The sequence below is a fragment of the Centruroides vittatus genome, unplaced genomic scaffold (assembly GCF_030686945.1).
Source record: "Centruroides vittatus isolate TY-2023 unplaced genomic scaffold, ASM3068694v2 contig_341, whole genome shotgun sequence".
Lineage (NCBI taxonomy): Eukaryota > Metazoa > Arthropoda > Arachnida > Scorpiones > Buthidae > Centruroides > Centruroides vittatus.
Window position 1 is genome coordinate 1,198,687 of NW_027122166.1, and position 547,746 is coordinate 1,746,432.

The 547,746-nt window shown below is 29.9% G+C and overlaps 9 protein-coding genes, 2 long non-coding RNA genes and 1 other non-coding gene across 27 annotated transcripts; 7 read left to right on the forward strand and 5 right to left on the reverse strand.

Annotated features, from left to right (window-relative positions):
- The first annotated feature begins 84,470 nt into the window (after positions 1 to 84,470).
- LOC136974071 (putative polypeptide N-acetylgalactosaminyltransferase 9) lies at positions 84,471 to 129,429 on the forward strand. Of its 6 annotated transcripts, none has more exons than XM_067268843.1 (12): positions 84,471 to 84,647; positions 107,761 to 107,848; positions 111,754 to 112,235; positions 114,485 to 114,651; positions 115,854 to 116,018; positions 116,665 to 116,878; positions 116,968 to 117,085; positions 117,157 to 117,342; positions 117,422 to 117,550; positions 124,893 to 125,003; positions 128,167 to 128,295; positions 128,376 to 129,429. In XM_067268843.1, the coding sequence occupies exons 3-12, from the start codon at positions 111,820 to 111,822 to the stop codon at positions 128,520 to 128,522; spliced, it is 1,782 nt and encodes a 593-aa protein (XP_067124944.1). In that variant the 5' UTR covers positions 84,471 to 84,647; positions 107,761 to 107,848; positions 111,754 to 111,819; the 3' UTR covers positions 128,523 to 129,429. The 6 variants fall into 6 exon arrangements, with proteins under 6 accessions (XP_067124944.1, XP_067124948.1, XP_067124947.1 ...); XM_067268847.1 differs by lacking the exon at positions 84,471 to 84,647 and adding an exon at positions 85,448 to 85,666; XM_067268846.1 differs by lacking the exon at positions 84,471 to 84,647 and adding an exon at positions 88,487 to 88,827.
- A 1,928-nt stretch (positions 129,430 to 131,357) lies between these two features.
- LOC136974090 (integrin alpha-PS1-like) lies at positions 131,358 to 181,894 on the reverse strand. Of its 3 annotated transcripts, none has more exons than XM_067268885.1 (27): positions 181,519 to 181,894; positions 161,123 to 161,253; positions 160,676 to 160,755; positions 160,371 to 160,553; positions 152,808 to 152,961; positions 148,272 to 148,476; positions 143,942 to 144,026; positions 143,757 to 143,856; positions 143,582 to 143,670; positions 143,305 to 143,459; positions 143,083 to 143,187; positions 142,762 to 142,990; positions 142,214 to 142,363; positions 142,059 to 142,138; positions 141,835 to 141,979; positions 141,686 to 141,763; positions 141,537 to 141,616; positions 141,367 to 141,447; positions 141,157 to 141,259; positions 140,964 to 141,083; positions 140,794 to 140,853; positions 136,327 to 136,353; positions 133,164 to 133,298; positions 132,978 to 133,097; positions 132,800 to 132,904; positions 132,605 to 132,733; positions 131,358 to 132,533 (listed from the first exon to the last, which is right to left on the reverse strand). In XM_067268885.1, the coding sequence occupies exons 1-27, from the start codon at positions 181,707 to 181,709 to the stop codon at positions 132,453 to 132,455; spliced, it is 3,201 nt and encodes a 1,066-aa protein (XP_067124986.1). In that variant the 5' UTR covers positions 181,710 to 181,894; the 3' UTR covers positions 131,358 to 132,452. The 3 variants fall into 3 exon arrangements, with proteins under 3 accessions (XP_067124986.1, XP_067124988.1, XP_067124987.1); XM_067268887.1 differs by lacking the exon at positions 181,519 to 181,894 and adding an exon at positions 161,694 to 161,941; XM_067268886.1 differs by lacking the exon at positions 136,327 to 136,353.
- Positions 178,786 to 192,017, forward strand: LOC136974101 (uncharacterized). Its single transcript, XR_010880595.1, has 4 exons — positions 178,786 to 178,961; positions 182,139 to 182,236; positions 182,311 to 182,448; positions 191,814 to 192,017. It is a non-coding gene; the product is annotated as an uncharacterized lncRNA (long non-coding RNA).
- A 9,775-nt stretch (positions 192,018 to 201,792) lies between these two features.
- LOC136974121 (U6 spliceosomal RNA) lies at positions 201,793 to 201,898 on the reverse strand. The gene has a single exon (XR_010880601.1). It is a non-coding gene; the product is annotated as a U6 spliceosomal RNA (small nuclear RNA).
- A 10,318-nt stretch (positions 201,899 to 212,216) lies between these two features.
- Positions 212,217 to 276,589, reverse strand: Pym (partner of Y14 and mago). Of its 4 annotated transcripts, none has more exons than XM_067268865.1 (4): positions 276,338 to 276,589; positions 231,672 to 231,767; positions 217,770 to 217,863; positions 212,217 to 213,974 (listed from the first exon to the last, which is right to left on the reverse strand). In XM_067268865.1, exons 2-4 carry the CDS (start codon positions 231,742 to 231,744, stop codon positions 213,482 to 213,484), a joined length of 660 nt encoding a protein of 219 aa, XP_067124966.1. In that variant the 5' UTR covers positions 231,745 to 231,767; positions 276,338 to 276,589; the 3' UTR covers positions 212,217 to 213,481. The 4 variants fall into 4 exon arrangements, with proteins under 4 accessions (XP_067124966.1, XP_067124965.1, XP_067124967.1 ...); XM_067268864.1 differs by lacking the exon at positions 276,338 to 276,589 and adding an exon at positions 268,172 to 268,254; XM_067268866.1 differs by lacking the exon at positions 276,338 to 276,589 and adding an exon at positions 267,824 to 267,842.
- Positions 232,554 to 259,687, forward strand: LOC136974081 (F-box/LRR-repeat protein 18-like). Its single transcript, XM_067268861.1, has 10 exons — positions 232,554 to 232,717; positions 235,104 to 235,777; positions 240,712 to 240,947; positions 241,417 to 241,534; positions 245,429 to 245,553; positions 249,032 to 249,123; positions 252,662 to 252,907; positions 252,990 to 253,131; positions 255,013 to 255,086; positions 259,450 to 259,687. Exons 1-10 carry the CDS (start codon positions 232,581 to 232,583, stop codon positions 259,589 to 259,591), a joined length of 1,986 nt encoding a protein of 661 aa, XP_067124962.1. The 5' UTR covers positions 232,554 to 232,580; the 3' UTR covers positions 259,592 to 259,687.
- Frl (formin-like protein) lies at positions 269,096 to 366,403 on the forward strand. Its single transcript, XM_067268862.1, has 27 exons — positions 269,096 to 269,221; positions 269,298 to 269,452; positions 325,914 to 325,997; positions 329,880 to 329,966; positions 331,250 to 331,329; positions 331,809 to 331,892; positions 331,970 to 332,174; positions 342,142 to 342,218; positions 342,312 to 342,483; positions 342,563 to 342,823; positions 342,915 to 342,963; positions 345,673 to 345,725; positions 345,808 to 345,949; positions 349,686 to 349,880; positions 350,066 to 350,190; positions 350,268 to 350,366; positions 351,818 to 351,994; positions 355,173 to 355,250; positions 356,722 to 356,808; positions 357,347 to 357,415; positions 357,498 to 357,578; positions 357,698 to 357,827; positions 357,902 to 358,074; positions 359,781 to 359,882; positions 359,966 to 360,088; positions 363,670 to 363,775; positions 364,377 to 366,403. The coding sequence occupies exons 1-27, from the start codon at positions 269,200 to 269,202 to the stop codon at positions 364,481 to 364,483; spliced, it is 3,123 nt and encodes a 1,040-aa protein (XP_067124963.1). The 5' UTR covers positions 269,096 to 269,199; the 3' UTR covers positions 364,484 to 366,403.
- Positions 366,404 to 374,459: 8,056 nt separating this feature from the next.
- LOC136974102 (uncharacterized) lies at positions 374,460 to 380,850 on the reverse strand. The gene is made up of 2 exons (XR_010880596.1): positions 380,735 to 380,850; positions 374,460 to 374,859 (listed from the first exon to the last, which is right to left on the reverse strand). It is a non-coding gene; the product is annotated as an uncharacterized lncRNA (long non-coding RNA).
- A 130-nt stretch (positions 380,851 to 380,980) lies between these two features.
- On the forward strand, positions 380,981 to 471,208 carry Cdk12 (Cyclin-dependent kinase 12). Of its 4 annotated transcripts, none has more exons than XM_067268883.1 (15): positions 380,988 to 381,497; positions 381,584 to 382,466; positions 418,379 to 419,059; positions 423,358 to 423,494; positions 431,848 to 432,018; positions 437,606 to 437,795; positions 437,940 to 438,101; positions 438,182 to 438,376; positions 441,722 to 441,853; positions 442,665 to 442,936; positions 446,690 to 446,865; positions 449,166 to 449,397; positions 458,595 to 458,833; positions 470,130 to 470,170; positions 470,273 to 471,208. In XM_067268883.1, the coding sequence occupies exons 2-14, from the start codon at positions 381,610 to 381,612 to the stop codon at positions 470,160 to 470,162; spliced, it is 3,477 nt and encodes a 1,158-aa protein (XP_067124984.1). In that variant the 5' UTR covers positions 380,988 to 381,497; positions 381,584 to 381,609; the 3' UTR covers positions 470,163 to 470,170; positions 470,273 to 471,208. The 4 variants fall into 4 exon arrangements, with proteins under 4 accessions (XP_067124981.1, XP_067124984.1, XP_067124982.1 ...); XM_067268882.1 differs by having other exon boundaries at positions 380,989 to 381,497; positions 458,595 to 458,858; XM_067268881.1 differs by lacking the exons at positions 470,130 to 470,170; positions 470,273 to 471,208 and adding an exon at positions 462,929 to 463,625 and having other exon boundaries at positions 458,595 to 458,858.
- Ipp (inositol polyphosphate 1-phosphatase) lies at positions 470,337 to 485,855 on the forward strand. 2 transcript variants are annotated; one of them, XM_067268896.1, is made up of 5 exons: positions 470,337 to 470,462; positions 484,105 to 484,352; positions 484,417 to 484,678; positions 484,754 to 484,928; positions 485,003 to 485,855. In XM_067268896.1, exons 2-5 carry the CDS (start codon positions 484,119 to 484,121, stop codon positions 485,487 to 485,489), a joined length of 1,158 nt encoding a protein of 385 aa, XP_067124997.1. In that variant the 5' UTR covers positions 470,337 to 470,462; positions 484,105 to 484,118; the 3' UTR covers positions 485,490 to 485,855. The 2 variants fall into 2 exon arrangements, with proteins under 2 accessions (XP_067124997.1, XP_067124996.1); XM_067268895.1 differs by lacking the exon at positions 470,337 to 470,462 and adding an exon at positions 471,954 to 472,836.
- An 8,349-nt stretch (positions 485,856 to 494,204) lies between these two features.
- LOC136974093 (ATP-dependent RNA helicase DDX42) lies at positions 494,205 to 539,311 on the reverse strand. 2 transcript variants are annotated; one of them, XM_067268889.1, is made up of 19 exons: positions 539,248 to 539,311; positions 534,187 to 534,446; positions 522,396 to 522,552; positions 522,234 to 522,277; positions 513,396 to 513,549; positions 510,004 to 510,264; positions 507,327 to 507,434; positions 505,258 to 505,326; positions 502,958 to 503,086; positions 500,368 to 500,467; positions 499,360 to 499,407; positions 499,103 to 499,294; positions 498,532 to 498,612; positions 498,342 to 498,443; positions 498,169 to 498,270; positions 497,788 to 497,912; positions 497,577 to 497,687; positions 494,857 to 494,970; positions 494,205 to 494,741 (listed from the first exon to the last, which is right to left on the reverse strand). In XM_067268889.1, the coding sequence occupies exons 2-19, from the start codon at positions 534,408 to 534,410 to the stop codon at positions 494,595 to 494,597; spliced, it is 2,268 nt and encodes a 755-aa protein (XP_067124990.1). In that variant the 5' UTR covers positions 534,411 to 534,446; positions 539,248 to 539,311; the 3' UTR covers positions 494,205 to 494,594. The 2 variants fall into 2 exon arrangements, 1 of the variants encoding a protein (XP_067124990.1); XR_010880593.1 differs by lacking the exons at positions 494,205 to 494,741; positions 494,857 to 494,970 and having other exon boundaries at positions 497,664 to 497,687; positions 497,788 to 497,974.
- On the forward strand, positions 536,893 to 537,756 carry LOC136974110 (uncharacterized). The gene has a single exon (XM_067268921.1). The coding sequence runs from the start codon at positions 536,893 to 536,895 to the stop codon at positions 537,754 to 537,756; it is 864 nt and encodes a 287-aa protein (XP_067125022.1).
- Positions 539,312 to 547,746: the final 8,435 nt, after the last annotated feature.

A 547,746-nucleotide genomic window follows, 5' to 3' on the forward strand; every position in this document is an offset into this window, starting at 1 on the left:
AATATTCAATAGAAAGTTGCTAAAGAAACTTCTTAACACTGACTGGAATATATTTACAATGATAAACAGTTTTGTACGTCTTCTCTGCTTGCTTGATAAGCAGACAGAAAATATCCATTATATGCGATGCTAAGTTTGAATTCTTTTCGCACCAAAGGACATTGATTGACAGTTTGTGCTACACCAAGAATACGTAAATGTGTCGCAGAATGTAGAGGATTTATTTAGGAATCAAGATGAAAATGCTCAAGAATATTGTAGATAGAAGACTTTCTGCTTTACGTAATCTTCAGAAGATGACAGTTTGATTGAATTTCACTATGTTGATGTGACGAAGTAAATAAAATATGTAAAAAGTTTCTTTAAGCATGTTTTCTTCGATATAACGTTGCTTGATATACCTACATCGCATGAAAAAAGTAAGTTGAAGTACAAAATATACTGACCATATACACAATTAAGGCTCTCGAATAGTTCGAATTTTTTGCCTTTTAATTAAATATTCTATATTTTAAGCAAAAGTACGAATTAATTATTAAAATTAGGTAATACATTAACATAAATTTTTGAAATTAACATTGTAACTCCAGCGATAGAAATGAAATCTTCACTTATTTTAATCTATGAAGTAAAGGAAATAAAAATTTTTACTATTATCAAGCGATTATTTTTCAATTTAAGAAAAATTTTAGTTACTATTGAATGTCATAAAATTAAATAATGACATGGGAAGATATCTTGACTTTAAAAACAAAAGTATAACTGTCAAGTGAATATGAAACTGTTAAAGCTTCAGAATGACAAATGTTGCAGTAATGGAAGTTTTCTACTAGAAAACCACATTTATTCTCTCGACTTTCTCACCTCGTCTGTCACCTGTCAACTACAACTATCAAATGTCACTTCTGCTGACTATCAACATACGATCTCTTATTCGCCCAAATAATTCTCCAAATAAAATGTTGTTTTTTCTCTAAAGCAAACATTAATAAAATTTTTAAAGTTCTGGATAAAATTAATAACCTATTATTAAACTTCTTCGGGGGATTGGGAATAGATATATCATTTGCTACTTAATTAAAGGTTATTAATAAATAATAGCCTCGTAAAGGTGTTTAATATGTAATAAACTTTGCTAACTCCTTATTAAAGAGTTTCTAACTAGATAAATTTTATAATTTTTCTAATCTTCCATGCCTCATTATTCAAAGCCTCTTGCTAAGAGCAAGAGGCTTTGAACAACACAGTATGAAAGATGACATGAAAGAGGCACCAAAGAGGCATAAAATAGGCATCAAAGATGGTATGATGGTATGAAAGACGGCTTCAAGCTAGGAACAGAAAATCTTCTGTTTTGCAATGAAATCTCTGCTATAGAAAATATTTTAATCCCTATAGCAAATATTTAATAAAAACTCAGATAAAACTTTAATTTTTTCAATTAAGACCTTTCATTCTTAATTTCTTCATTTCTACTTTCTTACATCCACAAAAACATATTTTTCCCCAATTATTCCTCTCACTACTCCAAAAATTAATCAATTCCCAGATTACAGACGAATTTAAGAAAAATATAAATATTTATATGAAGAGAAGAGAAATGATTAAAAATATTTTTCAATAATCTAACATTGTTTCCTTTGCAGACTTCAAACAGTAAAATAAAATTTAAAAAAAAAATCATAACGTAGAACAATCTATCACGATCTGTCATAGAAGCGTAAGAAAGAAAACTGAAACTGCATCCTCCTTTTATTTATTTGCAACAAATTTGTTTTGCTACAAATCCTTCTTTTAACCATATAAAACTAGGGCAAGTGTAGAAAAAAGCTGAATAAATAGTTTTTAAAAAGTAGTAGAAGTAGAAGCAGCTTTCATTTTTACAAATTCCAAGTCGTTTAAGATTATGTTGATCAAAAGGAATCGTCCATATATATATGTAAGCTTCAGACAAGTGGTTTTGCCATTCCCTTTGGTAATGATAAAGTCGAGGACATAGGGAAAAAAATAAAATAAAAATAGGATAATTCCCTAAGAAGGAAAAACCATTAAACCATTTGTTTTCTTTTATCTTACCGAAAGGTTTAACGTTTTTACTTCCTTATCCTGATAAAAAATGAATGATGCGTGAACATCGGTTCTTTGAAGTGATGATAATCAGGATAAGTGGATAAAAAGTCTCTCGCGAGCTTTACTTTTCGATAATGTTTTTATAGATTAACCTCTCAACAATGTTGAAAACTTATACATATTTTGACACAAATTATAAACCAAATCGCTTCGAAATTGTCGCTTTATAAAATGAAAAGAATGGTGAAGTAAATACTTATAATGAATTTTTTTTCATTTTAAAATAAAGAAAAAATTAATAAAATAATGATAAGATGTCGTTAATCGCGCGCGATATAGCGTGCGAGTAGCGACGCGATGTAGCGATAATTTAATAATACATCAACCAAATTTTTAATTAAAAATATAATAATAATAATTAATAATAACAAAAATTTTTTAAATTATAAAATAATTAAAAAATCGCACGTGATATAGCGTGCGACTAGCGACGCGATAAAGCGATAATATAAGAATACATCAATCAAACTTTTAAATAAATATTTCAAAATAGAAAATTTATTTGAAAAAAACAGAAATAAAGCAACAAAAATATTATTTATATATTTCTACTAAATATTCTACAGTTAAAAACCTAAACTTTATATATATATATCTGTTCACTATCGTCGATATTTTATATCTAAAAATAAAAAGTAATATATATCAAAACTTGAAAAATCTCTTCTACAGAAAACAATATTTTTGATCATGTCTGAAACATACGTTGAATGGCATGAATATTATTTTATCTTACAAGATTCTTCCATTTACTCACTTTATGATAATCTGCTTGTAAGCACTCGTTCGAAATGTATACTTCTAACTTCAATCAGTAAATTTTTCAATTTTTTTCTTTCCATTTTTCGAGAATTATTCAAACACTTGCGATTTTCTGAGTTAAATTTCTCAGATTACTTACTTTTGTCTTGTAAGCCGACACGAAATGAACAGCAAGAAATATTAATAAAGATCATTTTTCTTATATTTCTAAATTGAATTTTTCTAGTTTAAAGATGAACGGATGCTTTATAGATAATGTATATTAAAATATTTTTATATTAAATATTTTTTATTTTTGTTTTTTATATTTTAATCTCTAAACCCAGAATGAAAATTTCAATTTGATGAATGAAAACTTTGAAGGGTCGGTCGTTATCTACCGATGTATTTAGATTTTTTCTACTGCCTGCCCTCCCTTTGAATTTCTAAAATGCACTCACATTCACGTGGAAAAAGGTATTAACTTTCACTTTTTATATTTAAACGGATCGTTTCATGTTTTTATGCATATCTTAGTTTACCTTTACATATAACAAAGCGATTAAGAAATAAAATTTATCTCTTCCTGTTGACTGATGTACAAAAAAAATCCAGCAACGAATTGCGTAACTTTTCCGCTAAATTTTAAAATGGCGTGTGGCGCCATCTCTTATGACATTTTATTAAATAATTACTATTAAGTGGCATATTGACTGTAGAGATGAGTTTTATATATAAAAAAAAAAAAAAAACAAAAATGCTTATAGCGAGTAAAACCTCCATTATGTTCGACCTCATTCGAGACATGATACATGACCCCTCTATTTTTAACCCACAAAATTTAAGAGCATCAAACCCTCAAATACACAAATCTCCCTGAAAAGTTTTAGAAATTTTTGACAAAGGGAACAGAATTTATTAAGAATCAAATTGGGTGAATGTACATCATACACACTAACATCCACGGCCGGATGGCCGAGTGGTCAAGGTGACAGCCTACCGATAGCTCTGGGGGACCCGGGATCGAATCCGAACTGGTCGAATAATCCCCAGGAATTTTTCGGGGGGTGGTCCGTTCGGATATGTCGGCCCCGTCCCTCACCACCCGGTCGCCCCATTGTGGGCCTGGCCGAACCCATAATGGGTTTATTAAAAGAGGCCCACTTTTTTTAACTCTTAGGGCGGAAAGAGTTTAAAAAAACAAAAAAACACTAACATCCATATATACAGGAGAGAAAACCGAATTTTTGCATTTATGGACGTTTCAAGATCCTCCGAGTACAAAAATATACCAATCTTAGGGAGCTTTTTTGACCGGGCGCCATAATTTCCTTCTGATATATAACAGCCAGAAAAGTTAAAAGCATTTAAGTTAAGGAATTAATTGTATAATTATGTATATTTATACATAATTATACATTTTAACGTATCTTAATTATCTTATCTTATTTTAACTTATCACATCTTATTTCTTAATACAAAATGTAAAAAAAAAAATATCTAAAATTCAATTAAATAAAGAAAAAATAATTTTATACCTTAAAAAAAGGTGTGGACGAATTCTGGGGTGAGCGCACTTTGAACCACTGTCCTATACTATTCAAAACATCCCGAAATCATATATATAACGTGTGCTCAAATTTCAATATTCTAAAAATTTTTATAAGTTAAGAATTCATTTTTTTCGATTAAAAATTAATATTTAAAATTAATTAAATTACAGTATTTACTAATCAAAAATTTATAATATCTGTTTTTAAATCTCTATTTTAAAAAAGGAATTGGACGTATTTATGAATATTTAATGTATTTATTTATTCAGTAAAAAGTCTTTCAAATGTATCATTACTATTGATTAAATACTGTAATACATTAGCGATATCGCGCGATTAATCGCAAATTGAATCGCTAACTCGCTGCGATAATCGTCAATATAAAAAAACTACTTAATTTAAGCAAAGAAAAAAATTGCGATTGTTTAATTTGAAAAATTTTACATAAAAATTCGATCTTCTGCTAATTTGAAAGGAAATGCGATTATTTGGTATCATATCTTTATATATATATATATATAAATGTTATTTCAGACAATCTTATGAAGGGATTTGGCAGGAACGTTTCCTTAACAAGCATCTTCAATGAATGAATTTAACTTGATTATAAAGCCGTTTTTGGAAGTTAATACAATTATCAACTGAATCTCATACACTTAACAATGTTTTAAAACTGTCTATTAGCATCTAACTAATCAAGGAAATTGTTTGAGAAAAATATTTACTGCTTACTTAAATGAATGAATAAATACACTGCATGCAAATTAATTGAATGATTTTTCTTTTCTGAAATTTTTAAAATTAATTATAATCAACTTTAAGAATAGTCTAATGACAATTTGATTAAGTAATTGAACAATTTGCAAAGATGTAAAGCTTTAAAAATTTTCACTAAATTGTGCGATAAAAATATCTTTTATTGAAGCTTCCTCTTCAGCCAATAGCAATTTTATCGCCATTCTAATGCGATTTTAAACAACATAATTTTAAAAGCAATTTAAACAAAATTCATTTACTAGCAATTAACTAATTAAATTTACAGTTTAAATATACGAAATTGTCGTTTAAAAAATTCCGAATTAAAATAAAAAATTTCATTTTCACTTATTTATCTTTTCGTGAATAGATCATAAAATGTATGCTTCATGATCTGATCGCGTGACATGAATTTACCTCGTTTAATATTTATTATCATATGATTTTATGAGTTTGAATAATGCTGCTCTACATGCATGTAATCAGTTGTTGAAACGCTATCTATGTGTAAATAACCCAGCTGATACGATGGCCACACGTAACATTTCAACTAAACTTTGATAAATCTAAAGTAATTAACTTCGAAAATTTATGAAATTTTTTTTTACATTATTTACACAATATACTGTTTAAACTTACCATAATTATAGGACAGAAAAATTATTCATTTTGCTGTAATAAAGCATCATTTTCTACTTGACGTGCCGTGGGATAACGTGGCGGATGTATGACAATGCAACCTCATTATTAAAAATTCCGTTTTTTATTTAAATTATGTCAGAATAATGTTTGCTTATTAGAGAAAGCCTAAGAATATCACGAAATTTTACCTTTTCATTTTTATAGGGAACACTTGGAGAATATATTATAAACATTGATTTTTTCCCCCTCTTAGTGTATAAATGACATGCAACTCAAAGACCACGCATTGTGGGGAAGAAAAATTCCGTAAACGTGATTGGAAAAAAAGATGCAAAGGAAGGTTGTCACAAGAGTTCCACCCAAGTCGATACCGGAGAACTGTCAACTCTCAAATTCAACAACACAAAATACAGTATAGTGGGTTGTGTTGGACTTGAATGCAATTTTGTATTCCAGGAAAAAAAACGGTCGTACATCTTTTTTTCCAATACCTCATCTTTCCGAGATTCAATAGAAGAATTGAATAGAAAAAAACTATGCTTGCAATTGCTTCAATTTTATATTCTAAGTAAACGAAAAACAATTTATATGTAAATTACTGGAAAAAATTTTGATGTCAAACAGAGAAATTATAGAATCAATAAATTTGTTATAGTTTGGGAGGTCAGAAGGAATTTCTTTTTAACGTGGAGATTTGCAAACAACTTACAATTACATTTATAGGTAACATTTTGTATCTTCCAAACACAAAACTTCACTAAGAATACAGATCAAAATTTAAAAAAAGAAAAACAAAAAATCGGACGATTGCTTCGTATTTTATTTTAAAAATATTTTAATATAAATTCAAATTATTTACTATTATTTATTACAATTTAATTTTAATTAAATACAAAATACTTCCTAGAAAAAATGAGAATCGTCTTCCTTCATCCACGACGCGATACGCTGCAAAAAACGGTTCAGTTCACTAAACTAATTTTATAATTAAACTTTAGTAATCGAGGAAATTAGGAAGAAATTAAAGCATAATTTTCTTTATATTAATGCTTTAAATAATTGTACACAGCCATTTAATATATGTTAAGAGTAATCACATGCTGCGAAAAAAAAGTCCTTCAGAAGGTACATTGTAACAGTTCAGCGATTGAATCAGAATTTTCCAACTGGATGTGCATTGTAGTAAACGAAGTTGAAATGACAAATGAACTGTCAACTGATCTCTTCCTGTTTCTTTCTACCTGAGCAATTCTTAAATGTAGAAAATTTCCATAACCATTTTACTGTTTCCAGCATTGTAACCGTGTTATGATAATGATAACGATCATGGTGCGCTTCCGAAAACGTCGAATGTAAACGGTTAAAACGAGTGGGCCATAAATCCAAATAGAAAGAAATTCAATCCAATTTCTATGATATCTAAAATTTAATTTCAGCCAGTTGAATTTTCGTGTTAGTGGATTTCAAAAAATTGTTGTACTTTCTTCTTTATTTCATATTACGTCATACCACTGCAGTTAGATGTAAATGGAAACAAGTTTAAAAAAAAAGAAAAGGACCATCAAATCGTTTAACGGTTTTATAACTAGAAACAGAGAAATTTCAATTTAATTTTCCGTTTTATATATATCTATATATTTTTATATTTTCTTTATATTATTGTTATGTTTTCTTATTTTCTTAACTTTAAAATTTAAAAGAAAAAACACATGGGATGGTTTGTATGATGCAAAGAATTACTTATCGATCTGATATACAGAAAAGAACCAGAAGGGATGGTTTTTCCTTGCATCAACTTCAAATTTCTCGGTTGGAAAAAAAAAATATTAAAAAAAGAGTTAAGAACAAATTTGAAGATTGACTTTCATGATCGATAAAGTAAAGTATCGATAAAAATATTTTTGTGGAAGAAAAATAATTAAGAAAGTATATTAAAAATTTAATTTTAGAACTTGCATTTCTTTTACTTAAAATATATTCGGACCAGTCCCTCGACATACTCTTGTCCATTGTGGGCTTAGCCGAACCCACGAGTGCAACCATTGTCCAAGAGGATAAAGCCACTGAATACTGGCAGTTAGTTGGTCGTGGGTTCTCATCTCGCCAATGGGTTTACCACGTGGAATGTTCCAGGTTTTCGTCACGTTTATAACATGTAAATATGGGCCAATTTCCCATAGAAAGGCATCTCTTCGACAGATAGCCCACGTGTCTCGTTGCCAGAAACAAATAAACTAAACTAAATCGAACCCACAATGGGCCTGGCAAAGGCCCATCGTGCGTTCGATTTGGTTTAGAGTGTATGTATTTCCAAATATATAACATTATGAATTGTTAACGTTTCTATAAAGTATTAATTTTAATAGGTATACATTTTTATGTGACATCTTACGCCGCAATAACAGATTTATATATATTTAATACGTTGTAAGTATGCTACTAAGACTGCCGTTTTCTTTATTTGCTGTATCAATTGCGATACGGTTACACAATTAACGTTTTGTGTTACAGTGTCATTTTCGATGGTATTAGTTATTCAGGACGAGGTACTAATGAGTGTACTCAAACAATCAGTGGTTGATAGACCTGTGTGTATACCCCCAACGCTCAACACATTGTTATAATGGTGAGCTATAATTTTCTGTTCTTTATAAACACGTTGATACGGCCAAACCTGTAAACAACGGCCAGTGATAAGAATAGAAAAAAATTACTGTTGTTTGGAGGCTATTTTGCTATTTTGTATGAATTTTTCCTCAAAAAAACAAAAATTTTCCTTAAAAACAGGCTGCTGTTTATATGTATCCACTGGTGGCCGTTATCACAGGTTTGAATGCATTAATATTAGGAAGTTATTTAAAGAAATTTTTCTTTTAAGTTAATTATAATTATAAATTTCTAAAATATTTCATACATTATTGAATTTTCGAAAGAAAAAAACAGTTTAATTATAGTTAATATTTATTAAACGTGACAAACGATTAACGAAGTGTATAAAATGAACAGCACTAATTCACTGCTAAGTATCAAATTTTGTAAAATAGCCTCGTTAAATTTCATCTCCATTTCATTTACATGGAAAAGAGTAAGATTCTATTTAATGCGTCAAAATGGAAGCAGTTTAATGCCAATACGACATTTCTACGTACAAAGATTGAAACTTTAATCTTTAAATGTTCTGAAAGTATATTAAGTGGCACGTCTTTATCGAGAAAAGTATCATTTAATTCGAAGAGATACACGATTCTCTCCGGAGGAAAATTGTTATTGTTATAGATATTACTATTTTTCTACTTAATGCATAAAAATTGCTCTTAATTTGCATATCTAAATCTCGTGTAAAATGAATAACCGTGTTTATCGAGCATTATTCAAGAGTGAAGTGGTATTATACTTTTCTCATCCTGTAAAGTTTGGATTGTTGACTTTACATTCAATTTTCTAGAAATTAGAATATAAATCTCACAATCTTAAATTGTGTTTTGTTTATAAAAGTTAGCCTCGATTGTAACTCACTCAAGAAATTGGATTGGTGGAATGAGGCAAGGCAACACTTTGTAAATCTGTGAAGGGCACCCCCCCCTTGACAGTGGACCTTCCTATAAAAAGCTGGCCCTTGTTTAGGTGTTAGGCACGTGAAGAAAAACCGGAAAACTCCACGTGGTCAACTTGTTGGTGAGGCTCGAACCCGTGACAAACTACTAGTATATTGTAATTTTATCCAGTCTTGGGCTGTAAGAAAACTTTCCGTTTAACTCCATGAAAGTTCTATAAATAAAATAATTTAATTATAAATAATTATGTTGTTTATTTTCAATTGGAAGCTATTAAGGAAATTATTCTTATAATAAAGGTAGGAAATTACACCATTAACTTGCCTACTGTATGATTAACCTAGTTTTATAAATGAGGTAATGCTTATATTTGACATCATTAGAAAAGATTTCTTTAGAAAATTACACAAAAAAAGATCTTCAATAATTGATAGTATAATCAATTTGTTATAAGATTTATATCGGTATAACTCGAAAATAAATTAACTGAGAGAAATTGTATCTTGATATTCAAACTCTGAATGAAAAATGAGATTCGGTGGGAAAAAAAAATGACCAGCGACATAAAATATAGTTTATTTTTTAAAAATTTTTATTAGGAATTTATTTAAAAATTTGTCAGTTAAAAAAATAAATTTATCAAGTAAAAGTTTTTCATAATTTATGTGAAATAATGAACAAGTTTGAACCAGTTTAGTGTGAACATAATTTCGTTTTCTAATAATGACTAACATTATTAGAAAACGAAATTATGTACCACATTTATTTTTACTATAAATATATTGCTTAATTTTATAAAAATTTATTTAAAATTCACACGTATAGCTGTCAGCCCACTAATGGAATGTAACGTCACTGATCAATTGTAGTTTGTCGCGGGTTCGCACCACAACAACAGCTGATCACGTGTTTTCCATGTTCTTTTCACGTAATTAACACCTAAATAGAGACACGTTCTCCCGGGAGGTACCCTTTGAAGGATAATCAAAGTGTTTCCTTATTCTATCAATTTTATCCTTTAGTGAGAAATTTGAAATAAAAATAACAATTATTATTATTTTAAAACAAAATCATATATCAAAAATTTGAATTAATACTTAATGCTTTACTTTGATGTACGGTACGTATCGTAATACAGCGTAAATTCATTGTAGCTACAGTCTAAGCATGCTGGTTACATGCCCTCCCTTTCATTCTTTGCTCAAATTTTAATTTTTCCTCAGATTCTTCTTCTAAGTTCTTCAGTATTGATAGTTGGAAGCCATTATAGTAGCCCATGAAAGCAATTTGTAAAATTTTACTGTTGTACGGCGGATTTTAAGAATTTTCTCTTTGACAATGCTTCAAAGAAAGTTGGAGCATTGTGAAAGATAAAGTTGTCAATCACAATTAAATCGTGAAGCCACACCATTTCAGATTCACTTTCAATTTTTGTTCATTGAGTCTGTGGTCCAGATTTTCTGTAACTGTAAGAATCGAGATACAATCTTATGCTTAGGGATTTTGTATCTAACCTTTGTACAATAAAAAAGACATTTTCAATATTTCCATTTTGTAAGTTTCCTAATCCTTTCAATACTAATGCATAATTCTTTGTACCCATCAGTGACTGAGTGGATAACACCACTGAACACTGGTAGTTGGTCGTGGATTCGCACCTCTCCAACGGCTGACCACGTGTAGTTTTCCGGGTTATCTTAGTAACACTTACATAAGGACCAGTTTCCCTTAAAAGACCGTCCGGAAGGCATTTCCCTTGGGCGGATCGTCCAGATAAACCAAGCCAAAATTTCTTTGAGCCAAATTTCGAATTTCATGAATATAAATTTTATTGCCAATAACTTTTCAAGAAGGTAAAATGGCATTAAACTGAGGAGTGTTCTGGAGAATCCTAGATTAAATGTATGCAACCCCAGGAATTTTTTACGCCTGGCAAGCACCATTCCTCACCATCCAGATGCCCTCTTTGTGAGCCTGGCGCACAAAGGGTATGATTAAAAAAGCCCTGTTACTGCCCACAGAGCGGTAAGAGTAGAAAAAAAGTAAATAAAATGTAATTTCTAAATTTCAATATTTTGCTCTTGCTATTTTCCATCTAGAAATATTAAATCCGTAAAGATGTTGTATTTCCTGATGAGACGATTGCGAATAAAAGAATTCAATTGTCATCTACATAATTTTAACTAGGTAATTCAATTTATATGAAAGAAAAGGTAATAAAATTATTGTGAGCAAACACGAAACTAAATCATTTTGCAGTTCTTTTTTTTCCTCTTCTTCTTCTTTTATTATTTAAATTATCATTCCAGATGTTACTGATTGCTGAATAAAATGCAAATCAGGTAAAATTGATTAAAGACTGATGATACACGTTCACTCGAGAATATGATTAATTTACATTCAGTCGTAAATTTTTTAGTGTTCTATGAGATTAACTTGCAAAACAGCATCGAGATAAAGTGATATCTGCAGCATGGATATCAATAAATAACTCCAAACTTTGCAATTATTACTGTAATTTCTTCAAGGTTTATGCCTCTAGTGACGAGTCATAAACGTATTTTAAAACTTGAACAAGTTGCCATTTTGTAGCCATAAATTCATGCTACAATAAATAATTTAATATCATTTTCATAACCTCGAAATCTTCTACGCACGCATATTTTATTAAATATTAACGTTTAAGAAATTCAAATTTAAATTAGCCAATTACTTTCGTCCTAGTTGCACGTGCGTGTTTTAAATGGCGCGATTCATTCTAGTTTTGTAGGAGTGAAAGGAAAATGAATGAGGTTACAAATTGAGTGTAAATCAAACTCTTTCATAAGGCAAGGCAACACGTCCAAAATTTCAAGATTATTTATTATTTAAATTTATATTTCTACTATTTTCACATATTTATTTCTAAAAATATCGTTGTTATTTTATGTGTAATAAAGCAGAATTTTGATTTTTTTTCTGCAGTTTAAGTGAAAACAGAGCATAATGTTCTTATATTAAAGTTTAATTTGTGATTTTTGAATAATACTTTCTGGTTATTTACAATATATGTACTGTACAGAACATCCTTCCAGTAGCCAAGTGGATAAAATTACTGGAGTTAGTCGTGGGTTCGCGCCTAGTCGTGTCGAGTTTCCTGGATTTTTGTGTGTCTAACACCTAAATAGGGGCTAGTTCCCCATAGAAGTCATCCCAGGAGGTATCCTCCTTTGGCAGATTGCCCATGTTGGATTCCCGTAATAAAAAATAACCAAACTTATTTAATTGAAGTCGTGCAACATACGTTATAATACTTATTTTTATTTTAAAGTAACAAAACTAATTGTTTTGGTATCAAAAGGGCGCTGCAACACCATAAAACCTCCCTGGATAACCCATGTTGCATTCCCTTCTCCCACAAATCGATGATTGCAACCATAAAGCAAAAACATACTTTATTGTGCAGTAATGTTCAATACAGTGCAGGCACTAATATCCCGTTGTGCCGCCTCTAGTGTGGATATAAGCTGTGATACGCCTCGGCATGGAGGCATAAAGGTTCCATATAATGTTCTGTGGCATATCCGTCCACACGTGATGCAACTGGGACTCAAGATGTGTCAGATCCCGCGGCTGTCACAGCTGGCGTCCCAGGTAGTCCCACACATGTTCGATTAATGATAAATCTGGAGACCGTGCAGGCCAAGGAAGTGTGGCAATATTATGTAGGCATGCTTGGGAGACCGCTGCAGTGTGTGGCTGGGCATTATTATGCTGGAATATGCCTGTCGGAAGCCCTGCCATGAGGGGCAACACACGTGGCCGGAGGTTGTATTGCACATATCGTTGGGCTGTGAGGGTAGTACGCATGACAACTAGAGGTGTCCTACTGTCGTATGTTACGGCTCCCCACACCATAACACCAGGGGTTGGGCCCGTGTGCCGCTCCACAGTATAGGCTGGGTTGACGCCTTGACCAGCGGGCCACCATACCCTCACACAGCCATCGTGAGCCCCCAAACAAAAGCGGGATTCGTCGCTGAAGACAATATGCTGCCAGTCGGTAGCTGTCCATGATTGTCGTGCACGACAGCACTGCAGATGGAGGCATTGGTGGGTGGCTGTTAATGGTAGAACACATACTGGCCATCAGGAGACCAATTCGCCTTCTACTAAGCGCCTGGAAATGGTGCAGCTGGATACACGGTTTTGTAACGCAGGTGCCACTACTGCATGAATGGTGGACGACGAAGCTGTAGGCGCTATCCGTGCTTGACGTACAATGAGATGATCCTCCCGCCTGGTGGTCTGTCGATAGCGTCCGGAGCCTGTTTGCCATTCATGCGCTCCCCTACATCCCCACTGCTCATAACACATCCTAACATTTCCATCAGAATGGTTCAGATGGCAGCCAATCCGGCGATATGACCATTCTCTTCCTCTCAATCCAACGATGTGACCTCTCTCAAACTCATTTAACTGAGTGTAAGGCCGTCGAATGTGTCATAGAGGAATGTCTGTCACTCAACAAAGTCACAACCATCAACACAAGTGCAGGACATATGCACAAGTCGTCACAGCGTGCACCTTTATACCAGACAGAGGAAGCACTTTTCTACCCTCTGGCGGCGATACAACACAAGAACCTGATCCCAAAAGCTAATCATTTACATATCTAGCTATGATGATGCAACATACCAATTTTTATTCAAATCCAACAAGTCCTTCATGGTGCATTATTTTTTTTGTCGTCCAGTGTATTAATTTATATTGGAAGTAGTGTGTTAAAATATTCATATCATGTTCATTAATTTACATAAATTAATATGTTTTCTCTTTAACTTTTGATTTTTAATGGTTAGTTAGTAAAGATAACATAATTTAAATTGTCTCGGCATCGTAACATTCACAGCTTTTGTTCTTTCACTAGAATGTCTTGAATCTAATTAAAGTTCCCCTGTACAATGCTGTTTAGAGAGATGTTTAGCAGTCCAAGTGTAACCAAATTTGATAATGTGACATTTCGAGACATGCGAAACACATTTTCGTAAATAAAAAAAAAAAAAAAAAAAAAAAAAAGGAATAGCATCAATACTTGCCACCGTAGTAATTTCGGCACTTTGAACCTTAATCCATGTGGTTTTTGGTTATGAGCACACTTAAAAAATGTGGTTTATCGAGGACTCGTTGCAAATTTGGCAGCCTCGAAAGACACTGCATACGAAAAGCAAAACACAGGATCAATTATGGTCGGTCGTTGTAACAAACACCTTTAAGTTTCACCTTCAGAATGAACACTACGATGAGCAGTGCTTCTGCATCGCTAAAATTTCTGTATAGCATGAGTATACAGAAATACATTCATGCTATTCAGTATAGCATTCGTGTACAAATGTTTGTTGATTGCAGCGTCAAAAATGCCATAGTGGCAGGTTTCTGTTCTAATGCTTTTATGAAAATATCTTCAACATTTGGACTGCTAAACATACCTCTAAACAGCATTGAATAGCAATATTCTGGTTACTTTTATGTTCAGAAACCGATGCCTTGATGTAGTTATATTAATATTTGTTACTGATTACCAATGGAAATTATGTACTTAAATTTAAAATTCTTATAAAAATAAATGACATATATCTATTTTAATAAATTTTAAGATCTCGAGACTTTTCTAAGACTTCATCTGATCTCCACGGTCCTCTTGTAATGTTGAAGATGTAACTACATTAAAATATACTATTCGTGAAAAAATTAATCAGATGAAGATCGACTACCAAGAGCTAAGTGGAAAAACTATCGAATCCACGACCATAGTTGGTCGTGGGTTCGCGCCTGGTCAACGGGATGGACACGTGAAATTTTCCGGATTTTCTTTACATTAGTAACACCTAAATAGGGACCAGTTTCTCTTAAAAGACCCCCGGAGGCATCTCCTCCTGACAGATCGCCCACTTGTGTTGCCCTAACCAAATAAACCAAACTAGATGAAGATGTGTTTATTTTAAATTTTTCTTCGTTGGTAGGTTTGAAAGTTAGAGTCGATAGGAAAGTTTCTCTATTAACCACAGGAGGAATTTAACTTTAACGTATAATTATGGAAACTCGCATTATCCCTACAGTGCTAGATAATATGACATTTGATGAGCTAGAAACCGCTATTGGTTTTAACTAACTCTTCCTTAAGGCACAATATCCCAACTTTCTGGTACATAAATGTTTAACGAAACGACATTTATTTCACTGATTCTGGGTCGTTGAATTCAGTCGTAACATTCACTTCAATGTCATGTTACGTCTCTAGAACTGATCATCCAACTAACTATTCACTTTTCCTCCGTTTAATTATTTCTATCGTGCATGCGGATGAACGTTTAATAGAACCAACTGAACAAGACTTTTTCCCTCTCAGACACTTTAATTTATTAAATTAGAGTCTAACGGGTTTTGTTTATTTGGTTTTGGCAATGCGACTCGTGGGCGATGCCATCCGAAAGGGCACTCCCCTCGGATTTTTATACGAAGTTGACTCGTATTTAACTGTTACTAATGTGAAGAAAACCCGGAAAACGTCACGTGGCCAACTGCGAATCCACGACCAGTTTTCAGTGGTTTTATCCACTAGGCCACTGGTGGGTAACATCTAAACAGTATGAAAATTGAAGATTTCATCATTTTTTTCAAGAGTAATTTGACGTCTTCGATTTCTCATCTTGTTTAAACACAAAATAATTAATTGATCGTTTCAATTTATGGTATAGTTAATTATGAAATATAAAGTAATTTTTTTTCACTCTTTTCGCCCTGTGGGCAGAAAGGGGTGACTCTTATAGCAAACCCATTATGGGTTCGGACAGGTCCACAATGGGGTGGCCGGGTGGTGAGGGACGGGCCGATATATCCTGTCGGGGCACTCTCCCCCCCCCCGAAAAATTCCTGGAGATTTTTCGACCTTGATCCGGATTCGATTCCGGGTCTGCCAGAGCGGTATGTTGCCACAGTGACCATCCTGCCGTCTAATATAAAGTAATTAATAGATAAACATATTACACAAACTAACTTACTTATATAATGTAATATGATCCATCACAGAGAATCAGCATGGTCATTTGACTAGGGCCCAGTAACATTATTAAGGAGATACTTGGAGGCCTCCTTAGTTTATTTTCCCACCAGTGTCCGAGTGGAAACCACTAAACAGTGGTAGTTGGTCTCGGATTTGCACCAGATCAACGAGCTAACTACGTGATGTTCCTGGGTTTTCTTCCGTATCTAACACCTAAATAGGAACCATTTTTCCTTTGAAAGTCCCTCCGGAAGACACGTCTTAGTAAATTGCTTTCGTGTTTTCTTGCCTTATCTCAAAAAAAATACCAAACAATAAAAGTTTACTCTACATGCCACAGCGCTAGTGGCTACTTCTTACAGTGTCGGTGATGAGGCAACACAACACGAAGATGATCCGCCGAAGGGAGGGTGCTTTATGAGAAACTGGCCTCTAAGTGTTAGGCGCGTGAAGAAAGCCCGAAAAACTCCACGAGGACAGCCCGTTTGTCAGATTTTCTGGGCTTCTGAGTAGCCGTGACCCGAGTTAGTACATATAATGCCATAGATATAAATCATTATATGTAATGATAGAAAATTGTTGAAGTAACTTCCAATGTAATATAAACAACATTCCATCAAAGAATAAAGTTTGAATTGTTTACATTTCAAACTTTCCTTGCTGTACTTTGCTGAATAAATTGCATAAATAAAGATACAATTTCAAGCCAGCAACTACCTCATCTCAATAAACATATTTAAATTGGATACTTAAAGTGCCCTTCGTTGGAATTCTTTCAGTAAAATAAATATATAAATTGTAAAAGGAAATAAATCTTGCTTTTATATTTTATAAAAATGTTAAAATGTCTTTTATCGCCGGCCAACGACGAATTTATATAAATGACATTCTAAATACTTTCTAATATACATTTTCATCACGTTTACACTTTAAAAAACAAAAAAATAAAAAAAATAGAAATTTGTAGGGGGTTTAAATGTTAGATAGGTTGATGGAATAAAGCATTGTAAACATGGGCGATCTGTCAAGGGGTGCCATCAAGAAAGACTTTATTCGGGAAAATTGCCCCTGTTTATATTTTAAATTGCAAAAAACAAAAAAAAACCGAATGTTTTTAGAATTTGAGTCGATGATTATATCTTAAAACCTATTATTTTTAAACTGTTTTCATATTTTTTATTTTGTTTTCAATTTTTTTCTATTTGATTGATATTACTACTTTAGATACTATCAATAATTTCCTCTAGTTTATCGTCTTCAAGTTCAATTTATTATTCATTGCGTTACTTAATTTATCTATAAAATTTTATTATAATATTTTTTATTTTTAATTCATTTTTTAATGTGTCTAGTGGATAAAACACTAAAAACTAGTAGTTAGTTGCGGGTTTGCATTTCAAGGTTGGTTTAGTTTGGTTTATTTGTATACGATAACGCGACACATGGGCGATCTGCCGAGGAGGATGCCTCTCAAAAGGTCTTTTATGGGAAACTGCCTCTATTTAGGTGTTACTGACGTGAAGAAAACCGAAAAACTCTACATGGCCAGCCCGTCGGCGAAGCCCGAACCCACAACCAGTGTTTGGCGGTTTTATCCACTCGGCCACTGATGAGCGTTTGCATCCCAGAAAACTCCACGTGGATAGCAACGGGCTGACTACTTGAAGTTTTCTATGATTTTTTCACGTGTCTTATACCTAATTAGTGGCCAGTTTTCTATAGAAAGTCTTCCAGGAGATAGATCTCCCATATGTAGCTTTGACTTAACCCATTAAAACTAAAGCCACTGGATACCGAAATTAATTAGGGCTAGGATACAAGATTTCGCGGCTTGATGATCATGGCGGATAAGACTTCGTACTATATAACTCTGGGATTCAAATTCAAAAGTGGGCAAGTAACTCCCTAGTAATATTTTATGTCCGTCCTGATTGTATGCTTGGCCAAAGCCATGATGGTTTTGAAGAAAAGTTCTCTTAGTCCCTCAAGGTGGAAAAAGCAAAGAATAAAAAAAAGAAAACAAGACAGTCCAAGACTCAAACTCACATCCTCAGAAGCGATTTCATTGGGCACATTGCCTGGCACGGTTTTATTACAGCTGGATAGACAAACCAATAATATAGCTCGTTTCATTTGAAACGGGCTACGTTATTGGCATTATACAATCATTAGTCACTGTACAGTTTGCTTATCCGGCTACATTAAACCGCATTACCAGGCAATTTATCCACTGTGAATGAAAACTTACTAACAAATGTATCCTACAATCCATTTGTCCGGCCCCGTTCCTTACCACCCTTCCACCCCATGGGCTGGGCCGAACCTACAATGAGTATAGAAAAAAGGCTCTCAACACCTACAGTGTTAAAAGAGATGCATATCAATAAAATATACGATGTAGAAAAACCTGTTTAAAACGAAACTCACTATGACGTCCAGAATTTTCCGTTTTGACAAGTTTCCGTTTTATACAGAGTTATGTTTATATTAATTAATTATTCTAGAGTTGAAAAGAATGATGTTTTATTTTCACAGCAAATTTTCAAGATCGCAGACCGATATATTCTCACTGCCGTCCGAGCGTCCGTCCGTCTATCCATCCTGAATCTCCAGAATGGTGTTAGATAAATGAAAACTGAGATCAGATATGGAAACCTTAGGAACCTTGGGGACCGGAGACCACGATTAACCCGTGTATGAACTTTCATTTCAGATCGGAAGTTACATGACTTTTTAAATTAAAATATGATTAAAAATTGTAGCCAGAAATGGGACATCACAATAAAATACATTCGATTTTTATAGTCGTATTTAGATTTTAACTATTGAATATTATTAATCGGTATTATGATAAACAATTGGCATCTTCAATAAAATTTTACATTTCCTCATTAGACAGGTTTTTAGTATTACTTTGCATAGAAAATACTTTCGTTTTGAGTTTTGTTTTCCAATTTTGTGGGCTGTCCGTTTTAGACGGGTTTTTCTTTAAATGTTTTAGCATTAAGAGATAATGTTCTCTTAATGCTAAAACAGAGAAGTGTGTAGCGTATAGTAAATAATTTAGTGTATAAAGCCATTAGCTAGTTATTACTAATATAAACATATTTTAGAAAATTATCATCGAAAATACTGGTTTACATCCATTTAAGAATTTTTTCTATAATTGTAAATTATTTTATTTACTTTTATTTTAAAGTCAAACATTTAAAATTGAATTTCTAAAAACAAATTATTTTGAAATTGGTGGAGTTTCAGTAAACAACCAATCATTGTTAGTACTTTTGATGACGATTTTTAATTTAACCAATCTCTTGTTAATATTATAGAAACGTGCAAATTTTTAAATTTCAAATTTATTAAAGAAGCAATCAATTATAACGATGTTCACCGTTATGAATAATAAATAAAATGAAATTTTTTGGCTACTTTAAATTTTTTTTTAATTTTCTAAATGTAATTTATTATTTCTCTTCATCAATAATAAATAAAGTTTTTTGTACAGTTTCATGTTAATAATGAGATTAAATACTGTACATAGAGAGAAACTAGTAACGGTTGGAAGGATAGGGCAGCCACGTTGTCATTTGTCTAGTGCAGGCAAACCTTTTCATTTGCCTAGACACTCGCACTTTCGTAGTACAGTAGACCCTCGTTATATCGCGTATTCGGTTATATCATGCTTTTTCTTTGTCTCCCGACAAGCGCGCTATAATGAGGGGCTACTGTATTAAATAACCAGGGCCTTAAACTTGATACAATATCGAATAACCTGTCATACGTGCTTTACATTGCATAAGCATATATAAAAAGGCTTGGCGCAGTCAAAACTGTCATCGAGAGAAGCTAAGATACAAACGCTTTTAGAACTTAGCTTTTTAATTTATGCACAGGATTATTGAAAAGTTAGTGAATCATTATAAGGACTAAATTGCTGCATTGTTCAAATATTTTTCGCTAAAATCAGATAGGCTTACTCCTTGTTCAACACACAAATTCAGTTGCGATTGATAATTTTTGTGTATTTCGAACACAAAATAAAACACGGTTAAACTGAATTTGGGCCATTCTGTATTGGAAGAACCAATGCAAACAAATCTCAACAAGTTTTTAAAATCTGAATAATTGTAATGCTTTAATTTATTATAATTGTCTTTTTTAGCACTAGTGGCCGACTAGATAAAAACCACCGAATGCTGGTAGTTAGTAGCGGGTTCATGCCTAATTAATGAGCTAGCCACGCGATATTTTCCGTGTTTTCTTCACGTCTAATATCTAAATAGGAGATTTTTCCATAGCTATTCCTATCAGAAGGCACCCGCATATTGGCATTGATTGATGGTTTGATTTTATTCGTATATTGGCAATGCGACACGTGGGCGATCTGTCGAAGGGGATGCCTCCGGGGAGGTCTTTTAAGGGAAACTGGCCTCTATTTAGGTGTTACTAACGTAAAGAAAATCTCGCAAACTCCACTTGGCCAGCCACGACTATTACCAGTGTTCAGTGGTTTTATCTAGTTGGCCACTGGTATGCGCGTTACTTTATACCATCAATCACATATTTTAACATAAGTAGCCAAAATTTTATAAAATTCCTGAAGGCTTAGACTTACCTCCACAAAAACTTTCTGTTCATTCGTTTTTAACTTTGGTACATTTAGAAAATTTCACAATTTTTCGTAAATATTCTAAAATTAAAATGATCCACTTGTAAGTTTAATACCGCAAAACCCAGTAATTAATTAATAACCCATGTTCAAAAAAACTCTCTAACCTAAGGCGTAATAAATCGTTAGAAGTGCACAAGTACATTAATTAAGTTTGACTAACTTTGCTTTATATATGTACGTCATACATCGTTGAATTGCATATGGTTCAATTAAGCGGAAGAGTAGAAAAATCCAAAATGTTTTGACTCGATTTTTAATTTTTGAAGGAACTTTTTAAAAATAAAAGTTTATTTTTAACTCAAGCAATCATGCAAAAGGATCGTCATCAAGCTACATAATTCATAGTTTTAAGTATGTTAACTTTTAGAAGTGTTAAATTTTATTTTCATGGCTTTTATACATAACAGAAGAAAAGTATGGCGCTCGATCAAACAGTAGCCCTCCAAGATTTTTACATTTTTGGACTCAGCAAACTTTGAAACATCGAGAAATGCAAAAAGATTGTTTTTCCCGCTGTATGTATAGATTATAGTGCGTGGGGGAGCACGATTTTATTCATCCAATTTGAACCTAAATAACTTCTTTGCCTTTAGTCAAAAATTTCTGAAATTTTGCAGAGAGATTTATGCATTAGGGTGGTTAATTTTATTAAATTTTGATGGTTAAAAGTCGAGGGGCTAAAGAGATAAAAGAGGTCATGTGTCGTATCTCGAGTGTAGTCAGACTTAATACAGATTTTACTCGTTATTATCATTTGCAATTTTTTTTATAAAACTCATCTCTACCCTCAAAATTAAGCTTTTTACCATTTTATAATAATTAATTATATAAAAATATTTTTTAATAAAATATCATAACAGATGGCGCTACACGCAAGTTTAAATGCTTTTGCCGAAAAGCTACGCAACTCGTTGCTTTATTATGCAATGTATGAAAAGTCTTATTTTTCAATTACACGAAAGCCTTATAAATTTTAAGCCTTTACCTTTCTTAAATACTAATCTACAATTTTAGATTCTGAAGAAGTTGCCATAAAGAAGGTAATTCAATACAGCGATACTTTAATCAATTAATTATTTAAAGTTTTTACATCTTCTTATCTTCATAAATTTCTAGTAAGAGTTGTAACATTTTTTAGAAATTTAATTCTTAAGGAGAATCTTGGTAAATTTTAATTTTGGAGATAAATGTGTGATGCCAATTGGAGTTGTCCAGCAGTGAGTAAGACCACAAAACAGGTGACGGGTTCGTAGCCTCACTAGTACTGCTGGCCACGTGGAGTTTTCCGGGTTTTTTTCACGTGTATAACATCCAAAAGGGGTCCAGGCAATGTAGAAAAGTTCTCCTAAAGACAGATCCTCCAAGTGTTACGTTACCTTATTCTATCAATCCAATCCAACTGCAGTTTATCTAGGAGCTTGATAAAAATTCTTTTTACATTTTGTATATAAAATATTACCTTAGGTTATTTATGTATCCAGATTTCTCTTAGTTATAAAAATTTTTAGGCATGTTGCTAAGCAGATATAATGCTATTCAGTTATTATGTTTTCAATATGTTTACCTTAAAAGTGGAGACGTCTTTATAAATTCTACTTTTTCTACTTCGGTTTTTGTATAAAGCTCGTAAATATTGTCATTTATTCAGGCTAAATACAAGATTATTAGCATCTCAATGAATAAATCATTAAATACTCCATATTTAGAAAATAATTTTTTAATAATATTTTCAATAGTTCTGATGATACTATTTACGCCGAAAATTTAGATAAACATCACTTTCATTGGGCTTAAATAAATGTATACACACCAATTTGTAAAAATATACATTTTAAAAGCATTTTAACGTAAATAAAATAATTTTTCGCATTTTAATTACTTAAAAATTTACTAAATTTGTTAAATTATAGAAAAATGCATCGATCGAATTCAATTTTAAATATAAAAAATTTTATTTTCTGCACGAAAATGCTCGAAATTAATGCAGTAAAATTGATTTTTCTTCATGTTTCTGTGTGAAATTTACACCAGAAAGGTAACTTATGTACATTTTTTTCCTTCTTCAATTCTCCTCGAAAGGGTGATAAGAATTTGGGGGCATTTTCACGCCTGAACACCACCTAATGATTTCTGTCAGTCGGACGATTAACCCAAACACAACCCACTACTTCACATTACAAAAGCCTAGCATAAGAGATAAACCGGTAGTGGACACTAATTACCTCTCATTACAGCTGACCACTCTTGGGATAGGAAAGTATCATCTATCAGCTGCTTCTAGTAATTAGATTGCTAGTTCTGAAGTCATTAAAAGATGCCCTCTTAAGTGTTTCGCTGATGGAAGAGATCCTGTTCCCGTCTTCAAGACATCATTCTCATGTCAAATTCATAGTTATCGGGGTCTAAGAATCATTCTCCTCTTCCGAACTTTAAACATGCTTTTCTCTTTTGCAATTTTAATGAATTTGTAAATTTACATGTCTAGAATTATTTTCTATGCGTACGACTCGTAACACAATAAACCAAAAGCATTTTATCAAGTTTACAAGGGCACAAGTGGAGAAGTAATTTGACAGAAACGTGGATTATAAACCAATTTATCTTACCTTTAAAGGCCCTCTACTTTAAAATATTCCAAGTTTAACTTATAACGGTCTTAACCATACACAAATCTACAGTTATATACTTATAATTTTATAGGTAAGTGTCGTAGACGTAAGCGCATTATAAGTTCCTGTATCTAAAATAGGAACGCACTATTGTTATAATTTTGAGTAATTGTAATGCAGGGGGATTACTTAAGTTAAGTAAGTAAGTAAATTTGAAATGCATCGTTATAAAATTCTAAAAAGTGGTATTTTGTAAGTAGAGTTCTTGAGTCACGCCGCAGACATCTCTGTTTTTTTTTCTTGCCATATATGTCGCTGTTGCCCAATTGACTTAATGTCCCCCTAAGGTATTGAATGCATTTGTGCCAAAGAGAAGAATTGGCTCAGAGAGTCTCAAGTGCATTGAATTCTCAGCGACTTCCAGATTAACTCTCTTATCATTCAAACTTGGAGATAGATTTTCAATCTCTCGAGGATACTTAGAAAAGTATTACCCGTTCGAAAATATAATCTTACTATTTTTTTTCCTCTTTTATTTCTCAATACACTTGATACTAATCAAGTATCTATATATTGATTTTAAATTGACCATTCGATTTAACGTTGTATAATTTATTCCTCTATTGATCTTAATTGATTTTTCCCTTCTCCTCCTGCATTTTGAATCGTGTTACCTTTACCTTGATGGCTGGACTACCTGGAATTCTATCTTGAAATATAGAAAATATAGATTATAAATATACATAAATGTATTTTTACTTTCCTGGGTTTATATATAACAGAGGAAAGTATGGCGACAAGTCAAAAAATGATTCCTCCCAAGATTTTTACATTTTTAGACTCAGGGGACATTCAAACGTCCAGAAATGCAATATAATTTGGGAGAATTTCTGTATATCTGGATATTAGTGTGTGGGGACACGATTTTTTTCACCCAATTTTTGAAGCTTAATAACCCCTGTACCTTTTGTAAAAAAATTTCTGAAATTTTGCAGGGAGGTTTCTATATTATGGGGATTGATGCTATTAAATTTTGGTGGTTAGGTGGAGGTGGGGTGATAGAGAGGTGTCATATCTCAAGCGTGGTTGGACTTAATGAAGATCTTATTCGTTATTGAGATGCAATTTTAAAATTGCAGACCTAAAAGCGTCCGTCTTCCATATACTCGAGAACGGAGCTAGATTAAAGTCGAGACCAGATATGGAAAGTACATGAGCTTAAGGACCCAATTAACTTTATACGAATTTTCGGTTTTGACCGGAAGTCACGTTATTTCAATTCAAAAACCTTCTCCAGAACAGAGTTAGACAAGTGACAGGCATGACTCTCTTGTTAACAGGAAAAGTATGATGTACAGGGGTAAAACACTATTAAAATTAAGAGCACTGTGCATCGAGAACTAAAAATTGCAGCCTGGCATTGTGATTATATCACAATAAATAATTAGAATTTAGAATTTTTTATAAATTTTACCTCTACTCTGAAAATTAAGCTTTTTTTGCATTTTATAATAATTAATAATATGAAAAATTTTTAAATAGAATCTCGTAACAGATGACATTACAAGAAATTTTTAATGTTTTTGCCGGGAAAGTTAGCAAACTTATTGCTGAATTTTTAAAAATTAATTTCTTAACATTTAAAAACTTATAAAGCAGAATTTTATACATTTATTAAAAAAAATACTGAAAGTGAAAAAAATAATTTAATTTGAATTACATTAAATCAATAAAAATTGAATAATTTATAATTTATTTTTAAATATTAAATTAAAATATTTATTTTTAAAAACATTATTTAAAATTTTAATAATTTTTTAAAAAATGGAGAATAATATTTTAGAAACGAATCAATTTATTTAATTTTTTTATATATCATATTTTAAGTAACACAGAAAATTTTTTATTTTCAAATATCTGAAAGAATAAAATGAATTACAATCAAATCTCAGTATAGCGCATTACTGTATAGCACTATCCTCGTATAACGCCAATGACAAACGGATCTTTCAGTTAATTGTTAAATAGAGAAGTCTTCGATCTGAATTAATAAATGTACTCTTTTGAATCGCAAAGGATCTTCTAATGACCAAATCTCGTGACTTTTAAGCGCAAACTTCAAGCTTATTTATACACCACATCGCTTTATGTCATTGTAATTGTGTTGTGGACCTGAACATTCGATTTAGCGCCAACTTCGAAAGCAAAAAAAACCGAAAAAGCTGTATTCGGGACCATTAAGTAGGCTCTTTTAGTGCCTATCATGAGTTCAGTTAGCCCAAAATCGACGTCTGCTCGCTAAAGAAAATTTTTGAGATTTTAACATTAATTATGACCCGAACTCTACAGGGGTTATGTTTTAATACGTGTAAATATGTATTAATAAATAATTTGCCTTCAATTTTCAAATTGCAGACCTATACATTCACTCTATCATCCGCCTACTGTCTGTCTGTTCTTCGTTAATCTCGAGAACGGAGTTATATAGATGAAAATCGAGACAAGATACAGAAAGCTTAGGAGCCAGAGACCCAGATTAACTATACACGAATTTCCGGTTTAGACCGGAAGTGACGTGTTTTTTAAATTAAAAGCTGATAAAAAATTGCATCCCGGCATTGTGACTACATCACAATAAATATTTACACATGCAAGAAATACACAGATTTATGCACTGGCTTTAGCTTACTTATTACATAATGAACGTAAAATCATTGCATAAAAAAGCAGTTTTATACTGTTTCTTCTATCCTTAGTTGGAAATTTTAAAAACAATTTAATTGCAGGGACAGATTCCTCGATATAAATTCCATAATAATTTGTAGGAAATTTGGGTCAAGGGTCATTTATGCACTAACGATAGCCGAGTTCGTTTTTCCAATGGAAGGTGACTTCCACCCACTCCTGGCCATAACCAATAACATTACACAGTGTTGATCGAATTCGAGATCGATTGTAAGAAGTGGAAGTTTGTATGAAAGAGTTTCACTTTCCCACACTCTCGCCTTTATTTTAATTAACTGAACCAATAACATTCCTCTGTTTTAATCTAAAAGTACAGGAAACGGTTTCCCTTTCTTTATTAGTTTGTTTCTCCATGTCTATAGTTATTTTTTAATTAAAAACGTTCGGATATTTCATTAAGATAACGAGAGAAGTTTCTATTATGAAACGTTGTAGCCGAGTAATAATTTTTATTTATTTTAAGAATTCATTAATGTAATATATTTCTGTTCTTTTTTTCCCTTAAAAAAACAGATTTTTTCGATATTTTAATTCGTTATAATTAGTTTGGATATTGATAAATACCAGAATTTGCTTCTTAATGAGGATGATCTTGGAGTGATGCGTGTTGCATACCTTACCTGATGAAAATTAACTTCAAAATTTAATTTAAAATGCTTTAAATTTTAATAATTTATGAAAATTTGGGATTAATAACATTTTACATAAAGTTATTCATGTTATTTTCACGTAGGAATCCATCTTTAGTACACATATCCATTGTTTAGTGATGCGTGTTGCATGTCACCTAAGCCAAGAAACCACCATAAATTTGAACGTAAAATGCTTTAAATTTTAATAATACATAAAAATACAAGATAAATAATCTTTTAATAAACATATATTATGTTATTCTCATAGGAAAAACTATGTTTAGAACGTACATCCATTTTCTCACTCATTAACTGAAGGATTTAATCAACTAAATGGGATCATTTTTAGACTTATCACTTCACATAATATCTTATAAATAGGGACATAGATTAAGTAATAAAGGAATTTTATGTATAAATGGTGTTTTCTGGTGTGTCATATCGAATTTTCCGATACTTTTCAAGCGACGTATTTCATTCTATATCCGCGCTTAAAGCATTTTTGTGTTCGGGGTGTTGTAACTGATCAGAAACTCGATCGATTGGGCGCCATTTTGATATCCCTACGAGATCGATGCGCGATCCAATTTTGTACTTTTGTATGGCCCGCTGCTAATTATAACAATTGTACGCTTTGTACGCCGTCGTTTCACTTGCCCAAACTTAATCGATACCCACAGATGCGGGTATGGAAACAATTAGATTGCTTGCTCTACCAAATAAACAGTCTTTACATTAAATTAAATGTTGTCTGAAGATCTTTTGTACGAATTTAATGAAAGTTTTTCGCATTTCTTCTTCCCCCTCGCCCCTGTAATTGGGATCAACTTAATGATGGGCAATTGCACTTTTTAATGAGGATCCCCCTATTAACTTCCAGGTTAATTATCATTAAATATCCGATAAATTTGTCTTTTGTGTTGAAAAAGAGAGAGAGAGGGAGACTTTACTAATGTTTCTGATCAATCAATCGGGGGGGGGGAAATTTTTTGTAATTTCTTTCTAATTTCAAGCGCAGATCGATAATTAGAATTAAAGTTCAAATGACACCATTAAAAATCTGACATAATAAACTGGGTTTTGCATGTTTGAGGTCGCACAATTTATTATTTGGTTCCAAACAGTTCAATAATTCACCACCCTTTGGCTTACAGGAGTTCATTATTCATTGTTTCAACTCTTATTTATTCAATAATTTACTAAGTCAGCTCTCAATAGCCTATAATTCACTTCCCTTGAGTTAATGGCTTAACTATAATAACAATATTGTTCGTGTTGTATCCATTCGTCGGTACACTCATTCGTACTGTTTTTAATGGCAATTAAGATTTTAATGTTGTTATTTTATAGTCTACATTTATTTATTTATTTATTTTTTAATTTCAAGCCATGAATGCATATGACACTCCTCTGTGAGGCTTTCGTACGAATGTATAAAATTAAAAATTTCAGGCCATGAAACGTTACTGTTGAGTGGCCCGAACTTCAAAAAAAATTATAAAATATATATTTTAGAATAATTTTATACATTTTAGAGCTGAAACGACATTATAAATATCCTTATTTAACAGTCTGCAGTTAAAAAATAATTAATTTAAATGATAAAACTTTATTATTTCAAGCAGTTTTTTACACTCATAGGCTGAATATCATCATAAAATTCCATGTTTAATGAGAAAATAAGAGACGAGTGAGAAAAGAGAGGAAAGAGAGGAGAACAGAGAACAGAGAACAGAGAGAAACAGACAAGGGAGAGAGAAGAGTTTAAAAGATTTTCTAACGAAATAACTATTAAATTTTGAGTTTTTAAAAAATATATAATTGAAAATTTCATTAAAATCGTAAAAAAAAATTTAACAAAATATACATTTTTTAAGAGAAAAACAGGATTCACTCCCCCATCATCTCTGGCATTTTCTCTATATTTGAAACTACTCCATCATTCATAATTTTTTCCTCCCTTCCTCATTCACTCGCTTCAAATCTGTCAAATCAGATAAAAGTAATATTTTTTCTCGTGTGAGTAAATAGAAATATTTATTTTATGAATCAGTAAATTGTCTTATTCGTGCAGCAGCCAACATTTTACGTGCTTCTACATATATAAAAATTTTATTCTTTTCTCATGCCAAGCGAAACAAATTTAAGTAATATGTAAAATTTAATAAAAACCAATTGGTACGTACGTTTGTCAATCCGAAATATGATAAATATAATGTCTTTTGCTCGGCTGATTTTAATTTTTTTTAAATGTAAGATTAAATATTTTATGATAAATCGTGTAAAATATTGAAAATGACCGAATTATTTAGGATTCTCACAACGTTTCTCTTTTAAAATATACGTTTTCCTCCCTTGTTTTTCAGTGAAATTTTTAATATTTTAAGTAATTTTTTGATAATTTTTAACCACATTTTAAAATTTTAAGCCGTTTCGATCGTTTTCTTGCTTTGATTTATCGTAAAAAATCAAGATTTTTAAAGTTTTCTAGAGCTTTTTATGCGAGATTTAATTCTTATTTTATTATTTAATTGCTTACAGAATGGATATTTTATAATATGTTTGTAATCTTTAATAGAATTTGACAATTTTAAAGCAATTTTAGGCTATTTTTTACGCTAATTTACCATGAAAATCGAGAATTTTGTGGTTTCTTTTAAGTGTAATTTCGCTGCTTACGTGTAAAATTTAACATAAATTTTAATTATTTAATCTCTTATAACTTGGATTTTTATGTCACATTTACAATTTTAAAGCAATTTTGAGTGTTTTCTCGCGTTAATTTATTATAAAAATCAGGATTTTTAACTGTTTCCTAGCGCTAATTTAATGGTTCATATATAAGATTTAACAGAGTTTAATCGCTTGTAATGTGGATTTCTTTAAAATATTTGTAATATTTAACAAGATTTTAAAATTTTTAAGCAATTTTTGAGTACTTTTTACATTAATTTACTATAAAAATCGAGATTTTTTATTATATTCAAGCGCTAATTTAAAGGATTTACATTAATCAAGACAATTTTTTTGAGGCCCTGTAGTAAGGTTTAACGTAATTTAATTATTAAAGCAGTTATAAAATTAATTTCTATGATATATTTAATAAAATTTTAATACAATTTTAAGCGATTTTTGTAATAATTTACCGTAAAAATCGAGATTTTTAACAATATTCAAGCTGAAACTTAGAAGATTATATGCAAGAATTAACACAGTTTAATCGTTTTATCGTTTGTAGTAAGGATTTTTATGACTCTTAGATATAATTCTAAGCAATTAAGGAAGATTTATCTTGTGTTTTTTATGATTTTTCTATTTCACAAATCCGTGTCACGTAAAGAAAACTGTCGTCGTGTCACGAATCTAAGCTGGGTATGCTTGATCTCTACAAATCCAATTGTCGTCTCCTCTTCTCTAACGTTGCCATTGTATCTTTTCTTTCTTCTTTTTTTAGTAACTTTTATTGTTTCTTTCTTTTTTTCTTTTCGTCCTTCCTTCCTGTCAATCGATAGTTTCAATTGTGTGATGTATGAAAGTCATATCGTTCTTGATCTCGAAATTGGAAGTAATCCTGTACATCATCAGCTGTTGATATAATTCATACTTATCCGTTCATCTTCTGTTGAAAAAAATCAATAATTTCTCTAGTTATACGGCTAGTTCTGATGTAATTTTAACAATTTTACACGGTTATACGTCATTTTAGTGTACAATTACGTCATTTTTTGCGAATTTTACGAATTTACTGAACGTTTTCTTGTGAAAATTATGCAACTTTTATGCGAAATTTTGCGTTAATTTCGAGAAGAATTTTACACGTCACACGTCATTTTTAGGTACGATTACATAGTTTTTGCATAATTTTGCACGTTTATACGTTATTTTTGAGCCCAATTACACAATTTTATGCAGGATTTTGCGTAATTATACATTAAATTGTGAGCACAATTATGCTTAGTTACACATCATTTCTTGCACATTTACACATTTAGGCATCATTTTTGATTACAATTACATAATTCTATGCACAATTTTGCTTCGGTACACATTAATTTTGAGCACAATTTTACACATCTGCACACCATTTTTAGCAAATTTCACAAATTCGCCCATTTACACACACAATTACGCAAGCCTGCGCATAATTTTACGTATTCTAGCTCATCAGCCTAAAATATAATTCACACTCACTCCTTCACCTGCCAAAAAATCTATAATTTTCTACTATTAGGTAGGTCCGAACAGAACTTCACACACACACGCTATTTCTCCCCCAGAAACATTAAGCTAAAGAGTATATAAAGGGGGGACCGAGTGAGAACTGCATCGTTTTTAATTAAAAAAAAACACCATTTAAATACCTTAATAGGAATTTATTTTAATTAAATTTCCTTGCACTTTAATTATTACGTCCTTAAATTTAATTCTTTAAGCAATTAAATTAGTTAAAGACGACAGTTACGAGACGGGGGACGGAGGTATTTTTATAGAGTTTTATATTGCTGCTTCAGCAAGGGGGGATTTAACAGGATCGAAAAATTGTTCAATTAATAAAACAAGGATAGAATTGCCTTACACGGGAAAGTAATTTCATGAAAGTCAGTGTAATCACTTAAATGAGAATCGACTGGTTTAAAGGATGATGAAGATGATTGATGAGAGCGTTTATACAGCAGAAAACAGCCTCAAAAAGCATTAATTTAGTATAAAAATATAAAAACCCAGCAATTTAAAATGTAAAACTGATGTTTTCTTATGAATTTCCTCTTCCACCCCTTCAAAATTTCACGTAGACGAACGTGGAATGGGATGCGGAGGAATAGACCCTCTAACGATGATGACGATGCAATTAACGATTAATAGTAAATTAATTAAAATATATAATTATAAAAAAATAATTAATTTTCCTACTTTACCGTTTGATGAAGTCATCCATCAAAATTAAATATAACTAGGAAACATGTAAAGTGTGTAATTTATTTTTTAAAATGGAAATTTCTAATTGCTAGTTATGCATTAGAATGGGCTCATTATTTTCTAATAATGATTAGATAATTGCGGGGTTTTCTTGAAAACCAAGGAGGAGGATCGGGAAAAAATTTCTACTTTAATTATTATTCTGTTTGCTACTTAATGACCTTCGATTTTTATTGTATTTTATTTTATATTTTAAAGTAAAAATAATATAAGTTTTATCGATAATTTGTGCAATTTTCATTTAAAATTTATTCAGTTTTATCGAAAATTTAATAATATTTTAAAATTGATATTTTATCTATAAGAGTGAGCAAATATAGAAATTCAAGTAGAAGAGAGTTCAAAGTTCAAATACAAAAAAATTCAGGAATATGAAAGTTCAAGCATAAAAAATTTAACTATAACAGAGTTGAAGTACAAGAAAAATTCAAATAGCAGAGAGTATAAGTATAGAAAATTCAGGAATAAGAGAATTTAAGTATAGAATATTCAGCTATAAGAGAGTTCAAGTACAACAAAATTAAATATAAGAGAGTTCAAGTGTAGAAGATTTAACTATAACAGAGTTTAAGTACAAGAAAATTTAGGAAGACAGCTTAAATATAAAAAGTTTAAATGCGGGAAGTTAAAGTAAGAAAAGTTTAGTGTATGCTAATTTCAAATATGAAAATTAAAAGTATAAAATCTAAGAATAAACAAATTTAAATATAGAAGGTTGAAATAGAAGTAGATGTAAGTGTATGCAAGTTGAAGTATAAAATAGAAAATTCAATATTCAATGAATATTCTATACTTTCCCGAATATCATTTGTTTTCTTAGACATTGAAGAGATTGTTATTGATGTTGCATAATAATAAAAAGCAAGTTTCGGTTTTCAAAACACATAAATTAAAGATATATGCAATAAACAAATATTTATCATCTTGATTTATGCGCGCTGACGTCGATTTTTATTCAAAAGATATTTCGTTGGTCATAAACAATATGTAAAATAATTGATATATCCTTCGAGTTTCTGTTAAATAAACTTAATTTATTTGTTGCTAAATTTAACTTATTCAATTAATTCTTACTTCTTATTATAGAAATTTTTCTGTTTGTGATTTTTGTAATCGATTCTATTAGTAAATTGCCATTTTAAGGTTTAATCTTCATGTTTACTCCTTGATGAACTCCTATTTTAATTTATAGAATCTTTTCATTCTTTGATCTTTGATACAGAATTCCAATTTTTTAAATAAGTTAACTCCTCTAACAGAGAACTCCTATTTTAAGATATAAAGTCATTGTTCCTCCTGAACTTATTTGTATTTCTATAAATGAGGTATCGGAACGTACGGAAGGACAGAAAGGGCACATGGACATTAGGCCTTCTTTATACGCCTCTCTAGAAGGCCCACTCTGTGAAGAGCATTAAGGAACAAGGGAAAGTAATTTCTGATGTATATTGTTTTATTTGTTTGCTTTACTCAACTCAAAACATGATAAAATTGCAGATATAGACTTAAATTTATCAATTATAAGTTGAGATATAACATTATTCAAATTCATATCTCGAAGATAAAAGATCCCGGAATCAAATTCTCTAAGGGATGTTTGTCTGATGGTCCCTGTTGCTAGACACATAACGCCTTAATACGTTTAAAAATATACACATATAAGTAAATCCTACTTGCTAAAATTGTAAAAATCAAGGAAATAATATTTAAATCCGATTTTCTAATTATATTTCGATAAATATCGAATGAAAAAAGGTATATTTTACAGATTAAACTAATCAATTTTCTACAGAAAATATTCAAATTAAATTTTAGTAGAGATATGTAAATATTCAGAAAACTTTCTCATTAAAATATTTGAATGAATCAACGTATCTAAATTAGAGCATTAACACTTCATTTTACTTTCAAATAATTTTAAATCGATTTAAAACGTATTAAGATCTTTATTTTTCTACTGGAATTTAGTAACGTTTTTTCCTTCTCCTTATCCTCTTTAAATCAAGCTTTTTTAAATATTTAATTTATTACGATGAATCATTATATTTGAAACTTGTATTCTCTATATCTTGATATATTAATTCATTAGTTTATATTGAACTTTAGGAGTTAGTAAGTGGAAGTGATACGTGCTAGATCATAAGAAGAAAGAATTGAGCATAACTTTAGCAAAAATAACAGCAATATTAATATAATTAATTAATTTAATTAAAATATTTTATGTTTTTAAAGTACGAATATGGTTTATTTATTTATTTATTTCCATCTTTTTATATTTTAATTAAAAGTATAAACATTTAAAGTTTGCTTTCCTGTAAGTATAGCTAGCTCTACAGGGAAACCAGCTTTCAAGGTTAATCTTCGTTTTTGTACTGTTTGCGTACAAAATTAAGTATTGATTAGGTTTAAAAAAATGAAAATAACGAACGAAATTAATTATATGATAGCTTTATTTCCAGTTTTTAAGTGAAATTAAACATTTTAATATAATTACGAGCTTTAAAATGTAAATATCTTTAACAGGAAAATGTAACTAAAATTAGAATAAATTTAATTGCACTCCTGAATTTCTATTTCCTCTTAATTAAAATATATAATTTTACAAATTACTTTGAGTCTTTTTTAATAAATACAAAACGGAATTTCTTGATCTTTATAGTGGCGTATTATCGATATGTAAAGTCACCGATGCGTTTCATGAGTGTGTGCATCACTTCTTATTTTTGTTTTTTTTTTTTTAACTCAAAGGCTCTATCTGTCTTTCCTTTTAACTTTGCTAAATAGGAAGAAAGGATTTTTAGTTATCTTCCATAGCTTTCAAGTCACGGTGGTCAAATATTTGAGGGTGTTACGGACTGTGTCATGCGTTATACACGCATCAGTTATTCTCTAAAGGAAAGAAAATAAAAAGAAAGATAGAATTTTTATTAAAAGAATGGATAAAAAAGTTTCAACTTCTCTTTTTCTTTATATATATATATATATATTCAATTTTCCATATTAAAAATCTGAACGAGGTAATGCTGATTAGTGTTTCCTCTTATATAAAAGGTAAAATAATCGTAAAATAAATATTATTTATTTATTTATCTTAGTAGTTTAATGAACGTGTTGGCTTTTATTGTTTATTACTTTCTTTAGAATTTTATTACGAATATTAATAACTACAACAAAATATTCTGTTTTATTTTTATTCGAACTATTCTTTAGATGAGTGTAAGCAGCAACTATTTTGCAGATGAGCAAACTGTAATGAGTGTTTTTCAAACGAAACATTGTGTGAAACAAGTCAGAAATTATTTCACTTACTAGATTCAAACTATAAGTAGTTTAGACAGAATTGAAAGATTGTGTACTATTATACTCCCTCTCTCCTCTCTCTCTCTCTTTCCTTTTTCCTCTTTCTTCCTCTCTTCCTCCCTACACTCCTCTCTCTCATCTCCTTGGTACAATTGTACTTTTCTTTCTTTCTCTCCCTCTTCTCTGATAAAATGCTAAACTATAGACATATAACATCAGATATAAAATTTAAAATCTGTAACTTTATACAATAAGTACTCACAGATATTAAGCATTTCATAATATCACTTATAAAGACAGAAAACTGTACAGAAATGAAAAAAAAAAACATTGTAGAGATCATAACATACATATTGACATTCTGATATTGTAGAGTCATCTTTCTAGGATACACTACAAATAATTAGCATCACTTCCACCACTAATAACCCCGATTCTAAACAAACTCAGTAAAGTATTACTGTCAGATTACTAAGCAGTACTGTTATTTTACAAAGCTTACTCTCTAATGAATGCTCGTCATACAATGTTACTGTCTAGAGACTACTTAGTGTATAAAGTTTTCCACGCATAAGTCAATTTCTCGACTTTCCCATTTAACAAATGAGGCCGAATAAATTAAAAAGCTTTGATGTCGCTTAATTAATTTCCATTGTATATAAAATATTAATATATTTTCCAATAAATCCAAATAAAATTTGATACGCTGTACACGAAACTTTATATAAATTCTATTTGATAGTATGGGACAGCTACAACTCTCCAGATTGAAAGTTTGGTATGAAATGTAGATTGAATATTGACGTAACCATTGGCCAAAACGTAACTCGATACAGTTTCTATTAGTCTGGATGAAACCTGAACGGTTAGTACGTGGTATAACATCTAATCTCCATACTGAATCATAAATATGACGGAAACTCACCAAATGGAAAATTGATATACAATTCCTACTCACCGAATGATAATCATGGTAACTTGTTACCACCAGCACCGAATTTAGATTTGTTGTAGCCTTAAGCTATAACATGTTAGAAGTTATTCTGTCTTCGCCAAATAATAATAAATTTAAAACCTCGAGTTCCTAAACAGCAATTTAGAGCCTCGTAGCACGAGGCTCTAAATTGTTGTTTCTTTAGCTTTCGTGTATACCAGGCCATCGCTAACTATTTCAGTCGTTTCGGTGCTTCCTATTTGAAATTTGCCCTTTCTACTCTCTGCAGAGACCGATATAAAGTAAGGCCTTAAACTGTACCCTCGTAGCATGAAGCCCTAAAGTGTAGTCCCTTCAGCTTTTGTATGTACCAGATCCTAGCTAGCAGCCTAACTACTTGAAGTGGTTTTGGAACTTTTTATACTTTTTATTTAAAATTCACAAATGCTTTTCAATATATTTTCTCCACCCCCTCGCAGAAACCAATATAAGGTGTCAGTTTTAAATTAACAACGTTTCTAAAAAAAAATTACCCTTAAAATTTATTCAAAGTAGAAAGGAATAAAATATATAAACATAAATTTTTTACGTTGATCTTCACATAAACACATTCATAATTTTACAAATTTTTGTATTTATATTCAGAAAAGTATCCGATAATAAAAAACATGCGGAAAATACCTCTTATCAAACATGGATTTAAGATTCAGTATACAACCAAGGGGACACAAAAAATATAAAAAATAAAAAAAGTAGAATATATGAAGCTGGTTTGCACCAAAAAATACGTGACTCGGAAAGATATTACTGAAATATTCAATATTTGGTTAGCTTGTTGAAGAATATATCCTGTTAAAAGAAATGTAACTATGCGAATGAAAACTGCATCCCATACAAGTAGATAATTTTTGGAATTTTTGCATTTCTTAAAATATAAATAAAATAAAATACATTATTTATAATAATAAAAGGCAAAATAGAATTTTAAACAGTTTTTCCCGCGTGTAATTTACTGAAAAATCTTCATCTTCACTCAAATTAACTCGTAGATGAAAATGTCATCCCTTAGAATTACATAATTTTTGCATTTTTATTCTTCAAAAAGTAAAAAAAAAAAAAAAATAGATTTAAAAATTGTATTATTTTTGTAATAAAATGTGTAATATAATTTTAAATAATTTTTCGGCATAATTTACTCAAAAATTTCGCCTTTTTCACACAAATTAACTCGTAAATCAAAATTGCATTCCATAGAATTACATGCTTTGAGAATTTTTACATTATAGCAAAAAATTTAAAAAATATATACATAGATTATTTAGTATAATGTAAAAATAAATAAAAATTTTAAATAATTTTTACTATAATTTATTCAAACATTTAAATTTGTTTTATTAAATCAACTCGTTAATCCTGTTAACAGAAATGTAACTGGGAGAATGAAAACCGCATCACATACAAGTAGATAATTTTGGGATTTTTTTTGCATTATTTTAAAAATAAATAAATTTTTAAATGTATTATTTATTATAATAAAATATAAAATAGAATTTATATAATTTTTTCCAGTATAATCTACTTAAAAATTTCATCTTCTTTACACAAATTAACTCATGAATAAAAAGTACAGTACATTTCGTATAAACTGAAATTTTGGAAAGTTTTAAATTCCTTAAAATATTTATATATATTATATACTGTAATAAGAAAGAACAGAATTTTAAACGATTTGTATAATAATTTACTCAAAATTTACCTTATTTAATTAAGCTCATTAACAGAAATGTAACTGCGAATATGAAAACTGCATCCCACACAAGTAGATAATTTTAGGATTTTAACATTTCTCTAACAATAAAAACTTTAAAAAATGCATTTATTTATTAAAATAGAAGCTAAAATAAAATTTTAAACTATTTTTAGTTTAATTTACTCATAATTTTATCTTATTTTATTAAATTAACTCATTAATCCTGTTAGAATAAAAACTGCATCATATACAAGTGTAGATAATTATTGAATAAAGTACAACCTCTACATTGCGACCACCAATGTTTCCGGTGGTTTTTTAGACAGGTTTTACTGTATTCCTCTATAAGGAAGTTTTTAAATATATTATTTATTATAATAAAAGGAAATAGAATTTTAACCATATTTTCTCTCTTTATAATTTATTAGAAAATTTAATCTTGCTCCATCAAATTAATTCATAAAAAATTTACACGTAAATATGACTCAGTAAATATTTTTTATTATATATTTTCCTATGTCTATGATATAGACTTTTTTTTCCATTTGTTAAATATTCAAATCTCGTTAAAGTATAAAATTTGTAAAGAAGAATATTTCAATATTTAAAATTCAATTATAAAATAAAGAATTGAAAATATTAAATCATTCTCTAAATTAAATTTTTTAAATTAATTTTTAAAAAATATTAATAAGAAAAATTATTAATTTTGTTTAAATAATCTAAAAAATTAATACTTTTCTTTTATTTAATTTTCAAATTCTTAAGAGCGTTTATTAATCATTACTTATTTTAATTTAAATTTAATTAATTTAATTGTTGATTCATTAATTTACAGTATAGTTACTATAGATACTATAGTTACAGTGTAGTATATATATATATATGTATACTGACAACCTCTTATACCGACCACCTGCTAACAACGGTCACCGCCATTTTTCAGGAATTTTTTTTTAAATAAAAACGCATACAAATTAACCTCAAAATAGCGGACATTGTTTCAGGAAAGTATTTTGAACAGACATTTAGACAAAATAACTCCCAAACAACGGCCACCTCCCAACAACGGACAGTTCTTAACAGCGGCCATTTTTTTCCGGGAACCTTTTAAATAAAAATGCATAAAACGGACATTTTTCATGTCCCGTCGTTCACAGTTTTTACAGTATTAATTTAGTATCATTTTTAAACAAATATTATATTACTGTATATTATATTCTTAATAAATTAATACTTAAAATAATAATAATAATTCAATTCAATTTTTAAAAATAATTCTATTAAATAATTTTATTTCCTATTTTTTAATAAATTATTCTTTTTTTATTCGCTAAATAAAGGTTATTTTTATTATTGATCAAGGCTTAATAAATAATAAATAAGTAATATTATTAACATTCAGGATAAAATTTAAGTATAAAAATAATACTTAAAAATAATTTTTTTTATGTTATAAATTATTAATTTTTAAAATATTTTTTCTATTATTAATTGCAATTAAAATTTTTTTTCCCAATTAATTGTAATTAAAAATGCATTATTGTTTTTAATTTCGATTCGTATTAATTACGTTATCTTATAAGTCCATTTTATTGGATGGGATAGAGTGCACATTGTTACGTAAATTTGACGTCATTCTTTAGATTTTCTCGTTGTTAAACTGAATTAATGACGTCAAATCGACGTAAAAATGTACTCGCTAATAATATTGTAAAATAAAATGGCGACGTACAATCTACAAATTCAGCTAAAATTAATTTAGTAATAAGTACAATTATTATTTTAATAAGTGGAAACATTCTTACAACGTTATCTTTCCACGGAGTTTAAATTAAAGAATCGCATTTCTCTCATTAATTAATTTAATTTCAAATGATTTAAGTAAATGTATATTTATCACGTCATTAATACAGTCAAACCTCTTTATAACGACAACTAATGGCAACATAAAAATGTCCGCCGTTTAGAGGTGGCCGTTATTAGAGGTTCGTCTGTATACATTAAGATAAAAAAGCGCGATTTTTTACCTTAATGTATCGAATAATCCTGGAATTTTTAAACGGCACAAATAAGCGCTGTGAATTCATCATGGCGGCTTCTGACGGTAATGACATCGTAGATTTCCAGTTACTTTTTTCAACTGTAAAATTAATATTTACATTATCATTTTATAAACCTTCACAGTTGAAGAATGGACTAATTGAATGCATTTAAAATTAAATATACTATTATACAGATGCATATTTTTTGTATCGAACGGAATTTAATAGTGTACTAATTAATTAATTAACTAAATAGGATTGAACTAAAATATATTTATTTTACAAAATAGGATAGTGATATAATATTTTACAATCTTCTTTATTACTTTAAAATGTTTTTTATACAGAAAAACATGGGATAATTTAATCTATTTTATAATAAGTACTAATAAAATTACATTTTATCCAATTACCTCTAACTAGTTTATTATTGGAGAAAAAGATAAAAAAATTAATGGTTTTTTAGGTACATTTATTCTTCTTCAATCAGAACTTTCACTTATAACCCAGAAATGACGTAATTTTCTAAATCACGTCATTTTCCTTTATTACAAATGAAGTGGAAATTGGAGAAATTGCATCATTTCGCGGTGCAGTCTTTTATCTTTTTTTTTAAAAAAAAACAAAAAGATTTTAAATTAATATTTAATTACATTACTAGTCAATTAAAGAAAGATTGTTTATAAAAAATAAATGCCACAAATATTATTTATATAATAATTTACTTAGAGTAGATAAAGAGGAGAAAAAATAAATAAATAAATTATCAGAGGGGGGAGAGAATATAGTAATAAAAACGCAGTTAACTTGATTAGCTAAAGTTGATGTGCTACCTTTTATAAAAGTAATTTAATTAGGCAATTTTAGTATCTGGTATCAACACAGTAATAGGGAAAAGAAAGCAGTTATAAAAGAAGTTCAATTGGCAAAAAGGCATTTTGAGAGGAACTTACTATAAAAAAGGGGGAGGAAAAAAGTTGTTTTTTTTCTTATCGTAAATATATATTATTATTTTTTCTTTTTTATTTGTAAATTGTTTATTATCACATTATTTCGAATTTAAGATTCTTGAATAGTGATTTTCAAGAAAAAACCAGGTGATTATTTGTTTTATTTATGGAACGTGACACATAAGTACATCAGTAACGACTTTCTAAACGAAATTGGCCACTATTTAGGCGTTACAAACGTGAACAAAACCCGGAAAACTCCACTTGACCAGCCCGTTCGCAAAGAACAAACCCACCACCAACTCCCAGCTAGTGATGGGTTCGAGAGCTCCTATCCACTCGGGCACAGGTTGGCGGGGTGATAATTACTAGTATATAGTTTTAAAGGCAGTTAAAACATTAACAATGTCAGGATGCAATTTTTAATAATATTTTAATTTAAAAAATTACATGACTTCCGGTCGAGACCGGAAAGTTTTTATACAGTTAATCGGACTCTCGCCTCTAAGCTTTTCATATCTGGTCTGGATTTTCTTCTATCTAACTCCATTCTCTAGATTAACGAAGGACAGACGACGGAAAGACGAACGTCGGTGGTAATGTATAGGTTTGTAATGTGAAAATTGTAGCCCAATTAAATGTATTTATTTAATTAATGAGTATCAAAATAAACACTTTTGCTGTGTAGAAGAAACTCTTTAGTACTGGAAGTGTAAAGGATAAATCGAGAAGTGGAAGAACTTCAACACAAAGAGATGAATGCAGACAGGTTGAGAAATCTGTTACGAGATTATCGACAATATCAACTCATAAAAGATTAACGGTATTTAAGTTCCTTCAGTCGACAATGCACAGATAAATTATTTTGTGCATCAATAAGATGGAATTTTTGATCATTCTATAAAATGAACAGAAAATAAGCGGAAGAGTGATTAAAAACACAGAGAAATTGCGAAGGGTTCAAAGAATACATCAAATTTAGCAATCACTTCAGTTTGTAGTCTAGGGACTGTGTGAAAAGTAAACTTGAAGAACGATATGTCATGGATTATATCTTCTTGGACACTGGTTTTATCAACTTGATTACTGGTTTATGGGAAACGGACCCTTATTTAGGTATTACCAACATGAATAAAACCCGGAAAATTCGACGTGGCCAGCGTATTGGAGAGGCCAGAACCCACGACCAACTCCCAGTGTTCAGTGGTTTTATCCACAGGACCAATGATACGCTACACGATGTATCTTGATTTTTAAAGTTCAGAAATTTATTTATTGTCGAAGATTTTTATAATACAGTCGAGCCTCTAATAATGGCCACCTGTCAACAATGGCCATTTGTAAACGGAGGCCACTTTTTCCAGGAACATTGATCAAAAATGTATACAAAATGATCTTCAAACAACGGCTATTATTTATGTTTCCGTCAGTGGCCATTGTTTGGAGGTTTGACTGTACTTATTGTACATATATTCATTAATTAAATAAAAATAAATTTTTAAAAATTATTTTAAAGTAAATTAAAACTAGAAATAATTAGATATAAATAATGATGCAATTATTTTATTAAAAAAATTATATTATAATGATTAATAATTGCTAAAATTGTTAACGTAATTATTTTTTAAATTAAGTATAATTTGTGTAAATACGAAGTGCAATTAATAAAGAAAATTATTTTTATTATTTTATTGTATTGTATTTTATTGTTAATAGAAAAAATAATAAATGAAATAAAATTTTTCAATAATAATAATATTATTATTATTATAAATATTTAGTATTATATTACTTATTTTTCTTCATTATTGATAAATTCCTCACTTTATACCATAGACCCTCACTTTACGACCTAATTACTGGAAAACAGTCGTAAATTGAATCATAAAGTCAGTATCATAAATTGAGATTTCGTTCTTGAAAATAAGTTTTTACTGAATAAACTCCCACAGCGATACTCTACAAAAATATGGCACTAAATATGATGTTTCGCACAGTCATGATTGAAGATTTATACTAGTTGTAAACTCGGGGTTTGTAAAGCGGGGTCTAGCGTAGCTCCGTTATAATAGATTCACACCTAATAAATTATACTACATATGGTCATTCTAATTTCGCAAAAGGAGTGAGCAGCAAACACAATCACACACATTCACTTATCAGATTTCTCCAGATACGATTATCTCTGTTTACTTTTTATTGTTTCTGTCTCATTTACCTCTTGTAGAACACCGCTCATCCACTTTCACCAATCAGGATCTCCTTGGTCGCTCCTGTTTCGCTTCCCTTCGTTCTTTCCAAGTATACTCTCTTCAGTAATTCTTCCTCATCCATTCTCTGAACATGGCCAAACCACCTTATAGCAGAGTTGCTTCAACTCTTGTATGACTGTCCTTACATCACATTCTTCCACGATATCATCATTTCTCATGAAGTCCTTCTTCGTCACTCAATACACACCCCTGAAACATCTCATTTCACAAGTTGTGACGTGACTGCTGTGTCTCTTCTGTCATACCCATGTCTTACTGATTTCTGTACAAGTATATAGTAGTGAGACACCATATATCAACAACATACAGGCCTTTCTTGATATACACTTGTTTCTCGCAAATTTACTCATAAAATCTACAACCTGCGCTTAGCATTTCATCTTCCAACAAAGAAAGTAATGAACACAATTAAATATTCTATACAAAAACAAAATAAATTCAGCTAATTAATATTTTTCTTAAAGAAGATTATATATATTTATATATATTTATCTTATTCAACTCTGTTTTTCAGGTTATCCTGCAAAACAGAGTTGAATAAGATAAATGTAGCTGGCATATCGATTAGAAACATAAATAAATCTAACTAAATACTTACAATTGTTTATATATGACAGGAAGAGCCATAATTTTCCTTTTTTCGATACAAGAAGCTGCAACAAAGAAAAACAAATGAATAGACACTATTATAAAATAAATGCGTGTTATCTATTATAACCCAAGATTATATAAAGGAAGTTTCATACAGAAAGTATTTATGACGTATGTAGCTTGTGTTTCGTTTAGGATATAAACACGTGTATTCTAAAACAAGTAAATATTAAATACATGAAAAATTCTTATGGAGTAGAGCAAAGTTTTCACAGTTAATTTAAATGCTATCAGAATTATTAGATTCTCCCAGCAGTAGTGTAACTAGAACCAAATTAGAACGTGCAAATTTATGTTCACCCCTGTACCACTGTAAACTCAGTATTTATGCATGTGCATATATGTGTTTGCCACATTCAAATCTTTCTTCTGTACATATCTAATTCTTTCCCCTCCATTTATTTATTTATTCACAGAAGTATTCCTCTCTAGTCTTGGACAATTGTCTTGGACGATCACAAGACGGTGTTCACTATAAATTGTAGCTTACTACTAAGCAATCAAATTTCTCCACTTAATACTGTTTAAATTAACTTTTTGAAATAAAATTTCATTAAATAAATTTGAATTCTTAATGTGAATTCTTACAGTGTGAAAATTTGTTCTTGTTTTAGATCAAGATCTAAGAATCGTGACACAAATAAATTCACTTCGGGAAGAGAGGGAAGAAGGAAAAAAAAATAGTTGCAAGATAAAATAAATCTTTTGTAAAATTTTTTTGAAGTATGGCTTTCATTTATTATATTTTCCATTATATATTTTAGCTTTAAAGAATATATTTTATTTTAATTTATATTTTCGTTTCACGCGCGCATTTTTCTGTCCTTCGCTTTAAAAATTTTTAATAAGAACACGTGGAGTGTTTCAGAAATCAGTTAATCAACTTAAGCGAATTTTAAACCGTTCGGTCAACTGATTTTTGGCCATCCTATTTATCAAAAATAAGATGTAATTCAATTATATATATACTGAGACGATAAGATGACAAAATAAATAATGAGAAATATATTATATATATATATTGTATGTAGTTTATAACGTGGAAAAGCTCTGGCTTCATTCCAATCTTCTATTAGAAGATATGTTCTTGCAGTTACAATCAATGGGTGGATATAGATAATGATACTCTTTCCATCTCTAACGATTCTTGATTTGAGAAAACAAATGTGCCTGAGGAGATATCCGTTTTACCCCCCCCCCTCCCCAACAGCTAAATATGTTAACGATAATACTGTAATGGAAATAAGAAAACCTTCCCCCTTCTTTCCACTATAATCCATTACTAGAAAGGGATATCTTTAGAAAACATTAATGGGAAAATAAACCGGAAACGGTAAGTCTACAAGATCAATTTTATTAGTCAGTAATTAAGTTTTCTGAACGTTAAATCCTTAAAATCCCTTCTTTCACGTGATCAGAGGGGAAAAATCTGATGCTCTCGTTTATTTTTACGATCACTCTACAAATTTTGACACAACTTTGTATTGTAATTTTTGGATTTTCTGATTCGAATTTCATGTTTAAATGGAGTTCTTTTGTTTCTTAGTTTAATCTCCGATCGATGCCAGGGATCAAAGAAGAGCAAGAGATAAGAACTACCATCAATTAAGTCGGAGGTGATGCTGGAATTATTTGAAGTTAACTATCTCTCCTCCTGCTTTTTCTTTTCCTTCACCTTTCCATTATTTCATCTCCGTTAATCAGTTTGTTTCTAATCCTTAATTTATCTCCTTTATCGCTTAGATATTTATTTAATCGTTTAATTCGCATACTTTACTCCTATTAGTATTAGATAATGCATTCAGGAATGTAAACATCTCGAGAGTTTCTCTATGATAAATTTGTTTACATATGCAATATAATTAACTACAAGTTGAACTTCGTCCAGTACTAGTAATAGTTAATTTCAGTATATTTTGTTAATTAAACTCGATGAAATTCGTTAGTTTCCGTGTCATTAAACAGTGCTTCAAATTTACGTTAACAAATTATAACTAGTTATCCCAGAAAACACAGTTGATATACGACGATTCGCGCCGTCACTTCATCGCCTTCAAGCGACGCGACGCAACGAGAAGCGACGCGACAATTGCTGTATTAAATATACTATGCCGTTTATAAATCGGTACGGCATCGGCAGTTAAGTATATTACTAAAATTCACAATTATAATTAAATATACTTAAAATTTCAATTAACTAAGCCAGTAATTTATTACGTTCGCATAAAATCATGACATAGCTTTAAATGGTAATTTTTCGGAAATTCAAATTTAATTGAAGGCATTATTCATTTTGTACATTGTATTCTCCTTCAGTTCATCAACGGCGCGTATTAATTTTATTATCTTCAGCTGTTAAAATTGTAACAACTGCGCTAAGTCGTGGGGTGGAGTAAAAATTAACTCGGTTTATTTAGAACTTAAAATATTCATTAGAAAACAAATCTTAATACCTTCAAGTAACAGAAGAAAACTATTAAAAGACAGAATTTTCAAATCTCTAGAGTTTGAGAAAAATTCCTCTTGACACAAGTAATTAAGTCGTTTAGGTGTAACAGAAACTCGTTAAACATTCAATTCTCTTCGCATTCATTTTATGTTAGTAACATGATTTCTTCCAACACATTCCCTTCTCACTTATTTAACATTTAATTGTACAAAGTCAAATAAGTGCATTTACTACTTAAATTCCACGAATACCTACAATTATTCTCTTGATTTTATAAAATGATATAATTAAAATTTCAGAATATATCAGCTCGTAACTCTTAATTATTTTTCTTTTAATTGTTTTCTTCCCGAATTATTTTCTCGCTTTCTTTATTTAAGTTTCTTAATTTTTAGTATCTACTGATGTAAACAAGATTCCGAAGGCATTTGTTGTAAACAAACTGAAATTTCAGAAAAGATTTTCCAAAATAAAAAGGAATAAAAACACGATTAAAGGAAACTAATCATGCTTGAGTAATATTAAAACATACCGCCTTTACTTATTTTTCTCTTTCTTCATTACTTCGATCCTTCAGAAAATTTTTTCCCTTGATTACACATAAAGATGTCATAGAAATATTTAAATTATGGATTTACAACTAATAAATACGACTTTCCCAAAAGAATTCCTTCGAGAAGATTTCTTCCCCCTCCTCTACGCGTAACTTCAATATTTGAATGAATTCTATATATAAATATTTTTTGTATTCTATAATTCAAGACATCTGATGAATAAAATCGTCCTATATATAAGGTAAACACAATAGAATTTCAAGAAAACCACGTTATAACTTTTTGTTTTAATAAGTTTCTACGTTGCAGAATTGTTTTCTTTGTTTTTTAAAGTGATTTTTCTTGCTGATCACCTCTTCTAACCAAGACTAGGACAAACCATTTTGTTTTACCTTAACAAAATTACCTCCATGTTTTTTAAAGCTAAAGGGCATACCGGTGGCTGACGTACATATTTGACTTTCAAATTTTGATTCTCTATACAATAGATATAAAAATTACATCACTCATCACTCCAAGGATTGAAAATAGCGATTTTTTTCCTGTATACTCGAATTAAATTACCTCCTTCACTGATCACTGGAATAAAGAGTGGATATATAATTAAATATCATTGATTACGTTAAAAAAATTTTTAATAATTAATTTTAAAAATTTGCATTTTATTAAAACATCGTTAAGAACTATAAATTAAATCAAGAATAAAAATTAAGTTAAAAAAGGGATTAAGTTGTCTCTACCGTCATCACACGCCATGTTTTAAAAGGAAGCGCAGTGACGCAATTGCCTGTTTTAAAGGTTATTTACGCTATTTATTTATTTAATTTCTAAATAAGCAATAAATTTTTAGCATATTTAAACACATTTTTAAACTTTCGGTGTTTATTTAATACATAAATGTATTTATAAATTTTCTTTGAATGTAAGTGGATAGAGACAAATCACTGGGGAAATCAGAGTAAAATGGATTTATTGTCAATGTTTTACTTTTTATAAAACTAAGGGAAACAACTCAGTGATATGCAGCATCACAACAAGTGCATGCAGCAAATTCTGTTTAACCAACGCATCAATCAAAGCTCAAAAAGAAACGAAAGCTTCGTGTTGCTTTCGTATAACCTCGAAAACTAGTAGATACAGCTCTTCTCTCGTTTTCTCTTACAACTTCTGCGCGGGTTATCCATCATTTCCGAAGAAAAAAAAAAAAAGATGGAAAAAATGATTTTCAAGATCAGAATTCATATAAATCCATAGTCAAGTTGTCGAGTAAAATACTACATCGTCCCCCCTCACTCAAATGCAACCTTTTTCACTTGACGAAAGTGTTTTAACTTGTTATTTTCGATAAAGCTAAGTATTCTTCAAATACAATATTCTTAGTCGAGTAACAGGTTTTTGCAATTTGATTTTTAATCGAAAACGTCTCTTCGTCTTCCACTCTTCATCAACTGACACGTTCAAATGCTTCACAAGTGATGTTAAAAGAACAACTTGTTCTAAGTGCCACTTTTTTAAGGGTGACATTTTAACAAATTTATACGAAGCAATCTCATATAAATGTAAATTTTACACACATCTTAGTCCTTGCAATAATTATTGAATTATACTTAATGATTCTTTGACAGTGGATACCTCAATTTCTTGTAGACCGTTCTAAGAACTCATTATTTCAAGTGCCACCATTTTTAATAAATTTATACAAAACAGTTTGATATAAACGTAAATTTTATACACGTTTTAACTCCCGAAATCATTATTAAACCATCCTTTAGCGATGATCTTACATCTTTAACTGTTTGCATCTTATTGAAGATCTCGTTACGCCAAGTGCCAATTTTTAATTTTTAACAATTTTTGCGCGGTGCATTTTGATATAAATGTAAATTTTATACACACCTCAACTCTCGAAATCATTATTAAGGTATATTTAATAACTCTTCGACAATGGTTTTCTCTCATCTTCAATGGAACTTTTTAAATTAGTTTTAAAAACAGGAACCATTGACGAGCCGTACATTTTACAAAGGAATGTAAAGAATACAACAAATAAAAGAGATAAAAAAAAAGACACAAGTCGTCAACATTGATAGTGTGTTAGTGTAATTGGTGATATGTTAGAGCAAATCAAATCAAACACTTTCTACGAATGTTCGACAGAACGGACAGGTCTTCTTAGAAGTAACTTTGATTCAATTTGGAAGAAATTTCTCTTGGATTTCGAACCTGTAACTTTCTGGTTTACTTCTTTTTCGAAAGTTAAATTCGAAACCTTCAGAGTTTATTCGGAGGATTGAAAAGCTGAATATTTGGTTCTTGGTAATCCTCCTCAACAGGAAATGGAACGAGTTCCATTTCCTGTTGAGAATTCCATACAGACTGCTCTTTATACTCCAAGGCTTCAAATTTTCTCAACTTTTTTCCAACTTTCATCTCTATTTTATCACATATTTCAAACTAGGGAATTTCCTAGAATATCTTTTTAATTTAATTTCATAGAAAATCATCAAGAAATCTCTTTTAATTTGATTTTAGAATTGGATCGTATCATCGTGCATGGGAATTGCTTTATTATATAGCCTCTAGCATTTATAGAAGAAGAAGAAGGAGGATGAAAAAAAAAGGAATTTCAGACGTTCAATTCTGGTTTCCTTTATGAAATGAATCGTAAAATTTTTAATGACGACTCCAGTCATGAAAGTAAAATTTTGATACACATCAGGAGTCAACTATTAAACTACATATAAGCTGATAACTCGCCATTTTTTTTGGTGTTATAAATCTTGTTTTCCTCCCTCCTTAGCTTTAACTGTGTGCCTTTTTTATGGTGTTTACACTCGCCATTGGTTTAATGATCGTTTAACACGATTTGAATGTTAAACAATTTGAATTCCCTCCTCGAAAATTTAATTTACATTTACAAGGACAAGTTGTTAACAATCTAAAATAGTACAATTAACGATTTACAGAGATGTACATTGTATCTCCGGGGATTAATATACTTCTTATATTATTATTATTATTATTATTAAAATATAGTTAAATATGTTATAATTAAAATTTAAAGTGAAATTTCCTCTTTTAAAGTTTTCTTTACTATGTTTACATTTAAATTTAATTTTGTTTTCGCGTAAGAAATTTTTTAAAACATTCAACTGTAAACAAAATTCAAATAAATATTTTTCCTTTAAAATAAAGATTAAATTTCTTTAAAATGTTTACTTTTGTCTTTATAAACTAATAAAATATGCTTTAAAATTCTTATCGTGTAAACGAATTTAAAATATTTTACTTTTATGTAATTTATTTGCAATTTTTGCTGTAACTTTTAACTACAATTTGGCATGGTTTTTTTTTGTAGTTGATGTTTTACTTTCTGACTATTATTTTGTTAATTTTAATTTTTAAATGCTATTTCTATTTTTAACTGTTATTTTAAATTTTATTAACGTTATAATTATGATCATTTTGAGTTTATTTTTTATTTTACATTTTAACTGTTTATTATTTTATATTTTTTGGTTTATTTTTAGTTATTGTTTGTCATTTTTCCTGTCTTTTAACTACTATTTAGCATTTTTCTATTTTTTAATTGTCATTTTCCATTTTTCCTCCATTTTTAATTGTCCTTTTCCATTTTTCCTCCATTTTTAATTGTCATTTTTCCATTTTTCCTCCATTTTTAATTGTCATTTTCCATTTTTCCTCCGTTTTTTAATTGTCATTTTCCATTTTTCCTTCATTTTTTAATTGTCATTTTTCATTTTTCCACCGTTTTTTAATTGTCATTTTCCATTTTTCCTTTATTTTTAATTGTCCTTTTCCATTTTTCCTCCATTTTTTAATTGTCATTTTTCATTTTCCTCCGTTTTTTAATTGTCATTTTCCATTTTTTCTCCGTTTTTTAATTGTCCTTTTCCATTTTTCCTCCATTTTTTAATTGTCATTTTTCATTTTTCCACCGTTTTTTAATTGTCATTTTCCATTTTTCCTTTATTTTTAATTGTCCTTTTCCATTTTTCCTCCATTTTTTAATTGTCATTTTTCATTTTCCTCCGTTTTTTAATTGTCATTTTCCATTTTTTCTCCGTTTTTTAATTGTCATTTTCCATTTTTCCTCCGTTTTTTAATTGTCCTTTTCCATTTTTCCTCCGTTTTTTGTCACTTTCTCTTTTTTTCCTCCATTTTTAACTGCCATTTTGCATTTTTATTTTACTTCTTAGCTACTATTTTATATTTTTGCTGAAAAGATAAAATAATAAACAAGGAAAATATAAAATCTTTATATTTATTTAATGAATACAGATAATAATAACCTAATTTTTTAAAATAAATTTTTATGGAGCTAAAGACAATAAAATATAAAGAGTTTCCTTTTATAAATTAAGTATCTGGAGATTTAAAACTGATTTTATTAACGAATTTTATTGTGGAGTTAAAAATAAATTTATGACGTAAATGTTAATGAAGTTATCGATCATTTAATTTTATTTGTTTACGTTTAATAAAATTTATCTGAATTTTAAGAAGTTTTTAAATAATTTTTAATAGAATTTCGTTAAATTTGACACATTCAAATTTACTTTGAAACACTTAATTACGCGCAGGGATATAACTGAATTTCTATAGAATAAAAGTGAATAAATAATTTTAAATCTAGTTTTGTAGGCTTTAAGAGATGTTTTGGATAAAATTATAAGGTATTAAATTCGGTGGTGGGTTATAATTAGTGGCCCTAGCCAAGATTTTTCTATTTTACTTGATTTGCTGCCCTTACTAGCAAGTGTTGTTGATCCCTGGCACAAAGTTAAGTAACTACATGATCCCTAAGGATGAGGTCAAGGTCAAAGTTTACAAGGTTTATTTGACCTTATAAGGTTTAATTTTTTAACAAAATATAAATATTTAATGAGATAAACCCAAAATCTGCAGTGTCTAACTCTGTCCAGACTTACACTACACCATTAAATTCTAGAATTATAAGGTCATCTTTCCAAATTTTTAATGCACATTATACGAGAGATGGCGCATAAATTTTCCTTTTTAAGTAATTTACAATTTAAAATTTTGAATTTCTCTTAAATTTCGTAACCAGTCAATTTGTCTGACCTTGAAAAATCTAGTAACAACGACCTGTAACCTTGACAGTCTGGTGATGACTCATAAGATGAAAAGGACGATAGATAAAATACATTAAAAGTATACTATGAGTGGGTTTTTCTAGTATAAGAGTTTAGTTAAGCTCCCTTATTTACTTTATAAATAGTATATGATGCAGTTGATGCTTCTCACCTGACATACTTTACCTGTCGTGCTGAGGCGGTAATGAGTTTGGGATTAAATATCGCATCCAGTCAATTTCGTAGCATCTCTACCCACTTCTAGATTAACAAGATATTCATTCCTGTCTCTGGAGATGACAGAATAATCTTAGATTGATAGAATTACAATCCTAATTTTCCTGAAAATCATTTGTATCTGACAATTATTATTTCATTACTATGTACAGTACGTTACGAATCAATGAATGAACATGTGTATCTGAATGTTCACTAACGAGCATCAATTACACGAATTGTTAAAAGGTTAATGATCTCAAATATTTTATGATATTATAGTTAAAAATCGTGATGAATCTTGCGTGGATCTATGATTTAATTCTCTAATTCTTAATTCTGTGATGAATCTTAGAGGTTATATTAAAGGTTTGAACTTTTAATTAGATACATTCTGGCGAAGTTTAAAGATTTTAAGCTGATTACATTGTTTAGTTTCCGCTACATTTTATCTGAAGGTTAAAAAAACTTAATGAGATTGCCACTGTCATTAATGGCTTTGGTTTTAAAATTTTCCTCCTAGTTTAAACGATGATTAACTCGTACACAGTGGGTCAGAGATCAAGATATTTGATTCTAGAAAATTACAGAAGGATTTTTTCTATAAAAGTCTTACTTTTTAATATAACAACTTCACTTTTCCTTTACTCATCTCGATTAAGTTGCTTCACTCCATCGGGGTTCACACATATAAAAGCATTAGTGACGATGATTTTAGACAATTTAAATTATTAGATAAAAATAAATCGATAATTTTTTCTTCAATTTTTAAGGAATTTACAAAGAATCAAACGATAATAAATTAGAAAAATGGAAAAAAATGATGACGTTTTTACTCACTTCTAAATTACTACTTATCAAGTATCTTTCATCGTGTTAAGTATATTATTTCCTGGATTATTTTTACGACGTCACGTACTTAGAACCTTTTCATTTTTATGGTCAACACTTTCTAAATTGCGAGTCTTTAGTCTGGATGACATTAAGAATGATCTCATCTCATTTACTTATCTTTAGAAATGGAGATAACAACAGCAATGCATAGAAGGAAAGGGGGGAAAAACATCTCATTATTTAGATCTGCACCGGAATGTCATTTCAAAATTCCTCTATTTATGAATTTTTCCTATTATATCAGATTAATGACTCTTTAAAAGTAGGAAATTCTCTATAAAATATCTCGATATTTACACTTTATCAGAGTTTCTCTATCAGGAAACGAGTTTCATGATAACACTTTCGTGTTTTTTTTAATTTTAATCCCATTTATAAGCGTAATTTTCATCTCAAAACTTAAAAAACGTGTTTCTAAATTATTTTCAGCAGTTTTTCACGCGTCTTAATTGATTAAATCCGAAATTTTGGTGGTTTTATTAAACAGAAGCGACATTTAATCTTTGCTGGAAAGATGGATTTACAGGGGTAAAGTGATCGAAATTCGGAAAATACATCGAAGTTAGCATAAAATTTACTTTTTAAAATTGTTATAAAGCTGAGAAAAGTTTTCAAAATAAGATGATTAATTCTCCAATGTCCGTTTCCGCATAAGGATTTGCTAGATAATCTCTAACTTTTGCTTTTCCTCGTTATATAAGTCGAGGCAGATAGAAAAACACCAGCTGACGTCATCAACTGGTGATGTCCTGAAGTTAAACGAACTGTGGAGCTTGGAAGAGTGAAATAAAAAGACATATGAACGTTCAACCATCGATAGGAAAAGTAGAAGAGGAAGAAGAAGGAAGAAAAATATAAAAAATTAAGCATCTGTTACGAGAAATTTCAAACTGTTGAGCTACTTTTCAAGCTACTTTCTCTTTACTTTTTCTTTTACTGTCCAGGAAATGACAAGACGAATTTATGTTTTCAACTGTAAAATTTAAAATATAATTTTAAAATAAATAAATTCAGCATTTTTAACATCAAAACTAGCTTTCTAGTTTTAGACTTTAAAAAAGTTTGGCAATACTTTATAAATTTTAATCGTTTCATACGTGAAATTCATATGAAATTTATTAGAGTAGATAGTTTAATATGTTTTATTTGACGTTGTTTAGATTAGATATACACAGTATTTTAATGAAAAACACACGATTAAACAAAAGCATTTATAAAAAGTAGAAAATCAAATGAAATGTATTGATAAAAAATAGAAAATCAACCAGAGTGCATTCGTGAAAATCGCAATCAAATGAAGTACAGTCAAGAAATATGCTAGATTAAATGCTGTACATCTGTGAAATATGCAATTCGAATGAAGTAAATTCTATAAACGGACAAAACCAAATGAAATCCATCCATAAAATCCGCGAAATAGGACAAAATTCCTTCGCGAAACGTACAAACTCGAACAAAATTAATTGACAAAACGTCAACGTCGAACGAAATAAGGCGAAATGATCGACTGCAAACATTAATTTTTACTTAACAGTAATTACGTTTTGTAATTTGAAAGTTAACTTCAACTTAATTACAAAATTCTACTTAAAAACGCATTTAAATTGTTTCCAAGATAAAGCCGTTTTGTGTGTAGAAAAGTAACACGATACTTTCCTTTTCTTCTTACAAAATAAGATAATTCTTCTATTACAAAGTTGTATTGTCGTTGTAAAAGTCGAGTTAAGTTTCTTGTAACCGGGATTAACCTAATTATCATTACCTCTTCAATCTTAATACCTCGTTGAGTTTAATAATAAAGTAGTTGATCTTGCTTCATTATCAAATATAGAGATCTATCGAACTAATTATCGAAGTGTACGGTGCTCGAATGGCTAACCTCTTAATAAGGCATAAACTTAACTTTATAAACTACTTCTGTAGTTAAAGAAATGAAAATTTCAACGGGAAAAATTAGAAGGAACCGAACCCACGCCCCTTTAATATTAGATTTTCTTGGATGCTGATGTAAATATCACGTTTATTCAAACAAAAACTGTGATTCAGGTAAACACAAATGTGTTTTAGTGATGGTTGTGGGGTCGAACCCACGTTTTTAGTGTAAATTTTGCGTATTTAGAGAAATTAACAACGTTTAAATAGAGAAATGTATTTTCGTAACGCTAATAAGATCAGTGCATAAATCATATATCTCCGGGGACTTTCTATGCCAAACTGGCTCATATTTAGGTGTTATACAGGTGAAGAAAACTCGGAAAATTCTACCTGGTCAGCACGTTGGTGAGATGCGAACCCACGACTAGAGTTCGGAGCTTGTTAAGATCCGTAATTTACGTAAAATTTACTATGTTATGTCAATGGATATGGGTTCAATTTCCACAAGTACTAAAACACGTTTTTCTGTCTGATCTTTTGATGCTCTATACAGTGTTACCTGTAAACAGGTAAAATATTGAATTTAGAAATTATTAAAAATTTAAAAAATATAAGCCAATCTTATAGTAGAGATCGAGTGTTTTTTGCTTCTTATTGTGTTTTCTCTATCAGTAAAAAGAATTTTTGCTGTAAATAGTTGACAATGTATTGTGCTGTCCATCACTATTGAGAGATCTTTACACAAAGCTGTTCTAAGAAACAACTATGTTTCTCTCTCCAGCACTTGTAAGTGTCACTTTGATCAATAAGTATCTGGAGTCGAACCAATTGCTAATCGATACAAACTGAAATTACTTTGTTTCTACGCGATATCTACCTTTAAAATATCGTATCTTGTGGAATTTAAAGACAATTTTGTTCAATTACTTTTATAAAATTTCATTGTTTATTAAAGAAAATGTAGAAATCTTCAATGTAAAATCAAGTATTTATGAGCTTCATCTTCAATGAATTGACAGTTTAACGTAAACTAGAATTAAAATTAATAAATTTAATGCTTTTTTAGAAATATTTATCGCTTAAATATTGCTTTTAATAAAATTTTTAAGAGTTTTTATTAAAATTTTTGAGAAAATTTCGGTTTTTATTAATAGAAATTTAAAGAAAATCAAATAATCGCAAGCTTCATTTCTATGGTTTTACCATAGAAATGGAGCTTGCGATTAATTATATTTATTATAGAAGCGAATTTATTATATTTTTATGCTTTTAATGATAATTTTTGCTTAAATCTTATATTTAATGAAGTATAAAAAGATTTTATCATAATAATTTTTTTATAAAATTCCAAATTTTATTAGGAAAAGCATCAAAGAATGTGAGATAATTGGCATAAATTAAAAACAAAAGTGATCAAATTTGGGTTTTTATAAGTAAATTACCATTAAAACCCTGTTTTTAATGAGATCTGTAAACGTTTATTACAATTATTTTTGTAAAATTTTAATTTTTATTGCAGATTAAACTTGAAAATCTCGAAAAAAAATCAGCTGAAAGCGTATCGTTAAATACTATCATCCTATTTTAAGCTTTTATAAAGCAATTAACATTTAATAATTAAATTTATAAATTTTAATAGATTTTAATACAGTTATTTTGATAAAATATGAATTTTTATTACTGACATCTTCAGAAATCTTCACTGATTTTCACAAAGTAATTGGCGTCTTATCATCAGCTAGATAAAATATGCATACGTATGTATCTATGTATAGCTTCAGAACTGAATAATAAGTATAAAATCATTATAATTTACTAATATGTAAGTAAAAGAAGCCGTGAAGCTTCAAAAAATACTTTGAAATATTCACAAAAATAAAAAATAAGCTGAAGAAATTTGAATGTATAAATGGAGTTTTACAAGATCAACTGCTTCTAATGGATGAAGAAGATGAAGAATAAGCTGAAAAATCTGGAGAATAAGCCGAAAAGTTTGGAGAATAGGCTGAAAATTCTGGAGAGTAAGCTGAAAATCTGAGAAGAAGCTGAAAAATCTGAATTATAAGCTTAAAAAATGTGGAAAATAAGGTGAAGAAGCAAAACAAGTTGATAAGTAAGCAAAAAATTCATAACTACTTTGCAAAAAAAGATGAAAATAAATAAAATGATTACGATAAAACATCAAAATTAAAGATAAATTTAGAAAAACGTCTACCAAAAAAAGCGATTATCATAAAGATTATTTTTCTTGATTCCATTAAAATAAATACAGAAAGGAGGAAGGGGATAAAAATAAATATATTCGTTGGTAAATTTAACATTCAATAAAGATAGAAAACGACTTAAAAATATGAATTTAATCAAAATAAAAAGTCATTTCGGCACATTAAAAGGTCAATAGCCATTAAATCAATAGGGCAGTAATTTTAGTAAAAATAGATAAGAAAGACATCAAAACTTGGTTTATCGAAAGATGGAAGTCGGTACATTGTATAGAATTTTATGACTTTGTTCAGAAAATATTTAAGTAGAAGTACTATAAGTACATACACATCGCTTTACTGGACATTACCATTAAGGGTTTCTAACAGGAAATGGAAAAGTTGTGTTTATACTTCATAAAACTCGTCGTGGAAAAATGCGAGGAAAAAGAGAAATTCTCCTAAATAAAACCAACTTAGCTAATGCAATTATCCAAATTGTGTAATCTACAAAGTTTCTTTTTCTATAAATCTCTTCTCTTGTGTTTTATTTGCATTTTTTTATTTTTTATTTTAATTCATTTTTTTGTTTCGATTTTTCTTTTTACGTTTTGGCTGTGTTCTCTTGTGTTTTTCTCTTCTCGTTGTGTTTGCTTTATTTTCTGCCGAATTTGCGTCTTTTGTTTTAGTTTCTAACCGTGCAAAAGATGAAAAATTGCTTTTTTGCATTTTTTATTCTAATTTATAAATGTTATTTTACATCTTTTTGCGTTTTAACTGTTTTTTTGTATTTTTGTTTACTTTATTTTTAGCTAAAATTGCGTTTTTTGTTTTATTTTTCTGTAATTTTTGTTTGTTCGTTTCATTTTCTAACATTTTGTGTTTTTACTTCATTTCATTAAACAAGAAAAATTAATTTTTTAAAAATTTCCATTAGAAAGATTGTTTCTAAATATATGATATAGATTTTTGTCTAATTACATTTTTATACATAGAAAAAAATTAGATGAAAGAATAATAAAAGTACATCATATCATCATGTTGATCGACATTATTTACTTTACACAACAACAATTTCTTTCTTTTTTTTGTAAATGTCTTTTTCAATTTAAAAAAGTTTGCAATTTTTTTCAATTTATTGCTTAATGCCTCGCACTTCTTATGTTGTTACTCTTCAAAGTTTTTTTTCTTTTTTTTGCTAATTCTCTAAATTTTTCTCTCGTTAATGCCACTAGAATTTTTATTAAATCTTCGAATTTTTTGTTAATTCCTCGATTCTTTCCAGTGCTGTTTTTTTATGTTAATGCTTACTATTTTTAGTGTTTCTTTAAATATTTTGTAATGCTTTCCCTCTCTCTTCCTCTGTTCTTAACGCTGCTAACTGCTTCGTTTTCTTTATTTTTCTTCATTTACATCACTTCTGCTTAGTGCTTTTGTATATTTTCCATAACTACCACTTTTACTACTGTTTTTGCTTTGTATAGGCTATATTTAGTACATAATGTGTCTGTTGCTTTACTTCCTTCATTTTCAGTAATCCCCTGTTTCGTGCTGTGTACTTTTTGGTTATTCTTTAAATATCTTGTAATGCTCTCCTTCTCTTTTCCTCTGTTTTTAACGCTCCTACTTCTCTGCTAATTGTTCTGTTTTCTTTATTTTTCTTCCCTCATAACGCTTATGCTTGATTTATTGCGTATTTTTCTTAATTTCTGCTACGGTTTATGCTTTGTATAGGCTTTTATACGACTTGGAAAGCGTGTCTGTCGCTTTACTTCGTTCATTTTCACTAATTCCCCTGCTTTGTTCTTTGTACAATTAACGAAATTACCTTATTTTCTTATCATTGTATCTACTCTTATTAACGTCATCAACTTATAATACCTCTAGTAACTGCTGACAGCTCTATCTTTTGTAAGTTTTATTTTACTGAAAGATTTAACTAACAAAAAGCTATTTAAATATAATTTTCTGCACGTTCTTCGAGTAACGTTGCTCCATTGATAATTATATTACGGTTTACAAGTCCCCAAAAATAACGTACATCAAACTTATTTTAAAGTTTGCATTTTCTACATTATTGAATAATAGGAGCAACTCTGATATATGAAACATTAATGCTTTTACCATCTCCAAAAATGTATAGATAAAAGGAAGTAAATAGCCAAAAAGCTCCGGTTACTTAGTAACAATAAGACTTTTTATTCGTTTCAATATCGACATGCTTCGTACAGGAAACGAAAACAAAGAGAAACATATCCCCCATTAAATTAGAATGTAGTCTATGAAAGTAAACATAGTTCAATTAATATTGAAGTTGAAGAGTGGGTTTTCCAAAGCCTCCCTTCTCTTGTTTCTTTCTTCACTTTGCAAACTACAAATTGGGTGCCCATAAAATCCAACAAACCAATATTTAAAATCAATATAAAGTATCACCTTATTTAATAAAATAACAATCGAAAACATCTGTTTCTATTCATAATTTTCTGTGGGATGGATTTATGTTTTAAAAAAGATTTCGTACGCCAATTTAAAAGTATTGATTATATTCTGAAAGCAAAAAACGAGAAGAAATGGCAAAAAAAAACTGTTGAAAAAGTTCGCTAGTTCATTATTCCATCATCCTAGAAGAGGAGAAGAATCTCAGATTAACCCAATTTTCCTCTTCTTTTTTATATATATTTTTTTTTATTTTTCCTTTAACTTCCAACTTTGAAACAAAAACTTTTTTTTTCTTTCTTCCTAGCAAACAATTCTGATTGAATTACTACTCTTTTATAATTGCTCATCTGAGATTTTGCATTCGTTTGCATGTTTTATATTAGAAGTGGAATAAGAAACCTGCAAATCAATAAGGCGAAATTCCTTATAAAATAACAGTTTTGGGAGGGTTTTTCTTACAATTTTTTATAATTTTGTTTATGTAAAATACGGAAATTTAACCATTTTTCCGTTCCTTTTTCTTCCTCTAGTATACTTAACACGTGAAACTTTATAAATAATTAATCCGCATCTCGTTCATTAATGGAAGTTCCTTCCTCCTCATAACCAAAAAATCCGAGTACAATTATGGATTTTATTTTTATATTTATCTATGAATAATTCCTGAAAATAAAAATTAAGAAAAATAAAATAATTTTGTCTTTATTTTTAGAAATTAAATTACTCTCTCAATGGACCGGGAGAAAAAAGATAAGTATTGAAAAGATAAAACAAATTTTTAATTACTTGAAACTAATTGATAACTTCTCTATGCACAAAAGCTAAAAAAAAGAGGAGAGAGGAAAGTTTTAACTGGATTTTTTTGGAAAGTAAATGACAATTTTCTTATTTTCAGAGTTAAGATATCGTTTATTTTTGCGTTTTTTTAAGAATAATAATGCTTTAAAAATGTAAAAATGTATTACGATAAAAATACAGTAGATTTGAAATACAGTACATGTATATTGATACATGTACTTCAAATCATGTATACAATATATCTATTGTATACATGATTTAATACATTGTATACATTGGATATTGATATACTATTGGATACATTGAATAGATACATTGTATACAATAGATATATTGCAATAAAGATAGTGTATTTCTTGAAATTTATGTTTTTTACACTATTTACTGTATTTTATTATAAATTATTCTTCTATTTTTTAAAATAAAACAACACAACAAAGATACAATAGAACAAAATGCAATTAAATGTGTTTTATTGAAACACATAAAATAAAAATAAAAATGAACACAATAAAATAATTTTTTGTATATTCTTATACTGTATTTTTTGTTTTCTACAATACTTACTGTATCTTATTGTAATTTATTCTTCTACTTTTTAAATAGGACACAATACAACAAAACACAATAGAATGTATTTTACTGAAACACATAAAAAGAAATTTAATATTGAAAATAGATAAATCAAATTTTCATTTTTAGAAAGATTTTCAGTTTTTCAAGTAGAAAAACACATTTTAATATTTAAAAATAAAATACAGTATAATATATTTTATTGTATTACATTGTAATTGTAAAAGAATACATTAAAAATAAAACATTAAATCTCTTTTATAATAACTATATTACTTGTGTTGTACTACAGATAACGTATAGATATTAAATTATTAAATTGCGATAAGATAAAATTCATTGCTTCCTTCCTAATTAAATTTTTGTATTTTTAAAAATAAAAATAAATGCATCCTTTCTCAGTCAAAAAAGTAAAAAAAACAAAAAATTAACTTATTTATTTTAAAATATATAAATATGTTTTTCTATTTGAAAAAATAAAAATACAAACGTTGCATTTTCTAAAGATCAAAATTTAATTTATCCATTTTCGAAATTGAATTTGTTTCTTTGAGTTTTCATAAATAAATAAATAAGAAAAATTGTATAAAAAATACAATTTTTCTCCTTTTAAAGTTAAAAATTTAATTTGGTTTTTCAGAAATTAAAATAGGTGTTATTCAATTTCAAAAACTTGAAATTAATTTTTATTTCTTTTCTCCTGTATTTTTTTATTTTTTAATTCTTATCCTGAAATACTACTCCAAAAAATAAACAAAATAAAAATACAATTTACTTTTTTGTTTTTTAAAACATGAAACTACAATTTACTTTTTTATCCCCAATTGACTAACATGAAATTTACTGTACAAGAGTTTATAAAAAGAATAAATACATGTTATCATTTATTATTTAAAAAATAAAGAAATAAATATTAAAAATTCAAAATATTAAAATAAAATTTAAATTAAGTTTATTTATTTTTTCCTATTTAATTATTTAAATTAATATTACATCTTCTACAATATTTACTAACTCAACATTTTAAAACACAAAATAAATGAAATTTGTATGAGAAAATAAATAAAAAACAGTAGAATTAAATTAATTAATAACATTTAAGAGTTAAATATTGAATTATATGCCTATAGATCAATAAAATTTTATCATTTATCTGTAAAATTTGATGGTTAAGGATAAAATACATTTACAGTTAAATTTTATATCTTTATATCAAACAACTAAATATTTTCCATTGGTTAAAAGAGGATTTGATGTTTAGCCAAATGAAAAAAATCTGTCCGAAATGAAGGATTGAATGGATCTCAAGTAAAATAATTCAAATAAAAAATGTAATAATTTTTGATTGTTGATCCAAAAATCATTCCAGAATTCCAAAAAAACAGTCTCAAATTTTGTTTATTAAGCTTAAAATTCAAAGTTTAATGATTTAAATGCTTAAAATGACAGGAAAATACACTAATTTTCTGCATTTTTATTAAATATAATCCATTTATTATTTATTAATTCATATTTTAATGTAACTTCTCCATTATCTTTACTTTGTGATGGGTTAATGATTTGTCTTCCTGGACAAAGAGCCAGAAATAGAAGTAAACTGAGGACTGTTGGAGCAAAAAATTCCTTCAAGTTGGCAGATATTAACGGGTTTTTTTCTAGTTTCATTCTATTATGTCGATCTATTTAACTCGTCAGTTAACATCTCTTTCAGTAATTTCTCCTTTGGAGTGTTTTAACATGAGTTGTGTGCTTTTCTCTTAACAAATCTAGAGTTTACTCTTGTGTAAATCTAGAATTTGCAGTTTATTCTCTGTTATTTTTGAAAACAAAGTCAATTTTTATCAGTTCCTTTTACTGTAAACAAGAATAGCATTTAGTTCTTTGTAAATCTACATATTAAGGATGCACTTGAGAATAGTAAAGTTCCTGTTTATATAGTGTTGACTTGTTTAATCAAGCGAATATTTTGTACAAGAATAAATAATTGAATAATTTATAAATTTAAATCTAATTTCTTCAATTCTTATCATGTGCCATACAAAATCCAGTTAACGTGATTTATGGTGCAGACAAATAACTATTTCTTGCATCAGACAATAAATTTAACTTATCCAAACTTTGGAAGAAGATCAAAACATTGTGATGCAAATTTTGCAATACAAAATATTAAGAAGAAATCACGCAATTCTCTTCTACAACTAAATATCAAATTGTTCGCCATGTTTACTGTATTTACTAGGATCGCCACCTTTCGGTTTTCCCGAAAAATAATGATGATAATGCGTGCTTGGGGGGTCGCAACTAGGAAAACCGGGGTTGGTAGCTTCAATAAGCGCGAAAAGTTTTAAAGGAATATCTTGCAGCAGCTCACAGAAAAACTCTTTTCACAAGCTTCTCTATGATGTAATGATAATTGAGAAACACTAGGTAATATACACTAGTACACGCTAGAGCACTTGAACTAGACACTACATTCCTTTTGTGTTTCCTATCCACTTTGTTGTTAGGAAAGATATTTTATCACTAAATAAAGCCAGAAGAATAGTGTAATTTAAGAACTGCCCTTAACAAATAATGCTGGTAGCAACAATAGTAAATACAGAGATGTACATAAATACATAAAATACACAGAAACTTTTAAGTAAATATTTGGCATATCGCTTCTAAAATTAAAAATAACTTATAAAGTTTATTTCTAAAGTAAAACAAATCAATTAAATTACGTTATTTTCAAATTTAATTTCAAATATTTAAATTGACCAATCATGTTAGTAGTAATCGTGCGATTGTTTGCAGCGTTTGTTTGGTTTTAAATATTTAAATTCGATTTACGGCATCAACGTTTCTCACTGGACAATGCCATTGTCAGATAATCAAATAGAATCTCCGATTTCAAATTTAAATTATGACAGATTATATTTAAATTAATTAGAAGCAGTAAGAATTTTTCTTTCGTTAAATTGTTTTGTAGTTAATTTTCTTTCATAGCCATTATCGTTTTGTACAGCTTGCCATTTTCTATAGAAATTAAACACGAGCGCCACCTTTAAATTAAAAGTAAGTGTACAAAAACTTCACTGGCTTCTATCCAAACTTATAATAAAGGAAATCGCTAGTTTCGTACACAAAAATGACTCGTTTGTGGCCAACTTTTATAGTTATTCGTAAGATAAAACTTAACCTCAAGTGAAGAAGACTGAACAGTAAAAAAAGAGGGATAACTCTCTGATCTTAAACATAAATTGACCCTTGTTATACAGGGAAAAAGAGAACTTGGCAAACGTATGCGATTCGAACCCCGTCTCCTGTAGAGAAACAACCCCCACTTTACTCCTCCTTACTTCAAATCGTATAAGTCTCTATCACCTCATCTAGCAGTAAAAGTTTTATGCATGGTCCCCTTTACGACTTTTCTCAAGTGTTATCTATCGATCGTGGAATAAAGCGCTCATAAATTCGGATATGTTGCTATGTAACACATAGACATAATTACAGATAGTTTTCGGTAAGTAAAGAGAGGGATGACCTTTAGTGGTTGTTGATCATTAATCACCTACTTAGCAGCTATCTCCCATTCGTTTTCTTTGTTTGCTATCCACATAATGAGTTATTTTTGCATAATCGGAGGACCTCTTCTTCCATTGATTTAGCTTTTATAATGCGTTTTCTGAGTTCGAAATTGTTGCTAGAATAGAGGTTGTCTATCGATCTCAAGAGGCATGCAAAGTCATTCTTCATTATATTTTTCAGCTCAACAAAATCTGTAGTTGTAGGGCACGCGTACCAGTTTACAATGCTAAAGTGTCATTAAACGAAGCCCAAATATATTACATGAATTAGAATTTCAAGATTTCAACTGTGGAGAATTATCTTGTAAGCAAACTAAATTTTTACATGAGGCCTTCTCGAGGTTAAGAATTTCCAAATAGAAATAATTGAATAATAAATTTTATTTAAGAGATTAAATGAAACATAATTCAGGGGCTTCAAAATTAGTTGGCGTTTGGGGACTTCCAGATATATTATTGAAGGATTGCCACACAGATATGAGAAACATTGTCTGGGGGGCCTCAAAAGTCATGATTACTGATTACACCTTAGATAAAAGCCTTAAAATCCATTTGAATGTTACATTAATTGCTCACCATTGCATTTCCAAAAATTGGAAACTTGATTTCTCATTTTCAAATGAAAATTCTTTGAGACATTTTGTTAATTTAATCCATTGAAAAAAATAAATATACAAAAATTCGCAGAATTAACATAGAAACAAGTAAAATCGCATTTTTTACATTACATCAGTGGCAAAGTAGATGAAACCGATGAAAAATTGGTAGGTTGCGGGTTCGTGCCTAGGAGCGTGGAGTTTTCTGGGTTTTCTTCGCAGATTCGAACCCGGATCCCCCAGAAAAGCGGGTTAATGTAACGGCCTCGGCCATCCGACCGTCCAGTTGAAGAGGTGTAGAATAGTCGAGGAGTCCTACTCTATACTTGTAGGGTGAAGCTTCTTCAACTAAAGCGTTGAAGAAATCTCACCTTAAATTAGGTCTCTTAAACTAGATCAATTTCTTTAAATAAGATTCAATTTCCCATAGAAAGCCTGCTAAGAAAGCACCCCCCTCTTAACTGTTGCCATATTCCTCTGACTCAATTCTCTTTCTCTTATGTTCGTTTACGTTCTTCTCATTTAAACAAACAAACTGTTGCAGTCATTTTAGAAAAAAAGAATTGAAATGAGAATGCAAAAAAAACATGTTTAAACTTGTTTGAGCTTTAAATAAACTTATTTGTAATATTTTTGTTCAAACGTTCCGTCTCATTTGTTGTTGATCTAGTTCTTACTTAACTTTCAAAACTTAATTATCTTCTTTTAGTCTCCAAATGAATTGAATAGAACAAAATGTGGTCATGGTATCTGATTAAGAAAGCTTTTTAGTAATTTGAAGTTACATTCGTACTGGGATCATTAAGTTAGAAGAATGTTTCGCTGCCATTTTTGTTTGTTTAATAACATAATTTACTTCTCTAAATAACAACTTGGTCGGCAAAAGAATAAAAAGTAAAATTTAAGGTAAAGGGGGGTTGTCATTTTTAACGCTTTCTGTCCCGTAGTCACTATGAGGGTCTGTCTTCCATATCCATGGTAAATTCGGCCAGGTGCCATAACGGTAAGAAACGTGGCCCAATATATCCAGAACGGACCATCCACGAAAAATTCCTAGGGAGTTGCTTACCCAGATTCGATCCCGGATTCCCAGAAAAGTAGGTTAATGTCGTAACGGCCTCGGCCATCCGACCATCCAGTTGAAGAGATGTAGAATAGGTCTCTTCAACACTCAAGTCGAAGAGTCCTACTCTTTACTTGTAAGATGAGGCTTCTACAACTAAAGCGTTAAAGAAGCCTCAGCTTAAAATAGGTCTGTTCCGAGGATCCTTAAGGCAATTTCCAGGAGATCGAAACAGTTCATTAAAATTATTAGTACAATGGATAATGTACTGTACACGGCAGTTCAGGATTTGCTTACAGTACGTAGATCTGTGAAAAAGATGTGTAGATACTGACTCACTAGATTTCTTTATTTTTATTATTATTAACTGTGTTATTAAAAGAAAGGAAGAGGATGGGCGATAAAGGGATTCGGGAAATCTTTAAGGAGTCTACAGTCAAAAAGTTTGGAGGACCCTGAACTATAGTGCTTTACTTTCAATAAAATACAATCTGATACTGAATATCACATTTAGATTAACCATGCCAAATTATATAATAAATTTATATAGAGAATATAAATTAATCATTAATCAGCGTTAAATAACTGATTACTTGTCAATGTTCATTTGGATCATCCGGGATTTTCAACTTATCTAATAGTTAAAGGTAAATTCTAACTTATTTGAGTGTGTCTCCACGCAAATTAATGTTATAGTAACGAGCAATTATAGGCTGCAATTTTTAATCATCTGTTAGTTTAAAAAATGACAACTTCGTTACTTCCGGTACCGGATTTTCATGTATAGTTAGTCGGGGTTTCCGTCTTCTGAGCTTTCCATATCTCTCTAGATTTTCATCTAACTCTATTTTCGAGATTAACGAAGAACAGACAAACAGTCAGACAGCAGACGAATAATAGTGGTTTGCAATTTGAAAATTGTACCCAATTAATAATTGGTACCTATCACATATGATAGATGCTTGCATAGATATTAGTTGATACATTCTATATTATATAAATTAAACATTATCAGGTTCAATAACTATTTTAGTTGTTTTTATAAGTAACAAGGTATTATTGTCAGGAATCAGTAAATTAGAAAGGAGGCGGTAAATCAAATAAAATTAATTAATTTAAAAGACTCTTTGAACTAGGACCTTATGCAAATGTTTTCCCTTACGGTGCCATTGCCTAGAACATACGAAACGAAACACGAACCACCCTACAAATGATTGATTTGAAGAAATACAGTAAGCACATGGACAATCTGAAAAGAAGGAGGGATGTCTCCCGGAAGACTTCCTGTGAGGAACTGCCTATTAGGTGTTATACACGTGAAGAAAACCCGGAAGTCTCCACGCCGCCAGCACATTGGTCAAGGGCAAACCCACGACCAACTACTGTTGTTCAGTGGTTTATCTACTCGGATACTGGAGGGCAATCTATACATGAATAGTAAACTATAAACATGAATGATGGATGAGCAAATACTGAATGGTGGTAATTAAAGTATATCCCCATTCAACGCTGTCTGGAGAGATATTTAGTACTTTAAAAACAACCATTTTTGGTATTGGAATATTTTAGGACATGCGGATTACAGTTTCATAAAAAAGTTTAGTACCAAAACTCACCACTATGGCAATTTTAGCGCAACAAGCCATATACGTTTTATCTGTGTAAGACATTCGTGCTCTACAAAGACCCTACCAATGCGAAGAACACTACTCAACATAATCTCTATTTTCAAAGTATAAAACCTGGTCGACCTTAATTGATCCTCCGTAATGCTTCTCAAATAGTGTGATGCTGTCTTTCAGTACTCAAATGGGCAGCGTATCCTCGATAAACCACAGTGTTTAAGTTTCTTCACAACCATAAAATCATCACACAGACTAAGACTAAGACCATGAGTGGCAAGTATCGGTAAAAAATGTCTACGTCTTTGGCATGTCCCGAAATGTCTCCATGCCAAATTTGGTTGCATTGGAAACTGTAAATATCTCTTTAGACAACACTGATAGAGATACTTTACCCTTGCCCGGTATACTTTAATATTTTATCTCTATTACGAAAATATAGAAAATTTCTATCTTGATACTATAAATTACTTACATAATGCCATTTAATTCATTCCCTTTCTGTTTTCATTGAATCAATAATTGTTTGTTTAATTCGACATACTTTTGCACAGACCTATGTATAAAAAGACAGTAAAACCTGTTCAAAATGGAACCTTAATAAAACGGAAACCTGCCTAAACGGAAAAAACACCGTGAGAGTCCGGTTTACGCAAGTTTTACTATAGTAATCGTTCTGTTGTTTACTTCATTTAACAATACAAAAAGAAAAAAATGAAAGGAACAGACAATGCTCTCCATTGTTGTTTCTTCTCAATTGATTTTTGAAACGAAGTAAATTGATCGACATTTCGAAACTCTGCAAGAAAATAAATCTGTTAATTAACTGTTCTGTAAAAAATTCGCGTTTTTTTAACGGTTTTTCTATTTTTAAATTCCTCTCTTTCTTTTTTTTAACTTTTAGAATTATTTAAAGTAATTACGTTTGAAGATTTTTCCTAGAAAATATTTTATCTACTTTAATTATTTCGATATTAAATTGCAAGATGATCTTGAAGTCCATTCGTGCGTCACGAAAGACAGTATAGAATTTTTAGTTTCTACCCAAAACCATGATATTTTTTCTTCCTTGTTTTACTTATTCTTAAGTGGGCCTCTGTTATTTACGAAAATATGTAAAAGATTCGAGTACTTAATCAATCTGTCAAGCCTGAAAACTAAAGAACCTCCATGATAAGATTTTCTTCTTTTTCTACAAGATCCTTATCGAAGCCACTAATTGTTTGAGTTACTCGAGTTCGATAAAGTCTCCTTTTATTGGTTTTAAATCGATGTTTAATGTCTATAGAATTTGAAAGCTCTTAAATTTCACTTATCCACTTTACTCGTGTCTCGTTCTCTTTGACAAATAGGAGTTTAATATTTAAAGAATGTGGGTCATACGCTTCCAAACAAAGGGGGGGGAATCATAAATAGATGGTGTGCTATTGATTTATGCATTTATCCTATTACTTTTATTCAATTTTTTTATTGATTCGTTTGTAAAATAGATAAATATGTTCTAAAAATTGAAATATTCATAAGTAAAAGTCATAAATATTTTTCTAAATTACAGTAAGATCACTGTTGTATCACGCGAATAGATAAGAAAAATTCAAGTTTTTAGACCATATTTTATGGAATTTGCTAAATAAATAAACTCAAAATAAAGTAAAAGAGTTTTTCTGCCAATAAATCTTTAATTTATGGTGTTTTATTATATTAGAAATTTCAAAAATCTGAGCAAAACTTTCCAATAATTCCGTAATCTTGTAAGAAGTTACCTCAAAAAATCTATACAAATATAGACTTATATATTCTTTAACTTAAAGTAAATTTACTTTATAAGACTGTAAGTATATATAAAAAGGGAAAAAAATGTTCTTTTTAAAGCTATGAATTGTTTTTATCTTCCTAAAACCGAGTTTTCTCGTCTCCATCTTCCTCTTTTGAAAAGACTTCATATCTAGAATTTACTTATTGAAAGACATTTGTTACGAACTTTTACAATGCTCTTATTATTTTTATTATATATATTATTTTTTCCTCTTATTTGCCTTCTTAAAATTCTTTTCTTTTTCGTTTTTTTTTTTTTTTTTTTCTAAGCTGTAATCTCTTTATATAAACAACAGCTGTCTTTACCATTTCGGTGATGATGTAGAGTCAATCAAGAAAAGAAAGGATCGGGTCTACATAACACAATGGCAAGGCCAAACATTTCTAACAAAAGAAATAGTCATTGTTTTCATTGCTTTTCAGCCCTTTATGATTCTTTCTAAAAGAAGACCACTCATTGGGTCAACTTGCAACTTTCTATGGATCTCCTAGGGGAATGCTATATCTCGATTGATTACTTTATCTACTTCTTTCGGTGGTACACTACTGAAATCTAATCCCCACCTGATAACTGATAATAAACAAAACCCTCTTAGTCATAAAGGGGACAAAATTGCCAACTCTAGAAGTTAGAAGGCTCTTAGATCAGATTTTCGTTTCTCTGTACACATTGATATATGTAAGTATATATGTATTTTTTTTTATTTAACATGGCGCGAGTCAAATTGCTGGTGGTAGCTTCAGATGTATTGCTTTCATTTTAAGTTTTTTGGAGTTTATATAAGCTAAAACTTTTTTTAAATGTTTTTGTGCTTGTAATAACGATTTAAATTTCAAATTCCAAACGACAAAGTTGGCAAGTTTAAACTTGTCACTTTTCAAAAACTGACAAGTCTCAACTTGTTCAATTGAATACTCTTCATTTACATTACACAATTAGTTTAGAGATGTTTTACTACTGATACAGTATATTTTAATACACTGTTTACTTAATTATATTCAATGGCTGCTTACTTATTATATTATGTAATTATAATTTTAAAGTATTGATGAACTGAAGTAACTCATTATTAATGCAAGATTACACGTATGAATATTAATTCATAAGTTATACAAAAGAACAAGTACTGTATATAATCAGCAGGCAAATAAAAATTGCCCTTAACTCATCAGTAAATATTTATATTAATATAATTAATATTAAATTGTAAATATGTCAATGTAAATTTAAGATAGTGATATATGTATTAATGTTATAAATATTTAGGCCTGTATATATTTATTACTGTATAGACACTGTATCAAGTCTGTAAAATATTATAATGTTATTATAAATTGTAAAAATTTATATATCGGTGTTATAATTAAAGAACGGATGTTCAAAGCTCTCTGTAGAAAGAACTATTGGGCAAGTGTCAACCAAATTTACGATTGGCATACTTATGACAGTATGTAAGCCCGCTTAATATGCATACTAAGTATTTTTCTAACAAATTTCGGATATAAAAGGAACCACAAAACAAACCTCTTCATAAATCTGTAGGTGACCAGTCATGGTGTTCACTTTCTCTCATCATGTGTTACTTGTTAAAATCTATCAACGAAGCAGAAATGCCATCTCGGCACATAATAAATTTTGGCTCTTAAAACGTTTAAGAAGAAGTTCTGTAACTACGTAATACGCACATGAAGGAGACATCAGTGACAATTTCCCCCTAGCGGATGAAATTTGGAGTAAACTTTTCTAGAAAATCAAAACCTCATACTCGGAACAGCATTTATACTAAATTTGGTTGAGATTTTCCCAATATTCTTTCTTCAGAGCACTCTGAACACCTACTCTTTAATTATGATTCCCCTGTTTATCATACGGATAAAATAATGCCGCATAAATCTATAGAATTATTACTATTTTATAACAAAAATATTTGTATAAATTCGTTAGTATAAATAATATATTTATTTATTAATTAATGTGTAATTATTTTTAACATATATTTTATACATTAACATGTATTGTATGAAAGCATGAATTTTGTATTGTAAAGCTAGACAGGTTAACATAGTTATAAAGTTGTATAAGATTTTATTGTGAATTAATGTGATAGAATTTTTATACTTATATACAAGGTTTAAGCTTGTAAATATAAAATTGCATAGAGTTTTCTGTAAATTATTTGTATAAATTTATACTTCTTTTCTAAGTTAATAAATGAAATATACAGCAACTTATATATCATGTGCCTACAAGATGAACCCATTAAAGAGTATGTGTTCAGAGCTTCCTGCAGAAAGAACTATTAGGCAAATCTCAAATAAATTCAGTATAGGTCTACGTACTGAATATGCTGTTTTGGCTTTCCGAAAAAATTTTATTTCAACTTTCAGCCGTTAGGGAGAAATTTGGCGTTGTCTCCTTTATGTACGGATGACGTAGTTAAAGAACCTCAAGTAACGCATGATCAAGGTTAAGTAGCACCATGATTGTTAACCTGTAAAAAAAATTGTGGAGAACGTTTTGTGGTTCCTTATATATCCGAAATTCGTTAGAAAACGTGCTTAGTATGCAAATTAAGGGACAGCAGCGCCAAACTTCCCCGAACGGCCGAATTTTGAAGTAATTTTTTCCCGAAAATCGAAATCAGTATTCATACTAAAATATTTCGATAGAGAGCTCCGAACACCTACTGTTTAATAACAATACCTTGTATTTTACATGTAAAATGCATGAACATACAAATTTGTATAATATGTACTACTAAATACAACTAATATTATTATAATATAAAAAAAAGTATACAAATTAAGTAAAATGTAAACAGTGAAACCTGTTCAAAAGAGAAACCTGCCAAACCGTAAAAACCGTGCGAGTCCAATTTACACAGGTTTTAGTGTAAATATATACATATATATTTTTTCAGTTAAAACACACAAAAATTAAATAGCCTAATACAATTTTATTAAATTTATCTTATTAATTAAATTTAATTATTATTTTACAGTTCAATTTATTTGTCAGGACAAACATTATTGTCTGAGATAGCCGTACACATTGGTAGATATCGATTGAACACAACACAAGAGAATAATTAACAGAACAGACAGATGATAACCCAGATGAAATTTGACAATAAAGTTGATTTGCTGAATTATATCGATTATTGAAACTGTTTTACATATGCTGTATCAATATGTACAGCTCAAGTAGTATAGGAATTTACAGGAAATGACCGCCTACAAGACGTATCAAGTGTATAGAACTTATTAAATTTGTTACAGATAAGTAAACTGCGGCGTGTATATTACTTTAACGACGAACTAATTAAATTTTTCTTAAATTTATTTATTTATTTTTTTAAATTAATCTTTAGAAATCCGAGTATAAAATTAAAAAATAAGTAAAGTAACTTAATCAATAATTTTTTTTAATGTTTACATCGCTTTCAATGTTTATTCTTTAACAAAATCTCTGCTCCATTATTTAAAATAAATCGCCTTTATAATGTTAAAATTTAATAGAAATTTAAAATATTTTTTCCTTAAAAATTTCCGTCATTTTATATAGGTAAGTATGTAGAGTTTGATGCTATTTTTATATATTTTCTGTATATAAAAATAATATTTTTTGTAGATAAGAATTATGTATCTAAAAAAACCGAATTTTAACGTATAGTCGACAAAACTTTCTTACAAAATTAAATAGGAAAAAAAATAATAATTTTTTCTTTTCAGAAAGACTTCTCCTGAAGAACTAGATTTATTCTTAAATACGTTTTCACAAAAAATAGCTTTTATAACAAGCTAACGCAGCAAAAAACAACTTTGCTTGATAGTTCACTTCTATGCATAAATCATCCTTTATTTACTTCAAAAATTTTTAAAGGCAGTGAACATTCTCTGCTTCTAGAAAAAGATATCACAGAGAGAGAGAGAGAGTTGATTGAAAGAGGCTGGCTTGTGAAGTCTTTCCGAGCAGAAGAACGTTCTCACAAGCGATTGGAAGATATAAAGAAATCAAGTAACCAGTTATGTTGTGTCTCCTTCCAGTTTTGGGATATTTACTACATCCAGTAAATAGTGCTAATGGTTATTGAGTATTGTGGCGCCTCTTATATCTACTGCATCCAGCGATCCGGATTTTTTTCTCCACGTCTGGACTAGAAATGCTTTGTCGACATCACGAATGATGACTTTTCTGACAGAAAATGCTACCGTCTTTTTTTTCTAATGGAGCCATTTCCTCAAGAAATCAATTTTTGCTCATCTAATGTAATGGATAAGTTGATGCGCAATGCGTAATCCATCAGATTTTGTTCGAATGTCTTTAACGTTTTTCTAACCTTTTATTTAATATAAATTTGAGAAAAATTAAGGATAACGTGTTGCAATGTATCTTATAAAATACAATTTAGCGCTGGTGAATGATTATTTATTTACAGAAATTGAATATTAAATGTGGAATGTGGCATTATTCTACAAGTAACATAGGAAAAAAGTATGCGCTTTGATATTTTCTTGCTATTTTTTATTTTTTTTATAAAAATGCATACAATGGTTAGAAAAGATAATAAATTATTTAAAAATCACGCTATAATTTTCAAATTTATAAAATTATTACAAAATTCATGACTTACGTGAAAGTCTGCAAAGCGTATTTCAAGCGTAATACGCAATTCTTGTTGCTGTTTTTCATGGAAAATTATAACACACTACAATTCTGGGCTTTTTTTTAAATTAAATAATAAATTAATAAAGCTCCTCATGAGTGCAGAAAACATTTTCGTAGCGAAGTACGTCACGATTCCAATGACGTGTCGCGAAATTCTTTATAACCCATACCAACTCAATGATGCCTATAATGAATGAAGAGAAATTTGGTAACGTAAAAAAGTGCCTTAAGTGACACTAAAATATTTTAATTAGGGCACTTCATCCTTCGTAAAACAATATTGAAACATAATTTTAAATTTCTGAAAAAAATTGGAATGGTTCCATATGTAGCTGTCGAGTACATTTTTGGCAAGTAGGTCAAGGTTCAACATTAAACATCTGCTTTATCTTGGAATTTTATTAATGTTTTTTTTGAATATTTTACATTCTGAAGCGAGATAAATATATTTTTTAACGAAAAAGTATATATATAACTTTATTTTGTATTTTATAAAATTTAAAAAAGGCAAAGAATATGAATTGCGATTTCTTGACGGGAGTAATTTGTTCTATATTAAAATAATAAATAGTATTAAATATATACTTTTTATTAAATAAAATAATGCTTTAAATTGTTTAATAAAAATTTTACTTTATAAATGATTAAACATTTAATTATTTTATTTAAAAATAATTAAGTTTCTGTCGCTGATTCTGACTAAAAATGCAGTCTTTACAATTTATAAAATTAATTAATTTAAAAACAATAAAATTAAAATAAGCTTTAAAAAATTGTATATTTATAAAAAAATAAACGATAATTTGTAATTATAATATTAAAATAAATTTAAATAATAATTGTTATTTATAATTTACAAAACATTACAATGCGTCAGAGAAGTCGCGAGCGATACACGCTGCGACTTTCTACATCAACTTACGTCTTATTATTTATATTTAAAACTCCTAAACATATTTTAATCTGTACTGAATACCTTAAATTTTAACATTAAATACGTAAAATTAATTACAATTGACTTTTTTAACCGTTATAAAAAAAACGAGAGTATCTCATCGCTCGACGAAACTCGCGATACATTTTTATCGCTTGCGACGTTCGAAACTTAATTGCGTTATAAAAGTTAATTATAATTAAGCGGTTTTATATGTAAATAGTTATTAAGAATTGATTATGAAACGAAAATCCTTCGCGACGAGCCAAGTCGCGACTTAGGATTTATATCAATTAGATGGATTCAACCCCCTGGAGGAATGCAGGGTAGTTAGTGTTTGCAACAAACACGAGACTAGTGCATTAGCAGTGTTAATATTTTTAACGTAAATGAGAGAATATCGAAGAAAAGGAACCATTACTTCTTAATGGTCGCGCGCAATCTAATCAATATTACGTTACGTCCCAGTCTTCAACTCTTAGAAGTAGATGCGGTTAGTGGCATCCCTTTTCTCTGCCAGGTTTTAATATTGATTAATGTCCCCACCCGAAGACAATACTGCACTCTCCTATTTTCTTGTAAATACATTTATTACCGCGATTTTTTCATAACCGGCGACAAAAATAAATGATATAAAACTGATTACTTTATTGCTTTCTACCGTATTTCCCTGAATGAATCATTGCCTCCTCTTTCTACCCCCCTTTCTGCATGGAGTGCCCTTTTTCTGTGTGTGGAATTCTTCTGTCTGGTAATATTTTTAGGTTATATTAATAATAAATGTCATCATTTCCGTTGTAAATCGGGTGAAAAACAAGCTTCTTCCTTCCTGTTGTTGCTGCTAACAATGGAATGTTTCGGTTATTTCTGCGTTGGATCCACACGACACGCGTTGCCAATGGGGTGGATTTCCCGGGGGAAATTGTAAAGTGGATTATAATAAATTGTTATTAGTTCGCCTTATAACTATTTTCGGACGTTTGCCATCGCGTAAAATGATATTTTTGTAAGTAATGAGTAAAATATTATACTCGTTAATAAGTGATTTAGTTGCCACGCCACGCAATTGTCACAACATCGATGGTGAGTATCAAATTGATTTTTCTCTGTATACAAGTCAATTGTTCGATTCTTTTCATTTAGTCTATATTTAGAGTTATATAAAAATTACTTTCGGACGTTATTGTTCGTGTTAGCCTTGAAATTACACTGTTCATAAGTGTGTTATTGTAGAATATTCACTTAGAAAAGTGTTGTAAGTAGGCTGGCTTTCGAATTATTTTGCTGTTTTTAAGTAATTTTAAGCAAGTTTTGAGAAAATAATTGCTTTACAGGTAGATGTGTGTTCACACATCAATCTATACAGTTTGGTTAAGTAAGACTCACCTGCAATTTACTCACAGACAACTCACAGACAACATAAAATATAAAGTAACTTAATATGAAGTATATTGATAAAATTTTTATATAATCAAATTGATCATATTAGGGCTACAAGGCTACTTATGTGAATAAAATAATAAAGGAGTTAAATAGAACCTTCTACTGAACAGTCTGTGAAAAATTTAAATTTTATGAACCTAATATTTAAGTAATAATGACATAAATGTTTATAAAAATTCACATGGAACATCTTATCTGACGTTAAATGAGAAGGAACCGAACCTACTACTTTCGAATATATACAAATAATATTAAAGTTATTAACATAATTTTGGTAAAATAGCAGATAAATGTAGTAAGTTCGGTGGGTAGGTGGAAATGTGGTGAGTTTTCTGGTGATTGGTGAAAATGTAGTGAGTTCGTAATGAGTGGGTGAAAATACAGTTTTATAGTGAATGTTCATCTAAATGATAACTTCAAAATTAATGAAAACGGCATGAATTCAGTTATCATCATTAATTTTCTCGTAAGTTAGAAATTTAAATTTTTATTATAAATAATTACTGTTATAAAACTTTTAAGTAATTAAACTAATTTATTTAATATTGATGCATATTTTATGACCTAAACTTTTTAAATACCCGTTTAAATTTAGCAAAATATACGAGCTATTCTAAAATACACACGTTAGAATTCGTTAAAAATAAGCATAAAGATAAAATATTACATAATATATCTAGAATCATAATTTTCGAGTGATTTACTGTAAATAACGATTTTGAACATAAAAAGGAACAGTTAAAAACTAAGAAATGAGCTTAAAGAATGTCATAAAAGATTTATTAGATGTTAAAATTAGTTAGAAAAATGAAATTAATTTAGGAAACGTTTCAGTAGTCATTTATTAAAGTAAATTATAAGTTTATTTAAAAAAAATAAAATCCAATTATCTAAAAATAGGTTATGGAAGAAGAATAATGCCTTATCAATAACATGGTATAACAGAATATTTAACTGATACGACATATTTTTCTGTCATATCCACTAACAGGATGCGATAGCATCGATAAGGAGAAAGGATCATCAGAGGTTGACAATAACCGAACTCATCCGTGTGTTTCCACGTTATATATACAAGAATCGGTAAATAACGGTTACATAATTAATCGTCATTTAAACAATTAACTGAGCAAAATTAATTATAATCGTTACGGCTTGTTAGTTTAGATAATAATATCCTCTTTGGTAAAGGGTTTCGTCCATTATTAAACGAATTACAAACAATAATTAAACAATGCTTTTCCAGCGATTAGTAACTTAAACACACTCTTCCACTTTCTTCGTCCCAGAAAGTGCTCCTCCCGGAAACATTACTGGGAATTGGGTTGTCTTTCATTCAGCTCTGCTACTAACGAGGTTATGACTTCCGGTTGTCTGTCGTCCCGGAAGTTACGTCCATATAATGGAACGGATATTCCTTTCAAATAAAATCGGAGGTACAACTTGCTTTGGTTAAACTTTCGGTGCTGTTACTATAATTATTTTTAAATTTACTTTATTTTTATATACGCTTCCTTTATAAATCCCCAATATTTATTTATTTATTTTTATTTTTATTTTCTAAATTTATTTGCCTCTGTGGACGTCTCCATATTTGTTATCTTTCTCTAATCCTCGAATTGGTACCTGAATTGCTTAATTCTTTCATTAAAATGAATTATTTTTTATTATTTTAGTGTTTAGAAGACTCTAAAGCAGTAATTCTACACTAGATTTTTAAAAAATTTCCCGGGTTTTACTATAAAATAGAACTTTTATGTGGTCCATCACCTTTGTTATAGGTGTCAACCGCAGATGTCCTCCTACATTTTTTTTTTTTTTTTTTATTCTTCTCATTCGTGTCCAACTTATTCACTGATATATCGCCTACGTCTGAATATACTCTTTGACGTCAATAAACACGTCAGTGAAATCTGTCACACGTAAGATACCATCCTGAGTACAAACTTTATAAAAGTAGGGGGAACGGGGCGTGAAAGTAAATTTTAAACAATTTCATACATTCTTAGAATAGGATATTTTTCCCCAAACATGACATTATTCTTAGCAGATGCACCGCTGCTCATCGCACCTCTTAATAGCCTATTTATCGTTCTGCTTAGTCTACCACATCGCAATTTCACATCCCTTTGGGTGCCATATACTTTTTCCAAGTTGGTAAGTAATCGTATTTCACGAAAATGATCTTTCTCTTCCTTTATTGAATTTAATCAAGACGTTTCCTCTCATAAAGAGGGTTGATTGTGATGACAGTTCATTACAGTGGACGGGTAATGAGCGGTCAAATTTGTAGTTTTATTCCCCCTCCTCCTCCTGCTCCTCTTCATCTTCTTGGAGAGCAAAAACACAAACTTTAACTGGAAATGGGGAGATGTTTTATAAAACAGATGCTACATCAGTAACAAAAATAGCTGTTTAAAATTTTATATTGTTTATATGCCCGTTTTTATTTTGAATATTTCAATAAAATTTTTACTTAAAATGTCTTCCATCCCTCGCTGTGTTTGTGTTAGATGTAAAAATGTATGTAATCCGTTTGAGTGCAGTCGGACGTAGTATGATATATGAAAGCTGTGAATAGGAAAAACACCTTTTTCGAATGGAAAAGACAAGGGTGTGGCTTTAGATGTCTTAGTATGATTTATACATCCGTGACTTCACTTTTTTTATGAATTATAAAAATTGCATCCAGTCTACAGGTGAGGCTCACCCTTTCTTATAAAACTTTCATTCTTGTATAAATGCCATAATAATTATTCACCCAATAAAGATAATCTTGTCTGGAATATGCTGTCTAGTTCATCATTAGAGAAGATAAATGGAAGAAGTGAAAGTATATTTGAAAATATCGAAGTATAGAAGTGAAGTAAACCAATAAAATGCACTCTTCTGTCTGAGTGGATCATTTTTTCCTTCTTTTTTATCTTCTTCTGTCTTTATTTTCGATGAAATGCAATTCTATCCGAGAAGAAAGGACGTTTCTTAAGGATATTTGAATAGATACTGTGCAGATTTCCAATAAAGTATTCGTCTTTGATTGTCAGAGTGAAACAAAGTCCATTGAAAAAGCTATTTTGAAGAAGGCTAAAGAATGTTGGAAACGGAGAAAGTATTAAATTTGAAATATCTTTCATCAACATTTATTAAAATCCTTTTTCGAATGGATATGCCCTTTCGCAGTACGTTTAAATTTAGATAAAGAGTCGGGGGTTCGTTGCTGAAAGCGCCTCTGGAATAACATCAATAACCTATCTAGCGAGTTCGAGTCGCAATATAGAATCCTATTGATTTTAAGTTAAAGTAGATTTACTGTATATCTAGAAATATCCTCGATTAATAACGTGCTAAACGGTAATTTAAAAAATAAAATACGTGTATAAACAATTAACAGAAAATGTATTGTACGTACTTCTAACGTAAGCATTGTGCTGAGAGACACATCAATAATTGGACTAAAATGCTGTTATTTTTAAGCTAATTGGTTAAAATACACGCATATATTCATATATGACGTATAATTAAGACTGAAAATACATCCAAAAGTCAATTAACCGTGTATTATCATATTGAACAATTTTTGCATCGAATAAGGCAAAAAAACCAGCATTTATAATGGTTAATTGCTTTATGAACCACCTGTACACCTCACTAATACTCCACTTTACACCTAAGATATTGGGTTCCAGCTTAATTGTTAAATAACATCTTAAAATATAATGCGACTTACAACCATTATAATTCTGTTGCTTTAACTTAACTATTGTGATATATTGCAATTTGCAATACACTATAAATTATATATGAATATATGTAGAGTTGTTAAAACAGAGTTATATTCGGCATATGTGGAGTTGAGTAGTGATTAATATTGGTTAAGAAGGATGTGATAAGAATTGATGAGTTATCAGTAGTTGATATGTGTGTAAATATTACAGCAGATATAGATGAATAAGAGCTGTTTAGACAGTTGAAGTTGATTCAGCTGGAAATATATTAAACTAGATTTGATGTAAATAGTGAGAGTTGCACGGTGTGAATGATTACATTTGTTATATATAAGTCTATAAATTATGCTAAAAGTTTATTCAGTTGGTTAAATGTTGATTTTATCTTTTCTATAGTGCTCATAACAATAATTAGAATGCGCGAGAGAGTAAAAATTATCCTCCGAACTATTAAAACTAAGCATTTTATGAGCTTAAAATACTTACAAGAGACCAAAAAAGTTCTTGAAAATAGTGAAAATGCTATTAAAAGAACAACGACTTTGGAACTTCCGCAGCCTCAATCATAGGAACACCACACCCTATCCGTTAGTTAATTAAAACTAAGAGTAGTGGAGGGAAGTAGCTTTCTTTCCTTACTTACTGTTCCGCCGACTCCATCAAACTTCTTCCAACGTACAATCGATTTCCGGGATTCGATCAGCCACGCCTGGTGTTAGGACCTTTAGTATATTGGCGGAATTGGAGTAAAGTGAATCGTGACTGGTGCACAAATTACAATTATTGTTTAGGATTTTTTTCTTCCCCTCCTTTCTGGTGTGACGTATCGAGTTATTCTCGTGAATGGCTCCTTATTTCAACCTTCAATTTCGGTACTTCTGCGGTTCCTACATAAAAAAAAACACCGCTTCATCTATTCATTTCCTTTAGATAAAGAGCAGAAGAGATTTGAGGAAGTTGATGGGAAGAATCTTCTCTCGTTTGTTTCCTTGTGGATTACCAGATTTCTTTGCAATTAGCTAACTCTGAGGGGATTCTTTCTTTGCTGATAGATTTACCACTAGACGTATGGATCCGGCAGCACCCATATGTTACAGCTGGATCTACTTCAGCAAAAAGTGTTTAATGGCAGATGCTGCACCCAAAAAGTGAAGTGTGACAGCATAAACGATGGAGAATTTACCTAAATTCGAATCTCGTAAACAAGATAAAGTCATTGATAAGAAAGATGAGAAGATGGTAACACTAGAAAAGATCTAATTTTAAAGTTTATGTTCGCATAAATCCGATTTATAACTGATGTTAAACGATAAATCATTTTCAAGTATCGACGAAAGTTCTTTCTAACTTTCTTTTCTTTCTTTTGCCAGTTATAACAATGCCTCATCAATCACTTATAGTCTATAAAGTACTTATCGATGCCTAGTATCTGATTTATAATATCTAGTTCATCAGATCGCATTCGGAGGTTGGTTTAGATCGCTGCTTTACGATTGATCCATTGAGATTTTACACGAGTTTATCGATTTTTCTTTAATGTAGTAAGACAAATTTGATACAAACGATGCGTATTGCGGATTCTAGACTTAATATCCAGCGAATTCTACTTTATATAAACGTATTTAAATCATTGAAAATGCAAAATTAGAAGCTCGATCAATGGCGAAAAAACTTTAAAATTATATATATATATATTTCTATATTTTCTTCTTCTATTTTTTTAATTTTAAATATTGAAATTTAAAAGGATCTCTCTCTCCCTCTCTCGTATTGCTTCTCATTCTAGCAATTTATTATCCGGTATTTAAATTCATTATTTATGCTCCTTTCTAGTACGATAATTCCATTATTCATAGGCTATTCTACTTTTCCTCATATCGTGGATTTTCGAGTATTTATGAATATTTTAAATTCATTATTTATCATACGAAATGCTAGATCGATATGTGATGGATGGTAACTCGATATTTGCTTCGTCAAGTATATATATCATTAATACTCGGACGGTCACGTGATGCATTTCTGCATACGAATGACGTTATTATTCTCCTTACCCTTATCATAAGCCTCTCTACTTTCTAGCCTACTGTTTATATTGGCATATTATAATTTTTCCATCATCTTGGGATAAGCATGATATAGTATACAAAAATTTTATTTTTAAAAAAAATTATTATTTAAGAGATAAAAATGGATTTTTAAAGGTTAGCGATTGAAAATCGTCGCTAAATTAACGCGCGATATCGCTGGCGATTTGCGATAAAATCGCGCGACTGTTTTTTAAAATACATTCCATAAATTAACTGGTTTTTTATCTTAATTTGAACGTGATTAAAGGTTTTTCTAGGCTGAGTAATGGGTGTAAAAAATTAAAGTTTTAAATAATTAACACTGAAATGCTACATGATCAATAATAAAACTTTTTACACGATATTCTTGACGATCAAACTACGAGTTGATTACATTAAATTTAATGATTTTTGAGTTGTTGCATTAAGGAAATTGCTGTTTGAAACTTTATTTTTGACAAGAACTTTACTTTTTAGCTATTGATACTTCCTCCCCCTACTTTAACCTGACAAGTGTTTACCGATTTACGTGTTTTCCAGATGTTTAATCTTCTGAAACAATTTTTGCAAGTGTTTACTTACTGCCATATTATTGATTCGCTTGCCGTTTGAACTAGCCGCTCTCGGTAAAAATTTGTAATTTTTCACTTTCTGGATGTTAGCAATTACCTTAAAAGTTATATTTTACGTAATAATTATATATATATTTTTTAATTACTTATCTATTAATCTATTAATAAAGTAAGGAACTGTACATAACGTTGGATCTTTTACACACATAAAAGATAGATACATTAAACGTAACAGAAATAAACAGCATTTAGTATTCTAGAAATATTGAAAATAAAAATTAATTTTTGGAATTTGTTAAAAATTCACACCAAAAATATGTTTGAATTGCAATTTGTTTGTCAGATAGTCGCGCAATAAGAGCCCACCAGTGGTTAAAGCCCCATAACAATTAGTCGTGGGTTCGTGCTTCGCGAAAGGAAAGTTTTCCGGATTTCATTCACGTTTGTAACACCTAAACAGGGCCCAGTTTCCCTTAGAAAGTCCTTTCCCTTCAGAATATGGCCCATGTGTCGCGTTGCTGTATACAAATAAACTAAATCTCTGAGGAACACAAATTTAGACCATCAAACTACCATAATTGATCATTATAATCTAGGACGGAGTTCGAACTATGTATATACCCCATTACTTATCATGGGCAATAGGGATCGAGACATCGTTTCTCGTTCGTCACCCATGTTGTTTGACCCCATTGAGGGTCAGGTTCACCCATAATGAGCGTAACTATGTCTGGTCGTATAGAAACTTGCCGATGTCAGGCGTTAATAAACCAAACAACCCACCAAAATTAAAATTCCAGTTAACGTTCTTTCACTTGGCATTCGAGTTAACACACTCGAAGCACTTTTAACTACAGATTCACTTCAAAATATTTTAATTTAAAAGGGAATAAGGAGGGAAAATCCTGGAAGCCATCGTAAAAGAAGAGATCAGAATTTAATTTTAAAACTTAAATAAATTAAATTCTAGTTAAACAAAGGCTCACCCGATACCTTTAAACAGAATCATCTTTCAACAATCGCTGAATAAAAGTTGAAAAGTGTAGGATGGAAGAATGCATTACGGATACTTAACTAATTAATTGTATCTATTTTCAAGCATAAAATTTCTAAAAATAAAATTAGGAAAACGAAAAAAAAAGAACCGACGGCCAATTCCCAACACGATTTTCTTATTTTATTTACGAGCCATTTTTTCTCTCTTTTTTTTATTCCTGGCAACACTAGAGCAGAAAAATCAATTGACATTTGTACACCACTAGAGGGCGCCACTTGCCGGGAAATGCTACTACATGATCAATACGGCGTTAGCGGCATACATCCGCTAGGAGGCCGAGACAGAAGCTTGTCGAACAGAAGTATGTGTGGTTGGTAAAAGTTGTTGGTTGTGTGATATGATGTTTAGCCCCTCGATATTAAGATACTTTACGATATAACGATGTGTTATGCACAGGGAGCCAATGGGAAACAGTAAATTCTGCAAGACTTGATATATAAGGTGAGTGGTGTACATGACCGGATTGGTATGTTTAGCCTGGGGGTTACTAAGTCGCGGCACTTTGCCCCGTTTCGCCGGATCTTTTCTTCTACACGTTTTCACTTTCTGTGTATTAACCCCGTGTGACGTTGTTTGGGGTAAAAACTCCGTTTCCATCGTTAATATCCAGGGGATGCGCACGTAAAAATATTCTTAAAAATTGTTTTTTTTTTCGTATAGAAAGTTTGCATTTGCAGCGTGTGTCGTGTATTGTGCAACACTTGAATTTATTTAAGGGTTGCTACATAAATAAACAGATTACATAAGTAGTATAATTGATGCAAATCATTTGATATGGAGTTTGTACGCCGATATGCCAGGAACTTTTTGCTGGTTTCGGCTCCGAATTAACACATTTAGCTTGCCAAATTATCATTTTTTTAACAATTAGAGACGACAATAAAAATTGGTGATGCTCGAATTGTCTCCTTCATGCATGGCTCAGGAAAAAAAAAGGGGGTGATGCAAACTATTTTAAAAATGATCGAAGGTGCATGAATGATGATTACCTTTGACGTTAATGACTCAGATTTGGGGCTAGGCGGTAAGAAAACGTGTTCCTTTCAAACAAAGGTGTGGAACAGTGCCAAATCTTTTGTTCTATTTTGTAAATCGTACTGATAACCCAGCGAAAAATGGGCGTATTTCTGAATTCTGATACCCCGTAACGCTTCGCGTAACCGGAGATAATTGATATCAGATGTATACGAGAAACTATTGAATTTAAATGTATTCAATAATGGCCCAGAAGAATGATTAACTCTTGTTCCAATTGAATGTATAGACTACAGAGATGTAACACATATACTTTAATATAGGTTGAGCCTGTTTCCTGAGTAGATACACTTTCTAAATATCATCCGGGTTTGTATTTGGTTTGTAATTATCGTGTTCTCGTTTGTATATTGTGTGTATTTGTCGTAACATCCTGGTTCTGATTTACTTTCAACATACAACTGCTTCCTCATTCTTGTTTTCAAGTAAGTATGAATATCTCGTTAAGTATCTTTATTTATACTTGTATATAAATAGGTTTGATATGAAATTTTATAATTCGTGAACAATTTTCTAAACTTACGAGACGTATAATTTTCAAATCAATGAATCATTCTCAGATGTTCAGAGTTTATTTTTGCATGGGGAATATTTACTTGTTTTGCTCGAGTCATACAGCTGTAAACATGACTTTTAGATAAAGAAATGTTCGTCAGCTGATGAGTTTTATATTTCTCTTCCCTCTTTTTGCATGTCGAAAAATATAAATTTTAGTTTTAGAAATGGAATTTTATTAATGAAAATTAAGCATTTTTTAAAAAACATATATTAAATTGTTTTGTATAGAAAATTTCGTCAGCTGATGAAATGTACACTCCTCCCCTCTCTTTCCTCCAATTAAAAATTTTAATTTTAAAAAATATACAGTGTTTTTTTATTAATAAAATTCCGTTCTTGTACTGTCAAAACAGTTAATTTTCATATCTGAAATATACAAATTTTCTAAATAAAGGAAACATTCATCAGCTGATTTTCTTCCTCTTGACAATTGAAAAGTACAGATTTTAATTTCAGAAATGTATTTTTTTTTTAGATGACGAAACGTGTTTTTCTACTAGAAAATATGATTTTCAATTTCTGAAATGTATAAATTATTAATACAGTGTAGAAAAACAGCTGATGAAATGTACATTTTTTTTCATTTTTCTATTGAAAAAACACGCAAACCTTAAACTTTTTTTTCTTTTGTATTTTTTATTACCTACAGCTGCTGAAACATGAACCCTCCTTCATTATATGTTATTACTGTTAATGTTAATATAATATAAACGCATAATATAACGTGCTAAGTTATATTAATTATTAATAAACATAATTATTCGGTAACGAGTTCTACATAGATATAGAACATTATCATTTCAAAATATATCAGCTTTATATTCGGATATTACGAAACTAATTATTGTTTCTATAACAGCAAATACTTTGTACCTGAAACAGCATACATCATTCCTACGATAAAAGAATTTATTATTTACAGAGATAAGATTTCTATGTCCTCTATCAGCTCCGTGCTGACTTTATACGTCTCAAATTGCTATATCTTTAGCCATGAGATAGCACAGAGGTGTAATTTGATATATTTCTTCGAGTAAATGACAAATTTTAATGCCTAGTTAATTAACAAATATTAATTCTCTTTGACAAAATTTGACAGTTTTGATGGAATACCTGAAAATTGTCGGGTTACCAGAGCTGAAATTATTCACCTCTTTAATAAATTCTGCATGGGATCTATCGCATTTTAGATGCTACTTATTCAAGGTTGCGTCCTGACAAGTCAACCGGGGTTCAAGGTTGTTCAGTTCTTGGTATTAAAGGGTTATTCCCACACAGAGCGTGAACCATACCTTTAAATCATAGAATATCTAACGAATGCTAGTGGGTAATTTATTTAATTATCTTTTTTAAAATTAACCTTGAAAATACCTTTTAAAAATGGCTAAAGGGTTGGTTTCTTTTTTCACAGTTCGATTCTATTGTTTTCTATGACTTTTTAAACTGCGGATTGTGGTCAAAAATTTATTTTAAACTGTACTAAACGATCCGTGAAACTTCGGGAGGCGGTTACATGTCTTTACTTTTAAGTCGAACCTTCTATCATATCCTATTGTCCCCCGTGATGGCAACATTAAAATGCATGAGTTGACTCGGTTTACTTTATATTCTTTCCTTTTTTTTAGAATGTAAAAGTTGAAAATGGCGAGTCTAACGTCACTTTTATAAAAAAAAAGGGGGAGAAAGTTATACAAGTTTAGTGACAAATCTTCCATAAAAAAAGACCAAAAAACGCGCTGTGATTATGTTCGTTGAAAAGTCAAGTCATGAAAAGTGCATAACCTGAAATTCAAGCTGCGAGAGTCTAGCTATGCAGCATTTATTAAGTGTATTATCCTAAGCATTCCTCCACGCTTTTTTACTTGCAATATCCTGTGTTTATCTCATAGACTGATCGTTGGCATCATAGACAATGCGGTGTGTTTTCTATGGCATCATAGACAGTGTATCGCATTATCTATGATTACATTAATATCTAGTGTCACTAGCCTCACTGCAAAAGTATTTTTATAACACAGCTAGCCCTTCTTAAGCCTTCACTAGTCTCTGTAACACAGTAGCCTTTCTACAAAAAGTATAACGCATTCTGTTTCGTTACAGTGTCACCTTGCAAAAAGCTTTATTATAACACCGATTATCTTCCTGTAGTGTCAGTAGCTTTCCTTTAATAGTGCAAAGCTAATTTATTGCTCCTACCCAAAAATATCCCGTGCATACCCTGCAACGTACTGTATTTCATCATACAATAGCTCAGTTTTACTGTTACTTTTCTTGTTAACGGGCGCATTACGTAGAGTTAATATCATTATTTGTCATGTTTCAGGCGACAGTTTTGATACTAACCATCTGTTACGCTGAATATTTGCCAACGGGGTTATGAAATTTTTACATTGAGCTGCGGGATATAAATTCATCTTCTCTTCTACACTTTCAGACGTCTGAAAACTGATCCAAAAACTTGGATGCTCCAGTGAACTTTTTAAATAGGAGGACAAACAAACGAGGTGGATGTGTGAATAAACGTCAATAAAAATTATCTTGGCTAATAAATGGCTGAATGAGACGCGTGATGTTTTCAAAATCGACCAATAGTAGAACAATGACGTGTACTGGGAGAATTATTTTTAGCTGTTCCATCGATTTAACCGATCAATTTGTCCGGCTACTGGTCATTACTTTTATTCTTCCAAAAATTCAGTTATCATATGCATCGCGTGTGCTAACTCGTAAAGGTATAACAGCCCTATCGAAACATTGACTGTAATTTAACACGCTGCTAAATTGAAGACACGTATCCTGTACTTAGAAAAGTCTTTATACTATCGAAAATAACCCCTTTGGAACGTGCTATGGAAACATTTTGTACACACCCATTCAACTACTAGAAACTGGCATGTATAGTTTGAATGGGTGTGTGCGGGATATCAGCTGTATGACGGTACATTGAGGGTTTGTTTGCGACGTTAGGGTGTTTACGAGACAACTAATGGCTTAGATAGATAATCGAGGACGTTTACAACGTATTCACGTAAGTATTTTTGGGATTTGTTCGGGATGTTGACTTTTATACTAAGTATAGAGTGTGTCCGGCAGGTGTATGCAGTTAGAAAGAAAATTCAGGATGTTTACGTATATTATACAAGTTAACCTGTACAGTATCTGATAAGTTTGTATATCATTCATACACAGCTATATAAAACGCGTATAATCACGAACTGTTCAAACGATACAATAACCTACGCCGCCGGTATCACTGTCACAAACACAATCGCCACGGATAACGAACCTCGAGAACACCCCAACTTTACTTCACCGGCAATCACTAAATCAATAATATACAAAATTCATAAGCAGCGTGCATACGGCAGATACATCTTCCCTCGTCGGTTGGGGTAGAAATTGCTTCAATTTTTTCCCGGTATCGCAGTAAAAAGCGATCCTGCCGTTGTACTCTCTCCCTATTGTAAAAGTGGAATACGACCAGTTGTGACGTCACATTCGGGAGTAAAAGTGCCGCTCGCCACTTGCATCGGTGTGCAACTGGCAGAGAGTACAAAACACTCCTCACCCGGTGTGAAGCATGTGCCCGTGTTACTCTTGAGTGTGCTGAGTTAATAGACGAATGACACGTATTAAATTTTCAAGCTAAGTAAGTCAACCCTCTTCTTTATTTTGTAGAAAAAAAATTAGATTTTTTTAGATAATTAAATGCTACTACGGGATGTGTGCTTAAATTTCTTCCGCTTGCGACAGTAAAGTGTTTTAGTGCGATAAGTAATTTCCTCCGAATGTGGCTTCCTGTGTAAACGTATACAAGCCTAATTTTAATACTGTAATTGCTAATTTTTCTTTTTTATAATTTTCTCTACTGTAAATCCTCATAGAACCTTTAATTTTATAGAAACCTGTAAATATTTGCGTCTCTTATAATTTTGTAAAAGTGATGATCCTCATACTTAATGGCATTCTAACACATTTAAGTGTCGATATATACTTAAAATATATAAATATCTTCTCTGGCATGAGTAAGTTACGTGTAAAATTTGCTCACGTCACTTCTCACGTAACTATAATTTATACGTATACGTTCTCGTCTCTTCTGGCATAATTAGCATACAAGTAAAATTTCACATGTGTGTACAAGTAATAATGTATAAACTTTGTGCATAAGAAGGTCGAAGAAGCACTTCTCGAATGACTGTTCCTTCTTCGCTTATCGGCGCGCGTAACTTTCTATAGAACTTTCGCGCTTCACACTTCAATTACGTGTAGCAGAGCAGGGAAAAAGTACAGTGGAACTATATCACAACCAATAAACGTCAATAGCTGAGTTTCCGTATTTCCGATTTTGTGGAGAGGCCATAAAACTCTCCAGTTGGGCTTCTCTGACCGACAACTTAGTCGACACACTAATCCATTCATCATGGCGATTGGGAAGAGCAGTCGTACGTGTCTTATCTTGTCAAAGCGAAGCTGTGTAAACATTCCACGATGGGACAACCACTTGAGCTTGTCGCATCGTCACTTGCAGCTTTCACGTATGTCAATTGAGAGTATAGAAGATACTCCAACTTGGCGATAACCATTTTGTTTCTCTTGATCTCGCGCTCTTTTGTTTGTATTTTAAGTTTCCGAGTAAATTTTTTACGAGTATCTGAAGACACTCTTTGTCAATTTCATTAAGATTTACGTAACGATGGGCGCAGTTTGATGTCGGCTATGGGGCGTGCTGCTGCGAGAACAAATTGCATACCAGAGATTTATCGAGATAAATGTACTCATTAGCACTTTTTCTGAGTATCTCGGATACTTTCAACAGATTATCTCGTACGATTAATCATAAAAATCTCGTTTAATTGAAAGTTCTTGGGGAGTTTTGTATTTTTCACAAAGAACTCCTTGGATAATTATTGACGTAGGTAATGAGGTGATGCTATTTTTATGGGTTTTTAAGTATCTTCTATGATCTAAAAGTAGTCGTTTAAACCTCTTTTCGGTGTCTTTTGTACCGTTTTAATATATTAAAAGAGGATCATTAAGAGAACAGAGTCGAGTTCTGAGAGCGATTCGTCGCTTGCGGACTCGCCGAGTCGCGCGCGACAAAGCGACGCTATGTCGCGACCGACTTAGCTGTCACGTTGCGAACGAACAATAGAAAGTGGAATTTAAAATTTGATATGCACGAAATTACACGAAACGTGATGAAGGATTTTGCAAAATCGACGGCAATAGAGCGCATCACTAGTGAGAAAAATCGCTCCTCGCTTCGTTACTCTGGAGGTGACTTAAAAATAGAATTTTAGAATAAAAATATGCGGAAGTAGCGCATATTTTGGCATAAAAGATTTAATTATAAGTCTGTTATTCAAGTTCAGAATCAGTTCTGTGGAAGAAAGTCGCGCGTGTGACGTGAGATTCATTAAGGAAAAAATACAAAAAAATAAAAATAATAACAGGTTCGGTTCGCTAGTTACGCTTCGTTCGTACACGCCCTTCTTATTGGAAATAAAAATGTTAAACGTGTTTATTTTTTTTTTAATTTAATAAGTGAGAGCTAATTTAGTGAATAACGCCAGTTTTTTCGAATGGTTTTTATATACTGAAGTGTTTGACTCGTTATATGAATCCATCTTTTTGACTGCATCCAACTGTTAAAGCATTAGATTTATGGCCAAAAGACGTGGGTTCGGATCTCACTAGGAGGCAACTTATGTTATGAACAAAACTTACAGTTTGGAAAGCATCCAACCTGTTAGAACATTAAATTACCAGATGTGGGTTCAGATCTCTCCACATGCAAACCTGATACATATTAGTTCCTGGTATGAACTGAACTTGCATCTGCAAACGTGTCCAACTGCTGGAGAATTGGATACAATGCCAAAAGGTGCGAGTTCTGAACTCACAACCAGTGTAAACGTGTAGCTCCTGGTGGGATATGAATTCACACGTTGTTAATCTCGCTCCTTTATAATTTTTGGGGTTTTTACACGGATAATTACGTTCTGAACGTTATTTGTAACAAATAAAATTCGTTTTATTGATACGTTATTTATTTATGTACCAATTTACAAGCAGAAACATTAAAATTTATCAACGAAACCATCTGCAGTCATATGTAATTTATTATATTCTGCTATCGATACATAATAAAAAATCATAAAATAGGTTTCAGCAATAAAATAAATCATTAAACCTATGCTTACGAATCATAAACAAATGCAATAATGATTAATTTCATGTTAATTTTCATGCTAATTCATCCAGTAAGTATTGTGTTACATCTTGCAATATTTTAAAAATATTTTTTTTTTTTCTGATGGAAGGTCAGCCAATCGTCAAATTCGACTGACCTGGATTGAACAGACATCACCGAACAAGAGGATATGATTTTTTTCTCTCCTTCTCCTCTTCTCTGCTTCCTCTGTTTGCGAGTGCATTGCCACTCCACCACACACTTCTAGTGCAGGAAAATCGATTTGTATTAAAATTTACGAATTTTAAACCGGATGATTTTTCACAAAAATGTTCCTCCCTTAAAGAAAAATATATTAAGCATCGTTCATCTTAACTTATGGCAATGGAAGGTTTGTTTTTATCTAGTAATTCTACACCAAAAATCGATTATAACCGGTTTCTTACTGTGGACTTTGACTATTGTAACCCCTTTGCATGCATTTTCTATGGTATTCAAAGCATTTTGTGCAATTGCATTTTGCAGGAATCATCGTTAAAAATCTAAATCCTCAGCAGTTAAGTTAAATCTTCAAAATTACGGATAAATTGAGGGAAAATTTATCTATAAAATTGTTTATGCTCAAAGTTGACATGACGATTCATAATGAAGAAGACCCAGAGAAATTTTTGTTAAAAATTTATACTATTTACAAAATAAATTAAATTTTCCTAGCATTAATACGTGATGATTCTCTCAAAATATTTATAAGTTTTTCTTGGAAGAGAGCCTAAATGAAGCAAATGTACAGGGATTTAATAGGGAAAAAAATCCTTTTATGTAGCAACTCTAGCTATAAAAATAACATCTGTATCAAGTTTTACATAAATTTTTAAGCTTTAACAAGGGGGTGTTTCATTAAACTCTTCACCATATGACCTGCAATTAACATGAGTTAAACATTCCCGATCGTTAAACATATATTTCATATTCATAAGCGTTGTGAAGAAAATTCTACTAAAGTAATGTAAGCAATGACTCCATTCTTTGTTCATAATTAAAATTAGGAAAAATTTGCAAGAAATTCCTACATAATTTACTCATTTGCAACGAATTTAACAATAACATTTGATTACAGATTAGGTAATTTTTTATAATTAACCAGGAATTTCCCACATGGTTCAGGAATCAGCATGAGTCGTGCATACTTTGTTCTATGACCCGTATTGATCCCATACTCATAAAAACACGTTTACACAAAGGAAAAAAGCATGTTTACACAGAGTTTTAACATGACACAATAAAATTTTACCCTATTTATCCCCCAAAATTTCAATAGAGAAGTTGGCGTCATAAACTTAAGCTTCCAATTTAGTTCTGGCTCAGCGTAGAAGTCACGAAGAGGAAGTAAAGCTGTATATCTGTATATATAGTATCAAAACCTCATATCTTGTGATATTCTTCAAGTGTTCGTGTTTACTTATCTTCTTAAGGAGTTGACAGGTGCAACTCATCTCGTCTGCGAACTCTAACATCTGCTCCTAGACTTAGACTTATTGATAGAAAGATGGGGGTGGAAAATGGAGTTAAAGCATTCAAATTAATCCAATAATATAAAATTCACACTTTGCAAAAGCTGTATCAAAGGAATATTCGTTTATTTATTAAGAAATATATTCAATTTTTATTCGTAATTAGCTTACCGTCTGACTTAATTCTAAACGAAGATATACGATTTGTAATTTAGCGAGCGTGTTTTCATAATAGAATTTATAATTTTGCATAGAACAGTTTTGACTTTTAACATTTAGTTGTTACTATAGTAGCATATCTTTTATTATTCTACAGACATATCCAATTCTGTCTTTTGAATTTCAATGAAGTCAGCTGCAGGTAGAGAGGATATGATTGACAACCCCTATGGGTAAAATAACCTAGATGGAACTGTGTTCTACTCACTTCCACACTTCAGAATGTGTTTCTCTCTCTCTCGAAAGAGGAAAAACTAAACTTTATTTATTTATTTTTTTCTTTATTAAACTAGAAAGTTGTTTCGTCATATATATATAATTTTTTTTATCAAGTTTCCCTCCTTTTGTCTCTAGGAAGAACTTAAAATTCGTGATAAACTTTTTTAAAGGATGGGTTTGCTTAAATCGAGGTCAAATTTTGTAATTTTAAGAGTAATTTTAGATAGTCGAGTGAAAAATTTGTTTGACTGTACAGCATTTAAAGTATTCTCTCTTTCATTCGGAGGAAAATCTTCTGATTTTTTGAAACGTGTCAGAGGATAAATTCTGTTCGCGTTTTTAATGGCGCTTGAATATTATTGAGGAAATTAGAGTTTTATTATTTTTTTCTTAAATTAGAAGGTTTATTTTATTAATTTATATCTAATTTCCTTAAGTGTAAGCTCAAAAACTCGATCAAAAGTTAGGATCATTTCTCTTTCTAATGTTAGCTTTAGTATCCCTTTGATAGAGTTAAGCTGGAAAAAATTACTAATCCACTATAACAATATGACATTCTTCTTTTTGGAGGAAAATCCTCTGACTTAATATATATTTCGGAGATTAAATATGGATTTTTCTTGTAGTAAATGCACAAAGTTCGGAGAAAACTTAATATTATTTTTATGTCACAAAGTTTGTTTTCCTAAAATAAAAAAATAATAATTTTATAAAAGAGATCGAAAATTTGTTAGTTTCTAGGAAAGATGAATTATTAAAATGAGGGAAAACGTCCCTGGAGGTATTTCAACTTTAAAGAAGAAGAAGATGAATTTTCTATTCGCTGGAACGAAGATGAAGAGGGAAAAAACCAAACAGTGATTCGCCAGTCGATCAAATATTCATCCCCTCGGGGGAAAATCCACTGACTAGTAGGAGGATAAATAGGAATTTCTTCTTTAATCAAGGTTCAGATACTTACAACGTAAGCAACTCTCATTTTCAGACGGTCCTATTGGTATCATATTTCATAGAATTTCACCTTTAAAAAAAGGAGTATTCAAAGATTTAATTTTATAAAATTAAATTTTCTCGCTCAAAAATAGCACCCATTTTGCATAATTACTAATCTTAAAGTACAAACTTAGAAAATGAATTTTCTAAAAATATCCATTCTTAGAAGTTTAATTTTGTTTAAAAGTAAATAAAGGAGAGAGAAGAGAGAATTTTCCACCCAACCCGTACTATGATCTATTGATTTTTGTAGCACATAAAAATTCTCATTTATCCCCATAATAAACGTTGGAGATCAATAAAAATTCCGAAGGTCAAATTAGCAAATTTGTAAGAAGTGATGCTATTTGATACAACTGTTTGTTTCTTTGTTGTGGTTTCCAAGAAGAGGAAAAAAAGAAAATAAAAACCTCCTCCTTTGAAATTCTTGGACTACTTCCAAGCTTTTGGGCCTCCTCTCGCAAGAATGTGGAACCGAGGTGGCCACTTTAGAGTATTTATAGAAAGGCCCACCTGCCATTTTTGGCACTGTGCCGCTGGTTAGCTTCACAGATGCAAAGAGGATTCGAGTCATTGTGGAGGCCCCCCAACAGAGACGTTACTAACGGAAATTTGTAGCCAATCCAGCCTTTAAAATGTAGTTAAAGTTTATTAAAGTAATTGGAATGGGTTTCCTTCAAGTTGTAGTTTCTGTTAAGACTTTAAAATTGACTTCTTACCTCGTTAAATTCCCCTTCAACAAACATCCTTTAGAAAAACCTTCCTTTCTTTGATTTCAATAGATATTTTTCTAACCCCCGTTTAACTTTCTCTTTAAGGAAAAAGATTTTTCTCCTATTTTTAAATGGTTTGTTTCCTTTATTGAAATATAAAAAAAGAAAATAAAGTATTTATTTCAACCTTGTAACAAGAACGTTTGTAAACAGTCGAGTCGAAAGTTGACCCTTGAAACGAGAAGTTCTAATGTCATTGAAAAGCACAAACTCTATTGATTCTGTTAAAATGAAAAAAAGAAGAAAGAAATAAGAGAAACATAAGAGGGAAGAAAAATTGGAAATTTCTCATAAGCTTAAAATTAAAGAATTTCCAAACATCTGGCTATTTTGCCATTTATCCTCTGTGTTTATAGATGAACTAAATCAAACGTATGGTTTAACATTCTCGAATGAGTGATGGTGACTTTATGAAGTAAATCGATATCTCAAACTTTCGGCTTTTTCCTCCACTAGATGGCATCAAATGATAGGCGAAATTCGAACTTCCAACATGTTGCCATCGTAGATTTTTTTCACGTTATCTAAACCTTGTAATGATAAAGAGTGGAAGCGGTTCTTCGCGTGTTGAACTAGATCCAGACTCAACTACCAAGAGTTACGATAAAACTATGTTTAGCTTTCTGGGAGTTTGCAATTGGTTTCCAATAACAAAGAGGCTCCAGTAATAAAGCTCCAAATTTAAATATTGAGACATCGGTTATGTTTAATCGCTGGAACCATCAGTAATCCAATTAATAATAGATCTTCCGGATACTGGTGGCTCTAGTTATAAGTTTAACTGCTGGCACCACCAGTAGTCCAACTACTGGAACCTCTAGCAGTTCAATTAATATTAGAACCCTGAATTCAAACACCTGATTGTTTCAGTTAGCAGTTCAACTAGTGGAACCTTCAGTTGGATTGCTAGTAACATCAGTTGGATCTATAATTTTAATACATTTCCTAAAATTGCAGAGTGATGATTGACCCACACTTATAGTGAACATTTCAAAGTGGATCTTCAGCTAATTATTGCATTGTGTATCATAGTTAATAATGCAAGTAGTAGTTGAATTCACTTCGCTAAAATCTCTCTATATACATGTTTAATGGCAGTTATATACACCATAGAGCATACAAATTGGACCTTCAACTACCTGATAACAGCAACTATTAAGTTATATTCGCATTTCAAATCCAATACAGTAAACACAATTAAACCTATCGCAGCAACTACTATGGTAACTATTAGTGTATAACAGTTGAAGTTTTAGGAATAGAAGCATTATAAAAGCAGTTGTAACGCTTCTTTAATGTACAGAAAAAATAATTCTTATTTTAGCATTCGACTAATTTTATTCTAGTACTGTACTGTACATAGTGTTCTGATGTCTAATGCAGAATCCCCCGTCGATAAAATAAATTAGTCACTCTGTTTTATGGTGTTTTCTCATTGAACAAAAGCTCCACCACCCCACATCGATCAGGATGTGAGTTACACACGTGGGGACGAAACAAAAAACGATGACTCATCTACAACCTGAACACAATTAAAATAATTAAAAAGTAAATCATTTGTAGAGATTTGCACGTGGATCCTCTCCTAATTTATACAAAATTAGATAGAAGAAACACTAAGAAATGTACAGTAGTTGTAGTGTTAGTAGTAATAATCAGAAGAAACGTCTCTCTTTCTCACTATAGCATTTACATTAAAGATATAATTAAATTTCAGCGAATGTCGGGTTACATGCGGTGTTGTGCGTTATCTCAATTCTTAATTGTTGGCCCCGGTATGCGACTTTGTACTGCTTGACATTCCTCTGTTGGTTTCATCGTCGTGTTTAATCAGTCTTGATTTATGTACAGTAATTCCGGTAACTTCATAAACACGTAGTCGATGCATTACAAGACTAGTTAACATCACACAGAAACTATACCAAAGAATATGTATCACTTTCGTATATTAGTTGCTTGTGTTTTTGACTTATATTCATATTTAAAAAACACGGTTGTACATACATAATATATACTTGTTTATTACTAATAAATGGCTTAAGCTATATCCTAGTTAATTATATATTTATGCATCTACAGAGAAGGATAAACAGATGTAGCCAGCTGCATATTATTAATAGAGGGAACGAAGCGTTTAATAGTTACAACACACCTATCGAATTCTGACGTTTGATCTGAGGTCAATCTTTAAGCTAGGTCAAAGGCTACTGTCTCTTTTTTCTTTCTTTCAAACTACTCTGCACACAATCATCGACTAAATTAACTCAACCCCCTTTCTTCTGGGAAACATCAAACATGTGTCCGGGAAAGTTGTCAGGTATGTAGGTTAGACACCCAGGTAGATGTGGGTCGTGGATGTCATTGTCTGGGGTCACGACACTTCACTAACCGGTTCTTACAGCAAAGAAGATACTGGTAATGAAAATGTCGTGAATTTTTTCTTTGTAAATGCGGAGGTTGCGTAGAGTGACTCGAAGTGGGACGCCACCAGGTCAAAGGTCACCCTTCCGCCTTCACTAATCAAGCAAGAGACGAATGTAGAAGCGAAAAACTCACTCTTAAGTACAGGAAAATGTCGTGTGCAGTTTCTAGCTACGTAGCAATAATTCTGTTTCCAGGAAAAACACGTCACAGGAAATGTAATTTATTTTTAAATATTTTCAGACATTAGAATTGTTTTTAAAAACATCGTAAATACGGTCTTCAAGGATAATTTAAGACACGAAGGGGTTCAAGGTAGACGACTCTTCCATATTTTCTTTCCGAACAAAGAATTCTCATAGCGTATAAAGGTCGGTCGCATCTTAATTTTTCTTTATTTTTAAACATCAATAAGAAAAGTTTAATTTTATTATCGATAGTTTAAGTGCCGACGTGTCACTTTGGCTTGTCATTTCACGCATGCTCAGATAGTGTAGCGGTGTCACACCCTTTCGTTGTCATCGGGGGATCTTTTCCTTTATAGAAGTGTCATGTTATGTCTTTCTGCTTCGCGGCTTCTTAAACAGTTCTCCTTCTCTTTTGTCAACACACGTCTTCTCCTGAGCCGAGATAGTTTACTGAATCAGTTCAGGCGTTTCTGACCTTTCGCGAATAAAGATTCGATACCTCTTTTTTTAAGATGAAGATTACGACCCGTGACGTAATTTAAAAATAAAAATTCTATCTTGTTAGAGGTGTTCTGGGAAACTAATCTTACGGCTAAGCAAATACGCTCATGGCTCCGTCTTAAAAAAAAAAATTTTTACAATAAAAGATTTTTAGCCCCTAGTGAAAAGTAATTTTATTTTATATTTAGTGAAAAATAATTTTTTTGGAGGATGATAGTATTTTTTTCGTCTAACCTCCAGTGAAAAGTGAGTTATATAGCCTTTAGTGAAAAGTAATTTTTGTCCCTAGTGAAAAGTAATTCTTTTGCCTCCAGTGAATTTTTTTTCTATCCACTTGTGAAAAGTAATTCTTTTTCTAGTTCCTTAGAGGAAAAATATTATTCGCTCCCAGTGAAAAAGTAGTGTTTTGTCTTTAGTAGAGTGCCTTATTTTCTTGCGTATAATCTAGATATTTTTCTAATCCCCTGTAGAAAATAAAAACTCCACGTAACCCGCACCACTGCATACCCCGTGCTTACAAGAGGAACCACTGCTCCAAAGGCAATGCCTTTGGAGCAATGGTTCAAAGTGTCTTTCAAACATAGATAATACAGAAACTGCGGTAATTTTTTCATATTCATTAGTGAAAAGTAGCATTTGTTCTTGTTTTATTACAAAATAATTGTTTGCAGTGAAAGGTAATCTTCCATCCTACTTAAAAATATTATAACTGAAACTTTTATCATACAGTTCAACTATCTACAAAAAAGGTTAGTTAAAAACACATCCGGGTTCAAAGGATATAGTTATAATTTATCAGATGGAGTCACATATTCTTTTAAACCACCTTTTGACTCTGTTTGATATCCATCTACGCCTTCTCGTATAAAGCTTAATAAGACAGAACTGGGTAAAGGATATGGGCATTATCAGGTACGTATAATTGCCCATTTTTCTGTTCCAAAGCATCAAGATTTCGTTTGTACTTTTTTATGGCTCGTTACGAATCTTTATTCGGACGTTTTCGATTATAATCCTCCACTTTCTGTGGTCTCAACGATAGCTTTATCTTGCTCTATCCCTTGTTATCCTCCATCATGGTGTAATTTTATCTGACAATCAGTTCTGTAGCAATTCGATTCCATATAATCTTGCGAGAGGAAAGTTTTATTTCCCACCAACTAACAAGAAAAAATTGTTTTTAAAAAAATCCTTACCAAATTTTTTTGTGGGATGTTGCTCTTTCTACATCCCGATTGTGATACTAGAAAGCAGCATCCTGTGAAATCTTACTGGAGCACCCACTCTAATCCGTAAGGTATACATATTTTAAATTGTTTTAACTTAGTTCAAACTTCTCGATACCCTTCAGTAAGCACTCATCTGTAGTTTTTCCCACTCTACATGGCAAATACTTACTTTATTATACCATAAAAAAGCGAGTAAATCAAGAAAAACGAGAATCCACCATCTTGAAAAACCACGCAACGGCTCCGAAACATAGAGCAAAGCCAATTTAAATAAACTAGAAAAGGAATTCCTATCAATTCTACAAAATCAAAATCCATTCATTTATCATTTTTCGGATATTAAATTTCCATATTTCAAGTATCCCTGGATATTTTGACAGTTCATATATATAGAAACTCGTAAGAGATGATTGATCATTTCAACTATACGAAAGTAAAGTAAGTAAAAATAAAATAGAAGAAGGAGGGGAAAAAATGAGAGACTTAATCCGTGTTCTTCCTATTTACCTAAACGATTACAATCGATGGAACTAACCAAACGAAATTGCTTGTTAAGGCAAAAATGGCGAAATAGCATCGCTACCAGTGGGAGTTGGTGTCGAACGTGACTCTTGCGATACTCTAGTAACTAGATTATGTGAATTCTTTGTTTATCCAACGTGATGACGGCCGCATGTGTGTCGATCTTTACGTATCCAATGGGGATTGATAAGAAAGAATAACAAAACACTAGAAGAAATCCCATTCTGACTAACCCCTTTATTCCGAGATATTCAATAAACTATATATAGTATTGCCATAAATTGTATGTGTATACATCTGTTCTTTTGACCTACTTTGACTATTAATTTCTTAAATTTCAAAATTCGTGACTATATGAGAGAAATCTTCCCATTTCCAGTTCTTAAATGTCATTCATCCATGCCTAAGTTACCATTATCCGTTATGCGAATTTAGATAAAATTCCAAGAAAAATAAGAGGGTTGAGTCGTATAATTTCTTTAAAAATATATTTTTATTAACATTTTTCGTGATTAAATTGTCACTGGACAGAAATTTCTCATGTTTTGTGCTTAAGGACTTGGTTCAAAACTAGTTTTTCTTGAAGTTCTTCTTTGGTTTACTCTAATGAATTTGATGTTTTCTAACGTGTTTAGAGGTACGTAAATGTTTTAAAAACACTTTTAAACCTTAAAAATTCAAAAAATTAATTATAAAACCCAAAATTTATAAATGTAATTAACTAATCTTCAGAAAATTCATCCGTGGTCTCGTAATTGATTACACTTAGATTCGACCGTCGTTTAGATTAAATTTCAGACTGAATGAGATTTTAAATGAAGAACTTTAAAAAATTTCCAAGTTATTAACTAGAATAACTTGCTTTTTCTGTGCTGAACGTGACTCTAGAAACCTAGAATGTGTTACCAAACTGGTAAGGAATACAGAGAATATAAATACACCTGATAAGCAACTTCTTTAGTCTCGTGATTAAATTATATTATAAAAATGGAGAATATTAATGGCCCTCTATTTTATAATTGCACTCTTCTCCAAGTGCAATATTTAATATTGACTTGGAGAAAATAATTACAATATGAAAACTTAAGTATATTTATGTGAAAAATTTTAAACTGTATTTTTAGATACCTTCCCTGCCAAATTTCTTAAATGATTACGAGAAGCGTGGCAGATATTACAGGGGTGGAGTGTTTAGTTCTTAAGAGCATTAAACTTGGGATTTCTTAGCAGAATTTTCAGAATTTGGGCGGAGGTAAAACGCTTGAGTTACTTCGAACGTGCATCCAAAATGCTATTTTTCAACAATTTTAACGGTCTTGCAATATAAAATACTGCATTCAATTCCAAATGAAAGATAATAAATTTAAAAATGAGCAAGTCGAGTGCCGTCTTCCTGGAACGGAGAAGAAAACAAAGGCGAGAGTAAAATTAAAAATGATTGAATAATTGTTTTTTTTTTTATGAATGTTGTGCCGTTTGTGAACTTTAACCTTAATAAAATAGAAAACTTTCCTCTAATATTAAAATAGAATTTGGTCATTTATGACGGAATCTTTGTCTGATTAAGGTCATAGATGTGTGGGAGTAGACGTTCACGATTTTCTTCCTCCTGCTTTCCCCTTCAACTCGAAGACAAATGCTTTGACACAGTTTGTAAGGACGTTTCGACTCTGGGATATTTCTCATCCTCCAGTTTGCTACGCACATTTTTTAATCCTACTTTTTTTTTGAAACATTCCAAGTAACTTTACTCTTTCGATTTTTTTCCCAAGTCTCCCCTCTCTAAATGACTGTAATGCTGTGAAAAACGATTTAGCCCAGGATTCGTTAAAGTATTCCTTCCAGTAAACGAAGCTTATTGATATTTTTTTGGTCTCAGAATGAGGTTAATTTGCAGTAAATTCTCTGACAGCACAAGACCAAAATAGCATTCTTACGACGTAAGACGCAACGGGTAATATATTCCACATTGGAATTTTTATTTTAAACATTAAATATAGTTTAAATAATTCGAAAATCATTATGTTAATACATACATTATAGTAATTTAATACAAAAAAAAAATTGATGTCAACTGCGGAAACACGCTCAGATGCCGCATAAAATTCGCACGCACGTTACTTAAGCGAAAAAATTCATTTCTAACGAAACTAATTGAACTATAGTTTACTTTCTAAGAAAACAAATGGTAAATAATCGTACAATGCAAATGATATATTAATAAAAGAATTATACGTTAAAACAGAATTTCCAAGTTGACATTCATTAAATCGTTTACGTGCCGTGACGCTAATACATCAATTTAACGCGCAAATATTTCATTTTTTTAATAAAAAATTATTATTTTCTTGCTAGAAATGATACTGTAGAATAAAATTTTTGATAGGACCGCTAATATCCTAGTATTAAACTGATTACACACCGTGACGTTATAAGGTAGGAGATAATAAATGAACGTCTCGCGATTTTTCTATTCTTGTTTGTTTATATAATGTTTTTATATATATATATATATATAAATGTATATTAATATTCTAAATCTTAATGTTTCTAACAAGTAGAATATTTAAATATTTAAATTTGAAAAAATAGAAATAAAGAGTACAGTAAAGATAATAAGCTAAGAAGTCGTTAAAAATGGCGCATTAGTTATTCAAGAATCGAAAGTTTTGGTTATAAAAAATAAATTTTTGTTTAATTTTATTATTTTATTTTTAAAGATAAACTTTGGTTTCTGACGATAAACACGGGAAATAACGATAATAATTTTTAGTTGTTATGATTAAAAATATTCGAACTTTGTTTTCTGTATAAGCAAAACGAGAGAATATATATTTAAATTTTAACGACTTTCTTCGAATTTAATTTTAGTATTTATTAATAATAATCAACTTTGTACTTTTAAATTATTGGAAATTAATAATAGCTGAAGTAAATTGATAATTTTATTTTTACTTGAATTTTCAAATGAAATTAATTTTAAACTTATCGAATGTGAGACGGAGGACGAAATTTTGGTTTTATGAATATAAAACGAGTTATTTAATTGGTTAAACGAACGATCCCGTGATTGGTAGCCAAATTTTTTAACTTTTCAAAATCCCACAATGCATTGCCGACGATATATTGCGCATTGCATATTGGGAAATTGACACACTAATAAAAGCGAATCGACAATCAATGAAGTCAGTGACGTAGTTAGAGTGATAGATTAGGGAAAATATTCGAGTAACGAGGTAACTATCAACAAAATTCTTTCGAAATTCCGAAAGAGGAAGCTAGACTGATTTTAATTAACGAATTTTCCGAGAGTAGATATTAAAAAATGTGCAGAATTTTTTCCTCTCTCCTTTCGCTTTCATCCCTCTTATTTCTACTTTATCTCTCGTCTTTCTCCTATCGAAACACGATCTCGGTTTACAGTAGGACAAAAAAAAAAGCTCGTAATAAAGTTGTTTCTTATCAATGAAGGTGTCCCAGAAACATGAGATGAAATTTGAAAATGCTCGTGAGAAAAGCTCTCTCCGAGAATGGCAACAATTATAATTTTTCTGTAGGGTATAATTTATTTTATTGTTGCTGAAAATTTTGCATAAAATAAAATCTTATAGACGTAGAAATGTTTTTACTATTATTATTCATATTTTGGTGCATTTATTTTATAAAAATTGAAGAACGCATCGTGGACTTGGATAATCGTCACGCATATACTGTATCACTCATTAATGTCTCTAGAGGGTAACAATTTATGCGCAAACATAAGTGCACGAAAGAAAATATTATACAGAAATGAAAATACTTTTAAACACGAGAAAATTTAATAAACACTTTTCGCAATTTGCATGCGTGTTCTCGATGTGTTAATTGTCTCGAGTGTTTGTGCTCCGTTTCCTAGTGTACACAAGAGAGAAACTATAATACCCAATTGTGTTAGCTTATTCCCGATAATGCAAGATCTCCAGTGAATTTACTTCAAAGTTTCGAGTTTCTTTGCTGGAATAAAATTTATGCCGGTAAAAGAAAAATATTATTCTCTATATTATATTCCTTTTTTTCTCCAACCGCTGGAAGATATTAACAGACCATTCGTCGCCCTCGACTGGTTTATTTTTTTTTTTTAAAGAACTCGCTTAGTATAAAATATGTCTGCATTAATAGAGTCGTAACGTTTATTCTCAAAAGTCATTGATTTTTCACAAATTCCTTTTATCGCTTTTAGTATCTCGCCATTTGTTGTATGTTGGTAATGTTCTTCTCCTTTCTAATGTTCAACCAGATAACGCTTTCTCTTCGTCCATATTCTTCCACCCTGCCAGAAAATAATTCCTGCAAACTAATTAAGCTTCAACTGAACAATTCGAAACGTTGCTGACGTGTTTCCGTTAGTGAAACACATCAGCCAGTCGAATCCTTTACAATAACGATGTATCGTGTTGTTTTGCGATTTACACACGCTTCTAAAATCGTGTTTCGTTCGTTATTGAAGCGTAAAGAGACTTTAAAATAAAGGATTCGTGAAAGTGTCGCGCGATAAATCGCTTATCGCTAGCGATTTATCGCGCAAATTTCATTGTAAATAACAAATCGCTTACATTTTTCGAATATATTAAACGTGATACATCAAAATATATTTGTCTATTCGCAAAAATATTTGCATTTTTAGCATTTTTTTTTTGTTTGTTTGTTTTTGAAAACACGGTTTAGTCTTTTATTTAGTTAATTAATTTAGTTTATTTTAATGCTTATGCAGTAATTAATAGGTATCGAATTATCGAAATTATGCTACATTTTAAAACAGAATTTTAAATCGAAGTTGGCGGAAGTTCTAAATAAACATTCTGCCAACTTATTTTAATATTTTCTAAACATTTTGGCTACTAATAGCTGCAACGTTAAAGCATTATAATGAGTGTGAACCGCGTTATATGGTGATTTATGCAAAAAAAAACGTGTGTATGAGTATGTATATACGCTAGTCACCCAATTTTTATGATCTGAATACTTTTAAAAAAATTACTGTTGACACCTCATTCTTTTAATTGTTTTTCAAGGGTAATTTTATACTTTTCATTCGCGTACTGTTTAGAAATCGAACTAGAACGAGAATTAGGTTAGATGCTCTTGAGCTAGAAACTTCCTCAGTTTTGCAACATGCAGAGACTTCGTAGTGTTGTTCTGTGTTTAAATAAAAGTTATCTGGAGTCGTTAAACCGATTGTGACGCGAGATTACGAGAGTACAAATTCCTATCGAGATACAAATAATATATTCAGCGTAATAGTAAACCAGAATGATTTTTGCCAATTTAATAATAAAGTAGAAATAATTTAATAATTTACATTTGTTTTTTAATATCTAGCATGAATATTTAAAATGAAATTTATTAGCTTGGCTTTTTACTAAAAATTTCAAAAATTAACAGTCAAATTTTCTATCATTTACATTAATTAAATGTATTTTTTAATGTATAATAATTAATACAGTAATGATTTATTAAAATGATTTTTAATTAGATTTTTTAACGTGAGTAAGCGTAAGATTTCTCTTCTACAATCAAAAATAAACAAGATAATGGATTTATATATATACAGTGTATAAAAAGAGGAGAAGGGGAAAGACGAAATTAATTATTGCTCTCTTCTTTCAAAGTGTAAAAGCAATATGTTGCGTTTTGTAATTAATGTCGCAGCGCGAAAATCCTACCGAAGAACGACATCACTTGACACATTTTTCACCAATTAAATCATTCAATAATATCAAATTTCTGATTTACTACTATTGATGCTCCCCGGGGAGAGAGGGAGCGCCATCGAAATTTGGCTCCAAGGTAGATGATATCCCCCGTGTTCTTGTTTCTGTTAAAATGACGCTTTCGGCTGCGAGAGGGAAAAACAGAAAAAGAAAAAAAAGGAAAAAATGATTTCGGTTTCCGGAAAAGAAGAATAGCTGCAGGCAGACATTTTCTGTCAAAGAAAGCAAGTCGCTCTTTTCTGTTGTTCTCATACTCGTTTGTTCGTGTCTCCTCCTTTTGTTCTCTTTTATCCATTGCCAAAAATCCCTTCCTTCGAAAACAATGATATATCAAGTAAAGCTGTATTATTATATGAGATTCTGTAATCATCTTCCTCTTCTGTTCGAACATAATAACTTTCCTGATACAGGACTCTACTACATTTTGATCCTTGACAATGTTCTAGTTATATCCACAAATCTATCTTACCCCCTTTTTTTCCTGAGAGATATCGGAGATGAATATATATTAACTGCACAAAAGAGCTTAAAAAATTTCGAAAAAAATACATCTTTTCATTGCAAACAATGATATCTATTCTGGATTTTATTATTAATTTTTCTTATTGAATGCCATATTTTTCCCCAGTGTGTCACCTCGATTTTATCGCATCGCTGAATAATAATAAAAATATATATCCAACTGAGGGCTTTGTGACTTGGCTGGAAGCAGGAAATATATATACACAATATAATAATTATAATAGCCTAATAAAATAACTCTTTTATCCTCCAAATCTATAAAAAAATAATAATAAATAAGTAATATAAAAAATTTTTTGAATTCAAATAAATAACGTGACCCGATTGGATTATTTCGGCACGTGCTCTATTCAAATTTAAAATTTTTAAAATTATTTCCCGCGATTGGTCGATGTGGTCACATGATCGGTTTGAAATTTAAATTCTAATAAATTGATGATGTCTATGGCCTTTTTAATATTTTTAATTAATTATATTTTATTTTACGTACACGAAAATGCAGATTCATATTTTAAAAATACACTTTCATAAAATTCTACAAATTTTACGTTATGTGCTAGATATTTTTAAAAAATTTCAAATTAAAATGGATCTGATCGGAAGAGTTATGACGTAATTATAATAAACTTTCCGTTCCCTATCCGTTATCAATATGATTATTATTCTCATTAATATTATTCGATAAGATAATAAATTTATCGGATGTTTTTTACGATCGTTAAAAATGTAAAAATTCAAATATCCGTAAAGTATTTTTTTCTTTAAATGACACGGAGGAATCAATTCGTGCGGGATTGGTAGCGTGACGTGTCACGTGACTGGATGAGTAACAGCAGACTTGGAGTACATTTTTTAAATATTTTTTTAAACCGTTATTATTATTATTGCTAACCATTTTTTTAATATTAATCTTGCAGGAAGTTCTGTTTCCTTGAGATCATGTCGGATTTGTTTTACGAAGATAGCCTAATAGTTGATTTCTTGCAAAACAGGACGAAAGATTGAGTAAGTATTTAAATTTTTCCAATTTAACTTTAATTAACTTCATTTAAATGCGTAAATTCATAAAAATTGACCACCAAATCGATAAACCAAACGTAAGAGATCTTATATTTATAAAGTCTGACGTCTTCCAATTAAATTGCAGATTAAAATAATTTCTCGACCGGATAGGTTTATTCGATTCGTCGTTGTAGCACGTGATTTATTCGACCTATAAGCGTTCGTAAAAACTTTTTTTGAATTTTTGAATTTGACGTGGAATAAATCATGTGTCCATATAAGTTTAAAATTATAAAGTTGGAGTAATAGGAAACTACTTTAAAAAGTCTGATGGCTTAAAGAATGTGTATAATTTGACGGCGTGAAGTGGTTGAAGGTATTGCGTTTATTAGCAAAGAAACGAGTAGAAAATTGCTTTTAAGAAATACCAGTCATAAAAATAAGGGGAAAAAAAGGGAAAGTTTTCTTACTCATAATGTATTAAACTTCAAAAGTACAGAGGTTGCGATGGAAGTAAATGACTTTGTTTATTAGATGTCTGAACTAAAGCACTTTCTTACTGTAAATTGGGAAGTTACAGTGAAGTATCCTGTTCTTTAATTTTATTACTCCAAGTTAAGCCATCTGGAAATAAATAAAACAAGTTTTCTTCATGATTTATACAAGGCGAAAACGTTCGATTTAAGTGTACAGTTTTTAAGATATTGAACTATTTTATACTTTGTATCTTACTCCACTTTAACTGGGTCGTTAATAGTTTTCGCTTGGTAGTATTAGAGAAAGAATCGTATGACAGTTTCGTTCACATCTGTCTCATTTCCGCTCTTGCACTCTCCAGATGGAAGACTTTGAATACATCCCTGTCAATAGGACCTATATCGATCCATGTTGGAAGTGAAAAAGTTGACAGGCTTCCAGAAAGAGATTTCTTCAAATTTGTTGACTAATTGCAGGGTTTTGTTGTATTCGTTTATAGTTTTTGCGTCTACACATGTAATGTTTCTGTTTTGAAATCTTCATTATAGGTTTTAAAGCTTGCTTATTATATATCACTTTTTGCTAGACTCTGACATTGATTTATCATACTGCGGTGCCTTTGAAAGTAGAATATGTTAAATTTAAACACTTATCCTTGCGAATTGACTCTTCTTTTTTAAAAATCATCTATCTGCTCCGTTATTAGCTTGATAAATTTACGACCAGCTGGTAATAATGTTGCAGGTTCTGGTTAATAAATTTTGATTTAATATATTCAAAAATTAACGTTTAAATTGTTTATATCATTCGCAGATAGTCATTAATAGACTACAGACGTTAAATTACTTATAGCTCATAAAAGTTTAAATTGAAGTTTTTATATAGATTGTCCTATATAAGTTATACGAACATTATTCATTTCATTTTTTTTTCTTTTTTGAAAAAAATAAAACACTATCATGAATCAATACATAAATGCCTGCAATGATTGAACATAGCACTCCGCTGTACTCATAAATTTATAACAATTTTTGAATATTTTCTTTAAATTTTTCTCACCCAGGTGAGACTGAATCTTGTTATACTTGCTTCTAGTGGTAATAAATGACTAGACCTGACGTTTAAGCCCCTTTACTTGACTCTAGACCATCTTCTTGGATTTATGATACTGCTTACTGGCTATCTAGTAATGTATAGCTAGTGACTTTTTAGTCTGGAGTTTTCAGTGCGGCTTTTCAGAAAGAAAAAAACTGTTATTTTTTTTTTCCTTTCTTTCTTTCTAGCCGATGTTGCAAACCTAATTTGTGACCTTTTTCTCTTAAAAGTGTTGTCTTTTCATCTTTGAAAGAAGCGGGGGAAAGGCAATTGAGAAATATCTGAAGAGTTTTACTACCGACTTTTTAGATTAAATTTGTTTCATTGAAGTTTATTTCGATCTATATGGAAATTTAAATATTGTTTCTATAGAAATATTTTATATTTTACTTTCGCGGCTGTTATACAGTATATAACAGATGGAAAGTATGGCGATCGGTCGAAAAACACAAAATAATTTTGGGGGGTTTTCTGTATGTATGGATGATTAGTGTTTGTGGGGGACACGATTTTGTTCCTCCACTTTGAAGCTTAATAACTCTTGTGATTTTTGTCGAAAATTTCTGAAATTTTGCAGGGAAGTTTGGATATTAGAGAATTGATGCTTTTAAACTTTGATAGACGACGTGGAGAGATAGAGGAAGGTCATGTGTAGTATCTCCAATAGGGTCGGATTTTACTCGTTATTAGCATTTACAATTTTTTTATAAATCAAAATTTCAAAATTAAACTTTACGCCATTTTATAGTAATTAATAATATAAAAAGTTTTTAATAAAATGTAACAGATGGCGCCATACGCAATTTTAAATGTTTTTGCCGGAAAGTTAGTCAACTCATTGCTGGATTTTTATACATTTAATATCTCATACTTTAGGTTATATTTCTATTAAATTTATGGAAAGACAATTAAATATTCATCGACTAGCTTAAAATAAATTTAAAAAGTGATAAAAGCTTAATAATGTCACCAGTTGGGAACTCCACTTATCAGATTACAATTACAATAAGTAATCTTTTACATTAATAAATCAACACGTGTCTTACAGTTTCATTTATTTAGTAAGAGTTTCATGCGTTCTGATGATTGTATTCATGCATGCACTTACATATAATAAAGTTGGTATAACTTATATCATAAAAGCTTAATAATGTTAACATATAAAATCAATCAAATAAGTTATGATTGATCACGTATGAAGAATTAAAGGGCCCGAAGTAGATCCCAATTTAATTAATTTTGCGAAAATTTTCGACCTGACTAATATAATTTCGAATCAATTTTTTTTAATTTAATGTATTTATCTTTTCAAGGCAAAACAATTTAGCCAAACCATTTAAATATAGCTGTGTCACAGGCGTGAATAATTAGGTTTAGTTTAAACTGTTTCAGTCATTACTATTACTCATTACTTCTACAAACATACATCCCACTCAGTTAACTAGGTAATGAAACATTGCATATAGTTTTTGTTATTATGTATCAGTCTATTGTATTTAAATATTATTTAACTATACGAGCATCAGAACTTCTCGTTTAACTCTACTGTTTATATACTAAATTTGCCCCCTTCTTGCTGTTGTTTTTGTTCCTTTTTTTCTCCTCCTGCAGCTGATTAGCAACATTTCCTAATCAATTAATGATCCTTGCCGCAGTCAGGTGGTTAGCCTTAATGAGCCCACCACTATAATTAACAACCTTTCCGGTTACTGATCGGTATTCCAGTTACTGAAGTATAGTAATTCAGCCGATAATGTACTGTACATCGTATTATAGATTGTCTGCCCCGTCTTATTAGTATTAAATCGAATTTCTTAGAATAGAAACACACGCACTTTATCTGCCGTCGGTTTTCCATATTTCATTTCTTCTAAGATTTATTTATAAGCGAGATTTATTTTAATTAGAAAAATATTTTTTGGAAGAAGAAAAAGATATTGTGAAATTATTAATTATCCTCCTGCCGAATGTCATCTATCATCTCATGGATTATTTTCTGTGAAAATTGCACAATCTGTTTCCTTCTTGTTTCTTTTCTGAACTTTATTAAAATGTTCTCCAGCTATGTAATTAGATTGGCACTTATAAACACTTTCACTGCTTATTGCTTGCTTGTGTGTGTGTGTCTGTGTCTGTGTGTGAAGAGCTTCTTAAACATAATTTCGAGTGAAAAAAAATTTTTTTAAGTGGTGCAATTAAACTAACTCTTCGTAGTTCATTATAATCTATTTCCGTATTGATCATGCCAAATAAATTACCTCATTATCATTTATTATAACTACGCTGTACGCAAAAATTATTCACAGACGCTAACAATATATATATTTTTTCCTCAGGTTTGGCCGTACCTATGTTAGAATCGGACTTTCGATCCTTTCGACCTTTGACCTCCCGAAATCACCATGCTGCTACCAAGGAGACGAAGTCTCATCCTCAAACTTATCCTGTTAGTTCCCATCACGTGGTTCGTGGTGACCCTGCTATTGACCCACGGCGACAAACTACATCCAGACACCAAAGATGACCTAGATGGCAGGGCAGCCAAAGTGGTGCTTCCAAATTCTGTATACATAGGAAAAGGTGAAAACGAAGGGGTCAGAGCTCATCAGAAGCGAGAGAGCATGGAGCAGAAGGGTGTCCTACCTATTCCGCACGAACCAAATGGTCCTGGTGAATTGGGTAAGCCCGTAAAATTATCCAATCTCACGGACGAGCAGCAACGCATAGTTAAAGAAGGATGGCAGAAGAATGCATTTAATCAGTACGTCAGCGATATGATTTCACTTCACAGGAGCTTACCGGATGTTCGGGATAAAGAGTAGGTTTAAAATTTAATATATTATTTTCAAATTTATCTCGTATACATTAATAAAAACGGAGGAAAACGCTTCAGAATTCAGCACTCTCTAGATACAAATCGAAATACGATTTCATAAAATTCTAAATTTATCCTTCAGACAATCGTGAACAAAACACTCCATGATTAATGGTTTAGATTGGAGAATAGCTTGCCTTTCATTCAGTTATCAAGAGTTTGTTAATTGCACTCTATATCATTCCCAACTAACCAATTTTATGTCATGTACAACATTCTGCTAACGTTACAATCTAATTTATAACCCAGCTACACAAACCAGAAAGATATCAGATTAAATAATTTCCAAAAAAAAAAAAAAAGGAAAATTTCTGCAGGGGATGCATCCAAAAATGCACTTTTATTTTGTAGCTTTGGCAGTGTCCCTCCTTGACTTACAACAGTGTTGCTAGTGACTTCTATTTCTTGGAGTGCCTGGATTACAGCATGACTGTTCAGAGCACATCTCTCTCTCCTTGGCTTTTATTACCGACCCCATGAAGTAAGACAAAGCAATGGAATCACGGATTTTACTGCAACTTCGGATTTTCGTTTAATCTATCTTTGTTTCCTCGACTTTGTTTCTATCTAATTGCTCTTAATGCGGTCTAGTTGTATGCAATAAAATAGACCTCAATGTCTTCCCTTAAGATAATGATTGAGATTATGTTTATCAGCCTTTTTTCCTTTAATTCTAAGGGTCTGAGTCAGAGCTTCTTCAATTTAAAACTTAAATATAGACTTTTATGTATGATTCGCTACGTGGAATCATCTACGGGGCGACACTTACCCTTTAGAATGATTTTTAAAAATTTTTAATGCTTGTCTGGTTAAAATATATATATAAATTTTTCTCTCGTTCTTCGCCATAACGCTGCCTAAATAATAGAATAAAACGTTTCTGCCGGAAAATAACCTTGATTAAATTTTGCACGATGCTCGTCTACATACAGGATGCGTTAAAATGGTTTCAGGTAACTGCTACTAGATTGTTGGAAGGATCATTTATTTTTTAAGCATTCTTAATGTGGACCAAAGTAATTTTATGAAATCTTATCCAAACTATTAACTGTTTTTGGCGCCAAAAACCTTTGAAAGACATGAAACGTTTTAAAATATTGGAAAACCATTAGGCTGAAAACATCGCCGTGATAACAGCTTCAACTTTTTTTTTTCCTTTCTTTCTTTCTCCTCTTCTCTTCCTCCTCCCTCTTCCTCCTCCCTCTATTCACTCCAGCAAAAGTTTATCGCATTCTGGGTCAATTCAACTTTGAACCAGGCGGTTAACTCGCATCTAGGGGTTAGCCAGATGAGGTCATTCTGTCCGGCACACGTCACGCGCATTAATCAAAATTGCTTGCCACTCCCATGCAAAATAGTATAAAAGCTATCGTTGCCGGAGCCTCGAAGTAACCAGAAATATGTATAACACATTAATTCGTTGGATAGGAAGTTGTAATAAACATGGATATATTATTTTTTGGTACCTTCCCCCTGTTTTCGTAAAGTTAGAGGTGGAACTAATGGCTGCAATCTCTCTCCCTCCACTGAAGCTTTTTTACTAGACGCTTCATTTAAGTTAACAATGCGAAAATTATAAATTGGTTTTCTTCCACTGTATGTTTTCGATGGGTTATTCAACTTGGGATATACATTTTTGAACGTGTAGAATATTTTTCCGGTTCGGTTCTTTCGCACCTAATTTAGTTCCAGATCCCCACTGCGTTTTCGCTTCCTACATTTTTCAAAGTAAGCAATTTTTCGAGACGTTTTCTGAAGCGTTAAACATAAAAAAAAGGTGCCTCCTTCCAAAAAATCTAATCTGTGAATTCAAATAAACCGTATTTCTATCATTTTTTCGAGTTTAAATGACTGTTATGATATTAGAAAGGGAAGAACAGATGTTTAATCTAGATCCAATCGTTGGCCATTTCTAAAGGGAATTGCAGGGGGGGTGTATAATATGACTCATGCTACTGTTTTACTCGGCATTGGTTTGACAATCTGCAGTTTCCCATTGAACTGTTAGGCTTATACCCCAATGCTAAATCAATAACGAGATGGAAATGTTTTCAGGAAGGAATTGATAATGTTCCTTTCTTGTACGCAGTTTTCTCTCGTACACGTGTTAGTTGAGGGTGTGCACAACAGATGGCAGCACTATTTAGGGGTTGTGTCTCGGCGGTAATGAGTTTTCGTTCTTTGTTTTACAGGTGCAGGAACGAGAAATATCAAAAAAAACTTCCAGCCACGAGTGTTATAATATGCTTCCATAATGAAGCGTGGAGTGTACTCCTGCGTACTGTATACAGCGTTCTGGACAGATCTCCCGACGAGTATGTGAAAGAAGTGATACTCGTGGACGACTTCTCCGATCTTCGTAAGTATTTTCTAACAGGAAAAAAAAAAAGCCGGTCAAAAACTCGCGCATGATTAACAAATTAATATATTTTTGTTGCCCGGAGCTAATTAAATGATACTAAAATTGCTAATTAGTAGTGTCACCAAGGATTTGGGGAAGAAAAAAAACAAAGTTGTGAAACAATAAACAACCGGATGTAACACAGACTGTTTTATTTAGCGAATTAATTAGTCCTTGGTTGCGTAAAAAGATTACAATAATAACCCAAAAAAGGATAGAAAAATGTATTAGAGAAAATATCCTAAAAATAGTAAAAAATTCGAAGAAAAAGGACCCGTTTTTGCACTTTTTTCGAAGAAGAATCAATAGCAGAAAAGAGGATTTTCACTATGGCTCATTACCTTAAGTGATCCACTGATGCATTTGACTCAATGAAATATAGCGGGCCGCGTCGACAGCCAATCAATGAAGTGGAATGGGTATAGGAAGCGTGACGTCACGGCCTCGTATTAATTAAACCGATTGTTGCTTCGGATGCGATGATGAATGACCTGTCTTCATTTTATTCTCCTGCCCTCCCTCTCCCGATATATTCTTAGAAATAACGATAATGAGACAAAATGGTGGCTTACAGAATGAATATATATATATATTTTTTTACTGGATCTTATCTTTTGGGTATTTTCATCGTACTCTAGCTTAATTATCGGTTGGTTTTCTTCACAACTTTATTAAACTGGAAAGTTTTGCCTTCGAAATTTTAGCCTGGGGTCTTTGGAATTTCTTTTTTCCCCCTTCTTTTTTTTTCTTCTTCTTCATCCTCCTCTCCCTTTAATTATTATCCCTGAGCTGGTTTAATGCAGAAATCTCCAGTATTGATCTTGAAGTTCTTGAACATAAAAATAGAAGTGGATAGAAAGAAATGCTTGAAAAGTTTTCATCTCGGTGGCCTCTGCTGAGTTTTTTAACCACTGTAAATAACAAGATACTCCTAGTTGTTTTTTTTTTTTTCTTCTAGTGCTTTCATATCTCTAATCCCATACTGGAAAAGTTGATGGCTTGTCAAGTTCATCGATTTCTCACCAATTTTTTTATTTTTGCCCCTCCTGTTCCTTCTCTTTGCTAAATTATTACACCCCGCATCAATTTTAAACTTCTTAAAACTGATAAGTTCGTACGTCTTTATGCAAAGTTTTTCATACCGAAATATCCTTTTCCAGCTCATTTAGGTAAGCAACTGGAAGAATTCGTCAATCAGACCAAAAAGGTTCGGCTGGTCCGTGCCAAACGCAGGGAAGGTCTCATCCGCGCTCGTCTGTTGGGTGCGTCTGCTGCCACTGCACCTATCCTCACTTATCTAGACTCACATTGTGAATGTACAGAAGGTAAGTATCTCTGTGCCTTCCTTAAAATATATTAAAGTAAATTCCGGTTCTCTCCGTCGATGCTCCGTCTTTGTTAGTTTTTAAGTTATCGTTCGTTTGATAGTAACGTTCTTCGAACATTCTGAATGCCTAGTTATGTAAGCTAATGATCACTGCATCTGCTATTCATTCTCGTTGCTCGAAAGGAGAACCGGTTGAAGCTCGTATCTCTGTACGCATTTGTCCGAGAGATCTGGGAAATGATTGATGTTGAAAGAATGCAACTCTAATAACTATTTGCCTCAATCAGATGTTTCCCCGAGGCTATCCGTAGTAAATAGATTAGAGCGGACTTGAAAGAGAGTTGTTGGTAGTGAATTGGCATTTCTTTATTTTTATCATTATCTGGCCTTCTCTACTTTAATTACATACAACTTTTATTGATTTTCTTTCTCTTTAAAAATCAGGTTATAGCTGCAATGTCTGAAGTAGCATGTGCAGTTGAACTAAATATGCATCGGTTGGTAGTAACTGTACATGCTTTAAATCGTATGCTATTAAATATAGAATATTTTTAATATATATTTAAAAAATGTGATTAGAAAGCTATTAATATATGATAAAGAAAGGCATAAACGAATAAAATTTAAATTTTTTTGTAAAACAGGATGGTTAGAACCACTCTTAGATCGTATTGCACGAAACTCCTCGACTGTGGTGTGCCCAGTTATTGATGTAATTAATGACGACACATTCGAGTACCATTTTAGAGATTCCTCAGGGTTGAATGTCGGAGGATTTGATTGGAATCTTCAGTTTAACTGGCACGCCGTTCCAGATAGGGAGAAGAGGAGGAGAAAACACATGTGGGACCCTGTCTGGTGAGGAATCTTTTTAATAGTAATTGCTAATCAGTTTAACTGAAATTAAGATTACTTATAAAATTATTAATTAAATTCTAAATATACAGGTCTCCCACGATGGCCGGTGGCTTATTTGCAATAGACAAACAATTTTTTGAGAAATTAGGTACTTACGACAGCGGGTTTGACATTTGGGGAGGGGAAAACTTAGAATTATCCTTTAAGGTAAGAAATTCTTCCCAGTTTTATACAATTAACTAATAAAATATGTATGTAAATTGCCTGATTCGTTTCAGACTTGGATGTGTGGAGGTACTTTAGAAATCGTTCCCTGCTCTCATGTGGGGCACATCTTCCGTAAACGTAGTCCTTATAAATGGAGGTCGGGAGTCAATGTGCTTAAAAGAAATTCTGTACGACTAGCGGCTGTGTGGTTAGACGATTACTCTAAATATTATTATCAGCGCATTGGCTACGACTTGGTAAAAAGTTATATCTAATCAATTTTATATTTAAGATAAACAAAATAGTTTGATTTAATATACATAAGTGACATTTCAGGGTGACTATGGTGATATTAGCAAGCGGTCGGAGTTACGTAAAAAGTTAAAATGCAAAACTTTTGACTGGTATTTAAAAAATGTGTATCCTGAATTATTTATCCCAGGAGAAGCAGTTGCTTCGGGAGAGGTATGAATGATTAATAACTGATAAATTTAAATGCAAAAATTTTAAAGACAATATTTACTTATCTTACAAGCCATGCTGTTAAATTTAGCAACCTTGTTTTCTTGTACCAATTTCAGTAATCCAACCTCAGAAGTCTGTTACAAAATTGTGCAAAATATTGCATAATTAATTTCATCTATAGCCAATTTTTTACAAAATTAAATGTTGTTAATGTTCATATTCATAACCAAGGTTCAAGAATTAGTTAGAAGTTAGCCAATTACAATTCACTTTTCTTTTAGTACTTGAACATATGTCATGCTTTTGATAAATGTGAAGAATGTCAATATCTGGATTTATCTGCCAAGGGTGTTGACTCCTGGGCAGAGTTTATATGAAAAATTGGGTATTAGATAGGTGAAAAAATGTCACATGGTCAGCCCTTTAGGAGCTAACTACTAGTGACACTGGTGGTTTGCATCCACTAGGCACTGGTGGACTCGATCAATAAAAAATTTTTTTAAGAATTGTTAAAATTTGGAATATAGTTGTGAAAGACTATAAAATCAAAATAAAATTATGTTAAATTTGTTTTAAAATTTTAAGTTGAAATAAGAATAACTTTATAAAAAGCAATTTTAAATGTCATTCTTACGACATACCATTTTCATGACTGGCAATATTGTGTAATAATTAAAAAAATTCAAAGAATTGATAAGGTGCCTCTCAAATAATTAACAACATTTGTTTTAAAATTAAAAAATTATTGGTTATATTATATTAACTAGATAAAAAAAACAATGTTCTTAATCATGTTTTTAAATTGGCAGAAAAAATTTTACCATCCCAAAAAATTATCAACTGTTTGTTAAAAATACCAGGAAAATATGTGCAAATCAGTTTGCATTTTTATATTTATATCACTCTTGTGTAATGTATGAAAATATTTGACATTTGAAGCATTGGAAAGTTTTTTTTGTTAGTATTGGTAAAAAATGTCATATAAGTGACCTATGAAAAAGGCAAAATTAATGCCTGGATAATTGAAGGCATTTCCAAAACTATAATAGCTCAAAAATTAAATAGAGCTAAGTTGACAACAAGCAAATTTTTGTGATTTTTCTTGCTGAACTTCAAAAGGAAGCTCAGCAGGAAAATCATATTCTGGATGAAAAACAAAAGTGACTCTTAACAGCAAAGGCATGCAAATTTCAATTGGCAACAAAAAGCCAATGTTCCATAAGGCAAATAATAGAACATGTACAAGGTTGTGTTTCAAAATCAACTGTTTGTCATACTTTGTTGCAATCTGGAAAAGTTAAATTCAAAAGAATGAAGAGAAGACCATGTCTTAAACCATACCACAAAAAGGTTAGGCTCATCTGGATCAAAAATCATGTACAGTACCTGGGGTAAACAATAGGCTAAAAGTTATTTTAGTAACAAAAAGAAGTTTAATTAGATGGGCGAGATGGTTTTAAATTTTACTGGAATGATCTACAGAGGGAAGAACATTACTGCAGCAAAAAGATGCAAGGTGGAGGATTGAGATGACTGGATTAATGGGCAAAGCCTTTATCAGAAATAAATAGCAGGATGTACTCAGTTGATTATCAAAATAATAATGGCACTGCCATCAAATTTGTGCTAGGAATTACATCTTTTAACAGGATAATGACTCAGTTCATGTTTCTCAGTCATCCGGTGGTTTGCCAGAAAAACATTCAACTTTTGGATTGGCCTGCATTAAGTCCCAATATAAATCTGTTGGAAAATATGTACCATCTTGTGATGATCCCCCACACAAGAATGGCCTGTAATTTTCTAATATTAGACTTGAAGGCTACAATTTGTGATGTTTGGAACATAATTCCTAAAAGAATTCTTAAAAATTTAATTAAATCTATGAAAAATCAGATGTTTAAACTACTTAATTTAAGTGGCAAATTTCTTGGTTACTAATGCTTACTTTTTTTTAATGTGCAATTCACTTGAGTTGATAGTTTTTTTAGGACATTTCTTTATGCCAATTTTTAAAAAATGTATGGAAGCATATGACTTTGCAGCATTTAATTCATGTAATAAACATGATTAAAGACATAGTTACTTCAATTAGACAAAATAAGTTTTTTTTTTTTTTAATTTTAAATCAACATGTTTAATTTATGTATTTTGCCATGTATAATGCACACCCACATTTTTGACCCAAACTTTCAGGGAAAAATCTTTTATTTTAATTTTTTAATTCAAATGTTTATTTGTTTATATTTACATACTTTGTTTTTTGTATTATAAAGAAATTTTAGCATTTATTTTTTAAAATATCATGGTGCAAGAAATTTTTCATAACAAATAATTACAAAACAAGAACAGATACAAGAGACCAAGAAATTTTATGTATTGGTATCAAATTTATGATAATTTACACATCATAGAAGGCCAAAAAATTTTTTATCACTGTCATTATAGATTTCTAGAGTTACTTATTTTAACTTGTAAGCATAAACAAGAATTAAAAATATTTATATATATATAGATATATAGAATTAGTACTATCCATGTATGTATAATTCACATCCTTCTTTTCCTTCATAAATTTGGCCAAAAACTGCAAATTTGTGCATTATACATAGTAAAATATGGTACTTGGACATTACCATATTTTCTATAAAAATTAATGAAATCTATATAACAAAGTATCTCATGAAAAAATTGCCAAAAACATTTTATCCCTATTTAGGAACTGTTCCAAACAATTCTAGAACATTGTTCATTTGAAATTTGGAACTTACAAAAGACAAAATTTCATATAATAATGCTAAATCCAGATATGTTTTTTATTTCGAATAACTTCTAGCTATTTAACTCAATTCTACATTTCAAATAAAAAGAATTATAAAGTGATATTATGATAAAGTGGCACTTTAAACCAAAATCGTTCATAAAAATCATTAAAATAGGAATACTTTTGCCTTTAATATGAAGTGTTTTGGTTTTGAGACTATAACCGACAAATACACACTAATGATGTCCTGTGTTCATTTGTTTTACTATGCTTACATAAATACAGATGTTAATTGTATCTGTATTTAAGTAAACTCATGTATTTTAACCTATTATGAATTGCTGTAAATTTAAATAATTTTCCATTCTAAACTGTTTTTAATTTTTTTGTTTAAATCTGCTCTAATTCAAACAAGCTTCATATATTAAAGGCAAAAGTACTTGAGTTTTGTAGTCAGTTGTGGGTTCATGTCTTGCCTAAGGGCTAGCTGCGTGGATTTTTTCAGGTTTTCTTCATATTTGTAACATCTAAAAGCCAGTTTTCCATACAAAATCCTCCCAGATTTCCATGGCAGATCACTTATGCATCATATTGCCATATACAAACAAACTTGGGTTTTAACTATTTTATGAACTTTTTTGACGTTAAATGTCACTTTACTGTAATTTTTTTCTAATTAACATTCTTACTGTTTGATAAAAGGATTATTTGTTTAGAACTATTATTTAACTTAGTCTGAGAAAAGCAACCAGTTTAATAAGAATTTCACAACAGTAAGAATTTGTTTCCTAAAATTTATTTGAATTTCTGAATTTTTATTTAATTATTTGCATTATGCTATACTTAAATCATTATTAAATGAGCTATACTTTAAATCAGTGACGTGCCATCTATGGAAGCTGTGAAAGTGCCACTTCCCTTGTATTTTCTAAAGTATAAATACATATTGTGTGATTATTTTCATATTTTAAAATACTTTGAATTACTTAAAATTAATATTTTATTATAACCACATTATTTATTTTATTACAAATTTTTATACATGTGAAAAACAATGATAAGATTCGAATATAAAGTTGTATATGCATATTTTCAATGGAAGTACCATATTGTCGAATACGGTACAGCTTCCACGGCGAAAATATTTGATTGGTGTAAAGCAGCCAGATTATACACATTCATGTATGTGCTTTACAGAGCACTAATCCTATGTGGTTTAGCTGATGAATGCTACATATCAAAATATTGTATAACGTTTCCATTGTTCTATCTCTTAGCCGCTCGTAGGGAGCTATTTGACTAAGTGCATTGTTTCAAGATATTTTATGTTATTTTTGTGTATGTTTCTTTACAAAGCTATATTTAATTATAATTATATTGACAGATTTTCAGACAAAATCTAGAATTTTTGTCACTTAGATGTTAATAATTTTAAATATGAAAAAAATTTTCCATAACAAGTTTTAATTCTTTAAATTAAGTAAATTTTATGGAGAATTTTTTGATTTATCTGAATTACTAGTGAATTGCAATATTTATATTCACATCCAGACTATATTGGCAAGTCACTCTTAGACATAAAACATATTATAATTAATGACAATCTGAATAAAGACATACTAAAAGAATTATATGATTTAATATCATTAATTTTTATGGTACCATCTGTGAGTGAGTGCAGTTTTTCAACCAGGAAGCGAATTGATACATTTGTAAGCAACACTCAGTCAGAGGAAAGGTTGTTGTCACTAGCATTGCTTTCAATAGAAAAAGAGCTTTTAAGTACTTTGATAGAATGAACAACAAGTGATTTTTATGATAAAGTCATTAACGACTTTGCGGAAAAAAATTGCCGAATAGAGTTAGTTTATAAAAAATAATAAAAACAAGTTCTTATATCTTTGTTTCATGTCAAATATCTATTTTAGAATTAAAATAAATAAACTGTTTATTTTTGTCATTTCCAGTATTTGTTTAAAATTTTTATGGAAACACAGCTTCCCTATCATCAAATGTCATGGCATGCCACTGTTTTAAATAAAAAAGCAAATTCTGCATACCTCTTAATTTTCCACTTTCATGCAGTTATCATCATAGTACAAATTTTAAAATTGTTTATTTGCATTTTGTAAACCCTTTGTTCTTTTGCAGTGAGTTTTTCTTTTTCTCTTGCAAGGCTTTTACTTCTTAATTTGCTGTTTTAACTTAGAAAAATTGTTGGAAGATAAAAGATACAATTCAACATCAAAAATGTTTTGAGATTTTCACACCCTTTTCAAAATAAAGAATGTAGGCAACAGTTTTTGTGGTTTTATCAAATATTTTTTATTTTTCTTGAATTATTTTTGACTTATTTTTCCTCTTCCAAGTCTTTTTGTAATGAAAATATTTACAAAAACCATTCTTCTTTATAGCACACCCTTTTATAAACAGTCCAATATTTGAATAAAAACATGCACATTCATTATGAAGTGTAACTTTTTCATAACTTAATGTGAAATGATGACTAACCTTATGAACAGCATAACATATTGGCAACAAATTTTTAAGACAAAGTGGCATCGAGGACCCCCTATTTAGCAGTGTGGTGAATTCCAGAATAAACATTAATGAACTCCCAACATACAGTTTGACCAATAGCTGTTTGGTATTTCAGCTGTTTATCTTGTTAATCAGTCTCTGACTTGATTTTTGCATGCCATCCATTAGCATAATATGGTCCTGTGTAATAAGCTCAAAATTGTTAATTGGTTGGAGTTGGGATTTCGAGGGATTCCACTCCTTGCAAAATTGATGCCCAACGCGGTTGGCTCTGCTTGCATTTGATGTGCATAGAGAGCAGTGGCCAAATCAAACCAAAACTCATATTCTTTGTTTGGATAGTGCTTCTGGCTATAAGGGTTATAATTGCTCTCAATGCATTTAGTTATATAAGTGTCCTGGTTTATGGCTCTAATGAGCTTTAAAAACACTATGTTTTACATAGTTTTGTTTCATAACCTCTCATGTCTTTGGCCAATAAGTTGAAAATGAGCCCAACTTTGACATGCTGTTTGCCAAATGTGTTTTATATTTATAAATTTAGATAAGAGATGGTGCCTAATGTTTATTTGTAGTAGCAAATTACTTAGTATTAATTATTAAAATTAGCAGATTTATAGCCCAAGTATTTAAGGCAATCATTTAGCTATGTTTGTCTCTAATCAATTTTTGGATTTTTCAAACCTGGCTTTTCTATTGCTAGTCTGTCCCAGATCTTAGAAACCATCTCCACTTTAAACTAGCAATTGCAAAATGTAACAATTGTTTCTTTCATGGATGAAACTCAAAAAGTCTTTACTTTTCACTACTTTTTTGTTTCTCCTGTCATTGTGATAATTTTGAGAAAAATAATTATATATTTAATAACATTCAAAAGCAGATGACTTCCTGATTCTACGTTACATTCATTTTATGCTTGCAAATGCATCACAAATCCAAGCGTGCATTGAAATTTGTGTAAAATCAATTTTAAATGAACAAATCTTAGTCAAAGCAACCCTGCAACCATCAGCCATCAACCATAGGATTATAAAGGGATTTCCAAATTTTACAATAGCATGGCTTGTAAGATACATTTGAAACTAGTCAAGATATTATATGTAGTACCTCACTTTAAATTATTTTTGAATATGTAAACACCTAGAGAACTTGAACTCTTCAGATTAAAAATTTCTAAATAAATGAATCTGATATCAAATCTTAAATATCTTTGATGTAATTTATTATGCTAATTTACATTTTTAAGTTTTCTAAAATTGGATTCAAGAAAACAGGATGTCAATTGTTGAATATCCTTTTTAAAGGTCTGACATATCCTGTTTTCTTGAATCCAATTTTAGAGAATGTATTGTATACAATATAATGTATACATCACATGAAATATACAGATGTATTTCAACACAAATTGACTTTTTGACATATTTATAATCAAATTATTTAGCGTAAAGTAATAAATCTAAAGAATTGAATATGATGATGTATTTTATTGTTGTGAGGGTCTACATAATCAAATTTCAATATAAATTTTTAGCATTTTTTACTATATTCTGTGAATATTTCTCACTTTGTGCTTGAATTTTTCATGTTTTCTTCAATTAAAATGACTAAAATCACTAATAAATCCAAAATTTATGATTTGCTGCATGCATGCCTTTTGCAGTTTGATTATTCCATCTAGAAACTTTGCATTTTCTTAATGTTTTTCCCCCCTCGTAAATTTTCACTTTAAATTTGAGAAATAAATTTAATGCATGTTAATTTATTACAATTATCATTTCAGCAAATTGATCAATTAAAATGGTAAATTTAAAAAATGACTTTACAGATTCCTGTAATGTGGTAAAGTGCTATTACATATTTGCTTTTATATGATTTTGTATGTTACGAGTTAAGTGGCAAGCTAATTTTTATAATTTGAATTTGAATTATAATTTTCATATATGTATAATTATTTAGTTACATACATAAATAATTTACGTACCACCGAAGTTTCTGGGTGGAACCCTCTTCTAACTCTGCATGCTCTCTCTTGTCCAGGTTCGTAATCTCGGTATGGGTTCTGGTACCTGCCTTGACAGCCCCGCGAGACGGGACGACCTACACAAACCTGTAGGACTCTATCCGTGCCACGGGCAGGGTGGTAACCAGGTGAGTAACCGACTTAACGTTTCTCTCTTCGTCCCGTCTGTTGCTTCGTGTCTTTCTAACTCCCTAACGGTAACAAAAATCTGCACGAGGAGAAGGTGTCTAAAAAGTTTCTATGAAAAATTGCCATGTAGATAAGCAGCTTGGCGGACAAAGAAATGGCTTGGTGTATCGAAAAATCACCATTTAAACTTGGAGCGTACTACAAACTTCAGATGTGGGAGTGTGTACTAGGAAGAAAGAGACAGGTAGTCATTTTCCATTTAATTTAATCAAAATACAGAAGGATGTTACTTTGATTAGTATAAATCGTCAAATATTTATGTGCAGATTAAACAATGAAAGGTTTGTTTTAGAGTATGTACAGGTAAATGTTATATCTATATTTAATATGTTTTTTCTTATTTTATACACTAAGATTTTATTAATTTAGACCAGTGTTTCTCGACCTCTAACGAATTGTCGCCCCCTTCGATAAAACTGTTACATAGTATCGTCCCCTTCACTTCGAAAAAAATTTTGTTGGGTGCTAGCCTTGGCCCTTAAATTCATATTGCATTGAATAGACTAGTGACTAGTATAATGTTATTTGTTTAATTATTGTATGATATAACGAATAAAATATCTAATTATTCTTTAATATATTGTTTTACTATATTGCCCAAAAAATTGTATTTTGCCTCCAAAATATAATAAGTTGTTACTAATCACCCCCCAACATGGAAAATTGCCCACATGGGACGATATCGTCCCCATTGAGAAACACTGTTTTAGACATTTACGGTTAGACAGTTCAGTAAAATGTACTTATGACATTTTTTACAGTCTTATTGATATTTTACACACACATCTTTTCCTTATTATTATTAGCAAATTTATGTTTTGATATTCAAATAAAATTTTGTTTCAGTGGACAGACAACTGACATGCCTGGTTACAATATTAGTAAATGATTGCACAGGATAACCCAATGATATGATCCTGTATGTCATTGTCATGTCTGTAGATCTTTTTTCTAAGACAGTTCTGTCTGTGTCTCACAATCTATCACTTTACATGGAAACTTTTAATTTTAGAATTCTTTTAAATTTACAGATAATTGAATTGTCAAATTAATAGAAGGAATTTGACTTGAAATTTTTTCTCAATGTCAGATGTGGTAGTTGTATATACGTAATGTGAATGCATGTCTCTTTAGTCTACCGGATTTATTTATTTGTATTAAAGAGACATGCATTCACATTGAAATTTTTTATTGGCATCTACCAGATGTGATATATTGAAACTTTTACTGTAGATATGGAATAAATCTATTATATATAAATAATAGATGTGTTGTAGATTTTACTGTAATTCATGCTATTTATAAATTATATTTTGTACAAATTACTTTTTCTTCCTTTCTCTCTCCTCCCTGTGCTCACTGAGAGCTGCTTTTCAGCTGCTTATCACAGGTTTGATTAAGTTCACAATGATACTGCCAAATGTCAAACCGTCCCAAAAAATTGAGGATTTGATCCAGGTCCAGATTTGGGTTTTTAACTCAGAGCAGTGTCTTTACATCATGTACCACACTGCTGTTGAGTACAGATTACAAACACTAGACAAATATAGTCTATTTATTTGACAATTTTATTTCATTGAGTTACAGTTGAACAGTTACAGTTTAGAGAATTTGAAAATTAAAACATCATTAAAAATTTTTAAAACATTAAATCAGGGGTCTCAAATTCAAATGCATCAAAGAATCTGTCAAATAGATGTATATCGGACACAGACCATATTCAATATTATTCGGCAATTAAAAACATGCTGCATTTAAAGGTCTCTAACAAAGGCCCTTTTGTAGCCAGGCCTTTATGACTTACATAAACAGTTAGACATTTGAATTTTTTCTGCTTTATTGCCCAGAAGATGTTAGAAACATTGATATTTAGATAAGAAATCAAGGCCGCGGGCCAGATATGAAGCCTTAACTGGCCATATCCAGCCAATGGGCCATCAATTTGTGACCCCTGCATTAAATGATCTCTTTCTAAACTTAATTAACATCATTATTAACTTCTAGTCACCATTACCCATACAAAGGGGTAAGGGTATAATGGTAATGGCTGTAGTCCATAAGGGATCAAAAATATAAGTAATTTTGTCTTTTTACATATCACTTGACAAAGCAAACATATTGTTATTGATCGAAAAGGCCAGGACCAATTTGCTTTGCTACCGTTATTCCAATATTCTGAAAAGAACCCAAAGAAACATCTCATAAGCTACATGAAGCTTGGGGCAAAAATATGGAACCATATTGTAAATGAGAGTAGACATAGAATAGATAATGAAGCACATAGAAGACTGTATCACATGTATTCTTTCTTCAAAGAAAGTTTCACAAAAGAAAAATACAGCAATGTCTGGCAAACTTAAACTTTCATTCTGTCACATTACATAATGTTAACATGGCAGTTGTCAAAACCCAACATACGCTGACCGCAGATAGTCTGCAAAGTCCCCACCCAAACTTGAATCTGGATCTTTAGAGCAATAGATCAATGCCTTTAAGCCTCGACCATCTCTTTTATTTAACATACATTTACAACTACACATAGGGACAGGATAATGCATAATATAATTTAGACAAATGCAGATGTTTTTGGTGATATATTTTATCATTTTCACCATGCGGAACACGAATTTAAGCTGTGTAACACAATGACAATATGATTCTGTATTAACAGAACTATATTGTAAGTAATATAAAATGAGATGTTTTATATGGATAAACATGAGAAACTGTTGGCGGTATTTAACACTTGGCAATGTGATTAATACACAGAGCACCTCCAACACTGGATTTCTGATCCGGTGTGCCAAAACTTCTGTTAGGAGTGCCACAAATTTTCAATGTTTGCGTGTAATGTCACCAGCCTTTTATTTCAATGTAATTTTTAATGATGCAAGAAGAAATCGCTCAATAGTATTCAGGATTCAAGCAATAGGCATTGCAAGTTAAAATCTTGTCATACCATAAACATCTGCATATATGTGTCATACCATAAACATGTTAATGAACGTGCGTTTCTCGGTATTGCTCATAAAAATTAGTTAATTATTATGTTTATTTGCATACAGAGTTAAGTGTTGATTGAATTACGTTGGTATCTTTCAGTTCTGGATGCTTAGCAAACAAGGCGAGATTAGGAGAGACGAAGCTTGTCTGGATTATGCGGGAAAAGACGTCATTCTCTACCCCTGTCACGGCTCCAAGGGTAATCAGCTGTGGATATATAATCCGGATGTAAGTGGCAAGAGGGTGGATTTTGTTCTTGGGTTTTACATAATTGAAACACCTAACCGGATCCGTTTTTCTCTGTTTAGACTCACAGAATAAGACACGGGAGCAGCGGCAAGTGTCTGGAGATGTCCACAGACAAGCAGCACCTGTTGATGAGAGAGTGTTCATCAGAAGTGAGGCAGCAGTGGAACTTTCAAAACTATGATGCTTCAAAAGCGGCCGGCAATTAACGACCGATAAACTTAGTCGCGTTGCAAATTTTACTTCCCTCCGGTCGTCCGGATAATCGGGATTCCGCTCGAAAGACGTGGAGAAAGAGAGAAACGTGCGACCGTCGACGGATCGTCAACGAAAGTGCCATTTTTGTTCTCGCAGTATTAACGGCCGTGGAACTCCGACCCGTCGAGGACCAAGGAAGATCTCTTTCAAAAAACATGCAAAAACACTTGTAAACAAGAAAAAAATTGCCTTAAGACAGTCTAAAACGAGGGATGCCAAACCCCCATCACGTGCCTTAAGTGTTTCGTCGTAACGGCGTAATGGCCGACGTAAATCGGTACTGTTGACAATTTCGAGTAGCGACGATTTATTTCCGAAACGAGGAAGCCCAACACGGGAAAGACATTCCAAAATACTTCAAAGCACGTGTGATATCGTGTGACCGTCTGTGGACGGGCGGCGACATTCCACCGAGACTGTAACGTGATGGGACAATTTTTTAATTAGGCAGGTCTACCGTAACTTAGTAAATTTAGGGGTTTCTTTTTGTTTTCTTCCTCGTAGTTACGACCAGGGAATATTTTTTGTCGTTATTATTGTTGTTATTATTATTATTATTTTCCTTTCGTATAATCTTGTGTTCAGTGCTAAATCAAATCATTTGTTGTACATTCCCGGAAGTAAAATAAGAATCGATAAATTCGTGTACAAAGTTACTGTACAGAAAAAAAAAATATATTGTAACTGCAGGGATAACATTCGAGTGTATGATTTTTGATAGAACGAATAGGTTTTTACCAAATGCCCAGTACTTTCTGCAAAATTCTGGCACCAGAAAATTCTTGGTAGGAGTCCTTCCAGTTTGTGCCTTATACAAACACTTGTTTATTCCCGAAAACAATAAATCTTCAAAATCAACAGCTTGGTTCTTTGTTGTTTTTGTCTTTTTAGAAAACACACAAATTGGAAAATCAAGTCGTGAAAGGATGGAAAGATTGGCGTGTCTTGGCCGGGCCACGCGCGGGGATCTGGAAATTTTAAAAAGTTCGAGGTCTCCTTTCGATCTTGTGTAGTGATTTTTGTCAATCTGGTCCCTGCCACTACACATTCGGGACGTGTATTTTTACTCTGCCAATGACAAATAACATTTAACACGTGAGAAAAGAAAACATATACTACTTTGTAGGAAGTTTTTAGAATAAAGTTCCGTCGCTAGATCGCAGTCAGAAAAAATCCGGGGCATCTGGCAACACCACGTGAGTGTAACAATACAATGTTTACGATGTATTTGTTCCCTTGGTTTGTGGAAAAGCAAAGAAAGTTTTATATCTCATAATTCTTTGCACTATTAATCTAGGATGCAATAAAACAAATGTTTATCTAAAATACATCCGAATATAGACTCAAAAATATACTTCGGGACTAATAATTTATGCAAGTTTTGATACCTTAACAATTAAAATGTTTAAAAAAAATTCATCTTTATTACAAACCGAAAAATTCAAGACTGAAGAATACCGAGCGCTGACAAACAGTGCACCAAACTAGAGTATCTTGCTCGACGTTCATATGGTCGAGCGGTCAATCTGGCAGCCTAGCGCTATTGGGGACCCGGCATAGTCACCGTGCACCCCTAACCCCTTAGTTGGGGACAAATTCCATCTTGGCTCCTGAGACAGTGGCGGTTAAAAACACATCCATAGTAGTCGAGATAGGATTTGGCCCCACGAGAAAGAAGTAAGGGGTGTACGCTTGAATCCTTGCCTATATTCTCCTGCACCTGTAATAGGCGGAATATTGTGTTGTGTATGATTTTAATAAATTCTAAAAATTTAGTCCAGTTACCATATTTTAAAACGAGTGCTGTGAGTGCAAGACATGCATGCTGCTTTCCGTTCCGAGTTTGAACTAGCTTGCATATTATATTGCTGAGCTTTGAATTTTGTTTACATCATAAAACTAAGAACTACGGAATAAACCTGCTCTTCGAGATGTTCTCTTTAGACTTGGTTTTATTCGTATACGGCAACGCGACACGTAGGCAATGCTTCCCGGGATCTTTTCCGGATTTTGTTCGTGTTAGTAACACAAAACTCCGTGGCCAGGCGCAAACCCATAACCAAGTGTTCCGTGATTTTATCCACTGGGCCATTGGTGGGTTCGAGGTGTTCTGTCGGATCGTGGCCGCATACCACTTGACTCGCGCGTATGTTTCGACAAGAGTTTGTTTGATTTAAGAACTGATCACGAACGGCGGCACCCGCATCGTACATTATACAAGCTTCAAACTATGATTCAACGCCAGATCGGCACTAACTTTGTCTCGGGGCCCACCAGTGGCCAAGCGGTTCCGTTCCCTGAACACTGGGAGTTCGGTCGTGGGTTCGCGCTTCGCCCGGGACGGGCTGGCCACGTGGAGTTTTCAGGGTTTTCTCCACGTCTGTAACGCCCGAATAAGGGCCAGTTACCCTTTAAAAAACCTCCCGGAAGGCATTATTCCCCGCGTAACGACCATCATAAACGCATACTATTACATAACAATTACGTCACACTTTACCACGGGGACGATATAGCCTAGCTCGTGCCCAACTATCCGATACAAGACAAGAAACTCTGCCTCGAAACAAGGTACGCCCAAGGCTTGTTTCGAGACCAAGTTTCGGCCAATATACGACGAAGTTATACAAGCCAAAGAAACCAATGAGCTATATTTGTCCATTAGTCTAGAAGTCGTAAATTTTCTATTGTTTATCGACCGTGTAATTTGGAACCTCTTGGGGATTAGGAAAGGTCAACACAGACGATAAAGGCGTCTACCAATTCATTCATTCCAAATTCGAACAAAATTAATTTTTATAAACTTTATTATAACAATTATTAAATTTTAAAACCTTTTTAAATATAGCATAGCAAAAAAAAGACAGGGCCGAAGACACTGTGGCGAACGAACAACTATTGAATTTCGCACTTCCTCCGTTAACATACCGCTACAATCAACAATTTTGGTAACCGCGATGGCCGGTCCGAATTTTGGCACAACCTGGAGTGAATGCGGGAACCGGGTGCCGATAGTCTGTTCGGTTTCAATATTTACACGTAGCACCAGATTCTAGAAACACCTTAACGACGTACGAATTAATTGATAATATAAAGCACCCGTTACGGCAACGACACTGGTAAATTCTGTTACGGTTTCGAGTAGACAATGAAATGGCATAAATTTTCGTTAACAAAAGCAACCTGGCTGTCTGCAAGTCGGGAAGATTTCTGGCTACCTGCAAACCTGCGTAGATTTTTCCCTGAAGTTAGACGTTAGCTACAATGGAAATTATACAACTAAACTGTGAAAGACGACCGAATTGCCCGTGACCATCTTGAGCACTTAGTGGGCCAATGGCTTGTGAGTTTACAAAATTGCATCCGAAGAACAGAAATGCGCTCCATTTCTCTTCTTCGAATTTCTATTATTAAACAGTTTTCCTTTTGTAATGGATCTGTACAATTGTAAATATTGTTTTCGATAGTATCTAGCACCGCTAGATTGTCTAAATTAATATAAATAGCTTTTAAAAAAATTGCTAGTAGCACTAGTGACCTTAAAATTCGGGATAATCGTGAACGAATCTGTACATCCATTACGACCGCGTACAAAATGTTCGAAAGTTGTATTAAAATTTCTGGTAGTGCGACCGAAAAATTGGTTTAAGAGAACTTTCTTTCCATAGATGGCTGTAGTCCATGTTCCGCTTCACCAAAAGATGTCATTTTGGAAACAAACTTTGTATTCCGTGTTAAGTGACGAATGACACGTGGAAGCGTGTTGGCAGTTTTTTTCTAGAATTAAATAGTTTTTTCTTTTTTTTTGCTTTGGGATGACGAAACTTTACTCTCAATATCCCAAAGCGGAACAGTTTTTACAGCTTCTACGTGCTCCGTACGGGTCATATGTTGTTGGCTTCTTTTTCTTTATCACTCGTTTCTGCAGGCATGTACCCGGGTTTCCTCCTCTTGAAGAATCCAAACTGAAAAAATATTTTTTTAAATTAAATTTTCTAATAAATTTTTAACAGATTCACGAGAAAATTCTACTTACTTTCCACAGACATAAGATAACGATGATTAACAACAACACTCCTCCGCAAACTGCCAAAATGATTATCCATAATGGAACGGGTTCCGGTTTTTGATACAGCGATTTGTCGGGCTGAACTTTGCTCTCCGCCTAAATTTGAAGGACCCATTAACACTAACAATAGCTATCTAATTACACTAGTGAAATAAACTTTACCATTGCCCTGTCGTTTTCTAAATCCTTCTGTTTGATTCCGAGCTTAGGATCCAGATGGATTCCGCCTCTAGATATTATCCTGACAAAATTTACGTCTCTGTAATCCTGTAATGACAATTACGAGTGAGATATAAATTCGGAAATGTCATCCGAATACTTATTTTGATTTGTTTATTACCGAAACAAAGGTGCTGCTCCACAGACGAGACCTGATGACAATTCGAGCGCTCTTCTCCCCATCCAAATCCTTTATGAAGCAACTAAAATTAAAACATTGCGCTGTGCCTATGTTGCAATCCTGCAAAACTTATTGATTAGCATCGAGTGAAATCGTCACGTGTAAATTTGAAATTTATTAAATTACCATGGTGACGATCTTCACCATCTTCCCCTCCATCCTAAGTTCTTCCGGTTTTATTACCACTTCCCTCTTCTTTCGCTGGCGCGGAGCAGTTTTCAGGCCTTCCTCCTCCCCCGTCAGATTTATGTCCGGTTTTTTCTGAAATTAACTTTTCTTTAACACACATTATAAAATATATTTTAAAAAATGTCAGTAGCAGTCACGGTTATTTAGCACGGTAGCATGCAATTATGTATAAACATGCATTACAAATTATTGCGAACGAAGAAAAAGATCAATTCTTCCCAGTGTATTCCGACAATTTTAAATGCAATAACATTAAAAACGTGAGCAAAAATGGTTTTCTGTTCCTTCATACGTAATTTGCATGAACAGAATTAAAAAGTTATTTATACAAGGTGGCCCAAAAAGTTAACGATTTAGTCTTTACACTGTCTTATTCAAATACTTAAACTTGTTCAATAGCTAAATTACAGCAGGTTAACAGTCAATTTACAATTCGTATTTATAAATGCACCAGGACGAACACGCACGACTTTCGGACCATCCCTTATATACAGGCTGTATTTTCCTGTTTAAGTTCATAAAATCCATTCTAATTTATTAGTTTATAGATACAGATATTTCAATAACTTCTTCCGCCGATAAAACATTTCCTTTCTGTCCAAGAAATTTTTGAATTTCAGAGAAAGGAAGAACTCTGACATAACAGATTAATATGGAACATATGGTAACAATTTGAAGCAGAGTTTGTGACATTTTAGCCACCACAACTTTAACTGTGTACTGGTCTTGATGAAAGACACTGTTTCCTTGGCCATTCCCGATCTTTAGTTGTTATTGCCTTGTTGTCCTTATTTCAATTAATCCGAAACACACAGTTGTAAACCAAAGTATATGTACAGGAGGCTAAATAAAGAAAGACTGTTTTTCGGTGTGAACTAGTACCCAACTTGCTGCGTTATTGCTTACATCAGTTTAACTGTCCTACTAATAATTTAAGTCCACGTTGACAAATATAATATTAATTCCTGATCTTTATTCACAAATTTTTTATTTTAATATTTATAGGTTAGTATGCTTATAGTTTGACTTTTCAAAATTGATCATAGTCATCCCCGGAATCCTTAAAACTGACACTATGATTTTACCGGTCAATGGGACTCTTCTCTTTCTTCAAAGATTGAAAGCTAATTTGCTTCCATTGCTTTGGCTGCTCTTTTGTTACTGGTTTGTAGTGACGATCCAAGTCATATCGATAATCACAAATCTCGTCAGAAAATAGCTAGATTCTTCATAACATGCTCCAAATAATTCTTTAAAATATTAGTTCGAGTTTTTTTAGTATCAATAAACATGGCACTCATCTTCCAATTGTATTCTACCCGAAAATTAGCACCTCTGATGTGCTAATTTTTGGGTAGAATACAATGTACCCATTCAGTTGAGATGCCCGTAACCTGGTAAATCTCACACGCTTCAATTTGGTGGTCCTGCAACATTATCATAAAGTTTGTTGATTGTTTCTTCATTCCTTGCTGTTGACAGTCATCCATTTTGAGGATTGTCTTCCCAACTCTCTCTATCATGTTTAAATAGATCTGCCTGCTTTTTACACCAAAAACAATGGAGCAAACACCTAACATATTATCCTTACTTGCTTCAATTTTTTTATTTCAATTACATCATTAATGCATTATAATTTGAATAAGTTTGAAGATTTTGTAGTGGAATACAAACATGACACACACATTTTAGTGTAAATGATTGGAAGTCTTGTGGTGTGCATAACAGAAAATCAACAGTTTTGGTGTTATGTCACTAATGTTCTAGGTCAGGGTGTCAGACAGGCAGCCCCCGATGTGATTTTTTGTGGCCCGTGGCCATGATGCTCTGAAATTAAATAAAACGTCTTACAGATCAAGATTAACTGATAAACATCTATCTGCTATAATGAAGATTGTTGATTGACAGATATTGGAAAACTAGGAGGAGGAAGATAGTGCTGGCAAATTTCTGGTGAGAACGATTAATTTTAGTTTTATAAATATGTACATTAAATAAAATAAATGTTTAAATAAAAGCAACACTATAGCAATAATATATTGTTGAGTTGAATTCACTGAACTACATAATGTGTTTTAAATGCCCTATCTATATTCCTGCATTCTCACTTCAAATTATAATTTTAAGAAAATTTGTAAATGTGACATGACCCACGTGAATCTTACCAGTCGCATTAATAACTCGTTGTTTAAATGAGTTTGACACATCTGTTCTAGGCAGTAATATATGATGCATTGCTTTAGTTATAAAATTTATATCTTTAATGATATCAACATGGTTATAAGCTAACTATGACACATTTCAAATTTTGAAATTTATGTATAGGGTCTTTTTAAAATATCTTAACAAATTTTTGAGAATATTCTCTACAGCCTGTTCTGATCAAAAATATTGTATAAATATAAGGTTGGAAGACTTCCCCTCTTGAGCTATAGCTCACTTTCAGAGTACTAAATCTATTACCAATCATACTGTTGAAAATAAACCTTTTATACAGCATATTTCGACTGCTTTAATTAATCATCTTCATGTTCAGAAAAGAAAGTTCTAAATTTACACCGTGTTACGTTGCAAAATGCATCATATTTAAAAATTAGTGCATGTTAACATTTCACAACTTTGAATTTTGTTTCTAAACCTGAAGCTGATTAATGTGGTAAAAAATGTTAGTGTTCTAAATAAATTTGCCTGTTAAAAGGTTTGTTTTCAGTTTTATGCTTTACCCGTTATGATGCATTTTCCTCGGAACAGTTTTTAAAGTTTTGCTTAAATATTTTAGAAATACCCTGTATAGAATAAACATTAATGTGTAAACATAAATATATATCTAATAAACTTTTATTTTTTCGAAATTAAAATCAATTTATTTTGATTTTAATACAAAAAAAAAGAAAAATTAATTAGCATATAATAATAAAAATAGATTTGAAATTTTAAATTTTCAAAATTACATGCATTAAAAAACATATAAAGCAAACAAAATGTAGCATGTCATGCCATGCAAATGAACAAAACAAAACAAAAAACAAAAAAATATCACAAAACAGCACAAAATTACAAGTCAAAAATGTCTAGAAACATTTGTCCGTGACTCACTTACTGTCGGTATCTGGTATATTGGATTTTCCTGATTGCACAAAATGTAAAAATTTGAAAAAAAACATTCTTTAATTAAAACATACCAATCATCTCAAAAAATCCATAAATTCTTACATTATACAACATTTCAATTCTGATAATTCATGAGAAAGAAAATCACTTTCTTCATTCTACTATTACTAATGGCAATTAAACTAGATTTTACATATTTTGAGTTTCATGCATGCAGCTGAGCACATTCATGATATACTCAAAAATGCAACATGATGTCTTCTGATAAAATCATGCTGATGGTTCAAAGTATGATAGCATAATCAAAATTTACTCATGCAGATATAACTAAGCTTTTAATCTACAAAACTGAAAAACTAATGTTTTTCTCATTAAAAATAAATTGTTAGGTTTTCAAGAAATTTTCAACTTGAAAATACAATTTATTGTAATGACTACAGAACTGATATGTTGTCAAAATAATCAAATAACAACTTAAAAGTATCTTTAAAAGTCAAAATTTTCATGCGCATGGAATATCATGCAACTGAAACATGAATAAATCATTAAATTTATAAATGTATTGGATAATTTTTAAAATATTCATAAAAAATGAGTTATAAATTATTTTTGAATTTATTTTATCAGTATAAAAAGTTCACCTTTTATATTGATATATATTATTTCTCTTTATTTAAAAAAATAGGCTGAAATTGTAATTTGAGATCATTATTTGAATTTATAGTTGATTTTAAAAAACAATTAATTTATTTATAATAAAAACTAGCAATAAATTTTCATTAAACTCCTTTTTATAAATGAAATTTGATACTAAATTTTTAATTAATAATACTAAATATCTAATAAATTTTTAATTTATTAGATATTTAGTATCAAATTTCATTTATAAATTTACTTTAAAAATATAAGTATATAATGTAAATTGTATCTTAAAAAAGTCTTAACAAATTTTTGAAAAATAAAGATTATAGAATAAAATTAATGTTTTGAATTTCTTTATCCTAGATATTTTCAAAATAATTGATAAAACTGCTATTTGTTGTATCCACACAGATAAAATCAAAGGAAATATAAGTGTAAAAACCTTGGAAAATACTACTTTACTTTCATAAAACATCTACAACTGTCTCTAACCTTACTCAAGAAGTTAAATAATTTTTCATAATGTTTTCAAGAGGAACTCCTTCATTGATTGATTCAACACTATATATCGTTTCTTGGCTTCTACATAATCTTGGTAATTTGGGAAATATGATTCCATGTTCCACTAAACATTTCTCTTTAAAATGTTATGATAAATAAAATATTTATGAATCTTTGAATGAAGTTTGACACAGTTTTATATGTTTAAACTCAAAAAATATTTTACAGTTATCTGAAACAAAATTTCTAATAAATATTATAATTGTTTTTATAGTAAATAAATAATAAAATGATAACACAATTATCTGAAGTTTATATTTTAATTTATGCAAAAATAGAGAGGAAAGCTTTATGCTGTTTTTGTGGACTTTCAATCTGCTTTTGACACTGTTAATCATAAAATTTTATGGGCTCTACTAGAAAGAATGGGTATAAATAAACAGTTTCTTGGCCTTATTATTGATATATATTCCAAAGCTACTGTAAGAGTGAAAATATTATCTAAAACAACTGATTCATTTGGTGTCAACATAGAAGTTTTGCAGGGTGAGGTTTTGAGTCCACTGTTTTTTAATTTGTATGTCAATGGTCTGATAGTGCAACTTGTTAAATCTGATTTACCTGGGATTTCTCTCTCTGATCAAGTTGAGACACATGTACTAATGTATGCTGATGACACTGTAATTTTGGCTAACTCTTCACTAATATTACAAAAGAAAATTGTAATTCTAGAAGAATTTTGTCATATCTATGGGTTATTTATAAGTGTTTCAAAAACAAAGCTAATGAAGCAATGGTATTTAAGAAAGGAGGTCAAATGTCACCAAAGAAAGATGGTTTCTTAACAACCAACCTTTACAGGTTGCTTCAAATTATATAATGGGAGTTTTATTTTCATCTTCTGGACAATTCTTACAAGCTAAAAATCATAGTATACATAAAGCTAAAATGGCACTGGGTTCTGTGTGGCCTATTCTCTCAAGAGCAAAAATTAATTCTTCTACTTATATAAAATTATTTCATTCTATGATTTCATCTGTATCACTTTATGTCCCCCTACATGGGCAATCACTTACTATGATAAACTGGAAATTGTCCTTGCTTTATAGTTTAGGAAAATCTTCATGTTATATAATAAAATTCCAGGTGTACATGCTGTGATTGGAGTTTGGAGTTTCCAGAATATCAGTAATTACAATAAAAGTAATAATTTTATTTTGGATACATCTTTTAAAATTAGACAATAAAAGTTGTGTTAAACTAGCATATGATAAATTTCATACATTGTGTTCAATGACAAATGATTGCACATATAATTGGGCATTGGCATTGCAAAATCTGTTGGATCAACTTGGTCTTTCTTTTTTATGGTTATCTCAGGATCCTCATCTGATCGAATGTTATCAACCATTAATTATAAGACTGTGCTATGAACAAAACATCAAGAAGACTGGTCTCTGTTAGAAAAGAATAAGCACTTTCTATTATATTGTAGCATTAAAACAACTTTTATGTGTGAAGACTATTTGCTTATGGATATAAGTTATTATGTTAAATGATTAATCCTTCATTTGAGATGCGGTCAAAATTATATCTTAACGTATAATAGCAGACTAACAATAGATCCTGAAAAAATATATAGTAAGTGTACTATGAAAGCATATGAAACTTGAGAACATGTATTTCTTCACTGTGTGAAATTTAAAGTTAGTAGGAGCAAGTATTTAATCAGGTTTAAATCTTGTAAAGATATTATTAATATATCATCTTTTTCAAAAAATGATTATTACTTTATATTTTATTTTGTGATATTTTGTACTAAATTATTAACTTGTGAAATTTTATTCCCAATTTATTTTTATTTTTATTATTATTACTTTTTGTTCTTGTTATCCCTTGTACCAAAGTAAGGTTCATACAATAAAGATTGACTGACTGATTGATACTTTTTAATTTATAGGTTTTTTTTTTCTTTAGAAATTACCATCAAATGTTTCAAAGAAAAATAGAGACATTATTCTTTAGTAAGTAAACAAAATTAAATTTTGTAAGTTTTCTTTATCAGCAATTCAGTTAATAAAGAAAACTTTTTCTATAAACTAACTAGTAATTATTTATTGTGACATCGTCACAATACCAGGCTGCAATGCTCTCCACTTCAAATTAGTAGTGTCTTGCCCCTGTACATCATACTTTTCCTTTAACAATAGAGTCATGCAGGTCATCTATCTAACTCCTTTCAGGGGAAAACGTTTGAATTGAAATAACATGACTTTCAGTTTGCATCAGAAGTTTGTGTATAGTTAATCAGGGCCTTCTGCCCGTAAGGTTTACATATCTGGTCTTGTCTTTCATCTATCTAACTCTATTTTCGAGATTAAGGAAAGACGGGCAGACGACAGTGGGAATTTATAGGTCTACAATATTTTCAAATTGCAGCCCAATTATGGATGAAGTTTTATCCATATAAGAGAAAATATAGTTAAAAATACATTTTTTTTTAATTACGTGATTTAAGCATTATGCAAACTACATGAGTTATAATGAATACCTCACAAAAAACAATTTTTATTAAAATCTAAAAACACAAACATCTAAATCCATAATCTGACATTATAAGAACAATGTTTTTATACATTCATCTGCCAGATCAACAACATCAATAGCAATGTGTCAAAATGAAAAATTTATATTTTAAAATTCCAAAAATATGAAAAAACTCTAGTTAGTTACTTATATTAAACTAAACTTCATATCTTCAAATATAATTTTAATAAGACATTGTCCATTATAAAATTAACAAAAACTTCCAAAAAAAATTAATAAGAAAATGTTGGAAAATGAACCACTAACTAACATTTTAATAAAGTACATTCTGAGAGTAATTGATTTAAAATTGATTTTTAAAACAAATTTTGAATAAAATGTGTTTAGATATTAAATATGTTACTAAAACAGTTTTAAACTGGGATTAAAAATCTTTCTTTCACTTAAAACATTAACAAGTAATGTAAATATTAATGAAAACATTTTTATTAATTTTAAGTATGATACCATTTAAACTGGAATTTGTGTTTACAATCAAACAAAACACTCTTTTTAAGCCTATAAATAATAATTGCTCACTAGGTAAAGAATATATAATTATTGTTTTTCTTTATTTGAAGTACATTACCATGTTTTTAAAGTTTTAAATACTTATATATTTTAAAATATTATTCTATACGAAAGACATTTCTTACTGATCTCAAACTACAACAAAACAAATTTAAAGGTCTTTCAAACTAATTTAATTATTATTTACAAAACTTACTTTATATCGTAAAGGATTAACTTGACCAGGTTGCATTTTACAGAAACCATTTCCACGTATCTATAATATAGAAAATATTAATATATAGCTTTTTTATTTTATGCCTATTTATGATTGATTATGAATATTCATTAAATATGTAATTAATGGCTTATTTATCATGTACTTACCTCTGGAACCTCAGTCATATACAATATCCATTTTCCTTCTTCTCCTTTGTTTGCTACTTCATATGGCCAAGAAAATACAATTTCAATAGAACTAACTTTAGCAGGACCATTGTTGATGAGCTAAAATTATCAAATCCTCTTCAAAAAACATTACTCAAATTTTATAATCTGTGAATATAAACTATTCACTTACAAAATAGGTATGATCTACTGGACTTCCTATATCTTCCAAGTATGTTATTCCAGTTTCACCTACTACTTCCCCACCATAGAATATCTGTTCTTTGTCATGTCCACTATTGCAAAATTTTGTTTTTATTTAATTGTATTTTATAAAAATGTGAAATAAATTTGCTTATTGTTAAATATATAGATATTTACATTAGGTGAATTAAAATCTTACCCTCTCAACTCTAATTCTGCAACAATAATAACATCTGCATCCAAAGTTAAATCATCTTCAGGTGTTAATTCAACGCTTGTTCTAAACGAAATATTTTTTTAAAATTAGAATAATGAAGAAATATATTATTTTAAATTTTATAATAAAATTAAGAATATATTTTAACGTACGTATTAACTTTTACTTCAAAATGAAGTTTTTTTTCTTCGGGTAAAATATTTTTTGCACTAAACCAAATTTGAAATTCAACCTGAACATAAAAGATTATTTATTAATTTTTATTAAATAAGATACTTATTGAGTGTACAAAATAATCTACCTCTCCTGATTCCATTGGATTATTTAATTCACATTTTAATACAGATTCCATTGGAATACAATTCACAGGGTCACCTTTCTACAAAAATGAATTAATATTAGTAAATAATGTTATTCATTCTATCATTAAGTAATGAAATTAATACTTACTATCATTTTCTTATTTCCATAAGTCAAACTAGGAGAATGAGTGACATATACTGTTGCATCATACGCAGATTCATTAGTGTTTACAATTTTAAGAGACATATTAATAAACTTTTCTCCAAGAGGAAATTCAAAGATATTGCCTTTCCTAATGAACAAATGCAATAATGCATGAAATTCAATTATAATTATAAAGAAAAACATTGAATAATTCAAATTATTCTCACTTTTGCAAATTAAGTTCAGCTTCTAAATGCAAATCACATTCACAGATTTCATTTGAACCACAAGCTTTCAAAAATTTGGCCTAATGTGAATTTTAATCAGTAATTATATATTTGTAAAGAAATCAATTGTTTATTTGATTATTTTAAACATTTACCTCAAAAACTTTTGATGCTTCAACTTGATTTAATATTGGATATTGATTTATATCTGGAAGTATGCTTCCTTCAGATGGCATGATAGGATCTTTCTGAATCAAACTATATGTCATTTTAAATTTAATAGGATTTTGGATGTCAGATTTGTTCTAAAAAATAATAAAATAAATTTAAATTTGTCAAATTAAAATATAAATAAATATCAGTGTTTTCAACCCATGTTCTGCAAACACCAGTGTTCAGCAAACATGCCCTGAAGGTTCCACAAAGAAAGGATTTTAAAATTTTATTGCAAATTTATTTTTTAATGTAGTACAGCATAATACTTTATTCATAGATACTTCTATGTTTACTATTTTACTCAATACAATAAAGTTTATTAGTTTATTGCTTTATTGTTTCATGAAAATAGTAAACATGGAATTGCTTATTGAGTTTTGAATATATCAATGCTAATGCTCTGCATAATAAAAAGTATATAAATGGGGTTCAGCAGCCTCAGACAGGTTGAGAACTACTGGTATAAATTAATGTTTATGACATTTACCTTTAAATATACAATTTCATCAAAACAAGAAAGTTTATATACATTATCTTCTTTTACTCTGATATCTTTTGTCACAACATTTGGTGTATCTCTCAAAGAAGAACCAAACGTTACACGATAATATTTTTTTCCTGTAAATGTTTCTGCCTCAATTCTATAACGCAATTTAATACTTGTCCCTTCAGATAAAACAGATGAATTGAATTGGAAGCATGCTTGAAATGAAAAGCTGTAATAATAATTAAAATTAATTTAATAAATATCTTAAATATATTTTTCCTTCAAGCATTATTTTATTAGAATGATGTGTTTAGTTTTTACCAAACAAGATCAGCATCTCTGTCAGCTGGACATCCAAGAACACTTGGATCTATGTTAGTTAACTTTCCTTTCACTGACGTTATAATGTTGATGATTGGACGTGCTCTAAATTTAAAAATTCACTCTTAAATGATTTTTATATATGTATTTATATATTTAACTTATTAAATGTAAGCATTACTAATTTTTATTATAATAATTTTAATAAGAAAAATATAATACCTTAATAAAATAACTGCATCACTATCATATGCTCCTACAAGAAGATCAGAATATCCATTTCTATCCATATCCATTCCACCAGAAAGAGAATATCCAAAAGTTGTAATATTTACTCTAGACAATACTTGTTTAGGAAAATCTTTGGCATAAATTATCTATAGTATATACAAAAAAGATTTATAAATTTTTAAGGCCTTACATTTCAAATGGTATATGTACTATTTTTATAATTTAAAATACAAGAACTAGCATCTTTTCAATTAATGATTTAATATACCTGTGAAGGTTCTTTACGAAGACCTTCTGAAGATCCTAGATAAATATACACAGCACCTTGACCTTCATAAGGAGCTCCAACAGCAAGATCTGTTGTAATTACATTTTAATTAAATATACAAATTTTCATTAATAATTCATAATAACTTTAACTTGTTCTTCTTAAAAATACTTACCAACATAACCATCCCTGTTTATATCTCCAGCACTAGCAATTGCAAATCCATATCTGGATTCCGGTTTCCCTGTTAATTTCTCAGGCTTTCGTGAAAGACCCTGCAATAAAATATAATATTTAAATATTTTTTAATATTGTATCAACTTTAATTTCAAGTAATTTTACTCAAAAATCTTTAAATACCTCTTCATGATTCATATAAATATAAATGGCACCACCTTCATTTTTATCATAGTAAAATGGAGCACCAACGACTAAATCAATGAGTCTAAATAAAATTTGGATAAATTAACTACTGTTCTAAAATTCACATTCAATTATTTTTACATTATGCAATAATTGTAGAGTATCATCATCAATTAATTTGAGCACTTATGATAAGATGACATTATCTTATTACAAACTATAACCCAATTCTTATTACCAAAGTAAGCCTGAATTGATGAATTATTTTTGGACTACATGATAAGTAATTATTAAATAACTAATATTGACTTTCTTTAGACTAAATTTTAATATTAATTAATTAATAATTAGTAATAATATAGCTAATGGTTAAATGGCCAAGGCAACTAAGGTGTCAGCCCACTACTCTGGAAAATCAAGAAATAAGTCCGGGTAATTAAAAACTCCAAGAATTTTTCACGTTCCATCCTGTGTATGTCAGACCCCAACTCTCACCATCCAGTCACACCCATGTGGACCCAACTAAACTCACAATGGGTATGTAAAAGGCTCTCTTAGTACACACAGTTAAAAAAAAAACTAATAAAATAGGTCAAACAATGTAAAAATGTAAGCTTACACTTGGCAACATTATTATTTACTACAGTTTATATTTCCTGAAAATCAATTAATATAATTAACTAAGATTGCTACATAATTACCTAAATTTAAATGACATTTCAATAATAAAATTTACAGAATAATTCAAATTAATATCAATTAGAATTATTATTATTTTTTAAATGAGTGTTCATCACTTCCAATTGGAATAATATAGTATCATATACAACAACTTAAACTTATATTTTAACAGTTTAATAACTATTAAAAGTTATTGATAAATAAGTTTTTATTAAAATGTATTAATTAATAAATAATTAAAACATAATGTTTTAATTCAAAACAAAAACATTTCACAGACATGTTACAAAAATAAAAATATTTTAAAAGGAGAAATTTTATTTAATTTAATATGCTTTAAAATATAATTATAAAATAGTGTAAATCTTTCTTCTACAATCATTACAAAGTTAAAAATAAAAATTTAATGTCATTTAAAGATGTTGATATCAGCAAAAATTTTTCAAAAGTACACAATCAGAGTAACAGAAGGAGAATATAATGGATATGTATGCTTTTTCTCATTTAATATCACAATCTTTGCTTTCTTGTAAATTCTTGACAGATTTCGAAATTAATATTTGTAATTTTTATTAAGTTAATAAACATTGTTAATAAAATAATAAAAACTCTTAAACAGTTTTAGAAGTTTTAAATTTAAAAATATTTAAATAATTACTTAATATTTTAACTTTGATTTTACTTTTCATTTTATAAATTTAAAAATTAACTAGTAATCAATTTTTTAACGTGCAATTGTAAGTTTAAACTATATTTTTTACACATATTGTAATATTAAATATTAGATACATTCATACTCAATGTTTTTCTTTGTAGAATTGATTAAAATTTATTTAATGTTATATTTATAAGCTAAATATAAATAAAATAATAAATAATTATATTAAGTAAATTTTGTGCAAAATAATTAATTCAAAAAGAAAAAACTTATTTGTAGAATAAAAGCATGTATGTGTCTATGCATAGTGTTGTTAAAATAAAATCAAATATAATGATTAATAATTAATAATCATAATATAAAATTTATATATACACACACCCACATATATATATATATATATGTGTGTGTGTGGGTATTTATATATATATATATATATAAATATTGTATTGCACATGAAGATATCATCATATGAATTATCATAAGAATCATCATATTAAATATAAAAAGAATATTATATTCAATTACAAAATATTTGACAATAATTTTTGGGATCCAATAACTTCAAAAAAACTTCAGAAACAAAAGTGGGCCTGTGTAAAAAATTGCTAACACCAAATTCAATAATGATCTTACTAATCTTAATCAGTTGCAGATTTAATAATTACTAAAATAAAATCAAACATGAAGAAGTAACTTATTTTAGAATTATAAAAGAAAAGCTATCAACTTTTATCATCTCTAACAAACACACTTCATTCTATTATTTTATAATTTGAATTTTTCTAGTAGTTTTGATGATCTGTTTGATTCTAAAAAAAATATATCAAGAATATAAATTGATAAAAATATAGAAAACAGGATTAGTAACTATAATAATGTCACAAGTTCAGAAGAAACACTAAACAAAAAAAAAATCTCTTCACAATTTGTCCTTTTCTCCACACCTCGAGATCAAATAAAATAGTCTAAAGAGGACCACAACAGAGTTTATCCTTATTCTTAGGTTCTCATCCACTCCAATATTCAGAACATGCTATATCAAGATCACTGGGATAATAACTATTTTATTAAAAAGATTTATTTCCATTTCAGATTTACATTTCTTCAAAAAACTGTTAGATTCTAAACAGGATTTTGGTATATATAGCATAGTCCAATATTGCTTAACTTACATTACAATACATTACCTTTTTTATATGTCTATTGAGTACCTTAGAAGTCCAGTAACAACAATACTTTAATGGATAACTAACGTTTGCAACCGTACCCCGGTTTTCCTCAGCTTTTTAAACCAGTAAGATTTGAACTTGGAATGCAAAGTACAATATTTACAAATTATTTTCAAAAAACCTATGGGATGTATGGAGCATGTTCAAAACTTATTTTAAAATCTATGGAACAATCTACGTGCATATAGACAACTTTTATCCATATATATTACTATAGCAATAGAAATATATCATAAACAGTGAATAATACGATATAAATAATAGTATAGAAAAAGGTTGCTAACTGCTAGTGTTGCCCGTACCTCCATGCATAGGAAACCTTAATGACATCATTTGTGTTAATACAATTGCCATGCAAGCTGGCTTGTAAATTACAGGAGCACACATAAAGGGATTTAGTATACATCAAGTCCACAAAGTGCTCTATAAGCAAAAGATTACCGGAGCACAGATATGATATCGCTAACAAAAGGCATAACACCGCCCTATCCACCTATGCCACAGACCCCAACATATAGGCAACCCCCATAAAGCCAAACTGGTCAGATTGTCACATTGAAATGAACACCTTTGGAACCTTGAGGCATTAGAAATTTACAAAGCCGGCTTGCATGGCAACTGTATTAACACAAATGATGCCATTAAGGTTTCCTATGCATGGAGGTATGGGCAACACTAGCAGTTAGCAACCTTTTTCTATACCATTATTTATATCGTATTATTCACTGTTTATGGTAATATTGACCATGTTCCTGTATCATTTGGATCTTGTCAAGCAAATTTTAAAAGATTATTTGGACTTGTGGCATGACATTTCTCAAGTCATTCCAAAAAAATTAAATTTTTTTCAAAAATAGATTTTCAAGTGGCCAAGGAAATGCTTTCTCAAGGTGAATTGTTCTTAAAACACATCATTACAGGTGATAAAACATAGATATACACTTTTGACATCGAAATAGTTCAATAATCAAATGAATGGTGCTCAAAAGGTAAAGCAAGACTGAAAAGACTACATCAGAATTGAAGAAAACAGTACAACTGAAGAAAACAATCAACATGATGTCATAAAACAAAATTCACTGCATGTCTTAAAGAGGTTTCACAAAAACAACTTTAAAGAATGTTTCAAGAATTGAAAAAAATGTTGACCTAAGTTCAATGCAGTGGGAGGGGATTACTTTGAAGAAAACAAAATAAATTTTGATGAATAAATTCGAATCTTATGTTTTATTGAACCATTCCTGATACTTTTTGATAACAGGGCTATATAAATTTTTACAACTTCAGTTGAATCTGAACATTTTTCACGTTTTTCTTATATTCATTGATGTTTCTAAAATATATTATTATTGGAAAAATGTAGCTTGATACTTTTGTCATTTTCCTATCTGTTCTCTTTAATGTTTCTAAATAAAAAATTTCAGTACTAGTATTTCTGCAAAGAACATTTTTATCATTCTGTCTTTATAATAATTTATTAATAGATCATACTGAATGAATACAGAGAAGGAGTTCAAAGATATTGAAATTCAAAATCTAAATGTGAGCTTATATCTGAATTTATTAAGTATGTTAATTATCTCTAAAATCAAGAACAATTATCAAATTAATAGATGATAATTATTTTTTATATGCATTATTTTTTAACACACACAACATACCAATACCAGCTGATTATTTTTTAATTGTTCTAAACCCTTTAATTCTACGTTTATCTTTAAATATTCATATAAAGTCATTAAAACACTATTCTTACCCGTTGTTATCAATATCTAAAGATGTAAGAGAATATCCAAATGAAGATGCAAATTGTTCGCCATCTAAAATTAACTCAACCTTAAATAATGAGCTTCCTTTCTGTTTTTTGAAAAACACAACTTGGCCTGTTCCTTTAGAACGTGGAGCTCCACTTACAAATGATGTAACTTCACCAAAAAATTTACCAGATGTCACTGACATACCTAAAATAATTAATAAAAGTACAAAAGAAATAAATATAACATAAAATATATATTAAATAATTTATTTTTAAAATAATTTTAAAAATTATAATATATTTTAATTATATTTCATTGATTTTTCTTATTATTATTTACACATTTTTAATTGAAAAGAATTAAAAAAAAAAACAGATATTTATAGCTAAATTTAAGTGTATTTCCTCCAATAAAACCTATATCAACAACTGCTCCTTGTATGGTATGTTACTGAATAAAAAAAAGCCAATAACTTTTAATTCTTTAAAATCCACAACAAAACCATAATGGAACATTTAATTAAAAATATAATTGTAAAATTTCATCGGAAGGAAATAGTTTTTGTAAGTTAAATAAAGAGACAGTCTGCCCAAAAGAGTTTTTTCTTGGGATAATATTTTGGACAGACTGTGTCTTTATTTAACTTACAAAAAATATTGCCTTCCGACGAAACTCTACAATTAAAAATTTTAATTCATCACCAGAGGGAGATTACGGTAAGCTACATTTAATACTGCATTTCTCCAGTAGATATAAAGGTCCAAAAATCCCCGAATGGAAAGGAAGAAAGAAATAAAGACATCTGTAAAATCCACCTGTTCCAATTTTAATTTTATAATTTTTAATTAGATATTTTCTGTGCTTTTTAAGGAATGTTTTAAACCTGACCTTTCTTTAGAGGCCAAGTAGCCTCTAAAGAAAGATCCGGTCATCAAAGTATATTCTGGAACACGTGATAAGAATGGTTCCCAAGAAAAAATTGTTTGGAAAGACTGTCTTTATTTAACTTATAAAAATATAATTCTATTTCATTTCAATTTAGAAATACTTTTTATCTGAGTATCACAAAATCTTAAGAAATTCTTTATTACAATACAATTAAGTTGTGTGAATTTTAGCCAGTTATTAACAAGGTAACAAATACCTAAATTTTAGTTCTAATTGTAAAATACAAGTATATAGGGTATCCCTCACTGGCCCCAAAAGAGTTATGTTGATGTTTATTTTTTTACAGGTGAAGTATGATGTAGTATGAAGGAACAAATTTAAGTTATTCTGATGACAAGAACCCTCAGTCAGCATGAAGCACAATTTAAAATGCTATATCAAGACCACTGTGACTGATGGGAAGTCTGGATACAGCCTGTTTTCTATCTCTAGCTGTATTCTTAATATAAGATTTTATGGCAAAATTTAAATTATTGTTTACATGTTTGAAACTGAAATAACTCAAAATTTCAACACCTTTTTTTGTAATGTCCCAGCATTTATTTCTTTACAGTAAAACCCTTTTTGCCTCTCTTTATGAGCCATCTTCTTAAAAATTAAACATTCTATTGAATTGATATATTCCAATTTGAATGTAGCAGTTCAAATTAAAAAACAAACTAGCTGCTGAAGGTAGTTTGACCAAAAAAATTATCTTTTTCACAAAAATTTACAGAAAAAAAATCTTATGATAAATAACTAAAACATTCATAAAAATTCTAGAACTTATTTTTACAGATGAAACAATTATAGAAATAACTAAACAACATTAACACCACCAATAGTTTTAAAGGTATTTCTTGATTTAATTTTGAAGGCTCTGGTCTTATTGTTTTATCTTCTCTCTTCTACCTGTATTGCAGATCACCTTCCAAGCTGATGATAGCCCCTCTGCATCTTTAAGGTTGATGCTTCATACTTTATTAGTTGCTTTAAATATTTCTAATGCCTCAAGAATTTTAATGTGTTTATTTCTAATGTGGCTGATAGAGATGGAACATACCAACTTTAGAGTTGATATATTTCATCTCTATCAGCCATAATCACAACCAATGATCAAGAGTTAGAGTTAGAAGTTAACCAATAAGCTTTCACATATTAAAAGTAAAGTGAATGGTAATTAGTTAACTTCTAACTCTAACTCTTGATTCTTGGTTGTGAATATGGTCATGTCATCTAAATGTGCTTCAATTCCTGACTCTGTTGCAAAAATGGCTGGTGTAGTCATTGGTTTCTTTTTCTCAAAAGTATATTTGTGTTTTTTTTCAATCTGTAGGCTAATGACCTACAAGCAAACTCTAAATATTCTACTTCCTCCCCAATTCTATGGGAGGGGAAGTAAAAATCTAAATATTTCAATAAGAAAAAATAGAAGTTACATTAATTTATTATAGAATTGTAAATGAAGATGGTAACATACATAATCAATTATTTTATTACTATTTAATAACTTTTTCTAATATGAATTTAATTTAAATCACAATAATTAGTAATTAATCATTGTGTTTTAAATTATAACTGTTTGTGATATAATTAAAAACTCTGCGCTCTATGAATAATAAAAAATATTGTGTTATGAAATAAATTTATTTTATATTAATTAAAATTGTCTAAGTTATATTTTAATTTTTTTATCATCATCATCAGTTTTATCTTGTCATTTTTTTTATTATTTTTTGTAAAAATATGTACAGGTACTCCTCACTTTACGACCTATCTGCTAAATGACCACTCACACTTACAATCAATCGAATTTTGACCTGCAATTTGGGGAATCCCCTTTCTCAGCTTGTGTCGACCAGTGGCGAATGGTGACATGTGCACTAAGCATACTATAATAGGCTAATAGCATACTATAATAGTCTTTTTATGAATAAATTTGAAGTTTGTAATTTGTATAATTTTACAACGATCCTATATTCCGGTGCAAGTTCCTTGCTTATTGACCAATTCGCTTAACGACATAGTTGTTGGAACGGAATTTGGTTGTAAAGTGAGGAGTACCTGTATATAATTCAAAAATAGAAAATTTCTTAAACATTTAGATTTGAATAAAGTTCATAACTATCCATTAATAGTTTTAAGTCAACTTTAACTAAATTAGAATAATATTATTATTATTATTTTTTATTGTTACTTTTTAACTTATTTTTATCATATCTTTTGATCCAATAATTGAAAATATCTTATTTTAATTCTAATTATTATTATTTAAGAAAATATATGAAATTTGGCAACATGTTGTGATTTAAAGTATAATTAAATTACTGTATTCAGAAAACCAAAATTATTCTTTATTTAGAAATATTTTTGGCCATGGAATGACTGGAAACATTTCTAAATAAAGAAAGTAATTTCATCTTATTTTAAATTTTATTACTTAATCAGCAAACATAATTATGATTTTTAAAGAATAATATTAAAAAGTATAAGATATTAGAATCTGAAAAATTTTTAATTTAAAATTACATTAGTGACTATTTGTATATTTCATAAACTATAAGAGAATAGAGCTGAATGAGATATTAATCAAAGGTATAATGCTAGATAGTATATTAAACAGATGCCAATCATACACTTAAACAAAACCATAACAAAATTATAGTATACATATATATGTTTTATTCCCTTATATACAAAAGTGATACAAAAACAGCTTAAAAAATAAGCTTGATTTTAAAAAATTGCAAATTAAACAAATATATATGTTAACTAAAATTAATCCAGTCCACAGCTAGGAATAAATCATTGGAGGTGTAGGAACAAGCTAAAAAATTCTGACAGGTATTTTTCTTTTTTTCCAGCCAGCACTGTGCCGATTAGATTTAGTCCAAGTGTAAAAAATGTAACAGTAGCGTAACTTTACGTGATGAAAGCAAAAGCAATATAATATACATATTGCGTAAAGGCTCTACTGACTAATTTCAGGGAGCTTAGCAATCTCATAGTCCCTACATCTATGGCCCTAAACTAATTTAATTATTATAAATATTAAAATTTTATAAAATAAAATAAAATCAACAAACTGTCAATATCATATTATCAATCTTTTCTAACATTTATATGCCAACTATTCTAATTATTTAAAAAACTGTCATTTCAATAGCTAATTGCACTAAGAAATACAAGGTCAGTAATACATCTTTTGCATGTCAAGGGCATCAAATATCAGAAGCATTAATAAAATTAAAATCACTATAACATATTCTTGTTTAACAAAGAAAAAAATGTTAATAAATTGTAATAATTTTGTTTCTTTTTTTTTATATTGATATCATAGTTTATTTTATTTTGAATCTCTTTTCAAAAATATTAGGATTTTTTCATATTACACATCTATATTTATCAATACAGAAAGTCCTAAAATGTATTTATGTAGTAACTAAATAAGAAATAAATTAATAAACTTCAGAAATAATTGTTCAGCTCTTATTAACATATTATTTTCTATTTACTGGTGAAATTATAATAATAAATTATTATCTACATCAATAATGTAACCAATAAAGATAATAAAAAAAATTTTTTTTAAATGTTGTTATATTTACCAAGATAACTGTATTTATCAACTGGTGCAGCTTCGTCAGATAATGGTCCCATATACCAGGTTTTATCATCCCGCATTCGAAATCTCACACTGTTAGTAAAGACTGTACCTCTCCAAGTGTATGGACCAGGTGAACCAATAATTATGTTATTGTCCTGTTTAAAAAAAAAATTATTACAAATAAACTTTGTTTTGATGAATTAATGAATCAGTTTTTTGTAAAAAAAAAAATAAGATAAATCATAATAATTTATTATAAAAAAAGTATATGTAACAGAAACAAGAGTATAATTATTAAATAATTTAGAATATTCATGGAAGAAATTCTAAATTATTTAATTTATGTAATTATTTTTTTTATAATATTTTTGTTAATTTATTAAAATTTAAATGAAGAAAACTGCTGCAACTTTAAATCATCGTGATAGCTAAAGATGAGTTCAGTAAATGATTGCATTAGTGCATGAGTGGATCCTTTAGTAAAAGAAGTGTTTCAATATGCAGCAGTTCAGATAAAAACCAGTTGCTTCAGTGCAGGTTGCTTCCAGTGCACTGTACTTAGAATCAGTTTTCCATCAGTACAACAATATGGCTGCTCCCATGTGCCACTGTATTTCTTTATCAAGAGTTACATTATAAATTTTCTTATTTTTGGATAAAAAATTATCTTAGACAATTGAAAACAGTATAAATGTTATATAAATAATGTATTTCTTTTTGAAATTCACCTGAACAATAAGGAAAACTTCTATTTGAACCTTTAATTTAATAATAAAATTCACAAAACTGAAACAAAATGTAGGCAAACTCTGACACGCATCTAGGCAATATTACAATTTAAATAATAATAATTTAATTCCATACATATAATATTAAATATTTTTCTAAGACTGAAAATATGAAATATGTAATTTGAAATTATTATTAATATAATTATATTTGAATTTGCAAAATATTAATAGTGTATAAATATGTACAAAGTACAAAATATTGAATACTTTCATATATTTTTAACAATTTTTAAAAATATATTTATTATAAAAATCTTAAATCTATATAAATATGTAAATCTGTGATTATAAATGCATGAAATTCATTATAGTATACTGAAAATTTTGATTGAATTCATTAAAATATTGTTAAATACAGTAATAATATGAAATTAAAAATATACAATTTATTTTGATTAAATTCATTTTATATTTTTAAAGTATTTTTAAAATTGTCTAATATGAAATTTCCTAAACATTTTCATAGAGTAATTATTATATCAACTTAAGTAAGTTAGAATTTTTAATTTAATTTCAGAACTTTTTTTAATAAGTTCATTTATCAGATTAGAAAAACTGACGGAGAAAAATTTTATATTCATATACAGGTATCCCTTGATTAACACAGTTAATTAATCCCTTAATGCTACCGTATTTTTCAAAATTGGGTTATTCAAATACAGTATCTATGTTACGTAAAGACAGCTGGTAAAGCCACGTTAATTAAAACTTCTGCCGTGTATATAAAGGAACTGTCACAATTAATTTTGCACATTAACCAAATCCTGCATTAAGCAAAATGGTGTTAAGCAAGAGATACTTGCAAAATTTTGCTCCATCAATTTTTCTAATCTGATAAATTAAACTTGGAATGAAAGCTCTCAAAACTGTTTCTTATTACTACAACAAATTAGATTGAAAAAGAATTGAGTGCAATGAACTCAAATCTTTATTAAGGAAGGAAACTTCTTACAAAATAAACACAAATTTTAAAATTTCAGTTTAATTAAACAGTGTATCATTATATTATTTTCAAACAAAGTCTTTTTCAATAGTATGATAAATCCATATCATCTGGCATTCTGTCAATCTTATCAACAGTCTGTCATCTGTGCAAAATGATATTTTCACTATTTAAATTGTAAAGTATAAAGAAATAGATATTTAAATTTTTTATACTTTCAAAAATGAATCTAAACTTCTTTTTTTTAAAGTTAAAACAAATTTTTTTCCATTTGCATCCATCTTCAGGAACACTATAAAAATCATAGAACACCACTACAGCGGTAAAATATTACAACTATGTTACCATAGTAACAGCATTCTACGATCCTTTATGATTTTAAATTAAACTAAAATTTAATTATTTTATTTTCAATTTAGAAATTAAGTTTATAGAAATGTTAAGGATGCATTGATGTTTATAAAGTAATGTCTGTTATTTTGAAAGAAATTTGATTTATTTTCTCATTCTGTCCTATTTTTATTTTTTTCACTACATTTTATTTAGTCTATTAAGTTATTTTTCTTTAAATGAAATAAATTCTAGAAACTAAAGATATTTTTAAAAAGTTAAGATAGATCTAAAACACTAGAATGTAGCTGAGAATAGCTATCCTATTTCTAATTTTAATGTATTGTAGTTTTTAGATGAGCTATAATTTAGGACTTTTTTACTTAATATTACACGTCATTTTTTATATTATGTTCTTAGAAGCTTCATCAGAATTTTGAAAGAAGAATAAAGAATTAAAAATTTCAACCAATAAGGAAAATTCAAAAGTACTAAAGTTTTATATAACCATTCTAGTAACTCTATATGTTTAATGTACAGGAATAGTAAATATACAAACAAATTTAACCAATTATCTATTGAAATTCTATCTTGTATAAGGTCACTTTCTATCAGATTTCAGATTAGATGTTTGTTTACAAAAACTTTTAGAATTCAGAAAAGATTTTGTTTAGAAATATTAGATTTATTTAATATAAAAAATGTTCAGAAAAAGTTAGTTTTTTCTAAAATTTCAAAAAAATATTATAACTTAATTTCATAGAAATTTTCACAACACATTAAACATTAATTTGTACCAATTCCTTATTTAATTATTAAAACAAAACTTGAAAATTTTATTTTATAAATTAGATGGAAACAAAATGTTAGCAGCTTTTTTTAAAAATATACAATTATTATAAATAGCAATTTTGTGTAAATATTAATAAGAAATTTGTATAAATAAAAACATTTCAGTTAATTTTTTTAGATTTTGTAACATAGCAACAAAATAAATATGCTTATGTAAGTTTTCCATTTCAATTGAAAGCACTAAACTTACTTGAACATAAGTGGATATATTCTTTAGATGATTTGTTTATTTTAGCTAGAATTAATGTTAAAAAATGCAACTTTATTTTGTTAATTAAATATCGATTAATTTTTTATCTTAAGACAAAAGTTTTAACATAAATTAAGCATTTTCAGAATTATAAGAGACTAAGTATTTAAAGATGAAACTTTTTTGAGATGAAAGCCAAGATGAAGTCTCAAAAATTTTTGTTCAATATATGTAATATAGATTTATATATACCAATGCATTTCTTTATGAGAAAATTTTTAATGCAATCTTTATGCTTGAACTTGAAAGTATCATATAGTTATCATTCCTGGATTTATATTTTTAATTATTTTTATTAATGTTCGATACTAATATCAGTGTATAAGATTTCACAGAAAAAATATTTCACTAATTTAAATAAAAAAAAACTAAATTTAAGTTGAAAAATTCTACACTTAATAAAACCTTTATACTGTCACTACTGTATTTACTTAATTAAAATAATCAAGTAAAAACATTCTAAAATCATACAAGTAAGATATTCACTTGCACAAAATTTTACATTGTGTATTTTCCATCATATAAAACATGAATTATTTATATTAATCATGAATCAAGTAATACATTAAAAAACATACTATTTTAATGAATTAGTTATGTCAAAAAGTGTAATAATATCAATAAAGAAATTAAATGTAAAACAAAATAGATTTTATTAATTTGTAATCAAATAGAAGGTTAGAACGTAAATTCTAAATGGAAATATGGAAATTGAAGAAGAATTTTTTGGATAGTAGTGGAACAATATAAAGATTCATCTCTTCTCTAACAGAAATAATACAACTACACCATAATCCTTATAACAAAAAAATATATATATTTAAAATAAAAATGATTAGTGACTCAGAAGCAGATGATTAAAACTTTCCATACAATAAAATGAAAAATTAAACAAATACTTTATTGAAATTTGCTGGTAAACAATCCAGAGAGAAATAATTATAAACAATATACATTTAACAGTAAAAAGTTTATTTTATCACTTTTAAGGTATTCATATATAATAAGCTTGAGAAATTATATTCATAGTTCATTTAGTTTGATATCTGAAACTAAATTAATTTCAAATCATAAATTCGAAAGTTCAATTATTAGCAATTAAGTACAGACTATAAACATAAATCTAAACTTATATAAAGTTTTTCAATAATTAAAAATATTTGTTCAATCTGAGGAACTATTTACACTAATGGTTAAATAGTACAATAGAAGAAAATAGCATATAAGTTACTATTAAACAAAATAAGAGTATAAACAATATAAGTCCATACAATAATTGTTGTATTCATGCTGTACATTTTTTCTTTCTTTGCATTTTGTGAAGAATTTTGTTTTATGAAAATGGCTAGCAAAGGAGTTGGACAGGAAAGTGTCATGTTGTAAGACGAACAAACAGAAAAGATTAGATAATTTATCCATTATAAGATAAGAAACAGATTGAAAACTGTCTTCAAACATAATACAAATGGCAGAATAAAACAAATACAAGAAACATTAAATTAGTTTATAAAATACCAGGTGACTGTAACTAAGGTACTCGTATTCAATGTTAATACACTCATAAAACTCTAAAAATTAAAATTTTCTGTTAAAACTGTTTTATAAATGTTAAATGTGCCAAATGATCATTTCATCCGTTTTTATTCAATGCAAATATCTTAAATATATTCATAATTAACTCTAGAAATATACTGATATTGTCTGATAAATTTATTTAAAAAAACCTTAATTATAAATTTATATGAATAAATAACTAACTATTTTTGAAGTGAAAACTATCATCATTACAGAGAATACTTCCATACTTGGCACCATATTAAATAAATAAATAAATAAATGCTATTTTCAGGAACCAAAACTATTTTCTGCTGAAGACGTTCTTATAAAAGAACGAAAACGTTTCTGATTAAAAAACAATTTGTTTGGTTCCTGAAAATAGCATTTACTTATTTATTTATTATCATAATACAGTTTGATTATGATATGGTATTTACAAAAATAAATCTTATGTAAATTGAAAAACAGGTGTACAAAGTATGACTGTTTTTCAATTTACATAAGTTTTATTTTTGTAAATGTTGATCTCCTGATGACTGTTTAGGAGATTAAAAGATATTACGGAACTGATGTTTATTCCCTCTTTAACTCAAATGAAACAGTGTTTTGTATATTGTTTGAAATTTGAGGTATGTTCTACTTAGTGATGTGCTAATTATTTAACAATTTCAATATTCTGATCAAATTAATGTATTAGCTGATATAATTTATTCTTAATAGAATGGTATAATTCTAGTTACACATATTTAATAAACTTATAATATAATTACATTTAATCATCTTCAAAACTGTATGCTTAAAAAAACACTCAGTCAACATTCATTATAATTTTAAATTATGTTAATAAACCAAAGAAAAAATATTATTTGAATTTTTTATACGGTATGTTCCAATAAAAATTATGTTTTTAATAAAATTATAAAATTATTTTATAATGACAATATCTTCTAATGCAATTGCCGGTGTTAATGAACACACTCGATGAACCTTTACGTCTGGTAACATTTAAACTTCGTGAAATGAACATTTTCGGCCTCACTTATTTTATAATGTTTTATAAAATCACTTTTTTATAATTTTATAAAGAATAATTTTTTATTTAATAACATTAATATCATTTATTAACACATAAAAACACGTAAACAGATAATGAACATCTTCTTTACTCGCCATGTCCACAGGTGACATTTTAGATTGTTTTACATAATTTGGCAGAGGCGTAGCCTCTAAAGAAAGGTCGTCTCTGCTGTGGAAAATAGTTTGTTCTTGGTGATTGGACATGGCAAGTAAAGAAGATTTTCATCATCTGTTTACGTGTTTTTACATGTTAATACTGTATTTCCGCCAGCCCTATTTTACAAATTAATATCATTGTTAAAAATTTTAAGTCATAACTAGATTTCTGGTTAATTCTTGATTTGTGAATGTTAAACAATTGTTATAATAATATAATTGAAAAGTGTTTATTCAATGATTATGAGATTCAAATCCTATCCATGTAATTCTTTTGTAAAGAGAATTATACTTCAAATAAAGAATAAATAATTGAAAACAATTCTGTTACAACTTATGTCTTCATCATTTATATTACTTGATCTTTAAATTGTAGAATGTAGGTTGAAAGGTTAATGTTATACTGTTTGTGCATAAACATCAGCTTTGCTGGTTTGATATTTCTCAAATGGAAGCGAAATATTTACCACGTGTTGCTGAATGAAAGAATGGATAGATGGCAAATAGGAAAACCAGGTATTCTATATGAATTTCATATCACTATTACTCTATTTTTATTTTTCAATCAATTTAAATATGAAAATATATTTTCAGTTGCATAATATGCATGTTACATTCTTATGAAATATAGCTGTTTAATATTTATTAATTCAACAAAGAAAGTTTGTATAGCATACCAAATAAATGTTACAGTAATTCTATATATATGAAATTAATGTACTGTACTTTGAAATGATTATAAACATAATATAATAAATTTAAAATGTTTGTGTGTGTGTGTATATATACATGAACATTAACCAAACATTTTAAATCTATTAAACAAGTTTTAAATTACTTTATTCTTTCATAATACATTATTACTGATTTATTACTGTTTACAATGGGAACTGAAAAATGTTTTTAGTTTTCTAAATTTGCAAAGTATTTCTGGATTAATCTTTATTACTGATTTTCCATTTAATTGATGTAAACATTTAATAATATAAAATAAAACAAAAACAAACAAATATTGCATAACCAAAACTTTATGTCATTCAAAAATCCAAATAGTGTAACTGTATATTTTTTAATCAATTAAAAATAATTATTACTTACTAAATACTATCAATTTATCTGTTATAATTAAACCAACAACTTATATATTTTAAAAAGCTTTGCCTAAATAGATTAGACTGCATATGTGATGCAAGACATCAATCTTACAATATGACTATACATGGTTAGCCTAAATTTTACTTTTTATACACATCTGAACCACTATAGGCTCAGCTAGGAAAGAAAATGTATTCTAGCTTGTATTATTCATAAAAAATCACAATAGTTCAATTGAGTATAGATCCTTGCAGAATAGTCATCCATTCTGCATTTTGAATAAATGAATGCTAATCAAAATTTAATCAAACAGTAATAATTTTCATAAAAATTACTACTATTTTCATCAAACTTATATGAATTATTTATCTAACTTAAAAATTTATTGCCATTAGTAATTGAATTAAGTATTATTAAGTAATTTTAACAGTATCTCTGATTACTGTGATGATTTGTCATTTATAAAAAGGTGTGGGGGTGATGTTTTATATTTTATCGCCAAAAATTACTAACCTCGGATATATCTCCACTAGTACCAGCTTGACAGTAACCAAATTGTTCATGTGCTTTTGCTACAGGTCGATTTAAACAAGGTTCCCATGGTTGATGAATATCTAGAAAAGGTGTAAGAGAATAACATATACCTAACCCCCACTGATAATCAACACCTCTGGATACATATCTATGAGCACAAGCCTGAAAATAAACAAATGAAAGTTTTATTTTCAAAACATGACTGATTTAAACAATATTTTATCAAAATTATGAAAACACACTGTATTTTTAAAAACTGTTTTCAGACTGCATATATATCTTACCATAACATGTTTTCCTGGACCTTGACTTTTAACAGTAACACCCAACCACTGATCATCTTTAATTGTTGAGTTATCAGGAGCTAAAAACAGAAAGCAATATGAATTTATTGTAATTGCTGAAGCAAAGATTAGACAAAAATATAAACATTTATTTGTTCATTAACGAATATGGCTAATTGCCAAGCACTTTTGACCTTGAAAGTAAAAAAATATCCAAAACAAACATTCAGATTTAAAATATATAAATGAATCTAATACTTGTTTCTGTTATTTAATCGACTCTTTGATAACTTTTTAAAAGAGACCTAAACTAACCAATGAAGTTACTTATGCAATTATTTATAATGCATGTGTGAAACTTTCCGTAATCAAAATAAAATGAACTTGCTTATGTTTTTCATCAAACTATTAACATTGAGAAAGTGGGAAGAAAATATTTATACTTACGGGCATTTTGTTGATCTATTAGTATCTGATGGCAATCCTTTCTCCAAGTTGAAATAGGACATCTATATACAGCACCTGAACGATTTGTACCAGGTTGATTCGTCTGTGCTCTAGGTGCTCCTATTAATAATCTATAAAAAAAAAATTATTTAAATAAACATGTATACCTGGCATAATAAAATCAAAACTTTATATTATCTTACACTTATCAACAGGTATTAATCAAAATATTATATTACAATTACAAAATAAGGTATACTTTTGTTCAAATAATTTTAATTAACAAGATTTAAAATTATATTATTTTAGAAAAGTCAAAATCAATTTATTGTTATTACTTTTTTAATTTTATCAAAAAATATTAATATCTCTGTAATGATAAATTTTAAGATATCCTACTTTTTTATTATTACACCTATTAAGACATGCTGACAAAATAAATAAAAATAATAAATTAAAATTTAGCAAATTTGCTTTTAATTTTTAAGCTGTTTAGTAAGCAAGCTATACTAAAAAGTTCTTACAACAAAACATGCAACAGAAAGTGTCATCATCATCTCTTTTTAGTTACCTAAGGAGGCAGTTGTAAAAGAATCATGCTTCTATATATATTATCTTGCTTGTTATACACTTTAGTCATATCTATAATATACAGAGTAACCTTGAGCTCAAATAAGCAACTGATAGTGGTATTATCAAGACTCTAAAACTGAATATCTCCATTTAAACCAATTATTACTCAATTCAAATACAGATTAGGCTCCGTTTAACCGAACAATAACACTCGTTATTCAACCAAACAAATTTTTATTCGGTTAAACAATTCAAACCGAGTCTCTATTACCGGAAACGCATACAACGAACTTAAACGAGAAAGTTCGTTGCACAAATTTCATTCAAATTAACGTAAATGTTAACAACATTGGCGTAACACAAAAATATTTCATTTAAGAGACGAATTAAATGAATTATTTTTATCATCTTGTAAATAATTTAGATATTTATTGAATTATGATAGCATTCTGACATTTTTACAGCTTTCCTTCCTGTTTTTTTAGTCATTAAATGCCTTTCGAATTAACCACCAACAGTCGTTAATTTTAATCGTGCACAATGTGTGGCTAACACCCCGCGGCGGATAACAACGAAGTATAGAAACGAATGAAGTATCGGGCTTTTAAATTAAAATAAACATGTAACTAGCCCACAGAATCATCTGAAGAGGTTGAGTAAAGCAACTGTTTTCAACAGATCTTAATTAATCAATGCAAGTTAAAGTGGTGTAACTTAACCTCTTTAACAATTTACTAACTGTTTTCTAGGATTTTCCAATTATGTCAAGCACATAGCAACCCTCAATTCACAATTCTAATGCCTTTCTCAGAAGTAATAACTTATTAAAATATTTGCACTATAAATCTCTATAAACAAACAGTTATTTCGATAAATATGCTTTTGTCAACATTATTACACGGAATTCGCGAAAGATAACAAGGCATTCACACATAAACCGATACGAAAAACAGGCCAACAAATTATTTAAACTTTCGCCTTGTCACGTGACTCGCATGTGGGTTTGTTTTTACTTAAACGAGATTTAAATTTGTTGAATTGTTTAAACTTTTACGTTATATTGTTTCAAGGACAATTTTATAAAAATTGTTTAATAAAATGCGTCCAATAAAATCCCGACGTATAAGTTCTCTCGACTGAATTTTCCCTTACTCATACCAATATAATTATAGAATTTCCTGTTTCTCTTCACTCGAAGGAGATGAATGAGCAGATGTCTCTTGTCTGCTGGAGTTCGGAAATAATTATAATGGCTTTCTAATAAGATGTGTCGTAAAATTCATTTTTTATAGTCGTGCAAAATATCCCTAAATTTCCCTAACTTTGCATTTACTTTTATTATTATTTTTTCTATTTGTTTAAAAATGATAAATTTTCCTCGTTTCGTATTAAAAATGTATTTTATTTATTTTTTGTAATAACTTTTTAGTTGTATTTCTTATTTTATTTTGAATAAAAATTTAAAAAAAAGGAGCAGAATGTCTAGATCCATTCAAGGAGCAAAGGTTCTTGGTCCATCGGATTTTTAGTTTAATAAACATTCTATCCACGCAAAAGCTCCATAAACGTGAAATGTTTATTGATACCAATCGTAAATTATGTATCTGAAAGAAAAATATTTTTACTTTATCCGTATTTACCAGTTTCTTTGAAGTAATCTTACTTGGGGAATTTTCCCCACATATTTAATTTAAACCATTTGAAATATATATATATATATATTTAATTATGAAAATACATAAAAGAAAATTTATTCTATACTGTGCAACGTTTGCTTTTTTTATTTTTTAGGGTATATATTTTATTGATAAAAATTTTTTTCTAGAATTAACATAAAAGAAAATTTTTCTAATTTGTCTATAAATCATCTAATACAAAAAAACCCCAAATAATTCCCTATTGAAAGAATATTTCTTGTTTAAAGTAAACAATCCAATTATCTAATTTAAAATTATTTAATAATCAAATATAAAATATATCCTATTTAGGGAAATATTTAGGGTATATTCTGGTAATTTATAATAATTAAATAATTAGGTTATTATTTTCAAAAATTATTAATATATTATTCAATTTTCATGTAATGAAAATAAAAATATTTGTTAAACTATTCTCTTAGACTATAATTTATTAATTAAATAAATAAATTGTTTCCTCTAGACATTTTGCTAAGGTCATTTTTTATTATTTATTCTCTGTTTACAGATTTTTAATGATTAAACAGAATTCAAAACAAACATTTCACTTTCTCCTTCGCGATTGTTTAATAAAACTGTTTACTGTAATATCCCAGCGGATAGAAAATGAAATTGTTTAGGGTAATTTTCGCAACAAAACACTGTGAAATTTAAATTCCACCAGACCAAATCGGGGTAAAAAACAACAGGAAATAATTTACGCCCTATTACAAAGCATCAACCTTCATTTCACGTATAGACATGACGTCACTGAGGGCAAAGGTGAAAAAAACCGGTCAAGCGACACACACCTGTCATAGGAATATGTATATAGGACAATACTAAACGGCAACAGTTACCATATAAGGTACAGTAACTCGATCGCACCTGTCGTGTATTATTTTTTCATCCCTCCTACTGCATATGTTTTCACTTCTAAAGAACTGATACCAGAAGTTCACTAATTGCATTAAACAAGACGCATCTGTCTTGTTATTTTAAATGGCACAAAATGGACAGTGACCTTTCTTTAATGTAAATTTCACTTATGAGGTTAGTGTCCCTGAATGTCACTCAACCAATTCTCGTTACTGAAGTGGCCGCGCGGTACTCGAAATTTTAAATAAATTGCAGAAAGATCTACTTATTTAATCTGCGGATTTGATTTCATGTCTCCCCTAAAATTCGCAGTTTATTAATTTATGATATTCTGGATAATATAATATGTAGTATACAATGTATAATTCTTGTTACGATTTTATTTTTATTAAAATAAAAATCCAGTATAACGTAAACATATGTAACATACTTTTTTAAAGTAACTTACACACGCGCCATTTTGAAGTATCGGATTTCTATGTATGACATAAGAGTAATTTGCTCCATTTATTAAACTTTTAGAGTTTAAAAAACAGGATAACATCCATTTCGATTTTTCCCTATTCCCTATCTTAGGTAATATATCCCCTTCAATAGGTTAATATCCCTTCGATTTTCCCCAATTTCCTATCTCAAATACTAATAAAACTAAATACTGTAATAAATTTCTTGCTTAGCTTTTTGGAAATCGTACGAAAAATATTACGGTATTGAAAAATGAGTTTAATGTAGTTTACAAGACGCCATTTTGAAGTATTGAATTTCAATACACAACACCAGAGTAATTTACTCCATTTATCAAACTTCTGTGAAACTAAATGTTAAATGTCTTAAGGAGAAAATATCTCAACATTGTAGAGGTCATACAGAAATATTATTCAAAATATATTGCAAAAAAAAACCTTTCACTTGATTGTAACAGAATATTTCACTCTTGATCATATAAAACATTTCCTTGTCTTTACGTTCTTAACCTTGAAAAAAAATCTATACAATGATCTGTCTTATAAAATGGCACTATTTTTGCTTTTCTTCCATCTTATCAAAATTCTAATTTAACTTCCTTTAGTGAAGTATCTGAAAATTTACTTCCACCGAAAAGGAAGTGAGAAATTCTATACTTGACAGAAAACGATAGTGAAGTGTCGATACTCGGAAATTTAAATATTTTATCGTATTTCAATTGAGAATTAAATTGCATAGAAAATATCTATTTTAAAATCTAGAATAAGAAATTTTTCCGGTTTAATGGGTCGAAATCACTTTCGAGATTGCTTTTGCACTCTTGCCATCTTTTACAATCTCCCCAAAAATTGCTTCAGGAAAAGAAAAGTTTGAAAAATTATGAGAACAGTTTTCTCAATTTAAAATATATATATTTATTTATTTATTTTAGTTTAATATACTTTCGATTTTCACAGTTGAAATTTAAAATCCCTAAATTTTAAAATTATCCCCAACCACTTAAGATATTATCGGATTACTTTGAAAATATCCCTAATGGTTGAGAATTTTAAGGTAGTAGCTTTTAAGCTGCTAGTAAATATTGCTCGAGGCCGTGAAGAACCTTTTTTTTTATTATTTTTTTCTTATTGGAGGGGCTCAAAATGGGTCACAGACCAGGTTAATTTCTTAAACTAAGCTTTAAGAATAAAAATTACTTGTTTTATTCATCTCAAATGTAATTTATAGGTTTATTCTTTTAACCAAGACACTAAAAAGGTCTATTTTTTTTTAAATTTTTAACAATTAATAAGGAAGTTAGGGGTGTTGTTGAAGAAATTCAGTTTAAAAACGCCATGAAATAACCTAGCCATAAATTATATTTATTAAGCAATCTAATCGCCTAGTTACACGATATCAGGAATTTTATCGGCTAACAATCATGTGACTGAACGCATATCTACAAAAATTAGCCTTTCGACGAATGTAAACTCGAATGAAGTGAATTTATCTTTTCATTTATCTTCCGTCCGATTGTAGCATTGACAAATATGGGAAACAATATGAGGGAGAATATAGTGTTTCCCACAAGATTTATACAGATCTCAATTAGTCTGGTAGAGATCTAGCGACAACCGAAGCAGGAAGTTATTCTGGATACTCCCTTAATTAAACCACGTTTCTCTTTCTCACTGTCATTGGTAACACTACCGCTACTCTGGCATCTCAATTTATTTTTCAAACAAAATAAACCAAGTCGATCTGCCAAGCGAACAATTTCCGTAAACATGGAACGAATGTAGGCGACTAAAAACACGCTTTACTTTCTGCTAAAATAATATATTTCTGCAAAATTTTCAAGAGATAACTGCTTTTCATTTTATGCCTTCAAGATATAAAACTATCTAAAGTGGCTATTTCCTGCACGTGCGCCTGTCTAGGGTCATCTTCATTCCTTTGTAGTCAATGATGGGAGATAAGACAATCTATCACTTTGCTCGTCGTTCAGCAATTCTTTAAGTAATTCAAATGTGTACGTGTTACTGTAGCTTTTTACATAAATTTCAAAACATTTAAAGTATTTTTAATTAAATACATCAGCCTTTTAATAACGAGTAACCGTTACGATGCGCTCTAGTAATATATTATAACAATAGATGGAGCTAGATTAATACGGGAAGATCGATTACAAAAATTAATTTCTGAATAATGGAAGTATTGATTAATATTTCTTATTTCACAAGTGAATCAGAAAAGGCCACAATGAGTCAGAAGAAAAAGATAAAAATCCTCTTATATGTCGGGAGCATCTGGAGTCATTAAAAGAATGTCGCAATCTGACCTAATGGTGAGTCACGCTATAAAAATCAATCCTTGTTTGAACCCCCCGAATGACAGCCTCAAAACCAGAATGCTACTTCATCTCCATACTCTTCCCTATCTTGAAACATGTTTTGTAAAATATTCCCCTCAAACCATTCTGAATTTTTCATATACTTTTCCAAGAACTTTGCGGTACCTCGAAATTTTTTTAAAAACTTTGCGAACTTTTATCATTCATTGCCGATTACTGGGATAATATTTCTGGGAAATTTTAAGAAAATTAAAGAAATGATCAGTTTTAGAGAATTTAAAATTGTTTCTTTGAATTCTCTAAAATTTTCCCTAAATTTTTTTTAAATCTGAAATTTCCTTAAATCTAATACTATTTGTCGTATGTTTTTACATTACACGAAATTTCCCTACAAACTTAGGAAAAATTATTAATTTAAAGAATTATTAAACGAAATAATAACGAAAATGACGAAATATCCCTAAACCATAACAATAAATTGAAATATTGAACTTATAAATTCCTCTAAGTTTATAGATTTCAATATCTCTATCAGAAATTTCCCTAAATTTATAAATAAAATTTCATATCTAAGAAAGAAAAATCCTAAAATCTTCCCTAAATTCAAATATGTGTTACTTAATCTTCCACTCAAACGAAAAAAACATCGAAAAATAGGTTACTAAAACTTCTCTGAATTCAAAGATGCCACCTAATACTTTTAACTCGACAAAAGAAAAACAGTATAAAAATTTCCCTAGAGGTAAAAGAGACTCCCCTAAACATTTCAAAAATGCATTTTCCCTCATAACTTCTGTTATAGTTGAATAAATCTGCCTTCAGATGCTAGCGGCGATAACCCCAGCTTTCAAATGGGATGACCCATGACCCTCGAATGCCCGCAGAACTGGTGGTCGGAAATGAGGCGTGAAGGTGGAGAACCAAAAGGTGGAGAACAAGGTGGTTCTCTGCACGCAAAGGAAAAACTCAGGTGTCCACCCCTGTTCACCCACACAAGTGGATCCATCTGTTATCGAAACCGGTATCATTCGATATTGTTGACTGTAACTTTCGACGTTAACCCCGACCGAGAGTTCGTTTCCACTTTGATGATGGTTCCCCCATCGAGTTATCCCATTTTAATTGTCCTCACCATCATCCCCGAAGAAATTTATGAACAGACCATATTCGGTGACGTCACAGCAATAACACCGAAATAAATGTTACTTTAATCTGAAAATATCTCATGAATATTTATCTATAATTTATTTATATTCATTTTAAAACTTGTTACTAACCAAATCGATAAATTTCATTTGAAAAATACAAAAATATGTTCGAAATAAAAAAATTTTTAAATTAGCCAATCACGATAATACATTCGGATGACGTTTAATACTTTAAAACATTTTAAATATCACCTGTGTAAACTTCTAATAAAGATGGCGTAAAACTTAAAATAATAAAATTTTAATATTTAAGACTAAAATAATTTTATTTGAATAATTATAAGCGAAAATATAATAACTTTTTAAATTTGAAATAACCAATCAATATAAACTTATTAAACGTTACAATTAAAACATATTACAGTATTGCGTAATTATTTATTTTAATTACAAGCGCGTGATTGGTTACATTCAATTTTAAAAAATTACGAACTTAAATAGAAAAAAATATGCAAATTATATTTTTTTAAATAGAAAATTGCGTTTGAAAAAGGAAATGTAGTAAGTTTTGATTAATAAAATACGCTTTTAATTAAAACTTAATCGACGAATGTACGGTACTTATGGTGTAGCAAAGTCTACGTTCTGATACGAAACACCTGTTGACAATTGAAATAAATGACGTAAACACTATAAAAGCAACGACTTCCACCTGCATCCGTCTTCATCTATCCTGTTAGCATTAACAGTTTAGACATCAATGGGGCCATTGCCCATTTCTAAACTTAAAATATTCTTAATTTAAATATCCAGAATATCATTAGAAGGACGCCATTTATACTAATTTGGATGCAAGCCCGTGACTTACGTGACTTAATTTCCTATTATCTATCAATCATTCGGTAAAGGTTTCGACTTACATGACGAACATTCGTTTTAATCTAGCATTTAGTAACAGGAAAACTGGTACAGCTTTTCGAATAAGCAACTATTTGTTTTCGTTTGAAAGCCACCCCATTTCGTGTCTAAACACGGGAACAAATTTGTCCTAGTATTTACACTAGAACCTAAACAAAGCACGTTTTTATGATATTTATTCTACTGTTTAATCGTCTAGTTTGTTTGCTCTCGTATTTGAAAAAGCATAGAAGGTATTTTTCTCGTTGTACTTGTCTAGTTTTAAAGGGTGTTCACTCGTTTAAAGCTTACAAAACGGACAAGTAGAAGTTAGACAAGATAATGGAGTAGTCTCTTGGGGGCACGTCCATCTTGTCTAACTTCAGCTTTGTTTTAAATAATGTAAAATTCATTCTATCTTATCTTTGCGTGACTGTTTATCCTAAAATTTGTTGTGAATCTATTTAAAGGTCCGATTGGTGTTCTCGATTCAATGTTTATACTTTGGGCTGTGTCTTTGAATACAAGTTTGTTTTTGGATTAAATTCATTATATGCGTTTGTTTTTAGGATCTGTAGTATTTCCAATTTCTTAATTCTTAAAATTTTTGACATTTGTTATAGATGGTTTTCATATTGTTGAAAATCTTAACAACCTGGAAATTTTATGATTTTCAAACCGTGAATTCTAAGATTAAATTTAAGCTTGAAGATGCTTAAGGATCGAATCATAAGGTACAACATTTTAGGTTCTACTGTAAGGAAAACATTAGGTTATATCTGGTAGACATTAAAAATTCGAAAACCTAGGGATTAAAGATTTTCAATAGCAAGCGCTTTTAATATTTGAATTTTATTTTATTATTTATTTATTTATTTATTGTAGACATTTTAGCATTAAAAATCTTGATTTATTCCGTGAAAGTCTTAAGTTTACCTTATAACTAATGTTAGTTATTAATTTCCTTTAATGCAGATCAATAACTAAATCTATTTCATATATCAAACAAAAACACCAGAACACATTCCATGTTTGATGATATACCTGAAACTGATATTTAAAATGAATCTATCCAATTTTTTAATTGTAATATTAACCCACATAAAATTTTTCTTACTAAATTCCATAGTTTAATCTATGATATAGAATTCCATTGTGCTGATTTCAAGAATTTTCCTTGGAGTGTCATATTTATCTTGTCAATCCCAATATGTAAATACAGATATTTTTCAAGGTAATGCCTACAAAATGTTTGTTTTTATTGCTATATTAAGATATATCAGCACGTTTCTAGTGGGTGTCAGAAGGTATACGAGAGATGCATGTATAATTAAGCCACCTCCACAACCAATTCGACCTGTATGCCTACGTAAAACAAAAAGAAAAAGCTACTAGTTGATTCACCATCCCAAAGCTGTGAGAAACAAATGATAAAAAAATGCGACTTCCTACTCATGCGGAAGAACATTTCCTGACTAACTCTTCCTTCTGTAACTTGACTGATCTCTTTCCGCTTTTCAAACTCTAACAATATTTATTGGGATAGTTTTTCAAACATCAAAAAGTGCTGAATGACAAGACGACGGAAATATGTTTCCTGCATTGCTTCATTTGTCAAATATAAATAGCCACCGTTGGTGGCGATGACTCCTGCGGTTCGTCACGAACCTCCTGAAGTGTGCCTTTCCGCTGAACACTCCCCATAACACGTGATTATTCGTTAATTTTGTAAATTAATTTCTGTTTTATAAATAAAGCATAAATTTTGTTATGATAAACAGCACGTAGGTTGATATTATAATATTCTTTTAGTTACGAGACAATGCCAAATTGCTACTCTTCTTGTACCTCCTAATGCATTATTAGCGATAGGAGAGTTGAGATAAGCGTTGCACCGGTGAGGTCGAGATAGAACAGGAACCAGAACGATAAAAATTCTTATCTGAATGATGTTAAGAGTGCCATTAGGTTAGAAGCAGGTGACGCCATATGGACGAGAGCAGGAGTCTAAGGTATTAAGTCGATATGAAGAGATGATGCCAAGTGTGGATGATCGATAAAGAAATAAATCGAAGGGTTACGGAAGTGATCCGATTACTAGTTGCTAAAATTGTTAAAATAGAACAGTTGGCTATCAACAGTATACAGAGAAGCGAGTCCTACTTTCGTCGAATGAGTCGAGTGTTACCTCATTTCCTGCTCTCCCTCTATATATAGATCGTCTGATGAACACTCTTGCGCGCAACCTTTGTCTCTGTTAAACAGAATGATATTATCGTGCCAAGACGAATGTTTAGGCATAATGGTACTTTGCTGGTAAATCATCCTCCTCCTTAACCAGGTTAGATTCGTAAACAGATGCTCGGCAATTGGCCTACACGTCTTGTAATACTAGAACCTTACCTCTAACAGTCATGTTCATAACTGCTTCGTGTTTATTTTGGCAAATGAACTAAACTGGGTGTGGCATGATGGCAAAATATTATTTCGTTTCGGTTACTTACATCTGACCTATTTATGGAAGACTTATGCAAATTAGCACAGGTGTTTTGTAACAAACACGAAAGAATCGCGCGATCGTGCCTATCTCGGCTTCGTTCGCCTACATGAATCACGAATTCGATAGTATACGCTGACTCACGTACGAAACCCGATACTCACTTCTAGTTGTTAAGATTTCGTTCAATGAACAAAGCTTTTACGTCCCCCCACATCTGCTCCTTCCTATCCTGTACATGACACTTCACCTCCGAGCGTTAGATTTAAATTAGAAGATTTCGAATTTTTGCTGATCGTGATAAATTCCCCCCAAGCACTGTACTAAACCCGGATGATCACTTAGGTACAGACAAATGGACGCCCCCAAATACAAGAGGGCTTAGGGACGATTATCAGCACGTGTCACCGGCGTGAAATATGGCAGAACAGGAAACGGTGTCTTCACCTTCCTGCACATCTTCAGTAACTAGATATGGCTAATCTAATCTTTAATTCGGATGATTGAAACTCGTTATGGCTCTGTAAACACGTAAAGCATTATTATTTTGTCATTTATAGCGATGCTCTGAAACTCCTCCTTGTTGTAGCTAATTTATTCGCATCTATACAGGTCTGAAGTATAAACGACGCCATTTTGAGACAGAAACAAATAGTAATTGTCTGTTTCTATTGCAAACGATAAATAACGGTTAAAATTAGAGGGATTTTCTGCAGACGACTCACTGCCGCCTCCAGTTTCCGTTAATACCTCACTTTGCCTTATTATTACGTCTAAAATAGGTAGCAAAGTCGATGTTAATCACTTTATAGTTATGCGATTAATGGTTGTTAAGTAAACAAATATAAATCTTCCAGAATAAAATTCGTTTTAAAACAATCTATCAATGTCGTACCAGCCTGCAATGTAGATAAGATAACAAACTTATGTTTAGACGTGGTAGGCGTGGGTAAATATTGAAAAGAAAAAAAAAATCTTTACATCCTTTTCTGTGTGATGTTTCATAATTCGTGAGCACTGAAGTATATTTTTACAAATTCAATCATTCAGTCTCTCTCCACACGTTAACACAATAGAAAAGAAATAAAGACGATTGCAAAGGACACGAAAGGCGATGGGTGGTTTCTGTTTGTGTCGTCTACAATAGCAAAGATACACGCCTTTCTTTCAAGGTCTTTTCCCGTCTATCTACCCTCGGGGATTGAGAGAAAGAATAAGAAACTTGAAGAAAAAACATTCACCCCAACTCCACTTCACTTGAAGTTGTTCAGGTCAGGTGGACTCGACCATTATCACCTGTAGTTTTTACCTTACAGGCGCCACATTTGTCTTTTGACGTCAAGTTTGTTTCTTTGGGAGCAGACAACAATGGTGATTTCTGTGTGCTGCTTGCATTTATTTTAATCAATGTCAGTCACAGTAATGACAATGAATTAATGTTTCCTCGTGTTATGCTGAATCATAACCTTTTTTATATGGTAATCTTATACGATGTATATTTGATCCCTTGTGTATAGGTTCGATGACTTGTTTAAAGCGTGTTTCGTTTGTTGTAAAACGATTCCAAACAGTGGGTAAGAGGAAAATTGATTAATGGTGGCATTTTTAACATGTGCAAAAATCGATATACGGGGAATATCTAATGCGATACTACTTACGTGGCTCCAACTTAATGTTTTAAAAAAGTAATATCTGTGCCAAAAAATATGAGAAAGTATTAACGATTTCTTCTGAACGACGTGCAAAATGCTCAACTTAGTACAGAATTGCAAATTGCATAGACTCGTGTATCGTAAATCACGAGGAAAATTGGAGAGATCTAGAAACAATGTTTAACAATCTGACCTTGTGGGTCCAGCTTGACGTCAGCAACAAAGGCCATTAACATTTGACCGATTATGCGGGGTGGCAACCTCTACTGTTGGCACGACTTTTTTTTTTTTTTTTTTCTTTTTTTCGCAAATAAATCTCGAGAAATGGACAAGTTGGCATGTAATTCGCTGATAGAAAAGTAAAAAGAATTGAACTTCCAAAAATTACAAGATATCCTGTTTAAAAGCAGTGAAGTGTAGCCTAATTAAACAATTCCTCTCTCGGTTGAATGGACTTTTTTATCATGTCCTAATGTACTAGAAATGTAATAAGGCGCTTAATAATATGGGCCTGGAGGCCAGAACATGGTCGTCATAAAACGTGACTTATCTCCATAATTTTATTGGTTGAATGATTTTAAGGGTCCGTCTGTTCAGCCGTTACTAGTTCGGTGTAACAAATCATTCAATCTGCAATCATGGCGTCGTTTAGACACGTGACTCAGCATACTAAACTATCCACCTGTGATACACCATCTGGATTAATTGGTTTGTAACGTATTTACCTTAATGCAAGAAAAAAAGCGTGTAATTTAATTTTTATTTAACATCGGTCATGCTGACGTACGATGATATCCGTAATTTTTTCATGTGGCTTCAGGATAATATTTTCGACTGTTGCAAAAGAGAATTGTAACACCAAACTTCCCACAGGATCGACCGCAAGAAGGGAGTAGGCGCCCCTAAATGGCTCAATGAGTATTACGTCCTGTTCGACCGTAAAGAATCCAATCGCAGTCCGAATTACGTCACAATAAAAGGATATCTCTCCCCCCTCATTTCATTCATGCTTACAGAACTAAACACGATCACCCAGCGTAGTAAATTTCATTCAAAACAACCAAGTTCTGAAGAGCCATTCGCCGTTTCCTGCTGACAGATAACCTTTGTCGGAAGTAAACGACAAAACAGAAAACACATCTATAGTAGTAAATACTATAATACAGTGCTATATCAACTGTTATCGTTCGTGTTTAGCAAATTTTTACATGTAATGCCTGTTACACAACAGTTTCGATGAATAGACTATATATAGAGAGGGGAGATGTTGCATAGCTGAGTGACAAAGATAATGAAAAAACAGTTCGACATACAACACCAGCTGAAAAATATAAAGTTACAGCAAACACCATATTTTAATTGGACTACTGCTAATCGTGTTTACATTGCAACGAAGCGTAGTATAGGAGCTACGAATCCGTCGCATGAAAAAGCCAAGAGAGATGGTTTTTGTTGTTTGTCTTTCAGAGTCCACTTCGCTTATCTCTTTCCTTTTATCTGATTTTAAAAAAACTCTTGCGGTTGTTTACAATGTTAACTTTCCGTTTATTATTGTTATAAACTTTACAAATTGATTGGTTCGTCGATTGTACGGAGCTAGTTAACGTCGAGGAACAATGTAGAAAGACCCTAACGTGGTTAATAAGTGATGGTCTTGTCAATTAGATCCCACCTCCTACCCTATCTAGGCGATTTAATGACAGTGAGAAATGTTCGGACAGCTGCCTTATTAAATATCCACTAAGACAGTGAATGAAAGACGCCTGCTTTTCCACAAATTTTACCCTGCTAGAGTAAAAAATCACTGTAGTTCTCAGGAGTATATCTTCAATAAATCGGAAAAAGTTACGCTAGATGCATCTACTTTTTTACTTATACAGACACGCTGAACCGCCTTCAGTTATCTATTCTGCACTTTGATCTCTATTTAATCTGTTCTTAGCAACTTCCTCTGTTAATATCGGAGTCGTGGAGTATTTTTATAATCATTTTTACGTTATGAGTACGTGGTAACATCCATTATACAAGTGTTTCAAATATTCTAAATATAGAGAAAAGTCACAGTTCTGTTGAAGTGACGACAAAACGGTGAAACATGAAACTTGCTGAAATTCGTTTACTTAGCAATTTTTCATACCTTGCACTAGCAAAACGCGGAATTCCAAAGAGATTTTACTGTAGAGCCATAACTAAAACTTGTCATTACTCGAACTGCATCTTTAAGAAAGGAATAAAATGCTCAAGATTAAAGTGTGATGCATCCTAAAAAAATAACAGAAAAACACGCACTGAGAGAAAAATATATCAGATTAAGAGGAAAGAACATTTCCTTTATTCCTCTATGAAAGACCTACGACATTAGAAGCAAGAGAAAGAAAAATATAAACAGACAGGTTTTCAGCATGATGCTCCAGCACGAAATGAACGTGAATGAATGCATTACGAGTGACTCTTTGCATAGTTCTCACGCTTTACTAGTTGCTCGCTTAGTATACTACAAATGGTGATTGATTATAAGATAACGTGTAAAGTGGTGAGTTTACTGTAGCAATTTCAACAAAAATAACATTACAAAAAGATAAAATGGTTACATCATGCACACGGGAAGAAGTTAAATGAACAGTTCTACCATGTGTAATTCATTGTAACACAGTTTAATTGAAAGAAACTGCATAGTTCTTATTGTAAAAATGCTGTTACATTTGTACCAAAAATAACTGAGCGCGCTATCTAAACTATATATATGACTTCCTGAATGAGTTTTCATTAAATAATTCAATGCTTGTTGATACCGCATCAAGATTCTTCCTGGTTTCTTGGTTTTAAATTTCCTGCTGATAGTTACTGCAACATTTAGATTCTCCATTTTTAACATCTTAACAATGGATGCTCAAGAGTTATCTTGAAAGAATATTTAAACTTTTTTCTATCAAATACTAAACGATTCTACAGAAAATAAAAACTGAAAATATCTTACAAATCCTATAGCGATTCCTCATAGAAATACAATCAAATATTAATATTAAATTATTATACTTTTATAATCAAAATATAAAAATTACAATAACTATTGATATTTTTGAGGTTTACTGCTAAATATTTTAAATTTATTTTCAAATTTCCTTGCAAATAATTTATAAGATTTTCTTCCCATACACCTCTGAAAAATCTTTAGAAATCTTTGTGGGAAATTGTAAGGAACTTTTTTAGGGAATAAATTTCTTAAAGAGGACTTTATAAAGACTAAATTTCTCACAAAAAATAAATTTCTTACAAGAAATTTACTTCCTACAAAATTCTAAGAAATTGAATAAAGGTTTACAAAAATAAATAAATAAAATCTTTATCTCGCTTTCTTGGAACATTCTACAAGAATTTTTTCTTTGAAAATACAAAATAAACATTTTATCTTTACAAAAAAAGGACCCATAAACTTAAAGCATAGTATTATATAATTTTAAGCAGCATTTTGCAATTTAAATAAATACAATTTAAGTACAGAATTACACGAGTTTCGTGCTACATTTTTCTATAGAAAAAAGTAAAATTACAGGCCATTTTTTACCGCAAAGTAGTATTATCAAAGGACAAGGCACGCATATAACGAAAAGAGAACATTCACACTCGAAAAATGTACATGTTTCCGACAGAATTTAATACAGTATAACCTCTAATCCACTGCCAAAAACGTTGAGAAGTGGCAATTTTCCAAGATGAACAATAAAAAGTCATCATGTTAAAAGAAAATCGTAACGATAAGAATAACATTTTAAGCGTAACTTCCATCCAATCGATGTTGGATGCTTTCCTAGAAAGGAATTTAAATATTTTTACACATTTATTCAATTATTTAAAGCTTCAAATTTGTCGGTTATCGATTCAAATTTTAAATTTCGCTGCAGGCTGTTTTAACCAATCAGATTCAAAATTAAAGTTATAAATTTAAATTTGAATTTGTCACATGATCAATCTTAACCAATCAAAGAGCAATTTCGATTAATTTAAATTATAGCTTATAGAAGTTGAAATTTTATCGAAAGCAAAGTTTAGAGCGTGTTCAAATTCATAAATTACTTAAAAATTATGTCTCAGAACGTAAGCTTGAGAATTGATATATTTTTTTGCATTTTTTGGGGGTAGGTTGGGGGAATATGACATCGGAAAACCCTGCACCACATGTTCTACGAGGTAAAGGAGCTATGTTAAGACAAGTTAATCTTGTGATCGAAGAGGATAGACTTTTTTGAAATTCCATTCGTTAAAAGACTTTTTCGTGTCACACGGGATACTTAGGCATGTTTTTTTGATTGGGGTTAAGTAAACATATTAAAGTTTCTGCTTGATAAATCTCTCTCTCCTTCTCTCGCTCTTCAAATGACATTTTCTGGTTCGGGTTACTTTCTCTACTGAGAAATGAAGAATACCTGCTTCCCAGAAATACGAAACTTTTATTGTTTTGAACCAGACAGGTCGGACAAAAAGCCGTATCATATTATGAAAGGGAGCGTCCCTTTCACTTTTAATTTGAATGCAGTAACTGTAATTAATTAAAGCTTAAATTCATATGTATGTCTAGCTTTGCACCATTAAGCAATTTATATTTTAATTTAGCTCTCCAATATTATTAACCAATAAGATTCGAAGATATAAATTTTACTCAATCTTCATTTAAATCTGTCACGTGATTAATGTTGACCAATCGTATTCAAATTTTTAAATCATTTAAACTTGGACTCGTAAAATTTATTTCAAATTTGACCGAAAGAAACGTTTAGTTACAAGTTTTAATTAATAAATTCTTTAAAAGTTATTAATATGCTTATAATGAAGAGTATAAGCTTAATTTTATGATCGAATTTGTCAAACGTCTTAACTTCAGCTGCCAGAGGTCGGGCTCATGTTTCTTAACAGTAATACTGCTCTATGTTAAGGAAAATTTCTTTCGCATGTTTATTTTAAAGGAATTTAAACTAGGAGTTATAAATTAATGTTCATTTTTATATATTTAACAATAAATCTTTTTAAAATAGTTGTTAAATGCTTGACCCGCCTCTATCAAATGATCGGTTATAATTTATAAATAAAAATATCCAATTACTGTATCAGACACTATTAGTTTATTTTTAATGTTACTATAAATGTGTCATCAAATACTCAAGTATTGGGTTAATTGTTTCTACAAAATAATAAAATTAAACTGACGGCAAAACTGGAGCAATTAAATTATCGTCTTCGAAAATGACGTCGGAGTCACGTGAGAAACCCGTAGGGAAAATTTAAAATAACATTTTCATTCGGACATCGCCGATCGAATCTCGCATTTAAAATATCTAAATTAACATACTTTAATATTATTCTGCCAAATAATTGAGGTTATCCACCTCCACTTTATCTTCTAAAAAAGCATACGTAACAGTTAAATATAGATAATGTGACGAAAACTAGGAGTCTCGCGTGTAATTTTAGATCGTTTTTTTTTTCCTACGGTATTGTATTTTAATTACTTTTCGAGAACATACTGGGATTTTTGAAAATTTACATAACTGTATTAAGAAAAAAAATTATTTTTTCACTCCAGTGTAACCTGATCTCTAATTGGTAAAAATTCACATCGATGACGCAAGAATGACGTCAAATGACATTTTTAAAAACGCGTCTCCTATCTGCTTTCTTCCTAAATCATTCGCGATCGAAAAATGAAAACATCAGCCTACATGCAAGTATTTTACTGATATTTTCTAGATTTTTTTAAGTATAAGTTGCAATATTTAATTCGATTTTGTGCTTTTTACATTCGTGAATTCGACAAAATCGAACTTAACGAAAGTTCGTCTGCTACAGTAATATCACGTGATCGATTGACTATCACGTGATAAACCGAATGTTAAATTTAGTTTTTCTATATTAAATATAAATAATATTTAGCTCTTAAAGATTTTTAAACTTCAAATCGAGTAAAATATTCGAATTTTATCTACATTTTAAGAAGATAATTTGTATTATCGCGCGAATTTTAAATGATCGTCTGCTTCTGTTTATGAACGTGAAAGATGCCAGCCAATCGCAATCGTCCAACTTTTTTCAAATTTAAAACCACGTGACAAATATATAATTATCCGTGACGCAAACCTTAACCAGTCTTTTATGCTTTGAAATTCGATCATGTGACAATAATAAAAATACAGGTGATGTTAAATAATGATTATTATAATTATTTAAAAATTTAAGGTGGTGTTATTACTCGAAATTATAATTTTTAATTAAATTTATTTCTACCAGCTTTAAAGACCTCTTAGAGGATATATATATTAAACTTGCTTAAAACTGCTCCATTTAAATAGACTTTATATTATTAGTTGGCGATTATTAATTTATAATAAAACGTAAAATATAGGTTTGAAATTAATCACGTGGCTCTCATATAAATTCTTGGCATATTTTCTTCAATATTAAAACTGATTATCTTCTTGCTCTCGCATAATTGGCATAAACCAACCTTTTCCACTGTAGTCACATGACATTAGATCACGTTGCAGCGGTCACTTTTCAAGTGAGAAAAGGGATTCTTAAGATACTTTTCGGTAGTATTACAACACCATCCGTTCATTCCTGTGTATACATTTTGACCTAAAAGTGAATTCTTCTAGCGGAAGAATAGGATAATTTAACTAGAAACTCGGAGAAACAGAGCCCATTGTCTAACTTCTACTGATCAGATGACTCACATGTAGCCGGACATCATTTGAACGTCCTTATACATTCGGTACACTCTCAGTTGGATATCTGTCTCTTATGTAAGTCGATGGAGTGTATTCTATGGATAATGCTAGTCGGGTTTATACAAAGAACGATTCTTCCCTCCCAACTAAAAATCATTATGCAGAAGTTGTTTACGCTCCTACTTTAAAAAAATGGCCAAAGTACATCGTAAACTTCTACCTTATCAGATAAAAGAAATCACGTGACATAATATGCCAGAAATCAAGCGTTTACACAGGAATAAAGCTCGGTCCTTCACACCTGTTACAGGTAGAGTGAGCAGTAAGCAGAGAAATCCCTGGACAAGGTTGATAGCACAATGCACAAAGGGGGGACAGGCTGCACGAAAAGGAAATTCCTGGACTACAGCCAGTAGCCTACAATAGAAGGTCGAAGTTTATAAAAAAATATGTATATATATTTCCTATTAATATATATATATATATACGTATATCCACAAACACAGATATACTCTCATATATAAATATATATATATATATATATATCCTATAATGTAGTGAAAACGTATAATTCTAAAAATGACATCTCTTCATGTCAACGTCCTTAAAATTCAATAAAGGCAAAAGTCGATAAACTACCAAGTAGAGATTTCCAATCTTTTGCTCACGTGGGTGGTCTCTAATCCTTTTTCCGACACTTCACCAACTTTCATTTTTTTATTTTTTTACGTCTAGAAATAGAAATGTCTGACTGTTTTCAAGAATTTCTTTCTTTAGAGAAAATGCAATCGATCTTCAGTCAGAGATTTGTATAAAGATACATTCGACTGACATATCGGTTTTTCATCTTTTACAAAATACTATGCTACAAAAATTTTATTACCGATGCTAGTTTACTCTATATTATTCACTTCAGTTTCACCAACACCTAATATATTATTCACCGATAATTCATAAATGAAATAATTTACGCAAACCCCCGCATTAAAAAATGGCTCATTCCACTTAGTTTAAAGTCTCGTTTGATTATATACCTACTTCAAAAATTACATAATCGGTTATGTGGGTCAAAAAAGAAAAACCTCTAACCGACGTAACCAAGCAATTGGCACGTCCAAATATAGGTATAAACATCATTGGCACATGACCTTATATTCAATAAAATTGATGATTTCACCAAGTTGACCAATTTTCCTCTTCCCACTAGTGTGTGTGGGTCAAACTATATCCCTAGATGACATCCCTAGTAAAGCCTTAGGGTGAGGCACGCCCACAGAAATTAACCCCCACAAAGTATTCTTCTCAAACCAGTTCTACTAAGAATTATTTCAGATTCATTTTTGTCTCTTCCTATTAAATCTGTTAACTTTTTCTGCCATTAGTGATGCATACCATTGCTCGATTATATATTAATATTCGCTAGCATATTATTATTTTAAAACTATTTCATAAGCTAAAAATAAGTTTACACATACTGTATATAAGAAAAATTTTCTGAATATCCTTAAAATTTTCGGCTTAAAGTTACGAACCTCTAAGGTAAACACGAATCACTTACACTTGTTCCGAAACTTCATTAGTTGCGGGTTCTAATATTTGATGTTCTGCAACTGAATATCCGAAATAGGATCCTCTGTCTCCTTGTTTTATCACAGGTAGCCTTGGTTCTAAGTTAAATGTGCACACCTGGGCAGAAAGCCATATAGTCATCACAGCCAGACATTCAGTCACCCTTCCTAAGACCGCCATACCTCTCCACACACTCGCGCACCAACAAGCACTTTCTACTAAAACTTGTCTGGCCTCCCGTCTCGCCTGCACTTCACTACTTACTCAACCTGGCGGACGAATAGCAAACTAATGCAGCTACCACTTCAATATCTCTGATGCTTGGATGCAAGTTTAACGATTGCGAGATACGGCATACCACTGGTTAGCTATACATCCTCGACTTTAATAGCAATCACGAAACCTGAGTACTTTTATACTCCGGTTTTTGACCGGGACTACTTTTACTACATCTCAACTTTCTTTTTAAGTTGCGAGGAGGTTACAGAAAACATTCGCGGTATTCCTTAGTCTTTTTTATTAAAGGAATGCAGAAAGATTAAAGATAAAATTCTATTCAAACAGGTGTCGATTTAAATTTAAGATTTTTTTCTTTTTTTTAACAGCTAGAAACTTTCGTCAATTAAACGAAGCCGATGTAAATGCTAAGTACTGTTTTGCAAATCTATACTTTAAACCAAGCAGGATGCCGAATTTCAAAGTGGCAGGTGAGTTAACGAGCAAAGTTACAACCTAATCAAGAAACGTACATATAGAATAAGTCAATAAAATCTTTTTTCAGATTTACTCTTTATCCATTCAATCAGTGATTATTGGGTGCAATCCCCGGACTAATTAATTATGGATATGGCAGATTAATGTATTTTTTCCCTATCAAGCAATTTTCTCCATCTAATAAATACGGCTGCAAATGATTAAAGTAAGTGCTTCTTACGTTTCTCTCCCTGTAGACACGCATAATTAAAACTCCTTTTTCATATAATCGTTTCACATATCTTGATTTACGCTTTGTCTAGTTCGTAAATCTGATTCTTAATTGCATTACTGTATTCATATATTCCTCTTGTAAACTGAGATAAACTGCCATATCAGATTCAACAGGTTGTTTAGAGGCAATGTTCGTACACATGTCTGTATACAACATTCGATATTCCACATCTGGCTTCATAAATTTAACTTATAAAATATACTACAACACTTTAAAGCGCTACAACTACCAATATCACACTATATAAATATAATGTTATCATTAAAGTAATAAAACAATAAGCTCCATCTAGTGATATTAATATGAATTATTCATGTAGATAAAATATTCACCACGCCATCACTCTAGAGACATTCGTAGATTGCACATCAGAAATTCTGTTTGAATATTTTATATCCAGCATACCGATATTATTTTTTTCTGTACTGTTAAAACCAGTAGCTGCAATATTCTTAAGAAAATTCTTTGCACGAGTACGTATTAAATATCAAGATGACATCAAAGAAGATTGTATATTATGATCATATTAGGACTCTGATAAGCAACGTCACAGTCACTTACGTCACAGCATAATGTGTGACGTGAAGAGTACGGTTTTCTACATACAACAACATGAGTAACTAGATAAGTTTTCTTAGTATTAATCTGTCAATGTCTAGATGAATTAACACAGGTGTCGAAAAATTTTTACTTTCGAAATAATATCTCACAGCAAATTTCGTATTGTTTACTAACCTTAGGCTATAATATACGAGTTAAATGATATAATTTACTAAACATCATATATACACATTAAAATTAATTTATAAACTTATAAAAATGAAATTTAATTCGGTCAAATGATAATCTGCATATTAAGCAGGACATAAACTGCTTATTAAACTTAATTTTAATAATAGATGTAATTACTGTCTTGTGCATCCATCTAAATAACCTACTTTTCTTTCCTTCAAGGAAATGGATTTTAATTAATAGATTTTAATATTTTCTATTGGTTTTTTCAAATGTTTTTCTTAGTTTTTATTAAAAATTTAGGGTTTAATATAAGATACAGTATATACGGTAATACGCAAGACCGTCGGAAGGGATAGATAGGGATTTTTCCTCAGGTTTTGGTAAACCATAGGGGCTGTCGTGGTTCCTATTTCTTTTAAATTAGTATTATTTTTATTAATAAATAATAAAATCTTTAAAACTTTATTCTATTAATAAAGAAACATTCTACATGGTTCCTTTGTTCAAAACATATGGAAAAAGGGGCCCGCTCTACCCCAGGCTTCATACAAGTTTTCGTGGTTCTGGTTATATGATTTATATAATTAAAATTGCTTGAATTTGTTTAATGGGACTTCGGGAAACACACATTTACTTTACAGAAGGGCTTTATTAACATAGAAAATATAACCGAAACAATTGTTATGACGTTCTGTTCAATGATAACTGATTACGAGTTAGGCATTATAATCTTTTAACAGCATATATAAAATTTTATGGACTTTTTAAAGATAATTATACACTTACAATAAGGCCGTGCGTAGGATCTTTAAGTGTGTTTTAAAAAACATTATTTTTTCATAACGTAGTTCATTAATTTTTAGATATATATACCGTACAGTGTACACAATACGAACTGAACGGGTAAAAAAAAATAAATGTTACAGTATATACAATACTGTTTTATTAACACACTAATATGTTTCTGCTTGAATTGGCAAATGGAGGGAAAGTAAATCTCCAAAACCCCTGCGTGCCGACCTTGACCTACAAATTTCATAGTAAAGTATAATTTTCGGATAATTGAATTAAACAATATTTGCATAGATTATTTAATAAAAAAGACTATTTAATAAAAATAAAAAATAAGGATTATAGAAAACATAAATTTAGTGTTTTAATTATAAAATAGTCCTGTTCATACAGCGATAAATAAAAAATGTTTAGAGTTGTTTTGACATTTATTGAACTCCAGGATTACAAAATGATGTACGTTAATAACAGATGCTATTACCCGTAAATTAGCTTGTAACTGTTGTTTTTAACAGTTGCGGGTTTTCTAATTATTCTAATTTTAGAAGAATCTTTGTAAATGAATGTTTTCTGAACTTCTAGGAGTTCTACTGAACTTTATAAAAAATAAAAATAAAAAAAAGCTAACTGAATAATTTTATAGATTAATTTTATGCTAATGTGAACAAGCTTAAAATTGCACAAAAACAAGAATAAAAGTAATTGATATGTTGTTTTAACAGTCTGGAATTTCTCATGATAAATAATGTAATTAAAATTTATTTTAGAATATTAATATGTAAGTTTTAAGGCAATCTGCTTTAGAATACCAGATAAAAAAGATTTAATCTGAATTTTCTCGAAATTTTCATGTTGTCTGGTTGTTTTTATTATAATTTCTATCAATATATTGCATCTATAAAATTGTTCTAATACCAGAAATTTTAGTTCTCATGATTAAATCACTTAATTTTAATTACTCGTAATAAAATTACATACAGGATGTCCTAAAAATCAGTTAACTATGTTCTACCAGAAAATTTAACAAGTGTTTCAGTGTTTTAATTTTTGTATTGAACAAGAAGTTGTAAGCAATTAAGTGTTTGAATAAGACAGCAATTTAGTCTTTACTGTGAATGGACTTTTGATCAAACAGTATATTATAATTAATCTTTTCAAAATAATATTTTTAAATTTGAAATATTTTTATAAAAATTTAAAATTATATTTTTATTTTTTAAAAATAAGCTTTTTGTTGATTTTGTCTGTCTGTTTGCCATCCGCAAAACATCTGTCTGTCCACGAAATTTCGAGGAAATTGAAAGAGCTAATGAGATTAAATAGCACGGAGTTAATGTTATGCAAATACTATAAATCAAAAATTCATCGAAAATTCTTCGTATTCTTTTGATTAGCGTGAGATAAATAATCATAGAATATATTTTTTACACATACAGTACACTATATTTATACCTGTATTTAATTATTTATGTAGGAAAGTACTATTACAAATTTTTAAAAATCCCCCTTATTCATTGTCACGCAATATAATTTTTCGACATTTTTGTATTTGTTATAACAAATATCGATTTTGATCAATCACGGAATTTTTTACTTCACATTTATCATTAGATTTTTATGTAGTTTCAGGATAGGCTGAAGGTTTTGCGAGCCTTGAGAAAAATTTATTGGTGGGGCTCCAAAATATTTGCAAAAAAGGAATTTTTTTAAATCAAATTTTCTTATAAATTTGAAAATGCGATGTCTCAGTCTGGGGCCCAAAAAATCGACGTCAGGCCGGCCTTATGTACAACAAAAACAATTTAATTTAAAACATTTAATGTTAAATAATTATACGTTATTTAAAATTGAATCGTGTAAATTTAATTACGTTTTTCTCATATTTTTTTCACCTTTACGTACAATTTTGTCACATTTCTACAACTTGATTAAAGGACACAGAAAAATGATTAATGTCACCATTCTCTAAGTTTCACTTCACTCCGTCTCTGTCACTCCGAAAATAAAATTGAATGATATTTTAGTTAATAATTTAACATTCTGTTTATATAGTATATATATATATATATATTTAGATTTTGATTTTAAAAATTACAGTTTTCATATTAACTATAAACATTTGCAAATTTTACTTCAATTTAGAATTTAAAATATTTAATGGTAAATCTTATGGCAAATAGGCAAATAGCTTTCTGTTAGGATATAGATTGATATACAGTGCCGCAACTAGCCATTCCTGTGTCCTGTGCAAGAATTTGCATTTAGGCCCCTTAATTAATTAGATTTGGGAAAATAATAAAACAAAATACATGCATTTTGGGCCCCCCTTCCAAGTGGGCCCTGTGCGGATGCACCTGTTCCACTTGCCTAGTTACGGCACTGTTGATATATAACTTTCAATAAAGGGCAAAGATAGTTAGGCTAAAATAAAGGGCATATGGAAACTCTATACAGGTAATTCAAATTTGTAATGCATCTAAACAAATAAAAGTAACAGCGAAAGAACACCTCCTCTAGTTAATTTTCTATTTCTGAAATTAAAAAACATTATTTATTTAAAACTGAAATTTTAAACATATAACAGTGTTTATTTTAATCAATGGAAGTTGATATTTGCAACTAATTTCAGTAGTTTCTTCTCGGAATTACTTTTTTTTAAAGGTGCGAGCTTAGTCATTTTATTTTCCCACTCCTAGAGAATTTAGTGTCTACTGTCACGAAAATACTTGGAATTTATCACTTAAAACCAGTTGCAAATTGTTCCAATTTCACCGTTAGATGCAACGAATCATTAGAAGCTGTACAATTATCGATTTACCGGAATTTCAGAATATTGCAACATCTTTTTAACAATAAAACTAACCTTGATTTCAGTTATCTATCAATCATTCTTTTATGTGAATTTCTCTCCATATTTGTCATTACTTTCAACACTTGCTTTAGCTTTACCCATCGTGTTAACTGCAATTAAATGGCCCGGAAATGAAGTCACTTCAGCTTCTTTAGTATTGATGGAGGGGAATGAACTTTAATGACAATTACAGTTTGTTATGTTATTAAAATATTGCGTTTAAAATAATTTATTCGATTATTGAAGATACGTATATCGTAATAAAAATATAAATTTTACCCTGAGAACTTATGAAAATCAACAATTAAATCTAAACAATCCAGCAATGAGTTGCTTAACTTTCCCGGCAAAATTTTAAAATTGTAGTGATGCCATCTGTTATAATATTTTATTTTAAAAATTCTTTATATTATTATTATGAAATGGCAAAATCCTTAATTTTGAGGATAGAGACGAGTTTTATAAAAAAAAAAAAAAAAAAAAAAAGTGTAAATGCTAATAATAAATAGAATCTTTAAGTCTCGAGATACGACACATGATCCTCTCTATCTTCCCGCTTTTTCGATCTTTAACCACCAATATTCAATAACACCAATTCAATAACACCAATCCTCCTAATGAACAAACCTACCTGCAAAATTTCAGAAGTTTTCGACAAAAGACACAAGAGTTATTAAGCTTCGAAGTGGGCGAACGAAATCGCACCTCCCACATACACACACTAACATCTATACTTACATAAAATCCCCAATTTTTTTTTTTTTTTTTTTTTTTTTTGCATTTTTCGACGTTTCAAGGTCCCCTAACTTCAAATATGTAAAAATCTGGGAAGAGTCATTTTTGACTTAATCCCGTATTTTCCCTCTGTTATATATAACACCCGGGAAAGTAGAAAATGTAATTTTTGAGACTAGACTTCTTAGATTTTATTTATTCGAAAGCGTTTGTATATACATCTGTAATTAATAATGAATTTGATTAAATGTTTTGCTAGGATTAATTATTACTAATATTTATTAGATAAGTTATGAATATAGTGACGTAAAATCTTGGAGAACTATTCATTCTGTTTCCTTATTTTCATCTACGTCATTCTCCTCGTTTACTTCATTTACTTTATCTCAACGTCATTCTCCTCATTTCCGGAAAATCTTAGCTTGTATAGGCTTTATATCAGTGTTTTTCAACGTTTTTGTAATAGTGGTAACTCAACTAATTTTTTCTTGTTGTACCATTACTACTTTATCAGAGTTTTTCATTATGTAAAATTATATTTAATCTGACATATATTAAGATTGGAAAATTTTTAATGTGTATTTATTAATACGAAATAATAGAATTTAGATGAATTTTTTATAGATAAATCTTACCGCATACAGTACATACTATAATTATATGAATCCTTTCAGCGTTATTTGTAAGTTATAATTAAATATCCAAATTTATTTTATTTAAATTTAATATACTTTGTAGGACATGTAGAATATTTCTTATTTTATCTTTTAATACTTCGTAATACTCAATAATACCAAAAATGTGTTAAGTTGCATTAAAATTTCAGAAAATCAAAACATAAATTCTTTAGATTTAATTACAAAACGTGTGAAAATTTCATTGATTTCTAAAATTTTTGCCTTAAATTTCAACAAAATATTTTGATAAATGTTAGATAGCCTCAAAAAATAATTGAATCTTCAACACTTACAATGTTAGTAAATAAGCTGCCATTAAATTATCACACAGACTAACAAATATTCATATTACATTTCTATAAAAAAAAGGAACGTTGAAATTATATCATATTTCAAGTTGAGAAGTTTTTCGTTAGAAACACATTCTAAATCGCCTTTTTTGGGGGGTATTCAAAAAATTTTCTAGAATATACAAGATCAATATATTCTAAAATTGCATAAATTTAATTTGTATTAGTCGAAATACATTTCCGAATAGTCATTCATTGATGATTCATTTTCGTTTTTCTCACTTTGATAAGGATTTTTTTTTTTCAGGAAATAGAATCCAGAAGAGCTTTCCTTTGGGCGTGCCTAACCTATTAACTTTTATTGCACATAAATTTATAAAACATTTTTCAACGTAATTTTTTAAAACATTTGTTTTTTTAAATTGTATATTAATATAATACAGGGATATTAATTATAATATATGCGCAATTGCATATTACTTGAAGAAAACTTGAATTGTTAATATGATATAAAATGTTCCTGGATTAAACCCTGGGTTGAATTGCATGAGAACCATGTTGAAGTAATGAACTGTATATGTTAATGTAGTTTAAAGTGTAGATAAGGAGTATTATTGAGCGTGGAAAAGTTGCGATCGAGTTCATTAGTCGAGAGCTTATCATCCGAAGGATAAGTTAAGAAAAAAACTGATTCAAACTCATCATCTCTTTCCAAAAGAGACGGTGAATAATTCACCGTGAATTTGAACTTGAAAATGGGAGTCAAGATCTTGATTCTTGAAACAACTTCGAAGCAGACACGAATGACAACGTAATAAACGAATTGGAAGACGCTGAATCGGTTAATTACGAAAACAGTAATTACCGTATAGTTCCGCAGATAAGATGATAGTTGAATCATAAAAAAATGCCCCCAAAATCCGGGGTCGTCTTCTAGGACAGATACAAAGAAAAATTAGATTGAAATTTATATAAATTAAAACCATTATAATAAAACGGACAAACCGTAATTATTTACTAGTAGAGAGTAGGGTATGTTTACAAAATAGAATAGTCCATAGGACGTTTTTGTGAATAGTCAAGGTCATTACCCGAATGCCCGAATCAGTGCGAATGTTCGCAACAATCGCAAGGCAGTGCTGCCAGATGCAAGAAAATAAAATTTGTTCATTCGAAAAATTACGAATAGGACATAATTCCGTATACGCTATACAGTATTATTATCCAGATGATGATCGCTGAAATAAACTAAATTCATAGGCCGTTGATAGTTTGGGGGTCGTCTTATATATGCTAAAACTATAAAACTTTGACGAAAATTTATACCTCGTCTTATCTGAAGGTCGTCTTATCTGTGGAAATATACGGTATTTCAAATGTAGCTGTAACCCATAAATACAGTCAATAAATAGTTTTGATAATTCAGAAAATGTACGAGTAATTAAAAATGCATTATCATTGATAATGCATTTTAATATGTCTATATGTTAATATAGACATATTATGTCTAATATGTTATAATAGGCCTTAGATATGTCTTCAAAAGTTTGGCCTCCTGACTTAATTGGAAGTGGATGAAATTTGAGTTGTAAGATTTGAAGATACGAAACAAAACGAGATAAATAAAAGCATATAATAAAAGTATTAATACCTTCGATCAATTGGTCCTACGATCGAGGTCATGTTATTCATAATCTCATTATATCGTCGACTCTAAGTATTAAATTCCTGAACTTAAGACTTTTAACTTAAAATTTGCCAACGATTAATATCAGTGGTGTAGCCAAGAATTAAGTCTGATAGGGGGTATAAAAAGTTATTTCGTTAATAAAATATAAGAACATAAAACGTTTTTAGAACGAGAACTATATTAAAACAGCAATAAGTTTATATGAGTATTATAGTTAAATTAATATTGATTAAAAAGAAAATAAAGTTTTAAGTTTTTTTTATTAAATTATTCTTTTGGACACTACAGTACCCCCTCATCCACGTCAGTGATTAATAATGTACGATGTATAATTTGTAGAGTTTGCCGTATGGAAAAATTTATAAGCTTATTACGGTTTCCATTGTGTAAATTTTTCTGAATGTTTCCCAACAAATCTGAAATAATGATATCATTGTCTTATTAAAAACTTTGTTAATTCTTTCTTTGGTACATAACATCAAATATTTATACTGTTATAGTTAGTGTTTATTAAAAAATGACTTTTATGTTTATACATTCATTTATTTAAATCACAATAACAAATTTATTTGAACATTTTATTCTGTGAAGCATCTTGCAATCAGAATATGTTTCACAGAATTATCACTGATTGAATCAGGTTTAATAAATAAATAAATAAATAATTCGAAGAATAATCTAAAGGTTAGTTATTTGTTTATTTAGTGAAGAAATTAGGTGTTAAAATGTAATGATTATAATAATAACAATTTTAACATCATTTTTCTTCACTAAAATAAACAAATAACAAAACTGTAGGTTATTCTTCGAATTTTTTATATGCAGTAAAACCTGTCCAAAACGGAAAAAAATTCTTCGGAACGGAGGGATTTTCTCTGTTAAAAAAGAGCTGTTCAAAACGAAAACCTTCCAAACCGGATAATGTACTCGGTATTGCGATTCCCGCTTACACCGATTTTACTGTAATATAAAAATATATAATTAATATTATTTTCTAAGTATTATTAAAAATTATTATATTTAACACTAAATTAGTATTAAAAATTTTAATGTTTATTATTCATCATTCAGGGCGAAATTCGAACATTACAAAAATAGAACAACATTGTTGTTCTAATTTTGTAATGTTCGAATTTCGCCTGATGATGATCCATTGATTGGATTGAAAACGTTTGTGTTAAGAATAAATATCTCTCAGCGAATGATCAGGTGCTTGTTTTGTTTTTCGTATTATTTTCTGCTGAGCACCGACTGTACTGTTGTAATATATAATTAATATTATTTTCTAAGTATTATTAAAAATTATTATATTTAACACTAAATTAGTATTAAAAATTTTAATGTTTATTTTCATTTCATACATCTCTAATAAGTTAGATATAAATGTGTAATATTTTTATCTTATCCTCATTTGTATTACATGTGATTTATATCATGTTTATTATTTGATCCTTCAATTATAATTCTCATTAAAATTATTAAAAATAAATTTAAATATTATTGTTATTATATTTACTTTTATATAGAAATGTCTTTTACAGATTATGAAGTAAAATTCTAATTGCCTATGGCTAAAACTGGGCTATGTGTTCATACCACATGTGATTTCATAGAGATTCTTCAGAGGAAACAATGTTTTATCAAAAAATAAGCCATAATAGTTATCAAATCATTCTCAATAAGCTTGACAATGCACAAAAGAATTTCAATAAAAGTATTAAAAAATTAAATCAGGCGAGTATTGGACAATTCTTCATAAAATACGCATATATTATGCATACTAAAACAATGACTTCAGACAAATCTTTGATAACGGAAATTAAGTCAAATAGCACTTAATATGAGTAATGCATATATTCAATTACTTTCCTAGTTTTCCTTCTTAAATTTATTATTTATATTCATTACTCATAACCAGTGACAATTCACTAGATTTCCGGTACAAAGACTTAGTTCACTTCCTTCTTTTATATGCAAAATACTTTTATATACACGATAAAACGTTTTTATAGCTATTAATTATTTAATCCAAAAATATTTATAAAATTGAAGGGGAAAATAGGGCACTTTGAATATTCATAGACAACCTCTAATTTTTATTGGGATATAAAATCATGTAAATAATTATTTAATAATGATTGTACTATTTAAATATTATTTATAGATATATAAAAAGTATTTTCTAAAGATTTAAATTTAACATTAGAAAAAAAGGACATATCAAGGATACAGTTTATTATTTTCTTTCGAAATAATTATATCCTTGATACGTCCTATCTTTGAAAGAAAGTTGTTACATTTTTCTTTCTATGTAATTGTTAATTGTTGTAAACAGCAATTACTGCTGTAATTATTACTTCAAAATCATTGCTAAATTTCTATTTTGTGATTACTAAACATTTAATATTTTGATGGCTAACCATCAATCATTCATATAGACCTACAAGATTATCCTCCATTACCAGGGTCCTCGAAAAAGAGGGATAGCTAGGAAATTTTCCACGGTCCGGGAGAAAACTTAGGGCCCGAAGTGTTTTTTACCCCCAAAAATTAGTTTTATTTTTACTACAAAAAATAAAATATTTAAGATCGCCTTTATTTAATAAAGAAACATTTTACATATTTCGTTTGTTAAAAAAAAAAAAAAAACTGGCAAGAGAGGCTCGCTAAGGTGAAGAAAGAGCCTGGGGTATAACGGGCCCCCTCTTCGCAGATCTGTCTACCATAAAAATTTAGCATATTTCAATTCTAAATTTATTTATATCCATTCTATTAAATGAAAATAAATTTAGAATTGAAATCTATTCAGTCATGTTTGTCACTATCCAGTAACTTGACCCCTCTTTCCTGAACAATAAAATCAATAAAATCTGCTGAGGAATTTGAAACACGCTAATCATATTTCTAAAGGAGAGATTAAGAGTAATAATTCTTAATATAAGCTAAATTAGATAAATAAAATTGAACTAATTATTACCTGGATTAATGAGACGCTAATTTTGGAAGTATTATTGAATGTTATTGCAGGTTATAAATTATGAATATGAGTAATTAATTTTAATCCTGTACAAGCTATTATGTAATTGCCGACTTAGTTATTTATTTAATTAATAAAGTTATTTTAATAAATATTAAATTAAATACAAAATTTTAACTTAAATGTCCGCATAATAATTATTAATAAGGTGCAAAAGGTAAGTTTAGCTAGAACAGTGCTTTCTGTCAATTCATGGCTGACCATGACGTTGAAGTATTGAGATTCATTATTGTTTTTATGAAGTCAAAAGTGCAAAGTTTTATTATATTTTATGACTGTGAAAAATAACTAAAAGTCTAATTATTATAAATATATGAAATATTTTAGAGAATAACAAAAAGAAAAGTAATATATAAGTACGAGTAGTTGGATATAATAGAAACCAAATGAAACAATTCTAGAGAAATTGGAGAATAATTTTCAGTAATAAAAAAAACTAACATTAGTGTAGTGGGGACACATTATGCGATTACAACAGCTTGCTGTGGGACATATTAAGGGAAAGAACCTCAAACGAAAGTTTAAATCTTCCTTTGTTAGACAAATATGCGAATGTGAAAGAACAGTAAAATATGTCACAATGAAGCACTGCCTGAGCAGAATGGAAATGTCTCACCTAACGGAAAACTAATACAAAGATAAAAAGATTATTAATATATTATAAGAAAGGAAATAAATGTAGACGTATAAAATATGCACTGTATAGTTTCGAATTTAAGATACATTTTACGTGTTTTTGAACTTAAAACTTAGAATAAGACTAAATTTAAGGTATTTTTTTTCACTCTTCAAAAGCCTGTATATAAGCCTAATGAAAAATTATATACGTTTATTTTAAATACGTTATTGACATTTCAATAGACTTTTAAAATATATTTATTTCTAATTATTATTAAGAGTGGAATACGTTTTAAATTCGAAACTATACGATAGATTTCTGTTTGGCATAAGACAGCAAAATGTTCTCTTTTTTTAGTTCGTTAATATTCTAGAGAAAAGATGATGCCGCACGTTTAGTAAAAATAAATTAATACTACAAATATTTAACTATTTATATAAATATTTAAAAACCCTATTTACTAATTTATACCAAAGATTCGATCTTCTTTAATATAGTTTAGAGTTTTTCGTAAGATCCAGGCACAAAGAGGATCAAAAGCTTCCTAGTAGTTTGTATAGAGACTTGAATTGACTAGATTCATATGTAGATCGATACGTAGTCAATCCAAACCTCCTTTGAAAAGACTAATAAAATTTTATAGCATTATCCGAAATTATAAATCCGATATGCAATAGAATAATACAATTTGCTAAGCTCTAATCGAATAAAGAATCTATAGAGTTGCATTCTACATTTCTCAAAATTAAAATTTTAAATATTACGATATTTGTTTTTAAGTAAAGAATAAAATTCTATTTTTATTCATTTTTACATCAGGAATCACAATAATAAGCGCACGCTGGTCTTTCATTATAAACTGCTTAACTGTCCAAAAATAATAAATATTCTACTCCTTAAAACAATTTTAAAAAAATAGAGACAAAAGGCGTCACCTTATGTTAATTTTAATTATAACTTTTAGTTTGAATCGAAGCTTTAATCGTATAATTCAATATACTTGTATGCTTATCAATTATTGTAGATTAGTTTCATCCCTAATGGACTAAGCCCATTATGGATGATTCTAGTCTACAATGAAAGGGACTGAAATGAAACTTATTAATCATTGTGATTTAATGTCTTCCACCACAATGAATTTAACTTAACCTCCCTCAATTTAATCTTCTTTTTAGCATCGGAAAAAATTCAAAAGTTGCAAAATACTATATGTCCGTGATGAAGTGACGAAAATTTTTAATAGTATTTATAAAATATATTTGAAAACAAAATAGGGGGTATTTTATATATTTTATTTGAAATTCTTATTAAAAGTATGAATTTCCTTATATATTATGAAATATTTTCATTTATATTAAGTTATTGTTAGTTTTACTGGCATTAATGGTATCAATTCTATGGAGAATGTTACTCCTTCATAAAACTCATAAATACTAGTTGTGACTTTTTGAAAGAGTCAACTGTTCGTAAGCCACACAAGAAAAGTCATGTGAATCTTACTTGGCATGGAAACATGGACTTAGACGGAATTTAACAGGTGCAAGTCCAACCTATTCCTGTCTTATGCGGAGAAATTCGACACAGAATAAGAAAATCCGTCTTTATGGCAGAGGCATGGCATGTGCTTTCTGCATCGAATTTAGAATATTCCTGTCCGAAATAAGTGTAAATAATTTCATTATGATAGTATTAAACAATTAGTGTCCATAGAAGGAAATGGCATTTTCGTGTCATATGAGATTCGTATGTGAAAAAGAGCAAAGTATTAATTTTAGAGAATCCTATAGGGTCCCATTGGCTTGGAAAGCGGCCGATATGTGTCTGTAAAAAAGCGAGTTGAGATTGCGCGGCTTTGGTTTTCAAAAACGTTATAAATTGTATGTTTGGCAATAGAATTTTTCGAAATAACGGTTCTTGTTCGATCCTGAGGATGGTTAATAAAGTTGACCGAAAACGTTAGATTGTTTTGATAATTTTAACTGCATATTAAAGGTTTTTGGAAGTATTTTTTTTTGTGTTTTATAGTAAATGCAGTTAGAGTGGTAGTAGTAATTCGTATTTGCATTCAGTATTTCGTGTATTTGGAGCCATGTTGCCAGAATTTGAAAATTTCTGTTCTGGATAAATATGAATATTTTCATTATTATAATGCAAGTATCTTGTGCCTCTCAAGATTGGTGTTTTGAAGATTAACATGTTTAATTAATAATTATTAATAATAAATAATTAACAATATACTCCATAAACCATTTTTATTGAAATTTCCATAATTGCACTATTTAATTTAGCTTTAGTTAAACTCGAATATAATCTGGACAATGTTAAGCTATTTTCTCTATTAGTCGTTACTTTCACTTTTTGTGAGAGGTGATAGGTCTATAATTTCGTTATTTTATTATCTAAATTTCGAAATTTGTAAGAACTTTTTAAATTTATTGGGCTGCAATTTGAAAAATTGTAGACATAAATTCCCCACTGTCCTCCATCTGTTTGTGCGTCCTTCCTTAATCTCCAGAATGGTGTTAGATAGATTAAATTCAAAACCAGATAAGGAAAGCTTAGATTCAGGAGGCCCCGATTAAATATATACTAACTTCCGGTCTAGACCGGACGTCACGTGAATTAAATTCAAAAATTTTATGGATTTAGATAGATGGCCGGCATGACTCTATTGCTAAAGGAAAAGTATGATGTACAGGGGCAAGACACTACCAATTTGAGTTTGCGAACATACATTTTAAATTAAATAAATTAAGAATATGATTAAAAATTTCAGCTCGGCATTGTGACGATGCCACAATAAATAATTGCTCGTTCGAGTTTATTTTTTTACCAGAATACTTTGGCATGATCAATAATATATTTAAATTAAAGACGTGTTCGTTTTATTAAAATAGTGTACGGTTTTTATGTAAATTGACACCATTTTTATCTCGTAACTAAATATGTAAGAATGACATCAGAGTGATGTAAAAATGCATAGCCTATAACTTGACAACATTAAGGCACCCTTAAATGTATGTTGTAGCGTCATTATCATATAAATTAACAAGATTATTCTTAAATAATTTTATTTTACAAAACTTATATTTGAAGACAAATTATTATTATTGCCAGCGTAGTGTTAGCCATATTCTGAAATATACATCATGATGCCAATATTGCTGGTAATGCCATCTGTTGACCTTGACAATAATAATATCTACTTTGTCATTTTTGCGGGTATTGGATTAGCCTCATATTAAAAAATTTTTTTAATAATTTCGAATTATCGTTATTGTTTTTAACATTTTATTTGTAGCAATCTATAGAAATCTAGTTGCACCTGCACTTCCATGTTTCACAATATAAAAATAAATAAGTTTAATTAGAAAAAAGGGTGGTCCAAAATTGAGTTAACCCAAGATTACTCAAACAAGACTGACAAAAATGCAACAACTGAAAATTCATATGCTGTAAATTGTCTGTTGAACAACAAATATCATATCTGTACAAAACTATAATAAAACGCTTTGAACTCTTTTGAGACAGCCTAATTACCGTAAAAATGTCGCTATATTAATAGTGTTTCGAATATTATATATATTTCCTCTTGTTTCTAATCACTAATTTTTTTCTAACCTTGACAGTTATCATCTAAACTTTTTCCATTTCAGATGGTTTCAATTAAATAAAATAAACTTATTTTATTTTTATCCAATAGAAAATTAGATTATTATATCAAACAATTTATGAAAAGTTTAGTCTTTGAGATTGCAGCTATTTTTAGAATCTTTAGAATAGAAAGGAATATAAAAGCTATACAATTTAATTGTGTAACTTCTAGACAGTTTATTGAAATTATTGTTTATGCATCTGTTAAATTCGATGGTCTTGTGGTTCTTCAAAAAAATTGTTAACACGAAAGTATGCCTCTGAATTATGGAAATGATTCCAGTCTTGTATTGATAACGATGGTGAATAAACGACTCGTCATACTACAACAAAATTAATATTGTAGAATCGTTAATTAACAACTTGTAAGTGTATCTGTATAAAGTTAACGAAACTTGGTACCATATTGATAAATTAATAATATACAACTGTTTCTTTAGGTTACAAAAGTTTCGTACAAAAGACGTTTTCGGCTCTACTAGAGACGTCATTAGTTTGACGATTTAAATTTGCTATTTTAGAAAAGTGCATGGAAATGTCAAACTGATGATGACTCTAGTAGACCCGAAAATGTTTTTTGTAGGAATAAATAATCTTTGATTACCTGAAGAAACAATCGTGTGTTATTCATTTATGTATCTCTATAGTTTGTAGGCCTATAGCAAAATAATGGAAATAAAAATTTTCGTTTGTTCCCTCAGTTTCTCTAAAACTTGTTTATACTAATGTTGATTCCCGGTCTGATCTTATTTTTATCATAGTCTTTGTTTTCTTTTGCTCTAGGATAACGAGGTGTTGAATGTATGACTTATTTTTAGTTTTCGTGTGGTACTGAAACATCATAAGTAATTACACCGTATCCTTAAGTCGAGATATTTTTACAAACATCGATACGACGCACAGTGGAGTACGACTATAAAAATAGGGGGTGGGTTGTTCCCCCGGTGTTGACACGGTCGATTTTTTACGCTCTCTATACAACCTGCATCGTTCGATCTTGGTCAAATTTGGGCTTTTCTGATTCCTTTTGAAGTTTTCTTTCCAATGATATACGTTTCTTACATTTCTGTTCATATTTCCTTTGCAATTTCTGACATTATGAAAATTTTCTTCAACTCGCCACACTTATCGGCTTATAACATTACAAATTTTATTTCATCGATTATTATTGCTCGATAATATTGTAGATCTTGCTACTCTAAAAATCAACATTAATTTCAACGTCTTATCTCTTCGTGCTCTCCAAAATTACTTTTTCCAAACGCCGCGCGGCGTCGCCGTTTTCAGTGTTCATGCGCAAGCACTATCCGCCCCTCATTATGCACATCCCCACTACCTTGGATACACTAACCCCTCAAATAATTTCTCGTTATATGGTAGTGTTTCCCAGGGTCATCGAGAAGGGGAGAGCTGAGGATCTTTTTCCCCGGGCCCGGAGAAAACTTTGGGACCCGCGATATTTCCAACGCCTATAAATTATTATTATTTTTACTAACAAAAAATAAAATTGCTTAAGTCTACTTTTTATCAATAAAAACATTGTATGTACAGTGGTGCCTCGTACTTCGAACTTAATTCAATTCAGGAGGTTGTTCGAACTCCGAGTTGTTGGAGGTCCAAAGCAGTTTTTCCCATAAGAAATAATGAAAAGCGAATTAACTCATTCCCAGATCCTAAACAATATTAATTTCGATAAACTTGAAACGACAAATACACATAATTTAAGATAAAAACGACACAATTAAATGTCCTAATAATAAATCAAAACACGAAACAGTAAATAAAATACGTAAATAATGTATAATAAACTGAAAATTACATTTACCGGTCGCACATAGCCGACTTCGGCATCTTAAAGATGGCCGCCACATCCGCTACACGTGTCGCTTTCATGTTTCGCGATAAGTTTCTTTTTTATTTTAATTATCGATATTACAACCTTTTAGATTTTGTTGCTTCTACATCCTTTTTCGGATTTCATAGTTAATAAGTAAAAGTTATATTGAGTCGAACAAAAAGTTTTTGTCTCTTTTTAACAGCTGCCGTTACTCAACATAGTTGTGTGATTTAATTATAACAGTCTTGAAATTTAACACATCATTGTTTACAAGTTTATTTTAAACTTTTTACTTCACATTTTGTTTGAATAAAATCGAGTCGAAATGTCCGCAGTTAGAAAGCATTTCCGGCATGCTACTCTTTGTGAATTTCGGGAAGGATCTAACGCCGTACAAACAGTAAAAAAAGTTCGTAATGTGTATGAGGAAGATGCTCCTAAGCTTCGAATATGCAAATGTGGTTTAAAAAGTTCCGTTTGGGAAATTTTGAACTAACAGATAAACAATGTACGGGGCATTCAAAAGATACGCTGTATATATAACCAAACATACAAAAAAAAAAAAAAAAAAAAAAGCGAAAAAGCACTGAAAACATACGAGTGTAATGCGAGAGCGAGAGATGATTTACGTTTACGGTTCGAGCGCATTTTTCAGTGCATGCACAGTTCGAACTCCGAAGCATCATTCGAAATCCAAGGTAAATTTTTGTCGAATTTAGTGTTAGAAGTTAGAGTCGTTCGAAGTACGAGGTACCACAGTATTTAATTTGTTTTAAAAAAATGGCAAAAGGAAATGAATTTTTTTCGATATTTTTGGCCGGAGGATCATTTCCTGTCTCTTGCTGACATCCTTTATAGGGTTCGAAGCAGGAGTAAAATTGAGGCCCTCTTATAAGCTCAAGTTTAACAACACATCACCTAGCAAGCAATTGAGGCCCTCAAGCTCCAATGCATTGAGCCAATCAATCTCTTAATTCTATTTTACTTTGTTTAAAATTCTTTGCGTATTTAACTGGTGGATGAAGTAGTAGACGATTTTGAATTACACAATATACTGTATAACTGTATTATATATAATCAAAACGAATTAAGTATAAACGATTCTACATTATATTTTCTTCTAAACTATTAAATTTGTTATATATATATTTGTCTTTGTTCTGTGAGAATTGAGAGGGTGTTTTCCCCCATGTTTCACATGAAGCGTATTTAAAATCTCAGCGTGAATCTAGCGAGATGCTGCCGAAAGTGATGCAACTGCTGGAGTTTTCGAGAGAACACAAATGTTAACTGCCAGGGATATCGGAAAAGAAAAACAAGAAGAATGGCAAACGATGTGGACTTCACGTTACGTTAAATTTATTTTTGAACTTATTTAACGAGAACAGCTTAATGAAAAATTAATATTTCGAAAAGAGAGAGTAAATTTTTTAAATTTCCGCGGAGTTTTAAATAACTAAATCAGTCTTAAGATTATACTTTAAAAACTAAAAAAAGTTATATGATGTCTTACATAAATATACTAGTATATTAAAATATTCGATTAGCCTAATGTACTAACCAAATTTTAATTTATTCAGGGTTTATTCATCCAGAAATAAATTTAATTCAAAATTATTGTCAACTCAAAATAGAGCTCTTAAGAGCCTCGTGGTGACTGCCATCTTGTTTGCTGGTGTATCGAGCACCGAAAAAGACTCTTGCAGTTTGCTGGAAGTAACCGGAAGTCATCTCAGATTTTGAACAGAGGTGCTGAGAGCTGCTGACTGCACGCTCAGATTTTGAATATGCTCATAACTCGGTGTTTCTAACTTCAATTTTTATACTTCAATGAAAAACACGTCGTGTATCATAACCAGTTTCTCCCTCACCACTTCGTCTAACTGAAGCATTTATTTTACTATGAATGTTTGTTTTCATCTAAGAAGGATCTATAAAAAATTCGAGTGTAATTGTAAATACAAATTATTTCAATCTTTTAATTTTCCGCCATTTACTTAATTAAACTTTACAGAATGTTAAAAGCTTTTTAAAATTTTCAAAATAAACACGCAAGGAATGTTTTAATATGACCTTGCCTTTAAATTAGGCTTATATCTGTAATGATGCAAAACTCAATTTGTATAATTTCGATTTTTTAAAGTTTCAATACTTTATTTCGTATTTCCTGAATATGACTTAAATTTATGCAGAAAAATATTTCGAATATTAATTTTAAATCCACACAGACTTTTCCATAGGAAGAAAGCGTTGATAAGTTTTCACAAAATGGAGATCGTCTGTTTTCTGATATACTCTCGCCTGGTAAGAGAAGTTCGTTTCGTTTCGTCGCGGAAACAATTCGAATATTTGGATGAAAAAAATATGGAACGCTTCACGATTTTGCGTGTCATCCTTGCGCAGGGGCCATGCTAATCTTCTCTGTATCGTTCCAATTTTAGAATATGTACGACCGAAGTTGTACGCCGAGTACTAACGGTGCGACCCTATACATACCAACAACTTAAACTCACGCGTCTTCACGGGTGTGTTTACGTTTATCGTCAGATAGCAGTTAATCGTCAGCTTGCAGATTTCAGTATCGCGGTTCATTTTAAATTCGAACGACTGCTTTTCGAAATTTCTTGAAATTCTCGCAGATAAGTTATTGGCCGACGATCGACGATCAATAGTTGCACACTTTACCTCCAGCGATGACTACAACTGCCGAACCTGCCAAGATCAATTGGATTTTCGGCCTGCTCGTATTAAGAATAATTTGACCTTAATAATTATTTTATGCATTACACTTCTGTCTTTGGAATCACCAGCTATAATCATCAGAAGTCGAACGCTGTTAAAATTCTATACTTGATACTTGCATATCATGTCACTGTACTTGATAATTGCAATATCATGTCACGGCATTGTCAGATAGTAAACGATGGTGAAGCACTAATTTCAATATTTGTGTTACGTGGTATTTTAGTTTCACGCGGACGCGTTATTTTTCGCAGTTGCGATGTTCTGTTTTATAGCAGAGGGTTCTTAATTCCACGATGCTGCGAAAAGAACAATTTCTTTCTTACTTAATTGCTTTACTACGAATTTATACTTCTTTCACTTTATATTGAATTCATCTTCGACACACACGTAACGACTGTTCTGCTTACTGTAACAGAACACTAATATTTTCGCCGAATTGTGTTTAAGTTATTTTATTAATTTTAAAAAAATAAAGTAACAGTTACTCGATTAACTTGGAAGTGTCCAATTCTTGCAGTAATATGGTTGTTTCTGATCTGTAATTTTTTAATGCGATTTTTAAATTGAAGTTTTACTTTTTGTGAAACACATATTTTCGTGTATCCGTAAACTGAAATCTCTGAATGAGAAAAACTCGCAATAAAAACGAAAACGTCGTTTTCACTCGTTGCAACGGCCAAACGTTTCTGTTTTCGAACGAATAACGAAAGAAACAAGGCTCTCGCTCATCAAGCATAACGGAGCCGGTTTCATTCGTCTCGACCTTAAGAAAAGCAAAAATTTCCAATGCGTTACGAAATTGAAATGCTCAAAACGATGAATGATTTCGATGGAGAAAGTAGCAAAACGAAACGGTTAGCAGAGAGTGGTTTCGATCCACTGACCTCTGGGTTATGGGCCCAGCACGCTCCCACTGCGCCACTCTGCTACATGTAGTCTATTAGTCCGGAAGACTAATCGTTTTATTTTTTCAGCTATGATAGATCACGGTGTTACTTTCCTTTATCATCTACTTATACATACGGTAAAAATAGGTATTGCAATCATTTCACACTTCCGATTTTCAAATTTTAAATTAAAAACAATGCAGTTTTGTGCTATCTACAATGTGATTTATGTAATGACGACCGCGTGTGTCTGTTTGCGAGCACGTGTTTCCAATCCTACTAAACTCTTTGACACTAAATCTAGTATTTAAGCATTTTCACTTACATTTCGATTTGATAAACTTTACGTACTTATCGAAAGTGACATATTTACGTTAGCCTAAGCGTTTCCCAGATTCTCAATTAATAGGTGCTGGGTAATTGTGCAGATGCCCAACTGATAGGTGCTGGGATCAGTGCGAAATATAAACGTGGTTGGTGTAACCGCGTTCATATTTCGCACTGATCACTTTCTAATGGCGTCGCATCGTTTCAGTTCGAACGAAAAGTTGCTTACTCGAACTGTAAAATCTGCTATCGCAGCGATTACCTAAACAGTTCTTTTCAAACTGCAAAACCGTTTTTCACTTTGTTAATTCGGCATTGCCGCGAACGGTAAACGGTCTCCATTTAATTTTGAACTAATCGAAAAAGTTCCGTGAGATTCCTGAAATAATGAAATTAGGATCGAGTATTTTAAATCTATAATAACTCTAACAGACATGACCGAGGGAAAAATAATTAGAACAAATATTAAAATATATATATGAAATTTTTTATACTTACTCCTTACCACCCTGTGGCAAAGTTCTCCTACCATTAACCCTAAAACTCCAATTTTTTTTCATGTCACGTTCACTACACTTTGCAATGATTTAAGTTTCATAACGAACAAACAAAATGAGAACCGTCGATTCGAAAACGTTGTTATTGTTGGCAGTGCCATAACTAGTTGTTCCTTTTTTTTTTTTTAACTCTTTCCGCCCGGTGGGCACTAAGAGGGCCTCTTTTAGTAGGCCCATTATGGGTTCGGCCAGGCCCACAATGGGGCGACCGGGTGGTGAGGGACGGGGCCCGACATATCCGAACGGACCACCCCCCGAAAAATTCCTGGGGATTATTCGACCCGTTCGGATTCGATCCCGGGTCCCCCAAAGCGGTAGGCTGCCACCTTTACCGCTCGGCCATCCGGCCGTCTAACTAGTTGTTCCTGTGCCCTGTGCGAATTTGCATTTAGACCCCTTAATTAATTAGGTTTGGGAAAATAATAAAACAAATACATGCATTTTGGGTCCTCCTTCCAAGTGGACTCTGTGCGGGTGCACCTGTAGTACAGCACTGATCATTGGTAAATGGTAAGAATTGTCAGGTTTTAATAAGGAATAATAGTAACGGAGACCGGGGCTAGTTGTCACGGTGCAAATATCGCTTATATAATCAAAACTGAACGGTCACGTCATTTAGGAGTAGGTTCGTTTACCGTTCGCCTATGTCATCACAAAATTCGAATAATATCCGTTGTGTTGTGTTCCGTTAGTTGGCGGATAGGAGATTTACAGCGAATCGCGTAAATGTTGATGTGTCATGTCTTGTGCCGTTTGAAAACTTGCAATTAGTTAAAGGTGAATAATAACTATATTTCCTATTAGGCGGGTCCTTAATATATATATATACATTATGAGCAATCGAATTTTCTACTTTGAAATTAGAAACTACGAACTGGTTTATTAAGAAAGTTCAGTTGGGGCAACTTGTCACTGACAATTTACCCCGTTTTGACTTTTTAAACACTAACTTTATAGTGTATTTTGAAGACACATGGCAAATTTTCATCGGTTATCTTTATTTAGTTGATACGGTACATCAAGGAAAAATGGATTCAGTGCACCAGATGTAAAAATTGGTCTCACGAGCTATGTACGGATGTAAATCCGTATTATGTTTGTCACAACTGTGACTCTGAAGACAATATGTAAAGATTCGAGTTAATTGTCTTTTGCAGAATAAATAATAAATCAGTGGTCTATTTTCTTCATAGAATTGGCACGAGTAAATGTCATATTACGCATAATTTAACATAACCAAGATTAAACTCAGGAAATGTGAAACTTAGACTACACCCTGTGACAATATACACCTTAATCTGTGACAACATACCCCTAGACAGGGAATGTTGTCACAGGGTAACACAATTTTCTAACAAAGTTTCTAAAATAATTAATAACTATGACAAAAAATCATTGAATGTTCATATATTTATTATAAACCAAATCAAAAGATATGTAGGCAGTGGTGATATTCAGCGGGTTCGCACAGGTTCGCCCGAACCCGTTGTTAAAATTTTCAGTTTTCCGAACCTTGTTAAACACACGGAACATTTCTCAGTGGTTTTGTTTTTGTTTTTAATATATTAAAATATACGTATTATACTCTGTAATACTACTAGAGCCTTATACCCCGTTCGCACCGAGCATTTCAATCTAGATTGTGAGCAAGGTCGGGGACTATGCCTTGGTGCGATCTCTCTCGACCGTTTCAATCTCGACCGAAACGAGGTTTAATCGCAATCGATTCAAGAGAGTTCTTGAAACTAGATCCAGTCATAAGAGAGATCTCATAATCTCACGCGCGCGAGATAATACAAGATGGCTGTGGAATACGTGTCGGGCTATGGCCAGCGAAATAAAAAGAATATTGTATTTCGAGAGATGATGACATCTGTCTATTATCAGCAGTGCCAGTCGGGGTGAAAAGTTTCTCTGCCTAAAATAAAATAAAAAAAAAAAGGTCGACAGCACTAATATACTATTGTTACTTCGCCCAGGGCCCCTTACGTTCCAAATACGCCACTGATTATTAGATATATCGCAAGAAAAGGTATTGTATTTATTTCTAGCCAAAACTTCCATTTCGTTTGTCGGTGATTGTCAGGGAAAAATTTTCTGCTAGCGAACCCTTTGTTAACTATTTCGAATATTACCACTGGGTATTTGCACAAAATAGAATAGCCCATACAATGTTTTTGTGAATAGTCAGTCATTACCCGAATGCCCGAATTAGTGCGAATGTTTGCAAAAATCGCCAGACGCAATAAAATAAAATTTGTTCATTCGTAAAATTACAAATAGGACATAATTCCATATATGCTATACAGTATTATTATTCAGATAATGATTGCTGATCTAAACTAAATTCATAGGCCGTTGATAGTTTGGGGGTCGTCTTGTAGGACAGATATATGCTAAAACTATAAAACTTCGACGAAAATTTATACATCGTCTTATCCGCTGAGATATACGTTATATGTATATGATATATAATTGACAAAAACTATAAAAAATTGATACATTTTTAAAATTTTTTAATGAAAGTTTTTCGTCATAACTCGAGAAATGGCTGTAGAGCATTAGGAGTGAGCAGTATTAATATTCTAATATTTATTATACTCTTAATTTTGTACGATTTAAAGCGTGGTGTGGAAGAAGCAAATTATATATCCATTGCATGGTAAATAATGAAATTTATAACTAATCATACATATAGAGGAGCTTCAATAAGGACCATAGCAGTAGCTAATAGTATTCTATTAACAGGGAGAACTTTTACCTTCATTTCCTCAAAATACTAATTTTGCTTCTTACTTCTTTCTTCCACAGATCTCAAATTCAAATATCACATCATATCAGTGGCGTGCCGTCATTGGAAGCGATGGAAGCGCCGATTCCACCTTCCAATGACCTTCCCTTGTATTTTATAAAATATAAATTTTCATATTTTAACGTGCTTTGCATTAATTAAAATTAATATTTTATTATAACTGCATTATGTATCTTTTACAAATTTCTATACTACATGTGAAAAATACGATAAGGTTGCTATTGTATATTCGAATAATTTAGTGGCGGAAGGAATGTCGAAACCAGGTGTTTCCAATCAGCCAGATTATATAGGCATTGGCACATGCGGTTTACAGAGCACCAACCTCACCCGGTTTAGCTGGTGGATGCTTCACACATAAAGCATCTAACTTTATATCCCGGACCGGTTCTGAGCTGTTAGCCTCCTACCCGTCAACTTCCAAGCAGTCAGATTATAGGCATTGGCGCATGCGCTTTACAGAGCACCAACGTCACCCGGTTTAGCTGGTGGATGCTTCACACAAAGCTTCTAATTTTATATCCCGGACCGGTTGTGGGCTGTTAGCCCGCTGCCTGCTAGATATTCGGCTCCCCTCGCCCGATTATGTGAATCATGAGTAGACTAGATCAACGGCGGGCAACCCCCGGTCCGCGGGCCAGCTACGGCTTGCGAAAAGTTTCTATCCGGCCCGCGAGATCTTCAATAGATTATTAAATTGGAAAAATAACTAATTAATAGTTATTTTTCCAATTCTTTGTAATTTTCGAAAACGATAAGAGAAATAAATAAATAAAAAGTTAATTACTACATTTATTTCATATTTGCAGACTAAAAAAATTACGAGTCACACAAGAAGGCGTCAATTAACTACTACGGCCCGCGGAAATAACGTAAAATTTATTCTGGCCCACGTTATAAAAAAGGTTGCCCACCCTAGACTAGATTTATAACTTAACCCAACCGATAGAAGTTTACTGGCTTGTTTTTATGATAGTTCCGTATAGTTGACAGGAGTTTTAAAAAAAATCCATTAAAATATTTGATATATTTATTCTGCGTTTATTCCGCTTTCCCATCTTATATTACTTACGGATTTCAATGCTAAACCGGTGATATTACGATTTAGTATGTCCTATCTGTAAGGGGATGCAGAAAAAACGTGTACAATTCTAGTACAGTGTTAAAAAATTAACTGTTACTTTGGCAGCATCATTTACAACCAAATTTAATGAATGAGACGTACTGTACAATGGTACAAAAAAGCTCTAGAATTTATTTTCCTTAAATTTACGATTTATGTATCGGTTGTCATAAAAATTTCTTTCCACTTCTTTCCCAAGACTAGAGATATTCAAGTACAAAGTAACCGGTTTCGACTTATTTCTATTTAAGAAGTAGTTAAATAATTAAGCGATTAGGGAATTAGAAACATAAGTAAAACCCCGATGAAAGAACCGAAATTTTACTTAAACAGAAGCTTAACCGAACCAATCTCTTGCCGAGTACAGTGGGGACTGATCTCTTCATAATATTAGATGTAATAAAGACAGAAATTTTTCCAGTTCAATGAGAGTGACCGAAAAGTTGTAAATTTTGGAAATTTCGTGGACACTTGGCCCTAAAACGAATTAGTTAGAAAACGAACGACGGACAATCTGTTAAGTTTAACATATTTAGATTTTTACAGCTATGGTGAGAAACGTTTAAAATTTACAACAGCCCTGTGGCGTCCTTTGAGATATACTAGTGATGCGACAAAAGAGGCATTTGACATTGACCGGTATCGGCACCCTCGGGATTTGGCACGCACACACCTACCTGGACAGTTTCCGATTTCATTCATTAGCCACTTGTAGGGAGCTATTTCACTAAGTGGACTGTTTTAAGATTTAAAAAGTAAAGAATATTTTGTTATTTTTATGTACGTTTCTTCACAAAGTTATATTTAATTATAAGTTTCTTTAAAAGTATATTCGTACAATTGAAGAATTTTTTGTACTAGGTATGTATATTCGTCACACATTTTGTTTTACCAAGTAAGTTTTTTTATAATTTTAATTTTAGCCCTTATATCGTGGCTAGTGATTCAAAAATTTATTTTAAAAAAGTTTTGGCTCAGAGACCATATAATGAAAAAGAAAACATTATTAAAAGAGAAAGACCAATGCCTAAATTAAATATAAATACGTCGACAAAAAATTTCGACATTTTGACGATAAAATTTATGACGAATGACGATTCTTTCGTAAAATTGAAGCAATTTGGAAATCAAAATAGAATAGAATTTAACAATGGTAGACAATACAAAATAAATATTGAAAATTATAACGAGATAATTACGATTAATAGGTATATCTAAATTAATAGATGTTATATGTTTTTTCTCGAAAAGAGAATTGGCATTTAGAGGGCGTAGGGAATTTATTGAATCTAATAACGGAGGTAATTATATTGAACTTTCTTATTTATTAAGTACGTCAGATAATCTATTAAAAATACATTTAAAGAAGTATACGGTTTTTACTGGCTTATCGAACAAACGAATACGAACGGGCCCTGACGCGCAATTAATTGATTGCCCCTGTAAGTCGGCTTCTTACAGAAACACAGCTTCCCTATCATCAAATGTCACGGCACGCCACTGCATCATATGCCAATTAATATCTGTCAGATTAACAAAATAATATAAAAGAAAAAAGAAAATTACTAAAGTTTACATTAGAGAACTAAATTTAAAATAGAGCCAACTAAGATTTTATAACAGAAGATTGGTTAGAATGCAACACATCATTATATAATTAACCTCAGAAATTAAATTGCAGCCAGCCGTTTCTCTTTCCTCCCAGGGTATTGTTCATTTAGGAACGAATAAAACTTTGTACCTGGCGGTGCAGTAATATAGGTAACACTACAAACGACCACACAATAGTTTTTGAAGTTGTGTGTGGCAGAAAGCTGTGGTTCATTATCACAGGTAGAAAACGAGCACCGCGTTTCATTGCGTATCCAACCCAAAGACGCACGTGTTTTCTCGAAGCAGTTTTCTTTGCCTGTGTACAGGTGGCGCTCAACTCAGTTCCACTAGCTCTATACCCTCACATGCCTCAACCTATCTATTGATTCTTAAAACGGAAACTTATTCTTTTCGTTTAAGACCACTCTTACCTTGCTCTATTCTTTTAATCTCATATAGAAATGGGTATACAGATTCAAATCCTTTTTATCCCTTAGTTTTCGTTTTAATAAAGAAATTATTATTGTTTCGACTACTACTTGTTGAATTTCTTTACGTTTTCCCCGTCATACTGTATATTCATTTCACTTTTCTGTAAAGGATTATATTTTCTAGAGATTGGTTAATTAAACTGAATAATAAAAAATTGACAAAAATTCAAAATTTGTAATACTTTATATGGTATGGTAAATAGACTAATATTAAACAGGGTTTATGAATTTATTTGGTTACAGCAACACGTGGGCAATGTCCATTGGGAAGACTTTCTAGGGGAATCTGGCCTTTTAGGTGTTACAAACTCCACGTGGCCAGCCTCGCACCTGCAACTAACTACTAGTATTCGGTGGTTTTATCCACTTGGCCTACTGGTGGGGACAATCTTTTAAAAGATTTGATTGTGCATGCATCATTTTTGTAACGTCAAGCTTAAAATCTTTTGTACCATTCATGCTTAACTTTACTATTGAAATCTTAATTTTTGAAATTTAACTTATAATTTCAAATTATTAAAAAGGGCTTTTTTAACAAATGATAAAATTTGCTTCTTTGATTTGTCATTCTGTGATGCAGTAACAGGTACACAGTATCCATAACTACAAATGTGTGTTCCTCCGGGTGCTACAAATGCTTGACTTTTTAAATATCAGCATAAAAAATAGTTTTATTCATCAACAGCACATTTTGTTAAAATAGCTACAATATATGATACATCTATGATGCAATTAGAAAACGGTCCTTAATTTTATAACAGGAAATGTTAGAAACTTGTTTCTTCATTCACATTTGACAATAAGGAACCATTGGTATATTGCACATATTAGTCAGGATACTGAAATTTTTATAAAATTTAAGCTCTAAATTTTTAAGTGAAAGGTTATATACTTGTTACAAAGTATTAAAATCATTAATTGTGTGCAAATGTTCACAAGGTTTATAATTTTTAACTCAATAATGTAGCAACAATATGAAAATGCAATGATCAGAAACTACACAGGTTCAATAAACTGTTTATTGTTAAAAGATGTCTGCTCACTTCACTGTATAATACTATACAAATCAGATGTAAAAATTATTTTAAAAGCCAACACATTTGTCCATGTGTCAATGAAGTCCTTTAAAATATTAAAACTTGTCGTTCCGTGTGTCGAAATACATAGACTGAAAATTGTCCGAAATCGGATGTGCCCTTTTCAATGTTTGAGTTTTGGCAGTCTTTGTCGGCGATGCCTATAAAAACAAAAGAAAAAAAATCGGACCCGGTCGCCGGAAAGTTACAGAAGAAAACAATCCGTTGAAACCAATGCAAATACATTATTTCCAATTATTCTATCCAAACTAACAACTCACAAGCTACAGCAATTTATTGCTATAAAAACTTTTATAACAATGAAACTGTATTTTGGATAATAATACTGGCCAACAACTTTATTGAGAGTGCACTTCTCGTAGACGTGTTCACAATCACTAGTTTACATTTTACCGTCGACGAACAGAATTCAACAATGGGCAACGGGCAGCCCGTCGCAATTTCTCGGCATTAATTTTAACATCGTATGCAACAAATCATCATTCATTGTTTAATTTAAAAAAGATATTGTCCTGAGCATTAACCATTGATTTATCTACTTCGTCTTCAAATATACATGTACAGTACAGATATTTTATAAAACAAAAATGGTTAACAAACTAATTACAGATTTGAATTTTTACCATGGCATACAATAATAAAAAGCTGCATATGAAACAATTTTTGGAAAAAAAAAAGTCAAAATGGTGTTATAATAGACATCTTTAGTTACAAGTGCAACTAGTTTTAACTGAAAAAACAAAAACGTTCAGGTGTTGAAAATAGAAAACACATTGTGTACACGAATTTTCCTCCTCGTAAATTTAAAAACAAGAAATTAAAAACAGCAATTCATTAAAACACAAATTCTTTTTTATGCAACAGTCAAGAACAGGGATGGGCAACCCACGACCTGCATTAATAATTTTTGCAACCCACGTCGTATAAAATATGAATAAATATTAATGACTTGAAACTGTGTCGCGTTTAATTCTTGTTAATTATGAAACACAATATGGTGCTTTGACAATCACTTGGCTTTCTTTTCCCTTTTATTTAGTCAACTAAATAAAAGGGAAAAGAAAGCCAAGTGATTGTCAAAGCACTATATTGTGTTTCATAATTAACATGAATAAATATATTAATTTCCCAGAATAAAGAAGTATGCAGCAAAAATTTAAATGTCATTTAAATGTCATAAACATGGAAAAAGGTTGCCCATCCTTGGTCAAGAACATAGCCTCTTCCATTAGACATCAGTAATTGAGGGGGGGGAAATCACAAATGTTTAACATTTTATTCTGAATTCATTATCTTATTTAAATAATGCAGTTTTTAAAATAATAAATGGGAACATTAAAAACCTATCTGGTCATAACACTATCTTCTTGCAATCTACCTTGCTATTAAAATGTGAAAATAAACGGCATGATTCGTTTAATAGCTCCACACCAAATGCTTTCCATAAAATTAAAAACCAAATTTTGTTAAAGCATATACAAGTATATATGCTTTTGTTTTCAAATAATACGTAAGCACATCATTCACAACACGGCAATTGAAACAATATATGGATTTACTTTGAATACACACAAAACTACAAAAATGCACCATTAAGTTCACAAAAATCAGCAAATCACCACTTGCAAGAATGCCGACAAGTCCACACGATCGGCGATTGAGAAATAAAACCTTTGCATAAAAAGTAATCTTATGACTTAACCATTTGGCTTGTTGGGGTTTTCATACAAATTCGAAAATATGAATATTTCATAATTACATCAGTAAGTAGTCATTAAATCTAAAAAAAGTAGTATGTAATGTCAAATGATTTAAAAATTTAAAAAATAAAAATTGTTTCATTTGCAACATCGTTAAAAATACATTAATTTGACAAAATGACAAATTTCATTCTGGCATATTTTCAACTGTATAAATTCTATTGTTAATTACATCAATATTGTGAAACTTAAGTATGCATTGGATTATTGTCTATTGTTAAACCAAAAAGTGATTGAATTGTTTTTTGTTACATTAAAAAAAACAAACAAATTGATAGCAAACCTTCAAAGAGCAAAACTAATCTATGGTGTTGCCTTGCAAAAATTGACATTACCATAAATTTCATGGTAATTAATAAATTTAGTGTGTAAATATTTAAATTCTCCTAAAACATAGAAAAAGTGTCGTCCAAAATTGTTTGTATAACAATATACAAATGCAAAACTTAGGTCCATGTGGTAGGAAAAAAAATTGGGGAACACAAGACTTTATGTGTATATATAAAATCATATGTGGCAGAAGTGACGATTTAAATAGTTTTGTACAAAAAATTAGCTTCACTAGAGCACCCATACACATAAAAACACTATACCAACTCATACACACGAAAACATTTTACAGGAGAAGGAAAAAAGGGGGAGGTTTATGTAACAACTATTTATTCTCCAATTCCAGTTCTAATTCTTGGATTTCCATTTCTATTTCGGATTTCCTTGCAATTTTGTCTAGCTGATCTTTTTCCGGATTGATCAATTCTCCGGATTCTAATTTCTGTTTTAATGTTTCTATTTCTCGTAGTTTCTTCCTTAAATTTTTTATCCTCTTTGCAGGATCGGTGGCAATCGGCTGAACTCCTTTCTTCTGTACCATTTTATCAACAATGTTAACCGAGTTACTCGAAGTGAAGTGAACGGAATTCAGTCTCTCCGAAATTTCCTGCTCCATTTTTCCATTTTCGGTCTGATTCTGCTGTTTCTTTTTCTTCTTTTTCTTGCCAGATTTGGATGTGGGTTCCGATTGGACCAAACCGGGTATCTTGTTTGCGGTCGCATTTTTTGCAGCCTGAGCTTTTGCGACATCATCGGGATGAAGTCCCGGAGGTAAGTCAGGTTTATTTTTAGCCCATTGTTTACCTTTACTTTCGTATCTGGAAAGAAAATAATAATATATTATTTCTGAGAAGTTAATGAAGTATTGATTTAAATTTAAAGCCTCATGAAGTCAAAGTTTAAGAAGTAAAAAGAAAAACTCAACTTTAAGTTAACAAAGTTTAATACTCAATTTTTCCATGGCAGTAAACATCTGAACATATTCTTGAGAAACTGTTATCAAACAGTTTCTCAAGAATATGCTCATAGAATACAAAGCCAGTTTGTGGCACTTGAGAGCATTATGAAAGCACTCCCATGTATCCCAATCAGAATGCCAGTAATATACCATATTTGAAGGTTGTGGGCACGAGGCATAATGATGTGGTGCCATGTTTGGCAAGGAGCCATGATGTTTATATTATGTTCCATGTGAATTGTCTGTACTCAGAGAAAATTAAGATTATCAATCTATCAAACAGCAGGGAGTATATAGGAAAATAGGTTGGAGTTTAACTCCAACCTATTTTCCTATATACCAGCAATTTCAACTTAAAAATCCTGTATACTATGTCCAGACCTGCTGACAGCTTCAAGTTAGCAAGATTTTACTGTTATGCATTTTTTAAATGAAACTTATTTTGTATTAAAGAAATGAACAACATTTTGCTTAAACAAATTAAATTTTCTAATTATATTCCAAAAGTTACAATGTGATTTTTCTTTTAATCATTTACATTTGCCTGATGACAAAAGCACATTAACACTAAAAGTGCATTTATGTAAATTAACAACAAACTGATCAATTTGGTTAGAAATTTGAAAAAAATTTTTGAAAGAAAAATGATATTTTGTGCATTTATTGGATTCTTAGAATAGATTTAGTATTCGATTAAAATTACAAAAAATTTTAAATTTTAGTTACTGCTTAATTCAATATATTTAGAAAGATCTCAAATAAATATCTGAGTATAAAATTATAATTTTAGCAGAAAAATTGGTAAAGTATATAGGTATTCATATGGCAAACTAATTTTCATATGCAAAATGTAGCAAACAAGCCATGTTGTTGACTGGCTTATTTAACTGTTTGCCTTTCAAACATTCAATGTAAACTAATTTTGATTTTGTAAACACCTATTATTCGAAATATAAACACCCAATAACCCAATTTGGAAATGAATATTAGATGGAAGTCCTGCTAGTTTAACTGGCAAGTGAAAGTTGCAGGTTCAACAATGTTATTAAAGCATGTTAAGCATTTCAACAAACTGACTTGTACTGTATATAAAATGGAAATGTCTTTGAACACTATTTGTAACAGGAGAAAACTGAGAGGCAAAAAGGGATTCTAATTAATTAGGCATGCTGATGAAAGTTTAACTTAAAAAATTTATTGAGAAATCATCCTAAAAAATTAACAATTTTCCAGGGCTCTAGAAAAAAAAAAAAAGCTTTTTCAAGTGTTTCTTCTTATTTATAAAAATCTACAGCATGTTTCAAGAATCTTGTCCAGACTGCCATAATCAGTAGTAGTTAGAACAAGTCTTAGTATACAAAAGGAACAGGTTATGAATTATTTAGCATGATAAAAAGCACATACTGATTAAAATATTCCAGAACATCCTTTACCATAAGCAAGTTTGATTCATGTTCCATGTTACTTTGAAGTTCAGGTAGCATAACACACAAAAGTTTCACCCAAAGACAGTGAGCGATTCAAATCAAAGTTGTCCCCTATTTAGCACTTTCTGCATAGAGAACAAAACAGGCAAAACTTCATTAAATTTGATTTGCATACATTTTAGCAAGCACACAGGAAAAAGCTTTATGAAAAGAATATATATAAAATTTCAAAAATCATTACTAAAGGTATTATGACTGACAATGTGTATGAAAAAAAGTGCTGCTGCAATGAAACCAGATGCTGCTAAAAGGAGGTGCTTCAGGCTGCTAGTATCAATCACAGGATGTGTTCAATGTGGCAGCTGTAGTTAAAAACAAGCAGCTGATCTGTTGAAATCTCTGCAAATTTTCAGTACTTAAACATGCCCGAATAAGCTAATAGCAACAGACTAAAACTTTTTTTTTAAATTCCACATAGACTCCACAAAGCATTCCTAGCAATGGTTTTTGGAATTATTTGTCTCCCATAGAGCTCTTGGATTAAAAGATGTGAAGTTTTATCCATTGGTTCTCTATAGAAAAAGGTGTGCTTGAATAAGGTAACTAATTTGAAAATCATAGTGTACATAAAATTACTAATATAAAAGCTGTCATGCATGTGTGTGTTAATGCCTTATAACTCCTACAATTTTTGTCCAATCCAGATGAAATTTGGTTACATTCATTTTATGTTCTGACAGAAAGTATAGGCTACTTATTTTGCAGAAATATTAGCTATAGAATAAACATTTTATTGATTTCAGATCAGTGATTGCACTTACATTGCAGTGACATCAGTGACCATGTGACATCCATGCTTGAGGAAATTTCCCTTAAGTTGCAATTTTTAAATATTTTGGCATATGGCATATTTTTAACATACTTTATTAAAATTTAAACTTTATAAAAGATAGTCTCATCATGTCACTTCTATAACAAATTTTTTTAAAAATCTTTCCACGGTGACCATATGACATTCTAGTCCAATCTCAAGTAATGATCTAACAAGCCCATTATTTAGAAAATGTTATCACTCATCTAACTAACACACATATAATTTATCTTTGTTTTATCAATGTGGAATTAAGAATGGTTGTGTCAAGGGATGCAGAAACAGTATCACAATGTCAATCATCAAAACAATATTAAGGTGTCTATTACCAAAGGAAGACAGGAAGGAAATCTTTTAAAAGACGATAATATTTACACACAATGTAATGTATAAAGAAATTTTATAAAAAGATTATTATTATTTTAATATAAAAGCCTAAATCTGTATGTGTGTATAAGTGAATTCTCTATAACTCCTGTTATTTTTGTCCACTCCAGACAAAATTTTATTTTTTTGCTCTTTATGTTACAATAGATAACATTTCTGCAATTAAATAGTTTATACTAACAACTCTTCAAATTTTTTGAAATCTCTACTTTCTAATAAAAAGTATTCCATTATGCTTGATGGGGAATTTCTAGTAATTATATATTTTTGGTCCTAGGTGAGATTCAAACTAATAATCTCCAATTAACATGCCAAAACATTGTAAAATCAACTAATCTATTGGGATAAATTTAAATTTATTACAAAAGCATCTCATTCATTCATCTTTTAGGCAACTTTCTTTCATATACAATACTTTGATAGCTTTAACTCACTTTTTGTATGCCAAATTCAAACTTCCATACATTTTTCAACTGACAAATGATAAATTTTGAACTATGATACAGTGGTGCTTTTTGCCAGTTTTGATCTTAATAACAGCAAAGTCATTTGTGAAAATTAATGTTTTTATATTTCATTATACATTCACTGTAAAGACAGTATCCTATTGAAAGAGATTTTTATATAAGCTGGTTTCTGGAATGGAACCTCCTTTACATATGCAATTCTAAAAATATTTAATAGAAATGATATTTTAAATTTTGGCACAATATACAATAACAATATACAAAAACAGTATTGATTTTGAAACAGATACATCTGACCTAATATTTAAAATTATTATATAATTTGAATAAAAAGTTTATAAATAAAAATATACGATGACAAAAATAATTTGAAGTTATTTATGTTTAAAGAGAAGAACTATTACTGATATTTTAAAAATAATTAGAGTTTGAAAGTATAGTCTGCAAAACATTTAGTCAAACCTAAATTACATTAATATATATACACACACACACACACTTACAATGGAACTTCATCTTGTGGAACATAACCATCTCTTACTCTTCTAGCCTTTCGCCATGTGCCATCAGGCCTTTGAGTTGCTGCTATGTAAGTCCCTGCAAACAGAAATAAAAATTAATTCTTTTAAATACTTTTACAATTACAACTTTATGTATGTATTATCCATGTTTAAAAGACAAGTCAAAGGAGTGCAATGTATATCCAGATTTTAAACTGCAATTATAAATTTTTGCCTATGAAGTAGCCATCAATCCATAGGCATAGAATATACAGTGCAGTGGGATGTGAGGTTTTTTTCATTCTAGCAAATTTCTCCAGATATACATCATGGTGGGTTATAAGCACAAAATTATGGTAATTATTAACTTAGATTTAAAAAAAAAAAAATTAAACACAGTAATGTCTAAACATTTCTTGGATTTAATAAACTTCTACATAGATTTTTATACTTCTCATGTGATTTATGATCAAGGCTAGAATACTAAATCAAAAAACAATTTATTGGAGTATATTTAACATAAACATCCAAATGCTAGAACATTAAAAAACTGTTGTAAAGTTCCTGGTTTTAATTTGTTAAAAGCTTATAGAGTAGTTTAGAAGGAACAATGTCCTAATCCCCGAGGAAAGGCTGAAGTAGTCTGAAAACACTTGGATGTTTGTGTGTTAAAAATTCCAGTCTGATCCTTTGTTTTTGGAGGGAAAAAAAATTAATAAGCAAACACACACTCTCTGCTATAAGCAGTATCATCAACTTTAATTACTCTTTCTTTTCACAATAATATATTCTTAGAAACTTTAATATATTTTATTTTTAATAATAATGTACAAGTCAATATATTAACACATCCAGTTGCTTAACTTTCCTGGCAAAATTGAAAACTGTGTGGCACTATCTGTTATATTTTATTTTAAAAAGTTTTATATTTTTAATAATTATAAAATGGCAAAAAGCTGAATTTTGAGGGTAGAGACAAGTTTTATAAAAGTTGTGAATGCTAATAACGAGTAAAATTTTCATTAAGTCTAATCCCATTTCAGATACAATACACAATCCCCCCTCTATCTGCCCTTCGACCTTTAACCACCAAAATTTGATAGTGCCAATGCCCCTAATACACCTTCAAAATTTCAGAAAATTTCGACAAAAAGCACAGGAGTAAATGAGCTTGAAAAGTGAGTAAACAAAATTGTGTCCCTCCACACAGACATCCATACATACAGAAAAATCCCCCAAATTTCAATGGCCCAAGTCCAAAAATGTAAATTCTTGGGGGTCATTTTTTGACCAATTGTCATACTTTATCATTATATATAACAGAGTCGAGAAAGTAAAAAGGGTGATATATTTGCTTTAAATTTATTCATTTATCAAATACAAATCATCTAAGTTTTGATTGTTAATGAAATTTAACCAACAGACAGAAATAAAAATTTCTTGAGACATTTAATTATCTAGACAGGTTTCTTAATGTTAAGTAATTTGGTACTAGAGGCAGGAATCAGGCACCATCTCCTTGCTAAATTTAATAATTATAATTAAATTATTTTAATAAATTAATTTAGAAGGTTCTGGAAGAAAATAGGCTCTAAATGGGACTGCCCAAAATCACAGAAAATGTTAATATTTCAAAAGAAAATTTTAGAAATATTTTTAATCTGTATTTTTTAGATACTTATTGAATGAATTTAGAATGTTCTTGGAATGATCAACATTTTGAACATTGTGTATTTTATTTCTTTTGGCTTAATTATTTTTAAAACAACAGACTCTGAATATTTGTCTTTTGACATATTTAAAATTCACTCCATTCCAATAGAACAAAATCAATAAGCATAGTTTACATCTTACGAGTTTGAAATGAATCTTAAAAACCTTGTTATTCTATTTTGTTATATATTTTAAAAATAAACATTTAGAAACCAATGTTTGATAATACAATAAATGAAAATCAATGTTTAATTTAAAATGAATTAATTTTACAAAGGGTGGGAAAAAACCATATACACATTTCAGATGGATGCACAAGGGCAGTAAAATTAAGGTACCACAGTGTCAATGACAGATTCAACCAACCACCCATTTTAATAATCAAGGTCAAAAAAGGTGATTTTAAAAAACTTCAGGAGATGCCTTTATAATTTCTAAAATATTTTTAAAAAGTTTGATAAGAGAATTTATATAAAAAAACTTTTCTTAACTGGATTATGATTTTTTTTTTAATTTCATCTAAAATAAATATATTATACTGCTGATAGTTTTATTATTGAAGTCATAATGCCCTTTAAAAGTAATAAAAAATAATAATAATAAATAAAATCCATAAGCAACATCAGATAACAATGAAATACTAGAAAAATAAATCCTGTTAAGACAAAATCTTCTAATTAGCATGTTAAAAATTAATGTAAATAAAAGCCAGAAATACATTTTTACTGCTCTGATCAGTTCTTCACTGTATTATATATAAAAACAGTACTGAGAAAGTAAAGATTTTATTAATACAAGGCATGCAGAAGGTATTTGGAGGTGGTTTTTGAAGAAAGAAAAAACAATCTAATCTAAAGTAACAAAATATTCGAAGAGCACCACAATTCCTATTGAAAAGTTAAAATTCAGTTAAATACACATTTTAAAGAATGTAGTAATAAACAAATTATCAATCAACAGATATTCAATAAATACAAGGCACCACTAATTAAAGCTATGGGTTTGTTCAAAATTAATGCTTAAAAAGATTAAGCAACTTGATAATATCCTCCTCTTTTTTAAAAACTTATTGAGTAGCTATAATATTAGAAAAACAATCAAAATTTTGAGTTATCAAAATTTATCTATTAATTGAATACTTTACTACTTTATAAATTACCTAGTAAATTTAGAAAATCTCTCAATACTCACTCATGTGAGTATTGAGAGATTTAATTAACACTAAATTTAGTTCTCACATTTTCACTAATCTGAAAGTTAATTTTAAATTTCAGTTTGTTCAACATCTTTCAGAAGAAATTTCTAGATAAATCATAATTTTGTGGCATTAAAAAACCTATTATATTTATATTAAATTAATTTTAATTTATATTTTATCTACTAATATGAGGTAGATAATAAGTGCTTATCACACCAGTGGTAATAGGCACAAATACTTAGGAATCGATGTAAAACATTTAACACTAAATATAACTTTATATGTACGGTTCCTGTTTTTGATGGAGTCGCAAATCACACTTAAACTCAAATTTTCCAGCAAATAAGGGTAAAAAACTTACAGATCGAATGTTTCCGGCCACAAATTTATCAGCCTTCTTCAGGAAAAAGTAACTGGAAAAGCATTCTTTTAAACAGAAATAAACAGAAAAAGAGAACGCTTTTCCGTCTATTTTTTCCCGAAGAAAGCCGATAAATTTCGTGGCTGAAAACATTTGATCTGTAAGTTTTTTACATTTATTTGCTGGAAAATTTGAGTTTAGGTGTGATTTGCAACTCTGTAGAACATTTAATAAAACAAAAACGGTGTACAGAAGAAAACAGACTACATGAGTATAAGTAAACAACATAAATAACCAAAATGCATTTTGGACTATCAGAAATAGTCCCTCTTCAGTTGGTAATTAATATAAAAAGGTTAATATACTTAAAACTATACAAAATAAACTGTATGAACAGTAAACATTAAATGGGTGGAAAGGAGACAGGCGTAATTCGGCTTCATAATATAACAAGATGGCTTGAGAAAGGGTACACAACAGTAGAATGATAGAGTTGAAGGTGGCATTACTACAAGATGCAGAGCAGCTACAAAAGGAGGTGTTGGATATTATATTTAATTTAATTATACCAAGGGCTAAAAGCAATCTTTGTATGTAATAATTTCATAAATTAAGATGTTGAATAGATTTGTTTTTGTTAGAATTTAAAAGTAATTATATTATAAATTACAAATGCACAAGGGTCTGGGTCCGACTGCCTTTAGCAGTCAGACCCAAACCCTTGTATATTTGTAATTCATAATATAATTTAAAGGCAGTCAGACTCCGTTATTTTGCATCATTTTGCAATGCCATTCACATATATATTACAGTTTATAAACAATAAATTTGTAAACCCAATTATTAATTTCTGGCAGATCATTTGGTACATTATAACAACAATTTCTTTATATAAAGAATAATATTAAAAAATTTACTGCAAAGAATAAAATGATAGCTAAACAAAAGAAAATTTTGTAAATTACATCTGCAACAAATTAAGTACAGTACAAGTCTTTAATTTATATTCACGGTATCTTTTAGTTAAAAATTAAAATTTATTGGATACTGTGACATTCTAGAGAGGTTTGTGCTTTAAGAAATATCTTACAGCACAAGCATCTTCAAAATGTCACAAAATTTTATTAAATTTCAATTCTAAACTATTTCATTTTTTCAACTTAAACTTTTTATGGAAAAACAAAATTTAACCACCTCTACTTAAACATTTCATGTCAGCGAGTGAAATCAATGTATTATATTAAAAACCTAACTAACTAAAAACAATTAAAAAAAACCCACTAAAATTATGTAATTATGCTATTATTAAAATTCTCCACAAGTTTTTAATAATAAATTTGATCTTTGCTTAAGTTAAACATTTTGTGGCCCACCAGTGGCCAAGCGGTCTTTGTAACCTAAACACTGGGAGTTCGATCGTGGGTTTGTGTCCCGCTCGGACGGGCTGGCCACGTGTCGTTTTCCAGGTTTTCTCCACGTCTGTAATGCTTAAATAGGGGTCAGTTTCCCTTAAAAAATCCTCCCGGAAGGCATCCCCCCTAGGCAGATTGCCCAAGTGTTGTGTTGTCATAACTTAACAAACAAACATTTTGCCTTTTTATTCAAAAATTTCAAAGTTTTGAAAAATGTTATATATTCAGTGTTCTGCAATATTAGTGTAGTTAAATTTTTCCATCAATATGCCAATTATTTTTGTTACAATACATAATAATAATGTTGACATTGTTAACATAATAGCAACAATACAGCATCATGTAAACTGTTTATGTTTATAGCAGGTGTGTCAAACTCATTTAAACAGTGGGCCATTAATGCAACTGGTAAGATTCACACGGGCCACATCACATTTACAAATTTTTCTTAAAATTATAATTTGAAGTGAGAATGCAGGAATATAGATAGGGCAATTAAAACACATTATGTAGTTCAGTGAATTCAACTGAACAATATATTATTGCTATAGTATTGCTTTTATTTAAACATTTATTTTATCTAACGTACATATTTATAAAACTAAAATTAATTGTTTTCACTGGAAACTTGCTAGCGCTACTTCCTCCTACTAGTTTTTCAATATCTAGATTCAAAGAAAGAACAAACAATCTTCATTATGGCAAATAGATGTTTATCAATCTTGATCTGTAAGCTGTTTTATTTAAATTTCAGAGCATCGTGGCCGTGGGTCATAAAAAAAATCACATCAGGGCCACATGCGGCCCACCAGTTTGACATCCCTGGTTTATAGGAACGAAAGTTGCTGTTTGGATGTTGTTTTTAAAATGGAACAGTGAGACTGCTGGATGTAAATGTATTTAATTATGATTTAATGCTTTGGTAGTGTGCAATACATAATCTGGCAGGAGTTAAATTCCGAACAACAATCAAACTGGATGGCTAACGCCCGGAGTATCCACTGGCTGCAGACCTTATGGTAGCCTGTTTCCCTGAAGCACCTGATTTATTTCAATGTTGAAGGCAACATGTTCCTTGAGCGCATTGTTGCTGGTGATGAAAGCTGGTGCCACCACTGGGAACCTGAGTCAAAAGCGGCAACCATGCTGTAGTGTCATCCTTTGTCTCCTCGTCCCAAGAAGTTCAAGAGCCAGTCATCTGCTGGAAAAGTGATGCTTATCCTGTTCTTCGATCACCAGGGCCCATTGCTTATTGATTTCAAGAAACCAAGTGTCTCCATCACTAGGGCATGGTACTGCAAAATGCTGGAGAGATTAAGATGTGCAATTAAGACGAAACGTCCAGGAAAACTGCAAAATGGGATAATTCCTGCTTCATGATAATGCACATCCCCATACCACAAATGTCGCAACACAGAAGTTACGCGCACTAAAGTGGGAGACACTCTAGCACCTGCCTTACAGCCCTGATCTCTCCTCATTGATCTCTTAAAGAAGTCCTTAAAAGGTCGACAGTTCCGGTCAGACATAGAAGTAGCAGGTAGGTTCCGGCAGCAGGTAGTTTCAGACTTCTTCAAACAGCAGAAACAAGAGTTTTACCAATGGGGTATATTCAAGCTGGTGAAACAGTGGGATGCTTGCCTAAATGGTCATGGAGCTTTTGCACGACTGGCAATACCAAATCTGGACTGTACAGCCTTCGAACAGAAACTTTTTGATCATGTCTTATATATAACAGAACCACAAAAATAATAAAAAGGAAATAGACAACTAAACTTGAAGGATCTACACCAAAATCTCTTTCCAAAACAAAAAACTTTATGAATTATATATTTCTAAATTAGACCAGATTCAAGTTCTTATAATACAGATAATTACGACACAAATTATTTTAAAAGTTTATGTAGACAAAAACAGAATGAATATAAAAGAGCTCGTACTGATAATTACCAGATCACCAATGCTAAAATTAAACACGGATCTTTAGTGTTCGCTAAGTACAAGGAAGCAGGACAAAATGATCAGTACGACAAACAAAGTAGTTGAGACAAAGTATTTTTAAAATCAAGCATCAAAATTTAAAATACCCACCAAAGAGAAAAACTGAGAAATTTTCAGAAAAAGTAACTGTATAGCAATACATTAAGCAATTACTTAATATTGGCATGTAGCCAATATTAAATATCAACAATATACTTGCATAATTATTCAATTGAAGTAAAATATACAATGTTGAAGGATACAGAAATTTTTAATTATCTCACATCATAGTCAGTTTACCAAACCAAACCAAACCTACAGAGATGTTTTCTATCTTTGTAAAGCAAAAGATCTGTACAGAATTAACATTAGATGAATATAAAATGAAATTCATTAATAAAAAGTAACAAGGTCTATAATAATTCTTGTCAAAATTTATGAAATTGATTATTATTAAACAAACCTATCTTTTTTACCTACAGAAATCAAGCAAACAAAACAGTTGACAATATTTAAAAAACAGATTACTTGTTAATTAAGTGTGTTATGTGACACAAGTTCTTAGTCACATCAAAGATGGTTTTAAATGTTTAAATGACACAAATTGATACTGAGGATCTAACTTTTTATGTAAAAAAAAACAAAAATAATTTTTAGATGATTTGTTGAAATTTTGTGTGGCAACCTAGTTCATGGCATATCAGTCAAGAATTACTAGTTATGTAGAATGCATCAATATACTTTTAATCCTGCTTTAAATTGGAATGTATAAATATAATTCTAAAAAAAAAAAAAGTTAACTAAGCCAAGAAGTTAAAACTTTAATAAATAAATGCTTTTGAAAAAGCATTTTTCTGGCCCCATCCTCAATAAAATGCAATAGTTCAATAGTCAAAATTTTCAGATTTAGCAAATTTCTTCTTTTTTAACCAAATTTTTGGCTATAAAAAGAAGAAAGGCTTCTATAGATGATTAATGCTGATTAAAACTGTTATTGTACTTTAAAAATGTATATAAAATACAGAGCACTTTTTGATAAATTAAAAAAAATTAGAGAGTTATACTAGATTTTCAGACTGAAATATTAAAATACTTTATGTAAATTTTAATTCACACACTAAATTATTAAATACTGTCACGTATTTCTACCTTTTAAAGTTTATAGGGTTAGCCTATATTAATAAAAAGCTTACATGAATAAATTATGTACTTTTTTTAAAATCAATAATGTCATGTCATATTTTCAAATTAATTTCATTTATATTATTAGCTGCATAGCATGTTAAACAACAAAACAGTTTTTTTTATATTAAACCCAGTTTCAAAATATCAAAATGACAGAGAAAGAAAAAAAAAAATCAGCTTACTCTGAAGTTAGTTAACCAAATTATAGATTATTAAAAATAAATATGAATTCTTATTGCTAACCTAAGAGAAAATATAAATAATTTAACACCAAAATACGAGAAGAGATGCAACCGATTACATTTAAAAATAAATGACTGATGTTATAAATTAAATAGAATAATACAATTATAATTAACATATGGAACAGTCACTAATCTAATCTTTAATCTTTTTTCTTAGAATTAGTTACTTTCCATGCAAAGACTTCCATTTTCTAAAAGTATTTTTGGACTCATACTAGTCCATCTTCGGGTGTGATCTTGGTAATGTTACTTGATTTAATCTTGTTCAATAGCAGTTTCTATTTTACAAAATACCACATTGAATAATTCTCGTTCAAATGGGAACAGGAATAATGGTGAAAACGCGGATGATGGATACCTCCAAAGGTTGCAGGCAAGGGTGAAACACTTCACACAAACCAAGTTAGCTGGGGAGTGGGGCTTGCGTAGGGTGGTTGTGGCGTCCCCTGACATGCCTAGGCTGTTCGCCTTTGCCAAAACTCATAAAGACACACCCTCTCTCGGACCAGTCCTAGATAAGGCCAGATCCCCCACCAGGGCTTTGGAATCTGCCATACACAAACTTGTGTGTGACCAAATGAAGGCGTACCCTTGGGCTATCAGGAACCCGATCAAACTGGTGGAGTCCTTGAGGTTTCTCACCACTACTGAAGCAGCTTGTATCACCGTTCTTGATTTTGTGTCACTGTTCCCGTCCATTAAAATACAGACGTGTTTTTGCGAGATCAGGGATGTATTACCAGCCCGACCCCACGCCTATCCACAACACAAGCAGATCCTAGAATTGGCGCACATCCTCTGTTACTCATCCTTTTTCCGGTTCAGTAACAAAACATACCTACAAAAACGAGGTGTCCCCATGGGCAGCCCACTATCGGGTGACTTATGCGAACTAGTGATCAGGAGACTTGAACAACAAATCATCCCTTCATTCCTTACCAACATCCTCCTCTACAGGAGGTATGTAGATGACATCCTTATCATATGGAAGGCAGAACCGGACATCAATAGGTTTATCAACACAATGAACAGCAACGGGTATCGGCTAAGCGTTAAATTGGAACAAAAAAGCAACACCTCCACGCATTTCCTCGACTTGGACATTCAAATAAGGAACAATAAGACCACGCATAAGGTATTTTACAAAAAATGCCATGTACCTCTGTTCATCCCAGCTTTCTCTGAGGATCCATATTCATATAAGATAGCGGCTTTTAGGGCACTAATTAAGCGCAGGTTCACGCACAACTCGAAATACGAAGACACATTAGCCAAGCTTAGCTGTATCCAGGAAGTGGCATCACAACACGGTTATGAGAGGAACATAGTGTACAACATAGCACGCAAGTACACACGGGGAAATACTCGTAACAACCTACAAGCCGGGGTAAGATCCGTTGATAATAGTGCACGAAAAATAGTTGAGTACAACCACCATTTAGATGCGATATACAGAGAAATCGCATCCAGCACCCAAAATAAAATAGCTTATAGGAGGCCGAGGTCAGTATACAGCTTACTTCGAAATGGGAAGGACAATTTGGACATGAAAAACGCACCGGGCATATATGCGGTTTCCCTGTGGGATGACAGATTTAATAGAAGTCTGGTCTATGTGGGCTCGACCAAACGCTCCCTCCATCAGCGCCTCCGTGAGCACAGGTACAACATTGCCAACAATAAACTATCTACCACACTGGCAACGTATGCCACACAGCAGGGAATCACTGCCGACCTCCAAAATGCTCGTATAATCAGAATGTCAAACCACACGGACCAACTCAGAACACTTGAGACCCTAGAGATATATAAAGCGAGTTTGCACAACACATGCATCACTACAAATCATCAACATCTCCAGCCTGGAAATATTGCTATGAGGGAAATGCGCACCCACAAATAACTTAATATTGTATTAATCCGTTTTACATTCAAAGATCAGCGAACGTAATAGTACGCATGCGTAGATAACATCCCAGCTCGAGCATAATATTCCATCTTATCTTCCAATTTCAAGATTCCAAAATTGGAATAGAATTCGCTTCGGTTTCTTCGTTCCATTCACTGGCATTTGAAACTATTTTTGGGTTGAAAACGTTAGCAGTTATATAAACACCTAATACTGGATTGTGAAGGGTTTTACGTCGAAGAAAGAAGTATAATTCATCCAGTTTACAGTAAGAAGTATAGTTGTAGGAATAATGGTTTCTAAAAAGATTCTGAACTCCAAGAAAGTAGAGATTGGCAATTATTTTGAAGTTAAATCAGAGTTGTTTGATTTAGCTTACATAACTATTTCGTCAGATTGAAAAAAGCAGTTGATATAAGATTTCAAAAAAATTAAAGTTGTTTATTTAAAATATGAAGATTTTGCTTTTAGTGTTAATCTTTGCAATAAAATATCTTTTGTTCAGAAGTTAGCAGTTTATTTAATAAATGAGGTTCTGAAAATTTTGTTCTTACACTTGATTTTTTTGTTTTAATCTCTCTGACCTGTTGGCACTAAGACCTTTTTAACCAAGTTCAACGTGATTCGGCCAAATGGCGAGGGACAGGGCTCCAGTGTATCTAAAACAGACCATCCCCAAAAACATTCCTGGAGTTTTTGACTCGTCTGGATTCATTCCTGGGTCCCCAGAACTGTAGGCAAATGCCTAGAGCAGGGGTGGGCAAGCAAGAGTTCAGTGGGAGCCAAAATGTAGGTTTTGCAAAATGCATGGGAGCCGCAGTTCTGTACTGTTGTGGCAGATAGTATGGTAAGGCTGGGAAGGATAGCACTTTCAGCAAGAGCCGCATGTAACTCAAAAAGAGCTGCATGCGGCTCTCGGTGCCGCATTTGCCCATGCCTCGCCTAGAGACTCCCTATACCACAAAAGTATCAATACCAACCAGTATTGCATCAGGCATCAACCTGAAAATCTTGTCGGCTGACACTGTTCATTCTGTGGCTTGACTTTGAAACATTTTGTGCAATTGGAACTGTTAATTTTAACAAAAATAATCACAACTAGCTAAAATAAAGCAGGTTAACAAACTATTAAAACTGATTTCTAATACCGACATAAACTAAATGTTACAATCCTGTATCAGTTGATTTAAGATAAAAAAATATTAAAATCAATATATATTAGTGTTTCAAATAATTGGTAAGTTATTTATAAATGGTAATCTGAACTCTAAGCATACTGTATATAGATTCTGAAAATGAAATTTGATGCAATACATATAATGAATATCAAGACCTTATGAAGAAACTCTAGCAGCAGAAGATCCCAGATGAATGGAGGAAGAGCATTCTGGTGCCAATCTTTAAGGGTAAAGGTGATATACAGAATTGCAGAAATTACAGAGGTATAAACTTATTGTCTCATACTATGAAGATTTGGGAGAAAGTTGTAGAACAAAGGATTAGGCAGGAATCTGAGATTGGAGAGGAACAGTTTGGCTTTTTGCAGGGAAGGAGTATGACTGATGCTATCTTTGCTCTAAAACAGCTGATGAAAAGGCACAGGTTTCCAAGCAGGAAGATTTGCACATGGTGTTTGTAGATCTAGAAAAGGCATATAATAGTACCAAGGCAAGAGGTATGAGATGTTTGAGGTAAAAAAATGTTCCAGAAAAAAACATTAGGCTCATCAAAGAAATATACGAGGGAGCAGAGACCCAAGTTAAGAGTAGTGTGAGCACTACAGAAAGGTTCTTCGTTAATGTTAGTTTACATCAGGAATTGGCCCTTAGCCCTTATTTGTTTGACCTGATAATGGACGTGTTGGTGTGTGACATGAAGTGTGAAAGGCTTTGTGTAGTATGCTGTTTGTGGATGATATTGTGCTGTATGAACTTTCCCAAACCAAGGCTGAGAAGAAACTGGAAGATTGGAGGAAAGTTTTTGAAGAAAGGGGCATGAAGATTAGCAGAACTAAAACAGCTTATATGACTGAATGGTAGAGACAAGTGTAATATTAAAATCCAAAATGTACCACTCCCTTTTGTTTAGAGTTTCAAATATCCTGGGACATTTGTCAAGATGGGAGGAAAATTGAATTTGGAGAGGCAGCATAGAATTCAATGTGGATGTATGAACTGGAGGAAGCTGAGCAGTGTGTTATGCAACAAGAAAGTTAGCTGCAATCTGAAAGGAAAATTGTATAAATCAGTTGTTAGACCTGCAATGTTATATGGAGCCAAGACATGAGCAATAACAAGAGCCCAAGAAAGAAAGATGGAGGTGGCAGAGATGAGAATGTTGAGATGGATGTGTGGAGTATCAAGGAAGGATAGAATAAGAAATGATTTTATTAGAGGTTCTGTTAAGATGGGCCCCTTGAGCAAAAAGATGCAAGAATGTAGGTTGAGATGGTTTGGCAACATAGAGCAAAGAAGTGACAATTATGTTGGAAAGAAGATCAGAAAACTGGTAGTAAAAAGGAAAGAAGAAGACCAAAGATGCATTGGAAAGATAAGTGGAAGAACACTTGTACCAGAGGGGAATTAAGAGAGAAGAAGCCCTTGATAGGGAGAAATGTATTAGAGAAGGAAATGCCGACCCCATATAAACATGGGAAAAGAAGAAGAAGAGACCAAAAATTTATTAATCAGCTTAACTTAACCAAAAGACAGTGCAAGATTTTGGTTTCGGTTTCAGCTGAAACAGACTTTAAAAGCCAAATACAATTTCAGATTCGGCTGCAAAATCAATTTCAATTGGATCTTACCAGTCTACGAAAAATTAACGACACCAGATCTGACACCCGAAGAAAAGTATCAAGTAGAAAAAGTACTCGTATCGAAGGGAAGTATCGATACAGTATCAACAGTATTGGAACATCCCCACCGACATCGAACAGTTCAACCACACTTCCGAACCCAGGACGACATCTAGGATTTGCACAAATCATCTTCCTAACAAGCACATAATCAAAAAGACCATACATCTTGCATGATTTATATTGTATTCTAAAACAAAAAAAATCACAGAGATTATTACAGAATTAAAATACATACATATGAAAAAATAGCAAAATATCGATACAACTAATGCAATTATAACAATTACTACAACGAAAAATAATAGTAACCATTTGATTAAGAAACAAAGAAAGAAACTTTAGATACAGAAGACATAATTTCATTTTAATTATTAATAGTCCACACATTACACAAGTCATTACTGTTTACAGACATGTCAAACTACTAGTTCTATAAAAGAAACACAGAAAAAAGTTTTTGTATTACGAGACACCTTTGAATTCTCACAAAAACATTCATTTTAAATTGTGCTTAAACAAGATTTAATAAAACCAAGAGCACTACAAATAAAATAATAATAATAAAAAAAAACAATAATTCCAATAGAAGAAGAGTCATAGAAAATTAAATAATCGTTTCTTTGCAACATAGAAAGTAAGCAATTCTTCTAATTAGCCCTTATATAAACAACTAAATCAGTTATTAGAATATTTTATAAACACCATAAATCAGTAACTTATCGACTCGCATCATACAAAATAAACACGCTAAATCTAATTAAATATAACAATTATCGCAAACGATTTGTAACAATACAGAAAGGGAGATTGAAAGAAGTTAAACAATGCTAAGTCATGAGAGGACCTCCTAATTTTTTGAATGATAATACTCCAAATTAAGGGTTAACAACTCTGCAATAAGTTCAAGCACCATTCAATCGGTAGTAATGCAATAAGCAAGAACAATGGAGAAACCGATCGGATATCGTCACGTGTTGTAGTTAACACGTGTAAATTACGCTTTATAAACTTTAAAACGCGATTAAACCGTAGGATAATTTACCTGTTTCATCTGTTACATATTGAGTCGCCATCTTGGCTTCTGTAGAATGGTTAACTTCATCCACAGAACTCATGGTCTGTCCAGATGTCGCACCGCCTAAAGACAAAAGAAAAAAAAACTTTTATACTTAATTCAACTCTTTGTTCAATTTATTTTTAAATTTAATTTGCATATTACTGTTAAATTATATTATTTTCCCCTCGTAAGTTACTGTATATCAGATAAAAATTAAAGGCGATAACGTGGCAGAGATAACGTTAATAAAACGTGAAATTTACTTTTTTATTTTATTTATTTTTTTAATTTAATTTAATCAATTTCCTTTGTTTAAATTATTTTTAAAAATATACTTTTATATGTACATTTCGCCACGTGCGTATTATTAAGTAAACGTAACACGAAATTGATTACTAAATGAAATTCGTCACGTGTGGAGGCTCGTGAATTAAATTTGGCAAACTTAACCGAAAATTGTAATACTTTCTCCTAATTTTTTTGCTTAAAATTTCGATTGTATTGCAATTAACCGAATTTCAATCTCGGACGCCGCCGAAATTTTTCGAAATTGAAAAAAAATTTATCAAAATTCCGTGCCGAAATGGATAAAAATTCGGCCGTCGAGCACATCTTACTCAGCCACGTGAATTTTATACTTTCGGGAAATTTGGGAAAATATTTAAAATTTCATAACAGTTCATTTCTAAAATTTATTTATAAATTATAAACCAAATAAAATTTTAAATTCAAGTATTAATATAAATATGTTTTTAGGTTTAGTTGCTAAAATTAAATATATATATGTTCTATTATTTAACGAGTTGGCAACGTTAGAGCAGCTGTTTAGATAGACGACGTGTGGGATTCATCTCTATCTCAATATACCTTGTGTGGGATTACTGACCGGCTGACATGGCTGTGGAGTTATTAGATCTTCCTAACGAAATATTAGCAAAAATACTTTATTATCTACCTCCCGCTGACCTGTTAGCTATTTCTAAATTAAATAGACGATTAGAGACGTTGTCTTGTGCAAGAGAAGTAATTTGGTAACTAGAAACGATGTTGACATTTAATATGTAAATTAGAGTTGCTGACTGTTAGAAATTTTGGTTATTTTTAAATAATATTCTGGAAAATGAATGAAGTGTTTTGCGTTTTTGTTTAGGTCGTTCGTTTTATCCTTGTGAGAGGTTCACACACCTAATTGTGATTAAAATTTTCATTCCTAGGTTGCATTATCCCCCCTCTCCTCCCTGTGTGCACTAAAAGGACTTGTTTTAATCCTACAATTAAATTTATGTGGGCTTGCCAAATCCCTTCTTTTGGGTTTGGCAAGACCCACATGGGGGCCATGGCCAGAACCGAATGTATCTGTACAAATGAGTGGTCGGAACCAGTGGTGATATTCAAAATAGTTAACAAAGGGTTCGCTAGCAGAAAATTTTTCCATGACAATCACCGACAAACGAAAATGGAAGTTTTGGCTAGAAATAAATACAATACCTTTTCTTGCGATATATCTAATAATCAGTGGCATATTTGCAACGTAAGGGGCCCTGGGCGAAGACCGGGTAACAATAGTATATTAGTGCTGTCGACCTTTTTTTTTTTTTTCTTTGTCGGCAGAGAAATTTTTTACCCCGAATGGCACTACTCATAGTAGACAGATGTCATCGTCTCTCGTAATACAATATTCTTTTTATTTCGCTGTCCATAACCCGACACGTGTCTTTGTCGATGTTCATATGGAGGTTCTAGCCTTGAGCGCTTTTTCCTCCGAACAGTAATGTTTTGATCGCTATGCGACCGAAGAGCCAGCCGTTTATTTCACGGCCTAAACGTACGCGAGGGAAACCGTGCCTTCTGGGAGGACTTTTATGGGAAACTGGCCTCCTATTCAGTCGTTATTGGCTAGGAGAAAACCCGGAAAACTCCTAGCAGCCAGCCTGTCCGAGTCGTGGCGCGAACCCACGACCGAACTTCCCAGTGTTTAGGGTCCGGTCACCACCGCTATGAGCGGCAACGGAGACCACTCGCCCACTGGTGGGGCCCGACACGTGTTCCACAGCCATCTTATATTATCTAGCGCGCGTGGGATTGTGTGATCTCTCTTATGACTGGATCTAGTTTTAAGAATTCTCTTGAATCAATCGCGATTAAACCTCGTTTCGGTCGAGATTGAAACGGTTGAGAGAGATCGCACTAAGACATAGTCCCCAACCTTGATCACAATCTAGATTGAAATGCTCGGTTCGAACGGGGTATAAGGCTCTAGTTTAGTAGTATTACAGAGTATAATACGTATATTTTAATATATTTAAAAAAAAAAAACAAAAACCATTGAGAAATGTTCCGTGTGTTTAACAAGGTTCGGAAAACTGAAAATTTTAACAAAGGGTTCGGCCGAACCTGTGCGAACCCGCTGAATATCACCACTGGTCGGAACCTTATTTGAGCCATAGACTATGTAAGAGTAAAGAACATCAAAGGAACTGATAGTCTGTGTGACCCTTTGTTTGATGCAGCTCCCTCCTAAAATTGGTCTATCTGGAATTTTGGACCCTCAAAAATGGAGTAAAATTTAAAATTGAAACAAATCCCAGATTGTTCTTCAAAATAATGCTAAAAATTTACCATTTTTCATTTTACTAGAAATGGCTAAAAGCTCTTGAAACACGAGAAATGCCGTTACATTGAATACTTCTAAAAGTGTGATTGGAGTTGTGCTGTGTACTCCGTTAAGCCCGGCGAGTATGTAACGAGCATCCTGATCTGGGGCTATATCTTGTGGAGGATTGCACATAGACCATTAGTTCTTTTGATGTTTGTTTTATTTCTATGGACATTGTCTATAACTCTGATAGTCTCAACTGCCTCATCAGAACTGTATTTGCATCTGTATCTGGGACAGACCATGAAAAATTCCTAAGATTGGTTGCTGAGACTTGATCCCAGCTTTCCCACAGTGGTAAACTGATACCTTAATCATCCAGCTCTCTTGTCGTCGTCACCAAGAGAAGGAAAAGAGTGTCCCAAGTTTGTTTGTAAAAAGAGGTGATTTTTAATTGAAAAAAAACGAACGTTCAATATACTTTCTAATTCTTCTGATACACTGGGATGATTTATCATCCCAGTGTATCAGAAGAATTAGAAAGTATGTTGGATTCAGCAATGCCGGCTAATGTGTACTGTGAGATTGTGATGAAAACGAACGTTTTCAATGTTTTTTTTCGCTCATCATTTTTTCAAATTGGTATATTTTTCATGTTGGTTGGATGTATAATTTTGTAAGAAGAGAAAAAAAAAATGGCTCTCTTTAGTGCTCTCAGGACAGAGTAAAAAAACTGCATTCATAATTTGTTATTCTAAAAGTTGGCAACTCTATTCTAAATATGTAATGCAGCCATATTTATAATTTGTTTGTCTTTTCAGGAATGTTAACTTTAAAGAATCTAGACTGATGAGCAGAGAAGAACTGAAAGAATTCTTTTTGAGTAAACGCTCAAAAAGTATACTGTCTCTTGACTTTGAGGACTGTTACACTTGTGTGACTGATAAGTTTTGGGAGTCCTGTATAATAAAATGCAAATCTTTAAAGTGCCTTTCCTTCAGCTGTAGCAGAGTAAGCCTGGTGTCTCTGATTCGGATCTTGTCTCGTCTGCCACATCTTGAAGAACTCTCTTGGTCCCTCGTAGATGTCTGCTTGAATTTCAGGGAAAATAGTGCCCTGCTGGTGAAATATGTAGACGAAGGAAAATTGGATCTGTCGAAACTTCGCAGGTTGAGTGTGTATTTTCACGAATCGGAACTGTCGAATTACTTACTGAGTTTGTTTTTAAAGTACACGGTCAATTTAGAATGTCTTCGTCTTCATCCGTTTGCAACTACGAATGAATTTTATTTTTCGATAAATCCTGTGCCCAGACCTGTGTACCAAAAATTGACAAAACTTCATAGCTTTTCGGTGCAAGAAGAATATATGTGCAAAGATGTTCGTGCATCTCTCAGCAATAATACATTGACATTTTTATCAGGTTTCATGTTGGAACATTCGAACGTTGACTGGAAGAAACTTTATCTGACACCAGATATAGTTGATAATTTGGGTATATGACAGAATCTTGTTTCCATTACTATTATACCTTTTTTTTTAATTTTTATATTTATCATTTTTTACTTTAAGGTACAAAATTCATTACCCAAAATATTTAAAATTTCTTTTTAATGATTATACAACATATCTTTATATGTTGTATAATCATTAAAAATATATCTTTATATGAATAAAATTAAGTTACATTCCCATATGGAATGTATAGCACAATAAACTCTGAAAAATTTTCAAAAAGTTATCTTTAGAAGAACATATCTTCATTATAAAGGATGTGTTTTATGATTAATGCATCCCGAGGACACTAACAGTGTGTGTTCAATATGGATCTGGCCGAACTCGTGATGTCACAACTCGACATATCCGAGTAAAATTACTTATGTAAATTTAAGGTTCTGGCCCAGTCTGAATCTTGTCAAGGAGCAGAGAAAACATCTTTATCATCTTTTCTATCAGATTTTTTTGTAATGACTAAATGTCATTAATTTGTGATTATTTGTTGCTATAAATATTCGTGATAGATACTGATTTACAGAATCTTCCAAAATGAATACTATTATTTTAAATTACTGTAATTATGTTATTTATTATCTGAGAACAATGAGATGTATACGAGTTGATAGAGTCAATGTCTAAGTTTCGTCTCCCACTGCATTTGAACATCTTGTCATTTGCTGTTTCTAGGAAGTGCCATAAATTAAAATGCATTTGACTCTGCAACAGAGGTCATTTGTGTTTTACAGTTTGCAAAGTCAGAATCACTCATCACTGTACAACATGAGTAATCTGTAGGAACCATAGAATAGTGGCTACTATTGGAGGAGTGACAATGGATATGCTGTAGCAAGTGTAGGAAGAATTTGAATATTGGTTGGATGCAGAGCCGTAACTAGGGTATGGCCAATGTAGCCCCCGCCATAGGCGCCTATTTAATAAAGGCGCCAACGAGAAGATTTCAGAATAATACGTATTCGAAATTAATAACACAAAAAAACTTTTATATTTATATAGTATTTATGATCTATAATTTCTACGAACATATATTTCAAAAATAAACCGCCATTTCTATCGTTATTGAAATATATAAATTCTTTCTTTCTTTATCCTTGTCTTTTTCCATGTTTATATGGGGTTGGCGTTTCCTTCTCTAATGTGTTTCTTCCATTTTTCCCTATCAAGGGCTTCTCTCTTCAGTCCCCTGTGGTTCAAGTCTTCTTTCCAACGCAACTTTGGTCTTCTTTTATTAACAATAAAATTGTTAATAAAAGGAAAGAGGAAAAGCAGATATTTCAATTTGTTAACAATTATAACAAATTGAAATATATGAATATGATATTTTATCAACAATAGTTTACTTCCGAGAACCTCTTTGCAGTAAATATGACCCCACGTATTTATCTATATTGTTACGATAGGTTCGGTGTTTACATTGCATATGCATTGCACTATTAATGACTAAGACCAAAAGGCCAAGTATCGTATTTAAGTCCAAAAATCCAAAACGAATTTATTTCTTTACTAGCATCGAAACAAAATTACGAATAATATAAAGACAGCAAAATATTTTAACATAATAATTGATAGTACTCCTGATATATCTGAAAAAGAACAAGTATGCCAGATTATCAGATATGTCAAAATTGAAAATGAAATGGTAACTATCGAAGAAAGATTTGTTGATTTTGTACTATCAAAATGTAAAACGGGACAAGGACTCTCAATTGAAGTTTTGGATAAGTTAAAAAATGATGGTTTAGATTTTAAAAACATAAGAGGACAAGGATACGATAACAGAGCAAACATGGCCAGAATATATTGATATAATGGCATGCAAGCGCATATAGCACGATTAAACGATCTTGCCAAATTTGTTCCTTGTGCCATGCATTCACTTAATTTAATTGGAGTGCACGCAGTAAGCATGACCGTGGAGATGGTTTCATTTTTTTGGAATAATCCAGAAATTGTTTAATTTTTTGCTTCTTCTACCCGAAGATGGGAAAAAATTACAACATTACTAAAGACAACACTTAAAAGACATAACGACATGAGATGGTGCTTTAAATCACGTTCAGTAAATAAAAGTTGTATAGATTACTCCCCATGGAATTTTGAGACTTTTAGTATATATCTGAACTCATAGAGCCGAGACGAGTTCAACGGTACCCTCGTAGAATGCATTGTTAAAGGCAAGAAATCGTAAATATGACAACTTTCTTATTTTTCGTGTCGGTCCAAAAGTAGGATATCGTTGAACTTGTCTCGGTTTCCTGAGTTCAGATATATACTCAAAGTTCCGAAATTCCATGGGGAGTTCTATACAACAGCCATAAGTCATTTAAAATATCAAATTAACGAAGCTATAGAAGTCCTTAAAGAAATATTGGAATATTCTTCATTTGGAGATGGTGTCGCTACAGCTAGAATATTATTGGACATATTGAATCATACAATTTTGTTTTATGTTAATTATGTGCAAAAATATTTTAGCCAAAATAAATGTTGTAAATAACCAATTACAGAATAAATCACAAGACATTTTTCGCTCTTCTGAATTATTAAATGGATTAGTATCTTTTTTTTCATCATTTTAGAAATAATCGGTATGATATTATCATGTTAGAATGCAAGCAAAAATGTGAAGAGTTGGGAATTGATTGAATACCCAAGATGAAGCAAAAACGCAAAAGAAAACTGTTACCTGGAGAAACAGAAGAAGGAACTATACTTTCAAGTCAGGATAAATTAAAACATTTGTTTTATGAAGTTGTTGACAATATTATATCCCAACTAGGTGATCGATTTAAAAATATGCGTTCAATATCATAGGTTTTTGATTTTTTAAATGGAAAAAATTTGGTTACCATGCCATCAGTAGATTTTAAAAAGCTGCAGCTGACTGTTGCATTTTATATAGTGCAATTGGATGCTTTCAAAGTCAAGCAAAAATAATATTTAAAAACTTGATATCTTTACACCATTTACAAATATTAGAGGAAATGGTTAAGTGGAATCTCTAAGTCTTATCCCGACATCAGTATTGCATTAAGGTTAATACTTACTCTGCCCGTGACTGTTGCTTAAGGTGAGAGAAGTTTCGGCAAATTAAAAATCATTAAGAACTATTTACGTTCTACAATGTCCCAAACAGATTGAGTACTGTAGTTTAAATTTATTATATATAGAAAATGATATTTTTAAAGAAACTAATTTTGAGGACGTTATAGATGAATTTGCAAATCTGAAGGCGAGAAAAGTTCATTTTGTTTAAGTTTATTTTGTGATTGTTATTCAAAAGATAGTTAATATTGTGAACGTTCATCAATCTGATATGCTAATTATGAACTTTTATTTTTTATGTTTATTACTAAGTAATTATTATTTTTGTTTTGTTACCAGTAACATACCAATAACATACCAATAAAGGGTTAAATATTTATTTAATTTTGACATTGAAAAGTGATATTATTAAGTTCATAACATTGTTGATAAGCAGCAGTATATATGTTGGAGTCATTTGCCTGTGTAACAACGTGAAATTCATGATAGTCAAAAAAAGGTTATTTATAAAGATATTTTTTAAATTATTTACCGTATATATAGTTGAAAAATATATTAAATGTCATTAGATAATTTTTTTTAGAATAACATTTTTTTTAATATCAAAAATTAAAAAGGCGCCATTTTTATTCTTGGCCATAGGCGTCCAAAATCCTAGTTACGGCTCTGGTTGGATGTATGCCATATGACATGAGGTGCACACACTGACAAATGTGGAACTTGGACAGTTTTCCAATGTTTTCCAATTTACATTACAGTATTCTCAGATATTAGCATAATTACAATAATTTAAAATGGTAGCATTTTTTTGGAAGACACTAAAAAAAAATAAGAATTTAAATACAGAAATTTATTAATGTTTTTGTTAATTTTACACATTCATTCTGTAATTACTGGTATTTTTAAATTGACTTAAAATTTACATACATATCTTCTCACTCACAATCCAAAAAAAGGGAGCAGGCAAGAGGAGACTACAGTTCTAGGAAATCATTCATTTGGCAACTTTCCACACCTTCCTGTCCAGATAATCAGATTTTTTGTTTCAGACACATTCCTGCCTCTTCTAGCACACTTCTTCACATTATTTTTCCAACTCAACATCTTACATTCTTTCAGATATTCATCCACTTGTTCCAACCAAGACTCTCTTTGCCTTCTACCATACTTTCCATTCACTTTCACGTGCATACTCTCTTCAACAGTTTTCCTTTCATTCTCTCAATGTGGCCATTGATAATTCAAGGACTTATCAATGTACTATATTTTAGAAAAACAATGTTTAAAGGACTAGGACATTTCAAGTAAATTAAATCGTAGAGCCTATTTATTAATCTTTTGAACCAAAAAATTGACAATTATTAAAAATAACACACCATTTCAAAATCCCTGGATTAACAGAAATATATCCAAATTTTATACATTTCATTTTAAAATATTTAATTTTGTATTGAAGTTTTTAATTTACTTCAGTTTAACTTTTTCCTCTCCAGTTCTATGATATGTTCAAAAAGTCCCTCTGTAGTGAGTATTGTAGGTTGTGGTTGCTTCTTTTGGCTTGTTGATTGGTTTCAGGAATAATTGTAAACCAATACTTGTACACCAGATAGCATCGTGTCTACTCAACTATTTCACAGTTGCTACAGGTAGTTTAATGCAATGTTTACTCGAGCATGGTACCTTGGTTAAAAACTGTGATATCCACTACAGAGTGACTTTGAACACACTGTATATTTATTTGTTAAAGTAAATTTGCTAAAGTTTTTAGTATAATAATTTATTTAAATATAATTATCTTTAAAACTTTTCAAGTTAGCTTATTAGCTAAATTTTCTATTAAAATAACAAAATAATGTAATTTTTTTTTAGTTGTTTCATCCGAGCAAATTCAAGATATATTAAGTAATTTAGCCAAAAGTAATGTTTACTTTCCTTATAAAAGTGAATTCAATAACTTCCATATAAAATCAAAGGAGCAACTTAGTTCTCTTTCAATATGTAATGCAACTATGTCATTTTCTGATTTAGAAAATATATTTCCTGAAAATAAAACAAATATTCGACATTTGACCATAAAGAATCTTTGTTTTTGTATATTACCTGAAGTAAGTTAATTGTATTATATATTTGTCAATAAATTTTACATTACATATGCATGCAGTCCTTGGCTTTTGGAAAACTTCCATAATACATTTATATTTGCAAATTGCTTTTTGTATCCCAAACTTGCATACATTTTGGGGTGACAAAATTTCTGATTTATCATGCAGTGGTATTTTTTGCCAGTTTTGATTTCAGTAACATTAAAATAAATAGTAAAAATTAATTTTCACAAATAATCTGTTGTTTTAATGTCTTAAATAATTTTTGTTTTGTAACTATCACTGTTAACTCAGGCTTTCTTTTCTATATAATTAATGAGCTTTTATAATTTTCTTTTTTAGTTCTCCGGAAATGGAACACCCTTTATGTGCAATTCTTTTGGACACAATTTTATGAACACATTACACCTGAAAGTCAAGGACTGTCTGTATTTAATTAAAATTAGTATAAATAACAATTTTTTTATTATAGATGCATCAACGATTTAAAAATTTCTTTCTTTCTTCTCGAAATATTGTAAAGTTAGACTTTCTTCATACTCATTTTGGGGTCAATGAAAGAGCTTTAGATTATTTTAGTTGTTTAAAAGGTAAGTTAAACATTTTTCACTTTAATTTTTTCTTCTTACAGAATAATGCAAGCAATATTTTTTTAAAGAATAGAATTAATGCAGTAAGCCAGGACCATTCTGAATGATTTTGGCAACTTGGGCAGATCTAAGAACAGCCCCAGTTTCTATAAACATTATGATACTTTTCTAGTATCCCTTCCAATTTGGCACTAGCGGCAATTGCCTCTCTGCCTCATCTGTTGGCACGGCTCTAACACATGCAGCAAGCACTAACAAAAATCCAGGGAAAATGTAGGGACATTGATTTATTTTAAAAGTCAAGTATTGTTTCATGAGCTTCCAAACATTCTTTAATTTCAAATGTTTGTATATAAATTTTTTAAAATTATTGTAATTATATATATCTTCAAAGTTTACTTCGATTGTGAATAATACTATGTTACTGTGTTTCCATGTTTAAAAATGGATTTTTTTAAAAATCAAACTATTGAGTAATAATTCTATGTAGATGCATTTAAAAATTTATTACAGATTAAAAACATATTAATAATTAATGACAGTATAATTTACAGAAAATATAAAAGTTTTCATTATATACAAACTTTTGAAGAATGATAAATAATATTCCAATAGTTACTCATATATTACAGGAGATTGGTTAAAATATATATGTAATTCTAAAAACGTTCAAAAAGGAAGGGTACTTTAAAAAATAAAATCACTGATTTTTTTAAGCTGGTTGACAATGCGTGGCTAAATTGTATCTCGGTATTCTTGTATGGTAAAGAGAGTGCTTATATTGTATCACTTGTTCTCAGTGTTTCTACTTTAACTATTGAGTTGGAACTGTGGAAAAATACAATTCAAAATGCATTTAGTATAGTAAATCTCTTCTGTTATAAATAAAAAAAGAACTGTTAATAATGTCATACCAACCTATGAAAATTTGCATACCATCATTTAAATTTAATTTGTTTTTAGTATTAATTATTACCAGATATTCTTTAAATTTTCTTTTATAGATATTTCTTTCTTTATCCACTGTGACAGTACACCATAAATTTTGTATATACGTGTTAATCGTAAGCCTAATATTAATTCTTCGATCTTTATTATTCTTTATTTCCCTGTTTCCCAATCTTTCAATTCTTCACTTCCTTATCGGGTGGGGGCAACACTGTTCTGAGAACTAAATGAGAAGACAATAAAGAACAAGCACCTCGAGGCATGTTGGGGGAGCAGATAATGGTCATTCTTGGCAAGGAGTTCAGAGCGAGCAGACTGCAGGTGAAGGGATCCGAATTGTTCGTTAAGCGGAATGAAAATACAATGAATTGTCTGTACGATTGAAGAAAGAACTCAGTGTACTAAGATCCAGAAACAACATATCTCTTAATTGTTCTGGATTATTGATCAGAATTGAAGAAATAGATAGCAACCGACTGGAACACAGTTTTCCCCACTGGAAGGCATCAAAGAAACACGATATCCTGGGTACCCTTATTCTTTCCTCTCTATACACTTAAATATCTGTATTATCCTTTCCTTCCACCCTTTTTTATAGTTTGTAAGTTAGTTTTAAGTCTTAGCTATAATATTTCGGAAAATATCCCATTGTAATCCATTGTTGAGAAATGTGTCTCTATTGTATGATGCCACATGTCTTGTGCCTTTGTTCCTTCATTATACAAGATTGTGAAGGACAGAGAATTTCTTGAATGATATCATAAGACTTGGTAGGACAATTGAAGAACATGATAGATGGTTAGCGAAAGTCTGTAAGACATTGGAAGACAAAGGACTAACTGTAAATGAGGGAAAGTGTAAGATTGCAGAAAAAGAAATTGAATTTATGTTACTGTCCACTTGAATAAAAAAATTGAAGCAATATAAAAATTTTAGGAGACCAGAGACACCAGATAAATTAGGGAATTTTTAGGTTTGGTAAATTTCTGTGCATCATTTATTCCAAAGTTAACTCAGATAAGTGAATCACTCTGTAAGCTCGTGTATTTCAGAACAATTCAAATGGACAGAAGACCAAGAAAGAGCCTTTTGTGAAATAAAGCGACTAATGGGGAAATTGGAAAAACTAGGTATGCTCTAATGCAAATAATTGCAGATGCAGGACCAAAAGCATTAGGTGCTATGCTAATGCAGAAAAACTCAATGGGATGGCAAGTTATCACTAGTACACTAGTGATAACTTGCCATTCCATTGAGCCTACACTAGTAAAAGCCTTTCAAGATGCAAAAAGTGATATTCTCAAATAGTGAAGGAAGCACTAGCATTAGTTTTCTCTTGTGAACATTTCCACCAATGGTTATATGGAATACATTTCGACTTGGTGACAGATCATAAACCTCTTAAATATCTGTTCATGCCAAAATTAAATCAAAACTCCTCTTACAACCTCACATCAGATAACATCACATCAGATAACATTTGAATAAAGCATCACCAATATAGCTGATTCATTATTGTGATTAGTCAGAGCTGCAGAGGCAAAGGATCAAGATTTCAATGAGGAAGCTATAAATCATGCTTATTGGGTAGCTATAGTGTCTTTCCAGAGCTATGCCGCTAAAAGAAATTGACCATGATTTGGGAAAAGATCCAATGCTGATAGAGGTTCATCATGCAATACAAACTGACCAATGATCTCATTGGTCAGTTTTGCATGGCAAACCTCTATCCATTGGAGATCCATTGGGTAACTCCTGGTTTAAAATTCTGAAGGATAAACTTTGTCTCTGGGGAAATGCTATTCTTTGGGGTACATGCATTTTGTTCCCACTAGCATTACAGAGTAGGGTGTTAGATATTGTGCATGAGGCATAGTAGCCATGAAAAGTAGACTACAGAGTCAAGTTTGGTGGAAAAGAATCAACAAAGATGCAGAAAAGCATGGCATGTTAAATCACATCCCAGCTGTCAGCTGATCCAAAAAACAATAAACTCAATGCCTTTGTTCAGGAATGTAATACCGATAGGCCATGGGATACATTTGTGGTGGCTCTATTAGATCCCCTTCTAACAAATGACTATCTGCTGGTAATTATTGATTATTATAATAGATTCTGTGAAGTGACAATTATCTACAGCATGAAAACAGATACAATGTTGAGACACTTTACTAAAATATTTGCTAGACATTGTTTTCCTTGAGTAATCACTGCTGATAATGGCCCACGATTTATTTGTGTGGAACTAGAGATGGGCAGAGCAACAAGGTATCACAATTAGGCATTCAGCTCTACTGTAGCTTCAAGCAAATGGTGATATGGAAAGACAAAATTGTAGTTTACTGAAAAGATTAAAAATCACACAGGCAGGAAACCATAACTGGAGGGAAGAATTGTATGATTATTTGTTAATGTATCGTTCAATGCCACATTCTCAGATAAGTATAAGTTCAGTGGAATTATTGTTCAACCATAAGATTAGAACAAAACTACCCAAATTTGGTAGTGCTATTGGGGACAGTGAAGTGAGAAAAAGATGAGAGGAAAGGAATACTATGATAAATGGTATAGGGTAAAGGAATGTTGATTTGAAATCAGGTGATACTATTCTCCTGAAGCAGAGCAAAGAAAATAAATTGAGTTGTGATACAATATTGTATCACAACTCAATTTATTTGATCTGAATACAATATTGATTATGAATAAATTTAGGTAAAAATTACTTTCAACAATGAATGCTTTGTTCGTTATTGACAGTTTATTTACCAATAACTATATTTTTCTTATTTTACTTTTCCTAGATATAAATATTTATTTTTGCCTATTTTCTATACTAGAAATGTCTTTGTTAAATCTGAAAGAGTTAAATTTACATTCATAGTAGTTTTAAAATATAATTTGAATAGGTTTTACTGTAAATAATGACTTTTATTTTGACATATTTAGCATTGAAATCACTCTCTATGCAATCTTGTGCTATTTTATCACAACGTGCAGCTCCTAATGAAAATGTTGAAAATGACGATACTTTATTTACAAAGAAACGCAGGGTAGTCAGTATAGATAGTCAGGTAAGTGACATTTAAAATTTTGACTGAAATTTGTCTTCATTTTTATTAAGAAATTTTTGATCAAAAATTATGTTTGAATCTCTTAGAATAATTTTATTTGCATCCTATGCATTAGAGATAATATATACATATAGTTTGACAAGGGGAAAAAAAAGCATACTGACAATAAAACTAGTGAATGCAGAGAGAACTTGTACTATAAATTAACGTTATGTATACAGCAGCACTTGAAATCATCTTATAGTAAATTTGTATGATTATGAATACATAGAAATGGAGGTATGATGATGATAAACAATGTTCTTGATAAGTATTCACTAAAGCATTCTTAAATTTAACTTTTATGGGAAGAGACTCATTAGGGAGAAAAATATTTATGTATTCAACCCCATCTGCTAATATTTATACTGTATTTCTATTTTCTTGGTTCTTATGGAAAATTTCCTGAAAAATGTTCAATAATTATTACAGAATGTTAATGAGGTAAGATACCAAGTGCACAACTTGATTTAAAATATTTTTCAAGCTAGAGCCTTTTTTTTTGCCTTGGGATGATAGGCTTACTAACTTTATCATATGTTTTCCTGAGTGCAAATTGTGTTATTATGAACTGCAATGTAACAAAAATATTAATATTGGTAGAATAGGAAGTAAAAAATTGTCATGAATATCATTTTGCATAAATTAAAGCAATAAACAGCATAGATTTAATTTTTATATTGCTTTACTCATTGTAATTTTTTAATAAGAGAATTTTACAAGGCAAATGACACTAATTAAAAGTAAGGCTAGTGATTTGAAGAAACAATGCTATGAGCTGTTTTTAGTAATTTTTACTACCATTTTTTTTTCCATCAAATGCATAGATGTACATTTCCAAATTTTAAATTTGTTTAGTTTCTAATAAGGACTAATTAGTACAAAGTAATGCAAAAATGCAAATAAGTAGCATAGAACAAAGCAGTGATTACTTGTTTAAAATTTTCTTCGTACTCTCTTATTGTCTGAGGATTTATGTACAGTACTCACATTATTTTAGATTTTATTCATAGTTTAAGTGATATTCATTTTTATTATTAGAAGGCATGAGAAAATAAATTTGAATTAATCATTAAAAAAAAAGTTGATTTATTGTGGATATTGGAAATAATATAAGAAGTATTGTTAACATACTTTTTTCTCTAATGAAATTAGATTTAATTTTTGTGAAAAATGTTTTAGAATAAAATTATTGAATATGGAAAGGAAGTAAAAATTATATTCTGGGAATTGATTTTCAAAGAATATTGTTTTTATGATCGTTTGCTTGCCTTGTGTTTGGACTAATTAGTTTTTATTCAAAGCTCAGTAAATTGAGTATTACAATACTGTTCCAAGATTGACTAGTTAACTTTTTTTATATTTAAATTGTAATTCAAATAAATCCCATTTTCAATCATTAGGATAATATACAGCAGGGGTGGCCAACAAGTCGATCGTGATCGACCGGTCGATTGCGAAGCCAATTTTGGTCGACCGCTCGTGATGTCTTTACTTTATGTGTTACACTTGTAACTGAACGCAACGCCTGAACGTAACAAGCAAACGCAACAGTATGCATGCAGTTATGACTCGACTCATAAAAAAAACACAGCCATTTAGCTTGAATATTTGGTACTGTCATACGGTAGCTTCTTTTCTTTAGTACATGTATTAACAATGTTATTACTATTTCTCCCATTATTATTAAGGTAATAAAATAGATTCCAAATCTGTCTTTATCTGTAGCTAATTCGAATTAATAAATATTGTTAATAATTACTCATGTTGTTTTAATTCCCCTGGATGTGAGTTTTTTGGCCCGTTAAATAATTATGTTGTTTTTTACGTAGGTAGATATACAGAGTGTTTCAGTATGACATGCACTCCCGCGATCGATAGATTAACAAAGAATAAATCTAAAAATCTTATATCATTCTTCCATGATAATCTTCAATCAAATTATCAGCCATGCTGTACTTTTTCATATTTACGAACAAATAGTACTACAACTTATACATTGCAATTGATAAAAAAAAATTAAATTATATTGTAAGTTACTAAAAATCTATCTTGAAAGATTTTTTTAGGTACTGCCTGTACGGAATGAACTGGTGGTTGCAAATATCAAAAGTTGGGTCTGGAAATTTATTTTTTTATGAGCCTTATATCTCGAAAACTTAATGAGTGATTTAAAAAATATAAAAATAGTTTTGAATATATTTTGCTTATCTACCCATAGCTCGCGGGAGTGTACCTCGTACTGAAATACAGTGTATAAACATAGTATGTATTACACACCTCCCCCTCTCCACTTAGACTATGCCTATGACAACAAGTTGATCGCGACACATTTTTAAGATAAAAAGTAGATCTTATGTACACAAAAGTTGGCCACCCCTGATATACAGAATGCAAATGTGTTCTAAAGTAAAATATTTTTGGGTCAAATCATATATTGTTAATTATAATAACAATACTATTACATGTATGAATGCCATTATGAATAATTTATAATAGTATTCACCATTTATGGTTAATATGATCTTGATTAAGAGACAATTATGCTTAATTTATTCATTTCAATCGTTAAATGTCAGATTTGATCAGAATCAACTAAAATATTTAATGATCTGAAATTTGTTAGTTTATAATAAATTTAATTATTATAATGACTTTTTCTATAATAATAATAATTAAAGTTGAAATCAGCATTTATCAAATTATTGATCAAAGATTAGAATAATTTGTAATCAATAATTCATCAATAAAATATTAGAATACATAGAGCATCGACTATCCGACCTCCAATCAACCGTCACATCGGTTAACCGACCACGTTCTAGTTGGCAAATTCAAATGTCCGTTAGTGATGTGGTGCTACAATATTTGGCTATGTCTTGGCTACTTTAATATTATTTTTGTTAAATTTTTGTGTGTTTTAGTTGGCAACATGGCTCGACCATGAAAGTGAGGACAGTATTTAAACCAGGCTTAATTTTCTATTTTTCTCTATTTTTGTATTTATTTTGTGCAAAATAAAGAAATAATTTTTAACAATACAATACGATAGCGACGATTATTATTTAAAAAAAATTTTGTTAGGCTTAACATCGATGAAAATTCAACATGAAGTAAGTTAATAGCGATATACTAATATACTAATTACATGGGATATAGTAATATACTATACCAATAATGTATTTTTTCATACTTTTCGGTTATCTGACCAACTCCAGTCCCCAATTGAGTCGGATAATTGATGCTCTACTGTAATTACATTTCTTTTAGTAAGTGTAATCATTAAAAATTTATTGCCTTTTCAGATTATTAAATATTTTATAAATTAGATTAGTGATCTCTTGTGAAATTAATTTATTGAATCAGAAACATTTTAAAAGCATAACAATATAGTATAATTTTAACAAATAATGATTAATGAATTGTTTAAATTTTGCAGTCATTGCTTCTACCTTTAGTACAGAACTGTGTGGATATTTGTGATTTAGAAATAAATGGTTGTATGGATAAAAGGTTTCACAAGAAATGTTGGTATGTATTTTACCATTAAATTTATGATAATTACATTGGCTTCAACACACAATTTTTTTTTTTTTTTCAAATAGGACATTTAGCTTGAATTTTTTAAATATAATAATAGGATTTATATTGCTATTGCCTATAAAATATCACAATACCCTTTTCTCTTACAAAAAAAATTTTTTTAAATGAAATTTTGTTTCAAGTTAAATGTACCAGATTTGAGATTTGTTACAATGTTTTCTAAAAGGAGGTTTTAAAATAATGTTGGAGAATGCTTAACAAAAAAGAATGCACAGGAAATGTGGATATGTGAGAGAAAGGATGATGTAAAGAATTTTTTGGATTAATTATTTAATAGAAATGTTCAAAAACATTGACTGAATTCTTGGATGTATTTGTTTCTGTTTTCAACTAGTTATTTAAACTAGTAATTATATCTTAAGCATATGGTCTTAGTCTGCCTAATTTAGAAAGTACTTTTATTTTAAAAATATAAATTGATTCAATATCAACTTCCAGTTGGTTAAAAAGTTAATAAGTAGTTTAATGTTTATAGTAAAATAGTCAGTATGTACAGATATCCCTTGCTTATGCACTTTCACTTAATGTGGGATGTGATTAACATGCAAAATTAATTGTGGCAATACGTTTTTTATATGCGACAGAAATTTTAATTAATGCGGCTTTAACTGTCATCTTTACTTTAACATAGATATGTTTTTCTCCACAAATAAGGTGTTGGAAAATTTGCTATTTTCATTTACTAAAATAAGGATATTTGTTATTAACAGAAATTTGTTCTAATGGGTGGCAATTGTTTGGTCAAGTACCAAAGTACCTCTATTTGATGTGATATGGTAGCATTGAGGGATTAATTAACTGCATTAATCAAGGAATACCTGTATTTGACTGGATCAATTTTATATAATATAAATATATACAGGTATATAGTAAAATAATTTATAGAAAAACAGACATTTGATAACTTCACACGGGGTAAAATTATCAAATGTCTATTTTTCTATAATTTTATTTATTCATAAACTATCAAATTAATGTGTAAATGATTGAAAGTATAGTTTTGAGTTTTAAAATCAGAGTTATAAATGTTATGGTTACATAAGAAATAAATTAAATTGAACAAACAAACAAATCTAAAAAAAAACTTTGTAATCCAGCAATATTACTTTTATAAGACCTGAAGACTTGTTTTTAAATAATTTTGTATTTCTAACTTTATATTTATTTACTTTTATTATTTTGCTTATTTGTTGTTAATTTTTATCTTTATTTATGCTAATGGTTAAATATTCAAATTTGTTTCAATGCTACTACTGCATGCTTATGTTTTATCATATTTCTATTTTGAGTTTTTTGTTCTTTAAGATAACAATGACATGTAATTCAGATAATGTATAAAATAAATATTTACTTTTTGTTTTTAGAAGAACTCTGTATTCTCTTTGAATTAAATGCTATCAACTTAAAATGATTTCAATAATTTAAATTAACTTACAAATAAACATGCTAAGAAAATATCAAATAAGATGTATTTGTCTGCCAATATGAAGAAACTTGTAAAAGTTTATATTTTAATTCAGTAAATAAATTTAATATTAAATTGTTTAATTACCATATTTTCCAGCATATAAGACATACATTCTGGTTTTGTAACAAATATTTAGGAAAAAAAATGCATCTTACAAGCCATAGATTAAAATTTCAGTTAGAATTTTGATTGGATCGAATTTTATTTTTACCCTCATGCTTGATTTTGAGTGAGATAAGGTAATCTATATTTCAAATTTATTACATTACCATTTTCTTCTTTAATTAGTTATGTTCTGTATAGTAAAATGGGGCCTTTAATGTTTCTGGTTTTATTTAAAATAGTATGCACACAGAATACTTCCTGAGTGCCCATTCCTAATTCCCACAGACCATAACAGAAACTTTTCCTTATTGTCCTTTCCAATTGAACAATGCCACAATGCAAAAGAAGAGAAACTTTCTCAATATTTTTTCTAAAAATGCTACCAAAAATGGCTGTGTCTTATATTTCAATACTCCGGCAAATAGGATAAATTAAAATTTTAACATTAAAGGTTCAGAAATGATATATAAAGCTTTCTTGTTTGAATTAAAATATATTCAAACAGAATATAAACTGGATAATGATACCAAATAATAAAAACCTTATCAACGCTTATTTTTAATTTAGCAAGTACTTTTGGCCTTGGAAGGAAGTTTAATTTTTGCACTAGTTTTAATATTTAAATACAGTTTTTTGTAGAAGTGAAAGAAACTGAAATAATTTTTTAAAAAGTGCAAAAGTATTTATTAAATCAAAAAACTAAGTGCTGGTAAGTAAAGATTTCTATTATTAAAAATATATATATTTAGCAGCTAGAACTAAAATTAACATTTGGACCTATTTGATTATAATAAATCATTCGGACCTTATTTTGAGATTATGGACTTCTATGATCCATCAATAGGTAAATGTGGAAAAAAGAGAACAAGGACAATTTATAAAATGCATTAGTGAAATTGACTGTTAGCTATAAAGATCTTACACCACAAATAATGAGCAATACACATTGCCCAAGATAGACCAATGGCATCTTGAACACAGATGATCATTCTAAATTGATTCTAGTTAACACACACACACTTGTTTCTACTTTTTCATTTCTAGAATTTTTCTCTTATTCTCTATTTTAACATGTATTGATGCAAATAAATCATGAATATTGATGATGATAAATCATAACTATAATAATTACATTTGTAATAAGAATCTTAATCAAAATTGCAAATGACCACTTGTCTCATATTTAAAACTTTGAAAGAAAGAATTCTGTTCTGCCATAATGGCACTGCAGAATTCCAGAGACTAGTTTAATCATAGGCAGTCAGGGGCCAGTAACTTTGGACTTATAAGTCAAACTGAGAAATGCTCTGGTCAAGACAGTAATACACTTGTAGGGCAACAAACTATCCTTTCCTTCCTTAATGGCACATGATAAGATATTAATGTACCACCAACAAGGATCTAAGTTCAAATCCAGTGCAAATTCTATGCCTTGTCATATGCAGTACATGTTAAGGCATTGTTTTTCATTTTGCATGCATGCTAATCAACCCTGCAGATCAGATCTGCTCAGAGTAGGCATAGTTATGGCTGTTTCATATAGCCTAAAGTATAGTAAATTAATCAATCAAATTATTATATTTTTTTTGCTATTTTTCAATTGTATATTAGCAGTTGAGATCAACACATCAACAGATGTTGAGAAAAAAAAACGAAATAATATAGTATTAATAGTTTTTTTACAGTTATTTATTTTTCATTAATAAATTTTGTATCAATATATTTACTAGAAGATTAAATTGGTCAACTAATTTTGTGATGAAAATAGTTTAGAATTAATAATAATTTTTAAAAAAATGAAAATTATATAATTTTACTTTTTATTGTATTATTATTATTATTATATTTTTCAAATAAAATGTTTAATTCTGAATAAATGTTTTTATATTTTAGCAGTATGAATGGTTTGCATATCACCGATACAGACTTGGCTGTTATACCTCATTTAATGGCATTACAGAAATTAGTGTTAAGAAATCTTCCTTTTATCAGACATGGATACTTCTTACAAGAAGTTTCAAAGAACTGTAAAAATATAAAAAGGTTAATCTTAGTTGAATTAGGGTCTCGAGGAACTTGCAATTACATATCGTCTCTGTGCCATTTTTTGAAAAATACAGTTTCATTAGTTGATCTTGTGTAAGAAATGTTATACCTTTATTAGTTATATATATACAAATTTTAAATTTTATTTGTTAAAAATTTTATTTTATGTTTGTAGAATTTGTCATGGACATTTTGATCTAAATTCTGAAACATTTTGGAGCTCTCTGGCTGAAGCTACAAAGATTGAAAGAGTTTGCTTAAGAACAGATTTCAAACAGACATTAGTTGCTGGAAAGATATATGCATCTATAGTCAAGGTTTGTGTAATTTTATTGATAATGTAATGAATTATATTGAATTTTATCTAAAATGCAAAAAATTCTCATATCAAAGATATTTTCTTAAAAGCTAACACAAAATTTTTGGAAATAAAGTGGGAAAAGTTTTCTCAATTTCTTTTTTCTTCTCTAAAAACATTGTTTAATTTTTTTTGAGTAAATCTCTATTTATTCTGATGAAAATTTATTTCTTAATCAAATATTTGAATTCAAATCTTCAATCTGTCAAAAATAAAATATAAAATCAAATTTAATTTAATTGAAATTATAAAGATATAGAGATTAAAAGAAATGCTCTGCTCTCTCATATTTTGAAGTCAAGTTGAAAACATTTCAAAATGACAATGTCTGGATGTAATGAACTGTTAAAAAATTTTAAAAATTTATTTTAATTTTTAAATAATAAATTACTTTGCATCATTGAAGTATTTTGTGTTCTTGTTTAACTATAATTTAATTTAGCATATTTTCATGTTACTTCTTTTTGATGTTTATATCTATATTTAAAATTTTGTTCGTTCGTTCGTTTGAATAATTATGTTCATAAAGTTTAACGTTTCAAATTCATAGTCTTAATTCAAATGACTGTAGAGTGCTGATGCAAATGTATGTTTAATTTAAAAAACTTGTTTGAGATCTGAAGCTGTGATGTAAAGTCTCAAAAAACATTTCATCTCTATTAAAAAGTTGATTCTTTAACTGATTTAGCATCCTTAGCATCCTTGTATTTTAAAAATTAAAACAAATTTTAATTGTTGGTTTTGAACTTATATTCTGAAAACTGGCAGCTACATTATGAACTCAGCCTAAGCAAACTTTTATTTCTGGACATACTGTGTATATAATTTGGAATTACTATAAATCGTGTAGTTTAGTTTCTTGCTAAGGCATGACTAATCTCTATTTAAACCTTGGTAAAGAATTAAAATATAGTCTTATAATAGATAAAAAGTCCTGGCAGTATATATGTATTTATCTTAATAAATACAGCTGATCCTTTTTTATTATATTTAACATATAAGAATCTTAATCCTTCCAGGCAATTCCATGTTGACTTCATAATATATAATGGCAGACAATGATGAAAATTTCATTTTCAATGCAATTTGTTTTTATTTAAGTTAAACTTTATAATTCTCTATTTTCATATCATCTTAAGATATGAAAATACAGGATTGATGAAATAGGAATAATCAAATTTTTGTTTCTTCAATAGTTTTTTTTTTGTGTGCCTGTTGATTATACTTGTAATGTTCTTCACTCTGTTTTGACTCCAATACATAGAACTGTTATATTCTTGCCACTGAATTTCATTTGTATTAATCAGATGGTTCAACTTCTGTCCAAAAACGGTAATGGAATTGCATCTGTTACATAGTCCCATTTGTGAATTTTTAATGTTATAATCTATTTGAAAATTCCAACAATTTTTTCAAGAAATTTGAGATTATAAAAAACAGTCACATGATGTGATTGAATTTTTGAAGATTTCACTTTTCTGTTTTATTGCTTACTGCCACTGTAGTTTCATTGCATAGCTAAGGTGATGTACATTTGAGATCCAGCACATCAACTCTACTCTTGTTCTAGGGGAAATACTTTATAATAGTATATTTAATTATTTATTTATTTAAAATGTTTGGAATGTATCCGCAGAAAAACAGGTGTAAATTAATAAAATCAAAGAGTATTGTAAAGTAAAAAAGCAAATAAATATTGTAAATGTAACCCCCTTGTAATAGGGAAGAAATTCCCATTAGACAATAAAGGATGATGATGATTATTTATTTATTTAATTCTAATATTTTAAATAAAATATGATTATTTACAGTATTTATATACTTTTTTTCCTATTCGCAGCTTTCCAATTTATCGTCATTTCATATTCATGCTTCAATATTCAATCATAATCAGCTACAAAGTGTTTTCAATAAGTAAGTTTTTAAATTTTATCTAGATTTATTTTAATGTTTGTTTAATTCATTAAAGAAATATTTTTTGAATAAAAAATTTTCACAACAGTATATGAAAAGATGACAATGGTGTAGAAAAAAATAAAATCACACAGAAACATAATTTAAATTGAATAAATGAATTTTGGCATATTTTCTATTTTATAAATGAAAAAAACATATTCTGAAATATGGTTGACTTATCAGTAAAGTTGACTAATTTTTACATGGTGTATACTGTAAAACTGTCAGATTTGTAAGAAATGATTTGAAGTAATACATAGTAATATGCATAATGCAGCAATACATATTTATATTTTATTTTTAACTACTGTATTACTTTTTGCTATTAATCATTTAAAGTGTTTTCAGGAATGCAGAATTCAAATGAAAATTTAAAAGTTTTAGTTTTTCTTTCTTTTAAACTATTAATCAATGATATCTTTAGAACCAGAAAAAAAAATTAATGTTGGTGAGTGTTTTGCTTTAAACCAAGCCATCACTATACTTTTAACCTGGTTGTGGATAGGTTTACAGCCAAAAATGTTTATCAATATTAAAGTTTTTTGCTAGTTTTAAAAGTATCATTGAGTAATAGTGCATAATATTTATCACTGTCATTTTATTTTTTCATTTGAATTCTTCATTCCTGAAATGTTACCCAATACTTCCATGTTTAATCATTTAAATTTGTTTTATTAAACTTTCTGTTGCTGAACTATACATAATACTGCACTATGTGATAAAATCGCGAAACTTCACGAGTGGCTATAAAAAATAGTTTTCGCAACACAATTAAAAAAATATTTTTTATGCGGTGAATAGGGACCGCATAAAAAAAGTCTCACGTAAAAAATAACTCGAAACCGTACGAAATAACTAGGAATTGCTTTTTTAACTCCTTGGGCCTTTTTCTGCAACACCTAATGGGGAAAAAAATCATCTAAGAATTTTAATTTTTATATTAATTAATTATTTCCACTTAAATACGAATCTAACATTAAAAAGTTAAAAATAATCGTTAAATAATGATTTTATTTGATAAATATAGCTGCAGGAAGTGTTATTTCATTTAACAAGGCCTGAAATTTCACACCTGCAGTCTAAAGCTGGAGGGGAGCTAACTTACTGCATCTGTTCAAATATAACATAATATTTATGGTTTTTATGCTATTAAAATGAGAGGGGACCGGATAAAAACGTATGAGAAAAAAATTTTACTGAATAAAAAATGAAAAAACCTGCTGATGTCATAGAAAACATCCAATAAAGTTTTAAAAAATTTTACAGGAGTCAATTATGTTCCAATTTGATTGAAATTTTCATATACCGCACAAAAAAAATCGCACAAATAAAAAAATCGCACAAAACAAGTCGCACAAATAAAAATCGCACATAAAAAGAGCGCATAAAAACAGGTTTGACTGTACTTCCATGTTTAATCATTTAAATTTGTTTTATTAAACTTTCTGTTGCTGAACTATACATAATACTGCACTATGTGATTGCATCTGATAATTACCAGTAAGTAAAAAAAAAAACAAATTTATTTTATTTATATGGTATGTTAAAAAATATAAGGCTGAAAATGCTACACTTTAAAGAATTAATTACAGCTTATCAATATTTTCAAAATATTGTTAAACTTGATAATTTGAAAAAAATTAATCAGATTTTTTTTTATACAACTGGATATTTTGGGACATCCTACTCTTATATGAACTATATTTTATAAGGAGTAAGGATTCCCTATAAAATATAGTTCATTGGACACAATTAAACAAGGAAAACAATGATAAAAAGGTTATTCCCAAAAATATAAGTATGATGACTAAATTTGGGATAAAAGACACAGGAAATTTAGGTAATTTTTTTTTTTTTTTAATATAATTTTATAGGTGGAAATGGAAATCATTATCAAATAAATGCACATAACAGAATGGAAGCAAACAAAATGAGCAAAGAGAAATCCCAAATTTTCACAATTAGAAACAGCACATTCTTGATCTAATGAATAAACTGATGATTTCACCTTGAATTCAATTACAATATTATTTTGAAGTTAAGACCATTTACAAAAATATACAATATTTTCGAGCCTTTTCTTTAACCATAGAAGTAAAAGTTAAATTGGCTTGAAGAAAACCTTCATTAAAAAGACAAATAATAATAGATAAAACTTCACAAAGTTAAAAACAATATCAAACATCAGCCTTTTATTGGAGGATCTGACATTTTATATTATACATTTTTTCATCCAATATCAAGTCCTTAGTCTATTTATAAGTGGTTCTAGCCCTCTAGTGGTAGTTTTGAATTTTTCATTTCTCATATGCAAATGAAGTGAAAAACTCAAAACTACTACTAGAGGGCTAGAACCAGTTATAAATAGGCTAAGGACTTGATAGTGGGTGAGAAAATGTAAAATGTCAGATCCTCCAGTAAAAGGCTGATGTTTGATATCGTTTTTAACTTTGTGAATTTTTATCTATTATTATTTATCTTTTTAATGAAGGTTTTCTTCAAGCCAATTTAACTTTTACATCTATAGTTGTGTTGATGGATAAAGAAAAGACTCGAAAACATTGTATATTTTTTGTAAATGGTCTTAACGTCAATATAGAAGATATCCTGAGTCGTCATGAAAATACAATATTGTTATCAATGTAGTCACACCTTTTCCAAGGGGCTCTATTCAATGACTTATATTTTAGTGAACATAGTTAAACTGATTATAAATTAATAAGAGCATTGTAACTAGAAATTTTCAGATGTGAATTTTCATGTCTGGAAAATGCAGTTCATGTAAATGTGAACCTTCTTTATTGCAAATTTAAGATGTTTCAATAAATGCAATTGTAAATTACCTAATGGCTACATTAGTGGAGTTGTTTTCTTGGAATGAATATGAAAGTGGCATTCTCCAAATTAGAATAGTGTGAAAAATTCATTTGTGTAATGAAATGATCACACAATATCAAAATTTTACTTTCTATTACATGAGATAGAGAGCTTAAAGTTCAGGGTGTTTTTTTTTAAACTGATGGTACTCAGAGACATCTGTAGAGCAATCTAACAGCCTGACTGTTGCCAAATTTGGGAGAGTGACTAAGGACGACATGGGAAACATATTCCGCGAAGAAAAAAGTAGTACCCAAATTTGCCGGTAGGGGTGGATTTGGCACTGTTGTAGCAAAACAGCTAAGAACTTGTTGAAGGTCCACAGGGGACCGTTGCTGGTAGTAGCAGCGCCTGGGGAGTGGCACAACAATTGGAAATGACGCCTTCAATGGTATGGCAAGTTTTGCAAAAAGTTCTCAAGTTCTACCCATACAAGATAAGCCACCTGCAAGAATTAAAACCAAACGACCATGCTACACGGTTGACATTTGCTCTGACATTTCTTGCCAGGATAGAGGTGGACGATGCTTGGCCATGGATAATTCTCTGGGGAGATGAGGGCCATTTTTACCTGAATTTAGGTAAAATGTCAGAGCAAATGTCAACCATGTAGCATGGTCGTTTGGTTTTAATTCTTGCAGGTGGCTTATCTTGTATGGATAGAACTTGAGAACTTTTCGCAGAACTTGCCATACAGTCGAAGGCATCATTTTCAATTGTCGTGCCACTCCCCAGGCGCTGCTACTACCAGCAACGGTCCCCTGTGGACCTTCAACAAGTGCAGTCTGTGAACTTTCAACAAATTCTTAGCTGTTTCACTACAACAGTGCCAAATCCACCCCTACCGGTGAATTTGGGTACCACTTTTTTCTTCACGGAATCTCTTTCCCACGTCATCCTTAGTCACTCTCGCAAATTTGGCAACAGTCCGGCTGTTAGATTGCTCTACAGATGTCTGAGTACTGTCAGTTTAAAAAAAACCCTGTATATCAAAAGCTGGAACAGTAGACAATACAGCAAAAATAAGCCATTCATTCTTAAGCACAAGGTTTTAATAAAATCATAAACATTTTTGACCTTAAGTGGCCTTCATCAGGTAATATAGCCATTCCGTTAACCTGATTCCATCAAACCTTCTGTCAAGATGTTTAAATCCCAAAAAGCATACTGAATAAAATTTCTTTTGCTAACTGAACTTTGTCTCTGGTGAAAACAGACTTTATTATAAGACAAACTTTGGTTACCATTTGATAGTCTTAATTGGAATGCAGTTTTTTATGAATTTACATGATATAAAGTCTGCCATAGTGATTTAGTTTCTAAATTGTTGTTTATTAATTTTAGAGTTTACTCATTCATTTTTTCCACTAAAATTGAAAAAAAAATAATTTATAAATAAATGTATACTTTTCATGTATTAATTATAAAATATATTTAATTTTAGGATTTCAAGGAACAAAAATGTACACCATATTTCATTCCAACTGCTTTTTACAGAAAATAGTAACTTTTTAAAACGAGTTTTGATGCATGGAGGGAATATTCGACTATTGCAGGAACTCTGTTATGAGACAACTGTGAATTAACATAGTTATTTATAGTTATGTGTAAATTAACTGTAAAAAGTAAAATGTTAAAATGTATATTTATACATAATTTTAATAAATTGCAAAATTTTATAATTTTTTACTTACTTATGGCAAAATAACATTTTATTTGTATAATCATTTAATTTAACAAATGGAATAGATGAATAACAAAATATTTCATTTCAGAAATTTTATGAATTTCAATAATGAAATTTTTTTTATAAATAATTTCTACAGTACTCAGATGAATAGAGCAATATTAACATAGAAGGATTAATTTTTATTCTAAGTGAAAACAAAATTAGTATTCCATTAATGACAGATTGATACATTTCCACATTTCAGTGGGTCATACAAGGATTTTACCTGTTTGCTTAGACTGTATTTTATGAATAAAAGTCTAAAATCATCATAAATTTATATATTCATGTTTTTGTTATAATTTATTTAAAGTTGCAAAAGTCTGAATTTTTATTGAATATATTTAAATACCTATTTTACTCAACCAGTAATAAATGTGTCAAAATTTCTACAAATCACACTCATTGACAAAAAAGTTGCATCCAAATAGAATTTCCTGATTACTGCAAAATTCAGCAAACAATTATGTCTGACAGGTATGTGAATGATTACAATTTTGGTCTCATTACATGCCGATAATGCCACCAGAGTGCCTTTAAATTACTACCCCAGTATCCTATAAAAAGACTTGTGGAAGCTCATGTTCAGACTTCTCAGTATACCTGTTTGGAGGTCTTCCAACTTTAGACTTGCCTACACAATGCAGTGAAAGACATTACACACAGTTAACAGAGCTTGAGAAAGACCATATCATTGGGTTAAGGTCCTATCTGACTGTAAAGAGATCAGAGAGACTGATCTCTTTACAGTCAGGCCACCATCTGACCTGACTGTAAAGAGATATTGGGGCAATGGTTACTTAAGGCATGCACAAAATGGCAGGTGCACACTGCATGTTCCACACTAACCACCAAAAGAGATGATCATCTGATCATGATACAAGTATACAAGTACAAACAGCTGCAGTGACACTTTTGCTATAGTCCAAAGACATGGAAATCTTGTTACAGAACCCTGTTTCTCTACATACCATTGACAAATGACTAGCAGAGGCAACTTTGCATGCATTGTCAGTTTCATTTGCAGTGGTGCTATGACAGAGAAGCATGGACTGCTATGAACTGGCAGCATATCATCATTAGTGACACATCCTGGTTCTGTTTGGAAATGGATAACCACCCATGACTATGAAGGTTCACTGGTGAGCACTTCAATCTCATCTTTAACCTTCACTGGCATACTGCTCCCACTGCTTGTATGTTAATCTGGGGATCATCCTGTAAGACAATCAACCATTGATAGTGGTGGTCCAAGAGACATTGATGGCACAGCAGTATATTCAGGAAATCCTGTATCCTTGTGTTGTCTTTCATCACTGGGTTGCAAACATTTCTTTTTAATCAATATTTCACAGGTAAACAAAAAAACTACAGACATTCCCTTGAACCTTCCTAGTTTTGTGGGAGTCATTTTGGGAAAAGAAACCTGAGTAACTGTAGACAGTAATAACAGGAGCATCTGAAAAAGTTAGTCTACTATATTAAATCAATACATTTCCGTATGTACTGCTGATGTGGAATGTACAACATCCAGCTACTTACTTTTGGCCCATGTCCAAGCCAGCTTATTAGGAGTCATTATTAATGGAATCTATAATTTTTGTTTGCAGGACTTTCATATGTGGCATTTTTATAGCATGTATGTGATCCTTGACCTACCCATAAAACAAAGTTTAAATGGGTGATGCCAGCTGATGGACAGATCAAAATATGTACTGATCAATCCAGCAATCTAGACTGGTGATGGCTGGATCTCCACTGCATATTTATTTGGAGAAAGAAGTTAATGGTGCACTCACTGGTATAGCTATAAGAAAAGAGTTTGGAAGAGAGTGAAAAGGAGTGGAGTAGAGACTGAAAATGGTTAACAGAGTGTAGTTAGTAGAGATGGGAAATAGAGATAAAAGATAGAGATTGGAAGTGGAAGAATGGAGTTCTATGACCACCATGCTGGGTTTCATATATAGAAACAAAGGGTTACAGAATAGCTCATACAAGAGCTGATGATTAAAAGAAATATAAGGCTGTACAAAACAAAATTTATTTGCAGTTATTTACTCCATCACATGATAGTGACAGCCCTTTCAAACATATGCACATGAAATATGAAATATTGACAGACATATTTCATTCACATACCTCCATAAATGGATTTTACAGAACAGTTTAAAACTACAAAGGTTTGAGAGACTATGCATGTTTATTTTTTAATGCTATAACTTCAGAAAAGTGAACACAGAATACCTTTTTTCACTCTCTTTTCTAAAGTTATGATAAGCAAATAATTAAGTTTTGAGTTGTCTTGGATATAAGAATCGATTAGAGTTGTTGATGCGATATATGAGCATACAAAAGCTACACAGACTATTTCAATTTTGTCTATTATGAGTTGACTTTATTATGACGAAGTGTCAGCCAGAACAGTCAGTTGGAATGGAGAACGATAACCTCAACTGATATTCATGAAAATAGGATTCGGATCGAATTATAATCTTGATACCTTTATGACAGTTGATGAATACGTTATCGCGACAATGTAAATATTTCTAGCGTTCTTACAGCAGGCCTACATCTATCAGATAATTTTTCAGTTTCACTAATGTTCACATTTAGCCTAAACCAATTTTTTTTTATATAATATTTTGGTGGAAAAAGAAATCCATTATTTTGTTGCTAGATGGCTGTAGTGATATATATCTTGTAAAGTATTGATCAAACAAGTTCAGACTTGTGCTCATTGGAAAAGTGACATTCCGTACTAAAAAAAATTCTGTTACAGTTTTTTGATTGGTCGATTTAGTTGTGAGTTATAGGGTGTAAAAGATGGAAGTTACCAAAGAGAAAATTTGGTATGTTTTACAATTTTGCTTTGATAAAGGCGAAAATGCAAGCCAGGTGGCTGAAATTGTGAATGATGTTTATGGTCCTGATACTGTCACAGCCAATTATGCACAATTTTGGTTTCGTCGATTCCATTCTGGTAATTTCGATGTTAAAGATGCACCTCGCATAGGTAGGCCTGTCATCAAAAATGTCAATAAAATCATGGAAATGATTGAAATGGGCCAGCATGTTAGCAGTTGTAGCATCGCCCAGGAGCTAAAGACTGACCACAAAACAGTTTTAAACTATCTGCTTAAAGCTGGATTCAAAAAGAAGCTTGATGTTTGGGTGCCACACGAATTGACGCAAAAAACATGATGGATCGAATTTCCATCTGCGAAGCCTTGGCCAAATGGAACGAAATCGACCCATTTCTTAAATGGATGGTGACTGGGGATGAGAAATGGGTCACATATGACAATATTGTGCGAAAACGAGCGTGGTCAAAGCGCAGTGAAGCGGCTCAAACGGTGGCCAAACCAGGAATAATGGCCAGGAAGGTTTTGCTGTGCATTTGGTGGGACTGTAAAAGAAATCATCTACTATGAGCTGCTTCCATATGGTCAAACATTAAATTCGGACCTCTACTGTCAACAATTAAACCATTGGAAGCTAGCGATTGACCAGAAGCGGCCAGAATTGGCCAACAGGAGAGGTGTTGTTTTTCATCAGGACAACGCCAGGCCACACACGTCTATAGTGACTCGCCAGAAACTCCGGGAGCTTGGTTGGGAAGTTTTGATGCATCCACCTTATAGTCCAGACCTGGCACCAAGCAATTACCATCTTTTTTATCATTGCAAAACTTCCTTAGTGATAAAAAATTGGCATCAAGAGAAGATTGTGAAAATCGCTTAGTTGAGTTTTTTGCCAATAGGGACCAGGGCTTCTATGAGAGAGGCATTATGAAGTTACCTTTAAAATGGCAACAAATTATAAAACAAAATGGTGCATATTTGACCTAAATCGGAACAATCCGAACCATGTTAAATAAAGTCTTGAAATACAACGTAAAAACAATGGATTTCTTTTTCCCCATATACAATATTTTTTTAAATAATTGAATTTTAAGCATACTATTGATTGATCACATCATCAATTCAGACTTGATTATATTGATATCTAAAGAGATATTTTTTAATTCAGATTTAATGAATTCTCTATAATAATAATTTATTTTTGATATTAAGTTAATTTTGCAGTTGTTTAATAAACATACGGTATGTATACATGCTTGCTTTTTATGCACTATATTTAGCCTAAGGAAAGTCATAACATTTGAATCAAGATTATTATGAAAGAATTGGATTGATGGGATAAGGCAATGCAACACATGGATGATCTGCCTTATAATGCATGCTAACAGCTAAACAGCAATGTATTTCATTTAAATATTATATGTATTTTTTAATTATAATATGCACCTTATTGTGATTAAAGTAAAAAAAGCAGAAAGCTTCTCAAGACTTTTCAATTTTCTCTAAACTTTCATTATGGTGCTTACCATGTTTTACACCCAAACCTTTCAAATGTAGGCTACTGTAGATTCTCCATTTAGGCTAATGGACTAACTGGGACAAGGAATGCTTGTTATTGCCGAAAGTCCGCTAAATCGAATTTGTATTAAAAACATTAATGGCAAACTTATATAACATTTCATTACATCCTGTATATTATAACTAATTACTGCATAAGTATGAATAAAATACAGTGGGTGATCGGTTAACGAACATAATCCGTTCCAAGACTTTGTTCGCTATCCGAATTGTTCATTAACCGATTGTCGATTTACCATAGGTTTGTATGGGAATTTGATTAATTCGTTCTGGAGACACCCAAAAAGAAAAAAATATACACTTTCTTACTATTTTTATTTATATGTAATAATAAAAATACATATATACACAGTCTTGCATTTTTATCAGTCATGTTTTTTTGTTTGTGGGGGTTAAAGAACCTGTCTAATGTCAATTGCTTTTCTCTCTTCAGGATTTTCAGAAGTAATTAATAGCATTGTAATTGTAGAGATCCCCAAGCCTATTAACCGTGACCTGGTTTGTATGCCATTTTAAGACCATTGATCTGACATCCCCCACTTCTTCAAAAAATCTTTAATTAATAGCAGATATTGGTATTAATCCTTTTTTTTTAGGAAAAAAAAAAAAGCATATCTCGCCGAGTTTCTTGGTGTTCTTCATTCAAGACTTCTTGGCGTTCTTCTGTCGCCAGATCCGTTTCAGGTGCCATTATGAGCTCTTCAATGTTCTTTATTTCTCAGATATGATTTTTGTTATTCCTTTAGCTACTTGAGTCTTCTTGATTATACTGTATCTTTCTTAAATTAGGATTAAACTGCGGCCTACTGTAGACCTGTTCAAGCCATACTGCCCAGCAACATTAGGCATCTTCTGCCCACTCTCTATCTTTGCTATTATACTCTCACCTTTCGAAAATAAAAACCCACGCAAAACTTAACTAGTGCCCGCCCGACAGTCTCGCGAATACTATAAAAATATTGTTTGTCAGAAAAATAAGAGAGTGGAATTAAAGGGAGAGTTTCAAAGTTTGGAGGAATACTATCTGATCAGTATATACCGGGTTGAGCGTCGATGTCGACGTCTCCCACACTCCGAAAAGTTTCGAATTGTTGCCCGAAGACGAGGGAAGACCAATCGGTATTCATTATTTTATGTCGCTTCTTCTTGTGTTTGTTCTGTGAGGTGTTCGTTGTCCGAACATAAAAATCTTTCGCGAAAGTGTTCGTTATCCGATTTGTTCGTTAACCGACCACCCACTGTATTATTTTAATGTACTGTACAGTACGTTGAGTACAGAGGCGGATTAAAGTCGATGGAGGCCTCTGGCGCAGAAGAAAATATTGGGCCTCATAAAAAAGAGAGAGAGGGGGGAAATAATAAAAAAGACATGTTAACCATATTTAAAAAAAAAAAAAAAAAATATTATGTACTATTAATGTTTTATTTCCAATAAAATTTGAATATATCATGCATTATATTCAAATTTTACCACTGATTCTAAACTTGTAGGTAACTAAAATTACACATATGAAACCAAACTTCGTGTCACTAGAAAAAAGTGCGAAGTTGAGGTTTTGCTGGGGCCTAAGGCGCTCGCCGTTAAATCCGTCTCTGATTGAGAAATTGATACTCATTAATTCAACCTTGTAGCGTGTTCTATTCGCGAAAAAAAAATAAGTAAATTTTTCCTTTCAGACAATTTTTTCCGTTAATCCGGAATATAAATATATAAATATATATATATACAGTCGACTCCGCATAAGCCGACACCCGGATAACTCGACACTCGTCGGTTACACGTAGTCAGTTACTTATACCACACGACTACGTGTGGTATAAGAGTTCATACCACACAACTTATTGTACGGTATGAACTCATTTTTTTCAGGAGGGGAGTCGACTTATCAGAATTCTAAACAGTGTGAAACAGAAAAAGTATGTTGATTTATCCAGTGGTGACGAGTTAAACGATGTCGAGTAAACCGAGTTTTTTAAGGTTAATAACATTAATGCCTATGTAAGTAGGCCGGGACCATAGAAAACTGACTAATTAACCTACGGTGTCGAGTTATCCGGGTGTCGACTTATGCGGAGTCGACTGTATATGCATATGCATATAATGCGTGCGTATTAATCAATTATGGATATAATTCAACACATTTCAAACTTTTAATACAGCACAAACTCGCGAACTCTCGAAATCGATTGCCCTCTTAAATGAGCGAAATAGAGAAATCGATTAGTCCGGAGATCTTAGTAAAATTCAGAGACTATAACACAAACGGAAAAATGAATCTGTCGCATCGTGAAAAATAAATGTCTTACAGACATTGATCAGTCAGTGACGTATCCAAGATTGTGAGAATGATGGTGTTGCTCGAGAGGGTACAAGGCACGTGTCTCCTGTCGTATTTTAAAGAATGTTACTCAATTACCTTAGTTACCTAGCTTTTTACATCATTGTTTTTTCATTAGCTTTTTAAAATTGTTAAATGGAAGATGGAAAATGAATAATAAATAAGTTTGAATTGATAGATTGATTATAAATTATGCGAACAGCAGTATGATTTATACTCTGTATGATTCTAAAGGAGGAATAGAAAAAGTATAAAATCATGAGACATTTCATATTTCCACTAGAAATTATCGAACTTACTTATTTTGAATTTATATATACTGTATTTATCTTTAATCTGTGCTCCAAACTTTTCGACATATGTTTCCGAGAAATATCAATTTTAAAATTTCTGCTTTTTTCTGTTTGTACAAAATTACTTTCTGCAATTGAAGTCATGCGATATGCGTTATTATATTTATTTTTATTTTAAAGTAACAAAACTGATTGCTTTAGTATCAAGGAGTTCTGCAGCGGTATAAGCATCCCCCTGATACACCCCTGTAATCAGCAATGATGTTTTTCTAAAATTCTTCCTAAAATAAGCTCTCAAACAACTATTGATAGAATTCGATAACTTGAGATCTTATAAGTAGTGCGAAGTTCCCCAGAAAATCTTTTACTTAAAGCGTTTTATCCAATTGTAATTGAAATGCTAAAATCATGACAGAAAGATCCAGAATATTTTCCCAAATTTCAAAATTTCGACCAGATGATAATTTAAGACTATAAAAAAGGGGGGATGTCCAGGAAAATGATGATGATAATCTTAGTTAAAATAAATTTTAAGTAAAAAAATATATTTCAGGATATCGTACCTATCTCGAAATGCTGATTAAAGATATAAGTAAGAATTATACAAAATTATTAATTATGCAGTTACTACAAAACTGCGATTATTAAGCTTTTATTTTCCAAATACACTCAAGTTAAAATACGCGTTATACATTTTCCCAAAAGTTAAAAAATAGCTTCACCTATAACACTTTTCTTAAAAGTAAAAAAAAAAAAGAAAAGAAAATTAATGTATCTGTCGCATATTGTTACTGTAAATAAACGGGAGATTGGTTAATGTTTTTTCTTTAATTTAAATTAAATAAATGCTGGGACTTATGAAATTGTAAATTAAACTTTTATTTTAATCTGGTTTGGAACTCACGAACTGTCTTTACTTGTGATCTAATATCATACACTTAAGCGAACGTGTTTCGTTTGGCTGTTAACAGATGGTGATGCGTGCACGCATTTGCAGTGGTTTTGTAAAACCACTAACCTCATTCTTTGAAATTAAATTCTCAGTCTTCTATCGCTGTGTATTTACTAGAAACTGTTCGATAGCCTATATATTTGAGTTAATCAACGTTCATAAATTTTAATTAAATAATATAAGAACCGTAAAAATCCTATCTTAACGGTAGAGAACTGCGATGTAGAAGAATTGTGACTGTAATATAATATTAATTATAAATGCAGTATTATGTTTTTGTTATTTACTGTAAATTTCTGGGAATAAAATGTTCATTAAAATTAAATAAGATATTCTGCTTATTTTTTAGTATTAAATGTTTTGTTAAAATAATTTAGATTATAAAATAAAAATGTTAACAAATACTATACGTACTGTATGTATTCAACAAAGTACTGTAACAGAAGTAACAAATAAAGGAAGATAAAACTCAATAGAGCATGCAATATTTCGTCTTCATAATAATAATAATGTCACTTTTCAATAATTTTTAACGCTGAGTTGAATCAGTCAAAAGAAATCAGGATGCTTGACAACTCTATAAAGAAAAAGTAAATATTTGATTTATTCAGTCATGTAATTTGGCTACAAATACACAGAAAATTTCTTTATAAACAAATAAAATGATTCTGTACAGGTTTTTATTTATTAAAAAAAATTGTAAAAAATAAATAATTTACTTACAAAGTAGGCCTACACAAATTATAAAATTTGTAATGATGCAACAAAATTTACAAAAATTAAATAAATAAATATGTTTTAAATTAATTTAAATCTTTATTAAAATATATTACCCTACATAAATTTAACTCATTCCAGCTGCAATTAAGTCCTAAACATGTTTTGTTAATTTTATAGAATTCAAGGGTGTATATTTATTCAAAACAATTTTAAAAAAAGTGTGTGTGTATATATTAGTATATATATATATATTATATATATAATTAGCACATTTAACTACATCAAAACATCGACCTTGATCGATTTTTTAATGCGTCATTTGATATATTTACACATGTCAATACATCCACTCGGATTAATAAGAGGGTTTTAATTCTTAAATTAAAAATGCTTTACAAGATTAACTTTTCATGTAAAGTCTTAGCATTCGTTCAACTTTATGTAACGTAGACGTCAATTGGTTAAATAATTTATAAAGGGTTGCAATTATAATAAATATTTAAGAGAGAGATAACATACAACTACAACACCAGATAGTAACTAGTGACAGCGCCGATGGTACAAAGTGTCAACATTTAGAACTATTTGGAAGTCCCATCGTACACTAGATGCGATTGGACAATTTTTATATTTGTTAGCCGACTCGCTATTGGAGAAATTGTCGATACATTTCCTACATGTGACTGTTACGTCATCGGCTACTGAAACGAAGGGAAAGGAAGATGGAAGAAGGAGGGCTCGTATGTGAGTCAGTGTTAACGATACCTGTTGAGTTATGGAAACTATCAACGACTTAAAATATATTTTTCGAAATGTGTAGTGAAAGTTACCGACACTTTTAAACGCTTCTCGAGAATGGGGAATGTGGAAAGTACGACGAATAAAAGCGACGTCCAGTTGCGGACGAAACACGACCAGATTAAAATGCCGATGCCGGAGAGAAGCGAATTGGAAAGGAGATTCACTAAAGTTCTGGTGAGTTCAATTAGTTCTTTTTACTTTTTATCATTTGTTCGTTCGTGTAGAGGACGAAACAAGCAAACAAGCAACATATACACAAAAACATCCGGATATCAACAAGTCGGGACAGACAACTTTTCGGACAGTTCTCGATTTCGCAAAACTTTACTTTGACAAAAGTCGTAAAAGAAAGTTTCTCTGCGTTGTTTTTCCAATTGATTTATGTTTTAAAACTTTGATAAAATCTAAAGAAAATCTTTTAACATAATATATCTCTTCGCAGATAAGATTATAAAGTTTTTTTCCTTTCGATTAGCTTTGGAGTGTGTCGTGTTAGGTTAGTGTTCTTGAATCAGTTCATTTTGATAACTGGAGAAAGTTGCTTCTTGTATAAAACCTTAATTATTAATTAATTTACATATTTAATAATTTTATTATAAATGTTTTAAATAGAAAATTAACTGAAAAGTTAAAACTACGGTCGTACTACTATCGTGTGATTGACTGGAGTTTAATCATGTCGATTTTTCACGTTTAATGTTTTTTCATTTAAATGTATTATTTGATCAAAATCTCGTGTTTACTATTATAATTTTGATTAATTTTAATTAATTCACTTGTCGGGGAATTTAAATAAGAATCTTCAAAGATTGTGTGTACATGATAGTTTTATAAATACATTCAATGCCAACTATATAAATTTAAAATCTGAATATGTAGTGAAATTCGGTGATGAAATATACTGTACAATAATTCTAAAAAATTAGAGAAATAAAGAGAAATATGCATTGTCATCTTTGAATAAAAGTTGAGTAAGCAGAAATTTTTTTCTTACATTTTTAGTAACAAATATGCAAGATCATTGGATTGTTAATTAAAATTTGTTAGCAAGACATTATTGTGTATCCCAATAGCTTCTAAGTAGAGCAAGTATTGTAATTAAATTTAAACTAGATTGAATTTCGATTTAAGAAGGAAAAAACTATAGCATTGTTATTGATAAACATCCGTAATAGTTAAAATGGGGCGTGGATTGTGATAAACTTTTGGAATATATGCAGTATGATTTGAAGTTTATAATTTTAAATTTCAAACATATTTTCCATCACCAGACTATTTTGGCATGATATTTGTTTTATACAGGATTTAAAAATATTGCCATTATATATTTATTTAAACAAATATAGAAAAATATGTATTATCATGCAAAGTGACTTGAAATATTTATAAAATTTGAAATATATATGTGTTTTTTTGTTTCCAATGTCAACATATTTGCATTACATTTTTATGTATAGTATATACTAAATTAATCTATATTAATCATTTTACTTAACATAGAACTGTTAAGTAAGTTTAATAAATGTTTCTCATATGTTAATTTGAGAAAGATGCATGTTTAACATAAATATTTTAATTTAAACTAGAATGAATTTTTAAAGAAGTGTTGTAGTGGATTAATAAATATAATAATCAAAATTAGGAATGATATGTAAAAGTTTAGAATATCTGTGTTTAAAAATAAAATACTTAAGCATTTGAATGTAAATATTACGTTAATATTCTAATATTAATTTAGGAATGAATATTATTCGTTTGAATTATGATAATCCATTAGAAAATTGAAGATAATAATATCAGAGAAATACTTTCCAAACTCTTTACATTAATAAAAGCAAATTGTTTAATTAGAATTGATGAAATTACAGGATATTACTTAATTATGTTAAGTAATTGCATATAAATTGAAAGTTATATTAAATTTCCAAGAATGATTTCATATATATTTCCAGTGTGATTCATGTATATATTTGGTATTACAGATTTCATAATAAAGTTTCCATATTTTTACACATCTTAATTATTTAAGTACAGTGGAAGTTTTCTAAAACCTACAAGATTTTAATTAGATTTAAGGAATAGGATACAAGAATAAATATAAAATCTCAACTTCCTCTTTTATTTGTAAGGCCCCTGGGGACTGAGTTTGGTTGCACTCCTTGAACACTTATTTTTAACTACTGTTAGCAAACTCAGCCTAAAATGAAACATTATATACTTTTAATATAATTTTCAAACTAGAAAAATTTTTTAAGAATTACAGTTGACAATTCAGAACAAAGCATTATATTCCCTACTTCTATTTTAAGTAAATATAAATTGATACTTGTGAGAACTCTTGACAATAAGGGAGTTCAAAGTTTTGTAGTATAGATTATCCAGAATAGTTTACACAATAAACATTTTATTTTATTTTTTAACTTCCTCAACGTCAATTATGCCGTTGAGGAATTTTTATATTTTGTTAACTGTTGCGGTTATTAGATATTCATAATTTATCCCGTTTGCACGTCTGTAGTCTATTGAATACGCGTGATGTATTATCACAGTAGGCACGTGTTTCGCGGTATTAATACTCCCACAGTTTTCTCGGATGAACGAGTCGCCATTAGCTAACTGACTACGTCTATCTGGATAAATTTCAATCTTCCGGTTGATATAGGAGGGAAGGGCAGAGTTTCCTCGTTAACTTTCAGTCTCGTTCCATTGTTTGATGGAAAGGGGAAGGAGGTTGTATATCCAGTCTACAAATGGAAAGACGACACTATTGGCTACACAGCAATGGATATTATTACCCCGTTACTAGCATTTATGAGGATTCTGTTTTATTACAGCTACGTTTATGTTTCGGCTCACTTATGGTTATCTTTTAATGCACCGTGTAAGAAGGAACTTATCGGCGTTTTATTGTAATATCTAAAATAATCTTTGTTCATCTCGTGCCTTCGATTATTTTTATTTAAAGAGGTCAAGGACGGATTCCGTATTAATCAAAAAATGCTTTCGGGTACACAACGAATTTAGTTCTATCTTCTAAATAGTTTTATATTTTCTCTCCCGATATTCTAAACGCTCCTACAAACATATTTAAGGAGTGATTCTAATTCGATAAATGGAGTAGTATCACCCGCAGTTAATATTATTTTCGTCTTGGGAGATCCATGAATGTTTAATGGTAAATAAAGAGTGCTTATAGAAATTTAAGGAAGTGTGAACTAAATAATTCATGCCGTATCATTATTAATGCCTCTCCGTGCAAGAATTCATGAATAAATAAAGATACACCAATCCCTTTCCAGAAAAGAGAGATGCTACATCAGTCGGAAGTCATTTAATGGGTTTATTTTAAAGGTAAATGGCGTGTGTGGTTTAGAATATTTGTTAAAAATTTGAAAGTTCAGACAGATAGATTTATGAGCCAAATATGAGCGAGTGACTTTTTCCAGTCTCTAACATTAATCATGGTAGGAAGGCATTAATCTGTATAGAGTCGTCGGATGTAAGCGGAGATATGAATGTTACGCAACTGTTTTATTATTTACATCACATCCGGGTGTGTCGAAGAACAAGTAAGATTTAGTGATTCTACCGTAATTATGAGTACAACGAACTTTGATACAATGGATTCCCGGATGCTTGGAAGAGTTCCTTTTGTTTTCCAAGACGTTGGTCATCGTTGGTCGCGAATCACTGAATGATTGCGAAGAGTTACGCTACGTCAACGCCAAAATGAGCTTGAGAATATAAATTTGAACATAGACACATCGAGGAAAGAAGAAGAAAAAAGAAAAAAACAAAGATTAGAAAAGTTAGTGACCTAGTTTCTCTGGTTGAAAGTAGGCAATTTGTCAATTGATGTCTTCATTTTATGGGAATCTATTCAGTGCACCAAGTAACTTTTTTCCTTTTCTTAGTTACAGTAGTCAGTCACCCTAAATGGTAGACCTGACTTCCCTCTCGTTCCAAGCCTGTTTTTAGATAGAATAAAAATATAACACGAGGAATTTTTCTTCTAAAAGCCATCTGCTGTGACCCATATTAGTGACAGTTCATCTTTAGATTCAGGTATAGTTCCCAACTGTAAAAACAAAGGAAAACGTTTCACTAAAATAGGATAGCGAACGTAATATAAGAAGTCATATTTTCTTGTCTAAATCCTGGCATGAGAACATTAGTAAGGATTCAGTTTCGAAATAAGATTATTTATCTGTAAATAAGTGATTGTTTTCGACAGATTTATAGCATTAATATTAAATTATATAGAGAGTATAGATATGTAATAACATTCAAAGCACCTACGTATATCAAATATTTATTGTGTAAACGGGGAATTTACCTATATTGATTCCCCGCAAAACTCCACCCTTTTACCAAACGCTGTACACGTTTTTAGTTCTGACTAATTTATTCTCGGACGCCTCTCCCCTGTAGATCGTGATTCGAATAGAATTTTTTTCCTGTAAAGAATTTGATCGAAAATAAAAATCTAATTTTCTTCAATTTATCGTAATTCCTTTACGATGAACACGCAACGTCTAACCAGTTCTACAACTTTTGTCCGGCCCGCTAACCTATATAACTTCGCATGACACTTTCTCTAAATACAGCATCTACTCGCGAGCGTTTCAAACGTACTGTACATACAAACTTTCAAGGGGGAATGACCTTCCTCTTGAAGTACAGACCTTGAGACTGTTGCTAATTATTTCACGGCTGTGTGTCTGTTTTGGGAAATGCGTCCTTTTCCCCTTTCTCGACTGGATTTGTGTTTTAGATAGCCTAAACATTGGGACGATGTTTTATTGCTCGAACGTGCGAGTCCAATGGTGACTGTGTTGAAAAAATTTAATCTACAAGCCACCGCTGCTTTAATCGGCCCTTCCAGAAATGGCGACATCCGCATACGAATGGGGTTGTCTGGAATGTCGGAGGAAGCAAAGTGAATCCCTAAAACGGACCCCTTATCGAGAGTTAAGGTTAAGGTGGGTGCTCACCTGCACGTGTTTGTAACACCCACTTTGATGATCTGTTTACAACAGTTGGGTGGAGGAATAGCGTTCAATTCTCCCGTGATTAAATCTTTAAAAAGTTCTTTGTCTAGATTTTGTACCAAAAAAAGGGCACTAGATGCCACTTCATCTTAAAGGAAATAGCTGCGGTCGGATAAGATAACCTCCATAGCTCGATCTACACCTATCTCGGGGGTGGTCCAATATGACGTCAGAATGTCTCACCCATGTACTCGGCGGGGGAGTTTCCTGACCGATCGGCCTGCTCTTAATCAGTTGTCTCACCTCAAGCGGCTGTCTGATGTCATCTAAGCAATTAACCCGACAGAGAATATTAAACAAATGGCGTCTTTACAATTTTGAAAGGATAAGCCTTATCCGTTAACCATTAATCAGTGCGTATCGTGAAAAATTAAGTTTGTGAAACTTATCAACAATCTGGGATTATATTTCTTTTGTGTAACCTGCTGAATAGCGTAATCTGGAAAACCTCTTTGTACACCTATCTAGGGTGTATTATACAAGTGGCAGAGAACTGGTTGGTACAATTCGGGTCGTAACCCCTCTCCCTGTCTCATGATCCGTGGGCGACGATTGATATTCGCATCTACCCAGATTCAAGGTTAAAGAAAACAGCATTGTTCTCTAGGGGAAATGCCCAATTGTCACAGGAAGAGATATAAACGGGGGCGGAAAAAATCGATATTGCTGACACAAATTTGTGTAAAACGATCCACCGATAACCGATTAAGGAGTCCCATTAGTGCCCAGTGAGCCATTTAGGACGGAAATAGCTCATCACTGTCACTTTTCCATCATTGTACTAATCAATACAGACATAAAATCATTCAGTAGGACGCTCACCGTGTTATTATCCTAGTACTGTCCCCGATGCTCTGTTTACTACCGTTATTACGTCGATATGCTAAAAGGCATCTCCCCGTTTCACACTGACTCATTTAATTTTCTTGCCAGCCTAATTTAGTTATTTGTAATTATTGTCGATATTTTGACTTTTACCACCTTTCGAACGTCACGATTGCCAGTTCTGTTAGAAAACGGGGACAACCACTGTTTTTAAACAACAAATTACAAACAAATTTGTTCCAATAGTTAGAGGTTTCTCTTTTATTCATATTAGCCGACTCGTACCCAGTGGTCACTGCTTTAGAATTATAAATAGTGACCTGTTTATCCGAGTTTGAAAATTTTTCAATTGGAACAGATTTTCGCATAAATTTTTTCTCTGGTTCTATATAAACTGGTAAAAAGAAAAAGATATCTAGAATATAGATTTCTGTTCGATATATATATAGAAAATAAGAGTTACATAGAGAAATATAGATTTTATAGATCTATCTATGCACGTTTTTCTCAATTTTTTCATTCGTGTATACTGGAAATTACGAAAAATTTTTACGTAAAATTTATAAAAATACCATTCGTTGGGTACATTTAGGGCCGGATTTAGGCATTTTGAGGCCCCTTACCAGCCCTTTACAATTTTAGAAGTCAGTCATAAAATGAATAGAATTAACATAAACATGTTACTTAAATACCACACAAAATAAAAAGTAAAGTATATTTTGTTGGTTTGTAAAAAATTTTTATTGCAAAATTTGAATTCAATTTTCTTTTTTGTAGAAATTTTGAGGCCCCCTTGGAACTCGAGGCCCAAGTTACAGCTATGTTAGCTGTAGCTTACATGGCTTACTTGTCCGTTCCTGCGTACATTTCGTATGTAGTTGTATATTTCATATACGGTGTAATGTGTCGATGTGTGCAGTACAATATATATTGGATTGTGTGTTTTGCTGTACATGAAACACAAAATTATTTATGTAAATTGCTTTCATTTCTTTTGAGATTCGCGAATCTTAAAAGAAATGGAAGCAATTTGTGTACGAGTTTGGAAGAAAATAGAATTTTAAGATGGTGTTTAGTGTAATTGTATCATGTTTATAACTGGTTTTACTTTATGTATATAAATATGCATTTAGTCACAGCATGATTTATGTCTTTGTTATTTTAGAAAGACAAAGTATTTTACCTTAAATTTCCTTCACTTCAAACTAAAGCCGAAAACTTTAAGCCTAGTAATGTCAAGTTGTCAGTTATCGTAATTCGCAACGTTTCCCGATTCCAGAAATCTTGTTAATGCCGCGTTTAGAAGAGAAAATCTTCTTCACGATTCATCTCTCAAATCCCCATTTTCTTATTTTTGTAAAAAAACAAAGACGTCAGAAGTTTCGACACCTTATCAACTAAATGTGACAGAAGCGACCGGTTACTATGGCAACGGCACATCGTTTTCTCGTTCGTCTCCGTGACAACAGATCGCTGTCGTCTGCTTTTTTCCCAAATGCGGACATGTTAAATTTTTATTTTTTCAAAAAAATAAAGGGAAACTATTTTACGCTTTCTTTTCTATTGCAATAATCTTTATTAATTATTTAATTAAAACGTAATTGTTATCTTTAAATAAGTGAAGTTTGTCGCTTTGAAAATATTTTTTTTTTTAAATGGCGTTACTCTCTATAAAAATTTTTTTTTTACTACATAAGTCTTTGGCTTTTTGTTAATTTTAAAAATCACTTTTGTCGTAATATTCGTTTAAAAATTTAAATTTAAAAGCGCAATTAAATTTTTTAAAAATTACTACGACGCTGACGTCACTTCCTGTTAAGTTTTTAAATCTAATAGGATGCGACGTCAGTTTACTTTTCTCATAGACGAGAAAAGGTGCTTATTGTCTTTTGTGGAAAAACATTTGGTTGGTTCTTTTCTAAGAAAAACGCTGCCGAATTTCATTCGGTGAGAACCATGCAATCTGATATAGAAATGGAGTGTATAGAAGAGTAAAATGATCTTTGACTATGCAGAAATAGTAAAAGATCGTTACTGACACGGCGTAGCTTTCATGATCGTTTTTATAGTAAAATGTTAGTTTTTTTTTTTCCTTTCCTGTAATAAAGTTTAGATTGAATTAAAGAAGAAGGGGAAAAAAGTATTTCGGTTCCCAAACGGTCAAGGACTTGTAACTTTCTTCGGTTCAATCGTTTATTTGTAAATAAAGGAACTCGCGTCATCGTTATTTTCGTCTCGAGACGTATTCACTCCATCCTGTGTATAAATCATCCGTTTTCGACGTCATCGACATTTCGAAATCTCTTATCAGTTTCTCCTTTATATTTTTTAATTATATACGTTATTCGAGTAAAAATTAATAATTCTTCTACTTTACATATTCGATTATTTTTAAATTTGAGAACTTAAAATTTTGAATTTCGTCACGCGTTACGTCATTTGTTTACTTTTTAAAATGGCGGGAAGTCACGGTAACTTTTCAAAAAGTCGAAGTTTCTGATCTGGTTCGAAATAGAATTTAATAGTGTGAGAAAGATAGAAGCAAGATCGCATTCTACAAGTGCCTTTCTTCGATCATCAATGAACGGTTATATGAAATGAAGTGGGTTTGTCGCCACACTTCCTACTTAGCTAACTTCGCTGACTACTTGAATGTCTGGCACAGTTAATGTTTAATCCATTCACAGTCCAATGATTGTTTTCGGTTAAGTCGACCTTGTTAACGCTGTACAGGTGACAGTTTTCGCTAGAATAACTCATTCTAAATTACATAACCTTTAGCAACACCTGTCCTCTTTAAAAGGGCCACCCACGTTTCTGAACCGTGATTTAAACTACAATCATTTATACTTTATTGTACATTAGCGTAGTTAGTTAGGTGAAAGACTGTTAAAATGTATATTGGAATGGATGCTATTAAAGTGGAAGTGTATTGTTTCATGAATTGCTCTCATAAACGCACTGTTCGTAAATGGAAGCATTGTTTTGCATCTAACTTGTCAAAGTCAATTAGTTACACCTTTCGTGCGTTAATTATGAAATAATTTCTGCTTGTTTTCCAATGCCATTTTGATTTTAATATTTAAAAAAATTACCTGAGTTTGAATATTAATTATAAAATTATGGTTTGTTATTATAGATATGCATTTCTGTTTTTTTCTCCTCCCCCGCAAGACCACCTGTTAGTCAATTGGACCATACTCTATTAATGCCAGTTGCCTCACTCATGCATGACTCATGTGCACAATGAGTAGAAAGATATTGGGTGCAGATTTTACATTACTTCCTTCCTTTCCCTCCTGAGCACAATGGTTTATAACTGATATAATTCATAAAATTTCCTGATGTCTTGATGAAGACATATATGCAGGCAGCAGTTAGTATCATATCTTAATTTGGTATTGCTTATCTGGTGTAACATTTCATCACAAGGACGCATCTGGATGTACTGTATTTTACATGTTTTACAGATTTCTTGTATCTGAAGATAATATATACATTATTTAAACTTTTAACATTACTGTACGATTTTTTTTAATGTTTTTAAACAGGAAGAATGATTAATACATAAATTGAGAGAATTCCTCTACATGGTTTTGTTTTTAAATTTGAAAATAGATGTACTGTATTGTAATAAATTTCTAACAAAATTAGTTAACTAATTAATTTTTTTTAATACTGTAAGTTAAACACATATTTAAACATTATTTTAAATAGTTTAATTAAAGATTTTATTAATATTTTAAATTCTTTATTCACTATTAATGGTTACAAAGATAATTCCATAGGCAAGAAATACCTTTCCTAAAAAGCAATAACACATTTTTTAAAGACAAAAAATAAAATTATTTAAAAATACAATGTATAAAAAATTATTAATATTAAATATGTAGTAAAATAATAATTTTTTAAAAATTATTGTTTTCTCATAATTAAATGAGAAAATTAATTCAGTATACAAGCTTATAAAACTTAAAGTAATGTAAAGTGTTTTTCTGTACATGTTTGCTGTTAGTTACAGAATGCTTTAGTTATTGGAAAAAATTCATTTATTGATCATTTGAATTTATCCATTAATATCTTTTATTGAAATTTTCTTATCGAAAAGTATGATGTACATATTTTATAAGTAAAATATATATATTATATATATAATATACATAAAAGCATTTTCTACATGTTTAGTTTTCTTAATGAATAATGTATATCTTAATTTATAATTTTATATGGCATTTAAGATTTTGATTCTGATAGCAATCTTCATAAGTATTGCATCTGTTCAAAAAATTCATATTTTACATTGTGTTTCTGTTTGTACTATATACATGTTTATTTTCATATGAGAACAAGATGTGCATTTTTATTTATAGAAATAATAGTTGAAATATTATTTTTAAAGTAATTTTTTTCATTTGATTATTTATGATAAGAATTTCATAATATAGATAAACATACAGATGTAAAAATAATTGAAATTCCTAGATTAAATATACAAATAATATATTCTGTAAATTTGATGCTAAGCAATTTTATTTGTAAGCAATTCTTAATCTTCAATCAGAAATATATATATAAATCTTAGTAAATAAAACATACATAAATTACAGCAGAATTTAGTAAAATGAGGTTTTTTCTATTTTCATTTGTAATTTTAATAAAAGGATAATTTAATGCAAAGCTAATATCAGCAATATTTGCTGGATACAATCTCTTATTTTTGTAACCACCAAAAAGGGTTTGCAGGCAAATAAACAAATTTGTTACGTCCTTCCAATCAGACATTCACCAGAAGTCAAGTACCACTCAGAAGACAATTTTAATTTACAGACCTTTATTTATATGCATTTTGGATTGGAGTTTGTATCAATTCCTCCTCAGTATAGGTGTACTGTGTGACAGTTTTGATTTTTCTTAGTAACCTTACATCAATCCTGTGAATTAAAATTGTCTTCTGAGTGGTTCTTGACCTCTGTTGAACATGGGATTGGAAGTGCACAACAAATTTGTTTGCCTACAAACCCCTTTCTGGTGGTTACAAAACTAAAGGAATAATTTACTATTGCTTGTTATTTTAATATGTTGTATGTTCTTTATATAGTCTACAGCAGGGATGGTGAACCTTTTTGAGTCCGTGTGCCATATTGTAAGCATACTTAGCTTTAAAGATGTTAATGCGTGCCAATGTCTTAGACTTTGAATAATGATATTTAAAGAAATTAAACGAATACGCTTTAATTTGAATAAATGTAAAAAATCTGATTGAAAAAAAAGATGATCAGGTGATAAACAGAAAGGATGATTGAAAAAGAAATCATAAGATACATTACGTGCCAGATGATTTCTCCTACGTGCCACTTTGGGCACGCGTGCCTTAGGTTTGCCATCCCTGGTCTATAGTAGTGTATTTATTTTTATATTCTTATTAAAAACACAACTGTTTTAAACTTTTGTTATTAATCTTTCAAATATTTAATTTAAAAGTTTAAAAATCTCATTGAACTTTTTTTTTCTTTTGTATATGTTTTATACATACTGAAAGAAGACTACGGAAAGCTGAAATGTATTAAATTATTTCCTGATTAAAAGCAATTTATACTTGCTTTTGTAAAAAAAATAAAAGCAGCATTTTATTTTTTTTATAAAGCTCTGCCATTTATGCTTTGTGTTGTATATAATTTGTTCTGTCAAATACTATACAATAGTACAGTATTTGACAGACTTTGTGGTATTGACTTAAACTTGTATTGAATTTATCTATTAATTTATAACTTTTTAGTTTTTATTTATAATTTTGCCAAATATATGATTGACTATGTAATATTTGATTGTACAGTAATAAATTAATTGCTTATAAACTGTTTCATTATTTTGACTTTACATTCAATCTCAAATATAAAAAATCTGCTTTATTTGGCTTACGGTTAGCAGTGAATGTATATGTTACACTCTTTCTTATTAGAAGCAACTAATTATGATTAAGCGATAACATTTGTGGTGGATCTAATTTTAATTAAAAAGTTTATAAAACTGTTCAGTTAACAAAGAAATTAACCGCATTTAGTAACTTGATAAATGTTAAGAACCACATGAATACTTTTTTCATATTATAAATACTGTATATTTTTTTTTATTACATATTATTGTATTTACTTTTACTTATTACTTAAATTTTATTTATTTTTAATGGGAAATGTGTGTTTGAATGTTACATGTGTACACTTTTTGTAATAATTAATATTTATTTTTTAGGTTTTTTTATATTTATTTTTCTATATTTTGAATTAAATAATTTATGCTTTTTAAAAATTTGAATTAATTGATTACATATATAATTGCTTTCCCGAACTTAAGCTTGTTAATGAAACAATAAAACAAAATGAAAATGTTAAATGGACAGCAAAACAGTATAATTAACTTCAAAATTTTTAAAAGATTATTTATTTTCACTTATTTATTTCAAAGGCTTCTTTAGTGTGCTGAAAATTACTCTTTGAATAGGCAAAATTACTCTAAATATTTTAATGTTAAGTATACTGTTTTGTTTATTTTGTTTACAATGTTATTGTTGCAAACTTAAACTTCTGTTAACAATTACATGATGTGCAAACTTTACAGTGCTTTATTAATTGATTAGGCATTCTAAATAATTATTATAAAAGGAAAGATAATTCAATAGAAATGAATGTAAAACTATGGGATGTTGTTAATATTTGATTAATTTAAAAATCATATTTACTGCTACTACCTAGTACTATTACAATTACTATATCTTAGCTCTACATCCCTAGGAGGACACTGGCATTGTCATTGAATTTTTTTCATTTTAATCTATCCATTGTCTTTCTTTTTCAAAATCTGACTCCCAGCTTATGCACATTTTTAGAAACTTAAATATAAATAAATAAATTAATTAATTAATTTATTGATTAAAATAACTTATTAACATACAAAAAATATTTTGTTATTTTGAATATATTAAAAATTATTTGAGATAAAGACTAAATTTTCAAGGTATTTTTAGAGAACCAAGATATAATCTTGAATTAAAATTAGTCAGGATTATACTAAAATGTCTCAAGCTTCTTACATTCTTTTGAAAATTTGAATAAAATTTTTAAAAATTTTTAAATATATTTTTTAAATTTTAAAATAAATAATTTTTATATCAATTTTTAGACTTTTAAAAAATGTAAACTAATTTATTTTTACTATGTTTGAAATCATTGTCAATTATTTAACTGCGTTAAATATGAATACTTATTTCTCTAGCAGAACACTAATGAAACATTTATAAAAATGTGTATAAGATATCTTTTATATCAAAATAATGTAGAGTTCTTTTATGTTGGTTAGCATTATCCTATAATTGAGGAGCTTGGTGGATAAATGGCTTATTTCATATTAGGAAGCTTTTGAGAAAAAGGAGGATTTTATTAAGATTTAGATTTGATAAAATTATCTATATGCAACGTTCAAATAATACTAGATCTTTGTTAGATATATTGACATATGTAACTGTGTAAAGCAGATGCTGTTTATCTGTTTTTGTACCAATTGTCTTTAAATCTATATGCATAAATGTAATTTGAATTATCAGTTGTATCATCTGTTTGTGTACATATATATGTAGAATAATACATAATCATGAAATTTTGGTTACAAAAATTATAAAACTGATTGAAGTATCCAAAAAATTTCAGCATAGCATGGATATGAAATGTTTAAATCAAAAATATTAATTAATTTAGTTATTTTTAAGCCAATAGTAACTACCAATAATTTAAAATGGCTCTAAGCAAATTACAGGTTAATTCATAAGTCTTGGTCAGGTACTGCTTGTTATTTGAACAGGGCTCTGGAAACAAGATCATATGTGCTGGTGACCTGAAAGATGTTTTATATAGGCCTATATTAACTTTATATAACCTATAACCTTTAAATGCTAATAACATAAACTTGTCTTTGCTACTTTGCATCATAGAAGCCCATTTAAGATTCATGTAATGTACTGTAATAACATTATTTCAAAAGTTATTACATAACTGTTACTAATTTATGGCATCAATTTTTGAAGAAGTTTTTTGATATATTGAAGACATGAATAAATCTGTTTTTGTGATGTTAGATCAAGCATCAATTACTAGCTTACCAGCAGAGATTTTTCCCACAGCAATGATATTTGTTGCATATATTATAAAAGAATTTTCTTATTTAACTTCTATATAAAAATAATTTAAAGGGAAAATATGATAATAAGTAAAGCTATGATCCAAAATAAATTGAAAATTTTAGTAATTTTAGATAACTAGGATAATATGGTATATAAATTTATATGAAGAAACAGGTAGTAACTGTAAAAAACAAAAATCTTAGAAATAAGCTGAGTAGGAAATATTTTAGGAAAGCAATGTTAAGAGGGACAATGTGAAATTGTATAAAATCTTAGCCAGGCCAATGATAGTATAGGAGTGAAACCTGAGTAGAGAAAAACAAAAGCATATTGAGATAGCCAAGACAAAGTTTCTATGCCTCTTAACAAGATACAAACAGTTAGACAAGATCAGGAAGTAGATATACAGAGATTTAAGATAGATAATATCACTGCATGCAGGAAAATGTGGAAGGAGTATGTGAAGAGGCTGAGAATAGAGCTGGCTATGGATTATGAATACAGACCAATTGGAAAAAGCCCATAGGAAGAATATAGCAAAACGGACTAAATCTGTAGATATATTGAAGATGTTACAGTCAAATGATTTCTAAAATATAAAGATAAAAAGAAATTGGGAGATTTAATAGTTTCATAAAATGTTTTAGGATTTTTAGAACAAAAGGTTGATAATTTCTGATAACATTTCATATGAAAATAATTAATGTCATTGTCAAATTATTTTTAATATCACTTAATATACATTTAGTATCAGTAAAATTTCACCAGATTTTTAATTAAACAATATCATTGTTTTTGAAGATTATAGCATCTGTATTAGTTGTTGCTAGTATAAACATTCTCTTGCATAGATCTTATTAATGTTGATCATCATTTCCAAGTTTTTACTTAAATTTATAAGCTACCATGTAAAAATGTCATTTGAATTCATCTTGATTTGTTATAGGACTCAATGACAAACATCATGTTTTAGTATTATACTACAAAATCAGAATTGCATTGCACCATAATTTAGCAATTATTCTGAATTTGATGATTTAATTTACATGAATTAGTTTAAAAAGAAAAAAATTAAAATTTGAAGAATTTAGTAAAGCTATAATTATTTATTTACAATCTTCACTTTTATCAGTTTGTTGTATTGTATTTCCTGTATTTGATCATATTTTTTAAAGAAGGAAGGATAATTAAATTTGTTTAAATTTTTTTTTTGTATAATTAGTTAATTTTGAGATACTTTACAAGAATAGTGTTAATAGATGTAAAAATATTTCTGTTTTTAACTAAAGTTTGAATATATTTTTTATTAACTTTTAATTTCTTTATAATGTAGTATTTACATTAATAAAGATTCTGAATATATAAGGGATAAATAATATACACACAGATATGTCAAACATAATGAAATAACAAATTTCTAAATATTAGAGTAAATAGAGAATAACTTCTTTGTAAAAAGTCATAATTGTCTATTACTGTATTGCTGGTATTATGTGAATTTAGAGTCAACGAAGAGTTGTTCTAATCGAACCGCAACATTTCAAATATTAGATATGATGTCTGGAAATTAATAGCCAGTTTCAAGGTTCTAAATCGTTGGTTTCAGAAACTGATTATTTAGATGCTTGAAGCTACTTATTAATTTCAATAATTACTATATTTAAGCAGTAGTTAAAAGACAAGGATATTTTTTTAGATTAGATTATATCTGATTGATAATTAGAATATTCTAATAATTTAGTGTAATTTTTAATAAATATTTATATTTTCTGACATATCTGAGTGATCAGATATGAAAAATAGAGAGATATGCAAAGAATATAGATATGACATATACATTTTAATTTAAAAAGTGTTCACTTGGTAATTTAATTAGACATCTATTTCCTTGTTACAAATAATTGGTTGTTGTTCTGTAAACTATTTCTATACATATAATACATATACAAAATAATTATTATGGAAAATGTGTAAACCACTAATTAATAACAAGGAAAATGATGACATCCAATTAGATAAGTATATATTAATTTAATTTAAAGTCTTCTGAATTGAAATGTTCTCATTTTATATAATTATTATTATTCAAAATGATGATGGATGATAACATATTATATAAATTTCTTCATATTAATAGCTTGTAACAGCAACAATATATTATTAAGTTCTAACTGTACAATTTTTACATTAATAACAAAATTATATAACTAAAAATATTTTTACAAAATCATTTTTTCTTGCCAGCATATTAGACACACTTTTTATGACTTGAATATAATTTAGAAATAAACTAAAGACTATTACTCTCTTTGGGTGTATACCGATAAATTTAAAACCAAAAACAATAATTATTTACAAACTATTTACAATTTTTGGTGCATGTCATGTATTATTACATTATAGAACTTAAAAAGATAAGAAAAATCATGTACAGATTTTCCTAGAATTATAACCTTATTGATTTATAGCTGATTGTACTTGTAGTCAACTTTTATTTCAAAAGTTGTCATATTAACATTTTTTGCAACATAATAATTAAATAAATTTAAAATTCACAAATAAAAGGTGCATTATTTATTATAAATCAGCATTAATTGAATAATGTTCAAAATTATAAAAAATAAATAAAAAGAAAGGCTACTAGGAAAGATTTTGGTTTCTTTCGTTTTTGTTTTCTTATTAACAAGAACTCAAAAGTTTTATTTATTTCATTAAGTTTAAAATCATCTACTTCTAAAATATATTATTTGATTATTCATTGTTAAGATTATCTGTATTTGAGAGTTGTTATAAAATCTTTGGAGTTAGGAATTTTGTGCTAAATAAAATCAATAACAAAGAATTGTCTAAAACTTAGCATCATGTTCAAAATTTGACACACAATCTTCTAAGTTGAGGAAACCAATAGAATTTACAGAATGCAACAAAATACATTTATTCTGTTCTCTAAATTATTTTAAGTTCTTCATGAAGAGATGATAATGGACCAAATAAGTCCAAAAATATTATTTTTGAAATAAATCTGTTTTTTTTAACTTAGAAGAATGTATGTTGAATTTTGTTAATAACAACAATAATTTGAATTCATAATATCACTAAAAGTTTTCTACAACACAAGTGAGAGTTACATGAATCACAGAACTACAATTCAGATTTAATGATTATATTTTATCAATATGACAGATTACACATTGAGGTATGATTTGTTGTTCATCTGTAGTAGTCAGAATGTTTAAATAAAAAAATATAATGATTTTAAATACATTGAATGGAAATGTAGACTAATATTTGGTCTTATTAAGATTGATAAGATTATTAAAGTAAATTGTATATGTTTATAATTATAGATTCAAGGGGTATTATTATACTATGGATATAGATATAATTGTGACATTATTATACCGCACAATATAAAGATGCTCTGATAACATATCAGAAAAAGCTTCTCTGTCTTATGTATTTGATTATACTTGCTGTATTTAATATTGTTATGCTAATATGTAATTTTTTTTTATTTGTACATTCTACTTTAAGGTATGCAATTTTTATTATAAATTATTTTTCATTTCTTGGGCTATTGGTCTTAAAACAAGTTTTTTTGTATTGTGCACTTAAAGTACCATATTTACTCGCATATAAGACGAGGTTTTTATCCATTTTTCACTGCTTCAAAAACCTAGGTGTTCTTATACGTGTAAGTGAAGGATTCTTTTCATTTTTGTATGATTTTTGTAAACTGTATGTTTGCATTTTTTACCAGATTCTCACCTTCTGGTGTTTAAAAACAAAAGTATTTTATCTAGGTTGTTTGAATCGTTCTTGTGTATTGTCTGTGTAATGATGAATGGCATTAGGAAAAAGAAAGCTTTAGAATTGAATTCCAAATTTAAATTCCAAAAATCACACGAGAGCCCGATCTAAGTTTTAATCCATTTCCACGTGAAAACAGATGATTATTTGGAAATCAGAATTCGAAGAAACTCGTAAGTGTAATCGACAAAGAGTGGATTTGACTGTAAAGAATTGGCAAAAAAGTTCCTGATTGTCCACCTTTACATGAACAAATTATGTTGTCGATTTTACAAGATTTTTCCTTGAAGTTTAAATGTCAGTGATTTTTGAGGGACAATGTGTGCATTTACGTGCATTTGATATTTTATTTGTTATTAAATGAAATAAAATTAGAATTATATTAATAAATCTAATTCTCTTTATTTTGATCTTTAAAGTCACACCTCATCCTATATGCGAGATCGTCTTATATTCGAGTAAATATGGTAGTTTTCATATATAGTTCTCAATGTTATAACTATTAAAACTAAAATAATAAAAAAAATTGTTTTAACATTGGATTAAGACTTTGTGTTATATATATAAGGACTGTCTTGTACATATATGATTTATTTTATTTGGTGTTTTACATGCATAAATATAATTGTTTTATCCTATAATGAAATAAATAATATTGCTATGGAATTGTAACAATGTTTTATGCAAATATTTAGTTTCTTCTTTTCTGTATATTTGTCTAGATATATGGTTTCTATACAGTTGTTATTTTTTAATGATTTAAATCTTTCATATGGTTTAATAGTATATAATTATTGCAAAATATTAGTATTAGAGATAGTTGCTCATCTAGTAACAAATTACACAAACTTTTTTGGCATATTTTAGTAGGATTTGTGCAGCAAATTGCATAATTGAGTGCTTAAATGTTCTTAGACAAATAATATAATAATATGTAAAAAAGAAAGAACTATTGTAAAACATTTTTAGGTTTGTTTTTATTCATAGGAATACAAGTACTAATGTTTCTCCTAATATTTTTGATCGTAAAGTTTTGTTAATATGAATAAGTGAAAAGACTTATATTGAATGTATATTGAAAATTTTTATAATGATCATCATAAAGATTTCCAATATAATTCTTTTTTAAAATGTTTAATGTTTATTAAATTTTTATGATCAATGAATGAAGATTTCAAATAACAATGATACTTTTTACAAGAAATAATACATATAAAAAATAGTAAAATATAAAAGTTTTAAATTTATAATTCTTTGTAGAACTTTTGTGAGTTCTGTGATTAGATAGCTATTTTGTTTTGTATAATTAAGAATTAACTTTTTAAAGTATATCATCTAACAATACTTTGACTTAGGGTTACTTGTTTTTTCAAAAATTTATTGTATTTATTTAGTTGCAAGTCAGTCTCTTTCTTTTCCTTTATTATTATATTTTTTCCAACTAATATAAATTAATTTTACAATGACATAACCAGATGTGTAGCCAGAAATTTCTGAGTATGGTCACCCACATGGCTGATGACTTGGCATAGGTAGGTAGTAGGCAACCATAAAAATGGAATAACCCCAATCACTAGCAAAACATTATTGTGCAAATAACTGCCCTAGTGATATGGAAGCTCTTTGTATTTCATATGCAAGCCATATGCAAACCAGTGATACATATGGTAATGCTCAATAAAAAAAGAACAGGCTGAACAGAAGCGCACATTAAATTTTATTCTTTTTTACATTGTGGTTGTTTATGTATCTGGTATTTAAGACCAATGTGCCTGTTTTTCTGTTTCATCCAGTTGGTCACCTGCTTGTGACATTCTTTTATATACTGTTTACTTTTAAATTTGAGCACAGCAGCAGTGAGGAAAGGAAAGGTGTTAGTTAGTATGGGAATAAGTCTTTGAATTTTCTTAAAATTAGAAAGAATTTAGAGTTGTCCAGAAAATACATGTCGGACTTTTTCATATCTTTTTTACTTAATCTAAGTAGTAAGATGGGTGAATATCAGTTTTCTCAAATTTGAATATTTACCAGATTTTGAATATTCAAATACCCTGAATATTTAGTTAATTTATATAATTATTAACCTTATTAACAAAATGAGTTAATAATATGTATTATTAACTTATTTTGTTTATTTCAATATATTAATAAATTAATAAAATAAAAGAAAAATGATATATTAAATTTTAAGAAATAAAGCTTCAAACTTGAATTTGAGTTTTAAATTACCTTTTTTAGGTACATTTATCTCAACTATAAAGCAGATTCAATAAATAAGGTTATTAGCACTTCTAAAGAAAAATAACATAGCATATAAGGTTGAGACTAATAATAATGAAAAAGCACATAGTAATGTAGTCCAGTATAGTACCATTATTCATTCTTGCCAGATGGCATTTGTATTCACTTTGCAGTTTACAAAGTTGGTATTGTCGACATCAAACTGCTTCATAATTGAATAGCAAGCAGTTCTTTGATTTTTGATGGCCAAAGGCATTACACTTAGTGAAATCCATTGTGTACAGTATGGAGAATTGAGCATGTTGCTACAAAAAGCTTGGGTTCAAAAGTCTATGTTGCTCATTGTCTATGTTTGTTTGACCTTTCTTGAACTTTTGAATCCACTTGCAAGCTTTTTGTAATATCACACTAATTTGCAAGTATAATGCCGTCAGTTGTCAAAAATCAAATAACAGTTCTCTGTTTGATTCTGGTGATATGGGCAACATCATTGTGTAAACCATATAGTGAATGCAAATGCCACCTGGCAGGGATGACTTTTGGTACAGCTGAATTATTGTATACTCTTTTATAGTCTCAACCTTGTATGCTACATTAGTTTTCTTTAACAGTGCTATTAACTTTATTTATTGAGTCTATCTCATACAATAATTAACATATGATTGTTCTTATTCTTATTTACTACAGATTTTTAAGAAAATAAAAATTTGAAAATGTTCAGGATCTAGTTTGCTTCTTTTCTTGTCACAGATTAAATTAGAGGTGCTGAAGAGGCACTGTCTGTATGCAGCTGCTGATACAAGGGGTTAGCAGTGACACAGAAAAAATAAAAATTTATTTATTTGAACTTCAAAACATTGTTTTAAAAAAATTTACGATGGCAAATATGGTTTATTGGTCTATTCATAATACAATCATTGTACATCTATTAATAAAAGGTACTTATTAACTGTACAGATATTTCAAATTTTTTAGTCAGTCTTCTCTTTGGGTACTTCTGGATCTGCAATTGTTACTGTGTATTGGAGATACTCAGAGTATAATATACAATATTGGAGATACTCAAAGTATTCAAATTTATTTTTTATCAGTGTAATATTTGAGATTTTGAATACTAGAAATTATTTGAGTATTTGTTGATAGTATTTGCTCATTTCTACTAAATAGTTATTTCTTGTTTTCTTTTATGGAATTAAAATGTTATTGTTTGCAAGTATCTTAATGGATTGACAGTAAGCTGGATAGCAATTCTTTAATCATCAGTGAGTCTGAAATTTATCACATGTTATTTTTTTCTCAATCAGCTTCTTTATATTTATTTTGATTAAAGCATATTCATTTCATTTCCTTAAATATCATTATTCAAAGTCTGAAACTTCGGCATGCATAAACATTTTTAAAGATAAGTAGTCAAAAATCTTCACTACACCCAATACATGTAAAGCTATACACCAACCAAAGCTGAATATAATCGGGAGAGAAATGGCTATAATACTAATAATTTAATAGACAATTTGGCAATAGAGGTAGACGTTAGGCACCATCTCTTAATAAATTTAATAATTACAATTAATTAAATAATTTAAATAATAATTTAGAATTACTGGAAGAAAAGAATCGGCCCGAAGCAGGACTCGAACCCGCAACTTCTGCTAGGCTGGTTGAGTGCCTTGGGTAGCACGTTGTGGATGCTGAATGCGTTCCCAGCTGGTGTTGTAATAACTGTCGATGGTTATAGCTTATATATGCTGAAGAAGGAGATTGAGCCGAAGGTCCGGGTAGTGTAACTGGTAACATCTATGCACAGTTAGCATAAGTTGTGGATTCAAGTCCCGCTTTGGGCTGATTCTTTTCTTCCAGTAATTCTAAATTATTATTTAAATTATTTAATTAATTGTAATTATTAAATTTATTAAGAGATAGTGCCTAACGTCTACCTCTATTGCCAAATTGTCTATTAAATTATTAGTATTATAGCCATTTCTTGCCCGATTATATTTGCTTTGGTTGGTGTAAAGATAAGTAGGCTTACTCTATGGCAAGCAGACTCAAAAAGATTTGCTACCCCTGACCTATGGTATAAATCTTAGAAGAAACTTTAATACATATTAGCTAAAATACTATTTAGTTTTAAAAATAAATCTTTCTTCAAAAACTTTTTATTTTGAGTTAAATAAACTATTTGCTCAAGATGAATGTGTTCAGTAAAAATAGTTTATGATTCAAGGTAAGGGTTTGATGAAAAATTTGGTTTTAATAGTAGTCAGTATTCAATCTAAGCTTTTTAAAGTTTCTTCTAACATTCATATCATTGATAATGATCCAGGAGGCTTGAAAACAATAGGTGTTCATAATTAAAGTATCTATATTCAACACTGTCTAGAAACATATGTAGGTATTTAAATCCAACTAAATCCAGTATGGTGACATTTCAGAACATGCAAAAGACATTTCCATAAAAAAATAATACTGAAACACAATACAATAAAGCCTTTTATTTTAAATCCTTCCTTAAGTCAGAGTGGATTGTTGGTCTTAGAAAACAACCTATATAATATAATGTATTTTTCTACTCCTTAAGTTTAACTAGTTGAACTCAGCAGGTACTGATCAATCTAAGTTTATAAAGTTCTGCAAATTCTTTTGGTGCGTTGTTTGATAAAGTAGCTTTAACACAGCTGAATAAGTAAACCAATAATTTCAAAGTTACCAACCAGTTTAGTAGAAAATTTGCTAAATCTAGTTTTCCTGAAACATTATAAGGCAGCTTAAAAGTATAAAGCCACATCAACTGCCATATAATATCAAGCTATAGCCCAATATTATACAGCAGTTGGTGTGGTTTTATATTAAAGAATCAGGTTTCAGAAGATGTTTTATATCAGCTTAAAAATGCTTTCCTTTTGGCAGAAATGTTAGTGTGTTTTTCTTTCACAGTAGGTGGAGAAGGAATGCTATTCTAGCTTAAGTTTATTTTAGTGTTTCATTTTTTACTTTCCAATCGAAAATACTGATTTTCTCATAATTCAGATTTCTATTTTTAGTGGAATTCTTTGCTCATGCAGCTATCTTGAATTTTATCTTCCATGCTTTATGAACTTGTGAAGTCTTTTACATTAATAAAGATCTATTTTTTAATCATCTAAATTATCCACAGGAAAATTTAGATGATTAAAAAATAGATCTTTATTAATGTAAAAGACTTCACAAGTTCATAAAGCATGGAAGATAAAATTCAAGATAGCTGCATGAGCAAAGAATTCCACTAAAAATAGAAATCTGAATTATGAGAAAATCAGTATTTTCGATTGGAAAGTAAAAAATGAAATACATAATAGTATTACAGTTGTAATATAGCTTGATATAATATGGTAATCATTTGGCTTTAACAATATATAACTATTGGGTTTGGATGTTTAAACCTTTTTAAATCATACCTTTTGATCTAGTTATTTTATTTAATCATTAAATCTAATTTACAATGAATTATATTTTTCAAAAGTTTTTTAATTTAGCATAATATAGAAATTAAGGTGCCACCATTTTTAACATGTTTTTTTAGTAATGAAATTATTAATATAAATTTTCCTTAGAATTTTTAATCAAATTTCATATTAATGATACCAGCATCATGCTTGTTAATACTACACTCATAAGGGTAATTACTATGTATTCGTATATTATGTAGTACCGTGATAGCTATTTATTTATTTATTACAAACTTAAAAATTAAATTATATTCAATAATAGATAATAATGACCAGTCTATTGCTTTTCATGATGACAGTTAAATATTCTTGCCCTAGTTTTTGATAGACAAACAAATTTTAATAAGTTAGCCAAAATTGAACTGCTATCCAAGTATTAATCAAGTTTTGTTTATATTAATACAAGTGCATTACAAAATCATAGATAAAAGGATGAGATAGTTTACAATTTATTATGTTAGTTAAAATTTTGTTTTAAATATATTCAAACGGGATTTTTAATTTTGTTTAACTTTAAAATTACTTGAATATTTTCAGATAAAAATGTATTGTTTAGAATAATTTTAGCTAAAAAAAAAAGTGCTACCCATTTGTAATGTAAAGTTTTAAATACAGTAGATATTTTATAGATTGTCATAAACAATGCCAAAACATATTAAGTGTAGAAACTAAAAATTTATTTTACTGGGAACATATTTGACTTTCCTTGTTCGTTATCTATTGTTTTAATTTCAGAGAAAACTGTTTGTTTTATCAATTAAAAAAACAAGTTGTTCGTTTATAACTATTCTCTAACATCAATTGTTTTAATAAGAAAATGTTCCTGTCAAAATAATAAGTTAATAGCTTCTATCTTCTATTTGAATTTATTTTATTGTTATTTATTTTGTAGAGTTTTTCCATTTTATAAGTGACTTCTTATTGTAATTTATTAAAAGTTGTAATAAGTTACACAATATATAGCTTTATAAAAAAATTAAAAATTTCTACTGTCTTTTTCCATATATAATAAATTCTTTAGTGTATAATCAGTCAGTGACAAAATGATAAACTCAGCTGTTTTTTTTCAAGTTTTTGTTTTATGCAGTCATTTCATTTACATGACAAGTATTATACATAATTATCCTCACAAAATATACAAGAATGTAAAATTTTCAGACATCTAATGTAAAGATATTTATTTTTTTAACAAAAATAAAAATAGCATGCAACAAAAAGATAAACTTATTTCCATATCTCTAGAATTCATGCAGTGTAATTTGCATATTTGCTCAACATTACCAAAGATATATTATTGATGACTAACTATCTGCAATTTACATAGCAAGTTTTTGGACAGTAAATATGGCTAGAGGAAAATATTTGTCAGAATTTAAAAAAAAGGACAGATTATTGCTTTTAAATCTGAAAGAAAGGTAAATAGAAAATTTGCATGTTTAATTTATCATAATTCTTGAGTAATTAATAGATTTTTTTCAAGATCTTATAAATTATGGCCTAAAGTACAGGTAGACGACATGAAATTAATGCTAGAAGTGCATATGTCATTTTTTTGATATGCATCTAACTTTCAAAGGTTTGCTAGGCAAATAGCTGCTGAAACAGATATGGAAACCAATGTTAGAAATGTCCAAAGACTTGAAGTCCAATTCCTACTTTAGTAGGAAGAAAATCAAGTGCAAACCAAGGCTTTTGCCAAGGCATAAGGATGCACATTTTGAATCTGCTAGGTTATATGTCATGGATGACTCAATGGCAAATATATTCAGCAATAAAAAAATTTAACCTAGATGGACCAGAATACTTTGATTATTACTTTCACAACTTAAGGAAGAAAAGATTTTGTCTAGAAGACAAATGGGAGGGGGATCAATAGGCTACAAGAAGAGTGATCTAGAAATTATAGTGGACAGTAGAATGCTCAAGAATACATTAATTTATTAAACAAGCATTTTTCATTGTTTGGATGATTAATGGTAGGCCCTAAATGGCAATTTCAACATTAGAATGATATGTATAATACACACAGCCAAAGTCATGTTTGAATGGTTCAATAAAAAGAAAATTAAATGTTTTCAGGCTCCTGCATTATCCTCTGATTTAAATTCTATAGAAAATCTGTGAGGATTGCTCTCTTGTAAAATGTACAACAATGGAAGGCAATTTACAGCAACTCAAGAACTATAGATGGCAGTTATCAACGTCTGGGAAGAAATACATCAGGACTATATTAAAAAATTATGATTTAATACTAAATTGCATCTTTGAATTAAGTTGTGCAATAGGCTCTTACACAAAATATTAAATTATAATTTTTTTATTTGGATTTATAGTATGAGTTTATCTTTTTGTCACGTTATTTTTTATTTTTGTTAAGAAAAATAAATATCTTTACATTAGAGGTCTGAAAATTTTGCATCCTTCTATATTTTGTGGTACAGTAATAATTATGTATATTGGTGACACCATTGGTCATAAATCCAAAGGAGCCACCAGGAGAAACTCCAAGAACTTAACAGACCTGGTAACCTGACTCAAAAACCTCACTTTTGATTTGAACTGCATTACGTGTACAAGCGTGTTGATTCTGTGTTCACCCAGTACTATCACATTGTAGCTCATGTAACCTAAGAAATTAAAAGTTAAATTATTAAATCTTCTTCTGTAGCCTGGTATTATATCATAAGATAAATAATTACCTTCTCAGTAAGGAACTTGGTAATTACTTACAAACTAGTGCTACAGTATAATACAGTACTTATGTAAATGAAATAACTGTAAAAAACAAAAACTTGGAAAAATTAGATGAGCCTATCATGTTATAACTGATTAAACATTTAGTCTCACCCTATCTCTCCTCCTCCAAAGCCTTTTTGAGGATGAATCAAATTATTGAATTCAAAATCATTTTGATTTTAAAGTGCTTGAACAGTTTTTCATGTGTTTAATTTAAAATTGTTTGCTCCATTAAAGCAATTTATTATTCATTTACATAATGTGTGTGTACAAGATTATACACATACACTGGAAACAGAATTACATGAACTTGATGTGACCAGAGAGATCTTTCAGATAAACAAAATTTTGGATAATCCAGAAACTGTTTTTGTCTGTTGGGTAAAACATCAAAGCACTGATATTTAAACTTTGAAATGGTTTTTATTTTTAATAAAGGTAGAATATCATTTTTTAAAATAAGTTTATGAAATTTAATTGAAAATATATTTACTTCCATAATATAAAAGGGATACATTGGTGACCCAGAAATAATAAGACAAAAAATAATATATGCAATATATGTGCAGAATTATATTTAGTTGCACAAAAACAAAAGAGTTTAATTACAATTATTATTCAAAGTGTTGTCTGTTCACATTAACACATTTATCAGCTGTTGTCACTACATAGTTATTACAGTTGTCCTTAGTTTTAACCTTTCATTTTGTGGAGATTTTGAAATCTAAATAATCAAAATAATAATATATAAGTGCTCTGTTACTTTTAACACCTTGTATATTTTCTTTATTCTTTTTTATGATTGATATGATTTTGTTTTGCTAACAGCAGTGAAACAATTTATCAGATATTGAGTTGCATGTTAATGGTTATATTTTAACCATAATAAATTACTTTATATTCTAAAAATTTACTGAAAAGTAATGCATTACATTTAAATTTAAAACATTGTTTTGCCATTATTTAATTAGTACCTTAGAGTAATAAAATGATACTTATTACTGTATATGCTTATAATTTGAAATTATGTCTTCTTTTTTAAATATTTGCCTTTTTTTTAATTGCTTTGTTAATGTAAATATTTTAGTATCTGAAGATTATTAAAAATAGTTTTTTGAGAAATGTTAATCATTCGTTTAATACCATGATTATAGTTAGCTATCATTTGGTTTTACCTTGAAAATTTTATTGTATAGCTAAAGGAAAGAACTTGCTTTCTTTGTCCTGGAGCAATTTTCCTTGAAATTCAAATCTAATTAAATTTAAAAATCATAAATTTTGTAAAAAAGTTTACTTAAATTAAAATGGCTTTTATTATTGCAAAACATTTCATAAAAACTAATTTTTCAAAAAATGTTACCATTTCTAATTTATTCTTAAATTTAATAAAATTATTAAATAATTATTTTTAAATTAACATTTAAAACAGCTTAGATTATTGATTGTTTTATTGTACAAAACATTTTTAAATTGTTTGTTTTGCCTACTGGCATAACTCAAGTCGAGAAATTCTGAGAATAAATTAATAAAATTATGCCATTTTATTGTAATTTTTTCTAACTTAAAATTGGAATAGAAAAAAATGGTACAGAATTTAGAATTATCTTTATTATAGCTAATAATTTGTAAGACAATATACAAAAATTATAACTTGCAGAAGTTTTATATTTTTAATATTCAGTTGAATATGACATTTAAATTGGTTTTTGTTGTTTATAAGGAGTGTAACTGTTTTTTACATTCCTATTGTTTATTAATTATACTATTTTTCAAAGAACTTTTTTGTTTGTACATTACTCTGATAGGAAATCAATGTCTGTCATTTCTCTATATCTAATTATCATTTTCTCCAAGGTTACAATAGTCATTGTAGAAAACATCAGTTTTTTTTTTTTTTTTACATTTCTTAAGTGTTTCTGTGCAAATAATTTTTTAGGTCAAATTTACATATATATATATATATATTATGTATTATAAACTATTATGAATTATATATATATATAATTCATAATAGTTTAATTTATCATATAACATCTGTTAGCAGGCATTGGGTAATGGTGAAAATACAGATGTAAAATACTCCTAATATAGTTAATACTTAAAATATTTAGTCAAGTATTTTTTTGAACTTTGATCTGATAAATATCTAGATATGATAAAGGAAATATTATATTAAAATTGTATTCAAGTTAAATTACTGAATGCTGTATTTTATCAGTAAAATATTTCATTTATCGTATGGTATTTAGTTGAATTTTTAAGCAAATAAATAATTTCCTTTGTTAGTTGTGTTTAGCTTCAAATATTCAAATTTTTATTTTTATAAAATAAGTAAGAAAGAAAATTAAAAAATTATTTTTTTGTTAAAATAATTAAAATAGCTGTGAAATAAAACATTATGTATAATATTGATTGTCATCATTTTAGTTTGATTCTCAGCATTTTATAAACTTCTGCTGTAATATGGTTAACAGTCTCTTAATAATGCTATTGCACAGAAGTCAATATCTAATGGCTGCTAATTACTATTTGTCTTGATGAATGATTATAATGATTAGATAATGAAGTAAGTAAATAAATTTGAATATAACATCTAAACTGAAAAGATGAGTTAAAAATGAATAATTTTTAAAAGACAAAATAATTATAGTGGTTATAATTTCTAAATGATCTTTCTGTAGCACTTGAAGAAGTCCAAAGAATAGGTCAAAATACTATATGAATGATTGTAAAAATATTACAAAATCTTTTATGAATGTTCAGTTAGATTTGTATGTTGTTGACCCAATAATAAAAATGATGATCTTAGTTTATATATACATCTTCAAATAGTTTTATGCACGAACCATTTACTAATTATTGTATAAGAATGACGAGCCTGACATATAATTTACTATAATTTTATTTTTTAATTAAAGTATATAAGTGGTATATAATAAATGAAAGCTTGTTTTTAGTCATATCTATCTAAAATTTTGAATTATTTATAGGCTGGAATTACGTAATTATTTAATAATTAGCTTAATTTTAATTAAGAATTGAGCTAATTTAAATTATTAAATAATTACTTTAATTCTAGTTTATAAATAATTCTGGATTTTATATATTATAAGTGATATTTTTTAAAATTTTATTGTAATCAAATTTTTCTATATCAAGGAAACTTGAAAAAAAAAATCTACAAATTAAAGTTCAATATATTTTAAAATAATGTTTGTTTCAAATATATTTACTTTGGTTTCTTTATTAAATATTAATATAGCAAATATTGCAATTTGGATTTGTAATTTTTATACCAAATATTTTAAAGATAGATGATTTTACTTCACAAAGTGATAAATGATATATAACATATATCATTTATAAAATAGAGTAAGATAAATGAAGAAGTGTTTATTGAATACTTTTATCAGTCTACCTAGATGACCATTTATCTTAAAAAAAAAAAAAAAAACACAATTTGGATAGTTTCAGGAAAACAATCAATTAGGCTACTTCTTGAAGTAGGAAGAAAAATACTTTACCGTTATTGAAAATATTTTTAGTTTATTAATTAAATATTTGTGATGATAAATTATTTCTCTTTAAAATTATTATGGGAAAATTAATTTAATAATATCTCCAGAATAAAAACACACTGTATTTTTTTTCATTCAAAATTTTATGCATTTAATAGCTAGCAGTATACATGATATACTGCTAGCTGTTGAATGCATGCTATACGATCTGATGGTTAACAGGCTAAACCTGTGTAGTGTTAGCAAGATGTATGATGAATAATCTATTAATAATTTGGAAAGGTAGTTATTCCATTTGAAAACGTCTTAATAGTTTTATTTTAATTAACTAATTTAATGAATAAAAAAAAAATATTAATTATATGAAGCAGAACATCTGTAACTCTTCAGACATCAATGAATAAGTTTGATTTCTATACTATGAAAAAAATTAATTTTTTTGTAAAAAAACAAGTAAAAGTTTTGATGATGATGATTAATAATCATCATCATCAAAACTTTTGCTTGTTTTTAAGAGAGATTAATTTTCATGTAACTAATTACTGGATGTCTTTCACATTATTTGTAGATTATATAAATTAACAAAATTTTTAAAAAATGAATTGATTTAAGAGATGATGATTTTGCATACTTCTAGAGTATTTTAATAATTAGAAATAAATTTTTAAGTTTTAAATTAATTTTAGAAATATCTTTTTCTCTGCTGTCAAACAATGGTTTGATAGCCAAAGTGGTTAAACTTGACAAAACAAAAATTTAAATTCCAGCACAATTATTTTTAATGGTTAATGTTTTCAACTTTATTCAGAGGCCATCATCATGCTAGAACTGTTCGGAATCTTAAGAACATCTGGACAAGTTTACATGGAACATATTATACAGATTCAAAATAAAATATAATAATTGTTTAAAAATTTTTAAGGTTTTGAACAGTCTAGCCTGATGTCCTTTGTATAAGGTCAAAAACATCAGCCATTAAAAATAGTTGTGCTGGAATTTAAGGTTTTTTTTTTTTTTTTTGTCAAAGTTACATTTTTGCTAACCGGATTAAATTGGGCTACTTTTCCACTATTATTTTATGTTAATTTCTAAATAATTTAATAATTTAAAGAATGCCATTCCATACATTGTTAAATATGTCTGGAAGAGATCAATCTGGAGGTCCAGGTAGCATAACTCGCAAGCATCCATGTGATAAGCAGAAGTTGTGGGTTTGAGTCCTGTTCTGGGCTAATTCTTTTCTTCCAGAATATTCTAAAGTGTTTATAAATTATTAATTATAATTATTGAATTTAAAAAGAGATGACACCCAACAACTTCCTCTAGTGACAAATTATTTAGAAAATACATTTCTACTATACAGTAACTTCTAGTTGCTTTTTTAAAAGCAATTGTTTCATATAGTACATTAAGTCTTGTTGCAGATTTTATTTAACTATATTACAATTTTTACTTTCCCAGTTGTTATATATAACAGAGGAAAAGTGTGGCAATCAGTCAAAAAATGACCTCTCAAGATTTTTACATTTTTGGATTTAGGACACCTTGAAACGTGAAAATACAAAAAAAATTTGGGGGTAATTTCTATCTGTATGAATGTTAGTGCATGTGGGATATGATTTTGTTCATTTCGTTTGAAGCTTAATAACTCCTGTGCTTTTTGTCAAAAATTTCTGAAAATTTTCAGGGGTTTATTTATTAGGGGGATTGATGCTATTATATTTTGGTGGTTAAAGGTCAAGGGGGTGAGAAGATAATGCAGGTCATGTCATATCTCAAGTAAGGTTGGACTTAATGATGATATTACTTGTTATTAGCATTTACAATTTTTGATAAAACCTGTCCTTACTTTCAAAATTAAGGTTTTTGCTATTTTATAATAGTTAAAAAATATAAAAAGTTTTTAATAACATATGAGAACAGATGTGCCACCAAAATTTTAAATGTTGCTGGGAAAGTTGAGCAACTCATTATCCCCATCCTTTTGCCTCCTGGATATATCAACATGCATCGTTATGACACACTGAGACTCTACTGGCCTGTCTTCGCACTAATACAGCCCCATTGAACGGATTCGTTCAGTCACTTCGTCTGCGCATCTCACCTGACTGCCCTCACTGTGGCACGCTAGAAACATCTTTTCATTATTGGCTTGTTTGCCTGCAGTACGCGGGGTGCCCGTCAAGAGTTGGGTTGATCTTTGACATTGGACCTCGCCATTGTCTGCACTTTAATGCCCATATACTGGCCACGTACTGATCTTCCTCCTTGCCAGCACATGGAAGCCTTGGAATGACTTGTGAACTGTACTAACCGCTTTGCCTAATAGCCAAGTGGTGCTCTTTGGAGAAAAAGCCAACAGGCTAGAGTCTCCATACGAAACCAATAAAGAAAGAAAGAAAGAGAAACTCATTGTTGGTTTATTTTTTAATTGTAACTAGATGGATGTATGAACAGTTGCAGTATATCCATATAATAATTAACTATTAATTAAGTTAAATATTGCAGGTACAGTAGAGCATCGATTATCCGAACACCGATCAACCAAAACATCGGTTAACTGAAAGCATTCTAGTCGGGATGTGTGTCATGCTGAATCGAACATTTTTGATACTAGATTAACTTCTAAAGTATATTTTTTTGTTTTTATATTTTTCAATATATTTATTTTGTTTGAACAAAATAAAGAAATAATTTTTAACAATACAATAGCCATAATTATTATTATAAAAATTTTTGTTAGGCTTAACATTGACGAAAATTCAACATGAAGCAGCACACAACGGAGAAAATTTCAACATGGGATATACTGATATACTATATTAATAATGTATTTTTTTGTACATACAAAAAAATACATAATCAGTTATCCAAAAAATCGATTTTCTGAACCCCAGTCCCCAATTAATTTGGATAGTCAATGCTCTACTGTATTTGTATTTATGTTATTGTGGCTGAAGTGAGTCTAGTGAAGATGGAAATGCATCCCACAAACAAAATTAGCTTTCTTCCCTAGATGTGATCTCGATTACTTGGCTCATTTGCAGTTTGATAAGCCTCATATATTTCTGGTTATTTGAGATAATTACAAAAAAATTTAAAATTTATTTAAATATCAGTGGGGAAAGGCTTTAAGCCTCTGTATCCCTCATGGATCTGCTAATGGCTTCTATCTGTAGTCTACAGGTATTGGTAATAAATGAAAGCCTGAAAGATCATTGGTTTAGAGAATATTTATTTTGTTTACTAATCATTTGAATTCAAATATAAAGAAAGAAATGTTTATAAATCATATAATGGGCTTTTGTAAGATCTGGGCCCTAGGTAATTGCAATTGTTTAGTTTATCTAGTCCTGACTCCAGCTCTGGTTTTAGGAAAATTTCACATCGTGAATAAATTATGATAGTATAGAAAAATTGAGTTTGAAAAATTTGTTGCTAAATCACTGATTTGAAATATTGCCAAATCTGGCTAAGACACTACTTCACAAGACCAAGACATCATTATGACTGTTTGGAGGCACCATCACCATGACTCAACATTCATTTAACATCACTACAAATGAAGCAATGTGATAATAAAGAGTTTTGACCCTTGGCAGCCAACTGGTACAGAATATGCTTATTATATTCAGAGAGAGTATATTTGTATATTCATAAGGAGTATACTTTTGTAATGATCAGGCCATCCAATAGGATGCAGAGATTCTATTTTGTTCATCCAATTACTATTTAAAAAACAGTGAGGACAAATTAAGGGTGTATTATAGATTACCACCTATGGAATTTCAGGACTTTGATTATATATTTGAACTCAGGGGACCGAGACGAGTTCAACGGTACCCTATTTTTGGACTGGAGACGAAAAATAAAAAGTTATCATACTTTTTAAGTTATCATACTTTTTTAATGCTCTCATGAAGACGGTACCATAGTTGCTAGTACTGCCATCTTGCGGTAAAGTCTGCAAACCATGACGTCAGACTATGGTCATCTCCAGTAGGGTTAAACACGCAATATGAGAGTGGAGAGAGCGACGCGACTTCCGATCATTGCGCGATTGCCATTTTGGTTAATGTTACTTATGGCAGTGAACATGGCGGCCGTTCCCACTATTCGTGCTCCCGACTGACCTCCTGGAGGGAAGCCGCCGGCAGGCCGCCATGTGCTAAATGTCACTAGTTATTGATTCATGGTAGTTCTTGAACAAAGTAAAAAAAGGGGGGAAACGTCTACTAAAGGCAATTTTAATGGCAAGCGACGTGACTCCCGATTGCGATAGCGAGGCCGACTTAGCGGAGAGAGCGACGCGACTCCCTATCATTGCGCGATCGCTGGAAAAAAGTATGATAACTTTTTTATTTTTCGTCTCCGGTCCAAAAGTAGGTTATCGTTGAACTCGTCTCAGTCTCGTGAGTTCTCTTGAGAACTCTTGAGATATATACCCAAAAACCTGAAATTCCATAGGTGGTAATCTATAGTATCCCCCAAATTAATTTTGTTGTTGACTTCTAACTTGAAAGTTATTTAATAATAATATAAATTATATACATTTTATATGTTACTAATTAATATAAAATAGATTTCTACACTATAAAGGTTTAAAAAAAAAAAGCCAAAATTGTAATTATCTTATCTTCGATTTCAGATTTGTTAGAAAAATGGCAAGAAGTAACATTATTGTGCATAAACTAAGTGAAACATTGATCAGTGAAACTAGAGCTATTGTTTTAAATACACAGTAAATTTTGACAATAAATTAATTATGTAGCAATGAAATGAGTAATGAGTATGTAGCCAATAAGATAATTTTTATATCACATGTCATAACCCTTAAAGTTCTTTGAAATGACTTCATTATATAGATAGGGGATAATTACCAGAATTTTATTAACTTTTAAGATACAAATTCAAATAAGAGTGTCTAATGATATCAAATATGGCATGGATTGAATGTGCAGAAAATAAATAAGACAGAACTAAAGGTGAGATAATTATGAAGGAGAAAAGGTGAGATATGTGTAAATTTGTCTTTCATTGTTTAAAGAAAAGTTGTGACAGCAGACATATAGTTTGTGGCACACAAGGATTTTTCAAGTTTCCTTTGTCAAAAGAGATTATTAGTGACTTTAGACAAAGGAAAAGCTGTTTGATAAGTTTGTAATTGTAATTTAAAATCAGTATTAGTCTGTTCCAACACATAACTTTATATTATCTAATTTCATTAATGAATATAAATAAACAACAACTAACCCGTTATATATAAAGACCAACAACTGCCGAATTATCGGGCTAGCAAATGGCTATAGTAATATTAATAATTTAAGTTAATTTGGTACTAGAGTTAGGCGTTAGGTGCCATCTCTTGCTAAATTTAATAATTAGAATTTTAATTAACTAGTACCAAATTAACTTAAATTATTAATATTACTATAGCCATTTGCTAGCCCGATAATTTGGCAGTTGTTGGTCTTTATATATAACGGGTTAGTTGTTGTTTATTTATATATATACGCTTTGCCGGGGTTTGTGATGGCCGGTTGAGTGCCTTTGGGAGGACGTGGGCAATTAATGTGTCCCCAGCCGGCATTGTAATGACCGTTGATGGTCGTACGGTAATCTTATATCAACTGGAAGGAGAGATCGGACCGAAGGTCTGGGTAGCATAACTGGTAACGTGTCTGCACGGATAGCAGAAGTTGCGGGTTCGAGTCCCGCTTCGGGCCGATTCTTTTCTTCCAGTTAGGCCTAAATTTATTTAAATTATTTAATTAAAATTCTAATTATTAAATTTAGCAAGAGATGGCGCCTAACGCCTAACTCTAGTACCAAATTAACTTAAATTATTAATATTACTATAGCCATTTGCTAGCCCGATAATTCGGCAGTTGTTGGTCTTCATTAATGAAATTAGTCAAAATAATCATAGGTTTCTATGTACAATTTTATATTATGATTCAAAGTACCTTTCAAATAAATATAACCTACAGTTTATATACTTGAAAATATAATAACTGAATTAAACAAATTATGGATAAATTAATTCTTACATAAAGAATAATTTATTTGTTTCATTTTTTTGTATGGATGTTCATCTCACTCGTCAACCAATTACTCAAAGTGATATTTGACAGATACATAATTCCAAAGAATCACTGTGACATTCATGTTATTTGTAGCTGCATCAGTTAATAGAATATTTACAGGGAGAATTGAGTGTAAGTTTACACACATCTGTGCTATGAATGAGTCAACTAGAAATGTAATTCTGTCTCCTACACACAATGAAGACAAGGAAATGTGTGTCGAAGTAAAGCAAAGTGTTGTTGAATGGTGAAAATTTGTGCAAAAATAATAGCAGCACCTCTGTTTGACATTATTGCAATAGGTATAATATTCCATTTTTCTTCTTTTTTACATATAAATCTTAGTAGAAAAAGTTTGCAAGAGAAATAGTGTAGCTGTACTTTTAAACATTGTCTTGAAACTTTCTTTAAAGATATAGGCTTATATAAAGACTTCTCACGCTATCTGTGATTTTTACAATAAATATATCATCATACAGATTTTTGAAAGAATTTTAAAACTTTAATAAAATTTTCTCTGAATATTCTTTGAAATGTTTAAGAAAGAAATAAGAAGCCTTTGTGTATTTTCAAAGAAAGTCATAACTGAAAATGTTTAGATGAATGAAAGTTATATTTCAAGTATCAAACAAATAACTGGATTACTTTATCAGACTATTAAGGCTGTTCATTTGATATTTGAAGTGATTATTTATTTGGTTGGTTGTATTTGTTATGTTATTTCTAAGTTTCTTTTTGACTGTTTTAATTGAATTGGTAATCCTTCATTCTTTATTTATGCAGTATTTTATTGTTAAAAATTTTTTAAACTAATTTTGTAATTAATTTTATTTGTAGAATATAGTTAGTTAAAAATAAGATAGCAAAGACATTTATTAGAGAAAATATATGCAGGATTAATTCTAACTTACTTGCTACTAGCTTACATAAATCTGTTGTTCCTTAACTTTAATAATCTAACATGACCTAAAACCAATCTGATATTTAATTAAGATAAAAAGGTGAGCATATCACCTCCTGTTATTATGTTATTATTTTTTATTTTATTAAAAAAATAATTCTTATAAAATGCTATTATATAAACTTTCATACTTTTTCTGTTCCAAAATTGGCTACCCTAGGCACATAGCTAAAGTATATAATGGACTAGCCAACTCTGAATATGTGTAGAATAAATGACTAATGAATTCTAAGCAGAACATTAAAAATTCCATTTTCTACAAATTAGTATTCAAATGAAGTAATTGATTTCACTACTATAAATAGTCATGAGTTAATATTTATAGTATGCAGTAGATCCTGCTTTTTATAAATTGGTTCCTAGGAAATTATTAAGTGAGTCATTGTAAATAAACTTTTGTATTTTCTACAGGCTTGTTCACAAGCTGCAGTTATCTCCTGGAAATACTGTTCAGGCTCTATAATATTGCATCCAGATGATCAGCAAAAAATTACAGCATTTCACACTGTCGTAATAGAAAATTTATTCAGTTGTAATACCAGGGAGATTGTAAATTAGAGGTCTACTATGTTATTTTAATTAAGGAAGAGAAAACAGATTACAGAAAAATTAATAAAAACTTTCTTTAATAGAGAGGTTGCAGCCGACATTTTCAATGCGAAAACGTGTATATCAGATGTTCAGCGCTGCCTTCCTATAAGCCTAGAAGTTTGACAATGGTGTTTAGAACGTCAGTGGAATCATGCTCAATGTTCCAAATGCCATTGTCAAACTTCTAGGCTTACAGGAAGGTGGCACTGAACGTCTGAGGTACACATTTTCGTGTTGAAAACGTCAGCCGCAACCCTTCTAATAATTTTTAAAACTTCAAATATTTATGATTCAATAAAGGTTTTATTGAAAAATGTAAATTACCTTCTGTTTATAATTATTAAATTAATTCTTATAATGCCATCCAATAAAAAGAATACTTTTCAATTTCTTCATTTTTATTGTGTTCTTCCTTAAATAGATATTAAATAACAGATTTACAGTCATAAATATCTTATGTAGAAATCACAGATGAGCTGAAACGTTCATAAACAGGTAGTCTTCAGTTTAAAATGGGGTGTTTGTTCCTGAAGGAACTGCCACAAAACAAAATCAGCATAAAATGAAGTTAATTGTATAAATATTTAGAAGTCAGTGACTTAGGTTCTAGGCCAGTCTCAAAATTGATCTAAGTAATATATTATATTTAAAGCTCTGAAATAAATGTTTTGAATGTAAAAACAGCATTTTTGTTGATAGAAATCAATTTTTAACTGCACAACACACTGGATGAATATAAAAAAAAACATATTCATCTCATTGTGTTATGTCCTTACTGTACATTGTTTTGCACATCTAGAAACCATTAAATGCAATGTTTCTTCTTACCTGTTTTAATAGAGGAAAGGAAAGATTTCAATGATGCCAAATCCTCAGTCAATACCCTGCCTCCACCATTCCCTTGCCATCCACTTGCTTCTTTTCACCCCTAGATTTATTCACTGCCCAAGTCAGTAGCACCCACTTTTTTTTTTTTTTATTAAGTACACCACTCTGGAGTGAGTATTACACTAAATCAATGATACATACTCTAAAATGACAAGAGATAGGTAAGAAATTGACAATGCGCATACAGTAATAACCAAGGTTAGCTAACATTGGAATTCGAATAAACAGTTAATCGTTTTTTCTTAAAAATGTCCTTAATAAAAATACCAAAATAGGTACACAGTTGTTTGGACACTAGAATATGGGCTGGACAGGGCCAACCATATCCCAAGGACAGCACTTCTAGTATTAGCCTGAAGCGTTCAACTTCATAGATATGACATTCGTAAATTGTGTTTTACAGTTTCAGCTTTACCTGTTGCACCCACTTTGGAAACAACTGTTTTAGTCTATTGCTTAGTTCACGTTATAGCTGAGTCATCTCCGCTGATGTCATCTTCTTACAAAAAATTGCTATAATAGAAATACAAAAAAAATTAAGATTAGTGATTAAAGGTTATTTGTAAGAAATTCTAATGGAAAATTATATAAAATTTATTAATCACATCAGTAACCTTTTATGCCAGTATTTCTTAAAAACAACAAATCTTTTCGAACATTTTCGAATCTTGCCTTTCTTAGAAGCAGGATTAAAGAACACAAATATGATATTGAAAAAGAAAAACAAGAATGCTATCCATATATGCCTTGGAACCAAGACTTGAATCTATATTAGAGCAAGCAGCATTGATTAAAAAGTATTTTACTAGAGAAGAAACTAAATTTATAGATATGTTGGAGATATTTAAAATAGCCTTGAAGAGAGAGTGCATTAATATACGAGATTCAGATTTGTTATCATATGCTTGGAAAGCTTTTTATGGTAACTCCAAAAAAGATTATTATAATAACTCAATTAAAGTATGGGGTGTTAATATAAAATTAAATAGAATACATTAATTTTAAAATTTAATTCGGTTAAATTTAAATTTGGTATGAATGTAGAATACAATAGAAGAGCATTCTAAATGGAACACATACAGCAACCTGTAAGCAGGATAGTCAAGCTGTTCAAAAACATTTGTCATTTTGAAGAAATACTGGAATAAAACAAAGGTTACTAATGTGATTAATATTTACATTGTTCCAGTTTGGATTTGCTTCTCTTTAATGTCTCCTGTATAAAAAATTTTTATACAGGAGACATGATTTAATTAAATGGTCAATATATTTGATTTTTTTTTCTTGTACTGGCAAAGTTTGTTAGTTTTTGAGAGAAGTATTAAGATGTCTTAATAGCATAATTTTTATTGCTGTACAGTTTAATTGAAATTATTCTTAGAAAATGTAGAAAATTATGATAAAAAATAAATAAGAAATAGAATGCATTCTCCTTGCTAAACTTTTGATTATTATAAAAAATTATTTAAGTAAGATTTTTATGGAAGTAATAAAGAAATACTATTTTATTAAGGAATAAGTCTCATATGGTTCAGAAAAATGTATTCTTAATGTAATTAAAGTATTTATGGAATTATTTCACTCTAGTAAAATATTTTTGTCACTTAGAAAATAGAATGTCCACTAAACACTATTGAAAATCTTACAAATAAAGTAGAAATTAATGTTTTTGTTGGAAATTTATTTTAAAGAATATTTAAAAGTTACCTTGACAATATTTTCCTAGTTCTAACAGAAAATATTGTATAAGAAAATTGTGTGTTAATGTTTTATTCTTTGTATATATGTAAATGAATAAAGGAACTACTATTATGTTGAAATATTAAATTTATTTCCAGCAGTTGGGTTTGTTTACAGTAAATGGAAGTAGAGGTGCTATTTAGTTGAATATATTTTCTATTTTTATTAAATATTAGCAGGAACAGAAAGAGCAGATATATTCTCTGAATAATACCACTCCTTTAAACAAATGGAAATTAACAAAATCTTTCAAGGTTGTTGCTGATGGATAATTTCAAATTATTATTATAAAATATTTCATTAATTAATTAATTTAGAAATAGCTAAGACTATAATGGTGCAGATTTTAAGTATTATAAAGTATTTTAATATCTTGAGATGTGTTGTTATTTCAGTTAATAGTTGCAAATAGTTATACTAACCCAAAATATTAAATGCTTAAATAATTTAATACACTCTTCATATATAACAAATTTTGTGGTTAGTTTCTGCCATTGAAAGATATCCTTCAGTTGGAAGAGATTTATCTGATAAACTTGGAATTTGAAAACTTAGTAAATAAATAATAGGGAAAAACTCATAATAAATATAAGAATTGTATGTGTTTCAGTGAATTGTTTGTACTACTACCATTATATATTAAACAGGAAATATACAAGTATCTGCCTTCTTGAAGTCATTGATCACATTCCAATTCCTTTTAGCAATATAATTTTCCTTCCTTTATATACATATACATTTTCTGTAGTTCTATACTTTTGTCATCATTAAAATCTCTAAATTTTCTTAGAATATTTATTTTATTGTTTAATCAATTTATTAAAATGGATATATTCCTTAAAGTAATGTTAAATACAATATATGAAAGATATCTGCCTAGGAATATCAAAAATGAAACAGATTTTAAAAAATGTTTTCTTTCAGTATTTTAGATTTTTAGTGTTTATTTAATTAATTAATTCATTTTTATTTTAACAGGAAAAATCCATAACAACAATTAACGACTATAGATTATAATTAAAATTTTAAGACTATATGAGAAATTCTTGTCGTCATATTAATTAATAATATTAATAATATAATAATAATAAAGTAATTTGAAAGTATAAAGTAAATTAAATTAAGATTTCTTCAAATCTGTATATTTAATAACCTATTGTTATGGCCTGATGAATCTGGTGATATCATTTGATTAATTTATAATTTTTGCTTAGTATATTTTAGAATTACACATTAATTGCTGTAACATTGAAATAAATCAGTTTTAGTGATAAATTATTATTTTGTTCCTTTTTGATTTTTAAAGTTTCTGATTTTTTATTGTTAACAGTTATTTTGACATCCATATACATATTACTTTCTTAATATGTATATAGATAGACTTGAATAAATAAGTAAAATAACATAAATTGAAAAATGAAACAGGCTATACATTAAGCATATTTATAGATAATTATAAAGAATAGGTATAGAAATCAAATGAAAAAAGTGTTATATTTTTAGAAATATTTTACTGATGCAAATTTATCAATTTTCCAGTTATAATATTACAAAAGTAACAAATAAAATATGCTCGTTTCATTCCAAATATCCTATCTGTAATATAATAAAATGCAGTATGAAAAGAGGAATATATTAAAATAAATTTGATTGGAATAAGTAGATAATTCTATATCATACATCTTCATTAGATTTATCACTATAGATTTTAGCATGTGTATGAAGACAGATATATAAGAAGAATTCAATAAGTAATCTAAATATATAAAATTACTTATCCTGATTGACTGACTGACTGGGTGATTGATTCATCATCGCCCAGAGCAAACCACTGAACCTAAAGAAGTGAAATTTGGTTCACAGTTAGGGTACGTCATGAAAATGCACACTAAGAAGGGATTTTTCAAAATTCCCCCATGGGGGAGCGGGAGAACATTAAGGCTTAACCTGAAGAATGGCTTCTACTGTACTATTTTAGATGTGATTTTTTGTTTTCAACTACATTTAGTCTTTATTGAGTACTTAGGTGTATTATATTGATAACATTTCAGACATTGTTATAAATATTTTTATATTTTTTGAATTTTTTAACCAGATGTTCGAACAGTTATAAATTTGAATTTATTATTGCATATTGGTTTGATTATAGAACAGTTGTACATGTTCCAGAAAATTGATCAAATTGAAAACAGTTTGTTTGATTCTCAGCAATTCTTATCATTCTCAGCAGTAGGTGTTATATAACAATTACTATGGTTCAGTTTCACATATCTAAAAGCCTTTCACCGGTGTGCATATCATCACTCAAAACCAAGTAACTACAAACGTTTTCAAACCTTAACAGTTCTTCTTCAGGTAACGATCCCCTAACGGAATGCTCTTCCGTTCAAAGTTGTGAAGAAAAATTATCTTCATTGGGATTGTTACCTGAAGAAGAACCGTTAAGGTTCGAAAACGTTTGTAGTTACTTGGTTTTGAGTGATGATACGCGCACCGGTGAAAGGCTTTTAGATACGTGAAACTGTACTGTTCTCCGGTGTAGATATTCTAACATTACTATGGTTGTTGAAATACTGAATATAAATGGTGTTCGCTTGCAAAATCTGTGCGGGCAAAGTCACGGGTAACAGCTAGTGTCTCCATATTTATATACAAGTTCAGTATAAAGATATTAAACTGAAACCAAAACAAAGTATAAAGTTCAGTATTTTTAATTTAATTAACACACTTTATTTCTTTACATAGTTTCCTTTGTGTTCAGAACAGATATGCCAATATTTATGAATTTTTTTCAAATTCGTTTTCAGAAGTCTTCAGATTTTTCTTGAAACCATTTCCTTGTGGTGGTTTTAACATCTTTCTCATAGATGAAATGAACTTTGTAGGGATGCTTTATCTAGAGCGGTTCCCAACCAGTGGTCCGCAAGAGCTAAAATATGGTTCGCGAAAGATTTAAAACTTTTATTTATTTTAATTTATTATTTCCACATTGATACAGACTGAATTTAATTTTTACTAAAAACGTTATGTTTTCTATTATAATAGTACTGTTAAAACATGTTACTCTTGAGTTTAACAATTACTTATATTAAAAGTTTTGATTAAAGTTTGTTTTTAGATTGATACAGTTTATTTTTCTTAAACCTTGTGGTCCCTGCTAACAACAATGAAATAAAAGTGGTTCCTGGTCAAAAAAAGGTTTGGAACCACTGATCTAGACTGTAAGATGGGTGGACAAGAACTTGTTTGTGTTTCTGATCACTTCTGACATGAAAGTACTGGTACCTACATTATCATGCTGTAGAATTGTTGGCTTTGTCCACAATTCCAGCACATAAATTGCCACTAATCTTTTATGAATTTCTTTGGGAAGCACATTTTTATAAGTTATAAAGTTTTTACTTTATAACTGATCATTGCATCTACACAGCTGAAAAAGTATCATCTATTTTAAAAACAAATTCAAACTATGACATATTTGACATTCTACTACACATTAAAATGTAGTAAATGAAACAAATATCATTTGTTATATAATTGCTTGCCAAAATGTTCTACCTGTTACCGGTGTGTCTTCTCTAGACGACCAAAAAACGAAATCAACACCAATAGTTTGTTACTAACGTTTTCGAACCAAAATACTGGTTTTTAATCAGGTAACTTTGAATTTCTGGACTGTCGTTTGAAGAAAACCAAATTCAAAATTCGAACACACGTTTAACCGATTGCGTCTTCTTAGGCATGCGCACTAAAGTGTCAGACGGAACTCACAGGTTATTGCTCATCAGCGCTTGCCACACAGCTGATAGTGTTAGCTCTTCTTTCTGATTTATGCAGTTACTACTGCTAAGGTTAGCCAAGTATATGTAGGCAGCTTCTAATCACCTGATGTGTTGCACGTGGTGCGTATGACTCTGGCTTGCTTGAAATCCGGCTCTATATCTGGATCGGACCAATAAATGGACAGAGCGGTGGTGTTCCTCTGCTTCCGTACATCCTTCAGTCTAACTCCTAATGATCTTTTTGTAGAGCCCAGATATACCAGGTTTTGATTGCATCTGCGATCTTTAATCGGGATGCTATATACCCCTGGGAGTCTTTCTCTGTCGGGCTGGTCTTTTCCGTTACTTAGGATGGTGAATATAGACGCACATCTTCTGTAGGCTATGCAACTGCACCTCTTTTTAGCTATCTCGGAATAGATCAATTTGAGATAAGGGTTATAAGTGACCATAATGATTTTATCTCCCTCTTGCCAGTCTTCGCCTTGTGCATTACCTTGGTCAGGACTTAGGTTAGTGTGGAACTTGTCTATCAATCTACGTGTGAGCTTGCAATATCCGTGCTCATAGGCTAAATGTTGTGTAAGCTTCAGCTCGGTCTGTAGGGCTGGTTATGTAGATGAGTGTGTGTGTGCCCTCTTAATTAAGGCTTTAAAGGCCACCACTTTATAGTGGGGAGGGTCACATCAGCCTGCAGGTATGTAGAGGCCTTTCGATCCTGGTTTACGGTACACCACCGTATGGATTGTATTCTCTTGAATCTTGACGTCAACATCAAGGAAATGCACCTTCGTCGGGTGTGCTTGCTCTATCTCAAGGATCAAGCCGTACGAATAATTGCTTGCTTAGTAATACTCCTGTGGGAAATACTTGCATGGAGGCATTGCTTATTGAATGGCCTACATATATTATAATTGTATAAAAATTGATTTAATATATTAGAAATACAGTGTAGAACCAGTATATGGCATGATACAATACATAGTAACTTAAAATTAGAGCTAATTTTTGACAAAATACAACAGTCAAATTTCATAGAAATGTTTAATTCCAGTATCTGAAAAATTGTACAGAATAATAATATCCTATTTTTCTTTATTTATTACAGCAAATATATGAATTCTCAATGGTATAACATGAATTTTCTTATAATGCAAACTAAATTTTTGACTCTGCGTACATTATATTGGATCTAAAATTTGTTGTTATAACTGAAATGATGGCATTATAAAAAATATGAGAGATAGAAAATGAAACAAAAAATTATTTCTAATAGTGCAAAAAATTACAAAATAGCAGAAAAAATATATTAAATTCACTCAACACATCCTGTTCTAATTATAATTTTTTTGATGTATAATGATTGTCAATATTTTTTTCATTTAAAGTAAATAGTCAAAAATTTTGTTATATCATAAAAATATATATAATTGTTGATATTTAACAATTTATTTGTTCAGTCATAAAAAAAAATTAAAGAAAAATTATGAGTATAAAATAGATGTTGCAAAATAATGTGTGAACTGAATCAGAGAAAAATTTGATTTACTGATTAGTTTGGCTTGAAGATATTAAAATAAGTTTTAATTTATTACAATAAGACAATAAATTTTATTTTTTTTTTAACACAAGAATAAACAAAAGTAAATTATTAATTCATCATAGTGAAGTTGTTACTTTGCTACATACTGTATAATTGTAAGTACTTTTTTTTGTATTTGAAAATTTCTTGATATCTTCATGTGACTGATAAGTATAGGAAGTGGTTAATAAACTTGTTTTTGTTTAGAATTAATTATGCTGAACTTTTATGATTTTATATCAAAACTGTTATATCAACTGTGTGTATTCAAATAATTTTTGTTTTTATAAGAAAAAACCAAAAGCATTTATTTCACAAAATGTTGTGGATTAATATAATATGAATTGTTAATTTCAAAGGATATGTGATTACATTTTTTATGAAGTGAATGTAATTTAAAAAAGTAATGTAGAATGATCAAAATATAAACATCTACTGAAACCCGGTGCTTAGTATATACTGGAAGAGGAGATTGGACCGAAGGTCTGGGTAGCATAACTGGCAATGCATCCATACGGTAAGTGGGAGTTGCAGGTTTGAGTCCTGCTTCGGGCTGATTCTTTTCTTCCAGTTTATTCTAAATTAATTAATTAAATATTATAATTATTAAATTTAATACGAGATGGTGCCTAATGCCTCCCTCTAGTGCCAAATTTATTTGTAATTTATAATTAATATTTCCAAAATATAGCCTAATTATTTATGGCAATTGTGGGTGTCTATTTGAAAGATCAAAAGTTTAATGTTTCAAAAGTAGTGTGTTGACATGGCCATGCTTTCAAATCTGTTCCGAGAATTAATACACATCAAAATCTATACAACTTTTGCTACTATGACAAGGGCATTGTATAATTAAATATAGAGTCATCTATTTTCTGCCTTAAATGTATTCTTTTTAGAGAATTTGTCAATGCAAACTATGGTCTTTTCCAGAATAAGAATGGAGCTGATGTTCATTAGCCTATATATGCAAAGGAAAATAGCTTTGTGTTCAGTATGAACTAGAATATAATTGAGATATCACATACAATATAACAGTATAAACAACATAATTTTCTAATTCATTTGAAATTTTTGTAATAACAAACACAGAACTAATTACCAATGTGAAGAAAACAAAAACTAACCTCAGCACAAACATTTTCTAACTCCTTCTGAGTTCTTCAGGTGTTACAACGATTACCTGATGGAATGTCATTTGGAAGATAAAAGTTTTTAAAAGAAATGTAATTCGAATAACAATTTGAACTATAAGTATAAATTTAAAGTTGCACATATGTTGTCCTGCAATAATGAAGATTCAGCCAATGACTATACCATCGTGTCAAGTAGAAGCCATCAACAACATCATTTCCTCCTTAAAATTTATACAAGATGATGCAAAGTTAGCTTTAAAGATTTCTGTGGCCTCCAACCATCTGATGTGTTCCATGTGCAAAGTTGTGAGGAGGAGTTTGTCCCAAGCGAAATCCGCCACAATTTCTGGATCCTCTTTATAGGTAGAGAGGGCTGTGGAAGTTCTAGCATGTTGCACATCTGAGATATGTTCTAGCATTCTGGTTCTCATAGAACATTTAGTGATGTAAGCATGATGTGATAATTGAATTTTAAAGTTTTTTACTTTGTTCTATTTTATTGTTTGCTGTTGCTCTAGCTTCATTGTTTAGCAACATTGGCAGAGTGATACACATTCAAGATCTAGCCTATTGACTTTATTCTTATTCTGAGAAATACTATAATAGTAATAAGAGTTTAATAACTATATCATGTTTTCTTGATACTAAAGAGCCATCAAATTGAATGCACACCTGATTTTTCAGAATCAAAACCCATAAAAGTTAGCTTGCAAATATAATGCACATCCTACATCACCAAAAATACAGCTGTAAAAAGTTCATGTATTTAAATGGTAATAAGTTTTTGAAAAGATTTTCATGTTTTATAGTGCTTCATGATGTCCATATTTTTGAATATATTCATTTATGTCTCCATTATGTCTCCATTGGTTGCAGATTCAGAGAATCTGCAACCAATACAAAATCAGGCAAAATGACTGTATGATCAATATTTTAATGGTGATATTTCATTTCGGTATGCACAAGCATGAAATTTACCAGGTATGTAGTATCACACCAAAATATCTATATATATTCTTCAACATAGTGGATAACTCCACTTAAACACAGCTGTATAGAAGACTTGTCTGCTAGACATTGTTCATTTGGTATGCTGTAGTTCAAAAGACTACTGAACCATTCCAAAACCAAAATTAAAACTGAGATAGTGAGAGAGATTCATACCATGTCTATACTGATAACATAATACATGAGAATTACTAAACGGAGTAAGGAGATAAAGATACAAACAACACTGTATTAAGTTGGCTTTGTGCTTGATTTTAATGTGTACCTCAATTTTTGAGACCAGAAAAGTCCATAAAAAGGTGTGTTTTAGAATTGAGAAACACAGTATTATAACTTTTATAAAAATAAAAAATATAATATTAATAATATTAATAAAATATAAAAAATAGTAATTTAATGTGAATTTATTCTTCTATTTAATAAAATTCTTATCAGATAGTAAATTTACTTATTATCATTTTTTTTTTCACTGATCATCATTGATAATTTATAATGCCTGAATGTGTCATGAATGAGTAATGTTTTCCTATTTACAACCTATAGATTCAGATTTCTATCACATGTATGTTCTTGAACTTTAATTCCTTAATTGGTAACCTTATCCTGTAACACCTTAAATGTCTTTTAACTCTGCAGATTGCACACCCCTGATTTACATAATAATGCAAGTTACAATTTTACATAATAAACAAATCCTTGTTAATGACTTTTTTATTAATGATTTTAAGCCAGCCATTTTCTTCTCCACGTTACAACCTTTTTAACTTGTTACATGTAGAAGAAAAGAAATATGATTTTGATTAAAAAATAAACAATAAAATATTATTATTTATGAAACATTAAATTGAATTTTTAATTTCAGTTGTAAAATATAACATAATTCTATCATATTCGAAACATATTGTAAATTCAATAGTTTTGAAAACGTGTTTGTTGAATGAATCATGTTGTTGTCTGATTTCCAAGTTAATAATGCTTTATACATGTTTAACCTTTCCTGGCTGAACTAAATAACATCCTTGAGTGAGTGAATGAGATAATTTATAAACCTCAACAAAAAGTCATGAAAAGAATTTTATTTAAGGTTAAAATATATAAATTTAATACTTTATTTAAAAAAAAAAAATAAAAATTCTATAATATATAATAATAAATAAGTAGAATAATATTTGTAAAATTAATGTAAGAACTTTCTAGAGAAATTACCGGTACTGGTACTAATAAAAGAATTATTGCATCTTATTCATTTTTAGGAGTAAGATCTCAAAGATAATATCTGTAAAAATTGTATAATGAACAGAAAATTATGATTTTATAGTCTGAACTAGACAAGTATTTATATCATTCATCAATGAATAAAATGATTTTATTTAGTGATTCACTGAAAAATTTGATTTGTTGCTATTTTTTATGACAAGCATTTCTGGCTTTTCTTATTTTATATTTTGTCTTAATGTATAATTACAAATAAATGTTGTATTTACTCATTCGATCTAGAATTATATCTGTTTACATTTATAATTGAATTATCAATTATAAATAATTAATTTATATAATTGAGCAAATTAATTATCTTAGCTAACAATTTATTTTTTTAATAATTATTGGAATAGAGAAATATGGAAGATGTCTTAAAATAAAGAAATATATTTATAAAATATGCTATAAAATATAATTCAAAATATGAAACATGTACCCCCCAAAAAAATTATGAAGTTTAAATATTAACTAAGTCAGCCATGGTTTGTTTATATTAACAGGTAAAGAAATTGTAACAAGAATATTTTTCATAAATAAACTAATAAAATTAAATAAACCTTAAAACAATTAGTATAAATATTTAATTGTCTGACTGAGTAAATAAATATTAATATCTTTAATCAATTGAGACTAATTAACTGAATTACTTTTGTTATATTTATAAGAATGATTTAAGCTAGCAAATTTTAGGCTGCTATCTTGTATTAATATTAATAATTAGTAATTAAATTATTTTATTAATGTAATTTAGAAAATTTTTGAAGGAGAATTCTAGATTCAGCATAGAATGGAACTCAACCTACAATTTCTGTTTATCAGAGCGGTTGGTCACTCAGGATCAGAAGACCTTGGATTTATCAATAATTTTATTATTAAATTACTCATTGAAAAAAATATTTTGATTTACAAATTATTTAGTTATTTTATAATCTACATTATTATTGTAAAAACATCATTTTTATGAAAAAAGTATGTTTATTATTGCATTCTGTCATACTTGGGCTGACACTCAGATAACAACATCAGCATGAGACAATATTAGATGTAAGAACATATTGTTACTTTTAATTCATCACTGGCATACAGAGACATTGGACACATGTTATCTGGACCTCCACCTGATTATTCTAGATATATTTATAATTTAGATTACTATGTAACCATGAGACTAATTATTTCTAATTAAGTTCAGTTGATATAACAAATTCTGGCTTTATATATGTTATATTCTTATGTGAAATAAAAATGTAGTTAATTTGATATGGCATATGAATTTTGTACTGAATTGATTTATTTGATATTTACTTACCTAAATTTATTTTTAAAACCAAGAAAATAAACTTTTTTAAAAAAGTTTTTAAATTAAATTTAGTGATACTGATCAGGTTATAAGAATCAAAATTAAATTAATTTAAGTAAAATAGAATTTAAATATGTTAACTTTATTATTTTTGAATTAAAATTTAAACATCAGTAATATCACACAAAAAATTTTATTGGGCTGCAATTTGAAAAAATTATAGACATAAATTTCATCTGTTGTCTGCCCATCAGTCCATTCGTCTTTCCTTAATCTCGAGAACAGAGTTAGATAGATGAAAGACGAGGCTAGATATGGAATCCTTAAGGACAGACGACCCTGATTAAATATATACGAACTTCTGATGCAAACCGGAAGTAATGTTATTAAAATTCAAAAATTTTCCCCTGGAAGGTGTTAGTTACATGACTAGCACAACTCTAATGTTAAAAATATGATTTACAGGGGCAAGCCGCTACTAATTTGAGGTGGAGAGCATATATTTTAAATTAAATTAAAAACATGATTAAAAATTGCAGATACAATAATAAATAATGTTGCCATAAATAATGCTCATTTATTTGTTATTTTTCGTTAAAGAAGTTCTTTTTGTTTTTTAAATATTTTACATTTGTTGAATAAATAGAAACAATATTGTACTTCATAAATTTATTGATTAAAATTATTTTAAAAAGTTCAAAAATTGAAAAATTTTAGTAAAGTATTTTAATAAATCTTTGAAACACAGTATTGAATGACTCAGTGAAAAAACTGCTTACTGTTATGTGATATAAATACAAAGTATTTACTTTATTACAGTTTAGAATTCATTAAAATAGAAGAACAGTAAAATTAAAAGTGTATTCATATTTCATCTCTTTTCACATGTTAGAAATGTGGTCTCTTGGTGAAGTCAGCCTTTATCTTGAGACACTTTAAAATGTGAAGACACTTTAAATTTTAGTATTTCTTCTATGTTCATGATTTTAAATTGTGTTTGTCATCCTGAAGTTTTTTTTATTAATTGCTTTAATAGAGTTTGAAAACAAAATAGAATAAAAAAAAAAGTGTTTTTTTTTACTTGTGTCCATTATCAAGAATACTTCTGTTGATGGATGTAAGGGTAAAAGCACTAGAATTTGTATTTTTAAACACACACTCATATATATACATACATACATACATACATACATATATATATGTATATAGAATAAGTATCAAAAAATGTCACACACAACCAAATCAGAATCAGAGGTTCATCTAAGTCAGGGACAGGGATGGGCAACCTTTTTCTATGTAAGGGCCACATTTCAAAACTTTTGAACAGATGCAGGCCGCACACAAGAGAAAAGAGAGAGAAAACGTTGGTAAATCACAATTCTTTATTCATATATATTTATAAATTAGCCTAGATATACTTAATATAGCTTCTGGCACTGATCTAAACATAATATATCAGAAATATTTGGTTAAATATTAGTCACTGCTAGTTTTAAATTAGTTTCAATTATGTCTGTTAGTCAGTTTCCTGTTTTTATTTTTACTAAATTCATTGTGAAAAAACTATTCACAGACATAAGTTGTAGAAAATAACGTTTGAATTTTTATTGAATACTTCCTTAAGCTGGGAAATTGATATATTTATTCATATTTTATGCCACATGGGCTGCAAAAAATATTAATGTGGGCCACATGCGGCTCAAGGGCCGTGGGTCGCCCATCCCTAATCTAAGTCATATGATCTATATTCTGCTAATCACACAGGTCTAAGGCCAGGAACACACATGCGTAAAATTGTGTGGCAGAAAACTGAATCAGAAATCAACTTTCAGTTCAGTTTCTGTTTTACGCTTTTATGCCAGAACACATACATAAAAATTCTGGCCGAATAGGAAACACCACTGCCACCAGCAGTGCTAATTTTATTAATTTTTTCCTCATATAGGCTATCTATCCCTTTGTACCTTCCATTTTTTCTCCACTTCCTCTGCTATAATGTAGAAAATTTAAATTAATAGACTTATATTCTGAATTCAAATAAAAAACGTGATCTAAATACGAGGCCTACCATATTTTACGGACTATAAGATGCACTTTTTTTCTTTGAAAAATTGCCTCCTTCAGGTGCGTCTTATAGTCCATAGCGTCTTATAGGTATTTTTTTAAAAAAATCGCTTAAAAATTAAGGTGTGTCTTATAGTCCGTAAAATACGGTATATATCGATTCTACTAGACCTACCTGTTATTTGAAATTTTGCACCTATAGCCATCCATAAATGTTTAAATACAGTGTCTTTATACATGACACTTATGCGGTCGAACGGATTCAATAAACTTCTCTATTTCATTTATTTTTTGTTTTTTCGAGACCATCACAATTGTAAGGTTAACCCTCATTGCCACCATTGTTAAAATAAAAGGCATGTGTCTACTTTGACAACACAGAAAAGACTTCTCTTTATTGGAGGAATTTTGGCATAAAAATTTTACGGCGTAAAAAGTAGAGACATGCTCTACTCTATTTTCAGTTCTGTTTCAGCCAAAATTTCAGAAAAATTTTTACATTTTCTGTTTTATGCTAGATTTTACGCTGAATTTTACACGTGTGTTTCTGTCTTAACATTGCAAACCAGAAATTCTATCATTATTTATCACTTGCTTTGAAGATTTAATTGACGATTTCAAGTGCTTACAGCACATTTTGATTTAAAAATAAAAACTTTAATAATATTGTTTAGTACAATAAACAGTTGTGATTTAAAATAAAATAATGTTTATTTAATGATTTGTATAATTTATAATTAAATATTCCTTACATTTCCATTTAAAATAATTCTATCATTTGGTACATAATTTTTCTTTTCATTATTAAGAGAAATATTGATATGATACACATCAGCATTTTTGAATTATTTTAAATAAAATCTAGTTTAAAATGTAATTCTGATTAAATGAGATTTTCCAATAGAAAAATTAGATTTTAGCAGTCAAATACTTAAAATTTATAATCCTTAAATTTTACATGCCTTATTTGCTTGTAAAAGGAAACATTACAATGAAAAACACTGGAAAATTTATGAAATTCTGTTTTTTAGTTACTTTTAATTAAAATTTAAATTGAGAAAATATCTGGAATATGTCAACACATCAAAAAATATTCAGTTTTTTAAGTATTAGCAGTTCATTTCATATTACCTTCACTTGATTTACACATTACTCACATTTATTTACATTAGATTTCAAATCTATTGTAAAATATGTAAATCCTAAAGAAGTATAAAAGTACAGTACATTATATTTAATGATGGTCACACTTAATTCTATATTGTTATACCTTTATCAGTAATTTGCATATCCATTTTCTATGATATTTTATTAGGCTATTGACTTGTTTATCTTTAAGTAATAAAAATTTATTTTATTTATCATTGTAATTTTATTTTTGTATCTTTACATTAAAATTCTTTAGTCAAATGGCATTTATAAATAGATATTCAAAACATACAAAGTGCAAGAACCAGTAATAGCTTTAATGATATTGGTATGTATTAAAATCAATTTACAGTAATATCAGTTTTTAGAATTTTGAATAATTCATATAAACATACATCTCTTCCTATAAAACTTCCTTAATATAAATCAATAATGTTAAAATTATTTAACAGTTAATTAAATTAAAATTATAAATTATTAAATATCAGTTAATTCTAAATTGTACTTAATGTCATTGAATTTAATGTATTTCAACTTTGTAAAACCTGTTTCATAGTTAAAATAAAAGTTTTTTTTACAGTGAACATACTTTTCATATTTCGTATATCTTAAGTGTTGACTATTGATAAAGTTTAAAATATGTCATTTTCTTTTATCATATTGTTAACTTTTGAATGAATCGTATTAGTTGTTTATTGTACTTTTATAATTACATATTTTCAAATTGAATATTTTCAAACTGTCTATGGGTTATTTATCTCTTAAACTTAATATAATGAAACTTTGATTACTTTTTAATTATTAAACTTTTTTTGAATATTTAAACTATATTATTTAAAATTTTAATAAGTATGATGTCAAGTTCATTTTCCACATTTTTAAAATATCTGACATATCCAAAAGGATGCTTTAATATGCAGAAATTAGAAAGAAACAATTCTTGATTGCAAATGAAACCTCTAAGTTCATAAACATAAATCTAAAAGCTACTGTCCATCATATAATTTAGGAACATTCCGGTCATTTTCATTCATAAAAATTCAAATTTCTCTCAATTTTCAAAATTTCTTTAAGCATTTTCTGCAACATAATTAGGAGAGATAGCTAAACAGAATAACTTTATTAAAAATGGCTGCCAGGTCAAAGAAAAGAAAACCAGTAACTAATGGTCATCCGATTTTGAAATGATCTACAGACATAATCATTACATGAAGCGCTCCTTGGTGGCTAACTATAATCAAATAGCTTGCACAGTAAAACATAATTAAATCCATTAACAATTTAAACACGGAATGATTTGAAATTTTAAATCTATAAGCACGTGTAAATGTGTAATTCTAATTTAAATTTTATTAGGCTTATTTCCAAAGAATTTAAAGAAAAAAATAAAATTTCTTATTGTTTATTGGAACAAGACCATTGTAACTTAAGAATGTGTCTATTGTTTGATGTTTATTACACATATAAGGTAAATTTAAGGAAATATAATTTCATTATATCAAAACACCAATTTAAAAACATTTGTTGTCGTAAACATACTGATTAAATACTTATATATACAGTATGTATTATACCTACAAATATATTATATGTAATACATTTTTGAAGCTCTGTTAAAAAATATTTAATAACTTTTAATTTCTGTACATGATAAGGCGTTATACATGATATTAATGTATTTAACTATACATGTGATATTTCATTGTAATAAAAATCTATACAGGATATCTATACACACTGTTTTAAAAGGGCCGCACAAAAACATTGAGTGGGCCGCATGCAACCCGCGGGTTGAACATCGCTGCTCTAGATTCTAGAGTAGTGAGGTCTTGTTGAAAAACATTGTTCTAGACTCTTGAACAATGTTTTTCAACAAGACAACCACCCTCTATCAGTTTTGTCTTATTTCACCAATGTTAAAATCTGGTCACCTTACTATAATGTCAAGTCAATTACATCATGCCATGCCTTTGAGATTCGTTTTCCTTCTTTAAAATTGATAGATAGACCCTAGCAGTCTGCTTTAAGTATTTCCATTTGTGATATACTTTTGTATACAGTGATATATTTTTCTTGACTCCTTTCTCCCTTAACCTGTACATACAATTAATGGATGGTCTCTTGCATAAAATAAGCACATTTTTTAAACTTGTTTTAGGTCAGCTTTATTCAGTTTTCCAGTATATTGAATTTGTCTTAATTATTAAAATTCAGATTTTTTAGTTGGCAATTTTAAACTCATTAATCAAAGTTGATGGTCAAGGATTTATAGTATTCTATATCAAGGATAAGTCAAAGTTGAATGAATCTTTCAAAATTTATTATTTTAGTTTCAAGACAGATAAATATAAATGCCTTAAAATATTTTTGTATGGTAATTTCAAAATTTTTATATATTGTTGCTCATTAATTTTACAGATGTAACAAATATAACAGATTTTGGAAACAACAGAATAAATTTGCTTATTCTAAAGTGTCCGTTGGAGTGAAAATAAATTTTGAGAATATCAAATAGCAATTGTTAATATGTATAATATCTGCTAGACAGTATATATCAGCAATTATTGTTTTGTCATTTCTTGTTTGCTATAATATAGGTTATTTGTCTCTTAATTATCACACATAGTTGACCATGACATCTTTGGATACAAGAAACAATCAGTATTATCAGATCATCATTTTTTCTTATCTGTTCATTATATGAAATTTTATATAAAATTGTTTCATATTACTATATCTGTTATTTTTATTGTTTTTTTTAAATTGAATTTTAATATATATAGAATTTTAAAGTGAATACATACAGATTTTATTTTGACAAAGTTTTAAAATGAGAACATATTTCATATAAAAATTACTTATATATACTGATTCTAAATATTCTCAAGTGTCATTTCCAAAGTTTATATGGAGACAATTAGCTTTGGAATGACATATACAGTACATGTAATAAATGCTTAAGATGTTTTTTGTTTGTTGGATATAATACATTCATGGACAAAAGTTTGGAAACACATAATAATATTTTATTTCATGTTTCTAACTTTTGGCCATGCCTGTAGATGAATATATCGTTGCAATTTTAATTTATTTAAATAAATTTTTCATATAATTTTATAACAATTATATGATTGATTTTAAGTTGATAGCTGTTTCAATTTTAGATATTTCATATTAATTAATACTCTATATAAACAAAATTTAATATTTATTTATTTATATATTGATATAGATTTATATTTCTTTTAGGCATCAATGGATCTTCCTCCAGATAAAGCAAAGCTATTAAAACAATATGATGATGTAAAGAAATGGGATATGATATGTGATCAGGTAAAGATATTTTTTTTAATTGAAAATTGTGTGATTAATTATTTTTTAAATAACTTTTATAAGTTTTTGCAGATAATTGATATTTGTGATTAAAAAGTATTTTATTTATAAAAACATTTTAATATATAAAATTTTAAAATTATAATTGAATAATATTATATGTGATTAGATATACAAGTACTGAGGTGGATCGAAAAGTAAGTTAACAAATCTTAATAGTTAAGATATCAAATTCATTGAAATTTTAAATGCTTTTGAAATATGATAGTGAGTTATAGTGTTCACTCATGTGATTTGAAGCATATGTGCAGAAAGAATACAGTTGCAGTAGTTTAACATGGTGATTATTTGGAAAATTGTTTTGTATGGATGTAGTTTTACATTGCATGGAAAGTTTTTGTTGCCATATTGTGTTTACCTTCTATAACAATGCCTGATTGCATATGTTACAATGGAAACAGAACTTGTAGCAAAAATTCTGTTGAGAAATATGGTTTCATTTTTTATAGAGCATAGCTTTGCATCTAGCAATGTTTGTGATGTCCAAAGAATCACTTGTTAAAAATCAGTTTACCTGTAATGAAGATATCAAATATTATTATATTGTTGTTGGTGGAATATAAGTATATATTCACAGTGTCTTGGTTAGACAAACTTAATGTGTTTTATGACAAGTAGTTCCTGTTCAATAATCATGAATATGCTTAGAAATAATGTACTACCTGACACTTTATTTATTATCAATTTACTCTAAAAGTTTTCTTTTTATTTATGTATACTATAAACTTCTTTTCTGATTAATCTTTATCATTATCCAATTATTAAATATAATTATTTTAAACAAAAATCAACCACTGCACAAGTAAACTGAAACTATACATGAACAGAATAACACCTGAACACAAATTTTCAGCAGATAAATACACAAATATTTAATGTTTGAATGTTTTCAGCCACTATTTTATCAGCCCTCTTCAGGAACAAATACAACAAAAACTGTTTTATAAAGGTTAAAGGAAAAAGGTTAAGTTACTTTATAATTAATTTAAAATATATTCTCCTATTTTTATGTGATGGAAAGGAATGATGACTAAAATTATAAAAGATTAAACTTAATTATATAAAGTATTATTTTTCTAAAGTATTAAGCTATTTTGGTCATAAAACAAATTTTGAACTTGTATTATTAAATTTTTTAATCTGAATTTTTTTATATTTGAATATAATTGGTAGGAGGAAGGATTTAAAACTATATATCTTCTCTAAAATGGTTTCTTATATATTGGTAACAAATCACAATTTCAAAAGCAAAAAAAATGCTTAACTGATAAGGTACAAATCAGAGATTCTGTTGTGATCCAGATTAGAAAGTATTTACACTATTTTAGAAAATATCCAAATGAGATTAAATGTCCAAGTATCAACTTGACTATCAAAAATATAAATGATTTCATTAAATAAATTTCTATCTAAAGTTAGGCATGTATATAAAAAAAAATGAACTAAAATTTTATTTAGCCATTCCTCAAAAATACTAGCAGCAGTTCCATTCTATTGGTTTTAAATGCTGCCTGTAAATCAGATGAAAACCAGAGTGAAAAGTCATTTTTTTAGATATGAAATCAAGATGATTTAGAAGAGAGATTTGAAAAAATTTACATTTTATAAAAAATGTAAATTAATGAATTTAATATAAACAGTTTCAAAGGAAAAAAGGTTAAGTTACTTTAATGTATTATTGTAGATATATAGAATAAATACATGAAATGAAAATGCATTGTAAATACAAGGGCTAATCAAGACATCAAACTTTTGCTGAAAAAAAAAAAGCTTTATTACTTATATATAAATTTATTAGATCTTGTCTCCTTTAAAGTAGTCTACTTTACTGGTAACATATCATTCCTGTTTCTTCCATGACTGGAATGTCTTCTGGAATGACATGCAGGTCTTATATTGCATTTTCCTTTATCTCCTATGTAGTTTGAAAATTACAGCCTTTCAACGTTTTTTTTAAATCTAGGAAACAGGAAGAAGTTTACTGGGGCAATGTCTATAGAGTAAGGTAGGTAAGGCATGAGGGGTGTCTTGTTTTTTGCCAGACAAGGAGTAATATGCAATACAGCACATAATCATGGTACAACATCCAGGCTTGGTTTCCCACAACTGTGTGCTCCTTCCTACCCACATCATCCCTCAAACATCTTAAAACTTCTAGATAAAAATCTGTTGACTGTGATCATGCTCTTCAAGATTTTTCACTTTTACTCTATCTGAAATCTGTTAGATACTATGCAAACATATTCATTCAAATGGCAAGTGGCACACTGTTACCAAAACTTGCTGCTAAATGACACTACTGGCCACATTTCACTTCATGTGCAGGTTTTCATGCTATTCAAAAAGTTTGATCTTTTTTGAACAGCCTTCATATTCAAATATGTCTCACTAACCTTGTATAGCTTTGCAGGTAAAAACTCAGAACATATCACTTTTACCTGCAAAGCTATACAAAGTTAGTGAGGTGTATTTGTATTATCACTTTGTTCATTGGATGGAGTCCTCATATTATTTGTAAAAATGTATATCTTATGTTAATAATTTTATCACAAATTTCATTAAATTTCTCAACAGAAGCATTCTATCTATAATTAGCTGTTTACAGTTTTTTAATGATGATGATATTTAAACTAGTTGTTATAACTTTACACAGTATTATAAAATTAAAGTTTAATTAATTACACATTAATGGCTTAATGTGAGATATCAAAAATTAAATTTTGAAACATGTTGTAATTTTATAAATTTTATAAGTAATATATTTTTATTATTTTCTTAAAATGGATTTTTATTAGGAATATTCTATCATATTTACAAATGAAATATTTTTATTGCAGAATGTATAGTTGCTCTCTAACTTTTGAACATAATTGTGACTGATAGCATGTTTATAGCTTTAACTGTTCTTGATTCCAAAGTCACTTTTTTATTTGCTTCATTTAGTTTGGAAATAGTGTGAACATTTTTCTGTGTTTATTAATACTGGTATTAAGTTTACTTGGAAGTAAATTTAATCCAGATTTTCATAAAAACAGCAATTGATGATATAATAACAAGTTAAAAAAAGTTAAGTAGAATATAAAGAATTTTTAAATTCTTTCTTATTTAAATAAAGAAAAATTTAATCTGCATATATGTCAAAAGAATATACCATATTTTACGGACTATAAGACACACTTTTTTTCTTCAAAAAATTGCCTCCAAAATTCAGGCGTGTCTTATAGTCCGTAAAATACGGTACATACCTCAATAAGAATTTGATGCATTATAAGGAGCAACTAAACAATATATTTTAAATTTATACAATATTTGTTTTATTTTTAATTTATAGCTGATGGTTGCTGACAGAAACAAATAGCAGAACTTCAAGCATAAACCATATTCAAAAGTTCTTGAATCTCAAAAATGGTTTATAATAAGTTTTAGATTAGAATTCTATTAAAAATGAACATTTTAGGAAAACAATAAATTGATTGTGCAAAATTTTGTTTAATGAAATAAAATAAATTTTGAACACATTCAAATTTTTAAAATAATTCATTGACTATTTTTATACATATGTAATTTTTCCTTTCTCACTTTGCTTAAAGAACAACTGAAGATGTTTATAATGTACGGGAAGTGAAAGTATTCTTTTAAATAATTTTTTAAATTATAGAACTATCAAATAGGTATTTAAATTAATTAATTAATCAAATCTCTCAACAAGAGAATAAAAGTTTAATTTTAAAATATTCATATATATATATATGAAAAACATAATTTTTAAGGAATAATACAAATAAATTTTTTTCGTGTTTTATATTTTATTTTTTAATTTAGGAAAAAGTGATAGCTAAGGAATCTCCAGCATTCTATTTACGCAAACTAAAGACATATCTGGATCCTCGTGCTTCGAGGAGTGCGAGAGTAAGAGTTTTTATTATTAATTGAATTAATCTAATAAATTAGAAATATAAATATTTAAAGTACTTATTTGAGAGTAAATTATAAAGTTTAAAAAACTTAAGTGTCCTATTTTTAGTTCTGATTTTATAAAGAAACTTATTTAATTTCATATAAAGAAAAAAAGGGAAATATTTTTACCAATATTTATTTTCCTCTAATAATAACATTAAAATTGCATAGAATAAGATAACTGCAATCATAAATCTTTTATTAGAATTATTTTTTCTATTTAAATACAGGATGAGTCTTTTCTCTGTGTTTTTTGCCTATATATATATTTTGACTGATTTAGTTTAGTAACAAAGATTTTATTGTGTTAGTAATATTAGAAGACTTACTACTTAGTCACTCTCACTGCAGTTGTGCCATTATTTGTGTGTAGATGTATTAGATAAGAACTTAATTTCTTAGAATCATTAATGTTTAAAGGACCATAGAAAAAAAAGACTATGACCTTGATTAACAAAATTCTAAAATAGTGATGATTCTGATGCATTTTTAAACCTGGATAGTATTAATATCAATTAAATTTAAAAATTGAATTAGAACAAACTACTTTAAACAATATTATATAAACATAAAATTTAAATTTACAATTAAAAATATAAATTTATCATTTCTTAATTATTATTAATAACCAAATTTCATTATGTAAGAAAGCTAAAATTAAAGCTTAATTAAAAGAGGAGTACTGGGAAAATTAATACTAAAAATAGTTTACTGAATGTAATAACATTTTTAATTATAGAAAGTCTAAATTGATTTTCTCTTCAAGGTAAATGGAGCATTCCAAAAAATTACCTTTAACATGAATAGTGTAGATGAACTTAAAATAAACAGTAAGTTCTTCGGCACTAGAATTTATAAATAAAAATTCAGTGTTTTAATTTGTAAATTCTGAGAAAAGATTGTGTGTTATTTTGCAGTTTAAAACTTTTAGAGAGTTGTATATATAATTAACTTTAATTTTCTAACAATGACTTAAACTTTTTTTTCATGCTTAAATTCTATGCTTAAAACAATATATTATTTATTTATGTATTTATTTTTACATTACTGATGACAAAATGCATTTTGGGTCTTTTCAGTTGTTCTATGTTATTGTTATGCATATTCATTTTTTAATATACTGTTTTTTTTAAAATAATTAATATTTAATTTAATTAACTTTATTAATGTTTACAAAATATCAATAAAAGTTTTCATTTAAAAAAATTTTATATTAAAAATGAGTTTGTTTGCAGAAAAGAAAAATGCTAGGAGATTCAACATCAACGCAGGTGCTTAGAGACTTGGAAATATCGCTTCGTACAAATAATATAGAGTGAGTCATTTCGTTCAATTCATTTGGTTGTTTTAAAGAAAAAAATCAGTCTGTTTGTTTTAAAATATTGTTCTACTTTAATTCTGTTTGTATGTTTACTGGCTTAATTATCTGTGAAAAATTGGCACAATTTTTATATTTGTAATGACATGATCTATTCAGTTTTTATGGAGCATTTGTTCCACATATTTATTTTTTAAAGTAAGACTATAAACGAAATTATTATATTTCATAAAATTTATTAATAAAATAATGACAATGGTCAAAATATTAAAAATAACTTTAAAATACTATAAAAAGTTTCTTTAAAAAGATTGGAATTTAGCAACAGTTTCTCATTTATAGAAACAGCTTCTAAACACCCTTTTATTGTAGGCTATAACAGCTTATAATAAAGTGTGTTCAGAAAACTGTTTTAACTTATTTCAATATAATATAATTACTTTTCAAATTTATAATAATAATTTTTTATTTTATAGATGGGTTCGTGAGTTTCTTAATGAAGATAACAAAGGGTTGGATGTTTTAGTAGATTATTTATCATTTCGATTAATTATTATGAGGTATATAAGAAGCTTTTTTTCAGTTATAGTAAAATAAATTACGTATTTAATTTTGAATTAGAAATTTTTTTTTATAGACATGAGTATTTACCTCTAAATAATTTTGGTGAAAATAATGTCCCTAATGGTAGTATTAGTGGAAGTTCACACCGTCCTTTATTAGATCTTGATACACCAAAAATGAGAAGAGCTTCTAAACATATTGCTAAACTGAATATGGGAGAAGCAAAAGATGATATTCATGTTTGCATTATGTGTTTACGTGCCATAATGAATAATAAGGTAATTTAATTTTTAAATTATTATATTTAGTTATGTTTTTATGACTTTGTGCAATAAAAATTGTACATATTGATAATTGCTTTAAAATGACATTTATTTTTATCATTAGTAACTTCTTGTTTTCAATCAATATATTCATTATATGTACATGAATTTTTTAATAACTGTGTTAATTGCAAAAATTCTTTTAATTAAAATCAACAGTGTAAATTTACATTTTTCTATAAATTTCCTGAGATGTATTCTGTTTCCTTTGACAATATAAACAGGCACAATACAATAAATTTTAAGTCTCATTTATGTAATATTAATTTCTGCAAAACATATGTTTCATTTTCAGATGCAAATTTTTAAATAGAAACAGTTTAATCTCTGTTTGAAGTGTGTCATTTTGTTGATTCAAACTGAGACACTTAAAAAACTCCAGATAAATAAACTTTATTATAAACAAATGGAATACAATAAATTTTATCATCAGTGTATTCATTAATGATAAAATTAAAAAATCTTTAAACAGAATAGCAGTTTAATTTAATGATAAACATTCCAGCTTCATAAATATAATTACTAAATGAATAAAACTAATTAATTTGTTAAAACTGATCATATTTATAACTTTGTAAGTTTTATATTATTAATTAATATACAGAAGAATGAAATTTTAATTAATTAATAAATTAAAGATATATTGATAACAATTAGAATATAAATATTCAATGTTGCCATTATTGAGAGATTGGTATTTATATTTAACACTGGAATTTGAATTATTATATCTAATAGTTTGTTTATGATATAATATGAAGTTAAAATGAAAAATGAGGTTACAGTGTCTGCAATAACAAGAAAAATAATTTTCTGTTTTTGAACAATCTTGCTAAATTGAAGATAATTATGAATAATAACATGATTAAGCAATTTACATTAATGTATAAATAACTAAGAAATGTTGATGTAACTTTGTAATTATTTAGAAAATAAATGCTCAACAAATATACACAATTCTTAAAAAATTGCTTAAAATATGCATTAATTAACAAGTTTTCTGTGAAATTGATTCAAATAATGTCATGTATTTTTATTATCTTATTCTATTAATATTACAAATAATTAAAATTTATTAAATTATTAATCATTTCCTTATTTACTCTATCATATGACATGAAAGACTGATTCATTTATATGTTAAAAAAATTTTTTATGAAATGTATCACATTTAAAAATACATGCTTATAAAGCATAATAATTTTGTATAACATATGTGGCAATTTAAAACAAAAAATTAATAAATTATAAAGAAATGTTCGTTTATAATTAAAATTGAGATATTTATATATTATGAATAACAAAATCAGAACTGGTAAAAATTACATTATTAATCAACAATATCTTTAAACACCATCTAAATTCTAATATTTGTAAATATTTTTGGCTTTAAATCTAGTCATCTTTAGGTTACATTGTTCCATAGTGAATAGTGTCTATGTAACTGGAAGATGGCTGGATTTAAAGTAAAAAGTATTCTCAAATATTAAAATATAGTGGCTTTTAAAGGGATTATTGATTAATATTTTTGTATGCCTTACCAATATACAACAATAATTTAGATTGATAAAAAAGAAATTAATATTGAAAATATTATTTTATCATAACTGAAATCAAATCTGGGAAACAAAAATATTTATAAATGTTATAGAATGAACATATCTGCATTATCAAATCATTAAATAAAAAGTAAAGTATTATTGACATTTATAAATTCAATTTTAAGTAAAAGCTTTGTCAATACTTTTAGGATAGATTCTAAAGACTTGATAATCAAAATTTGGAATAGCAAATTGATAGATTTAATATGATAAAAACAAATTTATTGATTCAAGAAAATTGAAAAGTTTTTAGAAATGTTTTCAGCTTGTATCCTCAGCTTATATGTAGTTTGAGTGTTGTGGAATATTTTAAAACATAAATCATTCAATTTTGAAATAAGAACAATTTAAATATAAAAATATGTTGAAAGGTAGTTGCAAGTAAGGAAATAATATTCTGTAGACAAAATCGATTTTTTATAGAATTGTGGATGTTACTATAAAAACTGTACATATAATATTAAATAAGTCTTTTTATTATTAATGAGCAGGATGCATGTGTTATCAATTGCACTTAGACTTGATTATTAGTCTGTTAATGTCTCTTATTGCCTCCTCTTAATGCTAATGTGTGTAATATTCTGAATGTTATATAACATATTAGCTTATAAATTTTCTCAACAGTTTATCTGTCATTAATAATTATTACATACAATCTATAAAGTTACAATTTATGAATTCATTTTGTAAGTTTAATTTTATTCCTTCATAATATATTTACATATCCTTGAAATTTTTCTTTATTTTTATTTAACTTTTTCCAAAAAAATATCAATTATTATTATTATTACATATTTTTAAATTTTTTTTTGTTTCTACTTTTTTTATAATTATTAAATCTAAAAGTTATTTTAATTTTTGCATTTAAACTTATTTTATTCAAAAATAGCTAATGTATTTTAAATGTTCTGCATTCTTAATGTTTTACATTTAGTTTTCTGTATGCCAAAGCTAACCCAATTAAAGACCACAAATATTTTCGATTAAAGTTACTTGATTACCTGAATTAAGCAGTTGTGTCTTATATCTAGTATAACACACCTCAAAAAACCTCTGTGTGCCCAGCAACAAAATTCATGGGTAAATGTAAACGAATGTTTTCAGGCTCCTTCTGAGCTCTGCTTCAGGTTTTCTACTTTTCCTTAATGGAACATAAATTGGAAAGTTTCAATTCCGTTTAAAGGAAAGCAGAAAACTGAAGCCTGTTTGTTTATGTTTACCTGTGAATTTTGTCACTGGGCACCCAGAGGTTTTTGGGATATGTTATGCTATTTTAGTTAGTTTAAGTGAAGGTGTTTGAACTAGTATCTTATAAAGATCAACAACTGCCGAATTATCGGGCTAGCAAATGGCTATAGTAATATTAATAATTAAAGTTAATTTGCTACTAGAGTTAGGCGTTAGGCGCCATCTCTTGCTAAATTTAATAATTAGAATTTTAATTAAATAATTTAAATAAATTTAGGCCTAACTGGAAGAAAAGAATCGGCCCGAAGCGGGATTCGAACCCGCAACTTCTGCTATCCGTGCAGACACGTTACCAGTTACGCTACCCGGACCTTCGCTCCGATCTTCCCCTCCAGTTGATATAAGATTACCGTACCACCATCGGACGGGAAGATCGGAGCGAAGGTCCGGGTAGCGTAACTGGTAACGTGTCTGCACGGATAGCAGAAGTTGCGGGTTCGAATCCCGCTTCGGGCCGATTCTTTTCTTCCAGTTAGGCCTAAATTTATTTAAATTATTTAATTAAAATTCTAATTATTAAATTTAGCAAGAGATGGCGCCTAACGCCTAACTCTAGTAGCAAATTAACTTTAATTATTAATATTACTATAGCCATTTGCTAGCCCGATAATTCGGCAGTTGTTGATCTTTATATGTAACGGGTTAGTTGTTGTTTATTTATATATATCTAGTATCTTATATCATACAGTGCATCATGATGCCAAATTTTGGACACTTGCATGACAAGTTCAATAAAATTATGATGCAGAAATAGGGCTATATTTGACAGATAAATATTTTCATCATCTTCTAAGCCAAAGAAATTACTGAAAAGATGCAAGTATAAAAGATACCTATGTGATATAAAATAAATCTTGTGAAGTATGTTGTGAAATTTAGATAGAATTAAATTAATAAATATACTAATAATTGAAAAAATTTAATTCTCCTCTCTCTCTCTCTCTCTCTCTGTAGTTAAGTATGTTACCATCTATTGATAATAGTAAATGGTAAAATGCCTTATTTAAATTATTTAATTGGTAAAGTATTTGTTTTGAAAATATTTAGAAAAAACTTAGCATAGTATAGTGTATGAGTGATAGCTTATAAACTAGATGAGATATTGTCAATGATATTATCTAAAAACTTTTCAAATTGAGTCTTGGGTTTGGGTTCTTTTAAGAAATTTGAAAGTTTGAATGAATTCATAAATTTGAATAATTAACAACTTTTTAATTAGAAGCAGCTTGTTTTGTCTATATATCTTCAAAAATATTTGCTTAGCTGTGACTTTTATGTGCTGGCATAATATATAGAATTAAAATTTATACTTCCACTTTCACTATCTAATTGGTTTCTGAAAAATTATTGTTAAGCAATCCATCATATTTACCATGAGCTCAGTTAAATTCATGGAAATGCAATTTAAACTATATATTACTATACTGAGATGGCCAATTAAAAACAAAAAAACAGTATTTAAATACCACATTTCATAAAATCTTTATAGAAAATTTATACCAGTTGTAAAGCAGCAACATACTGTGTGTGTATATTTAATCAATTATAGTTACTAATTATATTAAGCTTGCAAATATATTTATTCATAATATATCCCAATTTCACTTTCATTATATTCTAATTCAAAGTAACATTATAATCAAATTTTCAAAGAATTCACAAATACAGTTTGTATTCATATAAGTATTCCAGTAACAAGGCAAAAAAGCACAAACATCAAATTGGCCTTTCAGATAAGCTCATTTATCTACAAGTGTCAATTTAAGGTTTCAGTTTTTGTTGGTATTCATCTTAAGAAGTGAAAACTTCTTAATGATAAATATTTTAAAAGCATCATAAACTTCATCATCCTGAAATGTTGGATTTTTCAGAGGAATGAAAATCATTTAAATTCGAACAATCAAGTTATCAAAATACACCATCTGATTTTATGGCTTTTTGCCAGCATTGTTCGAATAAAAGTTTTATCTCCTGAAGTTCTGATCTTTGAAGGATAGAGTTTAAGATCTACTTCTAATTGCAGGTTAAGACACTCTTCAAAAAGAGTGTTCTCTTGTTCCTAAAATAGAGCAAACTATAAATCTCAAATATTTGTTGCTTCTGTTGATTGATTAATACAGGGTGTCCATGAAGTCTGTGTGCAATTTAAAAACTTTATAACTTTATTAGTATTTGTGATAGAAAAATTATGTCAAATGTATTGGAAATAAGAAAATCTATATTTTTTTATTTATTGTTTTATTCTATTTTATTAAGTTTCCACATGTCCACCATCATTAGTAATATAATACAAAGGGTAATACGATTTTGTAGTTCTCTAAAAACATTTGTCAATTGATTTACAGTAATGCCTGAAATCACATTAGTTATTTTAGTTTTCAAGACTTCTAACGATCAAGGTTTGGTTGCATACACTATCGTTTTCATATGTCTCCATAAAAAGGTTTAATGGAGTCAAGTCTGGCAAACCTGGAGGCCAAGAAAATGGTTCATTTCTCCCAAACCATTTGTTAGGAAATTTCTGATTTGGAAACGTCTAAAAGACAGTTGATTTTCACTCCCAAATACTAAACCCCAATAAAATATTAAACATTAATAAATAATAAGAACAAGGTGAAAATTTTACTTAAAACTAGGTACTTTAAGCTTTCTAATACTTTTTACAGATTTTTTTTCTATCACAAATACTAATAAAGTTATAAATTTTTTAAATTGTATGCAGACTTTATGGACATTCCTGTATATAAGGAACTCACTTGTCCAACAGTTTCAATATTTCTAATGTTCTTGAGAGAGTTGCTGATGGTTTTGCAACACACAAACACACTATGTTTTTCTGCAAGAGATGCAAGTTTGAGAAAAATTAGTCTTCATTAATATCTGAAGACAGTCGACATCACCAAGAATAAGTGGTTTACTTTGGGGCTTAATCTTTAAATCCAGAAAAGGATTTTTTGAATATCTGCCTGTTTCTTAGTGATGTTATGCTAAATGCACTGTTGATATTGTGTGTGACATGGGTCACATTGTGACCCTAGTTTAAATTTATTGAAAAAAAAAAAACCTCTTCTTTCTAAAGCCAATACATTATATATTTCTGCAAAATTAGTTACCCAAAATTAAAAAGAAATAGTTAACTAACCAAGATTTGCATGAACTTTAAGTTAACAACTCAGCACTTTCAATGCTTAACTTAGTTACTTGAGCAATCAATTTTTGAATGGTAGGAAATCTGACATTTTATATTATTAATACATGACCTAATGCATTTAACATTGAATATCAGACTAACCATAGCAAGAAAAAAAATTAAAGAGACACCTTAGAATCACTAGATTCTTATCAAAAATGCTAATAATTTTACAAAAATAAATATTGATATTTCTTAAATTAATATAAAGTAAGAGAAAAAAGAATTAAATAATAAGTAAAAGTGAAATATAAATAAATGTAGTTACAATGATATTGAAACAAAAAGAATAATCCACCAAGGACTTCAGCCTTTAACACACTTTTTTTGCCCTCTGAATATTATAGTTAATGATGATCAACAATTTTAATTATGATGATCAGTGTTTGTATTTAAAATTAATCAGATTTGTAACATCATACACTGATTGTCTAATATATTCAGGAATATCTGTCAGGCAATTCAGTTATAATCATTTGATATATACTGCTTGTTGTTGAATTATTCTATATTTCATACATTATATATTGTATATAACATTATCTGAGAAAACAGTTTCTCAGTAAAAAGTGAGAATTTCTTTTTATTGTTGGCTGTTATACCAGTTTTTATTAGATTTTAGAGATGTATTAATAATTTTATAGACATGACTAAAAGTAAATTTGGAATATTTTAGTCAAATAAGATCATCATCACACTGCAGTTTTATGAATTTAATATTATAGCACATAATTTGTTATATTCAGATGAAAAGTGTACTGTATCTTGTTGAAAATGATGCGATATAAAGTCAACTGTTAGTGATTAGAACTTTGATAATTTTTAAGCAGTAGTGACAATTGATCAATTAATAGAAAAATGGTAGAAACTTCAATTTTTATAAGGTTAAAAAAAGTTAAAATTAACATATTTTGTATTAACTTGTTGACATTGGAATATTTATAGCTGTCCAGTTATTCATTGTTCAATATTTTTCCTTCAAAATGTAGTTTTTGTTACATGTCATTTCACATTTCTGCTAAAATTAATTTTTATTTAATCATTTTTCATAGTAAATGTAAGTAAAAATTTCTCATTTTTCTCAATTTTATTAATATATTTTTGTAAATGCTTTGTGAAGTTATATTTGCATATAAATTGTTTTCGGATGTAATTTTGAATATTGTGTAAAAAATTTTCAATGTTAGGAAATGTGTTTTTAGACGTAAGATAATTCAAAATATAAATCTTATTTTATTTTTTGAGAGAAAGAAAGAGAACTTTCTTAATTATAATTTGATTAGAATTTGAATATAATAAATTTCCAATGAGAATTGACTTTTTCTATTACTGCTGTATTGTCATAACTTTAATATTTATGCTCTCTTTGAATACCTCCCTTTAGCGTTAGGATACTGCTTTTGATTGTACAATTTAACCATTTTGTATAAAATTAATTATTAATGTAATTCAGTTGATTGTTATAAGTTTTTCTTTAAATATTTACCAAAGAAAACATTTAAAAAGTGTAATAAAACTAAGATTTCTGAAAATGTCATGAAATTAAGTTTGGTGATATTTTAAAGCAAGCTTTTAATATGAATTCGGTATAGTTAAATACATACCTCAAAGCATTTATGCATTAATTTGTGCCTTAACTGCACTGAGTTCTATGGATTCTTATAGGCACATAGTAAGTTCTTATAATGATTTGTATATGCATTTTAACAGATTTAATGTAATAATTATAACTTTTGCCTTGGGATAGTAAACTTGGTCTCACTTTAATGATTTACGTGAAATATTTTAGTAGAAAATTTTACAAAAAAGGAAGGAAAAGAATATGTACAGTGATACCTCGGTTTTCGTCAATAATTCGTTCGAAAACAATCTACAAAAACCGAGGCAATTATTTCCATATGAATCAATATAAATCCAATTAATTCATTCTAGACAGTCCAAAATACATACCAAAAGCACATTTTATAGAGAATTAATATAGTGTTAAATACTAAAAGCAATAAGAAATTAATATTAAAAAAAAACTAATCTAAAGGAAAGTGCAATGGTCTTGTAGAAGTTAGTTGGACATGAGCTTCTAGCCTATATTGCCCCGTGGTAAAGTGTGACATAATTGTCATGTAATAGTAGTTGTATGCATTTATGATGGTTGTATCGCAGGGAATAATGCCTTCCAGGAGGTCAGTTTAAGGGTAACTGGCCCTATTCAGGTGTTACAGACGTGTAGAAAACTCAGAAAACTCCATGTGACCAGCCCATCCTGGCGAAGCGCGAACCCACGACCAAACTCCCAGTGTTCAGAGAATGGAAACATTGGCCAATGGTAGGCCATCGTGGGGTAATGCTCACAGAACGAGAAATAACGCCACACTGAGCTGGAAAGTGCATGGATCGCCCTTTGTTTTTGCAAAAATAGCAGCGAGGTCATTTGGGCATGCAGACGAAATTTGAGGCAATTGATGAAAACCAAGACAAATTTTTTGCAAAAAAATCAATGAAAACCAAAACCGACAATAACCGAAGTCAACGAAAACCAAGGTATTACCGTAGTTGAAAGAGACTGTCATATAAAGTGCTAGAAAAATTTCATAGTAAAATAGTTTGAGCTACAAGTCTAACTCTTGATTCATATTCAATAAAATGGTATTTTATTGAATAACACAGTTTTTTTATAGATATTTTGATAGTTAAAGAACATATTGCTAGTCAACTAATCAAGCAAGATTTATCATTGGGCTACATTTTAACTAATTAAATAAACAAATGCTTCATAATTTGGATTGAAGGTAGGCAATTAAGTCACCATCGTATATTAAATTTGATAATTAGAATTAAATGAATTAATTTAGGATATTCTGGATAAAAAGATCAATACAGAACAGGGTAACTTGCAACTCCTGCTCACCATGCAGTTGCATTGCCAGTTACGCTTCCTGGACTTTCACAACCATGCTTTAATCCAAATTAGACAGTATTTATATAGTTAATTAGCCAAAATGTAAACCATTAGACTATTAATTTTGCTCCACATTATTTTAAATTGTTTTCTTTTTTCTTAATATTGCTGTTTTTTTTTATTAAAATTTTTAATATAAACAATAAATCTTGAATTAACACTACACAATCTGCTGTATTAATGGGCTGTAATAAGTCTAATTAGTCTTATTATAGCCCAATAATATGCCAGATTGTTTGGTTTTAATAAATAGATTAAATAATTTAAATAATATATAAAGAGCTAATATTGTTCGCAAAGAATTGTTTTAAAATGTGGAGATGATTACAAAACAATATGAAACTCTAGAGTGGACTGCCAAAGGCATTTTGGGATGGAGCTACTGGTACATAAATAAAATGATCTCTTACATTTGAAATATGTAATATAGTGGCTCCCTGCACAACATTATTTTATTGCAGAATTGAATAATATCACACAAAAATAATTTCATGAGATATATTTTATACGTAAATTAGCTAATTAGTATAAAACTACTACTACTAGTATACATTTGTAAAACAATGTTGTAACCTTACTTTTTTATAAATTGTGTTAAAAAAAAGTAGTAAAATGATTAAAATAGCAATAATAAAGATTATGGCCTTATCCTATAGTAACTTGACAAAACTGAATACAAAAATACCTATCAATCTATGCACCCCTATGTTTTGCCAATCACACAGTCATCAAAGCATCACATTACATGAATTTTTAACATCATGTGAACCAACACTTTTTATGGCAGAATAATGTATTGGGAACGTTGTTATATGGGGGTCCACTATATAAAAGTGATTATCTTTTATCTAATATTAAAATGGAACTAAACTGATTTAAAATTTCAAGTAAAGATAGCTTGTTGTAAAATTGATGTTATTTTTTCAGTATGGCTTCAATATGGTGATTGAACATACGCAAGCAATTAATTGCATAGCACTAAGTTTGAATCACAAAAGTTTAAGGTGAGTAATTAAAATAAATTCTAAAAGAAAACGTATCCTCATCATCATCATATATAATTAATTATTCTAATTTTTATAATTATTTTTTCATAGAACAAAAGCTTTAGCTTTAGAATTGCTTGCAGCCATTTGTTTAGTTAAAGGTGGTCATCAAATTATATTAAATGCATTTGATAATTTTAAAGAAGTTTGTGCAGAAAGAAGACGATTTGAAACTTTAATGGAATATTTTATGAACTATGAAGTTTTTAACATTGATTTTATGGTAAGTTAAAAGCTTGCTAATATTTTATTTAGTATATATCATAGTTTACTGAATATAAAATTTACAAAAATATTTTTAGGTTGCATGCATGCAGTTTATCAACATTGTTGTACATTCTGTAGAGGATATGAATTTTAGGGTCCATCTTCAATTCGAATTCACTCATCTTGGTTTAGATGATTATTTAGATAAACTTCGTCAGACAGAAAGTGAAGAATTGCAGGTACAAATATCAGCGTACTTGGATAATGTTTTCGACGTTGCAGCATTAATGGAGGATTCCGAAACAAAGAGTGCCGCGCTCGAACAAGTTGCCGAATTAGAAGAACAGTTATCAAGGGTATTTAAATGAATTAATTTTTTATGATTATGCTATATTTTTATGTTATTTAAAATATGAAATATCTTATTACGCTTTTTTTTATTTTCAGGCGCATGAAAGAATGCAAGACATTGAAAATGAAATGATGGCTAAACTAGGTTAGTTTATCATAATTAAAATCATAAATTTTCAGTTTTGTGATAATTAATAGGTTCTAAATTACTATAAACAAACTTTTCATCAATTTGAAGTATTTTTTTTATTATGGTAAATTTTTACAAATATTTAAATAAGTTTTCAATTCAGTTTTAGTAGAATTTATGTATATTAATTGGAAAAATATATTTCTGTAAATACAGATTAATATATATTTTTGAATGGTTTTAAATTTTAATAATTGTAATTTTGTTATTGTTTCAAGAAATTGCAAATTGTAAAAATGCACTTTCTTATACTTAAAAGCATACATTTTTCAATCAAAATTTTCAAACCATGCTATTTTGACTATTTGAAAGTAAAAAAAAAAGCCTTACTTTTAGAAATGAAAATTGAGAAAATATTACTAAGTGATTTCAAAATAATTGGTTTTGCATCAGATAGTTTTTTTGACTTTTAAAAAGTGCTTATTCTTTTAATTAATTATATTACAAATATTATTATTTTGTCACATTTGTGTATAATTAATAAATTTTAAGAAATTATTAAAGATTTATAAAGGATTATGTTAGATCATAATAGATGAAATTGCTGATTTGGAATGGCAAAATCGAAATAAGCAGAACAATCATACAAAATAAAATTTACTTGACAAAGTAGTTACCATTATATTCAGTCTCCACTGCATGTCATTTAAAAAATCAGGGTTTCTCAACTCCAAGAACTACTTAACAGCAATTTCAACTTTTCAGAACTGTGGTCTTGAAAGTTGTTGAGATGCTTAAAAAAATATGAAAGTAAGACAAGTCAGATGAATAAGCAGAATAGAGTAGTTTCATAGCCCAAGTCAGTAAAAATATCTGAACAGTCTTTTGATTAACATTGCTCCAAGCATTGCCATGGAACAGAAATGGTGTTTTGCTATTGATCAGAGCTAGTCATTTTTATCATTTTTACTTAATTTCTGTTGCAAAGAGTTGATTGCAGAACAGTACCTTTGTGTATTCATAATCTCATCAAGTTTCAGAAGTTGTAATAGATTATTCCGGATATCTGTAATGTAAAGTAATGTGAAGTTTCTGTAATGTAGAGGGTTGAGGTTTATTAACATCCAGTCTTTGTGAAGATTGTTTATGAATATCAGAGGATCCACTTTTCATCTGTTGTGATGATTGGATCCAAGAATAATCATATTTGTTAGCTAAGAGAAACCAGAACAGTTTTTTTTTTTACCTGTTTAGTTTACCTTGCTCACTTAATTTACAAGGATTTATCTATCAAGTTTCTTTAATTTTTTTACTATTGGTTGACATGATACTTTGAAAAGACCACAGGAATGTAGGACTTAATTAAAATGCTGTTCAAGATCAATCAGTTTGACTAAAGTTAGATTTGATGACTATGTTCAGTTTGTCACCATTGAGAGACATCAGTGATAAGCTTTATCTTGAGGCTCACATCTTCAACACAAATTTTGTAAATTCATTATTGTACTATACTTCCAAGTAGAGATATAAATGATAACTTTCAATGTACTGCTAATGGACATCATGTATATGAACAATCATAGTCTATATTCTTTAATATTATATTCCTACTCCAACAGATTCTTGAAACAGTCATAGTTAGCCTGTTTTTCTAAAATGCATTATATCAGCATCCATAAAATTGAGTCAACAGAATTTTATTTTTATTATATTCTGCTTTAAACTTTAACTGATTTTAACACAATAATATAAACAGCAATTGTACATGATATAAACAACAAACAATTTTATTGTTAATGTAAATGTAACAACTCCAAAAGCTTAGGTTAACTAAAATCAGTGGTTTTCAAAGTGTAGTTTGTTGAGTACTGGTGATCCATGTCACTTTTATTTTGTTTCTTTCCTTGAATAATGTTACCAACATCATATATTCATAAGTATTAATCTTCATAGTGTTCTGGAATAAAAACCAATAAAAAAATTATTTTTTTATTGAAATAAATAGTAATGTCTAAACATTATAGACTTTATAATAATTTAATTGGAATAATGTTTTAAACAATTATGAAAATTATATATCCCATCTTGATCTTAAGATGTGATATGAATTTTTTCTAACCTTTCTGAAATATCCTATAAATACTGTGATAATGGAGAAGATAGTTTTTAAAATTAGTTGATATTTGTTACATTGTAATAAGTATCAAATAATCTTTAAAAAATTTTTTTATTATCCCAATAAGATTCATTTTTATATTTCTATATACAGGGGTGAAATTAGAGGGCATTTGGAGCATTTGCTCCGGATGTCAGGTAAGGGGAACACCAGGAAGAGACAGTATGTAATTATTTGAAAAATAAATTATAATTTATTAGCATTGAGTAAGAGAGAGTACTGAGAGGAAAGGGTGTGTAAGGAGCAAGACAAACTAGCAGTGAAGTAGACTTACTCATTACATGTTGCCAACATACTAAACTTCCAGAACTAGAGAGAGGAGGCTGGAATCTTAGTTTGTTCCTAGAGAGTCTAGTTAACTCCTGATATGTAAAATATTTTAAACAGGAAAACTTTCACTCCTTTATTTTTTAAAGAAATAATAAAATAGTTAAAACAAATATATAGCAATTATCTTTATAATCAGATTTTAATGGTTGAATTTATCAATATATTTTTATACATACTTCATTGTAAGACTGTAATCATTCAAATTTTGTTTTATTTAGTTGAGTTGGAAACTCAGTTAGAAATAGCCATAAGAGAAAAAACAGAATTACAGGTAAATTTTCATAAGAATAAAATTTAAAAATTTAATAGTAAAATTAGCACATTTTTTACTAATTTATTATGATTAATTTTAGGAATTACATAAACAAGCAGATGAAGAATTAAATACACTAAGAAGAGCAGTTTCTCAGAAAGAAGAAGAATCGAGACAGAGGCAAAGTCTATTAGAAAATAAAATTCAAGAACTTGAAATTTTACATCAATCATTACCAAAAGGTATTCTTTATTGTCACTATTTTAATATAAGTGTTTTATAGAAATTAGTACAACTGAAATAGCAAATGCAGAAAACAAGCTGTACTACTTGATGATGATATTTTAATTTTTGGATATTAGATTTACAGGGGCTTTTTGATATACATTGTAGTTACGTTCATAAAAAACACAACTTATACTCAAACCATGTATATTTGACATCTATTTCAATTGAACTAATGTATTAATATAGAAGATACTGTACATTCCAAATCAACTAAGAACTTCAAATTTATATAGAAGTGTGTAGGCATGTGAATAGGAAACACTTATTTTATTGTACACTAAACCTGTAAAGTGTTATTTGCTAAACAATAATTATTTATCACCTTTATTGAACAAGACTATGTCTTGTTTATAAAATCATACTGCCTGCTGTGTTACCTGCTTAGAGGTATGAAGGAGTACATGTCAGGAGTTGCAATTTGGCACAGAGTATTAAGAGCACAAATCATGCATGCATAAAAATAAACAGACTTGTAGGTACTCGGGGACCGAGAACTGAGTCAAAATAAAATACAAAATGGCGACACCCTACAAACAGGCAGTAGTGAGAGATTTACGCATGCATTGCTGGTTGGGAAGTTGGAAATGCAAACGTTGCAATTCGAATTTTGACAAATGAATCTTTGAAAAAAACCCATTTACCTATCCCATGTTATTCCGGACATATATCTAGTTGCCACGTGCTGACCTTGACCGGTTGACCCAAGATATCTCGTTTCATCATTGGAACGTTTTTGAAAGTAGATGGCTCTAGTCGTTATAATTTTATATTAAAACTAATTTCCAAAATATAACTTGTTTTCTTTTTACATTTATTAATATATATATAGTTTGTGCAAAATAAAAAAATAATTTCAGACTATACGATAGCCACGATTATTATTATTTTTTCAAAAACGGGAAATTTTCGTTAGGCATCAACACAAATTCAACCCGCGGCGACACGTAACAGAGACAAATTTCAAAATTGAATAGGTTAATTTCACCAAAAATGCCTCATGGTCGTGGCCATGGCTGAGGCTGGAAAAGTTTGAACGATCATGCTCAAAACCAGCAATACCAAAGAAGATTGGAGAATGAGAACGAGACCCACCTTGATCATCGAAGTGATCCCGCTTAGTAGTGAGTCTCCAATACATAGTCTTGTCCCAAATATAGCATTGCCATTTTACTTGTTTTAACATCTAAAGTCACATCATGGTATCTTTTCATTATGCTAGACAACTTTTCTGAATACTATCTACTTGTAAAGAAAGAATAGTAAAATATTGAATGTACAGTACATTTGCAGTGCTTCTTCACTCAAAAACAATATCAAACTGGACATTATGGTATATGAGGTGCTGTGAAACATCACAGACCTATTGCACATTGTTGTAGAAAGTTCTATTGTTTATTGTCTACATGTTTATTTCATTTTATATTTTTTAGTTATGATTTAGTAAAAATTATCTTATTAAATATTTGATACATAAAACATAAATACAGTAAGTGATACATACTGTATATATTTATATACATTTTAGATAAAGTATGTAATTATGAATTTAAGTACAGAAAGTGAAAGATTTGAAAGAAATACTCATATACATTTCTGTTCAAATGATGTAATTGTGAATATATTGGATGTATACAAGAGTACTATCCCTGATTATTCAAAAACTTATATCTAGGATTTGTAGATCCTTTGTACTTTTTATACCTGCTTAAGTTTTTGAGTTACAAAATTCAATAACCTTATTTATTTGTTTTAGACCATATTAACATGAAAAAATTTAGTAACAAAGCATTGGAAGTGTGGAAATTTAATTCAAACTGCTATTAATCTATGATCAAATGTGTTGGTGGCAGTTTTCCATGCCTATTAATTTTTTTGATAGCACTTTTCACCAAATTGGGATACTTAGCTGTGCTTTCATGATATCCTTACACTTCATGCTATCTATCTGACTAAAAATTTTGATCAAAACATTTTTTATACTTATCATAGCTCTCAAACTGCTGCTGCAGAAAATTTCCACTTATGCATACAATTACATATTTTTTATTATTGTTATACAGTTGTATGCATAAAGTGGCAATTTTTCGCTCTGACATTATGGGGATCTATCAGGATTGTTGTGAGAGGTAGTAATGATGTCATGGATGTTTGTCAGCTATGCATGACATAATGACATACATTGTCTGGAAGTCACTACAATTTTGAACATTTGTCTTCATAAGATAGTCCAATGCAATATGGACTTCAGCAATTTAAGTGGTTTTGCAGCTTTATTTTATGCCCAAAATATACAGAAAAATTATTTTCTGGTTCTTCTGAGAAACACCTCAGCCCTCTTGTCATTTACTGTATTTCCAGCTGAACCTATTTTACATTAGCCCACACCATCACAAAGTTTGAAGGGCTCTCATAGGGAACCTAATCAAGGACATTGTTCTAAAATATATATATATATATTTTATAAACTGAAAAATATATGTTGATGAAATTTAGCAGGTACAAAGAAGACACATTACAGGATTTTTAAGAATCATCAAATTTAAGGAATTCAATTACATGCAGTGTAATTACACATGAAAAGCAGTGGAAAATCATCACCTCACATATGTATGTTTAAAAAAAAAGGCATATTTGGTCATGGGTTAAGTTGCAGTGTTTCTATTTTAAAAAACTAGAATTTTTTTAAATATTTCATACAATCATTAATATTTAAAGCATTTACAAAAAAAAAAGGAATTTGTATTATGATTTTTGATCTTGTATGATTAAGTTGAAGAATGGATGACCAAAGCAGTAAAAGTATCAGCCTGCTATTCTGGAGAGCTGAGTTTGAGTCCTAGTCAGATCCTTAATTTTCACGAGAGTTTGAATAAGATTTTGTGATTTATCATTCAGACAAACTCGTAATGAGCATGAAAAAAAGACACTATTAGTGCCTTCAGGCAGAAGGAGTTTGAAAACGGGTAGAACAAAAATAATTAAATGTTTATTTGTAAAGTTAGTCATCACATCTTAATTGTAAATCCATAAGCTTTATGCCAGTCTTCTTGAGTCTATTGCTTCTCAGTCTCAATCTTTGTAATGATTATTATATTTCATGAAATTGCATATTTTAATCTACCAAGTCTATTAATCTATCTCACTTATTGTATTATATAAAGTATTTATAATTCTTGCAATAATAAAATTTCAATTCAGTGCTAATGTGTAACATCTGTTTTATATAACAAAAATAATTTGCCATTGTTATTTCTTATGGTATCTGTTCAGAAATAAAGCAAAATAAGCTTTAATTATTACCAAGATACAATTAGAATTTAATTAAATAGAAAAATTTATTAAAAATTTAAAGTATTTAAAAAAATTTTTTTTTTCATAGTTTTAATGATTATTACAGAAAAAAATAATAAAAAATGATGAGTTGGTATTTATAATTTTCACATTGCTTAACTTTTACCTGACAATCTAAGCATTATAATAGATTACTACTGTTAAGTAATTAGAATTTCACAGTTATATAGAAAAAAAAGCTTATTTTTTCATACAATGTTAAATTCATAATTTTTTTCTGTCATATTTTTCATCTATGTTATGGAGAATTAGTAAAAAAGCTAGATAAGTTTATATCTTACTCGGTATATATAACAACATTCCTTTAATCATATTATGACTACTTATTTATATTTGAAGGAAGTACCATGGCCAGCATAGGACAAATGTCATCTGTCACTTCAGTTGCTGCACCACCGCCACCTCCGCCACCTCCACCTCCACCACCACCTCCAGTGTCTGTGGCTCCACCTCCACCTCCGCCTCCCATTATGAATCCAAAGGGTCCACCTTGTCCACCTCCAATGGTTGGCTTATTACAAGCACCACCAGAAGGTACGTTTTTATAATATCTAAATCTTTATATGTTTGCAAAATAGGTTATGACATTTATTCTTTCTAAATATCACAATTTTGTCACAAGATGTTTTTGAAAGCTATAAAAATGATATTGCATTTTTGTTGCTAATCTAAAATATTTATTGAACCTTTTATTATTATTATTATAATTACATTTGCAGCAATGACAATCAAGAAAAAATTCCAAACTAAATATAAATTGCCAACTCTTAACTGGATAGCACTTAAACCTAACCAGGTCAAGGGAACAATATTTAATGAATTAGATGAAGATAAATTGTTTAATGTAAGTACAGCTATAAATCAAAATGTTATTTTGTATATAATTTTGCTGTATTAATTTATAATTTTTGTATTATGTAGATAATAGATTTTAATGAATTTGAAGAGCAGTTTAAACTTGGTCTTCAGGGAGCGCTTCCTGACAGAAATGATGAAATTAACAGTAGTAAACGTTTTAAGGTAAGTAGCTTGTAGTTAATTTTTAAGTATAGCCGTGCATTTTCTTTTATAGAACAGATTTTAAAATCTTTTAAAATAACATTTTTACTATTTTAGTATTAATTATATTTTAGAATGATTTATAAGATGCCATTTCTTAAAATATGCAATTGTAGATACTTGACATCACTCTTTTGTCACTGTTCATTGTAAAATTTGGTTAAACAGAAATGATTGATGAGGTTCAAGTAAATTTAAGCATTCGTTTATTTATTTTTTTTCTGTAAAATATGCAAAGTTTTAAATAGATATATAATATATAATCAAAGATACATGTAATTTGATCTACCAAATTACACATATCTTTGATTGGTTTCAGCTGTTAACATTTTAAATGTTTATATCTTACAAACAAAACAGGATATAACAAGATTGATCGTAAATGCTATACATTCTCAAATGTAAAATTCATATACATATTATAATTTTGTTTAGAACCTGAAAATAACTGATCAAGATAGTTGAAAACATTTGTTTTTAAATCAATTTTGTTAATATGAATATTCTCAATTACCTTTCTAATACTACTGGTAGTAATTTATGAAAATTAATGGAGATATACACCGTAACTATTAAATATGAATACTGATAATTTGAAAAGGGTTGTTAAAATTCACGCAAACATGAGAACAGATTTAATCAGGCTTTGAATACTTTTTCTTGCAACTTTTCAAGCTTCTTCAGTAATAGAAGTTTACAATGTTGTAAGCAAAATTACTCACAACCTGATTAAATCTTCATGTTTGTGTAAGTTTTTAACAACCCTTTTCAAATTATCAGTATTCATATTTACTATTAGTAATCCTTCCCTTTAAAACATATCTCATCCAATTTGCCTTTTTCTGTTTTACTTTGTAATTTCTTTCTCTCTGACTGTACTCAACACTTACTCAATACTAATTTTGATTTGGAGTGTACTTAAACTCACAACTCCTGCTTACCATGCAAGTGCATTACTAATTACAATACTCAGACCCCTCTCCAATCTTCACTTCTAGACCAAATAACTTTAAAAGACATGTATGATAATGTCTTTTAATTTTTAACATCTTTCTCAACATTATGTAAATATCTCAAATATTTCAATTCATCAGTAGTAGTTTTCTGTTCAAACTTTAATCAATGTAAGCTATAGCAGTTGTCAGATGTGGTGGTATATTTATTGTAATTTAGTTAATTAATAAAATAAACTAAATATTTATTATTTCTAGACTTTTTATTTTCAAAAGATTTTCATCAATTCCAATTAGGAATTGATGAAAACCCTTTAAAAATAAAAAGCCTAGAAATACAATATAAAAATGAATAAATTGTAGAATTTTTAATTACAGATTGCATTGATTTTAAATTTTTTTTTCATTTTAATGATTATGTTAAATTTAAAAATAATTTGAATTTAAAATTTCTTTAAGGTTCCAGAGAAAGTAACATTATTAGAACACAACAGACTAAGGAATATGGCAATATCCAGGCGGAAAGTTGAGTTATCATCTGATTTAGTTGTAAAAGCAATCAATGCTTTGGACTTGAAAACATTAACTCAGGAATATGTAGAAATATTGTTAAGGATGATTCCAACTGATGCAGAGGTAATACTGATTCTCCTAAACATATTTTTAATAAAATATTTTCTTTTTTAACTGTACAAATAGACATTTTTTATTCTAGTATTCTGGAAAACTTAATTTTGTCAGTTCAAAGAACGATTTTTAAGAACATGACTGAATTTATTGAAATCATTAAAACTAAAAATAATAAGATGAATTATGATTACAGTAGAGAGTCGTAAATCGCCACCCTGGTAATCGGAATGGCCGGTAATCGGCACGATTTTCAGTCGGACTGTGTCGTGCTGAATCGAACGTTTTTGATACTAAATTTACTTCTAAAGTATAATTTTCATGTTTTTATATTTTTCAATATATTTATTTTGTTTGTACAAAATGCAGAAATAATTTTTAACGATACGATAACCTCGATTATTATTATAAAAATTTTTGTTAGGCTTAAAATCGACGAAAATTCAACATGAAGCGACACGCAACGGAGAAAAATTTGAACATCGGACAGGTTAATATATTTTTTCGTACATAGACCATAATCAGAACAAATCCCTAATCTGAACAACCCCAGTCCCCAATTGATTCCAATTTTCGGTTCTCTACTGTACTTCAATTATTTTTCTTATTTTTGTATTTATCAAAAACCAAATCAAAATTGCATTCTCAGACTGAAGGATTTTTAAATGCTTCCATTCAAACAATTTATTTATAAAAGTTGGAATGGCTTTCTCCCATTGGACAAAAATCCAACTGACAAAAAACTATCAAATAGCAATATACATAGAATTATATTTTCACATAAATAAATTCATTTTTATCAGCTACATTATACAATGTGTTCATGAGAATTACATTACCATTAAAAGTGTATGAAGTACATTAGAAAACATATATACATGAAGTAAACAATTGTTATATTTATGTTTTTACCCATTAAAGTAAAATGAAATGTAGTGAACAGTGCTTAGCTAAGTTGTAAAGTTTCATTTTATATATTAGGTAATGCCTGAAGTTATTTTATTTTATACAATGCAAAAGGTTTTCAGAAATATATTGGGGCAGTCCAAATATAAATTTCATTTATTTTCAAATTCAATATTTGTGAAGAAAGATATGACTTTTAACTGGTAGCTATACTTTTACGATGTGTCCTTGAAGAGAATGGTATCAGGTTACAAAAGACTAAATTTTAAAGAATAATATAATATAATTTGCTGATAAATTGATCATTAGATAGTTTATTTCAATATATTATTAATATATTGGTATGGAAAATACTAAGTTACAAAATAATACAAGACCGAATAACTTTGTATTGTGAAGTGTCAGGTTACTACTGTTAGCGATCTGGGTTCAAATCCCATCTAGATCATCATAATTCTTCACAAGTAATGTGGTTTGGGGAATTGTTCCTGTCATTTGTCAGAACCTCTCATAATGACTGTAATTTTGGCCTGCCATACATCCCTGATCTGCTGATGCCTCATATAAAATAATCAGTGAATTGAAATATTATGATAAAATTATAAATCTAAGAAAAATATTTTGATCATATAATTTACTTACAGCCTAATTAGTTTAATAATTTGTACATAAGCTTGACTAAAATAGAAAAAAGATTTCAATTAGAAGTTGTGTATGGAAAATTTTTATTATTAAAAGATTTATAAAAGAGTGATTCAAACAGCAAAGTTTCAGGCATTTCACATTTATATGACATTTCACAACAGTTTCAAAAAATTCTTATTTTTGCAATAGTGAAATATTTCTGAGTCAGATGCAAAGATACTGGTTAGAATTATAAGCAGAGTTACACAACACATCAAAAATCAAATATCTTTCATATTAACAACACTAAGAAGAGTTTTTAGTATTTTAATTCTATATTCTTTTAATTGAACCTGACGATGTTCATTATATGTGGATGAAAATGTTTGTTTAAGTAAAGATTTTTAATTTTGCTGTTTTTTGGTGTGTTGCATAACTCTGTGAAATATTTCTTTTTTGTCTAACTTTGTTATGTGGTTTCATTTTTACATTGTTCCCTTTCTGATAATAAAATAACAAATATTGCAATTTTTTTATAAAACATAATCAGAATTTTAGAATATAGTTTGGTTTCCTTCATTTCTCTCTTCACTTTCTTGGAATTAATTACTATAAAATTGACTCATTAAGAGACAAGTGTTCTCTCTCAGAGTGACAAGATTAGCATTAGATTATTTCCTAATGAGTGTAAAGTAATCACATTATATGTGAACATACGTATATATTTATAGTATCTATTAATCTTTAGTCTATTAGGTTTTAAAGGTGAAGTGCTTTAGCTTTATTCAGCTGAATGAGTTATTATCTTATGATAATTGTACAGCTACTGATAACATTTGATGTTTTATAGTAGTATTGGTATTTTGTATATTGTTTAACAATATAAAACATAGAGAAGAATTAACTTCAGTTATATACAGAGTGGACAGAAAGTAACTAGGCATTGAGAAATTGTTATAAGTTTTGAAATAACAATGCATTCATAATAAAATTTGTGTGTGCATGTATGTCAATCAATGGAACTTTATAATTCCTGCATCAGTAGTGTGGGCAGTGAGAGAGAGGGACCAAATGTGCAGTGGCAAAAAAATATGTCTGATCATTTGTCTGTTCAGGAGTGAGCACAGATTGCTGCATGCCACGAGACGTGGAAATCAGCGTTTGCAGTGCAGAAATGGTTGCTCATGGTGAATAGATGTTATGCCACAAGCCATCCAGAAACAATCAAAATTTGTCATTCAAAGCTAATGGCCACAAGTTTGCTTGTGGAAACACAGAGAAGTGGTTCTCCATCCACATCATGATCCCTAGTTGTTTGAGGAAGTTGGTGGATGATACTAGTGTCAACATTGAATTTTAAAGTATGCATCCGTGTTTCCATTTAATAATGTACATGTCAAATAATTTTCATCATCTCTGTATTAGAAATGTAGAAATTATAGTGATTTCTCAATGCCTAGTTACTTTCCATCCTCCCTGTAGAACTAAATTCTTTTACATGATTTTACTAACCTATATTTTATTAAAGCAATAATATTGCTTAAAATACTTAACAGATTTAAATTACATATGGTCTAATTTAATGCTTTAATAACTTTATGCAAAACCTTATTATTTTTTTAAAAATGTAATAACTATAAATTATTATAAATTTCAGACTAAAGCTTATCGAGAATATGAAAGAGAGAGGAAACCAATTAATGCTTTAACAGATGAAGATAAATTTTTACTTCAGGTATTTCATCTCTCATAAAATTTCATAGCTAATTAATTTATTTGGCTATGAAATTTTCTCAATTTTTGAGTGAAATATATGAATATTTTCTGTTGAAATATTATCATATGATTTATGTAATTTTATATCAAATTCTAAATTTATAGGTAGAATATTTTGATTAAACCTAATAAAATTTAAGTATCATAGGTTCTGTGATAAAATTGATTTAATTTCAAAATATTTATTCTAATTACTATAATACATGTTTTATTAGTTATACATTAAGTTTAAAAATACAGTAATAGAGAAAGAGATATACAAAACTTGAAAACCGACTTTAAAAATATACTAGTATGCAAAACATGAAAAATATTGATAGACTTTGTAACTAAAGTTTTCTATAATTCGGTTTCATTTTCCTCCAAACTTGTGTATATAGTATGAATTATTTTTATTATAAAATTTTCTGTGAATATCAGAAAATAAATTATAGTATAATATATGGTTCTACATCTTTATATCATAGATAGCTGGGTGGCTAAGGTGGCAATCTATCATTTGGACCCAGGATTGAATCCAAATGGATTGGGGACAAACCTCAGGAATTTTTTGGGGAGTGATATGTTGGACTTTGTACCTTGCTATCTGGTTTCTCAGTGTGGGCTATAATGGGCTTGCTAAAAAGGCCCTGTTAGTAGACAGAGTGGAAAACATAAAAAAAAAAAAAAAAAACAAAAAAAAAGCATCATTCCATAAAAAGAAAGACTATATTTGCAACTTTTCAATCAGATGAAAATTTGAATATCTCTGAATTATTACTACTACAGCTATTTCTAAATTATAAAAGGTCACATATAAGGCTAGATAGATCATTTAAAATATAGGCAAACAAAAACAATAATGTTAACTTTTGTTTAATATTACTAGTGAATATATTAATATATTCACTATATTCACTAGTAATATATTTAATATTTCTTAAATTCAAATGTAAGAAGCTTGAAAAAAATGGGAACAATAATGAAAATATTTTTTGATAAAGAAAATGTCAAATAAAACAGTATTTATAAATATGACACTACTACTGATAAAGTAGCAGATGATATAATTTGATTCATTAAATAATGTTTTTTGAGATGATTTATATCTTATTATTACATAAACAAACATCACTAAGATAAATTTGTAAAGCCAAACAACTACCGGATTACATCGGGCTACTTTTTTGATATTTTATATTTAATTAATTATTTAATAATTAATTAAATACTTGTATAATCGTGGAAAAGTATCCCGATGTAATCCGGTAGTTGATTGGCTTTATTGTTGCATCAAACCTTTATGACTCAGATCATTCAAATATAAAATATAGAACTGTTATAGTTCAATGTTTGAATGATCAGTATTGTTCTTAAGGTCTGATGTAGTAATAAGATATAAATCATATTAAAAAGCTTTGTATCAAATGTTTTTGATTTTTCTCTTGCAGATGACAAAAGTTGAAAGGCTTCCACAGAAATTAAACATTATGAGTTATATAGCAAATTTCTCTGAGAATATTCAGTTGATAACTCCGGTACGTATAATATATCATCATCAATCTTCAACAATTCAAAATGATCTTCAATTCACTTAATTACCGTATTTTACGGACTATAAGACGCACTTTTTTCTTCAAAAAATTGCCTCCAAAATTCAGGTGCGTCTTATAGTTCATAGCGTCTTATAGGTATTTTTTTAAAAATTGTTTAAAAATTAAGGTGCGTCTTATAGTCCATAAAATACGGTAATTAATTAATTAATAATTTATTATAAGAGATAGCTTTAAGCAAATCTAGACATGTAATTATTAATGTTAAATATTTTCTAAGTGATTTATCTTTTAAACAGATTATACAGAGTGGCCAAAAGTCAGTTGATAGAGATTTATTATTTTTAAGAATGATCAAAATCAATATGGAGCAGTTGCATGATATCTGCTTTTCAGGAAAACAACAGAATTACAAATAATAATCAGTTAACTGACTTTTGAGTCCTGTAAATTTGTCACATGAAAACATATATTTAATAGCTTTTAAAATCTTAATTAAAATTTTAATGTGTTAATGTTTTAGCAAGTTCATGCTTTAACTGCTGCTTCAAGATCCATCAAGAATTCTAGAAGAATTAGGAAATTGTTGGAAGTAAGTTTTCATTTTCATGTTTGTTTTACAATTAATTCATTTAATTTTTTATAAATTAATTTACGTATATGTATGAAATTAGGTAATTTTAGCATTTGGAAACTATATGAATAGTGCTAAACGAGGTCCTGCATATGGTTTCAAGTTGCAAAGTTTAGATATGGTATGTTTCATTTGTTAATAATGTAAATAATAATGGTAATAGTCCATAATGATTATGAAGGTTAATAATTTTTTGATATAATAAAAAAATGATTTGCATTGATTTATTATCATTTTTAGCTTGCAGATACTAAATCAGCAGATAGGAAAATTTCCCTTCTACATTACATTGTAGATACGATACATCGGAAATTTCCAGATGTTGCAAGCTTTGACTCGGAACTTAGATTTGTGGAGAAAGCATCTTCTGGTAATTCTAATAATAACATAAATTTATTATTTAAATGACAAAAATCATTAAGTAATAACATTTTTTTTTTATAGTTTCATTAGAAAATGTTCTGACAGATGTTCAAGAATTAGAGAAAGGAATGGACCTTTGTAAAAAGGAAATGACTCTTCGCGGTGATGCCAAAGATGCAGCAGTGTTACGAGAATTTATATCCACATCAGAAGAAAAATTGAGAAAGCTTAAAGCAGATACTAAAATTGCACAGGTAAAAATTAATTTTTTTAATAAATGAATTATAATTTATCCAAAAATGCTCTGGTCTTTCTGAATCAAAGTTCTTCATGTATAAATTTAAAAAATCAGTAATATAATAACATTATAATTTATGTATTAACCTTTCTACAGTGGATTAGTCAGATATGGAGCTACCACAATGTAGTGGAGAATAAACGTAGGAAATTTTTAAAGAATTTTCCCATGCATTTTTCTTGTTTTCATTTCAAAAAATTTTTAAAACAGTTATGTCTAGTAAAGAAAATCTTTTTTTATTGTCATATAATTCCATTTTTTGTGAATTTTTTTTTGCAGTAATTTTTGGCTAGTTTTTGGCAATATCCACAAAATTTCCTTGCAGATATAGATGTTGTGTTCACCACTGCCACATGATCACCCTCGACAGATATATCCGTCAATCACTGCAGAGTGGTTAATGTAAAGTTTTAAACAGTTTTATGCCATAAAAAGCATATAATATTTGAGTAATCATTTTTTAAAATATTAAAACACAATGAAAACTTTTTATTTCTGTTTAAACGAAGTAAATCTGAAAGTTGCAGTTGATGATGATGATCAAACAGAGCTTTCATGATCAATACATTTGTTGGATACATAGATTAGATTAAATTAGCCATGTAGTAAGTTGTTAGCCTCCCTCCTGATTTAAACTCAATTCAGACATAATTTATCGTAGATAGTAGGTATTGAAACATTGTTCTCATCTCTCACTCATGTTTGTTATGCCTACCTGTAATGGATCACACCTAATCCTTAATGTGCACAATAAGTTGGTTTCAAGTAAATCAAAATTATGCAAGTTGAAACTAATATTTATATAGGAAATGAAAGACTAGGTTCCAAGGTTCCAGTTCTTATTAACTGATATAAAATGAAATTTCATTTTTTATCTTTTTTGCTTGTTTATAAAGAAACAGTTTCCATCTCCTTCCACTCCATTTACTATTTCTTGATTCCAGATTTTTCTAATTTGTTTGCCTGAGACAGCAATGATTTTATCTCAGTAAAATTTATAACTTGTTAATTTTTATTTAATTCTTAATAAATTTTCTGATACAAAAATACATTTTAATGTCTGTAGCATGAAGTCAAGACAAAACACAAATTTCATTTTTTAAACGTGCAAATTGAAAGTAGTAGTGACACAATTACAATAGATGTGTTGCTTAGTAAAGCTGCTTTGCTAAAAGACAGTTTGCCAACTTTTGCTTTAAGTTAGCCAATACTTCCAAAAATATCAGACAAAATTCAATACAGCTGCCATGAACAGCAAAGTGTTGTAAATACATTAGCTGTTTACAATTATTACAATTACAAAAACTTTAGCTTGTTTTCTTTACTTTAACTTTAGCTTAAAATTACTTTGTAAATATTTTTTGTAATTGTAAATAGCTAAAGTATTTGTAAATATTTTAGCTGATGATACCTATTCCCTAATCTATTCTTGATATTATAATTTTTATAACATCTGCTACATATTTTGCATTATTTCTGAATCAAACTAGAACAGTGACAATGTAATTGTTGCTTTCAAAAATATAAAACATTAAATTTACAGCAGCTTAACTAAAGCTACTTTACCAGACAATACATCCAATGTCATAATAGTTAGCTTTCAAACAATGAAAATACTGTATTAAACTGAAATTGTGCTAAAAAGAAATTAATATTTTACAGGAAGCCTATTCAGACTGTGTTGAATACTTTGGAGAAAGTGCAAGAACGCTTGCAGCAAATACTTTCTTTGCTGTATTTGTTCGTTTTAATAAAGCATTTAACGTAAGTAAACTTTTCTCTCACCAAAATAATGGCTTTGTAATTAAAAAAGTAGGCTTGGTATAAACTTAATTTGTCTTATTCAGCAAGCTGCTCAAGAAAATGAACATAGAAGAAAATTACAAGAAGCAGCAGCAAGAGAAGCTCAAAGAAACCCTTCAGAACAGACGGAAAAGAAAAATTTATTAAATTCTAGGAAAAATACACAAGTAAGTTCTGTTTTTAAAATAATATGTATTAAATTTGTAACTTAATTTTTTAATGAAAGAATAAACAAAAAATTATGATGATTGTATTTTATCTTACTAATCATATCATTATATTTTCTTTGATAATCTATTCACAATTGACTAAATTAGATTGAGCAAAATTTCGAGACATTTGAAATGGATTTTCAAGTAGTTTTTGGATAATTTAATAAGGTTCACTTGTTTCCATGCACTACTTTACACAAAAATAGAAATAGTTCATTAAGATGTATTTTTACAGTTAACAGTGAATGCAACTACAGTAGATCAAAAACCATAGTTCTTCATCACTTTTACATGCACATCATGTATTATCTAATATAGAAGTTAATGTATAAATTAACTGTTAGTCACACTCAATATCACAGCCAATCAGTTTGGTTCCAAAGCATTTCAAAGAAGCTTGTTGATCCAATTATATTACTTTAGCATCATCAATATAAAGTACAGTAATTCTGATTAATGAGATAATGAAATGTTTATAACATGAAGCAGTTTTCCAAGTAAGTACCAAACAAATATAAAAGATCTAAACAGAAACAAAAACATCTGCACCAGCATACCTCAAATTAACACATTTTTACTAAAGTTTTTTTCTGTTTATAACAGACATCTTCAGGTATATACACTGGTGGAAAATAAAATTCCAACGTAAAGAAAAAATTAGTTTAGAGGAATGAAATTCAGGCAAAGCATTTGTCTAGGTAACATATTTATTTGATTGAATTTTTAACGTCGCAGGCTAAAGTATGTGCAAGAAGATCCATTTCAAATGTGAAATGATGGTACATTAATAACCACTGTAGTCACCATGATTTTGAATGCAAGCATGCAAACATTCATACATTGTGTTGTACAGGTGCTGTATGTCATTTTGTGGGATGGAGTTCCATGCCTGTTGCACTTGGTCAGTCAAATCAGCAATGGTTAATGTTAGTTGTGGATGATGCTGAATTTGTCGTCCAATAATTTCCCATATGTGCTTGATGGAAGAAAGATCTGGTGATCTTGCAGGACAAGGCAACATAACACTCTGTAGAGCACCTTTGGTGACAGCAGCGGTATGAGGACAAAGTTATCCTGTTGGAAAACACCCCCTTGAATATTGCTCATGAATGGCAGTACAACCAGTTCAATCACCAGTCTGACATACAAATTTGCTGTCAAGATGCTTGGAATAATGACGAGAGTGCTCTTGCTGTCATAGGAAATTGCTCCCCGGACCATAACTCCTAGTGTAGGTCCAATGTGTCTATGCTGCAGACAGCTTGGTTCCAAGTGGTCACCTGGCCTCTTCCTAATCAACATACAGCCATCACTGGCACCAAAACAGAAACAGCTCTCATCTGAGAACACAACAGATCTCCCCTCCACCTTCCAAAGAGCTCTTGCTTGACACCACTGAAGTCACATATAGCAGTGATTTGGAGTTAGTGGAATGAACGCCACAGGGTGTCTGGCTCGGAGCTATCCCTCAAGCAATCGATTTCTGGGTCACTCTGGCGCCAAGAGAAACTCTAATTTCTGCTGCAGATGCAGTATGATGCGCCACAGCTATGCAGCAAATACGGCTGTCTTCCCTCTCAGTAGTGGCCTGTGTGCGGCCGGACCCAGGTCTTCTTGAGACAGCACCTTCTCATGACCACAGCTGCCAACAATCTTGCACAGTGGATACATCCCTGCCAAGTCTTTCTGCAATAGCACGGAAAGAAAATCCACCTTCTCATAGCCCTATTACATGGCCTTGTTCAAACTCAGTAAGCTGCTGATACTGCTTTCTTTGTCTCTTTAAAAGCATTCTTGACTCAACCTTAACTCACAACATTCAATTCGGACAATAAAGAACACTTAACAAGTTTACATCGCAAACTTACAACAAACGTGATTTGCATGTTCATAGCAGTGCTACTCATGCCACTCTTCTTCATCTAGTGCAAAATTTGAATAGACATCATCTTTCAGATATGAAAACATGCCTACCAAGTTTCATTTATCTAGTACAACTCTTTCTTGGTGTTGGAATTTTATTTTTTTGCCAGTGTATAATGCAGAACAAAGCGGATAAATTAAAATTAAACAAGCTTTTATGAACAAATTACAAATTCAATTTAATTATTAAAATTATTTCTCGAACAAATTACATCTAGAGTTTAAAATTATTTCTCAAATAAAGTATGTTTTTAGATTAAAGTTATTTTTTATATAAATAACTAATTTAGTTTAAATTTTCATTTATGTAAGTTCATATCTGCATGGCCTAGTGAGATGTATATGAGAAAAACTTTATGAGAGTTTAATGAAAACACACCTTGCTCTGGATAGTGTGTCTGTTTCTTTGAAATTAATTCCTACTCCATTTTCAAGTGCCCTATAGATTTCAATTGATTCAAGGCATTTAAGGTGTGTTCTGTTGGGAAACCCTGTGTTACAGTATTGTGTTTGTAGATCGTCCTCATATCCAGCATAAGTGGCTAAGACTGTGGATGAAAGCTTCTTTTGATCATATATTCATGTTCTTTCATTCTCATAGCAAGACCCTTCACAGTTTCCCCAATATATAATAATGTTTAGTTAATTCTGCCATTACACACTGGTGCTGTGTAAATACTGGGTGAATAAGAGTCAGATATAGGGTTCTTATTGTTTCTGATGAGTGAAAAAAATCGTTGATATACTAAATGAACATTAGTTGTTCTGGCAATTTCTCTGCAGATTTTAGATAGTGTCCTATTATATGTTGTTATCATCAATAGTCTCCTGTGGCATGGATCTGTTATCAGGCTGTAGATATTGTTTTGTGAGTGTTTTAACTAGACAGAGTAATGTCTGTTGTAAACAGATGAAAATGTTAGTAAAAAGTGTTCATTTGAGATATTTTGGGTATAGGTGTTTTTGTTTGTGTTTAAACTAATTTATCCTAGTATTGGAAAGTTATTGTAAAAGACCTATTTTAATATTAACATCTGATGCTGTAGCCAAGAAGCTTTAAAAACATTTATCTGGTAATTAATATTCTTAGTTATTGTCATTTGTTTTCAGTGTTGAAGAATTCACAGGTTCTACCAAATTTATATAGTTAATGCAAAAAAAAATGACAAAACACTCATTTCACAATTACAGTATAGCCATCATAACACATCTAAAATAACTAATTATATACTATTTTTATACTAACTCAGATCTTTCCAAGTGTTTCAAAATGAATTTTTTATTTGAATATTCTGCTTGTCAAAAACTCTACAAGACAACATTCTAGAGTCCATTTATGTGTCGTGTTCATTCTAAAACATTTTGTATTTTAAAAAACAAATATTAAATTCTGCAGGTTTGTAAATGCAGAATACATTTCAATAAACTCCTTTGGACTGTAAGTTTTTTATTGTTTTCTAATTTAACTGTTATTAATGCATTAATAGATATACAATAAGACATTGTATATCTTAAATTGATAAATTATATATTAAACTAAAGATTTATGTATATACATATATTTATATATATATATTATATATGAATTATGCAACTTTTAATTTATTTGAAAGGAGGCTGTTATTAATGAACTAAGAAACAAAGCTCGTCAGGTTAAAGAGAAGAGACTTCTTAAACAAGATGAAGTATACAATGGAGCATTAGAGGATATTTTGTTGGGTATGAATTGACTTAAATTCAGTTGATATTAACTCAATTGAAGACACAATAAATTTTATCTAAAGATATTGTTTTAGGCTCTATTTTACCAATTTTTGATAATTGAAGTGGTTATTATCCAGTAATTATTGAATCATAATTTTAATACAATCAAAATTAATCACCACTTCTTCTAAGTAGAAATAGTCTATAACACATTTAGATTAAAATTAAAATATATCATATTATTTTAGGAACAATATGATTGATATATTTTAATTTTAATTTAAATGTGTTATAGACTATTTGTAGACTGGCCAGATGGCCAAGCCAGTTAAAGCATCAATCTAATGATTTGGGGGACCTGGGACTGAATTTGGGTGATTGAAAAATCTCCAGAAAATTTTATGGGGTGGTCTCTCTCAGATACATTTGGTCTTGTCCTTCACTACTCAGTTGTCGTGATGTGGATCTGACCAAACACATGGGCTTGAAAAGGGGCCTTTTTAGTACCCATAGGGTAGAGACACCCCAAAAGAATTATTTGTATAAATATATAAATTTTATTATAGCTATAAATGATGTAAATTTTATATTTATGCAATTTTAACATTACTTGCAGGCCTCAAAAACGAACCTTATAGAAGAGCGGATGCCGTCCGTAGGAGTCAGAGAAGAAAGCAAGAAAATGTGAGACTGTCGCGAGGAATGGACGACTTTGATCTATAGAACTGTGAAATATCGGATTATGAAATATTTTCAAAAAACATCGTGCAATGAAAATATCGACACAGTCTGTACTGTAAAAAGTCTTTGGCACCTGTAAGGTTTATTACGTTGTTTTTTGTAACAAAAAAATTACAGCGTGCACAAATTGTGCCTTTTATTAGGCCCTGCGTCCATAGGCAGATTTTGGCCTTACCTAGAAAGTGCATCTTGCACTCCGTGCCTTGAACTTACCCATCCTTTTTACTCTTTATCCATGTACTGACACGAAAATAGAAAATTACATGGAGTGAACGAGCGATGAGGTTTGCAGTGTTGTACAGTGTTTGCGTAGCTTGACCACAAATTTAATTGTTAGACTCGGCAAGTTGCTTCTGTTGTGTGTTCGTGCGTTGACTATTATCTGAGACAAATACAGACGACTATTTTTCCTCTACGGAATGTATGCATATCATGTTTACTGCAGCATAAATATATAGATTTGGCTGCCGTTTTGGAATGATAACAATGCATTTATCTGTTACAGAGCCTACAAGCCTAAGAAAATTATGGAAATTATATTCGAATGTCTATTTTGACTCCTCTTTGATAAAGATCAATTAAATGTTTATCTGCTCACTACAGAAGTTTGGAAAAAGGATCAAATTATTCAAATATCAAAGGATTGTTAATAATTTTAAAATTGTTAAGAGTGAGATTTTATCCAAATCAATAGATAAAGTAAAACGATCTCATCAGTATCTGAACAAAGAATTTGAAAAATCGGTTAATCATTATCATTGTTACTATTGAAAATCATGTGATTTAACGTAGAAGACATCAAAAGCAACAAATCAATATAACAAAAGCTGCAAATTACAGATTTTATCATGTATACATTTTAATATTTTACACAAACAGTTATATTGATATGTAGCATAATACAAAAAGAATTTGTATAGATTTTGTTTTGAAATTAAGAATTTTTGGAGACAATAGAACAAATAATGTCGATATTTAAATTAGTTATTAATTTTGCACCATGTACATGGTATTTAAATAAGCCAGACTTCAGAGAAGTTCACCATCAGCAATAAAAATTTTATGTATTTTCATACACCATATTTTGAAGGATGATTCGAAACTTAGCAGCAGTTTGAGCTGTAGCATTTTTTATGCTTTGTGTAAATTACACAGATTTTTATTCACATAGATATAAATAATTGTAAAAGAAAAAGTATATATGCTTGAAAATAATTCGTTATCCATCCAGAATATTTGATAAAAATGTTTGATATGATTTTATCAGAACTTCAGTGCAATAATTTATTTTTTGAATGGTAACTAACTATTCAAAGTAGAAAAATTGTCCATGTTTCCATGTCTTTTATGAAATTTGAGTTTGAGAATAGTTTTTCTTTATTTTCTACTTTAAATGGACACAATACAACATTCAACAAGTGGTTTTTTTTTTTTTTTTTTTTTTTTTTTTTTTTTTAAATATGAAAAGTCATTTCAAACATTTTTAAGATGTCCATGATAATTCTATTTTATCACTTTATATATGCTATAAATTGCAATTTGTTACGGATATCCAGCAATTCAGTTTATCGAAATGTAAAAAAAGAAATAGATGTCGATCATGTACAAAATTACATTTCTACTTGTGCCTATCAGGAAACTGAAGGGGACCAATTCATATGCCACATAATAACAGGATGAATTAGTGAATCTTTCACGACAAGCAGTGCGGTGTTTTTTTTAGTGCCAGATTTATTTATGTACGTGACAATCAATTGTCATCTCTGGTAAAATATTTTTGTAGGCCTTCTTAAGCTTATAATGTTTTATATATAATTTGTTAAATTTTATACTGTATATTTCCCTGTGAAATTTGTCATTGTAAATCAGTTCATGATTAAATAAATCACTTGTGTTCTTTTATCTATCATCTTTCTTAATAGAAATACATAATAGGAAAGGGCATTGTTTCAATATAACATAGTTTATGCATAAAACTGTTAAAAATGTAATTTATGTCAATCTTGTTTCAAAAAAAGAAAGATACAATAGAATCTGCTTATTATAATTGTGGATATTGTTGTCATCTAAACTTATCAGAATTAGCTATCAAAACTATACAAATTTTGAGTTTTAGTTAATCATTTTCAGATATGAAAAGACAACCAAAAAGTCCCTATCATGAGCCTCAATACGTAGTTGATAACAAACACTATAATTCATTATTCTTAAGACAATTCTTTAAAAGTTTAACTTTGGAATGAAACAACAAAAATAAAAAAAATACTCTCCTATAATAAAAAATTTAAGAAAACAGGTGAGAAATGAGGCTTTTGACACTTAAAATAATGAGCCATATCAAACAAAACACAGTTGTGTAGAGATAATGTAATAAATCTGTACGTAGTTTCAAAATGAAATTCATATTATACTAGTTTTTAATAGACAATAGTATTGTGTTTTGAATCTCAGTATGACAAAGCAGGTCTAATCATTCAATAAACATTATTTTAATGCTTTATTCTTAATGTCTGTACAAATTTTTTTCATTCTAACATATTCAGCATAGCATCGATATTAAAAAACGAAAAACATGCACAAGTTTGTATTTTTAAAATCATAAATATAAACTATGGTACAGCAATCTTAAACACATTAACTTACCATTTCATATTGTATATTTTTTCCTGTACTTCAAGAACAGTACATAGTTCTGAAGCTATTATTCCACCTGGTTGTCATTTAATTTGGATGATATAATTATAGGACAGTTTATAAAAAGTGATTTATACATTTCCAAGTTACATTTTTCGATATAACAGTACTGAATTTAGTCATGATCACCAGTGAAAGTTTTGGGGCCCACAGAGCAGAAAATTTCAAAATTAGTGTATAATGATCCATTTATGCATAAATTTGAATACAGATACAAATTGTAGTATCATTCTTACAAATAATATGTAATATAATACTTGTAAGATTCTTTGAGATAATTTAAACAAAAGTAAATTGCTCTAGACATTATTTATGTTATAATAATTATTATGTAAATATGAGAGATAGCCTGACTAAATGATCTAATTCATGGATGGCAAATGTTTTTGAGTCTAAGTGCCATAATAATGAGCATAACTATCTATCTTTAAAAATGTTTACGCATGCCAAGGTTTTAGACTTCAAATAACAATATTTAAAGAAATGAATATGTTTTAATTAGAATAAATGTAAAGACAAATCAGATGGTAAACAGAAATCATATCATATATATATATATATATATAGTGTGTGTGTGTGTGTATGTATGTATGTGTTCCAAATGATTTTTTCTAATGTGCCACAAGTTTGCCACTCATGATCTAATTGATGTTGCTAGACATATATTGTATATATCTTATGTTTTAATCTATAATGCAAAATCTTCTGAGAATATTATTGGGTACATTCCCTGGTAAAGTAGCTTATACAGCTTGATAAGCAAGTCAAAACCAATGCCATAATTTGTTTCATTTGAAACAGGTTATGCCATTGGTTTACTTATCAAACTGTATCACCAGATAATGTGACTATCATCTTGGAATAGTTATAATATTTTTAGAGATGGAAAAAGAGAAGAAAACTACTCATTCTCTGAATTCTCAAAGATCAAATACTTATAAACAGAGGTCACACTGTAATTTGTATATCCACAAAAGATATGAAATGTAACACAATTTAAACAAACACTGCTTTCATAAAGTTTATTATACATTATTAATATCTTAAATGTTTTCAGGTCCATAGATCCATCTTCAAGGAAAATATTCAAAAAATTTTCTGCCTGTTCAATGAAGTCAACCTGCTTAGTTTGACCAGTCAAATATCTGCTCCCAAAATTGCAGTTTACTAAGATAAGTGAGATTGACTAAAACAAACAAAAAAAATATACAGTGGATGATCAGTTAACAAACACTTTTGCAAAAGATTTTTATGTTTGGACAATTAACACCTCACAGAACAAACAAAAGAAGAAGCGACCTAAAATAATGAATACTGATTGGTCTTCCCTTGTCTTCAGGCTACAATTCGAAGCTTTTTGGAGCGTGGGAGATGTCGACATCGATGCTCAACCCGGTATATACTAATTGGATAGTATTCCTCTGAACTTTGAAACTCTCCCTTGTAATTCTAGTCTTTTATTTTTCTGACAAACAATTTATTTATAGTATTTGCGAGACTGTCAGGCAGGCACTCGTTTAAGTTTTGCATGGGTTTTTATTTTCAAAAGGTGAGAGTATAATAGCAAACGTAGAGAGTGGGCAGATGTCTGAAGTTGCTGGGCAGTATGGCTTAAACAGGTCTACAATAGGCTGCAGTTCAATCTTATCTAAGAGAGAAACAGAATAATCAAGAAGAATCAAGCAGCTAAAGGAGTAATAAAAATCATATCTGAGAAATAAAGAACATTGAAGAGCTCATAATGGCACCTGAAATGGATCTGACGACAGAAGAACGCCAAGAAGTCTTGAATGAAGAACACCAAGAAACTCGGCGAGATATGTTTTTTCCCCCTAAAAAAAAAAAAAGGATTAATGCCAATATCCTAAAAGATCTTTTGAAGAAGTGGGAGAATGTCAGAACACTGGTCTTAGAATGACATCCAAACCAGGTTGAGGTTAATAGACTTGGGGATCTCTACAATTACAATGCTATTAATTACTTCTGAAAAATCCTGAAGAAGAGAGAAAAGCAATTGACATTAGACAGATTCTTTAACCCCTACAAATGGAAAAAACATGACTAATAAAAATGCAAGACTGTGTATATATGTATTTTTATTATTACATATAAATAAAAATAGTAAGAAAGTGTATATTTTTTATTTTTTGGAGTTTCCAGAAAGAATTAATCAGATTCTCATAAAAACCTATGGTAAATCGATAATCGGTTAATGAACAGTTCAGACAGCAAACAAAGTCTTGGAATGGATTATGTTCATTAACCAATCACCCACTGTATACAGATATCCCCTGTATAAGTGTAGTTGGGTTCCGAAAAAGTGTCATGTTTTGTGAATCTTTGCTGTACAAAACATAGAGACTAGTACAAAACAGAGGGTTGGTTCCAAAGTTAGCAAAAATATACAGTCAAACCTGTTTTTATGCGGGGGATAGGGACCGCATAAAAGAAAATGCATTAAAAAAAATCGCGCGAAACTTCACGAGTGGCTATAAAAAATAGTTTTCGCAACACAATTAAAAAAATATTTTTTTTTATGCGGTGAATAGGGACCGCATAAAAATGTCTCACATAGAAAATAACTCGAAACTGTACGAAATAACTAGGAATTGCTTTTTTAACTCCTTGGGCCTTTTTCTGCAACACCTAATGGGGAAAAAAATCCTCTAAGAATTTTAATTTTTATATTAATTAATTATTTCCACTTAAATACGAATCTAACATTAAAAAGTTAAAAATAATCATTAAATAATGATTTTATTTGATAAATACAGCTGCAGGAAGTGTTATTTCATTTAACAAGGCCTGAAATTTCACACCTGCAGTCTAAAGCTGGAGGGGAGCTAACTTACTGCATCTGTTCAAATATAACATAATATTTATGGTTTTTATGCTATTAAAATAAGAGGGGACCGAAATAAACGTATGAGAATAAAATTTTACTGAATAAAAAATGAAAAAACCTGCTGATGTCATAGAAAACAACCAATAGAGTTTTTAAAAATTTTACAAGAGTCAATTATGTTTCAATTTGATTGAAATTTTCATATACCGCACAAAAAAAATCGCACAGAAAAAGACTGCACAAAAACAGGTTTGACTGTACTATTCTTTTTTGTAATTAAGAGAAATATGTTTATTAAAAGCAATCAATAACTAACTAACAATTACAGTCAAAAGTACTGCAAGTTAATATTAATTTTTTTCTTCATTGCCAAGCATCATTAAATGATGACATTTTCTTTTTAGCAAAATATCATCACATTAGCTTTTCTGTTGACCTTAATCTGAAGGTCATCTATCAGCAACATCTTGCTTTTTCTTTACTTTTTTCATAAAACCTGATATTTTCATTTGCTTACATTTAAGAGATCTTTAAAAATTTAATTTATAAAAACAAAACACAGCGAGTCTTTCGAGTATGTTTAGAGCACCATCACTAACTACAGGAACACCTGATTTATAGAAAAGTTAGGACAAAGAGAGAAAATTTTATAATCAGTTCCCATTAAAGAAAACTAGGCAAGAGGCACGAAACAACATTGATTAAGTGAAAACTTCAATATTCTAAAATCTGTAGGCAAATATGAGACAACATGCTTGCTTGCTTGCTTGAATAAAAAAAAAAATGTCAAATGACGGCATTTGCACTTTAAAAAATTCTGACGTCTTGTACAGGAATGTCTTTAATTCTTGAATCATGTTAGAGCAAAATCCATGAATTGTAATAATTTGTATAAGTATGAGGGATACCTGTGTATGCATGTTTATTATTTTTTTTAATAATATGCAACATCCTTCATACTATTAGCTTTTGAAGCACCAATCCTCATTAACATCCAACATTTGTTTTAATGGAAATTGTTGTGTGAAAGTGCTTTGAAGGCATTATAAATCAATGATTTAGTATCCTTCTTTTAACTTACTGCATTAAAATCAAATAAACACTGTAATGATTATGCATAGTTTATTATATTATTTCAGCTTTATTGAATAATTTATATCATACTTTTATGAAAACATATTGTGTATATGTGTGATACAGAAAGTATGTTCAAAAATAATTCAACTAAAATAAAAATTGTTAAATTTTTATTTTAATCAGATTTAATGTAGAATTAAAATAATTATTTAATGGGTTCACAAACACAAACTCTCTTACAAAATTTTAGTTGGTGCAATGGCTAAGGTAGCTAAGACAGCTAAAACATCAGCCTGCTGCTCTAACAAAATTGAGTTTGAGTTCAAGTTGTATTCTCAGAAATTTTCATGAATGGTCTCCATTCCCATTACTGGGAATGGAGACCATTCATGATGTCCATACTTGCTGGCAAAACTGATTCCACAATGGGCCTGTTATAAAGAACGTCTTCATGCTTAAAGGAGAGAGAAAGTGTTAAGAAAATTAACTATTTATTATAGATAATCCTAAAAAAATACACACACACTGTGTAATGATAAATACATTTTTGCATTAGTATTATTGAATCACACATACACATAGATATACATGTGAAAAAATACAAAACTGAATTATGAATTTTTACTGTATATCCTACAAATCCATTATTATTTAATCATTTTATTCATTGTGTTAGTTTTTCATCTGGGACAAACATCTGTACATTGGGGCACATGCCCACTTTTTGTCTGGATGATTTATAGCTAGTTTATTCTGCCAATATAAAAAAATACTAATGAATGATATTTATCCATTGCTCCATGCAACTATTTTTATGTAATTAGTTTGTTACTCAAAACCTCATTCCTTATTTTTAAGGCCAAGTTAGCCACAAGTGTAACCACCTTGTGGGAGTACAGATCTGATATTGAATCATAGTTTGAAGCTTCTTGCATAATGTAAGATGCCCTTTTCTTTATAGCTTGTGCACCCTGTTTGGAACCAAGAAGTATTTTTCATGCTGAATTAAGATAATATGATGTATAAGATTTTTAATTATAATACATATTGAGATTATTATATTCCCTCTATCAAAAAGCATTTTCATAAAACTTACAAAAATATTTTTTGATTTAATAACAAATTTGTAAACTTCACTATGTAAACTTCTCTGTTTACGTAACGGGAGTTTAGAACGTAGGGTCACTCTCTACTCAAATCCCACCTGAAGAAGGTCCTAGGGGACCGAAAACATTTGTGGCTAACTATACTTTGTGAAGCTATTTAAGGTTATTAGAGTAGACATATTTATTATTGCTTCGTTTCATAAGATGGATTTTAAACTTCACTATAATCAATAAATATTTGATAACATCAAATGTTGACTATAATTAAACTCCAAAGGCTGTAAAAACTGTATAAATTCTAATAGTCTATTAAAATAATAATTATGAATACAAGAATATCAAGTGGATAATATAGAGTAATTTAATAACATGTAGAGACTTTTAAATTGATGTATGCTGTGTGAAACAAATTTCTTTTTATTGCATCAATATATACAAAAGTCGTGTTACCTGGCTTTTCTGATGGTATGGTATATATTCCTGAAAAATCTCAGCTCTGCTAAATAACTTGCCTGATAAATGTTTTCATATATTCACATTTGGGTTATCTCGTTAGATAATATCTTTTCTAAATCCATAAGTAGTAGTATAGACATATTAAGTCATCAATAGCAGTGGATCATAATATCAGATCATCTCTTCTGATCCATCTGTGAAGAATCTTAGTCCAGAATTTATATCCACATATCTTCCAGAAATGTATTAAGAAAATCTGCATAGATGTGTTCATACAAGGCAATTTCAAGAAATGAAAGACAAATGATTAGATTTCCAGTATAATTATAACAGATATTACAATTCAAAATGTACAGGTTATCCATTTCTATAAGTCTTTGCAGATTTTCTGCTGCCTAATAATGCACATTATAGATATTAACATCTCCATTTTTTTTTTAACATTGCTTCATCACATTATAGAACATGTCAATGAAAAAGTGAATTACTATTTAGTGCCAAGTAACAAAAATCAATGCAATGTTGAATATCAGCATCATAAAGTTCTTTTTGCAAAGATGCATGAAATGGAACATTTCATTATCAAACAAAATTCTCCAAAGTCCTTTAGATCTAACCAGAAGATATTCTTTAAGTAAAATCACAAGAATTAACAATAGCTGATATGAGAAAATGCAATTCTTTCATTTCTGACATTTTGCCTAATTTGTTGATTGAAATTGTATTATGGTTCAATGTAGTCAGTTTTATGTAAGCAGGGAACACATTACATTGGAACACATAATGTAAGTAATTAGTTTGACCTGGATATCTTTGGTCATAGAGATGTTCCATAGTCTTTAAATTTACATTCACCAAATACCGTCTACAAGCATAAAATATGTTAAAAGGTATTATGAGGTAAGCTATATGGTATGATTTCTCAGAAAAATTAGTATCACTTCCACTTGACAGAAACATGAAATTAATCTAGTAACATTATTTTCTTAAAATTCTGTTAAAGTGTAGAGCTGGAAAAACAGATTAACTTCATTGCAATAAGACTATTATTATAAATCAAGACATCTGTTTATTTTAATAAATTTATATGACATTAATACATGCTTAAAATCATATAACAGCAAGGAATTCAACTGAAAGAAAAACAAAACAAAAGTCTTTATTGAGGAGACTACAGTATGTGAATGTATATTATCAACAAACTGATGTCTTGTCCTTTTTTTACTCATACCCTTATATTCTTTTTATATTATTTTGAAAAATGATGTTATTTTAAATCCCATTTTCTTCTTCTCTCATATGCACCTGAATGCTTCAATCCATGCTGATATGATAGTCTGAAGAACCATCTCATTTGACAGTCTGTCATTGCTAATAATGGTACAAGAAACATTAAGGACACAGTAGTATATTAAGAAAATCCTGTACCCTCTTGTGTTGCTTTTTTGTGGCACTCTGCAAACACCATTTTTCAACAAGATAATGCTTAGCTGCACACAGCTGGAGTTTTCTAGGAATCTCTGACACATTATTACACTTCCTTGGGCTGCCTTATCTGCAATTTGTCACAATTGAGCATTTGTGAGGTTGGTGGAATATCAGCTTCAGCCACCTACAAGTGTGAAGGATCTGGAGTGGCAGATGCAACATCTGTGGCAAATCTGTTGCAGGATATACAGGGTGTTCATAAAGTTCATGTGCAATTTAAAAAATTTATAACTTTATTAGTATTTGTGATAGAGAAATTATGTAGAATGTATTGGAAATAAGAAAACCTATATTTTTTTTTATTGTTTTATTGTATTTTATTAAGTTTCCACATGAATATTGTAAGTTTTCACATGAAGTCTTTTCTGCAGAATCTTATGAACAGTGGACTTTGAAAGCCTAAGCTCTAGTGATGCTTGTCTTAATGACTTTCTTGGACTTGCCATAAAGGATTCTTCTACAGATGTTACACTTTCTTCGCTGACACATGGCCTACCAGACCGTGGCTTATCATGGATTGAGCCTGTCTCTCTGAATTTTTTCATCCATTTGGCAATAGAGTTCCTATGAGGAGGTTCTTTACTGTATTCAGTTCTAAACTTTCTTTGTACAGCAACAGTTGATTTCAGTTCAGCCAACCAAAGGACACAGTTTACTTTTTCTTCAGTTGAAGCCATGGATCACATGTAATTCTGAAAAAGAAGTATTTTTAAAGTTTTGAAAAATTGTTAAATTATTGTGTTGAAGAGTTACGAAATAATTTTACTTAAAACTAGGTACATTAAGCTTTCTAATACTTTTTACAGATTTTTTTCTATCGCAAATACTAATAAAGTTATAATTTTTAAATTGCACATAGACTTTATGGACATCCTATATATAATGTCTGTACACTTCTATTTATCACAATATTCTTGTTTATATCCAAGCAAGAGAATGGGATTTAAATTACACCATGAGAAATTGATTCAATATCATAGTATATAGATACTTATTATCATCATTATGTTCATACTAATAAAGTCTCATTGGATGCCTTTTCCTTGAAGCTAACTTTTCTACCACTGAGTCTATACCGGTATATATGCATATATGTGAATTTAATCATTTATGCTTATAAATTCTCAATTCTAATTTACTCTACAGATATTTAAATGAATTAATTTTTAAATGAATTAAGTACTTAAGTAAATGAATTAATTTTTACTTGAAGATTAATTAAATCATCATCTTCAAAAGCAAATAATTATCATCATCTTCAAAAGAAAATAGTAAAATATATTAGTGAGATTGACGCCAAAGTTTTAAATGCGAAAACGTGTACATCAGACGTTCAGCGCCGCTTTCCTGTAAACCTGGAACTTTGATAATGGCATTTGGAATGTTGAGTATAATTCCACTGACTTTCCAAACACCATTGTCAAACTTCTAGGTTTACAGAAAAGCGGCGCTGAACGTCTGACGTACATGTTTTTGCATTTAAAACTTCGGCCTCAACTTCGCTATTATTTCAAACTTTAAACTTCAAATTTAATTTTTCTTTTGTGAGTTCAAATGAATATCTGTTACAGGTACTTTGTTGAAGATAATTATTCTGGAAATATTAGGACAGTAAAGTAATATTAATACAAATATATTCTTCTCATTCTTTCAAACTGAAAAATTATTTAAACTTTATACTTCATATCAACAAGCTGTGAAACTTTTCATTTTATGTTGTTTAATTCCTGTTTAAGTTTGTATTTTGTTTTTGATGGTTTAAACTACGTAGCAGTGTGTTGAGACAAACAGGCTTTATATCTGCTGTATCCAAACTATCGATTGTATTAATTCCTAATAAGGAATGTAATTTATAACTTTTTGGGCTACTAATTAACCCCCATATGTATAATTACTTTAAATTTGAATGAAGTAAGTCAAAATATTTTAATTATATATGATTCAATATAATTAATAATTTTTTTGCATTTAATATGAATTTGCATTTTTAATATGAAGGTATTAAGTATAAATATTAGTAATTCAAAAAAACCAAACCAATAGAAAATATAGGAGTCAAACATTTATAAAACACCTAGCATACCGTCATCTGCATTCTCCGACATTAAACTAGGAAAGTTCATAAATGTTTCTGGTGTAAAATTATCAAATCCTAAATTTTAGTGTATAAAAAAAATGGCATTATATACCAAACTTCACAACTAAATTAAATAAAAATTGTGTGTTTTGGTGTTAATTTTCAAAAATAAGACATACAAAATATACAATTAAAAACTTATATTTACAATTTTTGATGTATCATCTTAATATAAAAAGTACGAAGATTAGAAGAATAATATATGTTTTTTAAATATTAGAATAAAGAATAATTTTTATATATGGGGTCTTCCAAAAAGAATGCTACTATTTCAAATTACTGTAATTATGTTCATTGTCATCTGAGAATATTGTAATGTACATTAAAACATTGGAAAACTGTCAAAGTTTCAAATTTGCTCATTAGAATTTCTCAATGTGTGTGTTTCATGTCACATTGCCCAAATCCAACTGATACTAAAATTCTTCCTACACTAACTTTTTCATGATCTTTATCATTTCAGATCCCAACTGTATTCTGTTCCTTTTCAGAAGTGTGTGAGTGAAAACATACCACTATGATTTTATATTTCTAAACTTTAATTATTTTTTAGAAGTTTTTATGAATATTTATTTAAGAATAGTTATTTAAAAAATATTTTCAAAAATTTTTAAAAATATATGTAAAAATAAAAAATATTCTGTAGAAATATTCTAAAGTTTGAAAACCATCCTATGTTCATTAGAAGCAACTTGAAAGGTAAGTTTTAAACTTTATATTCAAATTGATTGATATTTTGGAGACAAATGAATGCATTAATAAGGTTGTTGATACACTCCACCTAGCCCGAAAGTTCCTCCTTAAGGAATATTTCAATTTGCCTTAATTCTTTATGTTATATTTTATTATTGTTGGTGGTAATTCTTAATTGTTTTTGATTATTTTAATTTTTAATGTTTTATGTTATTTGAATTTTATATAATTTATAAGTGCACATATTCTAAAATTTGTGTTTCACATTAGTTCAATTCTTCAAACCTGAAGATAGCCATTTACACTGCCAAAAACATTAGTTCAAAGTTTTAACTACCTGAAGGCTGCCTTTCATAATTTATTTAGTGAAGAAGTTGTTTTATTACTTTAAACCCCATCCTATGTTCTTTAATTTAAAAAGTGTTGTATGTTCTAATATTTAAAAAAACTAGAATTTAACAGTTTAAAATTTTACATTTAAAAATTTATATCTAAAAATTTTCAACCATTTTTATGGTCATCATCAGGTTTACATTATATTTGAATGTAGAACCCAAACAAGAATCTACAAATTTTAAAAGAATTGAAATATAATTTTATTGGCAGAGATCAAAAACATCAAGAATGATGTAAGTTAGATCATAGTTTTTTTTTTTTTTTTTTTTCAGATTCCAAAATAGATTTCCACAAATTAGCCTCTGCCATAAATTTCAAGGACAATGGAAACTATATTGGATGCACGGCACTTTTTTGTTTTTTTAAATCTGCTAAAAAAAACTATGATACTTATGTCATCCTTGACATTTTTGATTTATGTGAATGAAATTGTATGCCAACTCTTAAAATTTGTAGATTGCTGTTTATATTCTACATTCAAATATAACATAAACCTGATGATGACCATTGAAAATGGTCAAAACATTTGTTAATTATTAAATTATTCTTTTTGCCAAATATTTTGGTTATTAGATTTGTTTGTTTGTTATATATTCTTTTTCTAAATTTTTCTAGTTTTCTGAGGGAAAGAAAGTTGTAGTTTCATCAAAACTCCCATATTTGCAAATATAAGTTTTAATTTATATATTTTGAGCTCCCTTATAACTTTATTTTATATATTTAAGAGATTCTTCTTCATACTGATCAATAAAATTACTTAACAAGCCAACAATTACCAGATTATATCGGGCTATTATATTGTGATATTAGAGCCCAATATAATCCAGTAACGTAGATGTCGGTTTATGAATAAAATTACTTTAATACTTGAACATCAGGAAGTAGCTAACTATTCAGATTAGGAGTTACATAATTTAAATTATTGATACAGATGTTCCTGACTGAATTTGCAAATATTAAATGAATTCAATATTTGTTCTTAATTTGCTAGTATCAGACATGCAAGATTTGTGTTAGCAATGTAATGTTCATATTAAGATGTTTAAACTATTATTGCCTCTCTCCTGATCCTTTTTTAATTTTTATAAACAAGTACATTCAGCGATCAAGAGGCTCAGCAAGAATGAAGATAGCTTCCACCACAGTTGGCATATCTTTCACAAATCATTTTATTAAAATGGCAAAATAATGAATTCCAGTTACCACTGACTGAAAGTGATATATTTTTTACTCCTTACAGTATCTAAATTCTTGAAAAAATAAAAAGATACTCTTAATAGCTAAAATAAATATTAATTTAAAATTATATAAACATTTTGTAAAGCTTTTTAACTTTATTTTAAAGTTATCATTTAACATTCTAATAAAACCTTATAGTACAGTATAACATTAATAATACAAATTTATGCAGAAGTCAAGGGTTGCTGTGGGTCACCATGACCCAAAAGAGTCATTATCTTTTAATGCATTCTGCAAAACTGAGTAAGGTTTTAAAGCTATGTAAAACTATTTAATTTTGTTTGAACAAAGGTCATATGATGCATGTAAAGATAAAGCTAAAAAGTATTAAAAACATTTATATAATGTTAAATTAAGTTTTTTTTTTGTTTATTAAAATCCAGTTAGCTTCATGTACAGTACATTCCAGGTATGGAAGTAAATCAAGCATTGCAAAGCCCAATGTGTATATATAAGCATAACCAGACTATTACCTTAAATAATCAGGTTATAACTCTGCTAATTTAATGATTAAGTAATTACTTACTAAGTAATTTGCTACAAGAGATAGACGTCAGGCACCATCTCTTAACTAAATTAATAATTATAATTTTGATAATTTATTAAATACAGGTATACCTTGAGTTACGTCATTCTCGATTATATGTCGTTTGCCAAAAAAGTATATGCAAAAATAAAAATCAAGTTTAAGTCATTTTATTAGACTTTACATCTGTCCGTCATAAATATTGAAGTTGTAATATCACTAGAAAAGCATTAAATCACATAAAATCATATTAACCCGGTAGGGGTTGTATCATTTGACAATTCGTAGGGATCGCTGCATGTCACCTCAACCCGCATTTTAAATATTAATTTATATCTTAACAGTTTAACTTTTTTCAATTTTTTCTTTTATATATTATTTCTTATTCTGTTTAGTAATTAAATAAACATATATGTTAACTTTGTAAGCTTTAGTTAATCATTTATTAACATTTGAATTTACATGTTAAATTTTTGGGGAAATTTTTATAAGTATCTGAAAAATTCTAACTATTTGAAAAAACATGAAACAATTAGTGATGATAGAAGGTATGTAACTTCATGATTTATAAAAATTATATTTATTACATTTACATTACATTAATAATACAAATTTACGCAGAAGTCAAGGGTCGCTGTGGGTCACCATGACCCAAAAGAGCCATTATCTTTTAATGCATTCTGCAAAACTGAGTAATGGCCATACGTTCTGATAATAACAAATATAGGAAGCTACTGTGAGTCACATCAGTAAAACAAAATTATTAATGATTCAGTAAATCATAATATAAGGTGTGCGAGTCAGAATGGGACATGCGACCCTTCCCGGGTTAAAATATGTACGTTTACAGTAAATGTTAATATAATCATCATAAATCCTAGAGAACGAAACATGAAAACATCTGTGTTTCTATGTTGTCGTCTTATTTAGCAGTCTTTAAGTGCTCATTATTGGCATTTTCCACCATAGTTTTGACTTACGTTGTAACTATACGAGTAAATTCGACTTACGTCGTTTTTCAACTTACGTCGCCTCTCCTGGAACCAATTACCAATGTAAGGAAAGAACTGGACCCAGGGCAGGACTTGAACCCACATCCTGATCAAATTATTTAGTATTAATCATTAGATTAGCAGAGTTATAGCAGATTATTTAAGGCAATCGTTTGATTATGTTTCTATGAAAGTAAAGACCATATCTGTCAGGGAATGCTGCCTTTATCAGAAGAGTGAAATCTGAGCTAAGAAAAGCACAACAAATCTTATTTTTCCAAAGATCTGAAAGAACTTTGCTTCAGGATGATGATCTACTTTATGCCATTGCTCTTTCTCATGTAGAATATAAGAAAAGGATTATTTTAGCTGCAAAAAGATGGACAGAGTATTTATGATACTATACTTAATATTTATAATTAGCATCATGTTCTTACTAAAAATATAATTTTCAATTATTAATTATACTGAATCATCTAAAGTTAAAATATTTTGCTTCTATACATTCCTAAATATGGAAAACCTTCGAAATAAACAAAAAATAGAAAATTCCATTTCCAACAAATACAAATATTTAAACTTACACAAAATTGTATTTGTTTTCAAATTCAAACAATAATGAAACCAATAACCAATATTGTAACAAATCGAAGACTACGTGTAAGCGCATTAGCCAATTGAAATCGTCTTCTACAGCAATTGTCCAATAAACAGAAAGACGACTATTACGTCACTCACCCTACAAAATTTTCTATTGAGAAAGGAGTGAAACTGAACGAATTAATAGTTTCGAAAATGACGTTTCTTTAAATAATATCAGAATATTAATTCATAATAAGTAAAATAAAACTGTTTAAACAGATTTTAAGAGATGAAAAACACTTATTCTTTCTTATATGTTGAAATGTTAGGGAATTTTCCTGCCGTCGTCATATTGATGACGTAAGCGTCATTACCATTGGAGACGACATTTTTGTTGCTTGTTAGAGAAAAGTTTCTATCCGAAAGAATCGGTTTTATTTCAAAATTTTGGTCATTAAATTAAACTGAATTACATCTAAAAGGATCATTTAATACTCGATCCTCAAAATCTAATTCGAAAAATTTATATTTGAGACAGAATTTCGTCTCATTCTATCGGAATCAAAAACTATTGAATTCGACTTAGTTATTTATTACTACAATATTCATAATATAAATTCAAAATCGACATTGTTGTTTATCAAGAATGATAATGAAGCAAAATTATTAAAAACTGGTCGAAAATTTATACCTTTCAAAGGTAAAATACGCCGTAAATTCAGATTGCATTTTGTGAGGGAGATAATAACAAGATGGCGGATGCTGGTGAGTAGTTTAGTTGTGTTACTTTGAGTGTTTGTACTGTTTATAGTTATTTATGGTCTCTCATACGTTTTTTGTGTATTTTTTAGTGTAGGAAGACAATCGGATTCGTAATATGCCGAGTTCTGAGGAACACCGATGCCGTAAACGTAAGCATGATAAATCGCCTGACAGAAATCCATCAACTTCTGGTCTCGGAAAATCCAAACGGCCGCGAAATGAAAGTAGCCACAGGAAGATGAAAAAATCTGGTCATAAACCACATAAGAAAAAGCATTCCAAAGAACCCGAAAGACCCATTACTTCTCTCAAGCCTCTAGTGGAATATGACGATGTCAGTTCGGATTCTTCTCTTTTCTCGGACAATCCAGAATTGTCGCCGGTTCACCACAAGACCAAACTGTCACCAGATAGGAGTCTAGATATGGAGAGAGAGAGAAGACGGAGGAGTAAACAGCACGACCATCCTCGTTCACCTAGTATGTCTCGATCGCGCCATTCTATGTATATACCAGGAGAAATGGAAAGAACTAGACTTTCCTCGCCTGATAGGAAGGAAAGAGATAGGAGAAGAGAGAAAAATTTGAGAGATGTGCCACCTGCTCATTTTCATAGAAGAGAGAAGGATTATCAGAGAAACTTTATGCCTTCTTATCGTGAAACTAATTTTGAACCAATTCCACATTCCTACATGGATTTAGATTATTATGAACGATTTGATCGCAGAGGAGATAGGGACAGTGACTGTGATCGATCTTATAGGAGGAGATCTCGAACTCCTGAAGCGCCACGTGCTTACCGTAATAGATCTCCTTCTCCTCCTAGTCCTCAGTTTCATATGTCAAAATATAGACGTTCCCCAGATATGTGGGATAGATCTCGGAATTTTTCAAGTCCCAGTCCTCCATATTACAGGAAGATGTCTTGGTCTAAAAGTCGTAGCAGAAGTCGAAGTCCAGTAAGGCAACATAGGTATGCATTATTTAAGGCGTATATTATTAAAAAACTTTATAGATTTAATATAAGTAAGTTTTTATTATAATATGAATGAAGTGTATTTTTAAACAAATATGATTTTTGCTCACATGTTTACATAATAACCATTATAAAATCTACAAAATGTTGTTATACCTCGTCTTCCAAAAATGAATGTTAGCATTTTAAATTATTGTAATTATGTTAATTATTATCTGAGAATGTTGTAATATACAGGGTGCACAGGAAAGTCCTTTAACTGGAAAATTCTTGTGAACGGAGAGAGCTACAGCTATGCAAGTGAGGTAATGGTATAGTAAAGCAACTATGCCCAACGTAATGCAAACAACAGCAGTTCCCCTAGTGGCAAAATTTGGAAGATAGGCAGTGCAAATCAAAAACGAAAACAGATAGAGCAAACTTTCCAATTAGAAAGTTGTAGAACATCAATTAATTAGTACGAAACAACATGTGGTTCACACAGATAAGATAAATTGTAGCCTGTATACCCAAAAATGTCCGAAAGCAATGCATGCCATTTTGTGTAAACGTTTGAAAGGAATAGCCATAGGTATGAAGAAATATGCACAATTTATTGCATAAAATACGTACTTATGTCAATACAGTTTGATAACAACAGCATGTATCATGAGCAATGGCAAACTTTTCAAACATACTCGACATTAACTTGTTATCACTGTGTGACAGTTTGCCTTTACATTGTTTTTTGTGTGATGTTATCAAACTGTATTGATGTAAGTATGTATTTTATGCAATAAATTGTGCATATTTCTTCATACCTATGACTATTCCTTTCAAACGTTTACACAAAATGGTGTGCATTGCTTTCAGACATTTTTGGGTATACAGGCTACAATTTATCTTATCTGTGTGAACCACATGTTGTTTCGTACTAATTAATTGATGTTCTACAACTTTCTAATTGGAAAGTTTGCTCTATCTGTTTTCGTTTTTGATTTGCATTTCCTATCTTTCAAATTTCACCACCAGGGGCGCTGCTGTCGTTTGCATTAGATTGGGCGGAGTCGCTTTACTATACCATTACCTCACTTGCATAGCTGTAGCTCTCTCTGTTCGCAAGAATTTTCCGGTTAAAGGGACTTTCCTGTGCACCCTGTATATTAAAACATTGGAAAACTTTCCAGGTTTCACATTTTCCTGCTACAGTTTCTCATTGTGTTCACCTCATATCACTAAGCACAAATCCAACCGATACTCAAATTCTTCCTACACTCATTACAGCATATTTGTTTTCACTCCTCACAACAGCCACAATTCTGCAGATTACACATTGCACAATGACAAATGATTCCAACTTTGCAAACTACAGAACACACAAAGCTTTATTCTGTTTGCTTTTTGTCTGTTGTGTTTTCTATGTTTTGTGCTAGCACACTTTTTCTAAAGAGTGACTTATTACACTGGATTAAACACTATTTAATCCAGTGTGATAAGTCCATGTTTGGGAATAGTATGCTAGCACAAAACATACAAAACAGAATGTTTTCTCTGCACAGTTGCCATTTTTGTTTGTGGTATTTCCTAGAATGGTAGACAGTAAAGCATTTGAATTCAGGTGGGAGATGAAACTTGGAGAGTTAGTCTTATTGATTGGTGTGCATTGTGTACTTCAGATTAATAATTAACATAATATAATTTTAAACATGAACTAAAATAATCTGTATTTTCAAACTCAGAATGAATAATAGAGAGCAAATACAGGATGAAGGTCTTACGTGCTTACAACATGCAAATAAAATACAATAACAACTTTTTAAAAATTTATATAATGAGAAGGTGTAATGTATTTTGAACTAACTACTATCATTTCAAGATCTTGTTCAAAAAAGAAAACACAAACTGTCAATGTTTCTTCTGCGTACTTTCATTTTAAAAAAATGTGTTTAATACAATCATTTAGGATCAGAGTAACAGATGAAAATGCAGAATTGTTACTAGCTATAGAGAAATATTAGTGGTAATTTTTTTCATAAACTGTTGTTTATTTTTAAATGATTATATATTGTGTTTAAAACAACTTCTTTAAGCTGTAAAAGAAAAGTTAATTTTTTGAATTACTGTTACTTTTTAATTGCATGTTGTATGTCCTATGTGCACTAGAATAGCATAAACCGAGATAACAGTTTATTAGTAATGCTCACCAATAGAGAGTGGAACTTCTCTCTCTTTCTTTCTTTTTTCTACCTTGGAATACCTCTGACAAGTTGATGCTTGGGTTCTACAAGGTATCTGAAATTTTCAGAATGAATGTTGTACCATGCTGACATAACAGTATTGCAGAGCTGTGCCACTTTAGTTGATAGCCTATTTTATCTCATCTCAAAGATGCTTGATTAAACTGAGATCTAGAGACTGTGAACATATTGAAGTAAGATTCATTTATTCTCAAGCTCCTGGATTCATTCTATGATGACATGGTCTTTGTAACATAGTACCACTATCCTATTGAAAGTGTCTATCACTGTCTGGATATATGGTAGCCTCCTTGAAGGGATGTGCTTTGTTTGCAATATAATAATCAGATAATTTTTGTTGTTCAGGGATGTCTCAATTTGCATTAAAAATCTTAGAGCAACAAGACAACATTCTCCATACTATCACCAAATCACTAGCAGCTTGAAATGTGACACATAATTATGGACTTATGTTGCTTGTTGCTGATGCAGAAGAAATTGAGATTTATAAGACCAAGGATGATCTGATCTTCATTGCTCCAGTGTCAGTGTTCACATGACCATTGGCGTCACAAACACATTTTTTTCTGTTGGACAACAGTGATACAAAATCATCTGCAATTATTGCTTGTTTTTGCCACTATCTGATGAGCTGTGCATTCTGAGATGATTGTTAGCAATTTCCTCTTATAAACAAATTCGATTTGCTGAAATATAATCACTCAATAATCCTAGACACAAATCTCTTGCCATTCTTCATTCAACCTTCTTGTCAGAAGCTATTGTTACCCATCATTGCTGCTCAGGAGATGATCTGGGCAGCAATGATGGTTTGGTTTTCACACAATATACTTTGTAACTGTTGTGCTTGAAAAGTCCAGGTTTGCAATTTGGCTAATGCTAGAATGTGCTTACCTAGTACCCATAATTATCCCATGTTCAAAGTCACTCAGACTATCTGTTTTGCTTATTCTTATCTGGACTTAAACAAAAACAGATCTTCAACATGTCAAGCACATGTTGAAGATGTGCATTGTATATAACATGTAATTTATAGCGTAGTGGATATAATTTTAACTTAAATATTTATACAAATATTACAAATTATATATTGTATATTTCATATATACAATAATCTGAAAAACTGTAGTACTGTGTTTTTTTAAAATCCTATTTTTCATTATGACTAAGAGATGCCTCAATTTTTTTGGAACAAATTACAGTAACATTGTAATTCTGATATAGTATGTGCAAATTTAGCAGTGAAGTGACTTGAACAAACGAATGTGCATGCCTAATAAATTATTGCCTCATTGTGTGTGCACCATATTATTTATGGAAAGTTTGAAGGTATGTTGTATTCGTTGTCTTTAAAACTATATTAAGACCCAATAATTTGATAATTGTTTATGTCAGGAGTCTGCAACCTTTCAGCAGTGTTGTGCCAAACGTCAAGTATAGTGTTATTCCGACTGCTGACATGATTCTACCAAGTTTAATATATATGTTATCAAAATTAGTCTGGTAATAACTGACTTCAAAAATGTATAATTTTGAAGTTAAGTCATTAATTGAATTATGTTCTTACATGCGAAGCATTTCCATAACACGTAAATGGAGACGTGGAACATGAACAGATGTGCTGTAATAGAAACATACAAATGAGATTCATTTTTAATTCACCACATCCTTCGCTGAACTATGAAGTCAATTTAAATGTATAATTAATAATTAAAATATAATTTTTGCTACATTTCTATTCAGTCAGAGTGCCACTGAAAATTGTCCAGTGTGCCATAGGTTGCCAATCACTGGTTTATGCAATGAGATAGTTGATTGTTTTTTGAAGTTATTATTTAATTACTGTGTAGTCACAGAAGTCAGTGATGATGTAATATACATGGAATCCTTAATTTTTAACCAATTTTAGTATTTCTTTAAATGTTCCATTTATTGATTTGAGTGGAATTTAATAATCAATTATTTATATTATTTCTTTAAACTTAGATTGTTGAAGTGTAATCTACCAACTTACAAAAGTCGGAACATAACTATATTTATTATGCTCACAAGGAATGTCTCTAACTTGTTAAAAATAAATTGCAATAATTCTAATATATCAGTATAATTTATTATTTTCTATCTAATATTAACACTCAATTATCTGAATATAGATAACATTTGAAAATACAAAATTTTCCTTGATGCAGAAGAAACAAAAGCAATGAACATGCTAATTATCACAAATCTACAGATACAAACCAAAAACCATTCTACAGATATATTTGTTGCTTATTTAGCAGATTCTCTTGTGAGCATTTGCCTTTGTATTTGTGAAATTTTTAATTGAGAAAATTTTGATACAGTGAAAAAAACTGATGTTTTTGTTGGTTATTGCTATGGATAATTAAACAAGCAACAAATACATCTGTAAACCTTCTCAATAATGGCTTTTTTTTCTGTTTGTTTCCTCTACTAAAGAAATTTTGTTTTTTAATATATGTAAGAAGTTATATTAGAAAGATAGTGATAAATTTTTGGTGGATTCTTCTACTATATCAGAATTACAATATTACTGTAACTTGTTCCAAAGAAATTGAGAGGCATCTCTTAGTCATAATGAAAAATAGGATTTTAAAAAAACAGTGCTACACTTTTTCAGATTATTGTATATATGAAATATACAGAGTATAATTTGTAATGTTTGTATAAATATATTAAGTTAAAATTATATCCAGTTCAGATTGACTAAACTTTTGAAATGCATCTTGGTTCTAAAATGATAAAATATTTGATATAATGATATAAAAATATTTAATCTTAGAAATAATGTGTTCTAAAGCAGTGGTTCTCAGATATGGTCTATAGACTGACCTAGTCATTTTTGCTGAAGTAGAATTCTATACTGTTCAGCTAGAAAAATGAGCATTTTCATGCATCACATATTTCTTACATTATATTACCAAATAGACAAAATGTTTTGGCACACTTCTCAGATGATATTTATAGGATAAGTGGACAGGCATAGCTTGTCCACAATTCATCTTTGACTCAGTTTAAATGGTCTATGGATCGAATAACTTTCAGAATCACTATTTAAAAATTTAAGTAATATTTATTAAGTTGTTTTTTGCTAATTTATTTCCTTGAAAATAACAATCCAACTTAGTTTTTGGTTTTATAAAGGTGTAAATGGTTTCATTAGAAATAGAATTATTTTGTATTTCTGAAATCACTCATTTTGATGATTTGATTTTTGATATTTTGTTAATTTTGAGTTTCTACAAATTCTGATTTCCAAATAATCATCTGTTTTCATGTGGGAATGGATTAAAACTTATATCAAGCTTCTATGTGATTTTGGAGTTTCAATCTGGAATTCAATTCAAAAGCATTGCTTTCCCCATTGCTATTCATCTTTACTCCTGACAATATACAAGAACGATTTAAACGACCCAGATAAAATACTTATGTTTTTAAATGCAGGAGGGTAAGTATCTGGTAAAAAATACAAATACACAGTTCACAAAAATTATTTGCAAAAACGCAAAGAATCTTTTGCTTGCACGTACAGGACAAGCTAGGTTTTTGAAGCAGTGAAAAATGAATAAAAACCTTGTCTTATATGTGGTATATACAATATGTTGTTTATTTTTTCAGCTGTAAAAATCTCGTTTGAATATCAAGTTACAAAGACAATTTGCCATCCACTTTAAGGGATGTGAACTGTGTTTGGAATTGTTACATTTATAACGTCATTTATGATGGAAGTGGCTAATAAAAATTGATACAGGAATTTGTCTGCTTTGTAGTTATCGAATAGTAATTTTTTGAATATTTGTTTGCTATTTTCAGTGACTGATTTATTAAAAATTACACTTTAGGCCGCGACTCCACTAGCCGTAAAAAGGCCGTAAAACTCCTCGCTGTAAAAGCTTTTAATCACGTGACCATGATATTTTACGCCTGAGCAGGTCGTAAAATCAACGTAAAAGCGAGATGAGCAGTGTTCAACTTTCAAAGTGAATACGACCGTAAACCGGTACTATCCACCAATCAGAAGTCAGTTAAATCTAGGTCATCGTGACACGGTGCGAAAATGGCGAAAAACGAGCTTTTGTGTACATTCTCTCGTGGCTACTCTAGAAGGTCTAGAAAGATTTATCGAAAACATCCGAAAGTATTCATGTATCTACGACAATAGGCATCCCGATTATAATAATGGATGCCTAAAACACGCGATATGAACAGCCAAAGGAAAATCCTTCAATTTAGAGGAGTATATAATAAAAAAGCTAAGCTTATAAATGCTGTATATTATCTTATTAATATAATAATAAAAGACAATATATGAAAGTAAAGATATTACTTTTACTATATTTGTAATTATAGTATAGAGAAAACTCGTAGAATATAATTATTGTCTTTATATCGATATATCACGTATACACCGTAATAGTACTGTCGCCGTAAAAAGCTTCACTAGCCAGACCTTCACCGCAATCTGAGCGCAAACACAAATAGGTCACGTGATTAAAAGCTTTTACGGTGAGGGTTTTACGGCTGTTTTACGGCTAGTGGAGTCGCGGCCTTAGTCACTGCAAAGCTGTTAAAATGGTTACAACAACAGCATTTGTTTGGTGAAAGTTCAAAAGTTGTGTTACAAAGGCAATTTACCAGCCACTGTAAACTGTGGGAAGATATTTGGTTTCCTTTGATTTATGATCTTAAGTTTCTTTTTTCATTACTACTATTCTACGGTTCTTGTCGAATGAATGAATAGCTTCTGAGTTGTCCCTAGTTGGCCCCATGAATAACCAGTATGGTTATATTTAAATTAATACTTCTGGAAATGAAGATAGGACAGAAGTCTGGGTAGCATATCTATATATGTTGCTAACATATTGATTAGTGTCCTGTTAAAATGTTTGTTAGACTCTTTTTGTCTGATAATAGAATTCATCTGTTGATATGTGGTGACAAAGATGGAAAGTATCTCTTTAACCACCTTGGTGAATGAAAAGTTTGCCACTATTACTGGTTAACTTCCTCAGGACCTAAGTTTCAGTATGATGATGTTTAATATGTCTGCTATGTCAGCTTCTCTGCATCTGGGTGTGGTTCAAGTGATGGTAACAGCTCAGGTAATTTCATAGCAACAATGATCCATTTATTACTTGAATATGAAGAGGGAAATCATTCTTGAAGTTCTATTCTGATTGTGTTGAAGTTCTCGAGTTTGTAAAATCTGCACATTCTGTTTAGGAAGTGCTTGAGAGATATGAATTTTTGACATTTCTGAATGTAAAAAATGCCAATAATGTTTGAAGTGGCAGCTTATCTCTTAGTAATAATTTTGAGTTATTCTATTGTCAATACAAGTATATCCTTGAGAGTCAGATGTTCGATTGTTGTAGTAAAGCTTCCATAGGAATTATGGAATAATGAAGTAACAAGATGGTTCTTTGAGGTTGTAGCTCTATCAGTAGAGAATTCTATCAAGATGCGAGTGTTGAGATGTACCAGTACCATTGTTTAATAGTTACCAGATTGTTTGTATGTGTTTGTTGATGATGCCAATTCACAGGAATAGTTTGTGGTTTGTGTTGTTTGCTCCTTTGGTTTTCAGGTATTTTTTGGACCACGAGAGAGAATCAGCATCAAAATGTTCGAGTCAATCTTATGGACATCAGAACTTGGATATTCTCAAAGGCATAATGTTTACTAAGCAAGTTGGCCTTGAAGGATCTTGTAAACTAATCAGCCAGCACAGAGAGTGATAGTCCATGAAAACTTGAAACAAAGATACAGCCAAAACATCGTAACCTATTCCATGTTGAAATTTTTTTTATTGCATGTTGCTCCACATTGAATTTTTGCCAATGTTAAGCTTAATGAAAATTCCACGTTTTAGAAAAAATAATTGTGGCTATTGTATCATCAAATTCTTTTTATTATTATTTTGCACGAAGAAAATAGACATATTAATGAATGGGTCAAGCTCTTCAAGCCTGGAATATATCGTACAATACATAATAGCAACAAATTGAACCTTTAAAGAATTCCAGGATAATTAATTGCAAATTTGATAATCAATTGTTACCTCTAACATTTTCGATTTACTTAGGAGATCTTCCTCAGGATTCATTAAATTGGAATGCAGAAATTGTATAAATGATTGCAGAAAACGTATAAATGAGACTTTTTCAACTAATTCTCTTAAAAATTTAAAATAATTTTATAAATAGATTAAATCGAATTTAAATTTCTCCCAAATAATTTTTAATTCGACTGCTCCCTTAGGTATAATGATTGCCATGCATAAGATACTTGTCCTTCCTCTTTGAAATTCTTTTTTTTTCTTTCTTTTTTGTTAATATGGAGACTAGCCTGTTGGCTTTTTCTCCGAGGTGCACAACTTAGCTATTAGGCAAAGCGGTTAGATAGGTACACAAAATGTTCCGAGGCTTCCATATGTTGACGAGAAGGGAGGTTGGCTTGAGGCCAGTATATGGGAGTTAAGTTACGAACAATGGACAGGTCCAAGGTCAAGGAACGACCCAATTCTTGGCGGGCCCCCGTGTACTACGGGAAAACTAGCCAATAGTGAGAAGTTTCTGACAAGCCACAGTGGGGACATTCAGGCGAGACGTGCAGGTGTTGAGAGTAAAGAAACCCGTTTAACGGGGCCGTATCAGTGCGAAGATGGGCCAATAGAGTTTCAGTGTGACGTGACAATGCGTGATGATAGATCCAAGAGGAGAAAGGACAGAGATGGTCGCGACCTTTACTCCGGAGAATAGTGGACCAGGTGTCAGTGTGAGTACGAATTATTAATTCCTGCAAACTACGGATGAGGTCACCTGCCATGAGAGGCCTCTACCAGGAGCCGGTGGGAGTGTTATTGCTCTCTGCCTGGTCAGCGGCTTTGTTAATATGGATACCGATGTGACCTGGAGTCCATCCGATTTCAAGGGGTGTGGGATGTGAATTGATTGTGGCAGCAAGGTCGATAATGACCACCTGAGAAGAAAAACTGACATTGGTGACAGCCTGGAGAACGGATTTACCATCCGAAAGGATGGCTGTCAGACTGTTAAGACGGGCGCTGATGTGGACAGCCTGTTGAATACCAAGAGCTTCCACACCAAAGACACTGCAGTTGGAATGGAGCGACCATGTTTCCTTGACGGTGTGGGCCGGAACAACCAATGCCGTCTGTAAGTGGGATTTTCAGGCACCGGCCCCAATGAGAGACCAACCCCACCAGGTGGTTGCTTATAATTCAGTGAACCGAGCACTCAAGGCTGCCGGAGGTTTGCTGGAAGAGTTCGAGGGGTATGTGAGTAGCGATGCTTACAGAGCTCGGGGGCACATGCCTCTGACGGTAGAGGTGAGAGATAGGTAGGCCCTCCTGATGGATCTGGGAGAGAACTCTGGAAGCATAAGGGCTCTGGAAAGGCCGCCATTGGTAATAGTCTAGACTAGAGGCAGTGTGGAAAATCATGTGTAGAGGGCTATATTGGCCTTTCGAAAGGGAGTGATGGCGTGCGATATGGCCCTCTGGTGCAGTCTGGACTGGAGTGGAATATAGCCGGACTCAGCATATGATAGAAGCGGTGTAGACTTGGGCACCCCCAAGGCAGTGTGAAGAGCTTTGTGAATGGGTTTTTCGATGCGGCGGATAGTAGTTGGGAAGCCCCGTCCAGAAGAGGGACTTCGAATTCTGCCATCGGACTCAAGACTCTTTGAAATTAATGCAACAGCCGCTCTTTATGGATTTAAATATTTCGAGAGCTTCCAGTGTCCTTATTTGATTGTCATGTTTAGATCGCCTTATGATGGAAGCTTGGTCTAGATCAGTGTTCCGCAAACTTTTTGTGTTCAAGATACACCTATCAAATCAAGAAATTTTAGAGATACACCAAAGGAAAAACCAATGTTTATTTAATATTTATTTATTATAAAAATCAGTACAATGTTTAATGAGAAATGTGAGCCTGCTTAACTGAGCATAGGCGATCAAAATTTGGAACAATCGTTGATAAGGCTGCTCTCATCTCTTGGTCGATTGTCCTCAGGCGTTCTCTTTTTCTTGATTTAATTGTAGTGAGAGTTGAAAACCTCAATTCGCATAAGTAGGTTGTGGCAAATGGTAAGAGAATTGCAATAGCATGCTTTGAAAGCAGTGGATACTCATTTTTTATATGCAGCCAAAAATGTGCTAGCTCTGTTTCGGAAAATTTTAGTTGTAATGTCTGATCAGTTTTTAGCTCCATGAATTCTTCCTGCTTGTTTATTGGTAGGTGTCTAATGGAAATGCTATCTGAAAATGGATTTCATACCCAGTCCATAAGTTGCAGGTCACACTTAGGAAAATAAGAGTTCATTTTTCTCCTAATAGCTCAAAGTGTTTCACTATCAAAGCCTGCACTTTTTTTCTGAATTGGCAGCCATGACATTTGGGATCATTTCATTACTACCATTGGTAGTGTGGCTGATCCATAACACCAACTTAGTGCAAAAGTTTTCAATCTTGTCCGATAACATTAAAATATTAGAATTCCTGCCTTGCAGTTTTTTGTTGAGCTCATTTAAGTTGGGGAATATATCTGCCAGATATGCAAGTTTTGCTACCCATTCTTCTCTTTTAAACAGAAAAGTAAAATCTGAACCCTAGGCCTCTAAAAACGTCTGGGTCTCATTTTTTAGCTCTTAAATTCGAGAAAGCACTTTTCTGCGAGAAAGCCATCGTACTTCTGTATGAAACAGAAGTGACTGATGATCTGCTCCCATTTCCTGACACACTGCATTAAACAGATGAGAGTTCATTGGTTGCGACTTGATGTAATTGACAATTTTGATGACTTCTTGTAGGACAGACAACAATTCATTAGGCAGAGGCTTTGCCATCAGTGATTCCCTGTGTAAAAAGCAATGTACATTTTTAATATTAGGGTTTTTTTCAGAAGCCCAGGTTATAATTCCCTAATTTTTCCCGTCATAGCTGCTGTTCCGTCTATGCAAATGCTTATGCAGTTGTGCCATTCCAAATTATGCTCACTGAAGTACTGGTCTGTTACTTTGAATATTTCTTCTGCAGTGGTATAACCAGGTAGTGGCAGACAAAATAAAAAGTCCTCTTTTATTTCATATTCGTCAGTGTACCTCACATTTGATATGAGATGCGCGTGACCCTTGATATCAGTAGCCTCGTCGACTTGTAGCGCAAAAACTCCACTAAGCCTTAATTTTTCAATTAATGTTGATTGAATGTCGCTAGAAATATCATTAATTCGATGTGAGATCGTATCTGCTGACGCAAGTATTTTTTCGATTTTCTTAGCGGCTTCTTGGCTAATCATAATCTTGACAACTTCTTTGCAGACAGGTAAAATTATAGTTTCAGCAAGAGAATGAGGCTTCTTGGATTTAACAAGCATATTAGCGATCATGTAGCTTGCTTTCTGCGCTTTGTCTGATGTTTTGAAAGACGAACCCATAAGAGTTACCTGTTTCTTAGACTGATCTTTCAAACGTTGAAAAAAGGCTTTGTCTTTTTGAGCCACTGATGGGTGTTTAGTAGTTAAATGTCATAAAAGTTTACTGGGCACCATTGAATTATTACCCAAAGTTTCGCCATTTTGGGATTGGGCATGATTCATCTCTGCAATATATAAAGCCATAACATACATAGCTCTCATCATATTTTCGATTAACAAGCTTAGGTTTTTTTTTTCGTTGACTCTGCTTCTTGGGAATCATTAGTTTCACTTGATGAACTTGTGGTAGGTTTAAGGAATTTATATACACATACATGTATTAGGGTCTATTTATTTGTAATAAAAAAGTCAATTACGTTTGCGACGACACGTTCACAAACTAGCGGCTAGTTACTGGTGAAAAGCGATTTGTTTCAGTTTACAAAAGTGTGTGACAACGATGACTAAGCGGGGCACAGCGTTACAGTATCACATTGACACGCACATACGTGCGGCGTGCGAGTGGGCTGTCCCGCTTTTCATGCAAAGAAGCACTTTGCTTGCATAACTCTCAGCTATGTGTAGGTGCATTATCTTCACAAAACTTGACATTTTTCTGCGGCACACACTTTGCAGAACACTGGTCTAGATCAGTGTTTCCCAACCTTTTTTGTGCTTTGCCCCACCTAAGCCTTTCTAAAATTCTTATGCCTCCAAAATATACATTGAACTCTTTTGGAAGATCTCTCGTTGTCATGTTCGTTGAAGTTTTTCTTGCACTTAATTGCCACACTGTTTTATCGTAACACGATAAAACAGTGTGGCAATTAAGTGCAATCCTTTCATCAGTCTCTTGCATTTTCCAGTCATTGCCAAATGCGACCTGGAATATCACAACTAACGTCTGCCCATCTCAAGGTCTGGGCAAAGAATGTCGTTTCTCCTCTTTCACCATCCTCGGGGCCTCATTCGTCTCAGTGGTTCTCAGAATTGTTAATCCCACCCCAAGGGAAAAGGGTTATAAAGGAAAGTTCTAGAAGGAAAGGGAAACAAAGAACAAAGAAAATTAAAACTAACTTAAATCAATATTTACAATAATTGTGGTGTACAGCAGCTATATGGTTAACTTAAACTCTGGATGAGTCCATTTTCGAATTGCCCCCCTTAACCCTTTCCCGGCCAGGGTACCGATCTATCGTTACTTTAATTGTTTCGCAAAACGGCCAGGGTACCGATTCATCGTTACCCTGTTAAAAATCGAATTTTATAAAATTTATCGACAACAGATGTCAGCACTTGACGGTATCGTCTTGTTTATCGTCTGTTTCACATATTTTTGTCCAGGTGGTGTTTTGTCAATGTAAAAAATTTTAATTATCGATGTTTTTTGCTTAATTTTTCATTTTCTGATTATTTTTTATTTCATTTTTCGCATATTTATGCAATAATATTACTATAATAAGTTCATTAATGCTATAATAAGTTTATTCAGCTATAATATGTTAATGCATCATAAATATTCAAGTTATGACTTTCAGTTCTGATATTTTATATATTTTTTTAATTTTTAATTATTTTTTAAATCTAAAATATCAGCAAATGTTACATCTATTGCTACTGGTAATCATATGTTTATTACGAAAATAAATAATCTTGTTTGATATAAAATGAATAAAGTATATTAGTTCATTATATTGGTTGAAAGCAGAATAAAGTTTAGATTTTAAACAAATGTTTGATATAATGTGCGATAATTTCACAACGAATGAACATACATGCATAAATGTTATATCAAATTGTACAGAACAATATTGTACGTCATATTGGCTCAGTGACAATAAGAATGAAGTAACCGGGCAATGTTAATTTTGACAAATAGTAACAAATTTTCAAGTCTGAATGTCAGTTATCATATATATATTTTTTTTTTCTCATAAATTTTTAAACAAACTTTATCGAAATATGTCGTATTTAAAACTAACTATATTGATAAATATATGTGATTTTTTTCATATAAATAAAATAATAATTTAATTTTTAGTGAATTTTTAAAATAATATTGCCTGATTCACCTATTTTGACCTTGGCCATTTTACAAAATAAGGGGGCGTGGCAAACGGCAGGCTAAGGGTTAAATCAAATTGCCCCTCTGTGGGGCGTGGCTCCCATGTTGGGAAACACTGGTCTAGATGGACTTGAATGTCATTGTCTGCAGCATACCTGGCTAGGGTGGTGGTGTATTTTCCTTTACTGATATCATATTTGTGTTCAGCCAGCCTTACTTTGAGAGATCATGTGGTGTACTCAAGATCACACTGGAATCTATTGTCTCTCAGCGTAATCTTATAAACACCAGGGACCCTAAGCATGTTGGTGTTGTCCTTTCTGTTTCTAAGGATGTTATAAACAGTGGGAACACGCCTATAAGCTAATCTTGTTCTTGTTCTTGTTCGTGGGTTTATGTTGGAAGGTGTGGTCGTTGTCGGCTTTTCTTTCGATGCGCCGCCTGGTGCGCATCGGCAAAGCGGCTGGTCTTATATATGTACCGCTCAAGGGCTGAGATGTGGTGGCGCGGGTCTAAGCCCGTGCGTGGCCAGTAAAGTTGGCTGAGGTGACGAGTCTGGTGCAGGTCCAAAGAGAGGGCTTGGCCCAACTCCCGACGGGCCTCGTTGTACGCCGACACACCAGCCAAAAGTGATCAGGGGATTCCTCCTGCCCGCAGTGCTGGCAGTCTCGGTGAGCGGCTAAGGTGACGAGAAAAAAGGAAAGATTGAAGAGGCGCCGTATTTGTACGTAGCCTCGCCAAAAGCGATTCCACACGGCGCGAGGAGGCCAGATGGTAGGGCCAAGGGGAGAACGGCCGGAGGTGCTCCCTCCCCTTGTGCCGGAGAGCTGCCGACCAATTGTCGGTGAGGGTGAGCACGATCTTGTCCCTGTTGAGCCGTCGTAGGTCTCTCGGGGTCAGGGAGCGGCGCCAGGAGCCAGTAAGATCGGCGTGACTGGCTGCCCTATCGGCCGCTTCGTTAATCTGAATGCCCGAATGTCCTGGGATCCAAACGAGGTCCAGGGGGGCAGGGAACCTGCTGACCATAGATGCAATGTCTGAGATGATGGCCGTCGAAGAGAAAGAGACGTTCGCGATTGCCTGCAGAACGGAGCGGCTGTCTGAAAAGATTACAGTTGGACGATTATATTGGGAGGCGATCATCAGCGCTCGCTGAATCCCGATTGCTTCTGCCGTGAAAACGCTGCAGGCGTCGTGGAGGCGCCAAGTCTTCCGGATACCATCGTTCGGAATGACGATGCCGATCTGAGTCCTGAGAGTAGTTTTCGAAGCATCGGTACCGATGCAGTACCTGTCGTACCATAGTTTAGCGTGGAGCTCGGAGTAAAGGCTTATCAAGCCCTCGGCGTGGTCCGCACCTGCTGCGGACCACTCATTGAGGTGGACCTTGGGCCGGACCTGATCTGCACACGGGGGGTGGAAATTCTGGCGGTAAAGGCTGGCGACCGGGAGACTCTCATTAGCGAAATGGGTGAAAACCCGGTCGACGTAAGGAGACTGAAAACGGCGCCAATGGTGAGAGGCCAGTCTGGGAGCCGCCTGGAAAAGGTGGAACAGAGGGCTAGATGGACCCCGAGATAAGTGGGTTACCGCATGCGCTATTGCTCTATGGCGAAGGCGAAGCTGAAGCAGAATATACCCGGTTTCCGTGTAGAGGGAGATCAGGGGGGTCGATTTGGGGACCCCCAGTGCGGTACGAAGGGCCTCGTGTAATGGGCGCTCCATACGGCTAATGCTGGAGGGCGGAGCCCTCTCCAGGAGCGGGGCGCCAAATTCCGCCATTGGGCGAAGCACCGAGTAGACAAGGCGCAAGAGGTCGGCGGTCCGAGCCCCATTCCGGCGGGAAGCAAAGTATTTTAAGTAAGAGCAGGACCGCGTTAGTTTGGTCCAGAGGAATTGGGCATGGTTGTCCCAAGTGAAAGTATGTGAGAGTTGGAGGCCCAAGACCCGGACTACCCTTTGCTGGGGGATGGTTCCCGAAATGAGGGTGAAAGATAAAGGAGAGCGATTGGTTTTGGCCGAAAAATCGATTGACGCGCTCTTGGTTGCAGAAAAGGACATGCTCCACCCCGACGCCCAATGTTCCAAGTGGTCTAAAGCTTGTTGGGCGTGGGCGTGGGCCTTGGTAGGGCTCGAGCTAGCTGAGAGAAGAAAGATGTCATCGGCATATACTATCATCGAAACATCCGGTGGAATAGCCCTCCAGAGATCGGCCATATATAAGGTAAACAGGAGGGGGGCCAGTACACTCCCCTGAGGGATTCCTTGCCGGAACGGGTGGGGATGGGAGAGGATACCACGCCAGCGAACCTGGAATTGGCGGTCTAGTAGAAACGCTTTGAGCCAAGAAAGAAACCTGCCCCCGATGCCATAAGACCGGATCTTGGCCAGGAGGCCCTGCTGACTGACTGAGTCGTAGGCCCCCTCCAAGTCGAGGGCCAACATAAAAACCCACTTCCGTTGGGCCCGAGCCACTGCAACCTGATGGTGAAGGAGGAGCAAAGCTTCCTCGGCGCCCCGATAGGGCAGGAACCCAAAGTGGTGTGGGTGGAAAAAGGTGGAATTAGTTGCAGAAATATGGAAACGGTGCAGAACCATTCGTTCGAAGAGTTTGGCCATGTGGGAAGTTAGAGAAATTGGCCGGTAGGAGGTGCAATTAGTCGCCGGGTGACCCGGTTTGCGAATAGGAATTATATGGGCTAACTTCCACTCCTGGGGGCATGTCCCCGCCAACCATGCTCTGTTCAAGGCCGCCAGGAGGGCTGCGAGGCCCGACGGGGGGAGTGCACGAATGGCCTGGGCCTGGATGCGGTCCGGGCTCGGAGTGGTTGGGCGAAGGCCCCGAAGGGCCTGAAGCAACTCAGCTGGACGGAACGGGCCGTCCTCTAGGGTTAGCTGGTCGTTGTGGTTCGCTGTGATTGGGGCGAACGCGCCCGATGGGCGGTTCCGACCAAAGTAGGCGGCCAGCGCCTCTGCTTGCTGGGCTGGCGAAGTGATCTCTTCCGTCGTACGCAAAATGAGGTGAGACGTTATAAGCTAATCTATCACCTCTGTGATGGGCAAACTCTTTATATAAGTTTTTCATGTTGTGGTTATAATCTAGAACTATGCAGCACATGTGAGCATTCCCACTTAGTGATGCAGTGTTGTTGGGTGTAGGAGTACCCCTGTTGGAATAGGTGTTCACTAATTTACAAATAAGGTGTTTTTGTAACCATGCCTTTTAGCTATATTCTTAAGATGTTTAAGCTTTTTTAATGTGTCCTTGTAGTACGTGCAGTGGGTGAAAGCATCTTTGGTTAAGGCACAAAAGGCAGCTATTTTGTAGATATATGGGTCGTATGAGTACACTGGTATAAACAATGGTGGGTGAGATGGTTTATGATAAATATTAGTATGGATAACACTGTTTATAATACTGATATTGAGATCTAAAAAGTGTGCTTTTGAATTGCTGTCTTGATATGTTCTATGAAACTTTCTAGATTTGGTTTTTCTTTCCACAATATAAAAATATCATCGACGTACCTTCTGTATATGATAATACTAGAGAGGAAAGAAGGTAGGACTGTTTTTTCTAATAACCATCTCACAAAGATCCCTGTAGAGGACTGCCCATCGGTACACCTCTTTTTTGTAAGTATGTTTTGTAATCATATTGAAAAAAGGAGGAATAGCATAACATATGCGCTAGTTCTAAAATATGTTTGCAATGAGTAGGTTCATTGTTTATACTTAACAAAAAAATCTTGCAGAAACATGATTGCAAGTGTATTGATGGGTATAAAGAAATAAACTTGATAATGTTGTTATATACACACTTTGCATCACTTGGAGCTGCTGCAATTTATTGATAAGCTGCACAGGGAAACTAATGGAGAAGCTGTATGCTTTTAAATGGTCTTTGAGCAAATCATGTATACATTGTTCTAATAGTTTAGTAAGTGATTTAGCCTTATCGACAATAGGTCTTATGGTGTTGCCTGGTTCGTGGGCCTATGCAAAGGCAAATAGTTTAGGGGTATCTGGAGAAGTCATAATAGCCCTGCTAATTTTTAAGTTTTTCGTGCATGCCGAATGTGTGAAATTAATGATTCATCTATGTAATTTGTTGACATAATTACCTTGAATCTGTTTGCAGCAGGTATCCCTGATATAATGGTTTATAAGGGCCTACCTTTCTTTTTTTAACAAAACCATCAGCTTTACTTTTATCAGCTTTTAGCATGATGATATGATTGTCTGACATCCATTTTTTGCTCTCCTGTAGAAGTTTCCATGGAATTTCTTCTTGGCTCATCTCATTAGAGGATTTTATCTTGAAAGCCGCTTTCCATCGATAAAGAGTTCAGAGCATAAAGAGTTGCCATTGCATTAATTTCAAAGAGGAAGGACAAGTATGTTATGCATGGCAATCATTATACCTAAGGGCACAGTCGAATTAAAAATTATTTTGGAGAAATTTAAGTTCAATTTAATCTATTTATAAAATTATTTTAAATTTTTAAATTACTTGAAAAATTCTCATTTATACATTTTAAAATAATTTTTAAAAACATTCCAATTTCCGCATTCCAATTTAATGAATCCTGAGGAAGATCTCCTAAGTAGATCGAAAATGTTAAAGGTTGCAATTGATTATCAAATTTGCAATTAATTATCCTGGAATTTCTTTAAAGGTTCAATTTGTTGCTATTGTGTATTAATACATGTAAAAACAAAAACAATTATATTTTGGAAGTTCTAATATAAAAAGTTATGTTGACATCTAGTGTCAAAAATATCCTGATGCAGAAACGAGATATCTCGGGTCCACGGGTCAAGGTCATTATGTTTCAACCTGAGATATGTCAGGAATACCAATGAATAGGTTAATAGCACATATGACAGCAAGACACACACTGGTGTGGAATGATTTATTTCATGGTTTTATGTCAGTTTTGGCTAGCATTGGTAATTGCAGCACTAGACAAATATAAAATTAAGTGGTTCTAATACACACCAATGCTAACTGTTGTATTAGAACCACTTAATTTTATATTTATCTGAGGTAATTCAGTTAGTTACCTTGAATCTATATTAGACCTATATCTATATTATCTATTATATTATTGAACCTATATTAGAGCACTACATTGACAAAACGTCAATGTAGTGCTCTAATATAGGTTTAGAGATTAAGATGGCTTAAGTCAGTCAAAAGACTTCTGTTGTTACAGTTCTCAACAAAAATCATTTGTTTTTGTCAGCAAGTCCATTAAAGGTTTGGCTAGAGTTGCAAATTGGTAGTGAATTGCTAGCAGTATAAGCAGAGGCTTGGAAAACTGCTAAATTGTCAAAGATTAGTGAGAGTAAGAAAGTTCACAAGTGATTGTACTTTATCTGAATCTAGCCAAACTTTCATTCCAATGACAAGATGACTTAGTATTAACAGACTTTGAATTCCAGGGCAACACTTTATTAGGTTGAGCTATAGGTTAGTTCATTAGAAGCATAAGGAGTCATCTAAGATACTCCTGTAAGGCCAGTCCAAAAAAAAAAATGACATTGTCAAGGTAACCTCACTTAATCTCATCATTTTACTTGTATCAAAGCAATCCTCTTGTATTCTTCTAATCAATGATGAATGTTCTTCACTCCTTTTATCCCTGTAGATTGGAGGTTTTTGGCAAGATTGTGGAGCATTTATAGTGTCAAACAACCAATATTTCCTAGCTGGTGGATGGATTTAGACTTTGTATGCTTGGAACAGTTTTTGAATTGATAACTATTTTGGACATATCTGAACAGAGCTGCAATCAAGAAACCAGTGACCTGAATTCCAGATCTAATCTGTGCATCTAAGCTACTACTTCATGATAGGTTATTCTTCCTTTTCTCTGGTACTCCTATTATACTCAGCATTTCTGCCAAAAATCTTCAAACAGAATAGATTCATGAACTTTCCTCTTCTACTCTAATAGTATTTTTCTTTTTTTAAATTAAGATTGGTTTGGCCTTCTCTTTCCAGATGGTCCAGCTGACATAAATATGTTTTGCAGCAATATGTATACTATGTATGTGTGTGTTACTATGAGTCTTCTTTTTAAATTTGACACAGACCTGTGAAAAGGGTCAAAAACATTCATTTAAACAAATTAAACATTGAATCATTCAAGAAATTCCACATGCTGTTTGAGAACAACTCAAGCCACCATTCAGTTTTTGGACTGAGACTAGTTTGGATGTTCTTTTTTAGATTATATATATTTCTAAAAGTTGCAATTTTTCTTTTTGTTTAATTTTTGAGTTTATTGGGCTGCATTTTTTAAATTGCAAACTTATACATTCTTAGTGTTGTTCATCTGTTCTTTGTTAATCTTGAGAATGGAGTTAGATAGATGAAAATTGAGACCAGATATGTAAGGTTTAGGGGTCAGAGGCCCAATTAACTGTATAAGAACATCCAGTCCAGACTAGTAGTGATGTGATTTCAATTCAAAATTTTTATTTAAATTAAAATATGATTAAAAATTGTAGCTTGGGATTATGACAAAGCTTCAGTGGGTAATTGCAGTTTTCTTTGTTAAATTAAACTGTATATAAAGAAACCATCCTTTTCATTTATTATTCTCTTAATTATTTGTGACATTTTGATGGAGGTGCCAGGTAACCAAAAGGAGACAGGACAGTTATGGAATTAAAATGAACTAGTCATTGACAACAAGAGTTAAGTCCAGAATTTGGAGCTTTTTTTAACTTTTCAATGTTCATGCTGCCTTGATCCAGGTGAGAGTAGAATGTCCACCATTTCTATTGGAACACATGTTGAATATGCATCTGATTCAGCCACAAGTTCACATTTACCAGCTGTTCATTTTGTTATGTATGTACTCTAGTCATACTGTAAACTTTAATTTATAAGAGTCAGCATGGTGAAGATACTCATCAATGGCTGGAAGATACAAGCACAATGCTAAATACAACAAATGGAATGATAAAGTGAAACTGGACACCATTTATTTATTTTTTATCTGATACATATTGGTGGTTTGATAACAACAAGGCCCAAATCAATAACTGGGCAACCTTTTGGAGTTTTTGCAAGACCTTCAGGGCTATGCAAGAAAACATGCAACATGAAACAACATTTAGAAGGTTAGGCTCAACAATCTGATGAAGATAACAAATCTTACATTCAGACTGATCTTAACTTGTGTCACCAACTCAAACCAAAAATGCCTGGTAACTCAAATATTTGATGAAAGCAGTCAAGGAAGACTTATTTAATGTCCTTATTGCTACTGATGTTGCCACAACTGCTTTTATTATTGCTTGTTTTCAAATTGAGGCTAGAAGACATCACAGGATTAACCAGCTACAAATATCTTGCTGTCTCAAACATAGCAATTTCAAGTCTAGATATGGTAATTCTTGTACAAGAGATAATTTGGGAAGAATTATGAGGTTTTGAATAATCCAGAGTACACACGCTTATTGTGGTATGTGTGAGAATCCCACCAATGAGTACTGAGTTTCTCAATGGAGCTGTGTCTCAGCTAATTACCTATACATTATCAACCACGGTCTAATTTGTTTTTTACTAATTGTGATTGATGATCTTTGCCCAGTTGTCCGGTGGAAAACTAACTGGGACACCCTTAGGAAGTGGGGCTGCTTTACTTTGTCAAAATCTTCCTATAGCGACAATTGTACATTTACACTAAGCATGCATTTCCAAGATGATTGGTGTAAACAAGTTAGAAGTTCTTGTGGATACAGGGATGATCATTTTATTGATATCAGATGCTCTTTGTACTAACAAGAAGAGGGTCAGATGTTTGGATCTCCAATTTGAATGTAACTTGGTGAGCCCTTAACACAAATAGCTCTTTTTCCAAATAATAGGATCCACTTCTCAAAAAGCAAGCATCTGAAAATTGAATTGTTTTGTGTGTAACATAATTATTTTATTATTTTCATTAGCATTTTTATTACTGTTAACATTCTTCATGTTTAAAGCTTATAAAACAAATTAAAACAGATGTGAAAAGTTGGAACTTTAATTAAACATGTATATACTGTAATATGAGTGAATAAGCTTCAGATGTTGGGCACATGGATGAAAAAAACAAGTCTGTTATGAAAATAGGTTAGTGTAGCCATAGCCTTTTTTTTTTGGTGTGAATCTTATGGACCATTTCCTCATGCATTCATGTTTGTTACACTTCATATATAGCAATACCAGCACATTATAAATAAAATTTTATTTCTTCATATTTATTTTCTAATGACATAAAAGCATGTATTTGTATATAATATCTTTGTAATACAAAGACATTATTTTTGCCAAACAGAAAATAACAGCATGAGTTTTTAATTGCTTATAACTCAATTTTCAGAGGCTTTTTTTCAGAAATGCTTGAGAAATGGGTCCTATTATTTGGACAATGAGCTATTTGTGATAAGGGCTACATCTCACAAAGTTTCATTGAAATCTGAGGCTAAATGTCTGATGATCCTTGTCTGAGCATGAATAGAATGATGCTGTGCCCTTGGACAGTACAGGATACAGGTTGGGTCTCAAACAATTTCTGTGGAACTTTTGGTTCTGGGACATAGTATTTGGGATCAAGAACAGCTGCTTTTGTTGATTATTGGGATTAATTTGTTCAGATGGAGATCAAGAAATCACAGTTACTATGGTAACTGGTTAAATGACTCTTGATTTCTCATATTTTCTGCCACCAGTGTACTGTACCTGTTGTTCATGATGTATGTACATTGTTGTCTCAGTAGCCAATGGTTACAGTCATCTAATTTTGGAACAAGGATTAGTTATGCCTTCCTGTCTAGTACCATCTGAGAGCAGAAATCTCAAAATTTAGGTAATCAATAAAAATACCATAGGTTTTAGTTGCTGGAATCTGTTTAGTTGAACCAGAAGCAGACACCCAAATTGTAACCTTCATGAACCAAGAACTCACAGACAAAAAATTCAAATGGAACAACAAGGACAAGAAACAATTTATACTGCAGTCAGTAATTAATATGATCTTAACTTCAAAATAGTTGAGCAAACTGTTGTTCCTTTTGTTGATGTATGAATAGTTATTCATTTCCAATTTGTTTCCATGCCATTTTTTATAAGAGTGAAACATCAAAATCACCACCCACCAAACAAAAGCCATACTGTGTGTCACTCATTTTTGTTTTCCTGAAAATGAATGAGATAACTTGAAAGTACTCGAAAGATGTGTAACAATTGTTTATATATTCCATTAAAGCATATTTCATATTATTAGTTGAACATCCTTAAAAAATTTAATTTACAGATCTGAATGATATAGAACATATTTGAAAGTAAGAATACAATGTAAACAAATTTTTATGTTAAAACAAAATTTAAATATGTAGAATAATTGTTATTGGAATATTTTAATTTAAATTTTGCTTCAATAAAAATTTGTTTATTTTATTCATGATTTCAAATTTATTTTATATTTAAAATCTTTTTGCTTTTCAAAAACTTAATAAAGGAACACATTCAATGCATTTTTTTTTCATTTATAGTAATTATTTATAAATTGTTAAGTTTAATTTGAAAACTGATATCAAAAGAAATATTTTCTTTTATACAGCTAAACTGTTTTATTGTTTATGGTAAGATTTTTACTTTACTCAATGTTTATGAATTTATCCTGGATTCTTGTGACGCCATAATGTAGGCTTGCTGCAAATTTTAGTCTCTTAAAATTCCTGTGACCATTAAATTTATTTTGTGAATAGTCATAGATTGTATTGTGTATTACATGATCCTTTGTGTTCATATTACAGTTGTTGATAATCTTTCTATTCAGTATGATTTTTAGCTTAGTTTACATACATTTAGCCTTAACTATGCATTCTAAAAACTGTATTAGTGGTATCAAACAAACAAGTTTACTTTTTAATATATATTAAATTTCTAGCAATCTGTAGTTCTTTCAGGACATGGGAAGCATTTAATTAGCAGTCTAAGATATACCAGTGAGTTGTTGTATGACCTTAGGTGATTTAGAAATAATAATAATCCAGCAAGGCTTTGGAATCATGCATGTCAGAAAATCTGTGCTCAATCTGTAGTTTAGATTTGAATCTCATTTTTTCATCGGTGCTAGTTGAGTCTACTTAATACTGTAGACCAGCGATTCTCAACCTTCTTAGCTCCATGACTCCCCAAATAGTGAAATATAAATAAAATTAATATTTCGTGACCCCCCTGCTCAAAGGAATAACAGTAAGCCTTACTATTACTAATTGAATTTTGACTGTAATTATAAATGTAAATTTTTTAAAATATTATATAATTGCATTGCCCTAATTTTATACATTAAGAAAATACCGACAGTATAAAAAATGTAATACAACTATTCCTATTATTTTATGTCTCTGCGTTTATAGCGACAAGTATGAACATGCATGTATGACATGTACAGTACATACATGAGCAATTTACAAGTTCCAACTTGATGTGTATGTGCTCTTTGTAATTTGATCTCCTTCTATAATACTCACTGTGAGAGCATGTTTGAACATGCATATGGATGCGTTTGAACAAGTGGTGCTGGTGATTGCACCACTTCAGTTAAGTTTCGAATGTGAAGCGTGCATCTGATGCTTTTATTTTAGTGTGCGGTCAACTGTGAAACTGAATTTTTTTTAAAAATTTCTAATGAGAAATGGATAAATTTGGGAAAAAACAAAGTGATCCATCTACATCCATTGAATCAGTTGGTAAAAAGAGAAGGTTGTACAATGACAGTTATTTAAATTATGGTTTCACCTCATTGGATGGAAAGTCACAGTGCATTGTTTGCTCTCAAGTTCTCTCTGAAGAAAGCATGAAGCCATCAAAATTAGTTTGACACTTTGAAACTAAACATCCGGCTCATAAAAGTAAACCTTTGGAATTTTTCAAAAGAAAATTACATACCTTGAGAAATCAACGAACTTCTATTTGTAAGTTAAGCCATACCGATAAAAGTGTACTTGAAGCATCTTATCTCGTAGCATTAAGAGTAACTAAGATGTCCAAACCCCATACAATTGCCGAAAACCTCATATTGCCTGCTGTAATTGATATGGTCAGTGTTTTAATAGATGTGGAAGAAGCAAAAAAATTGAAAAACATTCCGCTTTCTAACGACACAATATCAAGGCGAATTAATGACATGGTTGCTGATGTTCACGATCAGATAATTCAGCACGTGAGTTCAAGTGAATTTTTTAGTATTCAATTTGATGAATCAACAGATGTAGCAAACATGTCTCAGTTCTTGTGTTTTGTGAGGTATGAATGCAATAGGGTCACATCAATCAAAGAAAATATGTTGTTTTGCAAAACAGTACTGGGTCATGCAACAGGACAATGTCTTTTTGATGTTTTTTATGAAGCTATGAGAAACTATACTAACATAGATTGGACAAAATGTATTGCAGTATGTAGTGATAGTACAAAGGCAATAACAGGAAAGAACAGTGGATTAATGAAAATATTAATAGATTGTCTTATACCAAGAGCAGAATGGAAGCACTGCTTCCTTCACAGACATGCTCTTGTCACAAAAAATATGCTGGAAAATCTCAATTCTTTGTGAAGCTGTAAAGTTGGTTAATTTTATTAAAAGCCGACCATTACAGAACAGGCTGTTTGCTAAACTATGTGATGAAATGGGCGAAAATAAAAAATCTCTTCTTTTTCATACAGAAGTTAGATGGTTATCACGAGGGAAAGTGTTAACCCAGGTATTGGAATTGCGAGATGAAGTAATAATATTTTTCCAGGATAAACAAATGCCATTCTCATTGTTTTTACAGAATAATGAGTGTATGATGTTGTTGGCTTACTTAGCTGATGTATGTTTCGCATTTAAATGACTTGAATGTGAATTTACAAGGATGTGATAAAAACATTTTATTAATGACAAAGTTCTTGCATTCATTAAGAAGCTTGATATCTGGATTATTCGCCTTCAAAGCAAAAATTTGGATATGTTCCCACTCACTTTGGATTATATTGAGAAGAATTTGAATGAACAAGACACTATTATTCACCACAGTTTGGATTGCATGAAGATGCATTTGCGTGAGCTAAAAACTCAGTTGATGGAGTATTTCCCGGAAGATAAAAATGATTTCTTGAAGAGATGGGTACTGAATCCATTTAGTGAAAATGTTGTTGCCGCTGCTACCAGTTGAGATTCACAACCAGCTCATCGAAATGTCTGCCGACAAAATGCTACAACTGCAATTTACATCTGAAGATTTAAATACGTTTTGGCTCGCTCATTGACACAAATATGGAAATTTAGTCACAGAAGCATTGAAAATATTAATCCCTTTCGCCACATCTTATCTCTGTAAAAAGGGTTTTTCGTCTATGGTTGCGCTAAAAACTAAATACAGGAATTGTCTTTTATCACTCGAAAACAATTTGCTTTTGTGTGTTTCTAACATAGATCCACGTATGGGGAAAATTTTAAATGAAAAACAAATGCAACCATCACATTAATTTCTTTTCTTTACATGTGTGCTTATTGTAAGTAAAATGTTTATAAGTTTATAATAAATGATTTTTTCTCATAAAATGATTTCATTATTGTTTCACAACCTCCCCTTTAATATCATCGCAACCCCCAGGTTGAGAAATACTGCTGTAGACTGATTTTTTGCAGGGAGTGAAATTTAGACTGCTAGCAAAAATTGTCATGCATTATTTTCCATAACAACATACAGTTGGATTCTAGTAAATACAGAGTCATGTTCAGTAATGTAGAATGTTATGTAAGAAATCTAATTAACTAGGAAGGCAGGGCTAACAAGTAAGAAGTGTTTTGAGTATCCTTGAACAGTCTGCTGAGTTAGCAATTTTTACTGATTGTGTGTAAAAATGGTGAATGATGTAATTATCATAATTATAATAATTTTATGATCGTTATACAAAATTGTGTGTGTGTGTATAGTCCAGCACAAGCAACCATCTTGCAAATTGAACAACAGTGTGACAAAAACATTGATGTCATGATAAAAATTTGCACAGACAACAAGCTGACTGAACTAGTTAGAATTCTAGCAGTGGGAGGAGTCAACAAGTAATTAGAAATGAGTTCAGCATTGCAGCATAACTAGACTTAATAAGAATTCTGCATTTCCAAACACAGTTCAGTTGTCCTTGACAAACCTTATGGAAATGTATTCCGTAACATACTGCAATGGAAGAATGCAATAATTTTGAGTTGAACTTTCTAAAATTCTGTGAGTAAGAATCAGGGATTTAGTCTACTGACTCTACACCCTAGTAAGAGGAATGGTTTAGTGCTGAATAAGATAGATGGTGCAGGATAAACAATCAAGGAAAAATGGACTATGATATCAGACATAAAAAAGATATGATTAATCTTTCACACTATTTGCATTTTTCAAACTGTTTTCCACTGTTAAAGTTGTATTGTTGAATTCTTAATTGTAAAGTTGTATGCTTTATAAACTATCTAGAATCTGTGCTGATTCCTGTATTTAAAACCACCTTTTCAGGTCTTATATTCACTAGATGTCTGCATCAAAGCAGTGAATAATACTCAGAATTGTGTATGTTGTTCTTGGTGCAGCTGGAAAATGCTTGTGAATCTACAAGCTACTTCTCTCACATTTCATCTCATTTTCCTATATAGAATAACCGTTCCACAGTATTGTTTGTGAGTATAAGGCATTGTCACTACTATATCACTTAGCAGACTGCAGGGACACTGTCAACAGGGTGACAAAATAAGAGAGAATATTGGACAAAATACAAAATTTTTTTATTTTTATGAAAATTACTATTCTTTTCTATTGATTTACTACTGGTAAATTTTGATAATACAGTAAGGGTGCAACTATGCAGACACGAGCAAGCAAATTTTCCAAGCAAGCGAGAATGTGTGGCAAGAAGAGGCGAGATGCAATAAATATCAAACCTTGTGAGATATGTGCAAGAACCAGAGATTTGCTCTCACCAGCAATATTTTTCACTTCTCACTTGTGCATGGTTTTCCTTTGCGAGAACTATATTGCTTGCAATCTCTTGCTTGCTACTAAATTCACGTCTGCATAGTTGCACCCTAAGACCATGCTTAATGCTGATTAGATATAATGCAGTCTGCTTGAAGCCTAAAAAAGCTCAAAATTTATGCTGATTCAAATTATCACAGCATTTCATTGATTCGTATATAATACGATTATTTCCAAACATGAACCAATCAGCAAAAGGTGGCAATTTGTCATAGCGCTGTACTTCCCTTAAATCTATGTTTGTTTTGTGTAATTTTTGAAAAAATATAACATCGTGGATGCCAAAGGAAATATCAACTTCGCTTGGCAAGAATTAACTGATAAATGCATGAATGGAGTGTGGAAGAAAGTATGGGTGGAAGTATCCAAGGATTCTCAATGAGAAGAACCTATTGTTGACCAAATTGTCAACCTAATCGACACAGCAGGACTAGGAGGACTAGGCGATCAGTATATTGAGGAATTACTGTAGGTTTCTGGTGAGAGTCTTACCAACGACGACCTTCAAGAACTGGCAGAACGAGGAATTCGCGTAGAACTGGGAAATCTATATGATATCTACCTTCAAAATTAACAAATATACATAAAAACAAAGACAAAAATTACATAAAATTAAAAATACATTACTTTGTAAAATAGGGCTGGCAGAAATACAGTAATAACAACGTAAAACACGTAAACAGATAATAAAAATATCTTCTTTACTCGCCATGTCCAATCACCAGGAACAAACTATTCTCCATAGCAGAAACGACTTTCTTTAGAGGCTACGCCTCTGCCAAATTATGTAAAACAGTCTAAAATGTCCACAGGTGACAATCCCTTCACTGTTATAGACTGTTTTACATAATTTGGCAGAGGCGTAGCGTCTAAAGAAAGGTCGTTTCTGCTGTGGAGAATAGTTTGTTCCTGATGATTGGACATGGCGAGTAAAAAAATATTTTTATTATCTGTTTACGTGTTTTATGTTGTTAATAAAAATACATTACATTATACATTAAAACAAAAAATTATAAAAGTTCTTCGAAAAAATTTGTTTTTGAAGGACTGCTTTTCTTTGATGTGCTTTGTTAACTGCTTCTGACATAAAATAATTAACAATGCTATGTTATGTTGTTCCAAAACATTTCCTTTTCCTAAGTTGGGAATAACTCATAACTTGTCACTCGTACCTTATAAGTCTTAACCATTTATATATATATAAATAGTTATATATATTTATTTTTTTTGTAAATATTGGTTATTGACAAGACTATGTTCTGTTTATAAAATCGTACGTCCTACTGTCTTATCAGCTTAGAGGTATGAAGGAGTACGTGTCAGGAGTTAAAATTTGGCACAGAATATTAGGTGCCCAAATCATGCGCACATAAAAAAACTAGACTTGTAGGTAGTCAGGGGACCGAGTACCGAAACACAATAAAATACAAAATGGCGACACTCTCTACAAACAGGCAATAGTGCAAGATTTGCGCATGCGTTGCTCGTTTGTAAGTTGGAAATACGAATATTGTGAAATCTAATTTTGACAAACGCATACGTTGGGAAGTTCGAAAAGCAAATGTTGCTAAGTTGAATTTTGACAAACGAATCTTTGAAAAAAACCCATTTACCTGTCCTGTGTTATTCTCCACATATTTCTGGTTGCCACGTGCTAACCTTGACTGATTGACCAGAGATATCTCATTTCATCATCAGAACTTTTTAAAACTAGATGGTGCGTCGTTATAATTTTATATTAAAACTAACTTCCGAAATAGAATTATTTTTTCTTTTTACATTTATTAATACATATATATTTCGTTTGTGCTAAATAAAAAAATAATTGCAAACAATACAATAGCCACCATTACTTTTTCAAAAACGGGAAATTTTTGCATTGACAAAAATTCAACTTGGGGCGTCATGCAACGGAGAGAAATTTCAACATTCAATAGGTTAAGGAAGAGAAACGACTATCGAGAGCGTGGCAGGTGATTTATGACACAATGCTATAACAACTAGCAAAAGCACACATCTTTTGAATATTTAAATTTTAGAAGATTCGAAAAATAAATTCGCTGATAGAAAACATCGAAAACTGGAAATTTAAAAATTAGAATAAAACCAGAAAATATTTATAGAATACCTGAAGAAGACCCTAAAGAGTGGGTCGAAAAAATTAGTGATACATTCTGAGTTTTTATCTGCAAAGCTATACAAGGTTAGTCAGATGTATTTGTATTATTGCTTTTCTTATTAGTCTAAAATAATTTTGACATCATAGAACCTGTGAAATACTGTAAACATTGTGATGAAATGTGTTGTCTGGAATTATTCATTAACAATTTATTCAAAAATGATTCCTGTTGCTAATAATAAGAGGGCCAGACATTTGGAACTTCGATGTGAACAAATTATAGTGAGAATGTAGCTTTAAACACAAACTTGTCCTTGTCCAAATAATACAAGGTGCATTCAAGTTATAACACATCTGATTTTTTTTTCTTAGGACTGGAAACAGATAGAAACATGCGGTTTGTTTTAAAATATGCTTGCACTAGTTGTGAATGCATGACAGATGGCAGAACTGTACGGCACACACAACTCTAGTGATAGCGGCGAGAGTGCGGACTGTTTTTGATACTTAAAATGATGACATTTTCATTACGAGAACAGCATGTAATCATTCGTTTTCTCCATTTGAGTGGTGTGACACTGATTGAAATTCATTGCCAGTTGAGCAAGACATGTGATGATGGTGTCATGGATGTGTCTAATGTGCATTCATGGGTGCGACAGTTCAAAGAAGGCAGAACGTCGTGTGACAACAAACCAAGACAATCTCGGCCTCACACCAGCTGGTCTTACAATATGATCGAGTGAGTGGAGAAAGTTGTTTAGAGGATCGCCGAATGAGTGTGGAACACATCACCTCCAAAGTTGGCATTTCTGTAGGATCTGTGCGCACAATCCTGCACGAAGACCTGAAAATGCAAAAAGTGTCCTCTAGGTGGGGTGCCACGTATGCTGACGGACAACCACGAGGCTGCGCATGTGGCATGTTGCCAGGCAATGTTGACACCATCACCACATGTCTCACTCAACTGGCAATGAATTTCAATCGGTGTCATACCACTCAAATGGAGAAAACGAATGATTACATGCTGTTCTTGTAATGAAAACATTTCTATTTTAAGTATCAAAAACAGTCCCTACTCTCGCCACTGCCGCTAGAGTTCTGTGTGCCGTACAGTTCTGTCATCTCTCACGCATTCACAATGAGTGCACGTGTATTTTAAAACTGCAAGTTTCTAACTGTTTCCAGTCCTGAGAAAAAAAATCAGAGGTGTTATAACTTGAATGCACTTCGAAAGACCTGCTTCAAGCATTTACAAGAATTGGGTTACTAAAAATGAGTGTTTACCTTAAGTCTTTGGAAGTTTCTTGTCTCTGAGCAACAATAGATCTAGGTACTGCAACTAGATGATAAAGTTTGATCCATTGGAATTTTAGTTTAGTTTTGTTCATGTGACATTATTATTTTATTATTTTACCACAGCATTGGTAAAATACCCATAGTAGGTAACCTGTATAAAGATACTCATGAAAAGAGCGTGTTAAGCAAAAGTAACATGTTAAACTGACAACAAGAAAAGGACCAGACGTTCAGGTCTCCGATTCGAGTAAAACTTTGGTGAGCACATTGCCTTGAATGCAAACAGCTCCTTGAACCATTCAAATTCTAAACTCCAAATGTGATCGTTGAATGTCACTTACAAGATAGCGACATTCACGTTTTAGAGATGAAAACGTCGGCCACACCATTACTATTATTATTATTATTCCTGATGTTTAAAGCATATAAGATAAGAGAGAAAAAATTGTGACATCATATCCAATTTAGTAAAAACAAGCCTCTGTAGATTTAATATTTTTATGTCATTAAATAAAACTTTTATTCAAAAAATAATCCAAAAAATATTATTAATTTCTTTGAATTATTCAACAAAAAACTTATTTTTTCACATTTATTTTCATGTATTTTACATACTATGTCCTCACAAGTGAATAACTTAGGACATTACTGCACATGGAAGAAAGGACAATCTGATATGAAAATACAGTAGCATAGTCCCAGCATTTTATTTTTTGAGTTGTTAATACTATAGACAATTTCCTCATGCACTCATATTTGTTACATTTCAAATGTCACAATACCACCATATATGAGAATGAATACAAAGAAAATTTTGGAAATAATAATAGTAACAAGCAATTATTTATTGTGGCATTGTCACAATGCCAGGCTGCATTTTTAATCATATGTTTGAAATTAAATAAATAAATATGCTCTCAACTTCAAATTAGTGGTGTCCTGCCCCTGTACAACATACTTTTCCCGTTAGCAATAGAGTTGTGCCAGTTATCTATCTGACTCCTTTCATGGGGAAATTTTTGAATTGAAATAATGTGACTTCTGGTTTGCATCGGAAGTTTGTATATTAATCGAGACCTGCTTCCCCGAATTTTTTCAGATTAGTGTTGGCTTTCACATGACTTAAGTCAATTCTCAAGATTAAGGAAAGACAGACAAACAACAGTAGCAATTTATAAGTTTACATTTTTTGAAAATTATGTGAGGCTCTGGACAGGTCCAAACCCTCACTGAAATTCACATTAAAATAATATTTTTGTATGAAAACATGATGCAAACTTATAAACAATAGAAGAATCTAAGTTCTAAGATCAACCATCTCCAGTTGGGGGATCAAATTAAACATTGATTTTGACCTCTCCCATGATCTAAGCTGATATCTTATTACACTTATTAATGAGTGATCAACCTTGTAGAAAGCAACAACAAAGAAAAGCAACTAATCAGAATGAGCAATCAATGACAGAGATTAATAAAAACCTGGGAATTCAAGGACACAAAGACTTCTCCCAAAAGTTTCAATTGTCAGACCAATTGTTGTGTTTGTGTCTCATGCCTGTGTTCATCTCCCATCCTCAGATCAGCATTATCTCATCGCCGGAAGTAAACTTGATTGTCTTAGAGTCATGGACATATTGAGGAACTGTCATTTGCAAACCAGGGAAACTCCATTTGGGACTATCTTGGAAAGGAGAGGAAAACCCAGAGACTGCTGCCAACTTAGAACTTCCAAGACTGCTGCCTATTTCTGACAGGACTCTGAAAATTCTTTACTTGTCAGAACCTGTAATATATGGTATAATTGTGCTTATGCTGTCTTAATTTTTAACCATGCCCAGTAGCTTCAATAACTGCATAATGCCAGGTTGTGCAAATTGGACAAGGATACAAACAAGTACGAAGTATGCAAGTATGAAGTTTTTCTTCATAAACCTGATTATTAAAGCCAAATGAACTGCTGAATTATCAGGATATAAGCTCGATGCCGCTATTAATGTAGCCGCTGTCGAGAAAGCCAAATCAAGGATACTAGAAAGCAAAAGAAGTACTACAATCTTGAAAATGAACTAGAAATCTTTCAGGCTACAGGTGAAAAAATACATAACATCTGTCTTTCTCAAATGCATTAAACATGATTCCACTCACATCAGTTGAATTGGAAAGGGTATTCTCGGTAGAGGGACTTTTCATTACTAAAATAAGAATCAGATCAAGTGATGGGAGTATCAACCATTCTTGCTATTTAAAATTTTATTATAAAAATTACAATAATATTTTGCATTATGTTTTATTTAAATATTGAAAATTACCTTCTAACATAACAGTTTGATCTAAGTTCATTTTATTCTTTAAATTTTCAACTCAATTCAAAGCCATTTTTGTTGTTGTATGCAGTTTCCAGCAAACTTTAATAAATTTTTTCTATTTGTGAAAATTTCTACGTAATTCAAAGGTAATTTCTAGTATATATCTTACACAGCATTATTAATATGATTTTGGAGGTTGCAGATTAAATTACTTTAAAAAATTAGAAATAATTATATCATTTGATTTCAAGATATTTTGTATATCTTAAAAATAATTAATTATATCCCAGGATCCTGGAAAACAGTTCACGTTTATCCCAGAATCCTGGGAAAAGCAAAAGACTGGGAAATGAGAAACTCTAAAGATAAGGTTTATTGTAAACTGATAAATTGCACAATCTATCCAGTATTGTCATTCTTACCATACTTTGAAATAAAATGTGTGTTGAGTGTTGTTTGAATAATATGAAAAAATTACTAGATTTACTCCTTTAATAATTGTCCTATAATAAACAGTACAATTGCAAACTGAAAAAAGTTATATATAGTATACTGTTTATTAGAGTAAATATGGTATATAAGAGAACATTTTGTAGACTATATAACAACTAAATAATAATTAGCTATTATAATCATCATATTCATTAATAGTTAATGTTTAATTCTATTTTGCCAGATGATTATAAATAATTTACATATAAAATTTAAAATTGATAAGTTTGTACAAATGGTAATTTCAATTATTGCAGTTAATATTAATACAAAATGGTACAATTAATTTCTGAAATATAAATTAGAAATTGAATATTTAAAATTTTATATATAACATGTTTTTTACTACACTTACTCTAATCTGTTGACAGTATAATATTTGATATTAAATTTTTTTTCTGTCTGGGGAAAAAACACCTGCACTTCTCACATTCAGTCTTCTCGTGATAACGATGTTTATAGTTGATATTAATACTGATTGAGGCAGTTATAATCGCAAATGCAAGTATATTTGAAGTGGTATAATCATAATGTAATTGATTTTTTTTTTCAATGTTCTCATTTTGTTTTCTTCATTAATAAGTTTTCAGAAGAGCATTCAATTAAAATAAATATTACTTTATTAATATTTAATTTAATTAAATAGTCTCAAAATAGTGTTATACATTAATGATATTTTTATATATATATTTAGATTTTAGTCAATAATTTTACAATTATCCAACATTTTCTACTTTTTTAAATGTTTTTATATTACAGTATTTATCAATTCTAAAATGCATTTTTAAAGCTTTAAATTCTAAGTTGTATCTTTAGATGCTAATTTAATTAATTAATTATATAAAAACATACAGTAAATTAATTATTTTAATTAATATCTTTTATTTAATAAGAAAAGAAGTTAATTGCTTATGATGATGAACAAAAATTAGCAGTTAATTGTGCAAACATCTACAGATGTTTGCACAATTGACTGCTATATTGACTGAACTGTTTAGGATTAATATAAATAAAAATTCTCTCTGTAAAGCTACACTTCTGACATTTTAAAGTTTGTGATTTCTGTTTTGTCTGTCGTAGAGAAAAAATTTCCTATAGTAATTCTTAGTTTTCCTGCCTTCTGCTTTTTTTGATATTTGAATTTTTCTGGTGCAGAATATATTGAACTATTTTCTAAATAATACAGGTCAGGCCTCCTTATTAACTGTAATAATAAATATGAATTGAATTTGAAATATGAATTTCAAATAATGAATTGTAAAAATTTTTCTCCAGTTCAATAATTGTTGTTAGATTGAAAAGATGACAATAGTTGGGGTGCAATTTTCAGATTGTAGGCCTAAACATTCCCACTGCTTCCATCCATTCATCTGTCCTTAATTCTAACTTCAGAATGGAATTAGAATTAAAACATTATTAAAAATTGTAGCTCAGCATTGTGATAATGTTACATTAATATACATTTTATTTTTTATGCAATAAAAATGTGCTCTCTTTAAAATAATTAAAGTAATTTTTATTTTATATTTCTAATTTCTCTGATTTTAGAAACATTTGTTTTATTGATGATATAAATTTTTCATTTCAATCAATCAAAATTACTTTAAATTGCAACTATGTGAATTTTTATTTGTATAATAATCCAATATGACATAAATTTGACAAACAAAATTGTACCTATATTTTATTCACTTTATAATGAACTGTAATAATTAATAAATGAAAAACATTTAAATTTAGATTAATGATAAGTTAGGATAACATTTTTTAAGTTACATTAAAATTTTTGTATGTATGCATTAATATTATAATAATTTTAAAATCTTTTAGTAATAGAACAGATCTTTTCTATTCTTTTAGGAATAGAACAAAAAGAAAGCGAAGATCTAGAAGCAGATCTCGAAGTCCTTTAGTTAGGTCTAGATCGAGAAGATCAAGAAGTAAATCTCGTTCACGTTCTCCTTACTCTGTTTCCAGGAGAAGAAAGAGAAGTTCTAGTATTGATTCAAAATTTGCTGTCAGTTTAGTAGCAGAATTACTTAGCAATCGGAAAAAAGCCAAAAAACCTTCAAGGCCACTTGTAGCAAATGAACAAAAAGAGGAGACTGAAAAAGAAAATGGTGGTATTGCACCTGAAAGTTCAAAATCATCTCCACTTCCATCCTCAACAGAAACAACTCAATCCACCTCTGCAGCAGCTGATGTGAAGAGTGTTGACACACCTAAAGAAACTGAACTAGTAAAAGAACCACCTAAAGAAGAAGCAAAACCACCATTACCACCACCTCCAGTTGAAAAACCACCTCTTCCTCCTCTTCCTACACTACCTCCATTGCCATTGCCACCAGGTGTTCAGCCAGAAGACATATTAGATGACATTGATTCTCCTGCTCCAGAAGAATCTTCCACACCTCCAAGGAAAGGAATAAAGGAACTTCCTATGCCACCCGGAATGAAACCTGAAGATATTATGTCCCCCGAACCAGAGCAAGACAGATCCCCATATGGACAGTCTTCGCCTTCCACTGTTCTTCGACCAGTGTAAGTATTGTAATAGAAAATATTTCTCTGTGTTCACAAAAGATTATATATTTTTAAATTAAAGTGAAAAATTTTTACAAACATTATCATGATGCTATATAAAAGATATTTTGAATTATCTTGAAACTTAAGAAGCATATTTCAGGAAATATATTGAAGTAATAGATTAATCAGTTGTAATTCATAGTTGTCATTCCGTTTATTAAACCTTATGCGTTAACATTTTCACATTCTTAATTACAGATGTACTTTTAGCTGTTTCATACAGTTGATTGTTACATGCAGAAATCTGTCAAAAAACAACGATCTTAATAAGACTAACAAACTTGAAAAAATGAGTTTGTTATTATATTTTATATATACAAATATCAACTTGTGTATAGAATAGATATTTAGATATAGCATTTGATATAGTTTCTCTTATTCTAGATGTAAAAGAATATTTTCATTTCAGACAAGTTATATTTATATATAAAACATATTTTCTTGAAATATAGTGAGATATTTCAGTTCATTTTCATAAACAGTTCATAAATTTTTCAAAAAAACTTAAAACGTTTTCCTCATTTAGTACTTTACCATTTAAACTGTTTTTGAAATAATTTATTGTAAAAATCAAACAGATAATTCAGTTTAGTTATTTAATGAAACCAATTTTTTTTATCTTTAATTCATAATTTATAAAGTAAACTTTTCAGATGACTTACTGTTTAAAACATTATATATATATACAGTAAACTCCCGATTATCTAGGCTAATGGTGGGGAGATGTGGCACGGATAATCTGAGCTATAGTTATTTATTTCTAAAACACAACATATTATACATTTCTAAGGCAGACAATTATTTTAACATGTTTAATGCTCATTATTAAGAAAATCTGTGATTTTGGTTTGCAGGAATCTTTTAATGATTTTTTAATATCATTTCAAATTTTTCTAAGAGCTATTATGTCATTATACTCGAATTCCCATTGGTTGATGTATTCCAACAAAGAGTCAACAGAATTCAGGGCTGTGTTGTGACTAATGCAATTGATAATTTCTTCTTCTCTACATTCAGCTTCATTCTCTTGCTTTTCTGGCTGAATGAGATTGGAAAAGATATCTCTATCACTCATTATTTGAAAACCTCCATCATATGAATCATGTTCCAACCACTTCTCAATATTTTCTTTATCAACATTTTCAAAGCCATGTAAATTTGCACTTATCTCACTTATTTCAGATACTGTTTCACTTGTCTCGGGCTTGATAGAATCCAAAAGAATCACTTTCTACATTTGATAGAATTTTCCTCCACAATCAAATGGGTGTTATTGGCTTTATTTTGTTCCAAGATTAAGTTACACTGTGTATTGCATCCAGTATTGTCATTTTTTTTCAAAATTTAATCAAATCGTTACCTTTATTACATTTTTTTTTAAATTAAATTTATGCACGGATAATCGGGAGTTTACTGTATAATAATTTTTTTTTTTTGAAATATTTAACTTGTATAAATAAATATTCATCTATTCATCTGTTTAATTATTTACATTTAGTTTTTTTGCTATCAAATAGATTTTCTATTAATTTACATTTTTATTTAATTATTTTCATAAAAGTAAAAAGTTTTAAATTTATAATTTTTAAAAGTTTAAATTAATAAATAAATTTTAAAAAATTGTTTACGAATGTATTTTTAAATATAATGTATTTGAATGAAGATAATTATTTATAGTCAAAGTTGTTTTCATTTGTACTGTAGAACCTGGTTAACTCAAACCAGGATAACTGAAAGTTATTTTTTTTTCGTTGATTGTCTAGCTAGCATAGGTATTTACATGTTAAATCAAACTGGTTAACTTGAATTTGTCAAATGGTTTAACTTGAATTGGGTTTTGATGCAATATTTTAATAAACTCTATGGAATTTTAATTTTTCTTTAGATAAAATAATTAATATTCATCTATCGATTAAACTAATCAGAAACTTTATAGAAAGTGTTGGAACCACATACAACTAAAAGTAAACGTCATATTGTGACAGCAGGTGGGGTGGTAGCTTTCAGATTGCGTGTGTGACCTAGATAATGTAACTGCCATTTGAATCTGCTTTTTTTTCTGATGGATTTCTTCAACTAGCTTATGTAATAAATAAATAAATAGAGTTTTGATAAACTAATTTTTAAAAAAATCAATTTATACTCTACTCTAATTCTGTGTAAAACTTTTAACCTTTGTGATAAAATTTTAACAATATAACAATCATAGTGATATCTTTGTGAAAATTGAGAAAAAGGTCAATTCTAGGTGCAAAATATTACAATTTAAAAAAATCTTCATTAAGCACTTAAGAGTGAATAGATCAACCATTCAGGAAAATAAGTTCTCAGTAACTTATTTAACCATTTGATTAAGCTTTTTCAAGTTTTTAGACAACACTGTTTACGTTTTCACAACGATATTACATAGTAAGACCCACAGAAATATGATATGAATGATTTATTAAGGGGTGGCCAACAGTTTTTGCCCCTGGGCTGAATTGGAAAGAAAAATTTTTTCACAGGCCGGATGAAACATTAAAATTAAATACAAATACGCTGACCTGGAGGCAGATCAGATTTGTTCAAAGAGAAGTTCCTGATGCATGTACAATGTCATTTTACAATGCGAAGAAACGTACAAGCAAAAATTAAAAAAGAAAAAAAAAAAGAAGGTCGACAGGCAGGCAGCGCTGTGCGTCACACGTCAGCATAAACAGAGTGACGTGGCAGAATGGCAGATTAATTTCAGTGAGTGTGGGGTCTTTCATTCTTCAAATAATGTAAATTTATAACAGACGAATACGAAAGTTGTAAATCTCTACAATAAAATTTTTTAAAAAATGAAGTATCATGAATTATCCATTTGACCAATTATTGGAAGTTAAGTAGCTAATATTGAAAACTTAATCACCTATCGCATAAACCCATTATGCGGGCTGTATGTTGGCCACCACTGGTTTATTATCAATCAGTAATAAACTGATGCACAAAATCTTGAGTTTTAGCCGAGTCTCTATAACTCAAAACTCAAAGTCCAAATTTTTCCCCCGAATTGACTTTGACTTGAGTTAACCAGGTTCCACTGTATTAAAGTAAAAAGTATTATGTTGTTGGTCTTTAATTGGCTTTTGTCAATCAAATTTTTATCCAAAAATACAGAACAGTATTAGAAATATAGCACATTATATTAGTAGGACCATTTTAAAACAGTTACTACTAAATTGATTCATTACAAATATGGAACTCATGAATATAGATAAATATATTCATAAATAATTAAGAATGTGAAATGTGTAATAAAATGTAAATAATAGATAATTGTTTTTTTAAAATGACATCTCTATTCAGTGTTTTTTATTCTACAAAATTCCAGGAGACTAGTTAACTTTTTATCCTAAGGCAAAAATTATTAAATTAGGTTTTATGTGTGGATATATATATATATATGTATATACACATATACACTAACATAAGGGGTGTGTCCATATATTCACTATTTGCCAAATTGTTTGTCCTTTGATAAGCACAAACGTACACACATTTGATTATTTGCAAAGCATTGGTTTATTACAGGAACAACAAAAGTTTGTCCAAGATCTAGACAATGGACAATTCTCAAACTGTAATTTTTGCTGCTGCTTTTATAGTTATGTAATTCATATCTGTTAAAGGGGTAAAAAGCCTAAAAAAGAAGCTAATGGATAAAATCACTTCATTGAAGAAGAAAATGTGAACTTGAAAAAGAAAAGAATTTTAAAAAATAACACACTGAAACTATTTTTAAAAAATCAGAAAAATATATGTAGAAAAGAAAATAAATATTTAAACTATAAACCAAATTGAAAAAAAAAATTAAACTGAATGCTACATCTAGTTTTAAAAAAGACTAAAATAGCAATACTGATAACCAGAAGCAAGAAAATAGGTGAATAGTGAGCACAAGTGTGTTGATGGACAACACATGCATGGAGGCAAATATTCATCTTTTTTGATTTAGCATAGTTTATCAACAAGAATTGGGGAATGGCAAATACTGAACATTCATCATGAGTAAATTATCTCTACTAGTCTGTATTTGCCAAATGTTTACTCGACATTCCATGAATAGCAAATGTGTAAATCATAATTGTTTAGAAGTTATATTTGTTATCTTTCTTTTTCATACAAGACTTAATTTTTTACCTTACTTTCTTTTTAAATTATAAAATATGGACCAATATTTTTTGTTTTGATTTACACTGAAATGTAATAAAAGTTTTATTTTTATTTAGTGTTGTCAATAAAATGTACAATGAGTTTAATCGATCTCCAAATTGGGGTGAACGCTGTGTTGATGTATTTGATATCATATGTCAAATTGGAGAAGGTACATATGGACAAGTTTACAAAGCAAAAGATTGTGATACTGGTAAGTCATTTTGTTTCATATATTTATTTTTAGTTGGATTTTATAAAGTTACATATGTTTAATGTTAAATAATTTAAGTTATTGTGTTGTAAGATAAACTGTTAGATGAAATAAGATAAATTCTGGCTTCAACTTTTATGTTGTTAATGAAAATTACTGCTATGAAAAAAATATTTATTAAATATAAATTTCTAATTTGCCTGATTTGTTTTTGGTATTTTTTCTCATTATTTGAAGATATGAAATTTATACTTGTATTATTTGTGAAAATGCAATGAGAATATGAAGACCAATTTCAGTATGACATTATCTCAGTATATCTTTGTAAAATGTACAACAATTTTTAAAATTTTTACATAACAGTAATATTTATTATTCTTTAAGATAATAAATTAGATTTATTTCATTCATATATATACCATATCAGTCTAGATCAGGGGTCGCCAAAGTGGTCAATAATGTTATAGTGATCCCTGGGGGTCGATTATCAAGCTTCAGCTAAGGATAAGGGAGAGCTAAGGATCAAGCTTACCTATATCACTGATTGTCAGTTACAAAAATTATTATTAACAAATATACAATAAATGAAAAAAAATGCAAAATTAAAAGAAATGTATTAAAATTGTAAGTGCTTTGTTATGGTTGTAACACACTTTTTGGTGGTGGTCAATGTGAGGTTTCGAAAACTTGTAGGGGGTTGACAATCAAAAAAGTTTGGCAACCCTTCTCTAGATTTTATGAGTATGAAATCTTTCATTTTGAAAAAATTACAAAAAATTGTATGGCTAAGGATGACAACTTATATAGACTTATCTAAAAATTACTTGTGGCAAATGACATTAAGTCAGACCATCAAAGTTTAAGCACAGAACTGATTAAAATACAGTAAAGATTAAAAGGAAAGGATCATTCTTGTAGCTTGATATAGATGGTTTCAATTCCTTTTATAATATAAAGTATACTATTGTTTTTTATCATCAGTGAACATCAGAGATGGTAAATTGGAGATGAAATATTTTCTCCATATACAAAATATTTAAAATATTTGTTTTGAAATGATTAAAAGTTGATAATTTGAATTAGGAATCAGGAAGGTAATAGTAAATTTTAGTTTATTTACAAGATTTTATTTTGAAATCAAATTATTTCTGCAATTCAGTTAACAAATTTCATGGCAGAAGTAGGTTTTTTAAATTTATAATAAATAATAAATAGTTAAAGCCATTATCTTATGATTATATCAGATTGCTTTTGCAATAATACTTCTGTTTTCAGGTTTAAAATTCAAGATTGAATCATGAAGTTAAATAATTAATTTTTATATATGGTCAAGAATTTGAGTAGTTCTTACCGATATTCTACAGTAATTTTGAATATGTGGTAATTTGTCATTGTGAGATTTGGATTATTGGATCTAGAGCAAGGAATAGGAATTTTTAATTCCAGTTTCTTGCTATATTCAATCTTTCAAGCTGTTCACTATTCACCAACTCTAAATTTTTAGAAATGATAGGTTAATTAATTGTTTTTGCTAACTTTTTTGTAAAGTCAGCAGCAAACTATATTTTGGTCTTTGTACTAATGTTAGGAGTATTGTTGTATTTGATGTTTACATATTTTTATAAATAAACTATCCAAAATTTTGTAGAAATGTTTACATCACATAGATAATTATCTAAGTTGTCTCTGTATGTGAAAATTGTTTTGGACTGTTACTGATGTGTTTAAATAATGGAAAAGAAAAACAAAAACAAGTTTTTTGTATAATCATAAATTTTTTTTTAAAATAGATAATTATCATTTAAGAAACTTTTGATTGAATTTTATTATTAACATTTAATTATATTATTTAATTATAATTAAATAGTCTTCTGTGAAAATTACAATTGTTTATTTTTAGTTACTAAATCATTATTTCTCATTTTTATTTCATGCAAATGCTGAATGTAAAAAATAATTGCATATAATAAATTGAAATGTTAAATTTTATCAGTACAGTTACAATTAGCTTTAATTATCTAATTAAAACACAATCAGAATTCGTCAATCAGTAAAATTCTAAAAAAATAAATAAATATTCTCATTGAATGCACTGTAATGTAGATTATTTTTCCTTAACAATTCTGACAATATTTAGCAGGTTAAAGAAAGTCACTCACAAAGAAAAAACACTCAAATAAAAAAAAAATGTAGAGTCTATAACACAAACCCAGAATATAATACCTAAGTGATGATATAAATGTAGTTTACAGAATTTAAATCTCTCAAATTTATAATGCAGAATGTTTACAGTCTTCTAGTAAATATTTTGAACTTAAAAATTAAAGCTTTGGAAAGACTTTGTCTAAACTATGGAGCTATGGAGTAAAAAAATAAGACGTGTGTTACAAATGAGTATAATCATATAACAAAAGTAAATAGTAATAAGACAATAGAAAATTTGAAATATGAGTAAGATATTTCATTCTAAATAATTAATATCTCAATAAAAAAAAATAAGTTAAAAATTCAAAAATAAAAATTATAAATTAGAATAATATACATAGTTTAATTTCATAAGTTAAATTATAAAAAAAGGAAAGAAAAATAAAAGTATGATATGCTTTGAGATAGATTTTTACTCATTATATCTTTAATAGTAAGAAAGAATTGGATGCAATAATTTATTAGATTTTTTCATTTATTTAATTAATGAGTACTATTTAATAGTTTTGCATCTTGTCAAATTTATAATATATTTAAAAGAAAAATAATCAGAATTTTTCAAAAATGATTAACAACCATTATTCTAGTCAGACTTAATAAACGTTGAAATTCTTTGTGCATTTTTTAAGCTAAAATATACATTTACTAATTTTATAAGGTATTATTTATAATTTAATGTTAGACTGGATAATATAAATATAAAATTTGTATATAATGTGCACGAATAGAAATTATCAGATATTACAATTATAAAATTAAATATTGAAATAATCTAAAATATTAAAAATCTTTCTGTAATATAGTTCAAGTTATAAATATAAATGGATTTTTTTTGTTGGGTAACAGTATTAGATTTGCTTATGTGTTTTTTCCTGCAGCTGCAGGAATAGCATTTTTTTGCTTTACCATACAAGTTGGCAGCAATTTAGCTGTAATTGACTATTGTGTACATTAACTGACACCATTTAACAAGAAAAAATTGTATTAATTTAATATTAGGTTGTAATAGATATAAATAACTGCTATTATTATTTTTATTGCTGACATTTGATAAGTTAACCTTGTATTAACTACTGATACTAGCCAAGTGATTCTAATTATTTAGAACTGTTATGTCATCTGTTTAAAACATGTTTGACCTTGTATATATTTGTCATTAGTTCTTTTTAGAATTGTTTTGTTTTAACTTTGTACTTATTTGTATATATTTTTCTGTTTTATTTATATTCACAGGGTTCTTGATCATATTTATTTCCTACTATGTTGGATAAATTTTTACTATTTTAGCTTTCAATTATTAATCACAAAGTATGCATAATTGTAGTACCTAATTGAAATAACATTGATATAGAATGAAGCAGAGCATCTACCTCATTCTGTAATATAGTAGTGCTTGTTTATTTTTATTGTTTTAAAAATATGATTTTAATAAGCATGAAAAATTAAGTCAAACTTTATTCTGTCAAATTTAAGCTTAAAATAATTAGCTAGATTTTCTTTCCTTCATAGCTGTAAGCTATTACAATTTCATAATTTTCTGCTCATCAGCTATACAGATTAAACCTCTTTCTCCACTTCTACTATTTTTCTGGTTGTTTTAACTTATGTTTTCCTAAAAATATCCTTTTCAATTCTATTTATTAACTGTTTATATTCAAAATAAAAAGTTTTCATCTGTTCATCTGTTGTTCATAGTGTCTCAAGGTTTCTAGTGCATCTTGTATGTGCTCACAGAATTGAGTTTGTTCTCAAAATTTGATGGTTTGATTTTGATGAAACTTTGCTATTTTTCATTAATTATGATGAGGAAGCAAAAAAAGTAATGAGGGTCCATTTAAATGTAAAAAATAGGAGTTCATGACTTTGTTTTAGATATACAATGGGGTTAAAGTAACAGTGTCACATTCCCTGATGCAACTGAGCATGTCTAACAAAATTAAGGGTCAAAAATAAAAACAGCATTTCATGTGTCTAATGGAAAATAGGTTCAAAAAGTGAACAAAACACAAGAACAAAGTAATCATCATTTGATTGCTTTGTTCTTGGATCACTTCTCCACCTTCACAAATGCAACAATCATTTCTCTATATCTGGCAGGCAAGGATTGCATCTCTTGTGGCCAGGAGGTATGAGGATAACAAGTTTATTCTTAACTAAATAAATAGATTTTTGTAATTAATTCCTAGTTTGAGTATGAAACTAGTATCATTGATTAAACTGGAAAAAGGACGAGTAACATAGGATGTGCGCTAATTCTGGGATTTGTTTTCGGTGTGGATAAGTACACATTACAAAACGTACGTACAAAAACGAGGTGTCCCCATGGGCAGCCCTCTATCGGGAGACTTATGCGAGCTAGTGATCAGGATTGTTGATTAAAACATGCTATCTAAAACTTAATGTCAGATAGATACTAGATATGTGGAACTGTAAAATTTACAGCTAAGAATATATCATTCATAAAAGAAAAATGTTCACAACAGCAATTTGTACTGTACATAAACAAATATAAACTAAATTTTAGAGCATATTTTGATTTAAAAAAATTTTTTTAAACAACTTTAATGTTTCACTGTAGTGTAGTTAATGTTACAGATAATTGTTGCATATCCTATCAAAAGAGACTTTTTATAAAGAATAAGGAAGTTTTAACAATATATATGTATATGTATATATATATATAATGTATATATATATATATATATTATTGCTGGACACGTTCAAACACACTGGGAGTTTCTTTGATTGTAGCAGCAGTGCAGACAACAGTGGATGTTCGTGCATACTTGAACAGGTCTTTCCAACACTGATGGATTGGCTGTGGTGGACTGGTTTCCTGGCCCCCATGCTCACCTGATTTATCAAGCCTTGATTTCTTTTTGTGGGGGCCCTCAAGACTATGGTGTATGACTTGCCTGTGGAGTCTGAAATGGATCTCATTGCAAGACTCGTCTGCACTGCTGCTACAATCAATGCTCCATCAATGTCAAGCATGCATCGTGTCTGATGGTGGAAACTTCGAGCATGTGTTGTAACATTATGAACTGATACGCTTTTGTACTAATTATGTCCAATAAATGTTTCTCATTAATCACTGTCTTGTGCCTTTTCAGATCATTTACCTCTACTACCACTTTCTCCTGTCGTTTCCGGTTATGGGTTCCTAAGCAATTCTCATTCCTTTAGATGTTATCTACCTCCCCTAAAAGTTTGTCGGTACATTTTTGAGACACCCTGTATATTGCTAAAAACATCACAATTAAAAGTATATAGAAACATCAAACAATCAGCTAAATAAACAGTTATAAATGTGAACCATGAAATTTTTTCATACACAATATATAATAATTTTCAATCTTGTTCATCTATGCAAGACAACAAAGTGAAAGTTCAATTTGTGCATAAAATTTTTTTGGTAAACAATCATAGTTTAATTGTATAAATAATGTTTTTACAAAATATAAAAACATTATTTATCTCTCCAGCAATTATTAATTTCATTACATTGGCCATTTATTTTTTTAGCTTCTTTATTAAGAGCCATGTTATTGTTTGATGCAGTGATTGATATGTGTTTTTAGAGACATTTTTGGAAGTTAACTTTGCAATAAATCATTTGTTGTGCTATGTTAATACTGTATGTGAATATATCAGGATCTACTGTTTAAAATTTAAGCAAACAACTGCATTAAATTTTTGTTATTTCGTTTAGAAAAATTAGTATTGAAATATTTAAATGATAAAACAAGATTTGAAATTTAATACATATACAATATAAATACAATGTTTTCACAAAGATAAAACCTTTGCTTTCATTTCTTTTCCATCTCTATATGTTTGTGAATTTTCATGGACTGTTGATTGTGTAAAACGACGGAATGTAAATACTGTCGGCCATGTGTTTTTTAAGATTTGGAATGTTGAAAACACGTGGGTTTTGAATAGGCACAAGATTTTAGTCAAGTTGAAACAAATCTGTCTTGTCTTTGGAAAAAAAGAAAATTGTGAAGGAGTGTCACTGAATTGCCATTAGTATTGTAATATTAATGAAAACTTTAATGTTAACTTTGTTTTTGTTGACACTGACATTATTAGAAAGTTATTGTGAAATTTTTTTCCATGGTTGTTTTCCAATGAATAAATAACTTTGATGAAGATATGTTGTGAAAGCAAGTATTTTTAACTATCATCTGAAATTTTTTAGAAAAGTTAAAATATTTAATGATTCTATTTCATACTAATTTCTGTTCTGAGACAATCAAATAATTGTAGTACTGAACTCAGTTAGTTTCATTTCTTTTCTTTTTCTTCACTTGAGGTAATTGTGTAAAGATTGAGTGTTTTAAATGTATGCAATCATGAAATTTCCAATGTTTTTATATTTAAAAATGTTAGTTTTTTTCAGTATAGTATTGTTTTAAAATGTTAACCCATTCAAGTTAACATTAGAGAACTTGAATGGCAGAGGCGCACTAATTTTTCAACCATTGATTGTAAGTCGTCATGCAATCAAGTAAACATTTCCACCAATTATGCATAATTGATGGAAATATTTACAAGTCGATTAGTTTGGAGAATCATGATAAAACTGCTTCAGTTTATTTAGATGGGTATTATGAAACAATTTGTTTGATATTAATAATCCAGAAACTAAGAAAGAAAACATATAATGAAAATGTTAACACAGTAAATTATCATAAAAACTATAAAATATAGACAAGTAAGCATTTGATTCTCATTGAAAGAAATTGTTAAATGTGATTACTGTGTAGATAAAAGATGATATAACTATAAATTATAATAATAGATTGAAAGGCCTGCTGTAGGAAGTTATTGGAGGGGAAAATCAAAATTCATAGAACTTACTACGTACACTAGTGTATTTTGAGTGTCTTTTGCATATAAATTAAATGAATCAATATTCAACTTCAAGGACAGTCATCTTTATCAAATTCTGATGTCTTCAATAAAATTAAGATATTCAAAAACACCTTTAAATTGGTATATTAGAAATTGACAGCATGTTGTGATTGATGTATTTGTATCAAAGCAAAACATTTTATAAGCTAGTAGAGATAAGTCTAGTCACCTGTTGAGAAGACAGTCTTATTAGAATGTTTACATTGGTGTTTTTATTTGCATATGTGGGGAATCTGTCCTTGTACATTTTATAAATAATATGATTGATATTTGGTAATATAATTTTACTTTGTTTGTGAGTACATATATTAGAATATATTACAGATTAATAATCAAAGTATGTGCTATTTTATATAAAACTTGTCATATAATTTAATTATAATTACTACAGATATAACCTTTGAATTCAGACATGTCTTGTCACATGTGATTCATTTGATTAATATGATGATACCCAAATTTGTGTATTCATTCATATTTTTTCAATAAAATCTGAGGTAAGTTTACATTTTCATTATAGTTGGTATCAAATGTGGGATGTATATTTTGCATTCACAAATATGTTATTTATCTTGATACATTTTTAAAAGTATGTAGGCAGAGTAGTCAGTAGGTATAAATTCATGCCATGATTTTTTAGAGTAATTTATGTGGGGTGGAACTGGTTTACATTTGGAAAAATTGGAAAAAACTGTTTTCCAATTTTTTAAAATATAATGAATTTCTCACTGGGAAGTCAAATATTAATGATTGCAAAATCTGGATGCAGAAGATATAATCAACTTCAAAGACACCTTTTTTGATCATTTATGTATCTTAATTTTTATTTCTATTTATTTTTATACATTATATTTATGCTGTTTTTAGTTCCTATAAATATTTTATTTTATGTTAAGTATATTTTTTATATATTTATATTATTCTTAGGTTAAATATTCACCATTTTGTATATTCAGCATATGACATGTAATATGAATCATATTGTTTGAGTGCGTGTATTTTAAATTTGTTTTTGTTCCATTCTTGTTTGATCTTAAGAGCCTGAAGATGGCCTTTAAACAAGGTGAAAACATTAGTTCAGTTAATAAATTATTTTCGTAACTGGACTTGTGTGTCTTTGAAGATGAGTATGAGAAGTCAAATTTATACTTTAATATTCTAAGTATTATTTTAAAATCAAAGTAACATTTAAATTTTTAAATATTGTTACATATTATTACTTTTCCAGGTGAACTAGTAGCTCTGAAGAAAGTGAGATTAGAAAATGAAAAAGAGGGTTTTCCAATAACAGCAGTTAGAGAAATAAAAATACTCAGACAGCTTAATCATCCAAGTATAGTAAATTTAAAAGAAATAGTTACAGATAAACAAGATGCTTTGGATTTTAAGAAGGATAAAGGTAAATGAATAAATTTTAATTTTAAATATGAATAGTAGCAAGTATATGCTAAAAAGTGAGTACAGTAGTCCCCCTACCTGTGCTTTTGTTTTCTATGGATTTAACTTATAGTCATTAATAATCTGAAAATTTTAAAAGGAAAATTCCATAAATAAACAATTTGCAAATTTTAAATTATGCACTTCTCTGAATAGCATGATGAAATCTTGTGCCATCCTGCCTAGAATTTGAATTGTCATCTCTTTGTCTAACATACTCCTAATGTATGTGCTATCTGCTTGTTAATTATTTAGTAGCAGATTGACTATTGTGGTATTATAGTGCTTGTAACCCTTAATTTTCTAATGGCTCCAAAGTACAAGAGTAGCCACTTTATGGCTTCTCTCTGGCATATCCAAAGAGAAGCTATAAAGTGTTACCTTTAAATAAAAAGGCAAAAGTTCTCAACTTAATAATGGGAGAATGCTTATGAAGTGGTCACATTCACATATTTTTATTATAGTGTACTGTAAAAATTGTTTTATTTTTTGTTAGTATTGTTAATTCCATATTGTGCCTAGTTTATAAAGTAAACTTAATCTTAGGTTTGTATGTGTAGGAAAAACAATATATGTAGAGTTCAGTATTATCTGTAGTTTCAGGCATCCACTAGTGGTCTTGGAACATATTCCTGATGGATACTGGAAGCTAGTGCATATTTCAATAGTCATTAATGCTGAATTTTAAATCTTAATTTGAAATAGAATGGCCCAAAATCATTTAACCACGATAATTTTTTAACAACATATTAAGAACAGTTGCATGCTATTATTTACAATTCAGTTACTTCATTGGAAGTAAATGAATTAAGAATGCTTTAGGAGATTGCTGTTCTTTTTCAGAGATCACATTCCTAAAGTAATTTCTTATGAAATGAATCAAAGGACTTTCAGGTTATCTTTTAGAATTGCTCATTCTATAACTTTATTAATTTAATACCCTCAAATGCTTGTTGCATCTAACAAATAATAATGAACAAAAGTGTAAAGTATTTAAATAAATAATAAAAAATAATAATAAAAAGTGGGTCGAAGACATTAGCGATACGTTACGTTTTTTTACTTGCAAAGCTGTACAAGGTTTGTGAGATGTATTTGTATTATCACTTTGTTCATTGGATGGAGTTGATTAAAAATAATAATTTTTTAAAGTTTAAAGATGTTTCTTTATTCATATGTTGTACACATGTATGAAATAATAATGTATATCTTGGTATGTACAGTCAAATCTTGATAAGATGCCATCGTTGGTTCAGTAATGTTTTAGAGAATAAACAGGACTGGTGTTTTAGCAAAAATAATCTTCTATACAATGCCAACAAGTAAACAGTTGCTAATATTCATGCAATGTTGACAATAGCATAATGTTACAAAAGTATAAACATATTGGATTGTCCCTTAATAAATTTTACAAAATTATTGATAAACTGGAAAAAATTTAATTGGAAATTAGTGTTTTTTGTTACACAATTAGAATTATTAAAATGAAGTTCAAAAATGATAAACAATGCAGTGTAAATTACATTTATCATTTTTTGCACTTTTTTTTTAGACTAGTTCATTAATACCTGCCCTCAAATTGAGGGTGATTGTGAGGGATTTGGAAAACATAGTAATACCATACTGGTAATTTAAAAATAAATTTGATTGATATTGGAGTTTTCTCAAATTTATAGTTTTTCTAACAATGTTATAAAATGTGCTGATTTTATCAGTTGGCATCGATAGTACAGCAATATAACTTAACTGAATCACAAGTTAAAGTAATTTAAAATGAAATAGCATAAACCAGCAAGAGGAAGTTACTTCCCTTGTAATTTTTTGAAGGGAATTTCTTAGAAATAGGTAGGATTCCTGCAATTTTCCAAAACTTGTCTCTTGATAATTTTTAAGTTAATATCACTCCATGTATATCATATGTTACATATTATGTGCCTGTGTGTGTATAGATGTAACTTTACATTAAAAATATGTAACTTTTAACCATTTTAATGTTGAATCAGAAATCTGGCAGCATAAATAACATTGAAAGGACTTTTTATCTTCCAGTACAGTTGAGGATCGTATATTAGCAGAGGTTTCTATTCTTTTACCATTAGGGTATTCTGTTCACTTATATTTCTTTGTGTTGTGAGGGTGGCGCATTATCACGAGGCTGTTTATCAAGATTTGATAGTAATAAATATATTTATAAACAGTTTTTATTGATATTTCAAATTATGATAGAAAAAATCATATTCATATTTTTCAAATAGTAAGATTGTTTAAATTTAATGTTTTAGAAAAGAAGTTTTTAAATTGTCCATTAAAATAATTACATTGTTTATCTGACTTCATTACTTCAATAATGATAAAAGTTATTAAATTTTTTTAAATTAAGGGAATGAAGTTTTGTTATTTCTATTAGAATATCATAATAATTGGATTGTTATAATAATAGCATTTATACCAGGAAATTTTCAAACATTTTAAAATGACTGTTACTTTCATTATCAATTTTTATATATATATGTGTGTGTGTATAAAATCACATCAAAAAATTACAGTGTATATACTGTAATTTTTTAATGTGATTTTAAAATAATATAAAGCCCTGTAATTGTACTTTATCAGTGCCATAAAGCTAAAAATTAACAGTTAAAAATATATTTTTATTGTTTACATTAATTAAATTTTTTTTCATAATAAATAATTTTAATATTAATCTTCCAATGGAAAATAAGACTTTCATTTTTCAAATTCAAATAAGAAAGTGATCTAACTCTGATGTTATCTGTTTTAATATTAGATAAATTGTTAAATTGTAGTATTTGTGATATAGGTTAAAAACCTATCACAGATCATGTGTTTTTATTAAACAATTTTATTAATATGGTATGATTTTAAAAATTACATCTGTTACAATTTATTAAGCGTAATTTAAATGTTTTACAAAATACATATAAACGTTTTTTAACCACTGTACATTATTGTACAAATATAAGCTATTGTATCATGAGTTTACCTCATTATTTTGAACAAAATAACGTACAAAAATTGCTAAACGAGCAATTTGAACATGTTATGTCGGTGGACTCATCAAAGCAAATGGAAATAAAATTGCAAGATTTTATATCCATTTGTCGTTGAAAGCTTTCATTTTCCACCATTCCCAAAATTCTCATTTTCACTGTATTCTTAGCTAATGGTATATCTTTTATTCTTTGGGTAAGTTTTTCTTTATTTTCAAAATCTTTGAGCACATTGCAACCAAGCCACCTCTAAAAATTCACCTTTATTAAAAGTTTTCCTGTATTAAGCAATAGCTTTTGAAGCTCGATAACTAGCAGCAGTAGTGTTTGATTGAGTTCCAATATATTTCATTAAGGATGTAGCTTGGGCAGTTTTATTTTTGAAAACATGTGATATGTACTCCTTTTGCTCTTTTCACTTCAACTTGAGAAGAGATTTGTGGTTGGTTTCATATTGCCGCTTTACTGATGATGTCCTACAAACCACTGTTCCTGAACATAAAATGCAAATAGCTTTACTGTCTTTATTAATCATGCTGTACGTATCCGTCCACCAAGTTTGAAATTCTCTGCTACTGCCTGTTTCTGATAATTTTGATTTTTGCATTGAACTAGCCATAATAAGAAATTCTAAAAATATAATTTAAAATATATGTATAAATACAATAATTACCTTAAAATAAAACTGTAGTGTTTTTAAATAGTTATATTTCACGTGTCAATGATTAAAGTTTTACAATGACACATACAAACACTTGGAATTACAAAGACTAATGGCTCATTGGCAATGCAGTCTGTTTTCATGATGGAACAAATTAATGCGCATGACCACAGGAGAGCATCAATCATACCCCAAAATGATATTATATAGTAGGTAGATATTCAATACTATAAATTTAAATCATTAATTATTTTTAAAGTATGGATTGTTGAATTCTAATTCATTTCAATAATTTATAAAATAAAATTTCATTTTGATTAATAAAAAACACATCATATTTTTTGTGCATGCTATCAGAATTTTCTTTTGTTCCATAGGTTTGCCATCTCTGTTCTATACAGTAGAGTCCCGCTAGTCTGAACACCACTAATCCGAACATGTTTCGGTCAGCTGAGAGAAAATTTTCTTTCTCTCAGCTGACCGAACTTTCTCTTTCTCTTTCCCAAGTTAACCATGTGAATAAGACTTCATCAAGCTTGTCAAGCATTGAAGACCTTGCTGTTTGTTGGTTTTCAACTGATTTTTCTGAAGTAGAGGCACAAAACTGCTTGATCTATGCACAATTTTGTTTTTTTTTTCCTGTTTTTTTTTTTGTGGCCTTGCCCACTTCAAACTCTACTGCCAATTTTGTTGCACTTTCACCCTTGCTCAGTTTTTTCAAAACGTCCAGCTTATCTTTCAATGCACACGTTGTGTGTTTTTGTTTCGTGACCATTGTGGCAGCAGACTAAACTAAACTAAAATAATGTAGAGCGAAGAGTTTATTCAACATCCACAATTAAGCATGCTAACTCACACAGTAGCATCAGTCAACTACTGTAATTGGAATCCTGAACTGTGAATTAAAAACGTTTTTTACAGTTAAAATAATTCTAAGGCAAACAATGAAGGCAGGTTGCCATTTCAAAGTTACAAAACTTGTTTTTGTTAACTGTTTGTGTCCTCTATTTGAGTACAAGTCAGATGAAATAAAAGATGGGGTGCTGACATCATTGATGGTGTTGGATCTATATAAACCAGACTTGTTTTACTGCTTGCTCTGCATTATTTCAAGTATTCGACTAATCCGAAAATCTGCTATTCCAAACAGGGCTCGGTCCCAATTAGTTTGGACTAGGGAGACTCTACTGTATTTTGAGCAATTTCAGACCCTTACTATCTTCATCAATAGGAAAACCTGTGGTGCAATGTTTGTTTTATTGAATTTTCTTTATTTTATCTTAATTAATGATTCTTGTAAATTTTGAAAATTTTCCCTATTTTTAATGATATGAATAAATTTAAAGAGAATTACAATGAAATTTATCACATAATAAGATGACATTTACCATATTATATAAGCCATCTTTTGCAGTACAGGTAAATTCTATAGTATATAGCCAGTTTTTTTAATTATAGCATTTATTTTAATTGTATTTAAAACTTTATATGGATTAATAAATTGACAACATAAATTCTTATCTCAGAAATGAAATCTTTTGTAATAAAATCCTACTGAAGATATCTACAAATTTTTGAATGAAACTGAAATTTTTTGTATAATGGTTTTATTTCATACTTTCATAAATTATTATTCATCCATGGACAGTTTTTTTTTCTAATGCAAAGATTCAGATAAAATGTAAAAATTTCAGTTATTTATATCCTTCAACCAAGTATTACATATCCATATACACTGGTAAGTTAAAACAGCAAAATAAATCATGTGTTGCATTTTAATCATTTTATATTTATTTAATAATTATTATTTGTGTGTAAAAAGGTCTTTCATTAAAAGTACTGATGTTTTTCAAATTATTATTATTTTGTATTTTTAGGTGCATTTTATTTAGTGTTTGAATATATGGATCATGATTTAATGGGGCTGCTGGAGTCAGGATTGGTAGACTTTACAAAAGAACATATTGCATCATTTATGAAACAGTTACTAGATGGTTTAAATTATTGTCATCAAAAGAATTTTCTTCATCGTGATATTAAATGTTCCAATATACTTATGAATAATAGGTAAGAAGTACGAGAAACTGTACAATGCAAAAAAAGAAAATTAATTATTTATGTTAGAAACACCTGATAATAATAATAATGTAAAATAAATAGAATTGTTTATTTTAATTCTGACATACATCTATTAAATTACTTTTCTATTAGGGGTCAAATTAAGTTGGCTGATTTTGGTTTAGCCCGGTTATATAGTGCCGACGATAAAATGAGACCATATACAAATAAAGTTATTACACTATGGTATCGTCCACCTGAATTACTTTTAGGTGAGGAGAGGTATGGACCAGCCATAGATGTCTGGAGTTGTGGGTAATTAAATTTTTACATATATGAAAAAATATATATATATCAAAATTATGGTAAATTATAGATAATTGTTTGTCTTTCAGGTGCATTCTTGGTGAATTATTCACAAAGAAGCCAATATTCCAGGCAAACCAAGAAATGGCCCAGCTGGAAAGGATTAGTTATATTTGTGGTACTCCATGTCCTGCTGTATGGCCTAAAGTAATACATTTACCACATTGGCATACTTTCAAACCTAAAAAGCCATACAGAAGAAAGATAAGAGATGAATTCTCTTTGTAAGTAATTCACTCAGTTGGCTTTGTTAGATTGTTATAAATGTTTAAATAATAAATGATAAGTTTAATTTTTATAGAATTCATTCTTTTTACACATGAAACATCTCAGATTGAATTTTTAAAAATAATTTATTTTTATATTGAATGCTTTCAAGTGATTATAGGAAATATATAATTTCATTTTTTTTAACATTTAGAATTTTAACATTTGAAAAAATGAACAACTTAAAAGAGAAACTTATAAAGAAAATTTGATTCTTAAAGGCTAAATTTAAAGGAGGAAACAATTTCAGCTGTTTTCCTCATATTCATTATATGTAATTGTAATTTGAATGCTATAATGGTGATAAATTAATCTCTTGGAAGTAGTCAATGTTAAAATAAATGACTTCTTAAAATTAAGCCTGATATGTTTTGTCTTATTTCATTGTGTTTAAAAAATATATTTTAGATTTTACTTGCATGAAGTGCAAGTAAAATCTAAAATATGCAAAATATGAGTATTTATATATCATGTAACTTTGGAATTTTATAGTTAAAAAAAAATTATAAAAGTGATTATAGTTTCAGTTATCTAAATTTATTTGTTAATATGATTTCTTCCTGGAATGAATGTGGTTACTTTATTTATATAATTATTACCAGAAATTTTTAAACTGAAAAATTATATTTATAATGCTTTACTTCAAATTTGAAAAGGAAGAAACAAAACATTTAAGTTTTCAATGTTAATATAAGTGTTTGTAAAATTAATTACCCTTGAGTTGTTATCAAATTTTAAACTATCTTTTAAGGATGTTAGTAATTTTAAATCATTTCTTAATAATTTAAAAATTACTTATATGCTTAAATTAACCCCTCAGGAGTCATGCAGGGTCTCAGGACCCACAGTATATATTTTTCAACTTATATTTAAAATTTCATTAAAAAAATTGAAAAAATGTTTGCAATACTAACTTTTCAACCCAGATGACATGCATTTACCATTCTTTAACTATACAAACACTTTCTGAGAAATAAAGTGCCAGGATTTGAAAGAGACCCTGCCACAATTACTAACATAGGCAATGTTCTATATAAAAACATTGCTAATGATGTAGCTATTGGGTGCATGCTACAACTTCAAGGTGTTCATGACATCGCAGTCAATATTTGCTCTATTTATTAACATTTTTACATATTTTATTTCTCTTTCAATTAATTCATGTATAATTTTAATAGTAAAATTTAACGCATTTCAATATATGCACATACTGATTTAAAGTTGTCTGTGACTGAAGGATTGGCACTGCGTCAAGACTGATACCACTGTGTCTGAAGGGACACAGAAATTGTGATGGCGATTATGTTTCATTTTATGCACAAGCGGTCATGTCTGTAGGTAGTCAGATTTAGGGTGGAGGAGACTGTGAGACAGTATGCGTCTGAAAGGAACACTACAGAATTATCATAACAAATACTCATTTATTTAACACATTATATTTACAGCTAAAATTACACATAACATTAGTAATTTTTTAGGCACGAGAGAGAGTTTACACTTGGGCATGCGATGATAAATACCTGTAGTCGTTGGGTTTCCTTTGAGGTCAGACACTTGATTGGCTTGTAATATGTCCTGATTGGTAGGTTTGTTGAGGAGTTCACACACTTGCACAGGCTATTCATCTCATAGGAAAGACTGTTCTGGAAGGGTATGATTCTGGTCACTGGCTGTCAGCGGCAAACACTCAATGTCGACTAACTCTTAATGAGAGACGAACGAACCGTCATCATCAATCCCTTTTTCTTTTATTTGGGATTATTCTCCCAATTTCAATGCCCTTTTTAGGCAATGTTGACTAGTTAAATCAATAATTTTTTTTTTTGTTATTTTCCCAATACAGTCAGTCAGGAAATGTGTCATCTCTGCACAAGGAAGCAAGTCTGTGGGAAAATGGGATCACTTACTGCTATCGTGGGGGAAAAATTTTTTGCAAAATTATTTAAGTAATTTTTTTTTATTTAGCCTGGGTTCTCACATGTATGTTAGTATTCTATGTAAAAAATACTTTACATAATATAAATGAATAGCATAAATTATATACAATTGAGAATTTTATTTAATGCTTTTAATTATAATTTGAAATAAGGTGCATATATAAATATTTTTGTGGTATTAGTGAGTATGAATGCAAAGTAAGACTATTGATTAAACACAAATTCCATTGAATTTAATTGTGTTGGTTTGTTATGTGCAAGACAGGTAGAGCAATATAAGACAATAAAACTTTTAAAAATTATTACAAAGATACAAACCATTCAAAATGTAAAATATTGATTTAATATAGAAATTTATCAACGATATATCATAGCATTTTCGATTTAATCATGTGATATCTTGTCAAGAATTCATTAGTCATAATAATGATTCTTCAAAATTTTTACTTACTTTTATATAAAACATTGTAAAGATTTTGATGTTCTCTTTTGTTAAAGGAATGTTGCTTGTTGAAATAACATTTTACAAAAATAATTGTAAGTAAAGAACAAACACCTTTCAGAAAGATGAAACAAAAACTTTACAGATGAGAGATCATATTTTCTTTTTTGTTTATTTTTGGAGGGTTGTAGTACAGGTCTTTATTTTTTTCACTTTTTTTACAGTAATAGATTTTTCTTTCTTCTCTGATTTTCAAATGGAACACTAACTTCATTTTGCTAACAAATTGAAGTTAGTGTAATCAATCACTTTAGATGGATATTGAGATTTCAGTGTATTTTTTAATATTTCGGATCAAATTACATAAAAGTAATTTTAAAAATTGTATTATTGCCTAACTAAAAATGTTTTACATGGCTAGAAACTAGACAATTGTTGGAAAAGGTATTTTGAGGCAATGTTTACACAATTTCAAATTAAAAAATGGGCCTAATGGATCTTCTGTAACTAATAGATTTAGTAGAAACTGCATAACATCTGAGAGTTTAAATAAAATGATTAGCTGAAAACTATTAGCCAATTAACTTTTTGTAAGGTGTGTTTCAGGTTTTTTTGGTAGTTTCCCATTTTATTTTGTCTATTTTGCATCAAATTTCAGTATAATAATTGTTTTCATTTCTTCAAAGTAAAAATTTAAAAAAGTTGATGATGTATACTACGAATATATATATAAATTATCACCATTTAATCCAGCATTCAAAGATTTATTATTATAATAAAAGTTAATAAAGAAATTATTCTCTATATATTGTTTTTTGAGTCTTATTGTAGACTTAATGTCAATTCATGAAATTATCATCTACTGAAATGCTTTTTATGTTTCATATATCAATGTATATTAATCAATGCAATAATTATTTTAGAATGCCACCACCTGCCTTAGATTTATTAGACCAAATGTTAGAATTGGATCCAGAAAAAAGAATTACTGCTGAGAGTGCCTTGAAATGTCCTTGGTTAAAAGATATTCATCCAGAATGTATGGAACCTCCAGAGTATGTATAATTTAGCTTTTAATGCATTTTCATAAAGTATTGAATAGGATTTTATAACTAATTTTTAAGAATTAAAGTTTATTATAAAAAATTTTAAGATTTAAATATTTGTCATGAGCTAAGAATTACTTGACACATACCAAAGATATCCAAATAAAACTTCTGTTATGAAAAATCTTTCTTTATTCCAGTACAGGGAAAATTATTTTTTTTTGATTTCTAATACATTTAAATTTTGCATTATTAAATATTTATATATATATGCACTGTTTAAATTTAAACTTATATGTATTTTGTTATATTTTTATCTAAATAATTTTTGCACTCTTCAAAGTTCATTATAAGACATATTGAATAGATTTCATGTTAAGTATTTCTTTTAGAATTATATTTTTATGTTTGGGCAATTTAAATCATCATAAATATTGCTAACCAGTACAATTTAAAACCAAGAAACAAATGACACAATCTAATTTCAATTAATTTTAACTTTTTAATGTGCATAATTGTCATAACTTAATTATTAAATATAATTATACAACAATTACAGATTTAACAATTATGGACTTGAATTTTTCTTTCTTAGACTAGTTTAAAGGTTTGGAATTCTGTTTTTAGATTATATCAAAATTTCAAATATATAACCATTTAATTAGTTTTCATAAACTATTGTATCAAAGCAGTCAAAATGTATAATTTTAATGAATTTATTACATAGAAGTTTTTTACAAATGATGTATTTTTAACTTGTTATAACATTAATTTTATTATAATACATAATAAATATTAATTAGACATTGCCCAATTTTAGTTTGCCACATTGGCAAGATTGTCATGAAATGTGGTCAAAGAGAAGAAGACGACAAATGAGGCTGGAGCAAGAAGCTATAGCTGCTGGAATAAATCCAAATATGATGGCAAATCAACCATCTGACATGTCTTCTGGGCCCATAAGTAATAATCTTACACAACCAAGTCAGCCAGTGAATCGACGTAATCGTGGACCCGCAAGTGAAAGCTGGTCTGGAGGAACCGATAGTACAGTAGAAAATGAAAAAGTATCAAACTATGGTGATGTCAGAGGTAAAAGACAAATTTAAGATTTTTTAAGTTAAGAAATGTCACCAGAACATACTAATTTGTATTATATTTTGATTAAATTATTTATACTTAAAACAAAGTTTTGATGTTTTTTGCACTTAAAGTAAGATGTAATGAATAAATAAATCAGTTACATTAAAACTGTCACCATTAATATTTGGGCATAAAAAATAAACTTTTTTTGTTATATTCTATTTTAATACAAAAAACATTTTATCATTTTTTATTTCACAAATTTTCTTTATACTATAATTTTAAAAATTTATTATTAATTGACATGAATTTATTTTTTCACGAATTTACATTTGAAAAACAGATTTATAGCTAGATAGGTAAATTTGAAATAACAGTTTCTTATTTGAATCTAATTTTGGCTTTTTTTGTTTTTATAATACTTACCTCATAACATGATAAAAGTGCAAATTAAAATTTAATCTTTATAAATAATAGGAAATATCTTTTGTTACGATAAAATTTTGATGATAGATAACATTAGAAATTACTCATTAATAGTGGCTTTTATATGAATAATTTACTGCATTTGATCTCATAGTATACAATGATGGGTTCTAACGTTAAGACATAACAGTTGAAATCTGTTCTAGATTTTTCTGATATGTTAAGGCTCACTAAGGAGTAATAGTTTAATTATATTATGACAATAAATTGTATTTTGACTGAATCCCTCTTATAATCAAATATCCAGCAATGATTTGTAACTTTCCCAGTGAAAAAAACAAACACAAAATTCAAATTGTCTGTGGTGCCATCTGATGAGATTTTGTTTTTAAAAGAAATAACTTATATTATTAATTAATATAAAATGGGAAAAAGTTTAATTTTGAGGATAGAGATGAGTTTTATTTTTAAAAAAGTTGTAAATGCTAGTAACAAGTAAAATTGTCATTAGATCCCACCCCACTGAAGATATGACATATAACTCCTCTACTTTCCTCTTGACCTTTCACCACTTTAAATAAAATAGACACCAACACATGTCCATGGAATTTCATTTTATTTTATTTTTTTTTTTTTTTGGTCAGATGTCTGAAAGTATGGGGATTTGCAGAAAATATTGTGTACATAACAGCCAGAAAGTCTGACCATTGTAGCCCATCATGAATTGGTTCATCTTGTAATAAAACCAATATAATTAATTGCATATTAAAAAGTTAATTTTGGAACACTTAATGATGACTTTGTCATTTTATTACTTGTTATTTATATCAATAATGTGAATAATTGTGGAAATATCAAAAATATGAATCGTAATCATAAAATTATGAAATATTGCAATTTTGTTGATTTCATTTTTTGGTTAATTGATTTTTTTTTTCATGTAATTAATTGAACTCTATAATTTAAAACTGATGATAATTTTTTTCAGAAACAGTGTTTGTCAGAAATAATGTAAATAAAATATAATCAACAGGAAAAATTACATGCTACAGAATCTAGAAATAATACTTAATACCAGGGATAGGCAACCCGTGGCCCGTGTCTCACAAAATATGAATAAATATATCAATTTCCCAGCTTAAGGAAGTATTCAACAAAAATTCAAATGTTATTTTCTACAACTTGTGTTTGTGAATAGTTTTTTCACAATGAATTTAGTAAAAATTAAAACAAGAAACCGGCTACAGACACATCAATACTAATCTAAAACTAGCAGTGACGAATATTTAACCAAATATTTCCAATATATTACATTTACATCAATTCTAGAAACTAAATTAAGTATAGCTATGCTAATTTATAATTATATATGAATAAATAAATCTGATTTACCAACATTTTTTTTTCTTTCTCTTGTATGCAGTCTGCATCAGTTCAAAAGTCTTAAAATGCAGCCCTTACATAGATAAAGGTTGCCCATCCCTGCTAAATACAGTGTTGAAGTTGAAATTTCTTTTTTTACTTAGCATATAAGTATGCCAACAAATCTGCCAGTTAAACTAGAGGTAGAGGTTGTTATGCTAGACAGTATGGATACGAAGTACATCGTTTACAAAAACAATGTATATGCATTCAACAATGAATTGTTTTAGAAGAAATAAGAAACAATTCCTTTCCTTTGTATAAAAATATTTTGCAACTATAATAATAATCATATGTCATCTAGTTGTAGGTAGAGTTTTATACCAGCATATCTTTTCTATTTGTGTGTGAACAATAGGATGTCAAATGTACACAGCATTAACATTCTTACTCTGACATATTTGCATTGCATTTTACACTTCTGAGGCCAGCCTTTATCCAAGCTTCTGTCATTAAAAATGGAAGCAAGTTATTTCTAAACTAGGTATGGGTGGCTACACATTCACAGAAAAAGTGATTAAACTTTCTGAAATTTTCTTATTAAAATTTGATAAACGTTTTTAATAACAGACACCTTAGACCAGTGATTCCCAATTTTTTAATGTCATGATGTAAAATAAAAATATAAAAAATTTTGGCAGAAAACTTAAAGAAATAATATATACATAGATGACACAACTTTAATTTTGTAAGTAATCCTTAAAATTAGCAATAAGAAAGATATTTGAAGAACTTGATATAGTTTTATTTTCACACTGTAACATAATAAAATTTACATTATGGTGAATAAAAATAAATTTGATTGTAAAATAAAAATCTCATAAAATGTTATTCCTCTTGCAAATTGGAAGCACTCACTAATTTGAGGGTCTCTCTAAAAATTGTTTTTGTACACAATCAAGTTGCATGGTTGTGCTGAATGCCTGTCAAAAAGTGACTCATGCTCACATCTAAAAAGGACACAAGTTCTTTTGGAATCACGATTGACACACTGGATAGAAATGCTCAAATAAAAAGACCATGTAGTGTGTGAATGACCTAAACAAAATGGTAGATTCCATCAGTTATACAAATTTTATTGTATTAGATAGAGATATAAATTTATTTTAAAAATCAATTATAAAATAATTTATTAACAGATGTTTAAAATTTCAAGAACTTTACAATAAAGTAGATTTTTTATATTTATATATTTAATTTCTTAATATAGTTAAATTTATAAAATTAATCTATTCTACATACAAAAAATGCATAGCTTAAAATCATCACAATAAGTTTTTCTGTCACAAAAGAAGAAAAAATAGAAATGGTGGCATCAGAATTGACATTAAATTTTTTAACAAGTGGGCAAAGCCCATGGGTAAGATTTTAATAATTGGTTTCAGGTGAAAATTTTAAAACATCAGAACTTATTTTAGAATAAAATTAAACGCTTTATAAATATCTTAAAATAAAGTAATGATGTCGTATCAGAAGTGTGAGGGGGTGGATGAGGCTTTGTTTTTCATACTCTCCAACCATGACATATTATCCTGCACTGTTGATGGTCCTCTCGTCAGGTTGGAATCTTGTTATGATGAAAATACTATAAAATAGGTAAATATTAGTACTTGTAGCAAAATGCTGATTAAAATTAAATTGAAATTTAATTTTGTAATTACAAATTCTGTGTGAACTGTCAAAGGTTTTCAATTTATATATAATCCATTTTTGTTTTTTTTTTTTATTAAATATGAAAAGCGTATTTAAAAAATATACATATTTCACGAGTGATTTTTCGAAAATAATAATTTATCAATGCATTATTGTTAATATTATAACACTAAACTATTCTAAAATATGAAAGTAGATATTGATAAAAAATAATTTTTTCTTATTTGCATATAATGATATTAATTACATGATATTCCCAAGAACCAGCAACAGGAAAGGAGGAATTGAAAAAATCCACTGGTCAAGATGTAAATACTGAAGGTTGTAGTCAATCATCACAAATTCAGTTTGATGATAATCTTAAGGCTGTTATAAATACTTTCCAAAAGCAACAAGGTCTAAATATTGGACAACTTGCTAGTCTTCTTAATGTAAAGGTAGGATATTGCAATCTTATCAATTAATAAATTATTATTATTTTCATGAAAATATTTATTTGCTTATTTCATCTAAGTGCACTTAATACATTGATAAAACTAGTTCATTTTTAACTGTGATACATGCACTTTTGCTGTTACATTGTGGGATTTACAAACTTTTTGAATAGGTGATTTTCCTGATTATTTGTTTTTAAATTGAGTAATATTTTCACATTTATAACCATTTAAAGAATTAAAAAATAATTAAGATTTCACTTTTTCAAATACATAGTGTTTTGTTTGCAAATGATATTAATATATTATGAAGTAGAGAAATGTTTTAAATCATTTATTAATTCAAGGAGTTATAAAATTGGAGTCTTCAAAATGTCTCCTACATCAGTGAATTTTCTTGAAGTTGTTTAAGTTAATCATTATTAATTTGATACTTTGAATTTTGTAATTCAAATATAAAAATAATTATTTTTCTTTGTTTTAAATGCAATTGTTTAATAATATTTACTATTCTTGATTACTTTTTAATAATAATAGTAAATTATTAACAAGTATCAGTGTCAAATAGGAAGATTTTTTTAAATCCAAAAATTGTGTATTGTTTTCAACATTATAATAAGCACTTAAAATTAATTATAATCTAAGGTTTTTATTGTCATAAAAGTATTTCTTTCTGTTGCTTTTTAGTTTTTACTATGTGCAGTCTTTTATTAAAATGAAAATAAATAAATAATTTGGACGCCAGCAACATTTGGTTGCACCATCTGTTAAGACATTTTATATTTTTAATTATTATAAAATGGCAAAAAAACTTAATTTTGAGGATAGGGATGGATTTTATTTTTAAAAAAATTGTAAATGCTAATAATGAGAAAATCATCATTAACCACTCAGCAGTGAGCGACAAATATATTCGTCAAGGGCGATTGTGTGGCAGGGATGAGGGATGTATATATTCGCTAAATTCTTTTGGAGGTATTGCCAAAAACTACCGCAAAAAAAATTCACATAAAAAATGAATTGTGTAACAATAAAAAAAGGCTTTTCTTTACTAGACAAAACTGTTTACAAAATCTTTTTCCGAAACGGTAATGAGTAAAAACGCGTGAAAAAATACTTCAGAAATTTCCCACATTTCTTCTCCACAACTAAGTGGTAGCACCACATCTGACTGTTCCACTGTTGAAAAGTTAAGTCAGATCCTACTCAAGATATGATATGACCCTCTTTATCTCCCCATTCCCTTGACCATTAACCATCAAAATTTAATAGCATCAATCCCCTAATACACAAACCTCTTATTTTTGCTTCTCTCAATGTATCAAGGTTTCAAGTCCAAAAGTGTAAAAATCTATGGAGGTCATTTTTTGGTATGGACTGATTGCCATACTTTCTCTCTGTTATATATAACAGTCTGGAATGTCTGGAAAGTAATAACAAAACTAATTTTACCATAGGTTTATAAACAAGATATAATTTGGTTAATATCATTCTAATCGGATTTTGTTTGCAACCTCCAGCAATTATTTCCATGTCAAAGAATCAGTTTTAACTGTTTATAAAGAAAATTCATCAATGATAATTGTAAATGATTACAAACATTTTTGTAACTTTTTCCAACAACATAATGAAATGATAAATAAACATTTCAGTAATTTAAAATATTTATAATACATAATCTAAATGCATGATGAATACCTTTTTATACTAAACCAGAGTTGTATCCACACATGGCAACATTGTCCACACTAATGCTCTTCTGTCCTTCATTCTTTTCAAGCCCCACTGCCATTCCACACAAGTTTAAAAGTAAACAGCATAAAAAGTCCCAAACAGTTGGCCACTGGATGAAACAGAAAACAGGCACATAAACTCAAATACTACAGGGTACTACAGGATATAGAAGAATAAAATTGATAATATTGTTTGAAAGTTTATTCTATAACCATTTTTAAAAGTTTTAAAAAATTAAGTAGTTCTCAGCCAACTATAATGAAAATACTATTTATGTGTGTGTGTATAAGTTTTTTTAAATTACATTTCTTCAGTATTTCTATATATTGCAATTTTATAACATTATAGAATTGAAATTTTTAAAATTTGTCAGCTATAACTTTTTATGTAATTTAATAAGTTGGGCCTTTTATTTATGATACTTGTATACTTAAAATACCTGTGAAGCATTACAAGAGAGTAGTAGGATTACTAAGTACAATATATTATTAAATTATATTTATGTAAAATTTATTAAGAAATTATTCGTAGTTGATTTCCAAACTTATAAAAATTGTTTGAATTTTCAGGTTGATTCAAATACAACACAGTTATTAGAAACTTTAAATATACGCTGGTTGTTAGAAGCAGCAACTAAACAACCTCAGGAAACGTCTCAGAGAGGAAATCAGAGGTTAGGTTTTGAATCATCACAGTCTTCAAGTAGTCTGGGTGATCAATCAACAAGTGGAAAACAAGATAAATTAGGATGTAAAGATATTTGTGATGAAAAAAAAGATGGAATAGCACCATCACATTCAGGTAACGCAGATAGATAAAAAGAAAAAATAAAATAAAAAGTAAGATATTTTTAAAATATCATTATCATACAGAATTTATAGTTTCTATAATAGTCATGAAATTTTGAAATTATTTCCACCAGTGATCTTCAAACTTTCTTCATCCTTGAAATAATTCTTACTGAATTTTATTTACAGATTGAATTTCATAATAGTTAAAATTAAATACAAAATGTTAAATATGCATAACTTTTTAAAAGTATAATTTTTTTCCCTATGTAAACATAAAACCTAATGCAATATAAATTAAAAATCTTTATAAAAAATAAATTCCTGATATATTAAATGATCTTGCAAAATTGAAAACATGTTGCTCTGAAGTATAGTTTGAATATCATTAAATTAATAATGAATATATTTATAATATACATTATTTAACACTTATTAAATTATATTTAGTTGTTTTTCTCACATTATTTACTTAGTTGTTTTTGGTATTACATTGATATAAGATGTAAAACAAAATTTAATATAGTTTTATTAATTATTAATTTAATAAATAAATTAGACCGAAAAATATATTAAAAATGCAGTCAGTTCAAAACAATCACAAAACTTTTAATTGTAGAATAACACAATTATACAGTAAAATCTGCTTATTGTAATCATTTTGGTATTTGCTTATAATGATAGTAACAACTGAATGATAAATAAATGAGATAAGTAAATAAAACTACAATTTGTGGATATTCTAGTTTTATTGACTGATTAATATTAAATGTGCAACTTGATTTATTAATTAATAGTACAGTAAAACCTGTCTATGGTGACTACCCACGGTTCCTTCAAAAAGTGGTCTTTTAGATAGGTGGTTGTCCATCACAGGTGGTGCCGTATTTCCGTATTTCTTTTGCACACTTTTTAACCATTTCTAGTAAGCAAAACTTGAGGTGAGCAAAAATACGTAAATTTTTTCAACAATAGAGCTGTATTGATATTGTATTTTATTTTTATCAGATAACTCGATTTACAGGAGTCATCGTAATTTTATAAAACAGATTTAATACCAATATTTTGAAGATTAATACAATACTCGCATTTTCTCAATTATAATGCACACTTTCTTTTTCCTGACTTAATTAATTTAACTTGGTTCTTTTCGTTTGCTCCTCAGTTATGTGTATTACTTCATCAATATACAAGCACATTGTATCTCTCCATCTCTTTGGTTTTGGTTAGTTTAATCTTATTTTAACTTCAAAAATACTGTATTTTTTTAATATTTAATACTTTCTTAAATACAATAAGAAAAATTATTAATTAATAATAAAACTATTTTATTATTTTTTTAATGCGATTTCACTATATTCTGTGATTGTCATTGGATAATCGCGGAATTAAAAAAGGAAGGTTGCTTGTAAAACTGATTTTTGCATTAATGCATTTATTTTTTTTATTTATTTATTTATTTTTTTTAAATATTTTGTGTGCGAAAGTTACTTGGATATTATTATTCTAAAAATATCGTGGAAATAAGGTAGGTTGATACAGAAACTATTTATCACACACATACTGTATATGAGCATGAAAAAAATAAATTTAATCAAACGATGAGATCAGCCAATTAATTGGATTATGTACAATATTTTTATACCCCTAAGGAAATTACTGTAGGTCTACAGTACAATAAATTGCGTTTTCCACAGTTAAAGTTTGCCACTAATTGCCATTGTGATAAACCATTTTCACTTTCTCTGATAATTTTAACACTATCTTCTAATGACAGCACTTGGCATTTCTATCGTTTTCAGACAATTTGGAACAAACTGAAATGAATTTCCTTTGTTGCTAGACTAATTCATTAACACTTCCACCTAATTTCAAGGGTGGGAGAAGTGCCCGAAATGGGTTCGAACAAGAGTTAATTCATTATACTAGGCAGGGGGAACATTGTTGAGATGGGTTCGAATAATAGTTTATAATAGATATATTCACGGAAGTGGCTGCTTATTACTGTTGTTGTATGTTGTTTGGGACCAAAAATTTATGCCTGCGGTCGCGTTACACAGGTGGTCGTTTAAGACAAGTAACTTATACAAAGACTATGTATAAACTATTCCGTGCCAGAAATTTTTGCCCATTTTGACAGATGCTCGTCGAATGCAGGTGATCGCCTAAGCAGTTTTCACTGTACTTCATTTGATGTTAGTCAATGATGACATTAAGATATAATATAAAAAATTCTTGTTAGCTTTAATATAATAATATCAAAACTAGTTACAATAAGTGAAGTTCTTTTAAGTTACTTTTAACTTACTCTGGTTTCCAAAAATTAAGGAAAAATCACAAAAATTGCAATAACTCAAGAAGTTAAATGCTGATTTTAATGAACTTGAGAAAAAGTATACAACACACAGAAAGGTGTAAAATAACATGAAAACAAATTACAGGACAATTATGATGTTATAGTAATTAGAACATGTATGAAATTGAGAAATTGGATATGTCGGTTTGGTATAGGTAAAGTGTCTATGAAGTTTGATTACCCCAAGCAGCGATACAGCACTTATACATTGATGTGTGATGCTGTCAATTATTCAGTCTATGAGGTCAGTAGGAAGTGAGAACCATTGTTCTTGTAAAGCTGCACTAATCCTGGCAACAGTCTGAGGATGAGAATCTAGAGCAGCAGTACATTTCCTAAGAGCATCCGAGACATGCTCAATGGGATTCAAGTTCAGAGATCGAGCTGGCCATTCCAAGTGCTGAATTGTTTGGTGTTAAAGGTAACCTTCCATGATATGATCCCTGTGTGGTCTAGAGTTATCATCTTGTAGGATGAAATTATCACCTATTGCACCGGCATAAGAGTGCACATAGGCATCAAAATGTCATCTCCTATACATTTTGAGCAGTCACGGTTTTACATGGAAAGATGTGGAGGTCTGTGCTCCCACTCAGAGAGATGCCACCCCAAACACACACTGCCTCCTCCATATGAATCTCTTTCATGGATGTTTGATGAATTATAATGTGTTCCAGTTTCTCTCCAAATCAAAAAATATCTGCTATTGCTTTTCAAGCTAAACCTGGACTCATCCATGAAGAGAACAGCTCTCCATTGATCTGCAGTCTAATGGAAATGTTGATGTGCCCACATCAAGCACTCCCTTCTGTGATGAGAGGTGAGCAGCACACAAATGGCTGGTTGCTTCATGTACAGACCATCTTAATGAAGCCATCTGTGCACAGTAGATGTTGACACTAGGGATTCTCATTTCCCAGTTTTTTTCTTGTCCTGGGTAACTTAATATGTCCTGCAACCTCCAAAATCATAATATTAATAATGCTGTGTAAAATATGTATAAAAAATGACTTTTGAATTACGTAAAAATTTTCTACAGATAGAAAAAGTTTATTAAAGTTTGTTGGAAACTGCTTACAACAAAAATGCCTTTGAATTGAATTGAAAACTTAAAGAAAATAATGAAGTTAGATCAAACTTCTAAGTTAGAATGTAATTTTTGTTTTTTAAATAAAACATAATACAAAATATTATTGTTAATTTTTATAATAAAATTTTAAAATGCAGACATGGTCAATACTCCAATCGCTCAATTTGATTCTTATTTTATTAAAAAAAGGTTCTACTACCAAAAATGCCCTTTTCAATTTAATTTATGCGGGTGGAATCGACGTTAATGCATTTAAGAGAAGACTGATATGTGTTTTTTCACCTGTAGCCTGGAAGATTTCTAGTTTGTTTTCCAGATGTGTTGCAGTACGATTTTTGTCCTCTAGTATTCTTGATTTTTGTATACCTCGGCTGCTTTAATAGTGGCATCAAACTTATAGCCCAATAATTCGGCAGTTTGTTTGTCTTTAATAATCAGGTTTACGATGAAAAACTTCATACTTTTAGACTTTGTACTCGTTTGTATCCTTGCCCAATTTGCACAATCTGGCGTTATGCAGTTATTGAAGCTACTGGGCATGGTTAAAAATTAAGATAGCATAAGCACAATTATTCCAGATATTACAGGTTCTGACAAGTAAAGAATTTTCAGAATTTTGTCATAAATAGGCTACATATTGATTATTGACAATCTGTGACATGCCATAACAAGTAAAAATTTTAAAAAACTAATGAGTAGGCGTAAAATTAATAAATACAAAATGTATTCTGGCAGTTTATGGGTTAATTATACTATTTGCAAAATTTCCTCAACTTTAACACAAAATAAGAAAAAAGTGAATTTTTAAGAAATTTGCTGGATTTCCTGGGATATTTCTCGGGTTAAAAAATAGCCAGGATCCCATTGGAGAAACCCTAATTGACTTCAGTGGCTATAGCAAGGGAAGACCTAAATTGGGTTGGGGTTAAGATTTTCCTTCATGTGCGTAACTGCAAATATCAGTCATTAGCACTTAACATAACTCTTGGTTATTGTTGGATGAACTTTCTGGGTGCCAAATCTGTGGTTCAAAATTCTTGCCAGAGTCTATGAACCACAGAAGGACTCACATTTAACTACAGTAGAGAGTCGTTAATCGGAATCGCCGGTAATCGGCACGATTTTCAGTCGGACTGTGTCGTGCTGAATCGAACGTTTTTGATATTAGATTTACTTCTAAAGTATAATTTTCATGTTTTTATATTCTTCAATATATTTATTTTGTTTGTACAAAATGCAGAAATAATTTTTAACGATACGATAGCCTCGATTATTATTATAAAAATTTTTGTTAGGCTTAAAATCGACGAAAATTCAACACGAAGTGACACGCAACGGAGAAAAATTTGAACATCGGACAGGTTAATATATTTTTTCGTACATAATTGGCAATCGGAACAAATGACTAATCTGAACCACCCCAGTCCCCAAGTGATTCCGATTTTTGACTCTCTACTGTATCTAGCCACTTGCCTGATTTTGAAGTGCCTCTAATTTCCCAATGGCTCTTTGTTGCAGTTCTTGCAGCAAATAATGCTTCAAAGTCATTGTAATGAATTGTCTATCTCAGATTTCTTATGTCACTACCACAGCATAACTGACACTCTTACTCTTAAACATGCATTTTTATGCTACTTGCAGATAATGCATTCCGATGGCAATGCCACTATTTTGCATATTGCAGTTTTGTTCAATGCCTTTTATTTAAGAATATACTCAAATTTGTAGCAGTTGGTTTATTTTTGAATGAATTTTTGAAATCTTGTGATTTTTCTTTAATTTTTGGAAATCATTGTAGTTTATTTTAGGATATGCTACAGTAATACTTTGGTTTTCATTGCCTTTGGTTATCATTGGATTCATTTTTCATCAATTTTTTTTGCAAAAAATTTATATCGGTTTTTGTTGGTTGCCTCAGATTTCATCAGCATGCCCAAGTGACTTCTCTGCTAATTTTACAAAAACAAAGGGCGACCCATGTGTTTTCCTGCTCAGTGTGACGTTGTTTCTCGCATGAGCATTACCACACGCGTCTAGCTGAACAATGGGTGTATTCAAAATCTCAACGTGCAGCCAGCATCTCTGTTCAAAATTTTAAATGACTTACGGTTGCTGCCAGCTTGCTTCCAGCAAACTGCAAGCATTCTTTTTGGTGCTTGATACATCAGCAAACAAGAAAGCAGCTTACATGAGGCTGGTCAGAGCTCTATTTTACATTGATAATTTTGAATTTAATTTATTTGTTGATGAATAAACCCCAAATAAATAAATATTTGGTTAGTACATTAATGGAATATTTTAATACACTATATATTTACATAAGACATCACATAATTTTTTTTTTTAGTTGTTAAAGTGTAACCTTAGGATTGATTGAATTATTTAAAACTCCTACGGTAATTTAAAAAATCATTTTTATTACTCTTTTCGAAATATTCATTTTTCATTAAGCTGTTCTTGTTAAATAAGTCGAAAAATAAATTTAACATAATGTGGAAGTCCACATTGTTCACCATTTTTATTGTTTTTCTCTCCCAAAATTCCCAGCAGTCAGTATTTGTGTTCTCTAGAAAATGCTAGCAGTTGCATCACTTCTGGCAGCATCTTACTGGATTGATGCTGAGATTTTGAATATGCCCAATTTCATTGCTTTCCTTTCCTTTTAGCTTCATCATGGGAAATGCCATGTTAAATGTTTATTTATTCTTTACATTAGTCTTTTATATTCATTTTATATTAATACTTTATTGTTTTAGTATTAAACACTATATTTATTCTGTATAAAATGTATTTTTGGTACATAGTTTGGCATGTCTAGAATGAATTAATTGGATTTAAATTGATTCATATAGAATAATTGCCTTGTTTTTTGTCAGTTTCGGATTTTGCCGATAGTTTTTAGACGGATTATTGACGAAAACCTAGGTATCACTGTATTTCTGATATCTTCAGATGACTAACAACAGTATTTATGATTACAATAAGTGAATTCAACTGTATTTTCATAGATTAGTATTGAGATTGATTATATGTATATATAATTCGTTATGTAAATTATGTTATTTTGAGAGTCAGAAAATCTTGAATAATAGAAGTTGTTTTAGAGACTAGATTTTTTTTACATTTTTGTTTTATGTTTTTAACATTATAGTTAAAAATACATATACATGTAAAAATATAAATCTTTAAGAATTTGTTGCATGTATTTTCATCTTGGATTTTAGTTTCAATTAAAATTTGTGATAGTAAATATTTTTAACTGTGGATCACAATGCATAGTAATTATATATGTAATTGTGAGTTTGAAATGGAAAACAATAGTTTTTAGTGCTTAATTATTAATTGTTGAACAAAAAGTCAACTTTTGGTTTGGTTAATTTTGTTGTTATAGATAGCATTGTATTGTTAATATATTAGGTCATGCTTGTTTTAAAATACTAATAAATTTCAGATTGAAACATGGTAAATGTTTGTGTGCTTGGGTTATTAGTGTCATACATAAAATTTCTACATGTTTATATAAACCACTGTTTCTCTTTCTGACAGTTAAGAAAAATTCTACCATTGTATTCACATTTGTTGCTTAGAAATAGCATTCAGCTAAGATATAATTTTATCTAGTACTTCTATAAAATTAATTTGAATATATTTGCAATAAAAGACATCATTTTAGACAAGAATTATAATAAACAATTTGTTTCAGTAAAAACTAGAGCTTTTAACTGTTCATGATAATTGTTCATTTGTTACATAATATTTAACTTTGTTTTCATTTATAAAACTATAATAATTTACAATTGGTACATACATTTTTTTATATTTCTATTTTATTTTAATTTGAAAACTATAGTTTTTAGTTTCTTCCAGAAAAGATACATTCACAATTAGGGCTCTAAATAATCCTGTGGTTGAGATAAGTTTTAAGTACAAAATATAAAACTTGCCACCCTTCTACAGTGTTTTTTAAAGTTTATATTTACAAGTTTTGTTTTTTATAGTTTATACATAAATACATGTGCTATCTGTAACAATAGTTTATGTAATTGTTAACTTTTTTCCTTCTAAATAAAATTTTAAACTGAACTTTTTACGTTTAATATATGTAATATATATTACGATGTGAATTTGTCTCTGTAAACCATATAATCTGGTAGACGTATCTCACTGTGAGATATGTCTACCAGATTATATGGTTTACAGAGATGGATTCACATTGTGATACCATACAGCAAGTCGATTATATACTAACTAGTAGCCCGGGATGCCCCCTAGTGGGCGTTCTAGCAACATTACAAATTCCTATGAAGTACATTGACAGACGGACGGACACGCATACAATGGGTTATATAGATAGATTGTTATATTGACCAAATAATAATTTATTGGCCAAATGAATAATAATAATTTATATTGTTAATTAAAATGTTTGAAATATGACACGTGATAGGGGCGCCTCTAGTGCCTGTTTTTGACATAACGTTATGCGGACGGACAAGCGTTCAATGGGTTATATAGATAGATATATATATTAGTTTAAAGATGCTTTTCTTTTTGGTTTCTGGAATTTTTGTATATCAAAATATGATGATAAATTAAATGGTTATTAAAACTTAAGATCAATAATGTCATCATCACTATTGTAAAATGAGTTTTATTAATAGGTATTTGAAGATATTAAAGAGAAAAATGTTATTAGTAACATATGAATTTAATTTTTAACTAAAGATAAGATTTGCATTTTAACTAATGTTGTTCAGTTTTTTTTTTTTTTTTACATTAGAAGAGAGAAAATTTGTTTAGGCTCATTGACAAGAAACACTAAATCAAAACTGCAATTCCTCCTTGTAATTTATTTATTAAGAGTTACAAAAATTTTATTGATAAATGAATATTATCCAAATGTTTAAGATAGCAAATTATAATATCAAATATAATCGCAAATGAAAGATTATTAACTGCTTAATTAAGTAGAAACTAAATTTGAAACAGTATTTTGATAATTTGAAATTCTTTAAAATTTAATCTCTCTTGTCCATTGGTCTCTATGAAACTTATCACCATTCTATAGTTTGTATATGTTTCTCTGTGTGTTTATTTTTTTATCATTATTCAAAAATAAGATGGTACTATTTATTGTTATGATTAGAGATACAATTTTTAAATATGATTCAAATATATACATTAGATCAGTATTAAGTTAGAAAATTAAAACGTATTCATTGACTAGAATATCTTTTACTTATATTAAGTATTTAGTATCTATAAAATATAGTGTAATATTACTAAATAGTTAACAGTATAAATGTTAAATTTTAAAAAACTTCATAAAATTGAGATTCAATACATTAAAAATATGTATAAAAGGTGAGATTTTAATACCCTTTCTGTCCGATCGAACTGAGTTCGATTGCGGACAGAAAGGGGTTAAAAATATGTATAAAAGGTGAGATTTTTTTAATCATCATATTTGATTACAAATAAGTTTTAAGAATGGGCATTTAATTATTTTTATGTGCTCATTAAAAGTGAAAAATTAATATATTATTTTAATAATTGTTTGGAATAAAATATTACTTAAGTGTAATTATTAATTGTATTTGAAGTTATTAGATAATACATTTTGTTTTAATAAATAATCATAGTTTTGAATAGAATTTTGTATTTTATATTTATCAAATAATTTTAATTTTTATTTGAAAATTAATTATATATTGTAAATTTAATAAAAGTTTCTAAGTGGTTTTTAATTTGTGTAAAATAATAGGGCGATTTGGAATCCCTAGGGAAGATAGGCAATCTGTTGGAGAACAGTGTTTTAATCCTGGATATAGAAATGATCATCCCAAAGGGTTTGTAGATAAAGGAAGCTTACAAACAACTTCAAACATCAGTGGACAACCTTTATCTCATGACAGATATAGTGACAATATACAAGGCACTAATTTTTCTTTATCTGATGTGAAAGCGGCATTGGCTGAACTACTAGCTGTCCAAGGAAACCAGGTAGTTATACCTGCGACAAATCCAGGTATAAGCTCTCACAATAGCTCTCTTAGTTTTAGTTCTCAAAATTATTCGAGATCATTTTCTGCTGACAGACAAATGTCAGACGATAGTTTTTCTCATTCTGAGACGGGGCCTGTTTTAAATATTTCATCTCCATCCAGGTCTAAACCATATCGTACTGTATCCGACACTGTAGATAATTCGTTATCTAAAATTTGTACACCGAGTACTAGTAGTTTTTCAAAGAATTTCTTTCTCCCTGATAGAAGAAACATGTATTACAATAAAGATAACCATTCAGAAAGAAATCGGTACAATTCTGTCGAAGATGTTGATTTTTATCAGCAGCAGATACTGTCACTGAAATCAGGTTCTTATCAACAATTTCAAGAAAAGAATAATGGTCAGGGATTTAAGTAATATTCGTATGCTTAATTTCATTTGAATAAGAATTTCAATTAGAAATGTGCATATATTCATAAAAAAATAAAATAACTGTGTGTAATCTTGTAATAGATATTTTCATTGAAAATTTGTACAGAAATTCATAATTGTAATTGTGATTCATTAAGTTATCTTGAAGTTTTGTCATTTGTCATTCTTTGATATGAATTTGGTGTAAAATATAAAATTTTTAATTTCAGAGTAAGTATATAAGACACAACAAAATTTTTAGGTGTTTGATTTTATAGCGATTAGAATATATTACATTAAGTTTTGGATTGGCTCCCTTTATTACTTAAATTTCAAAGCAGAAAGAATTAAGTTTCAAAATAATAAACAAGTTACAATTATCTTGTTATAAGAGACAATGTTAATCCAATATTTATATATATTTTATATCTTGCTATCTTAGGAAAGTAGAATTTTTTTAAATGTTTAGAAAGTTAAATTCAACTTTTGAATTAAAGTTCTACTTTAAACATTCTCTGAAATAAAAGTCTGAAGATGATGAATTTGTGCTTTAACATTACTTACACTGCACAAGATCATTGGATTAACATTGTTACAATTTTATAAAACAACTTTAAAGAAACTTAAAAGCAGCAATAACTGTTGCTTTGTAAATTTACTTTCATTTGTGTTCTGTAACTCTGCTTTACTGGAAAAAAAGAAAAATAACTTAATTATTGTGAAAATGGAACAAATGTGTAATAATCTCATTTTCAATAAACTTCAGTTCATTACAGTTTTAGATATAATGGAATGAACCAAGTTAACTAACAATACGATCTATTCTTTACTCTTACTATTTTGTTAATTTATATATATCTATATATATGTAGATAATATTATGAACATTATTATATGAAGGTTAAAATTCTTTAATGGAATATTCTGTATGAATTGCATATTTTCAAAATAGCTAAAAATAATAATAATAATAAAGGTAGGTTTGATATTTTTATATATAGATGTATTACTAGAGTGAAACATTTGAAGTTATTATATTTTACCAGCTTACTAAATAACTAGAAGATGTTATATATGACTAAATAACAGTAGTGTACCATTTAGATTTATTTAATTACTATTATAAAATATCTTTATATATAAAGTACATATATTAGGTTCTATTGTTATATGCTAATTACGTTTAATTATCATGAATTAATGCAATAGAACAATGGGAAATCATAAAAAAAACACCTAGGTATTGAAATACATTTGCATTTTAAATTTTTGATGAGCTTAACTTTACGTAAATTTGAATTTAGCATAAATTATAATTGTATCACTAATTTTTAAAACATAAAATATTGTCTTTTAATATATTTTGGATTAATTTTCGTACTGCTTTATTATTTTACTCAAAACATAACGATAATAATTACTATTACATATTGATTTATATTTATATAAACTAGATAGTACATAGTAAAGTATTGTATAATACACTATATTGTGCAGTTGTAAAAAAAATGCTTAACATTGATTTTTACATGCATTAAGTCAATACAGATATGGACTGCATATACAGTGAAGGTCCCATAAAAATTACAGTCGAGTCCGCATAAGTTGTCATAGGTATAACTCGACACCGTCGGTTAAGTAGTCACTTTTCTGTGGTCCCGGCCGACTTACATAAGCATTAATGCTAAAAAACTCTGGTTTACTCAACACCATTTAACTCATCACCACTGGATAAGTCAACATACTTTTGCTGTTCCACACTCGTCTAGACGTCTGATAAGTTGACTCCCCTCCTGAAAAAATTAGTTCACACTGCATTTTTTCAGGAAGGGAGTCGACTTATTTATTAATATATACATATTAATAAAAATGCCTTAGTATTTTATGTATTTTTATATATAAAATAATAACAGATGAACAAAAAGAAAACATATGATCTATATCAATGTCACAGCAGAATCCGATTTTACATTTTCTCACGTCATGTGTTATTTGTAGCATGTGTTTGACATTTCTGTTAGAAATGAGTGTCCAAAAGCCAACAACGCTTACGCTGAAGGAAAAATATGAACTTGTGTCTGAATTTGAAAGTAAGAAAACTTTGCAAGCCAAATTTTCAAAAACACCTTCCAAGAACAACATTGGTGGGAATCCCGAAGAAAAAAAGAGGAAATTAAGAAACTTTTTCTTGGGTCTTCGTCACAGCTGTCTCGAAAATGCCAGAGAAAGTCACTGTATAAAGATGTTGAAGATGCTCTGATACATTGGCTAAAGCAAATTTGTTCATCGAATCTTCTTGTTTTGGGACCAATATTGAAACAAAAGGTGATGGAAATTGCTCGGTACTTGGAGTAGAAACCAATTTTAGTGCCAGTGATGGATGGTCAGAGAAGGTACAGTACATTGCACTACTGTATTTTCCTAATTGTAGTTTTGTGGGTTTTTTCAAGTTTGTTAACAAACTGCTTGAAATATAACATCGGAAAAGTATGGTAATCAGTCAAATTTTGACCCTCTCCTACTTTTTGCATTTCTCAACATTCTGACACAAGCACATAAATGAAAAGAAACATTCTGTATGTGTATATCAGCATTCATTTTGCATTATATTTCAGTAATGGTTCAATCAAAAATTTTGAAACTTGATGGCATATATTTCTATTTACATGCTTTGATGCTATTAATTTTGGTGGGTAAAAGTCAAGGGGATAGTCATATGTCATATCTTGAGTGGGATCAGATTTAATGAAAATTTTATTTTTTATTAGCATTACAATTTTAACACACCCTACCCCAAAAAAAGCCTTTTGCTTTTTTATAATAATTCATATTAATACTACTATTTTTTAAATAAAATCTCATAACATATGGCACTACACATAATTTTAACTTTGTAAATTATGAGTTTCGGGAAAGTCATGTGAGAGATATTGTGTGAATTTCCCTTAAAGAAAAAATTGTTTATTTTAATTTTTTTTAGTTACCATTTAGTTTTTAGATTATGCTTCTATGGGTTTTTTTAATGTTATAGATGCACAGAATTTAGAGATTAATTCCTAATTTGTATATTTGATGTAAAGAAATTCTTTAATACCATTGATTATTATATAAGTGATTTAACATTAAAATAAGATGTCAGCTATCATCAAAAATTCCGTATTTATGAAATCCCATTGTTGTTTTTGTTAATTTAATAAAATAGTTCATAATAATTTATTTATTAAGTATTGAGTAATATAATTAAGAATTATTTCTTTCTGATGGACAAAAAATATTTTCATTTGTTATATAGTTGTAAACAAGAATTTGAGTGCTTTTTCTGTGATTTTATTGCATTTATAATAAGATTATAGAAATATTATTTTTATCATTTAATACATTAGTATTTAATTGTTATTTATGGCAGAAATTCAGTCATGAAAGAATGAGTTTTCTTAATATGGTCAATACCTTGATATTTTATAGAAAATAATATAAATTGAAAAACATATATGACCCAAACTTATATTTACTCTTTTTCTACAAATAGATATTATAAGATGCATTGAATCAAAGGCTTTAACATAAAACCTAACAGTGGTTATATTTGTAATATTTATACTGTACATGAAACATATAATCAAAATTTATTTTTTAATTATATATGTTTGTAAATAAACTTGCTTAATATTACAGTAGATACAATAACAACAGAGGAAAATTGATATGAAAGTAGAAGATGCAAAAATAGTAATTTTGAAACAGAAGAAAGAACTAGAAACAACTTGAATCTGATGATGATCTGCATTTATATACTTATTGATTGTGAAACAAATAAAATAACTGTAATGCAATGTTTTCATTCCAAATATTAAATATTTGTTGTAAAATATTACAATGATGTATGAAGCATATAAGGTAATTAGATATTTGGTTGAGTTGATTGCACAGCTGTGTCAATAGTATATTTTTCAAGTACAGATACTCCACATTACATTATTTATCTTTTATGAAAGCTCTATTAGTACTTGTTTTTGCAAACAGAAAAATCTGAAGAGGAGTTTTCCTTTTATGATAAAAGATGAAAAACAAAACTAGCATTTAGAGTCATTGTGTACTTTGAGCAGCAAGAGGAGCTTCTAAACTCCTTCACTGGAAACTACACATACCATCAAGCTGCCACAGCTTTAAACTATGTCTGTTAGCATCTGTGCTTTTTATATCAATTTATTTGCCACATTCATTAGTAAAAATGCAGCAAGGAAATGTTAAGTCCATTGCTTGATTTGAATGTTCCGTGTACAAAGATGGTGTTCTTTCTATCTGTATGTAAGAAGAAATCAGCAAGTCTTTTCAATAAGCATAAGCTGAGACAGAATGGATGATGGTGTACTTACCCCATCATTCCTATTTTTATTACATATTAATATTATTTTGTGTTTTATGGATTTAATAAGTTAATTTTGAGTCTAGGAATGGTCAGAAATGTTCGAATATAAATTAATGGTAATTGCTTCTTTGCTTTATGCCATTTCAGCTTAGAAAAGGTTTCTGCTTTTGGATAGAAGGGACCTTGTATCTGTTTTTTTTTTTTTTTTTTTTTTTTTTTAGTTGTCAAAGAAAATATAAAAAAACGAGCCAAGATCATTAAAACAATAAAGAAATAGAAGTCAAGTTTAAGAGAGAATTTTAGAAGTGATTATTACATTGAAGGAAGACAACTGATAAGTCACTGATCTACAGAAGTATTGAATATAAATCTCAAGAGTTTAGTGAATGAAAATGAAAAATGGATGAATTTACTTGAGTATTTCAGATCATTTAGCAATGCTGCAAATCATTTAATAAAGATTTTCAAATGGTAAATCAAATTTTAAAAGCACAATGACTGAAAGGAGAATTGAGTTTTTAGTATATTAGCTAACTGACTATGAGCTTATCTACAGATAGACATGAGGTGAGATTGATACTTGTTATCAAAGGAAAAATAAATAATATAATATTTAATGTTGAAATAAATGTTCTGTAAAAGGAAGATTTCAAAATACTTAAGATTGTGAATTATTTTTTTTCCCCCTCTAATGATGATGAATTTATTGTGAAAATACAATTGTTTTTCTTAAAATTATCTTCAGTTTCTGAAATTAGTGGATTTGATAGACATTATTATTTACATTGCAGTTAACAAAAATATTATTCAACTGAAATAATATTGCATAATGAACAATTTTTATTATTTTGAGCATGTAGAGAACTGTTGTAAAGTTTAACAATGATGGATTCTTTTCTCTTGCATTTTTAACATAAGACTTAGCAAACCAAGTCAGAGCTGGATAAATTAGTTATGTATGATATTATTTTCTGAGTACACTTACGGGTGTATCTGTTCAGTATTTCATTAAGTTTTGCACTACAGCATTTCATTTAAGCTTTTGCAGAAGTAAATGAATGCCCTTAAGTTTTGTGAGTTAAATACTTCTTACTGAAATTAAGTGGAAATATATTGGAATCAACAAATTTAACATTATTTAACTAGTAAAAGTATTTTAAACAACAATAAGTATCTTTTATAAGATAACATAATGTTTCTTCTAATTTATCTTGAATTAGTTTTCTGCATAAAAAAAATGTATAATAAATTCCATTTTGGTGGTTGTTTTTATTTTCCATAATATTAAACTACTCATAACTCGGAAAACTCTGTAAAAATGAGGGGGGATCAAGAAATGTGATGTGTTCAAGAATTTTGTCTTGTTATAGTTTTGCAATTGAAATCTTTGTCATACGTTTAAGCAGTTTACTAGGGTATGTAGTCTTCTTGGAAGATAAATGAAGAACTTAAAGTTTTATGAGTGGTTAATATGTAAATAATAATTTGGATTATAAGTAAACATTTTAAAGGTAAGTCAATGTTAAAAATTCTATGTATATGTGCGTATGTATAATTTTTAATCTCGATCATTCCTTATTATGACCCTCGGAGGAAAAAAAATTTTTCTTGGAGTTTTATATTGAACCTTTGCATTACTACCATCACTTATATATCCAAATGCTTGCAAAATATTGCATATTTGTCGTCTTGTTAAGATTTTTGCCATTGGTCTATGATCTGCGTAACATAAAAAAAATTCAAAAAGTAAACTGTGATGTTATCCACTTTCAATTCTCTCCTTTGGTTCACACAGAGGAATGTTACTTAATTAAAAATTACACTAGTGTATATGTGTACAGGAACTTTTGACTAGTCTAAAATAGTTTTAAAACTTGTAACGAAATTTTTCAACTGGAAAGATGAAGTATTTCATATGCAAAGTTTTTTGACTGTGTGAAGATGAGGAACAATGAAAGTTTAATCATCACAAGTCGATGATCTTTTTCTTTATGATTGTTCAAAGAGAGAGAAATTTTAAAAGGCGATATTTTGTTGTAATCGAAAAATTTCGTTATTAGTAATAATTGCCTTTAATTGAATTAGAGAAAATTATTACGCGTATCGATGTGAGGTGTGTGTGTGTATTTATATGATAGTATGGAAACGGGTATATCTGTTCAATTGTAATTACCTATTTTTCACTTACGTAATTTTTTTCAAGTAGTTACTCAAAAAGTTTTGCGTTATCAGTAAGAGATATAGTGATGTTACTAAGAAAATACCTAAATTTCTTATTACTTTTGTCACAACATTGCTAAATGTTTTTCTTTATTTTAAAATGGAAATGACTTCACAAGAATTTTAGCAAGTTTCTTCATGTTTGCAGTCACCAATAATCAATATAAACCGTGGAGAAAATCGAGTTAGTTCATTAATTAGAAAGTTGTTAGAAAGTATCTGTTAAAACAGTAGCAGTGTACTGTTTAAGGTACATAAGTACTGTACTGTACATATCTGATATTACGTATTTGAAAAATATTTTAATAATAGCGATGTCGACATGCAAGACATGTCTGTGAACTTAAAATAATTTTTAAAAATTCGTGTTTATGCTGGTCAGTTTTAAAAATATTACCGTTTATTGCATTAAAAATTCACTTTTTGGATAAATTATCGTTGAAAAAAACAGTATGGCTATTATAAAAATTAATTTAGTTAACAATACATTTTTATTATTTTCTATTTTATTAACCGTTTTGTGTATTAATTGATGCACTAAAACTTACGACACGTAAAAAAGTTATTTCATTATCAATGAAATAAGTCGAGCTGTAGTGTTACTGAATTCACTATTAAACTTTTTGAGTAACGCAGAACGGTCGGTATCTCTCAATATCGAATTGGAAAAAAAAATTCAAAGTACACAAAGAATAGAAACGAAGACACGTAATTTTTGTAATGAAATTTCGTAGAACGTTAATTGGAATGTTCATTATTAATTTGTAAGAAACAAAAATTCAAGATATTTTATCATCTCTTGGATAATAATGCTGATTGGTTTGTCACGTATTTTGGAATGCATTCGAATTTTTAACTCTCCGAAGGCCATTCGCCAAACAAGCTATAAAAAATTGGGATGTGCCAAATATTCGTGAATTTTCGACCGTTTAAAATCATCATATAATTTTTATTCCACACCAATAACAATGGAAATGCGATTCTTAAGATCTGTTCGATTGGTTTGGATAGTGTACGTTTTTACATAACTGACGTTTGGGCCATGCAGAGCGCTATGAGACCAAAAAATGGTGCACGACTATAACTGCAGACCCTCCAGCCGACCCGTCAACAGGTGAAACCGAGATCCCGACCTGGGTAAGAGCATGGGTCCAGCGCTTTAACTCGGCAATAGATGAGGACATGCTGGGAAGCCTTGTTGACGGACTTGACCAGCCTTGTCTACGACGTCAATAGACTGCAGCCTCTGAACCTCCAACAGGAGAAAGTAACACTAATAACCGCCGTCTGAGAGATGATGTGTGACCGAGCACAGAATTGCGTACATAGCGCTGGTATTAGGATTTTTCATTGTAAAACTGACGCATTGGTGTAGAAATGTATTCTGTTCCAACCAATCAGACGGGTCTTCGTTTGCACTAGTTTGATTTGATCGCCAGAGAGACTTATAAGATGAATTGAGTGAGACGTTTAACTTACTCTTAAGTTTGTTGTTTTGGAGTTTCAGAATAATTGCGATCCTCATTTGAAAAAATTCAATTTCGGTGATTCGTGCATGAAAATCAAAATTGTCCTACTTCAACTTTGTCCCTCTGGTGGCTAAGTCAAACCTAACGTTCATTCTGTTTCATTATTTTTGACTAAAATTCGGACGACTATTCTTAACTTTGGCCTTCTCGTTCAGTGTTTATTTGAAGATTACTTCAATACTACGGAATAATTTCGCATTTCAAATCAGCACTGTGAGGTAGTTTTTGAGAGGATCGGGATCATTTTACTGTTACGAATTAACGGTAAATTGTTTTTTTCCGAAAAAGCGGAAAATAGCAGCTTCAAGAGTATTAGAAAGGCTATAAATTATGAAAAATTGGCTATTTTAACATACGAACATGTGAAGATGTATATAAAAGCTTAGAAACTGTTAACAGCGGATAATGTGCATTCGAACAAGTTTCTCAACTGGGGAAAATCTTGCACCTTCCTCCTAGTCGACGAGAATTTACGTAAATGAAAAATCGAAGAGGATATTCTAAATTTAACTTTCTACCTATCGCAATATACTGTTAATACAGGTATTGTAATTTGGAGTTGATAAAAAATTTAGTTGCAATGCTTATATCTTAGAAACTTCGTGAAATTAACGGGAGACCAATAGATATCAGCATTGATCAGAAAATTACATTTACTAGTTCGTGACCAATCCCAGATCCTGAAGCCAATGAGTTACAAAAGGAGCTTAGCATTTGAAAGTGATGTCTACGCCGATATATAAGTAAACAGAATAAAAAAGAAAATAATCTCGTTATTATAGAATATAAATATTAAATTTCTCTAATAAAAGGAATGTGTACGCGTCTGAAGTTTGGTTTTAAAGTTCATACCTTTACGGGTAACGTTGCTAACTTTAATTTGCTGTAGAACGAACGATACATGGGCGTTTAAACGAATTGCGTTTCATGTGAAAACCGTATACTGTCATGTTTCTATTTGATGTAATGTTAGGTATGAAATGAGTAGCTTCATCGTAAAATAAATATTGGGGAAAACAGCGAAGTTGTGGAAATGACGTAGAAGGCATGTATTCGGAAGGTGTTTCAAGAAGTGCAAAGAATCGTCTTTATCAAACAGTATGGAAATTCATGGGTCAGGTGCCGATTTAAGACAGAAATATTGTGTATTATTTAGATGTTTTTAATGAAATTGTCGTGCACAGGTTGTATTCGCCAATGACTACTTAGTTATTTGGAATGATGTGATGGTCGACGACAATAGGTTTGTTGGGTACTGTTTTCGTTCTGAAGTCAAAAGTTGGCAAATGCATTACATGTTGCAATTTTTAAATGTCTGGCCGAGAAAAAAATTTATGATAAATTCGACAGAACAGGAAATGGAAGTACGCGATAAGAGTTCTAATATAAGAATAGATGTATATGAAATATAAGACCTAGAATTATGGAAGTTTCCAATTAGTTCACACGAGATAATTAAGAAATGATTGGAATTTGTCGAAATGAAAAATATGCGGAAAGTAGATTATCAATGTAAAGATAACTAGAACATGCTCAACCGGCGTTCTACAACTTGGTGAAAGGTATGTAATGCGTTTAGATAATGGTTAAGAGAATATCAATGGTTATTGAAGCATTCCGATTATCTTCGCGATATGAATTTCTGTTCAGGTTTAGAACGGAAAAAACTTATTATAGCCGATTCACTCGACGCTGCGACGAGTGGAAGAACACTTGAATTCAAGTGAAGAGAGAATTGACACTAGGTTCAAGAATTGTTTCAATCTGAATTCGGAAGTTTAGCATAACTAGTATTTATTCGTAATGTTAGAATAATTCAAAATCCAGTCTGTAAATAATAATTGAAAACAAGTATGTTCTCGGGTTAAAAATTGAATCTAGTTTGAAACGTTATCTAGCAAACGAAGGTGGTGAGAATTTTAATTTTAGAATAATTTTGCCATTCGTGTCCGGTAGGTGGCGAGTCGTCGTGCTGCGCTGTAATTCTGCCCATGCGTGCATCGAACTTTAAAAAGCTATGTAGCCGAACGATATTCGCTAGCGATCATGAAACAGTTCGATTTCCTGTCAAGCGAATTCAACTTAAATAAATTTTGTTTCGTAAGACCCATATAAAATATAAGCACGCTACTTCGTTAATTAAATATTTTGACTTCATTGAAGTACTTGGAACTTTCAATGTCAATATATATAACACGGAAAAAATTTAGTTATAAATTTGACTTGCATCAGTAATTAATCCAGAAAAATATTGAAATTACAGTTAATTATTTTAAAAATTTCTAATGTGTATGAGTGTTAATGTTAAATATTTTCATGTAAATTGTTTTAATACAGTATATTATTGATGAGACTACAAACTGTAAGCAGTAATTGTTAATTTACTTTTATGAATTGGAAGTGATTTTAAGTAATTTATTTGCTGTTATAAAATTATTCTTTAATAGTTTTATCATCAAATGTTAAATTATAAATCATTTGATATATTTCAGATAGATTTTTTTTTTGTAATATATGCACATTAATAACCTTTTTAAAACAAAAAAAATTGACAGCTTTTATTTGTAACTGCTGTATAGTACACATATATACAAAATGTTTGTACATGATTAAAATTGCTATACATGCTACCCATTTCTTTAAAATCAAAAATTATAATTTCATATTTAAAATGTTATGTTTTGGAAGAAGTAATAAATTTATTCAGATGCCATTTCATTAAAAACTATTTTTAAAATACATTATCCTTTTCTCTTTCCAGGCGTTAAAGAAAAGTGATGAGTCTTGCATATAGTACAGATGGTAAGAGTAGTTGTAAAATTATTGTTCATATTTACAGATGATAAGCTAAAACATCCTGTAATCAGTTATTGTCTTTTCTCTCTCGTTCCAATTCCAACCAAGGATCTTCAAGCATAGAAGAGTTAGCATACTTGCTAATGTTGTCGCTTCCACCGGGATTGCAGTCGGAACTACGACGGGAGTCACGGAAATTATGCTAGGGGGAAAAATAAATAAATATAAATGGAAAGTTTTAAATTGTGCAACTAGATGGAAATTGAAATTCTCAATAGACAACAAAATAAAGATTCAGGTGAGCAACAAGATCTATGGTCACTTGATGTTTGATTATTAATCAGTGTTATGTCGTCGATAAAAAGAATTTATAATAATTTGGCCGTTAATTCCCTCTGTACATATGAAAATATCTCGTGAGTGAATGACTTTTGTTATTTGATTGAATGCAATCTTATTTTGATTTTTTTTAATTAATAATAATATACAACAAGTTCTTTGTATATCTGTTTTGTTTATATAAAATTAGAATTGGCAAATTTATTTTGGTAAGGTGTATCCATACAGTCTGCAAAATGTTAAGTTATAAAGAAGTGTGCCTCAACTACTAATTTTTGCACAATAAAACTCTCCAAATTGAGAGTATGAATCTGTTAAAAATAAAAACAAATTGTGGGTAAAAATTTTTGTGTGTATATAATGCTTGTAATTTTTTAAAATATTTACTTAAATTTAGATAATTAATAGGCAATGTTTCTAATCTGCAATGTTCCATCAAAAAAAATCAGTAAAAGTTTAATGTTATATTTTGGGAGAGTCTGTGATTTAAATTATTTGTACTCAAGTAAGATGGCAGTTGTCTCAACATCCAGAAGCCATAGCAACGGTCTTTCCATCATCCCAGAATCGGCAAGAAGCGATTTGGTCAATAATTTATCAACTTCCAGTCAATGAAAAAGTTTGATGTGTAATAATTACTATTGATGAAAAAGTAGACAGTGAGACGTGTACATGTGGAATGGAATAAAATTGTCAAGAAACCTTTGCTTTTTTGTTATCTAAAGAGTTTCTCATTACAAAGTTGTCACAGTCTGCTCTTACATTTAAAAAAAAAAGCAGAACATTTTGCTAATTTTGTCGATGTTTAATATCCTAAATTTGGATTAAATTAATAACAAGTTAGTGGAAGAGCAGAACGTGATAATTTTTACACACAGCCGGAAGCACTATGCATAAAAACAATGTTAGAAATCACAAAAGTAGCTCAGGAATTCAGGTAAGAGTTTATTAATTTGATTCTTTACAGAAATTTTCAAATGTAGAATTATCATTCTTTCATTTTTAAGTAAACAAATCGGTATTTAAATCATACTTATCAATAGAAGGGCAACATTACTTCACAATAACTAGTAAGTAAACCCTAACCCAGAAATGTTTAGGATTAAAGTAATCAACTTTTTAAAACACGATCGAATAGTATTTAGCATAGCGATTTAAATTAACTCTGAACTAATATTGCATTATTTAGACTATTTTAACTGGCAGCAGCCTAGAGATTCTGGAATAGGTATTCAATTTATCTTATAAAATTATAGTAAAATTAAGTGCTTTCAATTAGAGGGATTAAGGGTGTTGAGAGATATATGGTACAATGGCTGGTAAAGTGAGCCAATTTCATTTGAAACAGACCCACTTATCCAGTAATATTAATTAAAGCAGCTTTACCAAGCAACACCATGTCAGGAGGGAGAATGGATGTAACTAGCAGACCCATTCCAGAATCTCCGGTAGAGCACTTCAGATGCCCACGCTTGGATGTTTAGAGTAAAATAAATAATGTTCCCATTACCGTTACGTGACCCTGCATATAATTATATAAATGAACGTAAACTCTACCTTTTTTCTTCCCATAATTCTTTCCACCGGAACCAGAATCAAAGGATTCCCAGCTCAAATTAGGCGTGCGTACGAACGAACCAGAACCATAGGATTCCCAACTGGAATTAGGCGTGCGTGCGAACGAAGGACCCGGAGATATATAATCAGATTGATCGAAATGATGGCCGTAGTACGGCGAACGATTATTCGGAGATTCGAAATTATAGCTTCGATTCGGTGTCCTGGGGCTGTAGCGTCCAATGGGGCTAGCGTTACGAGACGATAAATCGGCTGAAGGTAGTCCTATAGGGGACGAATGCAGACAACGTGGTCGCCTGTCGAATTTGCTCCGTTTCACCTGCGACGGATCGTCGAATCGTTGATTATGATGGACAGGATTGTAGTAAGGACTTCTGTTGCGATCATTTCCGTACATAACTTGCACCAACGGTCCAAAAAAATTGGAAAAAAAACAAAATACAACGATATCACGTTGGTAACAAAAGAACCTAACATGCAGTAATGGCGTCCTCTGGCCGAGAATGTAATCTCAAACCAGTAATTTTGCTTTAACCTCTTTTTTTTCTTGTCGAATAATGCAGAGAGATGATATACTCAAGAAAATGATTTAAGACGATTTTGAGGTATTTATTTACGAAAACGATTCAAAAATGGCCGAGATGTTCGTAACAAAACTTCGTCTGGTTTTCGACCAGGCAGCGCGGTCACGTGATGCGCTCCCGCTTCCGTCATAGAGGATAAATGTCGATTTAATGCAATTAAATGATCGAGAGGTAAATATTCCATCGTGTATCGTTAACGTTAAACGTTTATTTACGATATTTTTTGTAATTGTATAACTCCCGATACGTTTAACGGTTATTAATTAGGATTTAATTGTGTTATTGACGACGGTGTCGTCTAGTTATAACGGATAACGATAAATGTAATTAAAAATCCGGCTTGCCGTGGCGTAATTTAAGGAACATTATCAATTCGGATACGTTCGGGTTTATTTTGACAGGTTAATTCGTTTGGCAAGGTTGGGTTTTGATGTTTAATTATTTATAGTACGAAGCGGAAGCAACGCCCGAAAATAGCTCGCGATCTGTTAATTAGATTTGACCCACGTCGAAGTTCTTTCATTAGAACTTGTTTCGTCTAATTAAGTTTAAGTTGGAAAAAATTATGTAAGCGCGCTTTTACGCGTCCCCTTTCGTGTAGAGGAAAAAATCGCTTATCGTTAGCGAATTTCGAAGAATTACAAGTGCCGATCCCTTATCTATCTTCGTATTTATTATTATATGATAGATAAATGGAGTTGGGACCGATCCCAAAAGCTGTCTCGACCATTTTCACACGGTTTTTACATAAGTTAAATGTCTCTGCTAATATATATCTGTTTGGGTCTACTACATAGCCTAGTTGTAATTATATAATGTGCAGACAGGACATGGAAGTTGGGAAGTTGTAGATAACCTATTTTATTATATGTAGGGGGCCTCAAAATGTGATCTTTTCTGCCCTAGATTTTTAGCTAAATGACTTTACTAGCCCACCTTTATATAGTCCTACATGCAAATATAATAATTTGCCCATAAAATCAAAATTTTTGAAATTATAATCTGGAATATAAGTAGGCTGTGTATTTATTAGTATTGTTATTATTATAAAATAACACGCCTTTAATACCTTAAATCTACTATATGAAACAAATACTAAAACCGACTAACGTTTTCGGTTTAATATTAAGATCTTTTTCGAGTCGATTTATGCTCCGATATTCGGAATGCAAAACGAACGATGACGTATTACAAAACTAAGAAAAAATTTTAAAATATATAATTATAACAACATTAGTCAGTTTTAGTATTTTTGTACTGGCAATATAAGGTATTAAAGGTTTGTTGTGTTATGGTTTATGCGTATCCAGTTTTCAATAGAGAAAGACATTATTATTATTTCACTATTTTGTAGTTTTTAGTTTATTGTTTGAATTTCATAGAAAGAGACTTTTAAATTGAAAAGTTTTAAAAAAATTAAATGTAAGGTGCTTCGAGATAAGAAACGTTATGGAAAATGGGAACATTTTTTTTAATGAAAACAAGATCTTACTGTAATATGATAATGAATGTTTGGTTTTGAAATAATGAACAGCTTTTCTTTGTTTCAAAGTCATTCTTGTTACTATTTTTAGTTAACTGTACAAAAAAGAAAAATATTCATTTACAGTGTTAACGTTGTTTTTTAAGTATCTATAATGCTAAACTTGATTTTTGTGCATTTGAAATATTCGGTAGTTGCAAATGAAATGACTGTTTTTTAAAATTTAAACTTTTCGGCCTTGTAGGTCAACTTTTTTCACGCGAACAGTGCTGTGTTTTTGCAATTGGAAGAGCGCACATAATATGTGAATTAAACATGTGAAACTCGCAATATAAATGAGATTACATGTTTCAGAGTACTTTATCTGACAGCATGGAATAAAAGGAAATTGAATAATTTTCTTTTATGAGTATAAGCAGGGACATAATGCAGTCAAAGCAACCTGAAATACCAATAAAACTTTCGTTGAAGGTTCTGCTCACTCACAGAACCTTCTGTGAAATTTTTTGAACCACTGCCTGACTGCCAGTCAGGCAGTGGTTCAAAAGATTTCATTCTGGGAATACAAATCTCAAAGATCAGAATTGAAGAACCTCATCTGACTGTCCAGGAAATCTTTGAAAGGTTGAACGTATTAGACTATATTCAACCATTTAACCATTTTTTGACATCTAAACATGTTAGGGAAAGTCAAGAGGCTTGACAAATGGGTACCACATGAACTCAGTGAGAGAAATAAATAGCATCATTTGGAGGTCTGCAGTTCTTTAATTGTCCATCACAAAAATGAAAGTATTCATGTGATATTCTTCCTCATCCACCTTATTTTCCAGACTTTTTGCCAACAGACTATCATATTTTTTATACATTTGGACAGTTTTTTGGAAAGTCATCGAGGAAGAGGACATAATAAAAAGTATCTTTGATGACTTTTTGGCTTTTCATTCTTGTGTTTCTATCAAGTTGGCATTAATACCTTTCTACTGCTTTCGGAACAGTGTATTAATGTTGGTGAAAACAATTTTGATTGAATATGTAAGTTTTAAATTAATAAACATTCAAAGTCAGAAGTAAAAATCAGCCATTTTATTTGCAACAACCTAATACTTTTCTGACATTTAACAGTAGAAGTTAAATAAATTAGTAGTAGTCAATTTTTTTGTGGGATGTAAATACCGTATATTTCCGCAGATAAGACGAGATATAAATTTTCATCGAAGTTTTGTAGTTTTAGCATATATCTATCCTATAAGATGACCCCCAAACTATCAATGTTCTATGAATTTAGTTTAGATCAGCGATCATCGTCTGGATAATAATACTGTATAGTGTATATGGAATTATGTTCTATTTGTAATTTTTCAAATGAACAAATTTTATTTTCAGTTGTCAAGAAACCATGTTGTGCTAGATTGCTTATTCGAATTTTATTTTTCGCCTTGCTATTGTTGCAAACGTTCACACTGATTCGGGCATTCGGGTAATGACCTTGACTATTCACAAAAACATCGTATGGGCTATTCTATTTTGTGGACATGCCCTACTCTCTACTAGTAAATAATTACGGTTTGTCCGTTTTTTTTTATAATGCTTTTAATTTATATAAATTTCAATTTTTTTTTATCTGCCCTATAAGACAACCCCAGATTTTGAGGGCCTTTTTTTATGATTCAACTATCGTCTTATCTGCGGAAATATACGATATATGAAAACAGAATGAAGACTGCTGAGAGGGAATGTCAAAAGAAAAACTCGTCCTGGACCCCATACTTTACACCTGGCCCATTAAGATCTGGACAGTCTGACAGAAATGAATGTCTTTTTTCACATAATGTGAATTTTAACTAAGATGTTTAAGAATTAAAGTAGGGATTGAAAGAAATTTTTTAACCAAACAGTTTTAAAAACCAAATTTGACCTTGTAAACTTATTAAACAATAGATTAATAATAATATTTGCAGTTGATGATGATGATGATGATGATGATGTCAGAACATGAAGTATAAAGAGGACTCAAAACTGTTAGACAGTTTTAGATCCATATATATATGTATATGTATATCAATAATTCTCATAAGAGAGAGTTATAAAAAGGAATATAGAATTAACCTCATGGCTATATTCATGTAGAATACAACTTAAGAAATATACAATTAGTGTAATAATTGAATGTATATTTGTTATTTTAGACAGTCATTATATAATGCTCAATAATAAAACAAATCAATATTTAAAAAATCAGTTGCTTGCTTTATTTCCCAATATAAAAAATAAAAAAGACTAGTTTCTAAAGATGTAATTTGTTTTAGGTTTTACAAATTAAATGAAAACATGTCTTTAAAATACCTGACAGTATGTGAAAGATTGACATTACAAACAAATGATTTCCAAATAGTAATTGGCTTTTAATAAGTTTATTAAAGTTATATGAATTAGTAGCAATTGTAAATACTATTTTCAGTTTATTCACTCCACTTCTGCTGCTTTCCTCGAGGCAAGAAATGATCTACTTTGCTTGGTGTCAAGGATAACTGTCCATTTCATATAATTGTAACTTACTCATCTCTGCTGTAGACACTGAATTTATCAATGCATGAATATATATCACTTACATGCAGAAAATAAGGATAAAGGATACATTAAAAATCATCATTTAATTGACAATTATTGAAAAATCTCTCAAGACATGTTTACTTGATAGTAGATTATTTTATGATTGAAATGTCTTCACTTTGTTAAACTTGATAGTAGATAATTTTTAAAAAAATCATAACACTTTGATATATAATTTATAATTATTTACGTCTGTAAAATGCTTAGTCTTATTACTTTATAAATTGCTCTGATAGTTTTGAGGCATATAAAAGTTAAATTTTACAATAAAAAACATGCTTATGTTAAAATTCATTAAGATAATGTCTGACATCAGTCAGATCTTTAATTTTGTAATTTGTTCACATATTGATTTGAATTAAATTGAGAAAACTTCATGACAGAGTGAACTTCATATGTGATAATCCTTTTAATTATATAACAATAAACTGTTCATTAAATCAAACTTCATTATTAACCATTATACTAGTACTAAATCTTACAGCAGTAAATATGTCATCCAAATGCATATAAGACAATAAAACTATCTTCAAGAGTTATAAAATACAAAATTTAAAATTAGCATTTTGTTAGAATTCTTAAATTTTAATTGAAATTTTAAGAAAGTTTAATAAAATAAAAATATTGTGAAATGCTAAAAAAAATATTTCATATTTATCTTATTTCAAAATGTTTGCTCTCTACAGAATGAATCCATGAAAAAATTATGCTTATGTAAAATACATAAGGCTTTGGCAAACAACTATTGAAATATTCAGTAGTAAAATTCTTAGTTTTGACAGATGTTTAATAATACAGAGCAATTTATTATATATAGTTGCTCTGTATTATTATTTAAACATTAATTAAATAATAATGATAATAAGATAAATAATTTGGGAAATTTAATTTGTTTTTGATTGAATAACCTTAACATTAAATAAAATATATTTGCAAATTACTGCAAAAAAAAATACTAAAATACTATACTATGATGATATAACATTGAACATATATTAATTAGTTTATATAAAATTTAAGAAAGTGATCCCCATTCAAATAACAATAATAAATCATATTTTGAAAGCATTGTTTGGAAATTGGTTGTTTTGTCTGTAACATCTTAACTTCAGTTCTTAAAAGAAATATGTTTAGTTTGACTTTATAGCATTGTCTGTATGAAATAATAATTGCAAGTATTATAATAATTAAGAATGTTTGCACTTAATATTATAATAAGAAAAATAAACATTTTGGGCAGAAAAATCAATGTTTATTATTTAGTTGAATATTTTAATGGCATATTATTACTGTTATTCCCAAAGACTCATTATGTAATACATAAATGGAAAGATAATCTGCACTTAGCTGATCTATAAAATTATGTGTAACTCACATATATGATTGATTTAAATGGTCAAACTACTACAGGAAATTTATTCCTTATTTGGTAACGTTTTCAACCATTCTGTATTCAGTCTCAGCTTGAAATAAATACTGTACAAATGATACAGAACTCTCATTTGAAATTGATTTGTTAAGTTTACAAAACAGTTGTTATAGAATTTAAATTAGAATAAAAATAATTTTGACTTTCTGAGCTTTACAGTTTTTTAAATTAATGTATAAAACCTGGCACCATACTATATCATATACAGGGTGATTTGAAATGTATGAAAATTTTTTGCATGTATTTAGAATCACCCTGCATATAATTAATTGATTAATTCCAATGTGGTTGGAGAGTTGTTTTCCATATTTTTTTTTACCATGACTAATGTTAAAGAATGAGTATACTAAGTGAAGTGAAGAATAATACATTTTAATGTTAAAATAAATATTTCTAGTATATTTATTTATCTTGATAACATTGGATGTCCAAGCCAGGGCCGGATTTACCAATCCAGGGGCCCTGGGCACAAATTTGGTGGGGGTCCCCCTTTAAGAGTAGGCAAATTTGATGATTTAGAAAATTTACACAAAATACTGTACTTTCAATTAGATTTGAACTAGGAAGTTGTAAATTTCATTTAAAAATAAGGTTATGTAAACATACATATATTTTATTGTGTAAAACTAATTATTTTAATTTAACTGAAAAATACCTATGTGAAATTTTTTCCTGAAATTTTCCGATGTTTCATAGGTTTTTTCCCGGGTTTGGTTTTCTTTGCCTGTTGCCCTCATGATTAGGCCACACTAGGCTGTCGCGGTAATAGAAAAAAAAATTATGTTTAAACATAATTTTTTTCAGTTTTGTGGGGGCCCTGGGCACAGGCCCCAAATGCCCTTATGTAAATCCGGCCCTGGTCCAAGCATTTCTATAGAGTAATTAATTGAAATAACTTTATACTTGATTTTATTATTTCTAAACATAAAAAAATTTAAAATGTTAGCTTAATACTAAGTAATTTGACCTAGAGGTAGGCATTAGGCACCATCTCACTATCAGGCTTATATTTAGTTATAATGTTACTTAGATTGTTATCTTAAAATTTCAGCATTGATGCATTCAACTTGTCACATGGACAAGTAAGCTAATTAAATACATACTAGACTTGTTTTCCTATTACCTATCTTAAAGTTCATGTTCAAAATTAAAAACAGAAAATAGAACAAAGATATTGAAATGATGAACAAGGTTTAACTGTTACGGTTTAATTACTGTTTTGATATTAGAATTTGTAGTTTTAAAGGTTAAATTGAGAACACCCCATTATACATTTTTTAAATATTTGTTTGAAAAAGCTACTGTACATTTCATAAAGTGAATTATATAAATGATAGAATTAATCTATCATTAGTATAATTATTGTATTTATTAGAAATAAGTAATTACAATATATGATACCTGTATAAAAACAAAATATAAAATTTATCATACCAGTAAGTATTATAAAATGTTCAAGTGTGCAAAGAATAATGATTCAGCAAAAAAAAGTTACACTGATGAATCATAATATACTCTTAAATTAACCTACTAAATGAATATTTTATTCATTCTTATTTGAGCATTGTTTGAATGATGAAAGTGTTTTTTGTTCATGCAAAATGTTTCGCGATACTAATATGTTTCAACATAAAATTTTTTCTGGTCAATTAAAATATCTGTAAATGCCATGTTACAGATAAATAAGTTTTGTTTAATTTTTTCTAATATTCTAATATATATATATAATTAGTTTCATTTTAGATGAGTTTTTAAAATTCTTATACAATTAATATGTTTGAATTAATTTGTTTAAAAACTTTTACTTAATATTCATGTAATTCTCAATGCAACACATTCCTTTCTGAAATAATAATTTCACTTGTTTTTATATGTTATAAAAGTGATGGCTAAGCATTTTGATTGTATGTTTTCTCTGATTTAAAAAAAAAAAAAAAAAAAAAAAAAACATTTTTTAGAGAACATGAAATGTCTTTCCAATTATTATTGTTTTCTGAGACTGAATAGAACAATTTCTTGCAAGATGTTTGAATATAATTTGTCAGAGCTTTCAAATAAGAGTAAGGTTTTTTTAGAAACTTTGATATTAGTCTTAATGTTTTTAAGGCTCATTCAGAAAATGAGCCTCTAAATTAGTGTTTTATTTGTTTACTTTTACTAAACCCATATGAACCTTAATCTGAAATTAGACACACATTACATTAAATTCTCAGGATTGTTAAAATGTTTATTTTTATGATCATTAAAAATTTATCAACAATACAATGATCATGGTTGAAATTTTTGAAAGATTTAGAAATTCCTTCTTTTGTTTTCTCTGGTAAGTCATTATTTATGACAGTGACCTTGTTTGTTTTCATAGATATTAAAGATGTGGTATTAATGTAGATTCGTGTAGATCTAAAATTTGTTTTAATATCAACTTGCAATTTGTCTGATATAGCAGTGTTGTTATATGACAAATATCAGACTGTTTAACTGTGTGTTATGTCTAAACTTTAGAATTTTTTTTAAGTGATTAGTTTGGAAAAATTTTTTTTAGATTAATTGAAACTTTCAGAATTGGTGTGAATTTTCAGTGTTAATCATTTAAGATGCATACAGGTAGGAAATTAAGGTGATGTTAAATGTTGATAGCAGGTTCAACCAGTCATTTATATTCAGAAGAGACAATTGGTGGCACTAGTGGTTGATGTTCATGTTGCCCTAATTTTGCCATCTGTTTGCGTCAGCCTTTAGACAAATTGTGTGACAGCACTGATCTAAATATTTTCCTAAATTGTAGAATGCATTATAGAAAGTGTATGTTGTTATAACTATATTGATATATAATCATCATTGTGATTCGGTATTTTGTATGTATATTTATTATTATTATTAATTAAATAAAAGACAAATATAAATACTTCGTAAGACAATTTAACTTACAAATATTAGTTTAGAGAAATTTTTCAAACATTTTGTAAACAAGGTATGCTGGAATTTCTATATCTTCTAATAAGAATATGAATTGTAATGTTCTAATCTTACTAAGAATTATTTGTTTTAAGATTTATTATCTAAAAAAACTGAAAACTTTTCAATTTTTTCATATCTTAAATTTTTTAATTACTCTTGCATCCATTTTTGTAGCTTATAAAAATTAATATAATTTTTTTTAAACTGAGAAACACTATACAATCTTTGTAAACTTTTTCCATTTTTTAATTTTTAATAGTTTACTCTTTACTGTGTATACTGCTGTTCTAAATTATTGTACACCTGCTGAATTTATGATTTAGCAGAATGTTAATAATATAGGTGTAACCTAAGAAGAGAATAAAATATTATCAATAAGTAATAAATTTTGCAATTTAACAACAACTTCATCCAGAATTATTTTAATGTTTTTTGAGTCTTAAAAGCAGCAAAATTAGAAACACTATTTTTTTTAATACTTTTTTGGCTGTTATAACATAACATAGAAAAGTGTTGTAATCTCAAATGTTTACTTTCCTATTACTTTCCCAGTTGTTGTTATATAATAATGTAATTGTGTCATATTTGACCCATCGGGTTTCTGGAATCTCGATGTTTTCAGACCCTCAGTTCAAAAATGTCAAAAAAAAAAAAAAATTGTGTGTGTGTTGTCATCTATTTCATTTAATATCCAGGATGGTTTAAAGATTAAATAATAAAATTCAGCATGATAACTTGTATATGAGGGGCATTGATGCTATTAAATTTTGATTGGCTATATCCTAGGGTTCTGCAGAAGACAAGTTGGGAAAACCTGATATACAATGGAGGAATAAAGAATTTTTAAACTATGTTAGATTGGTCACTTGGTATGATAAATCCTTACATAAGATAACCTTTGTAATTGTATAAGCCAAATACTATAATGTAAATATAAATAAATAACGACTAACCTGTTACAAAGCTATACATCCACCAAAGCCGAATTATCGGGCTAGAGTCGGCTATAATAAATAAATAAATAATATGACAATTTGGCACTAGAGCTTGGCGTTAGGCACCATCTCTTACTAAACTTAATAATTATAATTAAATTAAATAAATAATTTTAATAATTTGGAACTGGAGGAAAAGAAATCGGCCCGAAGCGGGACTCGAACCCGCAACTTCTGCTATCCGTGCAGACACGTTACCAGTTACGCTACCCGGACCTTCGGTGCGATCTCCTCTTCCAGTATATATAAGCTATCGACGGCCATTACAATGCCGGCTGGGGACACATCCGGCATTGTAATGGCCGTCGATGGTCGTCGTGTTAGCTTATGTATACTGGAGGAGGAGATCGCACCGAAGGTCCGGGTAGCGTAACTGGTAACGTGTCTGCACGGATAGCAGAAGTTGCGGGTTCGAGTCCCGCTTCGGGCCGATTTCTTTTCCTCCAGTTCCAAATTATTAAAATTATTTATTTAATTTAATTATAATTATGAAGTTTAGTAAGAGATGGCGCCTAACGCCAAGCTCTAGTGCCAAATTGTCATATTATTTATTTATTTATTATAGCCGACTCTAGCCCGATAATTCAGCTTTGGTGGATGTATACTATAATGTAATATGATAGAAGGGTTAGAAGTATGAAATAATTTTAACATTTGTTATTTTTTGCTTGGTCAGTGCCAGGCTTACCTGCTAGTTTTATAGATATGAAAAGATTCTTATGTGTATGTCTCTAATCTAGATAATAAATTCCAGTAGACTGTCTTATAGCTTCAAGGTCAGGAACATTATTTATTGAGAATTCAGGTTACACATACATTTTGGGCTTATTTTGTTTCTAAGCCTCTCTTCGGTACTATATTACAATAAAATTGAGAAATATTAGAAACACAACCTAATATGATTCGTTTAAATGATACCTAATTACAAACTTTTTTAACATACCCCAAAGGAGTGAGCCAAGGCATGTTTACATAAATCTTTCCTTCCATACATCTATCAGTGGCGTAGCGAGGGTGGTGCAAGGGGGTCTATCATGCACCAGGCATCACTCGCAGAGGGGTGCCCAAATGGTCTCCAAGACAAACTATATGTGTTTCTGGAAGGGGGCGCTAGTTATGTTCCCTATGCTACTGACATCTATATGTCACTTTTGTGTTATACATCAGGTAAACATTCCTTATTGAATAAACAATATAAATAACATCGAAAAAACATGCAGTAAAAATTGGTGTAAATATATTTTTATAAAAAAAATAAAAAACAAATCTTTTTTATCATTTTAAATCACCAGCACAGTTCAAGTGGGCATGTATCTTATTCATATTAAAATTCTAAAAAACTTTTTAAACTTTCCAACAACCTTTATATCTCACTACACTACATAATCACAATTACAATTTAGGTTGCTTATAAATCAATCACAATGCAAGATAATATTAATTATTTTCACACAATCATATGATGTACAGTACCTGTACCATACAATACTGCACATGACTGACCACTATGGAAAATGTTTTGCTGTGAAAAGGACTAACCAAAATTAATATCCATTGCATGCACTACAGAGCTTCTCATTGTATTGTGTTGTGGAATTCTGACAATTAATAAATTTAAAACTTTGGATACTGGCTTTGAATTATCGTTTTCTTACAATATGTTAATAAATTATTTAAATTCTTTTGTATTAGTGGTTTAAGAAAAAAAAAGGCAAATTTAGCATTGGGTACTTGAAGTAAATACCCAATTCCAAATCATCACTGTTAGTAATATCTTACTTTTGAATTTGCAGATTTTAAACATAAGTAAATTTTATTTTTTCACATCAAATACAATGACATTTTGCAAGAATGTAGCTATAAAATAAATTTAATATACATTGATTAAGTTGATTTTTATATAAATATTTAAAAAGTTATTTTTAAAATTTTGTTAATACTGCATTTTTCTCCCTTGGCAGAAACTTGAACAGTTATGGCCGTAGACTGTTCCAGGTTGCAGCCTGCAGATACTTTATTGCGTGATGTGATAAATGTTTCAGAAAAGGCTGCCGAAATTGCACGTTCATGTCGGGCAGAGCGAGAGCTGTTCTCTTTGCTGATAGAAGAAAAGAAAGATGATAAGAAAAATAGGCGGTTTATCAGAGATTTTAAGACCCTGGCTGATGTGCTAGTCCAGGAAACTATACGATATGATCTTGATAGAAAAGTAAGTGTTGCATTCTATCTTAATTTCATTGCAATAATTTGATAACTTAATTCTTTATATTTAGTACCCAGATATCGGTTCTCACATTTATGGAGAAGAAGAAAATTGTTTTACTAATGCCTTGGGAGAATCTATTTCTGTTGTAATAGATAAATTTCAGGAAAGTACAGTTTCCAAATTGACTACAATTTTGGATGGAAATGTAGAAGCAGCTAGACTCTTAGCCTCTGCTGTACATTGCAATGTTAATGTTGACATCGTTACACCTTTTGATGAAACTGTTAATTTACCATTAGATAAAATTGGAATTTGGATAGATCCCATTGGTGAGATTTTATTCCTTTTAAATACAACTTATCGTGTGTTTTACATTTAATTGGAAATAATATATTATTCTTCAGACTCCACATATGAATATATTTATGGAATCTATGAAGATCTGAATTTATCAGAATTGGTTACATCTGGTTTGAAATGCGTATGTGTCTTAATTGGTTTGTATCATTTAGAAAGTGGTCGTCCCATCTTGGGAGTAATTAATCAGCCATTCCACATTTGGGATTCCACTTTGAATAGGTACAGACAAAATTTGTCTTTTAATAATTCATTTATTATAAACATCTAGTGATTGATTTTTCTGTATTTCTTAGATGGTCAGGTAGATATTTTTGGGGATTGAGTTGGAATGGAATAAACAAATCATCACTGAAACATGTAGATGGAAAGCAGACCGGTAGGGTAGTTATGAGCAGTAGTGACGACGAAGAACTAGTGCGTATCTTAAAACAGAAATATGAAGTCGTATTTGTTGCGGGAGCCGGATACAAACTGCTGGCAGTGTGTCTGGGTCTGGCAGACTTCTACGTACTCTCCAAACATTCCACCTACCGGTGGGACTCGTGTGCACCGCATTCGCTTCTGCTGTCTCTCGGCGGAGGCATCGTGAGCTATCAGAAAATTCTGGCAACAGCCTCCGGAGACCTACAGGATAGCCTCTGCGATCTACAACTGTCTTACCACTCCGTCGAAGAGGACAGTCAGGGAGTCGACCGATGGCTTAATAAAACTGGAATGATTGCCTACAGGGATTCCGAAGCACTAGTGGAATTAATAGAATATATCAGATGTCACAAATAGTCTGCAACAATCTAAAAATTTATAATTATGATAAAAAGCTTTATTCATTAATATATTAGAAATATATAATATACTTAAAAAGAAAAACTAATATTTTTAGGTAAAATAATCAAATATTTTGTAACCAAAATCATGAGTAGATATAATTGTTTTAATATAAATCTATTGTACCTGCAATTTGAGAGTTTATTTTTAATTGAACAAATTGTTTAAGTTTATATATTTTATATTTTTGTTGTTCGTGAAAATATTCGTTTTTACATATTTATGAGATTATAAAAATGATTTGAGACCAAATAGACACAATATGTCAGTATATTTGTAACTCTAATCAGTAAAATAAAAGCATATTCTTCTAGTTTATAATGTTATAACTCTTATAGAGAATTGTATATGTGTTACTTATGTTAACATCTTGTTCCAGATACTTTTATAATTGACAGAAAAATAGAACATAATATATCATATTATTCCTTATTCAACTGTGGCTTTTATGTTAATAGTAAGAGTTGACCAGGAAGGATAGTTAAAATATTAACTGCCTTATTTAAAATTATCAAAATTAAATTGCACACACAAACCATGAGCAAATCACAGTTGGAGAAATTTAGAATGCTTGATGTTAAGTAAATCTTAATCTATTTCTTATTTTTCCAAAATATATGAGTTTCACTCCAAATTCAACCTTTTGCAAATCAAGTTCACCTTTTGCACGTAAAAGGTGAACTTCAAAAAGGCATTTGCTAATGTATTTATGATAAATAAATAAAGTTTACAATTTACTAATGGTAATTTCATCAATATGTACAGTACAGTACATATCTATACGAAATTACCACTACCTGTGCAAGAGAACCATTGTACTGTAGATAAAGTTATGTACTGTACACACACTTATCACGTCATTAGAAAATTAAATTGTATTTCATGTACTGTACATCGTATTACAATAAAATTTTGAATTTGTTAATAAAAATGAAATGTAAATGTTATGTACAAAATGCTTGGGAAAAATATTTTCTAGAAATTATATGCTAAAGTGATTTTGGAGTGAAATTCCTGTAAAAATATTTGACTTTAGTTCTTGCCCAATGCGTATAAAATATATTAACAAGAATTTTTAACGTCTTAAATATTTTATTTTAAATTTGAAGATTGTTTACTTAAGATGCTATTTTATGCAAATTCCTGAGAGCTAATACATTGTTAGTGTGCATCCAAAGTAAATTTTTCTTGCTTCATCATTTATAACGTCCAAATAAGTTCAAGTTGATCACCATAACAAAAGTCTACTTAAAAATGATATGAAACTGATTAAGGATGAAAGATTCGTCCAAATTATTTTGCTTGTATTTAAATAGAGTACTCAATTATTTTTTATATTCTTGTAATTTAAGTTAAAGTAGAAGTTTGTTAATCAAGTACTTACGTGACCAGATTGGTGTCGGATTATCTGAGGTATTTGTATTTTCACAAATTCGAACGTTGCAAATTTATTCGTATCAGTCGTAAGTTCATGACTACTATATTCAAATTGACTGGAAAACCTTTAGGATCGTAAACGAACACGCTATATTGCATAAAATCGACGTGTTGTAGGTACTGTACAGTACATAATTAAATATTTGTTTTTCAGACACGTACTATATACATACGATTTTACATTGGTTACACGCTCGGGACATGAGAAACCCGTTTTTAGGTGCGCCGTGACCACGTATCCAAATAAGCTCCGATTCGAAACTAGAATTCCGGACGACGGCTACATTTTAGAGGATGCCGGATTAACGAACTTTTTAAGGTTTTAAAATTGGCATCGGTACGTGTGTAGGTCTACTTGAAAGGTCAGCACTTCGTTTGAAGTTCAATCTGGTCTTAGTCTGTTTTTCTTGGTGGTTGCCTGTCTCTCTAAGCGCAGAATTCAAATAAAAGCTGTCAACGTTGTGACTGGACCAACGAGCTAATATATACAACAGTGTGTCTTAAAATTCTTCCCTTCCTTTGGACTTTTATTCTAGCTCGTTGCCTTTACACAACACAAATGGCACACCCGCTTGACCAAAAGGAAAATGGCGGACGCGTTTTCAGTTTCCTTTAAACATGGCGTCGCTACAGTCACTTATGTAGTATATGATAGCTCGTTGGGCTGGACTTTCTCTGCATTCTTCATTTATTGTCATCCGTAAGGATTGCTACAATTGCCCTTTATCTACACACTTACATTTTACGTATTAATCGTAAAATGAGTCATTTAACTATTTTAAAAATAGTATCCTTCCACCTCTTCAGCATATAAAAATCTTTCGGTACGAGTAAAAAAAATTTTCAAAGTTTGGCAGCTGTTTGTGACATAAAGCCCCCTAATATCTTCCTAACGATAGGTCCGATTTTCCTGAAAATTTCTAGAAACATTCGCACCTAATTCATAAAGAACATTTTGCTAATTTAAGAAATGTTCGACAAAAGGCACAAATTATTATGCTTTAAAGTGGGTTTAAAAATTCGTACCCCCCACTCACACTAACATCTATGCATAAAGTAAACTCCGCAAGACTTTTTCGCGTTTCTCGACGTTTCAAGGTCCCGATTCCAAAATGTAAAAATCTTGCGGTCATTTTTTTGGTCTAATCGCCATACTTTCTTTCTGTTATATGTAACAGTCGTATTTTTATCCGAATAGAAAGAAAAACCCCTCTTACAACTTGCAACACATTGTTTCTGTCATCGTTTGCATCGATTCGAGGAAACATCAAAATCTCGAACATATTTTTTCTAAAAATATATTGTTTACATATACAATAAATAGAAGATTTTTCCATATGCTGTACAAATAATTTCGCTTAAGTACAGATGAAAATGGCTGCTTTGAACTTCATCATCATTGAAGAACAATCGATGCAGATTTAATTATATTTTGCAAGGACAAAATAGCAATATTTCGGCTTATTTAATTGTAGTATTTTCCTACATCTAATTAATTTTTGTTAGATTTTTTAAATATCATTTTTCATTAATTACAGGCCTTGACTCTCTTACCTGAGAATACAGCCGCAAAAGAACTGAATTATGCAAATCCGTGGCCCACAGACGAAGTTTAACTGGTGGCTAATTTACATAGCGACTCGGAGGAGCGAATAAAGAGAATGGAGGTGAAGATAGAATGACTTTGCTCTCAAATAAATGGCGAAAGGAGTAAGTTTTTTCTTATCATTTAGACAGTGCAATAAATCGGGAATAAAATATGTTAGTTTCTGGTATACGAGGTGGGCGGATAATTTAAGAGATGTGTCAAAAATTTTCAGGTAATGTCTACGATCAGGTTGCGGGAGTCTTTCATTTTTTTAATTTTACTCCATTTTTCAGGGTCTTTAAAATTCTAGATAGGCTGATTTTTGGCGCTATACACCGGGAAGTGTCAATCGTAGACCATCGTTTCCTTTGATTTTTTTTTTTTTTTTCCTACAGGCATGGTCTGATAACAGCTCTGATAAGGTTGGGACCTTATCAGAGTAGACCATTTGTTCTATTTAGTTATGGTTGCCAATAGGAATTAAGGGAAGCTGTTGCCGGTTTGTGTTGCAAACGCTCGAATTGATTAACGAGTTAGGTAACTTCTAACTTACGATGATAACAATGTTGTACTCTTGAATTCCCATTCCTCTAGTGATCGAAATACTTTGCCCCGAAGATTCAAAAAGTAAATCTGTTACAACGGGTAAAGTGATAGGAAAATAGCATTATCCTGAGATATTTGTGCGGAGGTATACGGACTTCACACTTATTTAGATTTGAATGAGGTACTATGGAATTATTAAAGGTAATTTCTTTTTGTATCCCTTATTCGGAATTAACAAATTTCTTCTTGCTTATAGCATGCAATGTTGCAGGAAAAAAGTTGATAAAGTATTATAGACCTAAGGCAGATATCTTACAAGATTGTAAGATATATATATATATATATATATATATATGTTAGTGAAAACCCGTTTTTAGTTAAAACGCGTTTTAACTAGGTGAAACTAGTTTATACTGGATGTCTTTGTTAAAACCCGTTTTGTCTAGATAAAACTAGTTTTAACTCAAATTCATTTTTGACTAGCAGTAAATTAAAACGGGTTTTAACAAAGACATCCAGTATAAACTAGTTTCACCTAGTTAAAACGCGTTCTAACTAAAAACGGGTTTTTACTAACATATATATAGAAAAAGTAAGTTTTATATAAAAACTATTTTAAGCTGAAATACATAGTCTCGTTAAAAGACCTTCAGCACTGAATTTATCAAACTGAATGATAAAAACATGCCATTTCAAAACATATTAAAGACGATCTTCAGATAAACATCACAAACTGCTTTATTTACTGGCTACTGGGGTTTAGAGTGCCACTGAAGCATATCAAATTTCTAATGAACATATTACAAGTTGCATATCTACTACAGCAACTAAAAATCCAGTTATTCCGGTCTTATCCAGCCAAATCAGAACTCTGTTGCGGTTCAAACTGAATTTTCGAGAGAACATTTATAAACAATATTAGTATGACAATCGGAAGCCGAGCGGTTAAGGTGCAGGGGACTCGCGATTGAATCCAGACAAATCAAACCGAGAAACTTTTCGGGAGGCAGTCCATCCTGGAGAAGGCCTGCCTCTTTTCTCACGTCCAGGCTGCCACTTTGTGGGCCTGGACCAGCCAACGAGAGCTTGATAAAAAAAAAGGCCTTAATATCCACAGGACGAAAAGTTGAAGAAAAACAACACACTAGTTCTCATTGGACACCAAGATTAGCGTCCCACTATATGAATGGGTGAGAGTCAAGGAAAACATTGGGTACTATTGCCAATTAAGAACTCGCTGTTATTATACCGTAAAACGTCTGGTGTCGTTAAATTCCTGCGAAGGTTAAGTTCGTTCTGTACTAATTTTTCCGCGGAAACCCTTAAAAAAGCTGTTTTTGCTACGACGTGAGGGCAACTGAAGTATACGCGAATGGGTGCATCTTCCTGTATTTTACACAGATCGGTGAACTAGACGTGGATCTGAATGACAACCAAGAAGTCCGTTCACCTACTTTGACGCTTATTAACTCCCGTGCTTTTTCTCGAAAATTTCTGAAATTTTTTCAAAATGGTATGTTTATTAGGGGCATCGATACTATTAAATTTCGGTGGTTAAAGGTCGATGGGGTCAGGTCACATGTCATATCTCGTGCGGGGTCGGACTTAATGAAGATTTTATCGTTACTAGCATTTACAATTTTTTAAAAAATTTTTATAAAACTCGTCTCCGCCCCAAAATTAAGTTTTTTGCCATTTTATATTATTATAAAGTTTTTATTTTGATTAAAATATCGTAACAGATGACGCGACACACAATTTTAAATTCTTTTGCGGGAAAGTTACGTAACTTGTTACTGACTTTTTAATGTTAGTTCTCCAAACATAATAGTATATTTCCATAGTATAATGCTCCAAGGGCATCTGCTGATTCGTCTAGAGCAGTGGTTCTTAACCTGGAGTGCGTGCACCCTCGGGTGCGAGAGAAATTTCAAAAAAAAAAAAAAAAAAGCTAATGCGCGTATGGAAATGGAATTTGAAAAACTAGACTTAGAACAGTTCTGGTGTAAACAGTTAGAAGCTTATCCACAACTAGCAAAAGCAGTACTAGAGACACTTACCATTTGCCACCACCTACCATTGTGAAATTGGATTTTCAGCACTTTTGCACACCAAAACAAAAGCCAGAAATCGCTTAAATGCATCTGATGACTTACGCGTGGCTCTTTCAAAAGAGCTTCGTTTTAATAGAATTATTATGAATAAACAACAACAACCTAGCCATTAAAATTTAAATATTGTTTTATATATTACTATATAACATAAATTGTAAATAAACACGGCATTTGTTTATGCAATAAATGTTTTTTCTTAAATAAAAAATATACACATATTTTTAAGGGGGTGCTCACTGACAACTAAAAATGTGGTTAAAGGTTAAGAAGAGGTAGAGACAAGCAGAAATCCGTTATAGTTTAATTTATGTATTGTATCAATAGATATTGGAAGGAAAGTTTGGGAATCACTGATGTAGTCAATAGCTGTAACAACGGATGCGACACTCAATCGGATACCGGAAAGAGGTAACTTTGTAAAGGTAGCCCCAAATTTTTTTTTTTTAAATTCCTACTATTAGTTCACATTCTCCCTATATTTATCTTGTTCAAATTTTCAATCGTTAATAAAATACTTGTTATTCATCCACTCAAGTTCAAATACGTTTTTTTAAACTTGTAGTGGATGACACTTGATGTTAATACAGTTTTTTTCAAATATTAATTCATTAATTAAATTTAATTATTGGTTAATATTACCTGTGGTATCGAAGACGGCGACGGGGAAATTTTTTTCTCTACGTTCGAGATGGCCGCGTTTCCGGTAATCTCGAATCAGATTCTCGAATGATAATCTCGAAGTAGAATACAGTGATCTAAATGTTAGGGGGCGTACCCGTACTATCTGTGGCATTATGCAAATTAATAATTCCCCCGTCGACATCTTCGATACCACGGGTAACATTGACCTAATCATTAATACTTTAAATAGAGTTTTAGCAGTTTGTAATGAAAATTGAAATCAACAGGCAGTAGCTTAATCGGTAAAACGCAAGGATTTCAGTATTTTTCACGTGAAGGTGAAGAATGCGAGTTCAATTCTTGCGAAAATCGATAAATTTTTGCTTTAAGTAGACTTTTTATCCAAATGATTTTCGAGAGTGAGTTAGCAGTTGTGGCTTAGTGGTAATGAAGGCTTTTTCTCAAAAAATTATGCTTTGGGTTCAATTCCGATTTCTCTTTCTATTTTGCCACTTAATATTGTGATTCTGTCATATGTATATACATATTTATATTAATTGTAATTATTTAATAAAAAGTAACTAAAATAAAATTTTTTGTTGACCTAGGTAGGAATTGACTTTAAAAAATTTTTTTTATATTACTTGTTTCTGATTGTATGAAACAACGAAAATAAACGTCACTAATGATAATCTAATAATGTACAGTACATACATCGATAAACGATTATCACGATAGTCGGATGCAACAAAAGATATCAAACATGGCGGTGGAGAGCTTGTTATGGAACTGGAGGTAGAGTGGGAAGCCCATTTTGAACAAATCAAAATATGTAGTATGTTTATGGCTTTTTATTGATAAAGAAAAAATGTCTCAAAGATTTTTATAAAAATAACGTTAATTTATATGATTAGGTACTAGAAATTACTAGGGACCCCTAAGCTTGGAGGAAAAATCCCCAGCTCCCTCTCTCGAAAGCCCCAATGGCATAATATTAAATCAGAGTTCACAGAATCATCTCATTTATGGAACGTTTCCGTGAAGTCTCTGCTCGATACCATTTTCGGATCATCTAATGACAGCGTGAGGCAAATATACACAATGGATCCATTCTTAGTTACCATTTCTATTTCAGATGTCACATTTGTATTTAATTAATAAAGACTTTACAAAACATTTTAAACTAGTCCATTTCAGTAATATTTTTATATATACTAAAATCTTTAAAAATAGTTGGCAATGTTGTTGCTGGACTTTCCCAACATTCTCTGTTTTTGTCCTTATAAAGGTAACAGTAGTAATTATTGTCTTTAGATTGGTTGGTGAGAGATATTAAAGGGATGGCCAAATGGGTGTGCCCATATGTTGGGGCAGGTGTTCCCTTTTTTCATCCAGGTTGCCCTTTTCCTAATTCCCAAGGAGGTTCAGCTTTTATAGTCTGCACCAATCTGACTTCCCCCAACATTTTTGACAAAGGGCACAGTAGTTATTGAGCTTCAAAGTGGGATAACAAAATCATGCCCCCCACATAGACATCCATATACAAGGGAGAAACTAAATCTTATTTTTTTTTTTTTTTTTTTTTGCAGTTTTCAACATTTCAAGGACCAGAGTCCAAAAATTAAAAATTCTTAAAGTGGTCATTTTTTGGCCGATCTCTGTCTTTCTCTTGTTATTTAAGAGGGAGAATGACATAATAATCCCTCTTTGCTTGTGTGTACAGTACATGTATAATAATTATTTAATGAGCTTTAACTTACATATGTAACTTAATAATAAAGTTTGCAGAATAGTCTACCGAAGAGCATTACATTTCACTTATGACTGTAATCATATTTAAGGGAATGTGAAGTCACTTGTCAAATTAGATGTGATTATTTTTATTAAAATACAAAAAGTAATTCTGTTTTTGTAGGACTGTCTTCAGGCTGCAATTTTCATAGATATTAGTGGAAATCAAAGTAAATACAAATCTTTGGATTTCTTAATGCCTATCACACAGTTGTATACGAAAACTGAAATAGAATAGTAATTTGCAGCAAGTCTGAGCATATACCACACTAAACATTCTTACTTTATTGTAGATGGATACTTAAATGAAATTTTAACAGTGGTTGAGTGTATTCTGAATATAAAATAATTAGAACTGTGATTTCTTCACTTCTTTCAAAACTTCTTTAACTAAACAGAAACTGTTTTGAAATTTTTTTTTAATATATCAGATTATATGGTAGATGTAATCCTGGTTAGAACTGTGAGTGTTGAAAGTAATTAATTTTTTTTGAGTAAAGAAAATTGCTTTATTGCAAATGATAATTATCAATAAAAAAAACTCCTCTGTAAAAATAAATACAGTGAAATTCGTTTTGTCTTTGTATAGCAATAGACGGATGATGACAATTATTTTATTTTGCATTTAAGTTTTGACATATTGATATATCAGTTTGTCTGTTTGATTAAAAACAACCTATCATTCACTGTAATAAGATATACAGGATCAAAACAGCAAAGTGTGCATTTTCTTTCCTTAAATAAAAAAAAAAGGCAAAAGGAACAAAAAACAATCTGCATACTGTGTTTGATTTTGTCCAACTCATAAAAAATTGTATAAACAATTGGAATCGAGCAAATCGCGACGGTAAAAATGCTACCGAGCCACTGTCGGATGCTTTTTTTTTTATGCACGACGCGAGCCGAGATATTCTATTTACTATTAAGAAATCTGTACAACGAGCTTAATGGCTTCTGGGATGTTTAACTGTCCCAGCGACTCTTTTTCCGTTTCCCCGAACTTCCTCCGGTCGACCCGGACAAAGTCTTGGGAGGAATGGTTTCTTTGGGTTTTTGTCCTTTAGTCCAGGCAGTGTCTGTGGCTGCAGTAAACTGTGATCGATATTGAGCCTACACAAAGAAAAGCAAGTGAAAATTTCTCAAATAAAATATTTTTCCTCAACAGAAATTAATTAGAGAGTAAAATGACTTCAATATTTCAGAACTGCAAAAAAGAGTAAATTACCTGGAATGCTGCTTTCATAGCAGATAGTCTGTCACTCTGGGGTCCTGTTGGTTTAGATATAGAAGCTGCTCCAAACATTGCTTTGTCAGCATTGCTGTTATTAGTCACCATAGTCTGTAATATATTTATTTTTTAAAAGTACAAACTGACTGACTTTTTTCTAGTTTTAATATTATAATCATTTTTAAACATTTCAGTAATATTTTAATTAATATACTACTATTTTTTATTTACAAAAGATATAGATTAAAATTTATTATGCATTAAAAAAATAGTATAATAGGCAAATTGAGAATATCGATTGATTTTGAAGTTAGATTTCCTACATGCCATCAATGCTGTAAGATATCAGGCTAGATAAAGGCTATAATATTATTTAATTATAAAATAATTTGGTACTAGAGTGAGATGGTAGGCACCACCTCTTATTAATGTTAATAAGAGGTGGTGCCTACCATCTCACTCTCCAACCTCACATTCCACATCTCACTCTCCAACCTACACACTATCAATGTTATTGTTTATTTAGTTAGATTTCCATTTAAATCTATTCATAATACATCATCCTATCTATGAAATAAAAAATATCCAGATTGTATTTAAACTAAGTTCTCTTAAAAGGAAAGAAGAAATTTCCAGAGCTTAAAGAATCTTCTATGTACAGGTACTGTACAGTACCTGGGGACCTAATCAGAGTTGTGTCATTAAGCTAACGAATAAAATAAAAACCAGTTTCTATCAAAACCACATGTGACTGGCTTTAATTAACTGTGAAAATGCTATTCTGAGCTGTATGTTTTGTTTTCGATAGCCATAAGCAATAACTAAGCTTTTCTTGTTGATCATTCTCGAGCTGCCACTAGGAACATAATGAAAGTAAAAATAACATGGCAGCTTTAGGTATAAGGATGATATTACTTCACGAGCAATTGGAGAGTGAGAGAATTAGCATTGCATATTGCAAATCTTTTTCGTCTTCCAAAACCATTAATATTACATTTATGCAATGAATTATGAGAAAAGCTAGAGCCAGGGCCAGATTTACAAGCTCAAAAATTTATACAAAAAAGGAAATTGTAGTCAAATTTTGAAATAATTTTTTTTTACAAACCAACAAAATATACTTTACTTTTTATTTTGTGGAGTATTTAATTATATTAATAACCAATATTGCTTATGTTACATTTACATTTCTAGTGATTTCTTCTTTTTAATATAAAGCTTATTTGATTTTTATAGGTAGCTGTTTTTGCAATCAAAAAATGACAAAAACAAAATTTTGTGTGTTTCCATTTTTAAATTGTACCTTACTTTTTTAATAATAAATTATAAAATATTTGCAATATATGTTTTATTGTAAAAAAGTATTTGCAATAAAACATTTATCAACCCTTTACAAATTGTAATAAGAGGCATCAACCAGAATTCAGCTTAGGGCCTTGAAATGCTTTGGCTCTAGCCAGGGCTGGATTTAAGTGTTTTAACTAATATCTCAAACTGACAAGTTTGGTTTGCTGGTTGTGTTGTTCCCTCTTTGATGATATTTTAAAACAAAAAAATGTTGATAGCAGTGGTACATGACAATATTAAAAACACATGCTTTTCTTGGAAAATGGCAGGTTGCAGTCACATGACAAAAATATGGTGGGTTAAAGCATAACAGTTATCAATAACAAGGAACCAATTACCCATAGTGAAAACCACTTATCATGGAGCAGAGAATAGCAATTTGTCTAAGGTTTGTTAACTGTCTTTCGCAAAAGAGACTTATCAAATGTCCCATGTATTGCTTTTGTTGAGTTATCTGAAGACCTCAGAATAGTTCCTCCTGGAGACAAAATTGTTTCATTACTCAGGTTACAAGGGGAATTTGTATACCAAAACCAGTTAAACAACTTTTCCCTGAGCTGATTTTGTCTTGAATGTGAATGGATTAGGGCAACTAAACACGACATTGACAGAAATTAGAGTGTATAGTATGTTTTTGATAAAACTTATAATTTTTTGTTTGAACAATATCATACTTTGATGATTGTATTTAATGATTATGTCAAAAAAGAGAATGTATTTCTCTTTTTTGACATAATCATTTTTCAAAATTAAATTCCTGAAATATTTTTTAATGATCACAAATTTGAGAACGAGACTGACTTCTATTTTATTAAGTTAGCTTTTACCTACATAACATCTGCTTTTGGAACATTACCCACCACCATAGCAACAGTTTTCAGTTCAAAGATGAATTCTTACATTAAAATTTAACAGAAAACTCTAATTAGATTCTGTTAACTTTCATGAATTTTAGTTATAAAATAAATGTCATATTAGTGGTCTAAAATTTAGTAATTTTTTAATGTGTTTTTAATCATTTATTTCAATTGGTTTTGTTTAGAATTATTTTTTTATTCATTACTGACTCTTCAATGCTTTGTTGTATTTTTATTTTCCATTAAATCTAAATATTGCAGAATTTAACTAGATATTTTTTATGTAATACATGGATTTAGGTTTCCTTGACAAGATTAACTCTCACAAACCATATAAGTATATTATAGTTTAGATATCATTTATATCCCAGAATCTAAATCTGTAAAACTTAATAAATATATGATCTACAATTAACAAATTATTCTGTAAAAATGATTTTTTTAATAAATAGTGCTTTAGATATATTCAAAAATTATGAAAGGGTAATGTTAATTTTACAAGATAATACAAACCATTTCATCACACCCTAAACCAGGTCTCTCTCTGTATCCCAAACCTCTACCGCCAACATTTATTTTCTTTCCTTTTCCTTGTTTGAAACGAGATTTTCTAAACCAAGAACTCTAAAAAAAGAAATTAAATTTTACAAATTAAGTTATAAAAGCAGTGAAATTTTATTTAACAGAATTCATGGACTAAAGTAATAATTCTTAGATAACTTACTTGCATAGCTAAATCCATCAATGCTTGAGGAACTACTTGATTAGCACCTTCCAGATTTCTCACAAGATGACCAGCAAATTCCTTGTCTTTGTCAGTTACCAATGTGTAAGCGATGCCTTTCTCCCCTAAACAGTGCCAAAGGAGCAGGAAAGGATTCTTTTAAATACCTCTTCCAATCTAAAGTTCCCTAAACAAGCAAAACTTCTTGTCATATTAATTTTTGTAAATTTTAACCCAGGTATTTTAACGGCACTAAATATAATATTTTTTAAGAATTTTCATACATAGAAATAAAATTCTCTTCATTTTCCTTTTCCCTCATATAAATTTGGAAATATTTTCAATCTTTTAAGAATAATCATTTTATTTATTATCACTTGCCTGCACGACCAGTTCTACCAATCCTATGTGTGTGTGTGTCAATATCTCTTGCAACATCATAGTTAATTACTGTCTTTATATGAATAATATCCAGACCACGAGCTATAAAAATATACAAGTTGTATTAAAAAAGTAAGAACATAAAAATTAAAAAAAAAAACCATAAAACCAACCTGCAACATCAGTGGCAACAAGAATAGGAACTTCTTTTCTTTTAAATGCAGTTATCACTTTATTTCTCTCTGCCTGATCCATGTCTCCATGCAGTAACATTACTGTAATCAAAATTTTAAAAATTCTTATACTTATTGTAAAACACTTAATATAATGAATTTTTAACTTTCTAAGATAATATCTATATACCACTAAATTCTTTATTCTTGAGATTAGTTGTCAATTCTTCTGAATTTGCTTTCTTTGTAACAAATATTAAAACACTGCCAGCTAAATAAAAAATAAATTAAATTTCTGATACATATTTATATATGGTAATAAAAATATGTAAGGAATTATATAATAATTAAAAACTTTAATTTACATTAAAGTCTATGTCTATAATAATCTTATTCATCTCATTTTATCTATTTAGGATATGAAAGTTAAGGTTTATATTACACTTTTTTTGTTAAGATATTTACAAATTTAAATTCAATTAAATTACTAATAGAATCATACAAGTTGTAGTACAACTTGTAATTTACAGAAAGCTTTCAATTTACAGCTTTCTGTAAATTGAAAGCTTTTTAATGCAAAATATTTTTCTTTACAAGCTATGTTTATCTTTCAGTATTTATATTCTCCTTAACCTATTTATTATGTAGATTATTTCTAGTTGATAATTTTCAGAAAGTTCTGGAAGTAATGCTATACATAACATTTTCCTATATTTAATTTTATCTCAAATTTTTTATATATAAAATTATCTTCTGTATACCTGAAGTAAATTCTACAAGTTTACTTGTCAGCCATGTCCATTTTGATGGTCCTGTAGGTAACACAAGGACATTCTGAGTGATATCCTCATTAGCTTCGCCAAGTTCTCCTTGAATTACACGTATTGGATCTACTAACACATCTCTTGCTAATCTTTCTATCTTTTTTTTAAATGTTGCACTGAACATTAATGCTAAAAAAACAGAATTTAGTATATTGATTTATTTCTTGAATTGACGATTAAATTTAATTACTCACTTTGTCTATCTGGTCTAACATGGTCACATATAGACCTAACTTGTGGTTCTGCAATTAAAAATATTAAACTTTATATAAAAACTTTAATAAACTTAATTTTAGTAATTATTTTTATATTCAAATATATCACTACTTTTACATTATAACTGATTACAAGACAATTTTAATAACATTCAGAAGTTTAAACCAAATATTTAATTAATGAACAAATGGTTTATTTATTGATTTTAATAACTAAATACAGTAGAGTGTCGATTAACCAAAAGCTTTCCAGTCGGCAAATTTAAATTTCCGTTAGTGCTGTGGCACTGCAATTTTTGGCTACTCCAATATTAGTTTTGTTGGTGTGAATGTTTTAGCTAGCAGCACTGGCGTGACCATGAGAGGGTACTTAAGGACGTGTCAGGATTTGAACAAATTTCAACATGGGATAGGTTCGTATTTTTTTTCGTACATAATCGGTTATCCGAAAAATTGATTTTCCAAACAACCCCAGTCCCCAATTGATTTGGATAATCAATGCTCTACTGTAAATAATTTCAGCTTTCATGACATTTACTATAAGTCTTTAAAAATTGTGTTAACTTATTTTATTAATATGATATTTTAGTCTTAATAGGTACAGCATTCTTAAATGACCTGAAGAAAATTACCTTCAGTTTCATGTGCTTTATTTTTAATCCAAGACATTACCAATTGACAAAATACATATAATTGTAAATAACTTCTTTAGCAATTAAGAATTTATTATATTGCTATCTTCATATATCCCTGGCAGTTGTACATTGTATGTTAATTAATTAATATTTGCATTTGATTTAGTTATTTTATTTATTTTAATTGTTGTTTGATTAAATTTTAATACAAAAAGTCACTAGATAAAGTAAAATCTGCAATGCATATTATTATAAAAAATATTCAAAGCAAAAATAAATAAAACAAACAAGTATAAAGGAAGATTCTTGATGAATATGTAATATGATATAAATAGTATTTAAGTTTCCTTACCAAAACCCATGTCAAACATTCTGTCAGCTTCATCTAAAACTAGAAAAGTAACACGTTCTAAATTTGTCGCTTTGGCTTTGACCAAATCAATCATTCGACCCTGAAATATAAATGATTTTAATGAACATTTATTTTATTTTAAAGATATAAAAAATTTACAGAGATTTAAAATATATTGTATGCTTCAAATACAAATTTACAGTTCTTTAAAATTCTTATAAGATTATATTGTAAAACATATTTACTGAAATTTACAAATATAAAGCCTAGTTCCTACTTGCCAAAAAGTTACAATGGAAAATGGAAACAGAAAATGAAAAATTATTTTTGTCAATCCTTTTACAAAAGCTCCACATGTCATACAATGGTTTAGATCAGGGGTCACCAAACTTTTTCACAGCGGGCCACATAACCATTTTATTCAATACAGTACACAAAATATACAAAAAAACCAATATAAAGTATTTATTTACCAATACACAAACACAAACACGATCACTGCAGCAAGATTGTAATTGCTTTTGTTAGAAACTTCATTGCAGGTACTTATAGAAAAAGCACTCTGATATCCAAAGTTGCAAAAAGTTGCCACATTTTTTATTTCACTAAAAATTATATTAGTGAAGTTTATACAAAAATATTTTTGTATAGTCATAGTGATAACTCTGGATATCTTCTATATTTTGAAGTTTATCACATAAAAATTATATTACTCTGATTTTTGCATCTGACACTAAGTAAAAATGCCAGAGGAGGTGGCATTTTTACTTACTTATTTTAATTTTTTCTATGTAGTAAGGTTATTGAAAATCTCTATGATATATCCATATAAATAATTATATTTTAGCTTATTTGTGGCATTAGTGTGGCGGAGGGTGGAGAAACTGATTTCACAGGCTGGATCCAGCCCACGGACCATAGTTTGGTGACCCCTGGTTTAGATGATTACTGTCAACACTAAAAGTCTTCACTAGTATCTCATGTACTGTACAATGCAGAATTTACCTTGCTTTTTTCTTAATCTTTTGATAAATCACAAAGAAATAAAACTACAAAAATAAAATTTTGATTTGAGCACTGTTTCAATCATGGGAAATACTAGGACAACAAAACTCTAATTAATCAGTTGTGTTTTCATGACAGGAAATTATACTTAATAAAACTAAAAGATAATTATCAATGTAGGTGGAATGAAGATTTTACACAATCATTATTACAAATGATGTTTCACTAAACTCATTTTTCATCAGCTATCAACTTTCTTTTCACATTCAAAACCAGAAAAATTGAACTACAAAAATGAAAAATTTTTCATTTTCTTTTTTCTACAAATGGAAACATGGCTTGATTCATTTCAGAAAGAATAACCACATTTCTGGTTACAAGCTTTTCACATATGTTCTCTCTTATAAATTAGTAAATTAATTTAAATGAATTAACTGATTCAGTTATTTGTTAAATTTAAATTATATATGTATTATTACACAGGTGATTCAATACAATGAAATCCTTGAAGTTTAAGAAATTTGACTGCATTGTAAAGAGAACCTTTTCTGCCACATCTACAAAAATCTGTCCCATGGTAGCTGCTCACTCAGCACCCCCTACCAACCATTGTGTTCCAGAAAAAGCTAAGAGTTAATGATTATTTATGTAGCAGTAAGTATAAACTATGTGCAGAATCACCAAAATATTGTAAACTGCCAATTTAACTTGGTAGTCTACAATAAGATAAAATAAAAACAGTAGGATCTGAAGAGGCTAATGATAAATGGCTCTCTCTCTGTGCTGTATGCAAGTCTATATTCTGTTGAAGTACATTACATTAAGTAACCAGTGTATTAAAGAATTTAGAAATATAAATCTCTTAATCTCAGAAAATCATTTTAAAAAGTAATCATCATTATTTACCATCTATTATCCTGAGATGTTATGTTATGTTATATATTGGAATATTTGAAATATTTTTACCACTTATGTCCTAAAAATAAGCATAATCATTAATTTGGTCTATATCTCAGAAACTACTGATTGGAACAATGTGACATTTAACATGCAAACAGAATACAATATTCTTTATACAAGAAAACACTTGGAAAGCAAAAATTTAATCTAAATGATGTCAAGCCAAAGCAAGAAAAAGTATCAAGTATTGTTGTAAATTGCACGTGGTTGCTTACTGCATAGCAATTGCTTATGCTGGTTATACAATAAAACTTCTAGTCCATATGACATATGTGAAAATTAACATCCTGTTAATTTCAAAATGCTTTTTGTATGTAACTAAATTAACAGCTTATTTTCTTTTCAAATCCAAGTAACCACTAGAAATCAACATAAATATCATCCACTTAGTGGTATTCATTATAAAGTTAAAAAATCACAATTAAAAACAAAATTCTACACCATATCACAGCTTTAGCCTGGTACTCAAAATTCCAGGCTAATTACAAGTTTTCCAGGTTGGTAGGTACCCTGTATGTGTAATATTTTATGCAGTTAATAATTATTATTATTACAAAATTATACATTTTACACTACAGTGTAAAATAACAAAAAAAATATAAAAATAAAAGAAATAAGAACTTACTGGTGTGGCTACAACAATTTCTCCCCCTTCTTGTAGAGCTTTAGATTGTTCCCATTTATTTCCACCACCATAACAACATATAACATGAATTCCATACACTTTTCCAAATTTCTTAGCTTCTATATAGATCTAAATAAAAATTTCAACAAATATTATTATTAATAAATAACTTATAATTATTCATACAAAAATTTTAATCAAGATACTGACAATACAGTATGTCTAAAATTAAAATATATTACTGTAAACCTCTCTGGAGACAAAACTGTTAGAGCTAGATTGATAAAATTTTGTAAGCAAGTTTATTTTAATATAGGAAAACTATAGATAGTTTCAAAAATGGTTATAACAGCAGTTAATAATTATTATTACAAAATTACAAAAGCACTACTGTCACAGCAGAATCACATAACAGCTATGCTATAAAGACATGCTACAAACTTTTGTCATCCCTAAACTACAGCAAAGAGCAGCATCATGTTTATGCAATATAGTGCATGACCCCACACTATAGACAATATGTCTCACACAATGACTAACACATTTGGCAATGGAAAATTGAGAAGCCAGTCTTTCCCAATACAATAGCCTGCTCAATTAACCAATCTCACACATTGTGACTTCTGGTTATGAGGCTATTTAAAAATCAGGGTTTATATAGGTGGAGATGTGAATTTATGAGAACTAGAGATTCATTTTCTTTTCAATTTATCTCTTATTAGTCCTGATATGCTGCATTTTGCTGTTTTTAATGTGATATATTGATTGCAATATGTGACAGAATGGCAGAAAGCATATTTAACAATTTCTTTAACACTGGTCATTTTTATTAATACGAATTTTTCACAAATTCTATACCGATTTTCTATTATTCATGAGAAATTTCAATCCAGGTACTTTTTATAATTTGGTAATTTTGTTTTTGAATATCAAAACTTACTGTTCTTTAAAAAAGCATATATCATAGAGTAATAATGAAAACAGATTGACAGCTATTTTTCAAATTATAGAAAATATAGAAGTACAGTATTTTTAGAATTTGACATAGAATTTAGCAGAATTAATTTAACAATTTTTATTTTCAGTCATAGAGAAACCGTGTTGTGCTAGATTGCTTATTTGAATTGTTAAACACAAAATCATTTATTAACTCAATCACTTGGCTTTTGACTCCACCTCTATTATCAACTAAATAAAGGTGGAGTCAATAACACAATCTTGTGTTTAACAATTCAAATTTTTATTTTCAAAAAAGTTATTCTACATTAATCACACACAGATGGTAAATCCATTAAGTTTTTCACATTTTTATTAACTTTATCTTATCATTTTACAGTAATTTAATCAGAATTAAATGTTTCCAACAATGAAAGCTAATTCAAATGGTAATTATAAAATTTTACATTAAGTTAATGGTTCCCATCAAGAAAGGAATTTCTTGATAGAAACCATTAACTTAATGTAAAATTTTATAATAGATTTGAATTAAAATAAATTTAGCAGAACCTGAAGTATCTATGCTGATGACAGAAATAAACGATCAATGATTCAAAATTAACAAAAAGTTGAGATTAATTTAATAATTTCTATGTCAAAATTCAGTAATTCAATTTTAAAAATACTTCTAATTTTCTATAATTTGTAACTTTCTGATTTATAGAGCCATCCTGTTATCCAGGATGGCTCTATAAATCAGAAAGTTACAAATTACTCAAGCAAAAAAAAAAATTCTTTGAAAAATGTAACATCTTATTTGGTATATATCTCAATACTGTATGCATTTATTATCTTTGACTTATGTTTTTATCTAATTAAAATGAAACTAACTTTTATTTTCACAAAGTTCTATGCTGTTTAACACAAAGATTGACAATTTCTAAATACACTTTTAATAAAACAGTGTTGTCTCTGTAATAAGATATTTGGTGATATTATTGCATCTCTAAAAGCAATTAAGATAAAAGCAAATGAAAATGTTATTACATCTCTAAATTATCAGTTTTCTATTTCTTGTAAATTTAATTCAATTATAAAATGAATTGATATTCAAATAAGTTAAATTATTTTATTTGAATAATTTACATGTTTACTGACAATGAACTCTGTGTGTACAGCAGTAGAAATAATAATGGTAACTTGAAGTAGTTTTTCCAAAATTTATATAATTTCAAATTTTATAGAATTCACATTATAGAATAATTTTAGAAATGAAATTCTTTATAAGTACATTTATCATTCGTCAAAATTAAATCATTCTTTTAAATACTTTTATAATAAAAAATAAAATATAAAATCTTTACCTGTTGTGCCAATTCTCTTGTTGGTGCCAAAATTAAACCAATTGGACCTTCACCAGGCTCAAGTTCTTTCTGTAAAAAGGAAAACATTAAACTTAATAAGTTTCATTATCTAGCATAAATTCTCATTTATAAATTTATAACCAATTCAGATCTAAATATAAATTTCTAGTAAACTATAAAAAGAATATGATTTGAATATCTTCTGAATACAAAAAAACCTATACCTGATTTGAAAACAATAATATTTAGATTTGAAATGCAAAAATAACCAAAGATTTTTGAAATTTGATCTCAGAATAATTTAAGGAAAAAACTGTCAAACCCATATTTAAATATATAATGATGACAAAATGTTGCTTTAATAAACCAATTTTTCAAAAGTAACACGAGACAAAAGTACATTAAAAATCATAAAATATCATAATGATCAAATAGTACAGTCTAACTCATTTATAATGTCATCCATGGGACTGGCAATTTTTTGACGTTATAACCGAGTGTCGTTATCTGCAAAGTCTATTATCATCATAATAAATTTATTATTATATGTATAAAAATGCAAACTACATGTTTAAATCAACTTTATTTACATTATTATGTCAAAGTTTACATCGATGTAATTAAAAATTTTAAAAATTTCCTTTTATAAGAAATTTCTATCTGTCATAAGTTTCAATAATGGCAAAACTTTCGGTTTTGAGAATAATATTGAATCAAAAGGCAACAAAAGGTTAAACTAATGTATGCCAATTAAAAATAATTCAATTATTTCTTTATAAACTATTTAATGTAATGTTATATTAAAAATAATAGAATATTTAACAATTTAGCATAAAGTAATTTAAAAATGAGTACATAATAACTGATCGTCACATCGTTAAAAGTGTAGCAAACCTCACCCCACCGAAGTCAGGTGGGAAGAGTACCACCCACAGTCGTTCTAGAAAGTGGACCCTGACCCTAGGTCTAAACACGTAGTATTTTCTTTGTGAAATAAAATTTGTAAATTTGGGAGTGCTTCAAATATGACGTTAAAACAGGGTTTTATGTTGTTACAAGTGGGATTTTTAACATTACCTAGTATAGTAAAGTTGTGGGACCGATAAAAATTTGACGTTACATAAGGGTTGTTGTTACATCTGATGACATTATAACCAAGTTAGACTGTATATTAAAACTAGTTTATATTAAATTGTATTACATGGTCTTAGCAATGTTTTAAAAAGACTAATTTTATAAAATTTTTAAAATTTACAATTACTATTAGTCAGATATCTAGTTCTAAACATTTTGTATTTATATTTCTATCTGTAATTAATATCCATAGATACAGGTAACTGACATTTATCTATAGTATTTTTTTTTGTTTGTTCTATTCTACAAAAATCAAGAGTACAGTACTAACATTAACAACTTTACAAATTTGCATGTAAGTAGTCTATGTAAGGTTTATTAATTCTTCCGAGAATGCATAATGTTCAAAACACAAAAAACTACTCAAGCACCTTGTAAACATGCAGCCAAATTTATTAACTTGGCTGCATGTTTACAAGGTGTTTGAGTAGTTTTTTGTGTAATGTTTATTATATTTTGTTAGTCATAACAACAATTTTCAGTTATTTAAACAGTCTCAAATGAACAGAAAAAGTAGTTACTATAATAGATAGAAGTTCTATTGTTAAATGCATCAAAACACATGCAATTTAAATATTTATTCTTTGAGAATTCCTTTAACATCATTTATATTTTTGAATAAACTTTTTATTACCATGAATAAAAATTTTGTAAAAGTTAATAAATCTGAAATTTACTATTTTGTTCTTTGAAAAACTGATTCAACTATCTTTGGATTCTTAAAAGTTTGATTTAGATATAAAATGAAATTAATAGGAACAGAAACCAAAGCACTATAAAATATGTTTTTAACTCTCATAATTTAATAGCAAAATTAACAATTACTTTTAAACTTTGTTAAATTATGTTAAATATCTTATAAATTAAATTGATTCTTACATTAATTTCACATTTACATAATTCTTCTACAACTAAAACAGATAATAAGTCTTTACCTGGTCCATTATGTGAACTATCATAGGCCAAATGAAAGCTGCTGTCTTTCCTGAGCCAGTTTTTGCAATTCCAATCATATCTCTTCCACTTAATGCTATTGGAACTCCCTAAAATTAAATTTCATTTTAATGTAATTCAAATTAAATTAAAACTACAAAGAATTAAATTAATTAGAATTAATAATTCTAGTAATGATTTTAGAATTTGTCATATATTAAAACATTTTCATTTAAATATTACCATCATTTATAATACAACTACTTTATAAAATCTACTTTAAGTTTTCATATTTTCATTGTTTATAAAGTGAAAACTCATTTCATTTGTATTTTCAGGTAGCCAAACCCATCCTCAGGAGACACACATCACCACTTCATTTGTACAAGAAATTGTGAACTTGGAAATCTTTCCAAGTAATTTACATACAGTGAATTTTTTGGTCTTTATTCATCAATAGGTTCTTGGATACTATGATATTAAGTGAAATGATGTATAACAAAACTAATTTTACTATAAGCTAAATAATATAAAATATAATTTGCTTATTATTATTCTAATAAGATTGTGTTTGCAACCTCGAGCATTTATTTTCCACCTCATAAACAGTATAACTGAATCTGTAAAGAATATTCAAAAACAATGATTATAAATGATTACAAATGCACTTATAGTTTTTGTCGACAGTGTTAATTGAAGACCTGCTGTAAATATGAAAATCAATTCACCAGCCCATTGAAATTTACAATTTTATTTTAATTTCAAGATTAAAAACTTAAATAATTTACAAACTTGTTACCAAATACCACACTGATTATCTGAAAAATCAATTAACCAAAATCAACTCAGAATATTAATTCTAGAAATTATGAAGTTTATATGTGATAATGATTGGTAGTGATCTAAGCCTGCTATTAAACTGTACCATTACCCACACTAATGTTAGGTTTTATTTATTACAATACAAAACAAAGCATGATTAATGAGTCACTGTTTCTACTGCATCAACTACTTCATTGTGCCTACTCATAGTAAAGCAAAGTGAATCACAATTTTATGCATTAGAAACAACTTTCATTGACATGGTTATAAATGCAACCCTTCGTACCCGCGCTCGAACTCAGTTCGAGCGGTTTACATAGCGTTACACAGAAAACGGTCCGATAGACCCTCGGGAAAAAAAAATTTTTTTTGATTTTTCGGATGTTTTTTCAGTCCCCAAATTTTTTGAAAAATTTTTACCCGCGCGAAAAAATTTTATTGCGATTTTAATTAACCCTTAATGATGCGCGATTAACGCTTAATTGTTTTTTTATGGGATTTTTTTATGGAACTTTATTCATCCTTCTAAAGTTCTAGCGCGCCGATTTTACTTCCCTAAAGTTATTTAAAGCTATTTTCTGATGTAAAAAACAACATCCAATAGTTTATTTTTTTTTAATTAATAGATTTTTTTATAATTACGTTTAATTAAGTCGGGGGGTCGGAAATTTCAATTAAAATCGTAATTAAAAAAAAAATTTTGAAATTTCCCGCCATCTAGTATTCACCCTACTTTTTACCCTTCTCCTCCCGAGAGTTTCATGAGAATGTCCCGCGAAACAGGACACCAGCTGTTCTCAAGGTCATCCAGCTGTGTAAACAATGACTCATCTGTGTCAAGTTTCGCGCTAAGGCGAGAAAAAGGAAATTGTACTTTGAAGCTTTTTCTTCAAAATTAACACATTTCTTTCACATTTTTATTATTTTTAATGTAATTAAACATAATTAATTATAAAATTTTTAAAAAAATGAGGAAAGAAGGTGTTAAGCAGATTTTTCAACTCATGACAATCAATCAAACAATCTTTTTAATTTTGTTAAACCCCTTGAAAAATCTCATTTCTATTTATTATTATTTCTCATAATCAAAACTCGTAACTCATTCTAGCATAACCTGATTACCCTACCCATATTTCCTGAATAACATTAAAATATTAGAAAACACTTGTCATTCAATTTTCTGGTGAAAATATCCTATTTACTTGTCAGCCAATGATTCCAATGAAAATAAAATGAAGTAATAAAATAAAAATGTTGACAAGATTACTCATGAATATAAAAGTGAAAGCATATGAAATGTGAAAAATGAATATAACATAAATAAATAGTTGACAACTTGCATGTTTGTTAGTTATAAGTAAACAAAAGTTAGTTAAGATAATAAGTAAACTGAAAACAAGTAAAACAGAGTAAATAAATTGTTCATTAGTGAAATTGCATCACTGACAGAAGTATTTGCAATAAAAAGCTAAACTTCACTCAAGCTGTACAGTACAACTGCATTTGTATGTAATAAATATATTACTACATGCTCTGTCCAGCTGTCTTTAGGAGTACAACCTCAATGTTTTGCACATTGCTTAATGTCATCTGTGAGTGGATTCACAAAACTATCATTAATAATGACATACACTAACAATAACATTAAAATGATAGTTTAATGATTTATCATAGGTGCAAATCACAAAAGTTATGCATTTAATGCTATAATTATTAATTTATTTACTTTATATTTAATCTTGATAAATTTTTAAATTAAATTTATCATCATTTCAAAGTGTTTGGATATATCTCATTTAAAAATCAAAACCATTTTAGCAAATAAATATAAATGCACATATTTATTTAAAATATTACCTGTGCTTGTATTGGAGTTGGTTGAGTAAATTCAGACTTTCTTATTGCTTTAATAAGTTTTTCATCAAATCCAAAATGTCCAAAACTAGTAACTAGTTTGGGAGGAGCAGCTCCAGAAACTCTAATTCCAATTTTCTTCCTCAATTCTTCTACTTCATATGGTTTAAGACGAGCTATATCTTCATGTTCTTCATAAAAGTTTTTTTCAAAATTGGCATATTCAATTGTGGAATGATCAATTGGAGGGAGAGGATCTATATACTAAAAATAGAAACAAATTATTTAAAATTGTTTGGAATTTAAAAACCTGGTTTTAGTTTAATTATGTGCAATAATTTTTTTATATTTAAAATTTTAGAATTCACTTAAGTAAAATTTCATCAAATCTATTAAAATCTTGATTTCAAAACAAAAATGTATCAGTAAATTATTAGTTATATTGCATTTTATTAACAACTAAAAAAATTACTGAATTCTAACAGTTATTTTATATCATTTATCTTAATTATTTTAGAAATTAGAAAAATAATATAAAATGCTTAAAATAAAATTCAATAGGAAGAAAAAATTTTATCATTGTGGTATTCTAAAAAATTTCTATCTGTTACGTAAAATGTGAAGAACTTTCTGATTGTTTTAGATATAAAAAATGCTTAATAATAACAAAGAACAAAGGTTATAAAACAACATCTTGCTAAGAGGCTAGTAACAACAGATTACACACAGATGGCTAAACACTGGTAATAGTTAGCTTTGGTATTTGCTGGCCAACTCTATTCTCTAGACCAGTGATTCTCAAAGTGGGGGTCGTGAAAAATATTTGGGGGGTCACTGAAGAATTGATGCCAGATCAATTATTTTTTTAAAATATTTTATAAATTTACTATGGATTCATGTTTAGAAATAATAGAAATAAAAAATATATAAAATAATTTTTACTTAAGTAAATTGCACATATAAATAATAATAACAATATAAATATTTAAATACGAGCCTAAATATAATATTCATAAATTTGTGCGCTATTGGGGAATCCCCTGAGTTCCACTCTCCGCCTAAACTATGATAGAACAGCGTTGTCATTTGGAACGGTGTTCGCTAGCAGCGTTGCGTCTGTAGGCAAGTCGACTTAGGTAGAGTGTCGATTACCCGAAAACCAATCAACCGAAAGCGTTTCAGTCGGCAAATTCGAATTTCCGCTAGTGCTGTGGCGCTGCAATATTTGGTTATGTCTTGGGATACTCCGATATTATTTTAGTTGATATGCGTTTTTAGCTGGCAGCCTGGCGCGACGCGCGACCATGAGAGCATACTTAAGGATGCACCAGTATTTGAACGAGACTTTTTTCCCAACGTGAGTGGTAAGTTTTGCTTGTTTTTCTGAGGACCGTGTTGTGCTAAATCAGAACGTTTTGAGACTAGATTAACTTCCGAAATATAATGTTTTTTGTTTTTATATTTTCAATATATTTATTTTGTTTGTGAGAAATAAAGAAATACAGGTAATTTTAAAAAAATTTCGTTAGTTGTAACATTGACAAAAATTCAACGCAAAGCAACACGCAACGGAGAGAAATTTAAACATGAAATAGATTAATTAAACAAAAGAAGTTAACTCCTCCTGAATTTAAATTAAAGTCACAACTAACCTCACTTTCTATTTGCTATTGACTTTGTTTCAATTTGTAACAGAAAAGTTAAAAAATTTTAATTCAATTTCCTTGACTTTTTCTCTGTGCTACAGAAATGAAAAATTTTTCTATTTTTGTATTACTTTCTTATAGTATTTTTCCACAAATAAGCTCAGATCTTAACAATTTTGTACAGTATTTTTGAAAAACTGTCCAGTCGGTCTATCCAGGGAGACCATGAAATCAGATATTTCCATATGGTAAAAACTATTATGCTGGTTTATCCCGGGGAATGCCAGCATGCCGGTTCAAGTGAGATTATACATCCCTCTCTAGAGGATGCATTAAAAAAACAAATGAGTTATGTCACATAAAAACTAACAAACTTTTATTCTAAAACTCTGAACCTGTCAGCATTACATTAGAATACTACAATTATATGTTTAATTTTTTCTTCTTTTTAAACATGTAAAATACTCATGCAATACCAAAAGTGCTTTTTTATGTTTATTTTTGCATTTCTGAATCAAATTATAATAAACATATTAAATTTCAGAAACTGGCTGTAAATTATCTCAACTTTCACTTATTAACATCCACTTTGTGTGAAATTTGAGAGGAAGGTGTTGTTTTTAAGGTCAAGGTAGAATGTTAATGCAGCCCCCACTAGCTTACTACTACTGTCAATAAGTCAACTAATTGTTTTATTTTCTTGTAAACAAAAATGCACTTCCTGATTTTAACACATTCACAGCATTAGGAGGCACATGTGACTCATATGAACATGTCTATTTAGGGTGACAGACATAATTGGTTGTTTTTCCATGAGGCGGCGCATATGTTTTGATAGCATTATTCTACAAATATCATACTTGATATATTGATATTATTTTATTATGTGCAATAAAATATATTAATTTAATAGTATGAAGCACGGGTGACTCGTGCCACCCTGTATTAAAATAGACTACGTGTCACCCATGACTTGCAATGCCCAGCAGCTGCCTAAACGTTTATCTACTGACGCTGTGAACATGTTAAGTTAATCAAAAACTATTCAAAAAATTTAAAAAACCAATGGGATCGGTAAAATTTCAATTCTAAAAACTTTAAATTAAAATCCAAGTAAAAAGCTACTCTTTAAAATCCGACTTCGAGTGAGTTAAGAAGACAAAAAAACTTTTTTTGTCTTCTTAACTCACTCGAAGTCGGATTTTAAAGAGTAGCTTTTTACTTGGATTTTAATTTAAAGTTTTTAGAATTTAAGTTAATCAAATTATAATATTATTTTATTGTAATTGGAAGAATGTTCTCTTTAACATTTAATTAACAATTAATTTTGTTACATCTGATTAATTTTATTTTTTAACAGTTTAACAGGCATGTCAAACTGTTAAAAAATAAATTACTGATTATATGCAGCATGCTGGTCGTTCTATGAAAATACAGTACTTTTATTCCTATTTATTATTTTTTTATGCTATCATATTCATCAGATTAATTAGCCAGCCACTCATTAAACAGATTCTGAAAAAAGCACTGAATTAACAGTCATTTAACTTAAAATTTTTTGAAGGAAAACTAAATTAAATTTTTACTTCTGATTAAAGTAATAAAAAAAAAATGGAAAATAGTTAGAATTTATATATTATGTAAACTGCTAAATTATTTTTCTGTTCTAAATTGACTATGGAATTAGTTTATTCATAGGAGAATAAACTAATTCCATATTTTCTTATAATATGTATGCTATAAAATTACCTTTGATTTAGGAGGTGCAATGGGATTTCCATCTTCATCATATTCTAATTCAATATCACTTTCTTCTTTCTCTACTCCAGCATTAGGATTTTCTTCCATATAACGATAATAAGATTCTTCATCATCTTCATTTTCAATATCATCTCTAATACCTCTAAAATAAAAAAAAATTTTCTTTTTCATATTTAAACTTTACATATAATAACACTTCATAATTGCATAAATTAAATAAACTTAAATTTATTTAAAATGTTTAAGCATTTTTTTCCTACTATTAGTTTATGTTAATAAAATTTCTAAATCTGTACAGGATGTTCATTGTCAACCATTACCTCAAATTTATTGAAATTTCATAAACTATTGAAATTGCTATTATGTTTAGTCATTAATCAAAACAATCCTAAATTATTACATGATCTAGAAAAGTGATGGGAAAAGTACGGCCCGCGGGCCAACTCCGGCCCGCGAAAGTATTTAATCCGGCCCGCCGAGGGTCCATCGACATGGATAGTATATGGCCCGCTATAATTACGTTTTGACGGTCGAGAAGTATAAAGTAGATTCTACTTAGTAGAATAATAGATGCATAACCTATAGGTGAAGCTAAACTAGCCGCGTAGTTCATGTGTTGCGTAATACGGGGCGCAAAGCGTGGTGAAATGAGAGGCGCGGGCGGCGGGGGCGAGTGAACTCAGTCGCCATTCGCCACTCGCCAGCTGTCACTGACCGAGCCGCACGTTTTACGTTAATTTAATAATTATAAATAATTAATTTTTAATTCAGACATTTAATGACCAATTCAAAATTAATCTTTAGAAATTTAATACGAAATGGCAGCGTAACTCCCTTCCTCTAGTTAAATTAATTGATTTCTAATATTTAATTATAGCCTTTACATAGCCAAGAATTTGGCATGTTTATCTGCGCTTTTGGGATAATGGCGTATAAAAAACGAAAAGTCGATTCCGAGTGTCGTCTGTTTAAAGAAGAGTGGGCTTGGAAATACTTTTTTACGGAATACAACGGTAAGCCAGTATGTCTTATTTGTAATGAAGCAGTGGCGGTATTTAAAGATTTTAACCTTGCTTGTCATTTCAACACCAAACATTCAAAAACCAAATATGCTTTGATGAATGACGCAGAAAAAAAGGTAAATGCGGAAAACCTAAAAAAAACAATATCTGCTCAACGGAATGTGTTTATAAAGCAAAACACTGCTCAAAAGGCTTCTACACTGGCTGGATATGTTGTGGCTTATAAAATAGCTAAAAATAACAAGCCATACTCGGAAGGAGAATTTGTAAAAGATTGTATGGTGAGTATGAGTAAAATTTTATGTCCAGAAAAAATTAGAGTTTGAGTCTGTCAGCTTATCGCGAAAAACAGTAACAACGCGAATTGATGCCATTGCATCAAACTTGTCGACTCAATTTAGGCAGCGTATAGAAAACTTTAAATATTTTTCCGTGACGATGGATGAAAGTACGGATAGAAGTGACACTGCTCAATTATTAATCTTCATTAGAGGCGTTGACGACGAATTTAATATTACTGAAGAGCTAGCTTGTTTGCAATCGATAAAAGGAAAAACGACGGGGCAAATAATTTATAACGAATTTTCCGAAGGTCTTCAAAATTTAAATGTGCCTATTTCAAAATTATGCAATATAACTACAGATGGAGCCCCAAATATGGTTGGAAAAAATGCGGAATTTTCAGGTATTTTTTGGAACCAGAATCCTAATCACAATGTTGTATTTTTACATTGTATAATTCACCAGGACATCCTTTGTAAAGCTGCAATAGATATTACTCATGTACTTAATGTGGTTTTAAAACTAATTAATACGATTCGATCTCAAGACTTGGTACACCGACAATTCCAAGAATTTCTGATTAAAGTCGACGCAGATTATTCTGACCTTCTTTACCACACGAAAGTAAGATGGTTAAGTTGTGGATATGCATTTGAACGGGTTTGGAATTTAAAAGAGAAAATACAAGATTTCTTAAAGAATAAAACAGACAAATGGTCTGATTTCCAAATCTTTAAAGACAAAGATTGGCGTACCGATTTTGCATTTTTTACCGACTTGCTCGAACACTATAACAAATTAAATAAAAAATTGCAAGGAAAGAATCACTTTATAGATGAGACTTGGGGTTGTCTGAAATCATTTAAAACTCAGCTTTTTCTGTTTTATAACTGCATGGCGAAGAACGATTTAACTCACTTTCTGCGTTTAAAATCCATGTCACCAGTGAGTGAGAACAAACTAAAAGAATTCAGTCAGGCGTTGAAAAAACTTCACACAGAATTTGAAACTAGGTTTCAAGATTTTAAGAACATTCAATCATTGCTAGATGTTTTCTCGATGCCGTTTAATGTAGATCTGGAAAATGTATCTGCAGAATTGCAGTTGGAAATTATTGAAATGCAGTGCAGTACCCATTTAAAGCAATTGTTCTTGAATTCCACAAAACTAGATTTTTATAGAGCACTGTGGAAAGCTGAATTCCCAAAGATGATTGCTCACGCCCAGAAAATTATGGCGATGTTTGCGTCGTCTTATGTGTGCGAACAGACTTTTTCGACCATGAAATTGCGGGAAAACTCAATCAGAAACCGATTGACTGATGAACACCTTTTCGCACTGCTGAAAGTTGCTTCGTCACAGCTGGAACCTGCTTTTGAAAATATTATGGAAAATCAAAAACAATTCCATATGTCTCGCACGCCTACCATGGCAGGGCCTTCAAATAAAAGTTAAATTAATTATTATTTAAGGTAAAAGGTAATTTGTAACATTTGTGTGTAATGCTGTAATGTTTTTATAATATTATGATTAAAGCTTTAACACAAAATGCATTTTTTCTATAATTTTGGCCTTCCTCTAGAATTTCTTAAACTTTGTGGCCCCCCATTAAAAAAGTTTGCCCACCAGTGATCTAGAATAAGATAATAAAATTCAATTTTAAATTATTATTTTTCATCACACATTTCTTTGTCTTTGCTTTCACATGGAATTTTCATTCTCAAGCATTGTTTTTCATTTTTGAAATCTAGATTTTTCAAAATATTTTTCAATTTCTAATTTTGTTGCAATTTGTTCTGCTTCTAATATATTTGCCAATAAGAATACTTTCATTAGCTAAATCTAATCTTATTTCTTGCAAAGCTTTACTTATTACGTTGACATTGTTCAACACATCATATCAAATAATTATAAAACAATAAAATTTAAAATTTGCCATATTCCTCAGTAAGGCAATTGATTGAAATTTCTTTTTTGCAAATACTGATGCTACAATTTGTTGTTGTGCATTTGAAAAACTCTATAAAAGCATCAATTATTTCTTCAAACTGATATCTCAACTGTTTGAGTGCTTCTAGTCAACTAACCAATTGGGTATCACTTACAGCTTTCAAAATTAATCCTTAAACATATTGTTTTAAAAGATATTTAATCTAAATGGAGATGACAAGAAAAGCATATAAATATGAAGTAAAATGTCAAAAAGCAACACAGCTTCAACATAACTTCTGCATCATTCATCACTACATTCAAAGAATGTGAAAAACAGAAATAATGTGCTTTTATGCCTTTACATGTAAGGACAATAAGCAACTTTTACACCATTATGCTTCCATGCATGTTGAAGCTGTTGATATTCTTGGCCTCTTAAATAACTTAGTTAAAGATCTTACTTTTGTAGAACTAGGACAGAAGTTTGAACAAGTGCCCAAACCTTTATCCCACTGATTTTGCCAATAATTTGAGACAGATTTCTTTCTTAAATTCTGCTATAAATGTAGTTTTTCTTTTGATTATATACCTATTGATTTTTTTATTTATTTATCCTAAAACAAATACTTTTTAATTTTTACCATAAACAAATAAGTTTGATAAAGATATGGCCCAGGTACATTTTTCTGAAATAAAAATAAGAAAATTAATCTATCTTTTCTTGCAACAATAAGTTTTCTCATCAATGTGGGTAAATAAATTGATACATGGATAAAAAATCATAATAGATTAATGATAAACTAAAATGCTTAAAGAAGTGCCATAAATTTGATACAACTAACTAGTTGCATTCAAATATTCAGAAAGAGTTGGCAGCTATGCACATTGCATAGTCATTGAAAGTGACATAAATCACTTAAGGATACAATCAACAACTAGGAAAATAAGAAAAATAAGTATACCAAGCAATACAATAGCACCTGCATTTGTATTTCCAAAAGCTATTATGACGGATTTTTTTGATAATTGGTCTTCCTCCAGGAAGTCTTCCACTAGTGAACAAATCAAAATAGATGACAGGAGATCCTTTTATAAAAATTATCAAATATTTTGTCAAATACAATTCAAAAAAAGGGAAAGCCCATCTTACTCCTATTAGATAATCATAAGAGTCATATCATTATTGAAACTATTCAATTTGCAAAAGACAATGGTGTTATTACAGTAACATTTTCTCCTCACTGCTCACATCAGATTCAGTTTTTAGATGTCAGTGTCTATAGTTCATTCATGACAGTACACTTTGACTGAATGTTGTCTAATTAAGGAAAAGCTGTTACTTATTATGAAACAGCAAATCTATGAATCTAAGTTTTATGTCAGCATTTGCACCAAGAAAAATTTTGTTTGAGTTTTCCAAAACAGAAAATATAAAGGAATATATCCTTTTTATTGGAACAGCTTCACAGCTAATGACTTCTTATCAGCATATGTTACTGACTGGCCAGATCCAAATGCAAAGCCACAGCCTTCCCATGGTCAAACTGTTTCTTTACAATCATTAGGTAACTTCTATGATGCCATTATGCTCTTCCTCCACATCTGGTCAAAATTCATCTGCTTCTTGCAAACTAGAGAGAGAGAGAGAATCAGTAATAGTGACACCAAAAACAATTCAACCCTAATCAAAAGCTCAGCTAAGAAAACTGGTTAGCCAAGGAAAAAAACTGGATGCACATGAATACTTACTGATATATTAAAAAGACAGAAACTGAAGAATGAATAAAACAAAAAAAAAAGGCAAATCAAGTCATCACATCTATTAAGCCAATTGTTATGCAGAAAACAAGATTGAGAAACCTATTTGGTAATTGTATCACTAAACAGTAAATTTCAGACTTAGATAGTACATCCAAGGATGATACAAGCATGTCACTTTATGATATTTTTGAAGGCATGTCCTAATGAATCATTTCCTAAAGTACAAGTGAATGATTTTCTACTTGTTAAGTTTTTAATAAAAAAAAGTGTCATTCAATATGTAAGAGTACCTGTTGAAATAAGATAAGTAAACAGTGAAGTCAACATTAATTTTTTAATCAAATGAAGTAATTTTTGGAAATTCTTTATCCAGAAAAGGTAGATGAAGCTTAGATCAGCATCAGTGATATTGTTTTGAAACTAAATGAACCAGAAATAGAAAATACTACACTGCAAGAAGTTTCCTTGCTATCCTTTTCTGAAGATTTGTCAGGTTACTGATTTCTGAAGGCTAATTTGCATGTCATTAAAATATTTAATTTTTTCTTTATTTTTCAAATTACCATTTCTGTACTATTGTGTTATCCGAAGGCATTAAAATATTTTACTTAAAGTACAGTGTAAGTTTTATTGTCTGTCCAAATAGGCCCAACAGTGCCCCATTATACCTATGTCAGGGGACTAGTGGTACATTATTAACCTTTTACTTCATATAGATAGTTTCTATACATTTTCAGTTATGGCTAGCACATTCACTAAAATATATTTTGAGGGCAAAAGGAACATGTTTGTGAAATAATCAAATTTAACAATTTTTTTCATTTCTTTTTATGGCTACAGAAGTTAAATCATGCAATTATCTGGTCTTCTCTACATAAATATCATATAAAAATATAATCTATAAAAAATAATTATGTAATAAAAATTAAAAGTAAGGCAGAAAAGAAAAATCTTAAGTTAAATACTGTATTAGTCTGAATATTAGATGATGTTTTTTCTCAGTTTTGAAGGTGCCAAAAAAAAAACACTCTTGACCTATATTATATATACTGTATTAGAGTCTAATTAAAGATTTCCACAATTCTGATAACTGTGGTACACATGTACAGAATTAAATTAACACTAAAATTTGATGCATCAATTGTTTAGTGATGCTAAATGTTAGCTAAGTTGTGATCTGTCATGCTGCAGCCTGCAAACTATGTGCAAGAATTAAGCGTTGGGCACAAATGTAAATACCCCCCTTTTTTTATTGTATTCAAAAGAATCAGTTAGTTTTAGTAACTTTATTTTACTTCTAGGAGTCTCTACTAATTCAGCAATTGTGAATTGTTGAAAATTCACCACAAAATTTATGTAAAATGTAAATTTTATTTTGTATTCAATAAGATTATGGGTTTCATATTTTATAAAAAAAAAATGTTTCAGACAGCTATGAAAAAATAAGACAAGCAAAATGAATAACAAAGCTTTGGTTTCATTTTTGATATTCCTAAAACTGCAAGTATATTTTTCAGAATACAGTAGAGCATCGATTATCCGACCCCCGATTAACCGACTTCTTGGTTAACCTTGGTTCTAGTCGGCAAATTCAAATGTCCGCTAGTGATGTGGAGCTACAACATTTGGTTATGTCTTGGCTACTTTAATATTATTTTTGTTAAATTTCTGCATGTTTTAGCTGGCAGCACTGGCTCGACCATGAAAGGAAGGCTAGTATTTAAACCAGGCCTAATGCACTATACTAATAATGTATTTTTTCATGCTTTTCGGTTATCCGACCAACCCCAGTCCCCAATTAAGTCAGATAATCGATGCTCTACTGCAGTGATTCTCAAAGTGGGGGTCGCGACCCCCAAGGGGGCCGTGAAAAATATTTGGGGGGGGTCGCTGAAAAATTGATGCCAGATCAATTTTTTCAAATATTTTATAAATTTACTATGGATTCATGTTTAGAAATACTGTAATAGAAATAAAAAATATATAAAATAATTTTTACTTAAATAAATTGCACATATAAATAATAAAAATAATATAAATATTTAAATACGAGCCTAACCCCCTCCCTCCGGGATGTTTTTTGACACACTTATTCTTTGGGGGTCCTTTGAAATTTTTAAGTGCAGAAGGGGGTCGTGGTCCAAAAAGTTTGAGAAACACTGCTCTACTGTATATGTGAAAACCTACTTCCCTGGCATGATGTATATGCTGGGCAGTCTACTACCTGACATTTCAATTTTGCTCGGTAACTTTTATAAATTTCATTTTTACTGATGTCAAAAAAAGAACCAATAAGTTATAATTTCTCACTTATAGATGTTCAATACATATATTTCTTTCTGTAAAACAAACTGTCTAAGTACAATTTTCTGATAGACTAAGTAAGATTTAAATGCAGTTTGTAAAAATTACTAAGAAAACAATCAAAAATTCATTTACATTTATTGATTTCTATTCCAATTTTTTGAAGTTTGAATTCAAAAAAATTTTTATTTCTAACTAAAAAAAGAAATGTAATTGAACACAATTAATTTTTGTAATAGTTAGAACAACAGTAGAATTATGAAAGATTGTTGGTGAAGACACAATTATAAAGAATTTTAAGAAATGCTGTGTTACCAATAACTTGGACAGAACAGAGGCTGAACTTCAAAGAGACAGAAGATCATGATGACAATGACAGTTCTGATGAAGATGAAAGAAATGAAGTATTGTGTTTCAATTATTTTTTATGCAAATTGTTAGTTTTTGTATGCAAATAAAATAAATAATAAAAGATCAACTTATATTCAGGACTTTCAGGTCTTAACTTATTTCAAAAAATAACGATTCCAAAACTGGGAGTCAACCAATTGTACATTCAAAATTGACTTAAATTCTGGCTAATACAGTATATGATAATTAATCATTTTTAATTAATTGATGTGTATGATAATTCTTAAAAATAAATTACAGTAGAATGTTGATTATCCAAATCAATTGGGGACTAGGGTTGTTCAGAAAATCAATTTTTCGGATAATCGATTATGTACAAAAAAATACATTACAGTAGAGCATCGATTATCCAGCTTAATTGGGGACTGGGGTTGGTCGAATAACTGAAAAGTCAGATAACTGAAAAGTATGAAAAAATACATTATTAGTATAGTGTATTAGGCCTGGTTTAAATACTAGCCTCCCTTTCATGGTCGAGCCAGTGCTGCCAGCTAAAACATGAAAAAATTTAACAAAAATAATATTAAAGTAGCCAAGACATAGCCAAATATTATAGTGCCACATCACTAGTGGACATTTGAATTTGCCGACTAGAACGCGGTCGGTTAATCGGGGGTCGGATAATCGATGCTCTACTGTACTAATATAGTGTAATAGTATATCCCAATAATAGTATATTAATATATCCCACATTAAAATTTTTCTCCATTGCATGTCGCTTTGTGTTGAATTTTCATCAATGTTAAGCTCAACAAAAATTTTTATAATAATAATTGTGGCTATTGTATCATTGAACGTTATTTCTTTATTTTGTACAAACAAAATAAATATATTGAAAAATATAAAAACAAAAAATTATACTTTAGAAGTTAATCTAGTATCAAAAACATTCGATTCAGCATGACACGTGCCCCAACACAATCCGAGTGGAAAGCTTTCGGTTAATTGACGTTTCGGTTGATCAACATTCAGTTAATTGACGTTTTGGTTGATCAACATTCGGATAATTGACGTTCTACTGTATTAATTTATTACTATGATAGATTAAAACATTTTTATTTCATTTATTTCTAATTAGCAAGTTTACAAAATATAATAAAATACATTTACTTACTTCGTATCTTTACTTTTCTTGTTTTTATCAGTTTCTATTTCTTTCTAATAAAAATTATGCATTTCTGATTAGGGAAAAATGTTTAATTCTAAGATACTGAAAATAGCATTAAATATATTAACTAAATACTAAATAGTTATGAATAAATGTACGTAAATTTACCTCTAATCCTGCCATAAATGCATCCAAGGGATCTTCTTCACTATCAGACTCACGAGCTGGTTGTTTCTGAGCAGTTTCAAGAGAAGGACTTCCAGGAGCTGGAATATATTCTAAATTACCGGGATTTCCTTCATCTTCATCATCTTGTTCAAAATACCTATAATATATATTTTTTTTAAATATGAGTTTATTATAATTATCCTTAACCCGTTAGCAATTACCAGTATTTCCCCCCCCTAAAGGTCGGCGAACTTACAAACATGAATGTTATAAAATCATTATTTCTTCAACAAGTTAATTCTTCTAAGTTATTCAATAGTCAAATTAAGTCTGCAATTAATCAAATTATAAGTGAATGTGTATTATTTACAAAGAATACTATCAATTGTATAATATCCAAATCTGTACAATGCACCATATCAAACCTACTAATTATAGTCACTGACCCTAATTGATCTTATGCAGAATAAAAGATTTCATATAGGAAGTGCATATAGATAACCAAGCAATCAAATTAACTCTGTTAATTTAAAATATTTAAAAAATTCTTTTTGAAATAATGGATTCCAATGTATATATTCATTATCAAGCTCATGTGGATCACAGGAACTATATTTTACATTAAATGTACTGATATTTTTAAAATTAAATATTAATTTTATTACCAAGTTTAAAAAGCTCCATTCTCATTAAAATTACACGGAAAAAATACCACTAGCATCAAAAAGTTCCCAGAAATTCTCAGGATAATGTAGCACACCAACTGAATAAGTAAAAATAAAATCACAGCATATAGCAGCACTCTTTGGGAGTTATTGTTAAACATGTTCAACAAGGCATACAGTTAGCAGTAAAAGAAAAGGAAAAAAAAAACTGAAGTGTACAAGTAGTATAAGAGAACTACTATGAATAGTGGAAATATTCAAGCAGTGATGGCCATTCTGAGCCAAGAGTAAGATAATTTCCAGAGCTGTGCTTTGAAATGATGTGTAATCACTAGCAAAAGTGTCGTTGTTGTTCAAGGATACTTGTAATACTTTGAAAGACATGTTTAAATATCTTCATATGTAACTAATTTCAGAAATAAAAATATTTCTGGAAACTTTTTGATGTTACTAGTAAAACAAAATCTTTAATACTGTTCAGAAGAAAGAATGGAAGTATTTTTAAGCAAAATAAATATTTTCAAAATTCAGCATTTCAGCATTTGATCATCATAGATATAAAATGCAAAAAAAAAAAAATTAAATATTATTGATAATAGTTTCAAATGAATCAAACAGCCAACATTGTTCCTCCCCAATTTCATATCACGTGCCTAATGCTTAAGAAATCATAAAAGTTTATAAAGCTTGATATCATATTTATCAACAAGGATGCAAGTTGCTGCTAAGTTTATTGGAAATCAAATGTATTTATTGAACTGAAACATTTTTTATCCCTATAGTCAAAGCCATTCTCAGCAAGCACAAATTAGCATTGAATACCACCTCTATAAAATCAAACAAGAAATTTTTAAAAATCTGTAAAACTGAATAAATTATTATAAGTTAAATCAAATGAAATAAATTTAAATTTAAAATAATTTTGTTTATGCAATTGAAGATTGTTTATACATTTTTTAAGACAGTTGAGAAAATTATCATGTAAGTGAGAAAAATGTTCAAATAAAACCATTTTTGAATTTCTTTCAGAGTGAATATAGTCAAACAAAAGTATGGTGCAGCACAAATTAGCATTGTACGACTGAATTTATATATGTAATTCTTAAATAAATAAACAGTTTCAATTTACTGCATTATAATGCATTTGAATAACATGTAAGAGGAAATGTAAAACAGAATAAAATTAAATCATACGCTTTTAAAAAATTGATCAAATTTGTTTTCTTTTTTCAAACTCTAATCACAAGAAAGAGTGAAGTGATTCTAAAGATTAGTTAACACAGTGAATAGTGAAAACAATAAAGAAACTGGGAAGCAATTTTAATTTGCTTAACAAAATTGGTTCACACTACAGAACCTGGAAAGTGAAATTTTTCAATGTGTTAGACTGGAGGAGCAATTTGCTAAATAGGAAAATTTTTCAGAAATGGATTTTTTTCTTTTTCACTTTTTTTTTAACAGTCATTTAAAATTTTTTCATTTTGAAGTAAATAATGCATAAGTGAAAAAATTGCTGTAAGATACTGAAAAATATGACACATAAGTGTAAAATCATATAAATGAAAAACATATAACTGAAGTATTTTACAATAAAGAAAGTACCATGCAGAAAATATTTAATGTAAAATTGTGAAAAACATATAACTAAGAAACATGTACAAGGTTTGACTATATATTAAAACTGAACTCTGTGCATTTATGAAATTTAAAAGTTTAATGAAATTAACATATAAAATTTAGGAATTAAATGTAAATACAAATGAGCAATTATTTATTGTAACATCATCACAATGCTGGGCTGCAGTTTTTAATCATATTTTTTAAATTAATTTAATTTAAAATATATGTTTGTCACCTCAAATTAGTAGTGTCTTGCTCCTGTTACCAAGTCCCTGTACATCATACTTTTCCTGTTAGCAATAGAATATGTCATTATCTATCAAACTCCTTACAGGGGAAAATTTTTTGAATTGAAATAATGTGACTACAAGTTTGCAATGTAAGTTCATATACAGTTAATTGGGGCCTCCCACCTATTGGCTTTCCATATCTGGTCTCAGATTTCATCTAACTAACTCTGTTCTTGAGATTAAGAACAGACAGTATGTGAATTTATAGGTCTACAATTTTTTCAATTTGCAGTCCAAATAGAGATAATTCACATACAAATGTGTAAAAATAAAGTATGAAGAGCAACTTATGCAGAAACTTGTATTAATCTAACATTGTGTTAATATATGAATCTAATAACAATATAATACATGCATTTTGTTCCAATGAAATTTAATGACACCTTATTTCTCCTTTTACATAAGAAACTTTTTATTGAATTATATTTGACAAACTTTACTTGACATAAGACAGAATATTAAGAAAAAAATTTTTGATGTACCTTATCAGTAGATAATTGTGTTGTTTTAAAGCTCACAAGGACACGTGGAAAGCTATATTAGCAAACTTTTTATTATTGAAACAATGTATATATATCTAAGGGTTACAAAATAAATAATCACCATCTAAACCAGTGGTTCCCAACCGGTGTTCCGCGGAATGCTGGTGTTCCGTAAGCATTTCCCAAGTGTTCCGCAGATTTAGTCGCAAATCGGAAAGTGTACAATCATATTCGAGCTGCCGAATATCAAAAAATTAAAATCATAAAATTTTCATAAACTTAAATATATATGTACGACTCGTACTTATGGAGTGTACTACTGTTTCGAATAAGATAAAGGCAATGATAAAAACTGAATGAAATATGTAAAAAGCATCAGGCACAAGTTTTCCATTAAAGTTATTTAGATATATTTTTTCCTGTCTTAGAATTGGCGTTAATAATATGAGTAGAGATTTTGAATTATAACTGCTCAATTCTAATAAAATAACTGATGACAAGCTTATGTATTTCATATTAACTTAAGTAAGTGTTCCGCTAAAGAAAATTGCTCACAAAAGTGTTCCGCATCCTAGAAAAGGTTGGGAACCACTGATCTAAACTTAAGAATTTGATATGAAATTTAATATATTTTAAACTTCCTACAACTGTCATCTTTTGTCACAAATAATTATAAAATATCTTTCTCTCAGGAATGATAATGCTGCCTTCAAAAAAGGAATATTGAAAAACTTATTAAAATAAGTTTCCTTTTTAATAGAATAACAAAGTTATTATTCTACCAATATTCTAAGTAATAGTCTTTAAAACAATAATTTAACAGTACCAAAAAGAGCATAATTTATTTATTTATCATGTGTTAATTTCTTATATCAATAAAATTATTCAATTATCAATTTTAAATTACTATTTCTTTATGAATGCCATTTACAGAAGGTAGACAAACTTTGCTTTCTCTAACATAGAAATTAATTTTAACTTTCAATACATTGTAAAATATATTTATTTATTCTTTAATTTAAAAATATACATAAAATAATGGATATATACACAATAGAAATAGAAACATCCTCATTTTAAATATATAAAAGTTCCAAATTTAAGGATTCTCTACTATGTTCATTTAATCTAAATAAATATTATTCATAGGTACTGTACATATGCATGTTTTCATATATCTAAGTGAATCGTGACAGATGAGTAAATTATGAGAACCAAGTATGAATGAAAGATCCATGGAAAATATTTGTCATCAACTGATATGGTAGAGTCCAGTTTATACAAATATTTATAAATTCATATAAACCAGCAAGAAGATAATTCTCAGAATGTTTAGATAACAATTGATAACATATCTTAAAAATTTGTGAAAGCTGCTGGTTTTCCCTTCATTTCAAGTAGACTTTTTGTAGACTTGCTAAATTATTAATTCATCTGAATTAGCTAATTATTACAATTATTAATAAAATTACTTGCTTCATAAATAGATTTAACTGAATTATGACACACATTTTTCTAATCATTCATTTCTATTAGCCTAAATATAGCTTAGTAGAGAATTATAACTTTCGATTCAGTTACTTAAAAAATAATCTTCCATTTACCATAATAAAATTCAGACTTTTTAATTATTTAGTTTTTATTTCATTTTATAAAATGTAGAATCATTAAACACTATAGATTAATTTTTCAATTTACATTTTAAATAATTAAAATAAAAAATATTAAACCATATATGCGATCTAAACAGTTTCAACAATGAATGCATTATTGACCATCAAGCTTGTACAAATATCTGTGCTTACATATAAGCTTAGACATATTTAGCTTAATTTTGGCACAACCTTGTGAAAATTACAGCTTGAGAAAAGTGCAAGAAGGTAGAAATATGTATTATGAACAAACTATTAGAAAGAAATCAGCTTCAAATAACTTAAAAGCTATCATGACATTCAACAGATTAAGAACTTCGTCCAAGATTATGTGAATTGAATTTTCACGGACTATTTGAGATATTTATCTCATAATTATGAAATAAATCATTGATTACAATAATGTCTATATTGTGTAACTAATATAAATATTTTTTAGATTTTGTGTGGTGCTAATTTTTGATGTCTATTGTTCTTTAATATTAAACTGAGTTTTTATCTTTCAAAAAAATTTTTTTTGTGAAACCTATTCTGACAAGAAGGGAAATTTTTGACAATGATTATAACAAATCATACTATCCATTACTAGATTTTAATACTTTTAAAATAATTTTTTCCACTTTTCCACTTAACGTGATGTTAGTAACAACAGAAAGTTAAGTTAGCTATTAATATATCTATAGATATACTGTATGTTTATCAATAATATCCAAGAATAAACAATTTGCTATTTCCATTTTTTCTTTTACCAATAAAAAATTGTCTTCTTTTAAATAATAGACTAAAATTCCGTATCATACAAAAGATAAAAAAACATTAATCAACATTAATCTAACTAGACAGAAAGCCACTAATAATGGCAGTCTTAAGTGCCACTATAGTCAAATGATTGTCATAACTAACATGCTCTAACTTCATCAATGCCAACCTAACTGCATCCAAAAATTCCAAACCAAAATATACTACTTATTTATTTCATATCAGAAATTGTCATATTTTGAGTTAATATTTATGATGTATGCCTTGTCTATTCTATGTCACATTTAGTTATTTTTATTGTTAAATTTTATGGTAACAATTTTTTCAAATAAAGTTTTCTTCTACTGGAATGATAAAAAATACTGTATTATGATCATTTTTATATCGTATTATAAAAAACAAATTCATGAGATACTTAAAAAAATCAGTATCAAAACACAGTAAAACAAGCTTAAAACTATATATATTTTTTTAAATTTATACTTGAAATGCAAATCAAAATAAATAAGTAATTTAGGTTTTTGTAACAATTCTACATTTTAGTCTTTACTTTTTAATTGTAAGTTTACCAAAACATTTTGCAAATATTCTATATTCCAAGAGTTAAAACTTCAGTCTATTGTGATAGTTTTTGCAATTTCCAAAAAGTTAAATAACTTCTTTAAAGTTATATTTTCACTAGCATTTAATTCTAATTCTACTGAACTTTAAATGGAAAGACAAATGACATAGTCCACTCAGAATGTAGTTCTCTTTTACTTTATCAATATCTTAACAGAGAAAAGAACAAATGAAGAGAATGTGTGATAATTATCACACATTCTCTTCATTTGTTCTCCATTACCTTTGATTTTCTGAAACATATTAAAGGCAGCATTGATTGATAAACAAAACAATATACTGTATTTACTCACATATAAAGACAAGGTTTTTATTCATTTATCACAGCTTTAAATTCCTAAGTCATCCTATATGCGGAAACGAAAGATTCTTTGCATTTTTGCAAATAATTTTTGTGAACCGTGTATTTGCATTTTTTACCAAATGCTTATCCTCTTGTATTTAAAACATAAGTATTTTATCTGGGTCATTTAAATTGTTCTTGTGTATTGTCAGGAGTAAAGATAAATAGCAATAGGAAAAGCAAAGCTTTTGAATTGAATTCCAGATTTAAATTCCAAAATCACACAGGAACACGATATAAGTTTTAATCCATTCCCATGTGAAAACAGATGATTATTTGGAAATAAGAGTTTGGATACACTCTTAAGTGTAACTGACAGAGAGTGGATTCGACTGTTAACAATTTGCAAAAAAAGGTTCCCGATTGTCCAGCTTTACGTGAATAAATTATGTTGTTGATTTTAGAAGATTTTTCCTTAAAGTTTAAAATGCTAATAATTTTTGCGGGACAATGTGTGCATTTATGTGCATTTGATATTTTATTAGAGATTAAACGAAATAAAATTAGAATTGTATTAATAAATCTAATTTTCTTTATTTTGATCTTTAAAGTCACACCTTGTCCAATATGCGAGGTCGTCTTATATTTGAGTAAATACAGTAGTTGTAAATGCACATATTTAAAATATGATAAATAAGATAATCTTAGGAAAATCTTTTCAAATATCTTATACTCTGAAAATATCTCTAGATCATTATATTTCACAATTATAAGAGTCAAAAGTTAAATATGAAATTTATTTTGTAAAACTGTATTAAATTAAATTCCATTTAATACTAATTATTTTATGACTGACAATAAAAATTAGTGCCAGAAAATTACTATTACTAAAAGAAAATTACTATTATGATATGTAAGAAACATATTATAATTTAGGAAAGTCTTCTTTGAGGTTTAATAATATATAGTGCAAACAATTCTCGTGTCACAATGTTAGTTACCGTACTCCTCCGAAACGGCTTTACCGATTTTTACCAAAATTTTATATGCATATTCAGTAGGTCTGAGAATCGGCTACTATCTATTTTTCATACCCCTACACCATTTCTCCCTTTCAAAAATATATTTATATATGGATTAAGGCTTTTATGTCCAACAGATGGCGCTAACTTCCGACGACCTAAGTTTGCTTTTCTGTGAGGCATTCTGCTTTTCTGTGAGAATGGACTGAAGCAGATCATTTTCTATCTATCTATATAAATAAAATATAACGTTCGTTTGTTCCTACCGATTCCTTTGAAATTTTGACACAACGTTGCATTCGAATACGCACGTGTTTTTATATAATATACATGTCGAAATCCCCCCCAGTGGGGGGAGATGGACGGGATTAAGGCTTACCGTGAAGAACTCGGCTTCTGTTATACTATTTTACATGCAGTTTTTTGCGTTTTTAATTGCGTTTTAATAGGTTACGTCAACAGAATATACACTAAAAAGAGATTTTTCGATATTCCCCAGCGGGAAAAATGACGGGATTAAGACTTACTGTGAAGAACTCGGCTTTTATTATACTATTTTAGATGCGTTTTTGATTGCGTTTTAATAGGGTACGTCAAGAGAATGTACACTAAGAAGGGATTTTTTGAAATTCTCCCCACGGGGGAAGTGTAGAAAATTACTATTATGATATGTAAGAAACATATTATAATTTAGGAAAGTCTTCTTTGAGGTTTAATAATATATAGTGCAAACAATGTTTGATTTATGATGAAATTTAAACACATCTGATTGTCAACTATATAACCATTAAATGAAGCTAAAAATTTATATTTTGAATAAAAATTCCATATAGTGAGAAACAGCAAAGTGAACAAATTATCCATGTGCAGTTAACTTTGATAAAGTGCATGTACTTTCGTAGTAATAATATGTTACTATCAAGGCAATTCTAAATTATTAAATAATACGTCATAATTATTAAATAATGAGTTTCAGTTTAGATCATTAGTTTATAACTACAAAAAGTGATTATTGAACAAATTGACTGTTTACTAACTAAGGAGTAATTTATATGCATTTAAAATCACAAATTATGCAAGCTTCAGTTATACACACTAAAATTTGTAGGCTGAAATGCATACATACTTTATTTCTGTCTGCAAACAAATCTTACTAATGCCTATTATAACATAATTTTTAGAGAAAGGGAGAAACATGCAACAATAGTTGACACAAGAGATTCAAAAATTATTTCACAAAACTTGTATTAAAATAACATTTCTTGTAAAAAATATGCAATTGAGTTAATTACAAATAAAATTGTGTGTTCAATAAAACTTCATAACTTTCTATTCTATCTAATCAATTATTATTAAATTTATTTCAATATATACAATTGTTTACAGTGTATTTGAGAATGATTGAGTTAAAATAATGCAAGTTACACAAATGTGAAACATTTGAATTTTGCATGCTCATTTGTAACTTGATGGAGGAATGATATTTCTCATAGGAATTGTAAATGTGCAAAAAAAGATTCACTGCATAGATAGCATTTAAGGAGAAAATCATGCATGTACTGTACGGTACATACAAATCTGGCCCTGATCAATGACTTTCCAATGAGAACATTAAGTAACTTAATAATTCTTAAAAAAGGAAAAATTTTATAAAAACAAAACTTTTAGAACACTCTAGAAATGATTAAAATAAATGAAAACAACAGAATAAATTTACTGATCTTATCACTGGTCTTATCGGTGAAATCTGGTAACCATTACTATAAAAATAAGAAGAGTTTATTTTAAGATGTTCTTCCTTTCCCCTCTCTCCCATTTTAATTTACTTTACTGTATAACAATCAGACTTCCTGATAATAATACAGTGAAGTATTTTTTACTTTATTTTTTAGTCAATTTTTATTGGTTTTAAAGTTTTTGTTTTTACACCTTTTATTTGTCAATTTTTTTCTATATTTTTAGCAAAGTTTATTTTTTAATTTATTTTAGTTTTACCCTACATTTTTAACACTTAGTTATTCCAGTTGTTACCATTAGTTATATTACAGGTAAATTTTTTATGAGTTGTACACATATGTGAATTATAAATAACTATTAAATATGTTCTATAATTTCTTATATAGTTTTATCATTATATATAATAAGGATTGAAGAGGGGCATATAGCCAAAATGCATTTCCTTTTATAAAAAAATAGAAAATAAAATCTACTTTTTCCATCAGAAAAAGTGTTCCTGTATGATAAGTTCTCCATACAATATTTGTGCTTAATTCTAAAGAACATACAACCAAAAGAGAGAACAGAAGCAATCAAATACTGAATTAAATAACTTATGTTTATGCGTCCCCACTTAAGGGTCAATGTGTTGGCCACGTGCCGGCCAGCTTGGGAAAACAAAAATAAATAAAGCACGGACACAAATGTGAGCTACGTCGGCGGGAGATAGGGCGGACGTCTTGGAGGGCTCTAAGAAAGGGGAGGCACTGATTGGTCGCAGGAAGCAGTGCCAGAATCCCTTAAATTGGAAGGGTGGCAAAAAAAGCGAGGAGAAAGGGCGAGGGACCTGGTACGTGGCGGTCTCTAACAACAGGCAGACCTTTGAGGCGGATAGAGAGAGTGTTCTCCTCTTGGAAAGTCCTCTGGAGAAAGGTTGTTGTAGAGACGGACGGCCACGAGGTTAAGCCATCTCCGGAAGAGTGACTCGTGTTCCCAGGCCAGCTAAGTCGACGTGCTGCATCACAGCTTCGATACTGTAGTGTACGTAATGCTATTGCATAGTGTATATCTTTGTAAATATTTGTAAATAAACTGTATATAACTAATCATTGAGTGTGGAGGTGTGACTTTCCGACGGACCTTCTAACGGAACATTTGTAAAGATCACGAGACGAGTAAGAAGGATCTTCACTCATCAGAAAAAGTGTTCCTGTATGAAAAGTTTTCCATACAATATTTGTGCTTAATTCCAAAGAACATACAACCAAAAGAGAGAACAGAAGCAATCAAATACTAATTAAATAACATGTTTATGTTTCTTTGAATGTTATATTTAAAGTTTAACTAATAATTTTTTTATCATATGATGCAATAGATAATTTATGTAAAGCATAAGCAAAATATACATATAAAATAAATAAATACTTTCTTTACTTTTGTCTGCTCACCAATTTAAACTATTTATTTTTTAAATACTATAATTTCAGTTTAAGTACAAATCATATATTTGTATGTATTACAACTTCTAGACAAAAAAATTAGAATATTTACCTAACGCTTCACGGCTGTTTTGAAACGAAACAGCCATGAAGCGAAATTTGAGTCTTGGCATCTGTAAAAACGGCCACAACGCGTTGTGGTTAATTGAAAACACCAAAAGCGAAATTCATGTCATTGCTTTCATGATATTTGACAATGACGCGTTTTGGTTAGGTTAGGCTAGGTTACTCGGACAGGTTGAAATTGGTTCAAATGCTTTAGTTAGGGTGCCTGATGTTGATCGGGAACGTGCAGCTCTCGGAAATGTTTTAGCTGTTGTTATGAGCATTAGTCCATCAGGTCTCTACAGAAACAAGGGTCTTCTTGATCGACTTTATGCTTGTAATGAATTTACAATTTCTGAGAGAAACTTTATTAACATTCAGGACGTACCGTCAACTTCACACTTTGCTCAGCATCCACATTAACATCTGGAAGTAAGCAAGGGTTTATAGCCTAATGTGTCACTGTAAAAGATATTGTATGGATAAAAAATGCAAATGTCGCTTAAAAAACATAAAATGCAACTTAAAATGTTACGGTAATAGTTCTTGTAAAAATAAATAATTCTGAAACATTCTTGATTCTCATAAAATAGACTGGTTTATTAATAAAAGTTCCTGACAAAGTAATTATTTTTAGCAAATTAGTTATTGGAAAATGTTGACATATCGAGCACTGCAACAGATTTTCACAAATGATTGCATAGTGTTGAAAAGTAACCAAGTAACCAAACCTAACCAGAACACGTCGTAGTCAAATATCACAAAAGCCATGACACAAATTTTGCTTTGTGGTCATTTTCAATTAGCCACAACATGCTGTGGCCGTTTTTACAAATGCCACAATGCAAATTTCACTTTGAGGTTGTTTTGAAATGACAACTTGTATTTTTGCTCAATGAGCAATTTCACTCTTTGAGCCTAACATATATATAGTAAACATTAGAAAATTTAGTGGTGAAATTGCTTTCATCAGTATTATATATAGTATGTAGTATAGTATATACAGTAGCTGTATATATAAAAATCATCATATAATTAAGTTGAATTTATTACAAGAAAAACATGTAATACCAATGCCTAAATCTTTTTAGAAAACTTACTATAATCAAATGCTAAAAATTATATGAATTTACTTACTCTTCCTCAGTTTTGGGTCGTTTACGAGGAAGACCATATGTTGCATCCAGTGCATTTTGAGTTATTGCTTGTAATCCTGTATAACCATGCTTGTTTAGCATTGGTGGTGGTGGTACACAATGTAAAGCACTTTGTCCTAATGGCTGATCTTGTTTCTTTCCAGGTAGAGAGAAACCTTCAAAACCAAATCCTCGAGGTCGACCATCTCCACCTTTGTGGAACATGTTGAATTAAATAACCTATCTGCAGCTTAGAAAAATCTGAAAAATCATCATATAAAAATAAACATATAAAAAAACAGTGATAAGCTAATCATTTTGAAATACAAAAAAAAAATATTTCTTATAAATTGCTTAATGTAAACAAAAATCTGAATAATTTATTAGAAATAAACTACATATATCTAGTAATTAGTAACATTTGGCAAACATTATATCCCTTTACTTCTCACAAACTTGTTTTGATTAAGAGTTAATAATAGTTATTTTACATGTACTATCTAAAGCAACTTAATAATAAACAACAAAAAGAAAAATTTTTCTATTCAGTCTTGTTTAATGCAATTTATATATTTTTATAACATAAATTTCTACTGAACTAAATGTATTTTATCATTACAGATACAAAATCTGGCAATAAACTGAAATATATTTAATCAATCATTATAATAATAATTTAGCATAATCATTATGTCATATTCCACTAAAATTTTTAAAAGAAAATTTTGTTAAAAATTCTTGTAAATAACTATACCAAAATTAGCTTTTATATTGATAAAGCTTATACATATCTATAGAGCAGTTTTAAAATTTTTTAGAATAAATAAATAAACAAACTTTTAAATAACGTTTTGGTTCCTTTTGTGCCAAGTTTGAGATGACTAAAAATGTAAAAAAAAATGTATGTGCAAAGCAGCTGCATATGCAGTAAAGATAAGATCACAGAAAAATTTATGATGACAAAGCTATTATATACAGAGTTGCTCAATGGCAAATATTTTCTGTAATACTTCATTGTAACATGTAACAGCATCTGATTCTTCAAATTTCTACTTAAATTTTTTTCTCAAAGAAAAAATATAATATGTATTAATTATGTTTATTTGCAAACCAAGTGAAAAAAATTAACAAACCAAAGTTACAAATTTGTTACTTTTGAATAAATCACTAATATTTTAAAGAAAAAGTGGATTTGGAAAATGGAATGAATATACAATAGATTTTTGCATAAAATCTGAAATATTTTTACAAGCACTAAGATAGTCATTCTTTGATATCAATATCTGCTAGAAATTTGAAAAACATCATTTGCTGAATTCTTAAAGTCAGCACTGTCTAACTAGTAACCTAACAGATCAACTTATATTATTCCTCAACTTAATGTTATGACTAAAGTAGACCCTTGCATGTGTTTCTAAAATCAACATTTTAACTATAAAAGAGCTGTTTAATGAACTACTTATTTAAGCTGTTCCGTCTGATTTGTATTGTCACTTGGAATCTTGTGTCATAACATATTGTAGTCAATGTGATTTTGCAAATTCCAATACCCAATTCAAAGTTTGAATTGGTATAATTATTATCAAAACACAGTAATCAAAGTAACATTTAAGAACATAGTAAATATAAATAAAGTAACATATTCATTTCAAAAAGTTAACCTTTACATGTTACAGTAAGTACTTATCATCCAATCAATTGATGCAAAATTTAAATAATGATCAATATTGCCTATTTTACAACAAAAATCTATATAAATAAAAATTTAATGTTTGTTTGTTCCTAATAGCTAATCTCCGAAAGTTCTTCACAGATTGCTTTGAAATTTTGATACAACATTGCATTCGAATACACACGTTTTTATATAATATAGATGTCAAAATTCTCCCCATGGGAGAGAGGGACCAAATTAAGGCTTACCGTGAAGAACTCGGCTTCTATTATACTATTTTAGATGCAGTTTTTTGTGTTTTAATAGGGTATGTCAAGAGAATGTACACTAAGAAGGAATTTTTCAAAATTCCCCCCGCGAAGAAGAGGGACAGGATTAAGGCTTACCATGAAGAACTCGGCTTCTATTATACTATTTTAGATGCAGTCTTTTGTGTTTTTCATTGCGTTTTAATGGGATACGTCAAGAGAATGTACACTAAGAAGGGATTTTTCGAAATCCCCTCCTGCGGGGGAAGTGTTATACATTTATAATAGATACATTTTGAGCCACAGCAACACGTAGCAGGTACTGCTAGTTAAAAATATATTTATAACAACAAGAATTACATTACTTGAATTTTTAAAATGATACCAATTTTAGTTTCAGGCAATCCATTAATTACATATGTAGTTTTTGAGCTGCTTTCATCTCCCTTTATTGTGTACAATGATGTACTTTTGATAAATCCTTCCCTCTTAATTATACATACAATAATTAATGGTCCCTCTGAAATTGAAGTAATGACTTTAAAAAGTTCTGCAAATATTTTCTAACTGATAGTTCATTAACAACTGGTAAACAGTCTTATAAGAACAAATTCTTATACCAGGAATACCACAAAAAAAGTCCATGTAGACAAAGCCTCAACCTCCTCTCTCCTCATCATATATAATGATTTAATTTTTGTAATCCTCTACTCCTTAAAGTTCATACATAATTAATGGATGGTACCTTTATAGAAAACTGATAAAATTAGTGTAATTTTTGAATGCGATGAATTCGAATAACCATGGCCTAATACTAAAACTGGAACAGCTCAGCACAACGGAGGTACATTTTTTGGATATCACACTTACATTTAAAGAAGGTTCCGTATCTACGAAAGTATATATCAAACCCACGCATGACCCACTATACATTCCCTCCACATCAAACGATCTGCCCACTTACAAGCTATCGGCATTTAGGGCCATTATTAGAAGAACGTTTGCCTATTGCTCCAACGTTTATGACAGAATACTAGAGTTGAATAGAATCAGAACCGTTGCGGCAACTCTAGGATTTAAAAAGTCAATAGTCGAAAACCTAATAAAATCTTACATAACACCTAATAAAAAGAAACCGAAAGGGAATTCAAACGGAGAAATAACTAAATTCACGTACAGAGAAGGATTGTCCACCATAATGAAGGAAATAGCCAAGTCTAAGAATGCAAAGCTGGTTTATAAGCAGGCACCCACCATCTACAGTGCCCTCAGGAACGATAAAGATAGCACAAAAGCGGATGAATGCTCTGGCGTCTATAAAATACCATACGAAAATGATCAACTGGGCCTGAATAAAGAATACATAGGAGTCACTAACAGAGCCTTAAACAAAAGACTAAAAGAACACATGTATGACATTAGTAAAGGACACTGCACTACCACCTTATCAAGAATGGCACAAGCGGAGGGATCAGTAATTAATTGGAACGAAGCCAAAGTTATCAAACAAGTGCGCTCACCATCGTTAGCATTAACCATGGAAAAATTTGAAATATACAGATCAGGGACAACGGGTAGATGTTCGAATTATAAAGACGCAACAAATTTGCCAACTGCGTGGAAATTCATGATTGGCAAACACCCCATTTAATTGAGCTTACAACGTATCCTCATCCCGTATAGAATATAGATATATATTATGTCAACTTACATCCCAGATTAATACGTTTATTTAATTAATTTTATTAATGTTTTTATTATTGTTTATATTTTATATTTTACATGGAATGTTCCAACGGTTTTTTTAAAATTTTGAAATATCGTGCGCATATACATTCGATCCTGCACGGGATAACATTCCAAAAGTAAAAATTGCTTGAAGATGACCTGTGGAACAGGTGGAAAACGTTCGCAGTATTAAATTAATAATTTCTCAGAGGTATAAGGTGTCTGAGTAGTAAAATTAGTGTAATCATTAAAAAAATCAATCATAAAAATTAATAAACTAATGTGTAAATTTACAGAAAACAAAATCTATATTTCTCATCAATTATAATAATTTTCATAAAGTCCACATAACCCATGATATACAAAATATAACCAAGTTTTAGTACCATTATAATTATTCATTCATTATAATAAATACAAATCATTAACCTAATTAGTGATATGTTAGAAATATTTATCAAGAACTGCAAACATTCTCCGACAATAAGCAATTTATCATCAGGAAACTATATATAATAAACCCATAGACTATGCAGCATTAGGGAAACTGCTAGAAGTTACTTTTAGGTAATTTGTGTATATACGGGTACATATACACCTTCGAACGAGACAATCAGAACCTTACCAGAGCCGTAGACCATACCCATAGGTGCAAAAAAGTCAAAGAAACCATACCTCTATACACGATCCTTGGTGAGAAACAGCCCCAAAATCGTCCACTTGCGATCGGGAATCATGCCATACACTTCGCCGAGACCATCGCATTTAACCATTTAGCCTACGCAACTATGCCAGCTTCAAGTAGCCCATCGACCATTTGTGGAATATTTAATGTTATATAGGTTTACGAAGGTATGGGGACTTGCCACCACACAGACACAAAGATAGCTATAGAGAGTAGTTCTGGTAACAGTAAAAACTGACCTTTGGAGGCAAATAACTGGTGAAAGATCGCACATACAGGTATGATTCCTTTGATATTTTTGCTCATACAGGAGGTTTACAGTTCTAGGAAGTGGAAAACCCCTCAGAGTTCACATCTTACCTACATACGTATGTACAGTCACCTAAAAGAAATGTCCATCTTAAAATTATACACGTATAGTCGACAAATTTAATATCTACTTATAAACAATGATTGCCGTACACAATTTAAATCGATTTCAATATTTATAAGGTGTTTGGCTTATAGACGCAACATCTGACCTGAATACTATTCTAAATGTATCACTGAAACGAAATTTATATCGAGCTGCTAAACCTTGAGGATAATAATATACTCAGGCAACTCCTTCGTCTCGTAAATTAAGCTCCGATTTTATTTTCTTTCGTTTAACTATAGCTTTACGTATATCCTAATAATAATTAACTGGAATTTTTTTAATGTAAGATGAAAAGTGTAATATTCACTTACTTTTTCCTTTAATTTTTGTCGAAATTAAACCAAACGACAAAATCTCCTGACAAAGTGTAACCGCTACGCCACCTAGTGAGAGAGATTACTTCGTTTCTTTTAGAGGAAAAAAAATAATTAAAAAATTTTGTTTGCTTGAGAGTCCGAATTCGTTTTTTGACACATTTCGTTTATTTTTCATAAACTTATTTATAGAAATAATGGTACTTTCCGATTAGCGGGACGATGCTATTTTTATGCAATTTTTAAATAAATTAAATAAATACAAAGAATTTTTTTACTTACAACAGAATAACAAAACTTGACTTTTTTTGTAACTTTGGCGTATCATTTAGGGTTTATCTTTATCTACGTGCACCATCATGGCGGCGGGACGCACGTTCTGACCTAACCTAACCTATTCTAATAATCCCCAGGAATTTTTCGAGGGGTGGTCCGTTCGGATATGTCGGGCCCCGTCCCTCACACCCGGTCACCCAGTGGACCTGCCAAACCCTTTTTTTTTTTTTTTTTTTTTTTTTTAACTCTTCCGCCCTGTGGCACTAAGAGCCTCTTTTAGTAGGCCCATTATGGTTCGGCCAGGCCACATAGGCGACCGGTGATGGGCCTTCTAACAGAGGCCTTCTTAGTGCCTACAGGGCGGAAAGAGTTAAAAAAAACACCTATTCTAATAAATTATCAAAATTACTAATTTAAGAAAGATATAAAATAACTCGAAAAATTAATCATACGAAGAAAGAATTTTGGTAATTTATTAGAATAGGTTAGGTTAAGTTAGAACGTGCATATGTTGACTGGCGTCCCGCTAACCGTAAAGTACCGAAACAATTTCAAATATCATAAAATTGCTATTATAATATTTTATATTTTGTTGGATTTTCGTTCTTAATTTATTCGATATGTTAAATGTTATATCAAATCTTATAAGCAATGTATCTACAGTAAGGTGACCAGACGTCCCCGCTTTTGACGGGACAGCTCCGCGTCCCGTGGCGTTTTAAAAAAGTCCCGAGTTTTGGAATGAATAATGTTGCTGAAATGATTAGAGTTGCCACCTTCTCAAAAATTGCTGACCTGGACAATAGATTTGTTCCAACTCAAGTCCGTAATTGGTTTGAATTTGAAACCGTACAAGACATGCAATGTCATTTTACAGCCAAGAACTGAACAATGCGCATGCCAATTTTAAACCAGTTAGGAACTGGTGTTGAAACAACCTAATATTTGCCAGAGATATTTTGCAAGTTAGAATTTTAAAAATACATTTTCTGTCACTCATAGCCTACGGATAAGATGGGGATAAATTTGGGTGGGGTGTGAAGTTAAAATCTCTAACCATTAAAATAAAATACTCGCAAATACTTTTATAAATTTATTTTGTTTCATCGTAATTTCACAATCTACGAAAACCGGACTAATTAATAATTAATCCGGACAATGAAGATGGCCGGATGGCCGAGCGGTCACGGTGGCAGCCTACCGCTCTGGGGGACCCGGGATCGAATCCGAACCGGTCGAATAATCCCCAGGAATTTTTCGGGGGGTGGTTCGTTCGGATATGTCGGGCCCCGTCCCTCACCACCCGGTCGCCCCATTGTGGGCCTGTCCGAACCCATAATAGGCCTACTAAAAGAGGCCCTCTTAGTGCCCACAGGGCGGAAAGAGCTTAAAAAAAAAAAAAATCCGGACAATGAATTTAAAAACCGGCCTAGTGGCAACACTAGAAATGATACACTTAATCTGATTTTCAGGTACATTTTCCTGCTGATCAATGGAAAAAGCTAGAGTTGATGGAACTAGAAAATTGAAAAAAGGTCGAGCAAATTATTGAAAACATTGAAATAGAAGAATGGGATGCAATGAATATGGATCAATCTATCTAATACAGAAAATAACGTATAATATTATATTTCAGGCTATATATTATCAGTGGTGATATTCAGCGGGTTCGCACAGGTTCGGCCGAACCTTTCGTTAAAATTTTCAGTTTTCCGAACCTTGTTACAAACACGGAACATTTCTCAATGGTTTTGTTTTTTTTTTAAATATATTAAAATATACGTATTATACTCTGTAATACTACTAAACTATAGCCTTATACCCCGTTCGAACCGAGCATTTCAATCTAGATTGTGATCAAGGTTGGGGAGTATGTCTTAGTGCGATCTCTCTCGACCGTTTCAATCTCGACCGAAACGAGGTTTAATCGCGATTGATTCAAAAGAGTTCTTAAAACTAGTTCCAGTCATAAGAGAGATCCCACAATCCCACGCGCGCTAGATAATATAAGATGGCTGTGTAACACGTGTCGGGTTATGGACAGCGAAATAAAAAGAATATTGTATTACGAGAGACGATGACATCTGTCTACTATGAGTAGTGCCATTCGGGGTAAAAAATTTCTCTGCCGACAAAGAAAAAAAAAAAAAAGGTCGACAGCACTAATATACTATTGTTACCCGGTCTTCGCCCAGGACCCCTTACGTTCCAAATATGCCACTGATTATTAGATATATCGCAAGAAAAGGTATTGTATTTATTTCTAGCCAAAACTTCCATTTTCGTTTGTCGGTGATTGTCATGGAAAAATTTTCTGCTAGCGAACCCTTTGTTAACTATTTCGAATATCACCACTGGATATTATCGAACATAAGAGAGAAGAAGAAAATATGTAATGAATGTTTTGAATCTGTATGCTTCAAGGATGCCATTGATGTAGATACAAATTTAACAAAATTAGTATCTCTGAGTAGTTACAAAAAACTTTATGCTGCTAAAAGCACATTTCAATTGTTTTTATATATAGAGACGAAATTCAATCTTTGGAGAGTACAGTAATATCTCGGTTTTCGTTGACTTCGGTTATCGTCGGTTTCGGTTTTCGTCGATTTTCGCGAAAAATTTGTCGCGGTCTTCGTTGGTTGCCTCGGATTTCGTCGACGTGTCCACATGACCTCCTTAATTTTGCGAAACCACGCGTTTTCCTGCTTAGTGTGGCGCTGTTTCTCGTTGTGCATTACCCCGCGTGTCTAGCCAAACAAAGGGCGTATTCGAAATTTCAGCGTGCAGTCAGCACCTCTGTTCAAAATTTCAGATGACTTCCGGTTGCTGCCATTGTGCTTCCAGCAAACCGCAAGCGTCTTTTTCGGTGCTGGATACACCCAAGGTCATAGAATATAAGGTTACCTCATATAGAAGAAACGCTTCTCATTGGTTGCTTATTTGACGTCACTCGTAGTCGAAAACGAAACATTTTACTATGTCCTTATGGTAAAATCATTACCGATCAGAGGCTTGTAGCTTTAATTACACGCTAATATTTCATTAATTACGATTATTACGTAATTAAATATAAGAAAAACCGTAATATTGAGCAAATCTTCGTAATTTTTACGTGTAAAGTTGAAATTAAAATGCGCTTTTCTACTTTGTAAATGAAATCGATTTTATCTATTTTATGATATTATAACAACAATAGTTTCTTAAAAGATTAATTTTTGTAAATTCTACGTAAGGGATTTGTATATAAGTAAATTAATTTAATTTATATCGTCAAACGACTTCTTTTTTAAAACCAAAAATTATATTGGTCTATTTTTTAATTTTTAATACTAATGTACCGAAAACGATATTATTTACTCATGCATATACAAAAATAACTTTGTCAAAAGAACAATTTTTTAATGTTATAAACATATTTTTAATATCACTATATCCAAATTAAGTGTTACATAAAACAGAATTTAAAAAATCAGGTACAAACTTTTTTAAATTTTCTATTGTTTTTATAGTTTTTAAAATGAAATTTTCATGTTTTAATTTAAAATTAAGATTATCTAAAGCAGTGGTTCCCAAACTTATTATACCCACGGACCTCTTCTCATAGCAAAAACCTGTCAATGAACCCCAAGTGAAATAACTCTATACAACTGAATTATAGCAAAATTTCAAATTTAACCTTGATGTCTTGGATGGTGAATGGTGACCAAAAATAAAATATAAATAAAACATTTTTATATTTAAAGTAGTATTTATTCAAATGATAAATTTTGTTTTAAAATACAAAAGCACATTATTTTTTAATGAAAATAGTGAATCTGATGGGATGATATGAGATTATTTATGTTGGGTTCGATGTTTGTGAGTAACATTCTTAAGTCTCCGCGAGTACTAATTTCAGTGGCGTGCCGTCATTGGAAGCGATGGAAGCGCCGATTCCACCTTCAAATGACCTTCCCTTGTATTTTATAAAATATAAATTTTCATATTTTAACGTACTTTGCATTAATTAAAATTAATATTTTATTATAACTGCATTATGTATATTTTACACATTTCTATACTACATGTGAAAAAAACGATAAGATTGCTATTGTATATTCGAATAATTCAGTGGCGGAAGGAGTGTCGAAACCGGGTTAGTTTCCAATCAGCCAGATTATATAGGCATTGGCACATGCGGTTTACAGAGCACCAACCTCACCCGGTTTAGCTGGTAGAAGCGACACACGCATAAAGCATCTAATTTTATATCCCGGACTGGTTGTGGGCTGTCAGCCGCCTGCTTGTTAACTTCCAAGCAGCCAGATTATAAGCATTGGCGCATGCGCTTTACAGAGCACCAACGTCACGGTTTAGCTGGTAGAAGCAACACACGCGTAAAGCGTCCAATTTTATATCCCGGACCGGTTGTGGGCTGTTAGCCGCCTGCTAGATATTCGGACACCCTCGCCCGATTATGTGAATCATGAGCAGACTAGATCAACGGCAGGCAACCCTCGGCCCGCAGGCCGAGGGTTGCCTGCCGTTGATCTAGTCTGCTCATGATTCACATAATCGCCGTTGAACGCTCGCCAGCTATGGCTCGCGAAAAGTTTCTATCCGGCCCGCGAGATCTTTAATAGATTATTAAATTGGAAAAATAACTAATTAATAGTTATTTATTAATTATTAATTAATAGTTATTTTTCCAATTCTTTGTAATTTTCGAAAACGATAAGAGAAATAAATGTAGTAATTAACTTTTTATTTATTAATTTCATATTTGCAGACTAAAAAAATTACAAGTCACAAGAAGGCGTCAATTGACTAGTACGGCCCGCGGAAAAAACGTAAAATTTATTCTGGCCCATGTTATAAAAAAGGTTGCCCACCCTAGACTAGATTTATAACTTAACCCAACCGATAGGAGTTTACTGGCATGTTTTTATGATAGTTCTGTATAGTTGACAAGAGTTTTAAAAAAATCCATTAAAATATTTGATATATTTATTCCGCGTTTATTCCGCTCTCCTATCTTATATTACTTACGGATTTCAATGTTAATTTGGGCATTAGTCTTTCCCTTTTAATAATGTTTTCTTTTTCATTATATGGTCTTGAACCAACACTTTTTTAAAATAAATTTTTGAATCACAAGCCACGATATAAGGGCTAAAATTAAAATTATCAGAAAAACTTACTTGGTAAAACAAAATGTGTAATGAATATACATACCTAGTACAAAAAATTCTTCAATTGTATGAATGTACTTTTAAAGAGACTTATAATTAAACATAACTTTGTGAAGAAACGTACATAAAAATAACAAAATATTCTTTACTTTTTAAATCTTAAAACAATCCACTTAGTGAAATAGCTCCCTACGAGTGGCTAATGAATGGAATCAGAGACGGTGCAGGTAGGTGTGTGCGTGCCAAATCCCGAGGGTGCCGATACCGGTCAATGTCAAATGCCTCTTTTGTCGCATCACTAGTATATATCAAAGGACGCGACAGGATTGTTGTAGATTTTAAACGTTTCTCACCATAGCTGTAAAAATCTAAATATGTTAAACTTAACAGATTGTCCGTCGTTCGTTTTCTAACTAATTCGTTTTAGGACCAAGTGTTCACTGGAATTTCCAAAATTTACAACTTTTCGGTCACTCTCATTGAACTGGAAAAATTTCTGTCTTTATTACATCTAATAGACATCAGACCTCACTGTACTCGGCAAGAGATTGGTTCGGTTAAGCTTCTGTTTAAGTAAAATTTCGGCTCTTTCATCAGGGTTTTATTTATGTTTCTAATTCCCTAATCGCTTAATTATTTAACTACTTCTTAGTAGAAATAAGTCGAAACCGGTTACTTTGTATTTGAATATCTGTAGTCTTGGGAAAGAAGTGGAAAGAAATTTTTATGACAACCGATACATAAATCGTAAATTTAAGGAAAATAAATTCTAGAGCTGTTTTTGTACCATTGTACTGTACGTCTCATTCATTAAATTTGGTTGTAAATGATGCTGCCAAAGTAACAGTTAATTTTTTAACACTACTAGAATTGTACACGTTTTATCTGCATCCCCTTACAGATGGGACATACTGTATCGTAATATCATCGGTTTAAATATAAATACGTCAACAAAAAAATTTCGACATTTTGACGATAAAATTTATTACGAATGACGATTCTTTCGTAAAATTAAAGCAATTTGGAATTCAAAGCGGAATAGAATTTAACATTGGTAGACAATATAAAACAAATATTGAAAATTATAACATATCTATTAATCGTAATTATAACATCTATTAATTTAGATAAGATATGTTTTTTTCTCAAAGCAAGAATTGGCATTTAGAGGGCATAGGGAATTTATTGAATCTAATAACGGAGGTACAGTAGAGACTCGTAAATCGGCACCCCGGTAATCAGAATCGCCGGTAATCGGCACGATTTTCAGTCGGACTGTGTCGTGCTTTTTTTTTTTTTTTTTTTTTTGTTTAACTCTTCCGCCCTGTGGGCACTAAGAGGGCCTCTTTTAGTAGGCCCATTATGGGTTCGGCCAGGCCCACAATGGGGCGACCGGGTGGTGAGGGACGGGGCCCGACATATCCGAACGGACCACCCCCCGAAAAATTCCTGGGGATTATTCGACCCGTTCGGATTCGATCCCGGGTCCCCCAGAGCGGTAGGCTGCTACCTTTACCGCTCGGCCATCCGGCCGTCGACTGTGTCGTGCTGAATCGAACGTTTTTGAGACTAAATTTACTTCTAAAGTATAATTTTCATGTTTTTATATTCTTCAATATATTTATTTTTTTTGTACAAAATGCAGAAATAATTTTTAACGATACGATAGCCTCGATTATTATTATAAAAATTTTCGTTAGGCTTAAAATCGACGAAAATTCAACACGAAGCGACACGCAACGGAGAAAAATTCAACAAGAAGCGACACGCAACGGAGAAAAATTTGAACATCGGACAGGTTAATATATTTTTTCGTACATAAACCGTAATCGGAACAAATCCCTAATCTGAACAACCCCAGTCCCCAATTGATTCCGATTTTCGGTTCATTACTGTAATTATATTGAACTTTCTTATTTATTACGTCAGATAATCTATTAAAAATACATTTAAAGAAGTATACGGTTTTTACTGGCTTATCGAACAAACGAATACGAACGGGTCCTGACGCGCAATTGATTGCCCCTGTAAGTCGGCTTCTTACAGAAACACAGCTTCCCTATCATCAAATGTCACGGCACGCCACTGACTAATTTGCAGTCGATTTCGTTTTTTTCGTGATGAGGTTCATAACTGCACTAAATCCACGTTCTACTAAATATGAAGCGGGAAAGCGATCAACAGCTTCTGTACAGTGTCCCATAGTGCAGGATAAAAATTGGTATCTGTTTTTGTAACCAGAATTTGTGGTATCCTTGTTCAAACATTGGTTTCATTTCCTCATTTGTGGATAATTCAATCAGTTCCTCCTGTATTAGTATGGCTTTTTCTGAGTTTGTGGGTCTAATTGCAAAGGGGTCCAACACCCAATCTGGGATGCCCAAGTGAAGAATATCTACAAATCTTTGGCTGAGGTCAGAATGAAGAGCCTTTAAGTGTTGACAATAAACAAGCAAATCATCATCTCGTTTTTGCAATTTTGAAAGATTTGGAAACAGAGCATTCTCCTCTCCCCAAGTTTTGTTTGTATAAAAAAAAGTTTTGCAACAAACACAGATATTATATTTTTAGTTTTGATTAAATTTAATTGATCACCTTGTAACTTCAAATTGGTTTCGTTAAATTTGGCAAATAAGTCAGTCATATATGCTACGTCATTTTTTGAATTAATTAAATTGAGCTGCAAATCACTGTCTTTGCTGTCCAGGAATTACAACACTGAATCAGAGTGCCATAAAATCAATCCAAACATGCACCTTTAGATAACCAACGAACTTCCGTGTTAAGTAGTAAACGATTATAATCTTCATAATTTTCTAAACAAAGTTGAGCAAATAATCTCTCATCGGCTTATTCTTCGAGGTACTTGAGACAGTTTGGAGACTTTACAAGACTAGTATTTTTGAATGATGGTCGAAAGGCCGAGCGGTTAGGATGTCTGTCTACTGCTCTGAAAGACACGCCATCGAATACGAACGGGTAGAAAAACTCCAGGAATTTTTCGGGAGGTGGTCCGTCCGGATATGTCGGGCCCCGTCCCTTACCA

Coding starts and splice junctions, on each gene's coding strand:
- LOC136974071 (XM_067268843.1), top strand. CDS start 111,820: ATGCTGCTACCAAGGAGACGAAGTCTCATCCTCAAACTTATCCTGTTA. Junction 112,236..114,484: donor CCGGATGTTCGGGATAAAGA/GTAGGTTTAAAA, acceptor TTTGTTTTACAG/GTGCAGGAACGAGAAATATC. Junction 117,086..117,156: donor ACTTAGAATTATCCTTTAAG/GTAAGAAATTCT, acceptor GATTCGTTTCAG/ACTTGGATGTGTGGAGGTAC.
- LOC136974090 (XM_067268885.1), bottom strand. CDS start 181,709: ATGGCGGTCTTAGGAAGGGTGACTGAATGTCTGGCTGTGATGACTATA. Junction 141,617..141,685: donor ATCCAATGGAATCAGGAGAG/GTAGATTATTTT, acceptor TTTTATGTTCAG/GTTGAATTTCAAATTTGGTT. Junction 132,534..132,604: donor TTATCTTATGTCTGTGGAAA/GTAAGTAGAATT, acceptor ATATTTTTTCAG/TTTGGATTCTTCAAGAGGAG.
- Pym (XM_067268865.1), bottom strand. CDS start 231,744: ATGAGTTCTGTGGATGAAGTTAACCATTCTACAGAAGCCAAGATGGCG. Junction 217,864..231,671: donor ATATGTAACAGATGAAACAG/GTAAATTATCCT, acceptor TTCTGTTTGCAG/GGACTTACATAGCAGCAACT. Junction 213,975..217,769: donor CCACAAGATGAAGTTCCATT/GTAAGTGTGTGT, acceptor TTTTCTTTCCAG/ATACGAAAGTAAAGGTAAAC.
- LOC136974081 (XM_067268861.1), top strand. CDS start 232,581: ATGGCTGTGGAGTTATTAGATCTTCCTAACGAAATATTAGCAAAAATA. Junction 240,948..241,416: donor GTTTTTGTATATTACCTGAA/GTAAGTTAATTG, acceptor TTTTTATTATAG/ATGCATCAACGATTTAAAAA. Junction 241,535..245,428: donor TTATTTTAGTTGTTTAAAAG/GTAAGTTAAACA, acceptor TGACATATTTAG/CATTGAAATCACTCTCTATG.
- Frl (XM_067268862.1), top strand. CDS start 269,200: ATGGAAGAAGGAGGGCTCGTAT. Junction 357,828..357,901: donor TGTGGAGAAAGCATCTTCTG/GTAATTCTAATA, acceptor TTTTTTTTATAG/TTTCATTAGAAAATGTTCTG. Junction 359,883..359,965: donor GTTTTAATAAAGCATTTAAC/GTAAGTAAACTT, acceptor TGTCTTATTCAG/CAAGCTGCTCAAGAAAATGA.
- Cdk12 (XM_067268880.1), top strand. CDS start 381,610: ATGCCGAGTTCTGAGGAACACCGATGCCGTAAACGTAAGCATGATAAA. Junction 382,467..418,378: donor AGTCCAGTAAGGCAACATAG/GTATGCATTATT, acceptor CTATTCTTTTAG/GAATAGAACAAAAAGAAAGC. Junction 423,495..431,847: donor AGCAAAAGATTGTGATACTG/GTAAGTCATTTT, acceptor TTACTTTTCCAG/GTGAACTAGTAGCTCTGAAG.
- Ipp (XM_067268896.1), top strand. CDS start 484,119: ATGGCCGTAGACTGTTCCAGGTTGCAGCCTGCAGATACTTTATTGCGT. Junction 484,679..484,753: donor AATTTGGATAGATCCCATTG/GTGAGATTTTAT, acceptor ATTATTCTTCAG/ACTCCACATATGAATATATT. Junction 484,929..485,002: donor TGGGATTCCACTTTGAATAG/GTACAGACAAAA, acceptor TGTATTTCTTAG/ATGGTCAGGTAGATATTTTT.
- LOC136974093 (XM_067268889.1), bottom strand. CDS start 534,410: ATGTTCCACAAAGGTGGAGATGGTCGACCTCGAGGATTTGGTTTTGAA. Junction 505,327..507,326: donor TAGTTCACATAATGGACCAG/GTAAAGACTTAT, acceptor TCCTTTTTACAG/AAAGAACTTGAGCCTGGTGA. Junction 498,613..499,102: donor ACTTGTAGAATTTACTTCAG/GTATACAGAAGA, acceptor TTTTTTATTTAG/CTGGCAGTGTTTTAATATTT.
- LOC136974110 (XM_067268921.1), top strand. CDS start 536,893: ATGAATTCGAATAACCATGGCCTAATACTAAAACTGGAACAGCTCAGC.